Source organism: Pongo pygmaeus, chromosome 6 (genome assembly GCF_028885625.2).
Source record: "Pongo pygmaeus isolate AG05252 chromosome 6, NHGRI_mPonPyg2-v2.0_pri, whole genome shotgun sequence".
NCBI classification, from domain to species: domain Eukaryota; kingdom Metazoa; phylum Chordata; class Mammalia; order Primates; family Hominidae; genus Pongo; species Pongo pygmaeus.
This window is the reverse complement of record NC_072379.2, coordinates 38,992,807-39,569,522: the sequence shown is the minus strand read 5'-3', so window position 1 is coordinate 39,569,522 and position 576,716 is coordinate 38,992,807. Positions and strand designations below refer to the sequence as shown.

Here is a 576,716-nt window from a genome sequence, read left to right as displayed (position 1 = left end):
TCTCGAGCCCAGGAAGTTGTGGCTGCAGTGAGCCATGATCATGCCACAGCACTCAGCTTCGACAACAGAGAAAGACCCTGTCTCAAAATACAAACAAACAAACTCTGGAAGACAACCTAGGTAATACCATTCAGGACACAGGCACAATCAAAGAGTTCATGATGAAGATCCCAAAAGCAATTGCAACAAAAGCAAAAATTGACAAGTGGGATCTAATTAAACTAAAAAGCTTCTGCACAGCAAAATAAACAAAGTAAACAGACAACCTACAAAATGGGAGAAAATTTTTGGAAACTATGCATCCAACAAAGATCTAATATTCAGCATCTATAAGGAACTTAACAAATTTACAACCAAAAATGAACAACTTCATTTTTAAACAGTGGGCGAAGGACATGAACAGACACTTTTCAAAAGAAGACATACATGTGGCAAACAATCATAAGAAGAAAAACTCAATATCACTGATCATTAGGGAAATGCACATCAAAACCACAATGAGACAACATCTCATACCAGTCAGAATGGCTATTATTTAAAAAGTCAAAAAATAACAGATGCTGGCAAGGTTATGGAGAAAAAGAAACACTTATACTCTGTTCATGGGAGTGTAAATTAGTTCAACCATTGTGGAAGACAGTGTAGTGATTCCACAAAGACCTAAAGAGAGAAATACCGTTTGACCCAGCAATCCCATTACTGGATATATACCCAAAGGAATATAAATCATTCCATTATTAAGATACATGCACGGATATGTTCATTGCAGCACTATTCACAATAGCAAAGGCATGGAATCAACCTAAATCCCATCAGTGATAGGCTGGATAAAGAAAATGTAGTATATACACCATGGAATATTATGCAGCCATAAAAAAGAATGAGATAATGTCCTTTGCAGGAACATGGGTGGAGCCGGAGGCCGTTATCTTTAGCAAACTAACACAGAAACAGAAAAACATATACCACATGTTCTCACTTTTAAGTGGGAGCTAAATGATGAGAACACGTGGACACATAGAGGGGAACAACACACACTGGGGCCTTTTGGAGGTTGGGGGTGGAAGCAGCGAAAAGACCAGGAAAAATAACTAATGGGTATTAGGCTTAATACCAGGGTGTTGAAATAAACTGTACAACAAACTCCCATGACACACGTTTACCCATGTAACAAACCTGCACTTGCACTCCTGAACTTAAAATAAATGTTTGAAAAAGAGGAGCCCTTGGGTTCAGGAAGCAAAAATATGTACAAGATAAAATAAAGGAGAAGAATTGTTCTGTTTTCATAGGAGTGCTAATTTCCGGGAGAAGGCACAACACAGAATTGTTCCTAAAACATAGCCCTGTGAAATGCAGCAAACAACTGCCAACCGCAGTGGGGTCTGAATTCCCCAGATCTCCCTCAAAAGAAGTTTTTTGAGCAAAAATAAATATTGAAGCAAATGTGGTAATGCTTGCATTGAAGGACTTCTCCAAGAACACTATTTTTGCACCTTGATTTCTTTGTTCTAGCCATGACATTTCTGATGTGGGTATTTATGTATGTTCTCAATGTAAGGGCTAAACATTTCAAAGACTGCTAAATCAATTCCAGAAAGTCCACGCAGTTGCCTTGAAAATGAGATCAAGTTTTTGATACTATTTCAAGCTGTTTTATAGGAAATTTATTGTTCATCACAGTTCAACATGCCACATTTCCATTTATATTTTAAGCTAAAGTAGCTTTTTTCCTCAAAACTCCATAAGCAAATCACCAAATTTTAAAATGTGTTTTGTGTCAAATATGCTGACAACCACAATACAATTTGATGCAGTGATTAAAGGGTACGAAATAAAAATAACATCTCAAGATTATTTGTAGAAAATGTTTAAGTACATAACAGGTTCCTTTGATAGGTGGCCAATAACTAAACTTCAAAATTTTAGTGTCATAAAAGCCTTTCTTTAAATTTAGTAATGAATGATTTATACTTAGCTTACTGACTAAATTAACAAAACGCTCTAAAACTGGAATACTCACATCTGACAAGGGTATGGTGGAAGTGGCACTTCATACATTGCAGAGTGGATGGCAGGGTAAATTGGCACCAACTACCCTGAAAGCAACTGGGCAATAACTCTGAAGGATGACACAATTTAACCATCTTCTGGGGCTCTATTCTAAGACAAGCAAAATGTGGAAAATATATATGCACAAAGATGTTTACTCACAACATTATTGTTAATGTAGAAGAATCTGTAGTAAAAGCAACTTAAGAACCTAATATAAAATTACTTAGAATGATGATTATAAGACTATATACCTCAGGAAAACACTTATTTATTCAAGAACAGCTTTGACTTTATGTGTAGCCAAGACAAAATAAAAATCCTTGTTTTACTTTGCAAGGAAACGATCTCCCTGTCATTCTGCCAATTCAGCGTGTCTCTAGAGGGTAGTGCACTTCTGAGCGCCCTCTGCAGGGCGCCGCTTCATGCTACGGTGGAAACTGGCTCTGCTTTGAGGAAGCTCAGCAGGTGTTGGAGATGGGAATGGGGCAGGGCCTGCAGTGGTGGAAGCAGGAGATGTGCCCTGAGCACCTGGGACCTCCTGATTTAAGGACAGGGAGGAGGCAGATCTGATGCAGGTCCAGGTCTATGACAAAAGAGAGGGTATGAGGAGCACGCTGGCCCGACCTCAGAGGCTGCGTCTAAGCTCTCAGGTGCATTCAGGGTGTTGGGGTGGGCCCCAGGCCAGGGAAGGATGTGCCCTAGAGCCAGTGCTGGGCTCCCAAGCACATAGGAGGACAAGCAGCGCTTAGCAAGGACTTTCCCAGCACCAGGAACCAGGTCTGTCGGCAGCAGGCCCTTGAAGGCCTCTAGCTCCATCCGTGTTCCTGTAAAGGACATGATCTCATTCTTTTTTATGGCTGCATAGTATTCCATGGTGTATATGTACCACATTTTCTTTATCCAGTCTATCACTGATGGGCATTTAGGTTGATTCCATGTCTTTGCTATTGTGAATAATGCTGCAATGAACATGTCCTTGAGGAGAGGAGGAAGCACAAACAGGTGTTCTGACTCTCCTGGCTCACACAGATGCAGGCCAGGTGAGGCGGAGCCCATGGAAACAGGTAGTGAGCTGGCACAGGGTGGAGTCAGGGCATACCACAGGAGGGCTGCCGGGGCTGCGTGCCATGGGCTCATGTCTTATTGATCACAGTGAATATGACTGTGGTGGTGACATCCACAGCAGGGCGCCAGCCTCCCTGGGCTTGTCCCTTACACAAAGCCTGGGCTGGGAACCCTCCAGGCCAGGTCCTTGCCTGAAGTGCCAGTGGCCAGCAGCAGGGACAAGCCCACCTGTATTCTGAAGAGTCTTGAATATGCAAGCTGTGACAACCTTCGTTATGTTCACAACTTGATTCCCATCACAGTGTCGGTAAGGTTCTATCCTAGGATACTTCCTGAGCAAAGAAAAAGAAAAAATTTACATGCATAATAGTGAATGATTGAAAAAGCATAAATGTTCCACATAAGAGGAAAGGTTCAACCCATTGTAGTACATATAACAATGTGCCGCTGTTACATGGCGGGCAAAATATATTCTAGCAAATATTTTATAATAATGTGAAAAATGAATAATACCACATATTTGTAGAAAATTAGAATATAGATTATATATGTGATAAAACATATAGAAATGTGTTTTACATAATTTTAACTAACTATATAGTTCACATTTGTAGATATATGTAGAATAAAACTATATAGATATATAAATAACTATTCCAAAACATTCATAGCAGAGATACTAGAAGAAGGTTCACCAAAAAGGTCCTTATTTATGAGTTATTTACGAGTTACTACTGGAGTAATTTTTAAGCTACATATTTTTAAAAAAGAGGAAGAAAGTGATAAATAACCGGCTTGCAATTCCTCTTTTCCCTGGTAGAAATTAAGCAAGCAGCATTAAACACAAGCAAATTTTAAAAACCCCACCTGGCTCCACTCCAGCACTTGGTTTCCATCCCATCTCCTGCAGCTCCGTGGCCTGGCCAGACCCACCTCAGCGGCCACTGGCTCCTCTTTTGCTCATGGTCTCTGTGCCCAGGCTCAGCTCTGTGCCCCATGCCTGACACCCTTTGAGTGTGGACCCTGCAGTCCCCAGCCTCTAGGCAGGTCACTCAGCTACCACCAATAACTCAGAGCCTCCTTAGGACCTAATGAGTGTGTCTCTTATGAATAAAATTACCTATTTCTGGCTGGGCACCGTGGCTCATACCTGTAATCCCAAGACTTTGGGAAGCTGAGGCGGGTGGATCACCTGAGGTCAGGTGTTCGAGACCAGCTTGGCCAACATGGTGAAATCCCATCTCCACTAAAAATACAAAAATTATCCGGGTGTGGTGGCACATGCCTGTAGACCCATCTACTTGGGAGGCTGAGGCAGGACAATTGCTTGAACCCGGGAGGCAGAGGTTGCAGTGAGCCGAGATTGCTCCATAGCACTCCAGCGTGGACAACAGAGCGAGACTCCATCTCAAAAAAAAAAAAATTACCTATTTCTGCTACATATAAATAAAGGTGTGTTTTTTTGTTTTTTTGTTTTTGTTTTTTGGTTTTTGGTTTTTTTTTGAGATGGAGTCTCGCTCTGTCTGTCACCCAGGCTGGAGTGCAATGACCCGATCTCTGCTCACTGCAAGCTCCACCTCCCGGGTTCACACCATTCTCCTGCCTCAGCCTCCCGAGTAGCTGGGACTACAGGCGCCCGCCACCACGCCCGGCTAATTTTTTGTATTTTTAGTAGAGATGGGGTTTCACTGTGTTAGCCAGGATGGTCTTGATCTCCTGACCTCATGATCTGCCCTCCTTGCCCTCCCAAAGTGCTGGGATTACAGGTGCGAGCCACCGCACCCAGCCAAATATAGGTATTTAATTCAAATTTTGGTGAGATACATTCTTGTCAAATATTTAATAGGTGTTAACCCTATTAAATATTCGGAAGCAATTATAAAAATAATATTGTGCACCTACCATTTTAAAATTCAGCACACATTTTACATCTATTAAAATGCACAGGTATTGATAACAGCAATAGCTACTGACGTGAACTGAGTACCTCACCTGTGCCCATACTGAGGGTTAGGGCAGAGATTCCCTCATCCTCATGCTCTCCATGAACTGCGCGCTGCCCACGACTGAGGCTCAGGGCTGCGGGCTTGCGTGCATTCACTCACACAGCCTCCAAACAACTCCAGCAACCTCTGATGCCAGCATCGCTGAGACGCCGGAGTGCTGGTCTTTACCTGGGTCATACCTCTGATGAGGGAGGACCAGGACTAAACACAAACAGGTTGCCTCCCGAGCTTCACCAAAGGGCCACACCACTCCACAGAGCCCTCAGAGGAAGGAGTTTCTGTTCTCCTGCCTGCAGGGGTGTGTGGTGGGTGGAGCGAGTATCCATCTTCCTCATCTTGGTCACGCCCCTACAGGAAGAGCAGCAGCCAATGAGATTGATGAGCCCATGACACCCACAGGCCATGGCTGCTGCCTCTGTGGACAGCCTCGGTCAGAGGCCGCTCCTTAACTGGGGTGCCCTGGGGATCAGGGTGTGCTTTCTCCCTCTTGTCTCCGCACGTGGAAGGGGAGAGGGCAGCAGAAGGAAGCCCACCCTCTCCTACGTCTGCCCACAGCCGAGACCCCACATCCAGGGAAAGGGGCTGTAGGACTTTACTCTGCCTCTTGCTCACACCTCTGGTTGGAGGAGGGAGGGAGCCTAGATCCCTGGGAGCCCACCGGCAGCAGTCAGGAGCTCTGCCTCCCTCCCCCAGCACTCTGCCGTGTGAACACTGCCAGCTCCACTGCCAGGGAGAAGCAATGGAGACCCAGAGTGAAAAATCATGCTGAGCACATGGCAGATCAACCTGGGTCCTCATGACTCCAATGCCTTTGATATATACATTTACCCTCTGGAATAACAGAATTATAAAACCTAACACAATTTGCTATAAGGAATTCTTCCCCTTTCCCCGATAGACAAGACTATGGATAATAAGTCACTTTTAAAACCAATAAAAATTTTGTATCTTTAAAATATATTCTAAAAATTGAATTAAAACCAAAACAAATCTTTAAGAAAAATCAGTATTTTCTTTCCTGGAATCTCCTGGCTACTCCCACATATCACCTCCAATTGCACACACAGACTCAGATTCTTTTGTTTTTTTTGTTTTTGTTTTTGTTTTTGTTTTTGTTTTTGATCTGGGGGTCTCACTTTATGGCCCAGGCTGGAGTGCAGTGGCATGATCATGGCTCACCGCAGTCTCCGTTTCCCAGGCTCAGGTGATTCTCCCACCTCAGCCTTCTGAGTAGCTGGGACTACAGGCACACACCACCATGCCCTGCTAATTTTTTTTTTTTTTTTCTTCAGACACAGCGTCTCACTATGTTGCCCAGACTGGTCTCAAACTCCTGGTCTCAAGTGATCCACCCACCTTGGCCTCCCAAAGTGCTAGGATTACAGGCATGAGCCACTGCTCATGGCCTCAGATTCATTTATGTGAAGTTCAGCTCAGAGACCTAAGGTACAGCATACAGTCTTGGAGCCTCACAGAACACATCCTCTTTCAATATCAAATTAAGGCTGTGGAGTTCACGTTCACCTGAACAGTTTATTTCACAGTGATAAATTTCTATCTGTGTTATAAAACCTTGCAATTATTAAATCACCTAATCTAATTTTGTTGAAGTAAAATAAATCCACATCATTTTTAGCCTGTGCCAACCTTTCAGTTGTTTTAAAATCCTTCACTTAAACGTTCATTTCCACTTTTCTCTAAAAGAAAACAATTGCAAATGTCTCTTTTATGAAGAATTCAGCTCAATATTTCAAATAAAAATATAAAATTTCCCCATTTAATTATTTTAGAAATTGCATTGTGATAAAAAAGCTAATGATTTGGGCAGAGACTTTAAAATTATAAGTAATGTTTATGCATGAATAGTGATGCATGATTTAAAAAATTATAAATCTAACAAGAAATATTTAACTTTGAATATGCCTCTGTTTTCTTTTCTTATTCATATTCTTTTATCAAACACATGCATTGAACACCTCCTATATCGAGAACAAATAAAAATGATCAAGACTTATTTCTAGACTCCAGAACATTCACTAGCTAGTTCTTCCCTTCCTAGAGAATGTAGGAGCCTCATTCTACCAGGAGAAAGAGAGGGACACTTGCATTGAAATAGACATTTGCTGAGTCTTATAAACCCAATGAGGAAGCATCCCTGGCAATTGTGTACAAAGATGTGTGAGCATTGCTAGTCTGGGAACATAATGAGTGTGTCATTTCTGCATAGTGGAAGGCATGAAACACAGGGTTCAGAGTGGCTGAAGTTGGAGCAGAGGCGGAAAGGTGGTGGCTCTCTAAGGCCATTAATCTCCTACGGAGGATGTGGCCAGACCATCAGCTCCCTCCCTCCAGCTCTCCTGCAAGGACCCTGGACGTTTTAGCACCCTGTGGCTGACGAGCAGTGCTCACAGAGCTGGTATTGTGACTGCTGCCAGGTTTGTCTGCTCTTTGGCTCCCTAATTCATTTCCTGCTCAAGCCACCTGATACACAACATCTCTTTGCTGAGGCTACTCTTTCAGGTTTGTTGAATTCTAGGGAGTCTAAGAAGGGTTCTCATTCCAGAAATGCCCTATGAACTCGTGATTCTCTAGTAGACATCAGTTTGTTATAACTCTACGGCCTGGTCTCCCATCATGCTTCATGGTTCACTAACCATGAAACCTGTGTTTCATGCCTTCCATGAACCAGACACAGGCTCTTTTGGGCAGCCCCATGGCTCCACCACTCCGATGGTAGACGTTAGCAAGTTGCCCTGTGTTGTGTGAACATTGCATGACTGAGTCATCCAAGGAATGGCCAGAGGAATATGAAAGTTCCCAGGGAAATTTCAGACCACATGAAGTCCCTTGCCGCTTTTTGTCCCCTAAATACAGACCTATCTTTTTAGCCTATTAATTTTATTTAAATATTTTGAAGAAAGGCATATTTTTCTTCTTTATTGAAATATGACATGTAACAGAAAACAATAGCCTTTCTAGACTATCAGCAGCACCCCAAAAGGCCTCTCCACAGCCCCTCCCTGTCATTAGCTCCATGTTCCCAAAGAGAACCACCCTCCTGAATTCTAGCACCACACATTGCCTTACTGCTTTTTGAGCTTTCTGCAAAATGAATCAATATGTTTTCTTTGATGTCTGGCTTCCTTCCTCAGCATCATATGAGGTTCAACCATGTGGTTCAACCTTACAAGCAGACCAGAAGTTACTTATTAATCCTCCATATGAAGATGGCTTCTTTCCAATTTTTGACTGTAAACATTCCATCCATGTCTTTTGTTGAACATATGCACACATCTCTGCACTTATATACCTAGCAGTGGAACTGGTGGCGCATAGGGTATACAAATACCCTGTTTAAGTAGATGTTTCCAAGCAATTCTCCAGTGTGTTCCTGCTAATTTACATTCCCACCAGCCATACATGAGAGTTCCAGTTGCTCCACATCTCCATCAATGCTTAGTTTTGTTTTGTTTTTTTTCATCTTTTTTATTTTGGTATTCTGGTTTTGTGAATGCATTCCACATTTTACTTTAATTATGAATTTTTTGATAAATCATAAAGGATTCATATCATGTGTTTATTGAATATTTGAATTTCTTCTTATATAAAATGTGTACTTGTCTATTCTCTAGTTTTCTATTTATGTATCTTCCTTATTAATTTGCAGATATACTTTATATATTTTGAATATAAACCATTTATTTTACCTCTTCACTTACTTATAGATGTCTTTTGGTACACAAACATTCTTAATTCTAATGTACTCAATTTTTATACTTTTATCATTTATACTTAGCAAAATGTATTTATCAAGAAATTTTTCCTTGCCCAAAGAACATGAAGATACTTTGTTATATTGCCTTCTAGAAGCCTTTATTTTTAACCATTCATATAGACCTGCAGTCCACCTGGAATTTATTTTCATGTAATGTAAGAAGAGAGTTTCTTTATTTTCCATGTGGATATAAAATTGAATCTAGTTTTTTGTTTTTTGTTTTTTAAAAGAAAAACATGTTTTTCTCCACCGTTCTTTAGGCTCACTTCTGTTATAAACAAAAAAAAGCATCTGCAAAACAAAACACACACACACATTCTTATGTGTGTGCATTTTGTCTTTTCTGCTATACTTTCAGGAATGCAACACTGCTGAAACTACTGCAACTGTATGTTGTAAATCTGCATGTTTATGGAGCAAGTCCTCCTGATGTGCTGGCTCTTTTTAATATTCTCTTGACAGCTCTAGGCCTTGTATATTTCTATTCAAATTATAAAATCATTTTGTCAGTTTATACCCCAAAAAGACCTACTGAGATATTGAATCTGCATATCAACGTGTGGATAACTTCAAAATATTCCAATATTTCAATCTTTTAAAAATCCAATTCACAAATATAGACCATCCCTATTTTGTTTAGTATGCATTAGTTAATAGCAATCACATTTTATAGTTTTCTGTGTAGAGACATTTATATCACCGATTAGATTTTTTTCCTGGGAAAGTGGTATGTTTACGGTGTTATGTAGGTTATCTACATTTTAATTTGTCTTTTTGTAGTTGATTTTCTTATATTGACTTCTATCCAGTGATGTGAAGCAAATATTCCTAAATTCACTTATTAATTCTCATAATTTACCTGAAGATTCCTCTAGATTTTCTATGTCCATAATTGTGTTATCTCAGAATAAGAATTGCTTTGTTTCTTCCTTTTCAATCCATGCACCTATCGTTTCTTTTACTTGCCTTACTACAGTTGTTAGGGGCCCCAGTAAAATGTTGAGAAGTTCAGTGCTAGAAGGCAGTCTTGTCTCCCTCCCAGTACCCAAGGGAAAGTTTTGAACATTTCACCAGTAACTATGATGGTTGCTGTAAAATTTTTGTAAGCTTCTTTTATCAAATAAAGTTTCATTTTTTTCTCTAGTTTCTAAGATTTTTATCATAAACAATTATTGAATTTTATGAAAATTGTTTCTCCATTGATAAAAATGATAATACATAATTCCTCCTTTATTACGTTAATATGGTGAATCACTGATTTTCTAATATAGAATTGTCTTTTATTGTAATGAATCAAATGGGTATGGCATATTAACTATATCCGTAGTTATCAATGTTTTCTTTATGAAAATCTCCTCAAATTACCTAATTTGAATCTACAATCCATTTCCAAGTATTCAACAAGACTGCAGCTTTTTTAATCTTTTTACTTGCAATCTGAGAAGAAAGCAGCATATAGTTAGGTTTCATCTAAGCATAGATAGGCATTTTAAAGATTTAGAGTCTTTATAATTAGTGTGTTTACTGATATGGTTGATTTTACATCTGCCATCTTACTATTTGCTTTATATTACTATTTCCACCCGCTCTGTCTTACTTTCAGTTTCTCTTCTTGCCTTATTTTGAATTGATGAAGTGGTTTTTATCCCATTTTCACCTCTACTATTTTTGTAATTAGATATTCTTTTCTATCTTTTTAGTGGTTACCCTAGAGATTGTAGCAGGTATTCTTGACTTGGTAAAAGTCTCATAGTAATTTGTACCTCACCACTTGCCAGATAGTGCAAGAGACCTTCGCACAATTTAAGGAGATTTATCATCTCCTGACATCCTTTTTTTCCATAGGTTTTTTGGGGAACAGACGGTGTTTGATTACATGAGTAAGTTTTTTAGTGGTGATCTGTGAGATTTTGGTGCTCCCATCACCCAAGCAGTATACACTGTACCCAATTTGTAGCCTTTTATCCCTCACCACATCCCCCAGTCACCCCTTCCCTCAAGTCCCCAAAGTCCACTATATCATTTCTATGCCTTTTCATCCTCATATCTTAGCTCCCATTTATGTGTGACCATGGAATACTATTCAGCCATAAAAATGAACACATTCACAGCAACCTCTCCTGACTTCTATGTCATTGTTGAAGAGAAATTTACTTCCTGTCTATAACTTTTTAACTTTAAAAATAATTTCAAACATACATACTAAAAAGTTGCATACTAGTACAGAGAAATATTGTATTCCTTTTACTTTAAACATTTTTGCCACATTAGTTTTGTCATTCGTTTCATTGTCTTTGTAGATATTTTTTCATGAGCAATTTAAAAGTACTTGCATTCATTATGCCCCTCAACTCAATACCTCAGTATATATTTTTAATGAGGATGTTTTCTTACACAGCTAAAATAAAGTTTACAAATTCAGGAAATTTATCACAGATATGCAATTTTAAATAATCTACATCAATTATCCTTTATAGCATATTTTCCCCCACCACAGGATTCAGTCTGCAATGCCATACCCCATTTATCTTTTGTCTTTGGCCTTCTTTAATCTAGAATAGTTTCTTGTCATAAGATTGACAATTTGAACAATACAGATAAGATATATCATATCTTCTCAGGGTATCCTGATCCAAAGATGCATGATATCCATCTGCCCTTGGCCAATTTTGAGCAATTTATAGTGAGAACTCTGACTCCCAAAAATATTAACACTTGTAATCGTTTGCTCTAATCTACGTTAAAATAGTTTCAGAATTGCTATAAACACGTCATGCAAAACATAAACCTACTACTGAGAGTGCAAGATTTGATTAAAGGTTTTATTCTGAAGAATACAGTCTTGTAATCAAACTACCATCTTCAAGTTATTTGCAATTGATGTTTCCCCTTTACTGAGATTATGAAGTAGAGTTGCATTCATTTATTTCTATTTGCATTCATTTTTATTTTTTCTTAAAATTGTCAATTTAATGTACTTTTGGAATATATAGAATATTAACATATTTCCCAAACTTAAAACTCTATGACATACCTAGAAAATTAAGTCTACTCTGGCCCTGCAACACCATTGATCCCACATCTTTTAATGATCAATTTTCTTGTTTTCCGGTTTATCCTTCCAGTGTTTTGTTAAAATTGGAAGATATCATATATTTTATAATTTCCATCTCTTTCTTTACAAAGGTAGCATACTATATATACTCTTTGACACTTTGCCTATTTTAATTAACAGTATCTCTCAGAAAACACTATGAAGTCATTCATAGAGATTATTCTTATTCTCTTATCCAGCCACGTATTTTTCTTTTTGTGTAAGTGCCATTTTTTAGCTACTCTTCTATATTTGGACATTTAGGTAATTTCCAGTATTTTGCAATACAAGCCATGCTTTTAATAATCTGTGCATACGTACTTTTGTATTGTTAAAGGTATGTTTTTAGGGTGTATTTCTAGAAATCGGATTGCTGGATCAAAGGATAAATACGTATTTTTTCTTTTTTAGATATTGCCAAATCCCCCTCCATAAGCATTGTTCACTTAGCTTTTCCACCAGTAAAGTATAAGAGTACCCACTTCACTAGAGACTTGCTAACAATTTATTGTCAAGCTTTTGAAATCTTGCCTATCTGTGCAGTTGTGCATTGGTATTGTTATAATGTACATTTCTCTTAATATGCATGAAGTTTGAGCATCTTTTCATGTTTTAAAAAATCTAATTTTACATCAACTGTATGTATATATATTTATATATATATACACACACACATACAAGACTATATATATATAACTGTATATAAATAAATAAATATATATATATATATACACACACACACATACAAGACTATCCAGGCCCGATGTTTTTATGCAAAATATTCCTTGATAATTTTCTCCAGTTTACTGTGGAGATAGGCCTGTTTAAACATTCCATTATTGTTGGAATTGATTTTGGTAAACTCTGTTTTCCAAAAAATGATCAATTTCACCAAAATTTCCAATTGTACTTGCATAGATGCAAGCAAAGTAGTCTCTTGTGATGTGATATATATATATATATATATATCTTGCCCATTTTATAGGACTTTCAGATTTTTTTCACAATTTTAAAATGTCCTTTATACATCAGGGATATTAGTTTCCTTATCTGTGATATATATTATAAAGATTGATTCAAGAGTATTCTTGATATCATTTGCCATGAACACATTTTTCTTTGTAAGAAGTCAAATTAATTAAACCCTCACTGTTTTGTTGCCTGTGGGTTAAGTTATTGCTAGAAAGTCTTTCCTTATACTGAGGTTTTGAAGTTTTTCACACATTATTTTCTTTTATTGTATCTTTTCACTCATATTATTATCTCTGAACCTTTTGGAGTTTATCTCATATGTATAGAATGAAGAATGGATATAATTTTATCTGTTTCCTAATGACTGTCCTACTGGCCCAGCACCATTAATTAAGTGGTTCAATTTTGTCCAGTAATTTGACATGCCACCATTTTCACATTCTGAATGTCCATGTGTAATTGGACCAGTGTCTACAGTTTTCAGTCTTACCCACCAGTCTGCCACTCTGCGTGCACCAGTGTCACGACATTTTCATTCTGTGGCTTTGTAGTAATGTTTGATGAAGTAATAATCCCTTATAATTCTTCTCTTTCAGTACTTGCCTAGTTATTCAAGTGTATTTATTTTTCAATACAGATGTTAGTATCAACTTGCCTAAGTCCAGGGACAAAAGCTTATGGGTATTTTTGTTGGGATTACATTAAATTTATGAAGAAACAGGGACTGTCATTTTTATGATATTTCCACATCACAAAAAAATACAAGGATGTCTGTTTTTCAAATCTGTTTTCTATTTTTCAAGAGCGTTTCCCATTTTTCTTCATAGGGATTTTGAGCATTTCTGGTTTCTACAAGTTTGGTTGCGTTCCCCTGAAAGACTATCCAGGCCTGATGTTTTTAGGCAAAATATTCCTTGATAATTTTCTCTGGCTTACTGTGGAGATGGGCCTGTTTAAACATTCCATTACTGTTGGAATTGATTTTGGTAAACTCTGTTTTCCAAAAAATGATCAATTTCACCAAAATTTCCAATCGTACTTGCATAGATGCAAGCAAAGTAGTCTCTTGTGATTCTTACATTTATTCTAGGCATTCTTTCTCTCCCACTCTCCCTCTGGCACTTCCCCTCTCCTATTTATCTTTCCTGTCTCTCTCTCCCTTCATTGTGTGAGTCCCATTACAAGTATGTTAGAACTTTTTCACATAACCAGTATGTCTCCCATGTTCTTTACTCTACTTTTTAATCCTTTTTTGCTTGAACTGTATCTAACTTATTGCTAAGCTCATCCTTTGAGTTAGTTTTTCTTCTGGATTTGTTAAATAACAGAATGTCCCCTTGGGACTTTCTTCAAATATTCTGTACTCAGTTTTGTTTTTTATTTTGTTGAGCATATTAGCATAATCATTTTTAGTCAAAATATTATGATAACATTCCATAAGTTCCCTGTATGACTTTTGCTCTTTTCTGTGATGTCTTTTTTTCTTTTAGATCTCATAGTTTTCTGCCTGCATATACCTGGTTTTTTATGATTGAGTGACTATCATTGTATATGAAAGACTGTACAATAATCTCCTTTCTCAGATATTATTTGCCTCCACTTCTGGCAGGCGGCCAGCACGCTAGCAACCTGCATACACCTTTATTTCAATCACGGATTGAGATGATTCAAAGATGAGTTTCAGTCCCGGGGATAACTGGCCCATTCTGAGTTTGCCCTCACCCCTAAGGCCCAGACTTTCAGAGCTCACTCCAAGCTTGGGGTTGGAGGAGTGCCCAGCCATGGTCAGGCTCTTCACCACCTCCACCCTCCAGCCCTTCTAGAATTGACAGAAACTGAAGAGGAAAAACATCCCTAACTCCAGCTCACCTTCCTTGTCTACTTCTTCCCTGGGTGCTGGTTTCTATTCTCCACTGATTTATTAGTCCTCCCCTTTCATAAAGTGTTTTTTTGTTTGTTTGGTTGGTTTGGTTGGTTTGTTTTGTTTTGTTTTGTTGTTTTTTGTTTTTTGTTTTTTTGAGATGGAGTCTTGCCCTGTCACCCAGGCTGGAGTGCAATGGCATGATCTCGGCTCACTGCAACCTCCACCTCCCGGGTTCAAATGATTCTCCTGCTTCAGCCTCTGAGTAGCTGGGATTACAGGTGCCTGCCAACACGCCCAGCTAATTTTTGTACTTATAGTAGAGACGGGGTTTCACCATGTTGGCCAGGCTGGTCTCAAACTCATGATCTCATGATCCGCCTGCCTTGGCTTCCCAAAGTTCTGGGATTACAGGCATGAGCCACCAAGCCCGGCCAAGTGTTTCTTGTATTTTGCCCAGGAGGACCCATCTGAATTACTTAGTTTCCCAATATTGCAAATAGAAATAAATTTACATTTTGAATGAAACTTGCATATGCTTTGCAGTAACATGGGATTTTAAAAATTCAAAACACTGAGCTTCAGAGCAACATAATGCTTGAGGCCCAGACCTTAAGGGTAAAAACCCAAAATGGCACATTGTGTCTGCTCACCTCTCAGTGGGGATACTACTGTAGAAAAGTGTCAGAACCACTGATGTCTCCAGAGGCTGAGGATCACCAGCTGACTCTAGGACTTTTGTCTGAAGTGAGAAGTAGGAGCTTCTGTTGCAGAGACGGCAAAGGCATCATCTTGATCCGTCTATGAGGAATGATCTAGGGCTGGCAAGACCAGGGCACCTGTCTAGGAGTCTAGAGGAGACAACTGGCTGGCCCCTGGACATAGGGTTTCTGGGAAATAATTCTGGAAGCTCAGGTGAACACCGTCTCCAAAAGAGTTCAGTTTAGGAAATGTTGAGTCTGCACACATAGGAAGTGCATGGTTGAGAGATCAACTCCTATGACAACAAAACTGTGAGAATGAGTTTGGAGAAGGAAACAAGGCTTCCCTGCCTTGGAACTCCCTGTAAGCTCCCTTCAGGTAAAGCTATGGACCTGACACATTCTAACTTGTGTTACTTTATTTAGGCCAATTGCAAATGTGAGCTGTAGCCCTGGAGAAAGGACACAGACATGAAGAATCAGGGCATGGCAGGTGTGGGCTGGCTCACCCCACACACCTGCCACGGGGCTGCATCACCCTGTTCAGCTCCCCAGCATCATCCTGTCCTGATTCAACACACTTTTCCACTTCTCAGCTCATTAACTAACCATACTATGAGCTCAAGAGAATGGAGCTCATCGCAATGCCAAGCAGTGGCACAGTTTTATAGGGTGCGCATGAAAAACACCTCATCAGATCTCAGTATCTTCTGCTGCAAACTGGGGATACCTAGAACCCTCCCTCACTTGTCTCACAGAGCTGGTGGGGACTAGGGTGATGGAGCAGAGAAGTGATTGATACTTGGGTCAGGACTAAAGAAGTTACCTAATATTACCGATGACATGAAACCATTCGTGATTGAGCTACTGCTCATAAATATTATAAGTAACCTCTTGGTCCACCTAATTTTGTAACAATAAATGCCTTATTACAGCCATTCTTTTCTGGAAATTATCTATTTGAGGTTCAGAAAATATGTATTCAATTTAAAGGAGCCAAATTTTATTATATTCCCAAGTCTGCTCTCTAAGTTTCTATTAAATGATTTTTAAGAATGATAAAGAGAGAACAATTGTCATATGATTGGCTCATACACAACTTTGGCCTTGGAAAATCCCTAAAAGTCCCTAAAATAAGCAAACTGCAGTTTTTAACCCAAAATCCAAAGGAACAAAACAATTGTAGTGTTTATACACATTGTGACCCCACTAGCCAATTAAACTCCTGATCGCCAGCAAATCTATTTATTTTTCTTTTTGTATTTGAGTAGAATGTAAACTGTGAAATGGCTTTGCTTTTTCATCTGCATGAAAAAAATGATATGTCCCTTGAAGCACATGGCATGTGGTGGTTCACCCTCAATCCATCCTGGCCACCTACGTCAATCCAAATCACCCACCCCACGTTAAGTGAGGGATTGGGATCACCTCCCCAGCTCCTGCCCACATTCTAGGGGAATTCAGTATCAGTGCAGGTGACACAGCCAAGATCCCCAGGACATGTCCCTGGATTGTCCCACCTACAATGATCTTCATTCCCCTCCATTAAGACTTTAGAAACTCCCATGCCTCAGGGCAGAAATTACAATTTGAAGTATCCACAGCCCAAACAGACTGATTAGTCCCTCCCATTGGGTGAGGAGCACACTGCAGTTTGAACATAGCCCAGGAGGCAGAAATTGTGCTCTCTGGGGAGGGGAGAGTTGTGAGCAAGAACCCTTCTGCCAACTGTTGCCCCATGTGAAGGAGCCCACCAGGACTGATCTTCTGGCTTACTAAAAAAGAGATATCCAGACTTTTTTGTACACAAAATCTGTTTATTCAAGGTTGGTTCCATTAAAAGGCAAAACAACCTAGACAGTAGCAAAAGTGTGCTGTGGTCCCAACTAAATAAATAGGCCCTGATTCTCAACTTCCAATCTCTGCTTTCAGCCTCTTCTCATGTCAGGGCTGCCCCATTCATGAAATTCAGAACTCTGCCATCCTTCTTGGGTGGCCACTGCCTGTCCTTCTTGCCCAGTTGCTCTGTTCATTCTTGAGCCTCAACCAGACAGAGGCTTTGGCTCTGCCTCCTTCCCAGTCTCTCTGCCACCTGTCTCCACCTGGGCCACCCAGGCCTTACACCTGGAGGCATCACTTCAGTATCTCCTGTCTCCCAGATCTGTCCTAACCTGTGTACCTGTCCACTGACAACTGCCTTCCAGGAATCTTACCCTGCTGTGCTCCTTGGATGGAGCTCTCTCAAGGACAGATATGTATGCCTCAGTGTCTGCCAGGCCCAGGCTCAGGACTTGTAGAAGGAATGTACTGTGTTCTGGACGTCTGTGTCCCCCCAGAATTCATATATTAACATCCTTACTCCCCAGGTGATGGCATTAGAAGGTGGGGCCTCTGGGGGTGATTAAGTCGTGAGGATGGAGCCTCATGAATGGGTCAACATCCTTAAAAAAGAGACCCCAGAGAGCTTCCTCACCCCTTCCACCATGTGACAACACAGCGAGAAGGCACTGTCTATGAACCAGGAGTCCTTGCCAGATGCTAAATCTGCTAGTGTCTTGATCTTGAACTTCCCAGTCTTCAGAACTGTAAGAAATACACATTTCTGTTGTTTATAAACCACCCCATTTATAGTAATTTGTTTTAGCAGCCCAAATGGACTAAAAGCATGAAGGAAGATATTTTCCAATTATTCTAAAAAATAAGATTTAAGATCAGACCAACCACCCACTAACCTGTTAACCAATGACAAGTTACTTAATCTCTAAACCTCAGTTTTCTCATCTATAAATGGGAGCAATATGAGATAGCCCAGAGTTGCTATGAAGAGCAAATTATCTATGGCAGGCCCTAGGCACAGCACATAAAGCATAGAAGCATCCAGCCACTTTTTACTATTATTACTATTGTTGTTATGTTAAATTTAATCAGTGAGGGACATCTTCCTTTCCCACCCTGTGATTTCACATTGGCAACCTTCGGTCTGCTACAATCTCTTCTCTCAGTAATGGGCTGTGGATGTGCAATACCAGCAGGAAGCAGCTTCCCTAGGGCTCTACTACAAGGTGGGCACCAGGGGCACAGCTGGGTTGTAGCACTCTTCCTCCCTCAGGTTTTCAGGCTAGTGGGGACCAGCTATCTCACACACAGCCTGTCAGAAAGATACACAAAGTGGCCTGCTGGCCCATTCTCTTGCTGGTCCTGCAAACAAGAGGCTGGGGAACCACTGAAAGAAGATTGGGATTGATTCTCTTGGCCCACATCCTAAAATGAGAAGTCATCACTATGTGGACATCAAAGCACACAGGGGCCAGTTGCTTCTCAACTACATGATTCTCTATGTCCCTCCATGTTTGAAAGAGGTGCAGGAGTGAATCCAAGGATGGATGTCCAGGGTCTTTATGAGAGAGGGGAGGGGGTGTGAATGCAAAGATGGGTAAGGCCTGAACCCACCTTGGGCTCTGGGAGCACAGAGTCCCAGGAGCAGGCAGGATGGAAAGAAAGCATCGCGCCTCTAGAGCCAGACTGCCTGGGTTTGTTTTATTTTTCCCAGTCCAACTGAGATGCAATTGACAGAAGGAAACAGTATATATTGAAGGCATATATGTGATGATTTGATATACATACACACTGTGAATTGATCACTACAGTCAAGCTACTTAACATATCCATAACCTCACACAGTTGCCTTTTGTGTGTGTGGGGGGGTGGTTGGTGGGAACACTTAAGATCTACTCTCTTAGCAAATTTCAAGCATACAATACATTATTATTAACCATAGTCACCATGCTGTACATTAGATCCCCAGCACTTATTCATCTTATAACTGCAACTTAATACCGTTTGACCAACATCTCCCCAGCCCCAGCCACAACCCCAGCCCCTGGCAACTACCATTCTATTCTCTGTGTCTGTGAGTTCCATTTACTTCCATTTCAATATAAGTGAGATCATTGACTGCTTGGGTTTAAATTCTGGCTCTGACCCTTCCATATATGTGACCCTTGGCAAGTGCATACCTAGCTGTCAATTACTCCTCTGTCAAGTGGTGATAATGTGGATAGCACTGCCTGAAAATATTGTTGCAAGAATTAGGTAAAATGATACGAACAACATGCTTAGCACTGCGCCTGGTACATAGCAAGTTCTGGATCAATGTTCTCTATTTTTATTAGTAAAGATATACATGAATGCAGAATTAGAGCACAAATGATAATGACCACGGGGCTGCACCAAACATTGTATTAATAGAATAAAAGGGGAACATCACACTATGGGGACTGTTGTGGGGTGGGGGGAGGGGGGAGGGATAGCATTGGGAGATATACCTAGTGCTGGATGACGAGTTGGTGGGTGCGGCGCACCAGCATGGCACATGTATACATATGTAACTTACCTGCACATTGCGCACATGTACCATAAAACCTAAAGTATAATAATAATAATAATAATAATAAAAGAAAGAAAAAAAAAAAAAAGAATAAAAACGGAGCAAGTGCAATGAGGATGAGATGATTCAGTTGGAGATGCAGATGGTGGTGCATAAGAATGAGAATTTGCCAAGTGGCAAATAACAGAGAATGTTCCAGGGGGAGCAGGGAGCACGCACAAAGTACAGAAATATGAACGGTTGTTCTTCTCCACCTCACTCTGTGAGTTTTAACAAAGGAGACAATCCCCTGACAGCTCGGCAGATGGAAAGCAGCAACTATCAGCCAAGATTAGCCAGGAGTTGGTTACAAGGCCTCTATAAGACTTTAAGAGAGGGATCCAAGCCTTGGCATTTGTGCAGTTGAGCTGTTTAAAAAATAGCTACTTTCATAATACGGCATGTGGTGAGGTCACTTCCATTTTTCACTAGCTGAGTTAATGTTCTTTGCTGGATGTTAGGCCTGGTTTTCCCCCAAGCCCTGCAGAAAGGAAGGCTGAGTACACACTCAACCGACACTCAAGGGGCCACTGTCTGGCTATGAAAGCAGTCTGAGGCATAGCAGTCTCTCCTAGAATCATTGTGTGTTGGCTCTGTCCTGGTGTGCCCCCGACTGATCAGGGTACCTTCAGCTTCCTTGAAAACACCAGGACACAGACCAAAGCTTTAAGAAAACATATGACTTTTTAATTATCTTGCTTTTATTCTTACCTGCATTTAAACTCCAGGTGCCCTGATCTTATTTTTGTCTTTTTTCTTTCCCCATTATTATGATTCCATAACCCATACTTATTAAACCAACTTATCCATCTCACATCAGACTAGATGTTTTTCCTTTCCCAGAAGTTTTGCAGTGAGTTACTGGAAAGCGCACCTTTGTCAGGTGACATGGAAGGTATGGGTGGGTGTAACCACAGACTCACACACGAGTGCCTGCCGTGGGGGACATCAGGCCCAGATGCTCTTCTCCCTGGGAGTCCTGAGCCCACAGGAGTTGAGAAATTCTTCTCTCCAGGGGTGAGACTGCAACATATCAAGGTTCAGTCCATTCCCAGGCAAGGGATGAGGAGCAGCAAATTTAGGGGTCTTTGGCAATGTCCTCTGTATTCCTAATTCCGAGGATAGAGCCATTTCAGCCAACCAGTCAGGCCAGATGGGCAGAAGTTCCCAGCGGCTGCATCGTAACTGCTGAACCCAAAGCTGCTCCCTTGTGACGAGCCTGCTCCCCTGTTCAGGCCACCTGCAGGTGTCTCTGACCTCTGTTGGGACTCAGGCAGGGTGGGGCAGCCCTAAGCAAAAGGTTTGAATTCAGAGTCCACTAATTCTTGGCTGTGATCCCTAGAGAAAGTTCATCACTGTGCTGTCAGTTTCTTCACTTGAAAGCGGAAATTTTCTGCATCACAGGATTTCTGTAAAATGCATGTGAAAATACACACCGAGTAGGTAGCACATTTTTATGATTTACAAATTTTACCCAACTACCATATTCAATTAAACTGTGATTCCAGTGGGTGTCTTAGTCAGCTCAGGTTGCTATAACAAAACACCACAGACTGGGTAACTTCAATGACAGAAATTTATTCCTTACAGTTTGGGAGGCTGGAAGTTCAAGATCAAGGTATTGGATAACTCGGTTCCCAGTGAGGGCTCCCTGCCCAGTTTACAGAAGGCCGCCTTTTCACTGAACCCTCACACCGTGGAGAGAGAGACCATGTCTCTTGTGTCTCTTTTTATAAGGGCACTAATCTCATTCATGAGGACTCCACCTTCAGGAAATAATTACTTCCTAAAAGCCTCACCTCCTGATATCATCATATTGGTGGGTACGGCTTCAAAATGTGAATTTTGGAAGGACACAAACATTTGGTCCATAGCAGTGGCCAGAAAGTAGAAGGGGGTGGGAAAGAACGAGCCTCAGAAAGAATACCGACTCCTGTGAATCTATTCTTGACATTACTTCCTTCTCTCTCAGCAGTATTATTCAACCCTATGACTTCTAAATTGTTTGCCAGCCCAGATTTCCCTCCCAGTGATGAGAATCACATGCAAAGGGACTCTCAAGCCTCTGGTGAGTGAAACCAGAAACACAGACCATCCTTGGCACTGTTTCCATATGGCCAGCATGGCTATGACCGGAGCCCCCATCCCCAAGCAGTGAAACAAGCCAGGGCAGACAAAGGACACAGCAAGGCATGGGCAGGTCTCATTTCATATGAGCACCTTAGGGTCAAGGTTAGGGCTTGCTTCCCATGCACACTGCACTTGGAATCTGGGATATATTTGGTGCTCAGTAAACTTGGATTTTCTATGTGAACGATTTAAATGAGTCCCTGCTGCAAAAGCACAGTGTTTCCACGCTTGCTGTTCTTTTGAACAACCACTGTTCACTTTCACATCTCCCTCTGCTGTCATTGCCTTAGGAGGCCTGCACTGGTCCCTGACATAGAGATACCCTCACTGTTAGGGTCCTGGAGCACTGGAACCCTCCTCTCATAGGACCCATCACACTCTAGTGAAATGGCGTAGGACCTCTGGTTCCATTGGGACAGGAACTCCATGGCAGGATTCCCTTGCAGGATGATGGATCACTGTGGGCTAATGGAATATTATACAAGGGAAGAAGCCACTGAATCTGTTTGAGCTGATCAGGGGATGTTTGTGGAGACACCTTTGAGCGGCTTATCAAATCAGAACGAGTTTTCCAAACAGACCAGAAAGATAGGAAAGTCCTGTGGAAGAAAACACACGTGTAAAGAGCCAGCAGTTTGCTATGGCCCCTGCATTTGGAGACCAGTGGAAGTTTAATGTGGCTGGAGTAGCAGGCAAATGTGCCAAAGCAGATTTGCACAGGAGGCGGTACAGGACTAGTCACGTTCATCATGCCTAACGTGATTCTGACCCAGGGCCAATCCCAGCAGACACGTGGCAATGACCAGAGACATTCTTGGTCATCACAACTGGGGAAGTGCTACTGGCATCCAGGGGGAGTTTCTCAGGGATGCTGTTAACAGCCTACAATGCATAGGGCAGCCTCCCACAGCAAAGTTATCCTGCCCCAAACGTCCGTGGTGCTGAGGTTGAGAAACCCTCCACTCCTGCAAGGCAGGATTGACACAGGACTCCGTTCCCATTCAGAAGCAAGGATGCTGAGGACTTGGCCACACCAGTGGCTGGTTGAAGGTCACCCATGGTAAGGGATGAAGCCAGAGGCCCAAACACCAACACCAATTCAAAGGTGGTCTTTGAATCACTTGGGGCCACTCATGATGCCCTGTAACAGCTTGAGCAAACTCATTCTTCATTTGGTTGGTAGAAAAAGATTCTGAACTGTAGCAAGATAGAGAATCGTTCTCACACTTGATTAAAATACAATTGCTAGCTGAAATCTGCAGTAGAGTTTTTGAACTCTTATATGGACATGGGAAGAGAAAGAAAGGCCAACAGAATAGTAAAAAGACTCTGGGATGCATGAAAACAAATTGTAAACATATTTAGTTTTTATTTAATTTGATAAGCAATCCTCTAATTCTTGGAACTTCAGAAAGTCACTCCTGGGAGCAATCGTGTTTGCAGAATAGGTAGTAACTCTCCTTTAGTTGTTATTTCTTCTGATAACAAATCACATTTTTGAGTCACAAACCAATATGTGTCTCTAACTCATTAGTGTGTGTTATTTTGTCTCTAAAAGACCCAGAGATCTTCCCTGTGTACCCAGTTGGAGTGTCTGCTTATTGATGAGAACATTGATAATGACTTGGAGGAGTTCATTTTACCTTTGAAGGACTGGACAATAGAAGCAATTTAAATGTGAGTTGTTCTCACTCCATTTAGTTAATACTTGTTTCATAGGACTAAGATTACAAAGCTGACATTTACTTTATATCAAATAACCACAGAAACCTGTGCACTAATAGCTGCCTTCATGCTGCTACAGTTGAATGATGGTGAAGAATGCCAGCAAAAAAATCTCTCTTGGAGATTATGTGGGGATGTAATGAATGCAAGACTAAGCCCCTGAAAAATAGAATAATTAAGTTGTGTCTTTTTATTGTGCTTTCATTCTGATTGCGGCCTGGATCAATGTCAAAAAATTATGAATGAGCATAATGCCTGGCACATGAAAGGTGTTTAATAAATACCTATGAATAAATAAATAACATAAAGCCATGAGGTATTGAAAGCCTTGGATTTGGATGTCCTGAATTTTTACACTAGCTAGCACTGGGACTGGCTGACTAAGTCAATTTAGGGGACCTACTTCACTGTTCTGAGTCTCACTTGTGCAGTTGTGTACCAAGAACTTTAGACTCAGTTAAACCACCATCAAGTATATTGAAAGCCTCCTACGTGTATGAGCCTAATGGTATCCACTTTAAATATATCTAATGGTATCCACTTATTTAAATATAAATATAAGTATCCAAATATTTAAATGGTATCCACTTTAAATATATATAAATACATCCACTTTAAATATATATATTATCTTCACCTTTTCTAATTGTTTGCTACAAAAATAAAAATGTCTTCCTTCTTCTAATACAGTTATGATTCTCAATGAAAGTAGAAATCAAGATGCAGCTACTAGCTGTGCCCAATGGAAAAATGTATTCAAACATAAAATTCAGCCATAAGGGTTTGGCTTGCAGAAACCTCACCTGCGGATACAAAAATACAAAACTAGAAACAGAAGCTTTTTAGCTGAGAAGTGAATGAACTGAAAGAATCAAGGAATTGCTCCCACCCTTGTACTCAGACACACACATACACACACACACACATACCCCTTCAGGGGAAGTATAGTTGTCTCCACTCTCTTCCCACTGCTTTATGCCCTAGCCACTTTGCCATGGTAGTCTTTCTAAAATTGTTTTTAAAAACTGTAAAATTACTCCCTAACCACCCCCTAGCATGAGGCTCCTCTTTGCCTCTGCATTTTGGGGAGGGAGTTTTTTTCCTCTTCTTGCCGCCTATCAAAACTCCATCAGAAACTTTTTCTCCCTCTATGACTCCCTCTCTCATACTCCCATACACACAGTTTCTGCTGTTCTTTATGAGAAAGCTGTCGTTGCTTTGTAGGAGAGATTCAAGGAGGTCTCAGTGGGAAGGCCGCCACTATTCAGCTTTGTATTCCTTGAACCCAGCAAGAAGCTGGGCTCATGGCAAGTGTTCATGAAATGCATACATTAAGTGGAGTGTGTGGCAAGTCCACACTGGTATTTCCCATGCCTGGTAATAGTTGTGGGGTGATTGAAAGGTCTTGGGATTGCCTGTGTGCCCAGTGAGAGTCCGACCCATTTCACAGAGCAAAGAAAATATCCATTATCTGTCCCCCCAACTTCCTCTCTGCAAGATTTTGGAGGGAGGACAGAGGTATAAAGAATATAGATGTTTTAAAACCATGACTTTGAACAGGACAGAGAGAAGAGAGTCTTTTTAAGTCAGAAGCTTGTTAAATTATAGCCGCTGGTTCTCAGTACTGAGCTTTGGATTTCATTCATTCATTCAGCAAGATTTATTAAGCACAGTCTGGGACAGGGTTTATATTAGTTGTGAGGGCGAAGGGATGACTAAAATATGGTTCGCCAAAAACATATCTACCAGAAGGTGAAAAATGAGAATGAGGCAAATGTGCTGAGATTGAGCACGATCAGAGCTTGAGAGGGAATAGTCAGCACTGTAAGCGGAGCAACACAACGGACACATGAGCAACAAAGATCTATCTTACTTGTGTTATTTTTAAACTGTACGAATAGATTATTCTAACATTATCAGGTTTACACAGCATTATTATCTAATATTAAGCAAATTAATTGGCTAAAGAAAAAAAGAAATCTTGGCCTCATTGAAAGGAAAAGCTCCTTTGTCCCCCTGGCAAGGCGTGCGACAGCGGGTGTGGCTAGCTTTTTCAGTGCCCCCGCTGCTCTAACCTCTAGAGGGGAGCATGCAGACTGGCAGGCTGTGGAGCTCCCACCCCAGGGCAGTGTCTAGGGGTGGATGTTTACAGCTCCTGAAGCCCCAGTGGGCGTGTGTTATAGGGTGCTCTTTTAGTTTTGCCGTGGGTAGGCGGCTGGTGTTAGCTCAGACACTCTGGCTTATCACAAGGACACAGAGCTTTCTGTATCCCAGGGTTCTTGCCTTGGTGTACCAGAAGAATTAGATCACACATGGGCTTGGGGTATGAATGCAAGGTTTTATTCAGTGAAAGTAGCCCTCAGCCCATGGGGGAGCCAGAAGGGAGATGGAGTGGGAAGGAGGTTTTCCCCTCAAGTCGGGCCACTCAGTGGCCGGGCTCTCCTCTGACCACCCTGGCCAAACTTAGTGTCGTTCTGCCAGTCGATGGCCTGCCAGTCTGCTGGGGCTGTCGATGTGCTCTTAGGCCAGTACGTTCCTCTCGACATCCAGCCGCTTGTGTCTTCTTCCGCTGGTGTGTTCCTGTCAGTGTCCAGCTGCTTGTGTCTGTGCGCACTAAGGTCTCGGGGTTTTTACAGGCACAGGATGGGGCATGGCGGGCCAGGGTGGTCTTGGGAAATGCAACATTTGGACGCTAAGGCAGGAGTGCCTGTCCTTACCTATGCCCCTGGGCCCAGGCCCAGGGCTGGAGCCCTCACCAGGGACCCACCCTTCTCCTCCCAGCACTTCCCTGCCCTCCTCCCGTATCATCACGACACCATCAGATGGTGTTGAACCACACTCAGCACGTCCAGTAGCAGCCAGCTCCAGCCACCACTTGCAACCAAGAAGTCTGACACCTCCTCAGCTTCTCCTTTGACAACACTGGATCATACGTGGTCATCTGGTGTGCTGGTTTCATATGCTGAAGGGCCTAGAGCAGGAAAGAACAGAAGCCCCAGACAGAATTTCTAATAACTATGCTGCCAAACCCAAACCACACCAGAGAAAGGATTTGTTTTTCACATGGAGCTCTAAAGCATTTTTCTCAATGCTTATGACTACCCTTTCATCTAAAAGCCTCATTTGGCCACATCAGATGGTGATTCCCGAGTAGTTGAGACTATTGACCCTGGATTGTACTGGGCCATCTCCCCGGAAGGTCTTCTGTCCTGGGAGCTTCCTGACTCACCTTCTCAAAACAAGCTCCCATGACTATACCCTCATCTATTTTGGTGCACTGTCTTATGGTGACTATATTCAATGGAGAAACTGCCTGAGGAGTTGGAGGATGTCTCAAGATATCCTTGACACATATCAGTAAGGGAGATGGGTTATTACTGCAGGTGGAAAAAGACAGACAGTTCCCTCTCCACCTCCCCAGCAGGTGACATGGCCATTTTCTCTATGGAGAAACTAAAAGTAATCAAAAAATTTCTTGCCCTTCCTTGTCCTCATCATTTTATTATTCCTTATGAATATATCTTCTATATAAATTTTAGAATCATCTTATCAATTTAAATAAAAAACACTGAGAATACTGATACACGAATCTGGGAGAGATCAATATATTGGTAAATATCCTGCATATTTTTGCTAGACGTTTTCCTGGCATTTGATATGATACTAGACTATTATCAATGATGACTTATCTTCACCTTTTCTAATTGTTTGCTACAAATATAAAAATGCAAATAATTGGCTCTCTCTCCTTCTTTCTCTCCTCTTTGCCTCCTTCGCATCTTCAACCCTCACTAGAAAGGGGCCAACTAGTCTCCACCTCTTCTATAACCCATTGACATTTCTCTCTCCCGAATCATTCTTCAGAAACAGCTGTCTGTCTCTACAAGCCCTAATGATATCTCCATCATCAAGTTCAGTGACCTCATGTCAGCTCATGTCCATGCCTTCCTCACTTTCTCTGACTTACCTGATACTGTTGACTGGTCTCTTCTTTTGTCTTCTGGTAATCCATTCTCAATTTTGCCCTTTATATCTCTGATTGCCTTTCACCAGTCTTTACTCTCTTTCTTAAACATAGTTCAACCCAGGAGCTCATCCTCTCTCCTGTTCTGGTGCTCAAGTCTTGAGTGTTAATTGTTCTAAATGATTTGGATGAGACTGCAATGGTTTTAACTGGTATTTGTGCCATAACAATGTTTTTACATTCAACCAAGCATATATTATAGAGTGTAAAAGCTGAATTTCAAAATAAGGTCTTCAAGGAGATTTTGCACTTGGAGTGAACATCTGCACTTCATGTCACCAATTCACACTCCAGTTCTATTTAGATATATTTTGGTGGGAAGTTTTCAGAAGCATCCTAGACAATCAAATTTTCATTTTTCAAGTTGTAATAGGAAATCCAGACTCAACACTCCCCCTCCCCAATTCCATTCCTTCTATATTCATGCTACTTTTAATCAAACTGAACTTGGGCATATCCAACATGAGCCTGACTGGAGTCATGAATATTGAGAAAGAACCGTAACAGTCTAAACTGGGTGGCCTGAAACATGTCATTCATGTGTATGAATACATAGATTTGATTCCCTTTTAGCCAATTTTTGAAACGAAATGAAATGTCAAAGAGCAAGGTCTTGCTATGGACTCCCATGGGGGTGAAATAAGCATGAGAGAATCAAGCTAGGATAGAATTGGAGAGACACATTCAGTTAATTTTTAAATGGTTTCATTTGCCTATTATACTTGTAAATAACATTTAAACTCAGAATGCTTATGAGGAAAACTTGCCTTCTAATTAATAACTCACATTGGGATAATATTCATGCTTGGAATTTAAAACTTTCTCTCTTGGACTATTACCAAACATAAGAAATTTTATTCCAAGAGATAATTTTTGCATAATGATCTATTTCCAAAGAAATACAATAATACTCATTACATCTCTTCCAGATGCAATATCCCAGCACCAGCACCATCATTTCAGAGTGATACTGTCACATACCCATTCAAACAAAATAAAATTTCCATCTGGGCAGATAATGTGGTTAAAATAAGAACTTTACTGATGAGTGCTTGCTTTATGTCTGCAAACTCTTTCCAGAAATCTACAAAGGGGAATGTTACATTTTAGTGCTTATAAATAGAGAGAGCCATCTTCTTTGATTTGTTGCTTGTTTGCAATGTTGTTATGTTTACTTGCTAGAAATGACAGGACTTACTGGACATCCTGGATAGTGTCCATGCCAGCAATTTCACATCCATTAGTCAGGGCTAAAGAAAGTATGAGATACGTGAGAATGTCTTAATTGAACTCCAACACAATCATTCTATTTCTGTTGTCATTTTAACTTTTTCTTCACTCAAAAATATATGAGTGTTATCATTTTATTACAACCAGATTTTTTTTCCATTTTATCTGTGATGAGGTCACTAAGGTTGGCTAGCTCTAACCTCATTTTCAACTATGAATTCAATAATATTTTAGAAATTCTAAATTTTTTAATTATTGAACTATAACTAAGCCTTCAAAATATTTTCAACTTTTTAAATTTTAATCAATTTTCAGAAAATCAAAAGTCAAAAAAATGTTCCAGTGTGAGTTCCCAAAGCTGGAATTCCATCCAGACTGGCATAAACTAAAGTAACTAATGAACTTGAATTAGAACAGAACTGAAAAATGCACTGGTTCAACTCCACGACACAGCTCCTGTATTTTGTTTCGGGCTCTCTGTTATAAAATAAAATAAAATGCTGAATTTGACTTCAGAGTCTATTTTTATTTAGCATTTCGCAGACTTACACACACACACTCTATTGGGCTAGAAATAAAATCCTGCTTTGGTTTGATTTCATGTTGACAAATCCTCACCCATTTATACCCTAGTCTTTCCCCTATCAATCTGAAAGAGATATTTTCTCTGTCTCTGTCTCTGTCTCTCTCTCTGTCTCTTTCCCCACCTACTTCCATCAGAATAACCATCACTCCAACCCCCATGTTAATCAATTTTTGTCATTTTTATATTATTTTAATTTTATTTATATATTTCATATTATTTATGTAGTATACATTCCTAATTTATCATAGTTTTTAAATATTATCAAAAGAGAATTTATATTTAATATTTTAGCTTTTTTAACTTTCTATGATTCATCCATATTGTATATAGTTTAGTTTATTTATCTTTCTCCTTTTTAAGATTCATTTGTGTGACTATACTAGTTTATTCATTCATTCTTCCAGAAGAACATTTGAGTTATGCCCAACATTTCCCTATGAATTTTCTTATACACTGTATTGTGTACAAGACTTTCTCTTGGGTAGATATGGAATTCCTATGTGGATGTTCAGCCTTAGAAAGTGACATTAACCTGTTTTCTAGAAAGTCTCTGTGATGTACAAACCTAACAGCAGTGAGTAATAGGTCTTCCCCATCCTTGATAAGGAGACACTTTCCAGCTTTACCAGTCAAATGAATGTGAAATAGGGTCACATTGTGAGTTTGAGTTGCATTTTCTTCATCAACAATTATGTTGATTTTTTTCAGACATCTATTAGAAATTGATACTTTCTCTTCTGTGTGTTGAATACTAATGGCTCTTTTGTGTGTGATTTGTACTTTCTCTAGTGATGCTCAGAATTTTTAAAATTTATTTTCAATACTGACTTTTCATTAGTTATGTGTTTGTTGAGAATATCTTCTCCCAGCTTTTAGAGTGTCTTTTCATGTTTTTTAATTTTAAAAAATCTTATTCTGAGACAGGGTCTCACTATGTTGCCCAGGCTGGCCTTGAACTCCTGGGCTCAAGCGTTCCTCCCGCCTCAGTCCCCATTGTAGCTGGGATTACAGGCAGGTAATGCCACACCCAGCAGTCTTCATGTTTTGGGAGTGGTTCATGAAAGTTTTCATTTTCAGTACAGTCAATTATTAAGTATTATATAGCCTATATTTAAGTATTTTGTTTAAAATGACTTTAGCTACGTAAGGACTAAAATATCCATATTTTCTTGTGAAACTTTTACAGCTTTACTTCTTCTCTTAACTTTTGATTTTGAAATGACTATAAATTCACAGGAAATTGCAAACTTTATAGATAAGTTGTCTCACCCAGTACGTCTCATCCAATTTCTCCCAATGTTTACTTCTTCCAAAGCTCTAGTACAATATCAAAACCAGGAAATCGGAATTAGTATAGCATAAATATGCTGTTCTGTGTCATTTTATGATGTGTAAGTTCACATAACCCCACAGCATTCAAGGTGCAGGCTGGCTCACCACCAGCAAGATCTCTGTGCCACCTCTTTATGGCCATACCCGTCACGTCTCACCCATCTCTTTCACCACCTAAGCATCCCTAATTTCTGGCAAATGCTAATTTATTCTTCATGTTTCTCATCCTGTCACTTTAAAAATGTTATATAAATGCAGTCATACAGTGTATGACATTTTAAGATCAACCTTTTTTACTCTCAGCATAGTGCACTTTAGTTCCATCCTAATTGTATGTATCAATAATTTGTTGCTTTTTATTTCAAAATAGTATGCTATGCTACTAATGTACACAGTTTCTTTAACTATTCATCTATCGTAGGATGTATTGGTTGTTTTCAGGTTTGAGCTATCACAAATACAGCCGCAATGAACATTCATGGACAGGTTTTTGTATGGACATAAGATTTCATTTCTCTAGGATAAATGCACCAGAATGTGAATTCTAGGTTGAATGGTAAGGGCATATACATGTTAGTCTTTTTCGGTTTTTTTTTTTTTTTTTTTTGAGACTGAATCTTGCTCTGTCACCAGGCTGGAGTGCAGTGGCGCAATCTTGGCTCACTGCAACCTCCAATTCCCTGGTTCAAGTGATTCTCCTGCCTCAGCCTCCCAAGTAATTGGGATTACAGGCACGCGCCAGTACACCCAGCTAATTTTTATATTTTTAGTAGAGATGGGGTTTCACCATGTTGGCCAGGATGGTCTTGATCTCCTGAAATCGTGATCCACCCACCTCAGCCTCCCAAAGTGCTGGGATTACAGGCGTGAGCCACCGCGCCTGGCCTATACATGTTTTAAAGAAACTGTCAAATGATTTTCCAGAATGGCTGTAGGATTTTAAACTTGCACCAACAATATACTATAGGACCCAGTTTCTAACACATCCTCACCAGTGCTTGGTAACTAGTCTGCTGGTATCAACATTTTAGCACTTGTAGTGAAGTTTGGAACACTTACCGTTATGATCCTTTACCCTGCCCCAATCATAATTAACTGAAATATTTCCTCTACATGCATTGAGGACCACATCAAACTCTGGTGAGATGTTTGCTTTAGCTGTCATAAACAATTCTGAAAACTCAAAGGGAGAGAAAGTCCATTATACTGACCCTCTTGCTCTTTCTTATATGCTTTCATCCGCTCTAATGTCCCAAGAGTCCTTTTATTAAATCATTTTCTTTCTGTTTAGAGAACTTCATTTAGCCATTGCTTTAGGGCAGGTCTGTTGGCAATAAAGTCTCTTAGATTTCCTCATCAGAGTATGTCTTGGTTTCCTCTTTATACCTAAAGTGTATTTTCACTGGGTATAAATTGACAATTCTCTTCCTTCAGCAACTGAAAAATACTGTGTCGCTTTTTTCCTGACTTCCTTGATTTATGATTTTAAAAAATCTGCTTGCATTTGAGTTGTGTTTCATCTGTAGGTAATGTGTCATTTCTCGCTGATTTTCAAAATTTTTTCTTTGTCTTTAATTTTCAGAAATTTAGTTATGTTGGGTCTTGGAGAGGATTTCCTTAGGGTTATCCTGTTTGAGGTTTACTCGGATTATTGAATCTGTAAGTATATGTCCCTTTGCCAAATTTCAGAAATGTTTCACTGTTACTTTTTCAGTACTTTTTCTAACTATCCTCTTTGTTCTCTCTTTCCAGGGCTCTGATGATACAAATGCCATGTCTTTTGTTAGAGTGAGTCACCAGTCCCTGAGGCTCGGCTCAATGTCTTTTCAGTGTCTTTTCTCTCTGTTGTTCAGATTGAATAATTTATTTATTATTCAATCCACTTTCTTATCCACTGAACTGCTTTTTTAAGTAATTGTATGCCCATTTTGGTTTATCTTTATATCTCTATTTCTTTAATACTTTTTTGTTTGGGGAGAGCCTTTTTAAATTTGTTTCAAGACTGTTCATGATAGCACATTGAAGAATATTTATCACAGCTACTTCAAAATCTTGGTCAGATCACTGTAACATCCTTGTCACCTCATTTTTGTCATATTCATTGTATTTTATTCTCCAGGTTGAGATCTTCCTGGTTTTTTAAATGACCAGTGATTTTTTTGTTGAAACCTAAACATTTTCTTGTTATGGCGTGAGAGTCTGGATCTTACTGAAACCTTTTTTTGGCAGGCTTTCTCCAACACAGCTGCAGCAGAAGTAGAGGGAATTGCTACCTCATTACTGCCAGGTGGAGCTCCATTGACACCTGAAACAAGCAGGGAGCTCCTTCTTATTGCTGGACAGGGTTGGAAGTTCCTGCTCCCCATATAGTCTTCATTGAAATACAGTAGGAATGGTCTAGTTACCACTGGGCAAAAGTTTAAGTCCTGAACCTCTATTCAGCCTCATCAGATACCACCCTGTGAGTAGAGAAGGGTCCCTCAATCCCGATGGGTTGATGGGGAAGCCCAGGCCCCATGTAGCCTCCACCAACACCAAGGAGGAGTGTGACTACTGGCCGGGAGGGTGAAATACTGGCTCCTTATATAGCCTTTTCAGATACCATCCTTTCACATGTTGAAAGGCCCCAGCACAGCCTCTTGAGGTAGAAAGTCTAGGATCCTCCCAGCCTTTGTCGGTGGAGGAGGGGACAGTGCCATAGTTTTTCCTGTGATGTTCGGCTGCAGTCAAGCAGTTATTGCCTTTCCTGATCCTTTGACTAAAGGGATCAGCATTTTCTTAAGGCTTTTTGTCTGTGATGGTTGGCATTCTGGGTTCCTGGCTTCTTCAACACCCAGTCTGGGTCATACGTTGGGCAAAAAGAGAACCCAGGGAACTCACCAGCAGGCTGTTCTTTGGGGCTCGTGGTCCCCAGCCAGTCTGTCTCTTCTCTCCATCTTTCAGAGTCTTCTTATGTTTGTTTTATATATAATGTCTAGAATTGTTAAGTCCTGATAGAATAATGGTGTCTACTCCATTTTCCGAGAAGTACAGTCTATAACTTTAGATTCAACAATTGAATCCTTATTTTACTAGAGTTAACTTTTGTATTAATATATAAAGTGAGGTAGAGCTCCAATTTTAATTTTTTTATGAATAACATATTTTCCAAGTTTATTTATTGAGCTCTTACTCTTTTCTCCACTAATATTTGCAATATCTATCGTATTTTGGGACTCTTTTTCCGTCATTGGTTTGTCTATACCTACACCTTTACCAAACCATCTAAATTGCTACAAAATACATGATAAGTTCTGGTTTCTGGAAGTTCAAGTCCTCATGTAGTGTTTTCCTGCACAACTGGCCACTGTAATCTTGGTCCTTTATTCTTCTGTACAAAATTTAGAATCTTATCAATTTGATAGAAGAATACTAACTCTGATAGCTTTCTAATCTATACATAAATTTAGAAATAGTTTAAATATATCATTAGCTATCTTACACATATTGTTAGTTTTTTCCTGAATATTTGATATTTTATGAACCTATTGTAAATGATGACTTCTCTTCATTGTTTTTAATTGTTCACTACAAATATAAAAATCTGTCTTTTATAGTTGTTTTATACACAGCGAATTTGCTCAATACAACTATTATGTTTGATAATGTTTTGTAATTAGATAATTTAGAGGTTTCTATATAAATGTATATCATATGCAAATAACATTCCTTGTTCCTCCTTTCCAATCTCTAAAGCATTTTACTTATATGGTTGCACTGACTAGAAGTTCCAACACAATGTTGAATAAAATTTGTGATATTAGGCATCCTTAACTCATTCTCAAATTCAAAGGAAAACTTTCTAAAATTTCCCCATTTAGAAATATGTGTGCTTTTTTTTTAACATCCTCTACCTGGTTAAGAAAGTTTCCTTATCTTTCTAAATTACTAAGATTTAATTTTGATGAAAATCCTGTATTTGATTATAAATTCATGGAGAGTCATATAAAAAAACTTCTTTCCATATATTGAAATTATCATATTGTTTATCTTCTTAAATCTATAAATGGAATGAATTACATTTATGGATGAATTTTGCAATGAATATTAGACAAAATACAATTTGATCATAGTATTACCTTTTTACAAAAATTGGTGGAAATATCCATATAGATTTATATAAGTATATGCACACACAAAATTATAAAATTTAAGAGAAAAATGATTCTGTGTGACCATTTCTCATAATATTTTTGTCTGGCTTTGATATTAGGATTCATTGGCCTCAAAGGATTAGGTAAGTTTTCCATCTTTTCCAGTTGTCTATAAAAATCTGTATAAAATTGATCTCTACCTTGAAAGCTTCGCAGGCCATATGGTCTGATTTATGGAAAGGCTATTGCTTCATATTCTTAGTTATATAAATATTCAAGTCTTTGATACTTCTCAAATAAATTTTGCTAAGTTATATTATTTTAGAACTTCTTCCATTGCCTCTAAGTTTTTGACACTGGTGGCATATATTTATTGTTAAAATTTTTCTTATATGACCTTTGAAATCACTTAAGGTTCTATAGTTCTGTGCTCCTGTTCCTTCCTCTTTCCTTTTCTTTTCTTGGTCTATCTTGTCATAGGTGTTCTGTTTTACAAGTCTTTTCAAATAATCAACTTGTAGCTTTCTTCTTTATTATAATCTTGGTTTCTATTTTAATGATTTCATTGTTTTATTATTATCTTCTTCCTTCAAATTTTTAGTTTTTTTGTTCTTTTCTTAAGTTCATCAATTGCTTATTTATTTTTACAATTTCTATTTTTATATATAAATATTTATGAATATAAATCACCTCAAAATGCCACTTTTGCTTTCCCTAAAATATTTGATATGTAGTAACTATATTATTCAGTTATAGATATTTTTAAATTTCTGATATGATTTATTGTTTAATCCAAGGGGTTTTAGAAGGATGCATGGTTTTTATTTAAATGTTTAAATATAACTGCATTTTTCACTAATACTTAGAGTTAAATTCTTATTTAATTATGATTTGATGAGAGAATGCAGGAAGTATAATCCTTTTTATATTTAAACTGAGACTTCTCTGTAATTATATCTGATGAACTTTCTAAATTACCTATATACCCTAAAGAAAAATTAGACATTTTATAATTTTTGAATTTTTTACTTTAACTATAAAGCTATACTAGTTCTTACGTTTTTATACATGCCATTAAATTTTTTCAAATTAATGAACTTATCATCTATGAATAAGGAGTGCTTTCCTTTCTTCCTTTCCAGCATAAATACCTTTTATTTCTTTTTCTTGCCTATTGCACTGGCTAGATCTTTCAATACCATGTTGAAGTGGTAAGAGATATTTATCTTGTTGTTGATCTTTTGATTATTGACCTATAGTCTATAATGTTAGTGGTAGGTTGTTTATAAATGCCCTTTATCAGGTTGAGAAAGATTCCCTTTATACTTATATTGATGAGAACTATTGTAAAGAACAGATGCTGCGTTTCATAAAAGGCCTTTATAGTGACTGTTAAGATAATTATGATTTCGTTTTTTAGTATGCTAGTATGCTAAATTATATTGATTTCCCAATGTCAATCCAACCTTCCAGTCCCTAGATAAATCCCACTTAGTTTACACACTATATATCATTGTATTCAATTTCCTAACATTTTTATTAAATTTTTTGCATCTATATTCATGAGAGATATTGATTTGCAGGTTTTTTTCCTGCAGTGTCTTTGTTGGTTATCAGATTAATGATGGACACATAAAATGAGTTGTGACATCATCCTTTCTTTTTAATATTCTGGAAGAGTTTACATAAAATTGTTATTTTTTCTTCCTTGAAATTTTGTTACAGTTCACCAGTAAAGCCATATGGACGTGGAGTTGTATTTGTGAGAAGGTTTTTAATCATAAATTTAATGTATTTAATAGACACGGCTTTTTAGAGTATCTGTTTCTTCTTCAGTAAACTCAATAGTTTGTGTCTTTCAAGGGATTTGTTCATTTCATCAAAGCTGTTGAGTATATCTGCATAAAGTTATTGATAGTATTCCTTTGTTATACTTGTAATAGCTTTAGACTTCGTGTGATGCTGCCACTCTCATTCCTCATATTTTTATTTTATGTCTTCTTTATTACTTTCTTCATCAGGCTGGCTGCATATTTATAAATGTATTGATCTTCTCATAGAACAATATTTTTTGCATTGATTGTCTCTATTGTTTTCCTGTTTTCTATTTTATTGATATCTATCCTTATTCTTACTTTTTATTTTCTTCTATTTATTTTAATGCCATTTGTTCTTCTTTTTCCAGTTTTCTAAAATGAAAATTAAGAGCAATGATTTGAGATACATTCTTTTTGCTTATAAACGTGCTTAGTGTCACAAATTTTCTATTAAGTACTGCTTTAGCAGCATTCTCCAAATTTTGATATATTGATTTTTCATTTTTATTTAATTGAAAATACACTCTGCTTTCCTTTTCAATTTCAGCTTTCACCTGTAAATTATTTAGCGATGTGTTTTTAATTCTAAATACTTAAAGGTTTTCTGGAGATCTTTTCTTTATAGATTTGCAAATTTATTCTATTTTAGTCAGAAAAATATACTTTAAGTGATGAATTATTTCAAAGTTATGAAGACTTATGTCACATCCCAGAATATGGCCTATCTTTGAAAACATGTTATGTGTTTTGGAAAAATGTGTATTACATTGTTTTATGGTAAAATGTTCTATAAATGTCAAGTAGGTCAAGTTGATTGATGGTTAATTGTTAAATTCTCTCTATCCTCACTTATTTTCTGTCTATTTGCTTCATCAGGTATTGAAAGGGTATATTGAAATATTCAAGTATGATTGTGGATATGTCTATTTCATCTTTAATAAGTTTTGCCTTTTGAAGCATTTTTTGTCAATTTAAACGTGCTGTATTCTCTTGACAAATCCACTCTTTCATCATTAAAAATGTCCTTCTTTGTTCCTGGCAATGTTCTTTGCTCTGAAATCTATTTAGCCATTTCAGTTTTCTCTTAATTAGTGTTACTTTAACTTGTTTGTATCTTTATATTTCAAGCATGTTTTCTCTATGCAACATAAGGATAAGTTTTGCTTTTCACATATAACACAAAAATCTCCATGTTTTAATTGAGGCTTGCACAATTTACATTCGGTGTAGTATTACCAATGGTTAGGCTTAAGTCTACTGTCTCACTGTCGTCATTTATTATCCCCTTTCTTGTTTTGTGATCTTTGGAGTTAATTGAATGCTTTTATGATTTTATTTTATCTTCTTTACTGGATTATTGGCTAAAGATCTTTGTTTTATATTTTAGTGGTTTCTTTAAGGTTTGTGGTATACATCTTTAACTTACTACAGTCTACCATCATATATTATACCACTTTGTGTATAGTATATAACCTTCCAGCAATATACTATTCTCCACTCCGAACCTGTGTGTTTTTAATGTCAAACATTTTATTTTAAAATGTTAGGAATCCCTCACTAAATTGCTACTATTTCTGTTTAGGCAATTATATTTTTAATTATTTCTTTTTAATTGACAAATAATAATTATGTATATTTATGGAGTACAGTGTGATATTTTGATCTATGTATACACTGTAGAAAGATTCAATCACGCCAATTGACATACTCATCACCTCATCAACATCATTTTTTGGGGTGAGAGTGTTAAAAATTAATTCTTTTAGCTACTTTGAAATGCAAAATATATTATTATTAATTGGGGTCACCATGTAACACAATAGATCACTAAAACTTATTCTTCCAGTCTAACTGAGCTTGTACTCTTTGATTAACATCTTCCCTTTCCTCATCCCTCCTCTGTTTTGTTTCTATCAGATAAACTTTTTTAGATTCTACATGTAAGTGAGATCATATTTGTCTTTTTGTGCCTGTCTTATTTGACTTAGCATAATGTTCTTCACTTTCATCAGTGTTGCTGCGAATGACAGAAATCTCTTCCTTTTTTAATACTATAGAGCATTCCATTCATTAACAAACACTTAGGTTGCTTTTATATCTTGGCTATTGTGAGTAATGCTGAAATGAACATGGGCATGCAGATATCTCTTGGACACACGAATTTCAATTCCTTTGGTTATATCTTTATACACTGAACAAACTTTAACTGAAAAAAATTAAGATACCTATCTCACTTACAATAGCATCAAAGAATAAATAAACTATTTAGGAGTAAACTTAAGAAGATGCTTTTACTGTACAAAAAAATTATAAAACATTTATGAAAGAATTGAAGAAGACACAAATACATGAAAACATATTCCATGTTCATGGGTTGAAAACATTAATATTGTTAAAATATACATACTGTCCACAGCAAGCTACATATTCAACACAATTCCTATCAAAATTTCAATGTTATTTTTACAGAAATAAAAAATATTCTAAAACTGATATGGAACTCAAATAGCCAAAGCAATCTTGAGCAAAAACAATAAAACTGGAGGCATCACACTCCCTGATTTCAAAATATAAATCTATTGTAATCAAAACAGCATAGTACTGCATAAAAACAGACACATCAACCAATAGAGTAGAATAGAAAGACCAGAAGTACCTACAATCAATTGATTTTTTACAAGGGTACGAAGAGCACACAATGGAGAAAGAACAGTGTTTTAACAAATTATGTTGGGAAAACTGAGTATTCACATGTAGAAGAACAAAACTGGACTCATCTCACACCATCTACAAAAATCAACTCAAAATGGATAAAAGACTTAAACATAACACCGGAAACTCTAAAACTACTAGAAGAAAACAGAGGGGGAAATCTCCACAACAATGGTATTGGCAATAATTTCTTGGAAAGGATTGCAAAAGCACAGAAAACAAAGGCCAAAATAGAGAAATCAGATTGCATAAAACTAAAAAGCTTTTTCACAGCAAAAGAAACAACAGATTGAAGAGACAACCCATGGACTGGGAGAAAATATTTGTAAATCATACATCTAACAAGGGACTAATATCCAAATTATATGAGAAACTCAAACAACTTGATAGCAAGAAAATAAAACACCTTTTTAAAAAACAAAGGATCTAAACAGACTCTTCTCAAAAGAAAAGATGCAAATGGCCAAAAGATTTATGAAAGAAGCTCAACATCTCTAATCACCAGGGAAATGCAAATTAAAACCACTGTGAAAAATCACCCCATAGAATGGCTTATATAAAAAAGATGAAAGATAACAAGCAGTGGTGAGGATGTAGAGAAAAGGGAAACTTGCACAGTATTCGTGGAAATATAAATTAGTACAGCCATTTTGGAAAATAGTATGGAGGTACCTCAAAAAAACAGAATTCTATAAATAGAATCACTATATAATTCAGCAACTTTACTTCTGGAAAACTGTCAATCATATTTCAAAGAGACTTAAGTAATAAGTGGAAAATTCCATGTATTTATTCATGTAATTCCAATTTCAATAGTTTTTTATTAATTTCATAGATCCGTATTTCCATCTGGTAGAATATTCCTCCTGCCTGAAGGATTTTCTTTAACATTTCTTATGTGTCTGCTGGTAATAGATACTTTCTGCTTTTGTATGTCTGAAAAAGTCTTTAGTTAGCTTCATTTTTGACATATTTTCACCAAGTACAGGATTCTCGCTTGGCATGTTAGACTTTTGTTGTTGTTGTACTCTAAAAATGTTACCATGCTGTCTTCTTACTTACATGGTTTCCGATAAGAAATCTGCTGTCATCCTTATCACTGCTGGTCTGAACATAATGCACCTTTTTTCCAAGCTGTTTTTCCTAGCTTTTACTAGCAGCTAGTGAAAAAGGTGCATCGTGTGTATTATTTTTCCTTTATCACTGGTTTTGAGCAAATTGGTTATGATATACCTTAGTTTTGTTTTCTTCATTTTTTTTATACTTAAAGTTATTTAGCTTCTTAAATGTGTGGATTTATAGTTTCCATCAAACTTGGAAAATTTTTGACTATTCAATATTTTTAAGCTCCTCCCCTCTGTCCTCTCCTTCAGGCACTTCAATCACACATATATTTGGCTACTTGCAATTGTCCCACAGTTCTCTGAGGCTCTGTTTATTTCCTCGCTACAGGTCATATTTTCTTGCTTATTTGCATGCCTTGTAATTTTTATCGAATTTCATATACTGTGAATTTTGCTTTGTTGGGAACTGGATATTTCTGTATTCCTATACATATTCTTGAGCTTTGATCAGTTAAATCATGTGGAAACAGTTTGAAACTCTGGGGTTTAATATTCATTAGTTGTGACCAGAATAGTGCTCAATTTAGGGCTAAATATTTCCCTTATTGAGGCAAAGCCTTCTTGTGTACTCTACCTAATTCTTAATGAATCTCATGCCTTTCCAGGCTGTCTGATGGAATAGACATTCTTTGCAGCCAAGTGTGAGTATTGGGTACTTTTGCTTTTCATCCTTCCAGATGCTTTTCTCCTTGGCCTTGGGTAGTTTTCTGCAATCAGGGATTTATGTGAACACATCGTATACCATCTGCAAGTTGCCAGAGTTCTTTCTGTGTGCCCTTTCTTCTCTCAAGCGCCAAGTTGAGCAAATTCTAGCCACTTTGTTATGACTCTCAGCTTCATCTCTTCAACTCAGAACTCCACCAGGCTGTCTGGGTTCCCTCTTCCTGCCCCTGATTCTGGAAACCCTCTCAAGGCAGTAAGCTAGAGAAATTATAGGGCTCACCTTGTTCTATTCCTGTCTCTCAGAGATGATGGTCCTTTACTGCCGATATTCAGTGTCTTAATTAAAACATATTGTTTTATATGTTTTGCTAATTTGTTTTGTTTCAGGCAAGAGGCAAACATACACTCCATTACTTTGCCCTGCCCCAAAACAAAATTCAATACATCCTCACTACATTTTTTGATCTTGGATTTTTAATAAGATTTAAAAAATATATTTAACGCATTTTGTTTGTTTTCCTTTGCAAGAAAGCTATTTCCCAAAAATGTGATTGATTTTATCCACTATGTCAAATAATTGCTTTAAGTTCTATGTATAAAAGGTTACAGAATCTCACTGGATTCAAACAAATCCCATGGCAGAATATATTTTATTAGATATATATTCTACTTGATACTATTTCAAATATATACATAAAATATATATTACTAAATATAAGATAAAGATATATGTATGAAACAAAATGACATGGAAAACATAAAATATAACAAAGACACAGAAAAAGAAAATCAAGGAGATAATAAGCAGTGATCATGATGAGACAGGCAGAAATTTAAGGAAAGATTGCTTAATAGCGTGAAGAAAAATATCTTGTTTTGATAAAAATATGACACAGATATACCAGTCATGAACCAGGTGCTTGGAATGAGAAGAACCAAAAAATCTTGTTGAGCATCAAGAAAGCTCTAAAATTAAGAATCTGACAAAGAGGAATGAGGCTGTCATTTGTAGTCATAATGAGTCCAAATCAATCATGATGCATTGCCTGGGGGCTGCGCATGTTCCTGTCTCTCACAGAATCAAGGTTCTTTAGCAAAGAGTAGTGAGAAAATTAGAAAGGCAACCAACAGTGCCACAGGAGCAAAGCCCTCAGCGTCCAAACTGCATGGTGGATAGTGATAAGGGAGATTCCTCCCACCCTCTGAAACACTGTCTGGTGAGTGTTGTCACAAAAATACTCTTTTTGCCTCAAATGCACTACACATTTTTTAAGTTCAAGTGTTCTTGTTATAGGTTTTTCTCATGTTGCTCCACCCTGCACTCCACAGCACTCAGAGTCGTCGAATGTCATACGGCTGGTCTGGCAGATAGTCCTGCACTCATAATCATCTTCTCTCCAAAGATCAGCACTACTTTCTGCAGGGCTGTGCTTGTTTCAAAGCTTCTTTTTCCTTCCAGAAGCTTCTAAGCCCCTCACACAGTTACTTCTAATCTACTAAGTGGATGTCAGCCTTAATGGAGTTTAAAGGACATCAATCTTACATTTAGCAAACTGGGTTTGAACTTTGCTTGCATCATCTCCCAGCTGGTGAACTCGCACAAACAACCTGTCAGACCATTAGTTTCCTCACATAAAACTAAGATAATAAGATCTATCCTTTAGACATGCCTGATACATAGGGGGAAAAATGGATAAGTGTTGGCCATGACTGTTAGAAGAATATCCACCTGACTCCAGTGCCTGGGTTCTATCCACAACGTGCATTGTGCATCTTAGCTTTTATGATTTGTTTCAGAACATATTCAAATTAGATGTTCTTTTAAGTATATGTATTTTACCACACAATGAGAGTGGAGAAGGCAAATAAAATTTGGAATAGCATGAACAGAAAAATTTGTCAATAAGTATTTCAAAAAATTGAATCGTAATGTCTTTATGAAAATTTCAGTCAAAATAGCCAGTGGTAAGAATTAGAGTTGAAAGCACCTACCTATTACACACAGGAGTAGAATGCTCACTTAAGGAGACAATGCAAAGCCAAATGAAATAAATAAATGTGCAAGTTTTCACAGTCCCTAGGGTTTTAAAAAATGCTTCTTTTTTTCCAAATTAAATCTTGTTTATGTCCTTGGGAATGAGTCAAACACACAATGCTGAGACAACTAAAAAGAATTCAGTGTTTTTTTTCCCACTGGTATGTGTTGAGTCATTACCTGTGGTAAATAACTCTTTTGCATGAATTATCCATTAAAGATAGAGGAAAATTAAGTACTGACAAGGTTTCAATTACCAATCATTAAATCAAGAAAAATTTTTCTATTATTCCATTTCTTCTTAATTAACTCTATCATATCTGACTTAATGGTTCCCAACTTTGTGCCTCCAAGATAACAAATAAGGGGTTACTCTGTGCTCCTATGAAGTTAAATGTTATTCTGTATATCCTAATATTTTGTTCCTACTGATTTCTGAGATGTGAGATTTAGAATTCATAAATGTCTGGCGTTAGAATTATTACTCCCATATTACCGATAATAAACTGAAGGTCTCCAATCTCAGCAGCATCATGGGACACACAGCTAATACTTACAGGGCTGGCGTTTGTATCCAGGTGCGCTTAATTACTCCACCTCACTATTCACAAGGTAGTGGTTCCCTTTATTATGAACAAAACATGAGTCTATTTTTTCTTACACTAGATGCTATGGGTTAAATTGTGCTCCTCACCAAAAAATGCATACATTAAATTTATAACCACCGGTACCTCAGAATAGGATCTTATTTGGATATAGGGTCTTCGAAGAGGTAATCAAGTTAAATGAGACCATTAGGCTTTGCCTTAATCCAATATGACTAGTATGTTTATTAAAATAAGAGACTTAGACACATATGCATAGAGAGAAAATGTGAAAAGAACTAGAAGATGGCCATCAACAAACCAAGAACAGAGGCTTTACAAGGCACCAACCCTGCCAGCACCTTGATCTTGCAGCTTTCAGCCTCCAAAACTGAAAGAGAATAAATTTCTGTTGCGGCAGTCACCCAGGCCATGGTACTTTGTTAAGTACCTAGCAAGCTAATATATTTCCATCATATTTACTACAAGCTTATACACTTCCATTGTATTTACTACAGCATCTTGATATGCATGTATTGAAGTCATTGATTTAAAAAAACACTGCATGCCACAGGGATCAGGAGAGCCCCAAATCTCACCTCTAGAGACTCGGTCACTAGACTGATGTGGGTGTACAAAGAGATGTCCTCTGAGAATGGCTCATTTCTCATCCTTGCTCTGCCATCTCAGCTGGCTCCTTTCTGGGTTTGTGTGTGCCTGGTATATCACCCACCACAATCTACCCTCTATGAGGGAATATAATATGTATGTGCCATTCTCCCTTGCTACAGGGTGGTTACTTGAAGGTAAAAGACCCAAGATTCATTTGTCTCTAAATCTCAGGCAGATATTAGTCCTGAGTGCATCAGTTACTAGAGACACACTGCATTGAATTAAGTTAATACTCATGGTATGTTAAAGCTGAAATAATACTTAAAGATCTTCTAGTTTTTGGAGAGCAAAACTGGGTCCAAGTGGGCTGAAATGGTATATTTCTTTAGCAATTGGCCAAAAGAAATCTGACCCTCAGAATATCTGCTTCCATTTTCCTCTTACTCTCTATATGCATCTCTCTCAAATTTAGCATACTATTTTGCATTTAGGTTTAGTTGACTTGTTCTTACAAATTTGTTGGTTTTTACATTTGTTTACAGAGGATAAACTTCTCCCTTTTCCCCTTTGTCTGTTTCTATGAGTTATTTTTAAACCTGGATTGCAGTAAGGGAAATTCCTTAGAAAATAACTCTTAGGAAAACTGGCTCTGATTATTTTCTATTTAGAATTCTATTGACAACAGCAATCCCCATGGCTGTGCTCAAAGATGCATTGTATAACAAAAGATATTCCATTTCACATGGTCACATTAAGGAACATTGGTTTTGTCATTCTCTATCATTTTCCCTCCGTTTTCATGTTACTCAGTGGTGTTCCTTGCTTTCCCCCACAGGAACAGCTAACAAATATCATGAGATAGTTTTACTTAAGAAAGTAGTTTGCAATTCCAGGAATTGTCAAATGTCTGAATCAGCATATTAAATACACTCAGACTGCATTCCCTCAGTACCAGTATTTCTTTGGTCCCCAGTTGACTGCCTTAGGTCAAGAAGGGTTGAATTGGATTGGAAGAAGTAGGAAAAGGAGGAAAAAGGAAATGGCATTTTTGGTACAGGGAAGAACATGAGCAATGGGATGGGGTGACAAAGTTGCACACAAGTGAAGGAGCAACACAGGAGGGGTGGGGAGTGGGATGGGGCACCAGCAGGAAGAGCTCTGAAGGAGGGCCCAGCTAGAGTTTATGCTATATATTACAGGTAACAGGGAACCAGAAAAGTGTGTGAGAAGAGTGACATGATTGGGACTTGTGCGGCAAATATATTGGAGCAATTGCACTTCTCATTTGAGGAGGGAGTACAGCGTAGGCAGAAAGATGAAACCAAAGGCTTTAATAGTAATCCAGATGAAAACAGATAATGGTTAGAAATAGGGCTTGGTAATGAGCAAAGAAGCAAATAAAACCAAGACCATATCAGAAGTAAAATGAACCAGAGTTAGTGAAAAGATGGGGTTGTAAGAGAGACGGCTGTGGGATGTTTTCAGCAGGAGGGATGCCTTAGGGTGGGGGTGCCATTGGCTGAGATAGTGACTGTGAGCAAAGCAATACATTTCTAGGGAGGGTGACAGATCTATTCTGAGCTGTGGTGGAATGTCCTGGTAGAAATGTCATGCAGGCAAATGAAAGTTTTCACCTGGTGTCACAAGAAAGCTTGGGTGACAGGTGTATACTTGTCACTTATGAGATGAAGATGGAAGTTGAAGTGAAGAGAGAGGCTGAGCTAACCTGGAGAGATATACAATATGGAAAGGGAAGAAGCTAGAGTCAGAAATCTAAGGACAGTACCATTTAAAGGGTATGTTGAAAGGAAGGACGGGGAAAAGGGAAGAGGAGAAGAACTGAAAAACAAAACAGAGTTTTATACACCAAAGTAAAGAGAGTTTCATGAAGAAAAGTATGATCATAATTGTAAGTCGATATGGGAAAGTTGAATATGAGAAAGAATGAAAAGAAGTGGAATAATCAGAAAGTCATTAGTTACCTTTGAGGAAGCATTTTCAGTCCCGTGGTTATGTGATAGGGTAGAAAGATCGGCCTCAGTTTCGTTGAGAATTCAGGAGGAAATCAGCAGAGGCAGCACATGCAGGGAGTTCTTTCAGAAGTTTCGTATAAATAGAGATAAAAGCAAATTGCAACAAAATGTGTTAAATGTAGGGAGACCAAAGCAAATATAGATACACCATATAAAGGAGTGAATGGTAGCACCACATGATATACCTGAGTCAAACTTGGGAGAACTTTCTTTCTCTTGTTCTGTATGTGTTCTTTCAAAAAATCTTCAAAGATTATTACACTATTAAAGTTTTGCTACAATCTTCAGGAGTTCTTCAGCTAATCAATAGCATTCTCCTTTGCAAGTCACGTGTCAGAAAATTTATGCTTTGTTAACACAAGTAATATTCTTCACTGGGGGATAACTTAATCCAGCTTCTCTCACTTGCCCCTTTGCCATCCTCAGAAATATCTGGTCATGAATCACTTTTTGCTCACGCAGTACTCCTAATAGGTTCAAGAGATTTTTCTACATAAAGTGGCTCTATGTATTGAGAGACTGTGGCCAAATCTACCTTTTCCTTACCCATGACCAACTCTAAATAGGAGCACCTAGTGTCTGTTGCAGGGCCCTGGGGTGGGGGTGGTGGTGGCAGCAAGTGAGGACAAAGCTGCCAAGAGCTAGCAGTAACCAGTCAACGGGTCCTACCATCTGAGTTCCTATGACAAGTTCCCCACTTATATGATGAGGTGTTTTAGAGCTGTGGTCAAACGTTTTATATAAACAAGAGCTGAGACCACAAACTATTAAGTGCAACATGTCAGTTAATAATTATTTAGTGTCCAGTGCCAAGAAAGTACTTCTCACACAGAGTGTCCTTGAAAAGGGAACCATGATATTTACAAGGCCAAGAGGACTTTCGTGAAGCAAGGCTATGTGTGAAGCAAGTATACATGTGCAAACTGGGCTAGGCCAAGTTTGGCTCCATTGGGAATAAAAGCTTTCTTTTTCTCTAATTCTACTACCTGCAACAACTATTTTATTTGGTTGCTTTATTAGCAAGTAAGTGGAGCTGCAGAAAAGATTAATACAAATAAGTAAATTTTATTTAGCAAGTAAGTGGAGCTCCAGAAAAGATAAATGACATTTGTATGACTTTTCTTGATTGCAGTTATTAAGAACAATTCTTTCCTTATCTTTAGTGGTATTTGTATTTTTATGTTACTTTTTTTTAATTTTAAAACTACAGAAAATATTATCTGTAGTGTAATAAATACATTAAGATTACTTAAAATCCTATCATGGGAGAAAAGCACTTTTAACATTATGTTCCAGTATTGATACATAGGGAAAAGATATAAAAATATAAACCAAAGAGATTTCCATAGAAATTATTTAGTGGCTACACAGCATTTCATTGTTTGGATGTGTCATATTTTATTTTTAAAATCCTCAGTTGATGGATATTTATGCTGAATTCAACTTATTACTATTTTTAACAATACTGAGAAAAATCTTACACATATATATTCATATATGGCACAAAATTTCGTCGACATACCATTGATAAAAGAGATTGTTCAAATGGATTAGCAATATTTCAAATCAGATAATAAATGGTGTTTGTAAAGCACTTACTGATAAGATACAATTCCTAAAGTGTATTTTCAAACTCAAAGTAGAGATATATTTAACTACCCTCCATCTATGAAACAAAACAGAAAACGGAGTGGAAAATCATGATAAGATTAAACGTATTTCTTATTTATTGCCTGACCTAATTTGGTCAGTCACCTCTAGTTACCTTTAACAGTTTGAAGTCTGTGAGATAGGCCTTTGAATTATGCTTCTTTCTTTAATGGAATCATTTTTTTCCCTTTTTAAATAGTAAGCCTTGCGTGATGATAGAGCAAAGGTTTTTCTAGAGGAAGACATTTGCTCACCAATGTCACTGATCCTGGTTCTATTTTCTAGCATGAGGGGCAGTCATTAAAAAGAATTCACCACAAAGAGTCTATTTTTCTTATTAATCCACTTCCACGCGGTGGGGAAATAAAGATAAACTAAGGATGAATCTATAAATTATTTACATTTTTCTTCTTTATTAGGACAGAATCCATGACCAAATCATCTTGGAATCCTGCAGAGTTCCTGATGCTTAACACTAACTCCATTTGGACCTTAATCACTTCATTTCATCATTGCAATAACCATGTAATATCGGAAAAGGCAGATGTCATTTTTCCCATTTTGCCAATGAAAATGAAAGACTGACAGGGCAGAAATGCAATGAGGCTAGCCAGGCTAAGAAGGGGGGGCACATTTTTTTATAAGAAAGGAACAGAGAATTCTCTCTGGCTGGGAAAGAAGAGTGTATAAATAAGAGCCAGGAAACTGTTGCTTATCAGATCCGTGAAGCCCAGAGGGTTCAATTCAGGCCAGTGCTACTATTTCAGGTCAGATTACAAGGAAGAGTGTTAAGAGGGAAAAGATGTTGAGGTCTTTGCCCTAGCTATTTGTGTAATGTCCACACGAAGATGTGATTAAGCACTATACGTGTGGCACCAGCTGTTACTCTACAATCAAAACTTCAATCAGAGTTATCATGAAGCATCTGTCTTGATGGTATGACTTTTAAGTCTAGGTGTAATGAGGCTGGAATGATCTATGGCAGGGGTTCCCAACCCCCAGGCCACAGCATTGGTCCATGGCCTGTTAGGAACTGGTCCACAGAACAGGAGGTGAGCAGAGGTGAGTGAGCATTACCGCCAGAGCTCCGCCTCCTGTCAGATCAGCACCGGCATCAGATTCTCATAGGAGCGCAAACCCTATTGTGGACTACACATGCAAGGGATCTAGGCTGAGCCCTCCTTATGAGAATCTAACTAATGCCTGATGATCTGAGGTGGAACAGTTTCATCCCAAAACCAGCCCCCATCCCTGGTGTCAGGAAGGTTAAGGACCGCTGCTCTATAGTGTCAGCTGTCATACACCTGGTGTGGTGGGCAATGTGGTGGCGTTAGGGGAACAGAAACCAAATCTGAGAAGTTCATGTTTATTTCAGTTAATGTTTATTTCAAATTACACATCTTATACGTAACTTCGTCTTCTTTCTTTTTCTCTGCCTTTTTTATTTTTGTCTCTCTCATCTTTCTCACTCTTATTCAGAGAGAACTTAAAGGGGCAATAACTTCAAACACATGGACTGTGACCAGTTGACAAATATGGATGCTATGGGAGCTGCACTCAAGTTTATCTTATTTCCTCCATGTCTTCCCATCCATTCTGTCACTAAAATAGACTTCCATGGACACACGGGGCTCACATGAGCACCCACACAGCCTTCCCTGAGAGCGCCATAGGACCCTTCTCCTGGGCCTCTCTTCCACTGCTGTCTGCAGTCCAGGGGCTGGCACCACCAGTCAAGAGGCTGATAACTTACCTAAAACCACACAAGTAATGGCTAATTATTGTGCAACAGAGATGTGTAACAAACAACTAAATTACCCTAGCAGCATACAACAACAAGCACTTCATTTTACTAGCCACCTGTGGGCCAACTGGGCAGTTACGGCCTCATTTGAGCAGTTCTACTGGTCTGAGCTGGGATCACGGGGTTCATTTAGGTGTTGTGAGATTTTTTAAATAATAAAATGGAATTCCAAATACAATTGCATTTATGGAAAATATTGTATTTACTCCAAACAAATTGATGCACACATGTTTTGGCGATAAGGAAAGACTTTACATTTGTTGTTTGTGACAAAATTGAGAATATTATTTATTTTTAGAGGTGCATAAACCCATCACTCTTCTGCAATTATTTCCATGTTTGTCTATTCTCTTGTACACAAGAAAATTTTTGTAAAAAACAAAGGGTTATTATAATATATATCTCATTTTATATTCTGCTTTTTCATGTTTTCAAATCTCCCTACTATCAGTTGTGAGTTGACTAGAGATTGGTTGTGTGGCTTTACTGATCTGGGCTGGGCTCTCACACATGTCTGGGCCCAGCAAAGACAGCTGGTAAAAGCAGAGAAGCAAGGGATACCACAAACAAGTGCACAGCCTCTTAATGCCTAGTGCTCAAGGGTTGCACAGCATCACTTCCTCACATTCTATTTTCAGACTTTGAAAACGGAGAAATTCGTTCAATCTCTTGATTGAAGGGACTCCACAGTCACATTGCAAACAATTTGGATGCAGGAAAGGCTGGAGAAAAGAACCCATATTTGCAATCAATCCCCCACTCCATGAAACATACCTGGTCTAGGTTGCTGGAGGAAGAGCCAGTTGTCTACAATGGGGCCATATTAAATAAGCCAATACCCAGCCAGCCACCAGGCATACATGAGAGATCCACAAGAGCAGAAGAACCTCCCTGACAAGCCCAGCCCAGATTGTCACAGTAGGCTTGTGAGGAATGTGTCAATCACTAATACACACAGCAAGTGATTTGATTCAGGGCAAAATTCTACGTCTTTTGCCTACCAATTAAATGTTCCTACCCTGAGCTATGTTATCCTTTGTAATATTTGTTGAATGAGTTAAGAAATGAAAGAACACATGAATCAACATGAATAATCTAAGGTTAAGGTTCTAAAATAGTCTAGATTTAGTTGTCTAGTGTGCCATCATTTTTATTAAGATGTAAGCTCTATATGGTCAGGGATTTTATTATTTTCTGCCTTCAGCTCCTAGAACAGTGAAAGCCACACAGTAAATGTTTGTGTTCATACTATAGGTTTCCAGCTGTCATGAATGAACTTCTTTCAAAACACATTTGCTTTAATTATTTTATTCAAAATAGATTGACATTAAATTGCTCTCTCATATAGATCATAGTGGAAGAGCACAGTGAAGTGTGTAGGGAACATACCCCAAGGCCCTCCTGAATTCCCAGACTTGCCAGCACCAGGCTTCTCACAGGATCACCCCAAAAGGGAACATGAGGTGTGGAGATCAGGCCAGGCAGAACTGACAAAGTGGGTGACTGATTCCTAAAAACCCCCTTCAGAGAGAAAACCATGAATTTAGGGGCTTAACCACAACTGCTAACAGTGATTATGAAACATACAGCAGCTACTACCTGTATATAATAAATGACAAACTTATTTATTACAACTTTTATTTACTAAGAAATTTTCCTTGAACCCATATATTAAAAAGAAAAAAATTCAGAAAGATATTTCAGATATTCAGTATTATGCCTCTATACTTAGTATTTATTTAAAGCTTATAAACATTTGGTCAAAACATTTGACAAAATCTGAGTAAGGATTTCTAAATTTGTAAGGAGAAAATTCTTTCCGTTCCTGTTGTAGATTTCACTGACCATTAGTCTTTTAACTGCCGTATTTCCTCCTGTTTACGATGACACTCTGTTATGGCATATGGACCATTTTAAAAATTAGCATCACATTACCCTTACTAACCCTGAGAGAGTAGAAACTCTTCATCAGTCTTACTTATCGGTCGTGTAGGGAAAAAAAGAGATCCATTTTTAGATGCCAAGAGTTTTACTAGATTCTGGTTTTAAGTATAGCAATAAAAATTGTTTTTGACCCACACCACAAAAATGTCCAAATTTCTTTCATTGCCAAACACACACGCACACGCATGCATGTATGTGTTCACACATACCCTTGAGTGTGCATGAGTTAAAACATGGAGTTAAAATGTGTGAAATTATAGGAACTCAAGTATTTAAAATTATGCGAACTACTAAAAGGAATAGTGTCATTCCTGTGTAAGAGACTCACGTGGTTGATCTAGAGTTTAAAATGAACAGGAGTTTACAGAAATATAAACACATATTTAATATTAAATAATAATAAACAATAAGTAATAATAATAATAAATAATATACAATAGTATTATAATTAAATTCCATATCTCAAAAAATTCCATAATAAGAAATTCCATATCTGAGAAAAAGAAATGGAATATTTATAGAAGAATTATATACTTTTACAATTTTAGCATCTAAAGGGTGCTCAACCCCTGCCCACTCTACTCTGCCACTTTATTAATGAACTTTGAGGACAGTCAAGTATATACCTCACCCAAAGCTACCCAGCCCAGAGATAAGAGGCCTGGTTTTCAAACCCAGGAGTCAAGTGTTTTCTACTTTCTCCCAGTGTATTTCTTTATAGAAAATTTTAAGTCTTAAAACTAGGAGCTTGATTATAGGTTGTCTAGTTAAACTTCTTCATTTTTTAACTGGAAAGAGAATTAAAATATCCAAAATGAAGATCGCATGGCTGGGCATTGACAGATCTTGAATCCAGGAACCCCAATGTTAAACCATTATTTTTCCCACTTTACTAAACTCTCTCTTTTTTAATTTTATTAGATTCTGGGTATAATTTTGCCTCATATGCTACGATGTGTTTCCATTTTTGAAAAGCTTCATAATGTTCTGAGAATAAAAAGAAGGGAACACATCTTTAAGCTTAGTAGCAAAGTTATGAAAACATAAATTTGTTAATGATAGTATGATATTGACTTCAGCATCCCCAGATCTCATTCTTTATATGCGAACATCTATGAGCAAATGCACTTAGTATTTGGACACAGGAACCACATAACAGCTATTAACAGCAAGTGAAAAATATTTCAAACACTACGTACCCCAACTCACATTTGAGTAGCAGTTAAGTTCTTGGAACTCTGCCATTTTGATCTGTTACGTAACAGCTCATTGTAAACAGGATGAAATAGGGCAGTTAAAAGACTAATGGTCAGTGAAATCTACAACAGGAATGGAAAGAATTTTCCCCTTAAAAATTTGGAAATCCTTATTCAGATTTTGTCAAATTATTAATTAAAAATAGAACTCACAAAGTCAAAGTATAAAAATAACAGCCAACCAATTTGCTCTCCTCTGGAGAACATATATCACAGGATGCTTTACTCAGCCCCATACTGTCTAAACATAATTTTACAGTCTCTCCTGCTTGAAAACCCACATATGCTCTTTGCAGATATGTTAAAACCACACATACAGGTAAACACGCGCCACATGGGAGGTAGCTCTGTTCCTGCGCATGGGTCCCACATACAGGGTAACCCATCTGCATCACCATGACAACAGCCAGGAATGCAGCTCACAGGCCACTACTGCAGGCCTTGGAGCCAGGCAGACCTGGGGCTAAAGCCAGCTGCACCAGCTACCTGTGCTGTTTGGTTATTTAACCTCTCTCAGGCTGTGAAAATAAATTAATTAACCCATGTGAAGCATTCAGCCAATGGCTGGCACACAGGAAAGTAGTAGCGCATGTTATTTTTGTAATCATTATATGAAGAGCCAGCTCGAGCCACCTGAGCCTCTGCAGGTACACAGAAATGGAATCCACTATTATTTTAACCATTTTCCTGAGAGTTGCTAGTCCACATTACTTACAATTCAGAGCAAGTGATTTTCCCTTGGTCTAAACTTTCCCCTTCATTTTTATGGCTGCTTCACCATTTCTCAGAATTTCTGTTGCCCTCCACTTACAACAACTTTTCACACACACTCACCCCATCTCAGGAATAAAAATAGTGACCCATTAAAAAAATTCAAAAACATCATTTCAATCTAAGTCACATTCTTCATGCGTGGCTTATTTGAACCTTCTGTGTCCTTCGTTCTCATAATTGTATGTCACACTGGGCATTTTAATGTTCTAATTATCCACAGGTCGAAACAGCAGCCACTATTTTAGAGTTGTAGCAATCCACTTGAAAAATCTGGAGGAAAAATGTTTTTCATATTAACCAAAGCACATATCCTTCCTGATATTTCCTTATTACCCCCTTTTGACATTCAAGTGAAGGTGCTTGCCAAGAAAAGATTTTGATGGTAGAACACTGAACATAAAAGAGCCAGTTCTTGGTTTCTAAATCTCAAAAGTCAACAAGTATGTGATAACTTTCCCCATCCTTCAGAATAGAAAAAAAAAATCCCCCAGATCACGGGAGGAACAGAGAATTGCGGAAGGACAGGAAGCTTGATTATTCAGCAGCATCTCTGACTTGAGGTCTGAGCTCCAGGTCCACTCCAAGGCAGGTCTAGTGTGAGAAGAGAACATTCTAGACAGGCCTGGGGAACCTGAGGGCATAGTAGGCCTTCACATGTCCCTCTTGTTGAAGCCCCAGGAAGCAGCGCAGCCTCAAGCCCGGCAAGGGAGCAGCAGGCTAGAACGGTCTGGGACAACCTCCATCCAACAATTCCCTATAGCCCAGATTGCTGCAAAAATGTCAGTTTCCCGTCTCCCCCAAATAGCATGAAACTATAAAGATTAGTCAGATGCAGAGATAATTAAAACTGAGGATGAGATCACTGAAGAACATAGTTGTGAAAATGCATGCCAACAACTAAATAACAGGCAGAATTAAGGATGGTTCAGTGGCTACCAGCCCAGAGAAGCACTGCAAAAATCACAAGCTTTTAGACCTCAGGCACCCTCTGAGAAATAAAGGAGAGAGTGAGGTCATCTAGAGTTGTCAAGCATTAGGTTTCAGAAATTAAGGAACTCAACATAGAAATTGTGATCAGGTACCAAAAAATAAAGTTACATTTCTTGCACACCTAAATTTATAAATATGTCAATTCATATATACAACATAAACAGACACTTTTTAAAAAATATCAGGATATCAGAGAAGCAGTTCTCTCAACTCACAATTATTTTGCTATTTGAGTTCATGAGCATGAGCTTTAGAAAAATCAAAGGGCAGAGCACAGCATTAGGACCGGAGGTGCTGGGCAGATTTTGGCTCCCAATCCCCCATACAGACACTTGCCTGGTGCTTCTTCATTTGTCCATTCGACATCACCATGCAGAGCTGGTCTTCTCTTTTTTATCTTCAGTTTCTAGGGTTTTACCAAATTTAAAATGCCAGGGGCACATCTTAACACCACACCAGAAGGGCTCTAGCAACATAACGGTGAGATTCATCCTGTTGACCTCACTTCTGATTTACCTTCTAACAACAACAAAAATGACAAAGCATGATAAAGGCAAGAAAAAACACTTCTTACGAGACAAAGCAAACATTAGAACTAGACTTAAGTAATACAGAGTGTAATCGTCAGAGTTCTCTAGAGGAACAAAACTGATAGAATAGATGTGTATATGAAGGGGAGTTTATTAAGGAGTATTGACTCACATGATCACAAGGTGAAGTCCCGCAATAGGCCATCCGCAAGCTGAGGAGCAAGGAAGACGGTCCAAGTCCCAAAACCTCAAAAGCAAGGAAACCGACAGTGCAGCCTTCAGTCTGTGGGTGAAGGCCCAGGAGCCCCTGGCAAACCACAGTGTAAGTCCAAGAGTCCAAAAGCCGAAGAACTTGGAGTCAGATGTTCAGGGGCAGGAAGAATCCAGCACAGGAAAGGGATGAAGGCTGGAAGACTCAGCAAGTTCACTCCTTCCACCTTCTTCTGCCTGCTTTAGCCACGCTGGTGTCTGATTAGACTGGGTCTACCTCTCCCAGTCCACTGACTCAAATGTTAATCTGCTTTGGCAACACCCTCATAGACACACCCAGGAACAATACTTTGCATCCTTCAATCCAATGAAGTTGATACTTTATATTAGTCATCACACAGATTTAAAAACTATCAGACAGCATATTTAAAATAACTATAATTAATATGTTAAGAACTGTCATAGAAAAAGGAGGCAATATGTAACAGATAACTAATGGAAGCAGAGATGAAAACTTGAAGAAAGAACTAGAAAGAAATGCTTCTAGCCACCAAAAGAGGACTAGTGTATGATTTCATTTATATGAGGTATCTAAAGTACTCAGATTCATAAAAGCACAAAGTAGAATGGTGGCCACCAGGGACTGGAGGAAAGGATGAAAGGCATGTTGTTGTTTAGTGGGTACAGCATTTCAGTTTGGAATGATGAAAAGGTTCTGGATATCTGTTACACAACAATGTAAATATCATTAACAACACTTAATTGTACACTTAAAAATGGTCTAGATGGAAATTTTACATTATGTGGTAGTTTTTTTTCTAATCACAAGTTTTTAAAATGTTGAGGCTGCAGAAAATCAAGACCTGTCTTGATATCCTACAGGGTGGGGTGGAAATTGGCATCCCATGCTGGAATGAACTTAATAGTGTCTAGTCTAATTGAAATTTGTATGGGCATAACTCAACAAATCTACTTCTATGTATATGCCCTAGAAAAACGCCTTTGTTTGCACAAGAGACTCAAAGCTGTTCATTAAATCACTATTTTTATTGCAGAAATTTTTTAAAAGAAAAATATTTCTTGTGTTGGTAATGGATATGTAAAATGTTATAAGTTAATATGGCAGAATACTATATATAGCAATTAAAAATATGATTAAAGTATTTAGCAGCTAGTCATTGAGCAGTTACTATATGTCAGATAGTGTCTGTCAATAAACCTTTTCTTATTTAATTAAAAGAAAAGAATCAGTGATTTTAAAGACAGCCAAATAGAAACTTCCTAAGCTGAAATGCAAAGAGAAAAAAAGTAAAAAAAAAACAAAAACAGAATATTCAAGAATTGTAGGACAATTTCTACAGATATAAGATATGCATAATTGAAATACCAGAAGGAAAGATAAAAGAAAATGGATCAGAAGAAAATTTAAAGTAACAATAGCTGAGAATTTCCCAAAATTAATGACAGGGACCAAACCACTGATCTAGCAAACTCAGAGAACAATGAGCAAGCTAAATATCATCCCATATTCAAACTTTAGAAAATCAAAGACAAAGAGGAAAATCTTGAAATAAACTTCGGGGTGGCACAGAACACTCTACTTATAGAGGAATACAAGTAAGAATTTCAGAAGACTTTTTAGAAGCTATGAAAGAAAAAAGACAAAGTGAAACATTTAAAACGTTGAAAAGGGCTAGGCACAGTGGCTCACGCCTGTAATCCCAGCACTTTGACAGGCCGAGGCATGAAGATCACCTGAGGTCAGGAGTTCAAGACCAGCCTGGCCAATGTGGTGAAATCCTGTCTCTACTAAAAATACAAAAATCAGCCAGTCATGGTGGTGCACTCCTGTGGTACCAGTTACTTACGAGGCTGAGGCAGGAGAATCACTTAAACCCGGGAGGTAGAGGTTGCAGTGAGCTGAGATCACACCATTGCACTCTAGCCTGGGTGACAAGAGTGAAACTCCATCTCAAAATAAAATAAAATAAAAAGTTGAAAAGAAAAAAAAAATACCAACCTATAGGATTTTAGGTTGGCGAAATTATCCTTCAAAAAGGACGGATAAATTAAGACTTTCTCAGACAAACCAGAACTGAGATAATTCACGGCCAGCAGACCTGCCCTGCAAGAAGTGTTCAAAGAGGTTCTTTAGGCAGTGAGATAATGGTACAGGCCAGAAACTAGAATCTGCCTAAGAAAGAAAGTTCATCATAGAAGGAATAAATGAGGGTAAAACAAAATACTTCATTTTTCTCATTCTTAATTGATCTAAAAAATAACTGTTTGTTACCGCATGTTCTCATTCATAAGTGGGAGTTGAACAATGAGAATACATGGACACAGGGAGGGGAACATCACACACCGGGGCCTGTTTGGGGGTGGGGGACAAGGGGAGGCAGAGCATTAGAACGAATACCTAACGCATGCGGGGCTAAAAACCTAGATGACAGGTTGATAGGTGCAGCAAACCACCATGGCACACATATACCTATGTAACAAACCTGCACATTCTGCACATGTATCCCAGAACTCAAAGTAAAATAAAATAAATAAATAAATAATAACTGTTTGTTTAAAGTAATCAAACAACAATGTACTGGATTCTTATAGTATACGGAAAAAATGAAATGCATGACAACAATGTTATAAGGAACAGGAGGGAGGAATTGGAAGAATTCTGTTACAAGACACCTGTGCCTGAATCAGTATGGTGTTATTTGGAGGGGGACTTAGGTTAGTTAAAAATGTGTATTATACACTTTTGGGCAACAACAACAAAAAATTTCAGTGTAATTGATATGCTGGTAGAGGAGATAAAATAAAGTCATAGAAAATGTGCAATTAAAACCAGAGAAGGCAGAAAAAGAGGAGAGGTTTTAAAAACCACAATAAATAGAAAACAGTAACAAACATGGCAGATATTAATCCAACTATACTGTATCAATAATCACTTGACTGAGAATGATTTTAATACATCAATTAAAAGACTGAGATTGTCAGAGTGGATTGAAAACAAACATAACTCTGTATTGCTTACAAAAAAAAACCCACACATTAAATATAATCAGAAATGTGAAAAGCAAAAGGCAAGAGGAAAAATAAATGATGCTTACTTTAAGCAAAATGAATTAGAAGTGGCTATATTAGTTTCAGACAAATCAAACTTCAGACAAGGAAATTTTTCATGGGTAAAGAACGGTGTAACATGATGATAGAGGTCAGTTCTCCAAGAAGACATAAAAATCCTAAACATCTATCCACTGAAAAACAAGGCATCAAAATCCATAAGTTATAAATGATGGAAATGAAAGGAGAAATGGACAACTCTACCTATACAGTTGTGGACTTTAACACCCCTCATTCAGTAATTAGTAGGTCAGGCAGGCAGAATGTCGGTAAAGACACAATTTACTGGCAAAGAACTATCCATCAACTTGATCTAACTGACATTCTAGACTACTCCATCCAACAACAGAAAACACATTCTTTTTAAGTTGTTATGGAATATTTACCATGATTAACCACACAATGGATCATAAAACACAATTTAGATAATTGAAAAGAACAGAAATCATACAAAGGATATTTCCAGGTGACAACGAATTAAGCTAGAAAGATAGCTGCAAAACACTCAGATATTTGGATATAAAACAGCATACTTTTAAATAACACAAGGGTCAAAAGAACTCAAGAGAAATTAAAAATATTTTGAACTAGTTGCAGATGAAAATATAATTTATCAAAATGTTTGGGAAACAGCAAAGTAATGCTTAGAGGGAAATTTATGGCACTAAATGTGTATGTTAGAAAATAAGAAAACAGGGAGGTGGTTCCAAGATGGCTCCAGGAGGAACAGCTCCAGTCTACAGCTCCCAGAGTGAGCGACGCAGAAGACGGGTGATTTCTGCATTTCCAGCTGAGGTGCTGGGTTCATCTCACTGGGGCTCGTCAGACAATGAGGGCAGGACAGTGGGTGCAGCCCACCAAGTATGAGCCAAAGCAGGGCGAGGCATCGCCTCACCCAGGAAGCCCAAAGGGTCAGGGAATTCCCTTTCCTAGCCAAGGGAAGGGGTGACAGACGGCACCTAGAAAATCGGGTCACTACCACCCTAATACTGCACTTTTCCAACAGTCTTAGCAAATGGCACACCAGGAGATTATATCCCGCACCTGGCTCGGAGGGTCCCACGCTCACAGAGCCTCGCTCATCACTAGCACGGCAGTCTGAAATCAAACTGCAAGGCGGCAGCGAGGCTGGGGGAGGGGGGCCCACCATTGCTGAGGCTTGAGTAAGTAAACAAAGCGGCCAGGAAACTCGAACTGAGTGGAGCCCACCGCAGCTCAAGGAGGCCTGCCTGCATCTGTAGACTCCACCTCTGGGGGCAGGGCATAGACCAACAAAAGGCAGCAGAAACCTCTGCAGACTTAAATGTCCCCGTCTGACAGCTTTGAAGAGAGTAGTGGTTCTCCCTGCATGGAGTTGGAGATCTGAGAACAGACAGATTGCTTCCTCAAGTGGGTCCCTGACCCCCAAGTAGCCTAACTGGGAGGCACCCCTCAGTAGGGGCAGACTGACACCTCACACAGCAGGGTTCCCCTCTGAGACGAAGCTTCCAGAGGAACGATCAGGCAGTAACATTTGCTGTTCAGCAATATTCACTGTTCTGCAGCCTCTGCTGCTGATACCCAGGCAAACAGGGTTTGGAGTGGACCTCCAGCAAACTCCAACAGACCTGCAGCTGAGGGTCCTGACGGTTAGAAGGAAAACTAACGAACAGAAAGGACATCCACACCAAAACCCCATCTGTACGTCACCATCATCAAAGACCAAAGGTAGATAAAACCACAAAGATAGGGAAAAAACAGAGCAGAAAAGCTGAAAATTCTAAAAATCAGAGCACCTCTCCCACTCCAAAAGAATACATCTCCTTGACAGCAACAGAACAAAGCTGGATGGAGAATGACTTTGATGAGTTGAGAGAAGCAGGCCTCAGATGATCAAACTTCTCCGAGCTAAAGGAAGTTCAAATCCAACGCAAAGAAGCTTAACACCTTGAAAAAAGATTAGACGAATGGCTAACTAGAATAACCAGTGTAGAGAAGTCCTTAAATGACCTGATGGAGCTGAAAACTATGGCATGAGAACTATGTGATGAATGCACAAGCTTCTGTAGCTGATTCGATCAACTGGAAGAAAGGGTATCAGTGACGGAAGATCAAATGAATGAAATGAAGCGAGAAGAGAAGTTTAGAGAAAAAAGAGTAAAAAGAAATGAACAAAGCCTCCAAGAAATATGGGACTATGTGAAAAGACCAAATCTACATCTGATTGGTATACCTGAAAGTGATGGGGAGAATGGAACCAAGTTGGAAAACACTCTTCAGGATATTACACAGGAGAACTTCCCCAATCCAGCAAGGCAGGCCAACATTCAAATTCAGGAAATACAGAGAATGCCACAAAGATACTCCTCGAGAAGAGCAACTCCAAGACACATAATTGTCAGATTCACCAAAGTTGAAATGAAGGAAAAAATGTTAAGGGCAGCCAGAGAGAAAGGTCAGGTTACCCACAAAGGGAAACCCATCAGACTAACAGCGGATCTCTTGGCAGAAACTCTACAAGCCAGAAGAGAGTGGGGTCCAGTATTCAACATTCTTAAAGAAAAGAATTTTCAACCCAGAATTTCATATCCAGCCAAACTAAGCTTCATAAGTGAAGGAGAAATAAAATACTTTACAGACAAGCAAATGCTGAGAGATTTTGTCACCACCAGGCCGGCCCTACAAGAGTTCCTGAAGGAAGCACTAAACATGGAAAGGAACAACTGGTAACAGCCACTGCAAAAACATGCTAAATTGTAAAGACCATTGATGCTAGGAAGAAACTGCATCAACTAACGAGCAAAATAACCAGCTAACATCATAATGACAGGATCAAATTCACACATAACAATATTAACCTTAAATGTAAATGGGCTAAATGCTACAATTAAAAGACACAGACTGGCAAATTGGATAAACAGTCTAGACCCCTCAGTGTGCTGTATTCAGGAAACCCATCTCACATGCAGAGACACACGTAGGCTCAAAATAAAGCGATGGAGGAAAATCTACCAAGCAAATGGAAAAAAAAAGGCAGGGGTTGCAATCCTAGTCTCTGATAAAACAGACTTTAAACCAACAAAGATCAAAAGAGACAAAGAAGGCCATTACATAATGGTAAAGGGATCAATTCAACAAGAAGAGCTAACTATCCTAAATATACATGCACCCAATACAGGAGCACCCAGATACAAAAAGCAAGTCCTTAGAGATCCACAAAGAGACTTAGACTCCCATACAATAATAATGGGAGACTTTAACATCCCACTGTCAACATTAGACAGATCAACGAGACAGAAAGTTAACAAGGATATCCAGGAATTGAATTCAGCTCTGCACCAAATGGACCTAATAGACATCTACAGAACTCTCCACCCCAAATCAACAGAATATGCATTCTTCTCAGCACCACATCGCACTTATTCCAAAATTGACCACATAGTTGGAAGTAAAGCACTCCTCAGCAAGTGTAAAAGAACATAAGTTATAACAAACTGTCTCTCAGACCAAAGTGCAATGAAACTAGAACATGGGATTAAGAAACTCACTCAAAACCACTCAACTATGTGGAAACAGAACAACCTGCTGCTGAATGACTACTGGGTACATAATGAAATGAAGGCAGAAATACAGATGTTCTTTGAAACCAATGAGAACAAAGAAGCAACATACCAGAATCTCTGGGACGCATTTAAAGCAGTGTGTAGAGGGAAATTTATAGCACTAAATGCCCATAAGAGAAAGCAAAAAACATCTAAAATTGACACCCTAACATCACAATTAAAAGAACTAGAGAAGCAAGAGCAAACACATTCAAAAGTAGCAGAAGGCAAGAAATAACTAAGATTAGAGAAGAACTGAAGGAGATAGAGACACAAAAAACCCTTCAAAAACTCAATGAATCCAGGAGCTGGTTTTTTGAAAAGATCAACAAAGTTGATAGACCACTAGCAAAACTAATAAAGACGAAAAGAGAGAAGAATCAAATAGACACAATAAAAAATGATAAAGGGGATATTACCACCAATCCCACAGAAATACATACTACCATCAGAGAATACTATAAACACCTCTACGCAAATAAACTAGAAAATCTAGAAGAAATGGATAAATTCCTGGACACATACACCCTCCCAAGACTAAACCAGGAAGAAATTGAATCCCTGAATAGACCAATAACAGGCTCTGAAATTGAGGCAATAATCAATAGCCTACCAACCAAAAAAAAGTCCAAGACCAGACTGATTCACAGACGAATTCTACCAGAGGTACAAGGAGGAACGGGTACCATTCCTTCTGAAATTATTCCAATCAATAGAAAAAGAGGGAATCCTCCCTAACTCATTTTATGAGGCCAGCACCATCCTGATACCAAAGCCTGGCAGAGACACAACAAAAAAAGAGAATTTTAGACCAATATCCCTGATGAACATTGATGCAAAAATCCTCAATAAAATACTGGCAAACCGAATCCAGCAGCACATCAAAAAGCTTATCCACCATGATCAAGTGGGCTTTATCCCTGGGATGCAAGGCTGGTTCAACATACGAAAATCAATAAACGTAATCCAGCATATAAACAGAATCAAAGACAAAAACCACATGATTATCTCAATAGAAGCAGAAAAGGCCTTTGACAAAATTCAACAGCCCTTCATGCTAAAAACTCTCAATAAATTAGGTATTGATGGGACATATCTCAAAATAATAATAGCTATTTATGACAAACCCACAGCCAATATCATACGGAATGGGCAAAAACTGGAAGTATTTCCTTTGAAAACTGGCACAAGACAGGGATGCCCTCTCTCACCACTCCTATTCAACATGGTGTTGGAAGTTCTGGCCAGGGCAATCAGGCAGGAGAAAGAAATAAAGGGTATTCAGTTAGGAAAAGAGGAAGTCAAATTGTCCCTGTTTGCAGATGACATGATTGTATATTTAGAAAACCCCATCGTCTCAGCCCAAAATCTCCTTAAGCTGATAAGCAACTTCAGCAAAGTCTCAGGATATAAAATCAATGTGCAAAAATCACAAGCATTCTTATACACCAATAACAGACAAACAGAGAGCCAAATCATGAGTGAACTCCCATTCACAATTGCTTCAAAGAGAATAAAATACCTAGGAATCCAACTTACAAGGGATGTGAAGGACCTCTTCAAGGCAAACTACAAACCACTGCTCAACGAAATAAAAGAGGATACAAACAAATGGAAGAACATTCCATGCTCATGGATAGGAAGAATCAATATCATGAAAATGGCCATACTGCCCAGGGTAATTTATAGATTCAATGCCATCTCCATCAAGCTACCAATGACTTTCTTCACAGAATTGGAAAAAACTACCTTAAAGTTCATATGGAACCAAAAAAGAGCCTGCATTGCCAAGACAATCCTAAGCCAAAAGAACAAAGCTGGAGGCATTAAGCTACCTGACTTCAAACTATACTACAAGGCTGCAGTAACCAAAACAGCATGGTACTGGTACCAAAACAGAGATATAGATCAATGGAACAGAACAGAGCCATCAGAAATAATACCACACATCTACAACCATCTGATCTTTGACAAACCTGACAAAACCAAGAAATGGGGAAAGAATTCTCTATCTAATAAATGGTGCTAGGGGAACTGGCTAGCCATATGTAGAAAGCTGAAACTGGATCCCTTCCTTACACCTTATACAAAAATCAATTCAAGATGGATTAAAGACTTAAATGTTAGACCTAAAACCATAAAAACCCTAGAAGAAAACCTAGGCAATACCATTCAGGACATAGGCATGGGCAAGGACTTCATGTCTAAAACACCAAAAGCAATGGCAACAAAAGCCAAAATTGACAAATGGGATCTAATTAAACTCAAGAGCTTCTGCACAGCAAAAGAAACTACCATCAGAGTGAACAGGCAACCTACAAAATGGGAGAAAATTTTTGCAATCTACTCATCTGACAAAGGGCTAATACCCAGAATCTACAAAGAACTCACACAAATTAACAAGAATAAAACAAACAACCCCATCAAAAAGTGGGCAAAGGATATGAACAGACACTTCTCAAAAGAAGACATTTATGCAGCCAACAGACACATGCAAAAATGCTCATCATCACTGGCCATCAGAGAAATGCAAATCAAAACCACAATGAGATACAATCTCACACCACTTAGAATGTCGATCATTAAAATGTCAGGAAACAACAGGTGCTGGAGAGGATGTGGAGAAATAGGAACACTTTTACACTGTTGGTGGGACTGTAAACTAGTTCAACCATTGTGGAAGACAGTGTGGCGATTCCTCAAGGATCTAGAACTAGAAATACCATTTGACCCAGCCATCCCATTATTAGGTGTATACCCAAAGGATTATAAATCATGCTGCTATAAAGGCACATGCACGCGTATGTTTATATCAGCACTATTCACAATAGCAAAGACTTGGAACCAACCCAAATGTCCATCAATGATAGACTGGATTAAGAAAATGTGGCACATATACATCATGGAATACCATGCAGCCATAAAAAAAGATGAGTTCATGTCCTTTGTAGGGACATGGATGAAGCTGGAAACCATCATTCTCAGCAAACTATCGCAAGAACAAAAACCAAACACCACATGTTCTCACTCACAGGTGGGAATTGACAGTGAGAACATTTGGACACAGGAAGGGGAACATCACACTCTGGGGCCTGTTGTGGGGTTGGGGGAGGGGGAAGGAAAAGCATTAGGAGATATACCTAATGTAAATGATGAGTTAATGGGTGCAGCACACCCGCATGGCACATGTATACATATGTAACAAACCTGCACATTGTGCACATGTACCCTAGACCTTAAAGTATAATAAAAAAATAAATAAATAAAAAAGAAAAGAAAAAAAAAAGAAAATAAGAAAACCCAGCCAGGTGCGGTGGCTCACGCCTGCAATCCCAGCACTGTGGGAGGCCAAGGCAGGCAGATCACCTGAGATCGTGAGTTCGAGACCAGCCTGACCAACATGGAGAAACCCTGTCTCTACTAAAAATACAAATTTGCCAGGCATGGTGGCACATGCCTCTAATCCCAGCTACTTGGGAAGCTGAGGCAGGAGAATCGCTTGAACCCCGGAGGCGGAGGTTGCTGTGAGCCGAGATAGCGCCATTGCACTCCAGCCTGGGCAACAAGAGTGAGACTCCATCTCAAAAAAAAAAAAGAAAAAAGAAAATAAGAAAACCCTATAGTAAGTAACTTTCACATTGAGAAACTAAAGAAAGAACAATGTAAATCTAAAGTAAGTAGAAGAAAACAATAACATTTAGAGTAGATGTAATTCAAATTAAAAACAGAAAAACAATTGAGAAAATAAATGAAACCCAAAGCTGGTTCTTTGAAAAGATCATTAAAATTTATAAAATCCCAGCCAGCCTAACCAAAAGAGAGGAAGAGGGAGAACACAAATTATCAATATCAGAAATCCATGAGAGGTCATCATTATTGATCTCACGAGTATTAAAAGAATAATAAAGGAATATTATAAATAACCCCATTTGTTACTTGATAACATAGATGAAATGGGCCAATTCCTTGAAAGATACCAACTACCAAAATTTGACAATATTCATTTAAATAGGCTGATATCCATTTAAGAAATTGACTTAATAATTAATAACCTTCCAAAAGAAAGCAAAGCAAAGCAGTTCCAGATAATTTCAGGAGTAAATATTACCAAACATTTAGAGAAAATAATCCTACCAATTCTCTACAATCACACCTAGAAAGTGGAAGTAGAAAAATTACTTCCTGACTTATTACCTGATGCTAGCATTACCCTAATGCCAAAACCAGGTTAAGACATCTTAAGGAAGGGAATCTATAGACCCATATGTTTCATGTACATAGATGCAAATGTATTTTAAACTATTACCTTCAAAATATTAGTGAATTGAATCCAATAATGTACAAAAACAATTACATCCCACAACCAAGTGCGATTTTTTTTTTAGGTGTGGAATGGTATTTAATATTTGAAAATCAGTCAGCGTGATCCACCACATTATCAGGTCATAGATAAAAAATGATATGATCCTATCAATTGATACAGAAAAAGCACTGGACAAAATCAACTCCCAGTCATGATAAAAACTCTCATCAAAGAATAGAAGGGAACTTTCTCAACTTGATTTAAAAATATTTTTTAAAAAAACACCCTAAAGCTAATATTATACGTAACAGTGAGAAACTAGACAATTTCCCCCTGGAATCAGGAGCAAGGCAAGGATGTCCACTGTTCCCACTTCTATTCAACATCTTACTTACTAAGTCCTAGTTAACACAAATTAGAATGGAAAAGGAAATAAAAGTTCATAAATAAATAAAAAGTTATCAAAAACAAAAACGTCTAAGAACTGTCACAGCCTATGGAAACATGATAACTAAATGTAATGTGGTATTCTGGATAATATCCTGGAATAGAACAACTATGGAAATCTGAATAAAGTATGGGCTCTAGTTAATAATGCAACAATATTGGTTTATTAGTTGTAAGAGATGGGCCATACTAAGGTGTTCATAACAAGGAAGACCAAGTGTGGGATACATGTGAGCTCTCTGTACTATCTTCACATCTTTTCTGTAAAACTGTTCTAAAACACAAAGTTTATTTTCAAAATGCTAGAAGCAAAGGTCAGAAAGTTTTGAATACAAGGTGTCCATTCCCCACTGGCTCACACAACATTTCCCTGATGGGGAAGCCAAGGTTCAGCACTGGGAAGGAAGACCTAGAATACAGGTCTCCTAAATCCCAATCTAGTTCTTTTCCCAGATGCTCGCCTATCCCTTTTGACTTTGTTTTACTCTTCTCCTATTCACACTCCTGTTTCTTACTACTTTGTTTGTATTTACATGTATTTGTCAGAAGACTTCTCCAACTCACTCAGAAGCAGTTGTTTGCACCATGTCCAGACCAGGTCTCAAAATGTCTTTGCCCACTAACAGCAGCCAGGCCCCCTGAGAGGAATAACCAAGTCTGGGTCTGAATGCATTTTCCCTCTAGGTAGCAGGAGCACTATCACAGCTACTGGGGCTATGGCAGAAGAAGTCAACTGGCCAAGGATGGGACAATTTGAGAATCTGATAAGTAATAACTGCAAAAATAGAGCAAATATACAAAAACCCATGCATTCATAATCTAACACACATACTTGCACACTCCACTGTTACCCCACAGAGCTGGAGAAAGTAAAGAAACACAAGCTCATGATCTCGAAAACTGGTTGAAAAATAACAGTAATCACACTTTAATCTTGCTTTCTTAAGAACTGTACCTCAATTGAAAAATTCAAATCAAGATGTACAAAAAGAAGAATATAATTATAAATATAACTGCCTTGCAATTCCTACTGATGTAGATAGGACAATAGTTGCTAGCGGCTGTTAAATCTTTTAGGCAAACAGCTGATGGGGAATTTTATAATAAGCAGATCAGATTGACCTCATCTGTACCACTGATCCAACTTAACATTAGCAAACAATTCCATTCCTCCCCATGTGGTACAAAAGGGAGAGCATAATGACACCTATTCCCAAGAATTCTTACCAACTGAGCATGCTAACCTGACCAGGCCTCTTGGTAAAACTGACAGGTTACAGGAAACAGACAGGAGACAGGAGCATATCAAACTTCACCACGGAAATAAAATTAGCAAGATTCTGTATTCAGGAAAGACTGTAGGACAAATAATCTGGTTTTTTCAATGAATAGGTAACAAGGGGGAGGAAAAAGGAAGGACAAAATTAGAAAGATGTAAGAAATATACCCATCAGCTGCAAGGGATAGGCCTGACAAGCCAACAAGAACATTGATGAGATATCGAGAAATATTTCAACACTGAATGAACATTTATTAACTTAGGTAATTGTCAGTTAGCCTAGGCGTAATAAAGCATTTCTTATTGCACTTTAAGAAGAGCCTGTGTTGGTTAGAGATACTATTGAGAATGGATAAAATGATCTGCAGGCTGGGGTTTGCTTCACAATAATTCTGTGAGTGCGTGGGGGTGGGGTAGACACTAGGCAAGATTGGTCATGTGGATTATCGCTTCATTAGGTGAGAGCTACAAGAGGGGCTTGGCACACTCTTTCTTCTACTTTTATGTATGTTTGTAATTTTCCATCATAAAACATTCAAATCCTATCAGTTGCCCCCTCCTCTGTGCCCCACGTCTGCCATAGCACATTGTTCCTCCCTCAACTGTAATGATTGCTTACTGCTTACCAAATCTAGTTTTCAGGGAGTGCCTATGGGCATGATTTTCTGTGCCTGCCCAGGTCTAAGCACAATGACCAGCACACCATAGGCATTTATGCAGCAAATGAACATACGGTTACTATACACCAGATTCCCGCCTAACCACCTCTCAATTTCAGACCACGTAAATTAGAATTAGATCTTATTTTTCCATATCTGCAGTATCTTAAAATTGTGTAGCTAATTCCATCCACATCCTGAAGGAGGTGAGGGCATTTTAAATGAATCTTGAATATACAGATAAAACACAATTGTAAAAAGAATAGCTATATCCATTTGAAACTAAACAAATAGTAAATATAATCTGGTTTCACAATCCAATTTCTTGCACAGTATAAAATAAAGCAATATATTTATTACGGATTTAGGGCTGTCACAAGAGAGTCATAGGGCAGACAATATATGCTTACAGGGAGACTGCAGTTCCAGGGTAAGCTACAGCTGGAGGAAAGAGCCTTTGGATGTCTAACTGTGGAAAAAAACAAGGACATTAGAATTTCTAGCCATCACAGGGAAAAGAACAGTAAGAAGAGGAAAGGATATTGACAGAGAGAATTTGTTACAGTCTCTTTCTCCATAAAAATTTCATCCATGGTTGTGGATGAGAGCCTGCCTGATGAAGTAGGAAAATGGTCCATGAGAACTTCACCATCAGGAAGTGGCACCTGAGGCCAGGGTTTTGTTGTTGTTGTTTGCTTGTCTGTTAACTTCCTTCCTGTGGATTCAAAGAATGGGACCCATATACCAGTGCCTCTACCCATGAAGGGAACCAAATCTGGTTAATTTGTTGGAATTCTACAACACTTTCAAAGCTTGAGAAGTACCTGTACTGACTATTTAAACACACTTTTAAAACGTTTTACTTAACAATTAGTATAAGCACATGATAAAATGCAAAAACGTAGATGGATATACAGTCAACAACCAATCTCCTTCCCCTAGAGATGACCTACTATGAGCAGTCACTTGTGTATTCTTCCAGAAATATTTAATGCATACATGTGTTTAATGCATGAATACATATATATGTATTCATATATATATATCCCTATTTTTACACATGTTTTTACATTATCCACCGTTCTGTGCCTTGTGTTATTTTTAACTTATTTGGAGACCATTCCATATCAGCACATACATATCTTTCTATTCCTTTCAATGGTTCATAGTCTTTGGATGGTCTTTAAATTATTACACTTTATGCTAGCTATGCAGTTCTAGGCTTTCTCCAGTGTTTTGTGGCATGGTGGTGCAATGTGGTTATCATTCTTGTAATGATGTCTTTGCAAATACATATATGTGTATAGCTGTAGGAAAATTTTCTAAAAGTGAAACTGTTTTTGTAAAAACTATAGGCATGTTTAACCTGGATCAACATTGTCTAATTGCTACCCAATGATTCTGTAATAATTTATTATCAACACAGGCTTCAGATTGTTACCTGTGAGCAAAGTGAATGTTGAGGTGGTCAAAAAACAGCAGCACACCCTACAGGCTGACTCAATGCATGACATATGTGTTGAAGAGTACCTTCTATTAATTAAACTACTTAAATTGATTTTGCTGTGAGAGTGCTTATCTAATGTTTCAGCTATTCTCATGAATGCTAGCAAAGAGATTACTATGTTATTCAGAGATCAACATCTCATAAAATATTCAAAAATAAAATGAAGATTAAGACAGAAATAAGACAAATAGGCCAGGCGCGGTGGCTCATGCCTGTAATCCCAGCACTTTGGGAGGCCGAGGCGGGTGGATCACGAGGTCAGGAGATCGAGACCATCCTGGCTAACACAATGAAACCCTATCTCTACTAAAAATACAAAAAATTAGCCGGGCGTGGTGGCAGGCGCCTATAGTCCCAGCTACTTGGGAGGCTGAGGCAGGAGAATGGCGTGAACCCGGGAGGCGGAGCTTGCAGCAGTGAGCCAAGATCGTGCCACTGCACTCCAGCCTGGGCAACAGAGCGAGACTCCCTCTCAAAAAAAAAAAAAAAGAAAAGAAAAGAAAAATAAATAAGACAAATAATCTCATTTTAAAATGGGCAAAAAATCTAGGCTGGGCACACTGGCTCACACCTGTAATCCCGGCACTTTGGGAGGCCAAAACAGGTGAGTCACTTGGTGTCAGGAGTTTGAGACCAGCCTAGGCAATGTGGCAAAACCCCATCTCTACAAAACATAAAAAATTAGCCGAGCATGGTGTAGTCCTAGCTACTCAGGAAGCTGAGGTGAAAGGATCACTTGGAGCCCAGGAGGTGGAGGTTGCAGGGAGCCAAGATGGCACCACTGCACTCCAGCCTGGGTGACAGATTGAGACCTCATCTCAAAAAAATAAGATAAAAAGTAAAATCAAAAATACAAAAATAAAAATGGGCAAAAAATCAGAATCGAATTTCTCCAAAGAAAATATGCATATAAAACCAATAAGCATATAAAACGGTGTTCAACATTATTAGCTATCAGGGAAATAAAAATAAAAACCAAATGAGCTACCACTTCATATCTTTTAGGATGGCTGTAATCAAAATGACCAGCAAGTGTTGACAAGTAAGTGGAGAAAGTAGAAACCTTATACACTACTGGTGAGAATATCAAATGGTGCAGCCACTTTAGAAAACAGTCTGGCTGTTCCTCAAAAGGCTGGACATAGAGTTGTCATGTGACTCAGTAATTCCACTCCTAGGTATAGATCCAAGAGAAATGAAACATATGTGCACGCAAAACTTGTACATAAATGTTGATAGCATCAGATAATAGCCAAAAAGCAGAAATAACCAAATGTCCATCAAAGATGAAGACACAAAATGTGATATATTCATACAATAGAATATTACTTGACAATGAAAAGGAAGGAAATTCTGACACAGGGTACAATGTGGATAAACCTTGAAAACACTATGCCAAGTAAAAGAAGTCATCACAAAGAACTCTGTATGATTCCATTTACATGAAATGTGCAGAACAGGCAAATCTATAAAGACAGAAAGTACACTGGTGGTTGCTAAGGGCTAGGGGGTGAGTGAGTCGAGGAGAATGAGTGAAAAGCAGAGGAACTGCTAAGAGGTACAGGATTTCTTTATAGGATGACAAAAATGTGGTAAAATTGATTATGGTAATGGCCGCACAACCCAGGAAATATGCTAAAAAACACTGAGGGCACCAATACATTGACATATAAAAGAAGATTAGCATGTGGCAAGTAGATTTCCTTCTATTTTGTGAGGATAATTTGGCAAAATGTTTTCCCTAACTTTAATCCTTATGACAAATAAGAAATGGAAAGCTATTTTATAGAGGAAACTATGTAAGTATCCATCCTATAAGTATCCATCCTATGCCAAGTAATCAGGGCATAATCTGAAATGCAAGTGTTTTTCTCTTTGACTATCAGAGACTATAAATGCCTGCTGTGCAAAAGTTGAACATAGTGTCTGTGCCAAAAGTGTCTACTCCAAGTCTTTGGAGTAGTCTGGGCATGTCAACTGTGGCATTGTGAGAATGACGCAAACAGCAGTCGACATTTCTCTCTCAGCTGTATCACTTTGCAGCTCCAGTGAGCATGGTACAGGTGTGGAGTTGTAACTGGATGTGAGAGAGCAACAATGGTGCTGTTTCAATAAATAATTAACTGATTTTTAGCCATTGACGCAGGACCCCCAAGTAAAGCACAGCAACTGTCAGTGGCCTCTTGTGTCTATATGAATAGCCTCCACTCCAGGGGGTAGGTAATAATTAACTAATTTTTAGCCATTGACACAGAACCCCCAAGTCAAGTACAGCAACTGTCAGTGGCCTCTGTGTCTATATGAATGGCCTCCACTCCAGGGGGTAGGTCTAGTCTGGGGCCTGTGTCCAGCTTCTGAGACTGAAGACCTCATGCCAGAGATTGGGCTAACAAGGACATTCTTCCCCTTATGATTAGGTGGGTCTCCATTAGAATCCAGGGGACTGAGAAAATGTGCTTTGCTCTTGCCTTGCTTAAAACTTCTAGTCTGTCACAGCTAAAAATCCAAAGGATTTTGCTTCACTCCAGAAGTGATAACAGTGTTCAGCGCCAATGCTGGACAGGTAAGCTATCTGCCTGCACGAGGAATCCTCCTGCCCATCTGCCTCCTCTGTTGGCACATGAAGGGCATGGGCTTATCCTAGACACAAACCCCTGGCAGGTGTGATGGTCAGACCTGGTTTTGGTATCTCTCCTCTGAAGGTGTCCTTGTTCATCTCTTCCCTCTTAAGTGCGATGACCTAAAAGGTATAAAATAATTTTTATTGACTTTTTGGGATCACACTTAAAGCATAAATGCAAATATGCATGGAAACTTAGCTGTAATTATGCCTACATAGCTAAGGTATTTATAATAGAAATAAGTAGGAATACTTAAATGCCCATGAAAAAGGACAGTTTAAAACTGTGAGATAATAAAAATGGATTCATAAAACCATTTAAAGTTATCTTCTAAAGGAATACTTGATAACCTGGGAAACTTTAGCATCCCCTGATGGTGTACAAACCGCATCAACCTCTTCCACGTCCCAGGCATTTAACTATGATGCTAGTGTTTTTCTACTGCTTTTTTCGATGTTCATTACAGCTCCCTCTTGGCAGACTCCAAAATCTCACTCAAGTTTTGGAGCCTTCCTAAATGTTCCTAGAAGATTTAGGCCACACTGTCTCTGTGCACCCAAATCTCCTTTACAGGAAGCATCCTCCCAGCACTGACAACCTTGAGCCATGTTTATGTTCATGCATCTGTATTCCTCACACACTGTGGACTTCTCAAGGATGGAGGCAATCAACTGGAAGCATCTTTGCACCCTATAGGTGATCAGTGTTGGAGACAGAGAGGAAAAGAGACAGAAGACAGAGGATAGAGATGGAAGGCAGCAGCAAGGGAGTGTCCCTAAGGATCAGAAGAAATAAAATGGAACGGTTTTCACAGCCTTTAAGTATTTGAGTGAAACTGAGCTGTAACAAACACATATTATAAAAATATATGACATAATTGCCTCCTTCCTGAACCATATCCTACACACAATGAAATTCATGCCCCCACTAAGACAGAGGATAGGTTAGCTATGAAATCTGGAAACGGAGGCAGCTCCAACATCCCAGCCAGACAGCAGGTCATCTTCCCCACCCTACAGGAAAGCCTTCCCAGGGTAGGCCTTCCCTGAAGCCGGCTTCCCATTCTACACAGAGATGGCCAGTCAGAAATAATACAGTATATTAATTTGCTAGGGCTTCCATAACAAAGGACCACAATTTATTGTCTCACAGTTCTGGAAGCTACAAGTCTGAAATCGAGGCAGGGCCACAGTCCCTCTTAAGATGCTAGCAAAGGATTCATTCCTGGCCTCTCTCCTTGGTCTGCATATGGTTGTATTCTGCCTGTCTCTTCACATCTTCTTCCTCCTTTTAGAAGGATGCAGTCTTATTGGAATAGGGCACATCCAAATAACCTCATCTTAACTTGATCAACTGCAAAGATCCTGTTTACAAATAAAGTCCCATTCCCAGGTACTGTGGGTTAGGTCCTTTTGCAGGGGACACAATTCAACCCATAACATACAGTGAATGCCTGGAAGAAATAACTTTTAAAAAGTCATATGGGCCAAAGAATTGAAAGTAGGCATCATAAAATTAAACATCTAAAAAGGAAACGAAAAGTTTAACCTAAACTGTGCAATTGTCAGAATCACAAGCCCCTGATACATTCTGCAATGTATCCGAAAATCCAGAAACCAATACTTTTGACTCTGTCTCTGAAAGTCCCTTCCTCTTCAACACCTTTCACTCATCCTGCTGGCAGGTGATATGTTCCACTGGTTTGTGCTGCAGAAAGTCTAAGAAGGAAGCTGCATGATGTGTTGGTATGGGAGCATCTCTGTACCAGGCTTAGTCACACCATTTTAATCCATTCTCAACTTTGCAAAATAAGAGCCATTCTATTCATTTTACCTGGGGTCTGCCAGAGGAAGCAACTTTTCCAGAGCAGCATCCCAGGGAGCCCAGGTAAGAAGCCAAGCTCTGTGTGCCAACTGTGCAAACTTCCAGGTCCTGTAGGGAAGGATCATGGACAGTCAGGTCTAGTCAGCTGGAACTTTGTGAGGACACAGCCTCAGCCTTTGTCTCAATCTGACTCTCTTGTTGTATCAGTTGGGGTTCTCCAGAGAAGCAGAACCAAGGGAATGCATATATACAGAAAAGTTTCATGAGGGACTAGCTCATGCAGTTATGGAGTGATATGGTTTGGCTGTGTCCTCACCCAAATCTCATCTTGAATTCCCATGTGCTGTACGAGGGACCTGGTGGGAGGTAATTGAATCGGGAGGTAGGTCTTTCCCATGCTGTTCTTGTGATAGTGAGTAAGTCTAACAAGATCTGATGGTTTTAAAAAGGGGAGTTTCCCTGTACAAGCTCTCTTGTCTTGTCTGCTGCCATGTGAGATGTGCCTTTCACCTTCCACCATGTTTGTGAGGCATCCCCAGCCATGCAGAACTTTAAGTTCATTAAACCTCTTTCTTTGTAAGTTGCCAGTCTCAGGTACGTCTTTATCAGCAGCATGAAAACAGATTAATACAGTAAATTGGTACCAGTAGAGTGGGGCACTACAGAAAAGATACTGGGAAATGTGGAAGCAACTTTGGAACTGGGTAACAGGCAGAGGTTGGAACCATGTGGAGGGCTCAGAAGAAAACAGGAAAATGTGGGAAAGTTTGGAACTCCCTAGAGACTTGTTGAATGGCTTTGACCAAAATGCTGATAATGATACAGAAAATGAAAACCAGGATGAGGTGGTCTAAGATGGAGATGAGGACTTGTTGGGAGCTGAAGTCAAGGTGACTCTTGTTATGTTTTAGCAAAGAGACTGGTGGCATTTTGCCCCCACCCTAGAGATTTATGAAACTTTGAACTTGAGATAGATGACTTAGGGTATCTGGTGGAAGAAATTTCTAAGCAGCAAAACACTCAAGTCATGTCTTGAGTGAATGTTAAAGGTATTCACTTTAAAAAGGGAAACAGAGCATAAACATTTGGAAAATTTGCAGCTTGACAATGCAATAAAAAAGAAAATCCCATTTTCTGAGGAGAAATTCAAGCTGGCTGCAGAAATTTGCATAAGTAACAAGGAGCTGAATGTTAATCACCAAGACAATGGGGAAAATGTCTCCAGGTCATGTCACCTTTGCAGCAGCCCCTCCCATCACAGGCCTGGAGGTTTAGGAGGAAAAAATTATTTCATAGGCTGGGCCCAGGGTTCCCTGGCTGTGTGCAGTCTAGGGATTTGGTGCCCTGCATCCCAGCCACTTCAGCTGTGACTAAAAGGCGCCAAGGTACAGATTGGGCTGTTCCTTCAGAGGGTGGAAGCCCCAGGTCTTGGCAGCTTCCATGTGGTGTTGAGCCTGTGGGTGCATAGAAGTCAAGAATTGAGGTTTGGGAACCTCCACCTAGATTTCAGAGGATGTATGGAAACATCTGGATGCCTAGGCAGAACTTTGCTGCAAGGGTGGGGCTCTCATGGAGAACTTCTGCTAGGACAGTGTAAAAGGGAAATGTGGGGTCACAGCCCCCACACAGAGTCCCTACTGGGGCACTGCCTAATGGAGCTGTGAGAAGAGGGCCACAATTCTCCAGACCCCAGAATGGTATATTCACTGAGAGCTTGCAACGTGCACCTAGAAAAGCCACAGACACTCAACACCAGCCCATGAAAGCAGCTGGAAGGGAGGCTGTACCCTGCAAAGCCACAGGGACAGAGCTGCCCAAGGCCGTGAGAGCCCATCTCTTGCATCAGCATGACCTGAATATGAGACATGGAGACAAAGGAGCTCATTTTGGAGCTTTAAGATTCAACTGCTCCACTGGATTTCAGACTTGCATTGGGCCTGTAGCCCCTTTGTTTTGGCCAATTTCTCCTATTTGGAATAGCTATATTTACCCAGTGTCTGTACCCGCATTGTATCTAGGAAGTAACTAACTTGCTTTTGATTTTACTGGCTCATAGGAGGAAGGGATTTGCCTCATCTCAGGTGAGACTTTGGATTACGGACTTTTGAGTTAATGCTGAAATGAGTTAAGACTTTGGGGGACTGTTGGGAAGGCATGATTGGTTTTGAAATGTGAGGACATGAGATTTGGGAGGGGCCAGGAGCAGAATGATATGGTTTGGTTGTATCCCTACCCAAATCTCATCTTCAATTCCCATGTGTTGTCGGAGGGACCCGGTGGGAAGTAATTGAATCATGGGGGCAGGTCTTTCCTGTGCTGTTCTTGTGATAGTGAATAAGTCTCGCAAGATCTGATGGTTTTAAAAAGGGGAGTTTCCCTGCACAAGCGCTCTTCTCTTGTCTGCTGCCATGTGAAACATGCCTTTCCCTTCCATCATGATTGTGAGGCCTCTCCAGCCATGTGGAACTGTAAGTCCATTAAATCTCTTTCTTTCATAAATTGCCCAGTCTCAGGTATGTCTTTATCAGCAGCACGAAAACTGACTAATATATGAAGGCTGAGAAGTCCCATATCTGCCGTCTGCAAGCTGGAGACCCAGAAAACCCAATGGAATCACTCAGTCTGAGTACCAAGGCCTGAGAACCAGGTGAGCTGATGATGCAAATCCCAGTTCAAGCACAGGAGCAGATGAGATGTCCCAGCTCAGCAATGAGGCAGAAAAAATGGAGGGAGAATTCCTCTTTCTTCCACCTTTTGTTCTCCTCAGGCCCTCAATGGATTAGATGATACCCAGCAATATTGAGGAGGGCAATTTACTCTCCTGAATCCACCAATCTCATTCAGAAACACCCTCACAGACACACTCAGAAACAAAGGGTAACCTGGACACACCATGGGAATGGAATTGACACATACAGTTTACCATTAGACTTGTCTGGGGCTCACTCCAAGCTGCAGAATGAGAGGACCCTAATGAATTCAGGGAGTGGGAAAGTCAGAGCTCACATGACCCTGATAAAGTGAAAAAAAAAAGGACTCTCTTCTCATTTCCGTGTTCTAATTAAACCTTTCTCTGCAGGGATTTGTTTTGGAGGAGAAAAGCCTATGTGTTTTGTCAGTTTAGACTTACAGACTAGTGACAGAGAAGAAACATGAGAAAGGACTCTGACTGGAAGGACAGCCCCATGGTCTTCCCTCTGCAGGACAGCCTGGTGTGGTGAAAGCAAAGGTTGAACCAAAGCACAGGTCCTGAGTCCTGCCATTCCCTGCTGGGGGCTGGCTGTCTCCAGCATCAGGCCTCTCTGCTCTGAGATTACAATTTATAGTTATTCCTGCAGTAAGGAAGACTAATCTTGGTAGGAAAGTCATTTAAACAGCACATAACAAAGCACGAGCATGTGAGAGACAGGGAAGACAAAGGATGTGAAGCATGACGATGGTGGCTGGAAGGGCAGGAAGCCCCAAGGCTCACCTAAGGGAAAGAAGGTAATGGGCAGGGCCAGTGCAGTAACTCAGTGGCTGCATTCTTGGGGGAGAAGCAAAAGGCAAGGAAGAAAATATCTGCATGTCTTGAAGATGGCCTAGAGATGCTTGGGCTTGTTGGTTGAAGACCACCCCGAAACGTGTTTCCCACGTGCTGTATAAGAAACACACAAAAAAGAGAATGGATGAGTGAGTGAGGAGTAAATGCTGGCAAGTTAGTGCATTGCTTGAATTTAGACCATTTTAATAAACGGAGTAGAATTGGCACGAATGGCTAGGGCCATGAGGTGTCTTACTGTCTGCAAAGGATATTTGCTATTTCTTGAGTGTATGTTGGGGGTGGAGGCCTGCAGAGCTCCTGCATCTCTTTCTGGGGTTTGAGGAATCCCTATTACACACACACACACACACCAGGAGCCCATCTCTCAGTGAGAAGCTGGACAAGCCCCTTGCAGCTTGGGATGTAAGCAGAAGGCTACATTTCCTTCTGCTGGGCATGTGCCACAGCCGCCCTGCAAGCCACTGTCTGAAGGGTGTCCCTCACTCTGCATAGACCGCAGAGCATGTCAACTCCAACTGTGGGGGAAACAGATGATGTAACTGAGCCTTCTATGCCTCAAAATCCTATTCCCCTGTTGATATTAGTTATAAACTCTGCCAGGACAAGGAATCCACTTGACTGGCTACCCCTGCATCCAGATAGAAAAAGTGAAAGATAGAATATGCATGTGTGAGTGCAGAAGGAGAAAGAAGGGGAGGAGGGTGAGGAGAGGAGGGGGCCAGGCCCTGCTACCTGCAGATGAGCCCAGTTCCTCTCAGCTTCCCCCTCTGCATGAGCCAGCAGAATGCCTCCACACCCCCACCCCAGTCCCAGATTTTCCATAGCAGCTGAAGGAAGATTCATCAGCATGTCAGCACCAGATGTTTTCTGTTTTTTCTGTGGAAAGTAACCCGACCCCTTTCCCACCTGACGATCCCAATCACAGCTGTCACAGTAACCAAGGGCACAGCGCCTTTTTTTGTTGTTTGTTTTTCTAAGAAAATACCAAGATGAAAATCAGGAAGAACAAGGGAAAGCCATCTCCTAGCTGTCGTGGATCTCTTAGAGCATAGGTGTGCCCTGTAACCTGGCAATGCACTCCGAAAACAAAGCATGCGACCTTAAGGGTTATCACCTGCATTTTGCAGAAACCTAAGAGAAATCCACATCAGTTGCTTGAGAGAAAGTGTTTCCTCTTCATTACACAAGCTCTTCATAGAAAATAATATATAATATTTCTTTATTTGGGTTTTCTTGGACAAATCCTCTATAGGGCAGCAGTTTCCCATGGCAGCTAGGCCAAGAGATTCCTGATCACAGACTGCCATCTGCTGGATGAAGGGGATGGCCAGAGGCTTCTGTGCTTCGTTTTGTTTTGTTCTGAATTCTAAGGAACAAATTGCAGAGCAGGTGGGGTCTGATTAATGCAGAAGGGAGTGGTCTTGGTCTTGGCACTGATTGACAAGGAAATTGGCTTTTCTGATGCAACCATAATGGATCAGCCATGGTTACGGCTTTCCCCTGTGTTAGCCCTCAGTAGGGTTATGTCTACCTGATTTGGCAGAAAGTTAAGGCTCAGCGAGGCTAAACAACAAATACAGAGTTGCCCAGGTAATAAGCAGTAGAACTGGGACTGGGACCTTGGATCCCAAAGATGCTTGATCTATTAGATCCCAAAGACGCTTGATCATCCCAGAATGAGTCAGAGGCAGTTAGCGGATGAGATTCTTAGGCAAGGAAGGAAATGAGATGCTAGAAGGGTTGCGGGGAAGAAAAAGAGAGAAGGAAAGGGAGGGAGGTTGGTGGTGGGACCTAAGCTCCGAACACTCTCTGTCCTCACCAGGATGGCTCAGGATTAACCCAGAGCTCTCACATAGATGGACAGACTCACAATGGCCAGGAAGGAAAAAAAGGATGAAGACCACAAGTAGGTATAACCATGCACTTGCAGAGAAGAGGGGGCATACTGGGCTGTGAGATTGTATAACCAGTGCATCAAGGGACACGGGATCAGTGGCACTATTTCCTGAGTCTGCAATATAAAGGTTAGCTGGCTGCCCAGGGAGAAACACAGCAAGTCAAAGAGAGGTCAGAGGTATCTCCCTGAGGTCTTTATACAGAGATCATGATGTAACGTAGTCAAGGACAGCCTCACCGATGTCCTCATGGCGAGTAAAGTCATGCATTTTACAGGGCTCTGTCTTAGAATGCCCCTGTAATGTACATTACATTTTAGGAGCATTCAGGAAAAGTACTGCAAGAAAAGAAAGCCATGTGGTCCCCAGAGCACTCTGATGATGTGGCTTAAGGCTGGGACCAAATGAACAGTATTGAACACTAGCAAATGCCTAGGTGCTTGTCTCCGTGAGTTTTCTTTGTGATGCATTTTGACAAGCATGGGACAGCTCTGAGTTTGACATTTTATCTTCTGAGAAGAAGCTGGAGAGGAGCCAGTCCAGGCATCCCGTTCTGCAGTGGCTTTTAGGGGAGCTGAGGATGGCACTCTTCCTGTGTCCAGGCCCCCCAACCAACCTCCTCTACGGATGGGCAGAAGAATCTCAGTGAACTGCATTAAAATTGGCCTTTACCCCATGAAAGATTGGCAGTGGTGCAGGAAAAAGAACAAGGGCCAAGCCTCAGTCTCCCCATCATAAAATTAGAAGGGTTACCTAGATTCATGATTTCAAACTTCCCTCAATCCAGCTCCCTGCTCAGCCCTGTCCCAGCCCGGCCCCAGAGCCCTTCCCTGAGTGCTGCAGCTGCAGCGGGACCGAGAATTCCCATCCTGAATGCTACAGCTGCTTCCCAAGTGTGGTATGCAGCTGAACATATGAATTTTCTCACCAACTTGCTCACATGTCCAACCTGACAGTGCACCTGTGCCTCAGCTCCTCCTGTCTGCAGTCCGCCTAGGGCCCTCCCCGCTACACTAAAGAGAGGCATTACCTGTCCTAGGAATAGCACACTGTTCCCTGCTCTCCCCCCACCATGCCCCAGCAGCTTCCCAAGCTTGGCATTCCTACCAATTCATGTAAGCCAATCCCAAAGGACTCTATTTATAGTTTTCAAATATTGGCACATGAGCTGCTTCCAGCCTGCCAGGTACTTTCTGAGAAAGAACACAGTACAGCTCTCTCTTGCTCGCTCTGCCTCTCTCCCTCCTACCTCTCTCCTTCTGTGTGTGTGTCTCTCTCTCCCCAAATGCTGCTTTTAAGCCTATCAGCTCCTTCACCAGGGACTGTGAACACAAAGACCAATGCAAAAAAAATCTTCAACTGAAGCCATTCCAAATTGGAAGCAAGCCACCATCCATGGAGAGTTTGGGATGGTTTGGAAAAAAGTATTTTGCTATTGCCAAAGTTCTAATTCAGCATCCTTTGAAATCTTACATTCAACAAGTAGTCCTTATATAACACAAATTTGGTGAGAACATTCCAATGCTCATTATTCAGGTGTCAGGAAATGATCCAAATAATAAAAAACTTAAATGAGTCCTTATTTTTTTTCCACTGGGGCACATATGGCATTCACGTGTAAGAAACACTCGGAAATGTGTGTCCAGTGTTACCCACGACTCACTGGAACCCCGGCCCAAGGGTGGGGACCACAGACGCTAAGTGCTGGTACAGGAAGAGGCAAGGGGTAGGCCTCCTCCTCTGGGCAATGGTTTATTTCTGTGACAACAGGGTCTCCATAGCACAGCATGGTGCCCAGCATGATGATGGGCACCGTGCCTGCACCCTGGGGTCCCCAGAGCTCTTTGGGGTCCCACTGATGGGATGCAAGTAGAGACACTGGACAAGAGCTGGAGTGAGCTGAGGCTGCTAACGTTGCCCCATGGCAGGCATCAAAAGTTTCTTCCTGCCCAGGCTGGGTTGGAGCAAGGAAGCCCCTAAGCCTCCCCAGCATCTACCGTATTGTTAGATCTGGGAGTGGGAGCCCTCAGAGAGTATAACTTTGAACCCTATCACAGAACGCTGATATAAGACACAAACAGAGAGCATTCCCCTCTCTTTGCCTTGGCCCACACCTGGGATTGGTGGAGCCTCACATCTCTATGACCTTTAACCTTCACCGTCACTGCAGCTGCTTGACTTCTCTTGTTGCCAGAACACACACAGCTTATACCCAGGGAGCATTTGCAGGTATTTCTGCCTCTGTCTGGAATGCTCTGTCTCCTCTCCTTTTCACTCTGCCACCTGGCTCTCCCTGTTGGAAGGACCACTATCTGAAATTGCCTTATGTCTTCATATGTTTCGTGTGTGCAGCTGTCTCCCCTGGTAGAATGTAAGCTTCAGGGGACAAGGCACTCTTTTATTTATCACCATACCTCCTGCATTTAGCATGTTAATTAGTCATAGTATTTGTTCAGTTAGACATGGCTAATGGATACTAGCTACTCTTTATTGAGTACCTATAATGTTGTCAGCTCACATGCCTTCTGGGAAGTTCCCAGAACAATTCCATGAGACACGAACCTCACACCCAGCTTCAGTCAAGCTGGAATACTATCATTAATATATGCAAATTCAGTAAAGGTAGCTTTATACGAAAGTAAGGTACCATTCCCTGGGCCTTCTAATGGGCCATCTGACAGACAAGGGGAGCAGTGGGAGTAGACAGAAATGGGTGAGTCCCAGGGTCAGATGTGGAGGGTGAAGCAGGTTCACATGTCTGTGCTCCTAGCAATGTACCCCTGAATCTGGGGTGATGCCTCAGCCTCACCCACAGTGACCTACATACCTGTCATGCATCATTTACTGGACTGGGTTGTTAGGAGAACGTTTTGCACATTTACAGGGTTTAACCTTCATCCTGGAGAAAAATCACAGCCCTCAAGCTTCAAAGATTCTCATAGAAAATTTCTGGAAAATAGAGATCGCTAGAATTACAAGTCAGAATTGATGTGATTCTTCCGAGACTGAACTTGGAAACAATACAAATGAGAAAAAAGCAGAAAGAGTGTGCACCAGACCCACGTCTGCCCCACCCCCGGCCACTGCAGCCTTCTACTCCTCCCCACCCCATCCTACAGCATTCAGTTCTGACCACCGCTGTCACTCAGCGTCTCTCCAGTTATCCCCAAGGGGCTTGTCAGTACCAGAGAAATGTAAACTAGAACCACAATCCAGTGCCCCTTTGAACCATCAAACTGGCAAAATATAAAAAATCTGAAGAAACCAAGCGTTGGTGAGGATGTGGAGCAGTGGAAACCCCCCTGCACTTCCAACTGGAAGGTAACATGGCCCAACCACCTGGAAAATCAATTTGACAAAATTTAACAGAACAGAGCATATACAGACTCTACAACACAGTCATTCCACCCAAAAGAGACAAGTGCCCATGTGCTTGGGAGACAGCCAACTGTGCAGAACGGCTCTCTGCCCACTGGAAACCAAGGAGAGAAGGCAACAGCCAGCACTCCCTCGGGAGTACAATTAATAAACAGGTTGTGGTATGTTCTTCGCACATGAAATATCATAGAGCAATACCAGTAAATGAACTCACCACATCTGCAGGCTTAAGAAAATCATAAGACCAAACCAGAAAAATTAATAAACTACAGTTACATCAACAAGTTACAATGTTTCAAACACATACTATTGCCTGAATAAAAAGTCAGTTTCAGAACGGTGGACACATTGTAATTCCATGTACATAAATTTCACAGTAGGCTACACTAAGGAACTAAGCAATGCATTGTTTTGAAGATTGGATATCTGAGATTAGGCTATAAAGCAAAGGAATGTGATTAACATGAAATCCCAAGCAGGGGTCCTCTGGGGTGGGAAAGGAGGAGGCATCTAGAATAGCTGGGAAAAGGTGTGCAGAGATATTTAAGGGTATTGTGTGGGGAATTCTATAGGAATTATTTGTGTTAATTATTATTATTAATATTCTTTAAAATTTACAATATATTTATATAGTCTTTACTGTTTAGAAGACATTTCACAATTTAGGGAATTAAAAATACAAAAGTAATGAGTCCTTCATGTTATGACATTCCTGACATAAGCATAGCACACTATAAATAGATCTGTAAGACTCAATGAGTAATTTTCCCCTTCTAAAAGAAGGAAATTAAGAATAAAGACTAAAGGACAGGGATGGAATTATACCTGCATACAGATCTCTAATCCCAATCTTGCTCTGTTACACAGAGATTCTTTTACCTTTTAGCCCCATTTGCCATTTTTACTTAATACTTGTGTTGCTCTATTCAAATTCATATTCTTGGCACTCAGAATGTTTTCTGGCATGAAAGTTGGAGAAACTTGGGTAACCTTTCAGAGAGTCTCCTGAGCTCGACATATCAAACTTAACTGCCAGGATATTTTAAAATTATCTGCTGTGATTCGTGGAAGTCAGCTCCTATGGTCTGCCACTGAGCATTTTGTTGACAATGATTTGCTCCTCTGGGCCAGGCTCTGGGAGGACACTTGTTTCAGGAAAGGAAGGAAGCCCAAGACACAAAGCCTACAGATTAAAAGCCAGTGGCCTGGGCCTGGCTAAGAGGAGCTCTGGGGTCTGGGGGATCCAAGAGGCAAGGCCACAGGCTCCTGGGGGAGGGGAACGGCTCCCGGAGTGGACTTCACTGAAAGTGGGCTTTGGAAGGTCCTGGGCTCTTACTGGTGGAAGGACATTCCAGTCTAAGAGAATCCCATCAAGACACACTTATCTCAACTTTTAAACAATGCACATTTTATTCCTCTTCTGTTGCATTATAAGGCACACATAAAATTCCTCTATTTTATGGACAGAACTGCCCATCTCAGGGCCTGCAGGATGACATTCAGAAGCCAGTGCTCTGCTGGAACCCACTGTTCCTTGCTCTCTGTCACCATCAGCTCCTCACTCCGAGTCTGATTCTCCTCTTGACTCTGGGTTTCAGGAGGCCACGGATCGACTTCTGCCATCAGCCCCTTCCCTTCTCAGGGCCTTGCCTGACAGCTGCCTTGTCAGCCTGTGTGCACTGGGCATCTACTGTATGGTTCATTTCTGGAAGGTGCCCCTGAAGCACAGACATCACTTGTAGAACGACTAAGCTCTCTGAGAGCTTGTCATGGACACAGAACTCTCAAAGAATTCTGAGGGGGAGATGAGTAAGGTATTTCGTCAGAGGCAATGTCTGGACATGGAGGTGACAATGTGCAGAATCCCATTTACCTTCCTCCTTTTCTGCAATGTCCTCAGCCTGCTGCATCCCACAGGAGTCATCCACAGAGATGTGCTACTCAGATCCATGAAGAGAAGGACGTGTGGCCCAGCTAGCCGCAGGACCGTGGCCGCCTGACAGCCTCCTCTGCTGATCTTCTCAACTTCCCCTCTGTATTCAAGCACACTCTTCCTGAGCAGCCACTGGCCCAGGACTGAGATAGTCAGGGGCCCATGGCCTGACCCTCCCCACCCTCAGAGGCAGCTGAGATGGGCTAGCAGACGGGCTGGCAGTGAGGTCCGAAGAGCTGCCTGGCGGCTCTTTTTGCCCAGTTTCACTTCCTCCTCTCCTCCGGGCACTGAGGTTCCACCCCAGTATGCCTTCTGTACACCTAGCTTTGTGTCCGTGTCTACTTTCAGGAGGACACCACTCACGATACTTCATCTCCACTTAACCCCTAAACCCGTCAAATATTGCTTCAAAATAGGATCCCATTGATTCATTATTCCAGAGATGTAAATGTGTGCATACCACATTCTTGATGTATTTTAACACACGAAACAGCTTCAAGCCAAAAGAATAAAAATCCAACTGTGAACCTTCAAGCATCACAATATCTATGTGCATTTCCTGCCTTATTGCTGTCAAGCCCCTGACCTTCCATTGCTCCAGCCCCAGGGAATCTCTTCCTGTCTCCAAAAACCATCTCGAGAAATGTCTGAACTTTTAGCCAGGCTCTCTCTTCTCTTCCACAGCTTTCCTATCCAGCAAACCTCACGACCTCTTGTAAAAATCACCTCCAAATCACCGAAAGTGTGAGTTGCCTCTTCTCTATAAACCTTAGGATTTCTTCCACATCTACCATAGGCTGTCTCTCTCTTTCTCTGTTCTTCTTGGCCAATTACATCTCTACTTGTTCCATTAGAGCCAGAGCCCATCTTAAGGACTGACATTATACCCCATTCACCTTTGCATCCCCAGTATCTAGCACATAGAGGGTGCTAACAGTGAGGTTTTGTTGAGTGAATGAATGAATAAATGAACAAGTGAATAAACAAATGATACAGCCGGGCACAGTGGCTTACACCTGTAATCCCAGCACTTTGGGAGGCTGAGGCTGGTGGACCATCTGAGGTCGGAGGTTCGAGTCCAGCCTGACCAACATGGAGAAACCCCACCTCTACTAAAAATACAAAATTAGCCAGGCGTTGTGGCGCATGCCTGTAATCCCAGCTATGTGGGAGGCTGAGGCAGGAGAATCACTTGAACCTGGGAGGAGGCAGAGATTGTGGTGAGCTGAGTTCACACCATTGCACTCCAGCCCAGGCAACAAGAGCAAAACTCTGTCTCAAAAACAAAACAAAACAAAACAAAAAGGCTGGGCGCAGTGGATCTCGCCTGTAATCCCAGCACTTTGGGAGGCCAAGGCAGGCAGATCACGAGGTCAGGAGATCGAGACCATCCTGGCTAACATGGTGAAACCCTGTCTCTATTAAAAAATAGAAAAAATTAGCCAGGCGTAGTGGTGGGCACCTGTAGTCCCAGCTACTCAGAAGGCTGAGGCAGGAGAATGGCGTGAACCCGGGAGGTGGAGCTTGCAGCGAGCCGAGATAGTGCCACTGCACTCCAGCCTGGGCGACAGAGCGAGACTCCGTCTCAAAAAACAAAAAGTGATTCAGCATGGTAACTCTCCCAACATCCCTTAAGCTATAAAAACCATTAGCTACTCTTCCCACATACTATGTCCACCCTGGGTTTGAAAAACAAACCAGATAATGTGGGAGAAGAACTCCTAGATGAGAAATCAGAAGACACAATTTATGGTTCAACCACCTATACAAAGTGTTTGACTTTGAGTGAACGAGTTTCCCTCTCTGGCCTTAGCGCCCCCGTTTTCTTATCAAATTATGTGTCTACCACATGCCAAGGGCCCTTCCTGCAATGTCCCCTGTGACTCTGCAAAGTCTTTCTGCCATTTCGGTTGCGTTTGCTTTCTTTTTCAATGTGCATCCCACATCCGTGCCCCAGCAGGCAGCGTGTCAGCAGGTACAGCATTCCAGGTGGGTGGGTTTAGCTCTTGGGAAAGCATCTGCCACTTGTTTATTATTTGCTTCTCTACTGACTCCAGAAAAGAAATAATAAAAAGCTCATACAGGAATTGGCAGAACTAGCAGAAAATTTAAGCCAAAACATCTGTGAGTGTATTGTAAAGTCCAATACTTTAAAATCCCTAAACGCTTCTTTTCCAGAAGCAAGAAGAGTTGCCTAGTCTAAGACTGGGGTATAATCTATAAGAGCCACATGGTCCAATAAAAATCTCTATAGCTTAGAGTTAGAGATAGGGATGGAGCTAGAAGAAAAGGCAGCAACAGAGATACAGATAATAGAAGCAGAAGGAGAGAGAAAGACAGATAAGAGTTGGGCAAGAAGCACAGGAGGTCGGCAAGGCAAAGGGATCATGTTATAAAATGAAAATCTGAACAAATTCTTCTGTTCACTCAATCAAATTTCACTCCTTATTTGAAGCAGAAATGCACATCAAAAAGGTGAGATCCTCCACAGAGACAGAGGTTGCCACTCGGGGGAACTGTACAGCTCTCCACTCTCCCTCCCCCTCCTCCCAGGAACTGGCCAGAAGAGACCAGATGGTCCCACCAGATGTGGTTTTGTGCCGGTGCACTCAACATCATGAATTCCACCCTAGCCCAGTGATTGGGTTTGAATGGTTGACTAGGATCTAAGCTCATTTTTAAACCCCAGGACTTCTGTTCTCCCCTCCCTCCCTGTGTGTATTCCAGTGCCTCCGCCCCATCTCTGAATCCCTTAGGGGGACTTGCCTTGAGATGTGCACACCCCATGATCTGGGCCACTGGCCCCTGGGCTGCTGGCTGGCAGAATTGTGCAGCCATCACTCACAGGGAGGACTCACCACTTTCTATTGGGCACTGTTCCAAGTTTTGCTCTCAGCAGTAGGGTTGTTTCCTAAATTTTAACATTGTGGGTCTAAATTATATCTTCTGTGTTACATCCTGCACCCAGAAGCAGCATAAGGGTCTTTCACAACATGTATCTTAATCTTCAGTTCAGAGAGTATCATATGCACCATAGACGTGAGGAAGCAGAAATTTATTTATTTATTTATTTAATTAATTAATTAATTTATTTATTATTTTTCAGACAGAGTTTCACTCTTATTGCCCAGGCTAGAGTGCAGTATGTTCTCAGCTCATTGCTACCTCTTCCTCCTGGCCTCAAGCAATTCTCCTGCCTCAGTCTCCCAAGTAACTGAGATTATAGGTACCTGCCACCACGCCCGGCTAATTTTCTGTATTTTTTAGTACAGACAGGGTTTCACCATGTTGGCCAGGCTGGTCTTGAACTCCTGACCTCAGGCGATCCACCCTCCTTGGTCCCCCCAAGTGCTGGGATTACAGGTGTGACCCATCGCACCCAGCCTAGGAAGCAGAAATATAGTACTACTAAATTAAACTTGGTCTTTAAATAATCATTACTTTAATACTACTGCTATTAGATTTGGCAAACAGGTTTCATATCAACCTCACACAAAATCTTTTCTGGAATTTGGTGCATTGTGTACTGCTCGAGTCTGGGCTCGACAGCCAACAGATAAATCCTAGCCTCATGTGCTGTGAAACCTTGACCAAAAAAAACCTCACTAGGGTTGTTAATGGTGTTTATGTTATCATATGACTATCATCTTACCATTATTTTACAAAGTTAAACTAGACTGTGACATCTTTGCATAGAATTCATCAGCAGGCTTCCAGAAGATTCTCCTACTTATAGATTTGTGTTTCCTCAATTTTTGCAGGGGTCCTTGAAGCAAATTTAGTGACTAACCAAGTTTGAAACAGACACTCACCCATTACCCCCAACCCCCCTCCAGCCTCTGGGCTTGGCTTCTCAGTGTGGTAGGCACTGGCAGCTGCCTCAGGGGGTTTTGGCTTGGAGCACAACCTCAACCCAGGGGACCACATATGTGACTGGGCCCTGGGTCACTCACACTTTCCCCAGAATAACTGGAAATGTAGCATTACATTAGCCACAAAAGCCATGGGCTGAAGAGATTAGTTATTACCCTAACAGGTGCAAGCCACCAGCCCCAGTACAGCAGAGCCTCCCCAAATGTCTTCCCACCTACAAGTGGGGCGGGGGGAGTGGAAAGAAAAAGAAAACACCCAGGGTTTTTGTGGACAGAGACAACTGGCCCACCCCCTAGCATGACACTCCAAGTGCTCTCTCAGCTCTGCTGGGCAGGTGTGCTCAAATGTTCCTTTATCATACACTGGGTCCCACTAATCCCATTATGGAGCCCCCCTTTCCCCACCCCCATGCTGCTCTCAGGGCTGCCAGGTTCCAGGTGGGGTTGGCTTTCTATTGTCAGACACTTAAGACCCTCTCTTTTCCTCCCTGCCTCCTCTACTTATCTCATGTGACCCTGATCACACTGTTCCTCTATGCAGCCAACTCCCCTACCACTCCCGAAGCCATCTGCCATCCGCATCAGCAGCTTTGTCTGTTGCCAGAGTGGAGACCTGGCTGTGTGAGCTGTCACTGTTAGGTGGCACAGCAAATGTGAGCTGCATGCTGGTCGAGGGGACATTTCACAGGGGGAAGCAACCCATTAAAAGCCTCCTGGGGATTGGATGGAGATAGTGTCTCTGCCCCAAAGCAGTGGCCAGCTATGACCCAGTGGCCTCTATTCTGCAGCTTATCATAGCCAACAGAGGGGTGGACAGAGAGCCCAGTGCCCCAAGGTCTGTAACAGGCACCATGGCACTGAGCAAAGCCCTTGCCCTTGTCCTTTTCCGCATAAAGAGAGGCTGGCCTAGAAGGTCAGTGTGGAGATCAGTTCTCTATCTTGGGCTGACTCAGATAGTTGGATGTTTGCTCCCTTGAGTGCTCTACTGCTAAGAATTCTGAGGCCAGGTGAGTGCATTGAATCCCACAGGTGCTCAGCCCTCGGAGGCACTGCCTGGACTCCGTCCTCAAGCCAGGGAGGTTGGTGCAGCAGAAGGTCAGAGACAAGAAGTTACTTGGTCCTTTTCTCCTCAACCAGCATGCTGCCCTCTCTCACGTGGGAAAACTGCAGAGAATTTGATTTCTTACTCCAAAAAGCAACATAGTAGAGTAGAAAAAAAATTATTTAACCAAACCTTCAGGGTCGGTGGATTGGGTTTAAGTTTATACTCTAAGACTTTGCAGCCATGTATTTTTGGAAAAGGCTATGACCTAATTTCCGCATCAGTGAAAGAGGGGTGACGTGATGGTGACTCCTGTTTTAGAGTTGGTGACAGGACTAAATGACACAACATATGTCAAATCCATAACAAGTGGCCAGGGACCTGAATCAACTATTTTAAGTTACTGATATGATTAAAAGCTCACACCGTGAGTGCATGCAATGCCGCTGAATTTGTTTTTGTTAAAATATCCGACTGTTTGTAATGTGATTTCAACTCCATATATTTTTTAAATATAAAAGAGCCCCAAATCTAGACAATGCTGTTATTTTTTCTTCTTCCACACATGGAGCACTGGGTGCACAGGGAATGTTAGCCAGCAGGGCCGGTGGGGAGGAAGAGATATCAAAGGAGAGAGAGTACAGGGTCTAGGAGAACAAACAGGCCAGAGGTCAACCCCACCTCCAGGAGCCTCCAGCCAGCCTCACATAAACCCACTGATGTACAGCACTTAGGTTGGACTGAACTCTAAGCACCTGCTGTGTGCCTCACCCCCACAGTCATCAATATCAGGACTTTACAACTACCAGGTGAGGCAGCATGCCAGGCAACCAGGAAGAAGTCACCATGATGGTGTCCCATGGCCGGCACCTCCAATGGCCATTCCGGAGATGTCCTCAGCCAGTAGATCCTCTGACAGCTCGGAGTGGCCCATTAGCCACGAGGCTCCTTCCACATGGTGGCCAAACCAGGCATGCTTCCTCCCCAGACGGGTGGTGGGAGAACAGAGGAACTGAAATGCAGGCAGTCCCCTTTGCCACCATGTCCCTCTGCCTGGTGAAGGTGGGGCAGGGCTGCAAGTCTGAGAAGCTGGCTGAGCCTCTGGTCACCTGCTGGGGCATTGCTGGGCCTTCTGCAAGTGTTGTGTGATTATTCCTGAGCTGTTCTGTGGGAAATGAAGGGAAGGGCCATGTTTCCATGTCCAGCTGAGAGCCTTAAAGTAGTTGCAAACATGCAGATATCTGTAATGGCTCCCAGTGGGCTCCTGAGAGAGGCTGAAGACGGGAGCCCAGGGTCCACAGATCCAGGCCCACTCTCTCCCATGGAGAGTCTCCCATCCTGCCTCACTGTACCTTGGGAGGAAGAGCACAGAGGCACTTCCTTCTGATGGCTGTCAGGATAGAGGTCGTTAGAAGGATCTCCTGCTGGTGGTCCTCTTACCTACCCCTTGCTGACCAGTCCTGGATCTCCAATCTTGATCTCTTCATTTATTTTCTATTTACTACAATATCTGACCCCTCAGACCCCAGACCTGGTACACAATGCTGTCCCAATAGTAGCCGTAATGAGGCTGCTTCCAGCAGTGTGAAGAAACTCCTGGTTTGACCCACCCAGGACAGGTGAGTAGGCTCCAGTCTCCCTAACCCTAGGTCCAGGCTCTTCATAATGGGACCTAGGAAAGGGCCCCAGTGGGGAAGGCCGTGCTTATCAAAGAGCCTAGGCCAGTTACAGGAACCTCTAAGGCATATCGCTAGAGGACCGGACACCAAGCCCTGTGCCTGGATCGTGTGAGGCTGCCCCAGGCAAGCATAGAGGGGAGGGAAGGGTACATAGAAGATAAGTAGTAGGGATCCTGAGGATAGATCAGAAGGAAAAGAAGCAGGATGACTTGTGATCACAGATATTGACTGCTGCTGCTCACCTTGCTTCCCCCCAGCACTTCTCCTGGGTTTAAACTCTGGGAGGAGGAGCTCGTATGCTGGGGTCTGACACTGTGTTGGATGTCTCAGCCCCACTCCCCACTCCAGACCACGCCCTGCATGCCACCTGTCAACGAAGAATGCACAGAAGCCATGTGACAGGCAGAGAGTACCAGCACTCCACAGCCTTTCCCAGGTTAACAGGTAAGGCAGACAACCTAAAATTTGCAGAGAAAATAGGACAGATGCAACATTTCTGATACACAGTCAGTTTTTCAATTATAACTCTAAAGCTGTGCTTTGAGTGGGTAAGAAAACACCAGGACTTAATTATAATGGCCTTAAAGCAGGAAATGGACATTCTAGTACCAAAGAACCTAAGATACAGCAGATACATGTGGAAAAGAAGCCTCTGGTCTGCGATACTGCTCTCTCCAGCCCAGTGGTCACAGGCCGTTTTCAGGTCCTCAGTGATGGCTTGATCCTGGGACCTGTGACCACATTCTTGCCTTCGGTGTAGTTTGAATTAAGACTTCCCAATACATCTCATTATAAATAAAGACAGTTTTTTTTTCTTAGAATTGTACTTTAGAGAATGCTACTTGAGCCAGATTCCATCTTTCTGGGTCTGTTCCATGTTACAAGAGCACTTATTACTCTGTATTGCAATCACTTGTTATCAAGAGTCTTTTCCTCACTTATAAAGGTAAGCACCACTCTATAATTCATCACTGAGTTCCTAGTGGTCAAAAAGTGCTCAACTTTAAACAAGCCAGATGGGCACTACCTAGCATGCACCCCACCACACCCTTCCCTGCCCTGCTCCTTGGCACCTAAAGAGACACCATCCATCCCTCACAGAACTCCCAACCACTGAGTCTGTTTGGGACTTAAGTCCTTCTCTGCACAGGGATCCAGGCAATAACTCCCATGAGATTAGACAAATGTGTCACCCCCATGTCAGGCTCCCATCCTCACCCAAATGGTTCTGTTGAAAAAAATACATTAAACAAAGTCTATCCTAATGGAGCTAAACTTGTTTTTGAGTTACCAAGATGAAGAGATAGAAGCTATTTTAACTGGAATGGAAGTTTTCTTAATGGAAAAGTGAATGGCCACAAACACGGGTGTGATAAGGTAGTAACTGGAGCCATAAGAAAGGATAGGAGTTAAAACACAAAAAATACCAAAATAGGGGGAAATGGTTAGAAAATGAAAGACCAAAGGAGATTCAGAAGGTGTTATGGGTTTAATCATGTCTCCTCAAAAGATATTGAAGTCCTAACCCCCCATTACCTCAGGATGGGGCCTTATTTGGAAATAGAGATTTTGCAGATGATCAAGTTAAAGTGAGGTCATTAGGGTGAGGCCCTAACCGGATAGGCCTGGTGTCCTTATAAAAAGGGAACATTTACACACAGAGCCACACACAGAGGAAGATAATGTGAAGCATGGCGGTAAGGTGGTTCTCTGCAAGCCAAGAAGCACCCAGGGCTACCAGAAGCTGGAAGAGCAAGGATGGACCCTTCCCCTGCAGATTTCAAAGGGAACTTGGCCCTGTCGAGAACTTCATCTCAGACTTCAGTCTCCAGAACTGTGAGACAATAAATTTCTGTTGCCCCAAACCAATTGGTTTGGCAGCACTTTGTTCCTGCAGTCTTGGGAAACGAATACAGATGGTGGAGCACAAGCCAGAGGCTGCAGACTCAGAGGGCAGCAGCTGAGAGGTACTTGGCCAAGACCCTCATTCTCAGCACTGGGGTGACAGAGGAGGGACGGACGGTCACTATAGGGCCATGCAGGGGCTGAACGGGCAGTCACAGCTTAGGCAGCGTCAGCCAACAGCTGCTATTTGGGAAGGAGCCTAACAATGTGTATTTCTATATGATATATGATTTTTGTTAAAATGTGGTAATACATTCAAAAATTGTAAATCACAGAACAACATGGTTCAAGCCAAAAAGGAACTTATCTGTGGGTTTGGAGCAGTTTATGGGTTGGACTTTATCTTATGGGTGAAAATACTTTCCATTTGGTTAGACCACTGCATTCAGGTTTCTTTTATATGCAGCCAAACCTAATCCTAACTGATGCTATCTGTTGGTCTCAATGTGGCTTAAAAAGAGAATTAGACACCATTATCCTATTGGCTGGCTCTGATGTGAGAAAAAGCTCATGGTTTTGAATCAGAAAGACGTGGCCTTCGTCATCTGACACATGGAAAAAATTACATTTCCATGAAGGTGGACAAAATAAGAAAGAAATCTAAAACTCATTGGCACAGTATGTAGGGTGTGTATGAGGGTTTCTCAGGACATATCTGTATCTCTCAGGATATATCAGTATCCTTCCCCACACGTGCATTTCTTAAATCAAAATGATACTTTTCTTTCCATGTATTTAAAACATTATAGCTAGGGTGGTAAAGTGCTGTGCGGACCAGAGGTGAACTCATGGACTTTATAAAGTCACAAAATTGACTCTCAAGGCACGTTACATTCAGAGTGACTGAGCAGCCCAGAAGACTTTGCAGGTTCCGGCTAAACCAGAGGGGCTATATCCCATTACTATAAGCGTTACTGTCCACAAAAGCTAACATTCAATTTGTAGTTTCTTTTTACTCATGTGTGTAGAAAAGTGGGAGCTGTGTTGGCAGGTAGTGTCTCAACTGTTGGATGAACAGACGCAGCATGTTCCTGTAATCTTCATTTTGACCACTAGGGAAGCCTGGAAGCTTCCTGGGAAGGATGGGTGCAAGCAGATGCTCCATTGTGTCTGAAGGATTTCAGGCACTGGGCTAAGCAGCCACAACGGCAGTGGCCATGCCTTCCAAAGGCCTCAGACCGGTTCTGGGTTGGCACAGGCCCAAGGATTCCCAGACCCCAGGCCCCATGCTGTCAGTGATGTCCAGGGGTCCTGACAGAAGAGCCCACTGAATGTCAACTGTAGGAATTCGCATTCTCCTTGCAATAGGAAGGGTTTGCACTGAACTGAAAGCAGAGATTTAGATCTAACCAAAACCCTGCCATGGACAGCAACAAAACCAGAAACAAGCTATTTAAAATGGCACCGGAGGTTCCCCTCAACTTAGCACTGAAGGAAACCTCCTCAAGCAAAACTCTGGTGGTGGACAGGAATGAGATCTCAGAAAAAGGGTTGTATGTTGTACACTCACTGGGGAACAACTCAACTTAGCCACTGCTATCTAAATTGGCCATCCCTCTTGCAAACAAGTGAGATGTATGGACACTTGGAAATGTGCTGTTATAGATGCCCAGACGCTACCAAATTTATTTTTCATTTTTCCAGTCATAAGCCTTCTACAATAAGCATGCCCCCATGTTCTAGGTTGAACTTTTCCTGATATCTGAGAGGTTTATGACTATTCCATGGTTGAACACCTGCCACCTGTCAAGCCTTGGGTTAGAGATTTTACATGTGTTACTTCTCATATTCACAACAGCTTTGAGAGAGGGTGTTTAATATTATTGTTTTAGAGATGAGAAATAAGAGGCTCAAAGGTTAAATAACATCCTTGATCAGGGGTGTCTTGGAAATTGAACTGGAGGTAGGACACGAAGAAGGAGCATCTTTGATCATAGAGAACCAAGAACACCACACCTCGGTTTCTGATTACCATAGAGATGGGAAAGAAAGAAAAAATGCTTTCACTCATTCATCGATTTATCCACTCATTCATTCATTTATTATACAAATAGTTGTCGTTTCCAGGGATGGAAAGACAAGTGAGACATGGTACCTGCCCCTGAAGAGCTCAGAGTCAAGAGGGGTGAGGAATCACAGGTAAGCACCACTCCATAATTCAGCTCCAGGATGGAGACCACTTTAGACAGAACTTTATATAATTAATTCCATAGACACGATTCAATTATCATCAATCATCTGTTTATTGTGTTTCTTCATTTGTTAATCTTTTTAAGTCCTGATTTTAAAAAAAAACTGGTATTGTTAATAAGAAGAAACTCAAAAAACGGGTCCCAGTTTGTTTATACTTATTGATCTACACTGTCCGTGGGCACACCAACCATAGAGAAACTCCAGAATAGGTGAATTCCTGTTAATATTTCAATATGCCTCATAGGAATTTTATCACAGGAATGGACCTCAGGAAATGTAGTCCCATTTTTGCCAAGGTCAAGGTGCCAGAGAATACTTGATTTCAAATCTCAGTCTTAGTAAGGTACTCATGCTTCAAGACACAGTTGAAATGTACCCTTCCATGGCAGTCTGCCATGCTTACCAACTTGTGTTCAAAGCACTCAATCCCCCATGCCCGGAATCTGTGATCACTGGGTGTGCTGGGCACCTTAAAATAAGCTTTCACGATCTTCAGTAATTTCACTAGCAGATGACAGCCAAAAGCCTATGAGAGTTCAATGAAGCCCCTGAAATAAGTCTAATTCAAAATCAAAAGCTTTCCTGGAAGTTCTGTAAGCTGCATCACTTCAGTTTCTACCCAGGCACAAACAGACAAACAGGAGGGAGAGGCAGCCTGCAAAGCTTTCTTTGTTTATTAGACCACATGTCACTCATGTTAGACTTTGAACAACTATTTATAATAGATCTTAAAACACACCTGTATTACAGGGCCAGTTACACCATACTGTAATTTGTTTTGCATGTCTAAGCCCCCTTTCAAAGAATCAGTGAAACTGTAACGGGAAGAAACTATGTCTGAGGCACATGTTCCTCCCCAAGCTTCAATCACAGAACTTGGCATAAAATAGACCTTCCCAGCATAAATGATCTACTGCAATGGATGGCTAAAAATAGAGCTGGGGAGGGAATACAAGCATAATTTTTAGGCAATTAATTTTCAAAGTCACTGGAGTAGAGGAAGTCATTTACAATGTGTCACTCCACGTGAAAGCCCCTCGCATCCCCTTCTCACTGTTCTCATTCTTTGTCCCTGCTCTCATTCATGTCTTCTCTTCCCTCCTGTCTTGGGGAGTTCAGGATCCTCATGTTCTAGGCTAGTCCCACTCACCTCTGCAGTTGATATTATTTCCTCCTACATCCCTCGGACAGTTATTTGACAAATCGCTTGGTGAGACCATCTACAAAAATTGAGTGAGCTGGGTGGTATAATGGACTAAATTGTGTTCCCCTAAAATTCCTATGGTGAAGCCCTAACCCCTAATATGACTATATTTGGAGATAGGGTCTTTATGGAGGTAAATAAGGTTAAATGAGGTCCTAAGAGTGGGTCCCTAACCTGCTAGGACTGGTGGCCTTATAAGAATAGGAAGAGAGAAAAAGATTAGGGTACTCTCCCCACCACCCCTGTATGCACAGAGAAGAGGCCATGTCAGGACACAGCAAGAAGGCAGCCGTCTGCAAGCCAGGAAGTGAGCCCTCACCAGAAACCAACCATGGCACCTTTATCTTGTCATCTGAACTCCAGAACTGTGAAAAGATAAATTTCTGTTGCTTAAGCCACCCAGCCTATGATACTTTGTTATGGCAGCCCGAGCCAACTAGGGCAGATGGGGAGTGTGGGAAGTAAGTAAAGTGTTTGGAATACCTCCAGTGGGGGTCAAGAAAGAAATTCTATATACACTGGAGAGAAGGATTTCTTTGCAGTTCTTGAGAGCCCTGTTGGCTAGGATCACACACATCCTTCTGATTTCTCCCAAATCCGTGACCACTTCCTTCTAGTGTCCTTAGCTAGCAACTTTCCTTCTGCTGTAAAATGTTAGGCTTCCCCTGTGGCCTTCCTGTCTCCCTTTACATAGGCTACACATGCTCCCTTAGTTGCCTTGTCACCTCCCTAGTGTCAGCCACCACCACGTGTTAATGACCAACCTCCTGTGTCTTCCGTACAGCCTTCATTCCCCAACTCCCAAATAGCATTTCCAACTCCTTACTAAGAGTCCCCCAGGTATTGAAAATTCAACATATCTAAAACAAAACGCATCATCTCTATCCCCTTAGACTGATCATCCACTCAGCCCTCAGTACTTCCATGCTGCTGCTTGACCAGGCAAAAAAGCACTAGATCAATCCCTGGGCATCTCCGCCTTTGTTTATCATGTTTCTTTAACATCTTTGGTCCAGCCCAATTTACTCTTCTGATGACCGGATGATTGTGATACAGTCATCCTTTCTAGTCATATTCTTGGCTTCAATTCATCCCCCACATGACAGCTGCAATGCTCTTCTGATTACACTGCCCCACTGCTTAGTGCAGTTTAAGATCCCAGATTAAAGTCCAAACTGCCTGCCAGGCCCTTCAGATCTTTCCCTGATTCATCTGCAGCCTCATGCCTCACCATTTCCCAGTGCTCACCTCCCAGTGTGTAGCATAAACTCACTTTGCTCATGGCTTCTCACATTCTATGCTTCTGCCTAACTGGCCCCCACCTTGACCCACTTTCTATCTTTCTATTGAACCAACCCATGTTGTCTTTCAAGAATCTCCTCCTAGGAAGTTTCATCTAATTCCCTAGTTGCTTAAGTGATTTTAGCTGTCTAAGACCAGCTCACTATCAGTAGGATAGAGATACTGTTCCACCCTATAGAGAGAGTAGTGTGCTGGTATGGTGTGGCTTATGTAGATAAACCCACAACTAAGTGTTCCTCCTAATGCCTGGTACCCACGTGCTCAATAAACGCTCATTGCTGATGTTTTTATTTTCATTTTTATTGTTACAATCATCTACCTTGTTCAACTTGGGCTGCAATGACAGAATACCATAGACTAAGCATCTAAAATAACAGACATTTATTTTCTCACAGTTCTGGAGGCTGAAAGTCTTGATCAGAATGTCTGCAGCATGGTTGGGTTCTGGTGAAGGTCTTCTTCCTGACTTGCAAATGGTCATCTTCTCTCTGTGTCCTCACATGGCAGGGGGAAGGCGGAGAGGGAGAGAAAGAGAAAGAGAGATGAAGACAAAAAGTGAGTGAACTCTGGTCTCTCTTGCCTCTTCTTATAAAGACACTTAATCCCATCATGGGCCCACCCATCACCTCATCTAAATTCAATCTCCCCCAAAGACTCCACTTCCTAATTTCACCCCATTGGGTGTTAGAGCTTCAACATATGATTTCGAGGGGGAACATTTAGTCCATAACATCGTCATTATGTGCTGCCATTTAGTTTGTCATAGTGACTGTCTTAGTCTACCTGTGCTGCTGTAACAAAATACCTGAAACTGGGTAATTTATAAAGAACAGAAATGTATTTCTCACAGTTCTAGAGAAAGGGAAATCCAAAATCAACATGCCAGCAGATTCAGGCTTCTGGCAAGGGTCGAGTCTCTACTTCCAAGAGGGCGCATTGAATGCTGCATCCTCCAGAGTGGAGGGACGCTGTGTCCTCACATGGCAGAGACCTCAGAAGGGCAAAAAGGGATGAACGACTTCCATCAAGTTTTTTCATAAGAGCATCTAATCCTATCATGAGAACAGAGCCTTCATGACCCAGTCACCTCCCAAAGACCTCATTTCCCAATATGGTTGCAGTGGGGATTAAGTTTCAGCATAAATTTTGGAGGGACATGAACATTCAAACAATAGCATTTTGCTCCTGGCCCCCAAAGTTCACTTCCTTCTCACATAAAAAGAAAATGCAATCACTCCATTTCAATAGCCCCAGTAGCCCCCAAGTCTTAATTTATCTCAGCATTAATTTTAAATTTTAAATCCAAAGTGTCATGTAAACATCATGTGGGTGAGACTCAAGGAACTATTCATCTTAAGGCTAATTTCCTCCCAGCTGTGAACCTGTAAAATCAAATTAGATATGTATTTCCAAAATACAATAGTGGGACAGGCATCCATATTGTTACATAGATAAAAAGTGTTTACCACAAGTATACCCGCAATTTACTTATTCATTCTCCTTGTGATAGACATTTGGGCTGTTTCCAGATTGGGGCTATTATAAGTAATGCATCTATAAACATTTTCATACAAAACTTTTACAAGAAATACTTATATTAGAACATTTTCATTCCAAAAGAGAGAAATAAGAAGAAAGAAATAACAAGTCCAAAACACAACAGAGCAAACATTAAATCTTAAGGCTAGAGAATAATTTTCTTTGAGTCCATGTATCACCTTCCAGACATACTGGGGCAGAGATTTGCCCTCAAGATTCCTGGCGGCCCCCACCCTCACGGCTCTGCTAGAGATTTTTGTTTTTGCTCACACCACAGTTCTCTCAGGTGGGAGTCCAGGTGCCTACAGCCCTCCCAGGCTGGCGCTGCACACTGGTGTTTCTATAGCCATGAGGTCTCTGGGGGTGGTCCTGTCCCCACAACTTCACTAAGCATTCCCATAGTGTGGGTTCTCTGTAGCAGCCCCACCGCTGTGGCAGATCTGCCTTGGCCTCAAGGCATTCTTGAAAATCTAGGTGGAGGTAGCTATGCTTCCACAGCTCTTGCATTCTGCTTGCCTGAAAAATTAGCACCACATAAACAACATTAAATCTCACTCCCTGTGTCTTCTGTAGCAGTGGCCCCAGCTGCATGTAGGTCCCCTCTAAGCCACAGCAGGCGTAGCCAAGGAGCATTACACCAGAATGTGGAGAACAGAGACTTGGGACAGCCTTGGGCCACAAACCCTGAGGTCCTGTGGGTATACTGGTTTCTCCCCAGAAACTGTTCTGCCCTCAAGGCCCTAGAACTCTGGGCCTGCAATGAGTATGGGAACCCCAAATATATCCAAAATGACTTTGGGGTCATGGTCCATTGTCTTGATGAATAGCACCTGGTCCCTTCTATCCATGTTAATTTCCTTATCAAATGTTCATTTGGCCATACCCTTGGTTTTCTCTTCTAAGCCTACGTATTTATTCTTTAAATAGACAAGCTTAGAATTTTCAAAATCTTTAGGTTCTGTTTTGCTTTTAATTACAAATTCCATCTTTAAATCATTTCTCTCTTCTTTCGTTTTACTATAAGCAGTTAAGAGAAGCCATACAGTATCCTGAACACTTTACTGGAAGAAATTTCTTCCACCAAATATCCTAGTATATCACTCTTAAGTTCTGCATTCCACAAAGTCCCAGGACAAGGACAGAAATCAGTCAAGTTCTTTGTAACAAGAATGGCCTTTCCTCCAGTTTCTCATACCTGTCTCTCACTTTCACCTGAGACCTCAGCAGAATAGTCTTCAATGTCCATGTTTCTATCAGCATTCTGGCCAAGCACTTAAGTAATCTCTAAGAAGAATGAGGTTTTCCTACAGCTCTCCTTTTCTTCCGAGCCTTCACCACAATAACTGTGAATGCACCACTCTTGGCAATCTGGGCTTTTTCCTGCATTCCCTTCAAAACTGTTCCAGTGCCAGCCATCATCCAGTCCCAAAGCCATCATCAATCCCAAAGCCACAGTTTTGAGTTTTTGTTGTAGCAACACCCCAATTCCCTCGTACCAACTTTTGTTTTAGTCAGTTAGTGCTGCTATAACAGAATACCTGAGAGTGGGGAATTTATAAAGAACAAAAATTTATTTCTCACAGTTCTAGAAGCTGGAGAGTCCAAGATCAAGGTGCCAGCGGGTTTCTTATCTGCTGAAGATCCAGTCACTGCTTCCAACAATTTTGGAGAGGACAAAAACATTTAAACCATAACAATGACCTATCAAATAATACTATGTAGCTAGCTAGCTACTTATCTACCTGAGGAGACTCTCTCCAGATGGTGAGGCAAGGTCAAAGGGAAGGCTAGAGTGTTAATTACTAGGCAGTGGTGACTTGATGCAAACAAGATTGGACTGAAGCTTTGAGTTCCTATGGCATACTCACAATCACAATCTCCCCCTATTCACAGAACATCTTTTAAAATTCATCTGTTTGGATCATTCCCCTCTCTCTTCTCAACCGTTTGGTTGGTTTGTTAGAAGCTGCACACACATCCTTTGCTAAGGAAGATGGCATACTTTCTTTGATGCACTGGACTATGAAGAGCAGGACTAGTTATTTCCACACTTTTGGGAGGCATGATTTTTCTCTTTGCTGTCTTGAGTTTGCCTTTTTCTCAAAGTCATAGCGTTAATATCTAGAGTCCTAATGTTGCACGGGGCAGAGTGGATGCTCAGAAGGGCTGGTTTCAGCCATGGAGGCTGCAGACTTCACTGTTGCCTGACCTCGGGGGTGCCTACAGCTCCAGTGGTCCACAGAATTAAAACCAGATGACTGTACAAGGATTTGGGGCCAAAGCCTATTGAGTAATGCCAGAGAATATGCATGCCTGAGCTTGTCCCCATGGCGAGCATCAGCTTTGGAAAGCTGAGTGGCAGTAGGTGGGAATTAAAAACACAAAGCCATCTAGAGCTTATGTTATGCCATGACATAAAAATTTGGATGTCTTTGGCTTCGAGTGTTGTAAATCAGCAAGATCATCAGCTTGTCATCTGGCAGGGCTCGGGATGAGATTCCAGTGGTGGCTGCCACATACCTGGAGCTGGCTGTGACACAGACAGCACACTCACAGGCCAGCAGCCTGCTGCTGCCACATCGCCCAGCCCTGTCCATGTGCTTCAGCAAGGGCTCTCGGAGTCCTCCAAGCTCTGCTGCTCAGTGCCTTTGAGTTTTTCCATTTCCCTGCTTTTCACTCAGCCTATTTGGCTTCTGTTCCCATGGAACTGCTCTCTCTTTTCATCATATTCAATGAGCTCTTTTTGTTTTGGTGAGGGGACATATATTTCACATTTCATTCAGCCAAATAAAAAGTGACTGAGGGTGTGCTGCACCCATCAACTCGTCATTTAACATTAGGTATAGCACCTACATGGCACAAGTATACATACGTAACTAACCTGCACGTTGTGCACATGTACCCTAAAACTTAAAGTATAATAAAAAAAAAATAAATAGAAAATAAAAAAACACTGACAATGACCTGGATGTGCAGGGGTGAGGAGAGTTCAGGTTCTAAATGGTGGTTTAACAATTACATAGTATATTAGCATCTGAGAATAGGCATACAAGAAAAAAAAAATCACTGGGAACAAAGATCAGAGAAAAATGTTTAAACTAAAACATACCTTCTTCAATATAAGAAGTACCCCTTTTAGTTTGTTTTGGCTCACTTGAACTTAGCAGGACATTTTGTCGAAAATTCTACAAAAATAGAATATTGAATTAAAACATATTTCCATATTTAAAATTCATAATATGTACATGAACTTTTAAAAAACTTTTAATTGCTGTATATATAATTAGCTATAATTGTTCATATAACTTGTATATTACATTTTTTAGAGCTGAATTCAAGAATTGTTATAATAAGGATTTCTATGGTAATGGAAAAAAAAGTGACTGAGGGAAAGCAAAACTGAAATATTACACTTACCTTGAAAACATTATTGAATTATTTTCCCTGTGTAGTAAAATGATTTGTCTTGTGACTGACACTTTCTTAACTGTGCAGCAAGCAGCTCATCTGTGTGAGACCCCTGGCAAGCCCATAGCATTCGGGCCAGTGTCTGGGGACTGATGAGGACACAGGATTGCCTACCTGGAAGTGCACCTTTTCGTGCCCAGGCTGGCTCCAGGTCTGAATAGGTTACATCACGTAACAGAAGGGATGTCAATATATGGAGAAATGGAAAACAAGAGTTCTGAGATCATTACTTCCTGGGTCCCTGTGAAAATGCAGAATAAACACTTTATGGAGCACAGTGTAAAGAGAGGGACATTTCTATCCTACTCGGTGTTTCCATACACTAATTTATCAAGTCCTCATTTTGTCTGGCATTTGCTACAGGAATGAGATAATTTGTCTAGTTTCTTTCATTTAGTATTATTTTTAATATGGAACAAATATAACTTTATACATAATGATGAAAAGGAAAAAAATCATTATTCTTTTACTCTCATTTTTCTCTTCCTATTCTCTCTCCCTCCCTTCCTCCTTCCCCTTCCCTCTCACTTTCTCCCTCTCTACTTCTTTCCCTCATTTTACTTTTAATGGAGATTTAGCACAATGTACATAAAGCAAACTAATTTTAGTACAACTCAGTAAATTTCTACATATGTATATGATTGTGTATATATCCACAAGATGAAAATTTAGAATGGCACCCTAAAAAATTTCCACATACCTCTTCCTAGTCAATAACCAATCCCTTCCTTTCTAAGGGTAAGCGTTATTGTGAAATGTATCATCATCAATTAGTTTTGTCTTTTGTGAATTTCATATCAATAGAATCACACAATCTGAACATTTTTCTGTTATTTTCTTTTTGCTACATGAAGACTATAAGAGTCATCCATGTTGTTACATAGATAAAAAGTGTTTACCACAAGTATACCACAATTTATGTATTCCTTCTCCTAGTGATAGACATTTGGACTGTTTCCAGATTGGGGCTATTACAAATAATGCATCTATAACCATTTTCATACAAAACTTTTATAAGAAATACTAATTTTTCTTGGTTATATACATAGACATGAAATTTCCAATCTTGTCTATGACAAAAAATTGAAAATGATACCAGCGGAAGCCATTTCACCTCTCTGGAGATACTGCAGAGATTAATGTCACTATAAAATACTTCAAAGAAACAAGGGCAGGGATACCTATCACACTGCCATTTAACTCACCAGTTAGACCTGTGCAGAAGGCTTATGGAATGACTATTGATTGTTATAAACTTAATCAGGTAGTGCTCCAATTGCAGCTACCCAGATGTATTGTAGCTCTCTGCTGTAATATGGTCTGCAGAGATCTTGATCATCTTTGCTTTCCGCAAAACAACACACAGCTCAACCTCCAAGAAGAAATGCAAGTCACTGCCCTATATCCTCTACCACAAAAAGAGGCACTTGCTTAGGAGGCCATTTTGGATTTGGAGTGGCCAGACAAGTCGTGTTTGAATATGATTCTTTGATTTTTCTACACACTTGTCCAAAAGACTGTTAGCTTTGAACAGGACTCAAAATGAGAAGGATGTGTCACATGCTCAGCCTGCAGTACAAACTGTTCTTGTAAGCCTTGTGACTGAGCAGATCCAAAGATAATTTATGTATTTGTGGCTAAAAGGAACCAAAAGAATTATCAACCAGCTTCAGTTCAGCGCCATTTACAGTGGATTCCATATAACAATAGCAGAACATCTTTCCCAAATGTACATGGAACATTTACCAATATAGGCTACAGCCTGGGCCACAAAACAGGTCTCAGCACTTTTAAAAGGATTGAAATTATATAAAATATATTCTTTGCCATGGAATTGAACTAGAAATGAATAAAAGAAAGAAATCTAGCATATTGGAAAATATTTGGTAATTCAGCAACAAACTTCTAAATAAGCAAGAAGCAATACAGTAAATGTAAAGACATTTGCAACTCAAAGATATTGGAAAGAAAAATATCAAAACGTGGGATGTAGAACTAAAGAAGTGCTTAGAGAGAAATTTGTAACATTAAATTACTGTATTCAAAAAGAAAAATGGTTTCAAATTAAGTAACTCAATAAAGAAGAGCAAATTCAATCCAAAACAAGCAGAAGGAAGGAAATAATAAAGAAAATGTCAGTAGCTAATGAAATGAAAAGTGGACATGCAATAGTGATAATCAGTAAAACCAAAATTTGTTCTTTGAAAAAAATTCATAAAATTGATAAACCTCTTGCAAGACTTATTAGGAAAAAATAAAAACAGAAGACTCAAATTACCAGTATAAGGAATTAAAAAGTGAACATCACTACAGATTCTACAGACATCAGAAAGATGATAAGGGAATATTATGAACGACTTTAGAACAATATATTTGACAAGTTAGATGAAATGGAAAATACCTTGAAAGACACAAACTACCAATGATCAACCTAGAAAAATAGATAAACTTAATAGTTCTACATCTTTAAAAGATATTAAAATATTAGTTTAAAGCCTTCCTACATAGAAAACTCCAGATCTACATCGCTTCATTTGGTGAATTCTGCCAAATATTGAAGGAAGAAATAATACCAAATTAACCCAAATTCTTCCAGACAAGAGAAGAGTTGGAAACATTTTACTATTCATTTTTGAGGCCAGAATTATCCTGATAACAACACAGAGTATCTAATATCCTAATACCAGACCAAAGGCATTAGAAGATTTTTAAAAATGGGATCAAAATCCTTATAAGCCAAACCCAGGAATATATAAAAAGGATGAAACATCAAAACCAAATTGGGGTTGTCCCAGGAATATTATCTTGGTTTAAAATTTGAAAATCAATCACTGTAAACTGTACCTACAGACTTAAAAAAAGAACTATCATTATTTCAGTAAATGCAGTGAAAGCATTTGACAAAATTTAACACCCACACATGATAGAAACTCCAAGTAAGCTAAAAATAAAAGGAAATTTCCTTAAATTTAGAAAATAGATGTACAAAAAAACTAGAGTTAACACCATACTAATAGACAACTGACTACTTCCCCTTAAGATAGAGAAGAAGCCACAGATTTCTACTTTTACCTTGTATTCAACATTGCACAGAAGAACCTAGCCAGAACAACAAGGGGGAAAGTTACTAAGATCAGTCAAATAATACAAGGTCAATATACAAAAAATCATTGTATTTCTATATGCTAACAAAAACACTGGAAATGAAATTTATAAAACAATATCATTTACAATAACATCAGAGAAATATTTACTCTTTAAAGATAAATGGAATAAAATATGTGCAGGATCAGTACACTGAAAGCTATAAAATATTGATGAAATTAAAGAAGTCCTGAATAAAGCAAGAGGCTGGACGTGGTGGCTCATGCCTGTAATCCCAGCACTTTGGGAGGCTGAGGCAGAAGGACCACTTAAGCCCAAGAGTTCAAGACCAACCTGTGCAAAATCTGTCTCTACAAAAAATACAAAAAATTAGCCAGGTGTGGTGGCACACACCTGTAGTACCTGCTACTGGGAGGCTGAGGTGGTAGGATCACCTGAGCCCAGGGAGCTCAAGGCTGCAGTGAGCCATGATCGTGCCACTGTACTCCAGCCTGGAAGACAAAGTGAGACCCTGTCTCAAGAAAATAAAATAAAATAAATCAAGAGATTGGAAGACTATGTGTTGTTAATGTGAATTCTTCCAAATTGATCTATAATGTAATCCCAAGAAATGTCACAGTGTTTTAGAAATTACCAAGCTAATTCTACAACATATATGGATATACAAAAAACCTGACATAGACAAAACAAATGTATTAAAAGAAGGACAAAGTTGGAAGACTCACACTCTCTGATTTTAAGACAGTATAAAAGTAGAAGAATCAAAAAAGTGTGACACCAATCTAAAGCTGGGTATAAAGATCAATGGAGCTATGGCCACAAGGAAACACCTCAGCTTCCGCTGAGTTACAGGCTGGTGGTGGAGCAGTGTTCACCTGAAAGAAATTGTGGTGCTGCTAATAAGGACAAAACATATACGCTTGCTGGACAGGCAAACAGCCACGTTCAGGCCACATGGGATAGCAGGAAATGACGACTTTTTTTTTTTTTTTTTTTTTTTTAAGACAGAGTCTCGCTCTGTCGCCCAGGCTGGAGTGCAGTGGTATAATCTCGGCTCATGGCAAGCTCCACCTCCCCAGTTCACACCATTATTCTGCCTCAGCATCCCAAGCAGCTGGGACTACAGGCGCCCGCCACCACGTCTGGCTAATTTTTTGTATTTTCAGTAGAGACAGGGTTTCACCGTGTTAGCCAGAATGATCTCGATGTCCTGACCTCGTGATCCGCCGGCCTCAGCCTCCCAAAGTGCTGGGATTACAGGCGTGAGCCACCACCGCACCCAGCCTCTGAAATGACGACTTTTTTATGAAAAAAGATATTGTGGGAAGGAAGCAGCAAATGGTGGCTACAAGACAAAGCATAAGGCAGAGAGGGTGTGTTAGGCAGGGTTCTCCAGAGGAAGACAGCCAACAGGATGTGTGTGTGTGCATGTGTGTGACAGAAAAAGGGAGTATGTGGGCGTGTGTGTGTGTGTGCACAGAGAGAGAGGAACTGGCTTCCACAATATGGATCTGGCAAGTCAAGTTTATAGAGCAGGCCAGCAGGCTGGAAATTCACCAAGAGTTGATGTTGCAGTCTTGAGTCTAAATTCTGCAGAGCAACAGGCTGGAAACTCAGGTAAGATTTTTATGTTGCAGTCTGGAGACAACATTCCTCTTCCTGGGGTACCACAGCCTTTTCTCTTACGACCTTCGACTGATTGGATGAGGCCCACCACATTATGGAGGGTCATCAGCTTTACTCAAAGTCTACTGATTCAAATGTTAATCTCCTCTAAAAAATACCTTCACAGCAACATCTAGACAGGTGTTAAAACAACTGGAGAGCATAGCCTAGACAAGGTGGCACATAAAATCAACCATCACAGATGACAGATGGAGTTGGAAATCCTGATGATGGTAAATTTTATTGTTCTTTCTGAGCTTGGGAACACTAACGGGGAGTGGAAGAGCAATGGCACAAGTTGAGTTTGTAATCGACTATAACACAATGTGGCACCTTAATTAGCCTTTAATCATGAATAAGGAATGCCTTCAGGATAAGAAAAACGTTGGATGAAATGCTCCATCCCATGTTGTCCACCTTGAGGGAGAAGAGAGAAGCAGCTTCATGTCAGCCACTGGCTGCATGTGGGACCACCCACACAGTCCTCAGGAGAAGATGGTAGCATAATCAGATAACCATGAGGCTTCCAGCCTCTCCAACACTCCAGGCATGCATGAGGCATGTTCTAAATTATTTGGTTGGATTTTTATGTCTACCATGCAAAATAGGTGGCATTATCCTCACATTACAATTAAGGAAACTAGAATGAAGAGAGTTTAAGATCACAGGGCTAGTAAATGACTGAGTAAGGCTATTAATAAGTCCCAGGTAAGACTAAAATCCATGTGGAATGCAGCAGCCCTCTCTGGCTCCCCTGCAAGAGCTTTTCCATGGCTCCAGGTAGGATGTACTCTTAAGAGTAAAGCTGCCGACTGCAGGGTGATAGCTGCTCCCGGCTGGCAAACCTCCCATCTCATTACATGAGGAAGTGATCTGAGAGGGAGAATCAGTCTCCTTACTGATGTTAGCATTAGACTGATGTCTAACCATGTTCTGGAAGGCTGGAAGAAACGAAAAGGCCCTTCTTCTCTCTCAACCATTTCCACCCAGTGCATGCAGAGACACATCACCCAGATGGGGAGCCTGTTGTTGGAAAGGAAGAACAGTCATTGCCCCTGCTCAGTGCTGTACAGTCAGCCTGGAGGACAGAGCCAGAGGAGAGAGCTCTGACTTCTTAACTCAATACATTGTTCCAGGAACAAGCCGGCAGTCCAGAATTTCAGTGGCACTAAGAGGAATACTTAATTCATCATCCCAGTTGCTGACATCATGGGTTAGGGGCCTGTCACTCCGAGAGGTCTGCACCTGCTCTGACCCAGCAGGGTTCCTTCACCCTCAGCATTTGAGGTCCCTTCTTCATACCTCTGGACTAGGTTCACACCAGACAGGCTCTCACTAGCTGGAGAGAAACCTGAACTAGGACTTCTCAGGGCTGAAAAATCAGTAAGCCCTATTTAATATCATGGTCAAATATATTAATCGTAACAACCATTTAATAAATGTATGTGCCAGGTACCAGATTGGCACACTTAACCTTTGCAATAATACACTGAGGTTGCTATTGTTTTCCTTATTTTGTGGATTAACATACTGAAATTCATAGGAACTAACTTGCTCACGGTTGTTCAACTAAACCTTGTAATTAACTCAGCCTTAACTCCCAGATCTGACTTGCAATCTTTGAAGGTAGAAAGGAGGTCTAAAACTAATGATAACAACCATGACTATCATTTTTCTACAGCTTACCAAAAATTAAAAATTTAAGAAAAGAAAACCTTTAAACCTAATCCTCATTAAATGCCTCATGGGTAAGGTACAGGCTACACTTATTGACATCCCTATTTTTTTGCAATGAACACTGTAGATTGAAAAAGAGAAATCGATTACTAACCAACTATCATGGAGTAGGCTCAGTCCCAGGATGGAATTGTAACTCAACAGCTTGGAGAGCACTGAGAGTTGAGGAACCGATCCTGAGAGTGGTGGAGATCTTCAAAGAAGAACAGATATTTATACTTGGCCTTGAAGGTGAAGTATTTTTTCTGTAAACAAAGTAGAGAATGTAGCATTTACAGACACCATTCTAAGAACCAGGCATGGAGTAAAAGCATGGAGGGAAGAAAAAAAACAGAGATGGTATCCAAAGAATGACAAGTAGAATGCATATGTAGAGAGGAGGTGCATGGCAGAGCCGATTAGGGAAAGTTAGCATTGGGAGTGACAAAAGATAAGTAGGTTGGGAACAAAGTGCAAAGTTCCCCGAATGTCTTGCTAAGGAGTCTATTTAATAAAGAAGAGGCAGTACATAAGGAGTACAAACAGAATGACTTTCAATTAAGTAGTTAATGGTGGTGATGACACACACCCCTGACATTTCATCAAACTGCATTAGTCAGGGTACACTAGTTTGTGCTTGATAACAAAGAAGCCCCAATATCCCTTTGGCTTTGTACAACAGAAATTCACTTATCCACTTCCAATTAAAGTAGAGGAGTGTCCTGATGGCACAGCGATGCCACTGTTCAAGCAGTGCCTGGAAGACCCAGGCAACTTCCAAAGTATACATTTATCGTTCCAACTCTGTAAAATAAAGAGGCTTATTCTGAGCCAAATAGGAGTGACTATGGCCTGAGGCACAGTCTCAAGAGGTTTTGAGAGCATGCCCAATGTGGCTGGGTTACAGCTTGGTTTTACATGTTTTAGGGAGACATAAGACATCAATTAATATATGTAAGATATACATTGGTTCTGTCTGGAAAAGCAGGAAAGTTCAAAGCGGAGGCTTACAGGTCACAGGTGGATTCAAAGATTTTTCTGACTGGCAATTGGTTGAAAGAGTTAAGTTATTATCTAAAGATCTGGAACCAATAGAATGGAGCTCCTAAGTTAAGATAAAGCCTGTGGAGACCAAGATTCTTATTATGCAGATGAAGCCTCATAGGTGGCTGCCCTCAGAGGAAATAGATGGCAAATGTTTTTTATTCAGACCCTTAAAGATACTAGACTCTCAGCTAATTTCTTCAGGATTATAAAATGTAAATTTCCCCCACAAGAGACAGCTTTGCAGGGCCACTTTAAAATATGTTAAAGAAACATATTTTGGGGTAAAATATTTGATTTCTTTCAGGTCCTGCTATCTGTCCTGTTGGTATCTTCTTGCTACAAAGAGTCTCCTTTGTCAGTCTTAAGATCTCTGTTTCAGTGTTAACATTGGTTAGTTGTGCCTGAATTCCAAAAAGAGGAGAGTATAATGAGGCATGCCTGACCACCCTTCCCGTCATGGCCTGAACTAGTTTTTCAGGTTTCTTCAAAATCTCCTTGCCTGGGAGAAGGGGTCCATTCTGTTGGCTGGGGGACTTAGAATTCACTTTTGGTTTCAATCCCAACATGCGGCCCCATGGCTGCCACAGCAGATAAGAGTCAGAAGTCACACTTGAGAACTCTGCTCACAGCCTGGTGGCTGGAGGCAGTCACATGACAGTGTCTGCCTGCATGAGGTCTGGGGAGGAGACTCTTCCATGTGTCAGCAAGGAGTGGAGAAGAGAACAAGTGAGTTTGAGGGAGCTCTACCGCAAACATGGGTGATTTACATTTTTATTTGGCTCAGTCACTGCTGACATGAGCATGCTGAGTGTCAAACATTTCTCTAACACTTCTTTTCTTGTCATTTTAATTTGTGATTTTGGTTTCAGGACAAATACTGCTTTTCACATACTTGGCAACTTAATTATTTGGATTACAGAGTGGCCTTCACTTAGTATACACTTGCAAGAAAAGGAATATTTTTAAATAGTCATTCTATTGATTTAGTAGCAGCACTGTAACATAAAAGAATAAAGTTCTGAAAAAGATCTTGCCACGTGGTTAGGGATTGCAGATTCCAGCCTCCTAAATTCCAGTTGACATGGCACAGAGAACTTCAACACAGAGAATCCAATTTTTGCATCTCCAGCATCCACCTTTAACTCTGCCTGACACACTCCTGACCACATTCTCACCTGTCCACAAGGGTGACCTGTAATCTCCCCTGTGCTTCCTTCCTCCTCCAGGTGTCTTCATAGTTCTCTGGTGCCCAGCCCTTCTGGTGCCAGAGGGTGTTTAGCTTGCTGCTGTAGAGTCCAGTCCAGTGTCTACGGCTGCCTCTCCAGGCATCTGACTTGGGTTTACCTTCCCTATTCTCCCACATTTTGTAAGGACTTGACAGTCACCCAAGATTCTACTCCCAACCTGGTCCCCTGATCTTCAAAATGATAAGTGCATTTAGAAGCCACTTCTACCCACATCCATTGACAAGCATGAGGTCAGTGTGGGAGTTTATACTGACAATCACTACTACTGAGAAACTGGGGTAGGAGAACTTAAAGTCCAAGTTCAGTATCCAGGGCCAGGAGATGTCCACTCAGGGATGCCTCATCTCTGTTATTTGAAAAGAATCCAGTTCTGAGCTCCTCTTTTTCAAGGTTAGCAAGAGCACCCGTCACTCATGAGGTCTCTCTTATGATTTCCAGGAGTGGCACTAGAACCCCAGGGCTTACATGATTCTACATGAGTGTGGGGCTCTTTCTTGTGACCACAGCATCTCTAGAGGCCAAGTGTCCTTGTTCAAGTGTCCTCCTCCATCCTAGGTCAAACACTGCTGCCCCAGGTAGACTGTGGGAAGACCCACTGATCTCTTTCCAAATTGGATGCATTCCTTCTACTCCCAGAGTCCCTCTGCTTGTGATAGACACTACAGGCATTCTCTGGGATCTATCCAGGAGTGTGAGGTCATCTTCCAGAACATGTGGCACCCAGCACCCCATTTCCTATCCCATCCGCGGGAACCCAACACCTGTGAATTGTCTGGCTACACCACATCTTACTTGAAAACCACCAAAGTTTCCCCTAAGTCAATTTTTCTTGATTCCACAAAGGGTCCTATAGCCCTGAAAAATGGAGAGCTCCCTCCCCACTGGGATTACTCCTGAGGGCAAGAAATGCAATAGTAATCTCTTATGTCACCAAGAATGGCCAATATGCTTCTTCTCAAAGAACACAAATTAATATACACCTTGAGTTGGCATGCCCTGCTACTTGAACTTTCTGTGATTTCATCTCATTACGCTGTGCTGGGAAAAGAACCCACAACTACAAGACACAGCACTTTCCACTGAGTGCCTTTTAGGCATCCAGCACCTGTATCAGGCATAGTCTTGATAATCCTGACAAATTCCCTCGAAGCCAGGAATGTTTGCTTCCCCATTTTATAGATAAGAAAAGGGCAGCTCAGACAAGGAGGATTCGTAAGCTCATAGGTCCTGAATCAGGATGTATACTCAGGCCTCCATACTGGTCAGGAATTGCTGGCCAACACAGGGTCTCACTGCCTGGGACCACAGACTCACCACCCAGCTGCACCCACCAGGAGTGATGGGGCCTTGATACCTCCTAAAGCTCTATGGCCACATTTCCAGATATGAAGACAGAGAGAGAGAGAGAGAGAGATTGATTTACTTTAAGGAATTGGCTCACACAGTTTTGGCAGCTGGCAAGTCTGAAATCCTTAGGGCAGGCCAGCAGGCTAAAAATTCAGGTAAAAGCCTTGAGTCTGAAATCTGCAGAGGAGACCCAGCAGGCAGGAGTTTTATCTTGTAATCTTGAAGCAGAATTGCTTCTTCTTCGGAAAACCTCCGTTTTTGTTCTCAAGGTCTTCATCTGATTGGATGAGGCCCACCCACATTACAAAGGGTCATCTTCTTTACTCAAAGTCTACTGATTGAAATTGAATCACCTCTAAAGAAAATCTGCATAGCAATATCTAGACTAGTATTTGAGCAAACAACTGGGCACCATGGCCTGGCCAAGTTGGTTCAAAATTAACCATCATAGTCCCTATGCTAAGAGGACAGAGAAAAATGAGGTTGCAAGTGTTTTTCTACTTAAGGTGGCTCCCTCTGACAGTTGCAAGCATGACTGGGAAGCCATCTAGTCTTCAGGTACCAGGTGGAGCTTGGAGTCCAGGCTGGCTCAGACTCTGCGCTGGCTCCGACCGGCTGTCCTGGCTCGAGGATCCAGCTGAGGACACCCTCTAGTTGCGGGCTTTCAACTTGGGAACTTTTTCTTTCAATTCGTTTGCTTTTGTTTCCAGATATTTGAGGATGTATTTATTCTGCTTTAAATACACTCAAACCATTGCAACCATGCTTTCATATATTCTGGGGTTCTGACTTATGCTGTCTTTAATCACTTTCCCTCTTTCCATCCATCTTGCTAATCTCCAAGTTTACTGCTTTCATTTTTTCCATTTTTTAACTATCTATTCATGACAAGCAGTGTCTTCATAGTTATAAGCCTTTGTTTATAACCCTTATATTCATTTAGCTCTTTCTCAGCTCCATGGGTATTTTTCTCTGTCCTCTGTCCTAGAATTCCATTTCTTTTATGATTTGTTTCTAGGCCAATTTTCTGTCTCACTAGCTTGAGTCATCTTTCCCTACTTTTGTGGAGACGTTTATTTAGTGCATTTGTTTTTAAATTTTGTATTTTAACTGTTCCTCCTTTTCATCATTTATTTTAGTCTATTTTTTTCTACTCAACTCTGATAGCACTTTTGCTTTAATGATTACTTCCTTTATTATTTCTGTTCATGATTATTTCTCTTATTTTATCAAAATTTATTTTTATTATTTATTTTTGTATGTCTGTTTGTCTCTTTCATGTGAAAGCTAAGGCTTGAATGTGGCTGTAGCCCAGGCAGGACAAGAATTTTGGCACATGTGCTAACATAAACTGCATTCTTATTATCTTCTGTATTTTTTCATTTAAATTCAGTGTCTATTTTATACATGGTACTCTCCTTAAATCACAGAGATGTATCCTCATGGAACAAGGCAAAGAGTGGTTATGAAGCCCCTGCCTGGAGAAGAAATTGTGCAAAAATGGACTGGCTGAGGTGGTGCTTCTCACGGGAGTCCCCTAGGGAGGCTGCTAGTCAGTGTTATTCCTGCTCCCGCCCAGCCTCCTGCCCTGGATCTTGAAATGTCCCCATATGGCTCATGATCACAGAAGGTCTGAAGCCCCCAGTTATAAGTGTCTCTTGCCTCCCACTGGCTTCCCATCCCCCCACTTTGTGTATCCCCACAAGAGACCCCCACCCCACTGGGCACTGAGACTCCCAGAGCTCCTCAAGGTGGGCTTCTTTCCCATGACATTCCAGTTCTTTGCCAAGTGGAGGGGGCTGGTGCTAGGCCACTGAAACCATGTTGTTACGACCAAGATATCATGGGTCTGATCTCTGTGCTCCCTGGAAGGGACAGAGTACCCAAACACCCATCCACCCTTGCTTGCAGTCTGGGTTGCAGTCTGACCAGGAGCAGGGCAGATGGCTGCAGTCTCAGGCCAGGAGCCTGAGAGAGATTCTTAGTCCCCAGTTACTCTCCAGGAGCAGCACCGTGGTACCAAGCCCAGAAAGGGCAAGGTGGGAGAGTGAAGATGTGCAGTCAAGAAAGCCCCAGAACTCCCTGAGACCGTGGACAGCCAAGGCCTGAGGAGTTTCTAGAACCTCAGCAGCTGCAGAGGCGTCTGGGCTGATTCCACAGCCTGTCCCTGGAGCTTCCAAGCCAATGCTGGAACTAGGTCTAGACTGGGAGCCTTGTAAGAAACTGAACGATGTAAAACGTGCCAAGAGTGTACTACTTGATTAAAGGACAGAGGAGGTAAGAAAATATCCAGGAAGCAGATTCTGTTACCCAGCTTCTCATCTCAATAAAAAACATGAGATGAGGATTAATCTTTTATAACCTGGTTACCATTCCCCAGGCCCAAAGTTGATCGCTCTCAAGGATAATGAATGAATTTATATCACTGTCTTAGTCAGCCAGGGCTGCCATACAAAGCACCACAGACTGGGGGCTTAAACCACAGACATTTATTCTCTCCCTGTTCTGGAGGCCGGAAGTCCAAGATCAAGGGGTGGCCGGGGCGTTTTCTGCCGAGACCTCGCTCCTGGCTTTGTAGATGCCATCTCCCTGTGTCCTCATGTGGTCTTCCCTCACGTGTGTCTGTGTCCTCATCTCTTTTTACAAGGGCACAGCCCTATGGGGTTAGGGCCTGCCATGTGACCTCATTTTTACCTAATCACACAGTGTGACTGTGTGTTTGTAGATGGGGTCCTGGGGGGTTGGGACTCCAACATATGAATTTGGCTTGGCAGGGAGACATAATTCAGCCCCTCACAAGTGCAAAATATAAAGTCATAGAATTTATTCTCTGCCAACTCAATCTGATCCCAATTCCTCAAGCTCATTGAACACATCTGCTGAGCGTCACCATACTCAGTCTGTTCTGCGGGGTGAAACCCAGTCCTGTCTCCTCCTCCCGTGAGTGCTTCCTGGTTCTTTGCCTCCTCCTGTGTCTCTGCCTTAGCCAGTTCCAAACTGCCGCCTTCCCCGTGGTACTGGCCTCATCCCTGCTTCTTATCTCCTTCAGAATTATCTTTTAGAAGTGTTTGTTTTCTGTTTTCATGTTTCCTTTAGTCTTCTATTATGAAACTCCAAGCTAAGAAAATATGATTCCAAACCATGAACTCTAGCCAGAAGGCACCCATTGAATGGTCACCAGACGATAAAGTAACAATTACATCAAAGATAGTCTGTCAAGTAAAGCTTCTTAATTTGAGTTTCTCACCAGTTGAACAAGAAGAGAAATAAAACAAAAATTACAAATTCCTTTTTCCCAAGTGAGCATATTAATTTTGCCCCTGGAAAAGTCCTCGGGGGAGACTTTGAACACATGTTGACTGAAATTCACAGCAGTCTTGAAGACCAACACCAGGCAACAGAAATTGTAGCCAGAAGTGTCCCATTCAGCCCATTATCCTAAGACATTTTTGCATACAGTATTTGGACATTTGTTTCCTCCAGCCTTTTCCTAAGAAACCAAGAATAGTGTTGCCATTTTAAAAATTCAGTATCAGAGGTCCTTTACAGAAGTTTTTCACTTCTGGACAGAGAGGTCAATGTCTTCCACTCTTGTCCCTCTGTGACCTCATCCCACTATGGCCCTGAAGAAGCCCCTGTGATTTCCCAAAACTTCCATGCTTGTCCTAACCCATGAGGAAGTGTAGGCATAGGGTACCCCAATGGGCCCAATGGTCAGTGAGAGAGGGGAGGGCTTGGCCCTAGCAAGAGGATTGAGAGTGCACCTTCCCACAGGTTTTAGAGCTAGGCAGCACTGCCTGGTTGACTCCTTCAGATTTGATTAGTGTCATCAAAAATAGCAAGAGCAGCAACGAGGGTGCCTCCCACTTAGAGAATGTAGCAGGATGAGCTGCAGACAACACCCCACAGACACCGAGGTAGTGAAGGAAGTGGCTTTAATCAGCTGGACACATTGGCAGACTAACGTCTCAAAATTCGAGCTTGTTGAGTGCACAATTTCTGTCCCTTTTAAGGGCTCACAATGCTAAAGGTTTCGCATAAGAGGGTCGTGATTGATTGAGCAACCTAGCGGGGTATGTGACAGGGGCTACATGCACCAGTAATCAGAGTGAAACAGAACAGAATGGAAAGTTTCACAATGTCCTTCAATACAATGTCTGGAATCTATGGATAACATCAGTTGCTAGGTCACGGGTTGAATTTTAACTATCAGGCTAAGTTCAGGCAGGCCCAGGCCTGGTTTGGGGTCTGGTTTTGGGTCTGGTGCCTGGTGCCGCACTACCTGCCTTTGGTTTCACTTCCTTGTTTCTTCTTAAAACAGGTACTGAGTATAAAACAATATAGAACAATATGGGGGGGGGTCTCCTTCTCTCTTCTCTCAAGAATCCTACTTAGGGGTCACTCATGATGCAAACCCTTTTGGCTAGTCATTTCATCCTGACAATAAGCCTGCAAGGCATTTAGATGTCTGTGGCAAAGAGAAGTGTTACCTGCTAAGATCAAACAGTATAAGTAAGCATGAATAGGGAGGAGGCAGAGGAGCATCTGGGATTGGAGCAGAGGTACACCTGTTGAGGAGCCCACTGGGGGAGGCCCCAGGTCTGAATAAGGTGGCTTTCCAGCTCTGGTGACAGGCACCCAGCAGGAGCACCCATCACTTCCCTCCTTCCTGTTGGCCTAGGTAGCTAACTTCTCTGGGCCTCAGTTTCCTCAACCATGATCTGTACATCATGACCCAAGCTTCATGGGTGGAGGGAGAGGGGTAAGGGGCATGGGCAGTGTCCCGCTCAGGATCTTGCACACTGCAGTTGCTCCAAAATCCCCTTGTCCCACCCCTAATTTCAAAAGAGAGACTGTTGTGTGTCTCCAAGCTCTGGGCTTGCTTCACCCAGGGCTCACTCTCCAAAGAGGTGAGCCTCTTTCCTCCTTCCAGTTCCACTCCTTCCTCCTTGGGTGATGCCAGTGTCCCAGCAGACTTAACGCCATGCCTGCCCTGATTAGGGAATGCAAGCTGCCAGGGGGAGGGCAAAGGGAACTTAACCCCCACTGTTTGCCGAGCCTTCCTTCACTCCCACAGCTTACCTGGAGGGAGCAGCCAGGCTTGGTCCCAGCCCTTCATCCCCTTTTGTGACAGTGTGAAGCTACGATGCACTGCTCCTCTGAGCCCCTCAACCCCATCCCTGCCTCTCCACCCTAACATCCATGAGGCAACTGGGCCACAGGCAGCTGGAACCCATTATAGTTATTTGGAGCAAGAAGGAAGCTTGCCCCAAACCACTGATTTCTAGGAACCTCAATCTTGATTCCAGGAATGCTGTTTGTGGTAGAAGCATGACAGTGCCATATCGCTGAAGGCTGAATGTCCTTGCACAGGCTCCCAGCTCAGAGTGCAGCCCCCAGGCCTCTGCATGCTGCCCCTAATTTGACTCAGCCCCTTCTCACATTCAGTAGCTTATTTTTAGGGTAAGCGTCAAAGCTAGATGTCTCTGGAGATACTCCTTCTCTAATTTTGGCTCTCCCTCCAGCGTAAGCCTGGAGCTGGGGACAAGAGCTGAGCTGAAAACCTCTGGCCTCACCCTTCTTCTACAAACTACCTTAAGAAAAATGGATTGTCCAGGGATAGGAAAGTGAGACTGCATCTGCCAGTGCTGTGGTCATTTGCACAGGACTGGAAGAAAGGAGTGGCTGTCACACAGGTCTCATACACAGGAGTTTCTTAGAATCACAGGGCAAGTTCCATTGTTTCAGCTTTCCTTGTGAAAAGGATTTAAAAGTAAACAAGAGGCCAGGCATGGTGGTTCACACCTGCAATCCCAGCACTTTGGGAGGTCAAGGCGGGCGGATCACCTGAGGTCAGGAGTTCGAGACTAGCCTGGCCGACAATGGTGAAACCCCATCTCTACTAAAAATACAAACATTAGCCGAGCGTGGTTGTGCACGCCTGTACTATCAGCTACTCGGGAGGTGGAGGCAGGAGAATCACTTGAACCCAGAAGGAGGAGGTTGCAGTGAGCTGAGATTACGCCATTGCACTCCAGCCTGGGCGACAAGAGTGAAACTCCATTTCAAAAAAAAAAAAAAATACAGTAAACAAAAGAGAAGCCTCAGATCCTTCCTTCATTCTAGCAGATTTTGAAAGAACAGGGTAATGGGCACAGAGAAGACATATATATATAAATTAACATATACTGTAATATTATTGCATGTATTATGATATATTCTATATGATGAAGGATTTGTTAAAAAAAAATGGGGCCTAGGACAACTTATGTTAAGAAAATGACTTGTAAGTTGTAACAGAAAAACAAATAGATTCATATATTATTTTCCAAGATAAATTTCCAATAGGTTCAATAATTCAATCTAGCATTTGCTATAGAAGTGACCATTTTCTGGTGGGTGAAGGGCATGCTAAACATAAAATAATAAAATTAAACAAAATTGGAACAAAATGATAGATTGGATGTCATGAGAATTTTAAACATCTTTTAATTGCAAATAAAATACCAAAAATTTTTCAAAAAACCATTCGCTACTCAGGTCACAAAAAAGCCTAATTATGTAGAGAAATCTCAAACAAAATTTATTACACCTTAATATCTAAAAGAAACACACCCACACATGTGCACACACACAGATTAAACATAAACAGACAGTCATCAGAGGAGAAATTAGAAAAGGTAATAAAAATATGCAGAAATCTGTAACATGACTATCCCCTCCTCATGGGACATTATTCTCTCCTTTCTCCATTTAACCTACTTTCAACTGCAATAACTTTATGAAAGTTATCTTCTGTGTGAGATACCTCACTTTTCCATCTGGGCCTCCACAGCTTCATACAAACTATTAGTACTTTGTTATATTCATTTTTTAGTAAAGATTTATTGAGAATGTACTCACTGATGCTTTTTTAGGCACAGAGATTCAACAGAAAATCAGAGATATGTCATTACCAGCTTCATGGGGCATGCTTTTTATTACAATGAATGCATGTGTGTCTGTCTAGCCTGTGAATCCTTTGAGGACCTGAATCACATCTCATTCATCTTTGTCTTCATATCCCTAATGCCTAATATGCTACCTGAGACAGAACTAATAGTCAGTTTCTGATGAATCCATTCACAGCTAGATCACTGCCCTATAAGTATGTTTCTAAGCAGAAATATAAAGCGAGATTTACACAGATTTTGTTGCAACTTATTAACAGTAGAATAATGGTATCAAACTAAATTTACATGGTAGTTAGTTTCTAAAGACAGTTTACCAATGAACCATGCCTCACTGTATTTACAGCCTTGGACAATCATCTCCCAAGTGAATTTTGACCAGTCCTGTGTAACCAATAGAGTGAGGATGAAGTGGTCATTGTGACGTCCAAGATTAAGTCACAAGGAAAACTGGAGTATCCACCTCAGTTCATGTCTTAGAATGTGGATTCTCATAGAATCCAGCTGCCATATGCAACATCTGACTATCCTGAAAATGCCATGAAGTGAGGAAGCCCAAGCAGTCACATGAAATGCTGAATGGAGAGGGAGTGATGCCTAGCTGGCCCTCAGCTATTCAAGCCATTCCCACTGAGGCGTCAGACATGAGAGTGAACATCCAGCCCAGTTCAACCTTCTGATGATGCCACCATCTGAGCAACTGCATGAGAGATCTCAGGTAAGAACCCACCCAGCTGAATGCAGTCACCCACAAAATTAACAGATATATATTTTTCATTTGAAGCTACATTTTATTATGCACATTTTATTAAGTAATAAATAATCAGAAAATATTCATCCACCAGATAGCATAGCCTGCAGCCTCTTAAATAATAGTTATAGTAAGTTTTTAAATGTCTAGAAGATCCTTATGGTATCTATTAAGCGAAGTAAGCAGAACATGAATTGCATATTCAATGTAATCTCAACTATGTAAAGAAAAAAAAAGAATACAAAAAACTGGAAGGAAATTTAGCATCGTGTTAAAAGTAATTGTCTCAGGGTAGTGATATGATGATTTTTGTTCTACTTCCTTTTACATTTTAGCATGAATTTCATTAACAAGCATAGAATTTAAAAAGCAAAGAACAGCTTTGTACCCAATACAGAATCAATGACCCAAAGAAATAGCCCTGGCTTTACGTGTTTCTGTCCTGAATGACAAAGAAACACATGCTGTCTTTCGAAAAGTAGTCATGGAAGAGATGGTTACAGCCTTCCCTTTACACATTTTATGGGCAGCACATTGTGCTGATACAGATGTTCAATTTTTTAAGGACATGTTCAATTTATTCTTTTTCATTTGAAAATTAGTCAAATCTGATGTCTAGATTAATCAGAAAGGAATTTGGCTCAAGTTTAACTTCTGAGTCTTTCCTTGAAACATTTCCATCTTCCTTTCCTAGGAACTTTTTTTATTTAACTGAGATATAATTATTCACATACCATGAAATTCATGCTTTAAAGTTTGTGATCTAGTGAATTTAGGATATTCACAAAGTTGTAGAACCAGCACCACTATCTAACTCCAGAACATTTAGATCACTCTGACAAGAAACTCCTGCCCACCAACAGTCAGTCCCATTATCTCCCTCCTGGCCCTGGAAACCACTACTCTAACTTCTTTATATATAGGCTTGCCTATTCTGATGGTTTCATATAAATGGAATTATTATACAGACGCAACTTTTGTGCCTGGTTTCTTTCACTTAGCATAGTGTTTTCAAGGTTCATCCATGTGGGAGCATGTATAAGTACTTCATTCCATTTAATGGCTGAATCATACCCCATCTTGTGCCACTTTTTAAATACACTTATCAACAGATAAGACATTCAAGTTGTTTTTCCATTTTGGCTGTGAACATTCACATATTGTGAACATAATGCAGCTGTGAACATTCATGTATAAGATTTTGTGTGGTCATTTGTTTTCAGTTGTCTTATGTACATACCTAGAGTGGAATTGCCGGGTGATTTGGTAGCTGTATACTTCACTTTTTAAGGAATTGCCAGAATGTTCTCAAAGTTGCAGCATTTCATATTTCTACCAGCAATGAATGAGGGCTCTAATTTTCCACATCCTCATCAATACTAGTTACTGTTTGTCTTTTGTATTCTAGCCATCCCAAGGAGTGTGAGGGGATATCTCATTGTGGTTTAGATTTGCATTTCCTTAATGACGAATGATGTTGAGCAGCTTTTCATGTCCCTATTGGCCATGAATTTTTTCTTTAGAAAAATGTGTATTCAAATCCTTAGCCCATTTAAAAATCTGGTTATTTGTCTTTTTATTATTGAGTTGTAAGAATTTTTTATATATTCTGTATACTTGACCCTTATCAGATGTATGATTTGCAAATATTTTCTCTCATTTTTGTTGCAGGAAGTCAGGGGCCCCGAATGGAGGGACCGGCTGAAGCCATGGCAGAAGAACATAAATTCTGAAGATTTCATGGACATTTATTAGTTCCCCAAATTAATGCTTTTACAATTTCTTACACCTATCTTTACTGTAATCTCTGAACATAAATTGTGAAGATTTCGTGGACACTTATCACTTCCCCAATCAATACCCTTGTGATTTCCTATGCCTGTCTTTAATCTCTTAATTCCATCATCTTCATAAGTTGAGGATGAATGTCGCCTCAGGACCCCATGATTATTGCGTTAACTGCAAAAATTGTTTAAACAATATGAAATCTGGGCACCTTGAAAAAAGAACAGGATAACAGCAATGTTCAGGGAACAAGGGAGATAACCTTAAAGTCTGGCTGCCTGTGGGCCAGGTGGAACAGAGTCATATTTCTCTTCTTTCAAAAGCAAATAGGAGAAATATCACTGAATTCTTTTTCTCAGCAAGGAACATCCCTGAGAAAGAGAATGCACCCCTAAGGGGAGGACTCTGAAATGGCCATTTTGGGGACATCTGTCTTTTATGGTTGTAGATAAGGGATAAAATAAGTCCCGGTCTCCCGTAGCACTCCCAGGCTTATTAGGACGAGGAAATTCCCGCCTAATACATTTTGGTCAGACCAGTTGTCTGCTCTCAAACCCTGTCTCCTGATAAGATGTTATCAAAGACAATGCATGCCCAAAACTTCATTAGCAATTTTAATTTCGCCAGTCCTGTGGTCTCGCCCTGCCTCCATTTGCCTTGTGATATTTTATTAGCTTGTGAAGCATGTGATCTCTGTGACCCACACCCTATTCATACACTCCCTCCCCTTTTGAAAACCACTAATAAAAACTTGCTGGTTTTGCGACTTGGGGGACATCACGGAACCTGCCGACATGAGATGTCTCCCCTGGACACCCAGCTTTAAAATTTCTCTCTTTTGAACTCTTTCCCTTTATTTCTCAGACCAGCTGACACTTAGGGAACATAGAAAAGAACCTACATAAATATCGGGAGTGAATTTCCCCCGATATATTTTGTGAGTTTTCTTTTTACCTTCTTGACAGTATCTTTTGAAGCACAAAGTTTTTAAATTTTGATTAAGTCCAATATATCTACTTTTTTATTGTTGCTTGTACCTTTGGGGTCATATCTAAGAAAGCATTGCCTAATCTGAGGTCACTAAGATTCACACATTTATGTTTTCTCCTAAAAGTTTTGTAGTTTTATCTCCTATATTTAGGTCTTCAGTTAATTTTTGTATGAAGTAGAAGCCCAATGTAATTATCTTGTATGTTATATCCAGTTATTGTAGCACCATCTGTTGAAAAGACAGTTTTTGTCTCTGTCCAATTACACTGTCGTCTTTGTTGAAAAATCAATTGCATGGATTCATTTCTGGAATCTCAAGTTTATTCCATTGATCTATATGTCTATCCTCATGCCAATACCAAACAGTCTTGATTACTTTGTAGTATGTTTTTAAACTGGGAGGTGTGAGATTTCTAACTTTGTTCTTTCTTTTTAAAATTGTTTTTGCTGGGATCACACCTGTAATCCCAGGACTTTGGAAGGCTGAAGCGGGTGGATCACCTTAAGTCAGGAGTTTGAGACCAGCCTAGCCAACATGGTGAAACCCCATCTCTACTAAAAATACAAAAATTAGCCAGGCATGGTGGTGCACACCTGTAGTTCCAGCTACTCAGGAGGCTGAGGCAGGAGAATCGCTTGAACCCAGGAGGCAGCGGTTGTAGTCAGCCAAGATCGCACCACTGTACTCTAGCCTGGGCAACACAATGATACTCCTTCTCAAAATAAAACAAACAACAACAAAAAAATGTTTTGGCAACTCTGGGTTCCTTGCATTTCCACGTGAAGCTTAGGATCAGCTTGCCAATTTCTAGAGAAAATGAGGCACCTATGATTTTGATAGGTATTGTGTTAAATCTGCAAATCAATTTGTGGAGTTTTGCCATCTTAACAATATTAAGCCTTCCAGTCCACAAACACAAGGTGTCCTTCCATCATTTAGGTCTTCTTCAATGTCTTTCAATGATGTTTTGCAGTGTTCAGGGCACAAATCTTGCACTTTTTTGTTAAGATTTACTCATAAGTGTATGATTCCTTTTTATGTTACTGTACATTAAATTGTTTTCTTAATTCCAATTTTAGATTGTTCACGCATAATGCATAGAAGTATAATTGACTTTTGTGTGTTGGTTTAGTATCCTACATCTTTGCTGAACTCACTTATTGGCTCTAATAGCCTTTGTGTGTGTGTGTGTGTGTGTGTGTGTGTGTGTTAACATTTTCTCCATAAAAGATCATGTCATCTGAAAATAGAATTTTGCTTCTTTCTTCCCAATCTGGGTGTCTTTTGTTACTTTATTTCTTATGAGCAGAGTTTCATCTTGGTGCTTTCGTCATTCCTGAATGATGCAAGAAGAACAACATGCAACTTATAGGGCTTTGGGTAAAAGCTGTATTTCCCTCCATGGAAGCTGGGACAAGTCACAACCTCAGATGCTCACCCATCCCTGATGAAGATGTATAAATCTTGAGTCACTGCAGCTCCAGTCTTCTCCAGCTGAGCCCACTGGTAGACTTCGTCTTCTAAGCTGATCCCTGGCCCTGCAGCTTGACTTTCCTCTCTCATTTAAGACTTAAAATTCATCCTCTGTCTTATAACTTAGCAGATGATTATCTCAGCCCCTGGTGGGCGTAGCTGTGGAGGGGCAGCCTTGTTCCTGTATCTGCTGGGTGGTTTTTTGCTGCATTCAGACTTTCCAGGGCCAAAGACACCACAGGCCATAGCAGAACTTGGACTCTAACCCAGTCATTCTCATGTCAAGAACCAAGCCCCCTCACTATGCCACTTCCTCTCCCACTAGGACATGTCCTCAGGACAGGAAGTCCAGCCTTCCTGGAGCCACCTGAGAACTAGATAGAGTAAATCTCATGAGGAAAGGGGAAATTAAAAGGGAAATTCCAAAGTTTAGAAAATATTTCAAGGAGGGTAGTATAGAGAAAAGGAGGAAGGATCCAAACATTGTTGAATATTTCTCTAGGGCAAGGTGATTTGATTTTTCATAACTTTTCTCATTTAATTAATAGCAGGGAGGCACAATTATATCCCTTTTATAGGCAAAGAAACTGAGATCGCTAAGTTATTTTTGTTTGTTTGTTTTTGTTTTTTAAGAGATGGGGTCTTGCTCTGTCATCCAAGCTGGAGAGCAGTGGCACAATCATAGTTCACTGCAGCCTGGAACTCCTGGGCTCAAACCATCCTCCCGCTTCAGTCTCCCAAGTAGCTGGCACTACAGGTGCATGCCATTATGTCTGGCTTGAGATTGATAGTTTTTAAATAATGCTCAAAATTACAGATCTGGATTTAAAACTAAATCGTAATCCTATATTCACTTGACTCCAGGACCCTGGCTTCCCCCCACTGCAGCCCAAGAAGTAACCTGCCTGAAGTAAGTAATAGCAACAAATGCATTTAAAAATGTTACTTAGCAAATGGCATAAAACAATAAAACAGAGCTGAGTAAGGTGTTTGTGTTTAGTATATCCAGGCGTCCCCTATTAAGGCTCATCCCTAACCTCTAGCCAAGAAATCAAATTGTGATATTCACTTAACTGAGAATTAGGCCACTCCTTTCAGGAACCTGCCAATACACCTAATAAACACAAACGGGCTCTGCTGAGTAGAACAACGTGAACTCAAGAGTGAACAGCTGTGAAGGCAAGCCTTGGCTCTGCCTCTGATCAGCCATGCACATCTGGGCAAGTCACTTCCCCTAGATTCCATTTCCCCATCTGCAAAGTGGGCACTGCAAGACCTACGTCACTGGTTTGCTGGGAGAATAGCATAAGTTTCCCAGACCTCCATCCTGGGGATATTAAACAGGGCTATACCAGCAGCATTACCTGTATGTCCCTAACTCTTCCTGGAGAAACCACAGAATAGCCAGCACCTCCTCCAGGCACACCCACACCACAGTACACACAGAAACACAGTAGGATGTTTCAGCATTCTTCCTTACAAATTCGCCAGCCACCAAGCACCACCTCCATTCTCTGCTTCTCTTGTGCTAGGACTTTAGGATGAAATTCACTGTAGGTCCCCCACACCCTGTAATAGAATCCATAAATGAGCCCTCCTGATATGTCCAGAGCTGCTGCTGGGCTGCCTCCTGCCACTGCTGCCCTGTCCTGCGGGGCCTTCCCACCTCCTAGGGCATCTCCATGGGACACAGGGATCCACTGAAGCTGATGCTTGTGCCAAGATGGTGCTGCAGGACCCCACCCCATGCCCTGATCCCTGCAGAAGGGAGAGGAAACGCCCTCCTTCTCCACACCAGGTTACACATGGGTGCACGGTCCCCTGTGTCTTGCAAAGTGTTTGTGAACACAGCATTCTCAGTTTCTCCTCATGACCCTCCCATTCCCAGGATCCTGCCAGATGTCCTCAGGACCTGAACTGGGGGATCGATTCTAGAGAGGACACTATACTGTGATCAGAATTGCCCTGGCTCCACACCAGTCCAGTCCTCCAGTTTCCTCTTTCCTCACAGGGGAGGGTCCTCCACTGTTGTTGCTCCTACGGGGAGATGGAGGGAGCTGGAAAAGAGATGAACAGATGAACTCTGCCCTCATCATCCTGAGACGCCCTTCCCTGCTGCCCCACTGCAACTCTGAGTCCCATATCAACAAGGGCAGAAAGTTGGCAAGGCCCCGGAGCCCCTGGCCTTCGCTAGTCAGGGGATGTCTCCTGGAGAATACACAGCCGCTGCTCAACTGTCATGGCAATAAATAACCCAACCACAACTGTCCCCTGGCCTGCCTCCTGGTGAGAAACACTCATTCCTGGCAGGGACACAGGCTCTGAGAGAGGCTCTGTCTCCCAGGAGACTGCTGAGGAGGGTGTTTCCAGGGTCCTGTGGGCTAAGTGACTCATCACCCACACAGCCCCAGAGGCCAGCTGTTTGCAGCTGGAACTGGGTCTCCTGAGATCCAGAGCAATGGAGGGCAGCCCCTTCGGCCCTGTGTCAGGTCACAAAGGAGTCCTGGAGTTGGGTGGTGGTGATGGCTGCACAACAGTCGGAATGTCCTTAATACCACTGAACCACACACTTAAAACAGGTTACCATGGTAAACATTATGTATATGTTATCACAATTATTTAAAATATTTGAATTCAGAGAGAAAAATACATAATATATGACATATTATATATATAATGTATACACACCAATATTCATAAATAATCTCTGACTAGTAATTTACAAGGGATCTTTTTACTTTTCTGTATTTTCTGAGTTTTTCTTTTAGTTTGTTTGTAGTACCTTTGTAATAAGAGCAATAACAAGAATTGTTCATTAGAATTAACAGTTATAACAATAAGCCTTTTCAAAGAAGCACTTTCAAAAATCCTTCCTGTGTATTTGTCCTGTCAATCACTTGTTCAGTGGCTGGAACACGGACATGTCTGAGGGGCTCACTGCCCTCTCTCACCAACCATGGCTACCAGAGTGACCAATAAAGGGGCCTGGGCAATGGTTCCCTCAGACCATCCTTCCCTGCTCTGAACCCTTCACCGCCCTGCCCAGCTCCAAGATGTCTCCACCTGAAGCCTCGCCTCCCTCCTCCTCCAGCCTCACCTCCCTCCTCCTGCAACCTCCCTTCCCTCCACCTACAACCCCGCCTCCCTCCAACCTTGCTTCCCTCCACCTCCAACCCCATCTCCCTCCAAACCTGCCTCCCTCCTCCTCCAGTCCTGCCTTCCTCCTCCTCCGATCAGCCTCCCTCCTCCTGAACTCCTTAACTCATGATGGGTCATAAGCCTAAATGGAAAACGTAAAGTGTAAAACCTTTAGAATCAAACACAAAAAAATATTGTGTGAACTTAGATTAGGCCAAGAGTTATCAGATATGACTCCAAAAGCAAGACCCACAAAAGAAAAATTAATAAATTGGATTTTATCAAAATTTTACCTTTCATGATTCAAAAGACACTGTTAAGAACATAAAAGTGATAAGCCAGAGAATGAAAGAAAATACTTGCAAGTCATATATCTGACGAAGGACTTATATCTAGAATATAAAAAGAATATTCAAAGCTCTACAATAAGAAAACAGCCCAAATTTCTTAAAAAAAAAAAAAGGGGCAAAGGATTTAAACAGATATTTCACCAAAGACAAGACATCAAATGGCAAATAAGCACATAAAAAGATTGTAAACATTAAGAAAATCAAAACTAAAACCACAATGATATATAACTGCACATCTGTTAGCATGGGGAAAAAAAGGCTGACAACACTGCATGCTAGAGAGAATATAGCAAAACAGGAGCTTGGCTGGGTACAGTGGCTCGCACCTGTAATCCCAGCGCTTTAGGAGGTCGAGGAGGGCAGATCACCTGAGGTCAGGAGTTAGAGACCAGCCTGACCAACATGGTGAAACTCCGTCCCTACTAAAAATACAAAAATTAGCCGGGCATGGTGGTGGGAGCCTGTAATCCCAGCTACTCGGGAGGCTGAGGCAAGAGAATCACTTGAACCCAGGAGGCAGAGTTTGAAGTGAGCTGAGATTGCACCACTGCACTCCATCCAGCCTGGGCAACAGAATGAGACTCCATTGCAAAAAAAAAAAAAAAGAAAGAAAGAAAAACAGGATCTCTAATTCACAGCTGAAGGGAAAGCAAAATGGTGCAGCCACTTTGGCAAACAGTTTCACACTTTATTACATTTTCCATGCCCTTAGATGAAACCACACAGGTCAGTGAATGGCCAGATCAGGTGAGGTTTGAGGGGAGAGCTTCGCAATCTTCACCATGTGACTTCCATCCCTAGGTTTGCATATTCCTACTTCCCAGCCAATAGGAAGAAGGGAAAACAGAAAGTGAAGTGAAAACAGCTTCCTTATAAAAACAAAAAGGTAAAAAGAAAAAGTCAAAAATGTCAATATTTGAAGATGATATGATCATGTACATAGAAAACACAAGAGGATCAATAAACTATTGAAAATAGCAAGAGGACTTAGCAAGGTTTATGGAAATAGGAGCAATATACAAAATTAATAGCATTTCTCCACACTTTAATTTTTTTTTAACTGAGAAAGTAGAATAAAAAATAAACTACACATTTAAAATGCCAACCACAGCCAGGTGTGGTGGCTCACACCTGTAATCCCAGCACTTTGGGAGGCCAAGGCAGTAGGGTCACTTGAGCCCAGGAGTTTGAGACCACCCTGGGCAACACAGTGAGACCCCGATCTCTATTTTTTTAAAAACAGGAAAAAGAAAAAAAATTAAAAATTAAAAGACTAAAATACCAACCAAAACTATAGAAATACCAACCAAAACTATAGAGAACCTCAGAATCCACCTAAAAATACACAAGGTAGTTACTGATGTATTCGACTACATCAAAGTTGAAAACATCTTTTCAAAAACAAAATTAAAAATCAAATGGTCTCCTGGGAGATGGGTATTTTTAAAGCCTATAGCAAACAGTATCTAGGTTCTGGATGTATACAGTATCTAAAATGCACAGATAATTCCTACAAATCAAAAAAGAGAGAGAAGAAATATATTAGAAAAGTGAACAAAAGATAAAAATTGACAATTGAGAGAAGAAGCAACCTGAATAACTAACAAGTATATGAAGAGGACCCTGATTCATTAGTAATAACAAAAGCACACATTTAAATAACGACAACATACTACTTTGCGTAAAGTATGGAGAAGTGAGTAGACAGGTCCCTGTGCTCTGCCGGTGTGAGTGTGGAGTGGCATGCCGCTCTGCACCACAGTGGGGCTATACTTGGTGAGTTTACAGATGCATCTGCCCCACAACCAGCCATCCCACTCCTGATTATAGTCACACAGAAGCCCTCACACACACCCATGACAGCATGCATTGCAGCCCTCAGCGGTGACAAGGAACTGAAGGCCACTTAGGCTGCCAGTACAGCCAAGGAGGAGGGAGAAGGCAGGAGCCATCAGTATGTCCAGAGATTGCTATGTGGCCCTGGAAACACCAAGTCTGGGGATGACGGGGCGGGGGATAAATCAGGGGAGGGTGATGAGTGGAGCTCATGCTCCCACACTCCCTTCAGATCACACTGATTTGGGAGCACCATGGAATGAGAACAATGTCAAATGATGTGTGAGGAAAGAGATTCACATAAGGAGAATATTTGCAGTCTTATGGCCACAGCAGTTTAAAAGCTAGAGACAGTTAACCTGGAGAACAGATTTTAAAGGACAGACATTACCATAAAAAAAGATAAAGTCACTTGATTACTTCTGTCTCTACATACAGTAACAGTGAGGTGTGGAGATGTACATTTTAGCTCAGTAACAGAATGTATTGTCTAGAATCAGCAACATCAAATGGACAAAAGAAAACCCAGCAGCTCTCAGCAGGTTGCCAGAAATAGGCCATGCCATGAGGCCTGGGCAGATTTCTGAGACATGAAGACATTGCAGTCATGTCCATGGCAGCAGCAACAGCAGCATCTCTTGCATTGGTGAATGTCTGCTTGGACTCAAAATGGTGCTAGTTGCTTTACACATAATAATCTCACTCTACAAGCTGCTACACCTGCAAAACCCATTTTGCAGATGAGTAAACTGAGAGTTAGAAAATGCACTTGCAGAACTGAGATTTGAAGTCACTCCTCTGACTGCAGTCTACCATCTTCCTGTTTGGAAGACCTATCTAGGTAGGCTTAGCTTCAGCATCTCAAAAGCATAGAGAAAACAGCCCTCCAGGATCTCAAGCAAGAAACATGGGTTAAGGGGCATAGTTCCAAGAGTACCAGCCAGGATCTGTATGACCCTGGCTGGATGGTGACAGACTTGAACATCAGCAGAGACAGGAGTGGCATAATCCTCACGCCTCCTCACTCCTGGAACTGGCATGGCAGGCATAAGCTGAATGGAGGGCCAGGGAGTGGTCAGTTCTCTGGAAATCACAGACCTATCCTCCCTCAGCCTTGGCTAGAAGGAAGCAGGGAGGCACATGGGGCCTGCAGACCTACTGTTCACCCAGGTGGACAACGTGATGAGCTCCAAATCACCCCAGGACTTGGAGAAGGGCCTGGACCACCCCCAAATGCCAGAGAACACACAGAAAACTAATAGGAAGGGCTGGGGAGGAGCCAAAGGGTGAGGATGGGCTTCATCCTCCTAAAGCAGTGCTTCTGGAGTAATTGATTCCAGGGCAATTCCTTATTTCATAATAATGAATGGATGAACAGGACAAAGGAAGGGTGGTGTTTAGGAGCAAGGAGAGGAGGCCATGGAGCCACCTGTATTAGGAACTGACACCATCCCTCACCTCAGGCAAAGAGGTAAATGAATGCTCAGAACAGACACCTAAAGGGCCCATGAATAAATGGCTGCAAGAAACTATTGAAACGTAGTTGCTTAGTATGATTTTTAGATTATACACAATAATAAGCATTAGGGTTTGAATTGTGTCCTTCCCATGGATATTGTAGTCCTAACCTTAGTACCTGTAGATGTGACCTTATTTGGAAATGGGGTCTTTGCAGATGATCAAGTTCAAATGAGGACCTCAGGGTGATCCTTAGCCCACCCTAAGGGGCCCTAATCCAACATGACCGAGTCCTTATAAAAAGGAGAAATTTGGAAACAGAGATAGAGACAAGAAAAATGCCTTGTGAAGGTCAGAGTTATGCCACCACAAGCCAAGGAATGCCAAAGATTGCCAGCAAACCACAGAAGCTAGGGCAGAGGCCCAGAACTGATTCTCCCTCACAGTCTCAGAAGGAATCAACAACGCTGCCGTCTTGATTTCAGACTTCTATCAGCCAGAATCCTGAGAGAATACATTTCTGTTGCTTTGTTAAGGCAGTCCCAGCAAACTAACACAAGTATGTGTTGAAATTCTGAAATGCAACATATGGTATAATCTAAATTTAGAGCTTAATTAATAAGTGTGGTGCCCACACCAGTGTCTCATGTTCATATACTCTCTTCCCTTCATGGGACACTAGTGACATCTCCTAGTGCATGTCATCCCACTGAAAATGGTTTGAAAAACATCCATGGCTCTTCCCATAGTAAACGCGGAAATGTGTCCATACAATACCCAGAGAAGGCCTCCTTGTATTCTAGTGTACAGACTTGAGGTTTGAAACCAGAAAAACCTGGTTTGAATTTTGCCTTTGCCACATACTGTTTAGATAACTTTGGGCTGGGTCATATCCTAGGCCTGTCTGCTCATCTGTAAAATGGGGCTAATAACAACCACTCAACAGAACTCTTCCAAGAAACAATTAAATGATCTAAAGTATGTACAGACTCTACACAGTAATGGAGGCATTTAGAAAACAGCTGCCACTGTTATGTGGCCTTCAGATTCTCTTGCTTTTTCTCAAATGTTTCTAGTTAGAACAGGGTTCAGCAAACCTTTTTTGTAAAGGATGAGAGCTTTGTGGACCATACAGTCTCTATGGAAACTATTTAATTCTGCCACTGAGGTGCAAAAGCAGCCACAGACAAGATGTAAGTGAATGGGCATAACTGTGCCCCAGAAAACTTTATTTAACAAAATAGTGAATTGGATTGGGCCTGTTGCTGATCCCTGAGTTAGAAGACGTACTAAACATGTTTGGCTATGAAGACTTTAAATTCAACTAGAAATATAGATTATGCATGTTTTACTGAGACTTAGCAAGACCTACGTTGATACTCTTGCATGCTCATTTTCAAGTACTTTCAATGTGGAACAGGAAGCTGAGTAGATTTAAAACACCAATTGCAGAAATCAAAGAAATATTCAAAATACAACAAAGAATGCATCTTGATTTGAAAAGTAAAATAGGCTTACATGAGAAGTGAACAATTTAAAACATTCAAGTTTCCATTAACACAAATAATATTAGACCAGAAAATTCCCACCTTTCCATCTATCTACCCTTGTAAGTAAGCTTCAAATGGCTTCTGATCAGGTGAAGTTGTGTTCAGCAAACTGAACCAGCCTTGCAAGTGAAAAGTATATAAAGGAATCACAGCATGAACTCGTTTTGTGCCAAAGTAAGCCACAATTTAGACGGTGTTTGCTTTTTAACAGTCAATTTTTCTTTCCAGTTTTCTTTCTGTATTGGGTGCATTGATGTTTAGAATTCTTTGTTACTTGGAGTTTCTGACAATCGAAGTGTTGACTATTTTCAGTAGTTTAAACATTTCATATATTTCTAATAAAGTAAAAAAGACTAATAAGGAAACATATTAGGAGGAAAGATTGTTGGGAATATTTTTGGACATTTGTACCCTGACAAATATAATGAGAATTATGTGATGGAATTGGAGGGTAAAAAGGAGAAGAAATGATGGATGTAGCTGCTATAGTCAACTGAAATGCAATCTTTTTTCCTCTAAGAACCACAGTGTGCAAAGGCAATGGGCTTTGAACTGTGCTACTTCTTAGTGCGTGGCTTGGTCCTCAGTTTCCTCCCCAACAGGTTGAAGAGAAGAAGACGATCTATCTCAAAAATACTCCAACTGCGTTCATCTAATTGCCTCTTATCTAAGTAATAGTGAAAGCTGTTCAAGTTTCTATTGGCCTCTCGACTCTCCTGGCCCATTCTCACAGCCCTCCTCACTAGACTGTAAGTCCATGTGTTCGTTAGCTTGGGCTACTATAACAAAATAACACAGACTGAGCAGCTTGAGCAACAGAAATTTATTTTTCATACAGTTCTGGAGGCTGCAAGTCCAAGATTTGGGGGCCAGTGCAGTCAGGTTCTAATGAGAGCTCTCTTTCTAAATGGCTGCCCTCATCCTGTGTCCTCACACTGCATTTCCTCTGTGCTAATGAGGAGGAAGAGAGATGGAAAGCTCTCTGGCATCTCTTTTTATAATGATATGAATCCTATCAGATCAGGGCCCCACCCTTAGGACCTCATTTAACCTGGATTACTTCCTTGGAAACCCCATATCCAAATACAGTTGATCTTGAGCAAAACGGGTTTGAACAGTGTGAGTCCACTTACACATGGGTTTTCTTTCATCTCTTCTGCCCCTAAGACAGCAAGGCCAACCCCTCCTCTTCCTCTTCTTCCTCCTCCTCAGCCTACTCAATATGAAGATGACAGGGATGATGACTTTATAATGATCCAGTTCCATTTAATGAGTACTAAATATATTTTCTCTTCCTTATGCTTTTCATACAAGATTTTCTTTCCTCTAGCTAACTTTACTGTAAGAATAGAGTATGTAATGCATTTAACCATACAAAAAGTGTCTTACTCAACCATGTTATCAGTAAGGCTTCTGGTCAACAGTAAGCTTTTAGTAGTCATGTTTTTGGGAGAGTTAAAAGTTACATGCAAATTTTCAACTGTGCAGTGGTTAGTATGCCTAACTCCCATGCTGTTTGAAGGTCAACTGTGCAGCCATGCTGGGGGTTAGGGCTTCAAGATATGAATTAGGGGTGTGCAGGGAGGGACACAAACATTCAGTTCCTAAGAGTCTATGAGGGTATAAATAGTGTCAAGTCTTCTTTTGCTCACCCTTTTGTCCCTAGTGCCTAGTAGAAAATACAGCACTAGATAATTAGTAAGCGCATTGACTAAATAAATGAAATAGGCAATAATTTTTTAGATGACCTGTAGATTACATAATTTTGACATTTGTCTGATCTGTTAAAACTGACACGGGAAAAAACCTAAGAAATATCTTCTATGTTCAAAACTACTCTGAATTTAAAGCACAGTCTCACTGGCAGACTTACAACTTCCTGTAATACCTCTATGTCCTGTTATGAGCTAAGACATTGTACAGTCTTCAGTGGGAGAAGGGATTTTTCTCTTATAAAAGGCTTAGTCAAATACATCCTTTTGAGCTATGCTTAAGATACACATAGTTTGCTCCAACTGTGCCAGTATATATTATTCTACAAATAAAGTTTCCCAAATTCTTTTCATGAGGCAGAGAAATCTCACACTTACCTATATTATTATAATTACTACTGCAATGACTACTGATTACTAGAAGGCTGGGGGGTGGGCAGGCAGAATGCTCCAATGGCAGTAACCTTGAGGTAAAAAATATCTAAAAATTTGAACCACATTCATGAACAACAAACTGGGTAACTTTGTGTAAGACACTTCACCTCTCCACTTAGCTCCAATATTTTATAAATGTGTTATTTTGTTTATAATATTTATATTGATGCATGAAATCATTGCATTTATTCTTCTGAGAAAGCTCCAAATAGTGACACGATGACATTGCAGAGAGCAAGGCCATCAAGATAATGAGAAATTACTAAAAATCATGCCCTAAGATGGATGATGATTGAATTGCAGTAATGAAACTCTATCTCCTAACTCTGCTCAATCTATCCAATGAAATCAGAGGTCAGCTGTACCAGAGGAAACACTGAGAAGTCAAGACAAGATCAGTATGGTCATCTGACCTTTGTTCTCTGCTTGAGGGATAAGCTCATCTGGGAGCCCAAAGAACAAAGCAAGAGGTATCAAGGGAGTTGAAGAAGTTTATTTTTCCACAAACCAAGTAATTACTGTACCCTGAAGTGTTGAAATTTCATAATAGGCTATATTTGCAGTATTTCCCTCCAGAATAACAAGAGCCAGAACTCCAGAAAGAGAGAAGAAATCTGAACTGATTCCTAGGCTATTTCAATATAGTCAAAGTTTGAATTATCTTCAGTAAATGACAACAATTCTAGGTACAATATTCTTTTGTGGTCAATCTGATACTGATGCAATTTCTATCATAACATGTAGACAGAAATTTTCCTGGAAGGCTTTCGATCATATCTCCAGATGGATTTATATCCAGGAGGCAATGACCTAAAAACAAGAACTGCATGTACTCATTACAGCAGTGGATCTGCTCACTAGAAACAAACGAGGCTGTCAAATGCCTTGAATAAAATGACATTACATGCATTTTTTTAGCCCATACAACGTACCAAGCAACTGCTAGCTGCATCCACCATGTTATCTAATTCAATACTGATGATAGCCCAATGAGGTAAAGTCATTATTTTCATTTGATATAGGAAAAAGCACAGGATCAGAGGACATTCCATTGGCTTAGATGTCACTTCCAATGTTTACCCCACTGCACATGTGTGCCTTTGGCCTCCAAGAGACTTTGATGAGATCAACTCAATCACATTATTTGGGCCTTCTATGGAAGTTCTGCTGTCTACATTCCTAACAGTATTTAAGGCGTTGAAAGATGACTCTGTAAAGTAAATAATAGAAGGTGGATTTTAGAGGGAAGTCAAAACTTGAAGAATGATGAATACAGTGATGGTTTTCCTCCTAAATATTTTCCCTTTTGCGCCTCCCACACTGAACTCGATGATAGATTCAGCAGGAAACTACAGTAATGTGTGCGGTTCATTAAAATTTCAAAAGAAGATCATTTTTCTTGCTAGAGGACCAAGTCAAAAAGTTCCTAAATTCATGCAATCTGGGGAGTAAGGGGGAGAGTCCTTATTTCGCTCTCTTTCCCTCTCTTTCCCTTTCTTTCTGCTGTGCCCCAAGACCAGCAAATTGTGTATCTGCACTCTCAGTGGCAGCAACATCAAAATCATGTAAAGCTCTGATAGAAAAGCTCATTTCTCTGAATAGAGAAACAGAGAAAAGAGGACCACTGGTATGTAAAGAGTTGTGGGGTATCTCCATTTTTTCTCCTTTAATCTCTCCATTCAAGTGTGAGCCTAGTTGGGCAGAACTGAAAACAAAGTAGAAACTAAAATTAAAAGAAACCCATCTTTCTGGAGTTCCTTCAGAGGAATGGGACAAGGGGCCCCCTGGGAACCAGAGAGTGTAAGGGAAACACCTAAGAAGACAGAGCTGGAAAACAGGAATCCTAATTCTGTGTATGAACCAACACAAACACCAGGTTCATTCTCACATGTGTAAAACATACCCAAAGAAGCAGAGCAAAGGCTTTGGGAGCTGAACTGTGGTATAAACCACCACCCAAGTTCCAGACCAACCACTGAGTGATGCATGAGACTGACAGTTCCAAACAACACAGAAGAGACTGAAATATGAACTGCCATTGGAACCACCACTTACAGAAGCTGAGACAGAAGTGGCTGTCTGGACCTTACTAAGTTGATTTCCTGCTCAAACCAGAAACCTCTACATTCTGCAGAGGAATATAACAGGACAAAAGTCCAATAGCAATTCAACTTGTTAAGGGTACAATCCAAAATCACTTGATGTGCCAAATCTATGAAAATCTGGCCAACTCCCAAAGGAAAGAAAAATCACTAGATCTAACTCCTAGATGACCCAGATATTGGAATTATCAATCACTATATTCACACCATGAGATTAAAGGTAAACACTCTTGAGACAACCAAATAAATACAAACTTGCAGCGGAGAATGTAAACTATATAAAAAGAACCAAGTGAAAATTTTAGAAATGAAAAACACAGTATCTAAAATAAAATCTTCACTGAATGGATTCAATCGCAGAATGAAGATAGCAGAGAAAAGAGCCAATAAAAGAATCTAGAGCAATAAAAAGTAATCCATGTTAAGAACATAGAGAAATAAGATTAAAAAAATAAACATGTCTTTGAGTGCCCACAAGAAAATATCAAGACTTATAGCATTCATCTCATTAGAGTCACTGAAGGAGAGAACAGAGATTAGGGCAGAAAAGTTTGCGAAAGAAATAAAGACTGAAACCTTCACAAACTTGATGAAAGACATAAATGTACAGATTCAATATGTTCAGAAAGCTCCAAGGAGGATAAACTCCAAGAAAACCATGCCTAGCCTAGACATACAATCAAACTGACAGAAATCAAAGATAAAGAGCATTTCCTGAAAGTAATCAGAGGAAAAAATAGGCACATTACATGTAGGGTGACAACAATTTAGATGACTACAGATTTCTCATCGGAAACCACAGGGGCTGGAAGGCAATGGAAAAACATCTGAAAAGTACTGAAAGGAAAAGAAATGCTAACTCAGAATTCCTCATCCAGTAAAAATATCCTTCAGGAATGAAAGGGAAATAGACATTCTCTGATACGGAAGAGCTAAGAGAATTTGTTACCAGAGATCTGTTCAAAAGAAATGCTAAAGAAAGCTCTTCATACTAAATGCAGATGATACTGGAGGGAAACATAATTTCAGGATTTAAGGAAAAAAACACGAATCAAAATATCCGTGTAAATATAATAGACTATAACTTCTTAGACTCTTTAAAATGTATATAATCATTGACAGAAGGAATTATAACATTTTATGTGACAACTATAACATTAAGTGGGGAGGATAAAGGGACCTATATGGTTGTGAGACTTCTGAATTTTACCTCAAATGGTATTAATTCTAAGTAGACAGTGAGACATTAGGTATGTGTTATATCTTTGAAGTAATCACTTTTTAAAAAAAGGAAAAAGAGATAGCCCAAAAGCCAATAGATAAATCTAAATAGCATACCAAAAATATTCAAATAGCCTAAAAGAAGTCATGAAAGGAGAAATCAAGGAAAAGCAACAAAAACAAAAAACAGAGGAAACACGCAGAAAAATAAAATAATAAATCTAAATCTCCACGATTTCTTAACTGTAATTATAGAAACATACCAATTACAGGACAGAGATTATAAGATTCAATTCTATGCTGTCTGCAAGAAACTCTTTTTACAAAAGGTAACTGTGAGGTGATAGATACATTAATTAGTTTGATTTCACAATGTATATGTAAATCAAAACGTTTTACATCTTAAATTATACAATTTTTCTTTATCAATTATATCTCAATAAAGCTGGTGGAACTCATTTTAAATGTAATGCTATAAATGACACTACTTATAAGAAAACTGGAATCCATACCCCCAGATTAATCATGAGAAAAACATTACATAAATTCAAATTGGTGGACATTCTACAAAATACTTGACCAGTATACCTCAAACTGTCAATATCTGAAAAACGAAAAAAGACTGAAAAGCTGTCTCAGACCAGAGTTCCTCCAGGCATCACACCCTCCTTACAGGTAGAGATGGGGCAGACGGGCAAAAGGCCACTGGGGGAGGTAGACAAGGTAGCCTCAGAAGAAAGTGCTCCTGGGTCCCCTTTGTGGGCTTTTTCTTGCATCTTATGGACAAGAACTGAGTCCCATGTCATCCTAGTAGCAAGGAGAGCTAAAGAGCCTCTAACCTCTGAAGCAAAAGGCTAGGCAGGAGGGGCTGCGAACAGCAGGGCATGTCGGGGTAAGTTGGGGGGTTAATACTTTTTTGTATTTGTATTTGTGCTTTTGTCATCGTGAGAATTATTCTATTCATGTTAATTGGAGGCGGGTGGGAGTTCTGGTCTCTAGCCACCCACCCCCAGCTACAGGTATATACAGACTGACCAAGAACCCCATTATGGTTGTTCAAATACGAATGTGTTTGTGCAGTTTTTCATTTGAGGAAGATGTGTTTTAGCTTCTTAATGGTGCTATGATTCCATCAAGTAGGCTGAATTACAGCTCCTCATTTCCCACGAGAAGATAATATTCTCAACTAGAACATGCACAGAGAAAGCAAGGAGAACAACTTTAGAAAATATGTGCCACCCTGCATGCCTGTAACCTTATTGAGACATTCCCCATCACAACAGACGGCCTCCGCTGTAGTCCCCCGTCAGCCATCTCCAAGGGTCAGGCAGAGGTCAGCAGAGTGTGGCAGATGTCAACACACAGGAGTCAACCCTGGACCTGAGCAGGGAATGGGCAGCACCCAAGCCAAAGCTCCCCCTTTCCCCATGTCACCAGGAGGCCTGGAACTCTCCCATTGCCGCCACCATGCATAGTGCCTGCTTCCCTCCCTGGAAAAATGAGGCTGTCCAGGGTAGAACTGGCTGCAAGGAGGAGCACATGCTTTGCAGCCCAGAAACACAGATTCTAAAGTGAGCTCCAGACCCAACCACCCTGGGATTTGGGGAGAATTCCTCAGCTTGCTTATCAGCAAGACCAGGATGCAGAATCTGCCTGGGCAGTGGCAGCATCATGAGATGCCGGGAATAATAGACAGCAGCAAATACTCCTCTCTCTGTAAAATACTAGGTTAATGTTGTAATTTGGCATAAGTATACAGGGAAAATTGTGTGATTGTATTTTTATGCTTATTCATCCTTCACTTTTTTAAAAAAAATGACACTTCTACAGATTATTGTGTCCTCTTATCCATCATCTCCAGATGTTTTTGTTTGGTTTCTAACGGTTATTCTGAAATTGTTACTACGATTGACCTCTTTTTGTTGATTTTCAGAGGATCCTTATTTAAAAAAATAAAAATAAAAATAGTAAAAAAACAGAAAATCTAGGAAAATTGCATGTATCCAAAACTAAGATGCTCTGTTATTTCCAAATTTTTATTTGTAAATGTGTTTTTCCCTCCCTAAGCTTTTCTCAAGGGGCTACATTTTTCCAGATCTTTCCAGCATTTGGAATAAAGTTGAGTTGCACACTTAACATTCTTCTTTAATTATGGAGTTGAAATAAACATTAGTATATGCCAGACCCAATTGTTGATGGGGACAAAAGTGCATTAGCCAATGGAGAAAGGAGTGAGTCTTTCTGTGATCACTCACCACATGAAATAAAAATGATGGATAGTCCACATTATCATCCTTTGAAAAAAAGGATAAGGGAGACAGTTTCCACTTTGGCAATTTCTTTGTTTACAGAAAAGGAAAGGTGGGAGAGGCCTGTGTTCCCAAAAGCATACTCAGTGTTTTGCAACTTCTTTGAAAAGCTGCTAGGGAACCAAGGCCTTTGCTCTCAACTGAGGGTTTCCAAGGATCATGGTCCTGGTGCTGCAAAAAGGGTCAGAGCTGAGGTGATTGTTCTGTTTTGTTTTGTTTTTTTGCCAAGCTTGAGGCTAGCTCTGGGCTTATTGTGGGCTTGCACTCAGGCAATGCCTGGCAGCAGTACATGCACGGCCCAGAGAAAACTCAGATGCGTCCATGCAGCCATCAGACTGATTATTTCCATTCATCTCTGGTTACTACACTCTGGGGCATCCCCATGCTCCACGGGTAGCATTCCAGGCCCTCCCAATTCTCCATTTTCACCTCATCTCAACCACTCCCCTGCAGCCCAGGCTCCTTCATTTGACTTTAGCACCCATGGTTCCCCTGCTGAAATGGTTGCCCCTTCCTTTCCACTGGGAAGACAATGATCTTCCATAGGTCACCTTCCCCTAGGCTCAGGGAAGCCCTGCACTCCCGACAACACAGCAGCCATCACATTGCTTGATAACTGTTAGGGACAGAACTGTGTGTTCCCGAAAATTCACAGGCGGAAGCCCTAACCCCCAGTGTGACTGTATCTGCAGATAGAATGTTTAAAGAGGTAATTATGGTTAAATGAGATCATAAGGGTAGGGCCCAATCCAATAGGACTAGTGGCCTTATAAGAAGAGAGAAAGACACCACGAATGTGTGCACAGGAAAAAGACTACATGAGGACACAGGGAGAAGGTGGCATCTACAATCCAAGGATAGAGGCCTCAGGAGGAGCCAACTCTGCTGATGGACTTCCAGCCTCAAGGATGTGAGAAATGTCTGTTGTTTGAGCTTCCCAGTCTACGGTACTTTATCAAGCAGCCCCAGCCGACTAATATAGTAACTGCCTGCCCCTCTCCTCCACAGTGGCCTCCCCTTACAACCTGAAGAGACCATTTCAAGTCGCTTTTCTAGCATGGGATCCTCAGTAAGTGCATCACCAATAGTAGCTGTGTTGACAAAGTTGCAGCTGCAGCAGCTGTACTTGTTATCTTTCTTGTTATTGCCTTCAAGCAGAAAAATAAAATCTTCCTTATCTCTGTTAAGAAGTGTGCTTCCTGAGACTCCCTTCCCACGCTCCAGGCAATTGCCTGGAAGTCTCCACTCAATGTATCATGAGAAAGAAAGCAGCTTCAGAGGCACAGATGGGTCACAAGGAGCAAGGTTGTTATGAAGGCTAAAAAGCTATAATGATGTGTGCATCAGCCCTCCGATGCCTGCCATGGGCCAGGGATCACACAGCGCAGTGGACGAAGATGAACAGGTGAACTGGCCTCTCTCAGAGCAATGGACTGGAGAGACAGGAAACCCCTGTTTTGTTTTGTTTCATTTTGTTTTGTTTTCTGAGACAGAGTTTCGTTCTTGTTGTCCAGGCTGGAGTGCAATGGTGCAATCTCAGCTCACTACAACCTCTGCCTCCCAGGTTCAAGCGATTCTCCTGCCTCAGCCTTCCAAGTAGCTGGAATTACAGGCATGCACCACCAACCCTGGCTAATTTTTAGTAGAGATGGGGTTTCACCGCATTGGTCAGGCTGGTCTCAAATTCCTGACCTCAAGTGATCCACCTGCCTTGGCCTCCAATGTGCAGGAATTACAGGCATGAGTCACTGTGCCTGGCCAGGAAATTCCTGTTCATCTGTCTTCCTTTCCAGAAATTCTGGACATGCCCACAAACAGAGCTCTAAGATTCATCTTGGTACTCACAAACTTTCGTTAAACTGACCATATTTTTGCATTTGATTTTTAAAAATTTTTCCTTTCCCCTTTCTTCCTCCACAATTAAATATTTTTTGTTTATTATTTATTTATTTATCATTTTATTTATTTATTTTTTTTTTTGAGACTGAGTCTCACTCTATCACCCAGCCTGGAGTGCAGTGGCACGATTTCAGCTCGCTGCAATCTCCATCTCCCAGGTTCAAGAGATTCTCCTGCCTCAGCCTCTCAAATAGCTGGAATTGCAGGCGCCCACCACCACGCCTGGCTAATTTTTGTATTTTTATTAGAGACAAGGTTTCACCATGTTGGCCAGGATGGTCTCGAACTCCTGACCACAAATGATCCGCCCACCTCAGCCTCCCAAAGTGCTCGGATTACAGGTGTGAGCCACCTCGCCCAGCCCACAATTAAATATTTTAAATCAAGTGTCTTCATACCTCTGTTCTCCTCTGAAGATATTCATAATGGAATATTCTGGAGAAGCAGAGACATGGAAGAAACATCAATTTCCCCATGAGTTTTCAAAAGCAGAGAAATTAGATGTCCAACAAAAAATTCTGTATATCCTACCAGACATTTCTATCTCTCCCCTAATTTTAGTGTTCAGAACTAACTCAAGAAAATGTATCTTATTATGATCAAACGAAAAAAGTAAGCATTTCAAAGGTGTTATTACTTTATTTAATTTCCAAGGCCACATCAACCTTTTGAAGCTTCACCCAGACCTAACACTTCACTGACACACTGGGTGAACATTAGGTGGCACACAAAAAGTCATCATATGCAGTCCTTTTGACCTTTTTAAAAATTTCAGGCTGAGCGCAGTGGCTCATGCCTGTAATCCCAGCACTTTGGGAGGCCCAGGCGGGCGGATCACAAGGTCAGGAGTTTGACACCAGCCTGGCTAACATAGTGAAACCCAGTCTCTACTAAAAATACCAAAAATTAGCTGGGCATGGTGGCACACGACTGTAATCCCAGCTACTTGGGAGGCTGAGGCAGGAGAATCTCTTGAAGATGGTAGGCAGAGGTTGCAGTGAGCTGAGATCACGCCACTGCACTCCAGCCCGGGCGACAGTGCAAGACCCCATCTCAAAAAAAAAAAATTTTTTTTTAAATAAATATGCATAAAGTGGTTATCAGAGACAGGAGCTCCTTGAGTGAGGCACAGTGATAGTTCCTAATATAGATGGCTCCATGGCCTCCTCTCCTTGCTCCTAAACACCACTCCTCCTTTGTCTTATTGGGGCCACATGACTTAACCCTGCCCATTCCTCTCATCTAGAGACGGGCTTCATGACAAGGCCGTTTCCCCATACTCCACCTGCCCCACTGTGGCTAAAAATAAACCCTTGGAGCCAGCTGGCTCTATCGCTCATCCTTTCTTTCCCCCTCCCTCCCTTCCACTACCCTCCTCTCTCTTTCTCCTTCTCTCTCAAGGCATTTTATGTCCAATCACTAAACTGAAATACAGGCCGGGCATGGTGGCTCACACCTGTAATCCCAGCACTTTGGAAAGCTGAGGTGGGTGGATCACCTGAGGTCAGGAGTTCAAGACCAGCCTGGCCAACATGGAGAAACCCCATATCTACTAAAAATGCAAAAGCTAATCGGGCGTGGTGGTGGACACCTGTAATCCCAGCTACTCAGGAGGCTGAGTCAGAAGGATCACTTGAATCTGGGAGGTGGAGGTTGCAGTGAGACAAGATTGTACCGCTGCACTCCAGCCTGGGTGACAGAGTGAGACCCTATCTCCAAAAAAATAAATAAATAAAAATTAAAAATAAAATAAAATGAAATAAAAATAAAGTGAAATACATGTAAGGAAATTGGATATCGCCTCAAATCTCCAAGTTTTTCATGATAATTTTTTCCTGGTTTTCTTTCTGAGCACTGCATGAAGTAGGCTACATACTTGCTTCCAAACAGAAAATGTCCTCAAAAGATGCACACTAATCTGATAATAATGGTAACCACCGGGAAAACAAATGGAAATGGGTAGTGGTCAAGTGGCATTTGAGATCTAAGTGGATTGCATGGATGTTTTATGATAAGAATATATTCAACATAAAATTGGAAGAAAATTGTTGGCTATGAGCTTCCTAGTATCCAGTGCAACTATATATAGAATGAGGTATAAAATCCCTCAAGAGTGACCTGCCTGGTCTCAAAAGGGTTGTGTGACTTCAGGGACTATGAAGCCTAGTTGTGGGTTTCCATCTTGGCACCCAGGATGCTCTCCCTTCTTCCATGTTCCTCTTGGAGACCACCCCCTACTCTCAATTCTGGTTTGCAGTGGTGGTGATGGGCCTGGTTGATCCAATCATTCCTCTGACAAGGTAAGAAGCAGCAAGACACAAAGAGACCTTGGGCTCCTGGGGAAGCCATTCTCATTCTGGAGAAGCTGAGAGGATGCCGGGCCTGCAGGGCTGTAGCTGGCATTGTTGCAGTAAAGATCTGTGGAGGCAGGCCTGTGCAAATAGTGTTGAACCAGTGATGGGAATGAGCTCCTGGTCAAACCACACAAAAAGGAGGATGACCTTTGAGGTGGGTGCACCACTATTTTCTCTTCTTTTCTTTCCTTTTGCATTCTTTCCTCTTTTTTAAAGCCAGTTTAGTTTGGCTTTTCTGCCTATAGCGCCTGAAAGAGCACAGGGAAGCTTATCTTACTGCAACTGTAACTCACACCTCCAGAAGTGCAACCCAGTGTGAGCAGATCCCGACCCTTCACCCATGACCTCTTGGACAGCGTGTACAGAGGATGCTTCCTAGCCCTGGACAAAGCTCTCACCCTGTGACCTGCCATGACCAATTCAGGCAGGTGCTACCAGAGGCATTTGCTGGGATGTCCCACTGCTTTCTTTCCTTTCTGCTGTAAGCACAGGATGTTCCAGATTAGAGAGAGCCCCTTGCCACCAGCTTCAGAATGCAGCAGTGCAGAGCAAGACACAAGGAACAGAGCTGCCCTCATGAGCCACTGACAGTCCCTACTAGCTAAGAAACATGCCTCTGGTGAGCAGTGGCATTGGCTGGCTTCTGTTGCATCAACTAATGACAGCTGATGAAAACACAACCCAACCAGACACCAGAAGAACAGGCCCTTGCCCCTCCCAGGATGGGTCCACTTGACTATCTCCTTGAAGCCACTTAGAAAGTAAGGTGGCCTAAGCTTTTCTCAGATGCCTCCTCTGTCTCGGCAGAACAACTTTCAAAATTGACTTCACTGGCTGCATTAGCAAGCAACACTTTGCAGAAACTGATCATGAAAAGTAAACAGTGAGACATTTTCCCTCACTATTTCCAACTCATTGTTTTTATCACATGACAGAAAATTCTGGCATCTTAAAATGTATACTTAAGAGAATACCACACACTGGTGGCTTTCGAGAACTAGCTCTTTTCTGAAGACAAGAAGAGTCCAAGAAATGAGAAATGACTGTCACCAAAGCTTTAGAAAAAGAAAAAGTAAAAGAGTCTGTTTATGGTTCCTGGGCTAATGACTTTGGAGAGCTGTCAATGTCAACAGAGCCAAGCACCACATGGGACAGAATTTGGTTCATTAGCAAATTATGGCTTGTGAGTACAAAAAAAGAAATAATTTGCCCTGAAATGGAATTCCATACCCCAAGGAGCTCTGGGAAGATTGATGGGTGCTCTGCTCAAAGGGCTCTTCCAACCTCATGGGGCCTCCTGTGGAGTGTCCCGCGTCACCCATGGCCCTGGTGTGGCCACACTCATCTCCGCACAAAGCAGAATGTGTGGGGGCACCCTTCACAGGGTAACTGGCCCAACCTTCATCTTCTACAGACGAGGAAAGAGGGCATGAGGCTGTCTAAACTCACAATCGAGTCACAGCCAAACCAGAGGTGAAATCCCAGCATCACAACACGGCCATTCATTGTTCTCCCATAAGCGCGTCGGTAAACATGGTTTCCTCCAGGACTTCTTGTTGGAGCTATAGGAGGTTGAGTCTTACATGCAGCCAGCTGAGAGGGTGTGCCATGGTGGGGAATAGCTGAAAGATATGGAAATGCCCCTTCCTCATAACTGCCTGAAGCCCCCAGGACACTCCAAATAATGATTAAAATTTCTTCCATGTAAATTCAGCTTCTAGACTACCCTCTTGGTGCCTTCTTACACAAAATCCCGGAGCTGTCCTGGGGATGCTTGTGGTCTAGAGAGCTTCCTGGAAGGCAATGGGTTAAGGCGCTCCCAGTTTTCCTATCAAGGAGAGGAGGGATGGTGGTGTGAGAGATGGGGTGCTCAACAAGCATCTGTTGCCAGCAGAGCCCACCCTGCAGAGTAATAATTCCAAAGTACAGGGAAGAGGAGGAAGGGACCAGGCCTTGGACCTGCTCTGGTAGGAGCCATGCTCTCTCCCTGCCCCTCTCTCCAGGTCTCAGCTGCAAGGGACACTGACTCAGGCCCTTTTCTCCCTACACATACCCCTGCTCTGTATAACCCAGGGTTCCCGGAACTTGTCTAACTCAATGGTTTGGGATCCCAGTTCTCCAAAGCTCCACGATTATTCCCAGAGTCCCCCAGCATGCCCTGAATATTTTCACCAGCAAGCCAGGCCACATGGACCTGGCAGTCCGCTTCTTGCCACAAGCCCATGGCCACTTATGCTGGGTCTGCCGCTCCTGCCTCGCCTCACAGCAACCTCTGTTAGGTGTCTCCAGGTATCCCGGGAACTGTCCTTCCAAGTGACTGAGACCCCTGTCACCATTGCTCTGAGCCCAAGAAATGCTCCTGGATGGATGGTCAGTCTCAGAGATGGCTGATGCCTTCTTCCCTGTGTGTGACACTTGCTCATCTGGGCCGGTGCTCCCTGCCACAGAGATTTGAGTGCAATTGTTGTTATTCATGGTCCTGCCTGCACCCCAGGAAACACTCACACATTTATGCATGAGCCAGGAGATAAACCCAAGAGACAAAAAAAAAAAAAAAAATTGCCGGGTGCGGTGGAAGGCACCTGTAATCCCAGCTACTCGGGAGGCTGAGGCAGGAGAATCACTTGAAGTCAGAGGGCACAGGTTGCAGTGAGCCAAGATCGCTCCACTGCACTCCAGCCTGGGTGACAAAGTGAGATTCCATCTCAAAAAAACAAAACAAAAAAAACTTACACAGCATGTTACTGTACTATTCACTGTAGGAAATTATAACCAATGGCAAGTACTTATGTATCTAAACATATCTAAACACTGAAAAGATACAGTAAAAATACAGTATTATAATCTTATGAGACCACCACATGCATTGTTCAGAGAAACACTGTTATGCAGTGCATGACTGTATATAATCGTATATCCAGAAATGAATTGGCGAAGGAGCTCGGGGAATGCATTCTCTGCAGTGCCCTGTGGTCCCGAGCCAGCTAGGAGAAGGTACAAATGGATCGGATCCAAGAGCAATGAGCAGTCAAAATAGGAAGCAGCTGTGTCATGCAAAAGTGGCTCAAAGATCCTGTTAAATTCTTTGCTTTTCGCCATTTCACTTGGAAGGTCGCTGTGGAGCCCAAATCTGTATGGAAGACTTAGGGGTTCAGGGAAAGACTGTAAGTCTAATTTAGGCCACATGGCTCTGAAGTTAGAACTGCTTACAAGCCATGGAAGAGGCCCCTGACTTAGGATGAAACAGCTGACCTGCTGCGGGAGGGTATGCAGCGGGTGCTCTGATCCCTGAACATCCAGGGCCACGCCAGTGCAGTCCTCTTCCTGAGTGACCCCTTCGATCTTGTCACTCCTCGGCTGCCTGCCTCCCACGGCTCCCCTTCCCTGCTGACTTCAGGCTTCCAGGTTCCAAGGAAGACTGTGCACATTCCCAAATCCCCTCCTTCAAAATGAACCCCACTGTAAATTCATAAAAATGTGGGAGTAAAAATCTTTTTGATATTAAAAGTACTACCTTAGTTCAGAAACAAGAAAGGGCAAACTCTATGAGATAAACAAGAGAAAACTCCAACAGCTGCTGTAGCCAGTGCCTCCCAGCCCTTGGGGAATGGGACAAGCCAGGATTTATGACGCACGGATGAATGCCCCAGCATAGGTATTGATGCACCCATCCTACAGACATCCTCCCCGAGACTGAACTCGTAGCCTGCTGGTACCTGGTGCAGGGCCCAAATTCTCACCTTTGCTATGGTGCATGAATACCAGAAACACTAGGTAAAAACTGATTTGGAGCCAACAAGCATCACACCACCGGAATTGAGGGGCCCATGAAACTGCCCCACAGGGAGACCACCAAGGCCAGGTGCACCTGGTAGGGAAGCCCACAAGGAGATGGACTTGCACAGAAGTATGAGACAGCACATTAGGAAGGCTAAGGTCCTGGCACCTGGGCGAAACCATACCTGTAGAAGTAGGTGACAGAACAATGTGAAGGGAGCATGAAATAAGTGTATCCAATGCTGGATTTATTTAAAAAAAAAATTTGTTCACCATCCCAGAAGCCATTATCACTTTTACATGGATGTTCCTTTCCTTTCTTCTTTATTACTGAAGAAGATCAGGCCAGGGACTGACATAGGCTTACATAATAACGCTAGCACTTTGTGGGCAGTGTCTTGTTTATCACAACAATCTTAGACTTAACACAACTAAGGCTCAGAGAAATTAAGCAACCTGTCCAAAGTAACACAGCTAGAGATGGAGGTGATGAAGCGAGGCAGGGCTGGACCAGATCCAAGGTCGCCACCAAGTCCTGTAATCACTGAGAACTCCCAACTCCTGTCTTGCTGTTTTTATTCTACCACATGTATTGTGAAGCACGTCCACAATGCATTGGTTTCCAACTTGTCTGAGTCCAATGATACAGAACACCCATCCATGCACAAGTTACATCAAATGGATTTATCACTTACAGCTAAGCAGTAAGGACAACGGGAGCCTAGGATTCATTGCAACTCATTCCTCAGAACTCGGGAAAGGTGCCTGGGGCAGATGGAGTCTCTTTTGCTTGTGCCCTACTTGTGCTACAGCTGCCGGACTCTGGAAAGCAGCCTACACAGGGTTTTACACTCCAGGGGCTACATGGTGTGCCGGGCTAAAGCACTGAAGGACATCTTGTTTCTAGGAAGGGACTGGACAGAGCCCAGGCTATTCCAGCCAGTCCCCGGCATCTCAGAATGTTGCACTCTAAGCACAAGCTACAGTTGCTCTTGAAATCCACAAGCAAACAGGTGGGAAGTACTGGGTCAGTCCCAAAGAACTGTCCTGCATTTTTGTCCCTTTTTTCTTTCTTCTCCAAGCCAAATGACTACTCTTGGCCTCTTGAAATGTGCCAAGTGTCTGTGCTGACACTGCAGTTATATCATCTCATTTAATCCTTCAAGTAACACCAATTGACCATGCGTTCAAGATACAGAATCCAGTTCCAAGCAAGGTCATAGAGTGAGAAAATAGAAGATCAAATCTTATCACATCTGAAATCCATGGTGTTTTCACTGAACTGCACTACCTCTCAAAAGACTATTAAAAGCCCACCCATTTATGGTTTTGTTTTATCATAGTAAAATACACACAACACAAAACTAAGTTTTCACCATTTTTAAGTGTTTTAATTCAGTGGCATTTAGTACATTCAGAATGTTGCTCAATCATCATCTCTCTCTCTAGTTTCAGAACTATTTCACTCAGATGCATCAAACAGTCATTCCCTATTTCCCCTCCCTCCAGCCTTTGGAAGCCACTAGTCTCCTTTCTATCTCTGTGGATTTATGTATTTTGCATGTTTTATATAAGTGAAATTATACAATATGTAATCTTTGGTGTCTGGCTTCATTTACTAACATAATATTTTTGAGGATCATCCACATTGTACCATGTATCAGTACTTTATTCCTTTTTATGGCTAAATAATGTTCCACTATATGGATATAACACATTTTCTGTTCATTCATCAGCTGATGAAACTTTGGGTTGTTTCCACCTTTTGGTGATTATGAATAGTGCTACTATGGACATTTATGTACACATTTTTATTTGAACATTTGTTTTCAATTATTTGGGGGTATGTATTTGTAAGTGAAATTTATGATCATTTAGTCATTCTGTTTAACTTCTTGAGGAGCCACCAAAATGTTTTCCATAGGGGCTGCACCATTTTACACTCCCACCAGTGGTGTACAAGAGTTCTAATTTCTTCACATCCTTGCCAACACGTGTTATTCTCTATTTTTCCTTTTTTTAGGAATAGCTATCCTAATGGGTTTGAAGCAGTTTCTAATTGTGATTTTGATTTACATTTCTCTAATGACTAAATGGCACTGAACCACTTTTCACGTAGTTATTGTCCATTTGTATACATTTTTTGCAGAAAAGTCTGTTCAAGTTCATTGCCTATTTTGTTGTTGAGCTGTAGTAATTCTTTATTTTATTATTTTGGATACTAGTCCCTTATCGGATACGTGATGTGCAAATATTGTCTTCCATTTTGTGGTTGCCTTCTTTCTTAATAATGTCTCTTGATGAACAAGAGCTTTTAATTTAAATGAATTCTAATTTGTCTGTTTTTTATTTTGTTGCTTGTGCTTTCATGTCATTTCTAAGCATATATTTGTCAATTGATTTTTGACAAAAATGCCAAGACAATCCAATAGGGAAATAATAGTATTTTCAACTAATATTGAATTTCCACATTTAAAAAATAATTTAACCCTTTTTTCTTATCACACACAAAAATTAACTAAAAATGGGTCATAGACCCAAATGTAAAATGAACTATAAAACTTCTTCGGCCAGGCGTGGTGGCTCACGCCTGTAATCCTAGCACTTTGGGAGGCTGAGGCAGATGGATCATGAGGTCAGGAGTTCAAGACCAGCATGACCAACATGGTGAAACCCCACCTCTACTAAAAAATACAAAAATTAGCCGAGCATGGTGTAATCCCAGCTACTCAAGAGGCTAAGGCAGGAGAATTGCTTGAACCCGGGAGGTGGAGGTTGCAGTGAGCCAAGATCGCACCACTGCACTCCAGCCTGGGCAACAGAGGGAAACACTGTCTCAAAAAAAAAACAAACAAACAAACAAAAAAACTTAAAATCCTGTGATCTTGGGTTTGGCAAAGATTTCATAGACATGGCACCAAAAGCACAATCCCTAGAGAAAAAAATGAATAAGTTGGACTTTATCAAAGTTAACAAAAATTTGTTCTGCAAAATATATCATTATTTCTTATTGGATGAAAGGACAAGCTGCAGAATTGAAGAAAATATTTGCAAATCTTAGGTCTGATAAAGCAGTTGTGTCCAGAATATATGAATAACTCTTACAGTTTAATAATAATAAGATAAGCAACACACCGAAAAATTGGCATAAAAGTTAAAAAAAAAGGAAAAACTGGCAAAAGTTTTAAATAGACACCAAAGATATATAAATAAATAATGACAAACATGCTATAATAAATAATGAGATAAAAGATGCCATTAGCAGTTAAGGAAATGCAAATTAAAAACATAACAAGATATTACCAGAAACCTATTGGAATAGCCAACACCAACACCCACTGTCAAGGATATGGAGAAACCAGAACCCATATACATCACTTGTAGGAAAAAAACGCCACAGCCACTTTGGCAAAAAGTTGGGCAGCTTCTTAAAAATATCCACTCAGCATATCCTGAACAATTTCACTTCTAGGTATATATCCCAGAAAAATGAAAACATATATCCACACAAAGACTTATATGTGAATGTTTCACAAAAGCATTATTCATAATATCCAAAAAGTGAAAACAATCTAAATGTTCACCAACTTATGAATGCATAAACAATATATGGTATATTCATCCAATGGAACGCGCTTAGAAATAAGAATGAAGGCAATGCTGATACAGAAAACCACACAGATGAACTTCAAAAACATTATACGAAGTGAAAGAAGCCAGACACAAAAGACCACATATAGTATGATTCTATTTATACGAAATTTCTAGGAATTTCTGTCTATAGAAATAGAAAGCAGGTCAGTAGTTGCCTGGAGTCAAAAATGATAGCTGGGATTGATTGCAAATGGGCAGGAGGAAATTTTGGGAGTGGTGATAATGTTCTAAAACTGAATTGTGATGGTTTACTAAAAGTCATTGAATGTACATTTCAAATTGGATGAATTTTATGGTATGTATACCTCAATAAAGATGCTTGAAGACATACATAGTTTTAAGAAATATCATTTTAATTGCTATATAATATTCCATCAAATGGATATGCCATATTTTATTAAGCAACTACTGAATAACTATTGAATAATGAGATTATTTCCAAACTTTCATTCTTTTAAATGCTTCAACCAATATGTTTGTTTGATTTTGTGCAAATCTGGTTTTTAATGGTCTCTTTAGGTTGATTCCCAGAAATGGAACATAGGAGAAGGGGATGCCCATTGACAGGGCTCTTGTTACCTAGCTGCCCTCTGTTTTCTTTAACATTATATAAGGTTAAACAGCTCAGCAATGAATGGAAACATACATGTTAAAAATTGAGGGCCAGGCACGGTGGCTCACTCCTGTAATCTCAACACTTTGGGAGGCTGAGGCAGGTGGATTGCATGAGGTCAGGAGTTCAAGACCAGCCTGGCCGACATGATGAAACCCCATGTCTACAAAAAATACAAAAATTATCCAGGTGTGGTGGCGCATGCCTGTAATCCCAGCTACTCAGGAGGCTGAGGCAGGAGAATCACTTGAGCCTGGGAAGTGGAAGTTGCAGAGAGCTGAGATGGCATGATAGGGTTTGGCTGTGTCTCCACCCAAATCTCATCTTGAATTGTAACTCCCACAATTCCATGTGTCATGGGAGGAACCCAGTGGGTCCCTGTGAATCACAGGGGCAGGTCTTTCTCGCGCTGGTCTCATGATAGTGAATAAGTCTCACATGAGATCTGACGGTTTTATAAAGAGGAGTTGCCCTACACAAGTTCTCTCTCTTTTCCTGCCGCCATCCATGTAAGACCTGACTTGCTCTTCCTTGCCCTCTGCCACAATTGTAAGGCCTCCCCAGCCATGTGGAACTATAAGTCCACTAAACCTCTTCTTCTTCCCATTCTGGGGTATGCCTTTATCAGCAGCATGAAAACGGACTAATACAAGGTGCCACTGCACTCCAACCTGGGAGACAGAGCAAGACTCTGTCTCAAAATGAATAAATAAATAAATAAATAAAATAAAAATTGAGGGGTTTGGAAAGGCACTTCTCAACAAACAAACCTTACTTGGGCACATTTGGATTATAAACAATAAACCCCTTCTAAAAACTATAAAAAATAAAAGGGGCAGAATCAATAATTTATCCTGATTTTTCTGCAAAAACTGTATTTCAGGAACACAAAATCAGATAATTACAACAAGTAAATGCCTGAAGTAAATAAATAGAGTAATTCTAGCTAGTACACAAAAAGGAAAAAAATAGAATGTTGCCATGGTGTGACTCCCTTAAGTTACAATACTAAGAGGTCTTTACTCGTCATAACAGGAATAGTCTGGTGTTCTGGGGAAGGTATTAATACCAGAAATAGGGGAGCAGGGGAAACACTATTTTGCTGGGTAGGATCTTGCAGAGGAGGCTCAGGAGCTGAACTGGATAATTCAAACAAGTCATCTGGCTTCGCAAAAGTCCTCATGGGGAAGTGTCAGATCACGCAGGTGTCCACAGTGGACTGGGACCTCGGCAGCACTGAGTTCCCCTTACTGACTGCACCATCCATGAGCTGAGCCTGCCTTCTGGGGAAGGAGGGGCATCTCCAGGAAGGGCAACCGTGCCAGGTCAGAAGGCCTCCTGTGTCTCCGGGGCAGTGGGGTCTTCGTTCAGGAGAGAGTGAGTCATCACTGAAGAACAGAGAGAAGGCTGCACAGTCCAGCAGTACTGGGCCCAAGCTCTCAGCCCCTTTCTGGCCCTGCCACGCTAAGATAGGATCATCTCCCTCATGCATGCAGCTGATGTGTGCGTGAGCACACGCGTGCCAGGCAACTGGCCAGCACCGGCTGTCTCTGCAACGCGGAATTTACAAATGCCCTTCCCGTGAGGAAGGAAGAGAACCCGATTGATTCTCCGCTACCAAGCCAGCCCTCTACCACTTTACAGTGCACTAACTACTTATAATGATTCCCCTTCTCGGGAATCGCTTTTCTAGCTCTTCTTCTACAGTCCGGGAGCTGAGCCCCCAGAAGCCAGCAGTCGCACTAGTAGGGCAGAGCCTGCTTGACCCCTTCCTTGGGAGGGGGGCCCACCGCCGGGGCGCGTTTCCTCTTCGCGCTGCCCTGTCCTGGCCCGCCACTGGAGCCGGTAGCCCGCGGGGCAGCGGGGGCGGAGGCGACCCTGTGGCTGGCCTGTGGGCCCCCCTGCGAGATCTCGACGGTTCCTATCTATTCTATTCTACCTCCCCGTCTCCCTGAGCCCCGCCCCTGGGTCCCTTGCCGGAGCCGCTCACCCCCTCCCCCGCAGGCGTTGTGCTGGGCCCGGGGCAACTTCCCCAGAACGTCCGGCCACCCTGCGCAGAAGCACGCCTGGCAGAGCGGCTGAGCCAGGCTCAGGTCGCGGAGTAGGGGCGCTCCAGACTCGCGGAACACCGCGTCCTCGGCTCAGCTTCGGAAGCTCCCCCGCCCCGCCCGGCAAGCCCGGGAATGGCGCGCGCGCCCCCTGCCGGCCACGCCCGGACCAGCGGCACCCACAGAGGGCGCGCGGGCAGGGCGCGAGGCGGCAGGCCCCTCTCTTCCTCCCGACCCTCGCAGGCTGAGAACATCAAAAGGCAGGCTTCCTTATGGGTGCTTTCGTTGAAATTCAGCATTGTGGCCAGTCTTGAAAGTACAAAAAAAAAAAAAAAGAGGGTAAATGTGCTGCACCACTTTAACACAACTTCAGTGACCCTGCTGTCTTCTCTCAGATCTTCCTTCTGCTGCTGCTGCATTTCCTCATAACGCCAACAATAATGAGAGCGTGGCCCGGGAACCCGCAAACTTTTTTTCTGGAAAAGGCCAGATAGTAAATGTTTCTGGCTTTGTGGGCAAGATGGAAAATCGCCCATAGACAATATGCTGAGCCGACTGAGCCTGTGCCAGTCCCTGGGAGCCGACGCGAACTGGAAACAGCCAGGCCAGTTGTGCAAACTGCCCACTTGTTCATTGAATCGAAGCAGGTGTGACTTCAAGGCTACCACCCTCTGGTCCTTGTCAGGTGCAGGCTCTGTTAGCTGTTCCTGCCACATCCCTGCCTGGGCCACAGGGCCGTCCCTGGATCCCCAGGTGTCTCTCCAACCATAACCCTGCCTGGGTCCTGCTGTGTCATTCAAGAGCCAGGAGGCCCCTGAAGATCAGTGGCCCCTGCTGCCCTGGGCCCACAACCTGTCACTAGCCTGTTGGGGTTTAAGGGTGAAAAGAAAGACCTCAGACACACATATGTGCACACGCATGCATGCACACACAAGAACATGAACCAACATGCGGACCCACTAACCCGGAACCACTGGGTTTCTGTGGCAGTGAGAGTAGGAGAAAGGCCTAGGATGCAGCTTGTAGTGAATTCTTATAATTCCAAGTTACCATTCCCAACAGAGGTTTAACTTTTTCCTACCAGAGGCAGGGCTTAGTCACCCTAAACACAGTTTCCAGCTCTCCACCTCCTTCCAGTTCCTCAATGTGATCAATCCAGACATCTGCCTTATACAACCACCTCCTGATGACCACTGCCCTATGAGACAGCTGGATACAACCTACTTGACTCACCCCACTGACCCCCACATGGACCTCACAGGTGTGCTGCAATGACCACCTCTCAGTCATGGCGTGATTACATGGAACCGGTGCCTGCTAGCTCTAAACCCATCAATTAGAACTCCCCATGGGAAACCTGCCTGGGGTAGACCCCTGGACCCCACTTAAGGCCTCAGCTCACAGGTCCTCCTCTCTCTCTTGATCCCCACCCAGTGGTTGTGTGTGTGTGTGCCCCAGGCAGCTCCCTCCATTCCGCTAGCCATGTGAAGTATTCTGCCTTCTTCTCTCTGGGATCTGTGAGCAATATGCTGCTTCTGTGACTCTATGTGCTTTGTCGAGTTGCCTCCTCTGTCTCCCCAGACGGACGCACCAGAACCTAGCTCCTCTCCTGGTCAGGGCTCGCCTAAAGAGTGGCTATCTTATTGGGAATAGCTGGAAACAGGTCAGATGGGAGCCACAAGGAGTCTGCCAGTATGAACAAGATTCCTGTGAGAGCAACACCAGGCCATGGGTCTGACCCTCAGTCATGAGGCCACCTGCCAGGATAAAGAAGAATCTTGTGAAAGGCGTGCTGTACACATCCACCACCAAATCCCCGAGGCCCATTAGGTGGGGCAGAGTTTACAGGAACTCTTCAGGAAGAGACCACAAGACCAAATCAGAGAGAATCACAACAGCCTCAGCCACATGGTTCCCTCCACGAGCAGAGGCACCCACAGCACCGAGGAGAGGGGAGGGGAGCTGAAGAAAGGGGAGGGGAAGGGAGGAGAGGATGTCTTCAAGCCACCGTTTTCAGCCCCACAGGCCCTGTGATATGAGAAGCACAGAGGGTTTCTCGAAGTACAGCGAACAAAACAGGAATAATCCTCTAGTTCTCCTTCCACACCCTCACCCTAGGGCATTTTTATTTATGCAGAGTACACACTCCCTGTCTTGTACCTCACTTTCCTCACTTTCCTAGGTGAGGGTGCCCCCTACCATGCTGGCTTGGTGGGTGTTTTCCTGGGTCATCCCCAGCAGGCACCTGAGCCTGGGCTATGCAACCTGCTGCCTCCTCCTTGTAGGAGCCACCTCTCCCAGCCGTAGGTCTCTTCCTCTCAAAGCACTCAGCATCAGCCTCATGCAAGAAATATCCTTGGGAAACAGTGGCCTGACAAGAAGGATGAGGGTGAAGGAAAGGCTAAGAATTGGGCAGCCAGGAAATGGCTGGAATTGGCTAAGAATTGGAAAAATTGGAAAAGGCTAAGAATTGGGATGGAGATGGTGAGGGAGGAGGGAAATGAACAGTGGACCCACTTCGCTGATAAAGGAGCTTAGGTCAGAACAGCCTCCAGACACAGAGAGGAATGGCCTCCAGGTATGAGGGCAGCAGAGGGACTGGAAATGGGAAAGAGTACAGGGTGTGGAGGAAGAAGGGGCAGCCACTTCACTGTGCAGGAGACTCTGGACAAAGGAACATTTTCCTCCGAGCACCCAAGGTGCCTTGGTATGACACCATCTGGTTGTAAATTGATTTAAGGATAGGAACAGAAATTTGATCAAAAGTCAGAAACATTTTCATACCTTTGACCAAATCGTCCTCCTTACTCACTGGAATTTACATCAAAGAAGTGACATGAGTGGAGAAGGCTTTTCTGGGAAGGATGGGAGGGGCCAGGATAGGGAGGTGCTGGCAGGAAGGGGAGGATTCAGGAGGGAAAGAAAAGGAGAGGGGAGGGCAGGCTACAGCCCCGGGGAACCTTGCACAGGCCCTGCAGCCTCACCCACTTGGGGTTGAGTTGGACTCTGCTGACTGTAGCCTCTCTGAGCCTCCAGTTCTCTCTGAAGCTCTACCTCATACCCCAGTGGCTAGTTTTGAGGACTTCACAAGATAACACCTGGCACAAAGTTAATGCTCAATAAAGGTTAATACTAATATTACTCAGATAACTTATTAGGTATCTGTTCAGAAACCAACCCTCACATTTTATAGTTATTTTTAAAATTTACATACGATGCAATTCCTTTCTGTCTCTCTCTCTCGTCTACAATTCTATGAGTTTTGACAAATGCACAGGATCATGTAACAAGCAACACAATCAAGACAGAAAAGTTCCACCCACCTCAAAAGTCTTTCTCACCACCCTTTGAAATCCAGCTCTCTCCCATCTCTAACCCAGGACATCTCCATCCCTAAGGCTTTCCCTTTTCCAGAAGGTCATATAAATGGAATTGTATAGTTTGTAGCCTTTTGAGTTGGACTTCTTTCATTCAGCATAATTATTTTGAGATTCTTGCATTCTGTTCAGAGTATCAATAATTTGGGGTTTCTTCGCTGAATAATATTCCATTGGATGGATGTACCCCAGTTGGTTGGTACATCCATCAGCTGAAGGACATTAGGTTTTCATTCTTGTCAATTATAAATAAAGTTGCTCTAAGTATTCATGTAATAAGTTTTTGTGTGACCCATAACCTTTCATTTCCACTGGGTAAACACCTAAGAGTTAGATTGCTGCAACATACATGGTAAATGTAAGTTTTACTTTCCAGGGAAATTTTCAAACTGTTTTCTTTTTTTTTTTTTTTTTTTTTTTTTTTGAGACGGAGTCTTGCTCTGTAGCCAAGGCTGGAGTGCAGTGGTGCGATCTTACTTAGCTCATTGCAACCTCTGCCTTCCGAGTTCAAGCGATTCTTCTGCCTCAGCCTCCCGAGTAGCTGGGACTACAGGCAGGTGCCACCAGGCCCAGCTAATTTTGTATTTTCAGTAGAGACGGGATTTCACCATGTTGGCCAGGCTGGTCTCAAACTCCTGACCTCGTGATCCAACTGCCTCAGCCTCCCAAAGTGCTGGGATTACAGGCGTGAGCCACCGCACCTGGCCCCTTCAAACTGTTTTCTAAGCAGTTGCCCCATTCTGTATCTCCACCAGCAAGCGTAAGAGTTCCAGTTTCTCTGCCTCTACCAGAACTTGATAATGTCCATTTTTGGTTTTGTTTAGCTTTGCCTTGTTTTTGAACTAAGGGAGGTGGAATGAGAGCTCACTGTGCTTTTAACCGGCATATCCCTAGTGTCTCATGCTGTTACATTCATGTGCTGCGTTACCATCTGTGTATCTTCTTCCAGAAAGTATCTGTTCAAATCTTTTCCCTTTTTTAATTCAACCCTCACTTTTACTTGTAACTGTGTGAACTTGCCACATGTCTTTCCCTGCTTTGCTTTGGGTAAACTAGAGGGAAATAAACCCACTGAAGACACTAAGCATGTATGAGACACACAGTCATGTTTGGCCTATATGCCAGAAGGACTAGTAACTTTGCCATCTTACCCAGGGTGGCAAGTAGACATCCTTCAGCTTCACCCACACCTCAGGCAGCTGTCAGTATTTCATTCCAGGAGTCTTCTTCTTTGCTTTCAACTGGGCCATAATAGAGGGACCAAGCTCTCCCAACATCCCCCGCCCACTCCAAATCTTGGGAGAGGGGTTGGAGACAGACTTTGGTTTCCCTAAGAAGACCCCAGGTTCCTGTTGCCCTGGAAGCTCTTCCTCATGACCAGCCTCGCCCACAGTGAATCTCAGGCTGTATGGGCTTAGGAGAGTCGCTCCAAGATTTAGGAAACCCCCACCTCAGGGCTCTGACTTCCCAGGCATGTCTCTCACTATTGGAGCTACATAGAGGATACTCAGTAGAGAAAATCAATGGTTTTGGTGTAAAATAGTTATACCCTAGAAGTTAGCATTATAAAGCTTAGAGAAAAGTCACTCCTATAAATACACTTGTGAGGAAGCTCCTCCAAGACATTCCCACAGCACTGGGCAGCCAGGAATGACTCTGGCCAGACTGGAGTCCCCACCTAAGATGCTACTTCTGGTAGCCAGGATGCAAAAGGGGGTTACTTAGAGAAAACTGTGGATGAACATCACTGTGAATTGCCAAAGAAAGGAGAGAAATTGAAACTTCTGTGTAAGACTGCAAAGAGGAGAGAGGAAGCAAGGAGGTGTTTGCTTCTTACTCCCTTGGGAAGCTTGTCTAGTTCCGAGGTAGATGTTTCCTATTTTGAGTTCCTATCATACTTTTCTCTCCCCTTCCTTCCTTCCTTCTTCCTTTTTCTTTTTTCTTTCTCTCTCTCTCTCTTTTCTTTCTTATTTCTTTCTCTTTCGCCCCCTCTCTCCCTCTCACCTTCTCTTTCTCTCTCTTTTTCTCTCTCCCTCCCTCTCTCTTTCTTTCTCTGTCTCTCTCTTTCTTAGAGATGGAGTTTCACTCTGTTACCCAGGCTGGACTCCTGAATAGCTGAGAGAACAGGCATGCACCACTGTGCTGAGCTTATAATACTTTTCAATAGCTCTTCAGAAGCCAAAAAAAAAAAAAAATGAGAGAGAGGGAGAGAGAGAGAATAACACATGGCAATGGCACATACACAGACACAAACATGTAAATATAGTTTTTACATAAACTAACACCCACCAGAGTGGCTTCCCCCAACTCATACTCCTTCCCTGGCTTTAGGTTGTCAAAGATGATCATATCTGATGACTGATAACAAAAAAATGTTGATAAAGATGGTAGTGATAATGGTGATGATAGTGATGGTGATGTTGAGGATGGTGGTGATAATGATGGTGATGACGGTGATGATGATGATGGTGGTGGTAATGATGATGATGACAGCGATGATGATGATGGTAATGAAGAGATGATAAAGTGATGATTTTTTCAATAATGGTGATGATGATGATGATGATGATGGTGATGATGTGATGACCATGATGATGATGATGGTAATGGTGATGATGACAGTGATGAGGATATGGTAATGGTGATAATGATGATGGTGGAGATGGTGATAATGGTGATAATGGTGATGATGATGATGATGGTAATGGGGATAATGATGATGGTGATGTTGATTGTGATGATGGTGATGATGATGGTGATGATGAAGATATAGCACAATCTATGGAAAGTTCACTATGTCCTTGGCTTTGTACTAGTTCTTCTTACACATAATTTCATTCCATGTACACAGCAACCCTTTGCAAAAATGAAGTCCCAGGAGCATGATCACACAGCGTGGACTGACCAGCCTGACTCTTGCCCACATGCAAAGAAGGAGGATCATCAGTGCACAGCTCTAAAACACATTGTCATGAAGAGCTCTGTCAATCAGAGAGGTTATTTCTTTTAAAACTGACATTTAAACACTGTCCTTATGCCATATGCAAAAATCAACTGAAGATGGATTAAATACTTAAATGTAAAACCTAAAACTGTAAAAACTCTGGAAGATAATCTAGGAAATTCCATTCTGGACATATAGACCCTGGCCAAGAGGGCCAAACAATTGTAACAAAAACAAAAATTTACAAATGGGACCTGCATAGTAGCTCCTGCATAGTAACAACAGAGCTCCTGCATAGTAAAAGAAACTATCAACAGAGCAAACAGACAATCCACAGAATGGGAGAAAATATTTGCTAACTATGCATCTGACAAAGGTCTAATATCCAGAATCTATAAAGACCTTAAACAAGTTAACAAGCAAAAAACAAACAACCCCATTAAAAAGTGGGAAAAGGAGATGAACAAACACATTTCAAAAAAGATATACATGTGGCCAACAAGCATATGAAAAAAATGCTCAACATCAGTAATCATTAGAGAAATGCAAATCAAAATGACAATGAGATACCATCTCACATCAGTCAGAATGGCTATTATTAAAAAGTCAAGGATGGGTGCAGCAGCTCATGCCTGTAATCCCAGCACTTTGGGAGGCCGAGGCAGGTGGATCATGAGGTCAGGAGATTGAGACCATCCTGGCTAACACAGTGAAACCCCGTCTCTAGTAAAAAATACAAAAAATTAGCCAGGCGTGGTGGTGGGTGCCTGTAGTCCCAGCTACTCGGGAGGCTGAGGCAAGAGAATGGCATGAACCCGGGAGGTGGAGCTTGCAGTGAGCCAAGATCGTGCCACTGCACTCCAGCCTGGGTGACAGAGTAAGACTCTGTCTCAAAAAAAAGTCAAAAAATAACAGATGCTGGCCAGGTTGGGGAGAAAAGGGAACACTTACACACTGCTGGTAGGAATGTAAATTAGTTCAGCCATTGTGGAAACCAGTGTGGCAATTTCTCAAAAAACTTAAAACAGAAGTACCATTCGACCCAGCAATCCATTATTGGGTATATACCCAAAGGAATATAAATTGTTCTATCATGAAGACACATGCACATGTATGTTCATCACAGCACTATTCACACAACAGCAAAGTCATGGAATCAACCTAAATGCCTGTCAATGGTAGACTGAATAAAGAAAATGTGACGCATACATACCATGGAATACTATGCAGCCGTACAAAAGAATGAGATCAGGTCCTTTGCAGCAACATGGATGGAGCTGAAGGTCATTATCCTAAACAAACTAATGTAAGAATAGAAAACCAAATACCACATGTTCTTACTTATAAGTTTGAGCTACATGTTGAATACACATGGACACAAACAGTAGAACAACAGACGCTGGGGCCTACTGAAGGGTGGAGGGTAGGAGGAGGGAGAGGATCAAAAAACCACATATCGGGGCAGGGCAGGGTGACTCATGCCTGTAATCCCAGCACTTTGGGAGGCAGAGGCAGGTGTATCACCCGAGGTCAGGGGTTCGAGACCAGCCTGACCAACATGATGAAACTCCATCTCTACTGAATACAAAAATTAGCCCAGCATGGTGGCGCACGCCTGTAATCCCAGCTAATAGGGAGGCTGAGGCAGAAGAATCCCTTGAACCTGGGAGGCGGAGGTTGCAGTGAACCAAGATCACACCACTGCAATCCAGCCTGGGCGATAGAGCAAAACAAAACAAAACAAAAAAAACTACCTATTGGGTACTATGCTTATTACTGGGTGGTGAAATAATCTGTACACCAAACCCCAAACCCCCATGACACACAATTTACCTGTATAACAAACCTGCACATGTACTGTTGAACCTGAAATAAAAGTTAAAAAAAATAATAATTCTGTAAGTGGGTTTTAGAGTAATAAACCCATTTACAGTAAATAAGAAAAAGAGGTACCTGCATGTACATCCTTTGATTTTTTCTTTCTTTCTTTTTTTTTTAAAGACACTGCCAAAGTACCTGTCTTTCTTTGCTTGGCTTTTTCTTTGTTCTTAAATTCACGTGGAAAGAGCAATTGTGACTTCACAGCTATTATTTGGTTGGCTTCACTCCACAGCCCAGAGAGCTGACTTTCTTTGAATTTCTGTCCTATAGAGGGAGAAAATCATCCCACTCCAACACCCTCACACAGAGTGCCAGGACCTGGCCCCCCATGTGCTGTGCACCTGCTAGCAAAGACAGGTTTTCCCGCCCATCACCTGCCTGCCCAGGCCAGGGTGTGTGAGTGAATGTGAAGCACGCAAGACTCATGGGAACATTGCAAAGGCAGCCTTACCTTTGTCTCTCTTGCACCTTTTTGCCTCTTCTGGGGGAACATTTGCTGGGGGAAACCTCAGGCAGGCCAAATGACTTCCCTGGAAATTTTAAATACTGCAGTGTTCCCCAGTGACTCTTAATTGTGGAAAACAATCCATTTCAGGTTTGAAGACGTGCAGGTGCCTGTAAGAATTCTAGGGTCCAGGCCAGAAGCGGCGGCTCATGCCTGTAAACCCCAACACTTTGGGAAGCCGAGGCGGTGGGTTCACAAGGTCAGGAGTTCAAGACCAGTCTGGTCAACATAGTGAAACCCTGTCTCTACTAAAAATACGAAAAAAAAAAAAAGAAACAAAAAAAAAATTAGCCAGATAATGGTGGTGTGTGCCTGTAATCCCAGTTACTCAGAAGGCCGAGGCAGGAGAATCACGTGAACCAGGAGGCAGAGGTTGCAGTGAGCCGAGATGGCCCCACTGCACTCTAGCCCGGGCGACAGTGCGAGACTCCGTCTAAAAAAATAATAATAATAATAAATAAGAATTCTAGGGTCCAACATGACTCAGGGCCATGCACCTCCCCTCTTAAGCTAGCTGCAATCTTGGGTCTTTAAAAGAAACCTTGTAAAGGGAAAGGAAGAAGAGTAGAAAGGTGCTCAGAGCTATAAGCTCACCTGGCCCATGGCAAAGAGGAACTTTCTCTGGGTGCTTCCATTAGGTCTTCAGAGCCTGTACCCCATTACTTTGCATCTCCTTGGATCAAGGAGAAGGTTTTCTCTTTTGGAAATCACTGTCCATCTCCTTAGCCCCTAAACATCCTGGCTACCTATAGCTTCTCCTTGCTGAGACTTGTTTATCCTGTATTAGCCGAGTGGCCATACAGAATAGGATCCAAGATTTAAGACATCCCCTTCTGGCTCTCCCTGTTTGAGGTACACGGCTATAAATCTTCTCCTCCAAACCACAACCATAGCACAGGGCCACATGGAGTTGATACTATTTCTTTACACATTTGTCTTCCCCATAAGACTTTTGAGTGTGGGAAACAAATCATGTTTGTTTTTGTAACTCTCTCAGCATTTTGCATGATGCCTGGCACTTAGTAAAGTCTAGGTGGCTGGTTGAGAAAGTGATTAACAAATGAGTAAATGTGCATGGCAACAAAAGTTTAAATCACAGACCAGCCCCGTAAGAAACTCAATCATTGTGGGATAAACCAGCCATTGGGCCCACAGAGCCACGGGAATTCTTCCTTGCCCATGTCTTGGTGTCTCCACTAGGCTCTCCAGCTCTCTATCAAGGCTGCAGTGCAGGCCTGAGCCCCACCTAATCATTTGGCAAGCTCCAAGTCTCTGCCACATTCTCACCAGTCCCCTCTTCTATGATCAAGGTCTATTGCTCCCCAGTTCCCAGACGATGACTGAATGATGACCAAAAATACTCTGGTCTTCTCCCTGACTGGCTTGGAGCAGCAATGCCCATCTACGAGTCCACTGTGCATTCCTATCTGCTGGGTTACATTTCTTATCTAAGGTAAAGTTGGAAAGCTAAACCCAGATCTTTTGGAGAACCGGCCACTTCACTCAGAGGCCCCCATTATGCCTGGGAGGTTTGTCTGTCCCCAAATTCTCCTCCTGTCTCTCAGTTCTCCTACCCCTACCACTCAGTTCTTTTTTTGCATACTTTGCTGCTAAGGCTGCCAAGTGATACCATGTCACAGATGAAGGGATTGAGGTGGTACCATCATATAGGCTCACCCACTACAGGGTGCTTATAGTTCTTGAAATTAGCACCAGCCAGAAGAGTGATGGATGAAGTTTATTTTCTTTTTGCTTTTATTATTATTGTTGTTATTATTTTGAGATAGAGTCTTGCTTTGCTCCCCAGGCTTAAGTCCAGTGGTGCGACCTTGGCTCACTGCAACCTCCATCTCCTGGGTTCAAGCGATTCTCCTGCCTCAGCATCCCGAGTAGCTGGGATTACAGGCACTTGCCACCACTCCGGCTGATTTTTTTTTTTTTTTTTTTGTACTTTTAATAGAGATGAGGTTTCACCATGTTGGCCAAGCTGGTCTCGAACTGCAGACCTCAGGTGATACCCCCACCTCGGCCTCCCAAAGTGCTGGGATTACAATCGTGAGCTACCGCGCCCAGCCAATAAAGTTTATTTTCACATTGATTCCCAAGTCTAGGTCTCGAAAATGGCATGTCTCAAGACCATAGCCACTTTGGCACTGTAAGGCCATTGTTCCCCCAGCAATCTGTGTGCAGAGATCTAAGGATGACGGCCCATACACTGAGGCCTCTTGAGTTTGTCTTTAGTATCCTTTTAGATTCTTTTATAATAGCTTTATTGAGACATAATGCACATACCGTACAATTCACATATTTGAAGTGTATGATTCAATGGTTTTTAGTATATCCACCACCACTACAATCGATTTTAGAAGATTTTCATCACCTCATAAAGAAAATTTATTTTGTTTTATCTCCTGGTATTTCTTTATAGTTATAGACAGATGGTAAGGATGGCTGAAATGTGGGTGGGGAGCAGAAAGGGGGGTGAGGAAGTTGCACAGTAGAAAAGGGAGAAGGGTCTGCACTGTCCTGCCTGAAGGAACTTACCATATGACGATGTGAGCTGTTGTGTGTGCTGAGACAGGGAGACCCCCAGACCAATGCATCAGTCACGTGAAGATGGGGGCAGCCTCAGCCCCAGCAGTATGAGGAGTTCACCTTGACCCTTTGAAAAGCTTACCAACCCCTGTCCTGTGTGATCACTATTACAGAGGATAAACTAGTCATATGGGAAATGGGTCTCAATGTTTCACAGTTTGAGATGCTGAACATCCACAAATCCTGTCAAATGACTTCATGGGGATTACAGAAAATCCTATTCAATTATTTTTAAAGGTAACTCTATCTAGGTATTATTAAGTGAAGATTCCTTGCCAGGCAACATTTGAATCTCACTTAATGTGTATTAACTCATCTGATTCTCACCACAATCTTGGCATGTAAGCCTGATTGCTTTTCCCACTTAACAAATGGGAGAAGCTAAATAACTTGTCATTGTACTACAGTGTATACAAGGCAGAGCCAAGATTTGAAGCCAGGCAACATGGCTCCAGCATTCACATTTCTAACCACTAAATTTTCCATTTCACTAGCTTTCCATTTTGAACCTAGCCACTAATATATGCAGCCCTGATCTTTGCAAATAACGTTTTAAAATACGGCCTTCTGTAGTAAGCGATGCGGCCCACCAGGGGGCAGGACCGCCCCACAATGCACTCAGTCACTCCATTTACTACAGTCCCTGGCCCATTCAGGTTGTAAATTGAGCTCAAACCTTCCTGTGAAAATGGAGGGCAAAGGGCAGAAAGAGGGAACCACTCAGGAGAAATGGCTCACTGGGGACGTGTGTGCACAGAAGGCCTCTCCGTGCCATAGCAGAGGACACAGGCTCCGGAATCCCGTGGGCCAAGTTTTCGCAACATTCTGTGCTAGTTGGGTGGATGCCTCTATACAAAGAAATCAAAGCAAAGAGAAAAGCAGGGGGTAAAGGGGACCACAGAAGAAAAAAATCTTCATATTTTTCTCTGCCTGTCTCCCGACCATAGCCAAATCACTAAACTTTTCTGACCCTGACCTTCATGATCTGTAAAATGGGGATGGGCCAGCTGCTATGTGAGCCCTGGTGAAGAAATGTCCCATCAGCAGGGCCCCTCCTGTCAGGGAGAACCTCAGCCGCCTTCAACAGTTCATTTCCAGGCAGCTAAGGTCACCTCGCTCTTCTTGAGCCCTTCAGTGTGGAGCTGCCATTGCAGCTCTAACAAGTTAATCATAAGCCACCCACCATGGCGCCAGGGTGAGGTTGTTTATAGACTTATCAACTCATGACACACAGGGTGGTTCATGTGACTTAAGCTTTGAGCCCCATATCTTGGCCCAGATGGCAGGAAGGATGCTTTGACCCATGACCACTCTGGTTTGTTCCTGGGTTGGACATTCCTTGGCTTTCTTCAGTAGAGGGAAGCTTGAATACATAAACCATAGCTAACATGGGAAGTGCAGACATTGCGCTCTGCAAACAGTGGGCACTCAACCAATGTCTGCTGTGCTGTCCTAATCAGCTGAATGTGGCGCAGGAATCCAGGAGAGTTGATACGTGCTGGGAAACCATGCAGAATCTCCCCAAGGAGGAGGCAGTTCCCCATATTCATTGTACTCCGACCCAAGCACGTGGCAGGGCTTGCCATGTTCTTTGCAAAAGAGACAGTTTGATTGACATTTTCCTCACCTCCATCTTTCCTGCTCTAAACCACAAGCCAGTCAGACAGAAAGACAGCTCCATTACTTCAGTGCTGAGCCAGTCTCTGCAAGGAGACAGCCTTAGGTTGACCAGGCAGTGGGCTGGCAGGTGAGTGAGGAGTGACAGGTGTCAAGTGTGAACCCACCTAGGTGCTCCTGAAGCCTGAACCTGGCCTTCTTACACATCCGTCTGGAGGACTTTCTCAGTGAAAACTGAATGCCTGCAACTTCATCAGCCTTTAGGGGAAAAAAATGAAGCCACGTTAACTTATAAAATAATAATGAACTTGGAAGTTAGACATACAGGAAAGTACACAAATAATAAGGAAAAAGCTCCATTAATTTTCACAGTGAACACACCCAAATGAAAAAAAAAAAAACAGAATAGCATCAGTGCCTCAAAAGCCCCTTTAATATTCCCTCCCAAACAGCATTGTCTGTTTCCTCCCCAAGAACTGCCATCCTGCCCTCTACTGCCACAGGTTAGTTTTGTCTGATTGTGATATCCATATAAATGAAATTTGATAATAAGTACTCTATGATACGTCTGGCTTTTTTGGCCTGTGGTTATGTCTAAGTTTCATCCGTGTTGCTGAGTGTAGCCACTGATAGCACCTAGACCACCAGGTCTCAACTCAGTCCTTTTAAAGTGGGCCCCAGGTATCTCAGGGCCTCCTCAAGAGGTGCCTTACATGTACTTAAGAATAGGTCTGCCTGAGGCACCATGCAACACCAAAAGATCACAGTGCTTCTAGTACTCTGGGCTGAGTCAACTGGGCTGCAGAAGGCAGGGAAAGACGCTGAAACTCACTGCTCCAACCCAACCCAAGCCACATCTGTTACTGATTTGAGACCTTTCCTCGTTTCTAGTGTAAGCATTTAGTGCTATAAATTTCCCTCTCAGCACTACATTAGCTGCATCCCATGGATTGTGATATGTTTTATTTTCTACAGAATTCATTCCGTTCTGTTTTAAAACAATTATTTTTGAGAATTCTTTGGACGATGGGTTATTTAGAAGAGTGTTGTTTAATTTCTAAGTAATGAGAAATTGTTAATGTTGTTATTATTATTAAATTTAACTTTTATTCCATTATGATCAGAGAACATGCTCTGGATGATATCCATTTTTTAAAATTTGTTGAGATTTTTTTCATGGCTGAGAACATGATCTATCTTGGTGAGTATTCCATGAGTGCTTAAAAAATGCATAATTCTGCTATTCTGTGGAGCATTCTACATACCAATTAGATTCTGTTGGTTGCTTGTGTTGTTCAGTTCTTCTGCATTCTTTCTGACTTGCTGTCTAGTCATTTGTCTTAGTCTGTTTGGGCTGCTATAACAAGAATATTATAGAATTATAAAATGCAAACATTTTTTCTCACAGTTGTGGAGGGTGAGAAACCCAAAATCAAGGTGCCAGCAGATTTAGTGTCTGGTGAGGGCCCATTCCCCATAGATGGCTCCTTCTAGCTGTGTCTTCACATAGTGGAAGAGGCAAACAAGTTCCCTTGGGCCTCTTTTATAAGGCCACTAATCCCAGTCATAAACTCTCCGCCCTCATGACCCAATTACCTCCCAAAGGCCCTATCTTTCAATGCCATCACATTGAATATTAGGTTTCAACACATAAATTTTAAAGAGACACAAACATTCAAACCATGGCATTCCAACTCTGGCTCTCCCAAATTAATATCCTTCTCACATGCAAAATACATTCATTTCATTTCGATTTCTCCAAAAGTTTTAACTTGTTCCAGCATCAACTACAAAGTCTAAAGTCTAGAGTCTCATCTATAAATATTACCTAAATCAGATAAGGGTGAGACTCCAAGATGTACTTTATCCTGAGGCACATTGCTGTCCACCTGTGAACTGTGAAACGAACAAGTTATGTGCTTCCAAAATGCAATGATGGAACAGGCATAGGATAGACCTTCCCATTCCGAAGGGGAGAGATAGGAAAGAAAGGAATAACAGGTCCTAAGTAAGTTCAAGACCCAACAGGGCAAACAGCACTTAATCTTAAGGCTTGAAAATAATCTTGTTTGACTTGATGTCCACTTCTGGACACACTGGGCCAGGCGTTGGACTGCCAAGACCTCAAGCAGTCTTGCCCACATGGCTTTGCTGCACACAGCTTACATGACAGCTCTTATGGGTTGCAGCCACATGCCTGAGGCTCTCCCAGGCTGGAGTTGCAGCCGGTGGCTGCACCTGTCTGGCATCACTAGAGCCCCTGCTCCTATGGCTCCAATAGGCATTGCCCTAGCCAAGGCTCTCTGCAGTGGCTCTACCTCTGTGGCAGTTATCTGCCTGGGCCCCTAGATTCTCTGGTCATCTTTTGAAATCTAGGTGGAGGCAGCTGCGCATCCATAGCTCATGTACTCTGTGCACCTGTGGAAATGGTGTCATGCTGATGCCACCAAGGTTAGCTACCTATATGCCATCTGGGGGGTAGCCTGGTTTCTACTGACCCATACTAATCTCCTTATCAAATGGTCATTTGGTCACACCCTTGATGTTCACTACTGAACATGCTATCTCATTTTGTATTAATGCCATACTGCCAGACTAAGAATGTTCCAAATCTTTAAGTTCTGCTTCTCTTTTCATTATAAATTTTGCCTTTAAATCATTTTCTCTTCTCACAGTTTACTATAAGTAGTCAAGAGAAGCCACGCTACTCCTTCAACATCTTGCTTAGATATTTCCTCAGCTAAATATCCCAGCTTCATCACTCACATCACTCACAAGTTCTACCTTCCTCAAAACATTAGGGCATGGACACAATTCAGCCAAGTTCTTTGCCACTTGTTTCCTTCAGTTTCCAATAAGCGTTCCTCATTTCCATCTGAAACCTCATCAGAATGGCCCTTACTGTCCATATTTCTACTAACATCATGCTCATGACCACTTAGGTATTATCTAAGAAGAGTGAGCCTTTCTCTATGGCTCTCCTTTCCTTCTGTGCCCCCAGCTGAATCCTGTTTACCATTAACAGCAATGTAGGCCTTTTCTAGCATGTACCTCAAAACCCCTCCAGCCTCTACACATTATCCAATTTCAAAGTCACTTCCACATTTTTAGATATTTATTATACAATATCCCTACTCCTTGGTACAAATTTCTGTCTTAGTGCATTTGGGCTGCTGTAACAAAAATATCATAAACTGGGTGGCTTATAAAAACAAACTTCAGTTCTGGAGGTTGGGGAGTCCAAGATTAAGATGCTAGCATATTTGGTGTCTGGTGAGGGTCCATTCCTCACACTTGGCACCTTCTAGCTGTGTCCTCACACTGTGGAGGAGGCAAACAAGCTCCCTTGGGCCTCTATAATAAGGGCACTAATCCCATTCATGATGCTCCACCCCTATGACTTAGTCACCTACCAAAGGCCTCACCTTTTAGTACCTTCACGTTAGGATTAGGTTTCAACATACAGATTCCATGGAAGAACACAAATACTAAAACCATGGCATAGTTGTACCAGTTAGTGAGTGGAGGATGTTAAATTCTCCAACTATAATTGTGGATTTGTCTATTTCTGCTTTCGACTCTTATCAGCTTTTACTTTACGTACAGTTAAGTCCTCACTTAATGCTGTCCATAAGTTCTTGGAACTGTGGCTTAACACAAAATGGCATATAAGGCAAGACTTCTTTTCTCATCAACACTAAAATGGAACTATGAAGAAAGAAACATCATTTCCAGAATCTGCTGTAGGCCATTTCACTGAAAGTCAATTTCCAAGAGCCTATTAATTATTTTAAGTGAGGATTTTCTGTATTAAGGCTCTGTTGTTTCATGAGTACACATTTGAGACCCTTATGCATTTCTGGTGGATTGATCCTTTTATCATCGTATAATGTCACTCATTGGCTCTAGTAATTTTATTTGCTCTACAGCTGACTTTCTTAACTGTAGAGCAAATAAACTGACTTTATTACATTAATACAATGATTCCTCCTTTTAAAAATGTTTATGTACTATGTTTTTATATCCTCTTATTTTCAATCTACCTATATCACTGAATTTGAAGTTTCTTGTTAGCAGCATGTAATTGGGTCATTTTCTCCCCACTTTGCCAATCTCTGTCTTTTGATTGATATAGTTGCTCCACCATTTACATTTAAGGTAATCAGTACATTAAGGCTAAAGTCTACCATGTTCTTGTTTTGTTTTGCTTCATCTTTGTTTTTCTGTTTCTATCTTCTTGTCTTCCTGTGGGCTAGGACCCATCTTTTAAGATTCCATCTTGATTTTTTAATTGCTATTGCATGTATCTTTGTGCATAGTTTTTGTAGTGGTTGCTCTGGTTATTACAAAAATATTCATAACTTACCACTGTCTATTTTTTATCAACCTTTTACTACTTGTGTTGAAGTCTCACCTCCATATATGTTCTTTCATACTTCTCACTTTTTCCTATCATTGTCTTGAGTACCAGACAGTGGTGTAATCTCTTTTCCAATCATCAGATGTGAATGATGACCTGTGATGAGAAGGAGGGTTTGTTGTATGACTCATGCTCTGCTCTTTTCATTCTTCTTTCTTCCCTCTCGATGCTCCAAGGTGCTTTCTTTTACCATTTCCTTTGTGTTTGAACAACTTCTTTTGTCAGTCTTTAAATGTAGGCTTGCAAGCAACTAATTCTTTTAGTTTCCTTCATCTGACAATATCTTTATTTCTTCATTTCTAAACGAGAGTTTCACTGAATATAGAATGCATGGTTGATTTTTATTTTCTTTCTGTCCTTGGAAAATGTTGCATAGCTCCCTTCTGGCCTTTATGGTTTCATAGGAAAAACCCACTGTCATTCCAGTTGGTGTGCTCCTATTCCTATTCAGAATCCATCATTTCTCTGTGGCTGCCTACAGGTTGTCTTTAGTTTTCAGAAGTTTAATTACAATATTTCTTGGCATGGATTTTGGTTATGGTTGTTGATCCTGTTTGAAGTTCACTTGGCTTCTTGATCTATACATGTCTTTTTGCCATAAGTGGGGAATTTTTATCTATTAATCTTCAAATATTCTTTAGCCTCTCTCTTCTCCTTTGGGCACACCAGTGATACAAATGTTGGATCTTTTGTTACTGTCCTACAGGTTCTTGTGGGTGTTTTTTTTGTTTGTTTTGTTTTGTTTTTAGTTTATTTTCTCTGTGTTGTTCAGATTGAGTGAATTACATTGTCATCACAGTCACTGATTCTATCCTGCCATTTCCACTAGTCTACTATTGAACCCATCTAGTAAGATTCCTTCACTTCTGTTATTTTATCTTTTAGCCCTATAATTTCCATTTGGTTCTTCTTCATCACTTCTATTTCTTTACTGTGGCTTTCTATTTTTTCATTTCTTCGACAGATTTGCCTCTTGAAGCATTTTTATGATGGCTGTTTTAAAATCCTTGCCAGATAACTCCAGCAGTTGGTTCATCTTGACGATGGCATTCATTGTCTCATTCATGCTGCACGTTGCTTGGTACTCGGTATGAAAGGAATTTTCTATTGTATCCCATTTTACCTATTAGGAAATTCTGGGTCTTATTTAAATGTTTAATTTTAGCAGGTAATTGCCCTGATTCTGTTTAGGGAGCAGGGCCTAGCCTGATTTGTGGCCTGTGGTCCCACTGACAGTTTAATCGTCAGAGCCTTTCAGCGTTATTTTAGTCTGCTTGGTTTATCAGGTGCCTCTGGGGTCCCTGCTGATGTTACCTGAGGGGCAGAAGGGGTGTCTCTCAGTGGGAGAGGGAAGCTGCCAGCACACAGCTATGAAGCCTTCCTGGCCTGGTGTGTCTTCTGGTGGGTCCCCTGCCTGTGGGATATGGAGTGTGTTTCCCAGGTGGGGCTGAGGGGGATCCTGCTCTGTTTTCTCCAGCCCCCCAACCCTAGACTCTTTGAGATGGGACAGAGAGGCTCCCTCGGCCAGATCAATCATTGCAGTGGAGTCCCTTTTATGCTGCTTCCTCTTCCTGGTCATCTGGATTGGTGACAGGCTCTTGGTGACCCCACCTCTACTTGTTCTGTTGCCTCAGGCCAGGCTTTACACTGTGAACTGATTTTTCAGGAATTTAAGGGCCACTTGTGGTTTTTCCACTTATCTTGTTTGCCAGTTCAACAGCCCTTCTGTCCAAATGTGTCCAGATCTCACCAATCCCTGCATCACAAAATGTCCCTTCCCAGTCCAGGCCCCAAGTCTACCTGGAAAACTCCAATTCATCCTCTGAGACCAGCCCAAATGCCCCTGGTCTGTGAAGTGTGATCCCCAAAGCCATCAGGCAGGCAACCTACCTCCCTGGAGACAGGATGAGACACAGAAGCACAACTCAGCTACGGACCTACTGTCCCCCAGTGGGCAGATCCAAAGTGTTCACTACACAATAGATCAATGACCCCCCAAGTGGACGGACCAAGGTACCACCACATTAATAGGACGACCCCAGTAGGTAAGGCCCAGGTAGTCGTTAGGTAACAGATTGCTGAGAGATGAATGGGAGACCCATAACATCCTCCTGCAGCAAGTGACAGGGGCCTGTCCAGCTGAGGTCTCATGGCCACTGGGTCTCTCCAACAGTCCCCAGGGCTGGCTCTGGTGGGAGACCTAGGCACATGTGCACACCGTACGGAGCCCAGTAATTGTGACAAGTATGGCGTTCTTGGGAAGCGCACTCCCTAAGCCACAGTGAAATCAATGCCCTGTCCACTTTTCCACCTTGTGACATTGGTCAAAGGTCTGGGCAATGACTGGCTTCAAAGACTCACTGGGAGCTTCCTGTTGGACAAGATTTAATCTGCCACCACGTGCCCTCTCTTCTGCTCCAAAGCAGTAACATCGGGACCATTTCAAGCTCGCTCTCCCAACAAAGCCGGGGTGAAATATCTCTGTGTCTCCTCAGAGTGGAAAGCTACAGTCTCTGGGGGCTGACCACGCAGGCAGAAAACTGTGCACAGCGTGGCAGCTAACTGCAATCTTTATCTGTCCATAACCAAATGAGCCCAAAGCATTGCTTCTTTTCTGGTTTGGATCTGAGGCAATGAGGTTAGATGGGGTCCTGTGTCCCGTCACCTGACTCAGGACGGAGGGGACAGGCCCAAGAGGGCAGAGTCAGTAGAAAAGGGCAAACTCCCTTAAGGTGGGGAGGGAGGAACCTTGGCTGGGGGAACAGAAGAGGCGGGTGACACTGGCTGTCTCCAGCATCTGTTGATGTGTAAGTGAATCCACCAGAGTCTCAATATTCACTTTTAGTGCCCACTTCAATAGACACTGGGAGGTCCTTCAGGAGCTGGCCCACTTCAGGGGTGTGTGTCTGCAGCCAGTGTGTGTGTAGGGGTATTCATAGCAACATCGAAAACATGTCAGGACCCATTATCAACACTGCCATGTGGTTAATCTTCAAAGATCTTTGAATATAACATTTCAAAGGTCTCTGGGCAGAAATCTTAATATATTCCTGACGGCAAAACATTTGTGATTTTATAACTGAATCCACTGATTTGTAAACACACAGACACATTCATGAACGAGCACACACGCAGATGCACAGACACATGTGGACAAAGATACATCTGTGCAAGCATATGCACACGTGTGCAGAGACACATACACAAAAGTGCACACATGCACACGCATACACACATGTGCAAACACACACAAACATACTTCAGGGTACACAAATACCGTCTCACGGAGGCTTACCAAGTTCATAATTTTATTATACTCTGAATAGAGATGATATTTAAAGAGCAGAGAAAATGACTATACAAAGGATTTATAGAACATTCATTTACATACTGGATATATTCTTTACAGTATCAGAAAAGTAAAAATATGCACTAACAAGTAAGGCAGAGAAGACGTTACAAGGTATTTGATGCTGAGAATAAATGCACAGTGACTTTTAACATGGCTATAGCTTAACACTGGAGGAATACAACAATACGTTCTTTTACTGAGTAGTTAGTAGGACCCTGGCTATAACATGCGGTGGGGGCACAGTTCGTGAACTCTCCGCATTTACTCCCCAGGGCAGTATGCGCCTGTCCAGCGGGGAGCCCTGGAGACAAAATGCCTGGAAACGTTCCTTTTCCTGTGGCCCTAGAGCCGGTGTCCACGGTGGGGGCTCTCTCACGGTTTCTGAGCCCACAGTACAATCTGTGATGACACACAGCTTGTACTGTTTAATGCACATGTAACACAAAAGGAAGAAAGAAACTTCCTATACCAGCTCTTCAGAAATCGTGGAAACTTGCTTCCTTTGGTTCCTCAGAGGGAGCTATCTGCTTGGAGCAAATTCCCTGATGCCCTTGACCACGTTTACCTTGTGTAAAAATCACACCTGGACAATGAGTTCAAAAAGCACGTTTGCACGGCTTCCTGAATGCCGTCGAGGCATGGCTTCATGAGGGCCATCACGAGCACTCCGAAGTCTCTGTGATTCCCTGGCAGGCTGCGTTTCTCAATACTGAGATCCTAGTTTGCTCTGACTCCTAAATGAGCTCTCTCATCCTTCATCAGAAGGGTAAGGGACCTGGCCTGCACTCTTTGGGATAAACATGGATAGAGACCGTCTCAGGATGAGGACCTCTTGGGTAAAGTACAAACCTCTGTTCCCTGTGGCCACATTGCTGCAGTGGATGAAAAACCGAGATGCTAGAGGCCTCTGCCAAAGACATCAGGGTCAACACATGAGGATCTGCTGAAAATGCCAGCACCTCCTGACAGTCACGCCACCGCATGTTAGAGAAGGAGGTCTACAATGACCAAGGCAAACATTTGGCACAGAAATGAGGCACTTGGTTTGGTGCATCAATAGGAGCTAAAAAGTGGAATGGTCCACCTGCTTTCACACACGCATACACGCACACATGCACGCACGCACACACAACACCCACTGTGATTTGGCTGCTTCCAACTCTGCCTGTTGCTAAGTTTTCCTCGGCCCCTCACTTTAAAGCAGAGTTCACAAAGCACATTCCCAAACCCCAGCTCCCTGACAGGAGCTTGCGACACCAGTGTGGCCTAAGACTGGGGGATTCGACTTTTGAAAGCAGAGGAGGGAATTTCGGGCTGGATCGCAATCAGGACAGTCAGCGTGCCTGCAGAGCACCTAGGCTGTGAGAGGATGGGGCCAAGGCCTTATTCTGATGTGGCCCAGCCCCATCTTTCACTCTGGGGATGTTCCAGGGTCACAAATTCCCCCAAACCTTTGACCACGGACAGATTCAAGCAAGAAAACCAGGGCATTGGAATGTTGAAATAAGCCTGAAATACACTTGATTCAGTGGCTTAGATGATGGCAAACAGTGGCACTCAAAAACAGCTTGTCAGTACCGGGGTTTCTTCTCTTTTTCCTCATTCTCCCTTCTGCTCACACATGCCACAACCACACACGGTCCCCAGCAGGAACCCCAGGGTGGCAAGGAGCAGCACGAAGAGGGCTGATAAATGCAGGGGAACTTCAGGTCGTGCAGCTTCAGGCCTGAAGATGATCGAAAAGCCCGTGTGGGGGATGCTGAGTTTAAATCCAGGCGTTTTCCATCCCTCCTGGACTCTCTCCATCAGAAAGGAAGTCATCCACAATCGGGGAAAAACATTCCAATGAGTAAAACGTCAGGGTAGGCTGCTTGAGGCAAAGTCACCTTTGGGCGGCACCGCACATGGGAGACCCACAGTCCACTGCACACTCTTTCAGTGGCCAGGGGCCTGCGGTGCATCCTACATAAGGACAAGCCTCACAAAATCACAGCTTGGCAGGCTGCAGCATTTGACACTGGTACAGTATAGCAATGGCAAATTATCATAAATAATTTGGCATAAGTAAAATATAAATTACACAGAAATGATATTTTTGTTCCTTCTTCTCATTTCTCCTCTCAGGGTCCTCACAGGCTCTCCCCAGCCCAGCTCGCCCAGCTCGCCCAGCTCACCACGGGTGAGCAGGAGGCACAGAGCACTCACCATGGTGGGGTGGGGTGGGGTCTCTAATGTGGCCAATTCTTCCCACCACCCCCATCCTCACAGCCCATCACAAAGGCCCCTCGTTGTAAGCCCTGCTGTGTTCCAGAAGGGCCTGACTTGCACAAACCTTCGTCAAACATACGCCCCCTTCTCAGTTTCATTAGCATCTCCATCTTGGGAAGACCAAGGTGAGGGAAACCCCCGGCCTCGGGTGCAGCTGGACAGAAGCGCCCATGCGGACGGGTGAAGCATGGCAGTCACTCGGCACCTCTGCCTCAAGGGTTGAGGATTCCTTATCCCTCGGAATGCTGGTGTGCCAGGGACGTGGGGACCACCTCGTGTTCTGTGCTGTTTCCTTGCATGTCCCTTTCCCATGGGGACCCTACAGGGTGGGGTGCACCCATGCCCAGCTTCTTCTACCCAAAAAGCATGTGGCTACAGAGATGTGTCAGATAAGTCACTTTCAGGAAAGGCCAATTCACGGTGATGTTGTTTGTTCTTGTTTTTGCAGAGCTGGAAGATCCTCTTTCCCCTCATGGGCCTAGAATGTCAGGGTTACTAGTTTGGTAAAAAGTGGGGGCCCCACCCTCACCCAACGGCTGTCTCCAAGGCTTCGAGAGGCATCGGTGGGTCCAGGGAGGGACGGGGGCTCTCAGACCTTCTTTGGGGAGCCAATCATGACCTTTGATACGAAGTTGACAATGGCACTGGCAGGCTGCTCAGGGTCATGCTCTGCAAACAGGTGGCACACATTATCCGTGGCACTGCCCTGCTTCCGGGCCACGAATCCAAAGACTCTGCCAAAGGAAAGTCCAGTCAGAGTGGTCAGTGTCCCACAAAGTACCAAGCTTCTACTTCCTCCTGCTGCCAGTGGCACTGTCAGGAGGAATTTTAAGTGGCACCTATCAAAAATCAACCATGTGCCCAGCACCCTGCTGGCCACCTGTTCATGCACTTTACCTCCAGCCTTCACAGACCTACAGATGGGATGTCTGACTCTAGCTCTGCAGTGAGGACCCTGAGGCTGAGAGATGAGTGCTCTGCCCACAGCCCCAGGTTAGGACCTGAATCAAAGCTGAGGCTCAACTTCCTCTACAGATGCTTCCCCACGCCAGGGCCAGAATCTCCTGGGCACCTGTCCCTGCAGATTCCTGAGTCCCAGTCCTGACATACTGGACCACAGTCTGCAAGGCGAGCAGCAAGGGACTCAGGGGCTCCTGAGATGATGCCAGAACGCGAGTCCTGTCTGGACTTCGACACTCCCACCCACTGGGACCGAAGGGGAAATACACCAGGCGCTCCTCTCGAGCCTTGGAAGCCTGCATTACAAACTACATAGAGTTCAGGGAGTGTTTAAAAAGAACAGCCCATCGAATTATTTTTCTTAGAAGAATTAGAGCCATTATCTTAATAGGCTTTTATGAGCCCTGCACTTCACACAATAATGACCATATCCCTATCCAAGTCCTGGGCAAAGGACTTTCTTCTCTTTCTTAGAAAAATGAAGGTTTTCTTTGTTTAAATTTAGCAGTTTCCACATCATGAAGGGACCAGTCAATGACACTCAAGTAACCCCAATACAGTCACAAATTCCAAGCACATGAAAGCCCGTATTTCCGCTACCAGCCAGAGTAGGAGTGTGCCCAGAACACAGTCCCCACCGGGGAAGCCCAGCTCATCAGTACCAGGGTCTCTTCTCCTTCTCTCCACTTCTGCTAACACATGCACTGAGTAACTTCCTGGACAGACGAGCCATTTGAAAACAGGATTCCAGGGAAGGATGCCTGTGATCAGGCACTGTGGCCATTAAATCCGGGTTATGCCGAGGAAACCAGGCTGGGGGGATGCAGCCCATTGTGCCTCCAAGTGGGAGGTTAGGAAGAGGTCCCTCAGCTGGCCCTGACGGGAACACTGGGCCAGGAATGAGCCCAGGCCAAGCAAGGCCACGGTACCCAGAGAGCCACGGAAAGGTATGCTTATAAAGAGGGAACTCTAAGCCAGGCACGGTGGCTCACACCTTTAATCCCGGCACTTTGGGAGGATGAGGCAGGTGGATCACCTGAGGTCAGGAGTTCGAGACCAGCCTGACCAACATGGTGAAACCCCGTCTCTACTAAATACAAAAAATTAGCTGGGCCTGGTGGCAGATGCCTGTAATCCCAGCTATTTGGGAGGCTGAGGCAGGAGAATCGCTTGAACCCGGAAGGCAGAGGTTGCAGTGAGCCAAGATCACACCACTGCACTCCAGCCTGGGCAAAAAGAGGAAAACTCTGTCTCAAAAAAAAAAAAAAAAGAAAAGAAAAAAGAAAAAAGAGGGACCTCTAACAGCTGCCTGGACTGGCTGTGGAGCAACGGTGTGATGAAGGCCCTCCTCCCTTGCATTCAGTAAATTTGGAACACCCGCTTCATCCACACACCTGCACACAGGCAGCAATTCCTTCTAGCTGTGCAGACCTCAGCACTGCTGAGCCCATGCATTCCCAAATGGCCAAAAAGGCTGTGCCATCCATCTCCCTGTATCTATGCCACAGTGTTATATGACACATATAAATATTGCACATCCAGCCAACAGCCGGCAGAAAAGTTAACAGCATCCAGATCCTTGTCCATAATGAGAACACTTTTACTTTTTTCTTTTTTAAAAGAAATTGGCATGGTGTAGTCATTTTCTTATAAGGCACCCCCTATGGAAATCTGGAAGAGAATTCAACTTTGGAGTATAACTGTAGACAAAGAGAGGATGTAAAGAAATCTCAGCAACTTACTTTGAGGAAGGGCCATCTTTGATCCACCTTGCAAATTAAAGAGAAAAAGAGAGGTTAATTTTTTAAATTAAAGGCTAGAATTAAGTATACTCCTTGCTCAATAAAAATGCAAATTTCTTACTTCCTGTCTTGTGGGTCCAAGGCACAGAAAATCACACTGTTCACGGGGTAATGCCTCCGGAAGAAGAGCCTGTTGGGACATGGGGGAGAGAGGATGGCTCCTGTTACTAGGGCTTTTGGGTGACGGGGGATGCACTGGGCGGGCTCTCCCATACATGAAGATTCTTCCAGCAGAAAACATTTTATACTTTTACTCATCACTTGGAGAGAAGAAAGTGTGTGCTCATTCAAAGTCAACAGACGTCATGAAGCTGGGCAGAACAGTTGTTACCAGTAGACGGAAGCACCACACAGGCTGAAACCGTCAGCCGTGTGGAAGGCGGGAATCGGGTCAAGAAGCCCTAACAAGCCGGGCGCAGTGGCTCACGCCTGTAATCCCAGCACTTTGGGAGGCTGAGGCAGGTGGATCACCTGAGGTCAGGAGTTCAAGACCAGCCTGGCCAACATGTGAAACCCTGTCTCTACTAAAAATACAAAAATTAGTTGGGCATGGTGACATGTGCCTGTAATTCCAGCTACTTGGGAGGCGGAAACAGGAGAACTGCTTGAACCTGGGAGGCAGAGGTTGCAGTGGGCTGAGATTGCTCCACTGCACTCCAGCTTGGGCGACAGAATGAGATTCCATCTCAAAAAAAAAAAAAGAAAAAAAAGCCCTAACAAACTGGAAAAGCTGGTGGGGTGTGGACACAAGGAAGCACCTCTGGCCCTGCCAGACACTGCTGGCTGCAGGATCGTGGGGAAACCACTAACAGCCTCCAGGCTCCAAGCCTGGGTTTCCTCACCTGTGAAAAGTGGATCATGTTACCAGCCCACCCCTTCCACAGGACAGATGCCCAAGTCAGATGCAGTCACAGGTCTGAGAGCACTGAGTGAACAATAAAGTGCTGTGCAAGGAATATTCCTTAGGGAAGGACTCCACATGGTCACGGATATGACCCCCATAGAGACCTCCTTCCAGGCTCACCTGACAGCCCTTAGTCACTGACATGACCACTTGGGGCATCCTCCTCTGGCTCACCTGCCCAGCCCTTCCTTCCAAGAGTGCTATCCACCCAGTCCACATGGTCCCCAGAGGATGCCCAAGTCAACACGCTGCTGTGTCCAGGCTGGGCCAGTCTAGCTGGCTTTGGGGTCACCCCTCTCCTTCTGGGAATGACTCTGCACTGGCACAGGGTAAAGCTCATCTGGAGATGAAGAGAGAGGCCAGGAGATAGGCAAGGGCAGAGGCAGAGCCTGGGTGTGCTTCAATTCAAGGTGACCCTGCAGCCACCTGCAACCCCTCTCAAACAGGTGCCTTTTAAAAAGGCTGATTGTTGGTGAGAAGATCCCCCTTTTGTCTAGAATTAGCCAGTCTGAACTCAAACTCTATCTCTTACAGTATAAAAGATCTGAAGTGATGTGGACATGATCCATCTCCAGGGAATATAAAGAATACAGGGAAACTAAAGAGACACAGAAAAAAGACACCTCTGACAAGGGCACATAGAACAGATCCTGTGAAGAAATAACATATCTTCCAAGGGCAGCGGGGAGGAGGGAACAGTCAACATTGTGAGGATCCTTAAGGAGCCCAACCCTGACCCTGAGTCTACCATGTCACCAAGCTATGCCTCCAGACCCTGAGTCCACCATGCAGGCTAGCCATGCCCCTGACCCTGACCCTCAGTCCACTAGGCAGTTTAGTCATACTCCTGACTGTAAGCCTGAGTCCACTAAGCAGCCTGGCCATGCCCTGAGCCTGACCCTGAGCCCACCAGGTAGCTGATCCACATCCCAGACCCTAAGTCCACCATGTAGCTCCGCTATGCCCCTGACACTGACTCTGAGTCCACCGTGCAGCTGAGCCACACCCAATGGGAACCCTGAGTGAGCCATGTAGCCGAGCCATGACCCTGACCCTGAGTGAGCCATGTAGCCGAGCCATGACCCTGACCCTGAGTCCACCATGTAACTGAGCTATGTCTGACACTGACCCTGAGTCCACCATGCAGCTGAGCCATACCCAACGGGGACCCTGGGTGAGCCATGCAGCTGAGCCATGCCCCGACCCTGAGTCTACCATAAAGCCAAGGCACAACCCCGACTCTGACCCCGAGTCCACCAAACAGCAAAGTTATGCCCCCTGAACCTGACCATGAGTCCACCATACAGCTGAGCCATGTCCCTGACCCTGAGTCCACCGTGAAACTGAGCCTTGCCTGTGACCCTGACCCTGAGAACACGGTGGGGCTGAGCCACACCCCTGACCCTGTCCCTGCGTGTGCCACACAGGGCACTTGCTGAGTGCCCTTTCATTTGAGACACTAAACCTTGAAATAGGTATTTTGGTGCAGGATTGAAATACGAGAGCATCAAGCACTGGGACCTTGCCCAGGATCACCCACTGGTCAGTGTCAGGGGAACTGAACGGGTCCTGACCAGCAAAACCCACGTTCTGCTTTGTGCTCATTTTTTTCAGCAGGTGAAGGGTGATGAGCAAAACCTGCCTAAACTCACTTATTCCTGAAGCTACGGAGGGGAAGATCCTGACTTCAACCTCCCAGGTGGTTTGGGCAGATGAAGAAAATGTCTTGTTTCTAGGGACATGGGCACCACAGAGACGCATGGGGGCCCTGCTCGGGGAGCATCCTGGGAAAGCAGCCAGGCTGGTCTGAGTGTCCCCTGCCGGCCTGTCTGCTGTGATGGCTCCTGCCATCATGCTGCTGCCACGGTTGATGCCAACGAGCCTCCTCAATCACACAATACAAAATAATTGCATCTGGAATGCTCTGTTCCTAGGCCACAGGCTGCACTCAGGGATGGCATTCTGGAGGGAGGGAGAGAGGAACAGCCCTGTGGCTGCTCTTCCATGCTTGTGCTGGGCATTCAGTAAAGATCCACATCGAGAACATCTGCTCCAGCATAACTGGCTCAGTAACAGCTCAGGCGTAAGTCATTTGAAATTGGCCAACGGAAATAGTACATATCAAGGTCATACTCTCACCTGAAAGGAAATGACCCTCTGTTAAAAGAATAGGTTCCAAGATCAACGGACTCTGATCACAGTATCAGAGTGTTTTTAAAGAACTGAGTTAAAAGATTTTTTGCATTTGCAATTATGTGTGTATGTGTGTAATTTTAAAACTCCAAATGTCTTTTTTTATTTTATTTTACTGATTTCTAAGAAAAATAGCCTTCCGAACAAATGCTAAGAGTTCCTATGTGGTTTTCAGGACGTATTTAATGAGAGAAAAATGCCTAGACAGGCCCTGGGTGACTCATGACCTCAAGGATGGCTAATGATTTACCTGGATGACTACTCACACTAGGGAAGAGCAAGAGGAGGGTGACAGCCCCCATCCCTGCTGGACGGCTCCTGCCTCCCTCTAGGCACTCACTTCCTCTGATTGTCCGTCAGGGTGATGCCCTGGGCTGACACCTTGAAGTGCACAACTGTGGACATAGGTGGTGGCTCCTGGACCAGGGTGATGCTCAGGGCCTTCTGGATCGCCTGGTGGCCAGTGAGGGACTCCATCTCCACAGAGTTCAAGTACCACACGTTGCAGGCTGGAAGACACCAAGGGAGACACATGTTAGCTGCAAACGTTGGCACAGGTGTGTCCTGTTAACACACAGGCAGTTGCTGATGTGCAGACTGTGGGTTTATGAACGACTTGCGCATGTGGCCTGTGGTGGGTGCATGCAGGGAAGATGGCCTTTGCCCCTAATTCTGAAAACATGAACAGTGAGTGCTCCAAGGATGCACTTGCTCTCATGTCAAGGCAGAGAATAAGCAAGTTACTAGAGCAAAGCAGATCCGCCTGGTGTGGCTTTGCCTTCCCACCAGCCAGGGGGAGCTTTCTATTCGCCCTGCAGCAGTATTAAAACCCTTGTGTCCCAGGTGGAGTCCAAGGCACCTTCTCTGGTCTCAGGGTGGGTCTGGACAACAGTCACATTAACACGAAACCCAACTACTGTTATAGGTAAGGAGCCCAGAAGCCCCTGAGAAACAACCGTGAGGGAAGCATGTGTCCTCGAATCCTGGTTGCCAAGAGAAGGAATGGCTTGCAGTGAGCTCAGAGAACAGGCTGGAAAAAGCCAAAAGTGGCCCGGCCTCACCTGTGTCCTGGCTCCCCATGCTGCCAAGGGAGAGCTGTGGGTCTTGTCCCTGACCATCTCCTCTTGAGAGAAGAAAAACAACTGGGCTCCATAACAACCCTTCTCTCCCTTCTAGCCTGTGACCCTGCAGTGCAAGCACAAGTGCACGTGTGACTTTGGGGCGTGGGTGAAATTGAGGTGTTCCCAGACATCCAGGCTTAGCCTGAAGCTCATTCACTGAAGGAAACCAGGGCCTCTCCTGCCCAAAGGCTGAGTAGGCTTCCTCCTGAGGAACAGAACTGCCCTCACTCACTTGCCCCCTGTATACTGTATACAAGTCCCTCTATGTGAGCATGTGGATGTCTTAATTCCATGGTTAAAGGCCTCTAAAGTTTCACTTAACAGAAAAAGAGTGCTTCCCCATAGTCTACAGCAACACATCTCAGCACTAGGATGCACAGTACGCGCTAGGTAGTGTTGTCTCCCTCGGCCATGTCCTCCTGGGGTAGGCAGCCCTGGGAAGCAGCTCCATTTTCTCTTTGCCTTTAAGTCTGACTTTTCAGAACCAGCAAGGGCCATGCCTATTGGCAGGTGTGTTGGCAGGTGCACAGACAGATGTGTTGGCAGGTGGTTTGGCAGGTATGTTGGTAGATGTTCTGGCAGATGTGTTGGCAGGTGCACTGGAAGGTGCGCTGGCAGGTGGCTTGACAAGTGTGCCACAGGGTGCGTTGACACACAAGCCCACAGATGGGCTAGGACGTCCCTGGGTGTCACAGTGCAGGGCGACTTGTGAGTTGCTGGACCATCCTTTCTCTCCATAGCAAAGGCCATGGTGTTTATAGCTGAAGGCACTCTGAGGAATTGAGACCACTATTTTTGATGATCACTTGGTGATATGGTCTGGCTGTGTCCCCACCCAAATCTCATCTTGAATTGTAGCTCCCATAATCCCCACGTGTGGTGGGAGCGACCTGGTGGGAGGTAATTGAATCATGGGGTTGGGTTTTTCCCATGCTGTTCTTGTGATAGTGAGTAAGTCTCACGAGATCTGATGATTTTATAAGGGGCAGTTCCCCTGCAAATACTCTCTTGCCTGCCACCATGTAAGATGTGCCTTTGCTCTTCCTTTGCCTTCTACCACGATCATGAGGCCTCCCCAGCCATGTGAAACTGTGAGTCCATTAAACCTCTGTTTCTTTATAAATTACCCAGTCTCAGATACGTCTGTATTAACATCATGAGAGCAGACTAGTATACTTGGCGATATTTATCAGGTGGATCTGAAATGCCTAGAAGTAACCTAGAGGTCCCGCTTCTGAGGAGATTGAGAAAGGAAGTATTCTGTAACCACATGGGATAGCTAACCTTCAGGGAAAGACATTTGTGCCACATATTCATTATAGTGGGAAAAACCAGAAACACATTAGAAATGAAAAAGGGGTAAAATTAGCCCCCTCAGTGCAATACCAAGCAACCAGCAAGCGGTAACCAGGAAAATCACATGGCAGCATGGAAAGACGTCATCAGCAATCAGCGGGGAAAGCAGAATAAAAACCACGTTTGCTATGATTAGAACGGGAAAATGAAAAGCATGTGTGCATCAGACAGGAGCTGTGAGGGAGCCTGGAGAATTCAAAACAGACTTCACGAGAGGGACAGTCCGCCTTTGATTTTATTAGCATTACTGTCATGCTGATCATGCAATTACAAAAGAGAGAAAAAAGGGGAAATTTTGACCTAACTACTAGGAAAATTCCACAAAATTGGCACAATCTCAATCAGTTCACACAGAACCACAGCTGCCACAACCCAGACCCATGCTCTCTTGAAGGAGTCACAGATAGCTTTCTGATGAGGAGCAGTCTTGCTGGCTAGAGTTTGGTAGCAATCTGCTGTTTGGGGAATCTCTCTCCCCAAATGCAGGAGCTATGTCATCATTCCTCAAAGCAGAGAAGAAAATGCTGCCACTAGGGAGGCTGTTCTACGGAGTACCCATCAACCAACTGACACCAAGTGCCACAAAGCCTCTCTCCAACAGAGAACAGGCATGCCTGCACCTGCCTATGATTGTCCAACTGCACCTGACCCAAGACCGTCCAATGCCACTTGACAAGTGCTCTTGGTCAGAGGTGAAGATTCAGTGCCCAGTGAGAGTTACCAGGAAGGCACCCACCAGACCCATGGCATGGAGCTCTGTCAATTGCTAGGCTACTCTGGGAAAGGGACTTGATAACACAGAACAAAAGTCTGAGGCCCACATGTGGGAATTTGTCCTAAGGCAACAATCCAGAATTCAGAAAAAATAAATAATGCAGAAAGATGGTCCTCTAAGCATTGTCTGTGGTATTAAAAATTAGAAACATGGTAAATGAACATCCATAAGGAGATGAATTATGTGATGGACTATTGTGTAGCCATGAAAAAAATGAGACCTGCATTATGTTTGTAAAAACCATGGGTAAACTTATTATGCTAAGAGAAGAGAAAAGAATCGTACAGGCAGCATGACCTCAAGCACAAGGAAAAAGGCAGCATAGGACTGGATCTGGTTGACATCAGGAGTGGTCTTTGGGCAGGAGAACACTTTACCTGCTGTCCACCCTTCCTCCCAATATTCAGGGGCTGCATAGGGGCAACAGATCTATGAGTAATTCATTTTTCCTTTTCTTTTATTTTCCATTTATAAAACTTAAAGAACATATATGACTCTATAAAAAAAAAAAAGTATACCCACCATGCTAAAAAATGCAACTGCAACATTTCTGGGAAATCTATTAGAAGGCTACTGAAAAGAAGTAAGTCTTTCTTTTCAGGATTATATTATATTCCTCTGCTTCAACAAGAAACAATTAAGAACCGAGGCTTAAAACACAAATAGAAATTGTTTTAGAGATTGGAACAAAGGCATGATAGCCTTAATATTTAAAAAAGGGATTAAATTGGAGAGCATTACAAGTTTATTCCCATCTTTGTGAGTTGTCTGACTGCTAATATTTCTGAGTTTCAGCTTCCTGAATCTTTACAATGGGGAAATTGGACATGATCATCTCAAAGAACATTGCACATCCAGGAGTCTAGGACTCTAAGTGAATTAGGACAGCAGATGAAGTTCAGTTTAGGAAAGAAAACTCACTAAATTGCTGGAGGCCATCAGAGATTGCAATAGTTCCACGTCTTGCTACAATGGTTGTTCTGCACTGATTCTAAACACCTGCAGCCAATCCTCCAGGTGAAGACGACACTAGCTGAGGGGTGGTCACTGTGACAGCCTCACTCCTCTGGTGACAGATCTGCTGTCCTGGTTCCGTGGCTTGGAATCGCGGTTAATGTAATGGACAGCAGACATTCGCAGCTCTCAATGTGTTTTAGAAGTGAGATTTTTAAAGGAAAGAAGTTCAAGGCAGTCATAATTTAAGCTTCATATATAAATGCCCAACTCAGATGATCAGATACAAACTCAAAGTTCTGAATGAAGTCTTGACTCTAAGAAGACCCACCCTTAAAAAAACATTTGGAGTTATTGATACATTTCATATGTAATTTTAAAAGATGGAAGTGCACCTAAAAATGATGTCAGGATAGAAGAGAAAGTTTTAATATCTAAAAACAAGTGCTATTAGAATGCACTGTTATGATCAACTAAATTCATTCAATTCATTTATTAATTTCACACTTACTGGGTGAATGCAGGATAACTAAGAAGCTTAAGGAGAAAAGTTAAATTGCGTGTGCCCTGGTGCTACCATATAGGGCTGAATGGGCAGGGCTGTGTCCCTGAAACGATATGGGCACGGCTGGACATGGGAGCTGAAAGCCAGACCTAGATCTGCCATTCAGGAGCCAGAGCTGCCACCTCGGGTCCTCTGTCTGTGACAGGGGATGACAGGACACTACAACACATGACCTGCGGGTGAAGGGGAGGAGCCAATAAGCTGGGCAGGACAAGTGCTCTGTGCCTGTTGCTATCACCGTTCTTCTGCGCTTTCTTGAACACTGCCAATGCATAAGTTGTGATTTTAAAACCACTAATTAAAGGTTTTCAAAATTTCAAATACATTTTTAAAAGGTGCAACTGAAACAAATAAATTCATCAGAGTGGAGCTGGTTTTGCAGCCCTGTCTCCTCAGTTGAGAGTGAGTGAGGTGCTCATCAGAGAGGTCTACAGTAAATTCCTGCATCCTTCTGGGCACTTCACTGGGACCCACAGACTGGGTCCACTGTTACTTTAAGAGAAGAAAGCTAAGAACCATGATGGGCTCCAGGGACTCCCTAAAACAGATTTAGGGGCTGCAGCCCAGGACCAGCCCAGGCCCCTCACAAGGGAAAGGGTGAGGCCGGCTTCCCAGGAAAGGCCATTCTTCTTGGGCCAGAAAAATGCTCCCAAGGCATTTTCAATGTCCTATTCATTTAATCTTTTCAACTGCTATGTGTGGAAATATTATTATCCCCACTGACCAGATACAAACCTCAGGTCTGCATGGCTAAGTGATTTGCCAAAGATCAAAATCCTGTGTGGCAGAACATGGCCAGATCCATGACCACAGCTACACTTTTCATTTTGGAGCTTCGAGTTTTAGCACACTTGCAATTTGGGGCAAGTTATTTTCACCTTTGTTTTAGCCATAGATACGTTATCCTATAAGGAGAGTCTAAAATGACTTAAACACTATAAAATTCCATTCAAAACAGAGTAATTTTACTTCAGCTTGGTAACAGACACAGTGATGTATAATTTTACAGAGAAAAGCTACATAGAAATTGTAAAGGAAATAAGAAAATGCCTATACATTTCATACACCTTCATTGTGGTGTTACACCCGTAAACTACTCTGCAGATATGAGGTACAGAATGGAGGTATTTCTAGTCCAATCTTCTACCAGACTCAGAAATTCCCTCCCCAACATTTCTGACAATAAACATCTACCTTGCATGAAAAACTTAAAACAGTTTTGAAAGTCAAGGTTTGAAAGTCAGCAGGCCCCACTGTCCTCTCTAGCTGTGTCCCTCCCTCACGGCCACAGAATCACAAAAGCCCTATGGTGTGTGGTTTGTTTACAACCTTCTTAAAATGGGGCCACTGCGACTGCATCTAATGCTGCAAAAGTAACCTGGCCTGGAACTAATAAGCGATTACAGAAAGATTGCTGGATACAAGGTTAATGTGCAAATGGTCAATTGCTTTCCTACAGACCAGCAATAAACAAGTAAAATTTGAAATTAAATACACAATACCATTTACAGTAGCACCTCCCAAAAACTACTTACATATAAATCTAACAAACTATAGACAAGATCTATATGAGGAATACTATTAAACTTTGATGAAAGATACAAAAAACTAAATAAATGGAGAGATAGTCCATATTCATGGACAGCAGGACTCAACTTCTGCCAAGATGTCAGTTCTTCCTAACTTCATCTATAGATTCAATGCAATCTCAATAAAAATCCGAGCAAGTTATTTTGTGGATATTGACAAAGTGATTCTACAGTTAATACAGAAAGGCAAAAGACCAAAAATAGCTAACACAATATTGAAAGAGAAGAGCAAAGTTGGAGGACTGACATTATTTGACTTTCAGGATTACTATAAAGCTAAAGCAATCAAGAAAATGTGATATTGGTGAAAGAACAAATAGGTCAATTAAAGAATTCGAAAGTAGACCCACATGAATACAGTTAACTGATCTTAGACAAAAGAGCAAAGGCAATACAACTGCAAAAAGACAGATTTTTCAACTGGTGGTACAGAAGCAACTGGATATCTGCAGGCAAAAAAATAACAAATGAATCAAGACACAGACCTTACCTCCTTCACAAAAATTAACTTAAAACGGATCATAGACTTAAAGGTAAAATTTGAAACTATAAAATCTAGCTGGCCTTGGGTTTGATGGTGACTTTTAAGATACAATACCAAAGTCACAATCCATAAAACAAGAAATCAATAAGCTGGATTTTATTAAAATTAAAAATTTCTGCTCTGTAGAAGAATGAAAAGGCAAGCCATGAAATGGAAGAAAATATTTTCAAAAGGCCTATCAGGTAAAGGACTAGTGTCTAAAATACACAAAGAACTCCTAAAATTTAACAATAAGAAAACAAAAACCCAATTAAACAAACAAGCCAAAGGCCTCTATGGACACCTCACCAAAGAAGATATACAGATGGTAAATAAGCATATGAAAAGGTGCTACACATCGTAAGTCATCAGAAACAATGAGATACCACTACGCTACTGTTAGAAAGGCCACAATCCAGAACACTGGCAACACCAAATTCTGGCGAGGATGTGGAGCAACAAGAACTCGCATTCATTGCTAGTGGGAATGCAAAATGGGACAGCCACATTGGAAGACAGTTTGCCTGTACCTTATAAAACTAAACACACTCTTACCATACAAACCAAGAATGCACTCCTTGGTATCTACACACAGGAGTTGAAAACTTATATCTACTCAAAAACCTGCACATGGGTGTTTAGAGCAGCGTTATTCATTACTGCCAAAACCTGAAAGCACCCACGATGTCCTTTAGTAGGTGAATGGGTTACTAAACTGGTACACCCAGACATGGAAATATTTGCTGCCAAAAAAAAATGAGCTATCAAGCCATAAAAACACATGGAGGAAACTTAAATGCATATTACTAAGTGAAAGGAGCCAACCTTAAAAGGCTATGAACTGTATGGTTTCAACTATATGACAATACTGGAAAAGTTGAAAATATGGAGACAATAAAAAGATGAGTGGTTGCTTGGGGTTGGTGGAGGAGGGAGAACGAACAGAAAGGGCACAGAGGATTTTTAGGGCAGTAAAACTATTCACTATGATACTGTAACGGTGATTACCTGTCATTATGCATTTGTCCAAACCCATAGAATGCATGACATCAAGGTGAACCTAAACATCAAGTCCCTAAACTAGGGACTCAGGTGACGAGGCTGTGTTAATGCAGGTTCATCAGCCATAACATGTGCACCACTTTGCTGGGGGATGTTGACAGCACGGAGGCTATGCATGTATATGGTGTATCTCTGTACCTTCTTCTCCATTTTGCTGTGAATCTGTCACTGCTCTAAAAAAGAAACTCTATGAATACATTTTTTAAGTGACCTGCTCTGTCTGGTGAGCTGGGTCTTGGGTGTTGTATGTCTCACTGGGGTTGCTGGCAGTGTGGGTCAAATCGTTGATTCATGTCAAGTGACTTGTTGAGTCATGTCTCTGGAACATTTTTACATTTACAGTTGCCTAGACAGATCACCCACATCCTGTCTTACTATATTTTCCCCCAAACTAAATCCAGGGCTTGACATTTATTTCACTGAATTTAGCCTTGCTCGAGTTAGACCGGCCCATGAAGCCCTTGTTGATGTCCCAACAACTGCACCCCACCTAGCTCTGTGCAAGCTTCTATAAAAGGAAACCTCCTTCACGGCTCACAGAAAAGAAAGGAAACCTGAATACTGAAAGTGCAAAAGGAAGTTGTGTCAGTGAGTCCTTTTTCTCCCCAGTCGCCAGATGTAGAAATGGAGCTGCATTTACTGACCTGCCCCCTGCTTCAACAGCTCAGCTGCTGAATTGGCTGCCGTTTGGGGAGAACTTTCTGCTATTTCCTCCAATGGATCTGTAGGAAGGGGCAAGAAAATACAGAAATGAGTCCTGCTCCTGAACAAGAATCCTCATGACAAAGTTAGACAATTTGATGACAGAATTCCCAGATGGTGACATGCAATGGTTTTGCAGAGTCAACAGTTTCTCTTTGGGACAATAATCCGGCCCATAGAAACCATGATCACATTCTGAACAAAAGTAGAGATGACAAGGCCTAACAAAATATTTTTCTAATCACCGAATTAGTCATATGAACAATGACACTTTGAAAAGGAAATCACATTTACCTATATATTAAGTTAGACCATTTTTATGTGAAGTTGTGACTGCTTAGGAAAGTGGGACATACGGTCACATTGCCCTGACATGCTGTGGGTGTTATTTAATTTCGTTATGGATATTGTTTAACAAACATAAAAGTAAAAAGAACAGTGCATCCATCATTTAAGTTCAACAACATCAACATTTTGCCCATTTTGTAGAAACGTAAAAATTAAATGTCAATGACCCTGAAGCCTTCTTTGTCTGAGGGTTTTACATTTTTAAACTACAGAATCTTTGCTCTATAGAAATCTTTCATCAAAATCCATGATGTAAAGCTACCTGGGAGCTGTCAGTGAAGCAGAATCTCCTCTTCTCTCCTTGATTTGGATGAACTCATTGGCCTTTTCTTGGGTTCAACCAAGAGAATACGAAAAAACTTCCAGTCTTATTATTTTTCTCAGTGAATCTTTATGGATCTCTAAAACCGGTGGCCTTGACTGCAGACAACCTACACAGAGCCTGACTAGCATTGAGGACCTCTTACCTCTCTCTGGGATAAGCAGCTTGCACGGCAAGGCCAAGGGCGTGATGGAATGCTGGCACACCAAGGCCGTCAGGCTCCCTGCAAAGTGGACAGACAGCAAACAAGAGTCAACAACTGCTGTAGGTGTTGTGTGCTTAGCCAGTTTATCAGCTGGAATGAAACGGATGCAAAGGCTGAACCCTTATGTTTTTAGCAACTGGTATGTTAGAGTAGTGTGCAGCTTTGTGTAAAACTTCAAAGAAGTATAAAGTTCCACAAGACAGTTGAGAGGTAAGTAAATGGAACTGTTGATCATTCTTATCATAGACACATCATTACCAAATTATAAAGACTAAAGCATACAGTTTGTTGGATCTTGAATCAGGAGGGTTGACATCAAGCCAACTCCAACTTTAACCATATATATTACCCCTGCACAATGCTTCTTAACAAAGCTCTAATAACAATGATGCCTAAGGCTATACTGTGCTTCGTGTGGATTGCTCAAGTCATCTTTCCAACAAGCTCGTGAGGTAGGGAAGGCTCCCAATTTGCAGAGAAGGGAGGGTGCTCTGTTGGGAGCTCTGTGCTGTTCCTTGTGCTGTGGGATAGGGTCACGCTGGAGCTCCAACCTTCTCAGGACTTATCTGCCTGCCAACTAGGACAGAATCTTATTGACGTCTGTAATTCCTACTTCTGATATGGTGCTTTTCATTTGTTTGGTTTTGACAAAGCTTTTAAGAACAACTTCAAATCTAGTTTATCTTAAAGATAATAATTCAGATCAGCGGGATTTCAGAACTGGGGACTGAAATATGAGTAAACCACCACAAGAGTGATGGTCCCAAATCTCAGGCCGGTGAGCAGAGGGAATCCAGGCCTCAGGAGTTCAGAACATTGACAGCAACCTCTCAAGCAACTCACCAAAATACGGTTCATTCGAGCACCCTTTCAACCGCACTCCCTTCGGGGTACACTCGATCAAAAAGTGCCGGACGAGTTCATTGGCCAAATCTCCAGCTGTGGCAAGAAATTTAAAGAAAGAAGAATTTTTTGAAAATGGGAGCATGGGAGAATTCAATAGAACATAAAAGCCAGGAGCTACAGTTGAAAAGGCTCTTCTCTGAATACGAGTCCAGCCACTGCAAAAGAGGCTGCCAAGAACCATCTTCGTCCTAGGAATGGTAGCGGGCTGCAAGATAGCTGGATGAGCACAGGCTAGGCCAGATACAGGGCAGGAACCCTTGCAATGACAGTGTGGGGGCTGGAGAGGTCCCTTGGGGGAGGCCCTCAAACATTCTGCAAGAATCCCCAATGAAGGGAATGAGCTTGCAGCTAAGAAAGAGGATCATGAATCTCCAGCTGAATCCCCTCCCAAAGATGAGAGGTGAGAAAGGCTCAGACACAAAATGATACCTATAATGAATCGCTGAAAAGAGCTGGAAGGAGGTCAGTCTTCTGGGTGGGATTTAACCAGGAGCCTGGATCTGTAAAACCTTCCAGAAAGCAAACACTCAGCTGCACGGGAGCAGCACTCTACCACATTGCTATTAATAGTAAACAGTACATCTGCTTTAGGCCAGCCCATGAGTCCAAAGAGAAAACACATCATAAAAAGCCACTGAATGGCAAAACTGTCTGAGAGTGGAAAAGTACAAACACCATAACCAAAAGAACAAGAAGTCACTGCCCTATGCTAATGAGTCCAACAGACCTTCACAGTGTGCTGTATTTCTGTGATCCAGTGCTTCCTTCATCACCCTCCAGTGGGGCATGTCCACCTAAACTTCTATTTCTGGTGTTGGAAATCTCCTGGCAGCAAGACCCACTGGAGTTGGGCTTGGTCCCCAGTGCCTTGCCCACAGTAGGCTTCCAAAAGATGTTTATAAGCATGACAAATATCACTGTGTCAGCATTTCACAAGGGCAGTAAAGCTTGCAGAAAAGGAAATATCAGATTCCATAAAAGGTTGTGTTGAATTAAAGCGGGATAAGAACATATTGCCATTCAGTTGTGGGAGGAAAATGATGCCTGGCTTCCAAACTGAAGGGAACACCAAGCGTGGGTCTGGATTTCACTTGTGAGAAATGGTTCAGTGGGAAGTCCTTCTGGCCAGGGCTCTCTGGAGAACAGCATCCAGAATGTCCCTAGCTGTCCCATCTCCTGTTTACTGGAGGTGGTACGGTGAATGGCTGTGGCTCTTTACGACCTGGTAAACTCTGCTCAAATCTGTCCTTGGATTGTGAAATCCGAATGTCAAATCCAGGGGCAGGATGAAGACACAGCAGCCAGATAAGATTTCACCCAGAGGGCACCAACAATGCTGGGTTTCCTCAAGTCTGCTATTCTAATATCCCCTATTTTGTTCCTTTCATCTTAAGTTTGAGTCCAAAGTCTGTCAGAGAGGCAGGATGCACGCACAGAGGTAAAAACAGTCATATACTGTCATCTAGATTCCAAAAAGATAATGCATGCGGAAATGTTATTTGTCCTTGCTTTAAAACTTTACACGGAAACCAAGGAGCCAACCAAAACCATCCATCATTCCTGCTCTCCCAATCATCTCTCATCTCTGCAGACTCGCCAGATGCTCTCGGTCCTGCGACCCTCTTTCCTGCCATCATCATTATTCAGTTTCAGTCCTCAACAATCAGGTCTAATTCAGCTCTCCAGCTACAAAAGCCCTTATCTCCACTCAGAAATAGCATCTTGTTGGGCTTCTTATGCTGGAATTCTGGATGCTAGAATATCCTACTTTTCAAGAATTATCTGTTCTTTCTCCCCTACACAACGCCTTTTCTCTACTTCGCTTCAGGACAGTCAGTATCCACAGGCTTCGGGGCTGAGCTTTGACTGAGCCCCGGGTCTTTCCCAGCCTCACTCCCCACCCCTTCCACTCTCACACCATTACCTGTGACAAAATGAACCCATCTATGTTTCCTGGAAACGCTACAGCCCTGCCTGAGGCTGGACCTCCTGGTAGCCAAATTATACATTCCACAGGGTGTAACTCCAAGGCGATTTTCTCCAGGAAGCATGAAGCAGAGGTTTCATCCAAGGATTTGGAAAAATCCTCTCAGGTATTAGGCACAGAGCATGAGTGAACCAGGTGGGGGTCTCACTTTTCTGTAAACACAGGGAGTTTAAAATCCGAGCTGCTTCTGATTTCCCCACTCCTAGTGAGTCAAGTTGTCCTTACTGGGAACCAACGACCTGCAATGTCCCCTCAGCCCACAATTTCCATTTGGGGAGACAGAGTGAAAGAATAGCTTCCCTTTCCTTAGTCTAGTCTGCGGCATGGTAGCACACAAAGATGAGTATAATGGGGCAAAAAGGGCAGGGGGAGAAAAAAAAAAAGAATAAACTGAAAATCAAGTGTCCACCAACAATAGAATGGATCAATTGGCTGTAGGATTTTCATAAGATGGAAAGTCAGAACTTCCAAAGAGAACAACAGCTACAAGCAATCTTAGAAATATGATCAGTGGATGCTGGTGAGGTTGTAGAGAAAAATGAATGCTTTTGCACTGTGGGTGAGAGTGTAAAATAGTTCAACCATTGTGGAAGACAGTGTGGTGATTCCTCAAAGACCTAGAGGCAGTAGTAATACTATAGGACCCAGCAATCCCATTACTGGGTATTATACCCAAAGGAATAGAAATCCTTCTATTACAGGTTGGTGCAAAAGTCATTATGGTTTTTGCCATGACTTTTAATGCAAAAAGGATTCAGGCAGGCATAGTCCTTTACCTGCATTAGAGATCATCTCATGAGTCTAGGCTTATTCTAGTATCACTTTTAATCCATCTAAAAATACCCTACTGGGTATAGATACAAGAATAGTGCTCATAGTATGCTAGTTTTCATATAAAAGTGTGTATTTGCCTGCATTTGGACAGGTAACCAGTGAAAAGACACACACGAATCTACTCCAGATGGTTGCCCAAGGGAGGTGACAGGGTGGTGAGGTGGGTGGAGCCGAAATGGAAGCAAAACGGGCTTAGTGGATGCCTTATCCTATGGTTCTAATTTTTGAACAATGAAACGGATTACCTATTCAAAACAAAAGAAAATAAAATTAACAAATTAATGTTCTTTCTTAAATAAGGTGAAAACTTTGTAAAATATACCTGAAAAAATAAATATTAAGAATAAAATTTGTGAATATTGTTAAAGTCATCTTTTATTTTATTAGCCTAAAAATAAACCAACAGAGTTTCTCTGTGGATGAGCTGAACAGATCAATAGGGAGTGGTAACCTTACCTTTCTTGTTCAGCTGCAGGACTGAAGGTGGGGGCGTAGCCACCTTCATGGCCAGGCCATAGGCCCCTCGGAAGGAATGGCTGTCTCGAACGATGAATGAGCCTGGCTCCTTGTCCTTCAACATGGCGATGGCTGGAGAAAGGGAGGAGAAAGACAAGAACGTCTGCCGGGTGGACAAAGGTCTATGCCCACTCACAACCTTGGGTAGGTCCTCTTCCCCTTACTCTTTTTGCAAACTGGATCAGTGGGGACCTGGCCGGGATCCCCCTGCTTGGCTGGAAGAACTACGTGTCCATGCAGTTGAGGGACCTTCAGGGAGGTCTCTGTGGTGTCCTGTATGTTTCATGGGTGGGCCTGCCTGTTGAGGAGGCAGAAAGGACAGGAACATCCCTCTCTTTAGCTAGACTGAGGTGCCGGGCACTGCCCTGTGGGCTGCCCATGGAAAAACACAGGATTTCTGTTAATCCCACAACACCTGTGATGTCCAAATGATGGTCCCCACCTGACAGCCCAGGAAACCGAGGCTCACGCTGAGTAAGAAACAAGACCAGATCCAAATATACACAAAGGGGAGAAACAGGCAGTGGGAGGGAGGCTGTCACAGCACACCCTGCCGCTGCTTGGACGTTGCCCCCTGTGGCATTTTTCTTAAAGATTTTAGAACATGAGAACATAAACTCTTTCAACAGCATAAAAGGAAAGAAATTGTTTTTTGGTTGGTTTTTTTTTTTTTTTTTTTTTTTGAGATGGAATCTCGCTCTGTTGCCCAGGCTAGACTGCAGTGGCATGGTCTCGGCTCACTGCAACCTCCACCTCCTGGGTTCAAGCGATTCTCCTGCCTCAGCCTCCCAAGTAGCTGGGACTACAGGTGCGTGCCACCACATCTGGCTAATTTTTTGTATTTTTAGTAGAGATGGGGTTTCACCATGTTAGCCAGAATGGTCTTGACCTCCTGACCTCGTGATCCACCCGCCTCAGCCTCCCAAAGTGCTGGGATTACAGGTGTGAGCCACTGCGCCCGGCCAGGAAAGAAGTTTCTAATTACACTTTCTGAGGATAGAAAGGGCATACTCAAAATGTTACTGAAAATTTAATACAAATTCCAAGATTCCCCAAGGAAGTAACAAAAACCTGGCCTGCAGGTGGCCCCCTATCCCGTGGCTCCATGGCTGATGTGGCCAAATGAGCCCAGCCTGGATAGGGCTGCGGACACGTTCTCCATGTGCCCCCCAACCCAGGGCCTCGCACAGTGGGTCACCCAGCTTCCCTGGTGAGGCTGGTAGGCATTCAGCTAATCATAATCATTGCTTCAAAAAATCTCTCCCCTTCATGGCCAAAATCTGGCGTTTCCAAGAAGAGGGAGTTGGTTAGGGTAATAGTAACCTCAACTTGATACTGCCCAGACAAGCCAGAGTGTTCCCTGATAACTAGACTACATCTCGGAATTTCTTTTCTAGACATTTACTCTTTATTTTAAAAAGGGGGGAAAACTGGGGATTTAGAGTATAAAGTTATACATAATTACAGCCATGGAAATGCTGCCTTTCTGGAATGCCAAAGGCTCTGTCTGGAAGCGATCAGGGCACAGAACATGAACCAATAAGTGGTGGGATACCCCCGGCATGCCTCAGTAAATACCTCCATGGCGCAAGCCCACAGAGGCCCCTTATGTGCCCCCAGGCCTGCCTGGACCCACAGCCAGGGCATCTGTCTGGCCACAAGATGAAACGAATGGTTTCTTTTACACATTTTTCAATGCCCTGCACCGTGGCCCTGTGTACAGGATGAGGGCACCGGGAGGAGCTCAACAAGCCCCTGGGGATGAAGCAGGAGCTTCTAAACTGCAGTGGGAAGGATAGGCAGGAAAACACAGGCAGGCTCACCGTGCATGCCCGAGACTGCTGGTAGCTCCAGCCAGGCCTGCAGCCGCCCACGCAAGGGACCCAGGGCTGGGAGGGGGGGCCCCTCCTGGGGCAGGGCACAGGCCCTGGGAATAAACCCTGAATTCCGGTGCATGTTTTCTCACAGCATAGTCTATAAACTTAGGGGCTGAACATGCATGACATTTTTTCAGTTTTTAATTTTTATTTTTTTGAGACAGGCTCTCTCGCTCTGTTGCCCAGACTGAAGTACAGTGACACAATCATAGCTCACCACAGCCTCAACCTCCTGGGCCCAAGCGATCCTCCCACCTCAGCTTCCTGAGTAGCTGGGACTACAAGTGTACACCACCACACCCAGCTAATTTTTTAAAATTTTTGGTAGACACTGGGTCTCACTATGTTGCCCAGGCTGGCCTTAAACTTCTGGGCTCAAGTGATCCTCCCACCTCAGCTGCCCTAAGTGCTGGGATTATAGGAGTGAGTCACTGCGCCGGGACTACTTTTTTGTTTTTTCTAAGTAGGACAAAAGATCACTTACATTTTGTTTCAACTGTGATATACCTCAGAGCTTTTCTTTTTGTAAGTCATGGTTCTACTTCCCTGTGGTAAATAAAGTGTAGAAGCCTCACGGGACAGAGACTTTGGGCACATGTGGATGGCAGTGGAGGGAACACGGGCTTTGCTCCGACCAGTTCTCCCCAGGCCAGGAGGGAAGCCCCAGCTGCCAGGCTGCAGGGGTGCAACGGGGCTGTGCTCTCCTGCACAGGCAATGGGAGTAAGAGGAGAATTTTAGACCCGCTGTTTTTCCATACAGAAGTAAGCTGAGGAGCCTGGTGTGCTGAAGTTGGAAAAACTAGCGTCCACACACTGCACACAGCAGCTGCGTGCTCCACCCTGGCACTGGCATCGCATTCCTCACCTGGAGACGGGGATGGGGAGAGGGGAGGCAAGTGAGTCTCCTCTCACCTTCTCACACTGTCTCGCCCTGCATCTGGAGAAGCATCTGGAGAAGCAACACCCCAGAAGTACAACTGGGACAGTAGTACTTAATTTTGATTTTACTTTAAGGTCCTCTTTTCCTCTTGAGGTATTTTTATGTTAGCTTTAGGAAACCTCAAGGAATTAAGTATGTGACAAATTGCACTCCCAAAGAGGCTATCTGGGTGTTTTTTTTCCTCCTGCATCACCCTGAAATGTCATTGTAGCTTTTCTAGAAAAAGGCACATCTGACAGTTAAAATCCAAATAAATGACACCCAAGGGCAGCCTTCCACTATTTGGAGACTCTGCCACAGGCAGTAGAAGGATCGTCTGCACAGGTCTCTTCTATATAAAATATGTAGAAAATGAAGGTTATCCTTTTAGAGCTCAGCTGGAAAAACCAACACTCGATGCACATGTTGGCCATCCTGAGATGGGGTCCTCCCAGCAAACCTTCTACAATGTGTGCTGAAGACCAAGCACATGCCAACTACACGTACTGCACATCCACATCCACTTATCCTGCATCTACCAGGCGCCAGCAAGGGCAGGTACCTTCCACATGGCACCGCTCTCAGCAACCCCCGACGGCAGGCTCGAACCTTGCTACCCTGCCGAGGAAGCCAGTAGTGCACTCCAACCCCAATCTGTCTGTTTCAGATCCCCCCTGCTACAATGACATTGCACAATGAGAGAAGGTGGCATCCAGCCCCACACATCGCCCTGCTCTAGAAGACGGCGCCAATAGAGTGGAAGGGTCTGTGCAGAATCTCTTAGGTGCTGGATAGGCACCTCTCAGTCTGGCCAGCTGGAGGAGGTGCCGAGGCACTGGGGGCCACAGTCATCGGGATTCTTGAGACACAAGCAGGGCCTGGGTGGTGACAACAGGCACACAGCATCCGGCCGCAGAGGGGCCCTCGGCCATGGTGAGCAGTGTTTCACAAAGGCCAATTCAGGCAAATGAAGGTCTTTCCAGGCCACGGGTTTTTTTTCTCTCTCTTCCACTTAAAATGACAATCGCTTCTTTGAGATCATAAGAGATGCACATTCTTACCATTTCTATCATCTACATAACTGAATAGCAGAATTTCAGTGGAGAGCTGGACAGAGCTATTTTTCTGCCACTCAACTATTCATTTCTATGCATTCCTGAGGCATCTTCATAAGGAGAGAGCTTGATTTTCTTCTGAAGTTGAGATAAAGAGGCACAGAGGAGCCAAGTGGGTCTCTTGCTGACTGCAAGCAGCTTGTCATTCCTCACCGCTTTAAACTAACCCATTCCCTCTTTCACTCCAGCCTCCACCAGGTGGCCACCGGGATTCACTTTGGCTCCTAGGAATCCTGACTCCGTCTTCCAGGCACTGGAGGCATGGCCCTGCCCTGCCTTGCCAGTCACACACCATCTCTTCCGAGGTATATCCCAGAAGCAACAAACTATATGCACTGCCAAAATGAGGTATCCAGAGGAAGGTACACTCAGCTGAGACACAGCATCCAGGGAGGAAGGCCATCCCACAACCGAGGGAAGCACCTTATGAATTCTGCTCATTGCCCAGGGGCTGTCTCCAAGCAGGGCTGCCCAGAAGAGCTTGCTAGCCGTCCTCTCCCACATCTCTTCTATTCATGCTCTGGTAAAAAGTGATGCTCAAAATATTCAAATATTCATTGCTCAAAAATTAGTATTAATGATTTCAAATTTTAAAAAAAAGCCTGACATTGTACCAAGCAGAGAGATGCTCTGCCTGGTTTGTGTGTGAGGCATGTGGTTAAGTCCACAACCGGGTCTCATTATTAAGTGCTTATGTAGGTGTTCACGAACACACAGTGTCCCTGACTTCTCAGAGCAGGGCGTCTCTCCTGCTTCCTCACCCTGTCCTCTCTGGTTTCATGGAGATGCAGGAGAGTGTGTCTCCTCCTCACAGTCAGCAGTTGTGGGCTGGTATCACTGGCAAGCCACTGGCTGGTGCAAGCAGCCAGAAATTACACCCTATACACTGGAATGCTCATGGCTGGGGCCCATTCCTCACCAACTCCCTCATTAGTAGTGAGTTTTCCCCTATAAAAACTTAAAGGTTGTAGCATGTCCCCAGGAGGCATGGAATAACGTGTGGGCCCTGCTCAAACTCAATCCATACGAAGGCCACGGCTGCCCGATGTTCCCACCGCAGGGCCCATCTTCACGCAAGGCAGTGAAGCGGGCACTAGGGCAGATGCCCAAGGAGGCCCTCATCCTCCCCACATACCTTGTTCTCTTGAAATATCCGCCTTGTACCAGAACTTGGAAGTGTCTTGAACAAATTTCACGATCACAAGTTTATCACCTGGACTATCTGTAAAGCAAAATTTAAAAACGGTGACCATGATGGGCACTTTTCTTCTTGCAACCTCTCATCTGCTGTGATCCCAGAAGTCCAAATCCCATGCCAAGGGCAAGCAAGCCAGGGATGTTCTAAGGAAAGGGAATCCTGCCTTTGAAATGACTTGAGTTAGAGGAGGCAGTGACTGTTTTATAACACAAAACAAAACAACAGGATGCTTGGATTGGGTCTTTGCAATACATTTTAAGAATACATAGGAAGGTAGCGAGGAAAGAGAGGGTAAGGTTGGTGTTGTTTAACCCATAGACCACACTGTTTCTTATGCACTTGAAATATTTCATAATGACGTTTCGGATGAATTAATTTAATTTGACAAGGAATTTGTTATTTACAAAAAGCCATGTTCCCAAGTGAAACGGAAAGTAGAACCACTGCAAATATCTGCACTTTCTACAACTGGAAGGAATCCAAGGTGGCCAAACACAGAAGCCAAGAAGAGTCAATGAAAAGCCTGGGCCAGTGCTTGATTTTGGACAAGGAAAATGGAAAAGTACCCCAACGGCTCTGGATTTTCTCTCCAGGTGCCCGGCCCAGCACTAGAGATGTGCCAGCTCAGCTGCAGGTCTGAACCCTTCCCTTCCCGAGTGAATGGAGAGAGGGGCCCTTCCACCCTCTGGAAACACACCTACCTGGCAGAGGTGAGGCCGCTTCTGAAGCCTTGGAAAAGTCAGGAAGGACATTTGGGAAGGGGATACTGATGGTGCTCCCGCTGTGCGGGCTGGAGAAGCCACTGGAGGAGGCGCAGACTGAGCCCAAAGAACGATCCCCCTCCGAGGCCCGCTTCTTCTCAGGGAGGGGCGGCTGCCCAGGCAGGGTCACGCCCTGGCCCTGCAGACCTAGGCTGTGGTGGCTGCTGTGTGCAGGTGCCACCGTGAGAAAGTTGTGGGACAGGAAGCCATTGTCGGCAGCCCCTGTCGCTGTCAGCGGGATGCTGGGGGTCGGTGACGCTCCACGAGAATTGGCCAGCAAGGCCCCCAGGTCCTCCTCGGGCGGAAGGCCACTTCCCACTGGGGTGGTGCCGAAGCCCAGGAAGGCCTGGCTGCTGGGAGGCGCCAGGGAGTCCGGTGGCTCTGCTAGGGACAGCTCATGGCTGTGGAAAGGAGCCTGGAGCTCTGACGGCGGGAAGCAGGACAGCACTGGGGAGTCCTTCCTGGTACCGGAGAACTCAGCGCTGAGGGGACTTCCGGTGGGCCGGCCGCTCCCCAGCAGGGAGACCGTGGGCTTGGGGCTGCTCTCCACCCACTGGCGTTCTGCAGAAGAGGAGCTGTTCAAAAGACAAGCCGACCAAGACAGCATGTAAGGTACAAAGAGACACCTGAAGACCAGCAAGCGTCACCCACACGGGAAGACAGGGATGGGCAAGTGGGTGCTGAGGCCCTCCAGGCAGCACAGGAGGTATTTTCCAAAACATGTACACTAAGGCCCTCTCTGAGCTCACGCTGCCTGCCTTTCAAGCCCCCACTTCATGCCTGGATGCTGCAGCCCGCATGAGGGCACCCAGGGGAGCCGCCCCATGAAGGCCTCCACATGCGCAGATGCTGCTTCCTCGGCCCCTGCGCCTTCCCTCCGGCATCTTCACCGGGTCAAGGCCCTTTCTTCCTTTAAGACGCAGCTCAGCTGTGCACCCACTGGGAAGCCTTTTCCCAGCCCTTGGCCAGCACCTGTGGCCACATACACGTGTGCCCTCGGGAATAGAAATGCCCTCCCGTCTTGTCCCACAGCACTAGGCAGGGATGCCACCCACATTCATCCCCGGCAGCGGGGCCGTTGGTTCACTGTGGGTGCCCTCCTCCTCGCAGCATGATCCCTCTGCCCCATCTCCTTTATCTGCCAGACACACCACCAGTCCTCAATCCACGCTTGCTAGATGAACCAGCTGATTAACGGATACCACAGAGACTACTGGAAATTACCAACCACTTATGAGTACGGAAAGACAGCTAAAACCACACCACGTGACGCACGTATTTCACTGGCAATGGAACACTCATGGTTACAGAGTCTATGTGTAATGTCCTTAGATGAGGGCTCCTCTTTTATTTTAAGGAGAACAGAGGTAGAATTTAAAAAGTTAAATAGGGAGCTACGTGTTCATACAACAAAGCATAAAGAAACTTATTCCTACTCTGAGCAAGAGGAATGGTCTCTCATATGAATTTCCTCAGGGGTAGTATCTTTGTGAAGCAGAAATAGGCCATTTTTCCCTGTTAATACCCACCCCCTCCCACCCTCAGATCTTTCTGTAAACCAGAAGCCCTCTAAGACTGATTTTGCCTCTATTTCCTGTATGTCCCTATATTTTCTCATATGTCACCACATACACCTGTCCCCGGCGGTAGCAGTGTCGTGCACACAGCCCTGGTCCCCTGCCCCGCCCCATCTTCAGGCCAATCCCTGCCTGGTCTAGCTTCAACTTCTCTGAAGAGCGAGCCCCCGCTGGTCCCACACGCCTCTCAGCATTCTGGGTCTTTAAGGGGAACTTGTGCCAAGTTTAAAGATCCATCTTCTTACCTCTCTCTCCTCTGCCCGGGGCCATTGCTGGAAATGGTGCAGGAAGAAGCAAAAGCTTGCTGAAAGGAGGGCGTCGAGGACGCGTCAGCCCGGAGCATCGTGGATTTGGGTCCGATGGGGCTCTCTGACATCCCCACAGCGTGAGTGAGCGTCTCAGGGCAGCCTCGTGGTTCTGTAGCGGGAACACAGAAAGCACAGAGACCTCGGTTGTAGGACTGGAGAAGTCATAATCTCTGCTGCTTTTGCATGTTCCACAAGAAACAGTGTTGACTTTGAGGCTTTCTGTCATCCATGGCCATACTGAATATGACATCACTACCCGTAATAGGCTGGAGGAGGCGGCCAGCCCTACACCCACAAGCATGGGTTTATTCTCACCCATCACTGTTCCCAAAAATAAAGCAACCTAATTCAGTCCCCGCCAGTGTCCAGCCCATTACCACGAGCTGGTCAGCTCTGGCATCCCTGCGGTCATGTGAGGAGATGCACATTGGGCCCCCTGGGCTGGTCCTCCCAACCCCATCCCCCACAAAGGCTGATGTCCTGTAACGTACTCTCCACCCCATGATCTAGGCTGCACCTCACTTTAGAATCGGCATGGCCTTTCCTCTGCAAACCAGCAGGCGACTTCTCCCCATAAAGGCCATAAGTGCAGGCCCTGCGGCAGCCGGGCGGCCTAGGTGTCCTCCACCTTCCTTTGGTCCCTGCCCTCCCCAGCTGGTAACTGGGACATCAACATTGAGCACTATGAGGGTGCAAACCCATGCTGGTGCTTTCCAGGTCAACCCCGCTGCTTCAAAGGCCACACCGTGGGGTGCAGAAGTCGCCCTCGCAGGTGGGCCAGAACGCAAACCTGCTTGTGTCCCATGCCTGAGCCCAGGCACATTCCTCTGACGGAATTTCTGTTTCGCTTCTTGCCCAGCAGCTGCATTATTTCTGGATATTTAAAACATCTTACTTTTTTTTTTTCTTTTTTTAAACCAGGCTTCAAGAAATGGACAAATCTACCATGGTCAATAAAATAATATTATTAGAAATACTGATCATTTTGTTTTCTGTTTCAAAACTAGTGAGGATTGATAAGAGAATATTAATGTAGGAAAAAAGCCCATATTATTCATTTCCTGGAGAGGGTATTGAAATTTAGAGATTTCCAAATGATGCTGTTTTCCCTACAACTCACAGGACTATCACCTCACATGCTTGAAATACGTGTTATTTTAATTATACTGAAAAAAAGGCTACCTTCTTTACCCTTCAAATGAAAACCAATAATAAAACTGAATACCAGAATCACACTTTATAAAAATGACATTTACTAAGAATACTCTGAAAGGAATTATCAGCAACTTATGTGATTTCTGAAGATGAAATATCTAGGGGGTTTTCATTAATCCAGGTGCCAATGAGCACTGGTCTGTGGATTATTCAGACCAGTGAGGAATTATATCCAAAAAAGCAAGGGAAAGCCCTGACCAGTCAACTAAATTACCTCCACATACAGGATGTAATATCCTGGTTTTTAAAAAAAATTCATCTCTACAGAATTTGCACTATCAACTCACAAATGGAATGCACTTCACTCCAATGAGGTAAACAAGCTCCATCTCTACCAAGACAGAATGAACATTCTAAAAATTATATGGTATCCCCACATATGTGAAGTGAAGCACTTTTTCGATCACACATGTCATTTCAATATGAATTAAAAATTACTATTTTTATTTAGCACCAATTATTTTCCTAAGGAAACCTTATAGATTTTTGTTTTTTTTTTTTTTGGAGACGGAGTCTGGCTCTGTCGCCCAGACTGGAGTACAGTGGCGCGACCTCGGCTCACTGCAAACTCCGCCTCCCCCGTTCACGCCATTCTCCTGCCTCAGCCTCCCGAGTAGCTGGGACTACAGGTGCCTGCCACCACACCCGGCAAATTTCTTTTTGTATTTTTAGTAGAGACAGGGTTTCACCATGTTAGCAAGGATGGCTACGATCTCCTGACCTCGTGATCCGCCCGCCTCGGCCTCCCAAAGTGCTGGGATTACAGGCGTGAGCCACCGTACGCGGCCTAGATTTTTAAAATATATTAATCAGCACACAAAATGTCTGGAGTTATGCCTAAATTAACAACTATCCTAAGTTATCTAATAGATGTTGGTAGACAAAAAGTGAACTTTAAATGTTTAATTTTTCATGAAACTTTAAAAACCACACCTTTATATATTGAGGTATAACTAATATAAAAAAACTGGATATGCTTAAATAATTCGGTCAGTTTGTCATATGTAAACGTCCATGAAACCATCATCATGATCGAGATAATTAACAGTTACATCATCATTCCAAGAGTTTCCTCCAGCCCCTTCTCTTGCTCATCTGGTTTATGTCACTTCACTTTAGTGTGCATTTCCTAAAATTCTACGTGAATAAAATCATTCATATAAACTTTTTTCCTCTGACTACTTTCACTTAAGAAATTATTTTGAGATTCCACCACATTGTAGAATGTATACATAGCTCATTGCTTTTCAAAGGTGAGTACTTTTCCGTTGAATGGACATATCACATTTTCTCTGTCCATTTACCTGTTGATGGACACTTGGGTTGCTGTCATTATGGGGCTGCTACATATAAAGCTGCAATGAATATTCTTAGACACTTTTTTTTTGTACTGACATATATTTTCACCTCTTTTGGGTGAATACCTAGGAATGGAATGGCTGGACCATATGGTAAGTGTCTATGTAACTTTTTAAGAAAATGCAAAGCTGCTTCCCAGAATACTTGCAGCATTTCACATCCCCACCATCAATCCTGCCCCTACTTAGTATGGTTGGCATTTTGAATTTTAGCCATTCTAGTGCTGGTATAGTGGTATAACACTGTGTTTTTAATTTGCAACTTTATTAATTACTAATGATGTTGAACATATTTTGTATGCTTATTTATAGGCATTTTTATGTGTTCTCTGGTAAAATGTTTGTTCAACTCCTTTTCCTTTTTTTCACTAGGTTGTTTGCTTTCTTAATACTCAGTTGTAAGAGTTCTTTATATATTTTAGATGCAAGTCCCTTGTCATATATATGATTTGCAAATATTTCCTCTGAGTCTGTTGTCTGTGCATATATTCACTTAAGAATCTTTTGAAGAACAAAATCTTGTAATTTAAGTCCAGTTTATCAATTTGTTCTTTTAGGAATAGTGTGTTTGGTGTTGTATCTAAAATACTATCTGCCTAATCCAGTCACAAAACATGTTTTTCTGTTTTCTTCCAAAAGCGTTATAGTTTTGGAAGAAACTATAAACATAAGCGCTGATCCATTTTCAGTTAATTTTTACACATGGTGTGAGGCATATATATCAATAAAGTTTAGTTTTTTAAATATGGATATCCAATGGTACCACTACCATTTGTTGAGACTATCTGTTCTTCATAGATTGCTTTTGTAATTTTATCCAAAATCAGCAAAATATTAAATCCATCTAGGTTATTTTTCATTTCAGACATTGGAGTTTCTCTCTCCAGTGAAGTTTGGTTTGGGTCTTTTTATATGTTCCACGACTCTACTTAACTTTTTGAACACATTAAACATAGTTAAAATAAATGCCTTAATGTCCTTGTCTTAATGTTCATAATCTTAACATTAGTTTTGTGTCCTCATTAGTTTTGTTTTGGTTTCTCTCTTAACTATATTGCTATTTTCAGGCTTCTTTGATTGCCTGGTAATTTTTTATTGAATGCCAGACACTGTGATTTTATGTTTTTGAGTGCTGGGTATTTTTGTATTCTTATAAATGTTCTTGAACTTTATTCTGGGATGCAGTTAAGTTGCTTAGAAACAATTTTACCTTTTTGGGTCTTGCTCTTCACATTTGTTAGGAAGGCCTGGAGTCATGCTCCATCTAGTGTGAGTTATCCCCCACTACTGGGCAAAACCCTTCCGTATATTACTCAATGCCCAGTGAATCTTGATACTTTCCTCTCTTGCTTGTGAGAACAGGCACTCTTCCCAGCTTTGAGTTAGCACTGGGTTAGCCTCTCTTTCCAATCTTTTCATTTGGTTCTTTCCCTGGCCTTCAATGTCCCTAATGTCCTCCTACCCAATGCTCAGCTGAATACGTATGGCAGATCCTCTGCAGATCTCCAACAGCTCTCTCTCTGTTCAGCCTTCTCTCCATCCTGCAAGTCACTGTGGTCCCCTGGAGTTTCAACTCCAAATGCCCAACTCAGAGTCTCCCAGATTCTGCGTGAGTTTCCTCTCCCTGACTTACACCTGGAAACTTTCTCTAGGTAGTAAACTGGGACAACTATACCATCACTATGTTTGTTTCTTACTTTTCAGGGATCGTTGTCTTTCACTGCCTGATGCCCATTGGCTTGTAAGCCATTATTTCATATAGTTCGTCCATTTTTTGTTTGTTCAGTCAGGATAATAAATCAAGTCTCTGTTACTCCATCCTGACCTGAAGCATACATCTCTAATCTTTCATATTTAAAGATGAACAATTCACTGAAATTAAAGTTAACATCAATTATTCAATAATTATAAATTATTGAAAACTCTGTAAGTTAATATCCCCAACACTTAGAGTATTTGAAATGAAAAAGAGCAAAAAAACATATGCTATGAGAGTATGTTTAAAACATAACTGTGGAATAATAAAAATAGCTCAAGATTTGGAGCCGGAGGTTTGTGTTTGAATTTAAAGTAATTTGTTTTACCTTTCTCAGTTTACCACCTCACCTATAAATAGGATTAATACTGCTACCCACCACAGAGGGTTCATTAGTAGGCTAAAAGGGAGGATGAATAATTTACACAAACGTTTGATGTTATGGCTAAATAGAAAGAGGTTAAACATATGTTTATCCAGTGAGGTAGAAGAAGCCAGAATGTTAGACTGTTCACTGCAGGTCCTCAAGAAAGGTGGAAAAGCATGCTTATCAACAATCTTGGAGACATTACAATCTGTAAACCCTTATCTATCAAAGATTGCCACATCAGCTGCATCAGCTCAAAGCCAGCACTAGAAAGAGAGAGCATGTTAATTTTCAGTTACAGTGCAGGAGTTAAACTTCCACTAAGGACAATTATGAAAGCTACACAAAACACTAACAACAATAGTTTGAACCCATTCAGATCTCCCAAGGCAGCCAGGGCTTACTGGGCCAAAACCTCCAGGGAAGGGAGCAGGAGATTCATGGCCATTTTTCCTTCTCAGACATGGACCCGTTTGGAAGCATGTGGTATAGGGGCCATACACAAACTAGCAGTGGTAATCACACTGTTCTGGGGAGACAAAAGTTTGGATTCAGAGCTACCAAGGCACCAGTTCTGGAAATGCCAAGTCTCAGAGAAATGAGGACTGCCGAGACAGAGTCAACACTCTGAGCACATTTCCCCTCAAGGCATTTCTGAGTCCCAAGTGGTAGAGGTACAGGGCCCACGCCCAGTAACCAAGACAAAGCCAGCTGCTATGAAGCTAAAAAAGATCAGCAGGGATTGTGGCAGTCTCTTAGTGGATGCTAAGTAACCAAGAACAGCAGTTCAAGATGTACCTAGGGAGAGGGGCCTTTGCAAACACCACAAGCTTTCAAGGTGAGATCCTTGAAGGGCTACAAACTAGAAACAAGAGGACCATGACAGGATCTGACTAGGCAGCCTGGAAGAAAAATTATATCCTCTCTAAAGAACATGCCTCCCCCACCCAGAGCCTGACTTTGTCTATACTCTAAAAATACAGTATCAAACATTTAATTGTAAAAAATTGATCATCAATGCCAGGAAACATGACAAATGAAAATCAAGACTGCCACCACCCCACACACAGAAAAAACACCCACAGCTAGTTCAAAAATTGATGTTAAAAGCCACAGATATTAAAATAACTGAACAGAATGTTTAAGAAAGCAGAAGCAAAGAGAATTTCATCAAAGAACTGAAGTCCATTAATAATAATCAAATGATGTTCCCTGCCCTGTGTCCAAGTGTTCTGATTGTTCAATTCCCACCTATGAGTGAGAACATGCAGTGTTTGGTTTTCTGTCCTTGCGATAGTTTGCTCAAAATGATGGTTTCCAGCTTCATCCATGTCCCTACAAAGGACATGAACTCATTCTTTTTTATGGCTGCATAGTATTCCATGGTGTATATGTGCCACATTTTCTTAATCCAGTCTATCATTGATGGAAATTTGGGTTGGTTCCAAGTCTTTGCTGTTGTGAATAGTGCTGCAATAAGCATATGTGTGCACGTGTCTTTATAGTAGCATGATTTATAGTCCTTTGGGTATATACCCAGTAATGGGATCACTGGGTCAATAGTATTTCTAGTTCTAGATCCTTGAGGAATCGCCACACTGTCTTCCACAATGGTTGAACTAGTTTACAGTCCCACCAACAGTATAAAAGTGTTCCTATTTCTCCACATCCTCTCCAGCACCTGTTGTTTCCTGACTTTTTAAAAATCGCCATTCTGGGGGCAGGGGGAGGGATAGCATTAAGAGAAATACCTAATGTAAATGACGAGTTAATGGGTGCAGCACATCAACATGGCACATGTATACATATGTAACAAACCTGCACATTGTGCACATGTACCCTAGAACTTAAAGAGTGTGTGTGTGTGTGTGTGTGTGTGTGTGTGTGTATAGCGAGAGAGAGAGAGAGAGAGAGAGAATAATCAAATGGAAACTCTAGAACTCAAAACAAAATAAATGAAATTAAGTATTCAGTTCATGATTTTATCAGCAGACTAAACACAGCAAAAGAAATTGTGAGTGAACTGGGAGAAAAATAGGAAGAAAATATGCAGTCTGAAGCACAAAGAGGAACAAGACTGAGAAATACACAAAAGACAATAAGACACGAGAAATGATTCTTAAAAATTCTAACATACACATAATTGGAGTTCAAGAAGTGGTGGAGAAATTGAACGAGGCAGAGGCAATATTGGAAAATATACATCCTGATAATTTCCCAAAAGACTCAAGAAATCAAGCCACAAGTTAAAAAACAAAACAAACAAACAAAAAACCTAAGGAAGATAAATAAAAAGAAAATTACACACAAGCACTTAATAGTAAAACTTCTGAAAAATCAAATACAAAGTCTGAAACACAGTGCCTTGTCCATTTTGGGGGAAAGGATGGGACACCAATTTCTGCACTAATGTTTTCAACATTTAATCACATTTCCATTATAGAAAAGCCCAGTACTAATGTTCTGTTTGTATGAACATACTGTAAGACCCTTGGGAATGGTGTGTCTACTGCACCCAACTGTAAATACCATGACCATCTCAAGGCCAGGCCTGGCAAATGCTCAGTTTGTGTCATGAATACATGTGCACGTCTCCTGCTATGACTGACCTGTAAATCCCCAGAGCAGATGCAGTTGTGTGACTGACTGCCCCTCCTCCCAGTACGGCCCACAGGAAATGTTCTAAAGTAAGTGTTTGGTGAATTTATTATTTCTTTCTATTAAAGCTGGGATAGAAAAACAAAGATGCATGGAGTTTAAAATCATCCGTCTGCACCCTCACTTCTATTCCCAGTACTAAGATGACTTATCTCCATTTATGTTTGTCTGTATTTCTTTTCCATTAAAAATGTCTTTGCTGGGGCTGGGTGTGGTGGGTCATGCCTGTAATCCCAGCACTTTCGGAGGTGAGGCAGGCGGATCACCTGAGGTCAGAAGTTCAAGACCATCCTGGCCAACATGGTGAAACCCTGTCTTTTCTAAAAATACAAAAATGAGCTGGGTGTGGTGGTGCATGCCTGTAATCCCAGCTACTCGGGAGGCTAAGGAAGGAGAATCACTTGAACCTGGGAGGCAGAGGTTGCAGTGAGCTGAGATCATGCCACTGCACTCCAGCCTGGGCGAGAGAGCAAAACTCCGTCTCAAAAAATAAAAATTAAAAAAAAAAATGTCTTTGCTGGGCACCAGTTTTCCACTAACATGGCCTAGACCAGCGGGAGAACGGAAGAGAGAAACAAAAGCGAAACAGGGAGTGCTTGCATGTCCTGCTTGTGTCAGCCAGATGAGACCATGTGCAAATTACTACTGCATGGAGGAGCATATGAGGTGCAGCTTTTGAGCTGCAGGAGGACCCACAGGGAGACTTGCTTCATCTGGAGGGAGCTTCATCTGAAGGCTTCCTGGAGCAAGTGGCATTTGATGGATGCCATCCTGGAAGGATGGGTGGCATGCATTCTGACAAAACCACCTCATGGGTTCTTTGCTTATTGGGCAGGGGCCACTCCTGCCATTCACTGCTGTGTCCCCAGCACTGGGTTGGCACCTGTAGGAGCTCCAGGTCATTCACGTTATGAACTAATGAATGAACTAGCAAAGGCTTAGAGGTTAGAGGAAGAAGTTCAGAGCATGACGTGGAAATACTGCTCAGGTGTCTTGTTCAGAGGAGTAGGTGGACGGTTGGTTGATCAGTTCCTAGGGTCTCATGCCAAGAAGCAGCACAGAACTTTGGAATAAAAAAAAGTTTACTAATCAAGTTTAATATGTCCACCTTATGGTTGGTTGGTTGAGCTTTCAAAGAGTCATATAAGAGAGGAGCACATACCCAGCACAGCATGCAGTACCTGTTTCTATGACTGACATTGCTCTTAGTGGTTCCCACAAAGCCACGGGGGCAATCCCTGGTGCTTCACGTCCCTGTTTACAGAGTCCCCATGCCTCAGGGCTCTAGAAGACCCCACGCCATGACTCAGAAGTCCTCAATGCACTCCCATGGCGCCTGGGAATTTCACCAAATGAGAAGAGGCTGAAGGAAAATAAAATCCACTTTGTTCCTGTTATCACAGTGCTTGTCCCAGAAAACAGCAAGCCCAGCACTTCCCATGAAAGTGGCTTTGTTTATCATTCAATTAGCACCAACTCTGGGGCACTCTGGCTGTGTAGTTCCCTCTGTCAGACCAGTTCCTGACCGGGTGACAGGACTTAACCCTTTATTTGGAGAAGGGGCTGCTCAAAGCATCAGATTCCATGTTTATCCCAAGGACTTCAGCACAGGGAGACTTGGGCTTCCTGGACCATTTCTCCTGAAGGTCCTTGGTCTTTGCCTGTGCTCAGAGATGCAAGTCGGCTAACAGAGTGCCACACAGCTCAATGCCACAGCAATTAATCCACTTATTAGATGGGCCTTGGCATTCCCAGATAAGTTGGGTGAGTGTCACATCTTCAGGTCAGTGGAGTCACTTCCAGTGACTGGGACTGCAGACAGCAAGGAGGATGCTGACAGCAGCTACACTTTACCCAGAACCTACACCCTGCAGGCGCTGTGCTCGGCACCTACCATCTCCACGTCCCTTAGGTCTGCAAAGCTCCTTGAGATATGCCCATGCTTAACGGAAGAGAAGAGTGAGGCAGCGGGAGCCTGGGTCCCTTTCTAAGTGCTCCTCTGCACTGTCCCTGCTGGGCAACTAGCAAGCACAGAACAGGAGCCGGCAGGGTTGGGGGAAGTGCACCGAAAATCTTATAGTCAAATGCACCAGTCAAGTGAGGATGATCTACCTACTGCAAACCCTTTTGCATGAGTTCACTTCATTTCTAGAAATGTGCTCACCATAAAAACAGGCAGAATTGTTGTTATTGCTTAATTTGTACATTTGATGTTCACGGTTAAACTACCATGAACATTTTTAGCAATGTTAAAAATGAGGACAGGACGTGGTCTGAGCTCCTTGTTGTGGGGAGATCAGGTGCCTGTATCCTCAGCTCTGCACCTAGAAGAGCCCAGGAGATGGCCGGGGGTGGGGATGACGGGGGTGAGGAGCAGATGGGATTTGCACCGTCTTGGACAGGGGCATCTGTGGAGGCATTAATCCCGCTGCTCCCTCCAGAGTGGGAATGTGGTGGGGAGGTCTTCCATAGCCCTGCGCCTGTGGCAGCCTGTCTCTCTGCTTCAGAGGTGGAGACATAAGGACACCACAGTGAGCATAATGGTCCCTCAAAGCAACTACATGGAGGGTTTTCCGGTGCAGGCCAACTTCTACTAAGGCAAAAGCTGCCTTCCTGAGGCCATACACCCCTCCCCTATGAAGATGTGTTTCCACAACGTGGGGGGCTCCAGAGGCCACACAGGGATGCTGTTTAGACCGTGTGCACGCCAGCAAAGCCCTGCCAGCCAGAGCCGATCTTGGGCCCTGAACAGACGCTCCTTTTAGTTCCAGCATCCTGCTGGCTCAGCCTCCTTCTGCCCGTCATTCCCACAATATTCTCACATTTTCCCTTTGCTGCTCAGACCCAGAGCAGGAGGCATAATACCGTTAGTGTGTGGAAACAACACTCATCTCACTTTCTGGTATTCTGCCTAAGCAGCTGGTGTCCCTGGTGCCCTGCGGGGGTGAGGTGGCTGGGAAGGCCACTGCTGCGGGGCAGCCCCTCGGGACCGGGCTAGAACTTGGGAGGCGCGTGCCCGTCCTTCTGGGACTTCAGGAATGTCTATGCTCCTCTCCTCTCGGCTTCCACTTCCTTCATTTCCTTTACCCAGAACAAGGGTGACAGAGGGTCATGGGCCCTTTTCCAAACGATCTATTTTTATGCTCTCATCCAGGCTTCTGTGGGAAGCTGGATACCACTCATTCTCCAATGGCCACTATTTACATGACATATAAGTTAACAGGAAGAGGAGAAACCCACGGGGCTCAGGCAGGGCCACTGGCTCGCTCTTCCAAAGCCTTAGAGCCTGGCCAAAACCTGCAACCTAAATGTGTAAGGAGCTGTCAGACATATTAAACATTCATGAGGGATCCAAACATCAAAGTTCATCCTTAGGGTGTGACTCTTATCATAGATGCAAGAACCATAACTTACTTAGCAAAAAATCAGGATATGTGACATTAAAAACAAAATCAGCATTTTCCTGTGTTCCCAATTTCCCATGTTCCTGATAAGGCATAAAAATTATTCACTCATACATCAATTAGTAACTACAAATCGCCTTTGAATGTTTTATATCACCTTTAATGAAAAATAAAATAAATTTAGCTGAGGTCAATATTATAGTCTCCTATCCAAGTGAAGAAACTTGAGTTTTGTTAACTACCTAAAAATGCAGTCTCAATCTTTGGCCCATAAATACACAGTCATATTCACAATAAACTTTCAGAAGTAAGTGAGAATATCTATCTATCTATCTATCTATCTATCTCTCTCTCTCTCTCTCCATTCTTTCCTCCCTCCTAGTCACATCCCAGGATTATTATGCAGTTAAATAGGAAGTATCTTTTTCCATTATTTGAGACAGTTCTAACAAAATGGAACATCAAATCTCGCGTATCCTTCTTCTATTACATTTCTAGGCGGGGAATTGGGGCTGCTGCAGAGGGACAGCTCAGATCTCCAAGTTATAGCCTAAGCTCTTCTGCCATAAACCATGTGGTGTTGGGCACATTGTCAACCCCTGGGGCCTTCAGGATCTTCATTTACAGACTCACTTCAATTGGGATCAGATTAGATTATTTCTAGGGTTTATTTAGCTAGGAATTTTTAAATTCTAATTTAGAAAAGCAAGACTTTGTATTGGAGTTTCCTCAGTAGTGATTAGTTCTGTTTTTTTTTTTGTTTTGGTTTTTGTTTTTTAAAAGTCCCTATCTTCACTTTGGGAGGCCGAGGCAGGCGGATCACTTGAGATGAGGAGTTTGAGACCAGCCTGGCCAACACTGTGAAACACCGTCTGTATTCAAAATACAAAAGTTAGCCAGAAATCACTTAACCCGGGAGGTGGAGGTTGCAGTGAGCTGAGATCGTGCCACTGCACTCCAGCCTGGGCAACAGAGCGAGACTCCATCTCAAAAAAAAAAAAGGTCATTATCCTATAATTCTTTTGTTATTTGTCTGTGAACAATCAGGCCATTTAACCAACCTTCTTGAAAGCAAAGAGAAGATGGCAGGTAGCCAGATATAATGAGAATTAATTAGTGACAACCCCAACACACTGGAAAAGCATTTTCATGGTTTCTGATGAGAATCAAAGTCCTGATGAGAAACAAACAAACAAACAAAAATGATGAAAAAAAACCCACAAATGGATAAATAAATACTTTCTTGGTGTTGAACCTTTTCTTTTTAAAATCCTGATGTTAACATAATACAAATAATATGAAATTTGTTCTACAGCTTAAGGTCAACTGATTTCAGCAAATATGAGAAATGCTCTCAAAAGGATAAATTGTTTCTGTCTTTTTAAAGGAAGCAAGGTTCTTATTCCCCCAGTGAAGGCAGAATTGCTCCAGCCAGGGCTGAAATCGGAATCCTGTCCACCAAAAGCTGAGTGACCCTTTTATGACATTCTCATCGCAATTGGAATTATCCCCTTCAAAAGAGAACATGCCACAGTCTTCCTTTTAAGCAATAACACAAAAGGAAGTAGAAAATGTAGATGCAATAGTTCATTACAGTTGGAGCCCTATTTTCTCTTATTCTTTGAAGATGTCCCATTTATATTCAAGGTTTTGATCAGACTGGAAAGAAAACACATTTACCAATTTAGTTGGTGTTGTGTAGAGAATTCTAATGTTGAAACAGTGAAAACAGCGTTTTTCTTCATAGTGAGTGTTTCCAAAGCAGTTTTTACACTTGGGATGCACTAAGTGAGGCCAGTTCCTCCAGGGACTCACACAGTCCCTTAGCAACCTACAAGGGATGAGAGTTGTAAAAAATGTGCTTTGGTTTGAGTTCTCAAGAAAACAAATGTCTTCCTTCCTTCTAGACTTTAAAGAAGGATGACACTGAGGTGGAGCTACTAAGGCTGCCTAGAGACCACATCAAGCCTGCAGACAGAGCCAACACACAGCTGAGAAAATCAGGGTCTAGGGAGTCACTGGAAAGAAATGTGTGAGAGAGACAGAGAGAGAGACCCACCTGCTGAGTGGCCAAGGAGTCCTCATGAAGCCAAATCTGAGGCCACAGCCACCCACAGCTGCTCAGTGAGTTTCGTTATTTTTCTCAAATTGTGGTAAGACATACATAACAAAATTTACCATCTTAGCCATTTTTAAGTGTACAGTGCTGTAGCATCAAGTACATTCACTTTTTCGTACACCAACTATCTCCAGAACTTTATAATCTTACAAAACTAAAACTCTGTCCCCATTGAAATAATTTCCTATCCTCCACCCTAGTCCCCACCATCCCACTTTCTGTATGTATGAATTCAACGACTCTAGGGACCTCATGTAAGTGGAATCATACAGGATTTGTCTTCTTGTGACTGACTTACTTCACTGAACACAATGTCCCTGAAGTTCTTCCATGTTGTAGCGCGTGTCAGAACACCCTTCCTTTTTAAGGCTGAGTAATATTCCACTGTATGCATAGATCACATTTTGTTTATCCATTCAGCTGTCCCTGGACACTTGATAGCTTTCACCCTCTGACTTTGCGAACAGTTACATTTTCTCCTCTCTTGTTCCTTTAGCCAGTTTGAGTTGGGACTGGTTACTTGCAACAGGAAACGGACTCAGTGACACAATGTCCTTGCCTCAAAGCTGCTTCCAGTCCAGTGGGAGTGGAGACAGACAGGAATGCACCAGCACAGGGCAGTCAGGCCAGGGTGAGGGTATGCAAAGCAGCACCAGAAAAGAAAAGAGCCATCTGACCCTCCTCAGGGAAGCCTTCCTTATGCTGAGCCAAAACAAAAGCAAAAATCCACAAACAGAGGAAGTATTGCCCTTCACAAGCAGAGAGAGAACCTGCATAAGTGGCTTTGAGAGCCCTGGGCTGATTATCATGATGGAGAGTGGAGGTTACCATAATGCATACACCACGCCCACACAGGAGTGGACAGCGGTCAGAGAAAGGTTCAGGCTGCTCAAGATGATACCAGCAAGGGTCTATGCCGATGAAGAGGCTGTAACTAAGACGCTTGGTTCCAAGTCTTTAGTCCGCAGAATAATTCCAGTCTCATAACTGGACTGGTCCACAGGACAGGAAGTTTTGATGTTTTCTGTTTTCAGGCAGAATTCCTAGAGAATCTGGCTTTCCTTTAGAAATGGCACATGGGACACAGATGACACGTGCTGAGCTTTGCCAGAGCCCTTCTAAGGAAAGGTCACTTTAGCTTTGCCACAGCCCTTCTAAGGAAAGGTCACTTTAGCCTGGTGGCTTGACAGATGAAGCCTCGAGGAGTCCTGGTCCAGGATCATCATTTTGTCCTATAATCACTGTCTGAGTCCATGTTCACCACTATATAGGAACAACCGAGGCTGGGCAATTTATTTTAAAAAGAGGTTTATTTGGCTCACGGTTCTGAAGGCTGTAGAAAAAGTATCTGCACCTGGTGAGGGCCTCAAGAAGCTTCCACTGATGTGCACTCTGCACACCCTCACCCTGGCCTAACCACGCCATGCCGGTGCATTCCTGTCTACCTCCACTCCCACTGGACTTGTGAAAGGAAGCTGGCATCACATGGTGAGAGGAAGGCGAGAGACAGAGAGAGTGATAGAGAGAGAGACAGAGAGAGAGAGAGAGGAGGGGAGGTGCCAGGCTCTTTTTGACAATCAGTTCTCATGTGAACTAACAGTCAGAACTCACTTGTTACCATGAGGACAGCACCAAGCCCTTCATGAAGTATCTGCCCCCATGGAGGGGACAAATATCCAAACTATATCAATGACTGCACCATGGAAGTCTAAATCACATAAGGCCCAGGGGGAAAAACCTCCCCTGTAATCTCAGAAGTCTCTTACCATGACTTGAAAACCTTATTCAATGTGGCAGATTTCAATGGACCTGAATAGAACCAAAGACACCCTTAAAGGACCTGCCTCTCTAAGAACCCCTGTGGCACTCGGGGCATCTGCATCCCTTATGCCCCCCAGCCCATGTGCCAGGGACCACAGGCAGCTAATGGGGGTTTCTCATGTAGTTTCAGAAACTGGAAGACTGCTGCTTTTGAGAGAATATCACTGGTCAGACTCTAACCAGGTCCCTAACTAGGCAGTGCTGTCTTCGCCCAGTATTTCTAAAGCGTCCTGTGAGCAATGAGGAATGCAACATTGGGAATCCTGTGTTAGGTAAGAATTCAAAACCTCAGCTTCAGTAAAACCCTTCACTCAGTTAACAAAAAGATGTATTCTCATTGCAGTAAATATAACAGAGACTCAGAATGCATTTTATCTTTGTTCAGAAAACATAAGTTATCTTCACAAACAATCACTATTTTACTAATAGTGACTGTCTGCGCGGTGCTCAGTGGGCTTACTTGACCCTCAGAACAACTCCTAAAGGTGTGCACTCTCGTCCATCTACACCTGTGAGGAGGCCGAGGCTTCAGCACTTCCCCTCACCTGCACCTGGAGGGAAACACACGCATCACCCAGCTGGAGCAGGACTCAAACACGATTCTTGGGTTTCCCACCTCTAGCTCATTAGCACGAACCTCATTCCTTTTCACTCTGTCCACAGCTCTGTGAGTTAAGAGGAATCCTGGTGTTCCACGAACTAGGAGTATTAGTCAGCTTGGGCTGCTATAAAAAATACCACACAGTGGCTGAACCAACAGAAATGTATCCCCTCCCAGTCTAGCAGCTGGAAGTCCAAGATCAAGGCATCGGCAGGGCTGGTTTCTCCCGAGGCTTCTCTCCGCAGTGCACAGATAGCCATCTTCTCCCTGTGTCCTCACATGGTCTTCCCTCTGTGTGTCTGTGTCCTGATCGCCCCCTTCTACAGGGACACAAGTATGTTGGATGAGGGCTCACCCTAAGGGACCCACTTTCACCAGTCACCACTGTAAAGGCCCTTTCTCCAAACACAGTCACATCCTGGGGTTCGGGTTAAGGCATCACTCAACATAGGAATGTGCAGGGAGTGGAGGGAGTCACAATTCAGCCTAACACGAGGTGTGTGGTTTGGGGAGATGCAGCCTTTCTATAAATGGCAGGAGAGTGACATAGGCCCTACTTCAGAGTTCTCAGGGAATCTGCCAAGTTAAGGCATGAAAGGTGCTCACGGCAGGGCCTGGCCCCTGGCAAGCACTCGAAAGATCCATCACGACGAGGAAGAAATGAAAACTGACATGAGGCATGTGGCTTTTGAGGAGACCACACAGACTTTCTAATGTGTCCCTTCCGACTCTTGGAGCATGGGAATTCTGACCAGGCTGAGGCAGGACTCCAGGAGGAGCCAATTGTGCCAGAAAATCTGCATCTCATGGGGCCCTGAGCCAGCCAGAGGAGGGAGATGATGTGGCTTCACCCGCCTTCCTTCTTGGTCCCGATTCTCCTCTCTTTGTGTTTTTATTTCACTAAGGTTTCCGATTCGTACCATGCCTAATGGGTAGGCTACTCACTTTGCTGATGCAAGGGTCTCATTCTCAACCCACTGGTTTTCGGTGGTGCCATTCCCCTTCAGGCCGGCTCTGTGTTCTTCATGGGCAGTGTCTCCACGTTCATGCACCATGCCACTGGCTTCTGGACCCCGAAGGTGCTATGGAGCCCAGCTCCATTCCACCGAGTCCAAAACTCACGAACACAGAGGCCACCAGCACTGTTGAAATGCCAGCAGGGTGTGTCGGCATTTGGAGGGCCTTCCAGCAAAGCTTTGAACATGCTAAAATTGCTCCAATATAACAAGTGATGTTCCAATTAATAAGATAATTTACAGCAATCCACAGTCTCTGCCACAGGTGGTTCTCTCTCCAAGAGGGTTGTCCTGGGACAGAACTGGACAATGCTTGAAGCTCTCATCTGTCCCTCTGCCTACAATTACTCCTGTCTCATAGGAAATAAATTTAAGAAATGGCCATTTTGCTCTGAGGGGAAGGAGGGAACAAACACTTGGGAGTTCAGAAAGACCTTCACTCAAATAGACCAAATTGTCCTGATTTTACTCTACATTGTTTTCTTCCCCCAAAGACCAGCCACTTAGAATGCACAACACAATATAAAAGACCTCCTTGTCTACAGCACTCAAGCCTCTCTCTAACCAGCAGTTCGGGGAGGGGGACCCACTGCTGAAGCTTCCCTTCTGCCCATCATCCACCAAGGTTTTCCTGATGATGAACATTCACTGAGGACTTCCTGACCCTCCCAGCTGTCCTGGAAGGAGGAGTCTCATTGGCATTCTACAAAAAGGTTAAAGGCTAAAGAACTGTAAAAGCACCAAGCATCCCTCAGAACTGGTCCCTCAGCCCCAGGACCAGGGTCTGGGTACATTACATAGCCTTGACCTATAGAAGGAAGCTGACACAACAGCAAAACCACAAACCAATGGGAAAGCACATGAGAATGAAATAGAACGGGCAAAAAAAAAAAAAAAAAAAGTGAAGGCCAAGTGCGGTGGCTCACGCCTGTAATCCCAGCACTTTGGGAGACTGAAGCAGGCGGATCACGAGGTCAGGAATTCAAGACCAGCCTGACCAACATAGTGAAACCCCGTCTCTACTAAAAGTACAAAAATTAGCTGGGCGTGGTGGTTCACACCTGTAATCCCAGCTACTCAGGAGGATGAAGCAGGAGAATCGCTTGAACCCGGGAGGCAGAGGTTGCAGTGAGCCAAGATCGCGCCACTGCACTCCAGCCTGGGTGACAGAGACTCCATCAAACAAGCAAACAAACACACACACACACACAAAATCAAAAAAACAACCCAGTGAAATGAAAATTAACAAACATACCCTAGGAATGGAATGTTATGATTAGAAAAAGAAAAAAGAAAATGGTTTGTGAAAGCCTGTATATGACAAACATAAAACTGAGGGGAGTGCCTAAATATTCTAAGTTGCTGATAATACTTACCATGAGTCGAGTGCAGTGCTCAAGCTGGAAGGACTGGAGAGCCCACAGAATCACAGAAGCCCTACCCGGGGCATGAAGCCCTCTAAAGCCCTCAAGAGCAGCCTGCCTCCGCTCCCTGATTCCCTCATACGGAGGCCCTCGGTGGCCATGGACCCTGCTCTACCTAGCACATGGCCAGTAGCACACTCTGCTGGAACCGTGTCAGAGGTGAGGCTGTGTCTCATTCACTGTCACATCACCAGGGCTTCCTACATAGGAGGCCAGCAGGGAGGGGTCCCCTGCTGAGGATTCATTGCGTGGTAGGCACCCCGTCTCCAGCCCACCTGCAGCTCTGCACACCCTGGGCCGACCATGCAGCCAGTCTAGGGCTGGAGGTACCGCTCCTCGAGGCCTCATGTGCCCAGTCCCCAGTTGCTTTTTCTCACGGAGCCACATTTCTGAAATCTATGCATACGTTTTCACCCACAGTGCATCCTGTTTTACCTGGCACTGTTTTCCCTGTCTTAGTGTCATATAAAATGACAGCTTTCTGAGAATCCACCTATCTTCAAATCTTCAAAAGAAACCCAAACCAAAGAGGCCAGAAAGAAGTGGCACATGCTTCTGGTACTGAAAGAAAAGAACTGTCAACTGTGAATTCTATAACCTGCAGAAATACCCTTCAGGAACGAAGGAAAAATAAAGAAATCCAGAGATGAAGGAAAATGAAGAGATTTTGTTGTTTGCAAATGTCCCAGTAGGGAATGGCCAAAGGAAATTTTCTAAACGGAATGAAAATCATAAGATTTGGAACTTCCAAAAGGAAAGAAGAATGTTCAAATGAGTCAAAGTAAGGGTAAATATTACAGTCCATTCTTCTTATGAGTTTCTTAAGTCACTTTTGATAGTCGGAGCAACAAGCAGACATCATCACATGTGGTACTCACCATAAACGGATAAGATACTTACAACAATTGTACTTTAAAAATAGGGAGGGTGAAGAAACTTAAATTGAAGTAAGATTTCTATGCTACACTCCAAGTGATAAAATAATACAAGTAGCCATAAATAATGACAAGTTATGTATATACCAAGAGCAAGGACTAAAAAAACTACAGGAAGAGATATACTCAAAAATACTATCAATAAATAAAGACAGAGTTTCCCCTAAATGATAAATAAATCCACAGTAAGGCAGGAAAAGAGAAACAGAAGAGCAGAAGACAGGAAGGAAAAAATCCGGAAAAACGTATGCACCCAGATTTTCTACTAAGAATTTATTTGACATTGACATCCTTGGTCCATCTGGAACTGATGTTGGCATGTGTTATAAAAGGGATCCATTAACCTTTTCTACCTGGCAAACCTCAGCTCTATTTATGAGGCAGCTCCTCTTTCCCCTACTGACCTGGCTGCCTCTTTTGTCTGGCACCAAAGTTCCAAGCATGTGCTGGTCTGTTCTGCACTTTCATCTATTTGTTGGTCAATTTATCTGTCCTTGTACCAGCTCATGTTTACGAATTTTCTATCTTTGTGGTAAGTCCTCATTTCTAGTAGTTGTATACTGGCTACTGAGAATTTTTACTTTATTATATAAATTTTGAATGAGCTTATCAAGTTCCACAAAATAATCTGCTGGCATTTTGACTGGAACTAAATTAAGCACACAGATGAAATTGGGAGGGTCCAACATGTTTGTGACATTGTCTTCCTATCCACAAACATGGCTTTCTCTCCATTTATTTTTATCTTTTTAAATGTCTCTTAACAGGGCTAGGCACGGTGGCTCACGCCTGTAATCCCAGCACTTTGGGAGGCCGAGGCAGGCAGACCGCTTGAGGTCAGGAGTTTGAGACCAGCCTGGCCAACATGGTGAAACCCCATCTCTACTAAAAATACAAAAATTAGCCGTGTGTGGTGGTGCACATCTGTAGTCCCAGCTACTCAGGAGGCTGAGGCCAGAGAATCACTTGAACCTGGGAGGCGAAGTGAGCCAAGATCATGCTACTGCACTCCGGCTTGGGCGACAAAGTGAGACTCCATCTAAATAAATAAATAAATATTTTTAAAAAGTCTCTTAACAAACTTTGAAAATTTTTGAAAAACTTTGAAAAATTTCCCTGTTAAGAAAAAAATAGTGTCTTTTTAAATAGTCTGTGCATAGCTGTATAATTCCTGTAACCCTTCAATTGTCACCATGATATCCTTGACTTGATTTCCTCCAGTCAAGTGCAGCATGAACTACAAAGGTAACTGGGACTTTTCTCGTGATGATAAGTCTAGCAGGCAGCAGAAGTGATGGGACCACTGGGAAAACCATCAAGGGAAACCAGACTTGGAGGAGTCAGCTTGGAAGCACGATGGACCGTGTGGTTTTGTGTATCAATTACTCCCATCAACAGATGCACAAAGAGGGGCTCCCAAGACCCACATCTTCCAGAAGCAAGCCTTGTCTTTGGTCCCATTTCCTTCTTACCTCCTCAGAGCAGTAAATGAGTTCCATAGCATTCTAGAAGCTTTTCTATCTGTACTTGGTCACTCAAGAAAGCTAGGCATCCCACTGGTGACTCTGGTCCTCCTGAGAGCTGAGCCCTCATTCCTCTCTCTTCCACTCCATATTTGTAAAATCCTGTTTAACTTTACCTGGGTGACCCAGTACCCACCTGCCTTCTCCACCCAGCTATCCATTCTACCTGAGGCTAATTAAGAATCAAATGTCCACAGAGAACACTGCTCAAGGAAGGCCACAGGCCACCCTGCTATCTCGTGGTGGAACTAGAAGTTGACATTCCAGTGATTTCTTAGTCCTGTGTTCTTAGGTTATCTCCTGGCAAAATCACAGTGAGCAATGGGACGGAGCAAGAAGGCAGAGTGTGCTGTGTGACGGGGACCTCCTGGTCCCTTGACTCTTACTGTAAACTCATTCTGTTTACAGTCCCTCCTGATAGGAGGGAGAGGCCACCTGTCTCAGGTGAGCCTAACGTAAAGAAAATGGGCACGGTATTCTCATCAGATCACAGGACTTCGAGCCACCCCAGACCTGTGTCTGACAGCAGTAAGACCACCTTCCATGCATCACACCCACCAGCCTTCCTGTCCTGATCCTACATCAACTGGGCAGCTTGATTGCCTTGGATGTTATTTTTTTTAAAGACAGGGAAGTGGAAACAGAAGGGTAGAGGAGAGAAGGTCAAAGTGGGCAGCAGTTAGAACTATGTCGATGCATAGTCCTGGCTGCAAACTGCTTTTTTAGAACCGTATGGATCATCAGATCCCAGCTCCAACCACGGGAGCCCTGTCACTGAGGTTCCCCCTTAGAGCGCAGGAAGCCCCAGCAGAAGACAGCACCAGGCTCCCCACGGGCCACCAGGGCTACAGGCTGGCCAAGGGAGAAAATCATCCCTCTCTCAAAATAGGTGGGCCAAAATTCTTTCCACAAGACATCCCTGCCTCCCACCAGCAGGGTCTGAGTCAGAACGCAGAATGTAATACAATTACTCCGTCCCTACAGGAGGACAAGGAACCTTTTGCACAGGTTTGCCCTGGGGATTAGGAAGGCACAGGTACTCTGGGAGCAACTTAGAGCCCTGTCACTGAGGATCCCCCTTAGAGCGCGGGAAGCCCCAGCAGAAGACAGCACCAGGCTCTCCACAGGTCACCATGGCTACAGGCTGGCCAAGGGAGAAAATCACCCCTCTCTCGAAATAGGTGGGCCAAAATTCTTTTAATCTCACCTCCAAAGTCAGAAAACTATGTCCATCCTAACCAGACAATATCTAATACACTGACATGCATATGGAATTCATGAAAAATTACTAATGTATATAAAATACATTAAAAGGACAGGAAACTTTTGAAAAGTTAGCATCCTCCATCAGCTGGAGAGCAATCCATCAATCCTGGAAGGGATACTGGGCAGGATTTTCAGCCTGGGAAGGAGAAGCTGGACCTTGAGCCACTTGGGCTTATCTCAGAGCGGCTGCAGTGCTCGTTTCACAATAAAGAGCTCTGGGTTTTCCCCTCTCTCCCTCTTAATCTTCCCCATCCTTCCAGCTGGAATACACACACACACGCTGTGTCGGCTGCAGGGCCAGCAGAATCGCAGGCCAGCCACGCGGAGGAGGGAGCAGATGCCCAGGAGGCCCACCCTGGGCCCAGGCGCCAGCCCTGCCTGTGCCACCCCCAGTGCCTGGCTGACTCTCCCAGGGTCCCACAGAGCCCCAGCCCCAGTTCAGACATTTGGGAGGGAAGGGACAGTGAAGAAACAACTCCCCTAGGTCCAGAAGCTCTGTTAACATAATCTGAGCAGGTTCTTTCAGTGAATGCATGGGTTTTTGTTTTTGTTTTTGCTTTTTTCAATGACATGAACTCGTTTAGAAATACTCTCTTTGCTTGCTTCAACCGCAGAAGAGACAACAGTAAATCTCATTTTAGAACCCAGCGCCTGATCCTAACGCTTGCTTTCGGCATTTAGTAGAAACAACTGTGCTGGGTGCTCAGAAGTGCAGCCTTCTGGGCCTCTGAAGATCCCACTGCCCGCTGCCCGGGATCCCTCAAGGGCCCTGGAACTGGGGTGGGGGCGGTGACAGCCCTGGAATGGGGCAGGCTCGTTTTATCAGTTTCAGTAAAGGAATGTGCTGTGCTAGGAAGCAGTCCTGTTCCAGAAAAGCTGCACATCTGTAAACCAGGCTTTTGTTAGCCCTGAGTGAATCTCAGCAAAGACAAAGCATGACTTTCTTCTGGAAGGACTAGCCCTCCAGGCTCAAGGGCTGGGGCGTTTTGTCCTAAAGCCTTGGCGACTTGAGAACTGTCATCAAGTGACAAGGGGACTCTTGGAACAATCAGCCCTCCTCCCAAGTCCTACCCAGGATTCCTGGCCCAGTGACCTCTGCATCCCACCTCATACCCCTCCCCACCCACCTCCCCTGGAGCCCAGGAGATCAAGTTTCAGCAAGGGCAACTGGATCCGGGCCAGAGGCGCCAGGAGCACAGAAGACACCAGGGGCGCAAGGACTGAGCAGGAAGAAGCGACGAGTCCCAATGTACAGCTTACCTGGCACCCAGGACCCTGGTCAGTCCATGGAAGGGCCTGGGAGGATGTGGGCCAGACAAAGGGAACTCCTTGGGCTGTGTCCCCAGCAGCCCTATGTGGTGAGCAGAGTCCTGAGTCCCTGTCCCAGCGGTGGCGTCCCCCACCCACCCAGGCAGGGCTCTGTGTTCCGGCCTGTCCCGAGGGAGTCGTGCAGGGGGCGGGGCGGCCACCTCCAAAGAGGCCCATTCAGAGGGCGGCCGGGAGAGCTCAGGCCCGGGAAAGAATCCCGGGATTGTTAAGCTGCTGCTGGCTGTCGCGGGCGGCCTGCCCAGTCAGTGCCTCCAGACGGCCCTGGCCCCGCCTTGCTCACTGCTGCGGTTTGCTTCCTTTTCATTTCTTTTCGCTTTTTCCTCCCCCAACTTTAATCTCTTGCAACCTCCCTGCTGAAACCCAACCAGGCTTATTTTCAGCCTCAGGCCAGCCATCACCCAAGGCACAAGCGGCAGGACCCACCCACCATGCCCCCAAACCTGCCCCTCCAAAATCAAACCCCCATTCCCCTGGGACCCCACACTCACAGCAGAGAGAAGCTTCCAGCAACCAGCCAGAGAGGAAGTGGAAGCCTGAAGAGTCTCCAACAACAAGGATGTCCCTAGTCAGTCCTCTGCCCCCCACCCCGGCAGGAGCCTACACCCATGTCCCTTTCCTCTGGATGGGGCCATCTGCCTCTCATCTGGCCTGGCCACCAGCCTGGAGGCCTTGCACTCCTCAAGGCAGCCCGGGGGACCTTCCAATGCAAATTCCACCCTGTCACTGCACCGCTTAAACCCTGCAGGTTTTCTTCCGGGCCTCAATGGGCTATAACACCCTGCCCAAACCCTGTCCTAGAGCCTGATTCTGGATCCCTCAGCCTGTTCTGCCTGGCTGGCACCTACTGTAGGCTGTTGGCAGCCTCTACGCACTGTGTCCCCTTTCTTCCATGTTCTTTGCTCATATGCTTCTCTCATCTAAAAGGCCAAACTCCTAAGCCAACTGCTGAAAAACTCCTATACATTCTACAAAGCCCTTTTCTAGTGACCCCACATTTTTTTCAGCATTTGGAACACTATCTCCCTCAGTCAAGTCAAAGTGCTCTGTTCCCGTGACCTGAAATCTGACTATAACCCAGTCCACATGCAGAACATAGGGGCCTGTCATGTGTCTGGCCCTTAGAGACACGGTACATTACTCAGGGTTTTCACAAGGGGAAGCACAGAACAGACACTCACCCCTGGCTTCTCGTCTCATGTGTCTGGCATAATCCCCCTCCCTCTTCAAATGCTAGCGTGTCACCCCTTCCCCTAGAAAGCTCTCCCTGGAAGAGAAGGTCCCCGTTCCTCCTGGGCTGCCTCCTTTCTTATAGCCCCTGTGCACGCCTGTGCTTCCAGCACAGCTTGCTGCCCAGCCTGAGCCGAGTCATTGGCTGGCCCAGCCCCTGCGCGACCCTGGCACACTCATCAACCTGGTGAAGAGTGGGCAGGTCGATGCCCTACCCCAAGAGGGACACAGCTTGCCTGGGACCCATGGGGCCACCTCTCCGCACACGGGCCAGGAAGATCCCTGGGACCCTCCTCCCAAAGGTCTGAGTAGGCATTTCCTCCCTGGTTGTTTATGTGTTGTAGAGCAGCAGCTCCTGCAAACGATGCTGTCGGAAATGCCTGACCACGGACAGAGCAGGCTCAGCGGAAGCGGATGGACTGGCCTTTCCCGTGCCTGTCACTCCCCGAGCAGAGAGGAAGGCGGCACGGGGCGGCACCAGCATGGGGCAGCCAGGCCCAGGAAGGGTGACTGTGACCAGGATGGCACTCCCAAGGGTGGGTCCCGTTCCCACCGTGGAACTATGGGCTCAGTGACTCGGAGCAAACCCACAGGGATGGGCAGCAGGGAGGAGGAGGCAGGGCATGCTGTTTCTGTGCCTGTGTCACAGCCATGACTGGGACAATCCTGAGTGTGAATCTACAGATTTAAGCATCTTCTGGAGATCTGTTTATCTTTCCTCTCTTGCTTCTTTCTCCTCAGCTGCAGTGCCAGGAACTAAAGTGATTTCAAAGGTGGGCTCCAAGTGGCAGCAAGTCCGCTGAGGAAAAAACATTTAAAAATCCTTCCCGGGCGAGGAGCGCCTCTGCCCGGGCGGCCCCGTCGGGGAAGTGAGGAGCGCCTCTGCCCGGCCGCCCCGTCTGGGAGGAGAGGAGCGCCTCTGCCTGGGCGGCCCGCTCTGGGAAGCGAGGAGCGCCTCTGCCCGGCCGCCCTGTCTGGGAGGTGAGGAGCGCCTCTGCCCGGCCACCCTGTCTGGGAGGTGTACCCAACAGCTCCGAAGAGACAGCGACCATCGGGAGCGGGCCATGAGGACGATGGCGGTTTTGTTGAAGAGAAGGGGGGGAAGTGTGGGGAAAGGAAGGAGAGATCAGATTGTTGCTGTGTCTGTGTAGAAAGGGGTGGGCATAGGAGACTTCATTTTGTTCTGACTAGGAGAAATTCTTCTGCCTTGGGATGCTGTTGATCTATGGCCTTTCCCCCAGCCCCGTGCTCTCTGAAACATATGCTGTGTCAACTCAGGGTTAAATGGATTAAGGGCGGTGCAAGATTGCTTTGTTAAACAGATGCTTGAAGGCAGCATGCTCTTTAAGAGTCATCACCACTCCCTAATCTCAAGCACCCAGGGGCACAAACACTGCAGAAGGCCGCAGGGTCCTCTGCCTAGGAAAACCAGAGACCTTTGTTCATGTGTTTATCTGCTGACCTTCTCTCCACTATTATCCTATGATCCTGCCATATCCCCCTCTCCGAGAAACACCCAAGAATCATCAATAAATACTTCATAAATTAAAAAAAAAAAAAAAAAAATCCTTCCCGGACACTCTGCTCCCCCTACCCAAAGACCCAGAGATCCCCGGGGAGGACAGGACCCGGATTGTCCACACGTTGACTCTGCTACAGCCGAGACCACCCACTGCACCTTAGCAAAATCAAGCAGGGGTGCGTATCAGACACCTGGAAGAGGACAGCCCACCCCACCAGCCGGCAATGCCAGGTCTCCTCTCAGAAACACAGGTGCTGGTCTCACGTGGCTCCCACTCTTCGGGCTCAGGCCCTTTGCAGGCATGATGCACTCAGCTCCCTGGAGCTGAGAGACTGTCTCTCTCCTTCCACTTATCCATCAGAAAACAAAACAAACTTTTATCCAGATCCTTCTCTGTATTAGATGCCAGGAGTGTGATGAAGACTCTGTTCTGGAAATGTCCTAAGGCTGAGGGAGGGAGGGTGACACCAAATCCCAACCCAGGTCCCACTGGGAAGTCACATCCTTCAAATGCAGGTGAGAGCGAGGCAGCAGAAACAAAAGGATGGAGGGAAGGTGAAGCAGAGAGGGAGAAGAGGAACAGAGGGAGAGAAGGGGCAACAGGAGTTTCCCTTTCGGAGGAAGACACAAGCAGACTTGGTTGCCAGAGGGAGGTGAGAAAAGGGGCCGTAAACCTAGGAGAAGGGAGGAGCTGGGGTGCCAAGAGAGGACACACGGGAAGGGATGAGCAAGTTTAAAGGTCTCGCAGCCTCCATAGGGGGCATGCCCTTCCTGAGACACGACCTGATCAGCTGGATGGAATTCTCCATTAACATCCTCCCACCAGCCCGCACTGCCTGTCCACCAGCCTCATGGGTCCTACAGGGGCTGCATCCCATCACCTCCCACATCTCTGTCCCACCAGACTCAGGCGAACCATATGTGTGCACACAATAAGAAGAACCCTGGACCAGCCCTAATCCCAGCGATCGGGTGATCTGCAGGTACCTTTGAGAACTGGGCACATGACCTAGCAAAGGAACTTCAGATGCTTTATGTGAAAGCTGCTTCGAAGACGGTGCCACTCCTGCAAACTGTGGGTCTCTCTACTACATGCAAGGCAGTTCTGGAAGGCCTGGGAAGGATAGTCAGGGTGACCCACAGGTTCTGTTTTCAGCAACAGGCTCTACCCCAATAAAACAAAACTAAGAGGGATATTAGAATGCCTCCGAGGGACCAGGCACTGCAGACTGAGATCCTCAGCTTTATTCGAATGTACTTGTTTGTTCCTGAGAATTACGTGCTGGCCAGCACCCTAGGGCGGGCTCTACTCTGGGGTTCTTGAGACTCAAGTAGAGTGCTCACTTGGGCGTTGCAGAGAAGGAATTAAAAACAAACACAAAACACAAACCCTCCACAACCTCAGCAACACTGTGACTTCATAGTAACCCAATCTCATGCTCCTCTGGAAAAATCAAATTCCAACAAGCTGCTCACACTGTTCCTCTGCCAGGTGACACATGGAGACCTGACCTCTGACGCCCGTCGCACACTTGGTTGGCCCTGAAGCATCAGAAAAGTTTACTTTCATTCCAAACGATGGAATTCTCACTTGCCTGGCTTTCAGGATTTTTTGTAAACTTGTTCGTTTGCTCTTTCTCTACATGTGTACATATGTAAGTGCATGGCCTGTAAGAAGTGCTCAGAAAGTGGCAAATGCCTCAATCTAGGCAGAGCTATAAATACCTGCACACATGACACACATATGTACCACATAACGTGTCTACATATGTGTGTCACTAAAATGTGATAGAATTTAAACAGACGACAAGGTGGTTCCTGGCCTAAGTGGGATGGCCTGACCAATGCCTCTCTGTCGAGGAGGTACACTAATCTGGGGGGCACCTTGGTAATGCCCTCAAAGGCTCTGATGGGGCAGGCCCGGGCCAGTAACAAATGTCGAGAGGCAGACTGCATATTCCGTCTTCAGCCCTCTCAGTGACTCAAGACATCTGACCCTTCTGCAAGTCTCACAATCGCAGACCCTCCCAAGTGTGTCAAAAAGAATGGGTGCATTTTGGCCAGGAATCACAGCCTGAGGGGACAGTGGTAACAGGTACTTCAGAGAAAACGCCCAGGCATTTTACCTCTTGATGCTCAATGCTCTCGAGACACCACCGTGAGGCAGGTTGCTGTCTAGAGGGGATGGAACTGCGGGGAGGTGGATTACAAGGTGAGGGCCTTCGGAGGAAAGTAAAAATGCAAGGGGTACCAGGTAAACGCTTCCAGCAGGGAAACATCCTTGCACATTTTATATGCTGGGGCTTCATAAGCATTTTCTTCCAAGCCATTCCCAGTTCTAAGAGGCATCCTGCTGGGCTGAACTGCCTTTTCCTGTTCCGAGCAGCGAGGAGGAGACAAGCCCAGGCTCAGGCCCGAGCTGTGGATTCCGGATTCCACACCAGCCACAGGCTGCTTCAGAAGGGACCCCAGCCCGAGAGCTGCCCCAGGGCCAGGACCGCCTCCCTTCCTCAATCCCGGGATGGAGCACAATTCTCATAGACAATGGGGCTCAGAAAATGCTTGAATAAAGAAGTGCATTTTGAATTTAAAAAATGAAATTTTAAGACAAATTTTTGTTACACTACTGTATTCACAGGCTGAAATTTTCATTTTTAAGAGACTTCCCCCGACACCATGCATGGCACACACATTCTTATTTTACTTAGATTTAAAAGATGCTTTCAGAGGTTATGCAAACTGTTCAAGATCACAGAGGTACAGAGGGGCAGGACCACAGCCACATCTGTCACCAAGCCCCAGGGCCAGCATCAAATCCTGTTGGCAGCACTTCAGAATAACTTCTACATGCTGAGGGTCAAGAACAGTCCACCAGGAGAGGAGGGGGTAATGGAATGAGCTGATAAATAAATTTAGAAAAGCAGATTCCTCTAAACCCAAAGTGAGCAAACAAGAAAACATTCAGCATGGTAGAGAAGTCTGCAGACTGACATGGGGACACTTCCAAGCTGGCCTGCTCTGTGGATGAGGTGTCAGCACAGAAAGCCAACACCTTTTTTTTTTTTAGCTTCATCACCCTCAAATGAATTCATGTTCTCATCTCAAAAGACCCCTAAAGGCACATTCACAGGCCAGCACTTTAGGCTGACCTCCACGAACCCAGCACTAATGTTTACTTTTAAATATAATTTAGAAGCAGTCAACTTTTCTTTTTCATGTTGTTCGTCTGGGGCAGGGGTCGGAGGAGGCTGCGATGTTTGCTAATCCACGCCAGTTATTTGGGGTCACCATGCATCAGTGTGCATTCTTTGGCACAAATTGGAATGCAAAGTACATCACAGGCATGTATCCAGGCATGTCTATTCCTATGCACACTTACATATGCCTACGTACCTGAATATAAACCCATGGAGAAATCCATATAGGAATGCATGTGCTTTTGAGGCTCTAGAAAATCCAAAGTAAACAAGGGCCTCTATAAATGTCACACATATTCACATTCAGTACATGCCTTTGTCCCTATTATAAACATTCTCATTAAGAGCTCAAAAAATTCAACAGAAAAGGGAGTCGAGTACAGGAAAGAAAGAAGAAGATTGGTAGAAGCATTGTATCATTTGTCAAGTTTTGAAGGATGACAGCTTTTTCAATAAAAATAAAGCATTGCGTCAAAATAATCTCTCTGTCTCTGTCTTCCTCTTGCCCTCTTCTCACGCTGTGTCTCTCTATCAATCCCTGGGCCTCTGAAACTATTTCAATAAGAAAGTGCATTTTGAATTAAAAAACTAAATTTTAAGACAAATTTTTGTTACACTAGCATATTCATAGGCTGAAATCTTCATTTTTAAGAGACTGCCTCCAATACCATGCATGGCACACACATTCTTATTTTGCTTAGATTTAAATGATGCTTCCAGAGGTTATGCAAACTGTTCAAGATCACAGAGCTACAGAGGGGAAGGCTCAGTGCCACTGGTACTGCCCTTTTTTTCCTCCCTGTGGCAAACATCATGACCCTTTGAAACCTACCAAATCCAGGAAGTCCGCACAGCACCAACCAAACCTCCGTGGCCCCTCTTGTGAGCCAATGGGGACCACTTCACATGCTCCCACTCCTGATCAGTCTCATGCACTGGCACTTGGATGGAGGCAATCCTCCCAGCCCTTCACAAAACCTGCAATCGACAGCAGAGAAGAGGCTGCATGCTTGGAAGCCAGGCCCCTAAAATGCCTACACCCTACTCTCCAGAAGAACTGAACACAAAATAGAAGTTGCAAAATATATAAAGGCATCCTCTTGAAGTAAACTAACATTAACTGCTAATCTTTTTCATTGAAGCCGCAAGTCCCGAAACCCCGTCTGAATACCACTTGTAAAGCTGTTATAGGATGAGGATGCTCTGGAACTACCTAGGGGCGATGGTCTCATGACTCCGTGAATCTACTGAATGCCGGTGCAATGTTCACCTTTAAATGGCTGCTTTTATGTTACGTGTTTATATTTAAAAAATTATGAAATAGTTTGGAAGCTGAGATGTATCAGAACCACGACCCTTTTTTTTTTTTTTTTTTTTGACAGAGTCTCACTCTGTTGTCAGGCTGGAGTACAGTGGTGTGATCTCGGCTCACTGCAACCTCCACCTCCTGGGTTCAAACGATTCTCCTGCCTCAGCCTCCCGAGTAGTTGGAATTACAAGCATGCGCCACCATGCCCAGCTAATTTTTGTATTTTTAGTAGAGACAGGGTTTCACCATGTTGGCCAGGGTGGTCTCTATCTCTTGACCTCATGATCCGCCTGCCTTGGCCTCCCAAAGTGCTGGGATTACAGGCATGAGCCACTGCGCCTGGCGAGAACCACGACTTTTTAAAGGAAACCTTTTCTCATGTCTTTTTTATTCATTTGTTTTGAAAATATCATCAAGGTTAAGGATCAGCTAAGAAACAGAATAATTTACATCTTACATTTCATAATTTTATCCATTTTTGCTTATAGGGGAGACTTGAGATTAAACGACTCCTATTGTTACATTTTCACAAATATGTTTGTTTTCAAGAAAAGCATGTCCATTTGAGGCTCCCATGTGGAATTTCTGAGAAGCCTAAGGATACCATCCTCCAACACGTGGTTCCTGGGGCATAATGTGGCCATGTGGGCAATACATTCAACAGACGGACCATGGCAAGGGCTGCCACTGACGCTCCCGCTTGAGGGCCCCAAGTGGGTGAAGCCTGGTTGGGCCTGTCCTCATGAAGCTGGAGGCATTACATCAGTGCCTACAGCTGCCCTGCCGTCTCCTGCCCCTGTCCCCAGTCCTTCATGCTATCACAACCTCTTTTAAATGACAACACATTCCTAGGAGAATTAAACAGTATTTAAATTCATATTTAAATATGCATAATGTGAGCAGATATTGAAATACCCATCATTTTCCTGGAGTAGGTGCTGGCATTTAAAACATGAGCACACTGGGCACAAGCACATCTCTGGGAAAAGCAGGGTTCCCGGGGTTCAGCCACCCAGGGCCAAGTGCCCAGGGGCCTTCTCTGTCCCAACTCATACTCTGAACCCAGACTTACAGTTGTCACTGGTCTCCCCAGCTCAGGGAACTGCCCTTCATATGGATGCTCTGTTCTCCTAACAGCATCAGTGTCCACTATTTGCTGAGTGTTAATCAGGTCTGGGCCAGGTGCCAGAGCTACATGTTCTGGTCCAATCTTCTCAAGAACCATGTGCAGTAGGAATGACTACTGTTGTATAGGACATGAAACTAGGGCTCAGAGAGGTCCCTAGAACTGCCTGAGCTCACCCAGATAGGAAGTCTCAGAGCCACAATACGTGTGCATCCAGCATTTGACCAGAGAGAGAAGAAATGTCAGGAGAGGACCCACCAGACACCACTCTGCCGTGTCCTTTTAGGCCTCCTTGTCTGCTGAGAGGTGCTTCGCACAGCAGTTTCCAACAGCTGAGTGTTGTTATCAGAGCTTACTTGAGCCTGGCAATGGGACTAGAATCCAAATGCTGAATGCAGAAAATCTTTCAAAATATTTGAATGTCAAAATGCAGAAAGATCTCTTTGGTCACTTCAGGCTCTATTCTTCATGACTAGTTAGCTAACACCAAGCAGAGTGAAAAAAAAAACAAAAAACAAAAGGCAGTGAATTTCTACTGTTTGGTGTGTCAGGGAAGCTTGGGGCCGATGGAGGGGTTGATTCATAACGTTTGCTAAATCCTGTGGTATAAACAATCCCGCCCTGGCAGATCCCAAGCTGCCAATGTGCTGTCAGCTGGCTCACAAAATTCCTCACACTTCAGCAATCAGCTCTCGGTACCAGCAGGTTCTGGCAAGCCCCAGCTTTGGGCATCTATCCCCCTTGGCTCCTGTTAGTCACATTATTTGGAAAAGACTCCTTTAATTCACCCATCTATTAATAAATCTAGAGATGTTTTGGTTTGCTTTTTGTGTATTCTGTTTATTGTTTATTGAAGAATCGCTTGTTCGTGGGAAGGGTGGGTGAAGGATGCCTGTGGCAGAGGCTGGCCCCAGCCAGCTCCCAGGCCACTTGGCACGGAAGCCTTATGGCTAAACTAAGTGCCCATAATACCCTGTTTTCCATGATGTGATAATTACGCATTGCATGCCTGTATCAAAACATCTCATGTACTCCATACACACCTATACTATGTACCCATAAAAATAAAAACTAAAAAATTATAAACTAAGTGCCCAAAGGACCTGGAGAGAAACACAGAGAAGCGTGCGGGCTGCATTTGGTCACCCTATCGGGTTAGCCTGGATACAGACGGGTCTATCTTGTGACAGACTCTACTTGACCAAACCTTAGCCAGGCTCCTCCAAGCCCTCTTCTCCACAGGCCTCAACGTTGCCCTTCCACGTCCAACCATGGCAAGCTCAGTTCCAGCAAGAATCCTGCTTTTCATCCCCCACACTTGATATCTAATCACCCTTGATATGTCATCAAGCTCCTCATCCCTCGCCTTTTGTATCTAAGTCCCTAGCCTGCCTGTAGCAGAAACCGTGTTAGGCCAGTTTAGCAAGAACCTCCCTACCCGTGATGTCCCTTCTTAGTGACTTTCCATCCACCAGATCCTTTTGCTCTATTCCTTGGCCATAAATCTCCAGCTGTCTTTGCTGCATTTGGGGCTGAGCCCAGCACTTTCTCCTGTTGCAATAGTCCTGAATAAAATCTGTCCTTACAGCCTTTAACTAACTGGGCTATTTCTCTTGGACACCTGTCCTGGTGGTTGTCTGGAAAAGAACTTAACACATGGGGGCTTATGCTGACTAAGGAGGTATCAAGTTATGTTTTAGTAATGTGATGTACAGAGGAATTTTGTGGAGATAGTGTTATACTAACTGCATACTAACTAACAAGAAGCCAGAACCTAATTTAAACAATAATGACAAAAGCAATACAATTAGAAAGAGCAGTCAGGCTCCAATTCCACTTTGTTAAGGTCAGCTGATTGCACCACCTGAATCCTACACAAATGTTCTGATTTCCTCCTATGTCTTCTGAAACCATTTGGTCTGTTCCAGCCCACTGTCCATCCCACTGTGTTCTTCATGCAGCAGCCACAGTGGTGTGTGAAAATGCAAATCTGAGCAGTCACCTCCCCATCTTGAGGTTCAGTAATGACCTCACATTGCATGTGGATGCCACACCACCACCTTCTGGGAACTACAGACAACGGCTCCTGGCCTGGCTCCCCCTTCCCAACCTCTTACTCCACCACTCTTCTGCCAATCTCCTGTGGTCTTTTTGGCTACTCCATTCCCCTTCTACTCTTGCCCCTCCCAACCCTTGGCAGACATGAATCTGTTCTCTGTATCTACAATTTTGCCATGTAAAAAGTGTGACATATATGGAATCATACACTATATAGACTTCAGGTTTTGACTTTTCTCACTCAACCTAATGTTCTAGAGACCCATCCGGGTTGTTGTGTGTATGAATAATTCACTTATTTTTATTGCTGAGAAGTGTTCCATGGTATTGAGGTACTACGATTTGTTTAACCACTGGCCTGTTGAAGGACATCTACATTGTTTCCAGTTTGGGGCTATTAAAATAAAGTTTCTGTACAGGTTTTATGTGAACAAAAGTCTATTTCTCTGGGATAAATGCCCAGGAATGCAATCACTGAGTCATATGGCAGATGTAGGTTTTTTGTTTTTAAGAAACTGCCAAAATTGTTTTCCACAGCAGCTGTACCATTTTAACAATCCCTCCAGCGGCCGGGCACGGTGGCTCATGCCTGTAATCCTGGTACTTTGGGAGGCCGAGGCGGGCGGATCACAAGGTCAGGAGATCGAGACCATCCTGGCTAACACAGTGAAACCCTGTCTCTACTAAAACTACAAAGAATTAGCTGGGTGTGTTGGCAGGCACCTGTAGTCCCAGCTGCTCGGGAGGCTGAGGCAGGACAATGGCGTGAACCCGCGAGGCGGAACCTGCAGTGAGCTGAGATCGCGCCACTGCACTCCAGCCTGGGCGACAGAGCAAGACTCTGTCTCAAAAAAAAAAAAAAAAAAAAAAAAATCCTTCCAGCAATGTATAAGGGGTCTAGTTTTTCCACATGCTCACCAGTATTGGATGTTGTCACTATTTTTTATTTTAGCCATTCTGATAGGTGTGATTTAAATTTATATTTTGCTAATGGCTAATGATGTTGAGCATCTTTTCATGTGCTCATAAGCCACCTCTATGTCCTCTTCAGTGACATGTCTCTTCCTTTCTTTGGACCATTTTCTAATTTTTTTTTCCTACTGAATAAAAATCAATTTATTTAATTTAGTCAGTGGCTATTTTTTTTTAATTTCAACTTTTATTTTAAATTCAGGGGATACTGAATTTGCTTAGGACAATGGCCTACAGCTGCATCCATGTTGTTGCAAAGGACACGATTTGGTTCTTTTTTATGGCTGTGGAGTATTTCGATGGTATATATGTCCCACATTTTCTTCATCCAATCCACTGTTGATGGACACCTATGTTGAGTCCATGTCTTTGCTATTGTTAATTGTGCTGTGATAAACATACAAGTACACGCATCTTTTTGGTAGAATGATTTTTTTCTTTTGGGTGTATACCCAGTAATGGGACTGCTAGGTCAAATGGCAGTTCTGTTCTCAGTTCTTTGAGAAATCTTTAAACTACTTTCCACAGTGGCTTAACTAATTCACATTCCCTCCAACAGTGTATACATGTTCTTTTTCTCTGCAGCCTTGCCAGCATCTGTTGTTTTTTGACTTTTTAATAATAGTTTGGCTCATTTTCCAAGTGAATTGTTTGTTCTTTACTGCTGAGAGATTATATACATTCTAGATGATATTCCTTTTTTTGGACATGTGGTTTGCAAACCTTTTCTCCTACTCTGCAGTTTGTCTTTTTTATCCTCTTCACAGGTTCTTTCTACAGCAAAAATGTTTAATTTTTATAAAGTCTAATTTATCAACTTTTCCTTTCATGGTTCATGCTTTTGTTCTAACCTCGTAACTCTTTGCCTAGTGATCCCAAAGATTTTCTCCCATTTAAAAAAAAATTATGTTTTTATATTTTACGTTTAAGTCCATCATCCATTTTAAGTTAATTTTTGTATAAAGTGTGAGCCTTTGGTAGCTGTTCATTGTTTTGCTTGTGGGTGCCCAGGTGCTCCTGCATCATTTGTTGAAAGGCTGACCTTCCCCGACTCACTTCTGTACCTTTGTCAAAAAACTCAGCTGGGCATATCTGTGTAGGCCTGTTTCTGGGTTCTCTAATCTGTTTCATGAACCTAAGTGTCTGTTCCTCCATCCACACCACAGTCTTGATGACTGTAGCTACATAATAAGTCTTGAAATCAGGTAACCTCATTCCTTCCACTTAATTCTTTCTCAAAGATGTTTTGGCTATTCTGGTTCCTTAGCCTTTCCACATAAATTTTAGAATTATGTTGTCTATATCTACAAAAAATCTTGCTGAGATTTTGATACGAATTGTGGTAAAACTGTCAATCTGGAAAGAAGTGACAGCTGTACTATGTTGAGTTTTCCATCCATGAAAACAGTATGTCTCCCCACTTACTGAGATATCCTGTGGTTTCCTTCATCAGCATTGTGCAGTTTTCAGCACAGAAGTCTTGTGCATGGTTTGTTAGGTTTACATCTAACCATTTAATTTTTTTGAGCCATTATAAGTGGCATATATATGTATATATATATAGACACACACACACGTATACATGTGCGCTCATATGCCACCTCTATGTCCTCTTCATAAATATATGTATATATATATGTGTGTATGTGTATATATATACACATATGTATATATGTGTGTGTGCATATATATATATATATTTTTGAGATGGAGTCTAGCTCGTCGCCAGGCTGGAATGCAGTGGTGCAATTACGGCTTACTGCAACTTCCACCTCCTGGGTTCAAGTGATTCTCCTGCCTCAGCCTCCCGAATAGCTGGGATTACAGGCACGCACCGCCACGCCCCAGCTAATTTTTGTATTTTGAGTACAGACAGAGTTTCACCATGTTGGCCAGGATGGTCTCCATCTCTTGACCTCGTGATCTGCCCACCCCTGCCTCCCAAAGTGCTGGGATTACAGGTGTGAGCTACTCCACCAGGCCGTGATTTATATTTTTAATTTCAGCTTCTACAGGTGCATTTATAGCGTACTGAAATAGAACTAGTTTTTGTGTGTTGAACTAGAATACTGCAAACTGGCTGAATTTGTTCTAGCAGTTTCACTTTTTGTTGTTGTTTTGTTGTTCCCTGGGATCTTCTTTTTTTTTTTTTTTTTTTGAGACAGAGTCTCGCACTGTCGCCCAGGCTGGAGTGCAGTGGTGCAATCTCAGCTCACTGCAAGCTCCGCCTCTTCCCTGGGATTTTTCTATTTGGACAATCTTGTCAGCAGCAGACTCAAGATTCCCTGGGGCTTTCTACGTAGATGATCATGTCACCAGCAAAAAGGGACAGTTTTCTTTCCTCTCATCTGTTGTCTTAATTTCCTTTTCTTGTATTATGTCTCTGTAGAACTTCCAGAACTATGTTGAAAAAGAGTGCTGTCAGCTGTGGGGCTTTTTAGATGCTTTTTGTAAGGTTGAAGGAGTTCCTGTCTTCTATTTTGCTAGAAGTTTTGAGTCATGAATGATGTGAATTTTGCCAAACTCTTTTTATTCTTTTTTTGGATTGATTGATATAGTCGTGAGCTTTTTCTTTAGCCTGTTAGTATAGTGTATTACATGAATGAATTTTCAGATACTAAACCAGCCTTGCATCTCAGAATACATCTCATTTGGCTACGGTGTGTCATTCTTTTTATATATTGCTGTGTTCTATTTGTTCATGTTTTGTTAAGGAGTTTTGTATCCGAATCTGTGAGGGATATTGGTCTGTAGTTTTCTTTTTCTGTTCTTTTTGCCTGGTTTTGGTATCAGGGTAACACTAGCTTCACAAAATGAATTAGGACATGTTCTCCCCTCTGCTGTTTTCTGGAAGGTATTGTGTAGAATTAGCGTTAATTCTTCTTTACATGTTTGGTAGAATTATCCAGTGAAACCTGAAGATTTCTTTTTTGGGAGATTATAAACTACTACTTCAATTTCCTTATAGTTACAGGGAATTCAAGTAGTCTATTTCATATTGGGTGAGTTGTGACAGTTCATGATCATTAAGGAACTGGTCTATTCAACCTAAGTTTTAAAAACTATGCGTGTAGAGTAGTTTGTGTATTCCTTCATTATTCTTCTGGTGTCCGCAGGGTCTTTAGTGATGGTGCCTGTTTCCTTCCTAACAATAGTAATCTATGTCCTCCATTTTTTTGTTAGTCTTGCTAGAGGTTTGTCAATTGTATTGATCTTTTCAAAGAACCACCTCTTTCATTTATTTTCTCTATTACTTCTGTGTATCTTTTTAAATTTCTGCTTAGATTTTTAATATCTCCTTCCTTCTGCTTGCCTTGGGTTTAGTTTGTTCTCCTTTTTCTAGGTTATGGAGGTAAGAGCATAAACTATTCATTTCAGAATTTTCTTCTTTCCCAAAATTTCCTCAGTGCTGCTGTATTAAAGCAGTGGATAAAGCCATGTCTCACAATTTTTGATATTTTATCCTCATTTTCATTCAGTTCAGTATGTTTTTGGATTTCCCTCAAGACCTCCTCTTTGACCCATAGATTATTTATAAGCGTGCTGTTTAGTTTCCAAGTGTTGAAGTTGTTCCTGTTGCCCTTCTGTTACTGATTTCTAGTGAGTCCATTGTGGTTGGAGAACATGTTCTGCATGGTTCAGTTACTTTTAGTCCTCCGAAGATTGTTTCCTGGCCCATAGATACTATAAATAAGGCCTGCCAGGTCCCTTGGCCCTGAGGTCCATGGCTAGCTGGCCTATTTCTCCTCATCTTTCAGAGCTTTCTTATATTTGTCTTATACTTACTGTCCAAGGTTTTAAGTTGTACTTAGCAGGAGAAATAGAGAAAAGTATGTCTAATTCACCCTCCGAGAAGTGAAGCCCCTCCCTAATGGTATTTTAAAGCAAATACTGTCATTTATATGCACATCAGTATCTAGGCCTAAATGATACACAGTTAAGCATTACTGCAGATGCCTAAAGCCTACTACTTCAAAACTGCACAGTGGCTGTGAATGGCAGGTACTATAGTCTGCATTTTTAGATAAGGAGGTAGAGGTTCATTGGGGTTACCTAAATGTATGAATTACATGGTTATTCCATGACTCTGAGACTTTCCATGTGCTTTTTAGTTGTGACGTTAGGTCACTTCTAGGTTAGACAAGACGAAGTGAAACATCAGCCCTATAAAATCTGCCCATGGCTGTGGAGTCAGCTGATGGAGCTGAAACTCTGACTTTGCCACTTACTAGCTACTCAACTTCTTCGTGTCAATTTCCTTGCCTGTAAAATGGGGGTAACAGTAAAAGTGACCCATAGAATGTGACTGTGAAATGGAAGGAAATCATAAAGATCAGAGGACATCTGTATGGGCGAGCTACCTCTGTTATTACTGTGCCCTTGGAGGAGTCTCACAACTCCACTTGACTTTGCAGAGTGGGTGGGGCCTCCTGGCAAGGGCACTGGCTCACCACTCTGTCTGATGAAAGCGTCCACTAAGTCAGCACTGTGTTCTCTCTGTGCTCCTTGTGGGCTAATGTGAAGTTGACCCTCCCTGGGGACTGCTGAAATAAAAATCTAGAAGGCTCACATTAACATTGTTATCATGTCACCTTTTTATATTTAAAGGCAAAGCCCCGACTTCTTCCATGTGAATATGTACATGCAGATGGTACTCAGGACAAGTTGGAGCCACTGGAATCTAACACATGCTGGTATGCAGAGCCATCCTCATCCACATAAAGTGCAGCGCTCATCCACGCACAGGACACGGAGCTCATCTCCAGGCTGGGACAATCGGGCCAGCATAAGACAGCCAGGCCACTGGGTACCCCGCGCTGAGCACCCAGGCTTCCTGCAGCCTCCTAGACCCTTCTGGAGTTTAGACGGGGCGCAACATTCTCTTATGCTCAATACAGTGATCTTAGAGGCCTCCCTCAGGAGCTGTTAACGAGTTTGCAGGCTGTTTCTAGTATTTTATTTCCTCAGGCTTATTACCCACTTTCCACTGTTTGTCATCTAACTATTTCAAACAAACCCGGTTTTGGTGTTGCAGGAGAAGACAGGATTCCAGGCCAGAGGGCTAGATGCCAGCCCAAACCCACTGAACACTTCCAAGCTAGGAGCCAAGTACAGTCACCTCCGTGAGGAGGAGGGGCTACGTGGGATGGAAGGGACATCCCTCTTTCTGCATCTATTGAAATGATAAAAAATATAGAACAGATGCATGGCTACCTATGTGTGAGTCCATCACGCTAATGCATATTGGAACATATACACTTCTCATGTAATGCTCACATAATGTAGACATTAAAATGCAGCTTATTTTAAATTTCAGTAGCAGTTACTGAGAAATACGGGCAGTTTAACTGCTATATGCTGCGTATGAAGAGAGCAATTTATGGTCCTGAAACCATAAAGGGAATTTTAGGAGAAGGATGTCTTTCTATTACATAGTCCACAGGCTTGGTTTACTATGGCGAAAGAGGGAGAATGGAGCTAGCTGTCATGATCACAACACTCCTGGGTAAGGGGCAGGTGAAAATACAAGTTAATGAAAGTCTCTCACTCTCAGGTAACGTGCCTAATAACCATTAACAGCATCCTTCACCAGGGCAGAAAAGAGCAGCGTAATGAACGAAACTCCCAGAGAAGAGTGATTTTGAAATGTGCACGAGCTTTAGGTTCACATTCTCTCTCCACCTGCCCAAGCTAAGCCTTGTCCTGGACTCTCAGGCAAGTCCTCAAGTCCACCCAGAAGAAGTGCACAGTAACTCGCCCTAAACACCGCCCGCTAACATTCTCTCACCTAAGCCAGCTATGCAGACAGATGGACGCAATCAGGCTATGGACAGAGCCCCTGAGTTCCTGCAGAGATCCAGGGACAGTGATTAGGCACCCACTAATAACAGACAGGAGGGGCCACAAGGCACGCGTGACAAAGCAGCTGGGGCGGCAGAGCTAGGGGCGCCAGTGAGGCACAATCCCCACAGAGAATGTAAAGTGTGGGGTGGGCATTCTAGTTTCTTCAAAAGCACCAATGCTAAGCTGCCCGACAGGCACCACTGACGGTCCCATCAACGGCATATGAAGGGGCTGAACAGGAGGGTTCCCCACAGGATGCCAGGCAGCGATGCAAGGCCAGGTTGCCACCACACAGTGGATTTCACGGCCACATCCCTACATCTTCCCCAGCAAGATCCGTCCTCATCCAAGGCTTCTGAGATATGACACAAATGGAAACATTTCTGCGTAAGAGTTCTTCTCTGTAAAAATGGCGACCCTGCGATGCAGCGCCTGAGCTGCCGCGTGCCTGTGACTCACAGGTGGATTTCTTACCACGTCCTCCTTTGTGCTGACTGGCTGGGCTGCTCAGCGGGGGCTCAGGTGGACTGAATGGAGGATGGCGCGGGGCTGTTTTCACTGGAAAAGAAAGCAGAGCAAGGGGCTGTTGTCACCCTCCTTGGGCATGGAGCAGCATGCAGCTAGTGTTACTTCGTTCTTACCATAAGGTGTCTCTGGAGACACAGGAAATGCTGGAGTTGAACACACGGACTCCTTGCTACTTAAAATTCTGCCATCGATAATATCGAGGTCCGGGGGATAGCCAGGGGTCATCGTCTGAAATTGGCACAGGGAGTAGAATGTGAGAACAGGGAGTCAAGTGAAGGCCCCTCCAAACAGCTGTGGCTGTGGCTTCCCCAGGCTGGCCCACTGAGCAAACCCCTCCTCTGACAGTAGGACAAGGAGGCTGAGGTCTGGATCCACCACACAAAACCAGCCCGCCTCTCCTAGTCACGGAAAACTGGAAAACACTTTCACGTTCAACAGTAAAGGAAATGGAAGGTATCTTATGGCCCATCCTTCTAATACAATATACAGCTAATAAGTGAAGTAGACAGAGTTTGTAATAGTACAGGTGAATGAGTATCTCAATATTAAGCGAAAAAGCTGGATAAAACAGTCCTTACCCGTGGTATTAATATATTCACAGATGCATAAAAACACGTAGTATTTTAAATACATAGCATAGAAAAAAGGCCGGGCGGAAATATTCTAAATATTAACAGTGGTTTCGCTTGTGAGTCAAGACTATGAATAGCTTTTTTTTCTTGTGAATTCTGTAGCTTCCAACTCTGCCAACTTGAAAAGAAATCCTACCCATGTCTAAAATATTAATCGTTTTGGATACACTGACCTGCTTTACATCCATTCTGACTAGAAGCCTTACCTAGGCCTCTTGAAAGAGCAAGAAGCTCTCGTCTGTGGCCCTCACCTGTGGGTCACCTCCTAGGAAGGTCTCAGAGGGAGGACTGAGGACCCTGTGTGATTGTGATGACCCTGAAGGAAGGCTGTGTGTGCCACTGGCTGCTGCTGTCGGGCTATGGAGAATGGCTAAGGCCAGGCCTATAAGAGCCCTACCTTGAACCCACACAACCCACCCACATGCTGTGCTCCTTGTGCCCATTCTACAGATTAGAACATAGAGGCTCGGGTGCCCTGAGTGAGGTGGCCTCACCAGCATAGCTATCTCTGGAGTGCATTACCCAGGCCAGCTGACTGCACACTGTGCTCTCCCAGCCACACCGCTTGCCAGGTACAGGGGAGCCATGACCACATTTGTGGAACCAGGACAGAAGGCGGGTGCGGAGGGTAATGTGAGCTGTATTCAGGGACAAGGCCTGGTCATTCCCATTCACTCGGGGCTCCAGGACAAGGAAGGGAGTGGAATGGGCCCAGAAACTGGGACCTGGCTGTGGCACATACCTCTTTGATGTCCGCTGGTGAGGGGAATGGCGGCATGTTCGGGGCATAGTCCACACCAGCCTTTCCCCATGCACATTTGGAGAAGGGCAGCTGCCCCCCAGCGTCGTTGTCGTACTGCCCCAGGCTCAGCTTCCTGAGTCTCCCGCCCAGGGGCTGTTCAGCAGAGGAGCCTGTTAAAAGGGAGACAAGCGGGCTGCAGGGCGCTTCCTCAAGGCGGAGTGAAGCGCCCCTTCCTTAAATCTTGCCTGCTGCTTCTCAAAGGTGCTGTATGCTGCATCCTGGTCACCACTGCTCTGGGAAGATGCTGTGGTTGCTGAAGGCAGCTGATGGGAAACCCAGGGCATTCTCAGACTCTCAGGGATGAACAAGACCACAGCCTTGGAAATGTGCAGCTTCCCCAGGCCAGCATGCTCCTTCCAGAACAGGCCACTTGGAGATAGGACCAAGCACCCGGACTCACTCGCAGTGCTGGGAAAGGACAGTGCCTGGATGGAATGCTGGGTGGGACTGACGATGACCCAGCTGGGAAGGAGGCCCCGGCATGCCACCCCTGGTGTCCTGTCAGGACCAGAGTGCCCTGAGAACCACACACCTGCAGTGACCTCGGGCAGAGCGTGGCCCGACTATGATAATTTGAATCTTAGCAATGAGAAATTCTGGACAGGGAAAAAACCTATTATTTCAAGCATCAACAATAAACATTCACCTTCCCACTCTTTCCTTGCCAGAAACACCACAGGTGGTTATTCCTGACACAGATCCCCGGGGTCCCCACTCTTGACCAAATTCTGTTCTCTTTGTGTTGGGAAAATGGGGGTCAGGCTGGGATCTAATTTTCTAAAACCTCTTCCCAGGGATTCTTATCATTTGGCAGTCAGGAAAAACCTGCTGCCGGCTATTAAAAGAAGAATGTTTCTATTGATGACATAGTCTGAATATTCAAACCCAACAACACTGTCCCCTACAGTTCAGATTTAAACTATAAATACATACTCCCTGTAAGTGTAGAGTGCAGAGTAGCACTTCACTGAAAAATGGAGTTTGATTCATAAACATGAGTGGCCCACATAAGGCTCCTCTTAGAATGACTTTGTTCCAAATTGGTTGATGGCCGCCCTCCAAAGTGAAATACATCATGATAGTGACATACAGTCGTGCTGAGCCCATGATATGCCACTGACACCTCCTACATCCAGAGACTTCAGAAGCTCACAGGAATGCAAAGGTTGGCATGAAAAAGAGAAGGTCCCACAGAGAGCGACAAGACGTCGACCCACCATGCCTGCCTGAGAGGAGCAGCAGGACTGCTGTAAGGGTTCTTGTTTCTGTCTGCAGCATGGGGGGCTCCACTGCCCGGCCCTACCAGCTACTAGGTGCCACTCAGGTGGGGCTTAAGGAGGCTCCTGGGCTGAGCCAGGCTGGACACCACCCTCCCTGTCCCATGGGACGTCTGCTCAGCACCACACAACAGCGACCAAGCAAGGGAGATCCAAACCCAGGTCCTTCCAAGCAACCTTCCACCTCTTCCTTCCATCCTCTCTTCGGTTCCCATCAGCTCCCTCCACAGATCCAGGGAAAGAAGGAGGAAGAAGTGTGCATTAGGACCTGGGATTTGGGGTCTCACGTGTATCCCTCACCAGCTGCAGGACATCCTCAGCCTCCATTTCTTTATGGGTAAAATGAACATAATGTTTGCTCTCTTTTCCCTCCCACAAGGGGGAGGATTAAATGAAATGAAATGGCATATCTGAGAGTCCTACTCACACAGCAGCCCCTCACTACAGCACCCTCATCCCCATGGTGCAGTGGTCCTCGTCCTTGCATTCACCACCCTCCAGAGGACGCAAGTGCTGCAGGCCAGGGAGGGGACCACCCTCACTCCAGTGCTCTTCAACACACACACGCATTTGCAGCCATTCCAAGAATGAGTTTAAAGAGGGCTAGCGGAGGTGTGAGGTCACAAAGTTGGGCTGGCCCCACGCACCACCTGGTACTCAGCTGAGACGTGGAGTTTGTTCCTGAAGCAGTCAACGTAGCAGGCGATAGCCCTGGGTGTTAGTGACAGAAAGGAAGAGTCATGGCCACAGGCAAGTGACTGAGAGCCTGATCCCCTCCCTGGAAAAAGGAGCCATGCCTCTGGCCTCAAGGGAAATCATTCCACCAGGGAGGACCTATCTGTGGAGAGCACCGGGAGCTCCACTGCCCTGTACTGACATTACAGTCCACTCACAGCCTAGAACTTCAGAGGTCACTTCCAGAGAGGTAATTTTCAAAGGGGAGGGAATAGTACTTCTGTTCAACATGCAAGATAATATGTGGTGTTTTATCAAAGATGACAGGCAATATCATTCCAACATGTAGTGTTGCATGAAGCACACAGAAAAAATGGCTATGTAAATCACCCTGATTTGAGCATTGTACATTGTATACATTTATCAAAATATCACACTGTGCCCCATAAATATGTACAATTATTATGTCTCACCTAAAAATAGTAATAATAATAAAGAAAACTGTGGACAGTGTCGTCAAGTGTTCTCTTTGATCTAGAGAAGGCGGCTGGGAAGTGCATGTTAACGCACTCTGACCTCAGGCCTGAGGTTGGAAACTCACTGGCTTCAGAAACTGAGGTCCCATTAGGGTTAGCTGACAACAGCCAGCACAGCCTTGCAGCTGCACTCGAAGGCACATCCAGGTCATAACAGGGTCCGAAAAGGAATTTCCAGGACTAAAACATAAGTCTCAATGCAGGACGCTTAGACTTCTTCTAACCTTTCAACTTGGAGGTTTCCTTCAACATGTCTCCTTCAGAGCAGCTAAGGAATACAATCTGTGCATGAGCTGACATGGAGCCAACAGTGGGCTCCGTCCTGGGCCTCCCACACCAGACGAGGCTCTGAAACACAGGCATTCTGTGAGCTGGCCCCAGAAATGTCCCTGTTGAACACATGGATTTGAAACTGTTCCTCAATTCTCTCTCTCCCCAAAGAATTACAATGAAAAACAGAATGTTCTTCATTCAAAAAAAGTCTCAAAAAAAAAATCAATCTTCATTTTAAAAAAGTCTCAAAAAAATATATTCTTACTATCCCACCTCCGGTGCTTGTGCTAAAATCTGTGTGGCACCATGTCTGGTTAAGCAGAACTACATGCTTCTCCCTCTGGATGGATCAATACTTCTCAGTATCCTGCCACTGGGACCACCAGGAGTAAGATGGTTTCCACAACTGAGGGAACTCGGCGACGGAGAGCGGCTGTGAGTCTGAGGCCACAAAGAGGCTCTGCAAGCGCAGGAAGAATGGGGGAGTCAAGGCACCTGCAAAAGCAGGGCCACCGGGCCCTGGATTCCAGGATGTGGCCTATACAGAAAGTGTGGCATCAGCCCTGCAGGGTCCTGCTTTCCATTCCCAAAAGGGAAAAGACACAGGCACACAAGGTCAGCAAGGCTCAGGCCTCTGTGGGGTGTGGAGATCCCTTCCTCTCGGACTGCAAACCTTGGAAATGAGAAGTTTGAAATGCCAGGAAAAAACAGGACAAAAAGAGACAGGGTTTAAGATATTGCAACACTACTACATGCTAGGATGCACCCACATCTGCCCAGGAGGTAGTCACAAAAGAAAGAAAAACAGGAGACCAACATTTATCCAGCAACAGTGACAGTCTAAGCCTGGGCAGGTGCTCTCATAGAGAAAAGCCCATTATCACTCCATGAAGGCAGCCTGCTATGTCTTTTTTGCAGACAAGGAGAACGGAGGCTCAGGTCTGAGTACTCATCCTACACCACACAGCAAGTCAGCAGAGAGCAATGATTTGTCACCACATGTATCTGACTTTAAAATCCACACCTACCAACTCTATTCCTCTGTGGTCACTCTTCCTTACCCACTGGTGCCTTTCCTTCCCTTCCATCCCTTCCCACCTCAAAAAGCCTACACAGGGCAGACAGGGGCCCCACGAGCCCCGGGAGGCACTGCCCACTTCCACTGCCTGTGGTGACAGAGGGGCCCCTGGGACCAAGATGGCTACCCTCATCCTGCTGAGGAAGGGGCACTCTTCCTCCTGGACATGTCCTGATGGGGCAGCCAGCAAAGGCTTCACAAATTCTTCTGTCTCTCGTGTGAATTTCAGATTTAACAATGGTTTATTCTTCCCAGTCTTAGAAAATCTGCCAAGTGTCTAAGTAAATACATGGGGTCCAGCAGGGAACCTGGTGGGGGTGCATTTCCAAAGGGTCTGAGTGCACAGCAGTCTAGAGAAAAGGAAGGAGGGACAGTTTTCAAGTTCTTCCCATCTGAGCGTCCTTGGCTACAGGGAAGGTCAAAGAACAGAGAGGGCAGCTTGCTCAAGGCGTTGCTACCGGACTGGCGGGAGCTGCCATCGAACCCATGTCCTGTCACCAGCAGTAGATGCTCACTCAGAGGCCAGCCTGGGGCCACTTGGCAGGGGTGGACTCTGCCTCTCTGCTCACAGGGGACGGGTCTGCAAAGCCATCTCCAGAATGAAATGAGAACGACACAAAGCTGGCTTAGCGGATCCTACAGATAATGCAGCAAAAGCTAGGGCTTGGCACACAGTTGCAGGCAGTAAGTGTTATAATGGGCCACACTCAAAATGGACTGTTTACGTTGTCATTAAAAGTCAAGTTTTATGGAACTTGAAGTCGACAAACACGCTACAACATTAAGTGACAAAAGACAGTGGGCAAAGATGCATGTGTAGTGTGGTTTCATTTTTATTTTAAAAACTAAGAAAATGTCCTCAAATGCTCATAAGAGCTTCTCTCTGGGTTGTGTAATTCTAAGCACTATTCATATTTTTTCATAAATCTTTCTATCTTTCAGTGTTTTCGCTAGTAATATGTATTACTTTTTAAAATTAGGGAAACAACACAGAGATTACCTTCGAGAGGAACAAAGCTTCTTTTATTTTGTAGTACTCTGTGCTGCTGTACTGGATTTCCCCAAATCCCGTTCTAATTTTGCATTAGTATTAATTCCTGTATTCTCAAAAACTCACGTGTTTGATCATTACACTTTTCCTTCTCTCTGATAAATCTCCCGTGTCTGATAGCCATATGAAAATTAATGTGGGAGGTAGTTTTCTGGACCAATATGCTCAGAGGAGATGTGGAAGTGACATTCTCATTTATAGCGAGCAGGGCTTATGCTTCCCAGAGGTTACAATGCAAGGCGCCCTGCAGCAGGGGTCTCTCTCTCCCTTCTTTAATTATTTGACAAAGGGGATCTCTGTGCTTCTTTAATTGTTCAACAGAGACCCAAGGCAGGCCCACTAGCTGTCTTCTTCAGGCAAGACAACTTGAACGTGAGACTCCACGCTGGGTCCAAGGTAGATGCCCAGGAAGCCCAGTAGTGGGACAGAATCCAGTCAAGGCCCCGGTGCCACGTCCAGGCCCAGGACGTTCCACCAGGCGCTGCCTCCCTTTAACCCGTGCACAACGTCTAGGGCAGAGATGGTGATGGAAGCCAGGCCACGGCACCTATGTCTGCTGTGTACAAGAAAGAACCAAGGAAGGCCCTAGGGCACGGGTGCGACAGTGAGCAGGAACTAAGCTCAGAGTGGGATTCCAAAATAGGCCCCTGTCCGTGAAAAATGGACCACACTAGGAGTGCGCCCTGGAGGCTGGGGCTGCCCCTCCCACACACCCCACATCTCTCTCACAGGCACACACCCACACACTCACATGCACACAGTCAAACTCCCATGTGCTCCCAGTCTCCGGCACTTTTTCACACCCACACACTTGTAGACACATGTATGAACACTCACTCTCACATGGTCTCTTACACACACTTTCTCATAACACTCATGCAGACTCAGCCACTCATGCATTTGCACACACACTCTTACACCCACGTCACTCACACACCTGCACACTTCACACTCTTACAGTCTCTCACACACTCTTACACTCACACACCCTCGCACTAACACTCTCACCCACACTCACACAACAGTCACAAGCAGACACACACACTCATGCTCTCACACTTTCTCATATACTTACACTATACTCACTGGCACTCACGTACAGTCTTCACAGTGTTTCTCATGTTACACACATTGTCACACTCACACTCAGTCTCAGTCGTGTACACTCACAGACAGCCTCACACAGTCTCACACTCATTCTCACACTCCCACTCACGCACAGTCTCACACCCTCACTCACACCCACCCTGTGCTCCAACACGGCCCCACAGCTGCATGTGCTGCTCAGAGACGGGTGGTCCGTGATGGTGGAGGGTCAGGTTCTGCATTCTGAATACTGGCCCCACCTCATCACCCTGTATCTGCAAACCTCACACCTGTGTCAAACAAGCCCTTCTCCCCACCTGGGAGCTGCCTGTCAGGAAGCCAGGGCGCTGGCTGTTCCTGGAGGTCCGTCCTTTCCATCCTGGCCCCTTCTCCAGGACGAGGCCACCCATCAGCATCTCCACTGTAGAGGGGTTGCTTCCTGGCTCCCTTCCAGGGGTAGGTGCAGCCAAAGGCACCCTCTTCTCACTGAGAGCTGCCCCTCCACTCAAGTTCCCCAGATCCTCATCCCATCCACTGCTCTGACTAGCCCAGCCCCTGGGTCCACAGGTGACTCCATGGCAGTGGTGACTTGGGCTGGGTCTCGAGTGTGCACACAGAGCCCATGGCCCATGTGCTACATCAAAGTTACACCAGGGACTTCCAGAACCACTCTTTTCAGGTGGCTGCAGGTAGGGCAGAGGTGGGAAAAGCAAAGCACTTTTGCTTCACACTCTGATGTCTGGGTGACCTATGAGAGGCCACAGCTTGGGGACATTTCCTCAGGCGGTTCATTTGCTAGCTCTGGTACGCTGCCTACCAGGATCAATGCTCACCTCTCCAGAGAAGGTCTGCATAAACAGCAAGCTCCGTACCTCTGCACTGCCAGCTCAGAGAGCTCTTGGATTGCTTTCTGAGGACAGAGGCGGTAGCAGCCAGCTGTCCCAGGTGGGGACAAGGATCAGGTCTTATTCAGCTCCAAAGTCTGTCCAAGCTGAGACACCCTGAGGGTTCAGTACTTCTTTGCTAAGTCAGTGAGCTCTGAAGGGGTGAAGAGGTGAGGGGTGAACAGGTGAGCCCTGGCCCTGAGAGGTAAGGAGGTGAGGGGTGAACAGGTGAGCCCAGGCTACAGGTTAGGAGCCCCGGCGCTGAGGCACTGACTTCTGAATTAAACCCAAAGGAGGCCCTAGCACTTGGTAAAACACTCTCTCTCTACCCCAAATCTCTCTTCCAAAGTGACTGATTTATAGTTTTCTTTAGTATGATGTTCTATCATTGCAGAAGATTAGAAAAACACATAGAAACATATGTACTCCCTGGAACCTGTGAAGAGCCACATATCTCAATGGAGACACACATGACTTTTACATTTCTTTTTCCTCACTGAGGCTTAATTCCTGAGCACTCCCCGAGGGAATCATTTAATTGTTTGAGTCCACAATTACTTCTTACACACTTCACATCAACGTGAAATGCCCAGCACCTGAGGCAGTCTCTTCCTGTCCCCTGGCCTCCCTTCTACCACAGCCCAGCACCCCTCCTCCTCCACTCCTCCACTCCTCCACCCTCCTCAGCTGCCCTGGTCTTGCTTGGGACCACAAGGGGCCTCGCCCTACAACCATCCTATCCTTGAGCTTCTGGTAAAACTGCAGGGGCCAGCAGTGTAGCCTCAGGTCTCACTCCGCAACCTGCAGCCCTCCCACTCACACCTGCAGAAAGGGGAGGTACGGCCTTCACCAAGAATATTACATTATACGCATCAAAAGAAACAAACAAACACAGAGGACAAAACACACACACACACACACACACACACACACACATTCCAAGGTACAACAAAGAACTGGCTGTAATGCAATGAGATTAGGCAGTTTGAACAATGAAATCGTGAATTGAATAATGATATTGTTAAGGCCTATTCTCTGAACACTACTACAAAACTGTCCATGCCTACATATTTTTCTGTTCAGTTAAGAAGTCAAATCCAGGAAAAGAGAAGAAAAAGGAGACCTCACGGGAGCAGGAGAGAGCTGCCACCACGCAGATGGCTGTCACCTCTGGGAGGGGCTGATAAGGGGACAAGAGGGACATTGCCAGCACTGGAGAGCACCTGCAGGGCTCTGGGCGATCCGCCCTCCTATCCCCAGCTCCCCCAAGGTACCCCTTCTCAGAAAAACCAAGGAGAAAGGGAACAAAACCCAAGCTCCCACACAGGGATGTTCACGGGCAAAGGGCAGCTCCCAAAGCCCTGGGCGGGGTGGGGGGGCACCTGCATCTGCCTGCACCCATGGCACCCACATTCTGATCTCTCACACCTGTGCTCACCCTGCTCCCAGCCTGAGGCCCAGGTGCTGGGGAAGAGCTGCCCTTACTTCCCTGCCAGTTCTCAGCCAGAAAAAAAAAAAAAAAAAAAAAATCCTGCATCCTCTTCTTACAAAGGCCATGAATACTGAGTGCAGACATCTCAGGCCCCTTGAAACCCCCAGTGAATACAGACCCCGGTGATCTGCAGATGATGTGCAGCTTCACCCACTCCATGCAGCTGGGGTCTCTGTGGAGGGAGGGACAGGCAGTGGCTTTTTCTTTACACAGCCTTGTACCCCTCTTGTCGCAGTGACACACTCATTGTCCACCAAAACATGACAGGGTAACATGGTCTCCAAAGGTCACATGACTGGACGCTGCCCATCTCCTTGGCCAGTCCCCACACCAGGCATTTAGCTGTCTTCACCCAAGCCTCCTTCCCTCCAGACACTGAGTGCTACCCACTCAGAGCCTCGGGAACCACGTGACCTTGAGTATAAAATGGGACACATGCCCCAAAGTCCCCTACACTGCCACTCCCAAAGACCAGCATGTTTTCTCATTTAGCAGTCTCACTGTTATTCATGGGTGGAGCCGGCGTCAAGGACAGATAAGGAAACGTGCTGAGGGCTGCCCAGCCAGCAGGTTGCACAGGGTCACCTGAGACTCCGCCACGCCCAGCAGGATCTGGGATTCACCACAGGGTGCAAAAGGACACCGAGCCTGGGAGGCAGGAGGACGCTCAGTCATTCCAGCCCCACAGGAGGAGCTGGGGATGGTGGGGCCTCAGCCCCAGGTGCATCCTACGACATGCCTTATCCAAAGCCACCATGACAGGGTGGGTGACGGTCCTGACAGAGAATCCTCACGTGCTCTGAGGAAAGAGCAGGAAAGCCAGTCCTTGACTGGGGGCACCCAGGGGCCTCGTGAGAAGGGGATGCATCACTGTCAGAGCCCTGGAGAATCAGGGATTCAGGCCAAGACACTGGGTGCTGCACTAAACACATGTGGGACTGAACTCAGCCCAGGCTGGGGGTCAGCACTGTTGCCATCAAATCTCTGCTGAGCAGTCTGAAGTGCAGGAGGGGGCTTCTCAGATCACTTAGCCAGAAAATGTTTTTTAAATTTTGTTTAAAACACCCACAAAGCTCTTGGGCAACTTTCCACCTTGTCCAAATATACTGAACTCCCAATTATGTAAACTAATTGAGAGTGTGAAATAACACATCCTGATTGGTAAGTCAGTACCTTATGTTGACCCTGAACTGTGATTCTGTGATTCAGACTGTTCTTGGAGACTGATCTTTGCCAGCGCACGGCCTGGCAGATCCCGGGCCCTAAGCCTCTGCCGGGAAGTGGGAGGAGGGAGGGGAAGGAAGATGGGTCAAGTGTCCAGGAGCAGACACCCACCATGCTGCCCACTCACCACACACTTCATGTCACCGCATTCTCTCCACTGTGGGGTCACATAGCCCACTCTGCCCTGGTGAAATAAAGCCAGCACCCAGGTAGAAGGCAGCCCATGGGGTCACCTGCCTCTGCCTCTGCCTCTAATAACCGATACGTGACTGTTGGCTGTCCTCTAAATTCCACAGCAGGGTCACAAATCCTAGAACCACCCTGTGGCACGTTCCAGCCTCAATGAGCCAAGGGCCAGCTCTCCTGGAGGCTGGGACACGCACCTAAGTTGAGAACTGCAAATATACAACAGTGGTTCTCAAAGGCCGTTGTCCACCTTTTATCACTAAAATCCTGAAGCTCAGGCCTCACCTGTGAAGTCAGAACTTCCAGCGGTGAGACCTAGGTGTCAGTATTTTTAAAAACTCCCTAGTGTTTCCAACACACAACCAAGCTCAAGAATCACGGCAGGTCTCAACCCTGAATTCGCACTGCGTTATTTGGGGAGCATTTTTAAAGCAAGTCTGACATCCAGGCCCCACCAGGGCCAACTCAATCTGCTACCCTCCGGAGGTAGAAGCAGGTACCCACATTTTTAGCATCTGCATTTTTAAAGCTCCCCAGGTGACTCCAACATGGAAGCCAAAGTGTCCAACCCCTGTTCTAAAAGAGATGGAATCCGCTCCCTGAGCAAATCTTCAGGATGCAATACTGACTAAGAGTATAGACCTTAGGTGCTCTTATACAAAAGTAACTAGGTAAAGTGGTGGATATGTCCATTTGTTTGACTGTAGTGATCCTCTCCCTATGTATAGGTATAACAAACAAAATATCATGTTAAACACCTTAAGTATATACGATGATGAATAAGTTAATTAAAACATAGAAAAAACAGGGGCCGGGCACAGTGGCTCACGCCTGTAATCCCACCACTTTGAGAGGCTGAGGAGGGTGGATCATTTGAGCCCATGAGTTCCAGAGCAGCCTGGGCAACATGATGAAACCCGGTCTCTACAGAAAAATACAAAAAAAAAAAAAAAAAATGATCCAGGCATGGTGGCACATGCCTGTCGTCCTAACTACTCTGGAGGCTGAGGCGAGAGGATCAATTGAGCCCAGGAGGTCAAGGATGCAGTGAGCTGTGATCACATCAACTGCACTGCAGCCTGGGTGGGTGACAGAGTGAGATCCTATCTCAAATGATAAATTAATTAATTAATTTAAAAAATAAAAAGAACAGATGAAAACTCAAGACATGCTAGAACATTACCTATTTTAAAACATGCCTTCTTTCATTTTCTATCTAGGCACTAGAAGGTAAAGTCCCCGTAAGCTACTGATTTATCTTGATGTGATCCTCTAGGAATGAAGCGCGACATCACACAGGTGTGCCTGATAGACTCTGGAAGCTCCCTTGCATTCCTAGGAGTGAAAACAAATAACAGGCAAAGACTGCTTCACGGTGAGCTTGAGGCCTCCAGACTTCAGCTCATTCACACACACACACGAATCTTTTCAAGACAGTGTGTAAAAGGAGGCAGGTGGCATGACAAGGATGCCCCAACACTCCTCCCAGCTGAAATGCTCCCAGAAATGGTTTTAGGAGTCTTCTCCCAAAATTGAAACAGGACTGATTGACCAGCCCCTTCCACGTGGAGGGCATAGCCTTAAACTGCCGCACAACTTGCAGTTTTTTACAACGTAATGTGTCAGGAAATCATTAGCCAGGGTTCTGACGGACATATCAAGACCAACCCAGGGAAGAGCCTTCCCATCCCAGGCCCACCCTCCCTCAGTCGCGCTGTCTCCGTGTCTAACCCTGATTCTAAGAGAACGGGTAGGCGCCGGCAAAACTGCAACAGAAGGCGGAAGGGGGGAGTCCCCTTTTTTAGATTGCAAAATTGAAAATTCTTTCCACTGGGAAACACTAAAGTCCATGGCTAGGTGGTGGCATTTCTTCTAAAAAGGCATATTTAAAAGGGAAATGATACATCCACACAACAAAGCTCTCCAACATGAGAAATGCCAGCAATATCCCGTGTTTTGTAAGTCAACTGTAACCTTACGCGCAGATGTGAAAAGCTGCAAACCACAGAAGGGGGACCCCTGCCTGCCTCACACACTGCCCCGCCCCAAATACCCCATCAATGGGGCTTCTGTACAGGCTTCAATGCCTGCCTGTTCATATGCATTGGTTTTCTTTTTGGATCACCCCCCATCACGTGACCTTACTGGCCTCTTCCACTAACATTTCATCTTTTTTTTTTTTTTTTTTTTGACGGAGTCTCACTCTGTCGCCTAGGCTGGAGTGAAATGGTACGATCTCAGCTCACTGAAACCTCTGCCTCCCGAGTTACAGTGATTCTCCTGCCTCAGCCTCCCGAGTAGCTGGGACTACAGGCACGTGCCACCATGCCCGGCTAATTTTTGTATTTTTTAGTAGAGATGAGGTTTCACCATATTGGCCAGGCTAGTCTTGAACTCCTGACCTCGTGATCCACCCACCTTGGCCTCCCAAAGTGTTGGGATTACAGGCATGAGCCACCGCGCCCGGCCAATATTTCCTCTTTTAATCACTGAGGCGTTTATTATCCCATGCCTCAGTACGGATACAAGGGCTGTCCACCTTCAGGGCTACATGGGCTGCACTGAACATAAGTGTGGCCACAGGTCCACCAGGCTGATGAACTGTGGGGAGCGACGCAGCGGGTGACTTTTGGCAGAAGCCGTGGGAGCCAGCAGTGCTCTCAGGAGTGTGAGCAGCCTTGGGTGCACAGAGAGGGCTCGTCCCTCATCCCAGGTCCTGGCATGAGGCCCATGTCAAGCCACAATGCAGTGGACATGTGGCATGATTGGAAAAAGACCATGTTGCTTTATGTCCCTGAGACTGTGGATTTGTTGTAACTGCTCCACCCTGACAGAGGGAGAGAATTCTACCACCACCTACCTAGGATTCCATAAATTAGCAGTTCCCCTGAGCCAGCACTCAGGCCGTTAGGGTCACACAGACCAGCCCACTTCCAGTGCAGCTTAGGCAGAGCTTCTGGGGACAAATGAAATACGCCAGAGACCTGGTGATACCAAATGACTTTCAAGCATCAGTGGGGAAATTCCCCAACAAGTTACAGAGCTGCCACAGGACCTAGCAACCCCTCTCCTGGGTAACGCCCCAAACAACTGAAAGCAGGTGTTCAGACAAACAAGGGCACACCCATGATCACAGCATCACCATTCACCAAGGACAAAGGTGGGAACAACCCAAATCTCCATCGAGAGAGGAATGAATAAACAAACTGTGCTCTATCCCAGCTGTGGAATGTTACTCTGCCAGGAACAGTACTGAAGTTCCCACATGGGCTATAACACATCTGGCTCGAAAACATCACACACCACGTCACAGGAGCCAGCCACAAAAGGCACATATTTTGTGATGTCATTTATGTAAAATGTCCATAGTAGGCACATCCCCAGGGACAGGAGGGGATGAGTGAGTGCCAGGGGCTTGGTGGGGAGGTGTGGACGGGAAGTGACTTCAGGGGGTATAAGGTTTCCCTTTGGGATGATGACAAATTTCTGAAACTACATAGTAAAGATGGTTGCACAGCAATGCAAATGTCCTACTACCACTGAACAGTACACTTAAAAATGATTAAAATGCTAAATTTTATGTTATATGTATTTCACCACAATAAAAAATTAATCAGTATTTTTTAAACCTGAGGGATGATTTGTTTTCTAGCGTGGGCCAGACCAAAGATTTTCACCTCAAAATGCATATGACTTTATTGCGAATTACTTTCTTTTTATTTTTCCTTTGACATGAGTGTTAGGGTGTCAAATTTAGTTTTTAGTATGTGCTTAAGGAGGTTATATTCGCTATGACTTTCATCTCAGAAGAGTAAAGACGGCGTTAGAAGGTATCTGTTATAGAAACGATACTTCATTTTGAGCCTGAACCAGTGAAGGTCCCTTGATGTGGCTATCACGGACAGTGTAGACTGAGCAGAAGGTGGCCTGGAATCCACACCTCAAAGTCCCAGAAGGCCCAGATAGCACCTTCTCCTCTGTGGCCCTAGCCTCTCAGCAGTGTCTTCAGAGCCCACGTCAAGGTGGCAGGGTTGGAAACCAAGGACCCCTGCTTTGCAGAGTGAGAGTATCTGGGGCAAATAGAAAGCCTCATCAACTCTAAAATTTCAAAGTTGGTTTTATGCAATAAAAGAAAGTAATTGCAATGGCAGTTTCCCCAAGCAGACTTGAGTTTCTCATTCTAAAATGTTTTCCGAATTGGACACCCATAGAGCTCCCTGTAGTGCAGTGGGCTGACTCGGTTATTAAATGTGCACTCACATACACATGGCCTGTTCATACCCACGGCCCTAAAGCATCAGGGTCTGAAGGTGGAGAGGAGCTGTGTCTAGTCCTGACCCCTGGGCAGGAGTCTCTTTTTAGAGTTCTCAAGACACATAAATATCCCATCTCTCTCAGCCACCTCCAGAGACTGAAGCTCACAGATGGAGAAAAAGCCTTGTTTTGCCTGTGGTAGCAAACAAAGAGCAAGAGTCCCTCACAGACACATGTCCAGCACCTGGGACCCTGGCTCCTTGGCTCCAGGATCTCCTTTATCCTGGTTCTCTGATGCGAGTACCAGGAAGTCTCTCTTATAAGACCTGGGTCCTAGGACCTCACCCAGCTGCCTGGAGGCGGTGGTGGCCAAGGGACGCCTCTCAGAGAAAAGGTGACCCTGGGCTGACTGTGACCATCCAGAGACAGCCCCCGAAAGGCAGAGGTGCTGCCATGAGCCCTGGTCTCTTGCTGATGCCTGAGTCCTTGGAGGGCTCCAGGAGTGTCTATGCCTGGTGCTGCGGTCACTCCTCCATCCTCCACCTCAGATGTGCACGCTGGTGTCTTCCCCCATGCTCCGAGGGCCCGGCACTGGCGGGATGACGCCTGTAACTGGGGACTGCTCAGTTATAACACACAGTATGGAAATAACGACACCTGGACCTTTAGAAAGTACCATGGATCCCCTGTGTCCCTAGCACGGCTCTGAAACCCCCATACCCAGATCACTAATAGCCAAATCCAAGGCCCCTTCATTCTTCCAATGTCCAGCTGCTATGGGCGCAGGCACTGGGGCCCACTTGCTTACTTCCCTCCCTCCCTCCTGAGATTTTTCCTCTGCAGAATTGGAGGCCAGAGCCACCCCATGGCACCCCCATCCTGCCTAAATGCTATCCTCCATTGTCTCTGGGCCCCTAATGGAGCTCCCAGGCTCAGTGCACCTTCTCAGTGCCTTCTCCTCTGGTAAGACAGTAACCATGCCAAAAAAAAAAAAAAAAAAAAAAAAGCAAGCAAGGGCCCAGCCCAAGACCCTGAGGCTCGCCTCTGCCCTCAGGGAAGAGCCACGCTCCTTGGCCCCCATCCTGGCCCTCCATGGTGGGGCCTATCTGCATCTCCAGCCTCACTCCCCAGCACTGAACTTCCCTGGCACACTATGCTTTCTCCCGGTCCGCCTCTCCTCCAGACCATCTGCCTGGTAAGGATCCCTCTGCCTCACAAGGCCTGGCTGAGAGGCTCTGGCTGAGCACCCCCGGCACGTTCCCCAACTCTGGAGTTGAAATGAGGTGGGACTGTCTGCCTGTCTCCACTTTGTGAGGCTGTGAGCCTTCTGCCATGGAATCAGAGTTTGCAGATGAGCTGCTTTCTGAATCCTAAAGCGCTCTTCCAGCTTTCACATTTGGTTCCTTTGGTTGGGGTTTAGCACCAATTTAAATCAACAGGCTCTCCATGGTCAATTATTAAAAGCTGACAGTTTCCATTGCTCTGAACTTTCTTTAGGATGCACAGGTTATCAGCCATGGGTTAGCACTAACAGAGCAGATGCCGAGTCTGGGAGGGACATTAAATGCCTGGTGGGAATGCCACAGCACTGTCTGCAAGCAGAACAGGGCCTGCCAGGTTCCTGTCATCACAGGGTGGAGGCTGGTGTAACATGAATAAAATATTTTGACAACATGAAGCAAAGAGCCCTCAAGGTATGAAAAAAAAACCACAGAACTGGCTTTTTGCCACCCACGGAATCATAAATTTCACAGGTTGAGTCATTTCTTTTGTTACTGGGATATCATCAGTTGAAATATTCCCCCACTTAAAAGGGTATGATGCAAAAAACCCACCATGTGCAGGCTGAAACCAGGCTGAGACCCAGAGTGGGGCGGGGACAGTGAGCCTGGAAGCAGCACCCAGGGGCTCTTCCACAAAACACCAGTAGCAGCAGAAGTCAGACCAGAGTGAGGGAGCAGGGCGTCATGGCTGGCAGGCACTTGTGGGGAGTAAAATGTCCCCAAACCAACTCCCCAAATCTCATCCATTCTACAAGAAGGATACAAAACTGTGCTCACTGGCACAGAGAGCACCCAGGTCTCAGCCACCAGAGCTTTGTGATACCCCACCTCTGAAGGGTCTCTCTCTGATCTTGTGGGTGCGCAGGGCTACTCTACACTGTCCAGCGATAAATCTCCCCTCAATGCCCATTCAGCAGAGCAATTCAGGTCTCAAAAGGATCATTTGCAGTTCCGCCTGTCCCAAACCCCTGTATTTGCAAACATATGTCGAACTCTTCCTGCATGCCAGGAAAAAAAAATAATGAGCACTTCCCTCAAGAGGTTTACTGGCTGGTGTAAGAGTGTGAGTTTAGTGGAATTAGGACATAGCCATGGGGTGCAGAGTCAGAGAGATGAGAGCTCTGTTACGTGTCCCGGTGAAAATGAAGGTACCTAAAACAGTGTAGGCACTCAGAGTAACAGTTCTTACTATTACCAACATCATAAACATCACCATCACTAACACCACCATAAACATCATCACTATCATCACAGTCATCACCGTCATCATCACTATCACCAAAGCATCATCACCACCATCAGCATCATCACCATCATCACAGTCATAACCATCATAACTGTCATCATCACCATCACCATTACCACCATCAACATCATCACAGTCATCATCATCATCACCATCACCATCATCACCATCACCACCATCAACATCACCATTACCACCATTAACATCATCACCACCATCAACATCACCACCATCATCAGAGTCATTTACCATCACCATCACCAACATCATCACAGTCATCACCATCATCAGGGTCATCATCATCACCATTACCACTATCAAGATCATCACCAACATCAACATCATCACCATCATCACAGTCATCACCATCATCACTATCATCATCACTATCACCATCACCACCATCAACAACATCACAGTTATCACCATCATCAGGGTCATCACCATCATCACCATCATCACCACGACCATCACCACCATCAACATCATCACAACCCTCAACATCATCACCATCATCACAGTCATCACCATCATCATTGTCATCATCACCATCACCAAACAATCATCACCATCAATATCATCACCATCATCACCATCATCTCTGTCATCATCACCATCACCATCATCACCATCACCACCATCAGCATCATGACCATCAACATCATCCCCATTACCAGTGTCATCATCACCATCATGACCATCAACATTATCACAGTCATTATTACCAACATCAGGGTCATCACCATCATCACTGTCAACATCAGCACCACCATCACCATCATCACCGTCATCCCTGTCATCACCATCATCACTGTCATCATCACCATCACCATCATCACTATCACCACCATCAACATCATCACCACCATCACCGTCATCATCCACCATCAATATCACAGTCATCACCATCACCATCATCGTCATCATCATCATCATCACTGTCATCATCACCATCATTATCATCACCACCATCATAAGGGTCATCACCATCAGCACCAACATCATCACCACCATCAACATCACCATCATTACAGTCACCACCATCACCATATCCATCACCACCATCAATATCATCACAGTCATTACCATCATCACCGTCACCATCATCATCACCATGATCATCACCACCGTCAGCAGCAGCACCACTATTATTATTATTGTGCTGGTATGAAAGACTTTCTCAGGAAATACTTAGCCTTCACATATAATTTTCATCTCATAAATGATGGAGGATGCACAGAAGTCCCCTGGAGGAGCACTGGGCAATGCTATTCCCAACTCTCTATCACAAGTGGTGGTCTTTCTCATAATGAGGACATAATCTGCAAATAGTGAAAGATTCTGGTAACTTCAGGATGCTGAGGTCTCTGTGACAAACCTTCATCTACAGTCAGAATTAAGAAAGTTGTGTAGCAGTTTGTGTCCAGGGATGAGATGGAAGGCAGGCCAGCAAGAAGGGGCTCATGTAGACATAGCGCTCTCAGAGCTTCCAGTCTATGGTTTCCCCTTGTGAGCGAGACTCAAGGTAGTCGCCAATCAGTCAGGCAATGCCGCACCATCTATGGGGTTAAGCCTCATGCACACAGATGTGAAAATGATGCCCCTTGCAGGGTTAGGTGATGGTACCATTCTGGGCATGTCATGAGCCTTTTGGACATGCGAGAATCCTTCCTATTCACACATGGATATAAGCTGAAAGAGGAGGGCTCCAGCTTAGCAGCCCTGGTCTCCTTTGGCTGGCTGAGGAGATGGATATGGGTTGGGGGATCTAGGACACCTTCAAAGTGCAGGCACTCCAGCAGCATCCCCAACCTTCTGACAATGTCCCAGGAACTAGCTGCTTTGCTACCACACTTGTACATGTGTCTCTGCTAGGAGCTAGTGATTTTTGTTTTCTGCCGCTTGCCAAAGTACCCATTTCCTATTGAGAAATGTCAATACTGAAATTTAAATTTTAAAATCAAAAGAGTTCCAGTGTTTTCTATACCTGCCAGGGAGGGAAGAAACTATTCCTTCCTTGCTTAGCTGCAGTGCCTGAGAGCTACAGAAGTAAGCAATAATTTTTTTTTTTTTTTTTTTTTTGAGCCAGAGTGCTTGCTCTGTCATCCAGGCTGGAGTGCAGTGGCGCGGTCTCAGTTCACTGCAATCTCTGCCTCCTGGGTTCAAGTGATTCTCCTGCCTCAGCCTCCCAAGAAGCTGGAATTACAGGCATGCACCACCACACCTGGCTAATTTTTGTAACTTTAGTAGAGACAGAGTTTTGCCATGTTGGCCAGGCTGGTCTTGAACTCCTGACCTCAGGTGATCTGCCTGCCTTGGCCCAGTAAGCATTTTTTAATGGGATTTTTATCAGGTCAGAAAGTCCTGGACTGAGATCCAAAAGCCTGCCATGCAGGCTGTTCAGAGACCACCTCTACACTGTGCAGGCTTTTGACACTAAATGAAGTGCAAGTCTCAAGGCTTGCTCCATCTCCCAGCTTGGTGCTTACCTAGCACAAGAGGCACGTCCTGGAAGAGGAAGCGGAGCTCCCAGGAAGGGCATGGCTCACTCTGCCCTGTTTCCAATGCTGCAGCTAACCCTTCAGTGTCCATTCATCACTGCTCATGGACAGTTGCTCATGTGTGGCAGGGTTCCTACAAGGTCACTTCCCAATTGTAAAAAGCTCTGGGGAGACTGGTATCCAGTTTTGCTTATACCTAATCTTCTGACATCTTTTTAGTTCTTAAGCTGTGAAAAAAATGGACAAATGGCCCCAGATGCCTATCAAATATGAATAGATTAATAAATACTTTAAATTTGTATTGTCAATACCCAAATATGCACTGAATTTTACTGGTCTATTGTTGAGATATGAAACTCCTTAGACTTCAAAATGATAATTAAATAACTTTTATAATAAAACGAATTGAAGAGGATCTAAAGTCAAAATCAAAATGGGTTATTGGGCTGGGCGCGGTGGCTCACGCCTGTAATCCCAGCACTTTGGGAGGCCGAGGTGGGCAGATCATGAGGTCGGGAGTTCAAGACCACCTTGGCCAATATGGTGAAACCCCATCTCTACTAAAAATACAAAAATTAACCAGGCATGGAGCTGCACGCCTATAGTCCCAGCTACTTGGGAGGCTGAGGCAAGAGAATCATTTGAACCCAGGAGGTGGAGGTTGCAGTGAGCTAAGATTGTGTCACTGCACTCCAGCCTGGGTGACAGAGCAAGACTCCATCTCAAAAAAAAAAAAAAAAAAGTGTTCCTAAAGTAACGAGTTTGGCTGGGAGCAGTGGCTCACGCCTGTAATCCCAGCACTTTGGGAAGCCGAGCGGGGCGGATCACAAGGTCAGGAGATCGAGACCTTCCTGGCTAACACGGTGAAACCCCATCTCTACTAAAAATACAAAAAATTATCCGGGCGTGGTGGCGGGTGCCTGTAGTCCCAGCTACTGGGTTGAGGAAGGAGAATGGCTGGCGTGAACCCGGGAGGCGGAGCTTGCAGTAAGCTGAGATCACGCCATTGCACTTCAACTTGGGCGACAGAGCAAGACTCTGTCTCAAAAAAATAAATAAATATTAAAAAATAAAGTAATGAGTTTACCAAGTAGAGGGTGGACAATATGATGTGGCTTTCTAAAATTCCAGGCCTTACAACTGTTTCTTTGCAGCAAGAACAGGGAATCACTAAGGATTGAATTCAATCAATTGGAAGACATATTAACCTCAAGAGACTACTATATGTTAACCTAAGCCATGGAGTCCTCTTCTCCACATACACTCAGATGCCTCCAGCCTCCTCCAAACCTACACGAGATTGTTATCCAGGAGAAAAGACTTCTGATTTTAATGTTTCCAAGTAACTTCTTTCAAGAAGGTTTGGTGAAGTAAGTCAGGTGTGATACTACAGATAGTTTTTTTCCCATTAGAGCCTTTTTTGTAAACTCAGAATTTCCCAAATATATTTGTTTAATGCATCGACCTGGACCTATTGTTCAGGAACTGCTACCCTGCTGTGGTGTTGTGGTTGCTATATGGCTGTATTGTAAAGTCCAATAATCTACTCATGGGGGACTCTCCAGGCTCCTTCAAACTCCCAGCTCATGACATGCAAAGATGGAGTTACTCAGGCAAGCTGGAATGACAACTGTTTGCTCAGTCACACCCCTAGTACCTGAAAGGTGGATGTCGACGAGCGTTTCTTCACACCTTCCCTGGGCCAGGCACTGGGATAGGGTTTCCTTCTCACAGATGGAGTGAAGAGAAATTCACAGAGACGCTGCCCTTTACCCACTTGCGTCACTCAGGCAACCCATGGCACACTCAGACCTGAAGCCAGGACCAACATCTGCAGAGTGTGTGCTCCTTCCCCCAGGCCACCCCAGACCTGAGTTGGGGTGACTCCAAAGAGTCACCTGTGTGACTCCAAAGAGTATGGAGACACTGAGTCCACACCTCAGGGCATTGATTTTTGCTCTAATATGCAGGTCCCATGTGAACCTGGGCAGGCCATGTAACCTATTGACACCTCCGTCAACACGACTGTAAGGCAAAGACTGGTGCTTAGGATGATGACATGGGCCAGCACACCTAAACCAAGAACCACGCCAGCATAAATGGTAGCATCTCTCATCAGTGTTACCAGCACATGGTGGGAATCACATGCATGGCGTCACACAGCCATGTTCTCCCTCGTCCTTTACCTCTCTGGTCTTCATTTTTAGAAGCAAGTCCCTCTAAGAAGCCAGTGGCCCCCAGATGGCAACACACCCGAACGTGCCAATGTGGGAGGCCCTGGCACCACACGGATGCCACACTCTCTGGCCCAGGGTTATCCTTTGGGTCCTGGTCCCTGCATGGCACTGCCAGAGCTCCCAGAACACAGCTCTGTCTCTCCACCTTCTGTAGCCTCCCAGTGGCCCCCAGGCATAGCCGCTAGAGCCTGGCCGTCCTCTCCTGGCGTGCACCTCTGTGCAGGAGCTTCCAGACCACACGACCTCACCCACACAGTCCCCTACCTGAGACAACCCTGCTCCGTCCCAATGTCCCTCTCTGCCTGCTGAGTGTTTCCCTAGCCGACCCAACCACTTCCAGCTCTCTGGTCCCCTCGGCCTTCATGCCTTCCCAACAGAAAGAACACTGTATAGTAACCTGGTCCCAACATGCAACTTGCCCCATTACATCGATGCAGCTTGAAGATAGTGCTGCTGTAACCCAGGCAGACATCACTGCCTGTCCACCACTCCCAACCCTGGTTCTTCCCAGGCCTCGAGGCTGTGCAGAGAGGCCCTGTGCTGGTTTCCAAACCACCAGCCTTAGGGGAAAAGGACACGTGCAGTCCTGGCCTCCCTGCAGTTAGCATGACCTCGGCCTGGTTTTGGGGCATCCCCAGGAGGACCCCGCACAGGGTCCCATGGCTCTGGGTCCCACCACAGTTCTCAGTCCCCTCACCCCTGAGCCTGCTCCCCCAAGCCCCTCCCATCACTGAGCTGCTCTCCATGGTAGAACCCCTTGTGGACCCCAGGCCTCCGCCCAGCCGCTGCCTTCCATAACCAGTCTCCCCACACCACCATGGCCAACTCTGACCGTGTATTTGTAATCAGAACATTTTATACCACGAATGCTTCATCAATTCCTTGTGCCAAAGCTGTCTGAGGGCTCAGTAGTCCTCTTCATCCCCAACCTTCAGCCCCACTGAAGTACCTGGCATTCTTCCACAAAGCCCTGACCTATACCACAGGGACAGAAGTAAGTATGCTTCCTTTGTAAATCCACCAACATTCACGAAGGAAGAATGGTTTCACTGTTAAGCCTATTCTGTAATGAAGGCATGACCGGCCCTTTCCAGCAGAGTGCATGCTGTCCCTGCCCCTGCACTGACATTAACAGCAGGTCTTCTGCCTGGTTCTTCCCACCCTCCAATCTCCTACCAAGGGACCACACCAGCATAACAGCATTTGGATCCTAGGCCAAAAATCACAAGAGTTGAAACTGCAAGGGAAATGTCCCTCCCTTATGAGTTTCGCCAAAAGCTAACCTACTAGGCTGATTTCTCATAACACATTAGCCTCCCGTGGAGCACCTCCCATGGAGACCCAGCTCACCTTGCCGCCCGGTGGCCCTGCTGGGGCCCTCTCCTGTGTCAGGCAGCCTGCTGCTTCCCCGGAGCCCGCCTCCCACGCTGTCTGGAGACACAGAGCCATTGGCCTGGCTACCAAGGGCGTTCATGTGGGTAGGGATGGGCTCGAAGGTGGGGTCCAGCTCCAGGATCAGCCTGTTGAGCTGCTCGATGGACTGGTCGATGTCCAGGGTGGGTGAGCCTGGGGAGGGGCCTGTGCTCAGCTCTGAGCCGGCTCCATTCACAACCTGGTCTCCTGGAAACCTGGGTTTGAACGCTTTGCTGGGAGAGGGCTGCTGTGTGTCAGGGGGATGTGGCCCACTGCCTACACCCCTCTGAACAGCCACCCTACTGCTGGTCCCTCGGGTGGGGGTGAGTGGGACTCTGGGCTGGGCCTGGACGAGGCCAGGATTGTCTGCAGGGCAGCGGCTCACCAGCCGGGCCTCGCCATCAGGGGCGAAGCTATACTGGTGAGCTACAACCATCTGCTGCTGGCGCACCCAGGTCTGTGTGGAGTAGCTGCTCTGCCCATAGGCCTGCATCTGGGCGGACACTGAGGGCTTTCTCAGCAGGGGCTGCTTGGGCTCTCGACTCCCGAAAGTCCGCTCCCGCTCATAGGGGCCGTCCATGCCAAGGCCCAGGTCCGGAACGAGGGTGCCCTGCGGATCTTCACCAACGTTGCTGCCAAAACCATCAGACAGGAGTGAGTTCTGGCTGCTCTTGTGGCAGGTGAAGGGACCCAGGTGGGCCGACTGTGGCCCTTCCGAGGAGGACAGGGTCCCAAGGCTGTCCACACTGTGCAGGTCGTGGTGGGGCATCTCGTCATCCAGAATGTCTGTCTCCCGATCCTTCAGAGCAGCGTCTCCATTCACGTGAACCTGGGCTGGCACCACGTGGCGGGTCCCACTGTACTTGCTTCGAGCATCAGTCATTTCCTTGAGGGAGCTTCCAGGATCTTCCAGGCCAAAGCCACTGAGCAGCTGGTCCAACTCAGCCTTCTCCTGGGCGCTCAGGCCCCTCCTGGTTCCTGGAGCCAGGCGCTCTTCCGTCTTATCAGTCCTGGCAGAGGCTGTAGAGTGGCCGGAGTCACTGCTGACAGACAAGGTGTGGTCACTGTGGTCTGGGCTGTTGGTGGCCGGGATTGCCTGGGGGCCACCTGGGATGCCAGGATCTGAGGAGCTTTTCTTCCTCACCTTCGCGTAAAGGCTGCCATCGACAGGGCCCTGCATGTGTAGCACTGCGGGCGAGAAAACCAGAGAGAGGCTTTCAGTCAGGGATGAAAGCGAGCCTCACACCCTCGGAATGAGTGTGTGCATTTGTCTAAACAAATAAATGGATTCAAAATATGACTTATAATAAACAGATACAAAGATTCCTCTAACATCACAAAGTTCTATATATACTCTGGAGGATGCCAACGAAAAGGCATTCAAATAAACATCTTCAAGTGCTAGAATCATTTCTACCTTTCCATGCAGAACAAATTGTCATTTTGAACTCTGGGATTCTTCACCTTTTGAATCATCTTGCCTTTAGGACTCATGGTTAATTTCATCATGATTGTGAACACTGAGCCCAGCTTGGCTAATAAATCCCCAAGAATGGACTGTTCATCTTAGACAAAGAAGAGCTTCCGTTCATAGACCTGTCTAACATTTGTTGAGCATCAGCTAGGTGCCGGGTAGCAAATTCCTATTAAATTGAATGTCTTGGTGAAACCCGTCTCTACTAAAAATACAAAAATTAGCCGGGTGTGGTGGCACATGCCTGTAGTACCAGCTACTCGGGAGGCTGAGTCAGGAGAATCACTTGAACCTGGGAGGCAGAGGTTGCAGTGAGCTGAGATCGTGCCACTGCACTCACTCCAGCCTGGGCAAGAGAGCAAGAACCCGTCTCAAAAAAAAAAAAGAAAAGGAAAAAACTGAATGTCTGCTCAAATGTCAATATGAAATTCAATGAAAAGAGAAAGTGCAGGAATTGATTTGGGTCTTCCTGTTTGGCACAGCAACTTTGGGCCACGTAGGTGCCGGGTAAATGTCTCAGGATCACAGACACTTGAGGCTGACTTGCATGCGCTGATTTCCTTACATGGAATGTCAGGAAAATAAAACTTTGAACTAAAGTGTGGGCAGGAAGGGCTGAAGCATCAGCTGCTACTATTAATCATGGCCATGGCTCTGGCATTCGGGGACTCCCGAGCCTCAATCTGCTGACTGGCCAGTTGCCGCGACCACACATAGCGGGTCCTTGCCAAGAGCCTCCTAAAATAAGCTGGAGTTTGTAGTCAGCACATGCCTCACCCCATGGACCTCCCCCACTTTCTTCTACTTCCTCAACTGTGAAATTGCAAGCATTCCACAGCCAGGGAGCTGCTGGTGGTGGGAAGCCCACGCTGTGTGGGCACCTGGAATTTGAGAGACGTGAGCCACTACCTAACAGCAGTCACTAAGCCTGGCCCAGGAGCCCTCTGGAGGGACCTGCCCTGAGCATGTGCCTCACAGCCCCGGGCTCCAGGCTGATGCACCACCACGGTCAGCAGCTGCTGGCTTTTTTGAAAACACTGGGACAACGTGTTGGGACAGAGTCCCGAGAGGTCCTGGGGTGTGGTGCTGAAAACACGCCCACGCCAGGCTTTCTTCTTGTTTCAACGGTGCCCAAGGGAAAGCACACAGAGAAGTGGGGAATGGGCAGGGTGGACACAGGGGTATGGGCCCGTCTGCGGTGGCCCTGACTCCCATCCTAAAGTCAAGCCTAGGGGAGGAAGGGTCTGGGAGTAGAAATGCTACACAAAATGCTGAAAATAAACCAAGTCTTCAAGGCAGGGAAAGTGATGACAGGACATATGCCATGGGATTAATTCAAGGTAACAGTCTCAGTGACAGCTGCTGTTTTCTGAGTACCTTTTATGGACAGGGCAGGAGCATCGTGCATTTTCTCTAATTTTCACAGTATGACCTATGTTGTTATTCCTTGTTTATCTATAAGGAACTGAGGATCAAAGAGAATAAATAACTTGCCCAAGGTCAGGCAGCTGCTAGGAGGTGAAGGTGGGCCTAGAACCCAGGTGCACTGGCCCTGAAACCTGCGTGCTCCTGCTGGCCCACTGCCCACCTGCCCAGAGAGCACCAGGAGGGCACACACCTGGAGGCTCTGTCAGTGGCCCTGCCCACAAAGAGGTAGCATTGAACTCACATTGCTCTGACCAGGGATCAGTGAGTGACCAGGCTTCAGACTAGGCAGAGACTAAAACACCCATTTAGCCCAGCTCTGTGCAAATTAAACAAAGGGGGACACCTGGAAATACTGGACTAAATTATAAGGCATGTGCAAATATCACCTCTACAATTTCAAAAATGGAAAATGCAATCCATTTGTTAATGCCATCACTAGGTGACTGTGAAGTAGAGTGGTCCCTTGAAGAAGCTCTGGCATCAGATGAACACTGGTTCAAATCCCAGCTCCATCCTGAGTCCACCCTTAGGGTTCTACCAACTGGTGCATTCACCTTGACCTTCAGCTTCCCCACTATAAAATGAGGGTGTGGGTAGATGGTTCTATGTAAAGGTTGACCTGAGAATTAAATGGCATAGCACACGGGTGAGTGTCTTTATAGGCCCTGAGTAAACATCAATTTAATTTGGTTTCTGTTTAGATTTCCTGTTACCAGGAAAATTTAACAAATGAAAGAACCTGGTAAATCCTTCCTGTTGTTTTCAGAGTGTGAGAAGGAGGTGCTGATAAACGGCTTCTGCTCCATGAGAATGACAAGAGACTACGCCTCCTCCCCACGATGGAAGGTGCTGTATGGCCGTCAGCCCAGTCCCTCCCACGCCTGGCGGGCAGCCAGGACACACACTGCAGGGCCACTCAGCCCAGGGCATGAGCTTACCCATTACGGTCACAGATTTCACGCTACTAAGTCTATATGACTTCCCGCACTCTTCTCCCTAAATCTGAGTTAAAATAAATTGGCACAATGACTTAAAAAAAAAAGCCCAAGAATGAGTTGTAAAACAATTCTTCTAATCTAAATTAAAATGATGTCAAAAAGTGCTTATTAATCAGTCTGAGGTGGAATCCTTCAGCTAGCTCCCTGCCCCATCTGCTAAGAACAGTACGTGATTAGAAGGCCCTGTACCATATGGTAAGGCACACGAGACTCCCTCTCCTGGGGGAGGGTATGAATAATCCTATTTTATTAGTAGTAGAAATCTTAAAATAATAATAGATGCATTAAAAACAACAACTTTTCCATTACCATTGACTAAACACTCCATCTACGTCAGGCCCATTCTGAGCACTCCGAGCGGGGTCTCATCGAATCCTGACAGCCCAGGTGGAGTTCAACCACCTTCCTATTAATACATGAGAGCACAGCCATGGGACAGAGAGGGTCCAATCCAGCCCTGTCCAGTGCCAAAGACCAGGCTGGACTCTTGCTAAACTTCCTGCTACATACATAGGTAGTTTTCTACATCAGAAAATGCCCAATAAATGTTAAAGGTACAGGAAAAGAATATGAAACATATCAAGTGAATTCCAAGATAGGACTGGTCAAGCTTCTGAATCACTCTGTAGGAGCACAGATCTTTCTAAAGGTGCAGAGCTCTGGGTAGGCCATCCCAGGAGCTCCACAGACAATCCCCTGCACCTACACCTCCGTGGTCTTCAGTAGGGGCAGGAGAGTCAGCCTTAGGGGGAGGGAAGGAGAAGGGGCCTCTGGAACACACAGTTCCTATCCTGTTTTCTCGTAAAGGGCTATCACTTTGCAAAAGGAAGAACTTGAACTTCAGTTGGACAAAGGCAATGGCTATTTCCCTTTATCCTTGAAGATGAGATCCCCATTCCACCATTTACTCTGTGTGTATTCCTGGTCATGACATTCAGGCTGTTCAGTTTCCTGGTTTTACGTTTATAAAATGGAATGCTTCCTATCTTTCAAGGGAATGAAAGATACAAAGATGCTTTCCATTTTTCTCTTAAAGTTATGAGAACTAGAGAATATGGACATAAAGTACCCAGCTCATAGGCTCCAAGTAAGAGTACTCATAATTACTATTACAGGCTCTTCCCATAGTGGACGGGGCCTTGCATCCGCTCCCTGGGCTCATCTCTTTACCACCTGCCCTGTTCCTAGCAGTCCACTGCAAGTATGCATCTGCCCTGGGGCCTTGGCTTCTGTCTTTCTCTGCATCTCAGCTCCCTTGCCTCCTCAACAGGTGCTGCCCTACCACCCTTTCCTCACTGGGTTTTTATCCACAGCACCTACTTGCATTCAGAAGAACTGCACCTTTACCCACTGGAACTCAGGCTCACTGAGGGCAGGGAGTTTGCTTTATTTTGCTCTCCCTTGCATTTCTAGCATTAGTGAACAGCCTCTGACACCCGGTGAATATTGAGTGAGAGGCCAAAAGTTTGCGCTTTTTCACACATGACAAAATCTGGGGAGCTATTTTGGAAAGCTCAGCTGCCTTAGCAGGCAAAACAAACAAGCAAACAAAGAACCACCACCAACCAAAACCAAACACACACACAGCCCACAAGGATCTGAAGGTAGAAGAGCCGTGCAGCCCTTGGCCACCTGCAACCCAGGTGTCCCCGCTCTCTGGGCCTCTTCCCAGGCAGCACAGCCAGGTGCAGCCATCCGTGACAGGCGGAAACAGGGCAGCCATCACTACTGACCTGGCTGGTCTCCAACTGATAATGAACACAACTGGAAAAATAACTGAAGTCACCCAATCTAAGGGTTCTAAATTCCAAAGAAAACAAAAGTCATGACCCTAAATGTTAGCCCATTTGCCCATGAAGCAGGAAGCATGGGCCAGAGATCCACGGGACATTTGAACATTATCTGGCCACAGTGTGCTTGCAACCAGGGGCACAAAGATTAATGAGACAGAGCCCTGGCAAATAGCAGGTGCAAGCAAATGGCACCATGCTTTCTGCCATTTCCAGTCTCCTTTATCCTCCTGCCACCTGTGAGGCTGGCGTTTTGTTGCTCAAACCCACACAGCTCCAAGTGGCAGAGCTGGGTAAACATCTGTCTTCTGACCTCTGTATCGTCTATCTTCTCACCTATGAAACTGCTGCCTCTACACTGGACACATAGGAAAGACCCTCATCTAAACACTTTCTGCCACTGTTATGCTTTCTAAGACTCAATGCAAAAGCTGCACGATAAGAGCAATAAAAAGAGAATCCTGACTAGAAATGAAACCTAACAGGGGTGTGGAAGCAGGGTCACTGCATGGCTGACTGCCAGTCTCGCCAATGAGAAACCAAACAGGAGCCCGCACCCTGTTGTTTGCAGCCCCCAAAGGCGCTGATCCATCATTAAAGGATACCCTCCTTAACTGATGGCAGAATGCTACTGATAATATGGTTCTGGTTTGGAAAAGTGATGTAGAAAGTAATTTTCTGCAACCAGACCAGAGAAATGACATAGCCAACTAAACTCCCATTTGTGGTTCCTGGACACGGGTTGTGGGTGGGGTTCCTGGTGCCCTGATGAGCTCCTAGGGGCAGGGAGGGTGAGGAGCCCCCACCAGGTGAGGGAAGCTGCAGGACTTCAAGTCTCCATTCTGTCTCTGGCACCTGATGTGCTATTAGGGCTGACACTGCTGTGAGGAGGTGGTGGGGTTAAGGACAGAGTTATAAAAGGTGGGGTCCTGCCACTCGTCTGCTCCTTCCAACTTTTTATATCATTAAATAACATATTTTAACATTTTGCTTCCATCTCAAAGGGAGCATGGGGAAGTCCGAATCAACCCTCATTCTGCAAATTCAGAACCTGATCTTAGAGTGGGAGGAAGTAACTTGCAGGGATCCCATAGCTCTTCAGCTGCGGATGCAGGAGGAGAACCTTTCCACATCTCAGTCCAGGGTAAATCATCCCATTCGGTGTCCCCTTTCCCTTGCGTTGCCACCAGACCCAGCTAACCAGCACCAAGGACCTCACCTCCCAAGGGAGCCTGTCCACTGTCTGGCAACGATTTCCTGGTGGCCGGATCTTAGTTAAAAATCCAACAAATATAAATACAGCCCTGAATGTCTTCCGCTGCATGACATACCAGTGAGGTTTATCGCCTGGAAAAGGACTAGAAGGAAGAAAATACAGAGCATACATTCTCGTCTCCTTGGAGGACCTGCAGCAACAGACTTCCTCACCCACCTTCCCTGCAGGGGATCCTTCTCTTTCCAACCCAACCCTGCTACTGAAACGTGGCTTTCCCATGAGGAGGCAAGAGGGTTAAGAGACACTCAGAAAGTATTTCAAAAGTCACCCAAAAAATGGAGAAGACCAAAAAAAAAATATGAAAACATCCCTTCTATCCCGGTTGAAAACAGATTAGGCAATGCCCAACTGTGCTCCCCGGCATGCTAACAATCAGCTAGCCAAAGGGACAGCTGATCTCACACTTCAGCACCCTCCATCGTCAATCACTCAGCAACCAAAAATATTCATCACTGATGTGTAATCCACTGAACTATCCACTGGCCCTGCTTCCAACAGAAGTTGGTTTGAAGGAAAGGAAGGACAAATCTGATTTATGAAGTGACATGGAACCTTTCCTTTTACTAGGTACTGATGCTAAGAATCCCATGTTCTATTTTTGTGACAGGTGTGCTTAAAAAGTAACTTTTTCATTTCAAAAGAACAGTATCCTCCCTGCAATTTTTTAGTTTCAAAGGAGAAACTAGAAAATTCTTCTCCATGAAAGTTGGTAAGAATTGACTAAGCACTTGCTATGATTGCTAGTCATAAACGGGGACTTAAAAGCAATATTCAGCCCAGTCCTGATGATGTGCTGAAGAATGGACCAGCCCCCTTGGGGAACAGAGAGAGAAACAAGAGATGGAAAGGGTGGTGGACACATTTCACGGCATCCGAATAGACAGATCAACAGAGGCAAGGGAAAGACGGAGCGGTGTGTGAGAAGAAAGGCATCCACTGACGCTGAAGCAGCCACCCTCAGGTAAGCCAGGTGAGGCTGCAGGAATTGGCATCTTCATCATCTGACGAACAGAGAGAATTCTGGAAACACCCCTCTCTTACAACTCAGCTGACCTCCTAAAGACAAGGCCACTGTGCAAGCTCCTCCCATGCGCCCAGCACACTGTTAGGCCTCAGGGATCCCACTCAATTCCCAAAGCAATCCTGTGAAGCAGGAAACAGGAAGTCCATTTTACAGATGAGATATCAGAGGCTGAGAGAGCCTGCACTAACATTAACAATTTTTTTACAAGCCTACTGAATAGAACATCTGAAATTTAAACCAACCTCCCTCCAACTCCAAAAAAATGATAAAATTCTAATCCTAGTCAATCACTTTTTATATTTCACAGATCAACTATCTAGATCAAGACACACACACACACACACACACGCACACACACAAACTCATATACACCTCACTCACTCCTCAGAGACTATTAAGTGCTTTGTGCTTTCCTCCCTAACTCCTAAAATTATTCATTATCGGGAACAGACCCTTGTGCTGTCACAGCCGCTGCAGTGATGGTCACAGTTTTATGTTCCGTTTCTTGAAGCAAGTGCATTTCTATCCTCACAGTTAGTGGATCAGGTGCTGTTCCTAGCATGGACTCGTCAGTTCCCCCACACACCCATGGTACCAGCAGCCCCATCGGGGTCAGGAGCCATGGATATGCCAGAGATCCTGCCCGTGCCTGGACCACCACAGGGTACAGGCAGCTTCTCCAGACACAGTCAGGAACCATCCTGTCCCTAGGTCACCCTCAAATGACTCACTTGGGGCCGCCCAGCTGAATCAATTCACCATATCCAAACAGTCCCAATAAGCGGAGGCTTATTGGAATGATGTCTGCACCTGCAAGTGCCCATGGTGAGGCTCTGACAACCACAGCCCAGGGAAAATGCTGAAGACAGAGAGGCTTCAGTTTCAAAAGCAAGTGCTCATTTGCAGGCAGCCTCCTGGAGGGGTTTAAGGACTATGCCAAGTGAACACCGCCAGACTCAAAGGGCTCGACTGTACAACTCCACATAGGTGACATTCTGGGGTGGAGACACTGTGTCTGGACACAAATGGGTGTGGTCGGGGCCAGGAGAAGAGTGGGGCTGCAAAGGGTGTGAGGGACGGTTTGGGCGATAGAAACATTTGCGTCTTGATAGCGGTGGGAGTGTCATGGCATAATGTTTGTCAAACTCAGGCTACTGTATACTAAACAGAGAAAATTTTACTGCATGTAAATTGCATCTCAATTAAAACAACCGTTGAGAGATCAAGACAGAAATGAGACTCACAGCAGACTAGACCCCAACCTGAGGTGGCTCCTCTTGATCTCCTCCCTTCCTTCCCTCTTCCTCTTTTTCCCCCTCCTCCTTTTCCTCCTCCTTCCCCTCCTCCCTTTCCTCTTCTTCTCCCTCCTCCCCTCCCTCCTTCTCCCTCTCCCCCATGCCCTCCTCCCCCTCTTCAAAGGCCTTCCCTCCTCTTCCTAAATTCCACGAGACAATGGAAACCCTCTCTCCTTGGGATAACGATCGTAGTCCCTTTGCGCCTCATTGTCACATAAGGTGTCTTTTGACATTTCCATTGGAGTGATTCATGTGCACACCTTCCCTCCCCTTCTAGAGGTTCTGGCATAATCCAGGTTTGAGTCTTGGCTTGATCATAGCTGTGTGACTTCAGATGAATCACTCCGCCTTTCTGTGCCTCACTTTCCTTGTCTGTAGAGAAGCAACCTAGAGAAGGGGGTGTTTGCTGACATCAGCTCCCAGGACCACTGGGATTCAACACGAAAGGCATGGCACACAGCAGGCATTAGGCAAACCCTCCTTTCTGTGCTTTCCCCCTCCCTGGTCAAGTGAAGAATTCCCAGAACTCACATGTGATTCATGTGTGGACCCTCTGGGTGCAGAACTGAGGGACAGAGGAGTGCTCCATGAACATCTAATCAGTGAGTACACAGAACGCAGGTCCACTGACCTCCCATCTCGAGAATTACACTGAGGAATTGTTCTCTAATATAAAGCTATAGAAAAAGATGGGTTTTAAAAAAAAGTATTCAAAAGTTCTATAAGTCATTTTTTGATATGACTGAAATTTTCCCAGGCACCAACTTTGCTAACCACCCACCCAGTGCGACTTTATGGCCAAGCTGCCCAGCTCAGGATCTTACCAGCTGTAAAACGGTTTTCCCATCCCATACTTTGTTTGTTTCCTCGGTGACTGACAGCAATGATGGCAAAAGCAGCAGTAATAAGCTAACTGGGCAACCACTGTCTTCCAAGCACTTTGTACCTATAGCTTCATTTGAGGCTCAAACCAAACCCAGAAGGGGTTTGGATTCTCCTGTTTAACCCACGAGGTTAGGGGGCTGCAAGGGACCGGAGCATGTCCAAGTTTCATGGGGGGAGGGGTAAGGGTTTTCTGGCAGATTGTGTCATGCACACCCAGGGTTCCCATCACTGCATCACATGACCTCCCCTCAGCAGTGAGAGAACATTTCTCCTGGATTTGCTAGGTCAACTGACACATGAGCCATGGCACCAGCACTGGACTTGTGAGTTTTCCAGCAGACCATTCAGTTGATGGGTCTGGTGCTGCACAATGTGGAACAGCCAGCGGGGGTTTCAGTGCTGGTGAGGACAGGTGCTAAGGGACTGCCTGGATTTCAGGCTCCGGAGCATGGAAGAGTCCATCACCAAGCCAGGAGGGCTGAAAACTAAGATGTGGCCCAGAGCACGAGGCAGGGTTGAATGGGGTTAACAATGAGGCAAGGAGCATTCTCGCATTTGCGGCCAGGAGGGGAGGTACGGGTAGCCCTGGCAGTGTCCCAAGGGTACCTGCTCCCTGGAGCCCTGGTAGGGGCTGCAGACACCGAAAGACCTTCCCAGTCAGGAAGCGATATCTGAGCCAAGAGGTTCCTTCTCAAGGGGCGTTGTGTTATCTTACCCACAGCATATGCAAAAATCACTCTCGTTTTTTCCATGTAGACATTTATAATTAGAGCATGTATAACCTCTCACTCAAACAAGGTCTGCTTTAATTTCATTACAATAGAATTCTGACTCTTTGCTAATTAATGATTTTTGGAGTTTGTATTAAATCATTTTCTATTCCAGAGAAAAATCAAGAGCTAAGAAATGAGGACTACACTTGGGTCTTTGAGAACACTACTTTTAATCTACTAAATCAGAGACTCTATGACTTTGATATATTTCAAGACACAATGAAATGTGCCCTTTTCCTCTAACTCTCTTTCTTTTTCTTTTTTTTTTTTTTTTTTTTTTTTTTTTTTTTTTTTTTTTTTTACAAAAAATAAAAGACAGTAATAAACTCTACTCTGTAGGGACAACTCTTTCTCTCCTTAGGCAGAATAACTCTATTCTAAGGCATTGTTCCCTCGGTGCATCAGTCTCACCTTGAGAGTCAACTCCTTCCCAAACCCCCAAACCCAAATCACCCTCTGAGCTGCCAGGAGGGGAGGTGCCCAGCAGGAGAGAGGCTGCAGCGGCAGCACCAAGACACCTTGCTGAGACTGCCGGAGGGTACTGGAAAATCCCTCCCTCTGAAGTAAAGCTGAGCTCCTTGCTCACGCTTTCTAAAATTGAGGCAGACTGTAAATTCTTAGAGAAATACAGAGCAGAAAAAAAATTAAAAGCAAGAACCAGAGCAGAACCTTCCATACAGAAACGCCTGCCCAGCCACAAAGTGCCTCTCTGGGAAGGGAAGGCATCCCGCTGCAGAACAGGAGCGACTCAGGAGCTGGGCCAGATTCCAAGCGCTCCCGTGGTCTCCTGGGTGAGGCTCTGGAATGTGGCGATAAAGGAGCGCTGTGCTCCGAGTGGGACTGTGGCAGGCATGTCCCAGACGCCGCCAAGGTGCCCCCACAGCCACACTGACAGCAGGGCAGGCCAGGGCGGCTCCCCGGGCAGACCTCTCACACTAGCACGCCGGTGCAGGCTCAGCATTCAGCAGGCGCCTATCTCAGGCCTCTGACTGGGCAGCTCAGTTCCCTTTTGGGCACTCCTAACTGAAAACACGGGGACCCAAGCCCAGAGGAAAAGAGGAGGTCCTGTTGGCCTTATCCGAGGCCACCCAAGCCGGATGGCCACAGAGGCGGCCAGAGAGCTTGCAAACAACATGTCAGACCATCACTGAACTCTTCCCCAAAAAGAAGTCGGTAAGTTAAGACTCCTCCAGCTTGCAAACCAATAAAGGCATTCCTGGACAAGTCCTGAGCGACATTCCTTCTTGCCGGGTTAAAGCATCCATTCTGCTGATTACTCCACTCCATAACGCCCTCTCCTCCTGGCTAGTACCAGCTCTTTCCCTCTGGAAGTCTTGGCGAGTTGGTAAATCTCAGCAGGCACACAGCTCAGTTTCAGGTCTTTGTAGCATTACAGAAGCCATACACATGCACACATGCACACACACACTCACCACACAGGCACAGACACATGCACACATACGCACGCACACACACACGCACACACAAAACCTCTCTGCTTACCTTCCTTCAAAACAGCCCAGCGGCTCTCTCAGTCTACACCTCTGAGCCCAGTTTTCCTTGACACAGGCTTTCACAGCAGGACAGTGGCATGCCAGGGGAGGGCGGGGGCATGCCACCTCCCTCCCAGGCACCTGGCCTCCCACTAGCGTAGAAGGTAAAAGATCTCCTTGGCTATGTAGGGACTTTGATTCCACCAAAAAGGCCAGGGCAATGTAAACACGAGGGTGGGGTTTGGTGCACTCCGGTTGAGTGAAATTTGAACTCCGGAGGCTGAGGAGGTGGAGAAAGGAGCTCCTCCTGGGATTCCCTCACCAGGTTTCTGCGTTCATTCCTGAGCGTTCTGAACTGACGTCCAGGAGCCAGCACCAACCCACGCAGCTTACAAAGCACAGTTTCAGCCTCCTTTTGCTTTCTTCAAAGTAACCAGGCGGAAAATCTTTGCCACACATGCTCCATCTCCCGGGAGCTGTCTCTCTGTCTTTTGTGCGGGATGTGGCTAAGAGTACAGAGTGAATGTTCACTGCACACAGCATATTTTGTGTGGTTAGCCCAGACCTCCACGTTCTGTGTTCAGTGTAGCAGATCCTTTTCATCTCAGCCTCATTACATTCAGTGTAGGTGGGCTTCAGCCAGTGGCTTACTCTTTGCTTTGGCTCAACATGGGCCACAACACCAACCACACACTTTTACTCTTTAAATAAACAGAATATGACACAGCAAACAAGCAAAAGCCCATTCTGATGCCTTCAGGTTCCCACAGCACAATGGAAACCCTTTTAAAAATCACCAATCAGCCATCCAGGGGAGACAGGACATACCTGGGCTGTAAGCGCACGCAGAGGGTAACAAGTCTTTTAAATCACCTGAGACGGCCACATTGGCATATGTCGCTTACAGGAGGTTAAGGTAAAACTCAGCGCACCCTTGGGAGAAACAATCTCTTTTATGATGAGACATAATGCACTTATTGTGCAAAAAGTTCTATTAAATTTGGTATTCTTTAAAGGGTATTGGCTAACCCACCTTCCTATCAAGAGAACCGAAATTATTGTTACCATTCTGCGAATGACGTGATCGCTGCAATAAAGGCAGTGACTAATTTATCACAAAATAGTTTGCTTTAAAGAATACACATCAAAAGAAAAGAGATTAGAAGTAGTGAATACAACGCAATGAATGTCCGAGTCTCTCCTGAGCACCGGGGTCTTGCCAAACTGTAGCTAACTATACGTCTAGATATGGCTAGGGGGTTCCAGCCTCCTACAGGATACAAATCTTAAAATCAGACCATTGCATCACAAAATTGTGCAAGAAAAGCAACGGCCAAGGTACCTTTATCCATTTCTAATGGAAAAAGGCGGCAGGATTAGTTGTATGTTCAAAAGGAGTGTCTCCTTTCATGTTGTTCTGGGTTGGGCTTGATTTGGGTGGGGCTGGGGTTTTTGTTGTTTTGTTTTTCGGTGGCTGAGGGCAAATTTTCTTCATGTGGATGACAGCTTTGTAAACGGGCTGCCATAAGCCTTTGTGAATATATGGCAACAGGCACCCACTGGTCTTCAGATCTTGTTTATGTAGCTGGCGGCCACTGAGCAGGCAGGTTCAGAACGCTCTCATTTTCTACACGTTCCCTGCTAATGGGTCTTGATTACATGCAGCCTGTTCAGGCTGTTAGTATTAACTTTTCTTGAAACAACGCGGTCTTTTGAAGCTTTGCTGATGTTTGGCCAGAAGGCAGTTCTGTGGCTCAGAGTGTTTTGAAAGGCCCCAAGCCTTTTCACCCTGAAGGGTTGTAATTTTGTGCAGGAGGCTGGCCAGTCAACCCTTAGTATATGCGGGGGATTGGTTCCAAGACACCAGCACCCCCCAGTCCCCCACCACCCCCCGTGAGTATACCAAATCTGTACATACTCAAATCCTGCAGTCGACCTCGAGGAACCTGAGTATAGGAAAAGTAGGCTCTCCATATACACAGAATTCTCATCCTAAATACACCGTATTTTCCATCTGTGTGTTGGCTGAAAAAAATCTGCATATAAGTGGACTCGCACAGTTCAATTATCGTTCAAGGGACCACTGTGTAGCTAATGAAGAAAAGACTTGTTGAGTTTCCCGAATATCTCTGAAAATAGCAAGTGGGACAGAAGGTTGGCAGTATGTTTAGTGCCACTCCTATTTGGGACTCCCTAAAGGCAGAAGAAAATTCCAGAATGGGAAACCAATTAGAAGGATGAGAAAACACATGGAAATTTCAAAAAGTAGTGGGAAAGATTAGAGGTATAAGAATATCCTAGGGCCAAAACACACACAAGAATGTTCACAGGCAGCGTTATTCATACTAGACAAAAAGTGTTAAGAGCCCAAATGCACACCAGCTGACAAATGAATAGGCAGAGCATGGTGTGTCCACACAGTGGCACACCACAGCCATGAAAGGATGGAGCATAACAAGGATGAAGCTGGAACACAGGCTGAGTGAAAGAAGCGTATCACAGAAGGCCACTCATTGCACGACTCCATTGAGTGAGACGTCTGGAATGGGAAACAGAGAGAAGGAAAGTAGCTTCGCGGTTGCCAGGGGCTGAGGAAAGGAGGAACTGGGAGTGACTGCTAATGAGTACAGGGCTTCTTTTGGGGTGATGAAGATGTTCTGGAATTAGATAATGGCGACAGTTCCACAACCTTGTGAACGTACTAAAAATCAATGCATCATATACTTTAAAATGATTAGAATGGTAAATTTATGTGCTATGAATCTCATCTCAATAAATAAAAAGTAAGAACATTCTCAGGCTAGAAACCACATGGTAACAAGAGCATATTTAGAAAGCAACGGCAACCAGCCTGAGGCTCGCACATGCACTCAGGTTTTATACAAAGCGTCTGGGGACAGAGGCAGGCTCTGAACCCAGGTAGACAGGGGATTTCTGCAACAGAGCCTGGAGCACACAACATTCAAGGAGACAGAAGACACTCTTCTGTGCGCTGGTCACTGGAATGAAACCGATGCTGTGATCACACGCTGCACCCTCTAGTGCAGGGTTCCAGGCCGAAAGAAAGCTGCCCACCTAGACAGATCAGGGTGTGGCTTCTGAGGAGGCCATTACCTGGACTGCAGGTCAGAAAGTGACACGCAGGGCCTCCCGTGAAGTTCCTCCTCATGAGGAGAGACACATGAAAGTGACATCTAAATTCACATAGCTTCTGGTAGAAAGTTCTGATTTGAAAACATGACACCACCAACTTTCAACAAATGCAGGTCCCTCCAGCCCTTGACCACCCATTCTCCCCTCACTGTCTCTACCGTTTGCTCCTCTCCCAACTTTCTTTCCAAGGACTCGTCCTCCCGAGCTGACATCCCTACCTGTCCACCACACTGAGCCTGTGTGATCCCTGCTCCAATGTCAGGCCCCTCCCCACCCACCTAGGCAGACAGGCCTGTCCCAGGGGATCTCTGGAGGGGCAGCTGTGTGCCCAGAGGCCGGGAAGGGGCAGCCTGTGCCTCCTGCACTCCACTTCAAAACACTTTCACCCAAAACTCATTTCTCTCAGGAAACTGGTACCCCTGGCTACAGCGTTCTCCAGCCCTGTGGGCTGCCATTGCCCCTCACTTCCCAGACCATCCCCCAAACGTCCATGCCTCCCTTGGTCCAGGTTCAAACACTCTCATCACAGGCATTTCTGTGGCTTCTCCTGGGAAACCATCAACATTTTATTGGGGCCCTGGCCTTGACTCTTTGGACTTTAGATAACTTTCTTTGGTTTGACTTTAGAATTTCTCATGACATACCCTCAACTTCCACCAAACTTTGAAAGCCTTGAGCTCTTCAGGAGTGGTGGCCAGGCGTCTCCTTTCTCTAGCAGCTGCTACAGCTCCCTGGCTCCTGCTCTTCTCTGCATGTATCCAGCCCTTCCCTCAGCACAGTGGAGTCAGAGCCAATGTATGTTTAACTCCAGCACCAAATTTAAGACATCAAGGGCAACACAGATCCATGGTGCTTCCTCTCCTAGCCCATCTAGACCCACAAGGCCTGCTGTCTCCCTCGCCTGTGGCCCATGTCCATGCCCCTGCTGATGTGCATGCCTCTGAAATCACAGAGGCCGTACCAGTGTGGCGTCCACACATCACTGAGCACACCACACTGCTCACCCAACAACCACCTGTTGCCAGGGGAAGCTCCTCCAAGCTGTCCCAGCTCTCAATACCTCCACTCCCCAGACTGTTGTCCATTCCCAGCAGACAACCTCGCCTGCCTTGCACAGGTCAAGTGACGCCACAGCCAGTGAACTCATTCCCAGTCTTCTCTCTACCCTTCTCTGCATCCTGGCTTCTGCACCAGGCACCCTGCCTTGGACACACTCATGGTGCTCTCAGCCTCCTGCCTCTATCAATCCAGTCCCTGACTGAACCGAGCTCAGCACATCAGCAGAAGGAGATTCACAGCCGGCGACCAAGCCCCCACTCCTGGCTTCACCAACTAGCCCTCTGACCCCTCAGTGTGGTAAAGATTTGACATGTTAATGCAAGCTGCATGCTCGGAAGGTTGTGCAGCTCGTAAGCTGGGTCAGCAAGGGTGAGCTCTGACAACAACAACCATTAGCCATTCCAGCCCTGTCCTGGCTTCTGCACGGAGCTGTGCCATCCAATTCAGCTCTGTATCTGCAGTATCCAGCACTGCCGATGCTCAGAGAGGCAGGGAGGAGATGGAGACTGCATCCTGGATCCTACAGAGCCTCCCTGACAAACACACATGGCCTCTGGTTTTCTTTCATGAGCTTCCCAGAAGGTGACACTCCGCCTTCTCTTCCCAGGTGACCTATTGGAATCCTCCGACTTATGATTAACAAGAGAGCAGTATCTTACATGTACAGGAATAAAGAATGAACTCCCAATACTACGAGAAAGATGGTTTCCTTGCAGCCTCTGCCCACCCTCGGGAAAGCACCCATAGTGCCCATCACTCAGTGGCTTCCCCACCGCTTTTCCTTCTGCCTCATCCTAGTCAGGGGCCCAGCAGCATCCCAGACTCACTGCTACGAGTTCAGGGGCAATGCACGGCTACTGCTGCCACCAAAGGACAGCTGTTGAGACCTTGGCAGAATTCGCTCAATCAATCAACACCAAATCTTGCTATTGCTCTAACCATTTGGCCTAATTTCAGTGAGAATATATCCCATGTCACAAATTAGCTCACATCCACACTGACAAAAACAAATATTATTATGAAAATTCAAATACTATGAATTTTCATAGTATAATTTTCCATAGACTGTCACCATCATGAATCGTAAATTAATTCAACTTTCCATGGTGAAGTCTGAAAGAACACAGTGTCAAAGGGTATATTTTCCTTGTTAAGAAATCATCACTATGCACTTATAAAGAAACACTAAACACATCTCTGGCTCTTGCTATGTGGAAGAAAACTTCCTGGGGACAGTTGTACCCTCCGCCTAGGCCCTATCAACAGGAGGGGGTCCCCCCACATCCACAACAGGCAGGTGCAGGCAGAGCACGCACAGGACATTTGCTGGGGACGCCCTCCTCCTGTCCACAGAAACCTGTTTTCCCAGCTCCTGGGGTCAATGGCTTTCCCTGCACTTTGCGTCAGTCTCTCGGGCCCTAGGGATTTAAATCTGGGCTCCCAGTTCCAGCCAGAGCAACTGTCACTTGGTGTCCACCCTTGACAGGCCTTGACCTTGGCTCCCTCTCTGTGACATGCTCTAATCACACTCCTGGCTCACACAGCAAAGTGGTTACCCTGTCTCTTACCCTGATCCATGGACCTCCATGCCAGGTCTCCCCGACAGACAGCCAGGCTCTAGGTATATGGCTGTGCTGAGGCAACAAGCCGAGGCGGTCTCAGCTTTGCTCGGCCTGGCATGCGTCCCCATCCAGCACAGTGTCTGCAGGGGGAAAGGAGTGCTGTGGAAACCAGCTTTCATCCCCAAAGTAGGTCAGAATTGCTCCTATCAGCAAGATAAACTGAGCAAGTCTGAAGATCCATTAAAGCTCGCTTTTCTTACATAACAGCACAAGCTGCCATTATATCAACCCTGTTTTTCAAGAAATAGCTGGATGTTTTACATAAAATATCCTCTGCAATCTGTGCTACGTTAAAAAATTTAAGTAAGGAACACACCCACTAGTCTCTGACACCTATGCCTTCTACCTCACATGCCCTGCCCTCCATGGCATCTTAGATAATAGTAACGGAATACAACTGCATCCCCTCTGTCCTTGGACTTACAGAGAGATTAAGTGACAATTTATATGCAATTGAATGTGTGTTTAACATCAAGTAGCTTGTCTGTCAACATTTAAACACAACTTTAACTATCTAAAGTCCCAGAATCAACTGTACAGGGCCAGAGTGCCCAACTTTCAATAGCAGAACTTGATCTTCAAACAAATCTTTATGCAGAAACCCAATACAAAAACAGAAAAAGATCAAGGTGGGGCTGGGGCTGCGGAGGGTTCTGACAGGAGTGGATGGAGAGAGGCTGGGGCTGCTCCTTAATAACCAACTTGGAATCCTGGAGCCACAGGTATAGAGTTTGAAAGCTGTTGACCCCAAGAATGCTGTTACTCCTAAGGTCAATGCCAGCACCAAGAACATCACCGTAAAAGGCAGGAGAATCATTTGCTTAAAGGGAGCGTGAATGTGGATGGTGGTCTCCCAGCCCAGATGGCCGAATGGGGTCAGAGACACAGGCCGTGAGGGTGCACCTCCATGTAAGGGTCCCTGTCCCCACAAGGACAAAGGACCCAAGTCAAAGAGATTGTCCCAGCTGCCCCTTTTGTATGAACACCTCCCTTTTCCCCTAAGTCATCCGCAACATTTCCCTCCCCTAGGAAGCACTGGCAGCTCCGTCTTGCAGCACTTTCCAAAGAAACGAGTAGATGAGACAGTCTTGCACGCATAATCTAAAAGGCCTCCCCAGACATTCCTTTAAGCCTGAAAGAGAAGAGCCAGAGCACGCACAAGTTCTACTCTTCCAGCCAAGGGCTGAGGAAGATGGTGAGGATGACCCTGTGGGCCGGGCACACAGAAGCGTGTGCATGTGAGGAAGAGACTCTGCTTTTCTTCAGTCCCAGCCTCATTCTCTCTCACATTTTGGTTCTGTTTATCAAATACTTAAAGTCAGCAGGTGCTCTCTTTCCCCGACTTGGCACAAGTGCAATTGCAGGCTCTTACAGAGAGGCAAAATGAAGTTGCAGCCCTGACTCTTCCAGGCAATGGAGAGAAAGGTTCTACCCAAGAAGACACAGATGGAAACTCAGCAGGTTTGATCGAGTGCCATTCTGGCCCCCTACTCCTACCAGGAGATGGGCAGAAGAGCACATCTGGGAAGAGGGGCTTGACTGAGATGTGACTTGGAAAGGGGTGGCAGCAAGGGCCTTGTAAGAAGAATAAGGACCAAACCCTCATTACACCAAGGTCTACACACACACACACACACACACACACACACACACACACACACACACACTGCTGCTCATGCTGGGTGTGGGAAGCTTCGTGGCTCAGGGTCCCAGGGAGACTGTGGGGATGGAGCCCTCTTCCAGGTTCACGTCTCAGGGAATCCACCAACAGAAGAACAGTCAAGGTTGTAGTCCCCATAGGTGGGAATTAGAGTCCCAAGATCTGCAGCTTTGGGGAAGGAATGCAGGACAGGGGCATGAATCATTGCATGCATGTTGGTTAAGTGGGCAGGGTCACCAAAGAGCAGTGGAGATACTGACCACAAATAGCAGAGGAAAGTGAAAAGAGATTAAGAAGCACAGCTCCTCTGGACTCTAAGAAGACATAGTAGGCCAGACGCGGTAGCTCACACCTGTAATCCCAGCACTTTGGGAGGGCCAGGTGGGCAGGTCACCTGAGGTGAGGAGATCAAGACTAGCCTGGCCAACATAGTGAAAACCCCATCTCTACTGAGAATACAAAAATTAGCTGGGCATGGTGGCAGGCACCTGTAGTCCCAGCTACTTGGGAGGCTGAGGCAGAGACGACTGCTTGAACCCAGGAGGTGGAGGTTGCAGTGAGCCAAGATTGGGCCGCTGCACTCCAGCCTGGGTGACAGAGTGAGATTCCCTCTCAAAGAAAGAAAAAAAAAGAAAAAGAAGAAGAAGGGGAGAGAGAGAGGGAGGAGAAGAGAAGAAGAAGGAGAAGCAGAAGCAGAAGCAGAAGAAGCAGAGGTAGAAGAAGCAGAAGAAGCAGAAGCAGAGGAAGCAGAAGCAGAAGCAGCAGAAGCAGAAGCAGCAGCAGCAGCAGAAGCAGCAGCAGAAGCAGCAACAGCAGCAGCAGCAGCAGCAGCAGAAGCAGCAGCAGCAGCAGAGGAAGAAGAGGAAGAAGAAGAGGAGGAAGAGGAGGAGGAGGAAAGAAGGAAGAAGAAAGAAAGAAGGAGAAGGAGGAGGAGAAGAAGGAGGAGGAGGAGGAGGAGAAGGAGAAGGAGGAGAAGAAGGAGAAGGAGAAGGAGGAGAAGAAGAAGAAGGAGAAGACACAGTAACTGCAGAAATACAAACAAGCCATCCACCTTGTAGACCCCTGTCTGCATGCACAGGACACCCCATCCAGTGGGATATTGGGGGTACCCTTCCTCCCAGGAAGCAGAGGAGGCCCAAGGTTTGTGTGCCGACTGGGGGTTGGGGGGCCCCTGAGGACCCAGGACAAATCCAGCCAACTCTCAGCACCTCTTTCACTGTCCCAGGGGGTGATGCTACTTAACTATTAAGGCCACTCTTGTGGACCGATTTCTGCAAACTTGTACAGGACAACATAGAACTTGAGCCAATTCCTCTGATTACTATCGGATTCGAAAAGTAACGAACACTTAATGAGATGGCGGCTCAGGGACTGGAACAACTCTTTTGACTGCCCCCAATGCCACCCTCACTCTTCTGATGGAGTGTATCAATTTTTTGAAAGTAACACCCACAGGACTTGATCCTGGTTTTAACAGAGGGTAGGCCTCTCACACTTGAGACAGGAGGAAGCCGGCGCCCCCAGGCCACTCTCTCAGGTGACATTCAGGAAGATTTGCTGTTTGGTCTGCGATCACGCCTGCAAGGGGGTCCCCTTTGGTGTTTGTGGGTTGGAGGCTTGCAGCCTCAATTCACAATCAAGAGATGCAGAGGGAGGAAATCTCAGGCTCAGAACAGGACTACACACCCATCTGGCCCGTTTCTGTCTCATACAACTTTAGTTGCCTGATGACAGCTGCTTTTCACTAGAGCTATCTAAGCAAGCAATGCCTAGAAAAGCCTGGTTTGGGGGCAAGACCTAAAGAAATATTCTTCTGCCTGGTGCAGAGTCAATTGTCACAGGGTGGCTGAACACCATGCAAAGTGCCCTGGAGCAGCTCTGGATGCTGGGGGGCAGCACCCCATCTTGCCAACAAGGACCAGGCTGCAGACACAAGGCACTGTGTATACCCAAGCACTCAGCAAAGAGCAGAGCCAGGACTGAAGGATCTGTCAGGTGCCATCGGTCCCCTCCTCCACTAAAGTTGTCAAAGTTTACTTCAATTTCCAAATCTTAAAACCCAACAACGTCTGGGGAGGAAAGTTTTCAAATCCATTTTCAAAGTGGCAACACTTGAATGGTCTCAGCTTGATCCAGCACTTCCTGGCCAGCTCTGCACACTGCAGCCAGCGCTTCCTGACCCAACATGTCCTCATCGTAGCCCATTCCTGGAGCTCGGAACAGTATTCTGAGAACACGGTATGGCCACTTCAGGACTGTGTCTTATTGCGAAGGCTGCAGACAAATGTGAATCTCCTCTGTCTGCCTGCTTTAGCAGCCCCATGGAAGCCCCAAAGCCTGGACTCTGGGAATGTTCATCAAGGTATCCACTTAAAGTGGCAGAGCCCAGGCCTGGCAATGCCACGGCCCTCGTCCTGCACACTCTTGGATTGGTAAGAGTTTGAGCTGCACTCAAAAAGTCCTAGGTCAAGGCAAGAAACCAAGGACAAGAGTGACAGAGCAGGCCTTCATCTCCAACCCTCAGCCATTCTTGAAGCTTCCCTGCTGCTCAACCCTTCCTCTAAATCTGTCATAGAGTCTCACTCATCTACCTCCTAAATATCTAAAGGCCCCTACTCTCCATCACCAGAGCCACACCCAAGTCCAGGCCTCTGTCAGTTCTTAGCTGGGGAGTCCAGAAGCCCATTCTCTACTCTCCTTCCTCTCCACACTCTGCCTCCCCCAGGGAGTCCTCCAGCCCTTTGTTATCTTTCTGTATCCTCCAGTCATGTGGCTCCTGGGATCCTCACTGTCACCCGGCAAAGGAGCCAGGCTCAGGAAAGGAAGCTGACGTTCCCCGATCTCACGATCCATCACACACAGCACCTCTTACTTCCTCCTGCACACACCAGCCAGGCGGAACACACTTCCACCCCGTGAATATGTGCTGCACACCTATGCCCCATGCCCAGGGCTAGGCATTCCCTGTCTGCATTCCCTACCTGCAAGGGCCGTCCTCTTCGTGAATCTCCTTGGATTGTACAGGCAAAGTGGATGTTTCTCTTCAATTCTTTCCTAATTCCTGGTATACCCCAATTATGGTACACGGTGCACCCTGTGGCAACAAGTGATGTATACCTGTGTCTTCCCAATTAGAGGGTCTGCTGTGTTTCTTCCTGCGCCCACCCCAGCATCAGAGCCATGGCAATTCCCAAGAAAATACGAGATGCGTGAATATGACAAATGGTGTGTATGATAACAAAAATCTCAGAGTTGGAGGGAGGTATCTTTAGAGTCATCCAATTACAACAGGCCACTTTACAGACTGGGAAAGTCAAAGAGAATGTGGCTTATGAGAGCAAGTAGAAAGCATCCCGATGGGGAGTGTGGCCACTGACACAGATGCTCCAGAGACGTCCAGCGAGGAGAATGAGATGTTCTCCATGGGGCTCAGCAACATGGGGTCCAGGGCTTTGCAGAGCCTCCCTGAAGAGTACTGTGGGGAGAATCCTGTCTGGAGGGGCTGAGGCCCAATGGTGGGGAGAAAAAGGAAGTGAGGCCATCGTTCATCACTCTCAGCCATGGAGAGGAGGGAGTACACGCTGCGTTCTTGGTGGTGACATTACAAATCCAGGGACACATATGTTGCTGTGGGCATTCCCTTAGACCATCACAGCAAGTCTGAAACTGAAAAAGCAGGTACATCCTACTAGGGTAAGAAATCCCCCCACCCACAGCCCTCTTGTGTGACAAGGAGGTGGGGCACCCAGTGAGACTCAGCCCAGTCTCACTGAGTCTCAAAGTCTCAAAGAGGAAAGTCAAGGGTATGAGCCCTGTCCTGCACGGTCTCCAGCACAAGACACACTCTGAGTCACAGCTGCCATCGCCGACAGTGTACAACGCCAGAAGGCTACCAGGGTCCCTGGCCTAGCTTTTGATTTCTCTTTGGATCTGCTCTCTTTATCTCTAAAATGGGCTCACAAGCTCTCTCGAGGATTAAAATACCATAGTGAGGCTTCCGGCAGGCTGCCACACTGTGTGCCGCGAGACATTCTTCCTTCTCCTCGGGGAGAGCAACCATCCCAGGGAACACTGACACGACTGCCGTCCCCCGCAGCCACCACCTGCCAGGACCACAGACCCATGGGGAGACCAGGGCCATGTGCTCCTCTCTGTGCTGAAGACGGGGAGTTTGTAATCACTTGCCCACACTGGAACGGATTCAAGGCCGGCTCTTTTCTGAGTATAGAAGCAGAATGTTGCGCTCACACATCAAAGCAGGCACTCCCCTAACACAGGCCCAGATTGAAGGCAGCTGCAGAGGGCTCCATTCCAGGACAGCAACCACTGCTAGAGATAAATGCGGCTTAAGTCAACATTTTGGGGGTTTTTTAACCAGGCAGGGGTGGGGATAGAAAAGGCAGGGGCAGGGGTGGAAAAGAGAGTGCCGCAATACATCCTTTTCCCAGCTAAAAGAGAATGTTTCAGAGGCTGCCAAACCTTCCTTAACTCCTCAAAGCATTGGACAGCTCTGAAGGCTAAAGCCCTGGTGGGAATGCGGCTGGGACTCCGCCTTTCACCCGCCAGGCGGCGTCCAGTCCAGGGACCCGAGCCAGGCACTGCTGACCACAGGCAAGAGCGAAGGCTGCCTGGAGTAACAGCTGACCAATGCAGCATACCGGCCTCCACGCCAAAGAGGGGCTGAGGAGGGCTGCAGAGTGGAAGAGAGGAGGGAAATTCAGCAAGGATGAGTTTTCTATCCACAGGTGACTACTCTTTCTGGGGAACACCTTCTCAAAAGGACCCAAGCCTGGGGATTCTGCAGAGCTTTGATGGCAGAGGTGGTGATGGCAGCCTCGTGTCTCACAGGGAGAACTTGGAAACCCTGCAGGAGTGCAGCAATAAGATCAAACGCACTTTGGAAGCCCCTCTAAGGGAATCCAGTGTGCTCAGTGAGAAGGACATGGGAAGAAAAGTTTAAAGATGTGCACAGATGCTCAAGGAGGTGGGTTAAGTGAAAAACTCAGGCTATAAAACAATGCACAGGCTGATCCTATTATGACAAATCACATGATATTTAGAAATCATGCCGAAAATACACCAGTGACGAGTGCTTCATCTCTAGACGGTAAGATGGGGGTAATTATTCCTTCTTTTTGATAATTTACATCTTCAAAAATTATTGATACAATCTTAAATGTATGTAAAAGAAAGAAAGAAAAGCATAAAACTCACTCCATTGAATCAGGTACCCCAGACACGCCAGACAGCACGTGGGGATGGAGGGGATTCAGGAGGAGGGGATGCAGATTTGAGGAAAGGCTCCGTGCTTGTCTGTAACTCAGGAGCTGGAATTCTCAAGAAGGCTCAGGCAGTGGTTCAAGGGAAGGTTGCTGAGATCCAGTTTTGGGAGACGACTCAGATTCCTTGTGGTGGGTTCTGGGCTAAGCATCCGGATACCAGTCCTGAGCTCGCTCTGAGTCCTCCCCTGTCCCTCCACCTCCCTGGGGGTACTCATGGGCTTCAGATATCATCGAGGCTGCAAGGGATGAACCAGGCGCTGGGAGGAGGCTGCACTCTCACCCACTATATCCCTGAGGAGTCTGGCCATGACTCTGCCCATAAAGGGGGTCTCTGCTGCTTTATGAAGCCTGGAAGCAGTGAAGACAAAGCTGTGAATCTGGCTGCAAAGTGTACCTGGCTGCCTTGGCGCCCTATCCGACTCCTCACCCTCCTGTCTGGGAACCACTCTCTCCAGGGTGTCCTTCCCACTCTGCCCTGTCCTTCTCAGTTTCTTTCCAGAACTCTTATGCACCCACTCCCGACTGGCTCCATCCTTTGCATGGCAATGCCAGACCTTCTCTACTCGCCCCTGGACCCAACTCTTGGTGACACAGAGTCCCAAGTGGATGCCCAGACCATCACCTGCATGGCTCCACCACCTCCAACCACACAGTCCACAGCAGTCACCCACCTGCTCACACCACTGGCTCAGAAGATGCTGCATGAAAAATACACCAATGAGAATTGTGATTTGTAACGTCAGGGCCTTAGATATTTAAAGTTCAAATTGCTTCTCTAATCATTCATTCAAGAAACACGCATTGAGTATCTGCTGTGGACTGAATATCTGTGTCCCCTAAGATTCATACATCAAAACCTAATCCCCAGTGTGATGGTATTAGGAGGCAGGACCTTTGGCAGTGCTCAGAGCATAAGGGTGGAGCCCCTATAAGTGGGATTGATGCCCTCAGAAAGGAGGCCCCAAGGAGCTTCCTCTCCTCACCACCACGTGGAGACACAAGAAGGCAGGAGTTGGCAACCAGATGACAGCTCTCACCAGAATCCGCCAGGCTGGCTGCCTGATCTTGGACTTCCCAGCCTCTCAAAGTAGGAGAAATACACGTTTGTTGTTTAAGACACCCAGGTTATGGTCATCTGTTAAGGCAGCATGAATGGGCTGAGAGGGCCTCTAAGTAAAGAAGTATCTCCCTCTGCATCTTCAGGAGACACTGAGGTGGCTGAGTCTTTAAGACTGAATTCTGTCTATTTCACCCAGTGATAACGGCAAGTCCTCTACAACGTATGGATCTATACACACACGCTCACACACGTAATTCCACAGATTCTCTGTAAAGTTTCATGTAACCCCTAAAGGATGGTGAACACTCAACTGATTTTCTGTCTATATGTTTTCTACATAAAATCAACGTAGGTCCTTCACCACCTGTGAGTGACGTGCTGCAGGCGCCCAGCTTTCAGTTCCCTGGTTGTGACATGGGAAGGATAAAGTCTGCCCCGCAGGCAGGTCACAGGCTCATCTGGGAGCCAGCTTGGGGACAACAGTGGGGCACCCACAGCGGGACTAAGCACAGAGCCGCCCTCCAGAGCATGCTCCTCACAGGAGCTGGGGCTCCTCCACACTGTCCACCAGACTTCACTGCTCCCCTCTTATGGCATTGGCACAGAGAACACCCCACCTGTGTTTTAGAAACCCTGCCTCCCTCATGGCCAATAATCCTCCAGGCTCGCCCCTCCCTTGGCAAGCAAGGAACCTCCCAGCATCACGAGAATGACCTTTCCACAACTCGCTTCCCTGTTCTCCAGGAGACTCGGCACAGCCACTGATTCGTCACCTCAGGACAGAGCACTGCTCACTGGCTCCCATGCAGCAAGGGACCTCTGTGGTAAAATCCACTCGCCTCGGCCTGGAATTTAAGATGCTAAGTCAACTGTCCTCAGAGTCCCCATCCAGCTCTCCAAATTAGCCCCTTTCCCCATCTTGCCTTGCGCTGATTATTTACACACTTCACCAGCCACCGCTTCACCCTTCTCTCCTCCAGTGGAAAACATCACCGTGTGATAGACAGAGTATAGCTATGCAGACGCAAACAGACGTTACTGGAAAAAGAGCTCTGTGATCAAAAAGTCTGATAACTGTTGTTTGATAAATCTTATGAAATTATTCTCACAGCTTTAATATTCCAGTGTGCACTGTGATCTTTTGAGAGACAATGTATCATTTTCCAAGAGTTTTCAGCTACATTTCTTTTAACGTGCTGGTTATCTGGAAGGACTGGTGTGCTGAATAATTCACACCAGCAAAGAATACTCTGTTTACTTTACAGGCCAGAGCAAGGCTCTCCCCATCCACAACAACTTGCCCACTAGCCCCAAATTTCATCTGTGTTTTAATGTCCTTACCATCAGCATTCCGTCTGTGGGTCTCCACCTCTGGTCCAGGTGTATTTGCGTTGCAACAATTCCTTGAGTTGAAATTCCATCCCATAAGGCCTATGAAGGAGCAAGCTTTTTCCCAGGGCAACAGAGAGGAGCCGTGTGCTGCCCTGGGACACACAATTGGTGTCCTTTCTCACTAACCACAGACACCACCTTCCTGGAGTCATGGGAAGCTCAGCGAGCCACAAAGATGGGGCGCTACTGCAGTTCTTTCCACAACACTTGCTTTTAGCTATTTTACATCTGGATGTAACTAATCTGACAAAAAGTGTTTTAATTTCTTTCCCAAAGCAAGTCTGATTCTCAGTCGGTGGTTGAAAAAGACAAGAGATCAGCATGACACGCCAGGAAAAGCCTCAATTCCCCTCCTTTGAAATTAGCCTCTAGTTGTGTCTTGTGGAGATTCCAGCACACAGCTGCCCCTTCCTTCCTTTCCTCCTTCACGCTCCTAGCTATGACCCAATGTGCATATTCCACAGGTGAACAGAGGACATGTTTGGGTGAGATGGTTTCATGAAAACAGAGATTTAAATGATACAGCCATAAATCAGGAACACTAGACTAACAAGCAAACAGAAATTAAAACAAGATGTCTGTTGCATGTGGGGCCGTACAATAGTAGCTAGGCTGGCTGTGGCCAGCGCTTGGCATCCCCATATGCAAAGAGGAAGGGAGGGAAGAAGGGGGAATGGTCCCTGGCATTATACATACACACAAGTTCAGGCCAAGGAGCTCCTGGATATAACTTCACTGACAGCTCATCCACCCGTTACAGCTTCACAAAAAGCCCTGACCCAAACTCACCATGCCTTATTCTCATGAAGACCCTCAAAACTCACAACAGTGTCACACAAAGGTGTGATTCCGGACCTCTGAGAAAACAGGGATTTTTTTCTTCTTAGCAGACTGCAAAATACTTCAGATCTTTGAGTGGGCTGTCTTCCCTGCGCCCTTCACCTCCATAACTGCACACAAGATGACCACACGCACCTTCTCCATCTGCACTGAGGTTCTCGTACGAGTCCCAGCGTATCAGTGGGTCTGTTGTGTTGTAGTCCACAATCACACCGTGGTCGTTGTACAAGTGTTCGGACCCTGCACAGGGCACAGGCAGCAACATTAGTCCCAGTGAAACCCATCACCTCCATCCACCTGACTCCACCATAAGGACAGGTGAGCAGCCTGACTTGAGCAGGAGAGAGAAGCCACTCCATCCTCCACCCTCCTGCCAGGAGCCACGACACTAATCAGAGACTGTGGAGGATTTTCCACAAATAGAACCATAGTTAAAACCACGAGGGGAAAGGGATAAGTAAGCACTGATTTTTCGTCCACTGTGTTCCAGGCTTGGACACTTCTGCAAAACAGGAGTCTTCAGACCACCTCACTGATGAGGACACAGAGGCCCGATAAGCTGTCTCTGAGCCTCAGAGCCCACAGATTTGAATCCAGGCTCCAGGCTCTCAGATCCACACTCCTCCCTTCAAGTCTTTTTAGGAACACCAAGGGGATTTTTAACACACAAGCCATGTATTTAAAGGTTTTTGCCTAAATCTATGACAATGAACATAGAAAAAGCATGATTATTTACATAGCTATTAAAAAGGGAAACAAAACTCCCATGCATGTGGATCTTGATGATGGATCTGGACAATTCACCTTGATGATAAAGGGACTGGTTTCTTTTGAAATATACTTTTTAGGGAAAAAATTTGTTTTGCACATAATACTTGCAGCCTACTATACTTCTAATTCTCTTTTTAAAATGCTGGTTACTTAATGAAGAAATCATGATGGAAACTTAAAAATTCCTTGAAATGAATGATAATAGTGACACAAGTTATCAAAACCTCTGGGATACAGCAAAGCCAGTGCTAAGAGAAAAGTTTATAGCACTAAATGCCTACATCAAAAAGTCTGAAAGATCACATATTGACAACCTAACGTCAAACCTCAAGGAACTAGAGAAGTAAGAATAAACTAAACACAAAGCTAGTAGAAGAAAATAAAAAACAAAAATCAGTGCAGAACTAAATGAAATTGAAACAAAATACAAAAGATCAATGAAACAAAAAGCTGGTATTTTGAAAAGATAAACAAAATTGATAGACCATTAGCTAGATTAACCAAGAAGAGAGAAGATTCAAATAAATTCAATTAGAAATGAAACTTGAAACATTACAACCAGCACGAAAGATCATTCAAGACTACTATGAACACCTTTATGTATCTGAACTAGAAAACTGAGAGAAAATTGGTCAATTCCTGGACACAGACAACCCTCCTCGATTAAATCAGGAAGAAACAGAAACCCTGAACAGACTAGTAACAAGCAGTGAAAATGAATCAATAATTTTTTTTAATGCCAATAAAAAAGAGCCCAGGGCCAGATGGGTTCACAGCTGAATTCTACCATCCATTCAAAGAAGAATTGGTGCCAACCCTACTGAACAATTCCAAAGACCGAGAAAGAGGAATTGTCCCTAACTAACTCATTCTATGAAGCCAGTATCAGCCTGATACCAAAACTGGGAAAGAATATAACACACACACACACACAAAAAAGAAATCACAGACATATATCCCTGATGAACATAGACGCAAAAATCTTCAACAAAATACTAGCTAACTGAATCTAACAGCACATTAAAAAGATAATACACCATGATCAAGTGGATTTCATCCCAGGAAAGCAGGGATGATTTAACATATAGAAGTCAATAAATGTGATACAGCATACAAACAGAATTAAAAACAAAAACCATATGTCATTTCAGTAGATGCGAAAAAGGCATTCGATAAAATCTAGCATCCCTTTATGATAAAAACACTCAAAAAACTAGGCATAGAAGGGACTTACCTCAAAATAATAAAAGCCATGTATGACAAACCCACAGCCAATGTCATGCTGAATGGGGAAAGGTTGAAAGCATTCCAACCCTGAGAAGTGGAACAAGACAAGGATGCCTACTTTCACCACTTCTATTCAACATAGTACTGGAATAGTACTGCCAGAGCAATCAGCTAAGAGAAAGAAATAAAGGGCACCTAAATTGGAAAAGAGGAATTAAAACTGTTGCTATTTGCCAATGATATGATCACATACCTAGAAAACACTAAAGACTCCTCCAAAAGACTTCTAGATTTGATAAACGAATTCAGTAAAGTATCAGGTTTCAAAATCAATGTACACATATCAGTAGCACTGCTATACACCAACAATGACCAAACTGACAATCAAATTAAGAACTCAATTCTTTTTAAGACAGCTAAAAAAAAAAAAAAAACTGGAAATATACTTAATCAAAAGGTGAAAGATCCATACAAGGAGAACTACAAAACACTGCTGAAAGAAATCAGAAATGACACAAACAAGTGGAAACACATCCCATGCTCATGGATTGGAAGGATCAATATACTGAAAATGACCATACTGTCCAAAGCAATCTACAGATTCAATGCAATTCCTATCAAAATACTAACATCATTTTTCACAAAACTAGAAAAAAAAATCTTAAAATTCATATGGAACCAAAAAGGGGCCCAAATGGCCAAAGCAATCCTAAAAACAAAACAAAACAAAAATCTGGAGGCATCATATTATTGGACTTCAAACTATACTGAAAGGCTATAGTTACCAAAACATCACGGTGTAAAAGTAGACACACAGATCAATGGAACAGAATAGAGAATCCAGAAATACAACTGACTACAACTGATTGATCTTCAACAAAGCATACAAAAACATAAACTGGAGAAATAATACCCTATTTAACAAACGGTGTTGGGAAAACTGGCTAGCCACATGTAGAAGAATAAGACTGGATCCCCATTTCTCACCTTATATTATAAAAATCAACTCAAGATGGATCCAAGATTTAAATCTAAGACCTGAAACCATAAAAAGTCTAGAAGACAACCTAGGAAAAACTCTTCTGGACATTTGCTTAGGCAAATAATCCATGACTAAGACCCCAAAAGCAAATGCAACAGAACAAAAATAAGTAAATGGGGCCTAATTAAACTAAAAATCTTCTGTACCACAAAAGAAATAATCATCAGAGTAAACAGAACCCACGGAGTGAGAGAGAATATTTGCAAACTATGCATCTGACAAAGAGCTAATATCCAAAATCTGCAAGGAACTCGAACAAATCCTCAAAAAAAATAAATAATCTCATCAAAAAGTGGGCAAATGATATGAACAGACATTTTTCAAAAGATATACAAATAACCAACAAAACACACGAAAAAATGCTAAACATCACTAACCACCAGGGAAATGCAAATTAAAACCACAATGCAATACCACCTTACTCCTACAAGAATGGCCAGTCATGCCCAAGGCTCTCCTGGCTGAGTGGCTGTGAGCAAGTCACGCCACTTCTGGGGCTTACTGACACAAGTGGGCCTTCTTGTTCCACCATCCAATATCCTGCATTTAAATAAAATTAATCACAGAAATCTCCAAATATGCACAAAGGCAGGAGACTAGTACTACAGCCCCAGTGTAGCCGTCATGCACCTTTCACCAGTGTCAACAAGGACCTCCCAGTATTCCACCAAGCTACCCACCTTGAATCTTCTCAGGCGTGGCAGAGAAGACTAATTCAACCTTCCCATAGTCAGGAAAACGGTCATCTGAAAAAAACAATGTATTTTAACACATTTGTGGAGATGATTAACCGGAAAAGTATGGATTGACTTTGTCCTTTATTCCAACCAGTACAGCACCACTCGCAAATCTGCAATAAAGACGCCCCATGATACAGAAAGTATAGGCAGTTTCATTGGTTATCCATAATTTTTTTCCCCCAGAGATCAATGATCACTTTCTCCTGATTTGGGAACAATTTTGTCAGTAGGCTGAATTTTGGAAAGAGGGTAGAGAGAATAGTGAAAGAATCAACCAAGGAGATTCAACCGCAGCTGCCCACAAGCACAGGGCCGCCAACTCCGCGCCTCACCTTTGCTGGCATTGTCCAGATCCTCCTTCCCAAACACCAGCCCGTAGCCCTGCACAGCCCCAGTGTGAAACTGCAGGCGGAAAATGACATCACGGGTGGCCGAGCGGTATTTCTTGTGGTAGCATTTCACCTGGGTTAGAGAGACAAAACAAAACAAAACAAAGCAGCTGCAGCGGGGACACACGCTCCCGGCAAGGAACACACTCTGCGGAGGCCGGCACAGCAGGGCCTCCCCTCTGGACTCTGGCTGGGAGTTCACGCTTTGGAGTGGAACTTCAGCCCTGGGGGACAGGCGCCTGCAGACAGCTGGGGTGCAGGCAGAGGCACCACACTGCTGCTGCTGGGTGCGGGGCTCCACTGGAGGCTTCAATGTGTTCCCTGTGCTGCTCCTGTGGAACCACAGCTCTGAACACCACTATCGCTAGTCCTCAGAGAGGCCACACCTAAACCCTTTCAGACCACGTGAATGTGCCCTGTTTTGGAACACATCTAAAAAATGGAATTCCATGGTCTCTTTTTTCTAGACTTTAACAACTGATTGTGATAGCTTTTCTTTGATCTCAACACTCCATGCTGCAACTTAAAGCTTTTTGTTTTCCAAAAAGAAGCAGCTGGTCATTACTGTGTGTACTATCCTAAATGATTATGTGCATGCTGTAATTTAGAAACAGAGACACAAAGAAGGAGGAAGGGAGAGAGGGAGACAGAGAGGGTGTTGGCATTTAGCTTCCCATGCCTGACTGTCCAGAGGTCCTGTCAGGGGTCGTGTGAGACAAGTGTTCAGAATCACCCTGATGTGATTTGAACTCAAGCTAGGGTTCATGAGGTCCCCAGGGTGCAGCTCAAGTACCCTAAATGATTGTGCCAATGAGCCAAAGGGTAGAGCCCCTCCTTGCAGATGCCTGGCATGTGGGGAACGGTGGGCAGAGCAGGCGCCTGAGTGTCCCGACCTGCCTTTATAACTGGGGCCCCCCTGCTTCTTGTGACCGTGCGCAGCACTGGCATCATTTGGAGGGTTTTCAGGCCACAGCTGGGGGAGCTGCAGGGACAGGGACACCCCTCACTCAGAGATCAGGGGCAGGACCACCAGGTAGTGGCACTTTCCCAAATCCCCAGAAGGTCGAAGGCCCTGGACAGGCTAGATTCTGCTCTCAGACCAAACCGTGCACAGGCGGGCACCTCCCCCACCCCGAGGCTGTGGGGCAGTGACTAGCAGAGACAGCCACGTTCCCGTAAAAGAGACTTTTCTTGGAGAGAGATGGCTTTAAAATATCACATGCCTCACAACAGTAAATGAGAAGCCACCGCAGCAGGTATGATCCAGACCAGCATGCAGGAGAACGCGGCAGGGAGGGCTCTGTCTTCCCTAACCAGATGAACGTCCACCAGAGGAACAAAAGACCCAGAAGCCCAGCCCAGGAGGCAGGGAGCTGTGACTCCAGGCAGACCCAGAAGATGTTTACCCTTGTGCTATCTACAAGGAAAGGGATGGGTAAACAAACCAAAAAATATAATTAAGACTGTGGAAGGATGTTCCCTGTTGACAAACACGACTGGGTCTCCCTTGTACGGCCTGGCGCTGGCCAGGGGTGCCGTAAACATGGGGCTCAAACTCAGGCCTGGCCTCCAAGGGCCCAGGAACCAGGGTGTTTGCAAGTAGAGAGAACTGGCATTGTGAAGAAATGTTGCCTCAATTTGCTTTCCAACAGCCAATGGCACGTTGGCCACAAATCTACCACCTCTGTCTGAGACTGTCTGACTTCTCAGCAAGACTCAATCAAAGGCTGCCCTTGCAGGGATCCTTTCAGGATGTTCTGAGAGTATCTGGGCCCTTCCTTTGAGCTCCCCATGCTCCGCACTCAGTACACTGACCACCCCTCAAAGGCTTCAACCTGGGGCATATTGTAGAGATCCCCAGAGGGAGGTCCTTCTGGCCAAGGGTAAATCCACACATGTGTCCCCACTGCTAGAGATGATAGCACCCACCTCTCCCTGTCTGCCTTCTTCCCACTGGTGCCTTGCAAACGAGGAGTGAAAAGTGGTTAGGGAAGGGAAAAGGAAAAGAGAGGCCCCAATTCAAGCCAGTCTTGCTCTCAAATTTTATAAATATTTAAGGGAACCAGAGATTTAAAAAAATAAAAACAACAACACGATGTCAACTGATAGCTCACGCAGCCTGTGCTGCCATGGGCGCCAACATCTGCCCACAGGAGTCAGGAAATTCCTCAGGAGGCAGCTGTGGGCTCGGTCCTGGCAGGCAGGGAGTGTCCTGGGTGAAAACAGAGGGAGCTGTGGGCTCCAGTACGGGCCGCATAATGGGCCCAGTGGAATATCCCCAACGGCAACTCACTGTGCCCCTCCCGTCAGTACCGCCCCGCCCAGGGCAGGGCCTCCTTCCAGGCCAGGTCCTGCCCTCCCTCTTCAGGAATCCAGGATGCTCCCCCAGGTCCCCCCACTGCTCCTCATAGCAGCTACACACAAACACACTGCACCTCCCGCAGCAATCCCAGCTCCCTCCACATACCAGAAGGGAGGAGAAGGCAGGCCACGGTGCCCAGGAGATACAGAGCGGCGGGAGATGGGAATCGGCCTGTCCCAAACAGGTTCCTCTCCAGGCCCCATATGATTCTCCTGTAAGATTCCTATTTTTCACAGCACAAACTTTCAAATACTCCTAAGGCTCCACAGTGAAAGAAACAGCGGTCTATCCCACTGGCAGAGAACAACTGCTGCCTGAAATCACGTGGCCCTCCCTTCAGGGGTTTCTCTGTGTATTTTAATGCTAACTTTATTTGCTGGCTTGAGATCCTAACGGCCTCATCATACACACTCCCTGTTTCATATTAAACCTCTTTCCTCTTGATTAAGGGAGGTAAACACCACCCTCTCCAGTCCCCCTGAACAAATCATGAACTGACTCCGGCTTCTTCTGAAATACATGGAAAATCACAGGATTTTCCCTAACTCGGGGCTCCCAGCAACCACCATCAACACAGCAGGTCAGATCTTGAGACAAAATCCACTCACCAACCAGGAGCCCTCCATAGTATGCAATAATTATGCGTTATCTACATCAACAATTCTTTTTAGGACCAATGGCAAGAGCTCAGAATTATGCTTGTAATACTTAACAGAAAGAACAATCAACATGGTACTTGGTACGAGGGCCGCCAAATGCCTCCCTTTAAGCTATAATAGTAATGCAAACATTTCTTAAAGATTAGAGTGATTCAAGTCTATAATTTTCTCTTCATCCCCCCGGCTTTAACTTTATTTACCTGGGTCTCCCCAGAGTGTTTCTAGAATATGTTGATCCTTTGCCTTCAGATTTTAGAATATCTGCATTTAAAATAACAACTCAAAGATGTGCAGTCACAATTTTGTAGCACAGAAAAATGAAATAAGAAATAGCAAGCACTGCAACAAAGGCTGCGCATGGCCTGTAACCATGCTATCATACAGCCAACCACAAAAGTATGTGGGTGTGATGCCGACATCACAAATCACTGGGAGCACTCAGATCTTCAGAAAGTTGTAGCCTCTTTAGACTTTAAATTCTCTGACTGCAAAATGAGTATTATGATATTGACCTGGCTATGTTGTTATAAAGATTAAATTAGCACTACATATTAATATAATTCATAAATCCAGTAATGATATGCTACATTTATATGAATATATTATTTAAAGGGCATAAGCTTCTAGAGAGAGGGCACTTGGTACTCAAAAACATATAGGGTGAATGATGATCTCAGTGGGAAGGCCTGTAAGCACTCTTGCTTTCTTTTAGTCTGATGAGGCAATTCAGAAACCATCGCAAAAATTTATTTTCTAATAGTGGTGTAAAAATATGCCTGTGCCGGGCCGGGCACGGTGGCTCACGCCTGTAATCCCAGCACTTTGGGAGGCCGAGGCGGGCAGATCACAAGGTCAGGAGATCGACACCATCCTGGCTAACATGGTGAAACCCCGTCTTTACTAAAAAAATGCAAAAAGTTAGCCGGGCACGGTGGCCGGCGCCTGTAGTCCCAGCTACTCAGGAGGCTGAGGCAGAAGAATGGCATGAACCTGGGAGGTGGAGCTTGCAGTGAGCCAAGATTGCACCACTGTACTCCAGCCTGGGCGACAGAGCGAGACTCCGTCTCAAAAAATAAAAATAAAAATAAAAATACGCCTGTGCCCTTGACTGGACTGGACAAGTTGCTGGTGACCAGGAACAGAGCCCTGCCTTGACCTCGGTACACCAAGTCGAAGGCAGACACGTGGAATTCTCAAAGAAGTTATCCATCAATCCAGTGTTTAAAGACGCTGATGACTTGCTTAACTTTAGGCCACATAAGTGTATTTTTATTTCAAACTCTCCATTAACAAGAGAAAAAGCACCTTGTACCAAGAGGGTCAAGGCTTAAGGTATCAGCCCCAGGAATGCCAGTCCCCAATTCAGAAGTCAGCCCTCAGGTTCCTATCCTCCCCCAATGCCAGCCGTTGCTGGGCAGCTCCTATTCAGATCTGCTTCCCCTAAATTTACTAAGCAAAAGAGCAGAACCCTCAAAGCATCCCTAACAGAAAAGAGTAGCAATCTCACTCAACACTCCACTGGTGGCCCAGGCAACTGTCTACGTAGGTCTCAAGGAATCTGTGAACTCAGAGAATGAGTTACAGCCACATATTTGGAGGGTAGAAAGTTAGATAGCTAAGCCCCATAGGTCAAAGACTTAGGCAGGGCCAACACTAAACCATGATTTCTTCGCTTGGAGCCGAAAATGATTTCAGATGTTCGCAATATTGTAATTCATGACCTAAAGCAATTGAAAGGTGGGTAAAAACTGGCTGCAAGTGAAAACACAACCAAGTCCACTATGCTGAGATGACAGCATGGATTAAGACGCAGCCCAGTCTAAAAGCGAGAGGAAAAGACAATCACAAAATAATGCTGTGATGTGTCCAACAGAGATCTGTAGAAACCTCTCCTGGGGCAGAGTCTCAGGAGAACACTTTCATTTTCCCTGGCCTTATGTAAGTGCCCTCGGTAAGAAACAACCAGCAACAGCACTGTTGGTTTGTGAAAACTTCTTGAGCAGGCAACACCTTTGTTTACAAGTCGGGTCACTGGAGCGAGGTTCTAGAGCCAGCAACCATGAACACAAAATTCAAGTGGCCGTGGATTTGCCCAAGCAGGGGCAGCAAGACGAAGCATGTGTTTACAAACTCTGGAGCTGAGAGCCGAGATCAGGGAGGGAGCAAGCTGGATCAGACCCCTGGAGCCCTGCCAGACTCCTGATGGGCCCGCATGAATTCCTGAACAGGGTTACATAACGCCTCGGCTGCCCTCTCCATGGCACTGCCCAACAATGCCATATTTACTAAACCTCTTGAGGTTCTGCCCTTTTGAAAGGAGCAGGCTTAAGAATCTGACCTTTGGCGAAAAGCACGTTGCAAAGATGGGACGGGTCAGGTGTGCAACTCGGAGGGGCCGAGCAGGGATGCGCTGGCTGTGTCGAGGCGAAGGCAGACGGCGAGTCACGGTCAGCTTTGCTGTTGCCTGCAGCAGCTCCACCTGCTAGTAACTGAGTCCAGGGAGTGGCAAGTGGGGCTCTGTTTTCCCAAGTCACTTTCTGCAGTTAGACTTGACTCTGGCCCTTCCTTCTCTGTGAACTTCATGACTGTGATCTTTGCCAGTAAGTCCCAGTGCAGAGGCCCTCATGAGGAAAGCCAGGCAGATGTCCCCGCAGGCAAGGCAGACACCAGAACCACGGAGGGGAAAACTCAAAGAGGACAAGAGGCCTTTCGAAGGAGGAGGATGAAAGATGGCTAGCCCGCCTGGGAAGCCACTTGCCGCCTTCAAAAGTACACAGACAGCCTCAGAAAACACCCAGACTGAGAGCACCAAGACATCTGCAGTCTTCAGGGTGTAAATCTACGCACATGCTTTCTGCTCCTTAGGATCCTCTCCAAGCCATGACTGTTGCCAAAAGAAATAAAACCACCTGCGTATCTGAACTTTACACAGAAAAGGCCCTGTAACTTCTTCCCCCACTGCAGCCTTCTCAACTTAAGGTTTGCTCGGTGAACCTGCAGCAGGGCACGTCAAGCAGTCACAGGGAAAAACTGAAGGAAGGGCAAAGTGAAGGCGGCGTGGGCATCCTGTGCTGAGCATGGCAGAGTGGGTCACTGGAAGGTGGGAAGAGGCTGGAGAGGATGAATCCGGCGCTACTCCTGCACTGCACACCCTCAGAACACCCAGAAGAAGCGTGAACAGGAGGAGGGGATGGCTCCTGCTCCTCTCTAGGGATGCTTTGCCAATAATGAGAAACGTGCAACCACATTTTTTTCTTCCTGTGTTGTTCCCTTAGATCGTTTTCAGAGGGAGTCAACAGCACTGAGATTTCTGGGCTTTGGCAAAAGATGCACTCCCGACTCTGATGGGAGCGCTGGCAGTGACACCCTGGGCTTCTACTCTCCAGGTCGACCACAGATGTGAGCTCTGCTGTGAAGCCACGCCTCCTCTGACACGCTGGAAATCGTCTCTCCCACCTAACCTTCAGTTCTTGCCACCGCACACCTTCTGCCACGCTCAGTTCCACCTGCCCTAGCTATCTGCATGCTCATCTCCCTGGAGGACCCAGACTCCCGGGAGCAGGAGCCCTGCACTGCCCACTCGCATGTCCACCACATCCTCTCATGCAGGCCGCACGCTGAACGTGCTCAGGATAAAGGCTGGTGACAAACCACAGCCACATGGACCGGGCCGTCAATGGCACCTGACTGCACTAGTAATCTTACTAAACTTTCTAAGAGAGGTTTATTTAATAAACAGAGTTGTTACAGGCTGAATGGTGTCCCTCCAAAATCCATAGGTTGAAGGTCTCAGCACTTCAGCATAGGGCTGTGTTTGGAGATGGGGTCTTCACAAAGGTAAATTAAAATGAGGTCGTTAGGCTGGGCCTGAATGAATGATAACTGGTGTCCTTGTAAGAAGAAGAGATGAGGACATAGACACACAGAGGGAAGCCCAGGTGAGGACACAGGGAGAAGACAGCCACCTCCAGGTCAAGGAGAGAGGCCTCAGGAGAAACCACCCTGCCCACACCTGGATCTCAGGCTCCCAGCCTCCAGGACTGTGGGAGAATCACCTCTGCTGTTTAAGCTGAGACCAAACGGTGAAGCCTGAGTTGAGAGATCAGGGCCAGGGTGGGTGGACAGTGCTGGATCAGCAGGGCTTGGGGACAGAATGGCGGGATCAGCTGGGGCAGCATGAGGCAGCTGGCGGGTTCTAGTGGCCTGAGGGACACACAGTCTGAATGCCAAGCAGGTTAGAGCCAGCAACAGGTAGAGGACCAGGAGGAGATGGCAGGCTGGAGAACGCCAGCCCAGGGTGGCCCAGAGGCCATTGGGAAGACTCCCAAGGGCTGCAGATGGGACGCTGAGGAAAGGAGACCAATGCCTCCTTCACCCACTCACGGCCCCTCTCCACCCCTCCCCACCCTGTTCCTGGGCCTGCCTCAGTTATCAAGTGCCAAACCCACACCTCCACCACACACCTTCCAAGTCCCACACATGCCACCCACTCAAAGCCTCATTCCAACTGCTACAACAGAGATGCATGTAATGTCTACTCAGACCACATGCTTGGGCTGCGGTGCCCACTACAGGGTGGGACAGGATAGGACGCAGCGCCATGGGGAGAGGGCCTGTGGGGTGGGTGGGGTGCTGGGGGTTCTTCCAGAGGGAAGAGGCAGTGGCTGCCCCAAAGACTAAGCCACAGTCTGGTCTGATAGAGGAAAGTGACCTGGTGATGCTGCAGGGTCACATCGATGCCGTTTCATCCTCCGCCAGGCGCTGTCCTGGGAGACTTATGCGACTGAGTACATTTAATCCCCACAAACCCTAAGTATGGTCTTCACTGGGCAGAGGTCTAACATTTCCCAAAACAAAATATGCAAATATGTAAGCCCTACACAATCTGGTTTGAACCTTCCAAGACAACGACTTTCCTTGCAAGACAGACATCCTAACAACAGCATCAGCCTCTGTGGGTGCCTCAAGCCTGGGATGCCGCATCTCTGTTTGTATAATAACACCCCTTCCAACCCGAAGCCAACTCACAGGACACTTCCATCTGAGTCCTCCTGTGACCTCTCCCACCCCGTCTCATCAAGGTCTCTGTGGGCTACACAGTAGCAGCAGGTTCCCTCCTGCCAGAAAGCCCATGTCCCCAACAGGATCCTCTAGGGGAAAAACTTCACTCATGGGCCTAGAGCCAAGCACAGGGACTCAAAAAGCACAAAACATTCAAAAAAAAAGACTACTGGATGAATGACAGTAGGAAGAAGGGGCCACAGAAAATAATGAGGAGGAAGGAGGGAGAGAGCAGGGAGGAGGAAAAGGAAGAAGGGCAAGAGGAGGAGGGAGAAATTTGTAAAGGTGGGGTGGGAGAGAAGAAAGGAGAGAAAGGAGGAGGAGGAGGCAGGTGGAGGAGGAGGTAGCTGGAAGAGAGGAGAGGAGCCAGGCACTTCCCAGGAGACTGCCCCACCCGCCTGGTCTCAGGAAGACCCTGCAGCTACCAGCCCATAAACAGCCCAGGGGAGAGGGCTGTCCCATGCTCTTGGTGGGGGGTAGGGGGGAAGCCACATCTTAGCCTGAGGGTCACCCTCCATGACTGAGTTGTTCAGCTGCCTCCCATGAGTCATCTTAAAGGGACTGGGTCATGGGGCCATAACTACTCATCACTGAAGATCTGCTTCAGGGAGCACCCGCCCTTGCGATGCTGCCTCCCAGGGCAGGTAGAACACTACGCAAACAAGATGAGGGCGGGGGCAAATCCTACCAGCATCGCCCCCAGCCTCTCTTGACCTACTATTTTTTTTTTTTTCTGAGATGGAGTCTTGCTCTGTCGCCCAGGCTGCAGTGCAGTGGCGCAATTTTGGCTCACTGCAAGCTCCACCTCCTGGGTTCATGCCAGCCTCCTGAGTAGCTGGGACTACAGGCGCGCGCCACCATGCCCGGCTAATTTTTTGTACTTTTAGTAGAGATGGGGTTTCACCGTGTCAGCCAGGATGGTCTCAATCTCCTGACCTCGTGATCCACCCACCTCAGCCTCCCAAAGTGCTGGGATTACAGGTGTGAGCCACTGCGCCCAGCCTGGCCTCCTCTTTAAAGCTGGAACACTGGACCCAGTTCCAGAGTGGGTGGAGGAGTAAAGTGCTGAACATAGCCAGTGCTCAATAAAGACTCAGGCCCTTTGTCCAACGATCCCAGGAAGTGTCCTGGGAGAAGGAGCCTCCAGGGTGAAGTCTCCTAGGAAACAAGCCCAGGGCTGCCTTCTGGACCACAGGATGTGAGAGAACACCAGAGCGGATGTCTCTCTCCCCTCCTGGTCCTCCCTCTCAATTCCAACCACAGGGATGCTGCACCATCGCTGCAGCACAGCACCGCTGAGGACAGACTTCCAGCCCAGGTCCTCCTCCTTAGGACAGCAGAACAGAGAGCTAAGGAAAAGGGTCTATATAAACGTATGACGCACCCCAAACCTCAGCTTTCTTGCCTATGAAATGGGAGGCAAGATGTTTATAAAGTGCTTACTCAATGCCTTGAAAAGGGCTGGGCCCGGCTGTTGTTCCAGACCTGCCTTCCAGGCCTGAAGAACCCCTCAATTAGGTGGTGAGCATGTGAAACAGGACAGAACTGGAGGCCCCAGAGGGACCTCGCAGGCATGGATGGGTTTAGACGGTCTCCACCTTCAATCCTCTCCACCTTCGATCCTCGCTGATTTGATTTTTGGAAGAATTCAGGACCAGCAAGGTAGGGAGTTCACCACCCACTAAGCTAAGATTTTAAAATCTAGGGGTTACGGGGAAATTAATGAATATCCTCAAAAACGTTGTACAGGGCATTTATAATACAATGAAAAGCTAATTCTCAATTCACCCTACTGCCTTATAGAAGTGGGTCTTCCAAGGCCATGAAATCTTTACATTCTATGATTCTATGCATGCTGAAGGTCATATATATGCCTTAAAAGCTTACCTTATTTCAGATAAAAAACTTTCCTAAAATTATTTTAAATGTATGAATTGTCTGTATTCCAGAAAGATAAAAGGCAAAAATGTAATGGCTAATCTCCTCCAAGAACTAACACACCCAAGAGTCAAAATTATCTGGAGAAATCATTGTTTTGACCATTAATCAAGCTGTAATTGCACCAGCTGTATTTCACACTTCGGCTATTAATGATACATAAATATTCTATTTCTGCACCCACACTCTGGGAGGCCTGTGATCATGTGAAGAATGCAAATTATAGTCAGAATACAGGGGTTCTCCGAAGTGAGTGGCCAAGTTAGGACATTAATTTCCAGGTTATATGTCTCAAGGGGCTCTAGAATGAAAGAGAATCAAGAACGAAGATTTGTTTCGTCCCTTTAATTAAAATAGTTTTATTCAGAAAGTTAACTAAATGCCTTAAGGCAGTGGTCACCAATCTTTTTGGCACCAGGGACTGGTTTCACAGCAGACAATTTTTCCATGGACTGGTGGAGGATGGTTTCAGGATCAAACTGTTCCGCTCACTTCTTGGCGCCTGCTCAAATTATTACAGGGCTATTCCTAACCATGCACTACTCACCAGACGCTTCAACCGCCTTCTCATCAATCGCCCACATCACTCGAGATGTAAACTACGGCTGAATTATCCGCTATCTCCATGCTAACAGCGCCTCAATATTTTTACCCACCTCAGATCATCATTCTCCTAAGGAGTGTGCAACCTAGATCGCTCGCACACACAGTTCACAATAGGGTTCGCACTCCTATGAGAATCTCATGGCACCGCTGATCTGACGGGAGGCTCAGGTGGTCCTGCTCGCTCGCTAGGCCCAGTTCCTAACAGGCCATGGACCGATAAGGTCCACGGCCCGGGGGTGGGGGACCCCAGTGTTAAGGTAAAAGCTACTTTTCATTCTTCCTACAGGGTACTTTTTTTGGGGGGTGGGGGTTACTGTTTTAACACAGAATCATGATTTCAAGTCATCACCACTGGGAGAGTGGGGACACAGACACATCTGCGGCCATGGCAGGCACTCACCATGACATCTCCCTTCAGAAGCTGGGCCGGCTCGATGATGATGCAGATCCTGCTGGGGTTTTCTGGGCCAACGTTGCTTTGGGATGAAGAAGAAGGCAGATCATTATGCAACTTCATAATTTCGTGGGAAGAATACATGTAGAGAAAAGCAACCCTACAACCAAAAACTCAGAAATCACAGAGAATGCCCAATCAGCCCAGAATCTAATTCCTGAGAATCTAAATGAATCTAAAAAGGTAAAGAAAGCTCCCAGGCCATGGAGGGTCCTCATAGCATCATCACGGTCAGTGACTGACTTGAAGTGACTAAGGTCCAACTCCAGAGGTCCAAGCTTGGAGACAACCATACAGCCTTAGAGGAAGGGGCCCAGGGTGGGCACAGCCACAGTTTCAGTTACAAACTACGGGTGCAATTCCAGAGTGACATCAGTGCACACAGGGCCCACAGCAAACCCAGAAATGTGACAACAGCTCTTTGTGAGTAGCGAGATTTGTTACCTTTACTGACTTTTCATAAAATTCCTGTCCACATCCAAAAAGACAAAGAAAGCTCAGAAATATGTACAAATTTGGGGGATGTGTGGCTACCTTTTGTTTAAAATGCAAAGGAGGCCGGACATGGCTCACGCCTGTAATCCCAGCACTTTGGGAAGCCAAGGCAGGCGGATCACTTGAAGTCAGGAATTTGAGACCAGCCTGGCTAACATAGTGAAACCCCATCTCTACAAAAATACAAAATTTAGCTGGGCATGATGGCAGGTGCCTGTAATCCCAGCTACTCGGGAGGCTGAGGCAGGAGAATCGCTTGAACCTGGGAAGTGGAGGTTGCAGTGAGCGGAGATCGTGCCAGAGCGAGATGCTGTCTCAAAAAAAATAAATAAATAAAAATAAAAAACAAAATGGAAAGGAGCGAGAAAGAAAAACCACAGTAGTGAGAGCCTATCGTAGGACTCTCTCCAATATGCTCACAGTTAACCTTCCCTATTCTTGGGTTCCACATTTATGGACTCAACTGACTGGGGATAGAAAATATTGTGGGAAATAAATAAAAAACAAAAATGCAACCGTAAAAAATAATATAAGTTAAAAAACAATACATTGTAACAACTATTTTCACAGCCTTTACATTGAATTAGGTATTGTTATGTAATCTAGAGATGATTTAGAGTATACAGGAGAATGCTCATAGGTTATATGAAAATACAATGCCAGTTTTTTGTTGTTGTTGTTTTCTTTTTTTTGAGACCAAATCTCGCTCTGTCGCCAGGCTGGAGTGCCATGGCACGATCTCAGCTCACTGCAACCTCTGCGTCTCAGGTTCAAGCAATTGTCCTGTCTCAGCCTCCCAAGTAGCTGGGACTACAGGCACATGCCACCACGCCCAGCTAATTTTTGTATTTTTAGTAGAGATGGGATTTCACCATGTTGGCCAGGATAGTCTCAATCTCTTGACCTGGTGATCCACCCACCTTGGCCTCCCAAAGTGCTGGGATTATAGGCGTGAGCCACCAAGCCTGGCCTTTTTTTTTTTTTTTTTTTGATTCTTGCTCTGTCCCCTAGCCTGGAGTGCAATGGTGTGATCTTGGCTCACTGCAACCTCTGCCTCCCAGGTTCAAGTGATTCTCCTGCCTCCACCTCGAGTAGCTGGGTTTACAGGTGCATGACCCCACAACTGGCTAATTTTTGTATTTTTAGTAGAAACGGGGTTTCACCATGATGGCCAGGGGTTCGGTGGCTCACACCTGTAATCCTGGCACTTTGGGAGGCCAAGACAGGTGGATCACTTGAGGTCCGGAGTTCAAGACAATGCTGTTTTATAAAACACACTTGAACATCCTCGGATTTGGGTAATCAAAGCGGTTCCTGGAATCAATCCCCCTTGAAAACCGAGGGGCCACCATACTCCAAAAAGCAAATGGCCCTCTCTCCCCTCAAAATTCCAGCCCCCATGTCCTTTAATGGAGCCAACTGGTGTGACAGCCCAAAGACACTTGTGCAGGGCAGGAGGGAGGGCCGAGGCGTGATGCTGGAGCACGGGCCATGAGAGGGTTTTCCCCACTGGACTCTTCTTTGGCTTCTTGGCATTCTTTGACCTGAACCCTCCCACCCTCTTCCTACTGGACAGGCAGCTGAGGCTCAGCTGCAATTCCCTGAGCCCTCCAGATCCCACAGCAGCAGCAGCAGCAGCAGCAGCACTCACTAGATCCCGGAGGTGTACACAGGCTGCATGGCTTGGTAGAGCTTCAGAAAGGGCCGGCACACTGAAAGAAAGGCACAACTGTCTGTAGAGGCATGACCAGTACAGAACGAACAGGAATTTGGCAATCAGAAAGACAGAAAGGGACGAGGAGACCAGGAGACTGCACCTGCGGCCTTTGAGGTTTGGGAAGGCAGTGCATGGAGCCACAGGGTTGCTGCAGGAAAAGGCCGGACCCGGTCCTAGAAGCCTGCAGAGCAACACAGTTTGACCTTTATCCAAAGGGTGCCAAAGGCTCCTGAATTGAAGCCAGGCTGCTTCAAAACCAACTAGCAGCTTGGCAAGGTCACTCTGGCCATGATGACCCGGGGGACCTGAAGGCACAGATGTACTTCAGAGACAATAGAAACCTCTGAGCAAGCACCTGCATGGGACTGGCGAGGAGGGGCAAGGGTCCTGAATCCCAGCCATGTGCTGTGTGTGCCTGCACGAGATTGGGAAGGAGAGGACAGGGCCCTGACCCTCAGCCATGTGCCATGTGCTCCTGCATGGGACAAGGGAGGAGGGATAGGGCCCTGCTGACCCTCAGCCGTATGCTCTGTGCACCGTTGGGGAACTGGGGATGTAGGGACAGGGCCCTGATCCCCAGTCGTGTGCTGTGATCATCTAAGTGGGACAGGGAGGAGGGCTCAGGGCCCTCACCCTCAGCTACATGCTGTGTGCTTTCCTGTGGGGTCATTTTAAAGGAGAAGGAGGAGACGGGCTCGTGAGATGCGTCAGGGGAGACTGGGTCACATTCATGCCTCTCTTACTGGGCTTCTTCCATAGCTTGTGACCTCAAGGCCAACTGCACAGCTGACCCACCAGGGCTGCAGCCCAGAAAATGCTTGTCTGCCCGAGTCACTGTGCATATACACAGGGGTATTTCTGATACCCCTTGCTGGCTGCCAGTCCCTCCCCTGATTAAATAACTTGGCCCAACCACATAAACATGGGGCTCTGACCACTGAAGGGGGACACAGTCAATCGCCAGGGAGGCAGAGGAGCAGACCCTGGGCCCTCTCGGAAGGAAAGCAGAGGCTTATCTAAACTGAGGGGCCCAGGACCAGCTCCAAGTCTGGGCCAGCCAATCGCAGGTGCCACATCGTGAAGGACACTCACCTCCACCTGTGTCGAAGTTGGGGGTGCCGTGGAGGATGACAAAATGCAGGAACAGGGGAGAGGCATTCATTTTCACCGATCCGGACAGGAGCCCACTGAGGAACTGAACGTACCTGCAAAACGGACAGCTGGGTTAGACTTCCCAGAAGTATCTTCAGCCCCTGCTGAGAAGGGAACTCAAGGAGAAACACATCCTGGCTAGGTCTGGGGCTCTGGGAGAGAACCGGTACACTGCTCACAGCCTGGGGTTGGTTCTCAGCGTGGTGCTGCGCTCACAGGTCTGAGGGCTTCCCACCAGAGCACCAGGCACCAGGCACCAGAGACACCAAGGCATAACCGGCCTCTCGGCTTGAGCATCCCACACCTGAAAGGCCTCTGTCACTGTCCACTGAACCTATCGCCAGGCAAAGCCAGGCCACAGGCCACAGGCCATCACAATCCCCATTGGCGAGCAGCAGGAAGCAGAGGCCTGGCACACCGGTGGGTGTGTGCTCTGTCACTAGCATTGTACCTATGGCAGGGTCACGTGACCCAGGCCCAGAACCACTCACTGCACCTGCTGCTTTCTGCTCATACTCGAGAGCCCTAAGAAAAGGCTGGAGTCCATACTCCCCTCGTATCTCACAGCCTTCCACGCCACATCTGATAAGAGGCTCTCCTTCCTGCTGTCCCTCTCTCTTCAGGGCCCAGCTCCAAAGGCGAAGGCCATGTGGGCCGTCAGCCTTTCTGAATTCTAGGCATCAGCCTCATGCTTCCAACACCGACCGCACACAAATTCCATGAGCATTTGGTGGTCAAGAGGGAAGCTCCTACACTAGGAGCATCTGACTGCTGGGGTCCTCATGAGGCATGACATGGCAGCAGTGACCACAAGACAAGCCAGAGGCTTGCCAAGCTCTCTGACGCTTCCCTGGCCCGTCCTGCCTGTTGGTGCTCTGCCTGGCGTGGCTCCTGCCCTGAGGTCCCTCACCATGGCCATGCACCCACACAACCTCCACTGTAGCCTCAACACCTCGCATGGAATCTGTGTTTCCATATCTGTCTCCACCAAAGTACTGTACTCTTTGCAAGAAAAACCCAAACAATCAAAAACCCCGCAATATTTAACAATCTGTGCATCTCTGTATTGCCACAGCAGACTGAGGCAGGAAGTGGCAGGTGACTGTGTTGCCAGCACCTACAACCATACTACCCCAAGCCAGAAACGGCCATCACGGACCTTGTGTTAAGAAAAAAAAATCTCTCACTTACACTGGCAATTCACACCCAGTCCCTTATTCAAGCAGTTAAATTTGTATACAAACAAACTAAACAAGAGATTTCTGTTAAACATTATCAAAAAAAGGAAAACCCTACCTATAGTCCACCCACCAGGAAAATGTTAGAAAAGCGAGTTTGCTTTTAGTTCAGTTACAATTCATAGTGAGAAACAGGGCATGTCAGTATTTTCATCTTCCTGGCGCAAACTTCTCTTCTGCTCTCTCAGAACAGGGCAAAACCTCACAAGAGTCTCAGAGGACAGAGACGCTCAGCCTGGAGACGTGGGGACCCTGTGAGGCCAATGACCAGACTTCAGTGGACCTCCAGGCAGCTCCCACACGCCTCCCCTGCAGGGTACTTTCTACCCTGGCAACAAGACTTCTCACCCTCAGTTGTATGTAGGCAGAGGAATGCATGAATTGTGTATTTTTAATCATGCAAATTTTACGCATTGTGGATTTCATGGGTCCTTTGGCTCCCTGGTTTTGAGTAAAAGTGAGGAACCACAAATGCCCGGATTGAGAGGCCTGAGTCACCTCCTCTGGGGCAGTTCCGCCCTTCCTCCAGCACGGGGCAGCTCTAGTCACTGGGAAATCAGCTTCCTCAGCTTGTCCGGTTTGTCAGTGGCACACTGAGTCCTACACCGTCTGGCCATGTGCTCGGGCGGTTCTGTAGTGACCACGTGGCTGAGATGGCCCTGTTCCCTGGGGGTGTTCTCAGTGCCCCATGTGCACCCGGACCAGGCATCTAGATGAAGTCGGTGTTTGTTTTATGACTTCATGCAAACATGGAAGGCTCTGGAGCGCTGGGCCTGAGGGGCTCCTGTTCATGGCAGCATAAGGGGTCCAAGTAGCTGAGCCCAGAGTTAGCGCCAAGGTCCTATGAGGGGCAAACAGCCATCCTCCGGGAAACCACGGCCTCTCCCTGACCCAGGTCTTGTACCATACTGTGGTCACAGAGCTTCATTTCTGCTGATGTGGCCTCGCCGGAATTGTTGCCCCTGACACCAGACGAAGCACAAGAAGTATTTCCTTCAGATGAGGAGGGCCAAGCTGACAGCAGAAGAACTTTGTTTTGCCACAGGCTCCCAAAGAAGGCCAAAGTCCAGGGCCACAAGCCCAGTGGTGGTCAGAGGGGAAGGGAAGGAGGCTGTCACTGCCTGGGACCCAGGACTCCAGAGTCCTCTCCCGAAAACCAGTTCTCAACAGTCATCACCTCCCAGGTCAGTCTACAAAGGGCTGCTCAGGTGATAGCTGAACCAATCAAAAAGTAACCCCTTAGAATATAATTCTCATCTGTCCTTTATAGAAAACAACTTTTTATGTATCATATTTTCAGGTAAATTAAAGACATAAAATGCTAAGGTAAATGTAATTTTTTTTCTTCCTTCACATGCTTTCTTAATAATAAGGTAAGATTAACAACAACAACAACAAAAACCCAACATATTGTTCAAAATCCCAAATAAAAGCATGCCTTTAAAAAACATTTTTTAAAAAATAGCAATGCCTTATAAAAACAACGAAGTTCACTGCAAATATAAGCTGTAGTGAATGCTATGAGATTGCAGAAAGATAGCCAAGCACAGGTAATAGCACTGAGTTTGTGAGTGACTTCCTAGAGAACAACCATCAGTATCAAAGAAAAGAACATTCAGGTATGGATGAAAATAAGGGAGGCCAGGCGCGGTGGCTCACGCCTATAATCCCAGCACTCTGGGAGGCTGAGGTGGGCGGATCACCCGAGGTCAGGAGTTTGAGACCAGCCTAGCCAACGTGCTGAAATCCTGTCTCTACAAAAAAAAATTAATTAATTAATTAATTAATTTTAAAAATTAGCTGGGCATGGTGGCATGCGCCTGTAATCCCAGCTACACAGGAAGCTGAGGCATGAGAATCGCTTGAACTCAGGAGGTAGAGGTTGCAGTGAGCCTAGACTGCACCACTGCACTCCAGCCTGAGTGACAGAGCAAGACCCTGTCTCAAAGTAAAAAAAGAAAAGAAGGGGAAACGAACATGACAGGACAGAATTGCACAATTAGTTCATCCAGCTGACTATGGAAAGGATCAATTTTAACTTTGTGTACACGGTATTTATCTGTGGCATTAAAGGTAGATATAAATGAATCAATTGTAGGGTATCAGATGCCCTCTGAAGACCATCCCAACAGCCTTATCCAAAATAAAATGTTCCTACTTAGTCAACACAGTTTTCAGAGCTGGAAAGAGTAGAAACCAGATATTTTATAAAACCAGCTCCATTATTTTCCCATTGCTATCTTTTCTTTCTTTTTAGGAAATAACTCCCTGGAGATGATGTTTTCCATGCTTCTTCTCAAACCAGTGAGTACATTTTAAAAACTAAAGGATTGTTTTTAACTTGTAAGCAAACGAACATAAAAGCAGTTTGAAATTTTCAGTTGTCCCTTGCATTATTCACAGCCACTTCTAACAGCAAAAACTTCCATTTGGAATCTCCATAAATCTCCCTAAACATTTGAGTTGCACTAGACGTAAGCTTCAATCTGTCTGAAAAGGTGGGTGCATAAAAATCAGCATTCAAATGTTACTTTTCCAAGCAACAGGAACCATTGTCACAGGACATCTTTCCCAACAGCTTACTCATTCTACATTCCTAGCACTCACAGAGTCAGCCATGGCTGCAGGGGCAGCACCAACTGGCCAGGAAAGGTGAGCTGGGCCACCTGTTGGTGTCAGCCAAGACTGGGCTGTTTCTTAACATTCTGCTGAGCATTCCCTTCCCTCTCATATAACGGGGAGAATAATGAGACCTACACATTGGAATTGCTGCAAAGATGAGTCAGTTGCATGGACATAAGGGTCAGAGTAGACCACAACACATCTGCCACAGCCTCTGCTCTCCTGAGGTATGCTGCCAGAGTGTAGGTGGCTTTGCCCACAGAGTTGGTGACTGAAAGAGGATGTCCGGGCCCAGGCAAAGTGCGTGGCTCCCTGAGGAATGGTCACCCTTTTTCCGCAGGCTGTGGGCAGCAAGGAGGACGTGCAGGGAGAGGCCACAGGGGCATGAAGTAAAATAGCCTTTGCAAAAATTTTAACAGTGAGAGAATATGACAGTGAAAGAGATCTAATGTAACCAACCCCCATCTTGCCTTTAACCTCCTAGCTGCCCTTGGCTATTCCTGGGCTTGGACCAAACTAACTTTAGGAGAAAGTGAAGTTTATAGTTTAAGTGATAATAGCCCAAAACTAAACCACCTTTGTAAAACTAATGCAAGACTACCACATTGGGAGGATGAACGCAGCTTGAATTCTGCCCAGGTATAGACTTAAAAGATAACTCTGGGGATCACAAGATTTGCAGCTTCCTCAATTACTGCTAGAGAGAACATCACCATTGTAGAACCTAAGATTGGCCTTTTGAGATGTCTATTCAGGCTTTTGCATTTCTGACAACTGACAGCTCTACCTGACCTGCCAACTGTTCTCTGGCCCCACCCAGAAGCGGACTCAGAGGCAAGAGGGCCATTTTCCCCTATGATTGCACCCTCAACCACTCAGCAGCACCCATTCCCTAGCCACCCCCTTCTCCCCAAAATACCTTTGAAAAACCCTTGTCTCCAAATTTTCCAGGGGGCTGATTTGGGTAGTAATAAAACTCTGGTCTCCTGTTCAGCCAGCTCTGCATGAATTAAACTCTTTCTCTACTGCAATTCCCGTCTTGGTAAATCGGCTCTATCTGGGCACTGAATAACGAACCCATTTGCCGGTTACAGAGACTACCTGAGGAGCCTCATCCTTTAGAGAATGTGGAAAACTACTCCCTTTGTATCTTTAAAGTATTCTTTCAGGCACCTGAGGTACTGTGTCAAAAATGACAGAAATATCAAAAATCAAATAATGCCATTTTTACATGTAGTTAGACAGGCATGAGCAGGGCAGCAGTGGGCTCTTTCCGCACCCACTAGGAGAATGTCGGGTAATGGTTCGGCAATTATCACATTGCCTCTCTGAAAGTGATGCACTGGCAGCCGGTGCCAGGAGGAGGCCATTTCCTGACGGTCCACGTCTATTGCACTGTTAATTGAATGCAGGCTCCAGGGAGACACAACTTCTCGGGCACATGCATTAACAGAAAAAATGGCAGAGTATGACCTTCTCAGGGTACACCACCAGAAAAGGGAAGAAACCCTCAGATAGGCATGCGTACTTCCTAAACATACTGCATGTGCTCACTTCCCAAGCAAAAGGAGGGCACTATGCATGCGGGCAGCCCCCTCTAAGGGAAGAATCATGGGAAAAGGGCACAAGACATGGGAAGTGGGCCAGCCTATGAAGTCTAGGACCAAGGGTAAACACCACACTTGACCTTCATGTGCCCACTTGGGTCTCTTCTAAGCGTACTTTCCTTTCTTTCTTGTTCTAAAGCCTTTTAAAATAAACTTCCACTCCAGCTCTGAAACTTGTCTCTGTCTGTTTTTCTGCCTTATGCCCCTCAGTCAAATTCTTTCTTCTGAGCAGGCAAGAATTGAGGTTGCTGCAGACCCTTATGGATTCACTGCTGGTAACTCGGATACCTTCCACCAGTAACACTATATAGGATAATTTCTAGGACATCCTGATTTCTGCATGCCAAGACATTTGTTTGGTCTGTCTTCCCTTTACCTCAAAGGGACACCCAAATGTGCATAGACAACATGACTGATGGTCTTAGGTCTCACTCCCATGTGGGGCCTCCCAAGGTCACCTTGGTAGGCAACACTCCGGAGAGATCAGCTCCCCAAAGAAACAACTGGCTACCTGTGATTTTCCCCATTAACTCAGTGATGGGGCCAAGAAACGTGTGCTGCTGTCTCAACTCTCTCAGAAAGAAAGGAAAGGCGGAAAAGAAAAGAGATGTCAGAAACGTTAATAATTTTAATATTTTTCCATGATGCTGATAATAAACCAAAACTATACCCGGATTTTTGGGGGGTAGGAGGAGACAGGGTCTAGTTCTGTCATCCAGGCTGGCATGCAGTGGGGCAATTACAGCTCACTGTAACCTCCAACTCCTGGGCTCAAGGGATCCTCCCACCTCAGCTTCCAGAGTAGCTGGGACTACAGGTGTGTGCCATCACATCCAGCTAATTTTTTTTTTTTTTTTTTTTTTCTGATAGAGATGGGGTCTTCCTGTGTTGCTAAGGCAGGTCTCAAACTCCTAGACTCAAGGGATTGTCCTGTCTCAGCCTCCCAAAGAATCGGGATTACAGGCTAGAGTCACTGTGCCACACCCAGTATTTATTTTTAACTACTTCTCAAAGAGGAAGGCTTCCAAGTTTAGGGAAGAAAGTTCAGGGGTGCCTCAGTAACACAATGGTGGTCATGAGCACCAACAGGAGGCCACACCAGGGTGTCAACAAGCTGCTTCTCATGATTTGCTGAAGACAAGGAAGGTATAAAAACAGAAAACTTACATGGGCACATGTAAGTTTTATGGGTCAGCTCCATGGGCCAACCGCTCCATGGCGTTTTAGTGTAACAAACAAGGTAACAAAGATTGACCACCCATCAGAGTTGTTGTTGAGACTTCTGAGCGTCCCAGTCACAAATTCCTTGCTAATTAATTATTCTCAAGAGTGATTATTACAAGTTTGACTTTAAAATGATTTCTTGAGCTCAATCCTAAAACAGCCTGCAGCACACCCATCCCACTCCCCAGGCCATTCAGGACAACAGAGAAACCTCCCATCACAGAGCCTATTCCCATACAAGCCGTCCTCACACGTTCTTCTGGTCTCAAACTTTCCTCCAGATTTATCTTATGCATTCATTCATTTACATGCTCGATTACCATTTGGTGAGCATCTTTTCATGCAGGCTCTGGTCAAGATAAAAAGAAAAGAGCAAGGAATAAGGGGCATTTCCCTAATCCCAGGAGCAGAGGGATTAACCGTGGAATGTAAAATTGAATCCAGCAAACATTAAACAATGCAAATGCTCTGGCTTCAAATGTGCAACGACGGGAAGGATGCATGAAAACCCTGGGCATGGGAACGTGAGAAGAGCAGGGCACGGTGGCTCACACCTGCAATCCCAGCATTTTGGGAAGCCACAGCAGAAGGATTATTCAAGCGCAGGGGTTCAAGACCAGCCTGGGCAACACAGTGAGACACTGTCTCCACAAAAATTTTAAAATTAGCTGAGCATGATGATGTGTGCCTATAGTCTCAGCTACTCAAGAGGCTGAGGTGGGAGGATTGCTTGAGCCAGGAGGTTGAGGCTGCTGTGAGCCAAGATTGCACCACTGCACTACAGCCTGGGTGACAGAGCAAGACTCTGTTTCAAAAAAAGAAAATGAGGAGATATTTTCCCCCTTTACCCATATTCTTTTAATGTTATAAACAAGTTGCTGGTGCCGTAAGAAATAAGAACAAAAAAAAGGAAAGACGACAGCTGGACTTCCTGTGTGCCAAGCATTCTGCATGAGTTACTCTCTATTTACACCTCATTTTCCATGCAGGAGGTCATATGAATGTCACGATTTTGGAAACTGTTCAACAAAGAAATAACATTTAATGGTTCAAAAAAAAAACCCCAAGTGACTGTTTAACTAAAATATTTTATAAAATGCTAGGTTTTCTGGAAAAAAAAAAATGCTAGGTTTTCTGCACGCAACTTGCATTGCATGTGGGCCCTGTTGCTGACCACGGTCCCACACCCTAGCCCATGTTCCTCCAACACACCTGGTTTCAAGAGAAACAGAGCCATGCCATTGGAAATAGCAAGACAAAAGGAAAAGGTGCCTCTGGTGATGCTTGAAATCCCTTTCTGCCCTTCTACCCCCATGTCTGCTGGCATAGCCCTCAGTTGCACTGGAGAAAACAGATACAAGGCATCAAAACTTGCATACACAAGGTCGGGTGTGCAATTACCTGTCTCCAAAACGGAACACCATTTGGCAATCACCTTGGCAATTCTCCTACAAATTCCCTGCTGTGGGCTTTGAAATATGCCATGGAGCTACCTGGTTGGCTCTAGGCATCACCATCTGTGGAGGAAGTGCACCTGGATGGGGAGCCAGCTGTGGGTCCTTCTCACTGCCTCTCAGCCAGCCCTGCTCAAGTTCTTGACCTCAGCCTGCTGGGGCCAGTAGCAAAAGGAGAAAGTTCTGCACCCCACCATGGCTATTCCCCATCACTTACTGAGCACATTCCAGGGGCCATGCCCAGAAGTAGAGAAGGGAGAGATGGGCAGCATGACAGAAAAATACTCCGTGGCCTCAGGGAACTGATGAGCTACAAGAATTGGCCAAGTGCAACTGCTAATGTGTTTGTGTAAGTAAAGTTTTATTGGAATATAGCCACACTCCCTGATTTCCATATTGCCCAGGGCTGCTTTCATGTTAGAGCAGTTGTGATAAAGATCCTGTAGCCTGCAAAGCCTAAAATATCCACTCTCTAATCTGTTGCAGAGAGAGTTCACTGACCCCTGGTCTAGCCAATAGAACCAAGTTCCAACATAATAATGGAAATCAAAACACACTCACTGCAAGAGAGGAAAATGCCAACTGGAGCAAGTCCTCCCTCCACCTGTCAGTGCAAGCCAGCAGCATAGGGGGCTCTCTCTCACCACAAACACACAGGATGGCTAGGTCCTTAACCTCTGGGAGGGACAAGCCTCCCCACCACCTTCACAGTCTTTGGCATGACCCAAGAATACCATTTAGGTATTGGGACAGAAGAGATGCCTCTTCTGTTTTCACATTTTTATATGTAAAATTTCATTCACCTCTTCACTCTGGCTTTGGGGATGTATACATACCGTTTTTGGGAAGGCTGCATTAAAGCTGAAACTTTGTCATCATAAAACTTCTTCATTGCAAACCTGTCAAGGGCCTGGTCGGCGCTGGAGGGGAGAGAGAGAGAGTTAACTCAATGGAGCTCACACAACGTGGGTGCGTGATGGGGGATGTGTCTCATGGCTGTTCAAAGCGACCAGCTCCCACAAGGGGCTTCACCCTTTGCTGCACCTGTGCACACCCAATCCACCTGTCTCCTGTTAGACTTCATTTCCCCTGCAGGAATATACTGTGCTCAAGGTGGGAGCCATAGTACAGGGTCAGAATTCTCATCTGAAATAACAGCTCCTTATCTAAAGATATGATTCTTAAGAGTGCTGAATACCCAGCTTGCAGAAGAACCAACTGAGGCATCTCAGCAGGCAGGCGGTAGGGCTGGTGTCCAAAACTGTCCCTTGGCCACCCTACGTCCTAAATAAAGACCATTTTAAGTGGGCTCTGTGCAAGACAAGCAGGCAGACTCAAGTCTCAGGACCACAAGAATGCAGGGAGCAACCCAGGGCAGGAGAGTCAACGGACCCCCCCATGAAGTCCCAAGAGGCACCCTCAGGACACAAGTGGGCCAGCCTGTGCCCCGCCAATATGTCACTCCCAGGACTGGGCTTGAGAACACTGCAGGGCACTGGGGTTGGAAATGTATCTGAGGCCTCGGGGCTGCAGCATTGTTTTTGAAGTGATTGAAAGTAACCCTGCTTTTCAACAATATATTTGACCTTCAATGCCAGGTCCACAGTGCTCACAGTTAGTGTCTGACAGAAACTTCCAGAAATCTCACAGCAGGGCATTCGTGGGATTTCTTGACATGACTTCAGCACAAATCCTGGAATATGAGTGCAGTGTCTTAACAATTCCAACTCATTTGGGCCAAATGCTTCCTTAAAACCCTGATAGGCTGGGTGTGGTGGCTCATGCCTGTAATCCCAGCACTTTGGGAGGCCAAGGCAGGCGGATCACCTGAGGTCAGGAGTTCAAGACCAGCCTGGTCAACAGGGTGAAATCCCAGCTCTACCGAAAATAAAAATTACCGGGGCATGATGGTGGGTGCCTATAATCCCAGCTACTTGGGAGGCTGAGGTGGGAGAATCACTTGAACCTGGGAGGCGGAGGTTGTAGTGAGCAGAGATCGCACCATTGCGCTCCAGCCTGGGTGACAGAGTGAGATTCCATCTCAAAACAACAACAACAACACCACCTGATAAAGTGGGCCCCTTACTTAGAAAAACGTGTCTGTGCACCTCTAGAAAAATGATGTGCATAGGCACTGTGGACTTCATAAAAATACCGGTAGAGAGGCAGGAGGAAAAAGAAACATACTCAAAAGTAAGCTGAGTGTGATTTGACTTTCACAGAATGCTATAAAATGGACAACTTGCTATGTGCATTTACTAGGCAAGGGGCTGTGCTGGTGGCGCAGTTACAAACAGAAGGGCCCATTTTAGCACCGAGTCCATCACATACTGAGCAGGAGAATGCAGCTCCATAGCCTCCCAGTGACTTTTAAGCATTCCTTTTTCTGAAATTTACTTGTTTTATTAAATGCTGAGAATACATTTTGACCAATGTTTATTTTCCATAGTAATATTAGTAGTAGTAATAATATTAGTACTGGTTTTGTCTTTATAACTCTTATTTTTATGGTGTTGATACAAGAATGTTCTGCTTCTCTGGTGACTTGAAGTTTCTGTTTTCTTCTGTTTGCAGTTGGTGATAAAGATCTCAAACGTGTGCTTGTGCTATCTGGGATTACTCTACTTTTGAAATATAATCTAAGAGGGAACATTGTAGAAATGATCAAAGATGTATGTATAAGAATGTGTTCATCATGGCAAGCTTTGCAGTAGAAAACAACTGGAAGCAACCTAAATTACAAAAAAAAAAAAAAAAAAAAAACCACTTGGGAGGCCAAGGTGGGCAAATCTCAAGGTCAGGAGTTCAAGACCAGCCTGGCCAACATGGTGAAACTACGTCTCTACTGAAAATACAAAAAATTAGCTGGGCATAGTGGCGGGCGCCAGTAATCCCAGCTACTTGAGAGGCTGAGGCAGGAGAATCACTTGAACCTGGGAGGTGGAGGTTACAGCGAGCCAAGATCACGCCACTGCACTCCAGCCCTGGTGACAGAGTGAGACTCCGTCTTAAACACACACACACACACACACACATACAAAACTGACAAAACTGGAAGCAACTTGGATAGGCAAAATCAACAAATGCTTAAATACATAACATATCCATTGAATAAAGTGCTATGCTGCCACTGAAATGATGTCGGGAAATGATGCGTATAAAATGATATTAACGTAGAAAAGCAAGTCACAAAGAGCATGTGGTATCAGCCCATTTAATTGAAAGGCACTTAATACTATTACTCCTACTAATCACAACAGCGTTAATGGTAGCCAATACCTGAGTACTGATGCTGTTCTAAGTGCTTTTTGTGTAACATATGTTGAACTGTCACAACATTCTGGGAAGTAGGACTACCATCATTTTCCAGGTAAGGATGCTGAGGCTTAGAGAGATTCATGTAAATTGCCTGACACATGCAGATGAAATACATATTGGCTACTAAGAGAAAACAGAGTTTGTAGCAAGAGGTCAAAGGTGTGTTTTTAGCCCTAAGACATCTACCCTTCCCAAAAAATCCAGGACTATCCACAGTGCATGGAACTTCGGTTCAGGCAGTACTACTTTGCTGGGGATAGAAATGCTCAGTTGTAGCTGGGCGTGATGGCTCACACCTGTAATCCCAGCACTTTGGCAGCCCGAGGCGAATGATCACCTGAGGTCAGGAGTTCAAGACCAGCCTGGCCAAGATGGTGAAACCCTGTCTCTACTAAAAATACAAAAAATTAGCTGGGCATGGTGGCACACACCTATAATCCCAGCTACTCAGGAGGCTGAGGCAGGAGAATCACTTGAACCCGGGAAGCAGAGGTTGCAGTGAGCCAAGATTGCACCACTGCACTCCAGCCTGGGCAACGGAGCAAGAGTCTGTCAAAAAAAAAAAAAAAAAAAACAGAAGTGCTCAGGTGGTCTCTGTTCAGAACCAGCCAGGCTATGTTTAGTCACCAGCCAAATGTCTTTGGCATCACTGAGGGACGGATGTGCCCAGGAATCTCGATTTTCCTGGCACACACACACACCGATGATTATTCTCACCAAGAGGGTATCTGATTTTCACTTGGGGGTTGGTTTCCTCCCTGGCAGACACCAACTCCCCAGTTGGTTTCCAGAGAAAACATTCAGAAAGTCAAATTTCACTCCTTGGTGCTAGAAAGGAAAAGGTTTATCGGCTGATATGAATAGGCTTCTATTTCCTCAGAATGGAAAGCTCAGGCTTTACAAAGAGACCATTGAGAAGACAGGGCAGATGCAAATGCAGACCCCATAAATAATGATATTTTCTGCACTGCATTTCAGCGAGAGTGAGGATCTGCACTCTGGGAAGGGTCCGGGTGTACACCACAGCTGCCCAAGGCCAGGAGGATGGGCATAGGGCTGAGGTCCTTGTGGCCCTGCCGTGTTTGTGTCATGTCTGGCTAAGGGGACCCAAGTGGCACCTCCAAAGTCTCCATGATTACAGTTCCATCTTACGGAAACCAGCCCAGACCTGGCTCTCCACTCCTAGGCTGTGGGATCATGAGCAAGCTGCCTGGCTCCTCTGAGCCTCACCTCCCTCATCCATGCAATGGGAATGATACTAACTGCCTCATGGGTAAGTTAGGAGAATTCAGGGAGAAAAGGAAAATATTCAGTATACTTCCCAGAGGCCCAGTGCCTGCAAAAGAGGTGGCTGTCATCATCATTATATACAAGGTATGAGCTGATTTAGTGAGACCACTCTGTTCTTTTCATAATGGTGACTTTTATCTCTGTTATTTTTTATTAGAGAATTCTCTATTAAAGAACAAGGGACAGTGGGGCCACTTATTTTTTTAATGCCTCCATAGAAGTGCTTAGAATCAATCATACATAGTCACCCAACCTGGAAAATGCCACTTTCACAAGTGTAAACGCTTAACTGGAAACTGGGTTTCCAGGCACTGACCACCCCAGCACTGGGGGATGGGAAACACAGGTCAGCCAAGCCCTTGGTATCCAGAACAGCTCCCGCGCAGACAGCCGTCAGCCCCATGCAGGCTCAGCTTTTAGCACCTGAAGACAGCGAGCTGATATCTTCATCCTACCTGGCTGAGACGTTGGTGAAATGCATGTAGGATGATATGACCACTCCTATGCGTCCTTTCCCGCCCTGCAGGAGACAAAAGATCAGCTGATTTTCTCTGAAATCCCACAGCAGAGATGTAATTAGAACAGGAAAAGACTCACTAGTGGACAAAATAATAGAGAGCCTGCTTTGGAGGTAAGGCCAGCATTACCCACAGCCTTCCTGTCTGGGAAAGTCAGTACCCAGTGCAACTGGAGTCTCTGCAACAGGGAACCGAACCTGCACGCTGGGTGCAAACAGTAAGAGCGGGTGCTAACTGGAGCAGCCGTAGAAGCCCAGGAGGGCAGACCAACACAGCAGCTGCCTGTCATTTTACCCAATTAGGCTGGAAGAAACTGTGCCAGGAGCTGCAGCAATTAGCATGACTTAATTATCCAGGTCAGACAGAAGTGAACGCCTGCCTGCTAACAGGCTGACAACGATCAGGGCTGCAAACACAGCTCAGCATGATGGGACACAGATTCCAGCTCACTGGCAGCACTGCCAGCACCTGAGCTCCACGTACACCCCTGTAGCCCGCCCTCGTTACACATAGAGGAACCATTGTCCCAGGCAGAAGTTCTGGAAAAGGACTCACTCAAACCATAACCACAGACACCAACAGCCCAGCCCACAGACCAGCAACACCAGCAGGAGAAGCAGAAAGTATTGGACAGGCCACCCTCACCCAGGGCCACAGAGTGCCACCTTCTAGAACATACTCTTACAACCTACAACAGCAGACTGCAAACCACAGCCCAGGAGCTACTTCTGCCCATTACCTACTTTCCCACAACTTGTGAGCTAAGAGTAGTTTTACATTTTCTAACTATTAAGAAAAAATTTTGAAAAGAGAAGATTCCATGCCATGTGAAAATGTGTTGAAGTTCAGATTTCAGTTGTCCATACACAAAGTTTGACTAGAACATGGCCATTCCCATCTGTTCACCTACATCCAGGGCTGCTTTCACTCTCACTGCAGGAGTAGGTTTGAGTATTTGCAGCAAGACCACGGGGACCGAAAAGCGTAAAATACAATCTGGCTTTTTTTTTTTTTTTTTTTTTTTTTTTGGAGACGAAGTCTCACGCTCTGTCACCCAGGATGGAGTGCAGTGGCACAATCTCGGCTCACTGTAAGCTCCGCCTCCCAGGTTCACGCCATTCTCCTGCCTCAGCCTCCCAGGTAGCTGAGACTACAGGCGCCCGCCACCACGCCCGGCTAATTTTTTGTGTTTTTAGTAGAGATGGGGTTTCACCATGTTAGCCAGGATGGTCTCGATCTCCTGACCTCATGATCCACCCGCCTCAGCCTCCCAAAGTGCTGGGATTACAGGCGTGAGCCACCGCGCCCGGCCTAATCTGGCTGTTTTTAAAAATATTTGCCAACCCCTGATCTGGAATCATATAAAGCCAAAAAGGCAGGGCCTCTAATATGTAGCTCCCTAACTTCTTGAGAAGAAACTACTGATCAAATTTACTTATCACAATTCTGATAAGCCCAGTCACACATGAATGTCACCCAAGAGCATCCTTCTCTCTGTCAGTGAAAGTCAAGAGCATGCCTCATAGGTACTCAATGCGGGCACTTGATACACTCTTTGCAGCTGAATCCTGGCACGTGCAATTATTAACAGTATGGCTACTAGTATGCCTCTTGCATAAAACTGTATTTGACAGCAATTCACCTACAAAGAAACAACACTTCAGCCAAAGCAGGCACACATGGTGGTAACATTCACCCCATTACCAATCGCTTTTGTGGCACTATTTATGGATATATAAAGCAAGTATTTTTTTCTGGTTTTTTTTTTTTTTTTTTTTTTTTTGAGACAGAGTTTCGCTTTTGTTGCCCAGGCTGGAGTGCAATGGAACGATCTCGGCTCACGGCAACCTCCGCCTCCCAAGTTCAAGCGATTATCCTGCCTCAGCCTCCCAAGTAGCTGGAATTACAGGCATGCATCACCATGCCCGGCTAATTTTTTGTATTTTTAATAGAGACGGGGTTGCTCCATGTTGATCAGGCTGATCTCAAACTCCCGATGTCAGGTGATCCCCCCGCCTCGGCCTCCCAAAATGCTGGGATTACAGGCATGAGCCACTGCGCCCGGCCTATAAAGCAAATATTAAAAGATCTGAAGAGACAGATAGAAATACCACAACCGTAGGGGACTTCAGTACCACATTTTCAACAATGGACAGATCACCTAAACCAATAAGAAAACAGGGTACTCAACCTGCACTTTAGACCAAACAGACCTTACAGACATATACAGAACACTGCATCAGAATATGCATTCTTCTGAAGTGCACACAGAAGGTTCTCCAGGATAGATGGCACGTTAGGCCACAAAACAAACCTTAACGAATTTAAGGAGACTGAAATCATATCCAGTATCTCTTCTTTTTTTTTTTTAATGGAGTCTCCCTCTGTCGTCCAGGCTAGAGTGCAGTGGCATGATCTCAGCTCACTACAACCTCCACCGCCTGGGTTCAAGCGATTCTCGTGCCTCAGCCTCCCGAGCAGCTGGGAATACAGGTGCATGCCACCACGCCCAGCTAATTTTTTTGTATTTTTAGTAGAGACGGGGTTTTGCCATGTTGGCCAGGCTGGTCTCGAACTCCTGACCTCAGGTGATCTGCCTGCCTTGGCCTCCCAAAGTGCTGGGATTACAGGCATGAGCCACCGCGCCTGGCCTCAAGTATCATTTCTGACCATAGTGGTATGAAACTAGAAACCAATAACAGGAGGAATCTTGGAAAATTCACAAGTTTATGGAAATTAAACAACATACTCCTAAATAACTACTGGGTCAAAGAAAAAAAGTCAGAAGAGAGATTTAGAAATATCTTGGGAGAAACAAAAATTGAAACACAACACACCAAAACTTATGGGATGCAGCAAAAGCAGTTGTAAGAGGAAAGTTTATGGCAATAAACGCCTATGTTAAAAGAAAAAACTCTCAAATAAAAAAACCTAATGTTAGGCCGGGCGCAGTGGCTCACACCTGTAATCCCAGCACTTTGGGAGGCCGAGGTGGGTGGATCACGAGGTCAGGAGATCGAGACCATCCTGGCCAACATGGTGAAACCCCGTCTCTATTAAAAATACAAAAATTAGCTGGTTGTGGTGGCACGTGCCTGTAATCCCAGCTACTAGGGAGGCTGAGGCAGGAGAATCACTTGAACCAGGGAGTTGGAGGTTGCAGTGAGCCGAGATCACGCCACTGCACTCCAGCCTGGTGACAGAGTGAGACTGTCTCAAAAAACAAAACAAAACAAAAAACCTAATGTTGCACCTGAAGGAACAAAGAACAAACTAAACCCCAAATTAGCAAAGGAAGGAAAAAACAAAGGTTGGAGCAGAAACAAATAAAGGAGAGACTAGAAAAACAATAGAAAAGATCAACAAAACTAAGGGTTGGGTTTTCTGAAGACTAACAAAATTGACAAATCTTTACCTAGACTAACATAAAAAGAGAAAACTCAAAATCAGAAATGAAAGAGCAGTCACCATAACTGATGCCATTTAAGACACAAAGAAACACAAAAACTATGAACAATTACATAGCAATAAATTGGATAACCTGGAACAAACTCATAAATTCCTAGACACATACAACCTACTAAGACTGAATCATGAAGAAACAGAAAATCTGAACAAAACAATAACAAGTAAGGAGATTGAATCAGTAATATAAACTCTCCCACAAAGAAAAGCCCAGGACCTGATCACTTAACTGATGAATTCCATCATCGAAAAAAAGAGAAAACTTTGCTATGGTTTAAATATTAGCCCCTTCCAAAACTCATGTTGAAATTTAATCTCCAATGTGGCAGTATTGAGTGGTGAGGACTTTAACAGATGACTGGGTCATGGGGAACCTTGCCTTCATGAATGGGTTAATACATCTGAGGATTAATTAACTAATGGGTTAACGAGTTATCACAGGAGCGGAACTGGTGGCTTTCTAAGAAGAGGAAGAGAGACCTGAGCTAGCACCCTCAGCCCCCTCGCCATGTGATGCCCCATGCAGCCTCAGGACCTCTGCAGAGTCCCCAAGAGCAAGAAGGCTCTCACCAGACGCAGCCCCTTGAGCTTGGACATCTCAGCTCCTATAAATATTAATATAAGAAATAAATTCCTTTTCTTTACAAATTACCCAGTTTCACATATTCTGTTGTAAGTAACAGAAAACAGACTAATGCAAACTCTGCCAGAAAGCTGAAGAAATGCAAACACTTTCAAACTCGTTTTACAAGGCCAGCAGTACCCTGATATGAGGTCTTTCTTAACGCAATAGTAAGTATTTAAGGTTTTGCAGGCTGCAAGGTCTTGTTTCAACCATTCAAACCTACCCCTGCATTGTGGGTGGAAGCAGCCATGGATGTACGTGAACAGATGGAGGTGGCCATGTTCCACTCAAACTACGTATGGAACTGAAGTAGGACGTCTTCATATAATGTTCATGTAAATAAAGCTCTTAGCTCACAGGATGTAGAAAACACAAGAGGGCACGATAGGCTCATGGACTGTTAGGTTTTAGTGCAAGCTGCATTCTTTTGGACTTGGAACTGTTCTTAACAAAAATCACAGAATCACTAATTGCACAATTTTCCGTGGGTATTCTTCACCATGGACTCAGAAACAAAAGGTACGGTGTGGATGAAATCTCCCAAAAGAACTACAGGCCATTTCTGGTCAGTCAATAACCAGGGTGTGGAGGGGTGAGGAGGAGACTGCACACACCCACACAAACACAAGCCTCTGCATCACACAGCAGAATGGGAAGCATAGCAGGACCGACCCTCACTCTGTTCCCGCCCAGGCTGAGACAGGTCCAGCTATGCTAGAAATTCCTGGCACGTGTGGAAGGAAACGCACATTCTGCAAAGCAGGCGGATTTCGCCAAAGGTCAGCGATTTCACCCCCGCAGTGATGATGACGAACTTCTGTTAACATCGACATCAGCAATTTCAAATTAAAAGAGGGCTTATCGCTCAGGGCACAATTTCCAAGCGTTTCAAAAATGGTTTACATGGCACCAGAAGAGGGCAAGCGATTAGCAAATCACTTCTGAGAAGTTTCAACATGTTCCCATGAATTCCACTAACAAGAGCTGTCCAGAAAGCCTAAAGTTGCTTAGCAAAATGATGAATTTTAGAAAGCTCTAAGTGGTCCCCACTAGGACCCACATGTTTTAAATAATCTCATCATTTCTTTCAATTTCATTTAAAAAATTGAAGTGAACAACAACTAAAATGGAATAAATGGCCAAGGATGGCACTTTTCAAGTCCAGCAACTCCAAGAGTCTTCTGACAATGCAGCTGGCAGCAGGTCTGGGTGCGCCCTAGAACCTGCACTTTCCACAGGTGCTGCTGCTGGGCCCAGGCTCACAGGTCAGGAATGCTGCTTAGAACAGCTTGCTACGTGATCCTGGGCAATGATGATCCATCAGTATCAGGCTCACTGTGTCAAAATCACCACACCAAGCCTGAAAAGCATAGGTTGTTTTAATTAACAAGAATTACATTGATTTAAAAGTCTGTCTGACTATCTCTCTCTCTCTCTCTCTTTCTCTCTCTCTTAGTTTGCACCAAAACACAATTTGGGTGGAGGATCCATAATTTAACATAATACTTGAAAAGATCAGGTCATCATAGACAATTTGGTGGTCCTAATGGGTGTGCCTGTCCATTTGGGGGGAAAATATGATCAAGTTAGATGTGAGGAAAGAGACAATACCAGAGAGAAGCAAATAACATCTGTGTGTCCCTGATGGAAGTTTTCTGCACATCGAATGGTCATCAAATGCCTCACAGCTGTAAACACCATCCACAAGCCGGCCTACCTAGTGCCTTTGCAGGAAAGATATACTGAGAGTCTAATATAACTCAAAGGGCAGCTTCTTTCAAACTAAATTCCATAATACAATGGATTTCTGTGCAGTTTTTTAGTGTGAAAGAGTCCAGAAGAAAAAAAAAAAAAAAACACTTCTATCTTGAACCGTCAACACTTCCTAGATACTTTGATGGTCCTAAGAATGCTTTGTCAAACACACAAAACAGGGAGCTGCCCATTAATGAACAGCGACCCCAGCCCACTGGCTACATCCTTTCCCAAAGGATTCCTCCCTGACTCAAGGTGTGACTGGGATAAGAGCTTTTCTCTAATAGTAAGTTTCTGGCAGGAGGGTTAAGCTTCACACCCTTACCCCTCAGTGAGTTTGCTTTCAGTCCAACCCCTTTCAACACCAATCACATTTGAGGAGCAGTGCAAAGCAGCTGAGAAAACTGGGAATTAAGAGGAAAGATCCCAGGAGGTAGGAGGAGGAAGCATGGAAGGAACCCGATGCAGCCAGGAGGAGGAGTGCCCACCAGCTATGCACCTGGGCTGCCGGCATCCACCAAGCCTGCTGGGGCTGACACACAGACAGTCCCGGCCACTCTGTGAAGATGCACAGGCCACATCTGCACTGCAATGGCTCCACATGGAAAGGACGACATGTTTACTGCAATGGCATCATGCCATCATCTAGTCCATCAACTGATTACCATAACTCAAGACGGCATGGAAAGTATGACACAGTCCATCTGAAAAGGGCGTAGCTGTTTTGAAAAGGAGGGCTTTCCATGAAAAATAAAATTTAATAAAAACGAAACGATTTGCTCTCATAACTGTGGTCAATTTGGGGTCAATAGTTTCAAATGTCCAGCTACACATTCAGGGACCACAATCCTGTAAATTCTAAGGCCAAACTTGGGGAGGTGTGATAACTCTTTGTTTCCTTCTGTAAGAGCAAGTAGGAAAACCTAAAGACAAACCCATAAGGAGCGCATCACACCAGCTCAAAGCGGAAATGTGCTCAGATGCAGCATTGGTCTCCATCTCAACTCCAAAGGCTGAAGCCTAGCCAGACCCCCCAGTGTGAGAGGGGGCGCGCTCACCCTGCAGTGAATGACGACCACATGCTGGGGGTTGCTGTTCAGCCAGGACTCCTGCGCCTTGCATATGGTACACATCTTATCCAGGGGCGGTGCGTGGAGCTCCGGCCAGCCCACATCCATGATCTGCAACAAGAGAGGGGAGCTTCCTCAGTTTCCATCTCCTGAAACCTTCTGAGGCCATCTCACAATGACTTCTTTCATCATCAATACATTTCATTTGGGAGTAAAGAACATGCTGGGTGACCCTTTCCTAAAACTCAGTGAGCACGAGGACCAATTTCCTTCACTGGGAAGAAAAAATAAAGCATTACACTGCCCATGTGATGCCTCTTCCTCTAGGGGCTCATCTGCTCTTCTGCAGCTGGGGTGACAATTCTAGAAAGGTCTTTGAGTTGCTGACGGTGCAGGTTGTGTGAAGAGGGCCGCAGTCCAGTGAGATCTCAAACAGCAGTCCTAGGCCCAAGCTGCTGCCAAAATCTCCCCACTCGGGTTAAAATCTCAGTTTGGAGAGTGCAGCCAGACATCTCCCACACACTGTGCAGACAACACCTCAGAGACAATCTCCTGGAAAGGCAGGACTTAAGGAGGAAGCACCTTCAAAACCCTGATTAAGTTTGGTGCTTGGACAAAGAAAATCACCACCATGTGCTAAAGACACAGTGACTCGGTACAGAACTGCAGCTCTGAGCGTCCTGAGGCACACACAAGTCCACAGTGGCCCACAGTGGCCACACGGGGGTGTTGCTTTTCCTTTGATTTCCTTTTGTCAGTAGGGCGAGGACAAGGGGCTCTATCTTACGAAGAAAGTCGTAGAAATAGTGTAAGATTGTTGGAAATTTCAGAAAACTGCCAGGAAGTAGGAAAAGTCACTACCGCTGCCACCACTCAAAGATAACCACCGCAATGTTTTCATGAATCCCTTAGTCTCTTTTCTATATACATTTAGCATCATAGAGATACTATTATACATCAATTCTATACTCTACTATTGATAACTAGTATTAAAATAGGCAACTTATCATGTTTCCGCTTTGTTACTCTAATGGCTGCAAAATATTTCAACATATAGAATATACATACATATATTACCACAACTTATGTTGACTGAGTCTTAAAATTATCCCAAACTTTGCTATTGAAAATGATCATGAAGGGTGAGGGGCAAGGGGAATGAGAGCATTAGGACAAATACCTAATGCGTGAGGAGCTTAAAACCTAGATGACAGGTTGATAGGTGCAGCAAATCACCATGACACATGTATATCTATATAACAAACCTGCACGTTCTGCACCTGTATCCCAGAACTTAAAGTAAAATTTGAAAAAATTTTAAAATTTTTTTTTAAAAATGAAAATTATCATGAAAGGAGTGGATTACTATGACCATAAAGAGATACTAGGAGAAGAGAGCCCCATGCTGATGGAAATGTTTTGTCTCTTGTTTGTAGTGGCTTAACAAATCTATACACATGATGCAGTTTAGGTTTGTTCTATACATATATTTGTTATAGATTTGTTCCATGCATATATATATGCAGTATATATGAAAGATCCCAGGAGGCGGGAGGAGGAAGCATCACGTGTATAGATTTGTTCTATACATATATATGTAGTATTTATCATCTATACACACGATGCCGAGAAACACACATGTACGCAAAACCAGGGAAATGTGAGTGAGGTCCATGGACTATACCAATGCCAACTTCCTGACCTAGATATTTTACTATTAGTGTTGTAAGATTCTCCCACTGGAAAGACTGGGTGAGAAGTACAGGAGATCTCTGTATTATTTTCACAACTTCCTATGAATCTCTAACTATTTCAAACTGAAAAAAAAAAGTAATTAAAACAATTGATATGAACAATTCCTAATACTCCTTATCAAGTCACATTCCACCAAGACTAGTGGCAAATTATTTTTGCACAAAATAAGCATTGTTTACATTTTACAAAAATGCAGACTATAAAGGGACGAACTCCATACCTTTGGGTTAAGCTTCGTAAGGTCATATCTCTTTTCTGAAAGATTCAATACCTATAAAAGAGAGAAAAAAATGCCTTGCGTAAAATAGATTTTAATATTTTAAAAAATTAATACCTTAATTTTTATTTAATTTTAATTAATACTAATTTTTTAAAAAAATATCTAAAATCTTCACACTCACAAATCAGGGGGAAAAAAAGCTTTTAGACAAATCCTTGACATCAGAGATGAAAGGAGAAAACACACTGCATTTTTACATGATGTTTCCCTTCCAGGTACTGAGGATCAGAAAAGATTGAAAAATATAGACGTGTGTGGTCACAGAATAAAAAACAAATAAAATAAATAAGATAAGGATGGCATACAGAACCCTTACACGTAAAGTCTATATTCTACTTCGTTAACTAGTATTAAACCAGGCAATTTACCGTGTTACTATTTTTTTTTTAATTCTCATGGCTACAAAATATCCCAACATACAGGATATATATATATACACATATATACACACACACATATAAAATATATAATATAAAATATATATACATATATATACAAAATAAATTCCATGGTCTTGCTCCTGACAACACAAACTGACCCAATAGAGAGGTGGCACATGGTGGGGAACGCAGTCCCTCCTCTATGGCCTGGTGGTCCCAGGCCTGGAAACGGCTGAGTTCATGCCCAGCCAAGAGCCATGGCCTAAGTTCACTGAAAAAATCACAGCCATTTGTGGAACCTTGCTAAATACTCAAGTAGTTCAAAATGAAAAAAATAATAACAATAATGTTCCAGCAGCAAGGAGCCTTAAAAATTAACTAAACGTCCCTCTCACTTCAGAGTCAGAGATGTGAGGAAAGTGGAGGGTGGGGGCTTGTCCTGGTCACCCAGCAAGCCCTGTTTATGACAAGGGGGGGCGCTGCTTTGAGACCTACAGTTCATTTCTAACCCTGCACAAGAAAAAGATCCCTGCCATAGCCATTTTGCAGGGAGAGCTCTGGCCCTGACAAGGCCCCACAGACAGGTGCTGGCCAGGGCTCCAGGCCCTCTGCATGGTCTCTTTGGGGAAGGTGGACTGGGGAAGAGGGGAAGGATGGCCAGAGAGGAGACTCAGGATGTGCTGACCAGCCTGGGAGTGGCTTCCAAAGGAAGGAGCCGTGGTCCTGCAGAGCACACTGCCTCAGTGATGAAGGAGGAAGCCCTGGGGAGGAGAGGGCCCCTGGTGAGAGGCACCACCATCAGATGGGGCTTGGCCACCACTTCCTGTCCACTGCCAGGTCACAGACAAGATGGGCTTCAAGACGAGAAAGAGGCAGGAGCCTGAGTGAATCAAGGATTGGAGAGGGGTCAGGACACAGGAAGCACCTGGGCCAGGGCTGCTCTGGCATCAGACGGAGGCCACATCCTACTCTGCCACTTGGGTCCACCTCTCCCAGCCACTGGTGCCCCAGTCATTGGAGCAGACCAACAAGGAAGACAATGACCACCTTGTAGGCTTGCGGGGCAGATTAGCTTTACCACAGATAAGGAGGCCTCCTTACTAGAGATAAGAAGGCAGGTACAGAGAGGGTGCCAGGGAGCTGTCATTAAATCCCATTAGTGACTGTTGACAACAGAAGGAAGTCAGCCTCCACCTGGGCTACCAACCACGGGAACAGAAAACAAGGGGCCAATCAGAGAGTGAGAGATGGTGAGAGGCTGTTCTGTATTATTCCTCAAATGTGGCTCCACCATCAACTCGACACATGTGTTTTGAATATCAAGCTGTCTCCTTGTCTCCAGGGCAGCCCCTGGTTTCTTGGGTGCCCACCTAATTTGTCTTCCTAATTTCTGGCTCAGGAGGAGAGTCACAAGTTTGTCTTTTGATACCAGGGATGCAGCATGGGAGCGCAGGGGTGGCTGGCCGGGGACATGTCCCAAGGCACTGGGGAGCCAGCCTCACTGATGAGTGCGGGACGAGGCAACAGCCATCCCTGCGGTCAGCAGTCGTGTGTCCCTGAAAGCTACCTACAGAGACACATAAGGCTCCTTCCCAGGCGTGGCAGCAGAGAGACAGAGGACGAGGGTGACACGGACAGCTGTATGAGCCCAGGCCCTTGAGCTTCTCCCTCATGTGTAAACCAGTGTTCTGTGAGTGCCCGTCCCTACACAGTGCCTGTTGCAGAGCCTGCCCAAAGGCTCCCGGAGCTGCCCACCGCTCACCAGGTAGTTGTCCCCATGCTTGGACTTGAGCATGCGCGTGACCTCCTGCAGGTTGTGCAGGTAGGATTCCTCGGAGCAGCCGGCGGGGAAGGACACGGCGATGATGCGCTCCGTGATGTAAGTGAGGTCCAGCCCATGGCCCTCCTCCATGGTGGGACTCAGGATGACGGGCCTGCGAGAGAGCAGTGGGCAGATCAGAAACAGGGTAAGGAGACAACAGACATCCCCTAGGAAAAAGGTGAAGACGACGGACACTCATCCCCTGGGTGTTCACACCAGCACCTGGGCGGCCAGCTACGGGAATTTACAGTGTGGGCAGCCTCTGCGCTGTGTTCCCATAACGGCGGGCAGTGTGGGGAAAGGCACAAGATTGAATTTTCCTAGCAGGGCATGACAGGGTACCGCAAGCTGCAGCCAGGGAACGCACAAAGAGAAAGCAACTCAGAGCAGTGACACATGGGCTCAGATGCAAAAGCATGAAGGCGGGAAGGACTTTTTGTGGTTTCACTGGGAGCAGGAACAGGGTTCCAGGTGGGACTCCTGGAGTGGGAGCCTCAACCCCGCTCCGAGGTATCAAGGTCGGCACGAGGGGGCACCGGGAGGGGGCCGGGAGAAAGCGGAGATGGTGTGAGCAGAAGCCAAACATCAGCAAGCAGCTCCTCGTGTCCGTATGTGGCATCCTGGGGCAGGTATGGCCAAGGATGAGGCTGGTGAGGTGGCCAGCTATGGTCGTGGAGGACCCTGCAGGCCCAAGAAGGAGGCAGGACCTCACGTGGAGAGGGGACCAGCTGGGGCATAATCAAAGCGGCCTTTCATCTACCGAGCAGCAACTCAGCACACTCCTATCAGAAGGCTAAGAGCTCCATGGGGCCCCGCTGGGACCCCACCCAGCTAACCACAGGCCAGGTGGATGCCTGTGGTTAGCTGGGGCTGGCCACCCAGCCAGGGGCCCAGGTGGCCAGGGCAGGTCCCCAAGTGTGAGATGAAGACTGTGGAGGAGGGAAGAGGGAAGAGGGTAGAAATGGTCATGTCATGGCCAGCAGGCTGAGGACGTGGGCAGGAATGGCAGTGTGGGAGCCAGGCACCCAATGTGACTGGAGACAAGGGCCTCCCACAGACCACAGATTCTCCACCAGCCCTGTGGGCCCCAGGGAGGCCTGAGCCCCTCCCAGGAGGGCTCCTAACATTAGGGCTGAGGGTGGTATCCAGGAGGAGGTGGAAAAGGTTCCAGGGAGAGGGGATGGGGTCAAACCCAATCGGTGCCCCCATGAGGTAAAGCCAGAGGCATGGGTCCACAGGACGTGTCCTTAAGTCCCTCCAAAGTGCTGCCACCAGCTTTGGGGTTTTCATTTTTACTACTCCTATGTGTTCCTCTCTTTCTCTTAATTTTAGAAAAATTCAAAACCATATAAAATGGTTTTGCAAACCTCCATGTACCCACATCACCTAACTTCAAAATTACCAACACACAGCTAATCTTTGTCCATCAATACCCCCAGCAATCTCCTCCACCACTTTGATTGCTTTAAAGCAATCCCAGATACTATGTAATTTCATTTATAAATCTTGCAGTATTGATTTCTAAAAGATAAGGGCACTTTTTGATTAAAATGTCTACAATGCCATTATCACACCTCGAAAAGAAATAATAACATCAAACATCCAATACCATACATTTATTTTTATTTTTATTTATTTTTATTTTTTCGAGACAGAGTCTCACTCTGTCGCCAGGCTGGAATGCAGTGGCGCAATCTCAGCTTACTGCAATCTCTGCCTCCCGGGTTAAAGAGATTCTCCTGCCTCAGCCTCCCGAATAGGTGGGATTACAGGCATGCGCTACCACACCCAGCTAATTTTGTATTTTTAATAGAGATGGGTTTTCACTATGTTGGCCAGGATGGTCTCGATCTCCTGACCTTATGGTCTCCCCACCTCAGCCTCCCAAAGTGCTGGGATTACAAGCATGAGCTACTGCACCCGGCCCATACATTTATTTTTTAAGGTTGATTTGTTCAAATCAGCATCCAAACAATTCCCAAGGATTTTGTTTTCTCTACCTTATTTATCAGACATGGATTTAATTCCAAGTCAAATTGAACACTGTTAGAACAGAAATGAAGCGCTTCCTACGGTCATGAGGATCCACAGTGAGTGCCTCTCCAGAATAGGCTGGCTCAGGGCCCCCATCATCTGCTCTAAAGGGGCTCTTGCCAGCACACCCTGGAGTCTCCCCCGAAAGTGACACTTGCACAATCAGGTCTCAGCAGTGCAATTATTTATTCAAAGACAATCACAGGTGTTTCCACCAGCTGGGCTTCTGACCCTGACACAGCATTTAGAAACGGATAGAACACCTGGCCTGTATCACCTTTGATTGGCAATGTTTACAACCAAAACAGAAATTATGATTTCTACAGAATAAAATGATGCCATGCCCAAGTTTCCTCTGTGGAGAGCTGACCTACAGCCAGAGACACAGGAATGCATGACCCACACAGACACTCACCACAGAGGTTTATCACGGCAGACAGAACTGGACAGCGTGGAACTCCCTGGAGCCTGCAAATAACAAAACAAGGGTCATTCTGAAGTTTCCTTTCCTGCCAGTCTACATGACACAGACACCACTGAGAGGGAACAATGACAGCTGTCCCATAGTTTAATCATAAACTGCAAGTCAATCATAACTGCTAGCCCACCTTATCACCTCAGAAGGGTCTACACCATGTTGGGTGCTTCAGCTCACCAGAGGACGCAATGCCACTAACCAGCATCAGGACGGGCTTCCACAGGAGCCAGTGAGGCCACCCTCCAGTCAGGGCAAGGTAGGCATCGCTTGGCCTGCAAACAGTGCCCTGCCCTCCAACACGGGAGGTGCCAGATGACACCAGCGCTATGACTATCATGGCTGCTATTATTTACTTGAAAGAACCAATTAATGAGTGACTTTCAGGAATTGTCAATCATACCTACTCTTTTTTAAAGAGCCTATTCAACAGAGAGAAAAGACTCGGGTTATAATTACTTTACAGTTATATAACCCTTCCTTGTGTGTAAGGGTTGTTATATACTACGGTGACAGAGATCTACTATTTCAGGAAAAATGCCCAGCAACTGTATGAGTAAGAAGGCTCTCCAATATTTCAGAAGTGAGGAAATTGGGGCTCAAAGAGGAAAGCGATCTTGTCAGATGGCAGAGGTGAATGGGGAAACCCAGGCACCCCCTACAGGGTTCCCTCGAAGTCTCTTTCTGGCCCAAGCCAGGTAATGCTGCACACATGAGCCCAGACACCCCCAAGTTGGGGGGACACAGAGCCTCCAGCACTCCTCCTGCTCCCCGATCAAAGCAGGCCCACAGACACCACCATCAGAGGTAACAACACCCCCGATCACACCTGGGATCCCACTCAGGCAGGTGCAGCTCACCTGGACTCCTTTGGCAAGAAATGAACAGAAAACAAATTCTATGTATATTTCGGAGACCAACAATACAGATGTTTTCCTGAAATCATATCAATGCAAAGCCTAGCGCCAATTCCAAAACTGCAGAGATCATCATCTCAGCCTCCCAAGACAGGGGCAGGATCTAGGGGTGTGCTCTTGAGTTCTACACCAAGGTGCTGGCGAGCTCAGCCCTGGGTCCACCTCCTCATTGCTTTTCCTGGGCAAGCCCCTTGGCCACTCCACTTCTTTGTCTCCTGCCTTTTGAAGTGAGAATAGTAACAGACAGGGCCAGTCTCAAGGAGCTGTCCAGGGATTCACCGAGGTAATTCTGTCAATGGCTTGGAACCCAGCCTGGCACCGCATGGCCACTGCCCGTGCTGGGCAGACCTGGTCAAGTGAAGTCCCGTGGTCTCCAGACCCCGCCCACCCCGACTTCTGAGCTGCACCCCCTGCTCATCCCCTGTGCCCACAAAGCTGCAGGAGGCTCTAAACATGTTCCTCTGATCTTCTCAAAGCCCTAACCCAAAGCCTTTCACAGCTCAGAGTAGACAGCTACAAAACAGGAGACTACTCTTTTGCCTAGTAGAGCAGAAAAATAAAAATCTTGAAAACATTTTTTAAAGTTTTGGTGAAATATAAACAGATGCAAGATTTCAGAGGACAACTTGTCAGTGTGTATAAAAAGTATTTAGAATACGGCCGGGCACAGTGGCTCACACCTGTAATCCCAGCACTTTGAGAGGCCGAGGTGGGCAGATCACTTGAAGCCAGGAGTTCAAGACCATCCTGGCCAACATGGTGAAACCACGTCTCTACTCAAAATACAAAAATTAGCCTGTGTGGTGGCGCACACCTGTAATCCCAGCTACTCAGGAGGCTGAGGCACAAGAATCACTTGAACCTGGGAGGAGGAGGTTGCAGTGAGCCGAGATCGTGCCACCGCACTCTAGCCTGGGCAACAGAGCAAGACTCTGTCCCAAACAAATAAACAAAAAAAAAGTATTTAGAATACGATCCCAGAAGCAAACTGAATGCACTAAAATGAAGTCTCCGAAAAGGTAAGGAAATGATACATCAAAAGTCCGTTTAGGTTAATTCATACAACCTGTACATGTAAGACTCAAATTCAAGCAGCTCAGATGCAATCCTAATAGAACCAATCCCATCATGGGGAAATTCAGCTTAACCAGGGTCCCATTTACTTCAAAAAAGTATTCAATAAGCCAACATCTCAGGGGAGAACAGCAAGGAGTTTGACCGACCATGGTCCTGGGTCTTACATGAACCCACCAGGATCTGACTATATGTGTCCCACATCTTGACCAGACCACACATCCAAAATACAGTGACTCCCATTGCAATGTCATGCTGGAGTACACTGGCCCAGTTCCTACAAGTGGGCTGTCGCTTCAGACCCTATGTCACGCTTATCATTTGACCGTGCAAGACTGGCATGCAACTTAACATATAAACAGCATTATATAACTCATTGGGCAAAGCTATTTAACTCTCACGTGGCACATCATTCCAAGATGACAACCACACAAATACGTGACTGCTCACTGCCGGCACCAACGTGATGGGGTAGGAGTGTCACTGTCCCTCAGGCAGGGCCCTGACGGCAGGAGGGAAGGAGGGAAGGGTCCCAGAAGGCATGAGGACTCTGCTGTCCCTGACGGAACCCAGGGCCCATTTCCTCAGCTGCAGAGTGAGAAGGGCAGGTCAGACAGACCCACGGGATCTTCTCAATCCAATAATCTCTGAATCCAATTCAGCATTATATGCCTTGATACAGTAACTCCAGTGTTCAAACCCGGAAACCATACAAATTGCAACCACTGCCAAAAAAAGAAACAAAAAAAACCTTTTAACTCAATAGTTACATAATTTCTAAGGTCAAAGCCAATGGAGGAAACTGTAATCTGTGCTATCACCACAGGGAGGCCCCAGCACCTGAGCTGGTGAAAAGTCAGAAAAAGTGTTGAATTGCACAAACTTGCTTACATGAAGTGTTCAGAAATGCAGGGTTCCTGTAAAGTGTCCCAGCATTGCCCAGAGACACTCCTTCCTTAACCTCTGTATTGGGAAGAGAGGCAGGAAGGAGAAACTCAGCCCGTCCCCCAACATACCCAATTTTCTATGTAAGTCTACATCCACTTAAAATCGAGGCGAGACCCAGCACATCTCAGGGCCACCCTCCAAGAACACAGAGAGTTCAACACCCACTCGAATCCCCAGCCCCAGACCCGCATCTGTCCACCTCATGCCTCCAGATGTGCAAACCCAGGCCTGGCCACCTCCAAGGCATGTGGTGCTCAGCAGCTTCCATAGCACAACTCTGAAGAGCATTGCACGGAGCCCAGCAGAAACCCCAGTAAGCAGACATCACCATCCCTATGTTACATGTTACAGGTTGGTAACATAGGGATGGTGATGAGGAAACGAGGATTTGGTGGGCGGGCGTGTTGGAATCCCACAGTTAAGCTGCAGTAGCACCTTCTGGCGCCAAAACTCTGTTCTCCTTCCGTCTCCTGGCTTTCGGGTGGTCCACACCCTCTCCTGCACAGGCTGCCCCTGAATCACATGAACATCAGTGAGGATAAAAGACTCTTGCTTGGGGGAGCTGTTCTAGCCCTGTGCCAAAAAGGGGAGAGAAACTATGGCCCTTCCATCACTTCCAAGTCAGCATCTGAGATCTGATGTGCACTAAAATCCCCCTGAATCATTCAGGGGTTAAATCTGGAACCAAGTAGAGGACATGCCTATGACAGGTCCCCCTGACACACTGGGGTAGAACCCCCTCAGCTGCTTTGACTTGGACTAAAATGAGAACCAAGCCCCATACTGAACTGAAACTACTGCCAAGAGTTTCCAAAATACTGTGCTTGTCAAGAGGAGACTCAGGGATACGACGTCCCTTTGAGTCTTTATTTGAAAGTAAACAATACACCTACACTTGGGTTGCACAAATCTAAACCCTGTGTGTGCACAATAATGCATTTCATGACTGTAGGATGACTGAGAAACTAACTTGCTATAGGTTTATTAAACCTGGCTCCTGAGAAACCCGAAATCCTAACCTCACACGAGGTTTAAAAAACTCTCTCTACTTGTAGGCACCAGTCCTGCAAATCTGTGTTGCAAACTCACTCTCTCTAGGTGTTTTTTTTGTTTGTTTTTATTTTTATTTTTTTTTTTTTGAGACAGAGTCTTACTGTCGCCCAGGCTGGAGCGCAGTGGCACGATCTCAGCTCACTGCAAGCTCCACCTCCCAGGTTCCTGCCATTCTCCTGCCTCAGCCTCCCAAGTAGCTGGGACTACAGGTGCCTGCTACCACGCCCAGCTAATTTTTTTGTATTTTTAGTAGAGACAGGGTTCCACTCTCTAGGTGTTTTGATAAGAGAGCTGCCCGCTCATGTCCTCAGAAGCCTTCCCGAGCTGTGGTTTCCTTCTGGACCCTAGCGCCGATGGTGATCAAATCCAAGCCCTTCGTGATCAGAGTTCCCATGAGATAGAAACACAAGTTGCTTCTTTTGTTCTCTTGTTTTCCAGGGTGAAAAAACCCAGACAGCCAAGCCTCCCACCCAGCCTCTGCCCAGCCCATGCCTCCCTCACCTGTGTCCCTGTTGGCATGCTCTTACCACAGCCTTCAACACCCAAATAAGAGAAAGGGAAAAGGGAGGCCCCGGTAGAATCTGTGGTTAAGGTTAAACCTGCAAAAGGTAAGCCTGCAAAGACCGCCCTGTTCCAGGCTGCTTTTTTTTTTTGTCTTTTTTTTTTTTTTTTTTTTTTTGAGTCAAGCTCTCACTGTCGCCCAGGCTGGAGTGCAGTGGCGTGATCACGGCTGACTGCAGCCTCTCAGTGACTTCTAGGGCTCAGGTGATCCTCCCACCTCATCCTCCCAAGTAGCTGGGACTACATGCATGTATCACCAAATACGGCTAATTTTTGTATTTTTTTTGTAGAGATGGGGGTCTGGCCATGTTGTCCAGGCTGCTCTGACGCTCAAGCAATCCACTGGCCTCAGTCTTCCAGAGTGCTGGGATCACAGGCGTGAGCTTCCGTGCCCGGCCAGACTGTTCTTTAGAAGCATTTTGCTTCTACAGGTCCCGGAGCTCATCCTGGCCATGTGACAAACTGGCCCCATGGGCTCAATGAGGTCACTAAACTTCCTTTCTCTTCTGGTAAAATGACAGCTGTGAATCAAACACTTGGAGGTCATCCCAGCCCTGGACTCCCTGAGTCAGTGAGTGAAAAGTGAGGAGAGGCATTCCTCAGATAAAGAATTAGATGCACTGCCTGGAGGGTCATTCTGGTTCCATATATGTTTGTTTGTTTGTTTTGAGATGGAGTCTCGCTCTGTTGCCCAGGACAGAGCACTTCCTAGTGTGTCACACGCAGTGGGTGAGAGCAGACTAAGCGGCAGGAAGGCAAAAACACCTCTTTTGGGAGAAAGAGCCTAGCCTTATGGCAAAGCACACAGGCTCCACATCAGGCAGTCCGGGTCCAAGTTAAGCGTCCACCGCTTGGCACCTGCAGCCTTAGGAAAGGTCCTCCACTCGCCTCGGCCTCATCTCCCTCTTCTTTCCAGGACTGTGTGCTCATGTCCCGACCTCACCTTGGAGTTAGCAATCCACGCATGGCACACTAGGGCAAACCTGCTTTTCACAGTGGCCCTATGACACATGGTCCTGCAGTGACCCTACAGTTCTCAGTCCCGCTGTGCCCTCCTGCAGGGCGCCATCCTGCAGTGCGCTATCCTAGCACACCCTAGGCCTCACCCTAAAGACCCCACCCTAAAGCCTCATCTCATCCCACAGCGCCCCACCCCACCACGCGCCATTTGCCAAGACCAGCGGACAACTCTAGAACATGTGGTGATGCTCGCTCTAGTATCTCTATGAGAACCATGCTTTCCACTGTGAACTGCGGCTTCTTGCTCAGGAGGACAGGCCTGATCAGAAGGAAGACCTGAGCTTCAAAGAGTCTTTCTGCACATCTGGGAGCAGACCAAGGGAAGAGCCAAGCAAATCCACCTAACGAAGGCAGAGAAGACAGCAGGAGGCCGGGGGCCCTGGCAGAAGGAGGGGAGGCCGTGGACTGCTGGGACTGAAAGGGCCACTGGAGATTCCCCAAGGCCACTGCCAAAGCACATTTCCAGAGCAGCCATCCCTGGAGCTGCTCCCTTGGCTGTCACATCAACACCATGGCCACCACCCGGGCAGGAGTAAGCACACTCACCAGAAAGCCAGCAGCCTCCTCTGCACTCACCCATGTGGGGCATGCAGAGGGGGAGCACAGGGAGGAGGGAAGAGTGAAAGACACAGGCCCCATTCCCTCTGCAACAAAGCTTCCTTGAAGTCCACGACGTCCCAGGGAGACATGGGATCCTCCCCAGGCGGGGTGGGATTCCAGTTGGTTTGATGTTTGTCTCCACAGGTGAGGATCTGGGAGCCCCCACCTGACAAGAAGGTTAATTTCGAGACAAGCTTGTAATCAATGAGAGCCCAACTCTGGTGGGGATTTGATTTTTTTTTTTTTTTTTGAGACAGAGTCTCACTCTGCCACCCAGGCTGGAATGGAGTGGCACAATCTCGGCTCACTGCAACCTCCGCCTCCTGGGTTCAAGCGATTGTCCTGCTTCAGCCTCCCTAGTAGCTAGGATTATAAGCACCCACCATCACACCTGGCTAATTTTTGTATTTTTAGTAGAGACAGGGTTTCACCATGTTGGCCAGGCTGCTCTCGAACTCCTGACCTCAGGCAATCCACCCACCTCGGCTTCCAATGCTGGGATTACAGGCGTGAGCCACCGTGCCCAGCCAGAATTTGGTTCTTTTTTAACCTATGTCCTTCGACTGCTTGTTTGAACAAATCAAAAGTTTCCAAAACCTCACAGTATAGTAATGAAATCTGGCATCAGACAGACCTGGGTGTGAGTCCCACACCACCTGCCAGCTACAGAATCTTGGGCCAGGGCACTCATGAGCCTCAGTGACCCCATCTGTGGAGTGGGATAATGATGTCTCCCTTGTGAGGCTGTTCATAGAATAAAGACAAAAAAGTCCAATGCCTGCCTGAGACTAACAAGCCAGCCTTGCTCACTGCAGATTGTCCCTGAGCCTTGCACTGTATGTTGCCGATGCATCCAGTTAAACTGTACAGAATCTCCATTGCCCAGGGAAGTCAGTGCTCGACGTTCAGCACTGTGCGCCTGGCATGGGTGCGTATCCTGCAGGTGGAAGGCAGTCTTAAGAGTAGAGCTCAGCTGCAGCAAACCAAGCCTGTGTCGTGCAATTAATGCTAGTGCGGCATTTCAAATGGAGTATCCTTCACTGACGTCCCATTGCCATGGGGTGAAAGGCAGGTGCTCAGCCTGGTCCTCAGAGCCCTGGGTGAGCCAGCCCCTGCCTCCTCGTGTGCCTCCCTCACTCCCTGTCCCTACCTTACCCGCTCTGCTTCCTCCTGCCCCAGGTTCTTTGCACATACCACACACAGTTTAGAATGCTCCTCATTCATGTATCCCAGTTTTACCTGGTTAACTCCTGTGATTTCTCAAGCACTTGGCTTAGATGGCAACTTCCAGCAAAGCATAATCTGATCTCCCTACCCAACCTGAGTCAGGATGCCATTAATATATTCTTTCTACTTTGGTCTCCTTTTTGTTTTGTTTTTTTGTTTTGTTTTTTGTTGTTGTTGTTTGTTTGTTTCTTTGAGACAGGGTCTCACTCTGTTGCCCAGGCTGGAGTGCAGTGGGGTGATCTTGGCTCACTGCAACCTCCATCTGCCGGGTTCAAGTGATTCTCCTGCCTCAGCCTCCAGTAGTTGGGATTACAGGCGCCCGCCACCACACCCGGCTAATTTTCGTATTTTTAGTAGAGATGAGGTTTCACCATGTTGGCCAGGCTGGTCTTGAACTCCTGACCTCAGGTGATCTGCCCGCCTCGGCCTCCCAAAGTGTTGGGATTACAGGCATGAACCACCACGCCCAGCCCTGGTCTACTTTATTGTGCCGACCACAACTACAAGAAAACAACTAACTGTGAATTCTTGTCTGAGCTCTACAGCCCCCTCCCATGCGGATCTAGCAGAGGCACTGGCAGTCTAGCTCCCAGAGGTATCTCTAGCCTCTCGGGCAGCACTCTGCACGCAATAGCCACCCAGCACAGCAGTCTGTAGAATGAAGAAAGGAAGAAACGAACCACTAATCCCAAAGTGGCTGTGGAGTCATCTGGCCATCTGAAGAGGCATGAGGATGCTGTTGTTAGATTTCAATAACAGACAGCTAGTTAGCTTTAGTTTTGGGTTAACAAAAATAAATGTACTCACTGACTTTAACAGGCTTATCTAAAAGAAGAGTAGGGTGAAAAGCAGTGACATCTGCTCCTTCCCAAGGTTATAACATGGAATAACTGGGGCCTATTTAGGAAGACAGTGCCCACAGAATAGCAATGTGGTTAAGTATCAGCTTGACAGCTGGGTAAAAGCTAATATTGTGACTTGGATACACATGACTATAAACTATGGATTTTTCTCACCCACTGAGCTGAACTCAGTATCCTGTGCCTACTCAAGTACTGAAAATGGTAATACATATTTTTTAAGTGCTTTCTCATGTAATTCCCCCAAGACTACCCTTTAAGAAGCAGTCCCCTTAGCATCTCTGCCTCCCTAAGACCCAAGACCCTGGAGCAGAGGTGACCATCCCTCTTCCCGGGGGGGCTCTGACCACTGGCAGAAAGCAGGTCTCCACTATCTGCCAGGCCTCTAGCTACAGCCCAGGCTGGCCAAAGAAGCAGTGACTAGCACTGGTCTTCGCTCCTGCTTACCCAGGGGCCAATATGGGTGCAGGGCAGTGCCAGGATCCTTGAGCCAGGGTAGGTTAAACATGGCACCCCGTTCCCTGCCTCTCCTTGCCCTCACTGGCTTTTGGTGAGGAGGAAAGAAAAGAAGCCCTTGGCAGGGCATGGTGGCTCACACCTGTAATCCCAGCACTTTGGGAGGCCAAGGCAGGGGATCACAAGGTCAGGAGTTCAAGACCAGCCTGGCCAACGTGGTGAAACCCAGTCTCTACTAAAAATACAAAAATTAGCCAGGTGTGGTGGTAGGCGCCTGTAAACCCAGCTACTTGGGAGACTGAGGCAGGAGGATTGTTTGAACCCGGGAGGCGGAGGTTGCAATGAGCTGAGATCGTGCCATTGCACTCCAGCCTGAGACGCTGTCTGAAAAAAAAGAAAAAGAAGCCCTTTTATGGATGTCATGTTAGGAATCCCAGCAAGGCCTAAGCCTGCAGTGAGAATATGAGCTCCCCGGGTTGTCCCCAGGGCCTGTGCACTGCTCCTCGCAGCCTCACCTGCCCTGAAAACTAGCAGTGTAAACAGCTCTGTAAAAAGAAACAAAAGGCCAGGCACAGTGGCTCACGTCTGTAATCCCAGCACTTTGGGAGGTGGAGGCAAGTGGATCACTTGAGGCCAGGAGTTCAAGACCAACCTGGCCAACATGGCGAAATCCTGTCTCTACTAAAAATACAAAAAATTAGCCGGGCGTGGTGGTATGTGGCTGTAGTCCCAGTTACTCCGGAGGCTAAGGCAGGAAAATCGCTCAAACCCAGGAGGTGGAGATTGCAGTGAGCCGAGATGGTGCCACTGCACTCCAGCCTGGGCAACAGAGCGAGACTCCATCTCCAACAAATAAATAAATCAAAAGAAACAAAAGCCACGGACAAATCCGCAAGGAAGCAGGACTATGAAGGGCCCGGTGACGAGAGACACAGATCACAGCTGCCAGGCTATGTGTGAGGTGGGGACAATTAAACAGGTTGGGCTGAGACACCTCTGCACATTCTGTTTTTGTTTCACCAAGGAAATGGAGAATAAATAAATGTAAAATCTTTTTCAAAGGCAACAACCTGAACAACATTCAGTTGGCAAATTTCAAGGCATTTATTTGTTCATCCTTCATTGATTCCTCCACCACCCAGCATATACGATTTGGGGGTTCAGCGCACACTCTTTGGAATACTAATGCCTGGGTAGGCAGCCAGCTCTACTGCTCGAGTAAGCCGTCTGATCTTGGGAATTTACTTGCCCTCTGTGTGACTCAGTTTCCTCACCTGGAAAAGGGAGACAGAAACAGCATTCTTGGAAGGATTAAATAAGGAAACATAAACATAGGGCTTAGAACAGTGCCTGGCCAGTAATAAGTGCCAAAGAAATATTAGCTACTTATTCCATCATCTTATTTCTGTGTCAGGCCTGTGTGAGGCCCTGGAAATGCACTTTATCTACAAGTTATTGGGATCCCCCTTAGATCACAAAACTAACTGTGACCACAATGCCCATTTAACAGTAGGAGAAACAAGGCTCAGAGAGGTTAAGTGATTTTCCCAAAGCCACAGGGTTAATAAGACATTTTTTCCCTTCCAGAACAAGAATACCAGGAACCAATTAATTATCAGGATTGCCCAACTTGATTTTCTGCTTAATGCTTTTAAACATAAGCAGCAATCATTAAGAACTGCCGGAGAAAGTACACCCCATGGAGGGTGGGAAACTAAAATAAAGTAATCTTGTCATTTTACCTTCACATTCAACTATGAGAAACAACAGACTAAGATTGTATCTCTATTTATTTGTAACCAAATAGTCACAGGATCCTGCCTCCCTGGCCAGGAGCTCAGGCTGGTTTGGAACCATATGGAAAGAGGCAGCTCAGGAAGACTGGCAGCAGGGAGAGGTAAGCAACGCTCGGGGAGGACACAGAGATGTCAGCATTTCCAAAGAAGTCGGAAGCTCCCCTTTGCTCTTCTCACAGATAGGTTTCCCAAGAAGGGGCAGATGGGGCGGACGGTTCTTAGGACACAAGATCCCACCGAACATCTGCAGCATTGAAGTGAAAGGGGAAAAATGACTTGGAAATGCCCCTTCACTGCAAAGCAGCCAGTACCGGAGACCACAGAGGAGGGTGGCCAGGGACAGACAAAGTGCCCAGTGCCAGCCCAGCCAAGAGGCGGCACGTGGGGAGTTGGGAACTTACTGTGCTGGGCCTGGGCAGGGACCACCGGCCAGGGCTGCTTTTCCCTTCCAGAAACAGCTCCTCCTACATTTCGCTCCTTCCCCTGCTTTAGTCAAGCACACCCCTCTTCATGTTAATGTCTCGGCAGCTCTGGGCATAAAGGAGGCAGCTGGAATAGCCCACCAGGTGGGAGAGCCTGGTGAGTGTGGGAGTCCCCAGGACCACAGCCAGGAGCAGCTGGCAGGTGTGCCCGGCCCCACGGTGAGCACGCAGGCACGGAGCTCACAGGACAATGTCCGCCCGGGGCTGAGGGCCAGCCTGCCAAGGGCCTGAGGGACAGGAACAAGAACAGCACTCTCCGGGAGAGCCCTCTGACCAGGAAGCTGAGTGGCTGTGCCTTCCTGGGGACTAGCCACTAGGGAGAACCGCCTCTCAAAAGTTCCCCCAGGAAAAACAAAACCTACTTCGAGTTGCTGGGAGGGCGGGTTACTCACCTCTGTATCCCAGGTAACAGATGCCTGATGCCCACTGGCCTTCCTCCCTCCCTCTTTCCTTCCTCTCCCCCAACCCCATTCTCTCCTTTACCACTTCCTTCCTTAGTTCATTTTTGCTCCACTTCATTCCAAATAGAATTTGAGATGACTCATCGAATGAATTGAACATAATTAAATAAAGTTTTTAAAATAAAAACCAAACCAATAAACAAGCACAAAAACAGGGTTAAAGACAGAGTGGCCGGGCCAGAGAGAAAGAAAGGTATGCAGCGAAACCTCAGTTATGGGAATGAGGCACCAGACAGGTTCTGAGTTACAAAACGGGAGATGGAGGCTGGATACACGGCAGATCTTGGTGACATAGAGTCCCGGACCTGCCCGAGGAGGGCTTATTACCTCACTTAGCACTCAGAGCTAAGAGGAAGGGTGGCCAGCCCAGGCCACGTCGTGTCCTCAGCTGTTAGACTCACCCAGGCAGCTGTTTAAACTGATCTCATGACTACATGGTCAGTCACGTCCCTTTAACTGACAGGGAGATTTGTGTGTGCTTTTTTGTAACATCTTACATGCACTTACATTCTTTTATTTTTATCAGTTATTTCATAACGAAAACATTTCTTCACATAGAAAAGTGGACCGAGAGGGGAGGTGGGGAGGGCCTCATTGGGCCCCCAGCATAACCCTATCAGTGGGCAGGGTGTTCTGGGGGCGCCCGTTCCACTGGAAACCACGTGGTGTCTCCTTCCAGGCTGAACACAAATGGGGGGCCCCAGTTTATAACTAGCCAGGGGTGCACTGCTCAGACCAGGCTCAGCTCCACAGGGCAGCCTGCGCTTCCTGCCACCTGCCCACCATTTGGCAGGGGCAGACAGAGCAGTGACGGCAGGGGGTCAAAATAGGACCACCTGTCCCTTTACTGGCCACAGTCATCAGACCCGGAGACACTAAACAGGACTTTAACTCCTCCGAGCATTGGTTTCCACCTCCGTGAAACGAGTTGACAACACCACCGGCCTCCCAGGATCTCTGTGGGGACTAAGAAGATGCCTCAAGGCACCAAGCCCAAGCCAGCAGCACTCATCATCAGCCCTGGGGGAGAGAGGAGGGTTGCATGTGTTGTTTCCAGTCCAACTCCCGCATTTTACAATGGAGGAAAGGTCATGGGGAGGGGCTGCTCTGGGGGGCAACAGCTGGGCAGGGTGTGGCGCCCTGAGGACAGGCCAGTTTATTCCTTACTTCATGGTGACAGAAAACAGGCCGAGCCCTAGAGAGCCAGCTCTCCCAAAGTACCCCCAATGGGAGTGTCCTCAACCGCAGGCAGCGGCCAGCCAGGCAGAGCCAGGCAGGGGGCTCCCATCCATAGGCGAGAAAGTCAGCAAGGGCGGCCTGGGAGGGAAGTGCCTTCTCTAGAAGGTGACAACATTGTTAATGAGCCCATGTTAATGTCAGTCATCTCGGGAGTCTGAAAGTGCCCTGCAGCAGGTGGGAGGGGTTATGTATGCTGAGTCCACTCTGGAGTGTGCCCTGCAGAGCTGTGTTCTGTCCTGTTAGATGTCCCACCCAAACTCACACAGATCCCCCTGCAGAGAGCCTGGAAACCAGCCCCTCAGGGCACAGCACAGGCATCCCATGGACAGCCCCACCAAACCCCCAGCATACAGACACCTGGTCCTGTCCACATGGGACCTCGGCGGTGCTGAGGGGGGCAAGACCCACAGATGCTGGCCACCATGGGCCACAGAGATAGGTCCCTGGCCCTGCAGCCAACTGGTTCTATACAATAGCTCAATGTTTGCAAGGCTGAGGGAAGGGCCTAATTCACCCACCCCAGCCTGGCCAACCCTGATGGGCAAAGGGGCTGCCCAGAGAATGCTGAGAGGATCACCCCAACTCAGGCCAGGACCATACCTGCCTCCACACCCAGAAGGGCACAGTAGGGCTTTTGCTTTAGAATGAAGAGCTAATGAATTGCACTGACACTGACAGAGCAGCCTTAACCTGGAGTTTATCCTGCAATAATCAGATTCACATGGATAACCCGGGAAAGAACAAGCAGAGAGGGCTCTGAGCAGCCCTGCTTCCCTTTCATATCCACGAATGCAAACAAGTATTTGCAGGAGGGCTAGCCCATTTCAGGCACTGCAGGGAGAATGCAGGTGTGACAGAAGGGAAAGACCAGGATGGACTGAAAACTGAATGGATGAGAATCCTGTCCTGGAGGTGCTGGATAAGTACACATTTAAGACCCCATAAAGGAGAGAGAAGGCAGTGCCAGAGGTGGCAGTGATGGGCACCTGGGAGAAGAAGAGCTCGTCTCCAGCTCTAGAAACCACGGCCACTTTGCAGATCCATCAGGGCAGCTCTTGGGATAGGCCAGGATGGCTAGAAAGCAACTGATACAAAGTGGGCGCCTGTGGCAGAGGTGGGGCAGGAGGAGCAAATTCCTTCAGAGGACAGAGTCTGGGCAGAGAAATGGAGACACACTGCATGTGGTGGGTGGGGGCAGCCAGGAGTGACACACGCCATGCTCACAGGATGCATGAGAAAGAGGCTCAAGTCCGGGCTCAAGGAGCCCAAATGCCAGGTGATGAATCCATGACAATGAAAGGTGTCAGAAGTTTCTGCATAGGGGAGTGACACAATCCCAATTGTTTTTAACAAGGTTTAGTGGTAGCAGCAGCAAGATTAATATAAGGGGAACACTGGGCAGTGACGAGATAGGTGGAAATGTCAGGCCCAAGAGCAGACAGCTGCTGACCTGGACCTCATCTGTTAGTGGCATCAGGAGTGGCTCCAGCAGGCTCCAGGAGCCCAGGGTGCACTTCCCAGACATCAGGTCGGAGGTTGAAATCAGCAATGGGGGGAGTATTTATACCAAAGAAATCAGCAAACACTGCCGACCGAGCTTTTACCTGGAAAGCCTCTACTAAACATTCACCAGCAACCCCCTGATATTCGTCCTCTAGAAGCCTCAGATTCCCTACCTGGGGAATGGGGGTGGAAATGGCACATAATGCAGAGTTCTAGGAAGATCAAGTAAGGTGAGCATGCAAAGTGCTTAATACTGTGCCTGGAACACCACACATGCTCAACACATGCCAGCTTTTACTAGTATATTACATTATTACTATTGGGGCAATCAATGGAGGCCAGGAGGGCATCCATTCAGGATGTGAGGAGAAGGAAGACAAGGCCAACAGAACCAGGTCCCCTGAAGCTGAGGAGGTAAATGATGCTGAGACAGCAACAGGGAACGCGCAAGGACCAGCAAGTACAGGTGCAGGCCCGGCAAGCACACACACAACACAGCCCATGAGACATTCGCTGCCCCACACCTGCTGCTCACCTCAGCCAACCCCCTCCACATCTGGAGCTCCAAGAGTGAGAACCAACTGGGCAACAACAGGTCCCCATTCCTTAAGGATGCTTTCAGCTCTTCTTCCTCGAGTGTTTCTCAGCCCTTTTGAAGGTTATGAGTATTAGTGAATGACATTAACAAGACTGTCTTCCAAGGACTCCCATTGTGTAGGACAATTCAGTATCATAGTAACTTCCTCCCTACTTTACCCCTTTCTTTTAAGAAAATGATAACCTCTCTTTATAAATGTCTTTTAAAATATTCAATGTGGGCTCAATTCTTCCCATATCATTCTCCCTGGAGGTGTGCTGGTAAAGGGGAGGGGAGGGGAGGGGAGGGGAGGGGAGGGGAGGGGAGGGGAGGGGAGGGGAGAGGCAACCACCTCGATGTATCCTCTGTCCATTCCTGTGGCGTAAACACTCCTGCCATGATTCATTCTAAGCTAGCTGGGTAATTCCACTGAAGACGGAGTGGGGATGTGTGAGTGATCTTACTCAATTCCTCACTAAAACGTTCTCTTTTTACAGGTGTGGAAATGATGTCCTTGATATCTAATTGACCTGTCCAAGGTCATCTGGTTAGTCAGCAGAAGCCACATATGGCCAGGATCAGTGCTCTAGGCCAGGGCCTACAGCTCCTCCCCACTTCCACACACATGTCGTGGATAGGCAACCTATCTCAGAGACAGGCCCTTCTCACTCCAAATGGCTTCAACAGCCTCCAAGAGGCCACTCCTCCTAATCACTCTCCCTTTCATCTTCCCACTTTCTCCACTAAATTAACTTCGTTACCACTTCTGAAACCCAAGCTATCAAAAACCCATCACCACCATGGTTTCCTGCCACTCAAGCACCTAGAATGCTCCCTATTTCTATAGAGCTCCAAATCAGTCCCCTCCAACCACTACAAACTATGATGCCCTCCATCCATCCACCACCACTCATCCTTTCTGCAGAGGCAGAGCGTATTACAGTTGAAGGACCATGGGAAAGGACTTGGAGGCAGGGAGCCCGACTCAAATCCTAGCTCTGCCCTACAGACAGGGTACTCTGGGTAGTCAGTGAGCCCTGTCGCCTCAGTGTCCTCATCTGTAAAAAGGGGGACAATGACAGGGACCCAGCACTATCCTGAGGTGCACCCTGCACTTGCTCCTAGCAGCTCACAAGCAGAAGCTTGAGCCTATCAGGAGACTCTGGGAAGAGGACATAGTCTGAGGCACCAAAAAAGGAAGTATATCTGCTCAGGTCAATTCTAAAACCTATTGAGACAATATGTCTCATGCCAAAATAATGTCAATATGCCACATACATGACGTTTACACTACACAGAAACATGGGTCATCTTACTCAATTTCTTACAGGTGAGGAAATAATGTCCCTGGTATCTAACTGACCCATCCAAGGTCATCTGGTTAGTCAGCTGAGGCCACATCTGCCCAGGATCAGTGCTCTAGGCCAGGGCCCACGGCTCCTCCCAACTCCCACACACACGCCATGGGACAGTCACCTGGGGCTCTGCCAAAGGGCAGCTTCACTAGCTGAGCACAGGGCATCCATTTCCCTTTTAAACACGGGGACAGATGTGTCCTCTAACCTCTGAGGCTTCCATCTGGAAGTGCCTCATGAGTCAGTGGCTCACGTTTAGAACGGCTGTGCCTCCTGGATGTCCCAGCCTTTTTTCCCCCTCATTTCTATCTCAGAGAGATTAGATGTCCTGTACAAATTGGATCTGAAAATGATAATATAATAAAATGTAATATAAAACAAGATGAAATAAAATCAGGCTGCGCTGGGATGAGCTGTGAAAAACGGGGCTGCTCCAGCCGCCTCCTGTGAGCAGAAGCCAACCACAGACAAAGCCTTCTGCGTGAGGAACAAGCAGTCCCCCCATCCCTTCCCGCAGATGCAGGCTTGCAGCTCGGGAGTCAGACCCCAGGCATGCAGGCCCCAGGCCATCTGAGGAGCCTGCGTAGACCCCTGTGGCTGAAGAGCAGGGCCTCACTGCCCTTGAGAGGCTAGCTCTGAGAACCAGCTTTTTAAATAACAAGTACCACCTACTTTAATTCTTATGATAAAAGTTACTTTGTTACAGAAAATTCAGAAAGTAGACATATACAAAAAGAAGCAGACAGAATCAGCCTCTCCCTCCCTCCCATACCCCAAGATAACCAACTTTAGCCAAATAGGATGGACCCCTAAATAAGTAAGGGCGACTTTCTTCCGCCCATACTTATTTAAAAGCCAAATGGTGCTTTATGTCCATATCACTATACTTTCTTCTGCATTGCAATTTTTAACAGCGGCATAGTACTCAATTGTCCAGATGAACATAATCCCCCTTTAACAGCATGTTTTTTGGTCTCCAATTTCCCACTCTTATGAATGATGCTATGAGAAACATTCTATAGTTTAAAATGTTAACATCCTTAGTGGCTGCCTTGGGATAAACACCCAGAGATGCCATGTGCCTTGGGGTCCACATCACTAGGACTTCCTCTAGAAAGTGCTGTGACTTCCAGGACCACATGCATCATCCCAGAGAAGAGGAAACATACAAAACATGAAACCCATTCCATCTTTTTCTATTTAAGCATATTTTATCCCCTTTCCAAAAAAGAAGCTATCTTGTCAAAGGTAAAGGGACTTGAAGTGTCTGGATAGTTATGAAACCAGTGTCCCAGAGAACAGAGCAGAGGAGAAAATGGCACCTCCAACCCTCTCTGCAAGTACCTTCATCCCCTCCCAGGTCAGTCTCAGGCCCCAAGTGGACTATGCCACTGGAGTGTCCTAGAATGTAAATTCCCCCACAAGAGAACCACGGCAGGCCTCCACATCCCCACACAGGGCCCAGTGCCTGGTGCATCAGAGGTTCCCCAGGACATAAATATTTATAAACTGATTGATTAATGAAGGAGGGGCAGGGCAGTGGAAGAGAGGACTCATCTGTTCCATAATCAAGACCATAACTTCAAGTTTATGATTTATTACCCACCATATCTGGCAAAGGTAGCACCGTCCTCCTCCCCATTGGAGACTGACAAAATGCCTGGTATCATCTGTTAATGAATGAAATGCATTCCCACAAACATCCATATGTTGAAGTCCTAGTGCCCAGGACCTCAGAGGGTGACAGTTTGGAAACAGGATCTTTAAAGAAATGATTAAGTTAAAATGACACCATTAGGGTGGCCCTAATCCAGTATGAGTGGTGTCTTTCTAAAAAGAAGAGATTATCCTGGCTAACACAGTGAAACCCCGTCTCTACTAAAAATACAAAAAATTAGCCGCGCATGGTGGTGGGCGCCTGTAGTCCCAGCTACTCGGGAGGCTGAGGCAGGAGAATGGCGTGAACCTGGGAGGCGGAGCTTGCAGTGAGCCAAGATCGCACCACTGCACTCCAGCCCGGGCGACAGAACGAGACCCCATCTCAAAAAAAAAAAAAAAAAAGAAGAGGAGATTAGGACACAGACACACATAGAGGGGCAGCCATGTGAGGACACAGGGAGAAAATAGCCGCCTACAAGCCAATGAGAAAGCTCTCAGGAGAATCCAACCCTGCAGACACCCTCATTTCAGACTTCCAGCCTCCAGGACTGAGGGTGATAACCGCCCATTGCTGCAGCCACCCGACACGGTGGTGCTTTGTCTTGGCAGCCTAAGCTGACTAAGACGCCATCTGAAAGCTCTGAGATGCCTGGTGGGTGTTTGGGAAATGCTGCTGCCAGGAGCAACCTTCAGCTCCCAGGATGGGCAGGTGGCCTGGAGATGCTCACCTGCCGCCCTGCGCTCCCCTCACTTCACCCTCTCTCGGCAGGAAGCCAGGCTGACTGTGAACAGCAGCAATAAAGCAAGGAGTGGCATAAGGTGTGGGGCCGGAATGGCCCCTAGCCACACGTGGAAACGTTGCCTCCTCCTCCTGAATGTGTTAAATAAAAGGGAGAGGCAGTGGGGAAAACAATCCAGTAAGTCAAACTGGTTTATGTAACTAGGAAGATTGGACAATTTGATGGACATGCCAAAATATTGAAGGAGGAGGAACAGCAGGAGCATCAAGACACAAGATATCCAACTACTTTCGGCTCTTCCTCCACCTAGTAACTTCCAATAAAGCTGAAGGAGGATGTGCTCTAAACCAGAGAGGTTTTATGTGCATCATATAACTTAATATTACAGATCTATAGATCCCGCCATGAGAAAATAAGTTTATTGAGCAATTAACTTCAAAATTTATTTTCCAGCTGTTAGAATGTGTCCAGCCTCACTGAAAATGCTGGAGTTGAAAAAAAAACGGGAAAGAGAATATTCCCGCCTTTGGGAAGCTTACGGTGAGATGAGGGGACACAGGCAGGTGTAAACATAAGACAGTGAGCCCTGCATTAAGTGCTGTATGTCAAGAAATGAGTACATTGGAAGCTGAACCAGGCTGAGCAAAGCCACATTCACATGTGAGTCTTTTCTGCTTACTGGTTAGAATGAAACTGCATCTTGCCCTCCAAGAACCACATAAATGAGGTCACTCCAAAACCACCTCTACAGGCTTCCCACCAACCATGGATCTGCTGTCTCCCTGTTCGTTCTGTGAGACAATATGGAATGCATGGCCTGAGCCAGCTGGCTGGGCTCCACAATGGAGCACTAGAGAATTGGCTGTCCCCGCTCCCACTGAGGGGCTCAGTCAGCCAAGACTCTAGCAGTGCAGAAGTAGGAACTAGATGAAGACCGAAGGGGCCCAGGGCCTTCCTCATCACCCCTGTCCAGGAACATCATTATTACTACTGAGGAGCCGGGCACTGCATGCCCACTGCATGCCTGGAGCCAGCAGGCTGGGCTCTGCAGTCCCGCACTGTGTTTCTTCTGTCAACTCAAAAGCTGACCAAATGACCACTGCGTCTGCTCCCAACCCTGCAAATGCCAGTTGTACCAGTTATTGTAATTGCAGAGTTTAATAAAATACTGCAGAAATCAATGAAATGTGAGCAAAAAAGGATTTGTTACTGCTGCAAACACTGAGGTTTTTGAGAGCCTGGCGTGAGGCAGTCAGTAAAACTCATCAAGTTTCTGTAAGGCAGCTGGGGCAGAGTCCAGAGGATTTCTATGCTCCGATTATTCCTAAGTATCTTTAAGCTTTCTTACACTCTGAGGAACCCCAAATGGGAAATTTCAATGGCTCATTGTAGATGTACACTATGTAAAAACAGGACAGGGAACCCCAGACCCTGGAGAGAACTCAAAGACAGGGTGGGATGGTACGTCAAAGACAGGTGGCTACTTTTACCGGTTTTCAGACACAATGGAATGCTAAAGTGAAAAGTTCAGGATTCCGCAAGTTAACTGATATTTCAGTTCAATAATCACTTATAAATTCTGATCCCTTTAAATGAGAGGTTCTGCCTGGATGTGAAGCCAAATGCATAGTAAGTGACATGCAAGCAGCAATCACCCTCCTCTTTGCCCCCGTATTAATACCAGTAAAGATCATTGTCACAGCAAGTTATTCCACATCCACTCTATTCCTGACATAATGCAACATGATTTGCTTGTATTCTCTCTCCATCCTTGTAGCAGCCTGCTGAGCAAGGAACCCTTATCATCCCCACTTTCAAACAGGCATAAGCCACTGCGCCTGGCCGAGGTTATGTGTTGATCAGTTGGTGAAAACACTGTGACTAGAGCTCGCAGGACCCTACCCTTTATTTCTCCTAGAGACAGAAGCTCAGTGTTGGCTAAATCAGTGTTTGCAGCAACTTTATCAAACATGACTACCACCAATAATGAGAATCTACTGTAATTGATTAGGTATTGACTAGGGGTCCATAGTAAGACAGCCCCATTGTCAGGTTGTCACTTCATCTAGTTCAAACCCAGGACCAGGCTTGGCCACCTGAGGCCATTTGCAGTGAGGAGAGTGCTAGGACACAGGCCAGGTCTGTCTTAGCTTTCACTCCACCACGAGGGACCACCGACTTTCCTACCTCCCTAGAACTCCACAGCCAAGACTAGTTAGCCCTCTGCCCTGATTCCTCCCCACTGTGCCTCTCTTCTCCCTGCCTCTCCAGTTTGTAAGCGAATTGCCTATCATAGGTTCACAGAAGGCGGCCAGAAAGTGGGCTGGGATCTGTTATCTCAGATAGTAAGCTCAGGGAAAGAACCATTAAGTGAAAACCTGACAATGGGGCTGTCCTACTATGGACCCTAATCAAGGCCTAATCAATTACAGTTGATTTTCGTTATTGCAGGTAGTCGTGTTCTATGAAGTCGTTGCAAACACTGATTTGACCAACACTGAGCTTCTGTCTCTAGGAGAAATACAGGGTTAGGGTCCTTCGAGCTCTAGTCACAGCATTTTCACCAACCGATTCAACGCATAACCTTGGCCGGGTGCAGTGGCTCACACCTGTAATCTCAGCACTTTGAGAGGCCTAGGCGGGTGGATCACCTGAGGTCAGGAGTTCGAGACCAGCCTGGCCAACGTGGTGAAACCCCGTCTCTACTAAAAATGGAAAAATTGTCGGGAGTGGTCGTGCATGCCTGTAATCCCAGTTACTTGGGAAGCTGGGGCATGAGAATCGCTTGAACCTGGGAGGCAGAGATCATGCCACAGCACTCTGGCCTGAGTGACAAAGAGAGACCCTAATTTAATAAATACTGTGGATTCATTAACATGAAACTCTCAGCCATTGGTGCTGTAACTCACACCTGAAGGAAGGACTGTCTAACACATGCGCTTTCTCCACCAGGCACAGGACAGTCTTCTTGTGCTTAGGGACAATGGACATCACATCAGCAATGCACTTGCATTTTAAACAGCATAATCAACAACAGAAGCACAAAAATGGGGGAAATGTGGCATTAAATAGACTGTGGAAAGGATGCCTGTCTGCAGTATGAGTTGAAACAAGGAAGAGTTTTGCTTTTTCAGTGTCAGACGGGAACATGCAGGTGGACAACCCAAATTTTGAGTCTTTTTGCTCATGTCTTCAAATGATCACAAAATTGTCCTTGGTATTGATTTTGGGGTTACAAGTAAATTGTATCCAGGAGGCTAATTTGCAAATATGGAATCCATAAGTAAAGAAAATCAACTATAATTTAATCTTTAAATTTGTGATTTAAAATTGCTAGAAACTTGCCAGTTTCTAATTCTAATGCCCCCACTTAATACACCTGTTACTCTAACATTATTAAAAGGGCCATAATCACAGCCTAGTCCACCCATAATTTTTATCTACCTGACTCTACTTCTTTATTCCTAGGATGCCTCATGCTGCTACAGAAATCAAAGCCTTCGAGGAATCCTTCCTCCTGACAAGGAAGCTCCAGGGTGGCAAGTTCATGCTGTGGATGCCTTCTTCTAAAGACGTGCACTTCTCTTCCAGATTTATGTTCTCTACCTGAGGACCTCTATTGATTTGGCAATGCCTTGCCTTGAGAAGCTTAAAGCATTTTCTAGGCAAACACATTGAGGAATTTGGCATCAGAATATTTTCTGGAGCACGTATGACAGAAGCCAATAGTCATCTGCCCGGGATGGAAAGGAGAAAGGCATCAGAGAATGCAAGTTTCTCAGATGGAAGGAAATCATAAACGTCAGGTCACCCAAACCCCAGAGGCTGCCGAGTTCTCAGCAACCCTATGCCCCGAGCACCCTCAACACCTCCAGGATTGCTCAAGGTGGTCCCGGGTGGCAGCCCCACCCCAGCAAGTCATCTCCTAGAACAGGTTGAACAAACTTCAGCTTGCATCAGAACCAGCAGGAGGGCATATTAGGAGAGAGATTTAGGGACCCTATCCCAGAATTTCTGATTCAACAGGTCTGAGTGGGCACAAAGAGTTTGTATTTCTAAATTCCCAGGTTTATGCTGATGCTGCTGGTCTTAGATGACACTCTGTGATCCACTGACCTAAAATATTTGTACATCAGTGTGGTTTATACTAACGACCTTGTCACCACGTACAATGCAGGCTGCATTACTGCATCCTCTGCCATCATTTACACTCAGTCTCCCAATCACCCTAAGAAGGAACACGGCAACAAAACTTCCAGCCACTTCTTAAATGGCACCAATGATGGGGCGCTCAGGACCTCATACAAGTCCAAGTCCATGTTTAACTCCCCTAATTTTCCAAAGTGCTTCGCTCTCTTGAATCACAATCTGTGCTCACTGGATGCCTGCGCCTTGGCCCTATTTCCTTCCATGCACAAAACCTATCAAGGCTGATCTCCCTGGTGAGTGAGTTGTACGATTTTCCCAGGGGAAAAAAAGTAAAAATGTACCTGGCTAGTGTGAAACAACCCTTTATTCAGAATGATTTCTTTAAAGGCTTTATGAAGCAAGTGTTACTATTTTACAAAGCAGCCTATGAACTCTGCGCCATGTGTCTACAAACCCAGTGGGTTTTCAGTGAAACATTTCATCAAATAAGACACATTGTAGCACTGCTGAGGGGATATCACCCAGATGTCAACAGCTCAATGCCACACACGAGACTTGTGGGAAAGTCTTAAGCCATTAGGTCATGGAAGTTAACTGCAAGACGGGGAAAGGATGCTGGCTTGGGAAACATTGGTGTGTCATGTGATAAAAATAGTGACCAGCCAGCCTGAGCTCTGTGCCTGAACACATCATCTGCGCCCTGCACAATGCTCCTGTGAAGTAGACATATGGATCAGGAGCCCCAGGTCCCACCACTTTGTTTCCAGTCACCAACTTGTCCCCAAATGAACTGCATCCATACACCGACACCCCCCACCCACCTGTGCCACTTAAAGCTAACCCTAGATATCACATCACTTCATCCATAAATATTTCAGTACATATCTTTAAAAGTCAAGCCGGGCACAATGGCTCACATCTGTAATCCCAGCACTTTGGGAGGCTGAGGTGGGAGGATCACCTGAGGTCAGGAGTTCGAGACAAGCCTGGCCAACATGGAGAAACCCCATCTCTACTAAAAATACAAAATTAGCTGGGCGTGGTGGTGCATGCCTGTAATCCCAGCTACTCAGGAGGCTGAGGCAGGAGAATCGCTTGAACCCAAGAGGCGGAGGTTGCTGTGAGCCGAGATCACACCATTGCACTCCAGCCTGGGCAACAAGAGCGAAACTCCACCTAAAAATAAATAAATAAATAAACAAATAATAATTTTTAAAAAATGAAAGTCAAGAACATTTTAAAACATAGAACAAACTGCCAGAATTGTGAAGAATAATTCCTTAAAATATCTAATTCATGTTCAAATTTCTCTGCCGTAAGTGTTTTGGGGTTGTCTGGATTTATTTTTATAGTCTAAGTTATAGTCTGAATAAAGTCTTACGATGTTTATTTAATATGTCACTTCAGTTCCTTTCTTTTTTTTTTTTTTTTTTGATACAGAGTCTCTGTCGCCCAGGCTGGAGTGCAGTGGTACAATCTCAGCTCACTGCAGTCTCTGTCTCCTGGGTTCAAGTCATTCTCCTGCCTCAGCCTCCCAAGTAGCTGGGATCACAGACTCGCACCACCAAGACCAGCTAATTTTTGTATTTTTAGTAGAGACGGGGTTTCACCATGTTGGCCAGGCTGGTCTCCTGACCTCAAATGATCCGCCTGCCTCGGCCTCCCAAAGTGCTGGGATTACAGGCGTGAGCCACAGCACCCGACCCAGTTCCTTTTTCTTTCTCCTCTTTTTGCAATGTATTTGAAAAAGACTGGGGTTGTTTCTACACAGTAGAATTCCCTCTGCCCTGGATTTCGCTGAGCCCTGCAGTGTGGCTTCACAGATGTCCTGGCCCCTGGACTTCCTGTCAGTTGCAGATGGATCTGAGGCTGGGTCTGATTCTGGTTTGATTCTGGTGAGGACTTGGCTAGGGTGAGGACTCAGCTGTGTACTTCCTGCAAGGAGGCTTACAACCCTATGACCCGTGGTCTAACTCCCCTTTTGTGATAGTGCAGGTTACAGAGGACCAGAGCCTAGAGCCAGACAGTCATTTATTAGGAGTTTGGAAAGGGCACTATGTTAACCCTATCACATTTTCAAGGTTTATTAGCTAGAATTCCTCTTTCAATACAACTTTCCCTCTTCCTTTATTTGGAAACTCCAAAGAACAGTTCCCAAAGGTTAAATGCTCTATTGCTTCTCTTTATTTACCAAATCAGAATGAGTTGGTTCCCTAGCATCCCCCAAAGGTAACTAGTGAGTGCTGTGGTGATGACGGTGGTAATGGTGGCGATGATGGTGGTGGTGATGGTGTAAGTAGTACTTTTGAAAGTCTGTTGCATACGTTAGAAAATTACATGTGTCCAAAGTACAAAGCTAACAGCTATTACAACCTGGATGCAAGCACAGCCTGCCCCTGTGAAGTCCCTCATCTTCCATGACCCCAGGTTCTCTTCAAATTCCATAATTTCTGGAAAGACAGGCCACGGGGCTACCCCAGGGCCTGAGGGCCAGAGGGCCAGAGAGGACGGGATGGGGAGTGCTAGTGGTCATCATGCTGGGAAACGAAGTGTTAGTTAAGTAGAGAAAAACTTCCCACTAAAGCAGAAAATACTCATCCAATTAAACATGTTTCTCCTTATTCTTTCTTTACAATTGAGCCTCCAAATATGACAAGGTTTCCAGCAAGGACTTTTTTTTAATTTTTTAACAAAAATTGTTTCCTGATACTCTCGGGAAAGTGCACAAAAGAAACTTGTTATAAATGCACCAGGAGAATGAGACAATTATCACAGCAGCTATGAGGACCAGGAGCCCATGAAGTTTCAGATTTTCAAGCCAACAGTTGCCCTGATGCTGGCAGACTGACACCCAGACTTCAGTCCCCAGCAACACACAGTATGAATGAAGTTTCTGCCCAAAAAGCTCAAGATGCCTTCAGTGACCTGAGGAAACCGCCATGGCACCTGCTTCTCTAAAACAGGACTATTGAGCCACAGGAGACCACAGATTCATAGCCAAGCAACTCCCATATTTGAAGATAAGAAAACACGTTAGAAAACAAGGCCATATATAACGGGAGGGGCCTGAGCCTAGACCCTGGCTCCTGGACCAAGTCAGCTCCCTCCCACAGCACGCTGGCTGTCCCGCAAGTGGATGTAGGTTGGAGATGTTGTTGTGTGTGGTTTTCTACATGAGTATCCCTTTTGCAAGTAAAATACATTCAGGTAATATAAATAATGCACCAATCAAATGCCTCCTCTGACCTGGAATCTGTAACGCCTCCTCGTCACATGCCAACTTCTCTCCAACTGCAGACATTTAAAAAAAAAAAAAATCAGCACTTTGAGAGGCTGAGGCAGGCAGATCACTTGAGATCAGGAGTTCAAGACCAGCCTGGCCAACACAGTGAAACTCCATCTCTACTAAAAATACAAAAATTAGGCCGGGCATGGTGGCTCACACTTGTAATCCCAGCACTTTAGGAGGCAGGCAGAATTACCTGAGGTCAGGAGTTCGAGACCAGCCTGGCCAACATGATGAAACCCCGTCTCTACTAAAAATACAAAAATCATCCAGGTGTGGTGGCACACGCATATAATCCCAGCTACTCGGGAGGCTGAGGCACGAGAATCACTTGAACCCGGGAGGCGGAGGTTGCAGTGAACCAAGATTACATCACTGCACTCCAGCCTGAGCGACAGAGCAAGAATCTGTCTCAAAAAATAAAAAAATAAATAAAATCAGTATTTAATGTTCCCCTTCAGTAGTTACTGCTATTTCCCAAACCAATCACACATGGCCACTGCGTTTAAGGGCCTCTCCATATTTAAAATGCTGAAAGAAATCAGAGAAAACACAAGCAAATGGAAAAACATCCCATGCTTATGAATTAGAAGAATCAATATCATTAAAATGGCCATACTACCCAAAGCAATTTACAGATTCAGTGCTATTCCTATCAAACTACTGACATCATTCTTTACAGAATTAGAAAAAAAACTATTGTAAAATTCATATGGAACCAAAAAAGAGCCAAAATAGCCAAAGCAATCCTAAGCAAAAAGAACAAAGCCAAAGGCATCACATTATTCAACTTCAAACTATACTACAAGGCTAATGTAACCAAAACAGTACGGTACTGGTACAGAAGCAGACACATATTTCAACTGAACAGAACAGAAAACACAGAAATAAAGCTGCACACTTACAACCATCTAATCTTTGACAAGGTCAACAAAAACAAGCAATGGGGAAAGGACACCTTATTCAATAAATAGTGCTGGGATAACTGGCTAGCCATATGCAGAAGAATGAAACTAGACCCTTACCTTTCACCGTATATAAAAATTAACCCAAGATAGATTACAGATTTAAATGTAAGACCTCAAACTATAAAAATCCTGAAGAAAACCTAAGAAATACCCTTATCGACATCAGCCTTGGCAAAGAATTTATGGCCAAGTAGCCAAAAATAATTGCAACAAAAACAAAAATTGACAAGTGGGAGCTAATTAAACTAAAGAACTTCCGCATAACAAAAGAAACTATCAACAGAGTAAACAGACATTCTACAGAATGGGAGAAAATATTCACAAACTATGCATCCAACAAAGCTTGAATATCTCACACCAGTCAGAATGGCTATTATTAAAAAGTCAAAAACCATCAGACATCGGCTAGGCTGCAGAGAAAAGGAATGCTTGTACACTGCTAGTGGAAAAGTAAATGAGTTCAGCCACTGTGGAAAGCAGTGTGGAGATTTCTCAGAGAACTTAAAACAGAACTACCATTCAACCCAGCAACTCACTTATGGGTACATACCCAAAGAAATATAGATCATTATACCAAAAAGACACATGCACTCATATGTTCATCACCATGCTTTTCACAATAGCAAAGACACAGAATTATCCTAAGTGCCATTAAGGGTGGAATGGATAAAGAAAATGTGGTATAGGCTGGGCGCGGTGGCTCACAGCTGTAATCCCAGCACTTTGAAAGGCCAGGGCGGGTGGATCACCTGAGGTCAGGAGTTCGAGACCAGCCTGACCAACATGGCTGTCCCTGATAAAAATATAAAAATTAGCCAGGCGTAATGGCAGGTGCGTGTAATCCAAGTTACTAAGGAGGCTAAGGCAGGAGAATCGCTTGAACCCAGGAGGCAGAGGTTTCAGTGAGCCAAGATTGTGCCACTGCACTCCAGCCTGGGCAACAGAGTGAAACTCTGTCTCAAAAAAAAAAAAAAAAAAAAAAAATTGTGGTACATAAACACCATGGAATACTACAAACCCATAAACAAGAACGAAATCATGTCCTTTGCAGCAACATAGATGGACGCAGATGCCGTAATCCTAGACAAATTAACACAGGAACAGAAAACAAAACACCACATGTTCTCACATGGGAACATGGGAGGTCAACACTGAGCACACGTGAACATAAACATGGGAACAGTAAACAGTGGGAACTGCCCAAGTGAGGAGAGTGGGAGAGGGACGTGGGTTGAAAAACCACCTATTGGGTACTATGCTCTTTACCTGGGTCCAACACACCTGGGTAACAATCATACACATGTACACTCTATATCTAAAATAAAAGCTGAAGTTTTTAAACAACTTTAAAAATCTTAAATAAGTAAAATATGTGACTGCTCCAGAATCTGTGCCATAAAAGAAAAGAAATCCCACTCAACCTGATTTTTCTTGTCTGCTGCAGACGTCCAGTAATCAGACTTGGCGGCATTCATTCATTCAAAACATTGCTTACAGGTGAGTCCAGGGACCACACGACAATATTTCAGCCGAAGGTGACTTTGGTGCGTCCAGCCCTGATCCGGCCCACCTGTCACTTTAGGAGGAAAGTCCCCAGCGCAGAGAAATGCAGCAACCCTGAACCACAGACGCAGGTAATGGCCAGGGCTGGTGGGAATCCAGTGTCTGTGAGCCACACACCTGCAGCCCAGGCCTCCTAGTCGGAGTGGGTTTTTAATCATTAGCCAAGGCTTTGTGCTCCCGGGTGGATGTAAGCTGACACCGGGGTTAATATGTTCCCTGCTGTTGACCGTTCACAATTCCCTCCACCTGCAGAGGTGGGACAATAGCTTCAGGAACAGTATCCAACCCACCACTTTCAAATTCCAGCTACAAAGGGAGAGCGCCTGCTTGTGTGAGGCTCACATTGACGTGTGTTTTTTTTGTTGTTTTGTTTTGTTTTTTAATATGTTGAAGGTTTTTCCTCTTTCTCAGCAGGTCAGTGAACTGAGACCTGCGGGCTCCTGGCTGTGGATGAGGAGTCTGCCTGAAGGGAAGGCCAAGGCTGCTGGGAAGCCTCCTCACTGGGGCGCAGTTCCCAGAAACCCTTTGGAAATAGCCAAAGGCCTGGATGTTATTTTAGGCGTGGGAGGAGACGGTGAAATCAAAGGAAAAGTGTGGATCAAAGTTTAGCCTGTGGGGAGAAGGGGTGAGGGTGGGGGTGGCCACAACCCACAGGCCTCAGTCCCAGAAGTCTGTGCCCACAGGGTCATGATAGCCTCACTAGGCAATTGTGCAGACGCTGTGGAGAGCAGCTGGAATCAGAGGCCGGGGCCAAGGGGCAGGGACCATCCTGGTAACCATCTCACCATCTCCTCTCTGGGAACTGGGCTGAGCTCTGAAGGGCAGCTGTCCTGGGTCCCACTCACCCATGGAGTCATTCAGGATGGAATGGAAGGGGGTGTTCCTTTCCAACCTTGGCTCCCCAGTGACTTAGGGCCTGACTCCTGCAGGCAGCTCCAGGGCACCCGCGGGCCCTGCCAGCCTTTCCTGGAAGAGTCCTGGGGTGACGGAAACCTCACAATCCTGCCCAATTCGAATGACAGTTCATCACCAGAAGCTCCTCTTTTAAACAAGTTCCACTAACATCTTCTGCTGTTTATCTGCCCATTCTCAAAGTCTGTTCCATCTGAGCAGGATGCGGCAGTTTGGAGAAGGGGCCTCGGCCAGCCTTGCCCAGGAGCCACCTCCCCCTCGGGTGGCCACTGGGTACCAGCTCCTCGCGACCCATGTCTTCACCCAGACGAGGCTGGAGAAGTGTGGGCCAAAAAGGATTTCCAGAAATGCCTGAGGAACAACTAACCAATATGAAAAAGTGAAGGGATGCACCCCATTGTATTAATTTCCTAAGGCTGCTGTAAAGCACTACAAAGTGGGTGGCTTCAAACAAGGCATGTGTTCTCTCGCAGATCCAGGGGCTGGAGGTCTGAAACCAAGGTAGCGCAGCTGCACTCCTTCTGAGAGCCCCAGGGAGGATCTGTCCCTGCCTCTTCCACCTTCTCAGGCTGCTACAATTGGTGAGGTTCCTTGGCTTGCAGACACGTGGCTCCAGCCTCTGCCTCTGTCATCACCTGGCTTTCTCCCTATGTCTGCATCCTCTCCTCTTCTTACAAGAACCCAGTCATGGAAATCAGGCCCAGTCTAATCCAGCATGACCTCATCTCTGTCATCATTCCAAATAACGTCACATTCAGGGGTTTCAGGTGGACATGAATTCCGGGGGAACACAACTCAACCCCCTGTACCTCCCCTACAGATGGTTCTCTGGGATCCATGAGAAGGAGGGAGTCCCCACTGCATGTTCCAGGTCGAATGTTCTTCTCACAGCAAGTCGTTTCCTTACCTGCAAGGCTAGGTGTCAGTGTCACTGGGAAAGGAGTCCATTGGCTTGCCCTTCCTCACTGGTACTCAACTGTGTGTGCCCATCAAGAGAAAGACACGTGCACAGGGAAATAGGGAGAAACCTTCAAAGGGGTGAAATGCACAGAAATCTGAGAGCAGTCCAGGACTGTGGCCCTAAACTTCCTCCCTGGCAGCTCCCTACACACAGGCCTTATGGTTGATTCGCCTAAGCCACTCTCTAGGGGCTAAAGGCGTCTAGACCAGCAGGCGCAGGTAAGCCATGGGAACAGGAAGTCCCAGCCCACATCTCAGCACATCTTCAGCCTGTCCTACTCCCTCCCACAGAGTAAAATCCCGCACATTCCTGCTGGTCTGTACTTGCTCCAAAGCAACAGAGAACCAGCCTGCACTACATCCACACCCTCCCAAGGGCTGAGGCCACGGGGAGTGATGAGGCAGGATCCTGAGCCGTTGTTGTTCAGGATGCAGCAGCTGGGAGATAAGGGTGGGGCTCATCCCCAACAACGAAGCACCCTCCAGAGGGGCGCTGGGTGAGAAACAGATGGACTTACAGTGCGGGCCCCACCCCCTCCTCACCTTCTGCTGAGCGACCTCACGCACATCCAGCCCTCCCAATCTGAGTGTGATCACCCACGCAGCCCTCCTCCTGCCCGGCTGCTCAGCATCTACACCCATCGTCCTCCACCGTGCCCTGCCAATGTCCGAATGCTGTGTGCACAGGCTAACTAAACACCACTCTGTGATGACTGAGTGTCAAGGTAAGATCTGGGGAATGCAGTATCAGTCTGTACTTTTATTTTTGGGTCTCACCTGACTTTTGCCAAAGCCACACATGTTGAGTTTGGCTCTTCTGACCAAATGGAACACCTGGATGCTGATCTAACAGGATCCTTGAAACTCTTCTCTCTGCTTCCTGGAGATCAGAGAGATTAAGGAGCAAGGATATTTGCGTATCTCCATTGACCTAATAGAACTCAATTTCACTGTGACTCTGGTCAAATACGTTTGCATGAAGACTCCTGGTGAGACACACGGAATCTGAAAGGGGCAGCGGTGGATCCAGAAACCATGAGCATGCACACATACACGTGTAGGTGATCTTCTGCCGAGACTCTGCTGTGGTGTATAGACCCATGTCTGCGTTTCTGAAGTTTACTGAGTGGTGGAAACAATCTATAAGCAGGAAATAACCACTGACCAATCAAATACCTGGACTTATGGGCCGTCAGGACAAGAAATGCATACCCAGAGACTTGTGCGAAGCTTTCTGTGACAACATGCATGCAGAAACCACTGCAGGCTGGGGCCGGCAGAACAGACCCACATAGGTCACCTGGATCCACTGTCCCAGATCACTGGATGCTCAGCTCACTAAGCCCCCCACCCCCCCGCACCCAGTAGTTTACAGGTGGAAAGCGTGGGTGTTTTGTTGGAAATTTGCTTAATTTTTCAGTAAAATAAAATGGAGACCATTAAAGTGATTTCATTTATCTGAAGCTCCTCATCATCCATTTGGTCAGCATTCTTTCTCAAAAAATCCAATAGCTTCATGAGACTCCATCACAGTCACTGGGGCAGAGGCAGGGATGGCAGCACGTGACCCGCACAGACTTCCTGACAGTCACATCTGTCCTGTCCTTGTGTTGGTTGGTCTTGTTGCTCTGGTCACTTCCTCTGTCTGGCTTTCTGAGTTCAAGTAAAACATACTGAGCAAGTCTCAACACATACACACACAACACACATAAAAAAACTTCACACACAACACCTCACACAACACACAAAACAGCGCACACAAAACACTTCACACACAACACACAAAAAACACCTCACAAACAATACACATTACATAAACACTTCACACACAACACACACACAAAACACCACACACAACACATAAACACACACAGCACACACACCTCACACAACACACACAACACACACAAAACACCTCACAACACACACAAAACACTTCACACACAACATACACAAAACACGCAACACATACACAAAACACAACACAAACACACATCTCACACAACACACACTACACATACAACACACACTGCGACACACACAAAACACCTCACACAATACACACAACACAGACATGTACACACACAAAACACACCTCAGCACAACACACAACACACACAGCACAACACACACACCTCACAACACACACGAGACACACCTCACACACAAAACACCTCACACACAACACACACAAAAAACACCTCACACACACAAAACACCTCACACATAATACACACAACACACACAGCACAGACATGTACACACACAACACACCTCAGCACAACACACAACACACACGACAGACACACACACAAAACACCTCACAAGCAACACTTCACACACAACACACACACTGCAACACACAAAAAAACACCTCACACACACAGGTAACACCTCACACACAATACAACACATGCAACACACACAACACACACAACACGCAACACGCACAAAACACTACACACACTCAAAGCACCTCACACGCAACACACAACACACACACCTCACACAACAGACAACTCACACACAAAAACACACCTCACATACAACACACACACTGCATCACACAACACACAAACACAACATACACACACAAAACACCTCACACACACCACAGACCACAGACACATGCATCCTGCACACACAGCTGTACAAAGGTGGAGTGTGAGCTCCAGCCTCAGGCTGAAATGTGAGCCCTGCAGTCACCTTGGAGGGAACCAGCCCACTGGCCTCGGGTGAGGTGAACCAAGAGAAGCTCCACCCTGATGACTCAGCCACTATTCTTACCCAACCCCTCTTCCAGGGCCACAGACCACGATGGCCAAGGCCAAGCAAGAACAATCACAGCATGAGTGCAGGCAGCTGGCGCCCGGAGCTGGATCAGGCACTGCCCTGAACCCTCTCACACCGGAGGCCGCCACCAGAAGGCGGAGACACCGGCCTCTTTCAAGGACAGTGGCCCCTCTGTAAACAGGCGGCACTTCCCCGGGGCAGGCCAGGCCCTCCCTGGACTCAGGCCGGCTGTGGGCTGCCCAGGAGGCCGGGCGGGGAAGTGGGTCCCATACATGGCCTCGGGGTGTCCTAGTGAAGGCTGCCCTGCACCTGAGGGCACCAAGATTTGCTGGTATGAATCAATCGCTTGCAGAATGTATGAAGGTAAACACAGGGTGGAAAAAAACAAGGACACTCTGCCCTTGAACTTTAATCAAAAGCTGTGGGGCCACCATTCGGACCAGTGTTAGGCCGCAGCATCGTGAAAAGATCCTGCAAACCTGCAACTACCAAGGACAGACTCGCATGCGCCCTTGTTCTGACCGTGGTGCCTCCAAGTCTGCAAATGTGAGATCACAGGAATCATCTACTGTAAGTGTCTGTCATCAGTGCCCTCACCCTCAGGAAGCAGGGGACACGCTCTGGAACTCATCAGACTGGTTCTCTCCATCAGGAGAACCAGATCAACAATGAATGGCACACAGCAAAGGCTGTGGGCACCAGAAGAACCGCACTGCCAACTCACCTTCACAGGACAACCAACCAGGCTCTTCCGCACACATCACGTGTCTTCCCTGTGTCACACTAGCACTGAGGATCTAAGCATGTTATTTCATTCGATCCTGGCAGTGACCCCAAGAAGAGCTGGTGGCGTCCTCATTTTACAGAAGAGGAAAGTGGAGCCCAGAAAAGTGAAAGAACTCCATTCAAGGCCACACAGCTCACCAGTGTCACAGCCTGGATGGGACTCAACCCAACTCTAGTCCATGCTCACACCTACTACTACATTCTGTGCCTGTGTGCGCATGTGAGCACATGCGTGTACACATACATGTAGACCTACAGAGCAGCTGGACCACAGGCTGTGACTCCCCTGTAAGGAGCCCAGCCACCTCTCCCAGCCTTAGGGACAGTAGTTACCTGAACAATGGTGAAGCATTCTCTCTATGACCCAGCAGACCATAGCCCATAGAATGGTAATGTAAGCAGAAAGACACCAATTGTCCCTTAATAGTTCTAAAAGCCAGAGGTCTCAATGAGGCTATGCTGCAACAGCTTGCCTCTGACATCCCTCCAAAATCATCATTCTGCTCGACTCATGGAGAGGTGGCGCATGCCCCGATGCCTTAGTCTACACCCTCCATAATTTCCCACATCGTACATTTTCTCTGCTGATTCTTGTTTCTTCCCACCTTCCAGAAAGGCAGATGCCAATCATTGTGGTTTCCTTTTCACACTGGTTCCCAGGAAGCTCCAACCCTGTGTCCATGTAACATATGCTAAGTTGACATTCACAAAGGGAGGTTTGCCTCCCAGCTCCTTTCTCAACAACACTATGTGCCGATTTTGAGTCCATGAATTAATCTAACCTCACATCCCACTTTTGTAAGCTACTGCAGTAAACAGAAGATTCTGCTACCAGGAATAGGAAAACGAACATCACAGGTTCAATGCACCACAATCACGGAAAAGGTTCCTTCTCCATTGTGTCTTAAATGCCCCAGGGAGGCACAAAGGCACCCTATGCCTGCAGACAAAGCACCCTCACACAGTATAATGTCATTAAGATGACACACCCTTACAGTCCTGTCCTGGGATGTCGGTAAGTACGGCTGGCAAGGCTCGTCACCGCCTTCTTTCTGCCCCACCAGGGAATTAGGCCCAAGGGTTTCAAAACAATCATGCCCTCAGCCAGCACAACTCCAGGAATTTTGACAGATCCGCCAGCTCATCTCGATAAAACATGCTGGGATGAAGCTATTCTAGAACCTCTCCAAAGGGGTCATGCCCCTCAGGTTAGCTGCAGAGCAAAGGCGTGGGTTGGGGGTGGGTACAAGTGCCAGGTGAACTCCAGGTGTGGGAAGGGCCACTGACATAGGACAGAGCAAAAGGGCAGCCAGGTCTGAGGGCAGGTCACAGAGGGGTCTGCAGGGGCACTGACACCCCAGAGAATAGAAGCCCCTTAATGTCTGGGTAATGTGGGAGTTTCTTCAGTTTTCTGAGCTCCAGCAGGTGAGGGAGGGCAGAGCATCTGAGACAGAATAGGTACTCAATGAATGGTAACAAAGAGAAAAACAAAAACAGCTATCAGGTGACCTGGCCAGGTCCCACAGGGCACAGTGACATCCCAGGTGACATTATCTGAAAGCAATTCCATGCCCATCCAAAATGCCAGGGATCACAGAGCCAGAAGACTCAGCCCAGACAAGATCAGGAAAGAAAAAAAAGATTCTGTGCTTTCTGCCCTGAGAAGCCACACCGTGCAGGCGGAAACCCTCCCGCCCAAGCTCCACTAAATGGGAGGGTCTGCTTCTACAAGACCACCCAGCAGGGAGGCAGAAGAGTGCTCAGACCGGGCTGTGCTGCCACATCCATCCTTCCATTTACTCCTCCACGCCAGGAGGAAGACAGCACTGCCCTGTTTAGGGGAGAAAGCTCCATGCAAAATAAAGATGTGAGGGAACTGGGTGCCTTGGCATCAAAGGCCCTCTCATGACCCCACACCACCACAAGGGGAGAGCAGCCCAGAAAGGCAGGCATTTGCCAAGGCCACCCCTGACTGCACGCCCACGGGCTGATCCCTGCCCCAGTTCCAGCCCACAGCCAGGATTCCCACACTTGAGCTAATCAACCTTGCCAGAGGGTTTGTTAAAGCACCAAACGCAGGGCCCCAGCAATTCAGTAGGTCTGGGCTGGGGCCTGAGAATGTGCATTTCTATAGGTCCCCAGGCAATGCTGAGGCTGTAGGTCCAGGGACCACATCTGGAGGCGAGCTGGTCAAGGCAATTTGAAAAGGCCACAGAGAGCTTAGTACAGAGTGGACTCATGCATGTTCATCTCAGGGAAATACACACACACACACACACACACATTCACATACACATAAACTCACATACATGATAAACACACACACCCATACGTTCACACACAGGTAACAATTACATTATCCACCTACATATACCCTCAGATATATAACAACTACATTCAAAACCTACACACATAAAATTACATACAAGATACATATATTCACACGTGTAACATTTATATACATAATATATGCATACAAACATTCATATAAACAATTACATGACACATATATATACACTCATATATAAAGACTACATACCTAATATACATATATATTCACATACATAACACTCGTATGTATGGCACATGTATGTATTCATGTGTTGACACATATATAACATGTACATATTCATTTGTGTGCGTATAACAATTACATGTATAACATGCATGTATGTGTTCATATACCAATGAAATTACATGCATAACATGCATGTCTATCCATATACATGTAACAACTACATGCATAACATACATGTATGTATTTGTACACACATAACAATTACACACATAATACACACACACACAGCAGCAGCAGCAGCAGCAAGGGGAGTGGACAGGAGCCAGGCTGGGCTAGAAGAGCGAGATCTCTTAGCAACCACACCTGTGAAAAGGTTAACAGGGAGGCCGTGTCCTGACGCAGGAGACTGAAGACTCCTCTCTGGGACCCTGGGCTCCAGAGGGAACAATGACAACATCTAAGCAGCCAGGATGGGCCCTTGGGGCTCTGGCCTGTCTGACAGCCCTGCAACCCGCGTCTTTAGAGCCAGCACACAGCTTTAGCCCTCAGGTGCCTCTGATGTCCAGGGCTCACCAACAAATCTGATGGCAAGGGACTGTCTGCGAGGTGGGAGAGCCTCAGGTGCCACCAGGAAAACAGGCTTCAGCCAGGGCCTCGGGACAGGCACACAGCTCTGGGGCCACCTGGGCCTCAGCCCCTGGCTCCCGGGGCCTATGACAAGCCTGAGGAAATCAGTCACAAACCGCAGCCTGTCAAAACCAACTACAAACACATGCCCCCAAGTCCCCCTACGCCCCCTACTCCTCCACCCCCTCGTCGGCGGTGAGTGCCACAGAAGGAACGGAGTGAGAGTGGACCACAGGCCTGGGGACACGGCTGAGGCCAGCAAGGACGGCCGGGCAGGCGCCCGCCCCGGATGGCCTCAGCTCTTGATGCTGCAACATGTTTCTCACAGTTTGTCAATATTTTAGGTTTCTGGGTGAGATTTTTTTTTAAAGTTCCTATGACCTCAAATGCATACTTTGCTCTTCCATAAGCAAAGAGACCACACCACATGACAGCATTAAAAGGAGCATAATAAGGGCACCCCGCCTGTGGCCAGGCTTCTGTGACAGGCCTGACCCCGTAGTCCCTCTTCTCTCATCCGCAGCTAGGTTAGAGAGCACCTCTATGGCCATCGCATAAAGGAGAAAACCGAGGCTCAGCTGGGCAGGGGGCGAGGGCATGGCCCGGCCACTCAAGTGATGAGGTTAGAGAGCCACCCCCACGCCCACTGGGTAAAGGAGGAAACCAAGGCTCAGATGGGCAGGGGGCAAGGGCAAGGCCCAGCCACTGGAGCCAGGATCTGATCTTGACTTCATCAAAGCAGAGAAGCTGCCACACGGGCGCCGCTGGCCAAGCCTAGGGAAGGATGTCCTACTGCACCACAAGATAGAGCCAGTTAGCCAGTTCCATGTCTGGAGGCCACCAGGCTCACAACCCAGAAAGACTGCCAAATCTCCGGCAGAACACCCCAGATTCTGTGTATGGTGAAGCTAGGGGGAGCCAAGGGCAGAAAGCCCTGCCCTACTTGAGAAGTACAGGGAACAACACACCTGACAGATGCCCAGCAGGAACCACAGGGTGCACCTGTTTCCTTACCCCACCGAGGAGGCCCAGACCTGCACACACTTCCCCAGCAGCAAGAGGCAGCTTCCCATTTGCTTCCCAGGGAGTCGCTTCTGACTTGCAGTGAGAGAAGAGGGTCCTGTGTCCTACTGTCTAGGCACAGTGAGCCTTTCAGTTATCCTGCAAGCTGCTAATAAGCCCTCAGAAACAAAGCTTCACCCACTCAGCTCCAAAGGGTGGAGGCAAAGAAAACACCAGGAGGTACCACGACCTTCCAAGGAGCTGCATTTGAAAAGCAGACAGCAATTTAAATTTGCCTAATCACAAGCCAAAGAGAAGGTGCTATTGTGTTTACCTTCAATCTGATTTGAACACACACACACACCCAGTATTTGTCAGAGCCGGATGTCAGTCTACAAACCACTGCACTACATTGTCCACAGCCACCTGGCGTCACTGTCCAGGTTTTTATCACTAAGACAACAGACTTGTGCTGTCTTCACTTTATAGCCAAGGAAACTCGGCTCAGGGAGATTCGCCCCGAAGGTAACTATTACTGATAGAAAGGCAGCTCCCGCAAAGGCGCAGCGGATCCTCTTCTCTAAAAAACCATGCGAATGGCCAGTGCAGCATGGTCAAAGGTCCTCACAGAGAGCCTTGTGAATGCAAGCTACAGGTCAAAGGGGGGCATGGATCTTAGAGGAAGCTAAAAGATCCCCAAAGAGGGCGCAGCTTCAAGAAAGGACTTAGTCCCACAGGATGGAACAATGGAGCCAAAGAAATGCAAAGGGCTTACCTGTTCCAGTCGGACTTGCACACCGCAGGGAATCACCACCTTTCAAAGAGAGAAGAAACAGATAAGCAAATGGATTCTCCAGGAAAAAATTAGCATAATAATCAAGCCAGGCTCCCAAAGGCATGAAACTGTCTCTAACCTCACTCTGGCCACAAAGCTGTAGCAGATCAAGACTGACAAGATTTAGGGTTAAGAGAGTCCAGAGTTTCGTTCACTTTTGGAAAGTCCCTGTCCTTTTTGCTAATGTCATGGAAACCATGGGGCCTCCCCTTCCAGAAAAATGCAAATCACTCATAGATACAAAATTTAGCCCCCACTTTCACAAAGAACTGGTAGACCTCAAGGATGGAAACCTCTGAGTCGGTCTGTGCTTGGGGAGCTTGGGAGCAGGGCCCAGAGGAGGTGGAAGGCTCTGCCTGGTGGTCTTCAAGCCCCCACTCCTCCCATCCTCACCCAGGGGCATGCATTCTCTACACAAGGCGCCACCTTTTCTAGAACTATTTCTACAAGTAGAACTGAAGAGTCTGAATGTGGCAATGTCAACGTGGTTATTCCATTCCGCACAAGAGACGGCGAGAGGAGACTTTGACTCCACCATAGTCTCTGAAGACCGAGAGCTCCCTGGGAAAGACAAAGAAAGTAACGAAGGCGAGGCGGTTCAAACACAGTCAGGAGAGGCAGTAACAGGCACAGGGAGCCACCAGTCCTGCAGGGCAAAGACCCCACCTTGGGCAGGATCTCCACCACTTACTAGCCACAAGACCTTGGCCTTTAATCTCTCTGGGCCTCAGTTTCCACATCTGAAAACTGCAGGTAACAACAGTGCCTTCCAGGCAGGGTCATAGTGAGAATTAAGAGATGGCGCGTGAGGAGCTCAGAAGAGTGGCACAGGTCAAGGGCTAAGGGAGCCAGACAGGCATTGCGCTGCTCTGGGGGGCCGCTCAGGAGCCAGGCGCCAGCAAACAGGATTCAGTTCCTGGCGAGTGACCTCACTCCTTAGCTTCCTCCTGGCACTGCCCCCTCCAGATCCCTGGCACCTGCCTTCTCAAAGAGTTGTCTGAAAATGTGCAAAGGAAGGAGAATCGTAGAGAATCTCAGAGATCTGACTAATTGTACTTGTGGTTGGGGTGGGCGGTGGCATAACCTTGGCCCTTACCAGGACAACTATTTATAGCCTCTTGCTTATCTTATGCAGTCCAGTCCTCAGGGAGTATGTGACACATGGCCGTTCCTGTGTCTGGGACACATCATTACTCCACCATGGCTGGGGCAGGGATCCTCTCTCAGGGCCCCTTTAAAGTTTGATGAATGGATGAGAGAATAAGTAAACAAATAAATGTAAAGCAAAACAAAACAAAAACGGCTTTGGAAACAGAAGGAGTCACAGACAAAACCTTACAGGATGGTGGAAACAGCCGGACAAGGAGACCCCATGGTTAACAGAGCGGTGTGACTTATCTCCGCCCGAGCATGGTATCTACTCAATGCACACATGCATCTTGTTGCCTCACTCCACATGTGACATGCAGGCAAGAAATGTGCGAAGAATCAGGGCCCCTGCCTTTCAAACTCACTACCAGCATTCCTGCAATGGCATGTCAAGCATGACGAAAAAAAAAAATGAGCTATGAAGTCAGGAAAACACAAAGAGGAAACTTAAATGCATATTACTAAGTGAAAGAAGCCACTCTGAAAAGGTCACATACTGTATGATTTCAACTCTGTGACATTCTGGAAAAGGCAAAACTATGGGACAGTGAAAAGGTCAGTGAAAGCCAGGGATTAGGAGGGAGAGAGGAACAGGCAGAGCACAGAGACTCTTTAGGGCCATGAAGCTATTCTGCTTGATACTATAAGGATGGACGCACGTCATTCTGCATTTGTCTAAACCCACAGAATGTACAACACCAGGAGAGAATCCTAATGTAAACCAAGGGCTCTGGTTACTAAGACTGTATCAATATTGGCTAATCAAGCGTAACAAATGTACCGCAGGAATGGAAAATGTTTATATATGAAGAGGAAGAAGAGTGTGTCCAATTTTTTTTTTTTTTTTTTTTTTTGAGACGGAGTCTCACTCTGTCACCCAGGCTAGAGTGTAGTGGCACCATCTTGGCTCACTGCAATCTCCGCCTCCCGGGTTCATGCCATTCTCCCGCCTCAGCCTCTCGAGTAGCTGGGACTACAGGCGCCCGCGACCATGTCCGGCTAATTTTTTGTATTTTTAGTAGAGATGGGGTTTCACTGTGTGAGCCAGGATGGTCTCGATCTCCTGACCTCATGATCCACCCGCCTCGGCCTCCCAAAGTACTGGGATTACAGGTGTGAGCCACCACGCTGGGCCTGAGTGTGTCCAATTTTTGTATAAATCTAAAACTCTCTTAAAAATAGAGTCTATAATACATTCTTTAAATTCACTGTCTGGAAGCACACATTTGTTGAGACAATGAAAAGAAAAGCCCTGTGCAATGTCAGAAACCTGAGTTTTAAAGACGGCAGCCACTTAAGGATTTGGTCCAGAAGCCAGGTCTGTGTGTTCCCACATCCCTCTGTGGCCAGATGGGGTGCAATAACTGCCCACCACCTGGCTTGGCCCCAGGGTGTCCTACAGAAAAGGAGAGGTGAGCTCTGTAAGCCGGGACTGCCCGAATCCCATCTCGCCCCAGACCATCCACGGCTTATATGGCTAACGGGCTCGCCCGATAAGTTGGCACGCCCAATCTTGTCGAACTCCATGCATCACTTGTCCCGCACATTTTCACTGACAGCCTTCTCCTGCCAGGACTTCACTTGGAAATGAAGCAGACTGGTCCCCAACCCCACAGAGCTTACGGCTCACGTAATAGAAACTGCATAAAATGAATCGTTTTTAAGAAAGTAAGCTGGGGAACAGTGGGGAGTGAGCAGCTCCCAGGTTCTGCAGAGCAAATGGCAGGCAGCCTGGCCCTGAGCCTCCACATTCACATCCTACTGAACTTGCTCCTCTCTTCCAAGAGAACCGGTCACAGGCCCTACTGTCTGAAAATGCAGACAAAAATGTCTCAGGAAAGACCTTTTGTGGGAGTGGATTTGCAAATAAAAATGCACATGGAGCACCAACCAGAGAAAAAGGGACATTCTAGAGGCAAAGAGTCACTTGTTGATAAAGAGAAAACTCACCATTTCTATAAGTACAAACATCTCATTTAGTAAAAACCATGACCAAGTGAACACAGAGGGCACTTGTTCCTTCAATGTGGCTAAAACCAGATTCCAGGACAGGAAGTCCCTGAAAAGAGACTGTATTTCTGTCACACTTTTCCTCCCTTATACTAAGGCAGGTAAGCTGACCACAGACAGAACCACAGCACGAGGCGGCCAGGCTGGGGATGCTCACACCGGCCTGCTCAGCACCAAGGAACCTATGGGGACTGTGCGACGGTGCGATCAGCTGCATTTGCTGGACAGTCAGGTGTCACTTGCAGTTCTTCGGCCTTAGCAGAAGCAGAAGCACAGTGCTTGCGTGCACAGAGCTGCATCCCTGCCGGAGCGCACACAGCTCTCCACTGATCTACAGGCTGCCCTGACTCCCGTGTATCAGGAGGGTATCTCCTGTGGATGGAGCCAGGTAAGGGAGTGAGGCACACCTGCTTGCTCTCCTCACCTCAAACTCCAGCTCTGATCACACATTCCCCGGCACTGTGGGGTTCTTTCACTGTTTTCACTGGACAGAGGGAAGCACCGTGGGTTGGGGCCAACTCCAGGTGGGCTTGGCCTTCCTCGGCACGAAGAAGCTGACACTTCTTTAGCACTTATGTTCTTCACATGCCAGTCTGACTTACTCACAGAGAGAGCAGCCACCCAACGCTGCAGGGCTGGGAGGGTCCTGGTGCACTGCATCCCCTGAGACCGTCCTGCAGACGCCAACCAGAAGCCTCTGAGCTGCGCCTGGCCCCATCAGTGCACAGCCAGCATGGCTGGGATGTGTGCGGTGGCATGGCCAGGAGTCTAGATGGGCACCCACTGGCCTTGCGCTTTGCCTGCTCTGTAACATGATGCTAAGTGAGCTGCAGGGGCGTGAGAGGATGAGACAAAAACCAGGCAGCGTTCCCTGTATCAAGGCACACTCCTGGGGAGGCCCACGGCTCATCCAATGTGTGGACTCGAATCAGCTGGATAAACACGGAACAGTGCCCTGTCTGCAGGTCTTTCTCTGTAGCCCTCACAATAAGGCCAGCAAGCCCCCACTCTGTGTATGAGAAGCTGCGTCTCAGAGAGGGCCAGGCAGCCACGGGAACTCTCACAGAGACGACGCCAGCTGGTGCCCCAGCTCCAGGCTCCTCTCCTGATAGGAGCTGCACCCTCTCTCATAATGAGCAGCTCCCTCAGGGGTTAGGGTGACAAGAGGTGACACCAGTGAGACAAGGAAGGGGGCAGAGCAGCTCCCGTTAGCAGCTACAGAAGGCTGGAGAGAAGGCAGTGGGGTCATGGGCTGTGGGCCAAAAGCCATGGGCTGTGGCATCCCCGGGATCCGTCCCTCCCATGGTGGAGGCGAGGGCCCCTCTGAGAAGCCTGTTTGGGAGCCTCTTTATTGCCTTCTTTCAGCTATCCTGGGATCCTAATCTACTGTTCCCAAGGAAACCACAAACAAACACTGCTGTGCCTGCCCCACACCTGGCTACGTGGGTGCCTGGGTACGCTGGCATCAATAACCTTGTCTCCAAGCCAGCAGGTCCACAGGACAGAGGGGCAGAGGGACAAGGGCTTGCCACCAAGTCATGACTGTGTCCTTGGGAATGTGAGTGTGTGGGTGAGCATATGTGTAAATGTGGATGAGTGTGAGTGTGGGTGTGTGGGTGTGGGTGAGTGTGGGTGTGTGAGTGTGGGTGTGTGTGTGTGGGTGTGTGAGTGTGGGTGAGTGTGGGTGTGTGAGTGTGGGTGTGTGGGTGAGTGTGGGTGACTGTGTGTGTGAGAGTGACTACATGTGGTGGTGTCTGTGTTTGACTAGGTATATTTTGCTGTGGATATCTGCAAATGTATTATTTTGTGTGAATGTGTTTAAGTTTGAGAGTGTTGTGAGTTTGCATATGAGTGGGTGAGTCGGTTATGTGCATGCGAGTGTAAAAGTGGGGGTGTGAGCGTGTGTGCTTGTGAGAAAAGGGGGAGTGTGAGTGTGTGTGCTTGTGAGAATGTATGAATGTGCATGTTTGAAACTGAGTTTTGTTAAGTGTGTCTGTGTGTGTTTCTATGTATACCCTGCCTCATGTGAGTGTATTAATGTGAGAGCGTGTCTGTGTGTGTCTCCGTGTGTGAGTGTATACCTGTATGTGTCCCTGTGTGTTTGTGTGTGTGCACACACAACAAAGCTTAGCCCTGCAGTTCCATCCCCCAAGGTGAATGAAAGCACTTCAGCTAACAAGCACATTCTGCCTTAGAAAGTGCTTTCACCCAAGGTGTACCGGCCCGGCCACCATTACCCCCAGTGCTGACAGACACAGGGCTTGGGTGCAGATCTTCCTCAGTAAGGAGTGAGATCAACTCTTCAAACCTGAACCAATCCCTCTCTGCTTACTTCTGGGAGATCCAAGTCCTGGGAGAAATAAAGGACAACTCAGTTCTCCTCGTGCTTGACAGACATTGTTTTCCTTTTGATGAACATAATAAAACTCCAAACTCAGCTTTTATTATTGTTTCTTATTAAATTTCACTTTGTAAACAGCCATATGGAAAGTGACATTTTTCCATCAGTTTCTCTAAAATCCTGTGGGTATAACTGATGCACTACATATTCTATAAACATGCATATTCTGTATAAAGAGAATAAACGTAAATTTCAATTCTATCTTTTCCAAATCATCAAAAATTCCAGTCATGGTGGGTCACATGAATCACCTTCCTAGAACCTCATAGAAACGAAGTAAGGACTGAAGAGAGGCCGGGCGCAGTGGCTCAAGCCTGTAATCCCAGCACTTTGTGAAGCCCAGATGGGCAGATCACCTGAGGTCAGGAGCTCGAGACCGGCCTAGTCAAAAAGGCAAAACCCTGTCTCTACTAAAAATACAAAACTTAGCAGGGCATGGTGGCGCGTGCCTGTAATCCCAGCTACTCAGGAGGCTGAGGCAGGAGAATTGCTTGAACCTGGGAGGTTGCAGTGAGCTGGGATCGTGCCACTGCACAGCAGCCTGGGCGACAGAGCAAGACTCCGTCTCAAAAGAAAAAACAAAAAAAAGAACTGAAGCGAGCACCCTCAAGTATCAAGCATGCTTTTACACATCCGGCGGCTACAGGGAAAGCCTGGAGGCTTGGCTCCTCTAATCGTTTCTTCCTGCTTGTTCTCCAGATCATTCCGCCCACAGGTGAAGTCTCTACTCTACTCTGGTATCAAGCAGGCCTGGACAAACCTTGTTGATGTCAGGATTCTGGAGGGGAGAATCAGCCCAACAGTACCAACCCACAGCAATGAAACGCGTTCCACAAATGCACACACACCACACACCACCGAATGCCAATCCTTGGGCCAGCATTCAGGTGCAAAACAAGTGGAAACTGAGTAGAGACAAACGGGCCAGCCACTGACCTTGCCAAACCTTGCAGACAAGGGAGAAAGCAATTCACTGAGTTAAGCCAAGTACAGAGACATCACCTTATGCACAAGTTCTATCATACATAAAATTACTTTAATCATAATAGTTTTAACGCTAAGATAAGTTGCAAAGACTCAGAAATGAAGTTTACTTTTATTTTATCTTTACAAAAACAATTCTTTTTAAAGAAACTTCGCGATGACGCCAAGATGGCAGTACTTTCTTTCCTAAGTCATGAAAACAGTCAGAGGTAACCTACCTCTGAGGCCCTGAACTAGCCAGGGAAAAACAGATATGGACGCCAAATATTTGCTGACCACCAGGACCTTACGATACAATTGGGGGTTGGGACTCTTCTCTAATCTCTACACGGAGTAGCAGCCTGGTTGCAAGGAGGGTGGAGCTTTTACAAAGGGCCACTTCTATTATACCACAGCTTTGACTTCTTACATTGTATGTTACTGATCAATAAAATAGCAAGATCTTTAATTCACCCATTAGTTAAGATTGAAAAAGGATACACTGTTCATGTGTTTGTATTACCATTATTATTATTTATTATAAGGGCAGGGTAAGGAGAATAATCACAGAAGGAAAGTCCCCTCATTCCCAGTGCTGACACTGACCAAAGTATTTATCTGCTTAAATAACCAACAGTCTTAGTTCGAGTGAGGGGCGGCTACCGTAACAACATACCGCAGCTGACACCACAGCCGTTTATCCTCCCATAGTCCTGGAGGCTAGGAGGCTGAGATGAAGATGTGGGCAGGGTGGTTCCTCCTGAGGCCTCTCTCCCAGGCCTGCAGATGGCCACCTTCTCCCCGTGTCCTCACGTGGCCGTTCCTTGTGTGTGTCTGTGTCCCAGTCTTTCTAAGGACACCAGTCATACTGGATTAGGCCCACCCTAATGACCCTATTTTAACCTAATTACCTCTTTAAAGACCTTATCTCCAAATCCTGCCACATTCTGGGGTCCTGGGGATTTGGACTTCAACATTTGAATTTGGGGGAACAAAATGCAACCCCCCAGCACTAACAATCAAAGGTCTGATAGGACGGGTGGAGATGTCAGGTCGACACAGAACGTTCTGGGCACACCAACAGGAGCTGGGTCCCCCAAGTGAGGCTCCTGACATGCCGAAGGTGGCCTTACTCATCATTCAAGGCTGCTCTTCCAATGGTGCCTGGGGACAGGGGGCTACGTAGAGGGTTGAAGAGAGGCCCAGGGTCAGACTTTCAACACAAGCCTGCAAACAACAGCAGATCTATACAAACAATGGCAGTACAAAATGAGGACATTCGAGACTTTATTAACTTTCTTTGCTGCCTTCAAGAGCTCGCCCTAACTTTGCTTCTGTGTCTCCTTTGTCAGGCTTGACCCTGGAATCCCTAATTAGGTTCACATTCCTCAGGAAGCTCTGTTATCCCACTAAGCGTTAAAGCCCAATTTAGTCTGCTCTAATCCCCATGAGAAAACACCCGCCCGGCAGACGCAATTAAACCTTCTCAGCCTGTGGGCTGAGAACGGGACAGGAGCGGAAGAGAAACAGAAGGAAAATTCCCAGCATCAGGTCATTATATTTTTCCTTACAGTTAACAAGCAGCTAGTGAAGATCATGTCTGTGGCATAGTAAAATGAAAAAAGAAAGGCTCAGGCTTTCCCAGTCCTTGATCTTGGCTTGGTCTCGGCTCTCCTCACCTCTGGGGGCCTCAGTTTCCCCTTTCAATCCAACTCTATGGAATCTAATAATTTTTATACAAAAGAGTTGTGCCCCTATCCCAGATGGGCTTAGCTGAACCTATTGGAACCTTCTTTTTCATTCTTTACTTAGGCTGTGTAGCTGTTTGACATTGGCTACCTTTACCCAGTTGAGGCCCATGGCCCACAACGCAGGGCCAGCAGGCCTTCCCTGGCCTCAGGCAAACAAGTTACCACTGGTAGGGAATATAATAGATTTAAAGCAAAAGCATAGTATCTTGTATCCATTATGTCACCATTATTTGTCTCAGATCAGAAATCAAATGTGAACCTCTTGTTGGAACAATGTCCAGAGGATTCTCGAAGCGGCTGAAAAGCACTTTCAGGATCCCTTGCATGCTGTATACACGAGTCCCAGCAAAGGGCACAGGACACGATCGCTCGGGGGCCCAAACGCCTTCCTGCAGTGAGTCTGTCTTACAAGACCAGGGCTGAGCAGGGAGGCCAAGCATCTCATGGTGCAGCTGAGGTCCGCAGAGGCAGAATCAGGGTCCACAGACCCCTGAAGGCCAACACTTACCACAGTCCTACGCCTTATCTTTTTAAAAAGAGAAAGAGGACATCTGGTGATTGATAAAATGCTAATGGCTTGCAAAAAAAACAAGAAGAAAAACTCATAAATCATAAATCCAACCTAATTGCAGAAAGATTAAAAGGCAGTATTGAGTTGTTTAACGGTCTTTTTACTAGAGCATTATAATGCCAAGGACCAAGATTTAACTGCATCAACATTACTGGATCCATTTCCACAAGGAAAATCCAGGTCCCAACTCATGCACTCCTCACCAGCTACATCTGATCAGCCTATAATTCTCACTGGCCACCTGTAATTAATAATAAAGTAATAAAGTACTGACACTGACATTTGTGAGTAATTTACATTTTAATTCATCAGAAGAGATTGATGATTACCTCTACAATAACATCCCTGCATGCTATTGCCTGAGTAAGTTTAGTAGGTTGTGTTTTCAAAGACGGTGGCATCACACAGGGTCTTCTGTAAAGGAACTCTGCCATTCCCCCATCAAGAGGTAGAGTCTGTCCCTGTTCCTCTTGAGTCTGGGCTCATCCTGGGTTTGCCCTGTGGCCTGCTGTGAGTGGTGGAATATGGCAGAACTCCGAAGCCTGGCCTTCGACAGCTGCAGTTGCCACCTTCGCCCAGAGCATCCCATTCTTGGGCCCAGCCCCCATAATGAAGGGAAGCCTGAAGAGCCGCACGGAGACACCTACAAGGGGGCACCGAGGTGCCCAGTGCCAATCGTTGGAAATGGGCATGAGGGCGTTTGTGACCTTCTGGCCACCCCTGTCCCCCTGTCAGCACCACATGAAGCAAGCACTGCCCAGCCAGCTCACGAATCCATCACAGCTTGTTGGTTTCAGCCACTGAGTGTACAGGGGATTTGTTAGGCAACAACAGGGAACAGAAATAGTGTGCCCAGCAATGCGCACATCCCCAGCATGCCCAGATGAGTGTGTCAGGCACCAGAATGCCATCCTTCAGTGCTGTGTGTCGGGAAGTGGAGGAAAGGGGCTCAAAATCAGCACTTGAAAAAGCCAACAGCAGCAATGAGGCCATGAGCTGTCACAGATGAGATTTCAGCCACCGATGGTGGGAGCAAGAGGCTGACAGAGTGCGGCTGTGGCTTCACCACGAGGCGGGCAGACATGACCCAGGACACCAGCCAGTGGGCGGAGAGGCAGAGGGGCAGCCTCTCGTCCATCTACACTGCGATTCACCAAAAAACGCATCAGGCTGAACATGCACGGTATGTGGTGTTCTTGAATGTAAGCTTCGGTTTTAAACAAACATGTATTTTAAACCATATATATACTGTTTCAAGCCCCAGAGTGACTGGACAGAGCCGAAAAAGCTCTGTCTTTGCATCCAGAGACTGAAATTAGGGCACGACCTCCGCTTCTCCCAGCTGGCTCTGATGAATTTACGGAGACTGTCCTCTGTGAACTCAATTTTCCTCCTCATCTGTGAAATAGGGATAATACGACGTCGTGGGGTGGATGTGAACCTCAAGCTCATAGCAAAGTCTTGACAGTGGGACTATATCAAATATACACTGTCAGATTGGAGTGAGGGTGAAAGGGACCCCACGGCCTTTCAAAGACAGCAGCATAGTAACTGAAGGCCATCTCAGACCACACATAGTGACCGAAGGCCATCTCGGCCATACAGACTTTGCCTCTCTCCTGACACACAAACTCCATATTGTTCAGACTAGGCATTTCCTGGACAATTTTCTGATGATGAAGCTGCAGCAATGATACTGATTCATGATAATACTTAACCAGGGGCAAAACAGACATGTCCCTCGCCCCGCCCTGTTCACCTGAAGGAAGGCAGGAAGGAACCAGCGCCCAAGACCACAGGCCTGACTGGGACGGTGAAACCCGAGAGTCATGTCCTACAGAGATGGCCCCGGGTTCATGTTGATGTGTGCATGGCCCCATCAATCACAGCCAGTTCTGAGAGCGATCCTACAGGCTCCTGGAAGGACGGGTCTGGATGCCATGCCTGACACCATGAACATTCTAAAACACTCAACTGGTAGTCTAAGCAAATGAAGGAACGCTTTTTGATTTTGCTTTGATTTATTCATGTTTAACATACAAGTTAAAATACCTGACTCTGAAGAAGCTGTATGGGCCTACTGAATGGGGACCTTAATTATTGGCGCCAGAAATGGCTCCCTTTCCAACTGTGTGCCAGTGACTCCTAATCCCACTCACGAATGACAGGGAGTCATCATCTCATGTCCACCCTACGCTGGCTTTCTGTCGTAGCTCTGGCCACCCCATAGTGGGGGCAGCCCCTCACCACAGCTCTCTGTTTGGCCAGCAGCAGGAAGGCTGGGTTTGGGGCCCATGTGCCTGGTGCGCAGGCCTTCATGGAGGACACAGCCGCACGTCGGCAGGCCGCCCCGCCTGCCGCATGGTAGATTCCAGGGCCTGGCACTGTCAGCTCCCCACACCTGATCTCTTCTTCTCCTCTGTCCTCACCTGCAGACAACATAGTCCAGGCTCAACTCCCTTGCCTAACCCCACCTCCCATCTGTGAGCCTCAGCCCAGGCTGCTCCCTCTGCCTGGAAAACCACCTGCCCACCTCCTCCTGGGCAGGTGCCCGTGCCTCAAGGCCCAGTGGCAAGGCCCCTTCTTCAGGAGACACACAGGTAAGATGTGCTTTTATTTCTGCTTCAAGAGACGAGCACAGAAATGTTATGACCCTCTCCTCCTGTGATTTTGTAATACCCTCTTCTTATTTCAAAGGAAAAGCTCCAAGGAGGCAGTAACACTAAAACAAAGCACAGTTTTCAGAGGCTTTTAAAATGAGGGGTGGGCCCCACATCCACCAGGGAGCAGGCAAGCAGCTGTTTGTATTTTCAACCACGCCAGCCTCATGCTGAGAAAGGCGGGGTTCCGGTCACGGAGCTCTGGAGCAGGAGGAGCTCCCACTGCCTATGAGAGCCGAGGCCCGTTCATCAGAACGGCACTGAGCTCACAGGGAGCAGAGCCTCGGGCGATGATATCAGCTAATGCCACCCCCAGCTCCTACTTCTTGGGGGTCTGCAGCATCTGAGGTTTCCATATGAAATCAATAGCAGGCTCTTCACATCAAGCCCTGGCTTCCACTGACCTGTTGCTAATGACAAGGCAGAGGAAGTGGTCACCCCTAGGGAGGCGATCGCAGGATCTCGAATAAAACCGCCCTCCAGAGTGAAGCGCAGAGCTCTGACAGTCAATGTTCAGTGGTCATCCGTAAAGAAAAGGAATAGCACAAATAAATGAGCCGGTCACTTCTCCAAACTTTGGGTCAGTTGTCTCAACCTCTTATTCATTCATTCATTGCAGAATGGCATATCAAATATCACACTTCAGGGCACTCGGAGATGAGAAAGAATTAGTAGTTGTCTTCGAAATTCAGTTTAAAATGAAAGAAAAGGTACAAACATACAACAGTTATTCAGGGAAGAAAATGGTAAATTCCACAAAGGTAGGCACCAGAGAAATTTTCCCTGAAATACATTTTGGCAAGAGTGTTTAAGAATCACATGATGAATAGTTTGGGTTTTACCAACTGTCCTTTGATCTAAAGAAGGCTGACAAGAGGCCGGGCGCGGTGGCTCACACCTGTAATCCCAGCACTTTGGGAGGCCAAGGCGGGTGGATCACGAGGTCAGGAGATCGAGACCATCCTGGCTAACACGCTGAAACCCTGTCTCTACTAAAAATACAAAAAAAAAAAAAAAATAGCCAGGCGTGGTGGCGGGCGCCTGTAGTCCCAGCTAATTGGGAGCCTGAGGCAGGAGAATGGCGTGAACCCAGGAGGCAGAGCTTGCAGTGAGCCAAGATCGCGCCACTGCACTCCAGCCTGGGCAACAGAGCGAGACTCCATCTCAAAACAAAACAAAAAAAAAAAAAGAAAGCTGACAAGAAAAGAAAACGTGAGAAACCCTAAGAGTTCACAACTTATCGAATCTTTTAAAATTAAGCACTGGGCTGCAAATGGCCAACTGGCCAACTCTAATGTCCACATAAACATACTCCATGAAACCCAAACTAGTTCCTGCTGGTCTGAAGCTAAACTGCCACCCCTGAAATCTTGATAATGGCATTCCATTTAACTCTAATGTCCACATAAACATATTCCATGAAAACTAAACTGGTTCCTGCAGGTCTAAAGCTAAACTTCCACACCTGTTCACAAAATCCTGCCAATGGCATTCCTCTCTGCCCAGTGTCTCAAATTCAAAACCTAAGGATTACTCACGAGCCAGGCCTCTGACCCACCGGGTGGGTACGCCAATCCTAACAGGTCTACCTTTAAAACGCCCACAAGTCTGCTTCCTACTGACCCCACCCATTGTTCAAGGTTGGGCCACCCCAGCTCTTGCTGGGCAGCACTAAGCTTTCTAACCAACCTCCTAAGGTTCAATCAACTCCCCTCCAAATGCTTTTTAGAAGTAAAGAAACCTCTGAAAAAACGAAAGGTTTTAGATAAAGATTCTGAAAGCAGAATTTCTCACATCACAGTATTGCAACCATTCAGCCATTCTATCCACTCCACCTCCCCTGAAAGACGCAGTTGTGAGTTTATTATTCTAAAGATCTTCTGAACAGGGGGCAGTTTCCAGTGATAAAGGAGGGTTAACAGCTCAGATCCTTGCACACCGCTTTATTAAGAACAGAAGGGAAGCCTGCGGGCTTCGGAAAGTTCCAGGGTAATTTGGAGTTGAGGGTGCACGGACACACACACAGTGCGCAGAAAGGCAGGAGTTGAAATGCCTAGAAACACACAAAACTGAACTCCGCCAGCTGCTCCCGGGAGGCGGAGAGAGGGCGCCCCGCGAGCTATTTCTGTGCTTCACAGAAAATGGGAGCAGGCACTTCCTGAATCCCTGCCTAAAATTAACTGCTTTACAAAAGGGGGGAAGGGGAAACCCATGGTGAAACAAGTTTTATTTTACAATTCAAAATCTGGAGGTGGGGATTTGAATGCTTCGTTATGGGTTTTGGCCCCGCTGATAAAAATGTGGCTGAAAAAGAGAAGAAATGGGGGCTTTACTAGGAAACCTATCCTTCAGAAGTAGCCCCACAAAAATAAAGCCAGAGGTTTGTTTAGAAACGTTCTCCTCCCCATGGAACATGAAGCCATGTCTCAAAGAGAGGCGTGAAGGCACATGCACAGCAACACTGGTGCGGTCGCCAGAGAGCACAGGCTTCAGTGCCGCACATCAACTAAGTGCCTGTCCTGTGGTTTAGGGGGCTGAGACTCACGGACACACATGCTGACAACATGAGAGGGCAGTGTCTGGGGCAGGGGCTGCACAAGACAGAGTGGGGTGTCTGGAAGTATGGTGGGCACAGGGCCACAGCCCCCACCCTGAGGACGAGGCCTGCAGAGGTCTCTCCTAGCCTGACAGGAATGGTTATGTCCCAACAGGGGAGGGCTTCCAGCACCTCTCCCAGCCTGAACTCAGGCTCTGGAAAACCTGAGTCTGAACGGGCCATAGAGAGGCCTCAGGAACAAGATCCCACTGGGAACCTACACTCAGAGCCAGAACCTACACTCAGAGCAAGAATGCAGTCTCCCAGCCAGAGCCAGGGCCCAGGACTGCCAGAAAGTCCCGGAGATAAGCTTCTGCAGAGATGACATTGCTAGATGCCAGGGTGGGTGGCATCCATGTGGAAGAATGACCGTAGTAGAAATTTTAAAAAGATGCACTGCATATGGTGTCTAAACATTAAAAGAGAACAGGCTGTTCTGCAGCTCCCCAACTGCAGCACACCTTCCTCCTCCATCTCAGCAGAGGGAAGGGTAAGCACAGACCACTCAGGAGAGCAGTGGACGAAACCACACACATCATGACAAGTGGATTTCTAACCTGGACAGAGCCAGAGTCAGGGTCAGAGAGGAAGAGCTGTGATTCAAAAGGAGCACACGGTGCCGCAGGGCTGGGGAGAGGCCCCGATGCCGCCCAGCCCAGAAGCCCAGAGGTGAAGAGGCCCTGGATCGAGGAGCGGAGAGGACCCCAGTGAGCCTGGAGGCGGGGTGACAGGATAATGGGAGGAAGCATACATTATAGACTCTGAGCAGTTCACAAACTGAATGGTGGTCTGAAAAAAGGGGTAGTAAGAAAAGCACGTCAGAAAAAGGACATCACTGAACAGGATGTGAGCTCACACAGGGGAATACAGAGTTTGGGGTCTTCTAGAAAGGGGCCAAGGGCTCCTGCAGATGGCAGCCAGAGTCATCAGCAGAAAGAGCGCCTGGGGCCACATGTGTGGAAGGAGGGACGTTTCGCCTGTGACCAGAGCTGATGGGCAGGAGGTGCTGGAGCCGAACAGGGCATTTTCAGGAGTGTTTCAAGCTGATTAATGTCAGGCTGGTAGCTTGGAAGCAGGCGGGGGGAGGGGAGGTATTTCCACCAGGGGAATCAGCAGAGGCTGCCAATCAGCCCGCTGCACCCCCAGCAGGGTATAAACCCTCATCTGCACACCACCGGCCAGAACCTGTTTCAAGAGAAGCGGGAGTAAAAGCGATGGTGGCCAACGCAAACAGAGGCTGAGTGGGAGAGTCCACGCACACGCAGTACAGAACGCCAGACACAGGTGAGAGAGGCGGAGGGCTGGGGATGCATCTGTACCTGCTCGTCAGGGGCTTGTGGGAAATCACATTAGAAACCCAAGACCAAGCAGGCAGGGACACCTGCAGCACCCAGCTCTGCCCTAGGCCCAGACACCGTGGCTGCAGCGATGTGGGCCAGGACTACGGAAGTCCTCCGTGGGGTGAGCCAAGGCAGGGTGAGCCTGTGCAAATGCAGGAGGCTGGGGGGAGTAGAAAGAAGGGCAGCCAGTTAGGGGAAAGTTCACAGAGCTGGCCAGAACCAAGGCAGCATTGAGCAAGAGGCACTTGGATTCCAGTGTCAGAAAATATTAAGCCCACGGCTCTGCCATTAGCCATATGGAACCACTTTCAGGTGGGCCCAGGCTAAGTCTGAGGCACTAATTAAGCCTACTAAATGGAATTTGTTTGCTTAAAAAAGCAGATCCCATTCTCAGAAGAAAATTTAGGAAATATATATACTTTCTTGTCCTTTAACAGTTAATAAATAAAATGCATAGTGATTTATGCTAGCGGTAGGCAACATTTCATGAAATAAATCTACTAGCATCAGTACCACAACTGCAGAAAGAGTAGTTTCCAGCAACTGACACTGTAGACATCTACAGTGATTCCTAATACAATGATGCAGATTAAGGTATTAAAAAGGGAAAAGAGCACTCCTGCAGAAGCCACCAGGCCCTGTGCTTGGGGAGCCGTTGAATTCAATTCTCAGCAGTCCTCTTAGTAGGGGTTAATTCCTGTTTTATGGAGGAAGAAACTGAAGCCCAAGGTCACATGGGTAAGACAAAGCAGAGTCAGGATCCAGACCCAGGTCTGTTATTCATTCTTCTCCTTCATGAGTCCTCAAAGTTTCAGAAGCTGCTTCTGAGAGCTACACATGCAAATTTCCATTTTGTACTTCTGCTCTCCCAAAGAGGCCAGGCAAGAGAAAATAAGTAATCACCTAGTACAGAGTTTCACGTATGGAGCACACACACACACACACGGAGCAGGAAATGTTCACCGCGTGCTCTTTTCTTTTGTTTTTGTTTACACTGGAGCGACGTGTGCCCATGGATGCCTGGCGTTGCTGCTCTGTCCCCTGCCCCTCGAGCTATATGGGGCTCCCTCCAGGACCGGGTTCCCCACCGTGGTCTGTCTGACCCAGTCAGGGCAGTCACTCAAACATTCATTATTGTCACCATGAAAGTGGCATCTGTTTTGAATTCAGGGGCCTCATCTTCTCTGGGTGTCCCACTCTGTCATCAGAGCCTGGCTGCATGAGGTCAGCTGGCCCCTTCTCTCCTCCATGACACCCCTGGTAAACAGACACCCAACAACATCCCGCAGGGTGGAGGTGGGGAGTGAACCTTAACCAACAGCACGCTTGCCCAAATTATTTCTCAAGTAATGGAGGGTCTGCAGGGAGCGCTTCTTTCTCAGGTTAGAACTGGTCAAAAGACACAGAGGTGGGGTTCAGAAGAAGATTTCCAGGGCACCTCAAAAGCCCTAGTTTAATCAATAAAACACACTTGCAGCCACGGGGTGCCCTTGCCAACAGCCTCCTACACTCTCATGTAACCACAGTGCCATGGAAAGTTACCCTCATTTCACAGATGCCGAGAGTCAAGACAGACAGGCCTGGCCTGAGCCACGTGCAGGACGCAGGGACCCACATTCTCCCTCCGGCTGCACCTTCTAGCCTCCTGCCCAGGAGACAGACACAGATGCTGGCTGCAGGGCTGCTAATTAGGTTACTGGCCGTGTAGTTAAAATGATGTGGCAAATAGGTGCAGATTCATTCCAGGTATGTGTTGTTTCATCTGTTACAACACAATATGGAATGAAAACTGATGATTCAAAGAAAACACAGGATACATTTTAAAATTATATTATTTATTTAAAACAAATATCTTGTTTCAAAAGATTATAATTCTCTTTTGGCCTCTTTTTGAGGCAGGGCTAGGACTTCCTACACAAATATAGCTTACACTTATGCCACACTAAAAAACAAACCTGCCATCACAGGGCGAGAACTACACTCATAACCAGACAGTCAACATGGTCCCGTCAGCCCGGCCAAAGGTCACCACCAGTTTCAAAGACCTGTTTCCTCTGGTGTAAAATGGTGAACCCAGTGACTTCCCAGCCTGTGGAATGCCAGCAGGGTCACCATAAAGCCCCGCAGATGCCGAGACAGTGCAAGGAGCAGAGCCCCACAGGGCAAGGCCCCGAGCTGCTGGCAGCTGGTGTCGCCCGGCTGACGCACTTCCTTAGTTGACAGTGGCTTGGTCCTGCTGGCCACCTTCGAGTCCAAGAAAGGCCTAGAAGTCCACAATCAATGCCTCTGATTGAGGCTTAGATTATTAGGGATTTAGAAACCTTAATTCTTTTGTACAAAGTATAACTGTGCTGACATGAAAAGCCAAACGTGGCTTGCTGACTTTGAGAGTGAGCCTAGAGCCCACACCGTGGCTTTGGCTGGCGGGATTCACACAGTGGGGCCACTCCCCAGACTCTGGGAGTCAGGAATAATAGTTCCCAGTAGAAAAAGAGACAAAGGTATAAACATGCCTCTAGTAAGGTGTTAATGTGTAAAGTGACTATCTAATTAAAATGAGTCAACAAAGACTGGTGAGGACAGCCTACCAGAAAAGGGATCTTACAGGAAAAGGAATAAAAGTGTCCTCAAAAAGAGCAGAATTTAAGGATGCTTCATGGTTCTTCAGACAGTAGTGACAACTAGCAAAAAAGAAAGATATGGAAGCCACCGATCAGTACCCACCTTCAGTAGGTGAATAGAGGGTAAACTGTGGCACATCCAGACGACAGAGTGTTATTCAGCTGAAAAGAAATGAGCTATCAAGCCAAGAAATGACAGGGAAGAAATTTAAATGCATATTATCAAGTGAAGGAAGCCCATCTGAAAAGGCTACACATGTATGATTCCAACCCTATGGCATTCTGGAAAAGGCAACACTATGAAGACAGTGAAAAGGTCAGCAGCTGCCGGGGTGCAGGAGAGAGAAGCGTAGCACAGAGGATTTCTAGGGCAGCGAAACTACTCCATACGGTACTGTCATGGTGGATGTGACTTATGATGCACCTGTCCAAACCCATGGAATGTACAACACCCAGAGTGAGCCCTAACTTAGACTGTGGACTCATCAATACTGGTTCATCAATTCTAACAAACGTGCTGTTCTGGTGCGGCGATGCTGACGGCAGGAGAGTGTGTGTCTCTGTGCGTGAATATGCATGCGTGTGAACATGTAAGCACGTGTGTGTGAGCCCTCGGTTCTTTCCCCTCAATTTTTCGGCAAATCTGAAACTGCTCTAAAAATCACATCTTCTAATTTTAAAAACCATTTTAAAAGCTGTCAAACATTAAAACACACACACACACAAACACTTGGCAAACATATGTGGAGACCTGCAATCATCTGGCAGAATCGGACTCTCACTTCGCCCTGTGGGGCTGCAGACAGAAGCTCCCTGTGGACAGCATGCTGCATCTGGGTCCAGCTCTGTGCACTGCCGAGAGCTACACTCAGGAAATGTCTGCTGAGCTGGCTGGCTTAAAAATTAACTGCCTCCACCCTTAGAGCAAGAAGTGGGGAGGGAGGACAAGGGACGCCCGTGTAAACATTTACTGAGACGGCAGAGAGAGGCAGAGCCCGTGCTGGCCGCGTGAGTTGGGGCAGGACCATCGCAGGCTTTAGCAAGAGGTGCAACTGCTTGGTCCCAGCCCTGTCACCTGTAAGAGGGAGCAGAACAAGCCTCCTCAGAGAGAAGTGTGAGGAGTAAATGACAGAGCATATCTAAAGCACTCAGCAGGGTCCTGCAGATCCCTCAGCAACGCTGACTGAATGGCATTCCTTCTGCACAGGCTGGACATGGAGAGATGTATCTCATGACATCCCTAAAAATCCTATGCTCAAATGAAGAAGCTGAGTTCAGAGGGAGTAACCATCTTCCTGAAGCTATTGTAAAGAGTAGAAATAGGCGCAGGAAAGAGATGAACTCACAAACAACAAAAGAGCTTTTACACGCAGGGCCAGGGATTTTCCTTTTGGTTATGAAAAACGTATTGGTCCTGGCTGGGCTCAATGGCTCACACTAGAATCCCAGCACTCTGGGAGGCCAAGGTGGGTGGATCACTTGAGGTTAGGAGTTTGAGACCAGCCTGGCTAATATGGTGAAACCCCGTCTCTACTAAAAATAAAAACTGAAAAAAATAGCCAGGCGTGGTGGCACACGCCTATAACCCCAGCTACTTGGGAGGCTGAGGCAGAAGAATCCCTTGAACCCAAGAGGTGGACGTTGCTGTGAAAGATCGCACCACTGCATTTCAGCCTGGGTGATGGAGGGAAGAAACAAAGACAGAAAGAGAGAAAGGGAGAAAGAAAGAAGAGGAGAAAGGGAGGAAGAGAGGAAGGGAGGAAGGGAGGAAGGAAAGAAAGGGAGGAAGAAAGAAGAGGAGAAAGGGAGGAAGAGAGGAAGGGAGGAAGCGAGGAAGGAAAGAAAGGGAGGAAGAGAGGGAAGGAAGGAAGGAAGGAAAGGAGAAAGGAAGAGAGAAAGAATTTATTAAGCCTTGTTACTAACAAATTCAGATCATTCGTTCCTAGTGAAGACCATATGAAAAAAGGCCACTACTTACACCTTTTGGGGAGGTCAAAGCTGACACTCCAACCTTAAAAGCTGTGGCAATGAGCTTCAACCAGATTCCGTCCTCCACCAAGAGCCCAGGGAGCACCAACCCTGCTGAAGGTGGGGACGAGAGTCTGCAGCCTCCGTGCCCTGTGTCCTGGCAGGAAAGACAGGCCCCTGCCCTAAGCAGAGCAGAGCTGGCTGGTGGGATGCTGGAGAGTGGAGGCTCTGGGGCCATAGACAGGGTAAGGTCTGGACATGGAAGGTGAGACAGGCTCAGAGAATGCAGTAACCGAGAGCTCAGGGTCAGCAAAACAGCAGCTCCCACAGCCTCCCTCCTTGTGCACGGGTGAGAAGGTCCAAAACAGAAACACACAGCTGCGACAGCCGAGGCCCCTGCAGGGTTGCAAAGAGCTATGGGAATTGGGGAGAGATACTGCCCCTGCTCACTGTCTCGTGGGAGGACTGGGAGTCTCGGACAAGATGCCACGGATGTATGAGCAGAGCCTTCACGGGGAAGAAGAGCCCTGGGCCATGCGGGAGTCAGAGAATTCTCAGGCATCATTTCATGAGAGAGAAATAGAAATGCAGCCCAGGAGGAGTGAGCCCCAAGCCAAGCGGGAGAGACGCTCATCTTGTGTTTTAGAGAAGTTGGCCCTGGAGCTGGAGTTCACAAGAGGCATAGTAGGTTCTGTAGGCATACGAGCAAGGTGGGCTAAAGTCACCCACACAAACCTCAGCTCCATTTCTGATACATGAAGATGGCAAAGCACCAAAAAGAACACATGGAACAGCAAAAATCAGAGCTTTGAAATGCAACACCCATGAATTCTGGGCCTCAGAAGCTAGGTGACAATAGGTAAGTTGTTTTACCTCCCTGGGGTCTTGAGGTTTTTCATCAGACAATGGGGAGAGGGGGCTGGACAGGTCAATCCCTGGGACTCAGCAGGCCCGTATCCTACTGCACGGCAGCTGCGGCTCTTAGCATGCAGAGAAAAGGAGTGATCTGAAGATGAAAGTTAACTGCCAGACAGAAGTTAATGGTTGAAACTTATCAGTTAGGCCACCTGAGCGTCTGTTGACGCCCAGGATGAATGTCTAGGGACAGTTTCTGAAGAAGCCATAAACTCTAGGTCCCGTGTTTTCCATGGCAGAGGACCAAGTCTTTGCCCTGGGCCTGTCTGGTGGAAGTGACAAAGCTCCTGTATCAGCCGCAGCCAGGACATGGGGATCCCTGATAGGAGAGCCCAGCAAAGGCCCCTAGGGCAGCAGGCAATGAGGGCAGCAGGAGGTTCCGCTGACTTCCCCAGGACCTCCTGTAGCCTCAGCTTAAAAAGAGCAGCAAGCCTATCACAAAGTTCTCTCCCTCAAGCAGCCAGCTGGAGAGCGGGGAAAGGCTCCTGGCTTGGCAACTGCCCAGACGGAGCACAGGGACAGCGGAAGAAGACGCTGAGGCCACCTGCAGGAGCCAAGAGGCTGGACAGAGCCTGGGACCTCTCTCCTCTTGCTGCATTCTCCTTCTACAGACTCAGCAAGGAGGCAACACCAGCACTCCTGTATTTTATATCGAAGAAGGGTGCAAACCGAGGCATGTGCAGAGAGAGAAACAGCAAGCTGGACCTTCGCAGCCAGGCTGCAAAGGCTGAGGATGAGCCAGGGGGTCTGAGAGCATTGGAGCCCAGGTGGCAGGAGGTTCTGTGTTTTTCCTGGATTAAAGGGGGAGCTGCGCATCGGGACCCTCTGCAGGGCGTCTCCCCAACATTACTCCTGCACATGTTCCCCTCACTAACTCCTGCATGTGGTCCCTACATGGGGTCTTAAGTTTACAAAAAAATTATCTGCAGGTCTATTTCTCCTCTGATGATTCAAGATGATACTCAATACCCTACACAAAGTGCAACTCTAAGGAGCAAATGTGTCTGCAAGTGGGCAGAGGCGGAAGAGGCATCTCACCATGATGCCAGGCTGCAGGTTTCAAGGATAGGATTCCCGTGCCTCCATCTGCTTGCCTAAGCTCCACAGAACCTCCCTTTCATTTCCTTTAGTGGGGCACCACCTGCCACCCTTTCCTCCCTCTTCTCCCCTCCCCAACATCTGCTTTCCTACAACTGCTTCATTTCTCGTACTTCTTTTTTCACTCTTGCCGGTAAGTCAAGTGACAGCCAGGAAAAAAGCAAGTCATGATGCCCACACAGCTCATGTGGCTCACATGAATAAGCACTGCATTCCAGGAAGCAAAATAGTTGAAATCCCAAACTTTCAAGTGATTGTACATACATTATTTGACTTCCCTGAAACTTAAGTAAGTATTATCATAACCAACAGCTAAGAGAAAGTTACTTTTCTGTTTATTATAGAAAACTATTACTCACTTTTTTTATGCAGGAAGAAAGTGAGGCTCAGGGCCTATCTAAGTCCACGTGGGCTGCTATAACAAAATACTGGGAGGCTTATAAACAACAGAAATATACTTCCCAAGGTTCTAGGGTTCGGAAGTACAAGATCAAGGCACCAGCAGATTCAGTGTCTGATGTGGGCCCTTTTCAGGGTTCATAGAGGACGCCTTCTTGCCATGTATGCACATAGCAGAAGAGGTAAGGGATCTCTCTGGGGTCCCTTTTATAAAGGCACTAATCCCATTCATAGACACTCCACCCTCACGACCTAATCATCTCCCCAAAGGCCTCCATTTCCAGCTACCATCACCTTGGGGATCAGGTTTCAACACAGGAATCTGGGGGAGACACAAACATCAAGACCATAGCAAGGGGAACTAGAAAGGCTTTGGGAGACAAAAAGCCCCACTGGGATCCAAGTCCAGGTCTCTGCCTCCACCTACCCACTGAGCTGCATGGCCTGGCCTGAGAGGACATACTGTCCAATGGCTCAAGAAGAGAGTGACAGCAGTCTTTTGGGGCTTCTCAAAATGTCCCAACGATGGCTCTGCCTCCCTGCCTGAGCCCCCAGCTGCTGTCTCGGTCCCCATTTCTGCAGGATGGTTTCTCCACATCGTCAGTGCCACAGAAGGGGCTCTGAGGGCCTGGACAGGAGGAGCCTGTGACAATGTCACTGACAGCAGCAGACCAACAGCTGTGGCCTTTAGCACCACCACACACCAGCCACATGCTCCAGGGCATGTGTGGAGCCTGTAGACACAGGCACAAGTGCTCCCACACAGAGGGGAACACCATCGAGGGGGTTTAACACAGCACACGCTACCACCCAGTCTCGGGTCTGATGCCAGACAAAGCCTATGAGCTGAACCAAGGCTTCATACTTGCCTGAGCAATCTGAGTGCAGCGTCTAAGGAGCCCACTGGGCGATATATGTAAACACAGTAATCAAGGACTCAAAAGCCGAGTGCAATAATGTGGGAGAAGCCACAGCCGTATTCAGTTCCTGGAAGACCGAGCCGCTCCCTTAGCCGCGTACCCTGCAGAAGCAGCTGGGGAGTTATGGCCCTCATATCCCCAACAACGACGGCATTATATTTTTGGAATGAGAAGGTGCTTTGTTATTGCCAGTGGCTTTCTCCCCTGCAGTTCAAAGCTATTATAAAAAAAAAATGAACACGGATATAGTTCCCCACACTGTGATCTGATAGGAATAGGAGCTTATCCATCCCTCAGCAAACTGCCGATGGTTGCCGTTAGAAATTCCATATTCAGTGATAGTTAAGGATTTTGGAATACACTTTGAACCAAAGAATTCAATCCCTTAAGCAGCCGGCGACAGGCTTCATTTAAGAAATGGAAGGAACAACAGCAGACTCATCTCTGCGGCTGCAGCTCAGAGGTGGCTGGGCCCACAACAGTGTCAGGACAAGCAGCCCACCCCCTCCTCCTACTCCTCAGCTGACCCGAGATGCAAGCAATGCGGACAAAGGCACCACACAACAGGGTTAAGGGACAACACATCCCAGTCCTCCTAGAGGAGGGGGAAGCTCTCCAAGTCTGAAATGCTCCCCCAAAGGTACAATCTTCCCACTCACCACTGCATTCAGAAGCACTGCTCCCACACCACTGAAGGTGCCCAGCACCCCAGGAAAGGAGCCTATCTGTGGACAAAAAACTTCAAATAAACCATGGTCAGAAATCAGCTACGCCTAGGAGTGTGTGAACAAGAAACGCCTACTCCTCTGGAAAAGGGGAAGCCCTCTCCAGAGCAGGGTGGAAAGCAAAAGGAGAAGCACTCCACACAGCCCCCAGGAGGCCCGAGAAGTGCACCCTACGTGACATCTGGAGGAGGCAGCCAGCAAGGAGGTGTTGCCAGGTCACAGGGGCTGCTGGTCTGGGGTTCAGGAAGGGGGCAGCAAGGCCCTGTGCCATCCTCTCTGCTCCTGCACGTGCTCAGCATTCTCCATAATGAAAACTTTAAAAAGTCTCTTGGGAGAAAAGAAATAGAGCTATACTAGTCTAGTTCTTCCAACTTTGTGTGTGTGTGTGTATTTGTGTGCACACATATCCATGTGTGCGTGTGAGCACAAATGTGTTTGTGTGCGTGTGTATTTATGTGCATGCACATGTGCGTATTTATGCATGTGTGTGTTTGTGTATGCCTGAGATCGGGAGTGTCGGGGAAACCAACCCCCCTAGTCCTCACATGGAAAGCAGACCCACACGCAGTGAGTTCATGGTAACATGAAGTCAGCTTCCAGCACAGCCTTCCACTCGGAGCCCAAGGCAGGGCTGGAAATGATCAAAACAGCTGATGCATGAGGTCTGTAAGAGTAGCAAAATCCCAAGACTCTAAAACTCCTCTTCCCTGGACCTACAGCCATGGGGACAACCTGTCAGGACACCTACGGAGCCCCCATAGGCAGGGCCAAACAGTAGATAGGGCAAAACACTGCTGACACCCCGACTGCAAACCCAAATCATACCTGGGGATTCCGTAAGTACAGCCACCATCCCCAGGAGATCTGAAGGTGCGAGCACCAAGACAAGGTAGAAAACCATGTGCTTCTTCCTTGGGGTGTCTGTCACTTCCCACACGGCACTTCCAGGCCACCTCACTTCCCCACTCACCAAAACCCTAAGTCCAACAGGACATAGCCAGGCCTCCTTTGGTCATACAGGCCTTCGGGCAATTTAACCTCTCCAGAGACTCACAAACCTCAGTGAACATCACCAAACCTTACTCCAGGGTTCCCAGGTTTCCATGGCAGCTGAAAACCCCAATCCATCTATGCACAACTATCTCCAAAATGAGGCAGAAAAGTCCCCAGGCCAGGGGAATGCCCTGGACATCCCTGCTCCTGCCCTCTCTCCGCTGAGAGGCAGTATGACAAGGCAGTGAGAAACCAGGGACAGTGTGCCACTGAGAAGGAGCTGTTGATGTGGCCAGGGGACAACGATTGAATTCTTATCTGAAATCACATTCTTAAGAATTATTTTCCATAATTAAAACCGTAGATTTCAAAGCTCTTTGGTTCATCCTTGAGATGAAAGGTATACACCGTATCCCAGCCCTGGCTTTCCTAAAGAGTTTTCTTTCCGTGGCTGCAGTCCAAAGAAGCCCCCCCACACATATCATTCAATGAAGGCCAAGTCAGCTATAAAAAGTCCCACGGGAAAGCAACGGAATGCTTACCTTGGCTTCACATTTCTTGTGGCAGGAATACTTGCAGGCTGGAAAAAAAAAGAGAGAAAGAATGTGTGTCGAGCAGTCTCTCTAGCAAGAATTCTTACATCTTCAAACCCTCTCAATCCTTCAAAGTCTCTGGCTTGAAGATCCCATAGGTGGCCTCTCTCTGGCACGAGGGAGATTTTTACATGTGACACACGGCAGTGTGGACAGAAGGCAGTGAGGACGTGGTGTGCAAGAGCAGAGTTACAACTGTTATCTGTTAGCAACAGCTCAGGTGGCTCAGGTAGGAATGTCTTGGGAGCAGGGTCACGAGCAGATTGGTTTTTCAAGGGGTATGTACGTCCAGCCAAACTGGATCCCTAAAGAAGAATAGTGAATTTCAGCAGCAGAAAGCATTCATGTGTGCCCAGAAATTATAGCTGATCCCTGAAAAAAGAAGAGAAACTGGAAAATGCCCCTTAAGAATCAGAATTTAAAGTGTCCATGAAAGACTGGATTGGAGCCTTTAAATTTGTGAGAAAGTCGTGCATCTGGATTTCGGAAGTGCTTCCACTTCCCGCCTGAGAACTGACTGTCAGAATAAATTCATGTCTAAATTCCTATAGGAGAATCCTTCCAGAGGGGCCATTGTGTGAACGGAGCAAGTCCTGTGTCCCTTCGAGTCCTGTGTCCCTTCGAGTCCTGTGTCCCTTCGGAGGCCCTAACAATGCAATGCAGAGGTGGAACCAATGCGGATTTCACAGGCCCTTCTGCCCAGAGGCTGCAGCTGTGATGATGAGGCATAAACCTCCCCACGAGCACCACGAGCATGCTGCAGGCAGGCCTTGCAGGACAGGGAAAGAGAAATGAAGCAACAACACCTAATAATCCCAACACAGCCTCCTGTGCCAGCTCCAAGGGAGCGTCGGGTACATGCCCTCCCTTCCCCCACGTTTGCCAGCCCACAGGGACAGCTGTGGGAGGAGGGAAAGAGACTTGGTTGGGGAACAGTGACCAAAGCCTCCTATCCAGGCTCTGCCCCTCTAGCTGGGTCTCTGTTTCCTCCCACGGAGCTATCATGGGTCAAATGGAATCCTTCAAGGAACCCTGTTTTGAAACTAGAAAGCAATGTCCACATGCAGAAGTGTGTGGGACCTGAAGACCAAGACATCGGAAGTCAGGGAGAGGGGCCCCATATCCCAGCTCTGCGTGTCGACACCCTGTGAATTTAATCAATGTCTCACTCCCCCTCCTGCACTCTGTTTTCAATGACGTATCAAAGTCAAAAAGGTTTGTGTAGGGTTGAATGAGGATGAAACAGATAAGGTCACTTGCCCATGCCTGGCAATTATTAGAACTCCAGTAGTTACAGCTAGGTTGTTATCTTTGTATGATCTATGTTTTTGAATTGCTGAATTGTCGTTCTATACCTTGAGGTTTGTAAGACTATTCACAAAGACATGTATTTATCCTACACCTTCTAATGGGCAAAACACACAAAGGTGATCAGTGATTTTCAAATCAAGAGAGACTTGCCATTGGGAAACAAGGGGCTTCCACACAAGATTAAAAGTCCAGACAGAAACCATCCCTGGCAGAGGCCAGCACAAAGGACTGAGATAAGGAAAAGGGCGGCGGGCAGGCCTCTGGCCTCTGGCTGAGTGAGAGTCAGGCAAAGAATTCTGCCCACACACGTTTAGCAGCATGTCACAAGACCACGACATCATGCAGCGGTTAGCCTTCCAGATGGCCTGGGTGACCTCATCTCTTGGCCCCCATGCCGGTGTATAGCCCCCTCCCACAGTGAATCAGCTGGCCTGTGTGACAGTGCAACCTGGCAGAGGGGACGGTGTGTGACTTTTGTGGCTAAAAGGCATCATGGCTTCTGTCCTGGTCTCCAGGATCACTCATTCTGAGGACAGCCAGACGCCATGTTGTGAGGACACTCAAGCAGCCCTATGGAGAGGCCCCCATGGAGAGGAGCTGAGGCTTCCCACCAACAGCTGGCCCCAGCTTCCTAGCCACAGAAGTGCGCCACCTCGGAAGCTGGTCTCCAACCCCAACCAAGCCTTCAGATGGTGCAGCCTCTCCAGAGACCCTGAGCCAGAACTGCTCAGTCACCTATGTCCCAAATTTCTGATCATTGACACAGTGGGAGATAACAGATGCTTACTGTTATGCTAAGGTACTAACTTTGGGAATCATTTGTCATGCAACATTCCAACTCAACACAAAAAAATGGCCCTGGTCAGTGCAAGGGTGGCATTGGTATGATACATCCATGGTGGGTGGCCTACTCGGCCACCAGACAGCCATCGGCAACGTAGGGCAAAATCATTAAATTCAATTATCATAGTGAAATCATATAAACTGCCGATGAGCCAAGACTACAATCCTGAGAGGCAGGGCCATTGTTTCTGGTATGTAGACAAGTGACCCTCAAAGTTTTACATATGTTTGGACTAGGACTTCACACTCAATTGCCAGCAGTATGGGTAATCCTCAGAGTAGCAAGTCCACCGTCAATCTATCTGTGGCCCAGCTCTGGTCAGCACCACACCAGGCAGTATACAAGATACTTTCCCGTATGTTACTGCACTTGCTCCTCGTAAGCACCTCTCGGGGAGAAACTGTAAGGGTGACTCAGCCAAGAGGGCAGCCGTGGTCCATGAAGGTAGGACTCCAGCCCGTCTGCGCATCAAATTCAGTGTTTTCATCCACCCATACTCTCCCTGCCTTTCTGACATATTACAAAATATGAATCGAACAGTGCCCAGGCCCAGCTTCCTATCCTGCCACCCACAGGAGACAGCCCCCTGCCTGCCCTACCCCTGCCTGCCCTAACCCTGCCCATACCAACCTCAGCTCCTCATTCACACCATCCTGCACCCACCTCCTGGGCCCAGCTCAGCTGCCTCCATTCCTGAATTCACACCCTTCTGTGCCACTGACCCATCATGGCAGGTCATCACGGCTTGTCATATCATGATGATCTCCCTGTGTCCATCTCTCCCGATGGGCTGCAAGCTCATCAAGCGACAGCGTCTCTGTGGTGCATGACCAGGGTCTCACAATAGCAGCACTAACAGGAGTGACAGGCAGCTGATACACTCAGCACCTAAAAGCTTGAACTGCATGGGTATTACCAAATTTCCACCACACCCTGGAAAGAAGCTACCTATCTTCGCCTGTTTTACTAATGTGAGACTGGGGTTTGTGGATGAGATGGAGGATTCATGTGCTGGACAACTGTGTCCCAATCCTGACCTGTTCCAGGTCTGCCTTCAGAAGCCCATAGCCAGCAGGCCCACACGCTGTGGAGACCTCATTACCTGATCACCACTTAGGGATTTGGGGCTGTGAAGGTGTTGGCCACAAGGGAGGCTCCAAAACAGCAGAAGAACTTCACACCAAAATCCATCTCTAAAGCCCACAGGCCCAGAAGAGGCCACAGGTCACTTTGACCCTCAGCCACGCAGACCTGCCTCTTTTTTGGAATAGCACTTGTGTGAGCTGGCAGCTAAACTAGCCACCTTCTCAGGGAATGTCATTTTTATTTGAAAGAACTCCTAGCAGACAAAATGCGGTTATTCAGACTCGAGTGCTTGTCATTTTCTCAAAAATGAAGTGAGTCTGTCATCATAAACCAATGTCAAAATTTGAGATTTCAAGTGAAAATTAGAATTTTAGAAGACTAGTACCCAGGCCAGATGCGGTGGCTCACACGTGTAATCTCAACACTTTGGGAGGCTGAGGCGGGCAGATCACTTGAGGTCAGGAGTTTGAGACTAACCTGGCCAACATAGTGAAACACCATCTCTACTAAAAATACAAAAAATTAGCTGGGCATGATGATGCATGTCTGTAATCCCAGCTACTTGGGAGGCTGAGGCACATGAATCTCCTGAACCCAGGAGGCAGAGGTTGCAATGAGCTAAGATCATGCCCTGGGTGACAGAGTAAGACTCTGTCTTAAAAAAAAAAAAAGACTTGTACCCATCACCAGGGCCTAACAACTCCTAGGACATTTCTGTTAAAATCAACAATAATATTAACAAATGTGGGGATTTTCCTGAGACTGTATAACAAATATGTCAACATTTAGAAGTTCTGCAAAACTGTCAGTGAACCAATAATTTCCAAATGTCCAGTGCGTGGTGTTCCACACCGGGTAAAAGATGCACTTGGTGTGCAAGACAGGCCAGTGGATTTTAATAAAACAGAGTAGGAAAAACTCTACTGATACAATTTCAGATTCCGCAGTGAAATTGAACTTCAAGCAACTGTCACTTGAGTTCTGGTGTAGAATCAAAATGGATTATCTACAATGGCCTGAAAAGCCTATTAAAATGCTTCCTTTTCCAAGTAGATATGTTTATGGTGCTAGATTGTCTTCAACGCTTCAAACCAAACATTGCAGAAGACTGCATGCAGGGGGAACCAGCCTCTTGATTAAGGCTGCGTAACAGAATCACAAAAAAAATGCCCCTCCTCTCATTTTGTTGTTTTGAAACATACAGTTATTTTTTATTAAGCATATGTTCATTTTAACATATAATTGGTTCATTACCATTGCTTTTAACTGACTTAAATATTTTAAATACTCATCAGTTTCCCATTTCTAATAGGGTAAATCGTGATGAATACAAACCACACTGACAGGAGCCCTTTAGGGTCTTCTAGGACCCTAGCAGTGGGTGCCCGAGACCCTCAGCGCGAGGGCAACCCCGTTCATTCTCCTTGCCTGAGGCTCTCAGAATGGGGTAAGGACCCAATTTTGACCAACAGAAAGGTAAGTGAATTCTCCCAGGGGCTTCTGGCGCAGACCTTCCCACTCCTGTGAACGAAGCAAGAGAAGGAAAATGCCTCAGCCTCTGGAACCTCCCCCTCTGAGCACAGAGCTGGACCCACAGGAAGAACCTGGAGAACTCAGGCTGCAGAACCGGGGCCCAGGCACACTGCCCGGAGCCCGCCGGCCGCCGCACCTCCCCCTGCAGAAGACACATGCCCTGCTGGCTGGGAGAGGCTCCATCCATGCAGCCCCGTTATTGGCTGCTACGGTGCCTTCCACTAAGCTCCATGTACTTTAGACGCCTTGTTCCACCTGTTCCCATGGGGACCAGGGAGAAAGGCACATTCTCACTCCGTTGTACGAATAGCAAACTGCAGCACAGAGCGGAAGCTGCCTGCCCTGGGCGACAGAGCAGGTTAAGCAGTGACACCAGCTGCCAGCCCAGCTCTACGTGGGCAGAGCCCACCTCCCAGAGCTGGACTGGAACACCCAGTGAGCTGGTGTGCAAAGGCTCTTCTGTGCCTGGTGCAAAAACTGGGGCTCCACATGCGTGAGCCCACTAAAGCAAATATCTACCATAAGCTACACACCATGACCAGGAGCAGGTGTCCAGGGACCTCAGGAGTCTGAACTCACATGCTCACTCCAGCCCCTCTCCAAAGATCCGTGCCAGTCATGTCCCCTCTGGCACCCATTTCCCCTTCTGTAATTAGGAGTAGAACAGGGTGATAGCCAAGATTCCTCTCTGCCATGAAAAGAAAAGTTTACCTAAGCAATAAAAAGATAAAATAACATATATATACAAACAAAATATTAGGTAGCTGTTGAAAAATTATGATCTTAAACTATTTCACATGTGAGAGTTCTTATAAAAGGCAAGGCTAACAGATATACAGCGCTCTGTGTTGTATGAAATAAACTTTGTGACAGACAGACATATGCAGTGGCCTCATCCATAGGAGAGAAAATGACACTGGAGAGACACATCACAACTCAGAAAGAAAGGAGGAGCCAGATAATAAAACTGGGAACACTGGTTACTCCATGAAAAACAACATAATAATAATAACAGAAATACTGTGAATTTTAGATGCATCAATCATGGAACTGATTCGGAATTGGAAAAGCTGAAATGAATATTAGAATAAATATCAGAGAACATCTTTGTGACCTTGGAGAAGGGCAGGCATTCTAAAACAAGGAACAAGAGTATGAACTAAATGAAAAGATGAGTAGATCTGAACAAACCAAACATTACAACTTTTGTGTGACAAACAGGCCACAAACAAACTTAGACAAGCAACTGACTGGAATGTTTGCAATGTACAAAGTGGAAAGATAAGAAACTGACCTTTTCGGAGGACAAATGTCATCAGAAATTGGCAAAAGTTCTGCCTAATATCACAGATAAGATTTAGTATTCATAATATAGTGAAGTCTTAGAAATTTAAAAAAATGATTTTTAAATTTATTAATTTTCAAAATGTTATTTATTTTTTTTTTTCTTTTTAAAGATGAGGTCTCACTCTGTCACCCAGGCTGGAGTGCAGTGGCATGATCACAGCTCACTGCAGCCTCAAATTTCCAGGCGCAAGCAATCCTCCAGCCTCAGCCTCTGGAGTAGCTGGGACCACTGGCGCGTGCCACTGTGCAGGCCAATTTTTAAATTTTTTGTAGAAATGGGGTCTTGTTTTGTTGCCTAGGCTGGTCTCGAACTCCCGGTTTCAGTCGATTCTCCTGCCTCGGCGTCCCAAAATGCTGGGATTACAAGCATAAGCCACCTCACCACGCCCTAAAATAATCTAATTTGTAAATAAGCAATGAGCAAAGGATTTGAAAGGCTACTTTGCTAAGTAAACAGAAATGCTGCAGGCAGCTTTTCTGTATCTTTTTAGATGTTCAACCTCATGTAATCACCAGATGAATGAAAAACATAATGAAAAGGAGACATCACTTTTCATCCATCAACTTGCAAAACTGAAAAGCTGAAAAATCTCAAGTGAGAGTCAATGACATTCCATGCAAGTAGGCTCCACCAAAAGCGTTTTCCTGTAAGGAGCCTGTCCCTTCTCCAGCCCAGCTTACCCTCCAGCGTCTGAGCTGGTGTGTGGCAGGCCCCTTCTCAGGGCTTTGCCTGAACACTCAGCTCCACAGCTGACAGTTTGCAAACCACACATCAGTTCCCTTGTCAGACGAGGTTTCCAGACTCATGTTTAAGAATCCTGGCTCCCGCTGCAGCAGTTACAGCACAGAGCTGTCTGGCTTGCAAACGCCCAACATTTTTATATGTTGTCTTGGAACTGCTATTCTTCACAACGTCTCCACGAGCCTTGGGAATCCAGGCCACTGTCTTACAGGGTTGTCAGAATCTTTTATACAACACTCGACACATATTGACCAAGTTATAAACAAGCCTGTGAGTCACCCTCTGCTTCTCCTAGCATCAACTGTCAAGTTTGCCAGCCTCTCTGTGTCCCAGTAACAGGCTCCACAAGGCAGGAGGGGAGTGACTGACCCACAGCGGGGGACCGCCAGACAAGGCCTGCCCAATGCCCACATTCACTGCTCGACCCCATGACCCCATTGTTGCCTTGTTAGTTTTAAATAACTACCATGTTCTCCTGGAGTCCTAATACTGCACCTGGCCCAAAGCAAAAAACACACACCTACCGACCTGCCCGTCTATCTCCAAACTTTTATCTGTAATCACTTAGTGTATTGCTGACTCTGTCAGACTCAAAGACAGGACACAAAACTCTCATCTTTCTCTCCTAGCAGGTGCTTAATAATGTTGGGTTAACCGTGTGGAATAACCCATTACCAACTCTTTCTTACAAAACTCCCTTCATTCCATTTTCCCTCTGGTCTCCTTTCTCAGCTTTCTCCTTGCTTCTTTTCTCCTTTCTCCTTGCTTCCTTTCTCAACTCTCATCTCCTTTAGGCCTTCCCTACAGCTGTCTCTCTTGTTGCAGTGCTTCTTTATTCTGTGCCATCCTGTCTCGTTCCATGATAGTCTCGCTGATTCCACTATTAGATCCCAGAAAACTATCTCTCAAATGGGGAGCATTTATGCGTGGTCTGACCCTGGATCCTCCCTGGATCTACCTTCTTCCAGGGACCAAGTCCCACAAAACTTGTAACTTTTGGGGCCGAATCTACTTAATTCCAGAATGCCAAGACTCACCCATAACAGCGCCTTCCTCTGTCCTCTGTGAAATACAACCAGTTTGGGATATCAGTGGCAACTGGACCATGTTAGGCCACCCAAGGGAACTCAGTGACATGTAGTGAGAACGGGTTGCCTCAGAGTCCTAACTGATGGTATGAGCACACCAGCAAGGTTTTGAGCAGTGTAAGAAAAACCACAACAGGACACTTAACCCCATTGCTCAATGTCATTTCTATCTTTTCTTTCCCTTACTTAAAGTTCCAAGAGTAGAGATAACAGGGCCCTTACATGTTAACATAACAGTTTTTAAAACATGAAATGTTTTCTTTCAACTTAACCACACATGAAATTTGCATTTAACTAGGAGGTTAAAATGTGAAAGTCAGGGACCTGAAAGTCCAAGGATGAGCCAGAAAAGGAATGGTAGAAATACTGGCCTGCATCACAGAATATGCCCCTAACCCTTCTCCATCTATCATCACCATCAGTATCATTACGATCAGCATCATCATCACAATCGTTACCATTGCCATTGTTACTGTCACCATCAACTACACTATCACTATCACCATCACCAGTCACAGCACTATCATTACTGTCATCACCATCATCATCACCATCATTGTCACCATTCATCAACATCGTCACCATCACCATCATCATGTCAACATAATCACCAGTGCCGCTGTCACCATCAGCCACACCATCACCATCATCATCTCCATCAATTACACCATCACCACTCACCATCACCATCATGATCATCTTCACCATCACCATCTTCACCAACATCATACTATCATCATCACCATCCTCATCAACACCATCATCACTAATATACCACCATCATCAATTACGCCACCATCCACCATCACCATCATCGTTACCATCATCACCATCAATTACAATATCATTATCAGCATACCATTGTCACCCTCATCACCATCACTAACAACATCATCATCATCATCGTCATTACTGACACCATTGAACACTTTCTGGAGCTCCTCAGTGTTTGTGTTTCATGTGTATTTACCCTGCTATTCCCCACAATGACTCTAAGCAGAAAGAGGCAGAGCAGGAATGCTGGCAGGCTGTCTCCACCATCCACCTCAGCTCCACCATGCTCTACTGCTTCCCCAGAAATAAGCCAAAGAAAGAACACCTCTACCAAAACGTCACATCACTGTGATGCATGATTACTTACATAATCTATGTAAAGGGAATACCTTGTTGTCTCCAGGTAGCATGTACACAAAGGGATCAAAATGCAAAAGTGTATGACATATGTGAATTATTAGTAGAGAACACTATGAAATTGTCTATTTGTGGAGTGGTCTCTATATAGTCTATTAAGAAAGAGAAAATCCTAGAGATTAACTACTCTAATGTACAAATTGTAAAGATCACGGCACTGAGGAACAGAAATAGGGTGCAACTGTCCAGGGCCACAGCTTCCTGTGGAGCAGCCCATCCCTGACTCTGCCAGGCTCCCATCTACACTTGCAGTGACTGCCAGGACCCCATCTCAACTCAGTGAGCAGAGTCCTCACATCCAGTGACTGCCAGGACCCCATCTCAACTCAGTGAGCAGCATCCTCTCATCCTGCCTCTGCCTTGTCTACACCTGCAGTGACTATCAGGACCCCATGTCAACTCAATGAGCTGCAGCATCCCCACATCCTGCCTCTACCCCATCTACACCCACAGTGACTGTGCCCGGCTCCCGGCTCCAACTCAATAAGCAGCGTCCCTACCCTGCTAATGCCCCATCTACACATGCGGCAGCACCTAAGGAGATGCGCCAGGTCCATCCTCCTCCTCCTACACTGACAAGAGCAATGGCTAAAATGATTTCCTGTGAAGATACACAAACACACACAAATAAAAATCTAGCTCATGTGGGTCAGGTGCAGTGGCTCACGGCTATAATCCCAGCACTTTAGGAGGCCGAGGTGGGTGGATCATCTGAGGTCAGGAGTTCAAGACCAGCCTGGCCAACACGGTGAAACCCCACCTCTACTAAAACTACAAAAATTAGCCGGGTGTGGTGGTGGGCGCCTGTAATCCCAGCTACTCGGGAAGCTGAGGCAGGAGAATCACTTGAACCTGGGAGGCGGAGGTTGCAGTGAGCCGAGACCACAGCATTGCACTCCAGCCTGGGCAACAAGAGCAAAACTCCATCTCAAAAACAAACAAACAAACAAAAATCTAGCTCATGTGTTGTATCCCAGTTCAGCCTAGTGTACTTACACAGGCTCTTTTTCCTTCACAGTGTCATGGGGCGTGCCAATTCTATGGTCCTACTGGGGCCTGGCCAATGTTGACTGAAGACAAGAACGCCCAACCTTGCAATAGAAACCCTGCTGTGCTGTTTTCCTGGATGGTCTCCACAAGCCCCGTTTCAAATCACACTCATCTTACCAGGGCTACCAGCCACAGCATCCTGCAGCCCCACGCTTGACAAAAGAAACCTAGAGGAAAGGTGTCATTACCAATCTTTACCCGCAAAAGCCACCCACAGGGCAAGCCTCAGATAAGTCTCATCGGGAAAGGGAAGGGGAAGAGCTCACCCGCAGGGACCTTCACCACCTCCAACAAACCAGATGTTTGTAAAGATGCAAAGTTAACCACAAGTTAATACTCACCAAACTAAATACTTCTGCCTTTTATTCCCTCATTAGTTCCACCGGTATTCATTAATACCCACAGCTGAAACATTTTGTAAGCCTATAAATATGTCCTGGACACCTACAACAGGGCAGAAACTGATCTGGGCCTGGATACAATTGGGAACACAGAAAACATTCATGAATGTACACTGCAGTGCAAGAGGAAAGGAAAATCAACACGAACCGTAGATTCAATCAGGATGACCTGAGGTACAGGAAAGTAACTCCAGGAAGGTGCAGAGGGAGCCTAAAGGCGGAGGGAGGGTTCCACACTCATTTCTGTATCAGGGGTCAAGAAAAGTCTGAAGAGACAAGAAGAAAAATAGCAGCAAATGGGTGAGAAGGTGACAGGGAGCTGGGTCACACAGCCTCAGGGAGGCCAGCACCCAAAAGGCGCTATAAAATTAATTGTTGAGGGCATCAACCAATCAATAATCAATCAAGAATCAGTCAACAATCAATAATCAATCAATCAAGAATCAGTCAACCAAGATAGTCACTCTCACAAACTCCAGTATTTGCACAGGCCTTTGTGGCAGGTCGACTGGGGTTGCGGAGACCCCAAGGCTCTTGGCTGCACCCAGACTGCCTCCCACAGCACCATTTCCTCAGCCAGGTGCCTCCTAAAAGGGAAGTTAAACCCTCCAGACCACCCTCTGTTGAACACGAACTCAGGAATGGGGATAAGGCTCAAGATGCTCCCATTCGAGCCAGAGCAGCCCTCTCTGTGCGCCCGTGTGGCACAGGTAGGATTCGATGTCACTGCATGGTCCCTCCGCTGATGTCAGAGAGCGGCCATCTCCATGCTCTTATCTATTTGCTGTTCTCACTCTCTTCACAGATCCTCACCTCCCCACGCCAGATCTGCCCAAGAACACTGAACCACACTTCAAGACAACAGCCCCTAAAAACTCTTGAAGTTTTCATCCCCAGATATTCAGTTTTACTCTTTCTCTCTCATTCTTTCCACGTAATGATTTTCTTTTCTCGAAAAATTATCGTTGGGGCCAGGCACAGCGGCCGACGCCTGAATTCCCAGCACTTTGGGAGGCGAAGTTGGCAGGCTTATTTGAGGTTATGAGTTGGAAAACAGCCTGGGCAACAGTAAGACCCCCATCTCTATAAGAAAGAATATAAATAAATAAGTAAATAAATAAATAAATAAATAAATAAATCATTATCTCCCTCAAGGGATTCTTATCGTATGGGCATGATTCACGTGCTCAGACATGAATCTGATCCTCACACAACCCCTTGATGAGTTTCAGTTATTGTCCTCATGTGGCAGACCAAGAAACTGAAGCACAGAGAGGCAGTGGAGCTGAGGTCTGAACTCACATCAGCCTGGCTCTGGAGATCACAGGTTTAACCTTTGAGCCTCTCAGAAATCAATCAAGGTGGACTTAATCTTCACAAATAGGACACTGAATCAGCTGCGGCACTGACTAATGTTGATGAAGCACTCAGGAGCTGACAGAGTCCTTTTACGTCCCTTGACTCACATGTTCCTCCGAACAGCCTGTGAGTAGGGCCAGCCAGGCCTTACTGCCCACTTCACAGTCCAGAGAATCAAGCCCAGAGTCAGTGAGACCCGCTGGGGCCCCACCTGCTGCTTCGTCTCGGGGCGCCAGCTCCCATCCCTAACATTACTTACATAATCTATGTATAGGACGTACCTTGTTGTCTCTTTACCTTGTTGTCAACCTGCCCCCCATTTAAGATATCCCCCCCAACACACGGCACAGGTGCAAAGGAGAATGTCTCTGCATCTCCATCAGATATTCAAAGGGATCATAATATAGAATATTGCAAAATGAAAGGAAAGAAAGAAGATGGTACCAATCCCTCAAAAACATCTTAAGTCTAACTCAGGAAACCCTCTTAGTAATTGTCTACTTCAAATACACGTTTGGAAGGAAACAAGTCCCCCACCTCACTCTGTGTGTGAGCAGACCCCAGCAGTGGGGCCACTCATCACCATGTAAACCAAGAGCACCCTCCCAAGAACCCCAGTCCCCCACACACATGGGTGTGACTGTCCAGGACTTCTTTGTCCCTCGCTAGCCCAGCAGCCTGGTGGCAGATGTCCACCTGTGTGTGGGTGGCCAGCACCTGACACAGTAGGCACCTCCTAGACCCATGCTAGCCACAGTGAGCTGGTTGGAGGGGTGAGAGTGATAGGGGAGCCTGCCTATCCATGCTCACCCTAGGTTAGGGGCCATCTGGCTGAGTCACGCAGAGGCCAGGCTTCGACCCCATCCTCTGGAAAAGAGCTCCTCACATTTCTTTTTTTTTTTTTTTTTTTTTTGAGACGGAGTCTCTCTCTGTTGCCCAGGCTGGAGTGCAGTGGCGCAATCTCGGCTCACTGCAAGCTCTGCCTCCCGGGTTCATGCCATTCTCCTGCCTCAGCCTCCCGAGTAGCTGGGACTACAGGCGCCCACCACCACGTCCGCTAATTTTTTGTATTTTTTTTAGTAGAGACGGGGTTTCACCATGTTATCCAGGATGGTCTCAATCTCCCGACCTAGTGATCTGCCCACCTCAGCCTCCCAAAGTGCTGGGATTACAGGCGTGAGCCACTGCGCCCGGCCGCTCCTCACATTTCTTAACACTTCAGGCCTGCCAGTGTCCCAGGGTTGCCGATACCCACGTGCACTCCGTGAAGCACAGCACTGCCTCTTCCCTGGCTTCGAGGATGTGGAATCAGAAGTTGCCACTTGGCCTTGTCCCCCTGACACACCTAGGCAGACCTTGCGCACCCAGAGAGCAGCATTATATCCATCTGAATAAACCGACAGAAAACAACCCCACAACTTAACATAAAATTCCAGATCACAGTTACTGCAAAACAAATACTTGGATTTATGAGCTTGGCTACATTACTCAGTGAGTTTTAAGAATCAAAATCCACCAGCACAATCAACTAACACAACCCAGACGTCCCTGGCATGCAGAAACCCCAAATCCTGACAACCCAGACCGTTGAGAAACATCTGGGAGGGGTCCAGGCCTTCTTCCCAGCCACAGAGTTAGAAAACAGGAAGGATTTCAGTCAAAACCCACGAGTAAAGTCCGTGTGGAGGCGGCTGAGAAAGGCTTTGTATTGCAACAGAGGAGCAGAATTTAGAGGCAGGGAAGTGCTGCTTCCCATCGGATAACCACCACCGACCAGAAATTACTCAGATGAAATTTGACCTGGGCGCCTCCTTCCCCTTTGGGAGCTTCTGGAAGATTCTGTCGTGTTGCCACCTCTCTGGATGGGGCAAGTCTGATGGGAGGGCTGAGCTCAGTTCCCCGGTGGGAGTCAACCCCAGGGTGGGGCTGGGCTTGGCCTCAGGATGGGAGACTCACCACCTCCAATTGTTCTGGAAAGAACTTTGGAAATAACATCTGGAGCCATTTCACATGGATCTGCCAGAGAAGAGCAGATCAATGAGCCAGGTGTTTATCTGCACAAATTCATCTGGATTGTCATGCAACTTACATTCCCTGTGCACCTACTGGGCTCTAGGCCCTTTGCTGAGACTCAGGATACCCAAGTAACAGCAGTGCATCGCATCATAGTGGGGGCAGTCGGCCCAGGGAAGCAGATACATTCACAAACAAATGATCAGAATACAGCAGTTCCTCCATCGTCCTGACGATGCCCACACTTCCTGCCCACCCACCTCCCCAGAATTGCCTGTCCCTCCTCTGTGCTCCCAGGGCGGCTGCAAATACCTCTGATAAAGCACTCCTCACACGGGATCCTGTTCGTGCTCACTGCTCCAGCCCACTAGACCCCGAGCCCTTCGAAGCCTTGGTCACCGTGGGCATTGCAATGCACCAGACGCCGCACCTGCTCCGTAAAAGTGTGCTGGTGAGGGTTCACCCTGCAAGACAAGACAGCACTCCACTTTGGGACGGAGGTGTCTGCCCTGTGCACAGGCACCTGGTGAACAACACAGAGCCAGCCCTTCATGCCTCCTGGGCTCCAGCTGAGGGCAGAGAATCACTGCCCCAGTGAACATCCGGATGGCTGGCTAGTCACTGGCCATGGATAGTTCTGGAGGGAAAAGGGCAGATGCTAGGGGACACAGTGGCAGGGCAGGGAGGCACCTTCCTGAGGACCTGGTGCTGAGCTGAAACCTAAAGGATGAGGGTCAGCAGGCAGAGCAGCACAGTCCAGCAAAAGGTCAAAAATGAGCCCTGTGCAGCCGGCCTCTCAAAGCACCTGGGGGAGTCAGGAGAGACCAAACAAGGCAGGCACAGCCTCAAAGGGCCACCATGAGGATGCAGGCACAGGTTCTTCCCGCTGGATGGTTTACAGTTTTCCAGAGCCGTTCTCTGAGTACAAACAGGAGAGGAGTGGAGAGGCAAACAGGAGAGTGAATCTCAAGGGCATCCCAGCCTGGGCAGACAAAGGGCCAGATCCAGGGAAGCTGGGTTAGGAAGGAGGAATGGGAGGTCTGCAGGGCGATGGAGACCAGGGCCCAGCCTCCAGGAAGAAGGCCAGCAAGGGTGGAGCAGCAGGCAGGGCTGGGGGCCAGAGCCTGGCCGGGGCTCTCCCATTCAGTGGATCTGGGTCCCAGGTATCAGCAGGGATGGGATGCCTGCCCCCCAAAAGTGGGGACATCATATCCCCCTGCCTCCTCAGAGGCAAGCAGGATCATAGATTTATTGCTTGCGTTAAGTTAGAAAACTAAAGCCTCTGTGCAGCAGCAGCTTTTGCAGGCCAAGGGCTCTCAACAGGTGACATTCCCTGGTGTGTCTCCCTAAGGCATTTCAGATCTGCCCACCTCTAAGCCCCAAGCCTCTGCACTGGAAGGCAGTCCCACCCACACCCCCAGGCCAGCCTCATGGCCTCCGCGTAACTTCCCATCCCCCAGTACTCCTGCTCTGATGATGGGGGCTTATCTCAGCCGCCTCAGCCTACACCATGACACCTCCTGTCCACAGGGCGCCTTGGCCTCAACAGACCATCAGGCTTGGGAGCACCCCCGGCACCTCAGGCTTGGGAGCATCCCCGAACACCTCCTGGTCTCTAGCACACACATTAACTTAACATAACTGAAAAAGCTAATGAAAACAATCATGTCTAAAAGACTTCTGAAACATGGAATCCTGTATGTTTTTTAAAAAGAGTTTCTAGGCCGGGCGCAGTGGCTCACGCCTGTAATCCCAGCACTTTGAGAGGCCGAAGCAGGCGGATCACAAGGTCAGGAGATTGAGACCACCCTGGCTAACAGAGTGAAACCCCGTCTCTACTAAAAGCACAAAAAAATTAGCCGGGTGTGGTGGCAGGAGCCTGTAGTCCCAGCTACTCGGGAGGCTGAGGCAGGAGAATGGCGTGAACCCGGGAGGTGGAGCTTGCAGTGAGCTGAGATCCCGCCACTGCACTCCAGCCTGGGTGACAGAGTGAGACTCCATCTCAAAAAAAAAAAAAAAAAAAAGAGTTTCTATTGTTTATTAACATAATTCCTAGAGCTATGTGCATAAAAACATAATGTCTCCTCCAGTTTGGGCTACTATTTAAAAATTACCCTAAACTAGGTGGCTTATAAACAGTTGCTTATTTCTCACAGCTCTGGAGGCTGCAAGTCCAAGATCAAGGCACCACAGATGCGGTGTCTGGGGAGGACCCACTTCCTGGTTCATAGATGGCGCCTCCTTACTGCATCCTCACCTAGCCAAAGGGGTGAGGGAGCTTTCTAGGGTCCCCTTCATAAGGGCCCTAATCCCACCCGTGAGGCTCCACTCACAAAACATAATCACCTCCCCAAGGCCCCACCTCATAATGCCACCATCCCATGGAGGGTTAGAATGTCAGCATAGGAATTTTGGGGAGACACAAACATTCTGACCATAACACAGGGCACACGTGAGGCAGTTCCAAAAAACTATCCCACAGAAAGAAGACAGACACTTCTCTAACGGAAGTCCTCAAGATCTCAGTGCACACATGCCCAAGGGCACAACACTCACCACGTGCTTAAGTCAACAGCGCCAGAAACCAGAGGTGGGCCCGTCCCTTGAGTCAGAATGCCTCTGCCTCCAACAGTGCCCATGGCTGCTGTTTCCTCCCAATGCCTCCACCAAGCGCCTTGAGTGGGGGTTCCTCCTTGGGGATGGAGCCTGCAAGTTCTTCCTGAAGGGCAGTGGCCCTCCTTTCTCCAGAAGGCAAAGGTTTTCCTTCATCTGGGCCAGTTCCTGGTTCCTTCTCCTGATAATGGGCCTCCTGCCACGAACTCAACAGGACATGCAGCTTCCCGAGCCTACCACATCCTCAGCTTCTGCCAGTTCTCTCTGCAAAAAGCAGCTGTGTGCTTGCCACCACCCACCACAAAGAAAGGACCCAGGGACCATGGGGACAGACCCTACTGAAGCCCACCAGCCCAGAGGGCTCAAGGCAGAAGAGCTTCACCATATGGGACCGCTAAGAGGAGAGCAAGGAGTGAGGGAGGAATTCAGACACACACACACACACACAAGAACACACATGCATGCACTGCAGGCACCCAGGCTGGAAAGGTGTGCACAACTCACCACACCACCCCCAGGATTCACAGCCACCAAGCTCACGGCAACTCTTTGGGGAGAGGCTGAACCAGCGCCCTCTGAAAGGCAGCACATCCAGGGTGCAGTGCAGCACTGCCTGCCAGCACGAAGCAGCCGTCCCCTGGGAAGGCGGTGGTCCTGCCCTGCACCTCACTGGCCTGGCAGACCAGGCCTTTTCACGTACACCCCTCCCTGAGTCCCAGCTCTGCACCACTGGATCTGCATTTTCATGCCCATTTTAGGGTTGAGAAAATGGGCTTCATAAAAGCCTACTGTCCAAAACTGCCCAGAGTGTGAGTGGCACAGCCAGAACTTGACCCCACATCCTGATCTCTTTCTACTGCCTCTAGACAAGATATCCTATCCTAGCTGAGGGGCCCAGAGCCACAGACAGGGACACAGCGGGAGCAGGTGCCTGTGTGCCCATAATGCCTGCATCCTGGCTGCCCCTGGAAAGGAACCAGCCTAAAAAGGCAATGGGAGCAGCAATGTGTCCCTGCGGTGGAAAGTAAGCTGTGGGGGAGGAGGAGGTAAAGAAGAAAGGGATAAACCAGGAATGAGAAGAGGGGTGAAGTCACCTAACATCATGCCTGTCCATGAGTGATTTTCTTCAAGGGATAAAAAAATGTATATGGCTTTTTTTTCCCTTGTTACCTCCACTGACCAAGAATCTATTTCACCAGTGAGAAAAACCAGTGCTATACTGGGTTCCCTGGAGTAGAGGAGCATTAGCCAAACAGGACAGAAGATAATGCTGCACTAGGACAGAGCTGGCAGCCCCATTGCTTGTCCATGTTGGGTACGTGTGGGGTCCTCCAGGCCAAAGTGGGCCTTGAATCCTCGGAGGTGATGCTCTAGGTGTCTCGCTGCCTCACACCGAAGCAGAACTCCAGAGAGTTCCAAGAGGAGGTGGGAAAGCATCAATACCAACAGAAACCAGTAGATGGGCCATGGGGCCACCACACTGGGCCTTGTTCTCATGAGTGCCTGGATGTTGCCAGAAGCGTGTGAAATTTAAACCATTATCTGGAGATAGCATGCCTTACTGCATCTTCCTTAACAACCAGATGACACACAGCAAGATAAGCCTGTTGAACATCTTGTCCAGATAGGGCACTATTTATTCCCTCTCTTCTCTTTCAAGAACAAAAGCTGCCCCTGTGCGCATGCACATTTTCTGTTTCTATCTCCCTCAAGATAAGATAATGGACGTCGTAGAGCAGCTGAACTCTACAAAGTGGTCTGAACAGAAGGGATGCTCTCACATGTTCCCTCACAATGTGGAATATCTGTGTGCTCAAGCAAATGCATTCACTCAGACGCATGCACGCATGCACACACATGCAATCACAGGTGTGTGCACTGCTTGTCCTCATATGCATGAACTCAATCATGCACGCATGCACCGCACACATAGCCATGCATATGTGCACCCACACACTCAGGCACATACACACCACTCTGGCAGGCCTCCTCACCCCTCCCTAATATTTCACACACCACATATTTAAAATGCCACAAAACAGAGTTCATTTGGAACCAGAGGATCAATCTGGGGTCCTTCCCTGGCCCTTTTGAGTGTGTGCAACTGCAGGACAGAGGAAGAGACACAAGTCCCAACCCAGGGAAGGCACTAAGACGATGATCCTCCAGATAAAGAAAGAAGACAGGCTCCCCGTCGTCCAAGACGTGCTTGCGTGTTTCACAGCTGGAGGCCGTGCTTTCTTCAAGCTCTTCTCTTTCATTGGTTACATTTACTTTGAAAATAGTCAATGCTACTTAAATGGCAGGAACAGAATACTGAAGTACTAAAAAGGATGTCTGAGATAACTCTTCAGTAAACTCAGTTCTCATTTATACAAAGAAGGAAAAATTACTCCTCAAGCAGTATAACCAACCTAGTGCAGCCCAAGCCACTGTGGTAAGTTGTGCAAAAGGCCTCTGTGTCTAAGGAGCTCCCCCACTGGATTACAGCTCAAGGATGTGTGGTGCAGAGGCTAACCAAACACACATGCGGCATCAGCCATGTGGAGCTACCCACAGTGGGTTCCCTTCAGAGCAATCCTAACACCAATAACAAAACTAAGTGCCACAACGCTGGCTGTGAACTTTAAGCCTGACTTCTGCCCTTGGAACAGCCCTTACCCTCAGTCCTAGACCCAGAGTGAGGAGACTTTGCCCATGTCAGGGGCAGGGCCGGGACCCAGCTCTGTCTGACCTCCGCCTTTGCTCCCAAATCAGACCTGTCCCCACATAGCACCTGACAGGCAGAAGTCAGTTCATGGGGAACCTTTGGCTGTGCAGCTTTGCCTGAGATGTCATTACAGGGTGAGGAAGCCGAGAACAAGCCCAGGGTGTCCCTGCTGGTGCCATGCTGCTCATGACAGCTCTCCCAGTATCGCCCAGTGGCTCCGCTGGCACAGGACCAGGGCTCTAGGATCAACACCAGGCCCTGACAGCTCTGATTCCCAGGCTCTCTGGGCTGCTGGTTTCATGGTTCCAATTCAACCACGACTTTCCTTTTCCTTCTTTTCACACTTGGGAGTCAAGGTTAGAGACCAAAATTTTAAAATATGAGCATTTCTGGCCGGGCGCCGTGGCTCATGCCTGTAATCCCAGCACTTTGGGAAGCCAAGGCAGGCGGATCACAAGTTCAGGAGATGGAGACCATCCTGGTTAACATGGTGAAACCCCATCTTTATTAAAAATACAAAAAAAAAAAAAATTAGCCTGGCATGGTGGCAGGCACCTGTAGTCCCAGCTGCTGGGGAGGCTGAGGCAGGAGAATGGCATGAACCTGGGAGGCAGGGCTTGCAGTGAGCCGAGATCGCGCCACTGCACTGCAGCCTGGGTGACAGAGCAAGATTCCATCTCAAAAATAAATAAATAAATAAATAAATAAATAAATAAATAAATAAATAAAATATGAGCATTTCTATGAGAATGACATTCAAAGATGGGGAGACTCCTTGGGCTCCTATTTTTGCCATGTTCCTGGAAAGGCACAAAGCCCCTACTGGACCCTGTAGGGTATGTGGGACACAGAGGGGCTGCTATATTTGCCCACAGACATTTTAGAGCAAGCTTGATGGAGGACGCCTGTCCAAGAGCATCAGTGCAATTTCTCATCACTTTACACCTGCAGGCCCCAAACACAAAAGGCCACCACATTTGGCTGACATGGCCCTCCTGAACTGGACAAGCTATGCAGGAGAATGGCCAGTGACAGGCCACAGCATTCACAGATGACCAAGATATCACCCAGTGCAGTGCCGTTTGCAAATATGGGCTTATAACAATGGCTCACACCTGTAATCCCAGCACTTTGGGAGGCTAAGGCAGGAGAATCACTCGGGGCCAAGAGTTCCAGACCAGCCTGGACAACAGAATGAGACTCTGTCTCTAAAAAAGTAAGAAAATTAGCTGGGCCTGTGGCCCATGCCTATAGTCCAGCTACTGGAGAGGCTGAGGTGGGAGGATGGCTTGGGCCCAGGAGGTCAAGGCTGCAGTGAGCCCTGATCATCCCACTGCACTCCTACCTGGATGACAGGGCGAGACCCTGTCTCAAAAAAAAAAAAGTTTTGAATCACAGGATGTCCTCCTATCAGTTGGCTCAGAGTACACTATAGCCCATGTTCTCTGCCTTGGATGCAGATCTAGATGAATTACACAAATGGCTACCTGGTCTCTGGCTTCTACTTAGCGACCAGGGTGGCCGGTACCCACCACTCATCCAACACATTCTTTAGCACTGACTTCTCCAAGGGGCCGAATCAGAGGAGGGGCACCCCAGTCTTCTCACCCACACTCAGGCCTTTGAACTGTAAAAGAATCCCAAGAGCCCCTTAGAGGCCCCTGGTCACATCCTCAACCCATTAAGGTTTGACTGCATGCATCTTTCCATCACAGGCACCCTACTCTAAAGTGGCCATCAGGGACCACCTGCTGGGGGTCTGCAGGGAAGGAGGCACTGAGGGGGAGGTCCTAACACCACAGAAGCCCACAGGCTGAGACTCTGCACATTTTCTAGAGGAAATCCCCAACCCCGCAGATGAAATGATGCCAAAGAGCAGCCCCCGCACTCTCCAAGGGCCTGGTCCTCCTAGTGACTCCCTCTGTGTGGTTACCCCACTGGTCCGCCCAGCAGTCCCTGCCCCCCGACCATTCCCACATTCATTACAGTCACACGTCTCTTACAAAAGAATTGGCAAGTTCCATTCATTACTTGACGTCTAAATATCTAGTACCCAAGCTGGTGGCTTAGTTTAGTGACAGGATCTGAAAGGGGCCATACCAAAATGAACCTGAATTCTAAAGATAGAAACATTTCATTCGCAAACTTGAGTAAGAGATCTGAAAGTCAAACTAAATAACCTGAGTTACTGACACTTCAGAGCAGACCCGAGAATAAATGATTAATTTACAAATTGCTGCCTCCTCTCCCATCGGGGAACTCTGCTCTTTCTGTAAAAATGTCCTCATGAGCACTTATCTGTGTAAATACGGTTGGCCCCTGCTAAGTAAGGGGGTGGGGGATTGGGGGACATATAAACTAAGAAGGGGAATTCCATGATTTAACTTTCGGAAACTCCCGAAAAAAAGTTTTCGTTTTGTTTTTTGTTTGTTTTGCTTTGGATTAATCAGCGAGAGAATCATAAACACAGACTTACCTCGGCATAAAATACCTTGACCGTCAATAATTTGTTTGCAAACTCCACACACTTTGGATTTTTTAAAGGCCTTGTTCTTAAAAGTGTGCAGACTCGAGGTTAATTCTTCTGGCTGAAAAAGTAAAGGAAGAAATTGTCAACGTTTCATCTCATAGTTTGTTTCTTTTTCCTTTTCGGGAGATAATAAATCTAGTGGAATTTGTAAAGAGCAAAAACAGGAATATTACCAAGCAAACAGAGAACAAGAAACCATCTTGGTGATGCTAAAATTCCCAAGACGACCCACGGATACCCTGTTAGCATTCCCAATTCCACAGTCCTAGACGGACGTTCACTTTCACCCAACTCATCAATCACCACATGGGGTGCCTAGAAACATTACATCAACCAACATCATTATGTGAAAATGCACTCCCTTCCAGACTTGAGCCGTAGAGCCACCTACTTCTGTGACAAAGTAATCCACATACACTTCTAGACTCTCAACCCTTTTTCTTCTGGAAAAAGTAATTAGCTAAACAGCACAATTATGTTATGAGGAAGTCAACTGGCTTTCCTGGTTCAAAGGTGTTCCAGAATCACCACTAAGCTCTTGAGCCTCTCTGAGCTCTCCTGCAGAAGAAGAGACAGTCCAGCCTGTGACATACATGTGGTTCTTCCTCAAACACAATTACAAGCATTAGCACTTGGAAAAACTAACCACTCAGCTACCTATTCATGTTTGTAGAGCCAAGGCTCCCAGCTATATGACAACCTTGTAAGAATTCAATTTGCTTTTAGAGTCAAGCACTAATCATATCTATTTGCTGATATGTGACTGTGTATTCCATCAGTACTTAATATCTATATGGATTCACTGAGGCCATTACTCACCCACTGGAATAATTAAATTTATTTGAAAAGATGAAATGGTATTTAGAATGTGGAATAAATGGTACAACTTCTTTAGAAAATGGTTTGACAATTTCTTATAAACTTAAACATACACCTGTCCTATGACTCAGCAATTCCATTCTTATTTACACTAAAGAGAAATAAAAACCTATATCCACAAGAGAAAGAATGGTCATAACAGCTTTATATAACCCAAATGTCCATCATAATAACTATTCTATATGCTGGAAGGTTAAGTAGAGACCTGAAAAACATAAAAAGATCCAAATCAAACATTCATTGAGGAAAATGTAAGAATATGAGATGCAAGATACACTGGATGAGATTACGGGCAGGTTAGATCCTGCCAGAAGCACAGGTGAATGAACTTGAAGACATCACAGTACAAACCTCCCAACACAAAGCACACAGAGATGAGACAACCTAAATAAATAAATAAACAAGCATCAGTAAGCTGCGGGAGAACTTTAAACAACATAACATATGTGTAATGGAGACTGACGGAGAAGGGCAGGGAAGGGGGGATATTTGAAAAAATAATGGCTGAAACTTTTTCAAACCAGGAGGAAAACTATAAACCCACAGATCCAAGAAACTCAAGAAATTTCTTGGCCAGGCACGGTGGCTCAAACCTGTAATCCGAGCACTTTGGGAGGCAGAGATGGGTGGATCACCTGAGGTCAGGAGTTCCAGACCAGCCTGGACAACACGGTGAAACCCCGTGTCAACTAAAAATACAAAAAATTAGCTGGGCATGGTGGTGGTGCCTGTAATCCCAGCTACTCGGGGAGGCTAAGGCAGGAAATCGCTTGAAGCCAGGAGGTGGAGGTTGCAGTGAGCCGAGATCGCGCCATTGCACTCCAGCCTGGGCAACAGGAGTGAAACTCCATCAAAAAAAAAAATATATATATATAGATAGATAGATAGATAGATTTCTAGCACAAGAAATGTGACAGGAACTACCCCAAGGCATACAATAATCAAATTGCTTAAACCCAGTAACAAACAGAAAGACCTTAAAAACAACCACAGGGCCAAAAGACACATTACATGCAGGGAACCAACCATTAGGATAACAGGTTTCTCATTGTTTTAAAAAATATAAGTGAGAAGACAGCAGTATAATAGAAAATACTGAAAGATGGACACAAAGAAGGGAACAGACACCAGGGCCTACTTGAGGGTGGAGGGTGGAAGGAGGGTGAAGATTGAAAAACTACCTATCGAGTACTATGCTTATTACCTGGGGGAGGAAATAATCTGTACACCAAACCCCCATGACACAAAATTTACCTATATAATAAACCCGCACATGTACCCTGAACCTAAAAGTTAAAAAAATAAACAAAATAAAATGAAACAAAAAACTGAAAGAAAATGTGTCAATCTAGAATCCTGTACCCAATAAAAATAGCTCTTAAAAATAAAAGTGAACCAAAAACTTCTTAAAATATGCAAAAAAAGATATACAATTAAAGCCCAAAAAAAATCATCACCAGCTGACACATATGACATATTAAAGACAGTGCTTGGGCAAAAAGGACATGGCAGATGGAATTACGGCTTTACACCAACAAATGAAGAGCACTAGAAATGCTAATTACACAGGTAAATTTATGAGTTTTCCTTATTATTTAAAGCTCACCAAAAGATAATTAACTGTTTAAACAATAGTGTAATGTGACATATGACATATGTAAAAGTAAATTTCCTGATAAAATAGCACAAAGTTCAGGAAAGAAGAAAAGGAAATATACTGTTGATGACAGTGGTTGTTACATCACGCTGGCTGCAGCAGGGAGGTGCGGCTGGGGCTGCACTCTCCATGGAGCCGGTGGGAGCTCCGCCTCTTCTGAGTTGGGGTGGGAACTCCCTGGGTGCCACTGCAGCTGCCCAAACTGCAGCTGTAGATCCAAGCCTCCCTGTGTTCTTGAGTGGGGCCAGGAGCAGGCAGGATCTGTCCCCCAGGGTGCAGCTGCAACCACCATCCACGGCTGCAGACCTGGGCCTCCTACTCCACCAAGCAGGCGGGAGCTGGGGAAAAGGAGGAGCTCCCTGAGTGCAGGCAGCTGCAGCCACCCTCCCAGGCACAGGACCCAGGCATCTCTGCGGCCTGCACCCTCGGGGGCATGGAAGCCCCCCCCACCCCACCATCCCTGCTGGCTCAGGAGTGTCCGTTCTGGCTGCCTGGCCTGTCTCCTCTCCCGGCCCCCCTCCTCTGATCTCAGAGCGGGATTGGGGACAAGTTCCAGGGCCTTGAATGGCAGCAGTAGGCAAAGTCCTGGACAGAACGGGGTGGGTCCTCAGTAAGGCCCCACCTTCAGGCCAGGGAGGGCCTGTAGGCTGGGGACGGGCTGCCAGTCCCACAGACTGGAGTGGAGACTCATGGTGCCTCTTCCAGCCCGCCCATGGCCGCCCATGGACCAATCAGCAGGCACTTCCTCCCCTCCAAGGGCTTTTCCATGTTCAGCCAGAGCAAGAGAGAGGACAGAGAGAATGGGGAGCCCACAAGAGACCAGCTGCACAGAGGACCTACCCTCTCTGCCGAGAGCTTCAGAGACCTGCAGAGATGTTGGGACTTCCAGCTGCAGAGCGGAACCACCCTCTCCAGGGCCTCCTCTCTGCTGAGAGCAGCAGAGTTCGGGATGACCTGCCTACAGAGAGGACACTGTGGGTCTCCTCTGAGCTGTTTAACACTTAATAAAGCTTATCTTCATCTTCTTCACCCTTCCCCTGTCTGAGTATCTCATTCTTCCTGGACACAGGACAAGAACTCAGGCAAAGGTGCCACTGGCCGCAGAGGTTTCCAGTCAGATATTGGACACCCCAAAGATTCCATAAGACTATTATAAGGCTCTCATAGTATTCATGAAGTGGATATAATATCACTTGAAGGTAGCCTGTGATGTTACAGAGGTATAGTATAAACCCTAGAGCAACCACTAAAATCATGAATTATAGGTAATAAACAAACAAGAGAGATAAAATGAAATAATAAAAATTATTCATTTAATCTGGCAAAAGGAAATAAAAGAAAAGCAGAACAAATAATAGGTAGGAGAAATAGAAAACAAGTAGCAGGATGACAGAGTCAAACCTTACCATATTAATAATCATATTTATGTAAATAGTCTAAATATCTCAATTATAAGTCAACAAAGGTCATCAGATTATATAAGTATATATTTTTTTGAGACGGAGTCTCACCCTGCCACCCACACTGGAGTGCAGTGGCGCAATCTTGGCTCACTGCAACCTCTGCCTCCCGAGTTCAAGCAATTCTCTGCCTCAGCCTCCCAAGTAGCTGGGATTACAGGCACCCGCCAGCACGCCTCGCCAATTTTTGTATTTTTCGTAGAGACAGGGTTTCACCATATTGGTCAGGCTGGTCTCAAACTCCTGACCTCGTGATCCATCCGCTTTGGCCTCCCAAAGCGCTGGGATTACAGGTGTGAGCCACCACACCTGGTCTTTTTTTTTTTTTTTAAAGACAAAGGCTAAAAAAAGGTACCTTGATGATGTTAATCAAAGGGAAGTTGGAGTGGCTATATCAGACAAAGTAGGCTACAGATCAAAGAACATTAACAAGGATATAGAAAGTCCTCTCATAACAATAAAAGGACTGATTCATCAAGAACACAAAACAATCCTAAACATTTAATCACTGATATGGTTTGACTGTGTCCCCACCCAAATCTCATCTTGAATTCCCACCTGTTGTGAGAGGGATCCAGTGGGAGGTAACGGAATCATGGGGGCAGGTCTTTCCTGTGCTGTTCTCGTGATAATGAATAATTATCATGAGATCTGATGGTTTTATAAGAGGGAGTTCCTCTGCACAAGCTCTCTCTCTTTGCCTGCTGCCATGTGAGATGTGCCTTTCACCTTCCAAAATGATTGTGAGGCCTCCCCAGCACTTGGAACTGTGAGTCCATTAAGCCCTTTTCCCTGTATAAATTGCCCAGTTTCAGGGATGTCTTCATCAGCAGCATGAAAATATACTAATACCATCACCTAATAAAAAACTTCATGGCCAGGCACGGTGGCTCATGCCTGTAATCCCTGCACTTTAGGAGGCCAAGGCGGGCGGATCACTTGAGCTCAGGAGTTCAAGACCAGCCTGGCCAACATGGTGAAACTCCATCTGTACTAAAAATACAAAAATTAGCTGGGTGTGGTGGCGGGCACCTGTAATCCTAGCTACTCGGGAGGCTGAGGCAGGAGAATCACTTGAACCCAGGAGTCGGAGGCTGCAGTAGGCTGAGATCGTGGCACTGCACTCCAGCCTGAGTTGACAGAGTGAGACTCCATCTCAAAAAAAAGAAAAAATAAATAAACTAAGGGAAAGGGTCCTGAACCAAGCAGAAGCCTTCACGTAAGTTCTGATACCTACACTACAAGCTCTGTGGCCCAGGACAAGTCACAACCTCTCTTAAATAGAAAAGATATCCTCCCCCTCTTGTCTCTTAACAGCTATTGTAAATGACCAAACGCTATACCATCTATCAGTTCATAAGAATCACTGGGGCAGCTTTTAAAACAGCTGACCCAGGCTCCACCCCAGACCAATTAAATCAGATTACCTGGAGGTTGAATCAGAACACTGGAATGTTGTCAAACCCCCCACCCCAACTCCATCCCGTGATTCCAATTTGCGGCCAAGACAGAACCACCACTGTATATAACAGACTATACTATAAGTATCTATATACATTTAAGGCACTGTTATTATGTAGTTGATCCTATGTCGGTTATCTGGTCTTTTCAAAGAGATTGCATCCTTTCTGATAACAGAGATTGTGTGTTCAATGCTCTGCAAAAGAAGGATAATGATGCTGCTAATTATGCAGTTGGTAACACTAGCCAAGTGCTTCTGTGTCATTACCGTAATCACCACTAGTCTACAAACCGTGATGGTGAGATGCAAAACCGAGATGCAGCACCACACAGCCAATGGATGAGGCATATGGGACTCAGGCCCCATATGCCTCAAGCCCCAGTCTCACGCTCAGACAAGAGTAGCATTCAAACACCTAACAAACACATCTCTCTATTGCAATGCAGCAGCTGGTACTTACTTTTCACTCGTATTGCACTTATTTGTTTATATGCCTTCTCTCCTGTGCTAGATTGCAATTTCCTAGATGCAGGACACCAGGCTCTTTCCTCTTTGTCCTCTTAGGGCCCTGCCCAGCGCCTGGCAGACAGTGGACCATGGACCCTCAATTAATATGTGTTGACCAAATGAATTAGCCAGTCTGTGGGCCAAGGAAAGATACTGTGACCTTTTATTCCTTACAAATACCTTTATTCCAACCAGGGAGAAAGAGGCACTGTTTTCCTGCAGCTTTCTTGCCCACTGGTCCACAGCTAGAAAACTTAAAGAGGGAAACAGCATAAGCACTGTTGCGAGGGCTCAGCCATTTGAATTGCTGGATCCCTGAGGAGTTCATTTAAGATAGTGTAATAACATCTGCTCACGCTTCATCTGTACATAACATCTCTATTGTGAAATGAGACCAGATGGGATTAGACTGCCCTTGTTTTCACCTGATACTGTGCTTTCATTTCTCCCAAAGGGGGAGAGGAGGCAGCAATGCTGAAGCATTTAGCAGGCTCAGTTCAGGAATCTAAATTGCACTTAATTGTTAGGAACAAAATGTTGGAAGGGTAGAGAGCAGGCTGCTGGTTCCACAAGGACTCCCTGAGGGGGACACAGTAATTAGTGCTGGTCTTGATTGTGAGGTCTCTTTTGAGAAAGAAAAATCTCTGCAAAATTGAACAGGGAGGTGCTCCACATGAATGCTTCACTCTGCCGAAATGCAAAACCGCAGGGACCTCTCGGATAGGTTCTCCCGGCTAAAGGTCGCCCTGGCAAAATGGTTACACACGCAAAAGTGCAAAGCTGCATCAGCACAATCCCAGCTATGTTTTCCTTTCAGGAAATATTCAGCTCCACCATAGTAAGAGGATTTAGGTGGGCATTCAGGCACCTGGGAAACCTTCAGAGGCATTCTGGAGAGGCAGACACTGATCAAAAACACATTCCCAGCCCAACTTTACTCTGATGTTAAACAGCCAGGAACACTTCCAGGCCTCGGGGATATTTCCCAGCCCACAGGGGGCCGGTATCTGGGGCAAGAGGGACACCCTCCACATCCAGCACATATTGTTCCCACACTTCCAGGCAGCAGCGTTTGACCACTAAACTTTAAAAGAGAACGCAGTACACCTCAAGTAACCAGCTGAAATTTTGACAGTTTTTCACTCCGCAGAACCTTATAAAAGTTTCAGAAAAACAAATGCAATGACTTGGGGAAAGGGAGGCTGAACCTAGCGGGGAGCCAACCAGCACCGCTCTGTTTAATTCAAACACCGTGAAGGGCCGTCTTGTGGACCACAGAGCACCGCTGGAACCCATGCGGTCCCCAGGGAACCTGTAAGGATTCCTACATCCCAGCGCATCCCCCACGTCATTGCAGAGCTCAAATGCCCTTTACCTTTGCAAGAAACACGCTAGGGATAGCAGGTCTGCGCAATGGCCAGTATCCCAATTCCATTGCAGGGAAAGGAACCCAAGAAGCCTTTTCAAGAGGCAGTTGGGTTAGAAAGAGCTAAGCCCGAACCCTCTTCCACGCTTACCAGAAGACGTCCCCACTAGGCAAAGCTCCACTGGCCCTCTCGCTCCTTGTCCTGCGTGCGCACACACAAGGGTACACACGCACCCACCAGGACTCAGTCACGGACCAGCGCACACATGCCCGCACACACAGACGCGCGCTCACAAGCATACACGCGTGGACGTGCAGACGGGGTGCACAAACACACACCGACATACGCGCACTGACAAGGGCACACGCATACACATGAGCACAAGCGGGTACACACCGGCACAGCGTCCACGGGCACCAGTGCACACCCGGCGCAGCCCACGTGCATGCAGCCCTGAAGGCGCCCGTGCCTCGCGCCCCTGGCCCTGCACACCAGCTCCGGGCCGCACTCACCTGGCGCCGGCGCTGGCGCGACCGGGTTCCGCGCGCGAACCCTCCCGGTGGCCTGGGGGTCAGGGCGCGCAGCCGCATGGCCGCCCCTGCCGCCCGCGGGGAGCCGGGCCCGGCCAGGCAAGGACGGCCGCTGACCCCTCCCCAGCGGCTATCGCGGGGGGGAGGATGCCTCTCGAGTCCCCTACGGACACAAGTCCCAGGAAATGGCCAACACGGGAGGGGCCAAGGGCTCTCCGTGGCCGCCGGCCCAGGTCCCAGCCGCGCGCCGCCGCCTCCACAGCCACTCCTGCCCGTCAGAAGTCAGACGCCGGGAACAAAAGCCAGGCGCGAGCGCACGGTCCCGCACGGCGTCCCTCCATCTGACACGAATTAGCCCTCCCTCCCCCGCCCGCCCCAACCGCAGCTCCGAGCCAGCGCGGAGGCACAGGCTGAGCCGCCAAACACTGGGAAAGTGGGTGAAGAAACGCCTTCCAGGCGGGGGGAGCAGGGTCTTGCAGCCGCCATCTGACTGGAATTACCGACGCGCCGCGCTTGGCGCAGGGTTCAGCTTTACTAGGATTTCAAACCTCTCCGAGAACGCTGGCGAGGTGCTTAAAAGAATCAAAACCGGGCAAGCTCTTTGGCTTTCGGAATTTCTAAATCTTGACTATTTTCCAGTCAACTCTGCATCTGTAATGAACAGTAATCTACACTACCCTGATAATCTAACTGCAAACAGGGCATTTGGAGTGGAAAGCAGGGAAACACCGAGGCAGAAAGGCTTTTTTTCTAATTTGCCTCTTCAACTAAGAAAAACTAGGAGCCTGGCCTTGCAGAGAGGGACACGCCTAACCAGGTGAGGATTTCAAGCAAAGGTCAAAGCACAGGACCGCCCGGGGCCTTGCACACCTGGGGGCTGGGCTGCACCTCCCTGCCCCCCTCCCTATCTCCCAGCCTATCCCTCCCTCACCCCCCCGACCCCCACCCCCCGCCATCCTGCTCCTGGCAAATCAGGACAATTCACAGCACATCTGAAGTGCCTTCTTCCTTTATGGGTCTGCGATTTTAGAAGGAAATTAGAAACCCGAAGTTCAGGAGGTGAAGATGACAGGGTAATGGGAAAAGATGGACAAGCCAGGATCCTGAAGGAAGGGTCACTTAGAAACGCCAGGAGGAGAGGCGGGCAAGATCCACAGGCAGATCCCGCCTTTCAATGCCTGTCGGACTTCACCAGCCTTCCCGGGGCGGTGGATCTTGGCTGTCTACAAGAAGCTTTGTGGCAAGTCTAAAACTAAAAGAACATGTTCAAGATGAAGCCACTGCCTGTGGTCTACGGGGGGCAGCGGAAGAGACCCCTGCCTCAGAGCAGGATAGGGGGCCTTCTAGTCTCAGGCCAGCTAACCCTGTACTCCTACCACTGGCCTTCACTCCAGGCCCAGCCTAGGGGCAGTGTCCCAGAGCTCAGCCTTTGTGGCTCCAACACTCTAACTTCAGATCTACAGCTCCACTCGCAACTCCACATGCCTTGGATGTGGGGAGCAGTCTGGGTGGGCTAAGTCGTGGCCTTTATGGCTGACATATGTGCAAATTCCAGCCATCAATTCAACTGGCCGACGTTAACCTCTCAAGTTCTGGCACTAAATATCCATCTTTCTGTTTCTGCAGTAGAAGAGCAAAGCTGCTCTTCAACTTTCAACTACAAAGCAAAAAACCTCCTCCTAGAACACACCATTCTGGGTTCCAATTCCTCACTAAATCATCACCTGGCAGACAAGCAGGCATTCTTATTTCCCCCTGTCCTTCAAATGACACCATTATTCACCTTTTTCTATATTCATTCCTTCATTCATTTTTCTGTATTCATTCATCATTTTTTTCCTATAGCATATCCAAACTCTAGTCTTTTCAAACATCCTTCCCTGAGAACACATCTGTATCGTATTCATTCCAGATTCCTTCACATCTGACACAATACCAGGTACATAGCAGTGCCTACAAGCAGCTAAGAACAGGATGTGCTGCTGTCATGGTTTACCCAGGGCAAACACGCCCAGAGGTCAGCTGGATCTACCACCGCCCTTACCACGGTGCCCACAGGAACTGGCCAAAGAAATCTGAATTCAGCAATGAACAGATAGCCCCCAGCAGGATAAAAATCCTCCAACCTGAGTACCAGGATTCACACTCTCTGGGGTCCACCCAGGAACAATGGCCAGGAGCACAGGCCAGCCCACTGCCTATGCAAGCCAGAGTGGAAGGCAAATGGTTGAAGGTGGCTTTTTATTACAGGGATACCCTGAATCTGCTCTTACTTATTTAAAAGTGTAGCCATTCAGAAAACTCCCACACTTCATTACTAGTAACAAATAACATGCATGTGATAAACCTCCCCGGTGAGGACAACAAACTGATTTTTCACTGGCAAGAAACAGTGCTCAATCCTAAGGCGAATCCGCATTCATCAGCAGGCCGCCTCTCCAGCCCCTCTCCCTGCCCCCCTACTCTGACCTCCTCCTGCCAGGCTTGCAATCTAGGCTCTTACACTCCAGGGTCCTTCTGCTCTGCGCCCTTGGGCTCACTTGGGGTTTCTCTCAAGGCAGTTTCCCATTCTCCTTTCTGGCTGAAAACCGCTGTCCTAGGCTCAGTTGAAGATCTGCCTCCCATCTGACTTCCCAGACTGGTTAATCATCCTCCATGGCTGAGCCACCCAAGGATGGTTGGGGCCCTGACCCTCTAGTGTGGTCATAAGTCTTGTGCCTCCAATAGGAAGTCCTAACCTTGTCTGGGATTTTCCACACACAGCACCAAGCAGGAGCAATAAACACTGGTGCAGGAATGAAAACATTCTGCTTTGCTGTATTTCCACCGCATCAACACTGGTGTTCACTGCCTGTCTCAGACCACACCCTTCTGAGTCCTCCCAGAAGTAAGCTGTAGCTGAGGGTCTGGGGATGCGAAGAGACTCAGAAGCCAGGGCACAGACTCCTCCAGGCACAGACCCTCACCTCAAAACTTGGGTGGCAGACTGGCCTCACTCCATCTTAAGGCCACAGTGAGCTCTGTGCTGCTGCCCAGCTTCCAATTTTCTTCGTGCTTTGCCACAATCCTTTGTGCTTTTTACTCGCCGGGTTGTCTCATCCTAGCTTCTGACTGCACTTGGTTCCCAGGAACAAAACAAGGTTCTTCCCAGGAACAAAATGAGGTTCTTCCCAGGGAGGATGAATTCCAGATGGCTAAGGCAGACATCAGCAAACCAGCCATCAGGAAGAGAGGCTACATCTCAACCTGGGTTGGAAACCCCGCTGGAACTAGGGACATGAGCCCCTCCATGAGTCAGACTTTAACACCAAGTACAAGGTTCCCTCATGCCCCTGTTTTGTCACTGGAAACTGGAGGCTGCTTCTATGCATCCATTCCCTCACACGATCATGCATTCACCCACAGATATGTGAGCAACGTGTGTGCTCGATGTCAGAGGAAATACAGCAGCTGGCTCACTCCGCCCCTCCCAGAGGGACGATCTACACACAGCGTTAGGAGGGGGCACGGAGTCCACAGATCATGGGAAGAACTCCATGAATGGGCTGTGACTTGAAGCAGAAGCAGACACTTTCCAGACAGGAAAAGAGGTGAAGAGAGGCAAGGGTGGTAAAGCGCCATATTTTTGGTGAACTGGCCAAAGGTTGGGTGGCTAATGCACAGCTATGTTGGGACATTGCAGGTAGACAGGGCTCAAGAAGCAAGGACAGGGTGGTGAGCAGGATTGCACAAAGCAGTGACAAGGAAGGAGGCCCCAGTACCGAGCTGGGCTGGACTCCAACGTCACAGGGAGCTCTAACTGGCAAAAAGGAAAAAGCATCACAGGTGTATATTCTTCCTGGAGGACCCCTGGCAGTCCTGGGAGGACACTCGGGAGAAAGCAGGAGTGGACATGGAAACTCTAGGTAAGAGAACCTCAGCCTTGGGCAACAGCCCTAGAAACACAGATAAATGTACAGGGGAGAGGACAGCCATAGCAGTGGAGAGGTGACGGGAGATTGGTCATGCACAGGAAGATTGAGCATAAGGATCTGTGAGAAGAAAAATGGGAGCCACCTTCCTTTCCATTGGGGAGGAGCTTGCTAGTCTAGAAAGGGGAACATTATAGTAAGCCCTGTGTTGGGAGACAGGAATCAGATATTTGTGTGACTCAGAGTTTCCAATCTAGAGACATAGATACATCTAGAAATCAAAGTAGATGTGAATGTGTGTATATGCACCAGTGCACATGCACACACACACAAAGATACTCCCAGATCTGTCCTTGGAGGGTGGGGAGGCTCCAATAGCAACAGTCACCCCGAATGAGCCTGAAATCTCTTCTTTTTGGCCAGAAAGTAAGACAGCGCTCACAGAACAATGGGTTTTTTAACAAAAAGACACAGGGGCCAGCCTGAAGAGGCTCCCACCAGGCAAACTGTAAACGACTTGGACATCAAAATAGTGATAATACTGGATTACGACCCACTGAATACAATATGAATCCAAGACTCTTTGAGTCCCTACTGATAGAAGCAAATGACCAAGGCCGGGCGCAGTGACTCACGCCTGTAATCCCAGCACTTTGTGAGGCTGAGGCGGGCGGATCACGAGGTCAGGAGACGGAGACCATCCTGGCTAACACAGTGAAACCCCCTCTCTACTAAAAATAGAAAAAACTTAGCTGGGCGTGGTGGCGGGCGCCTGTAGTCCCAGCTACTCAGGAGGCTGAGGCAGGAGAATGGCGTGAACCCAGGAGGCGGAGCTTGCAGTGAGCCGAAATTGCGCCACTGCACTCCAGTCTGGGTGACAGAGCAAGACTCCATCTCAAAAAAAAAAAAAAAAAAAAAGCAAATGACCACAGAGACAGTCTCCGAGAGGCAATGGGAGGCCTGGGAGCAGGTTATTAGGAAGGGTACAGGTCTCAGCTTCCATGCGTCGTGGGATGGGAGACTCGGGAGTTATGTGCAGTGGACAGACAGAATCTAATGGGCTGTCACTGGTTGATCTTTAGAGAGAATACATAGTCTCTAAATATTTTCCTTTATTTACTATAAAAGGGAAAAGAGTAAGTCAACAACAGAGAAGGCTTCAGTCTCCACCTAATCAAGGGGTCAAGGTGACCATGACCTTGGATGGGACAAGCCATGATTGGCACCATCTGTGATTCAGAGAGGAGAACATGCATTACCACTGGGTGTTTCTGCAGACAGGCATCATCTAAACCAAATCCTCACCACACCTTGGCCAGACAACCCAAGTGAGGGGTGGAGAGTCCAAATCCTTAGTCCCTCTGATGTGTGCTCACAGAGCCACTGCCCTGGCAGGATCCAGCCCTGATTCCCGATTCCTAGCCTCAGTGCTCTGCAGTTGGGGCCACCAGATACTCTGGGCAGAGGACTCCCAGCTCTCCTCTACCCACTACATGCCCGTCGACATGAAATCTGACACGGCCAGTCCCACTGCTCCATGGCTTGAGGGTGTTCGAGTGTGAGGGAGTTCCTATGTGCCACCTAAAGCACATTTAAAAGCACTTTACAGCCGAGCACGGTGGCTCACACCTGTAATCCCAACACTTTGGGAGGCTGAAGAGGGCAGATCACGAGGTCAGGAGTTCCAGACGAGTCTGGTCAACATAGTGAAACCCCGCCTTTACTAAAGATACAAAAAATTAGCCAGGTGTGGTGGTGGGCACCTGTAATCCCACCTACTTGGGAGGCTGAGGCAGGAGAATCACGTGAACCCAGGAGGCAGAGATTGCAGCGAGCCGAGATCACGCCATTGCACTCCAACCACAGGGAACAGTGTAAGACTGTCAAAAAAAAAAAAAGCACTTTGCCTCTGATATTGAAAAAGACTGCCTTCAGTTTAAGGAATTTCTGACATCAGCAAGTTGTTGCCAGCTCTCATCTGCAGAAATTGAGCCTGGCCCTCTCTCCTTGTCCAAAGGCGGGAACACTGGTCCCTGGGCAGCAGGAAGCCCAGACACTGTCTCTAGGGGCAGGTCTTGTACCTGGGCCCTGTCCAAACACAGACTTTGGGAAAATCCTCCCTCTTGTCTCTTTCCCTGTGCAGCCAGCTTGTGCTCCATCCGAAATCCAGAAGGGACAGTTGTAACAGTGTGCCTCCCAGGGCACTCACCCTCTGGGACATTCAGGAAGTGTTCAGGCACACTTGCATCTCACCTATCCAGCAAACATCTTCCCACCTGTTCCCCAGGACCATGCTGGAGGGGGAAGACCAGAAGAGGACTTTCGGGTACATGAGGTCCCAGGGGTTCAGGATATGTGCATGGGGCACCTGAAAGACTGGAGAGCTGGGGAGCTGGCTTCCAGTCCCTGCGGTGAGGGGGCTTTCGCCCAGGCTCTTACTGACCCAGCAACATCCTAGGGGACGAGGAGTCCAACTCCCAGAGTGGTATTAATGATCAAAGATGCCGTTTGTGAAGTGCCTGACCCTCAAGATGGTCCAAAGCCGGAGTTATCCACTCGGGTGGAAGCAGCACTTGAAAGCAGTACTGCTTTGTCCTTTACACAACACTGTTTCTCATGAAAATCACACAGACACTCAGTAGATACGTGATGAATGAGAGTCCACTGGCCACAGAGGAGAGTGTATGTATTCCACCAGTTTAACCAAAACGTCTCCATTGGCTACAAAGTTCCCGGGCACGCAGCCTGTCCCCACCCATGGGAGTCTCCTGGGGTGTGCAGGCTCAGGCTGTCAATGAAATGTCATTCTGCGAGTGCCACACTTCGGGGCTTCTTCTGACAAACAGATGGTGACTTCTGACATCCTTTGCATGGTGTTTTTCCCGGGGAAACTAGCATTTGTTCTCCGTTTCCCTCTGCTCTGACTCGTCACAGAGTTCCTTCCCCCGACTTTCAGAAGTAAATAAAAAATGCTTTCCTTACAAAATTCACCTCCAGTGGGTGCTTCCTCCCTCTTCTCTGCTCAAAACAGAGCTGTTTCATTACAGACTGTGCAGAGGAGAGCAAAAAAAAGTGTTAAATTAAAGTGGCTCCCCAGCCCCCTCCAGCTAAGTCCCTGGTAGAATCTTGCCCCCTTCCCTCCCTTCAGAGGAGCAGGAAGAGTCAGGGGCTGGTGCCAAGAGGAGCATCTTCCTTCCTTCACCTACCCATGGGTCGGGGGTGGGGGTGCCCGGCCCGAGAGATAAACAAGGGCCCATCTGTCTCCACCCCTCACAAGCACAGAGCACACCTTTCTCATGGTAAAACGGACCCCCACAGCTAATGGGCTGTCTGTGTGCCTCCAAAATCCATATACTGAAATCCTCACCCACGAGGTGATGATATTAGGAGGTAAGGCCTTTGGGAGGTGCTTAGGTCATGAGGGGAGACTCTGCATGAATGGGGTTAATGCCTTTAAAAAAGGGACCCTACAAGACCCTTCACCCATTCTGCCATGGGAGGACACAGATAGAAGGTGCCTTGGATGAACCAGGAGCCAGCCCTCACCAGACAATCTGCCAGAGCCTTGATTTTGGACTTCCAGCCTCCAACTGTGATAGCTTCCAGAACTGCCTGAGGTCGCAGAGCTAAATAACCACAAGCCCAAGTCCCCAGGTCCAGCTTACAGACCTACTGCTACCAGTGGGTGTCCCAGGACCCAGGCACGGATCAGTAGAGCATCCCCACACTTCCGACAAGCCAGTTTCCTCCTGTCAAATGAGCTGCCCCACCTATTCTAACCGAAAATGAGAACACAGGAAACTGTCTAGTTAAGAGGTGCCCTGTGCTGAGGACATCATGATTTACTTTTCCACTCCTTGCCAAGCATTTCTTCACCATCAAGTTGACTCCAAGCAGAAGAACCCTGCTGAGTTAGTTTGTACAAAAAGCCTGGAGATCCACGATGTTAGGACTTACTCTGCCACTTTGAGCACCTCGAACACTAAAAACAGAGAGAGGTATGTTCACTTCCTCCAGGAGGGTGGAGAAAAAGGACACAGTTGTTGGTGTTGTGCCTGGCCTTTTAAACTCTTCCGTGATAATACATTGAGATGTGTAAGAGGGCATTTTCTTTTTTTTTTTTTTTTTTTTTGAGATGGAGTCTCGCTCTGTTTCCTGAGTGCAGTGTGGCGCAATCTCGGCTCACTGCAACCTCCACCTCCCAGGTTCAAGAGATTCTCCTGCCTCAGCCTCCCGAGTAGCTGGGACTACAGGCATGTACCACCATGCCCAGCTAATTTTTGTATTTTTAGTAGAGACTGGGTTTCACCATATTGGCCAGACTTGTCTCTTCTAGAACACTGAGGAAGAGCTAGATGGTAGTGCATGCCACTGGTCACAAAAGGGGAGGGCTTTCTACACTCCCCTCCCATAGAAATCTCTGTTACTCTGTTTGATGTGGACAAGGCGCCCAAGGCTCTAGCAAGTTTAACAACCTGCTCAGCTTCAAAACCTGCGCCAGATCCTTAAACAGGGTGCTGACGGCAAGAGGACCCATCCTGGTCTCCCCTCCCTTGGGGGGCTCCCATGGGGAGGCTGGGGCAGTGGGAGGCGGGTCACCCACAGATAGCCATCTCAGTTACCAGTGTCCTTTCGGAAACCTCTCTAATCGACCCCTGTCCTTTCACACCTCCCCGGTTTCTTCCTGACTGAAAATGCCCCAACATTCCCTGACTTAGATCAGAAAATGACCACTGGACCACATCTGGAACTGTGGGTAATGAAGCCCTAGGGGATCCCACCTGGGGGCAGCCTGAGCAGTTCTCAGCCAACACTGCTCCTCAAATCCCCTGCAGGAGCTGGTTAAAAACATACCGACATCACACAAACTCCACCCCTACCACTTACACCACTGTCAGGGGACACCACAGACTTGGGGGAACCCTAGGCAGTGATATTTCTTCACAGTCTTCCCAGGGGCTCTGACTTGTAGTTGGGTTAAGAAGCACAGAGCCATGAGATTTGGGGATAGAGGCAGGTGCCCTGCTCTCCTGTAGCCTGGAGCCTCCCCCAGGAGGCCTGGACCGAGGTGGGCCAGAGAGCTGCGGCGGACCCTGACCCCACTCCTCTACTCACTGCCTGCGGGTTTATTATTAATTATTCTGGGCCACAGTTTCTTCATCTGCTAAAGTGGATGATCAAATTGCAACCGACCTCAAAAGCTTCTAATGAGGGGCTGAGGCTCAGACCTTAAGCATCTTACCTGAGCCACTTGTCTCACATGGCGTCCACGTCGGGCACCCCCTGGCCTCGCATACAGTCACCGCACAGCAGCACTGCTGTTCCGGAGCTGGACTGAGCTCCCAGGACCTGCCGTCACTGCAGGAGAGCTCCTTCCTTACAGTCTTCCTGCGTCCCATCCCTGTGCACATCCAGTGCATAAGAGCCTGAGGAAAACCCCCCACCAGGTGGCCCAGGACAGTGAGGTGTTGAGGCTGGGAGCCTGTGGCAATTTCTACACATCTGTTTTCAGCTTCCTAAAAGGTTCGATGTATTGCTCTTATAATTTTTTTTAAATATCACTAAAGTATACTTACAGCATAGTACTCACAATCCTCTTATCCTCCTTATTTAAAAAAAAATGTTTTTAAATGTTATTCAAGCAAAGAAAAAGGCAGTTCAAGTCCCACCTCACCACTGAAGCTTCTCATCCTTTTTCTGCAGTGACAGCCATCACTGTCCACCCAGGCTAGCAGGGAACAGACATGGCCTTGCGGCATACCCCACTCATACTATAAACTACGCGTGTGCCAAGACCATGGTCTCTCAGTGTGTGCGCTCAGCACCCGCCTGGTAAGACACGGCTGTACTCAAAAGGCGCTGCGGATGGAATGACTAAACCAACAAAGTCAGACGCCACGTTTTAAGTTCACCCCCTTGACTACCACACCCCTCAGTCACGCCCTGGGCTGGGCCTTTGGAACACCCTGAGCTGTGGCCTCCTATCTGCTGCCCTTTGAGTTTCTGATTAGATGGTTTACAATTATACTGGCAGGGTTCATCTGTCCTTTCATTCATTCCTGAGTTTATAGCCTAGAAAGCAGCAGAGAGAAGATAAAGCCAAGGAGGCGGTGGACCCTCCAGGGTGAGGAGGGAGGGAGGCAGTGTGTGTCTGGCTCCAGTGTAGACTGGGCCTTGCCCAAAACAGGTAAGCAGAGGCTCAGGAGCAAAGGGTGGAGTGGGGCGGAGGGCAAAGCAAAGAATTGTGTTGACTTCAACTGGACTAAGAATTTAAGAGAGATAAGGGGCCTGCGTCGGGGAGTGGAGGGCAAGCATGGGTGGGACCTGAAGGAGTAACCAGCACTCAGTGGAGCCCTGGGGACATTAGGTTTGCAGGCATGCTTCTGCTGAAATTGCTGAAATTGCAGGGGGCAGCGGCACACACTGGACACGAAGACACTTGTATCAATGGAGTTCCAGGAGCTGCTCCTCCCAGCCCTCTAGGTGTCCACTGTTAGTCACCAGCACAAGGTACTGGGGACAATCCTACAGTTCCATCAGCTGGCCAGGTCCACATTGTGCATCTTCCCTGCATGAGGTCGGGAAGATGAAGGTCAGAGGGACAGCAAGCCAAGGTCACCGTCTTCCAGGAGCCCTCAGCATGGCCTTGAGTCTACGCCGCCATCCACCCCTCCACAGTCCTTACTCATCAGTGCATAGCTGCTCTGTGTAGCAAGACACACAAGCTAAAGCCTCCCAACGAACCTCAGCCCAGAAGAAAGTGGAGACCACTGCAGTTCACCAGCTCATGTGCATTGCTGCCAGGTGCCAAACCCAGATGCACATGCACAGTGGGCTCCAGCATTGTCCCCAGCCACCCTGGCTCTCATTCTCCAACTCCTGATGGAGTCTCACTCTGTCACCCTGGCTGGAGTGCAGTGGCGCGATCTCAGTTCACTGCAACCTCTGCCTCCCAGGTTCAGGCGTTTCTCCTGTGTCAGTCTCCCAAGTAGCTGGGACTACTGGCATGCACCACCACACCCGGCTAATTTTGTATTTTTAGTAGAGTTGAGGTTTCACCATGTTGGTCAGGCTAGCCTCGAACTCCTGACCTAAGTTGATCCACCCGCCTTGGCCTCCCAAAGTGCTGGGATTGTAGGGGTGAGTCACCACCCACCCCGCCCCCCCAGCTCCTAACCTTCACGTTTTTCTTGCCTGTGCCAACTTTCCCAGTGGCATACAGCCTGCTGTAACACATCCCATCTTTGAAAACACAACCCTCCTTGGATGCCCACCCAGCCTTCCCATATCTGGCCTGTTTCTCTGCTGTTCCCCTTACAGGATGCCTTCCTCAAAGGCTGACTATAGTCACTGCCCGTTACCCAAAGGTTCATGGGCTCCAGAATCCATGTTCAACCCATCTCACTGCAACTTTCCATAAGTCACCACCTAGCCATAGCCTGTCAGACCCAGTAAGGGACACTTGTCCCTCACTTTATTCCAGTCCCAGCCGCATTTGAACACACCATCTCCTGACGCATTTTCTTCCCTGGTTGCTGTGACCCCATGCCCTACCTCACTGGTCCTGCCTTTGTCTCATTTGGAGGGTCTTATCCCCTTGGGTACTTCTAAGTTTCAGGGTGCCTGGGCTCTGACCTGAAGGTCCTCTGTGTGCATGCACCCCTAGGCCGGCTGTCACCCTTCCCACCACCTGTCTGCCGGCTGACCGTCCTGACTGCTCCAAGCTTCTTCTCCCCTGACCTGCTGAGTCCTGAGCACCACCTGCTCCCACCTTCACTGGGCCATCCCTGAAGCACTGCTCACTTCACCCCTCCAAATAAGAACTCCCAGTTTGCTCCCCAACATGTCCTCCCTGCTGCTCTGTCTGCACAAACAGCACCCACTTCCCTACACAGTCAAGTCTCAACCTTCGGGCTCCTTCTTTCTCTTACAGCACACAGCCAATCTGTCAGCAAGCCCTGCAAAATAAAGCCCCAAAAAGGCCCAGTTCCCCGGTCTCCACTCTCACCATCCTGGTCCATCCACCACTGAATTGATCATCTCTCCGCATCCACAGGCCAACCAAATGGAGCTTCTTAAGACAGGAATCAGAACATGACAATGTAGCACAAAACCCTCTCCCAGCTTTTAGAATCTATACCCTTAAAAAATAAATAAATAAAAGTTCTTTTGGCCAGGCGCAGTGGTTCACACCTGTAATCCCAGCACTTTGGGAGGCCAAGGTGAGCAGGTCATGAGGTCAGGAGATTGAGACCATCCTGGCCAACATGGTGAAACCCCGTCTCTATTAAAAATACCAAAAAAACTTAGCCAGGTGTGGTGGTGGGTGCCTGTAATCCCAGCTACTCAGGAGGCTGAGGCAGGAGAATCACTCAAACCCAGGAGGCGGAGGTTGCAGTGAGCTGAGATCATGCCATTGCACTCCAGCCTGGCGACAGAGGGAAACTCCGTCTCAAAAAAAAAAGTTCTTTTCATGAGCCCACAGACCAACATGATCTAGCCCCTGCCTATCTCTGGCCTGCTCTCCAACTTCCTCAGCCAGGTGCTGCCTCAGGACATTAGCACTTGCTGTTCCTTGCACACGGGACTCACTTCCCCCAGATCCCTGCTCAGTTTATGCCTCTCCTGCATGAGGCCCTAGGGAAAAGTCCATCCACCTTGGTCTTATAGTCATCGGGTATGAAAAACTCACCTCTAAGGGGGCATAAACTCTAGTCCATCTGTCCACCCAGTTCACAGAGATCCCCCTGCCTAGAACACAGCTAAGGATTTGCTGAATGAATGAGTGATACTCCTGATGGGTCCTGGCACACAGACTGCCTACTGGCCCATTCCAGGTTTTTCATGCTCTGACCAGAACACTGCCGTATCAACTCTACCCACGTCCCTGACCTCCCACCCCCATCCCCACAACCTAGTTACTTTGTCTGGCTCTTGACAGGGGTGCCAGACCCATGCCTTGGTCTCCTCTTCCCTCTTCCATCCCTCCCACCCATCCCCACTCAGCTGAGCATTGGTCCCCAAATGCAACACTGAGGTCTCCCTTGCAAGGCCTTCTCAGGGAAGATCAGGCAAGGTCTTCTGGCCCCAGGCCTCAGGGCCCCACAAAAGTTCTTACATCACAGAGAAACCCTGCACCCTCACCCTGCCCTTCATCTATCCAAGGCCCAGACGTGAGAAGGGGCCCATGCCTGTTTGCTGAATTAATGAAGGAAGGAAAAAGGGAAATAGGAATAGAAACACAGCCCCATGGTTCCATGGCCAGCAATGTCCACAGTAAGCCTTGATGTATGGAGAGGGCTTGGTGAACTGCACAGCCCTTTGCAAAAGATAAACTTGTAGAACAAATGGGTGAGCAACCAGACCATAGGATCTGTCCTGGAAGGCGGTAACCTTGACTTGCTGCCCCTCTGACCTTCACCTTCCCAACTATGCTGTCCCTAGTTGTCCCACAGCAAGACAGCTAGGACCAGGAGACAGAAGCACAAAGACACATTTGCAGCAGGGTCTCAATGGGCAAGGCACATGCAAACAAAATCTGTATGATCTCATTTAAAACACTTATCACAATGGTCAATTCTCCTTCAAGGAATGTGTTCTAAGGCAATGACCATGCCTGGAAAGATCTACGTGGAAGGGCAGGCTACAGAATTATGCACAACAAAAAAAGCTGGAAGCAGTTTTAATAGCCAGCAACTGGGCTCTGGTCATTTTATGGTACTAACATAGAATGGGATTCGAATACTATGAAGTCACTAAAAATAATAATCACATCCATATTCACTTATATGGAAAACACCCATGGGATATTAACAAAGTTACAAAACAAAACAAACCTAAGTTTTGGTCATTCCTAAACAGTCTTACCCCACTCCTGAGGAGTCACGCCACCCCAAAGAGACAGAATTTTGCTGTGGAGTGACTGAGCACATCTCCCAAGTCTGCACCCAGCCAAGGAACATGAGCTCACTCAGAAAAGAGGTGAGGAGGGGCTCAGCCTCTTGGGAGCCTGGGTGAATACCATTCACCAGACCTGCAAGAAGCGCCAGGAAGATCTTCCTAAAACACCCAGTTCCTTCAGGAAGCATCTCCTCGGAGTGCCCCTGCTTCTTTCTCAAATGGGCAAGCTGGGCTCCCTGCCGCACAGAGGGCAGACAAGCTATAGCACCTGAGCTCCCGGGCAGAAGGCCGGCCTGGTGTCCACTTCCTGCCGCTGGACTCGGGAACCGAGCAAGAGCAGGTGGCTAGACCCTGGGCACGTCCTGAAGGTGGAGGCCCAGTGGGGCCCAGCCATGGACTGGATGGTTCTGTCTCGCTCCAGGTGTTTCCTTAAGCAACTGGGGAGATCATGGAGGAGGTGGGTGAGGGCACAAAACGTCATGTGGCTGGAGCCCTGGGTGTGGCCACCTCAGGCCAAAGGGAAGGAACTAGAGTTCCAGCACAGCCACCAAGAGCAGGGGAGCCTTTGGCTGGGCCAGGGTTCAAAACTACAGGCAAGGAGACCCCCAGTGGAATAATTCATGCCTTGAGGAGCACTTTGAAAAGTCATTGGACAGTCTACAATGAGAACTACGAAAACATTCGCACTGCAGACCTCGCTCTTTCCACACCTGTGAATCTAAACTCAATAAGTGTCCACAGACAGGAGAGAAACAACATCCCACACAGGCAAAGTTAAGTCAACAGACCAAGGTTCACACTGTGCACATGTGTGTTAGATGAGTGGAGAGTAAGAAGTGTGCAAATTCGTGGAATGGAAGTATGGCTGTTATCACCCTAAATTCTTGCACTTGCAGAGACTGAAATAACAGGGAATGACGTCTGCTAAGGCACAGCTGGAGCGGGGCAGGGGTGGGGTGGGGAGGGAGGCTGCAAAACTGTGTGTCCACGGGGAGCGATCCTTGGCCTCTCTGCAAATGCACTTCTTGTGTTAGAGTGCTTTTACAAGGAAAATGGAAACATTTAAACAGACATTGAAAAGAAGCGACATTCTTACCCACCATATTTATCTGCATAAACCTCCCCACGCCCATCACATTCTTCTGGCACACCTAATTCATTTCTTTTTTTCATTATTTTTCTCCTGAGGCTATTTTGGCTGCAAGACAGATTCTAACAGAATAACAGGGATTTGACAAATAAAAGGAATGCTTAGGGATGCGTTAACAGTAATCTTGCCAAGCCAGGAAGCCGTCTAGAGTTTGGCACATGAGTGAAGGCGAGAAACAATTTGCCTGGAGAAAGAAGAAGAAAAATAACAACAAAAAATCACTCTCTGCCTCCGTTGCAGAAATCAACAAGACACACACAGGCAGACATACCTCGTTTTATTGTGCTTTGCTTTATTGAACTTTGCAGATACTGAGTTTTTTTTAACAAACTGAAGGTTTGTGGCAACCCCACATCAGTGCCATTTTCCCAAAAGCATGAGCTCACTTCTGGTCTCTGTCACATTTTGGAAGCTCTCACCGTATTTCAAACTTTTTCATTATTATTATATCTTTCATGGTTATTTGTGATCTGTGCTCTTTGATGTTACTATTGTAATTGTTTTTGGGTGCCATGAACCAAATCCATATAAGACAGCGAACTTAATGGATAAATGTGTGTTCTGATGCTCTGGACTGCTCGTTCCCCTCCTCGGACCTCCCTATTCCCTGAGACACAACAACACTGAAATCAGGCCAATTCATAACCAGTAAGTGTTGAAGTGAAAGGAAGAGTCACATCTCTTAAAAGCTAGAAATGAGTCAGCTTAGTGGGGAAGGCATGTGCTCAGACAGGCTAAAAGCCAGGCCTCTCGTGCCAAACAGTTAGCCAAGGTGCAAATGCAAATGAAAAGTTCTTGAAGGAAATTAAAAGTGCTACTCCAGTAAACACACGAATGATAAGAAAGCAAAACAGCCTTTTTGCTGTTACAAAGAAAGTTTGAATGGTCTGGATTAGAAGATCAAACCAGCCACCACATTCCCTTAAGCCAAAGCCTAATCCAGAGCAAGGCCCTAAACTCTCTTCAATTCTGTGCAGACTCACCAAGGTGAGGAAGCGGCAGGAGAAAAGTTTGAAGCTAGCAGAGGTTGGCTCAAGAGGTTTAGGTAAAAAAGCCATCTCCATAACATAGCAAAGTAAGGTGAAGCAGCAAGTACTAATGTAGAAGTTGCCGCAACTTATTCAGAAGATCTAGCTAAGACCATTGAAGGTGGCTACGCTAAACAACAGATTTCAATGCAGACAAAATCAGCCTTCTATAAGGAGAAGACGCCACCTAGGACTTTCATAGCCAGAGAGGAGAAGTCAATGCCGAGCTTCAAAGCTTCGAAGCACAGGCTGTCTTGTGAGGGGCTAAGGCAACTAATGACTGGAAATTGAAGCAAAGGCTCATTTACCATTCCGAAAATTCCAGAGCCCTTAAGAATTATGCAAAATCTGTCCTCCCTGTGCTCTATAAATAGAACAGTAAAGCCTGGATGACAGAACTTCTGCATACAGCATGGTTTATTGACTATTTTAAGCTCACTGTTGAGACCTACTACTCAGAAAAAAAGAGATTCCTTTCAAAATATTACTACCTGTTGACAATGCAGGTGGTCATGCAGCAACTCTGACACAGATGTACAAAGAAATGAATGTTGTTTTCATGCCTACTAACACAACATCCATTCTACGGCCCATGGATCAAGGAGTAATTTTGACTTTCAACTCTTACTTTTTTTTTTTTGAGACGAAGTCTGGCTCTTTTTGCCCAGGCTGGAGTGCAATGGGGCAATCTCGGCTAACTGCAGCCTCCAGCTCACTGCAACCTCCACCTCGAGGTTCAAGCGATTCTCCTGCCTCAGCCTCCCGAGTAGCTGGGATTACAGGAGGCTGCCACCAAGCCTGTCTAATTTTTGTATTTTTAGTAGAGACGGGGTTTCACCATGTTGGCCAGGCTGGTCTCGAACGCCTGACCTCAGGCGATCCGCCCACCTCGGCCTCCCAAAATGCTGGAATTACAAGCGTGAGCCACTGTGCCTGGCCCTCAAGTCTTACTTTTTAAGAAATATATTTTGGGCCAGGCACAGTGGCTCACACCTGTAATCCCAGCACTTTGGGAGGCCAAGATGGGTAGATCACCTGAGGTCAGGAGTTCAAGACCTACCTGCCCAACATGGTGAAACCCCGTCTCTACTAAAAATACAAAAATTAGCCAGGCATAGTGGCGGGTGCCTGTAATCCCAGCTACTCGGGAGGCCGAGACAGCAGAATTACTTGAATCCAGGAGGCGGAGGTTGCAGTGAGCTGAGATTGCGCCACTGCACTCCAGTCTGGGTGACAGAGGAAGACTCCATCACAAAAAAAAAAAAAAAAAAAAAAAAATCTGGAAAAGATTCAACAGTCCAGATGCCTTTAAGAACATTTGTGATTCATAAGAGGAAGTCAAATTGTCAACATTAACAGGAGTTTGGAAGAAGTTGATTTCAACCCTTATGAATGATCTTGAGGGTTTAAGACTTCAGTGAAGAAATGAGCTGCAGATGTGCTGGGAACAGCAAGAGCACTAGAACTAGAAGTGGAGCCTGCAGATGTGACTGAATTGCTGCAATCGCATGATCAGTCTTTAATGGATGAGAAGTTTCTTCTTATGCGTAAGCAAAGAAAGTGGTTTCTTAAGATGGAATTGGGCCAGGCACGGTGGTTCACGCCTATAATCCCAGCACTTTGGGAGGCCAAGGCAGGTGGATCACAAGGTCAAGAGATGGAGACCATCCTGGCCAACATGGTGAAACCCCGTCCTACTAAAAATACAAAAATTAGCTGGGCGTGGTAGTGTGCGCCTGTAATCCCAGCTACTCAGGAGGCGGAGGCAGGAGGATCGCTTAAACCCGGGAGGCAGAGGTTGCAGTGAGCCGAGATTGCGCCACTGCACTCCAGCCTGGCAACAGAGCGAGATTCCGCCTCAAAAAAAAAAAAAGAATGGAATCTACCCTCGATAAAGAAGATGCTGTACGTATTATTTAAATAACAACAAAGTATTTAGAAAATTACACAAATGTGGCCGGGCGTGTGGCTCAAGCCTGTAATCCCAGCACTTTGGGAGGCTGAGGCGGGTGAATCACCTGAGGTCAGGAGTTCCAGACCAGCCTGACCAACCAGTGAAACCCCGTCTCTACTAAAAATACCAAAACTAGCCAGGTGTGGTGGCAGGCGCCTGTAATCCCAGCTACTCGAGAGGCTGAGGCAGGAGAATCGCTTCAACCCGGGAGGCGGAGGTTGCGGTGAGCCAAAATCATGCCAACACACTCCAGCCTGAGGGACAAGAGCAAGACTTTGTCTCAAAAAAAAAAAAAAAGGAAGTTACACAAATGTAATTGTGTAAATGTAATAAAGCAGCAACAGGGTTTGAAAGGACTAATTCCAATTTTGAAAAAAGTCCTACTGTGGATAAAATGCTATTAAACACCATCACATGCTACAGAGAAGTCTTTCATGAAGGAGTCAACTGACGTGGCAAACTTTATCATCGTCTTATTTTAAGGAATTGCCACAGCCACCCCAACCTTCAGTAGCTACTGATCCATCCAAAGCCATAAACCTGTAGGCAAGACTTTCCATCAGCAAAAAGATTTTAACTTGCTGAAGGCTCAGATGATTGTTAGCATTCTTTAGCAATAAGGCATTTTTAAATTAAGACATGTACATTGTTTTTCTAGACATACTGCCATTTTCACACTTAATATAACTACAGCTTAGTATAAACAACTTTTGTATGCACTGGGAAACTAAAAGATGTGTGCAACTTACTTTATTTCAATATTCATTTTATTGCAGTGGTCCAGTTGGCACCAAACTGCAATATCTCCAAAGTAAGCCTGCACACACATAATACACACATGCACATTATATGCACATAGACACATACATGTAGGTATGCATGCATGCATGCACAGTATACATGTGTGTGTTCATGTGGACACACATACACTTGTGTACATATACATTTAGGAACGTGCACTTACATACACACATACGCATATAAACACACACAAAGGCGGAGGCAACCAGTTGGAGTTCAGTGTGTGAATCCCATGTTCAGATGCTCCTTGAACCCATATGCCCTCTTTTGTAGAATAACCCTGTTGACAATTGGGCAGTAAGAGGTTCTAGTAAAAATGATACCAACTGCAGAAGATCCTGGAGACACTTTAAAATCAAAACGTGATTTTTAAAAAATTACCTTTAATAAAACAAAAGTCGGCTACTCTAACGAGGTTCCCAGATAGATTTTAGAGTCCCCATCCTGAGACACACTAAGGGCCAAGACCCCCTGAGCAGCGGTCTCTCCAGGCCGTCTGGGGACAACTGTGCACCCCCATGAATGTGGGTGTTCTGCCTGTCCTGGGGCCCTAGGACCCTCCGGCCTGAGTCTGGGCATCTGAAGCTCTGAGGTAGGGAACTGAGGACGACAGAGGGCCCCACATCCCTTAGGCCCAATCCACAGGCGAGCATGATTATTATTTTGTTGGTTGTTTGACTTTTCTTTCTCTAAGCCCATAATTGTGACTTCCTCCCAACAAGTTCCTCCGGTCAGTGGGTACATCTGAGTCACACTCTGGGGGCAGGGGAGAGTGAAGCTTCCCAAGCTGAGGGAAGCAAAGCAGAGGCATGACAGCTGAGATCTTCAGGGGCTGCAAAGTGCGCGCCCCAGGCCAGACCCTGCCCACTCTCGCTGGCTGGCCTGGGGGGAATGCAACCTCCCATAAACCCAAATGGCAAAACTCCACAAGTCTTTGGTACAGTGAGCACGGCATGCAAGAAAGGAATGGCACCTGGCAATTCTCAGTGCAAGGGTGCTGAGCAGAAGTGCAGGTTGCAGCCAAGAGGCCCTACTCCCAGCCCTCTGTCCTCCAGTCCCTGCCACCAAGCCATGCCCCCCACAGACGATAACCAGAAGCAGCGGGGGTGGGGAGCAACAGAACCTGACCTGTGCAGGGTGTGCAGGGTGCCTAGTCCCCATCTTCCACCAGTTGGTGATGCACCCGAATCCCGATCTCTGCCTGGAGCACATGAGGAGGCTCAGATCCACCTTGGACAAGTCCTGCAAATGTCCAGGGTCAGAACAATCCTTAAGGCCAACAGTGTGTCTGGGAAAGTTCATAAGCGTCCTGCGTAATGGAGAGGCTGACTTTTCTTCTTTCCTCAGGGTGCAGTCACGGGTGATATGCACAGCCTGTGAGAGGCTTTGAAAACCAGCAGCCGCCAAGGCTGCTTCCACCAGGACCATCAAACCTGCCTGCAGCGAGCTCACAAATGGACCTTTCTGTCCCAACACTACTATTTAACCCAACCCTCACCCATCTAGGAGGTGCTATCTTTTAATCTTTCAAATACAGGAAAGGAAGAGTCACAATGTGGAACGAAAAAAATGGCCCTGTCCGTTTCTGCAATGCCTTTCCTTGCAACACACACAGAAATCTATCTTAAGTAACAACCAGGTAAAGCACCCATATGGGTAAATAACTGAAGGTTTTATGGGAATATGACGTGGGAACCTGCAGAATACTCTCTGGGATTTTTCATCCTAGTTGTTTTAAGTGCCGACTGACTTCTCTGCCTACTAATAGTTGGAGGCGCTGGGGACATTTGGAAATGTGAGGACATTTTAACCATCACCACCAGTCGGGTGGCTGCTAGCATGTAGTGGGAGGAGGCAGGAAGGCCACGCCATTCCTACAGCAAACTGTCCAACGAGGAATTATTCCACCCCACATGCCATGAACCACGCCTTACTGGATTACATCCACAGTTCAAGAACGTGTGTCATGGAATTCTCCAGAGGAAGTCTCCAAACTGGAAGGACAGCCTCTTTTCCAGAGGGCTGGGTAGAAGGCAGACGGTGAGCAGGCCTTGGGACATCTCTGCTGTCTGCCCATCGTCCCTCTGGCGAATGACAAATGACGAGAACTTCTGCACCACTCCCACCCCCACCAAGGAGGCCTGAGCACAGGAGGCAGGCCCAGGCTGGCCCTCCACTGTCCACCCCCATGTGGGTGCTGACGCCTGTATACAGGACACTGCTTCCTGCAGGCAAGAATGAGGGAGCCCACTTCTAGCGTCAGAGCCTCTTGTAGGTTCCCAACTTAAAAGGAAACAGGGAATCTGCCGTCCTGATAAGAGCAAGCTACAGCAAGCCGGTGCCGAGGAGGATCAAAGAGGCTGCGCCACCTCTTAGGAATGCTTCCTCGGCCTGCATTGTTTTCTTCTTTTATTCTTACCCCAGGGCAAAAAGCAAAGCTCCCAGTCTGTGCCTCATTTCAGGCTAACTTGACACTTGGCAGAGGGTCCCACACCCTCCTCCATGCAAGAGTGGGTGCCTCCACCAACCCCAACCCTTTTGTGTCCATCAGCCCGACTTCAAAGAGGCCGACCCCAGCACCTCCCCACCCTGCAGTGGAGCACACCTGCAGGGACCAAGAAAGGCCCAGGTTTTCATTCTAAGGGCTTGGGGTTCAGGCCCACCTCTCCCATCACCTACTTGCAAATTTCCACTGACTCCTGTTTCCTCGATGGAAAAACTGGGACAAAATAACCACAGCCTCCCTGGGCAGGTTTCCCACGCATGAGGAGAGGACAGGGTCCACTGCCTCCTCCCTCAGCAGAGGGTCCCAGCTCTGCCTCCCCAGAGCCCACTCTCCCACACAGCCACCCTATGGGACATTCCTCTGTGTACACCTGCAGGAAAACCCCGCTCAGGGTCCAAGTCCAAGCCCTCCTTGGTTATGTCCAAGGCCGTGAGCAGGAGAGAGCTTTGCATGACCCCCTTGAGCCCTTCCACTCACCTGGGAATGGCAAAACCAGCCGCAAATCTCCCAGAGCCGAAATCTCCCCAGAGGGAGCCCGAGGGAAAGCACTGGAAGGCAGAAGCAAATCTCGCAATGCCCATGTATATAGACCTCCCATGTCACTCTTCCAATCCCCTGTTTAATGCATATTTAAATATACAGACAGGCAGGGTGTGGTGGCTCACACCTGTAATCCCATCACTTTGGGAGGCCAAGGTGGGCGGATCACGAGATCAGGAATTTGAGACTAGTCTGGCCAATATGGTGAAACTCTATCTCTACCAAAAATACAGAAATTAGCCAGGCATGGTGATGCACGCCTGTAGTCTCAGCTACTCGGGAGGCTGAGGCAGGAGAATTGCTTGAACCCGAGAGGTGGAGGTTGCAGTGAGCCAAGATCACACCACTGCACTCACACCTGGGCAACAAAGCAAAACTGCATCTCACAAAAAATAAATAAATAAATAAACAGACATCAAGACACATGTTCAGATTTTTAATAATGGGAGCAGGAGAATTCTCCAAGGGACAGCAGAGGCGGCTTCACAACATTGCATCTTAGGAATGTGATCTTGGCAAGTTCCAAGAACTTTCTGGTGCGGGGCGGTGCCTCAGCCTCGTCACATCATCTTTACGCACCCCAGGACTGTGCAGAGAATGGAGAACAAGAGGCAGGGATGGGGGCTGAAAGGGGCTAAAACAAGAGCCACAGGAGCCAATCTTATGAGAGGCCAGCCCTCCTGCTCTACATCTCTGAGGCTTCCATCAAAGTTCACAGCATCCTGTGGCCCCAGTCTCCCTGGGGCCCTTGTCCATCTCTGCACTCACCTCCTTCCACTACCCCTCATTCCAGGCCCAAGCTCCACCATGCATCTTCATCAGGGCAATGGGGCAGCCTGGGGACCAGGACAAGCGGAGAGAGCTGCTGTAGCATAGGACAAGGGCTCTTTTACGCAAACCCTGGCCTTCACATTCAGGGGGTCGAGCAGCCCTGATGATCTGATGAAGCTACAAACCCTGAGAACAATCCACACACACTACACCTAGCTTGAAGGGATTCGCGATGCTGCTGAGGGCCACTGGGGCCCCAAGGCAGGAAGCTGGGTCTACACCACCTGCTCCACCCCCGCAGGACTGCAAGAGCCAGCCGGGGGTCTCCCTTTGCTGCCCACCCCAAACTGGGCTTTTATGCATCATTGCCATGGTCACAATGTCTGTGACCCGCTCCCCACCCCCAATTCCTATGTTGAAGACCTAAACCCCAAGGTGATGGTATGAGGAGCTGGGGCCTCAGGAAGGTGGTTAGGTCATGATGCTGGGAGCCTCAGGATGGGCTTAGGGCCTCATAATAATGACCCCAGGGAGCTCCCTCACCCCTCTACCATGTGAGGGCACATAGAAGGCACCATCTATGAACCAGGAAACAGGCCCTCATCAGACACCGAGGGCCTTGATCTTCGACTTCCAGCCTCCAGAACTGTGAGAAATAAATTCCTGTCGTCTATCAATTGCCCAATCTAAGGTATCCAGTTCTAGCAGCACAAATCAATTAAGATATCACTCTGTCCAAAACCTGGTGTTTTCATGTCTTCCATAAATCTGCCCAACCAAAGCCCTAAACCTAACTTCTCACCCGGTGGCCTTCTCTCCAGACTCCCTTGTCCACCTCTCTGCTGCTGTCAGGGGCAACCAGTCCTTGGCCGACTCTGCCTGTGGTCCCGCTGGCTGCTCCTGCGACCCTCAAACTGGGATCCCAGCACAGACATCAGCCTACACATGACCCCCTTCGAGGGGCAACAGCAGCCTCACCTCTCAGCACCCCTAACTTGCTCTTCTCAAATCCACCCAGAACAGTGTCCTTTCTGAGGTCCTGGCTGGGGGACTTGGGAATGTCCTGGAGCCTGGAGCCTCCAAGTCCTCAATGAGGAACCCATGCACCACCAGATCCATCTAGAAACAGGCTGTAATCCCCAAGCAACCCTGTGTGACCTTGTCTGACCCCCACATCAGGCAGGCCACGGGTGTCCCCATACACAACTGCCAGACCCCTGGCCTCTGATGTCAGGTCACAGTGACTCACCCCAGGGATTTTCAGGTGTGACTTCATGAAAGTATCACCATAACACCAGAAGTACACTGAGGCACAGCGTGGTCACCTCCTTGTCTAGGGTAATAGGGTTAGGACGTGATGCGACGCTGGTTGGGCAAACTTAAGAGGGTAAGCTAGGACAGATGCTCATGCCTCTGTAGCCCCACACACCTAGGTTTATTCTTCTGTAGCTCAAGTGCAATATTCTAGTGCTTTGTCCTTGTGTCTCAGAGTTGGACACATGGAGCACAGGATGCTCAAATCCCTGGCACCTTATTCTTAGGGGCCTGAATCTTATCTCGCTGCCTTTGGCCACCACCGAGAGTGTTAGAGACTGTTGTGTTCCACTTCTCCACTGTGGTGGGTGCAGGGTATGCTAAGGACTATGCAGGGACCCTATGGGACCACCCACCTCAGGATTCAGCCTCAGAAACTTCTCTACTTTCCAGAATAACTTGTTTCTGTTCATTGTCTGTTTTTCTTAACTTTTTTTTTAATCGCTTAGATACCAAAAAACAATTCAAAACCATTGTTTCCCTCATCACAATGGCTGCTAGGAAGCTCATAGCCAAATCATGCAGTCACCTCAGAAATGTGAGGCTGTGTGATTCCTTAGGTGGGCTGCAGGTATCAGCAAGGGGCCAATTTTCAAAATAAAATTTGCTGAATAAGTAAATGGAAGAGTCAAGCAACATTTTAGAATGAAAAACATGGCCACAATATTTCTCTCCCAAGACTCATCAAAAGGTGGAATCTATTTCCTAACCCTGGCATCCGAGCTGGTCTTCCTTTGGCCAGTGAAATAGAACCTGAGGTTTTGCCTGCAGCTTCTGCCTTTGCCCTTGGGTGACCTGAGATAAACCTGCTCAGAAGCAGGACTACGCAGACAGAAAGGCCAGGCCGTGAAGACCTGCTGAGCACAGCTCCCACGCAGCTAGCCCACTAGACCTCAAGAAAGAATTTGTTTTCCTTTAAACCACTAAGTTATGGGGTGGTCTGCTTCACAGTAGATAGCTGGTTCAGCCACTTAGTCTACTGGTAACCTGAATAGGTCAATCTTTACTAACGGCCCAGGGTGGCAAGGAATTAAAGCACAGCTGCAATACAGTTTGATAGGTAAACATTTCTCCATTGCAGTAATGATGGCAAAAATTCCCTGTGCACCCTGACCATCCAGGGGAGGAGTGGCCTCCCCTCCCTGGACTGACCCAGTGTATATCTCTGACCCGGAGATCATTCTGGAAATGGAAAAGCCAGCTCATTTTTCCTCAACAGAGTTCTGCAAAAAAATATCTTTATCATTGATAGTTATCTTAAGTAGACTCAAAGAGATGGAATTAGGTTTATTTGGTCAAAGGTGGATAAACACTTGAAAGGTCACACCCTTCAGTCTCGTCTGCTGCTTTTTTTTCCCCCCCCGCAATATGGAGTTTCACTCTTTTTGCCCAGTCTGGAGTGCAATGGCGCTATCTCGGCTCACTGCAACCTCCGCCTCCCGGGTTCAAGCGATTCTCCTGTCGCAGCCTCCCAAGTAGCTGGGATTACAGGTGCCCACCACCACACTCGGCGAATTTTTGTATTTTAGTAGAGATGGGGTTTCATCATATGGGTCAGGCTGGTCTCAAACTCCTGACCTCAGGTGATCTGCCGCCTTGGTCTCCCAAAGTGCTGGGATTACAGGCGTGAGCCACCGTGCCAGGCCTAGTCTGCTGCCTTCTACTGGAGTGCAACATTTCACAAAACTCTGCAACCAAGTTTATGGGACATCCTTGGAGATGCTGGTATGGCAGTGGAATTCTTTTTGGTGGAATTCTTAACTACATACAAAACAAGTAAAGTCAGTCTCTTGGCTGTGCATGGGAAAAAGACTTTTCTCTCTGAAGATGACATGGGTAAGAACAGCATGGATAAATCAAGGCACACGGAAGATGGGTTTCAGGACAACTCCATGAGTGCCTGGGGATAATTCAACAACAACAACGGTTGGGAGCCAAGACATGGCCCCACCTCCAGCTCCGGGCCCAGCCTTCTCTGGCCATACCCTTCTTTAGCTATGCCCGTTCTTGTTCATGTCCCTAACAGCGAAGCTAGGCAAAACTCCCTGGGCATCCCCGGGCCAGGCCCTCTGCCTCACCCAGAGCGAGTGAGGCAGATGAGTGGTCACAGCCAAGAGCTGCATGGGGACCCGCCAGAAACACAGAACCCCTCCTGCCTGGAGCTCCCCTTCAAGGACTCTCAAACCTAGGCCAAGGACAAAGATCTAAAGTCCACAGCCCTACCATCTGGACGGTGAGATAAATAATAAGAACAGCTCCTAAGCTGAGGGGAGCTCACACTTTCACGAACGTCTCCTGGGTGCTCACTCTGAAAGGTGCCCTTGAAGAAGGCCTTTTCACCAGCTTCGGTAGAAAAGCTTCAGGACCCAGTGATGACCTCCTGGGTCCTGGGCCAGTCAACCATGGGGCAGGACTCACTAGCAAGATTGAGTGCCCAACCTCTGATGCCAAGATGCTCATTCCCTCCGGAGGACACCAACCCTATCCTGGGGAAATCCAATCTCACCCCCAGGGTGTCATCAAAATCGACTTACAGAAGCCCTGCCCCGCTTCTCCAGAAAGTGGCTCACCTTTGTGTCCCACAAGCCTAGTGATGGACAGTGTATTATCTCATGACAGCCCTGGGTTGAGGCCACTGAGCAAGGAGGACACCGTTGGTGGCTTTTCCCACACCCACTTGCCAACCAGCATAAATCATCCCACTCCCCCAGACCACAGTCACAGTCACAGTCCCGATTCCTTGCAGTGGTCATTAATTTTATGCATCCTCTTGGCTAGGCCATGGTATCCAATTGTTTAGTCAAACATCAGTCTAGATGTTGCATGAAGGTATTTTTTACATACGATTAACATTTAAGGCCAGGCGCGGTGGCTCACACCTGTAATCCCAGCACTTTGGGAGGCCAAGATGGGCAGATCACGAGGTCAGGAGATCGAGACCATCCTGGCTATCACGGTGAAACCCCGTCTCTACTAAAAATACAAAAAAATTAGCTGGCGTGGTGGCAGGCTCCTGTAGTCCCAGCCGCTCAGGAGGCTGAGGCAGGAGAATGGCGTGAGCCCGGGAGGTGGAGCTTGCAGTGAGCCGAGATCACGCCACTGCACTCCAGCCTAGGTGACAGAACAAGACTCTGTCTCAAAAAAAAAAAAAAAAAAAATTTAAATCAGTGGACTTTGAATAAAGCAAATGACTCTCCATAATGTCAGTGGGGCTAATCCAATCAGTTGAAGCCCTTAAGAGAAAAGACTGAGATTCTGAATTCTGCTCCAAGCTGCCTTCAGACTCAAGACTGCAACCTTGCTGGGTGTGGTGACTCACGCCTGTAATCCCAGCACTTTGGGAGGCGGAGGCGGGCAGATCAGGAGGTCAGGAGTTCAAGGCCAGCCTGACCAACATGGTGAAATCCCATCTCTACTAAAAATACAAAAATTAGCTGGGCCTCGTGGCACACACCTGTAATCCCAGCTACTCAGGAGGCTGAGGCAGGAGAATTGCTTGAACCCAGGATGCAGAGGTTGCAGTGAGCTGAGATTGTGCCATCGCACTCCAGCCTGTGCAACAGAACAAGACTCCGTCTCAAAAAAAAACAAAAAAGACTGCAACCTCAAGAACGGCTAAATTTTATTCATATATATATACACATATATATGAACATGCCCTGTTGGTTCTGCTTCCCTGGACAACCTGACTGATTAATACCACTAAGCTCTTGGCTGCCTCCCCCACCCTATCCTCATTCACCTGTCAGTTTCCACAGCACCTTCTTTTCCTCTGCAGACATGTCCCCTTCTCACAGCTTGGTCCAGATGCACACATGGCTACCTACTTGCTCCTGAGTTCATAGGAACTCCTCGTTGTAAGAAAAGCAGACTGTCTTGCACACAAAAGCAGCTCAGTCTGCATCTCTTTGGTGAAGAATCAAAATCCTCAACCAGTAGAGCAGGCTATAAAGACACTGGCCTCCAGAAACGTTGATTTTTTTTTATTTCTTTTTTTTTTTTTTTGAGACAGAGTCTCACTCTGTCACCCAGGCTGGAGTGCAGTGGTGCGATCTCAGCTCACTGCAAGCTCTGCCTCCCAGGTTCACGCCATTCTCCTGCCTCAGCCTCCTGAGTAGCTGGGACTACAGGCGCCCACCACCATGCCCAGCTAATTTTTTGTATTTTTAGTAGAGACGGGGTTTCACTGTGTTAGCCAGGATGGTCTCCATCTCCTGACCTCGTGATCCACCTGCCTCAGCCTCCCAAAGTGCTGGGATTACAGGCATGAGCCACCGCGCCCAGCCTTTTTTTTGGAGACAGAGGCTCGCTCTTTCACCCAGGCTGGAGTGCAGTGGTGCAATTTCAGCTAACTGCAACCTCCACCTCCCAGGTTCAAGCGATTCTCCTGCCTCAGCTTCCCGAGTAGCTGGGACTACAGGTGCACACCATATGCCCAGCTGATTTTTTGTATTTTTAGTAGAGATGGGGTTTCACTATGCTGGCCAGGCTGGTCTCGAACTCCTGACCTCGGGCGATCAGCCCGCCTCAGCCTCCCAAATTACTGGGATTACAGGCACGAGTCACTACGCCTGGACAATTTTTTATTTCTTAAGGTAATACGCCAGTAGGTGGGGGACAAAGTTAAATATAAACAAATGCTGAAAATACGCACAAATTTACACTAGTTAACACCAACCTCACTTTCCAATTTCACACTCTGCTGGATTTCTTAATCTTACGCAAAAATTCACATTGGGGGTTCAGGGAGCTAAAAGGAGTTCTCCTAAGTATGAGAACTGTAAATGCAGCTTATTCCTCACACAGGCTCTGAGAGGCTTTGGAAGAGTAACCAGCCATAGTCTGATAGCGTGATATGCGTGGATTACTGCAAAGCCACATGGAACTTTAAAGACATCTCAATTAACAGCTTCACTGGGGTTTCAGATTAGTACTACATATTGGAAAAAAGATTAATCCAGATGAGTGGTTCTAAACCCTGTCAAGCCCCAACCCAAAGTGTCTGATGCAGGAGGTCTGTCTGGAGTGGAACCCAGAACTGGCATTCCTAAGAGTTTCCAGGGGATGCTAATGCTGGTATCAGGACCTCACTGTGAGAACTGCTGACTTAAGACAGCACTCGTCCAAAAACATGGACTCCTCATCAGAGCCACCCAAGCAGCTGCCTCACTGGTAGGTGAGCCTGGGCAGGCATCTATCATTTGGCAGCGACGGCACCCAAATTCACGTTTCCACTGCAGTTACATAGCGTGCTGCCCAAAGGCACTCACGGTGCTCGTACAGAGTCAGGGTTTGAGAAAAGGCACACATCTTTGTTTTGTCAGATTTGCAAACCACCTATGGAATCAACACAATAAATACAATTATCTCCCGCTCTCCTCTCCCTTTTACTCTGAAGAGCTTGCTCCCCAAGCAAAAGGGATTGCTCAGTAACAGTCTGATTATGTGCAAGACAGTAAGTGTTTCTAAAGTGCTTAAAAACAGTTCAGAACTACCACTGCATAACTCCTAAGGGAATAACTGATTCAGGCAAAGGCCATCCTTGGATGTTAAAATGGCTGAAAGTTGTTAGGAGGCAGTATCAAAGGTAAGAAGGGAATTGGGGTCTCAACCGAGTGATCTGACTTAGCGGGCCAACAGCAGGACAAAAAGACATTCCATCTCATGGCCCGGCGTGGTAACTCATGCCTGTAATCCCAGCACTTAGGGACACCCAGGCAGGTATATCACTTGAGGTCAGGAGTTCGAGACCAGCCTGGCCAACATGGTGAAACCCCGTCTCTACTAAAAATACAAAAAATCAGCTGGGCGTGGTGGTGTGTGCCTGTAGCCCCAGCTACTCAGGAAGCTGAGGCAGGAGAATCACTTGAAACAGGGAGAGAGGTTGCAGTGAGCCGAGATGGCACCACTGCACTCCAGCCTGGGTTACAGAGCGGGACTCCATCTCAAAAAAAAAAAAAAAAGACATTCCATCTCTTAATGTGAGGCAAGTAGAGGCACCTCACACATATGTAATCATTTTTTAAAAATTGCTTATCCTGAATCTAATGAGGAGAGAGGAACTGTACAAATTCATACTATGCAACAATCTACAAGGAAACTGGCCTGAGCCCTTTAAAAAGGCAAAGTCCAGGAAGAAACAACATCGTCCCTGTTTTCAGATGTCATGATTATCTACATGGGAAATCCCCAGGAATACACAAAACAAAACTTTGCAAGGTCACAGGATACAAGGTAAACATACAAAAGTCAATTGCATTTCTATGTACTAGTAATGAATACACAGACACAAAATTAAAAATACAAGGCCATTCACAATCACTTTAAGAAGTGAGACTGGACACAGTGGCTCACACCTGTAATCCCAGCATTTTGGAAGGCCAAGGCAGGTGGGTCACGAGGTCAGGAAATCGAGACCATCCTGGCTAACACGGTGAAATCCCATCTCTACTAAAAATACAAAAAATTAGTCAGGCATGGCAGGGGGTGCCTGTAGTCTCAGCTACTTGGGAAGCTGAGGCAGAAGAATTGAGTGAACCTGGGAGACGGAGCTTGCAGTGTGCAGAGATCATGCCACTGCACTCCAGCCTGGGCAACAGAGCGAGACTCGGTCTCAAAAAAAAAAAAAAAGAAGTGAGACACTTGGGTGTAAATCTGAAGACACATACGGGACCTGTATGCCAAAACTACACAGATGTCAATGAAAGAAATGAAAGATAATTTAAATAACTGAAAAGATACATCATGTTCATGAACTGGAAGTCCTGCAACAGGTGAGTGCTTAAGAAAACTGTGGTGCATCCCTTGCAGGTAACATCGCTCAGTAGTAAGGAACAAGCTGGGCCTAACATGACTTATTCTGCCAGTCGCCCCCTAAAACAAGAGGCTCAGGCATCCGGCTGATTCTCCAGCCCAATGTGACATGCTGATTTCTAAGCTGCCTCCACCTTGCTGTCTGTACCCACAGGCACCCCGGCAAAACTCCACTCTGGGGGCTCCCCCAAGACCCTCTGAGAGGCTGCCCTGCCATCAAGCCCTTGAAAAGTTGGCACAGGGAGCCCCATCTCTCTCAAAGGAAAGGCCAGTGATTCAAAACACTTGGACTCCAGAGGGCCCCGGGGCCTGCAGGAGAGGGTAGGGAGAGGCGAGCCAGGCCACAGCAGCAGGCACATAGCCCTGAGCAGGCCACGGGATCGTCTTCCTTCACCTTCGAGCCGCGGCTGGCAGAACTGGGGGCTCGGGAGCAGGCAGAATGGAGACAAGCAGACTCTGGGTCTGAGGGGCGTGATCAGAAGCCCCTTGCCCTGCCATGTCCAAGCTGAGATGGTGGGCAAGCTACCTCGCCCGCATTCACCTTCTGAGTCTCAGTTTCTACAGAGTTAGTGAGGATTAAATGTATCTGAGACACAGCAGGCACTCACTGAACATTAGCTGCATGAAAGGAATGAGTGAGTGAATGAATAAATGAATAAAGGAAGGAACAAGTGAATCTCCCTGCACAGGGCCTCACACACAGTCAATAATTCATGCCAGCTACTTCCCTGCCTGCAGCCTCCACTCTGCGGTGTGCACCTTCTATGCATGGCAACAAGCCTGAGGTCTATGAGCGGCTGCTGTGCCATATCGCATCTGTGCAGCTGCAAACACAACAGTGCGTTATGGAAACCCCGGCAGATGTGGGGGAGTCGTGAGTGGCATCCACGTGATACCCTGCCATGTGTTTTACCCAGGGCCAAGGCCAAATGCCAACTGTTTGACACAATGGCCCTGAAGTGGGCCGCAGCCTCTTTGAGGAAGGACAGATGGATCTGCTGATAGAGCGATAACTTGTAGCGGGACACACTATCTCCTCCTCACTGTGGCTGTGAACAAAGCCCACAGTATTCACAGCATGGCTGCCATCACCACACCCACTCCTCCTCCAGGCAGGGATCTGAGCAGTTGCTCATCTGAGAACTGATGTGCTTCAGGCACGAAGCCTATGTATTATATGAACCCAAACATCTCTCCAAAATTTGGCTAGTGTCTTACGTGCACTCAGTCCCCGAAGCAGTATTTGTGAACACGATCTGGGGGTCTCAGCACAAAGCAAAAAGCGGGAGAGGAGACATCTTCCCAGGACAAGTCTGCTGGATGCCCGACATCTTTATAAGAACAAAAGCTGCATTTAAATTACACAAGGGTCCAGGCGCAGTGGCTCATGTCTGTAATCCAAGCACTTTGGGAGGCCGAGGAGGGTGGATCACCTGGGGTCAGGAGTTCCAGACCAGCCTGGCCAACATGATGAAATCCCGTCTCTACTAAAAATTAAAAAAATTAGCCAGGTGTGGTGATGGGCGCCTGTAATCCCAGCTACTCGAGAGGCTGAGGCAGGAGAATTGCTTGAACCAGGGAGGTGGAGGTTCCAGTGAGCCAAGATGGTGCCACTGCACTCCAGCCTGGGCAACAGAGTGAGATTCCATCACAAACATACATACATACATATTACACAGGGACGGGGTGTGGTGGCTCACGTCTGTAATCCTAAAACTTTGGGAGGCCAAGGTGGGTGGATCACCTGAGGTCATGAGTTCGAGACCAGCTTGGCCAACATGGGGAAACCTCGTCTCTACTAAAAATACAAAAATTAGCTGGGCGTGGTGATGGTCATCTGTAATCCCAGCTACTTGGGAGGCTGAGGCAGGAGAATCACTTGAACACGGTAGGTGGAGGCTGCAGTGAGCCAAGATCGTGCCACTGCACTCCAGCCTGGGTGACAGAGCAAGACTGTGTCTCAATAAAAAGAATAGGCCGGGCGCGGTGGCTCACACCTGTAATCCCAGCACTTTGGTAGGCCAAGGCAGGCGGATCACCTGAGGTCAAGAGTTCCAGACCAGCCTGGCCAACATGGTGAAACCCCCCCTCTACTAAAAATACAAAAATTAGCCGGGCGTGGTGGCAGGTGCCTATAATCCCAACTACTTGGGAGGCTGAGGCAGGAGAATCACTTGAACCTGGGAGTCGGAGGTTGCAGTGAGCCAAGATCACTCCATTGCACTCCAGCCTGGGTGACAAGAGCGAGACTCCATCTCAACAAAAAGAAAAAAATAAATAAATAAATATTACACAAGGGATTACACAGTGCTCGTGGCTCTGCATCAAGACTGGAATCCATTTTGCGAGGAAGAAAAAGGAAATGATTCTTGCTATTTGGCAGTACAGATTTGAAGGAAGCAAACCCCACAACAAACTCTGTCCAGAAAGAATATTCTTTTCTGCTGAAGTCACAGCTCCGTAGGTGCAACTCTTCTCAGGAAACCTGCATGAACTCCTGGGGACATTTGTCATCAACTTTCAATAACACAACAACTTGCAATGTGGCTATTTTCCAAGGAAATATCAGTAGGCTAGATTCTCAAGTCTGCAAGATGAGTTATAAATGGTTCTCTTCTGCAAGTTAAAGGAATAATTTACAAAGCAAAACTCCAAGAACGAAAGTTGTGGCCCTAATAAAAACATGAACAAAACCCTGGGAAAATGTGCCAGCATTTCCCTCTCTCCTCGTAAGCAATCACTTCTAGAATGTTTTCATCTAGATGTGCAACTGTCCCCTCCCAGAGTGAAGCGTGCCCAGCGGGCACCGGATTGGGAGGCCAGCCCCTGGCTGTCCAGAGGATGGAATGGAGGCTCTGAGTGATGTTACACCTTGGCAAGTACACGTAGCTAACTCTAAGCTCCTTCTAAAGCTCTTATCATTTTTTTTCTTTCTGTTTTTTTTTTTTAAGCAGCAGCAGCCTTCTTGTCCTTGGAGGAATTCAGATTTAATGAGGACAGAGAGATACAACAAAAATTACACAACCCAATCCCACAGAATGTGAGCAGATGAAGGCCACAGCTAACTGGGCCTCAGAACAGGGGGCCGGGCCTCTGGTGGTCAGAGTCCCACCCGGACCAATCTGGAGGGGACATGGCCTGGGAAGGGCTCAGGAGGCCCACAGCTCCACTCCCTTCTCAGTCAGTCTGTCTTGGAGGGCCCAACATGGAGGAACTTGGGCCAATCTGAAAAACACTTCTTTTGGGGTTAGAGCTCTCAAAAGGGTGACCAACCACAGATGAAAGAAAAGGAATTGAAGGCTAACCTGGTTTCCACTGGAGAGAACCACGGGTACACTGTCGACAGCTATTCCTAACAGCTCAGTGAGGTCCGTACTATCAACACAGTTTTCAGCACCACTTCAGAGAAGTTTGGGGACCATTCCAGGGCCACAAAGAGAAGAAGTGGCAGGGACGAGAAGGGGTGCCACCTGGGTTCCTGCAAAGCCTGCTCCCTTTCCGCTTCACCCCCAGGGTAAACAGGCAGGACAACGCAGCCACAGGCTGCACCCACGCTGGGGCCTTCCTCTTGTTTGCTCAAAGCCATCTGGCAGTATGGGAAACAGAAAAGCTGGTGTCCCCAGAGCTCACAGAGCTGACAAGAGGCGGAACCGTGCAGAAAAACGGTGTGTACAAATGAAAGGAGAGGCAGTACCTCCAGGGGGTCAAGGGGACTCCGGACAATAGCAATCACAGTCGGCCAAAAGTCTCTGTCAGCTCCCGCTCATTCGCCCAGCTCATCTTGGCATTGAAAACGGAAGCCAGGTCTGTCTGGAAATCAGCTGGAACATTTTTGGCTACAAAGCTGAACTCAGCACCAACAGCCCCCAGCTGGCCGCTCACCAAGAGTCCTGGTCACAGACTCACAGGCCAAGGTCGGCATTAAGCGGCCCAGTGCGTGTCTAGCCCTGTCAGCATGCCGCTGGCCACACAGCTGTGCTTGCCCCGTGCGTGGTGTCCCAGGGAACTATGCTTCGGAAGAACTAACCCAGTCTGTGAAGAGCTATCCTGGCAGGAGCCACAGCACCTCCCACCCCTCTTGCTGGGGCCCACAGTTCCTGGCAGCCAGCCATCAGGGAGAGGAATGCAACTCCGCAGGGCATGACCACGCAGAGGGGCCACCTCACTGCTAGGTGTGAGTCTGCACAGACCTCCCCATGGGCTCCGCACAGACAACCAGACACCCGACAAGCTGTAGCTGATGTGGAGTGGGCATGTTCTAAAAGAAGCAGCACTGACAAACATCTTTTACTCACAAATAGCCCGGCAGCCGAGGGACCATTTGGAGTAAGGCCATCCCTCCAGGGCGTTCTGAGAAGTCACTACACTCATAAATGGGAGGGTGACACCCAGAGACTGGCAATGCCTAGGTCGGGATCCAGGTTTGGGAGAACCATTGGCATGGTAGTCACACACACACTATGCTTCTCACGCCCACTGCTGCAAACACCTTCGTGGGAAGAGGAAAATGAATGATCGTGTGTTCTGTTATCCTGTGAGAAGAGTGAGCCTTTAAAAAGTGAATGAACACCATTCCAGTTGTCGCATTATCTCTACTAATAACAAGCAAAATGCCTTAAAAGCACAGTATGCTCTCCATGACCTATGTTTTGGATTATTCCTATTTAATGGAGGTGGGGGTGGGGAGTTAAAGAGCAACACATGACCGGGCGCAGTGGCTCATGCCTATAATCCCAGCACTTTGGGAGGCCGAGGCAGGCAGATCGCCTGAGGTCAGGAGTTCGAGACTAGCCTGGTCCACATGGTGAAACACTGTCTCTACTAAAAATACAAAAATTAGCGGGGTGTGGTGGCACACGTCTGTAGTCCCAGCTATGGAGGCTGAGGCAGAACAATCATTTGAACCCGGGAGGGGGAGGTTGCAGTGAGCCGAGATCGTGCCACTGCACTCCAGCCTGGGTGACAGAACGAGACTCCGTCTCAAAAAAAAAAAAAGAGCAACACATAGCAGCTCTGTGTGCTGCGGGTTACCCATCTCACTCAAATTTTTCATCAGAATAATCTGGTTACACCTGAATCCTTGCCAGTGAAAAATAAGCAAGGCCTCACAGGGATGTGTGAGGAGTTGCCACCAGGGCTACCCCAGAAATCAAGAGGCATGTGTGGCCCAGGCTTGGGAAAACATTTCTCAAACCGTGTGGTCCCAATGCAGGCTGGATCTCCAGAGGTGGGGCCCACTCACCAGTCCTTCCCTTGGAAAGAGACCACGGCCCCAAGGACTGGAGCCCAACCAAGTGACTTAACTATTCATTATGCTAATATGCCCTTTGTTGAGGGCCCAGGAGCCAACGCCCTGATACAAACCAGCAGGGCAATGCCTTCACCCACCTCACCAGCAAGCCTATTCTTCCCTTATGGGCTGTGCTCTTGGAAATTTCTGTGCAGACTGTCTCCACCTCCCACCCTGGGGACACCCTATCACCCTCCACGCTGCCTCCCACTAGCCCGCTAGGTCGGTGGGGCATTGGTCTCAAATCTACAAGCACCATGGAAAGTTGTCCAGGGCTTTGCCACAGTTCTCCTAAAGGGTGGAACACCCTACCTTGTGTCTTTGTATTCTTCTTTGCCTTCTGCAAATCCCCTTTGCTACTCCAGAACACAGCAGGTGGCCCTGCCCAGGGCCTCTGCCCACGCTGCCCCTCCATTGCGACGGGTCCTTCCTCAAAGTCGCCCAGGATTTAGTCCCTCACCTCCCCCAGCCCAGCATCCTCTTGGAAAGAAACACCAGTTGACCCCAGATAGAGCAACCCACCACCCCGTCTCTGGGCCTGCAGGCCTGCCCGGCCAGGGACCCCGAGTAATCCAGAGGAGAAACATTAGGATGAGTCGGCCTCCTCCTTCACCCCTCAAATCCCACCAATTCTGCAAATGCCCACGTTGGAAAAGATGCTAGTAATTCTGGTCCAATGTGTTCCAAGGAGGGGGAAACGACAGCCTGCTGTTGACATTCCTGACTTGGAATTGTGAACACATTCTTAGAGGGTAAAAATTAACCACCATCAGTTGGGGAAGGCATTATGGGGAGGGCATTATGGCTGCACTTCAAGGACTGATCACAAAAACCGCCTCACTCCAACTGCCCAGGGCCTGCATCAACGTTTAACAGAGCCAAACCAGAGCGAGCCCCGTTCTGGACTGTTCCCTCAGAAAAGCAGCCGAGGAAACCCTGAGTAATTGCACTCATAGATCATAGGCTCTGGCATGCGGTTCCCAGACTGAACCATTTATCCAAATTAAAACCATTCTCCAGAAACAAAATCAGACACTTTTAATTGAAAATAAAACCAAGCAACCCCGAAGGCTCTGTTTTTTTTTTTTTTAAATGAAAGACATTCTTCCTGCTTTCTCATCCCATTAATCACAGAGTTTACACAATCTGTCAAAATAGCTCGGTAAGAAGTCTCCCTCTTCCTTTTCCTGCAGGCCTGGTTTTTACCCTGGGGGTGATAACCTAGCCATGTTTAAGGACAGCGGGTGGACACCGTGAGAATCCAGCCAGCACCCTATGTCTCAACTGCAATTTGACCATATATACTAAGGAGCTCCAAAAAGCTTGTGTTCACCAAAAAAAATGGAAAGCAAGGACTTATACACCCATGTCCATAGCAGCATTATCCACAACAGCCGAAGGGTAGAAGTAACTGAAGTGTATCAACAGATGAATGGATAAACAAAATGTGCTATTCATACAGACACACACACACACACACACACACACACATACACACACACGGTATTATTCAGCCTTAAAAAGAGAGAAATTGTGACACATGCTACAACATGGATGAAACCTTGAGGACAGTATGCTAAGTGAAATAAACAAATCACAAAAAATACAAATACTGTGTGATTCCACTTGTATGAGGCACCCAATGTAGTCCGTTTCATAAGGACAGAAAGTAGAATGGTGGTTGCCAGGGACTGGGGGGAGGGAAACGCGGGGAGTTAGTGCTTAAGGGACACCGAGTTTCAGTTCTGCAAAATGGAAAGAGTTCTGGAGCTGGAGGGTGGTGATGGCTGCACAACAGTGTGAAGGTATTTAATGTCGCATAACTGCGCAGTTAAACATGATTAAAACGGCAAAGTTCATGTTATGCATGTTTTACCAAAGTTTAAAAAAAAAAGATGTTTGTATACTTTGACGCCAAAGAGTCTGCTAGAAATCCTTTCAAGAGCACGACTAGCTACGATCTGCCCAAAGACCTATGTGCAAGCATAACACAGGATGTAAATGATCAATGAACAAATAATGAAGTCCAAATATCATGGTACATCCACATACTGGAGTACTATACTGTCATCAGCAGTCATATTTATGCAGAGCTATTTCTGGATTGGGAAATGCTTATACTGCCACATTGATTTTAAAATGCAGGATACAAAATAATACATATGATATGATCTCAGCTTGGTAAATTAAAAAAGCACAGAAAACATATGGCACACAAGAAGGCTAAAATAGGAACCACTGTGGAGGTGATATTAGAAGGAATTTTTTCCTTTTTCCTTAGTATTTCCTCTATCTTTTCCAAGTCTACAATGAGCACATATTACAAGAAAACTATTTTGTAGAAAAATAGTCAAAAAACAAATTAAGAAGCAAAGATACGGCCGGGCGCAGTGGCTCACACCTGTAATCCCAACACTTTGGGAGGCCGAGGAGGGCGGATCACGAGGTCAGGAGATCGAGACCATTCTGGCTAACATGGTGAAACCCCGTCTCTACTAAAAATACAAAAAATTAGCCGGGCACCCAGGCATAGTGGCGGGCGCCTGTAGTCCCAGCTACTTGGGAGGCTGAGGCAGGAGAATGGCGTGAACCCGGGAGGCGGATCTTGCAGTGAGCTGAGATTGTACCACTGCACTCCAGCCTGGTCGACAGAGTGAGACTCCGCCTAAAAAAAAAAAAAAAAAAGCAGCAAAAATATGCTCATTACTTGAGAGTCTTCTGCTACTCTCCGAGTAATACAGATAAAAAATGTGCCTCCCTCCTGCGTGCAGGACGAGAGAAATGCATTCTTCACCCACATAGAGCCCTCCTGTGTCCCTTAGCACATACCCAAGACATGGACACAGGCCCCCTTTCCTCCAGCCCTGTCCACCCGGCTCTGCAGGTCTTTCCAGAGGAGACAAACTGGAAACACCTGTCCTTGATCTTTGGAGAAAAACTCATCTCTATCACGCTGGCCTCCCCTGCGTCAACCACTTAGCACACAGCTCCCTCCCAGGTGATCAGATTAGCACCTCCAAGAATGAGGAAGTGGTTCTCCAGAAGGACTACAAGGTGATTTTCAGGCCCCTGGGGCAATGGAAATTCGGCAGGACCAAAGTACACTGGGCCTGGAGCCCAAAAGGAGGAAACAAAACCCCACGTGGCTCCCACCCAAGCCACCCCTGAGCTCCGGAACCTGTGGAGGAGCGAACCTGTGGAGGAACGACAACCCCAGGCTGCAGGTGACAAATGACAAACACAGTCACAATAACCCCAGGACCTCCCAGGACAAAGGGCAGTTCTGCCCCAGGTTTGTGGGATGCCAGAGCCTGGCCTATGTCACTGCCTCCTGTGCGTACCTTTGATCTACCTCCCAAATGGCCAGTGATGAAAGGGGTAGGCGCCCAGGGACACCTCTAAGAAAGGTGATGGATTACAAGGTGGAGAAGAATGCCAGGACCAGGCCCCTTTGTTTGCAGAGCCAGCCCGGTGCTCCAGGGAGGAATGTGCACGGGCCAGGACACAGATTCCCCTGCTAATGGCCCAGTGTGCCCCAGGGCCCACTCTCCTGCCCGCCTGCCCGCCTGCCCTGCACAGCCAGATGTGGGCCTGTGCCTTTTATTGTGTGGCTCCAAGTGAGTGAAATGCTACACACTGCAGCTGTGTTCCAGGGTGATGGGGAGAGCGCAGATTCCTGAATCCTCCAGCGAGAAATAATCCCAGGGCCTGGAGCAGAGCCCGGGCTCTCCTGTAAAAAGAAAAGCAACTGCAGACGGCACTGAACGGCCTTGGCCAGACACTTCCCGAGGACTTTCTTTCTTTCAGTATCGCCACGAGTGTATTCCAGTGTATTCAAAGCATCAACGAATTGGTCTCTACTTCTCAGGAGCAGTTTCATAAACTCTACACACAAGAGGTGCCACATCACACTGTGGCTGCCAAGACACAATGAAAGGAGGTGACACACTTTAGTCCACCTGGAGGTGTCCCCGGTGTCCCCAGGGGCATGGCCTGGCTAGGAGTGGCACTTGTAATCATTAGCAGGGCACCCGTGTTCATCCTTCCTGGGTGCCGACAGGTTGCCGCTCGCTTGGGCAGCTGGAAGACAGATTCCTAAAGATTCTTCTGATATCTTAGAAACAAAGCCAGGCCTGCAAAGGGCGTATTAAGTGCTATTATCTTTCCCCAAAAGAGAAGAGGAAGAGGAAGGGCAGACAATCTAACATGAACCATAATTAGAGCTGAGTGAGGAAGGAAGAGTAAAGAAAGGCCCAGCCTTGGGGTCCGAGGAAGCAGCTGGGGCTGGTGCACTGGCTGAGGTAGACGGCAGGCACGCCGCAGCTCCTGAGCCTTGGCCTGGCCACTCCAGGGGCTGAGCTGTGGGTGGGGACTGCACAAACCCCTCATCTTGGCAAGAACTCCAAGCATTGCTGACCGACCGGGATTCGGATCCAAGGCTCAGTATCCTCACAACACACACAAGTTACTTGAGCTCGCTAAGTCTCAACGCTCTCTTCCAGAAAAGGGAGAACATCAGGATGGCATACGTGCACGGTTCAGCAACTATCAGACTAGGGACAGAAAGTGCCCAAGCCAGCTTGGGTACTTGAGTAGTAAAAGGAAGGGGGTCTTGTTAGCAGCATTATTAGGCTGAGAGCTGGCGGGCTGTTTGCAGAGGGCTCCCAGGGCTTCCTACCCAGCGCTGGGGTGGAGACAGGGACAGAGAGGTCTCTCCCCTGAGGGGTGGCTCTGAGGAGCACTTCCCTAGCTCTGGGAGCACCTCCCTCTGCCAGAAGGAATTTTCTAGATCACAGACATAGAATCCTTCAGCATAATCTTTCATTCGTTTTGCCCAGGAGACAAAAGAGTAGTAGACTACTGTCTTTCAAAAAAAAAAAAAAAAAAAATTGGCCGGGCGCAGTGGCTCATGCCTGTAATCTCACACTTTGGGAGGCCGAGGCAGTTGGATCACCTGAGGTCGGGAGTTGGAGACCAGCCTGACCAACAAGGCGAAACCCCGTCTCTACTAAAAATACAAAAATTAGCTGGGCATGGTGGTATGCGCCTGTAATCTCAGCTACTTGAGAGGCTGAGGCAGAATTGCTTGAACCTAGGAGGTAGAGATTGCAGTGAGCTGAGATGGCCCGAATGTACTCCAGCCTGGACTCCAGCAAGACTCCATCTCAAAAAAAAAAAAAAGAAAAAAAAGAAGCATGTAAGAATCCTCTCCTTCCCTGACACAGTGAGGCATTCTGAGGGACCCTAAATTGTGTGCAGTGCTTCATCCCCAAGTTGATGGCCCCCATCCTCAGTCACCCTCATTTTCACTGGCCTCCTCCCTCCTGTTTGGCAGAGGCAATTCCCAGCGAGGGTAGGAGGCAACTGGTGAGGGATACCAGGTAGAGCTGCGCCAGGTGCGTGGGGCAGGGGGTTGGGGGGGCGGTGGTTAGAGGTGTATCTAGAGGGCCACGGTGCTCCTAGAGTACACTGAGCAGGACAGGAGATGCCGCCATGCAGACAATGGAGACACCCGAGGGACCCCGAGCTCAGCTCTACGTCCCACATTGCAGTGATGGATGTGCACCAAACACATTCCTGAGTCACAGAGTACAAACAAAAAGCTCACGAAACTTGGAGAGTCTAGTTTTCTGCTTTTACGAGAAACGGATAGACATCAAGGAAACCACTGTTCCTGCCCGAGCTGCACTCGAAAAGCCCCACAGCAGGACACGGGCCTGCATCAGGATTCAACACTCTAAGATTCAAAACACCCTCAATCTAGGAGAATTTAGCCCTGCTCAGCAGCATTTTGGTGGCAGCGATTTTTCTTGTCTCAGCATTTTAGAAGCAGTGAGGCAGCGTGGAAACGACACAACTGTGAGCCACGATCCCTGTGAAGATGAAGCCACGCAACACGCCCTTCATTGTGGGGGCAGAAAGAAAGAACTGTGTTCCGCGTTGTGATGATTTTTAATACTCTTGCTGTGAGGAAGAGAGTAACTAAGTTAACCAACCACCTACTTAATTAACCAACTAACCAGCATCCCTCATTCTAGATCAACAAGGATAGCAGCAGAGGATTCCAAGTAGACAGGACTGGCTCTAGGTCATTCCAGGCACGGCTTGCAGGCGTTAGCTGATTCCCCAATGATTTCTGGGGTCCTACAGGAAGGATCCAGGGGTCCCAGGGTCAACTCATCTCCTGGAGAGCTTCAGACACCCAGACCCACCCTTCCCATGATAGCTCCTGCTGCATGGAGCAAACCCACCAGACCCACCCGCAAGACAGGAGGCCCCTCCCTGGGAAATCTATGGGGGCCGCTGTGAGGAAGCCTCGAAGCCTCAATTCTAAGCATGCTGCTGAGGCACTCAGCAAATGTCTCTGGCTTCCTAGTAAGTGGCAGGGATCTAAACAATGCTTTCTGCCCTCAGGAAGGTGGAAAGTTCCTCCCCCTCTCAAGTTCATACACAGGGACACACGGAGGGAACAAGAGGCTTCCCCTGAACAGGGGTGGTTTACAACAGGCTGATCTTAGGAAAGGAATGGGGCACATAGAATCAGAGGACTGGGCTCATTCAGATCCCTAACTGTTCCCAGACTTCAGGAATTTACTTGGTATTTGACTCATCTGTAAAATGGGTCCTTGTGTAGAGTCCTAAGCAGATATAAGCTGTGACTGCCAAATGGTAGGTCAGCCCTTCCACTCACTGTTCTTGCCATACTGCCTCCTCCTCAGGTCTCTGCTATCCCCTTCAGCAACACCTCCTGCAGTGGAGGAACATACTTTGACACCCCCTCTCCTGCCCTTTATTTCCAGAGTCACATTTGCAAACAGCTCGCTTTCAAAACATTAGGTGCCAAAGAGATACTTTGTTAAAAAAAAAAAAAAAAAAAAACAATCAATTTGCATTCAGGAATAAGTAGTGCCCTGGGGTTACTAGTTTTTCTATCTTGGTAGTTTTTTAAAGAAATAATTCAGCTGAGCTGCTGATAGGTAGGGCAGCCTCAGCTGAGGAATCGCTGTCTGGACACGCATTAGAATTCAGTCGACAGTCAGTCGCGCAGCAGCAGCCAGGAGCAGGGCTCTGGGACCCCACAGTCCTGTCCCAGAATCCCAGGCTGCACTACCACCATGTTTCATTTCATCTCCGCCAAGTTACTTAGCCTTCTTTTGCCTCAGTTTGCTCGTCTGTAAAATGGGGTAATCATAATCCCAACTCCCTCCAAGGATTGTAATTTGGGTGAAATGAAATGAATGCATGCAAAGCATTTAGCACAGGCAAACACTCAATCGGCATGCCTGTTACTTTGTCTTCGGGGTCACCATTACTATTCCTAAGGTCAGGAGTCTGGCTTGCTGCCAGTTCCTCCTGTCAACTCCCTGTGTACACACCCCCACTCCCTGTGCTGCTACACCCCCACCAGGACCCAGTGCACCTCCATCTCTGGGTAATGGCCTTGCCCCTCCACCCTCCAGCTGAAGCGACTCCCCACCCCCTCCCTGGCCCTCAAGGCCTCAGCACAGAAAAGCCTTTCTTAATACTTGTTGATTGATTTGCAAATATAACCTCACAGGCCCCAAAGAGAGAAGAACCAGAATCACCAGAACAAGTAAACCTCATTCAAAAGGGAAAGCATGAAAGCACTTTAAAAAATTAATATGCACAGACCAAAGCCTCAAGAAAATCTAAAATGTCAAAGGGTTGGTTAGTTCAGAAGGGATATGCAATATTAATACAATGAGTTCTGCATTCATACTTTTCAGTATATTTTCAGAGTCCTCCATGATCATGCATTCAAATAGTGAAAAAAATGGGAGGAAAGCCATCCCGGAAGATCAAAGTGTGTGAATGCGCCCCAAGGAAGCCTGGGGGCTTCCCAGGGGGTTGTGACCACCCTCAATAGTGCTCTCTGCTGGCCCCACACCCTGATGGCGCTTTGAGTTTTTCAACCACGCTGGAGTTCGGGTCACCTGCTGACACTGTCTGGAGAATGCCTGAGGAACGCCTGAGTCTCTTCCCGCCACAGACACTCAAATCACTCCATGCAAAGGACCCGGGACTCACATGTCAGGCCGCTGCACAGCACCGACACGGAGACCTCTGGGACGTCCGGGGACCCTCCCTCCTCCTGCTTGTCAGCGACAGCTCCCGCGTGCCAAGAGGCACATGCCACACAGCTGGCCCCCAGCCTGGGACAGCACCCCCCACCCCAGAATATCCCCCCACCCCGAGGTCCCGTCCTTCAGGGAAAAAAAGGAAGCGCGTAAAGACCCCCTGCCTCCCACCCACCAAAGGGAAAGGGAAAGAGACGCACTGGAGAGCTTGCCTAGAAAAAGTAGAAGGGTCTTGAGCCTGCCCATTGAAGCCCCTAGCTGCGCTCTCCACCTCGAGTCTCGAGACGGAGTCCTAGAGAGCAAAGTCCGCTCAGTCCCGACAGCGACTGCGACATAGCTGCTCCGGTCTCTGCCGGCAGTCCAGGGCGCCCGGGCGCCACAGGTCCCACTCGAGTGGTCCTGCGCCCCAGCCCTGCCCCCAAACCCAGCCAGTCAGCGCCCCCGTCCCCGGACTCCGGCGGAGCTGGCCCGCGCCCCAGCCCCTGTCCTGGGACTCCTGCCGAGCCCCGGCCCCCCACGCGCCCCAAACCCCGTACCCGCGCGCACCAAACCCCTTGCCCGTGCGCCCCCAACCGGGTCCCCGCGCTCCCTAACCTGGGTTCTCCCGTGACCCCATCCCCGCGCCCTGAGCTCCCGTACCCCGCGCTCCCCGAACTCTGTCCCCGCGCTCCCCGAACTCCGTCCCCGAGCTCCCCGAATTCCGTCTCCGCGCCCCAGGTCCAGATCTCCGTGCTCCCCAAGCCTCGTTCCTGCGCCCGGAGCGCGAAAGCCCGCTCCGGGCCCGAAACAAAGAGGACGGCGGCGCGTGGCCGCGTTTCCTCCTTCCCCGGCCCCAGTACCTGGGGTAGCCTGCGGCGCGGTCCGGCAGGGCGATGGCCGCAGCGAGGCTGGGCTCCGAGTAGCGCGCGGGCGGGCCCGTCCTCCTGGCTGGCGGCCGGCGCCCGCGGCAGGGCCCCCTCGAGGCGGCGCGGGCAATCGCCACGGCCGGCCCCCGCGCCCGCGCTCCGAGCCTGGCGGGTCACCTGGCCTCATCGCCCTAACAATGCAGCGCGCCTCCAGGCGCCCTTCACCCGGGCCCCCCGCCCTGCCGAGGTGCGCCCTGGGACCTCCCTTCGCTGGCCGCAGAGAGGACCTGGAATTATCAGACCCATTGAGCAGCCCAGGCTCCAAGTGGTCTGGAGGCTTGCAGGTTCCGCCGGGCCGGTGTTAAGAGTACCTGGGGAGGCGGGTTCGGATCCCGGTTCCTGCATAACCAGTTCATTCTTTCATTCAGCGCCTGTAATTTAAGGTGCTCTCCGGGAGCAAGACCTACCCTCCCTCCTGTAGCTCACAGCCTAGTGGGGGTCGCGCATACATAAAGGAGCACAGCCGCTCCGGAAAGCCTAGGGTGCCGTAGAAGCCCCTGAAAGACCCAGCTAATGAAGGGAGGAGGTCAGGGAAGTCTTTAGAAGTCACATGACTTCTTAAAATGCGCCGGGACAAATGAGCAGAATTTAGGCAAGCCGGGGGAAACCAGAAAAACGATCCCGAGCAGAGAGATTCTCAGAAGAGGAAAGGCCTATAGGTTGTCCATTCTGACTGTCCATCCCTGAAATTCAGATGGCCCTGAACTCAGTCGCTTAGCCTCAGTTTCCCCATTTATGAGATCGGGGGAATGGAAAAATTTTGCAGAAATCAGAAGTGCTCTTCCTCCAGGGAGGTCACAAGAGGAGGAGGTCCTGTGGTCCTTTCCAGGAAAACATCCTCCCCGCCAGCCTCCCACAGAAGAGAGACCTAGATTTCATCTGCCACGTGGAGCAAGGGTCTCAGAATCCCACCCGGAGCAGGGTCCAGGGCAAGTCTTGGAGGACAGTCACCAAGAACTGCTTTGGATTCGGGAACAGAGCTGCCTAACCCATCCACAGCCCTGGGGTCCTGCCCTGTTCCTCTGGCCCCTTCAGGGCAGCAGGGGAAGCAGGGAAAACAGCGTATCAGAGATGGCAGAGAAACTGAGCAAGAATAATTATCCTGGAAAAGACTTTCAGAAGTAACCAACAGAAACTTCGAGTCTCCAGATCCAAAGAGCTGAGAATGCGGGGCCTGAGCCACGCTCTGACTCCACTCCCACCACACGAAGAGAAACAAGAGCTGCTTTTCTGGAAGACTTGAACAACCCCTGCTATGCTCTGGAAGGTAGTGTCATTTCTCATCCCCAGACTGGTCTGGGTATTTATTCCCAGGCAAGGGCTTCATGAGCACCAAGCCCCAGCCCTCAGAGATGAGGCAGGCATTTTTCCTGCCCTCTAGGAGACACTAGGCCAAGAGTCAATGAGATGAGTCAGGGGGTGCCAGGGAAGATGCCATAGGGGAAGGTGGGGAGGAGGTCACAGCCAGCTGAGTTAGGAATGGGGGTGAGGCTGGTACTGTTACGATCCCCTTTGTCCTGATAAGGAAACAGGATCTGACATTCTAGGCAACTTGTTCAAGGTCGCCCACCTGGTCAGGCGAAGAAAGTGGGAGGGATCAGGACTATCTGGCCTTGAGGCTACACTTCTTTCCAGCTGCCTGCCCACACCATCCACTCTGTGCAACTGGACTAAATCATCACTTTGTTCAACCCTCTCTTCCATTAGACTGTGGTGACCTTCACACCCGGAGCCAATTACATGCTATTCTGTGCATCACAGAAACCGTCAGAATGCCAAAAACCATGTTGGCTGAATGAGGACATGAATTTGAGCTTCTTGCGGTGTTAGGGCACCCATTTACAGGAGGTGACCCTGTTGTTTTCCTGAGAGCTCACAGTCAGGAAAACTCAGTGCAGTGCTGGGGTTCTCTGGCCCTTTTTCAGGCAGCCTCTCCTAAAATCTCTCCAAACTGCTACCTACACCGAAGCCAGATGGCCCCACCAGCCACAATGCCCTTGTTGGGGCAGCAGTGGAATGGGATGCCCCAACCACACCTTTGTTTCTAGAAAAACTGATTTGGGTGCTCATTCATGCAATGTCTGTGGTTATATTCCCTGGCAGTGTCCCAAGAAAGGAGAAGAAAAACCGGGCTCCAGTATCCCCATGCACTCTGCGTTGGCTGGGGCGGCCGCTCCCCGGGTTCCTCACACCTCGTCTAGAGGCACATGAAGGGAAGCCTCTCTGGATCCCCAGTCGGGACCTGGGCCCCTTCCAGAGCTTTGCTTCCCCAGCCCAGGGCCTCCCCACTTCCCAGGCTGCAACTTGGAGTTTCCAAGAAATTAAACAAAAACAGGGCATGAATGAGTATCTGAAAAAGGGAATGTGCATTTTTTCCATCCTTAGCCATCCAAAAAAAATCTCAACTTTGAAAACAAAAGTCTCCAACATTTAGCTGAAAAAAAAAAAAAGCAGCAATATGCCAAGAGTGGCCTCTCCCTCCTAGTATGCCAAGCAGAGGGCAGGGGAGTCTGGGCAAGAAACTCCCGCCAATCTCCTTCCTCCCTGAGCCCTTCTTTGCAGACTCATTCTTGCTCCTCCCCTGTAGGAGTTTTAGAAGATGTGTTGGAAGCTTGTCATTGCAATGAAGATTGTCTTTGCCACCGCAAAAATCTGATAATTTGTATCCCTAGATCAAGGGAGGTATATGAGCAAGGACTTGGATATTTTTCCTTATTTCTTACTTTCTGTCACTGAAAATATTTCCCAAAGACCAACTGAAAGAGACAGCAGGAAACATTACACAGGATGGAGTTACAAAGCTCTACAGTGCATTCAGGGAACTGCGGAGTTGGAACATGAACAAATGCCTGTGTTTTGCCTTAAGATACTGAGTCTCGGCCGGGCGCAGTGGCTCACACCTATAATCCCAGCACTTTGGGAGGACGAGGAGGGCAGATCACCAGGTCAAGAGATAGAGACCATCCTGGCCAATATGGTGAAACCCCGTCTCTACTAAAAATACAAAAATTAGCTGGGAGTGGTGGCACGCACCTGTAGTTCCAGCTACTCAGGAGGCTGAGACAGGAGAATCGCTTGAACCCAGGAGGCAGAGGTTGCAGTGAGCAGAGATCACACCACTGCACTCCAGTCTGGGTGACAGAGCAAGACTCTGTCTCAAAAAAAAAAAAGATACTAAGTCTCTTGAGACTCTTACTAGAACACCTGGCCCTTTCCTTTCCTCTCTTCCTTTTTCTCTTCCCAAACACACGAATCCTCACCTACAACTCAACAAAGTGGGCTTTACACTTGCCAGGCCTGGCTAGAGGCAACTGAGCTTTTCCGTGTCTCAGAACCTTTTCAGAATTTACATAACCTTGGTATTTGTGATGGTTCATGTCAGATGACAACTTGACTGGGCTGAGGGTTGCCCAGATAGCTGGTAAAATGTGATTTCTGGGTGTGTGGGTGGCGTGTTTCTGGAAGAGCTTAGCGTTTGAATGGGTAGACTGAATAAAGCAAATCCATCCTCACCAGTGTGGGTGGGCACCATCCAGTCCTTCAAGGGCCCAAGTAGAACAAAAAGGCAGAAAAAGGGTAAATTCTTCATCTTCCTTCTTGAGCTGGAACATTCATTTTCTCTTGCCCTCAAATATCAGTGCTCCTGGTTTTCAGGCCTTTGGACTCAGACTGGCAATTACACCACCAACTTTCCTGGGTCTCCAGTTTGCAGACATAGTTGTGTGAGCCATAATTGTGTGAGCCATAATTGTGTGAGCCAATTCTTATAATAAATTTTTTCTAGGCCAGGCACGGTGGCTCACGCCTATAATCCCAGCAATTTGGGAGGCCAAGGCGGGCAGATCATGAGGTCAGGAGATCGAGACCTTCCTGGCTAACACGGTAAAACACTGTCTCTACTAAAAAATACAAAAAAAAAAAAAAAATTAACCAGGCATGGTGGCAGGCGCCTGTAGTCCCAGCTACTCAGGAGGCTGAGGCAAGAGAATGGCGTGAACCCGGGAGGTGGAGCTTGCAGTGAGCCGAGAATGTGCCACTGCACTCCAGCCTGGGCGACAGAGCGAGACTCTGTCTCAAAAATAAATTAATTAATTAATAAAATAAATTTTTTCCATAGATCTGCATATGCCCTATTGGTTCTGTTTCTCTGGAGAACCCTAATACAGCACCTTGTTTCCAAAAACTGCACCTGCACACCAACTTCTACAAACATGGGCCCTGGGAGCCCACTTCATGGATGCCCACTGCATGGATGCAGATTCAGTTTCTTTTTCTTCTTCTTCTTTTTTTTTTTTTTTTTTGTAGACAGAGTTTTGCTCTTGTTGCGCAGGCTGGAGTGCAATGGAGCAATCTCGGCTCACCGCAATCTCCGCCTCCCAGGTTCAAGCAATTCTCCTGCCTCAGCCTCCTGAGTAGCTAGGATTACAGGCATGCGCCACCATGCCAGGCTCATTTTTGTATTTTCAGTAGAGACGGTGTTTCTCCATGTTGGTCAGACTGGTCTTGAATTCCCAACCTCAGGTGATCTGCCCACCTCGGCCTCCCAAAGTGCTGGGATTACAGGCGTGAGCCACCGTGCCCAACCCAGGCTCTTCTTCTTAACATACCTATAGGGACTTCTTGCCCTGTGCCAGCTCCATGGCCCTCTGCTTCTAGGATCACTGCAGTAAAAAATCAGAGCCTGAATGAAGTAAACATTGGTTACTCTGGTTGGATCTGAGATTCCAGATTTTTCCGACTGCAAGAACCTTCAGTCAGTGGCCCCTTCACTACCCCTAACACCTGCTTGACTGACTCCAATGATGGAGATCACCCAGCTTGGTAGAAATCAGCCTATTCTTTGCCCAGTAGGAGGGCCCTTCTTGGAGAGCAGTGATACTCTGATGACATCATGACAGATATCTCCCAGTGGCTATAAGGGAACAGGAGAGGGATCCTGGGGAGGGCTCTCTGCAGGGGCTGCCTGAGAACCAGGAGTCTGCCAGGCAGACCTTCCTGGAGCTTTGTGGGTTGAGGAGAGGCAGGCTGCAGGTGCAAAGCGGGAAGCCCTGTAAGAGCTTGGTGTCGGTGCGAGGGGGCAGTGCTTGAGCCTGTGCCAGGCAATGCGAGGAGATGGCCAGAGGGGACAAAGACAGGCGGTGAGAGAGAGCCCACAGGAGGCTACCGAGAGCCTAGGCTGGAGAAACATGCAGGAGGGGGCCAGATGGTGGAATGGCTAAACTCAGATCCTTTAAATTTATGAGACTTTATGAGAACTGGGCGAGATTGCCCTCCTGAAGCTCTTAGCACAGTGCCTGAGGCACAAGGAGAACTTGGCAAACCACGGCTGTTTGGGAGGTGCCGTCGGCCTGGGCGGGCCTTGGAGATTGGCTGGAGAGGGGAATGAGTGCAACCAGCCTTGAAAAGCGCCCTAGCCTGAGAGTGACTGCTGGCTCCACAGGGTCCGGTGCCTTAGGGGTACTCACAGAAATATAGACCAAAGCGGCTAGATCATTGGCTTGGGGCTCCGTGGTTTTGCTTTGTGGGCCGGGCGTGGTGCCTCATGCCTGTAGTCCCAGCACTTTGGGAGGCTGAGGCAGGAGGATCACTTGAGGTCAGGAGTTCGAGACCAGTCTGGCCAACATGGTGAAACCCTGTCTCTACTAAAAACACAAAAATTAACTGGGCATGGTGGTGAACGCCTGTAATCCCAGCTACTCAGGAGGCTGAGGCATGAGAATTGCTTGAACCCAGGGGGCAGAAGTTGTATTGAGCTGAAATCTCACCACGGCACTCCAGCCTGGGCAAACAGAGTGAGATTCCACCTCAAATAAAATAATAATAATAAATAAATAAAAACAATTATGAATTAGAGAAGGGAATGTCTATTCAAATGTTTTATGTCCACTTGGCAGTGGTCCACTGGAAACCCTAAAGCCCTTTGCAGCTACCTGACTGACAGCTAGGAGCCCCACATAAGGGAAAAGCCGGTTCTGCTGGCTCCCTCTGTTGCGTTGCCTGGAAGGGCCTCTTTCCACTTATTCTAGAAAATTTCCAACTTGGCCAGGCATGGTGGCTTATGACTGTAATCCCAGCACTTTGGGAGGCCAAGGCAGGTGGATCACCTGAGGTCAGGAATTCAAGATCAGCCTGGCCTACATGGTGAGACCCCATCTCTACTAAAAATACAAAAAATTATCTGGGCATGGTGGCAGGCGCCTGTAATCCCAGCTACTCGGGAGGCTGAGACAGGAAAATCGCTTAAACCCAGGAGGCGGAGGTTGCAGTGAGCCGAGATCGTGCCATTGCACTCCAGCCTGGGCAACATGAGTGAAACTCCATCCAAAAAAGAAAAGAAAACCTCCAGCTCATCCACCAGGTTTCTGCTAGGAGCCTGCCTGGCTGCCCCCCATCACCTCAATGGAGTGTAATCTTCTGGTCTAGACTGGCTCTGACTCAGAGCCGCACAAATTTTGGGAATGGTTTTCATCTCCACAACACCCCTTCCTACCTTTCATGCTGTATGTCCTTTGCACAACATAGCAGTTTCTAAAAATTAGACTACAGTTGTCTAGTTTTCTGAAAAACGATATCATTTTCTACAAGGAAATGAACCCTAGGAGGGGAAAGTCCAGCGACTGCCCACTCGCCCCCGTGCATAAGTCTCCACAGTGCCTGGCCCCATATGTTCAGGTCCTCTTCTGATACCACTGCAGGTACCACAGTCATTAACTAAACTTCCCTCAGTGCTACCGTTGTGTCAGTTTTCCTCATACGCACCAGGAACTAAAAAACACTCCTTGAATCAAACATTATCACTTAGATACACCCAGATTTTATTCCCAAAGTGCCATCAAAAGAAACTAGCGGCTGGGTGCGGTGGCTCACTCCTGTAATCCCAGCACTTTGGGAGGCTGAAGCAGGTGGGTCTCCTGAGGTCAGGAGTTCGAGACCAGCCTGGCCAATATGGTGAAACCCTGTCTCTACTAAAAATACACAAATTAGCTGGGAGTGGTGGCACGCACCTGTAGTTCCAGCTACTCAGGAGGCAGGAGAATTGCTTGAACCTGGGAGGCAGAGGTTGCAGTGAGCCGAGATTGTGCCACTGCACTCCAGCCGAGGCGACAGAGTAAGACTCTGTCTCAAAAAAAAAAAAAAAAAAAAAAAAGGAAAAAAAAAGAAACTACCAAGACCCAGGCCGGGCACAGTGGCTCACACCTGTAATCCCAGCACTTTGGGAGGCCGAGGCAGGTGGATCATCTGAGGTCAGGTGTTTGAGACCAGCCTGACCAATATGGTGAAGCCCTGTCTCTACTAAAAATACAAAAATTAGCTAGGCATGGTGGCTCATGCCTGTAATCCCAGCTACTTGGGAGGCTGAGGGAGAAGAATTGCTTCAACCTGGAAGGCGGAGGTTGCAGTGACCAGAGATCAGGACACTGCACTCCAGCCTGGGTGACAGAGTGAGACTCCATCTCAAAAAAAAAAAATAGCGAGAGTCTGCTTCTGGTTTCCTGGGTAGGATTCCAGGACGTTCTCTGCTGTGTCTAGACTTGGAGAAGAAAGCTCTGTGGCGATGTTCTTAGGTCAGCATCCTGCTCACTCCCATACTTGGGCCTGGGACGTTGCTGGCACAGCCTGTGGGGGAGCAATGAGCAGCTAAGAATCTGACAGTAGGAAGACAGCCAGAGTGGAAGTGGCATGAGACACCTGTGTGAGCAGGCACTCCCTCTCCCTCCCTCCCTCCTTCCTCCCCTCTCTCTCTCCTCTTCTCTACCCTTCTTTCTCTCCCCCACCTTGCCTTTTCTTCCTCTCTCCCTCTCCTTCTCTTTTTCTCCTTTTCTTTCCTCTTCTCTCTCTCTCATAGTCTCTCTCTCTTCTTTCTTTCCTCCATCTTCCCTTCTTCTCCCCATCTTCCCTTCTTCTCCCCCCTTCCCTCTCTCATCTCTCTCTCTTCCTCTCTCTTCAGATTACAGTGGCATAATTTTCTCTCTCCCCTTTCTCTTTCTTCCTGTCTCTCCTTTCTCCCTCTCTCCCCCTGCCCCTCACTGTCTCTTCCCCTTTCTCAATCCCTCTCTCCCTATCCCTTTCCCGCCTTCCCTCTTCTTCTTTCTCTTAGGACACATATCCAAAGAACAACAGGACTCAGATGAAAACTGGATGACAATTAGAAGAACTATTTCTCAGGGCTGGGCACAGTGGCTCACACCTGTAATCCTAGCACTTTGGGAGGCCGAAGCAGGTGGATCATGAGGTCAGGAGATCAAGACCAGCCTGACCAACATGGTGAAACCCTGTCTCTACTAAAAACACAAAAATTAGCCGGGCATGGTGGCGCATGCCTGTAACCCCAGCTACTCAGGAGGCTGAGGCAGGAGAATCACTTGAACCTGGGAGGCAGAGGTTGCATTGAGCGGAGATCACGCCACTGCACTCCAGCCTGGGCAACAGAGCGAGACTCCATCTAAAAAAAAACAGAATTATTTCTCGGGGCCTGGTGTGGTGGCTCACACCAGTAATCCTAGCACTTTGGGAGGCCTAGGCGGGCGGATCACCTGAGGTCAGGAATTTGAGATCAGCCTGGCCAACATGGCGAAACCCCGTCTCTATTAAAAATACAAAAAAATTAGCCAGGCATGGTGGTGTGCACCTGTTGTCCCAGCTACTTAGGAGGCTGAGGCAGGAGAATCGCTTGAACCCGGGAGGCAGAGGTTGCAGTGAGCCAAGGTCACGCCACTGCACTCCAGCATGTGGGATGAAGTAAGACTGTCTCAAAAAAAAAAAAAAAAAAAGAATTACTTCTCAGAGGACACAGTAAGCCATCATGTTTGAGGTCTTAAAGGATGTCACCCTTGCCTGGTCTCTCTCACCACCTAGCCCTTGGTGGAGACATTCACATTTGAGCCCCAGCTTGTCACTGGCAGTGAGATGGAGACCCCCTTCCCCTCTGAGCCAATGGCCTCAATCACAATATTAAGAAAATAATCCCAGCCGGTCACGGTGGCTCACACCTGTAATCCCAGCACTTTGGGAGGCGGAGCCAGGTAGATCACCTGAGGTCGGAAGTTCGAGACCAGCCTGATCAACATGGAGAAACCCTGTCTCTACTAAAAATTCAAAATTAGCAGGGCGTGGTGGCACATGCTTGTAATCCCAGCTACTCAAGCGTCTGAGGCTGGAGAATCGCTTGAACCTGAGAGGCAGAGGTTGCAGTGAGCTGAAATCACGCCATTTCACTGCAGCCTGGGCAGCAAGAGCAAAACTCTGTCTCAAAAAACAAAAAAGAAAAAGAGAAAAGAAAATAATGCTGGCCAGAGGTAGTGGCTCACACCTGTAATCCCAGCACTTTGGGAGGCCGAGCCAGGCGGATCACCTGAGGTCAGGAGTTTGAGACCAGCCTGACCAACATGGAGAAAGCTCGTCTCTACTAAAAATACAAAATTAGCCTGGTGTGGTGACGCATGCCTGTAATCCCAGCTACTCGGAAGCCAGAGGCAGGAGAATCGCTTGAACCCGGGAGGCGGAGGTTGTGGTGAGCTGAAATTGCCCCATTGCAATCCAGCCTGGGCAACAAGAGCAAAACTCCGTCTCAAAACAAAACAAAACAAAACAAAAAACAAGAAAATAATCCCCATCTCCCTCACTGTAAAGGGTTGCAATGAACAAGAAGATAATTTGGACAAAGCAATCTATGAAACAAAGAGAAACAAGTTATGATGACATTGATATTTGACTTGGGTATTGCACATGAACAATAATTAGTATGTGAGTAGGCAAAATAGCTAGGCATGGTGGTGCTCACCTGTGGTCCCAGCTACTCAGGAGGCTGAGGCGGGAGGACAGCTTCAGACCAGGCGTTCGAGCCTGCAGCAAGCCATGACCACGCCATTACACTCCAGCCTGGGCAGCACAGTGAAACCCTATCTCTAAAGTAAATAAATAAAAATAACATAAAATGCCAGAGCGCGTGTTTACTGTGTGGCTTTGGCAAGTTCATTAATTTCTCTGTGCCTGTTTCTTCTTCTGTGAAAAATGGAGATGATACCAGAACCAATCCTAGCAGGCTGCTGTGAACACTAAGTACATGTTCTATGATCCATTTAGAACTGTGTCCAGCACTTCGTGCAAATGTAGCCACTATGACTATCTCACCGTCAGTGCTACCCCAGGGGCAGCTTATCCCCTAAACATAATGACCACTGAATTAGGGGCTGTCAAGAGAAGACAGCAGCAAAACAAGCTACCGAAGTTGGCTTCATCTCCTCCCTAGCTCCTCCCGAAGCCAAAAAATCTGCCCGAGGTGTTTATTCCAAACCTGGCTGATCATGAAAATCACATTGGAGGAGGGGGTGGTTAAACATTCAGATTCCTGAGCCCAGATCCTCTAAATTCCAGGGCTGGGTCCAGGAATGTGCTTAAAAAAAAAAAAAAAAAAAAAAAAGCCTCCACGTTTTGTAGTTACTGCATGAGAAAGGAAAATGTACGTATTTAAGAGGAGTGCCTTGCTATCTTGGAGCATTATTAACCTGAGCCTCTTTTGTAGTTAAAGACTGTCTTTCATTGGGAAACAAAAATCTGCGTATTTTTAAACTAGTTCAAGAATTTAGCTGGGCATATTCCCAAGGGTTTGAAGGAAAGCATTCTGATCTGCGGAATTCCTCAGCTGAACTGCGTGCTCTGAGATCACAGCTCTGGCTGCCCTAACCAGCATGACTCACCCACATGGACCTCAGGAGGGGTTTGGGAGCAAACCTGTGGCAATCAAATAGATTCTTACAATTGGAGAGGCGACCAGAAGCATTGAACTCAAGACAATATGGTTTTCAGAGAAGGTATTTTGAAGTATCTCCACTGAAAATCCACTTTCCATGCAAAGGGCAGAAGACTTTCTCCAACGGGTGGCGCAGATTATAAAGCCGCAAGGAAGGAGCGCTGCCCTTGCCGGACCACACTCACAAGTGCGTTATCCACATTACTCCCTCGTACCTGCCTCAATAGCTCTCAGGGCCTGCTGGCCAGAATGACCAAAGTCATCTTGCTCAGAGGCTGCCAAATAGCACCGGGAGAAAACCCAGGCTCCCCCCAGGGCTGACTCAGATTATTTGGTGAATTTACATCTTTTTTTTTTTTTTTTGAGACAGAGTCTCACTCTCTGACCCAGGCTGGAGTGCAGTGGAGTGATCTCGGCTCACTGCAACCTCTGCTTCCCGGGTTCAAGCAGTTCTCCTGTCTCGGCTTCCTGAATAGCTGAGACTAAGGCACGCACCACCATGCCTGGCTAATTTTTGTATTTTTAATAGAGACAGGGTTTCGCCATGTTGGACAGGCTGGTCTCAAACTCCTGACCTCTGGTGATCCACCCACCTCAGCCTCCCAAAGTGCTGGGATTACAGGCATGAGCCACCGCACCCGGCCGTGAATTTACATCTTTACATGATAATAAAACAGAGCATCATACCACACTCCAACGTGGCTACTGCCAACTTTTACACTCTGCAGATCCCAAATGAAAGTCCTGGCCGGGCGTAGTGGCTCACGCCTGTAATCCCAGAACTTTGGGAGGCCAAGGCGGGCGGATCATGAGGTCAGGAGATCGAGACCACGGTGAAACTCCGTCTCTACTAAAAAATACAAAAAAATTAGCCGGGCGCCTGTAGTCCCAGCTACTCGGGAGGCTGAGGCAGGAGAATGGCGTGAACCCGGGAGGCGGAGCTTGCAGTGAGCCGAGATCGCACCACTGCACTCCAGCCTGGGCGACAGAGCGAGACTCTGTCTCAAAAACAAACAAACAAACAAAAAGTCCCCTGTCCTCTCTCTGCCTGCCTCTGAACTCCCTTGAAGTGTGTCATTGATTAGGAAGCTGGAGCTCTGCCCTGGTCTTTTTGATGCCGGGCCAGCCCACAGAGGCTGCTGCATTGCTGCTGTTGGGGTGGTTGCTTTTTTCAGCAGCATTACTTTTTATTTCTAAATAAGTAAATAAACACTCAATCTTGCTACTATTTTCCTTCCACTCTGGAAATCTTCAGAGTCCAGCATGATGAGGCAGAGCAGTTACTGGTCCCACCTTCCTCTCCTCAGTGAAAAACCCCAGCCAAGTGGAGCAGTAAATAATTTCTCAGCATCAGGCACCTACCCAACGCCCATTACAACGGACAAAAGATGAAGCCTTACCTTGCCCTCCCTTGGCTCCGGAGAGCAAGCTGGGCGATAGCAAAGGAATCTGAACACAGCAGGTCATGGCCACGCGCCTCTGTGGCGCCTGAGCTTTCTGTGAACCATTCAGCTGCTGCTATGGGACTCTTAAAAGTCAAATTTTTTGGCTGGGCGCGGTGGCTCACGCCTGTAATCCCAGCACGTTGGGAGGCTAAGGGCGGTGGATCACAAGGTTGGTCAAGAGATCGAGACCATCCTGGCTAACACAATGAAACCCCGTCTCTATTAAAAATACAAAAAATTAGCCAGGCGTGGTGGTGGGCGCCTGTAGTCCCAGCTACTTGGGAGGCTGAGGCAGGAGAATGGCATGAACCCGGGAGGCAGAGCTTGCAGTGAGCTGAGATCGCACCACTGCACTCCAGCCTGGGCAACAGAGTGAGACTCCGTCACAAAAACAAACAAAAAACAAAAGTCAAATTTTTTGATAAGAGATCAAACCACTTGGGGATGCTGAGACAGGAGGATTGCTTGAGGCCGGGAGTTCAAGACCATCCTGGGCAACATAGTGAAACCTCATCTTTACAAAAATGAATAGATAAATAACTAGCAGCATGGTGACACACACCTGTGGTCCTAGCTACTTGGGAGGCTGAGGCAGGAGGATGGCTTGAGCTCAGGAGTTCAAGGCTGCAGTGAGCCATGATTGCACCACTGCACTCCTGTGTGACAGAGCAAAACCCTGTGGCTACAAAATAATGAAATGAAATGAAATTCAAGCCATTAGATAGTCCCAGCAATTACTATAAAACCTTCTTCCTAGCCTTGCAGGCTTCAGGATTCGTTTTAGGCGAGAATCCTCATTCTGCAAAGGAAAGCCACAGAAAGTGATAATAATGAATCACAAACTTACAGGTTGCCTGAGTCAAGGCTTTCTTCATTTTATCTACCAGGAACAAAACGAGGGGTACATTAGCCACAGCAGCTGCCTGCAGCTCTTTGCCTCCCCAGGCCACCAGAGTGTGTGTCTGACCCAGCACCCTCACCCTTCTTCATGGGCTTGGTGTAAGAAGAAACGCTTTGAATTGAACATACAAGTTTATATACAGGAAGGAGATTTGTCTTTCTAATATTGGGGTTCCTATATGTTTTAGTTTTGTTAATTTTTTTTTTTTTTTTTTTTTTGAGACACAGTTTGACTCTTAGTTGCCCAGGCTGGAGTGCAGGGGCATGATCTCGGCTTACTGCAAATTCCACCTCCTGGGATCAAGCGATTCTCCTGTCTCAGCCTCCCAAGTAGCTGGGATTACAGGCATCCGCCACCTTGCCGGGCTAATTTTTTATTTTTAGTAGAGACAAGGTTTCACCATGTTGGCCAGGCTGGTCTCAAACTCCTTACCTCAGGTGATCCACCCACCTCGGCCTCCCAAAGTGCTGGGATTACAGGTGTGAGCCACCATGCCTGGCCAGTTTGGTTGATTAAAAGGTTCTTTTTTTTTATTTTGAGACAGACTCTTGCTCTGTCACCCAGGCTAGAGTGCAGTGGCGCAATCTTGGCTCACTGCAATCTCAGCTCACTGCAATCTCCACCTCCAAGTTCAAGTGATTCTCCTGCCTTAGCCTCCTGAGTAGGCTGGACTACAGGTGCCCGCTGCCATGCCCAGCTAATTTTTTGTGTTTTTAGGAGGGATGAAGTTTTGCCATTTTTGCCCAGGCTGGTCTTGAACCCCAGGGCTCAAGCGATCCACCTGTCTTGGCCTCCCAAAGTGCTGGAATTATAGACATGAGCCACTGCGTATGGCCTAAAAGTTTCTACTTATTTAAAAGCCTCATCCAGGTGCAGTGGCTCATGCCTGTGATCTTAAGGTGGGAGGAATTGATTGAGGCTAGGAGTTTGCGAATAGCCCTGGCAACATAGCAAGACCCTGTCTCTACAAAAAAATTAAAAAAAAAAAAATGAGTTTGGCGTGATGGCACACACCTATAGTCCTGGCTACTGGGGTGGCTGAGGCAGGAGGATCATTTGAGCTCAGGAGTTTGAGGTTGCAGTGAGCCTTGATTGTGTCACTGTGATACAGGAGTGCTGGGAAGGGAAGAGTGTGGTCCCTTTAAATGATATGGAAGCGGGGAAGAGAAGTGCTGGGAAGAATCTGAACACAGCAGGTCATGGCCTCTGCTAAGCCTCAGCTTTCTGTGGACCATTTGGCTACTGCTATGGGACTCTTAAAAGTCAACTTTTTTTTTAATAAGAGATCCAGCCACTTGAGGATGCTGAGGCTGAAGGGTTGCTTGAGGCCAAGAGTTCAAGACCAGCCTGGGCAACATAGTAAGACCTCATCTTTACAAAAAATAAAATTAATTAATTAATTAAAAACTATCAGAGCATGGTGGCAAGCATCTGTGGTATTAGCTGCTTGAGAGGGCATGGTCCCTGGCTAGGGCTCCACCCCCACAGACCTAGGTGAAGACAGGCACTTCTGCCTTCATGCCCAAATGTTGCATTTTCCAAGACCACCGTGGCCCACTATGCTCCCATCTTGAGTCTATAAAAACCCAAGACTGGCCGGGCACGGTGGCTCATGCCTGTAATCCCAGCACTTTGGGAAGCCGAGGCGGGCAGCTCATGAGGTTAGGAGATCGAGACCATCTTGGCTAACATGGTAAAACCCCGTCTCTACTAAAAATACAAAAATTAGCCTGGCGTGGTGGCAAGCACCTGTAGTCCCAGCTACTTGGGAGACTGAGGCAGGAGAATGGCATGAACCTGGGAGGCAGAGCTTGCAGTGAGCCAAGATCACGCCACTGCACTCCAGCCTGGGTGACAGGGCAAGACTCCATCTCAAAAAACAAAACAAAATAAAAATAAAACCCAAGACCCTAGCAAGCCAGAGACACACAAGCAGCTGGGCATTGTGAGGAATACATCGGTGGAAGAAGACATAAGTGGCAGGTTGTCAAGAGCACGTCGAAGGAAGAGCACACTGACAGGCACCAGCAGGCCAGCACACCAGTAGGCCAACAACTGGCAGAACAACATGGAGTTTGGCTGAGGCAGCTGGAAGAGAGCCTGGGCTGCTGAGCGGCCCGACTCCAGGGGAAAACAATCTCCCCCTGGCTGCCTCGTCTGCTGAGAGCTACTTGCAGTCAATAAAACCTTGCACCCATTCTCCAAGCCCACATGTGATCTGATTCTCCCAGTACACCAAGGCAAGAAACCTTGGGGTACAGAAAGCCCTCTGCCCTTGTGACAAGGTAGAGGGTCTAATTGAGCTGACTAACACAAGCCACCTATAGATGGCAGACTAAAAGAGCACCCTGTAACACACGCCCACTGGGGCTTCAGGGGCCATAAACATTCATCCCTAGACATTGGCATGGGGTCAGAGCCCCACAGCCTGCCCATCTGTATGCTCCCCTAGAGGTTTGAGCAGCTGGGCACTGAAGAAGTGAGTCACACCCCCATCACACTCCCTGCAAGGGGAGCAAGGGAACCTTTTCCATTTCAACTGGGGGCTCGCCCAGGATCCTGGAAAGTGAGTGTAAACAAATGTGAAACTGTCGGGTCTGCCTCTCTTCCAAAACCTTGCCATCTTTCTCTTTCCTGCAAGTAAGAGGTTGATTCCCTTCAGAAACTCTGCCCTAACTGGCCAGTCAAAACCCCCAGACTTTGTATTTTTTTTTTCTCTCATGCAGCTCAAAATAGCTCTTATCTCTTCCTTTATAATGTTAAGAGTTTTGCTACATGCTGCAGCAATGTTACTAAGTAAAATGACCATTAGGCTCAGACGCCAAAGGTGAAAATCAGACCAATTGTTCCTGGAGGTGCCATGTATACCTCCACCTCGACAGGCACAGGCACGCAGCGCTAAGGGCACCTCTCCTTATCCTTTTCCTTTCCAGCTCAGGCACCTAGGTGTGCCCACAGCAGGCCATGAGTGGGTGTGGGAGAAAGCTGTGACAGTAGCTGTGAACCCACAGTAGCTGCAATCCCACAGGGCCAACAGATGGGCGCTTTCTTTCTTTCCCTGGCCAAAGAATCAGACATGGTCTGAACTGGGGGAAAAATGTAAGGATTAGAAAGGCCCAGTTGCACTAAGCAAGGGGTTCCTCCCCCAGAATCTTCCCCTTTTCCCGCTTAAATTGTATTTCTCTTTTTTCTTTTTCTAAGTGAGAGTCCCCCCACAACCCCCACTCTTTCTGATAGGGAAGTTAACAGAGGAACAACCCCTGCTGGCTGAGAACTGCAAATTTGGCAGGGCACATTTGAGACACTCTAAACACATACAAATAGCCTCTAAAATATCTTTTCAGTCCCAAACTGGATTCCAAGCTTCAGGCAGAGGCCCTAGAAAGAAATCCAGGTCCGAGTGATCCAAAACGAGGCAACAGGCACAATGTAAATGGGCAGGACCAATTCCTGCTGACTAAACCCCCACACGCCATGGAAGAAGGCCATGCTTCATGGCATAAACAAGCCCAGGGAACTCAGTTTACTGACAGCAGGGAGAAAGGGAGGCATAGGTGAGGGCGGTTAATTCCTATTCTCCAGGTTTTCCCTGCTTCATGGTTACATACCACATCGGTACCTATGGCTGGCACCTGCCAAGTTTGCCGGGGCTCAGGGATAAGGGGTGGAGAGTGAAGGGAGGATGCTCGCTTTCTCTATTCATCATACCCTGAGTTTTCACTGAGAGAAGGAAGGGAATGAGGGACGCCTCTATTCCCTGTCTTTCAGAATGGGCAACCAGTTCTCTTCACCACCCCCAGCTTATACTCCTCTGGAGCGTATCCTGAACCACTGGAACTGCTTCGACCCTCAGAGTCTGGAAGAAGAGTGCCTCATATCCCTCTGCACAAAGGTTTGGCCAAATTACGATTCACAGGAAAGACTGGCTTGGCCTCAGGGAGGAACCATTCATTTCAATACAATCTGGCAATTGGAACTCTTCTGTAGATGTGAGGGCAGGTAGTCTGAGGCTCCATATGTGCAGGCTTTCTGTACCTTGCAAGGACCTTTGCCGACAGTGTAGGATTGATCTAGCCTTCCTGTTTGCCATCTCAAGGAAGGCTGCAAGGGGCAAGCCCAAGGAAGTAAAGACATGAGTGCCAGAGGCACCCCCATCAGAGGAGCCAGCTCCCTCAAACCCTGCTCCTCCAAGTTCACCCCTACCTCCTTCTACAGCTTCAGCCTCTCACTTGCCCGCTCCTAAAAATCCTCCCCCTAAACAAGCCCCAGTCTCACTTTTGCCCCTCCAACAAATGCCCAGTGAATTTGGGCCCAGTAAGGTCCAAGTCCCCTTCTCCCTATGGGACTTAAAGTAAATTAAGGGAGATCTTTGCAAGTTTTCAGATGACCCTGATAGATAAATAGAGGCTTTCCAGAATTTCACCCAAATATTTGAACTCTCCTGGAGAGATGTTATGTTACTTTTGAATCAGACCCTGATGGACACTGAGAAACAGGTCACTCTTCAAGCAACAGAGATTTGGGGATGAGCTTTGTATCACATATAGCATCAGGGAAGGGGGTGAACATTATCCAACCTGAAGAGAAGCAGTTCCAGTGAATGATCCTAAATGGGATCCCAGTGACAAGGTGGAAGATGGGAAGAGGAAACACTTTCAGGTGTGCATAATGGAGGGTTTACGTAGGACTCTCAATTATACTAAGTTGTCCATGATCGACCAGGGATTTGATGAAAATCCCACCGCCTTCCTGGAAAGGCTAAGAGAGGCCTTGGTAAAGCACACCTCTCTATCTCCTGATTCAGTCAAGGGACAGCTAATCCTAAAGGATAAATTTATTACTCAGGCTGCCCCTGACATTAGTAGGAAGTTGCAAAAATGGGCCTGGGACCAGATAGTATATTAGAGGACCTCCTGAAAGTGGCTACCTCAGTCTTTTATAATAGAGAAAGGGAGGCCTAGGAAAGAGAGACGAGATACAGGTATTCCCAGGGTGCACCTGTAAATTGCTAAGGATATGACAAGAACAGCTATCTCTCTTCTAAAGTTTATCCGCTCCCATACAAGGTTTAATTTCTTTCACCAGGGAGAAACAGCTTGGGGTACAATGTTGTTGTTAGTATATTTTACTTCTTGTCTCTGTAATCTCTGGCACTCAATTCTTTCCTTGTATAATACACATGTTTAACCCATGCATTCTTAACCTTATAAAACTTGTTTTTTTCTCTCATGCCTAGAAACCCTCAAACTCCAAACCGTCAGGCAACCGGAGCCTCAAACGATGGCTCCCCTTTGCTAGGAACCCTTAGATAGACTTCTGGGAGGAATTTGACTGCCGTTTTCCCCAAAACAACATCCTTGTCAACAGGAAACAGCTAAAACCGGTCATCGTCCATATTCTAGTGGCAGTCAGATGTACCTCTTCAGAGGGGGGAAATGATAAGGGAGTGCTGGGAAGGAAGAGCGTGGTCCCTTTAAATGATACAGAAGAGGGGAAGGAAAGTGCTGGGTAGAAGAAGGCGGGTTCCTGGCTAGGGCTTCACCCCCATGGACCTAGGTGAGGGCAGGCACTTCTGCCTTCACATCCAAATGTTGCAATTTCCAAGACCACCCTGGCCCGCCACAACCTGGCCCCATCCTGGGCCTATAAAAACCCGAGACCCTAACAAGGCGGAGACACACAAGTGACTGAACGTTGTGAGGAACACATAGGTGGAAGAAGACACAAGCAGCTGATCGTCAAGAGCACGCAGGCAGAGGAGCACATTGACAGGCACCGGCATGCCCGCAGGCCATCAACCGGTATAATGACATGGAGTTTGGCTGGGGCAGTCTGAGGAGAGCCTGGGCTGCCGAGTGGCCCATCTCCAGGGGAAAACAATCTCCCTCTGGCTCCCCTGTCTGCTGAGAGCTACTTCCACTCAATAAAACCTTGCACTCATTCTCCAAGTCCATGTGTGATCTGATTTTTCTAGTACACCAAGGCAAGAAACCCAGGGATACAGAAAGCCCTCTGTCCTTGAGACAAGGTAGAGGGTCTAATTGAGCTGACTAACACAAGCTGCCTATGGATGGCAAACTAAAAGACCACCCTGTAACACACACCCACTGGGGCTTCAGAAGCTGTAAACATTAACCCCTAGACACTGCCATGGGGTCGGAGCCCCACAGCCTGCCTGTCTGTATGCTCCCCTAGAGGTTTCAGCAGGAGGGCACCAAATAAGTGAGCCACATCCCCATCACATGCCCTGCGAAGAGGACAAAGGAACCTTTGCTGTTTCAACTGCATTACAGCAACATAATGAGATACTGTCTCTTTAAAAAAGTCTGAAAACCACTAATCTACGGTTCTATTGGCGTGATTCACAGCTGAGAAAACTGGGGCTGCAGGACAGGGTGCTGAGCCAAGACGGGCACTGAGTTCTTTCTCCGGGTCAGAGCAAGCTCCTTCCTCCTCCACCAGTGTCTTTTCTCCTGCCTTGTTTTCTGACCATTCACCCCGGGCTCAGCTTGGAGCAGGGCCTGTGTATTTACTGCTGAGGCCACATTAACTCTTAGCAATGATTAAACATTGACATCTCAAAACCACACTTCCGAATGTCCCCTTCCGAGGGATGCAATGATAACTCCTGCAGACCTTCAGCAAAGGGCTATTACTTTTGTGCCCCCTTGGTCGCAGCGTAAAAGTGTTGACTGAAATTAAAAGGGGGAAGTGGTTGTAATTCACCAGGGCCTTTCCTCTTAAATGGGTCTTGACTTTAACTTCTACCCTCAAGGTGAAGGGCAGAAGGTTTCTCTGCAATTTCACATTAGTTTAACAAATGGTTTAATGAGCACTAAAATCAGTGCTACCCTATGTTGCCCAACCCCAGGAAGAGTGATTGACGTAGAATAGAATGTGGATGCTGCCTGTCCCTGGGATGGTGGGGTTCACAGCTTTGCCTAAGAAATCTGTTAAGTGTGTACATTAACACAATGCACAGGGGGAAGGTGATTCACACCAATTGCATGGGGGAAGGTGATTCACACCAATTGCATGGGGAAGGTGATTCACACCAATGCATCGGGGAAGACATCAACCAGGGCAGGAGACGGCCACATAAGGAAAGAAGCATATTGTGATATGGAAGGTAAGGAAAACAGAGGTGCAGGGTGGCCTGGAGAAGGTAATGACTGACACTGAGAGGGGTTTAGGGATGTCCCCATGGAGATGGTGACATCTGAGTTGCATTTTGAGACCTCTGCCGAAATCAGTCGTGTCACACTGTGTGATTCAGAACCACCTGTGTGATTCAGAAGCAGCTGGTGGAAAACACCGTGAAGCTTCCCACCATGGAGAGACCCTCTGACGACAAACTCAAGCCTAACTGATGGCAGATTCTGCCCAGCACACATTTGACAAAGCAAAATTCACCTTGTTAGAAGTTGACAGCCCCCACCTGCTCCTGTGTGGAGGTCCTGCATTCTTACACCCTGCCCAGAAGAGGTGTCAGAGCAGGGCATGGACTCTGTAAGCTGCAAAAGAGGCTGCCTGGGAGGAGTCAGGCTGGAGGTCAGTTTCTACTTTGAATTCTCTATGGGACACTGATAAAACTGCAGCCAGGATTCAATTCCAAGAAGGTTATCAGAGAGACAATCTGAGGTTTAGGTGCAAAGATGTTCATGGCAGCATTGTTTATAATTATGAGAAATATAACAATCGGAAAACATTTCCTGAGGACCCTATGGTCAGGAAGCAGTTTCTGTGTTTTAAAGGAATAGCCTGCTGTGGTTTTGAGTAGTTGTGTCCCCTCTAAAACTCATGTTGAAACGTAATCCCCAATGCAACAGTGTTAAGAGGTGTGGCCTAATTAGGAGGCGATTGAGTCATGAAGGCTCTGACAACCTGATGGGATTAGATGCCCTTAGGAAAAGCTCTGGTGGAGGGAGTAAGTTCCCTGTTTGGCCCCTTTGGTTCCTCCCACCTTGTAAGGACACCATGTTCCTCCCCTTGGTCGTATGCAGCAATAAGACACCATTTTGGAAAAGCAGACCAGGCTCTCACCAGGCACTGAACCTGCTGGCACCTTAATCTTGGACTTTTCAGCCTCTAGAACTGTGATAAAATACATTTCTGCTCTTTATAAATTATTCAGTCTCTGGTTTCTTGTCATAGCAGCACAAACACTCAAAGACATAGCCTATTGAGACAGGAACTATAATTGTTCCCATTTCCCAGGCAGCAAAACAGGAACTCTCTAAAGAGAGAGCAGGTTTGAACTCAACCTGCATGGGATTGGCAAGGTGTAAATGATGGCTTCAGGCTGGGCGCAGTGGCTCACGTCTGTAATCACAACACTTTGGGAGGCCTAGGTGGGCGGATCACCTGAGGTTAGGAATTCGAGACTAGCCTGGCCAACGTGGTGAAACCCCATCACTACTAAAAAAAAAAAAAAAAAAAACAAAACAAAAACCAAAGATTAGCCGGGCATGGTAGTGCATGCCTGCAGTCCCAGCTACTCAGGAGGCTGAGGCGGGAGAATCACTTGAACCCTGGAGGGGGAGGTTGCAGTGAGCAGAGATCATGCCACTGCACTCCAGCTTGGGCAACAGAGCGATACTCTGTCTCAGGAAAAAATAAATAAATAAAATAAAATGATGGCTTCAAAAAATTTTCTTGGCAGAAGATTTTGCTCAAATAACCTAAGTTATGCAGAAAAGACATGCTTACATAGATAAAAACATGCTTAGAAGGAAACTTGGGTGGTGGGCGTGGTGGCTCACACCTGTAATCCTAGCATTTTGGGAGGCCGAGGCAGGCAGATCACAAGGTCAGGAGATCGAGACCATCCTGGCCAACATGGTGAAACCCCACCTCTACTAAAAATACAAAAATTAGCCAGGCGTGGTGGTGTGCGCCTGTGGTCCCAGCTACTCGGGAGGCTGAGGCAGGAGAATCACTTGAACCTGGGAGGCAGAGGTTGCAGTGAGCCAGTGAGAGGTGAAGCCAGCTGGATTTCCTGGGTTGAGTGGGGACTTGGAGAACTTTTCTGTCTAGCCAAAGTATTGTAAATGCACCAATCAGCCCTCTGTGTCTAGCTAAAGGATTGTAAATGCACCAATCGGCACTCTGTAAAAATGCACCAATCAGCGCTCTGTGTCTAGCTAAAGGATTGTAAATGCACCAATCGGCACTCTGTAAAAATGCACCAATCAGCGCTCTGTGTCTAGCTAAAGGATTGTAAATGCACCAATCAGCGCTCTGTAAAATGGACCAACCAGTGCTCTGTAAAATGGACCAATCAGTGCTCTGTAAAATGGACCAATCAGCAGGACGTGGGTGGGGCCAAATAAGGGAATAAAAGCTAGCCACCAGAGCCAGCAGCAGCAAGCTGCTCAGGTCCCCTTCCAAGCTGTAGAAGCTTTGTTCTTTTGCTCTTCACAATAAATCTTGCTGCCGCTCACTCTTTGGGTCCACACTACCTTTATGAGCTGTAACACTCACCATGAGAGTCTGTGGCTTCATTCCTGAAGTCAGTAAGACCACAAACCCACCAAGAGGAACAAACAACTCCGGACACGCCAACTTTAAGAGTTGTAACACTCACTGCGAAGGTCCACAGCTTCACTTCTGAAGTCAGCGAGACCACGAACCCACCAGCAGGAAGAAACTGTGGACACATCTGAACATCTGAAGGAACAAACTTCGGACACACCATCTTTAAGAGCTGTAACACTCACTGCAAGGGTCTACAGCTTCATTCTTGAAGTCATAGAGCCCAAGAACCCACCAGAAGGAATAAATTCTGGACACACGGGGATCCTGCCATTACACTCCAGCCTGGAGACAGAGGGAGACTCTGTCTCAAAAAAAAAAAAGGAACCTTGGAAGAAGTAAACATGTTAATGGTGACAACCAGGATTGTCTCTTGGGGGTAGGATTACTAGCAATTGTTAAGGCACCTTAGACTTTTCCTTCACTTTCTAGTTTCCCACTATGGGGTTACATTACTTTCATGATGTGAAAAACCCATGCTACTTGCCAATGACTTAAATTAGATATTCAGCTGGGCACAGTGGCTCATACCTCTAATCCCAACACTTTGAGAGGCTGTGGTGGGCAGATAGCTTGAGCCCAGAAGTTCAAGACCAACCTGGGCAATGTAGTGAGACCCCCGTCTCTATAAAAAATGTAGAAACATCCTCCACAAAATATGTAGAGACATCCTCATGCTGGTAGCCCAAGCTACTCAGGAAGCTGAGACAGGAGGATCACTTGAGCCTGGGAGGCAGAGGTTACTGTGAGCCAAGATCGCACCACTGCTCTCCAGCCTGAGTGATAGAACAAGACGCTGTCTCAAATAAATGAGTGAATGATATGTTCTTGCAGTATTGGACCTGTTGGCATCTAAATATCTCACCTCGAAGATTACAGAAGTGCTGTTCGGGATGTTGCTATCCCTGTGAAACCTTCTCCAACTCCCACCCTCCCTCCTTGACTTAATTGTGGATACTGTTTCCAAGTAAAGCAAATTTCATTTCTCCAAATTAAAGTGACATGAAGCAGGTTTTTCACCCTGGTCAGCCCTTGCCACATAGTTGAGATGCCAGAATTCTTTCAAATAGCATGGAAAGTCCCAAAGACCAAACTAGAGTTCAACCTCTAAGTAAATAACTTCTGTTGCCAACATTCCTTTCTGGGGTGAGCCTTCCAATTTTTTTCATGCGAGTCAGTCTGTAAACTCTGCACAGCCAGCCTGGTGAGGCCCTACAGTAAACAGCGCACCTCCACTCCATATATGTGATTAAGGAGCTGGGGTCCAGACCTCAAAGTGTCCTCAACATGCGTTCAAGAAGAGCCATTTGTTACCTATGATAGACTGATGAAGCTGATGGTGATTTACTTAGAAAGTAATGAAACAGGACAGGCGCGGTGGCTCATGCCTGTAATCCCAGCACTTTGGGAGGCCAAGGCAGGTGGATCTCCTGAGTTCAGGAGTTCAAGGCCAACCTGACCAACATGGTGAAACCCTGTCTTTACTAAAAATACAAAAATTAGCCAGGCATGGTGGCGGGCGCCTGTAATCCCAGCTGCTCCGGAGGGTGAGACATGAGAATAGCTTGAACCTGGGAGGTGGAGGTTGATTGTGCCATTGCACTCCAGCCTGGGCAACACAGCGAGACTCTGTCTCAAAAAATAAAATAAAATAAAATAAAAACAAAAGTAATGAAACAGGCCAGGCACAGTGGCTAAGGCCTATAAACCCAGCACTTTGGGAGACCGACCATCCTGGCCAACATGACTTTTTTTCGAGACAAGGAAAGAAAGAGAGAGAGGGAGGGAGGGAGGGAGGGAGAAAGAAAGAAATGAAAGAAAGGAAAGAGAAAGAAAGAGAAAGTAATGAAACAGCAGAGGCAAAGCGATGTCTCCAGCAATGGGGTTCTCATTCCATTTCCTATTGATGCCTGTACTCTGGTAAAAAAGAGTAAACTCACTCACAACCCTGGGCCCTCCATCCTGTGTGCTGCAATGGAGTGAAAGTTTGGGAATTCCGACTAAGAAATTAAACATTGAGCAGAGTCTGCTTTCTCCAGTATTGGGTATAAAGTCAAATGGCATTAGGGCTGAGGGCCTGGTATGGCATCTTTGCCTGGGTGGACTTGCTGGTGCAGTGAGTTCAGAGTACAGAAGGCACTGAAGAGCCGGTGCAATCTGGGGTCTGGGGGCAGTAGGACAGGGCTTGTCAAAAGTACGAAAATTAAGAGGGCTCTGTGGCAGGGGTGGGGTAAGGGAAGACACTGAAGGCTGGAGCAGAAGCATTGGCAGCAGCGCTGTGACTGGGCCAGTCAGCTTTATTCTCTGCTGGCTGTTGGTCCTCTGGCTGAATATGGACAAGCCTGGGCCACTGGCGCTGACTGGTCACAGTTGCGATGGTCAGACAGTCAATACCTGCGGGTAAAGCCTGTCTCTGATTAAGATGGAGATTGCTAGGCTAGGATTCCTCCCCAGGCTCCTCTTGTCTGTCATCTGCTTATGAACTTTCTAAATTTGGCCCGGCACAGTGGCTCACGCCTGTAATCCCAGCACTTTGGGAGGCCAAGGCGGGTGGATCATGAAGTCAGGAGTTCGAGACCAGCCTGGCCAACATGGCGAAACCTTGTCACTGCTAAAAATACAAAAAGTAGCCAGCTGTGGTGGCAGGCGCCCGTAATCCTGGCCACTCCAGAGGCTGAGGCAGGAGAACTGTTTGAGCCTGGGAGGTGGAGGTTGCAGTGAGCCGAGATTGCGCCACTGCACTCCAGCCTTGGTGACAGACCAAACTCCATCTCAAAAACAAACAAACAAAAAAAACTTTCTAAATTTATAAATGGTGTTTTAAAAAGAGAAAGAAACCTGGAACATTGCTATGGGCTGAGTTGTGCCTCCTAAAATCCCGAGGTTGATGTCCCAACCACAGTGCCTTAGCGTGTGACTGAATGTGAGATAGGATCTTTAAAGAGGTAATTAAGGCCAGGCTTGGTGGCTCACGCCTGTAATCCCAGCATTTTGGGAGGCTGAGGCAGGCAGATCATGAGGTCAGGAGATCGAGACCAGCCTGACCAACATGGTGAAATCCCGTCTCTACTAAAATACAAAAAATTAGCTGGGTGTGGGGGGTGCGCCTGCAGTCCCAGCTACTCTGGAGGCTGAGGCAGGGGAATTGCTTGAACCCAGGAAGTGGAGGTTGCAGTGAGCCGAGATTGCTCCACTGCACTCCAGCCTGGCAACACAGTGAGACTCTGTCTCCAAAAAAATAAATAAATAAAAATAAGGAGGTAATTAAAGTTGAATGAGGTCATTAGGGTGGGCCCTAATGTAATCTGACTGGTGTCTTTAAAACAAGAGGACATTAGGACACAGATACACACAGAGGGACAACACCTGGGGAAGGTGGCATCTACAAGCCCAGGAGACAGGCCCCAGAAGAAACCAACTCGGCCCATACCTGGATCTCAGATTTTCAGCTTCCAAAACTGAGAATAAACTTATACTGTTCAAGCTTTCCTGTCTGCAGCATTTCCATTTTTTTTTTTTTTTTTTTTTTTTTTTTTTGAGACAGTCTCACTGTGTCGCCCAGGCTGGAGTGCAGTAGCGCAGTCTTGGCTTACTGCAACCTCCACCTCCCGGGTTCAAGCAATTCTCCTGTCTCATCCTCCTGAGTGGCTGGGACTATAGGTGCTCACCACCACACCTGGCTAATTTGTGTATTTTTATTAGAGATAGGGTTTCATCATGCTGGTCAGGCTGGTCTCAAACTCCCGACCTCAGGTGATCCACCCACCTCGCCTCTCAAAGTGCTGGGATTACAGGCTTGAGCTGCCACATCCTGCCTGTAGTATTTTCTTACTGCAACTTAGCAAGTTACAAATATGAAGCAAAAATACAGACGTGAAGCATGAAGTATACATTTGCTTTAATTATCTATGTATGTTCTATGCCACATCTGCCATGTACTACTTTAAAGCCATGTACAGGCCTGTACAGGGACACTCAGCACAGTGTCACGTATGTAGATCTAAGCACCTGAGTCATTTTCAAGGACACTTGCTTTTGGGGTCCCAGAGCCTAGGACAGTCATTTGAATCTGCTGTACACACGTTCTCAAAAACACCCACCCCAAGTGGTGTGTTTACTGATCATGCCATCTCAGAGTGAATGTCACCGCCAACCTAACCAGAGACACACAACGAGTGCCCTCCAGGAAGGTCCCTAACCTTTCCAGCATCCTTAGATGATCTGTCCTTGTTCAATCAAACAAGTGAGCAGAGGAATGTGGCCCTCAGAACAATTGCATCCAGGGAGCGAAGACTGAATCTGGTCTCAGGCAGGGCAAGGTCAGCTCCTGACTGACTCCCTCCACTGCAGATCTGGAAGTGTGGGTGCTGTACTCAGACAGGAATGTCATCAAGCCGAAGAGCACCTTCTACTGGAGATCAGGTAAGGTTTTTGCTCCAGACATTTTTCATCTGTAGAATGTTAAGATCTAGACATTAAACATTCATATAATCATAAGAGTTTTCCAGGCCCCCTATATATGCAAATGGTAAATAACTTAATTATAGTCAGAAAATCGATAGGTGAAAGTAAAAAGGTCCATTTATAATGTTACTGAGATTTGTAACATTCAGAAATTGAAAATCTGCGTTTAGATTTTTTTCCAACAAATTTTATCTATGAAGTAAAATAGGTTCCTCAGCTCCCTTCTCTTGAAGGCAGAGTAAATGAATATTTATAAGTCACTTGTCACATCCATGCAGGGCACTTCACAACCCTTGTTTTATTAGGGACAAAGCACTCTGTAGTGAGAAATAATCGGTGTTGTGGTGCTGGCCATCCTTATGTGCCCATTACCTTTTTCTTTTTCTTTTTTTTTTTTTGAGACAGAGTCTCACTCTGTAACACCCAGGCTGGAGTGCGGTGGCGCGATCTCGGCTCTTGTCAGTCCACTGGTTAAAGCGATTCTCCTGCCTCAGCCTCCCGAGTAGCTGAGATTGCAGGTGCCTGCCACCACGCCTGGCTAACTTTTGTGTTTTTTGTTTTTTAGTAGAGACAGGGTTTCACCATGTTGGCCAGGCTGGTCTCGAACTCCTGATCTCAAATGACCCACCTCTGCCTCTCAAAGTGCTGGGATTCCAGGCGTGAGCCACCGCGCCAGGACCCCCTTATGTGCCCATTATCTACGAGGCTCAGTATAGGATTTATCTCACCAAAATCTGACCCTAACCCTACATGGTTCCCAGAGAAGTGATTACTAATTATTATTAACATATGGAACAATTATAATAGTTATTATTATTTTGAACACTGTCTTGCTCTGTCACCCAGACTGGAGTGCAGTGGTGCAATCTTGGCTCACTGCAACCTCCATCTCCCAGGTTCAAGTGATTCTCTTGCCTCATCCTCCTCAGTAGCTGGTATTACAGGCACGTACCACCATGCCTGGCTAATTTTTGTATTTTTAGTAGAGATGGGGTCTCACCATGTTGGCCAGGCTGGTCTCAAACTCCTGGCCTCAAATGATCCACCCACCTCAGCCTCCCAAAGTGTTAGGATTATAGGTGTGAGCTACGGTGCTCAGCCACATTGAACAATTATAGCATGGCAGGTGCTTATGTGAATCAGCTGCTCCAGTCTTCATAACCAACCCGTGGAGAAGGAAGGGCGTCTCACTGTGACCCCACGTTGTCAATGGAGAAACAGAAACCCTGAGACCAAGAACCTCACCGGGCGTGGTGGCAGGCGTCTGTAGTCCCAACTACTCAGGAGGCTGAGGCAGGGGAATCTCTTGAACCCAGGAGGCGTAGGTTGCAGCTAGCTGAGATTGAGCCAGTGCACTCCAGCCTCGCACAGAGTGAGACTCTGTCTCAAAAAAAAAAGGCCCTGGAGTGGACAGTGGCAGAACTGGGGTATAATGCTGGAGATTGACCCTGAACGACAAGCTACCACATCCCCCACCTACCTTCCCTCCACACATTTCCTAACTTGCCCCACGTCAAAGAGTTATCAGTAACTATACCACAGTTGTTTTGATGATTGCAAAGAGCAAGAATGGGAATAAATCCCTTCTTGATGTCTCAGCCCTCATGTGGATTTGGTGGAGGCCAAGAGCTGGCTTCATCAGCTTCTGTTTATGAGCAGAGCTTCCACGGCCTGTCTGTGCAGAGAGAGCTTGAATACATCCCAGGAAAGACCACAAGTGAGGTGCTCATTCAGCAGAAGGGTTTTACAGAATGACTTGGAATATGTGAAGGCCCATGGAGCTGGGGTGGAGGGAGCCAGGCATCAGTTGCCCTGTCTGAACCTTCAAGAAGGCTGAGGGCTCTGCCTTCCTTGTTCATCTGACTGTGCAAGTTTTGGGGACAGGGAAAAAGCATTACTATTTCCACAACTGATCCAGTTCTTACAAAGCCTCGAGCTTGGAAAGAGAGAAAGAGAGGGAGAAAACCTTCAGCCCTATCACTGATTTCAGAGCGCAGAGCAGGCTGCCAGGGGCTCTCCAGGCAAAGGCAGCGGCAGTGGCCTCCCTACCGCCCTGCTGGGAGCAGGGTCATCCCTCACCATCCCTCCTCTTCTCATTTCTACCCCCAGGAGCTCAGTTAGTTGCTGCTGGCTCGTTTCTATTTACACAACTGGAAAAGTAATGTGTGGTCTCTCCCAAACAGTTGGGCGATCTGTGTAATTATGCAACAGTAGAAAACAGCAGCTCTGTTTGGAAAGCAGGGTTATGATCTCCTAGCTGGGGATTGTTTATGGAGATGAATCTCATGGCAGGCTCAATTTTCTTAAGCAGCTCCTCTCCCTGCCAGGTCAGTTCCTTCCCTGGTCACAGCCTGCACTGTCTTCTGGAGTCTTGGCTGTCCTGGACATAAGCCATTTCTAGTGAGTGGTATGTACCACCTTCCATTCTGCAGTTCTAAGGAGGAATCTGTAAGCATTCACAGCTCATCATCTCTATGGGTGCCCCCAATACCGTGCCCCTCTGCCCCGGGAACACACAGCTATTGCCACCTGCCTCACACCAGCCCTCTTCCAGTTCCAAAACATTCAAAGTGATTGCTCGGCAAGAGAAAGGTTGCCAGTCCTGCACTAGGCGCTGTGTTTCTCCAGCTCTATAATATACTGGTGGTTTACAATGGCACCATCAGGAACAATTCCCGGCAGAGGGTAATCGGCCAAAAGGACAAGTCAAATCAACACAGGCAAACAGCTGAGCCCAGGTGGCACAGTCGGTCTGCAGAGGAGGCTGAGCATTTATATGGAGGCCTGAAGGTTTGTCCTTGAAAAGGCAGATTGTCTAGATATCAGGTTAGCATCTGGTGGGTGTGTTGAAGAATTACAAGCTGGTAGTTAAAGGGCAATTGCTTTTCCTTGAGACAAAAATGGCCTAAGTGGTTAGATGGAAAGCAAGGGAGAGATTAGAATGTTGAGCTCATAAAGACACAGATTTGGGGCCTGGAGAGGGGCCCCACTCCTGTGAGCCAGGGCACTGGCCCGGGGGATGCCAAACCAGCAAGTCAGCCGCCGACAGCACTGTCTGCTCCTCAGCCCATCCTCAGGGTTCCATAGAAGCCTCTCTGTCACCATGTCTCAGAGATTTTTTTTTTTTTTTTTTTTTTTTTGAGATGGAGTCTCACTCTGTTGCCCAGGCTGGAGTGCAGTGGCACGATCTCGGCTCACTGCAACCTCCACCTCCTGGGTTCAAGCAATTCTCCAGCCTCAGCCTCCTGAGTAGCGGGGATTACAGGCCTGCGCCACCATGCCTGGCTAATTTTTGTATTTTTAGTAAAGATAGGGTTTCACCATGTTGGCCAGGCTGGTCTCAAACTCCTGACCTCGTGATCCGCCCGCCTCGGCCTCCCAAAGTGCTAGGATTACAGGTGTGAGCCACCGTGTTCGGCCACAGAGATTGTTTTTTGTTTGTTTTTTAATTTTTTTACTTTTTTTGAGATGGAGTCTTGCTCTGTCGCCCAGGTTGGAGTGTAGTGGCACAATCTCGGCACACTACAACCTCCGCTTCCCGGGTTCAAGCAATTCTCCTGCCTCAGCCTCCCGAGTAGCTAAGAGTACAGGCATGCACCACCAGGCCCAGGTAATTTTTGTATTTTAATAGAGATGGGGTTTCGCCATGTTGGCCAGGCTGGTCTCGAGCTCCTGACCTCAAGTGATCCACCCGCCTCTGCCTCCCAAAGTGCTGGGATTACAGGCGTAAGCCACCGCACCTGGCAAGGATTGTTTTTAATAATAATGGAGCCCAGGCGAGGTGGCTCACACCTGTAACCCCAGCACTTTGGGAGAAAAAGGCGGGTGGATCACCAGGTCAGGAGATCAAGACCATCCTGGCCAACATGGCGAAACCCCATCTCTACTAAAAATACAAAAATTACCCAGGCGTGGTGGTGGGCACCTGTAAGTCCCAGCTACTCGGAAGGCTGAGGCAGGAGAATCACTTGAACCCGGGAGGCAGATGGTGCAGTGAGCCGAGATTGTGCCACTGCACTCCAGCCTGGCAAAGAGCGAGACTCCATCTCAAAATAATAATAATAATAATAATAATAATAATAATAATAATAATAATGAAGAAGAAGAAGAAGAGGAAGAAGAAGAAGAAGAAGAAGCAGGAGAAGAAAAAGAATGGGAAATGGGGCAAATGCAGAAATTACAGCAACTGCTCATATTCCTAGCACACAGAGATTAAAGAACAGGGAATATCTAGGTTTACTTCCTGCGACATTGGGTTTAACGTATATTTGATGTTTGAATCTTTCTCCTTTTTTTTTTGATACGGAGTCTCTCTCTGTCGCCCAGGCTGGAGTGTAGTGGCACCATCTTGGCTCACTGCAAGCTCCGCCTCCTGGGTTCACGTCATTCTCCTGCCTCAGCCTCCCGAGTAGCTGGGACTACAGGCGACCGCCACCACGTCTGGCTAATTTTTTTGTATTTTTAGAAGAGACAGGGTTTCACTGTGTTAGCCAGGATGGTCTCGATCTCCTGACCTCGTGATCTGCCCGCCTCAGCCTCCAAAAGTGCTGGGATTACAGGCGTGAGGCACTGCACCTGGCCGCATTGCAGATTTTTTATTTCTAATTATTGTGGATAATACTGTGGTGAATATCTTGCTATCAAATGCATTTCTCACACACTCCCATTTTTTGGATTGTATTTTAATATACTTTTTTTCTCACATGGGAGAGTACTAAGACAAACATTATGAAAAATCTGGAAAAACACTTTAAAGAGGTGGAGTTTTGTTTTTTTTTTTCCTTAGGACAGCAGAGGTCAGACCTTTCCTCTTCCCCACACCAACACCAGCTCCATGTGCATTTATTGTTGGGTTTTAACACCCGTGTCCTCCCTCCCTCTCCCCAGTGTTCTTCCACAGCTTTGCCCACTGGCAAAGATGGATATCTTGTTGTATAAAATGGAAAAAAGTAGAAATTGTGAAGATTAGACCTTCCTTCCTTCCTTCCTTTCTTCCTTCCTTCCTTTCCTTCCTCCCTTTCTCCCTCTCCCTCCTTCCCTCTTTCTTTCTTGTTTGCAAAGATTAGGATTCTCTCTGGGTTTTCTAGAAAGCAAGTGTCACCGAGCAATGGGCTCACACTAGTTACACATAGAAGCCAATATTATAGCACCAGCTTTTGTGAAAAGAAAAAGCTTTATTGCAAGGTTGACTGGCAAGGAGACAGGAGGCAGCGCTGAAATCTATCTCCCCAGACTGGGATCTGGGGGCAGGTTTTATAGGGAGAGAGCAACTATGAGGGAGACAGGAAACTGCAACAGGTGTGACTGGACTGGGTCATGCAAAGAGGTGGTGCTAGGTTCTTGGCTTTTAAGTTTGTACTGCAACAAAACAGGGCATCCTCGCTTCTTAACTTGGATCCCGTTCTTCGATGGACTGCATGTGGTTCTGCACGTGATTGTCTTTTTCATTCTGGTTGGCTCTGGCATCACCAATCAGGCATGCTTGGTTTATCTGGGCATGCTCAAGTTATATGACTTGCAACCCTTGTGTCCACTGCAAATGAAAAACAGCCCATCTTTTTGTTTCATTTTGTTACTGACAAAATGGAACCAGATTGAACTGGTTCTGCAGTGAAGGACACATGCCCCACTCAGTCCCTGGCAGTGCTAGGCAAGGAGATAGAGGCAGCAGAGGGAGTGAGTACTGGCACTTTAACCTTCCACAGAAGAACAGAATTTTTTTTTTTTTTTTTTTTTTTTTTTTTGAGATGGAGTCTCGCTGTGTCTGTCGCCAGGCTGGAGTGCAGTGGCAAAATCTCGGCTCACTGCATCCTCTGCCTCCTGGGTTCAAACGATTCTCCTGCCTCAGCCTCCCGAGTAGCTGGGATTACAGGTGCACACTATCACTCCCAGCTAATTTTTGTATTTTTAGTAGAGATGGGGTTTCACCATGTTGGCAGGATGGTCTTGATCTCTTGACCTCATGATCCACCTGCCTTGGCCTCCCAAAGTGCTGGGATTATAGGTGTGAGCCACCGCACCTGGCCAGGACAGAATTTTAACTGGTAGCTTTTCCGAAGATCTGGCTCAGTAAAGACTAGCAGGAGTAACTGCTACTAGTAGTGACTAGTTGGGGAAAATCTTGGTGGATATCTGCTTGTGTGCAACCCCTAACACAAAAATGTACCCGAGCCTGGTGTTAGCTGTTGCAGATGTTTGGGACAGTGGGAAAACAGAGCAATTTGGAGCCATCTGTAAAATGTCCATCTTCAGGAGTACACGCGGTTGCACCAAAGAGCTGGGCCCTGAGCTTGTGGAACTGAAGTGCCTAGGAAAGAGCCCTGGCCTTTTCAGCAGACAAAGCAGAGGACAGAGGATACGCTGAGTAATCGAATGGTTGGCCCCAAGCAGCAGCCGTACTCTCCAGGCAGGTGGGCTGGCCGTTGTGGGCAGGACAGAGCCCTCACACCTGGATGGCTCGTGCAGCAGGATGCCTGTCGTTCCTGGCACAGGCAGGTGAAGAACCTCTCCTTCCACAATGCCATGCTGTATGCCACCGCTCAGCATAAAACTGGCTTTCTTCTGTGCTGCCAAACCCCTGCCAGTCCTCCTCTGGCCAAGATCTCTGCCTTTGAGAAGCTCCGGGTCCTCGGTGGAGCTGAAGGCCCTCTTTGTGCTGCCCCAGACTTGGCCCGTGGCTCTATGACTGCACTCAAGGACCCTAGATGTCCATGCTGACCCCACCAGCCCAACCTCACCCCTAGGCCATGGGCAACCAGAAGGCAGGCTGGCCCATTATCTCTATTCCCATCTTGCCAACACTGGTCTGATTATCAAACGAGGGAACACAGGAGAAAGGACACTTCGGCTGGCCAGTGCAGTGCCCACGCAGTAGAAAGGCACACTTCCTGATAGCACTAGCCTGGCCAGAGAGAAATCGAGTCTCCCCACTTCCCATTCAGGAACTCATGAATTCACCCTCTTACCTTAAATGACTTATAGGTGACTGAAATCAATTTAATGTTTAAAATAGCTTCAATAGGCCAGGCGCAGTGGCTCACGCCTGTAATCCCAGCACTTTGGGAGGCCGAGGTGGGCGGATCACGAGGTCAGGAGATCAAGACCATCCTGGCTAACATGGTGAAACCTCGTCTCTACTAAAAATACAAAAAATTGGCTGGGCGTGATGGCGGGCGCCTGTAGTCCCAGCTACTCAGGAGGCTGAGGCAGGAGAATGGCATGTACCTGGGAGGCAGAGCTTGCAGTGAGCTGAGATCATGCCACTGCACTCCAGCCTGGGCAACAGAGCAAGACTCTGTCTAAAAATATATATATATATAAAATAAAATAAAATAAACATAGCTTCACTTAATATCTGAATGTGTTATGCTGTCTTAAATGGTAAGCCTAGTAACAACAGGCAGTCAAGACACTGGTGACGACAAACTCTGTGGGAGCCCAGCTCCTGCCACTCTCTGCTTAGGGAAGAGTTCGTGCTCACTCTCTGTTTCCTTGTCTGTGAGCTCAGGATTGTTCTAGTTAACTATTGTTGAACAACAAAACCAACGCAAAACTTCATGGCTGTAAACAATAATCGTTTATTACTTTTTATTTATTGTTTTTTTTTAAATAGGGTCTCCCTTTGTCACCCAGGCTGGAGTGCAGTGGTGTGATCTCGCCTCCTGCAATCTCAAACTCCTGGGCTCAAGTGATCTTTTCACCTCAGCCTTCCTAGTAGCTGGGACTAAAGCACATGGTATCATGCCTGACTAATTTTGAAAAAATTGTTTGTGGAGATGGGGTCTCATGTTGCCCAGGATGGTCTAGAACTCCTGGGCTCAAGTGATCTACCAGCCTCAGCCTCCCAAAGTGCTGGGATTACAGGCATGGGCCACTGTGCCCGGCTCACTTATTACTATTATGTCTCCTAGTCTTAGGGGCTAATGGGCTCAGGTCAGCAGCACTCACTCAGGTCGCTGGTCCCCATGGGTGTGCTCAGACAGGTTGGAGCTGGGTTGTGCTGAAGGCTCTTCCCTCCCTGTCTGGTACCTGTGTTGCAGGACTCAAACAGCTGGGGATCTTTAGGCCTCTCTCTCTCCCTTCTCTCCATGTGGCCCCTCCAGCATGGTGGCTTCAGGGTGACTGGGCTTGAGGGTAGCATGACAGGCCCAGATCTACAGGCACAACCCTGAGAGGGACTAAGCTGAGTGGAAGCCATATTCTAGGCCTTGGAAGGAGCGCACCTGAGCCAGATAGTAGCAGCCTCCAGGAACTGATCATTAAATGTTCAAAAATATTGTTGGGGGTTGTTAAACACAGGCACCATGAAGATTTAACAAAAACTTATAGTTAAACAAATTGTATTAAAGTCAAAGGCAATATATTTTTTGTCACTTCCAAACAATTTTTTACTATATATTACTGTTATTTATGCTTTTGGGGTTATTTACATCAATCTTATCTATAGGGTGGAAATACCATTAATGGTGTGTTAATGCACATGTCTTTCCAACTTCATGTTCAGTGACATCATCTTAGTAGCCTGAAACTCACCATGTGCATATTTACACCCCAGCAAGTGGCAGTTGTACAAATCAAAGTCTTAATATTTTTTTCCAGTTGTAAAATTTTGTTTAAAAAAATCTTGGCCCGGAGCAGTGGCTCACGCCTGGAATTCCAGCATCTTGGGAAGCCGAGGAGGGTGGATCACGAGGTCAGGAGATCGAGACCATCCTGGCTAACATGGTGAAACCCCATCTCTACTAAAAATGCAGAAAATTAGCCGGGCGTGGTGGCAGACGCCTGTAGTCCCAGCTACTTGGGAGGCTGAGGCAGGAGAATCGCTAGAACCCTTGAGGCAGAGGTTGCAGTGAGCCGAGATCGCACCACTGCACTCCAGCCTGGACGGCAGAATGAGACTCCATCTCAAAAAAAAAAAAAAGAAAAAAAGAATATTTAGCCAAATTAACTTTAAAAGAGTTTAACTGAGCAAAGAATGATTCGCAAATCAGGCAGCCTCCAGAGTCAGAGTAGACTCAGAGACTCCAGTGTAGCTACATGGTAGAAGATTTATGTAAAGATAAAGGAAAGTGAGGTACAGAAAACAGAAGTGAGGTACAGAAACAGCTGGATTGGTGACAGCTCGGCATTTGCCTTATTTGAACACGGTTTGCATAGTTGGCAACCTTTTTTTTAGAAATGGAGTCTCACTCTGTCACCCAGCCTAGAGTGCAATGGAGCAATCTTGGCTCACTGCAACCTCTGCCTCTCAGCTTCAAGCAATTCTCCTGCCTCGGCCTCCCCAGTAGCTAGGATTACAGGAGCCCACCACCCACCTAGCTAATTTTTTGTATTTTCAGTAGAGATGGGTTTTTGCCATGTTGGTCAGGCTGGTCTTGAACTCCGGACCTCAAGTGATGCATCTGCTTCGGCCTCCCAAAGTGCTGGGATTACAGGTGTGAGCCACTGTGCTCGGCCAGTTGGCAACCTTCAACTGGCCAAAACTCAGTGACAGCACAAGAGTAGGCTACAGTGTGTATATAACTCCATTTAGGCTCTAGTTCACATAATGTACAGAGAAACCTTTAGGCCAAACTTAAAATATGTAGGTAGCAGCTTTAGGCTAAACTTGATGGAACAATATCTACTGGTGCCTTTTGGCCATTTCCTACTAGTCAGAGTGGTCATGACTGCTTTCTAGATGCAAGGGAGGTCCTCTGTGGGAGGCCAGCACTGTGTGAGAGCACGTGAATGGGATACATACATCACGGCAGCCCTCTTTGGGAGTCACAGCCTGCTACAGGGATAGTGGAAGAATTGATGGAACTTATGGAAAGTGTTTCACCTAGTACAGAGGATATGAATTCTTCAATGAATGGCAGCTAGTATTATTACATATCTGCTGGGCCTAATATTTGTCCCCTCCCCAGTTCCTATGCTGAAACCTAATTGTAAAGTCATAATAAAAGGAAGTGGGGCCTTTGGAAGGCATAAGGTTAGAAGGGCTCTGTTCAGCCAGGCGCAGTGGCTCACGCCTGTAACCCCAGCACTTTGGGAGGCTGAGGTGGGAGGATCACGAGGTCAGGAGATCGAGACCATCCTGGCTAACACGGTGAAACCCCGTCACTACTAAAAATACAAAAAAATTAGCTGGGCACGGTGGCGGGCGCCTGTAGTCCCAGCTACTCATCGGGAGGCTGAGGCAGGAGAATGGCGTGAACCCAGGAGGCGGAGCTTGCAGTGAGCCGAGTCCGCACCACTGCACACCAGCCTGGGTGACAGAGCGAGACTCCGTTTCAAAAAAAAAAAAAAAAAAAAAAAAGAGGGGCTTTGTTCCTGTGCTCTGGTGAATGAGATTAGTGCCCTTAAATAAGAGGCTCCAGAAAGCCACCTGCCCATTCCGTCATGCAAGGTCACAACAAGAAGTCTCCATCTTTGAAGCAAAGAATGGGCCCTCATCAGATGCAGAATCTGCTGGTGTCTTGATCTTGGACTTTCCAGCCTCCAGAATTATAAGAAATAACATTTCTGTTGTTCATAAATTACCCAGTCTAAGGTATTTTGTTACAGCAGCCTGAACAAACTAAAAAATGCCTATGTATCTTTATTTGTATGGCAGGAAAACTCTGGGATGGGGAGGTTCCATGAGCCTGCTGGCACCACAAAATGGTACTTGCTATTGAGATCGAAGTGGGGAAGGGAAGGGCGTGGTCCCTTTAAACGATACGGAAGGGAAGTGCTGGGTAGAGGAGGGCATGGTTCCTGGCTAGGGCTCTACTCCCAGGCCTGTGCCCATGGACCTAGGTGAGGACAGGCATTTTTTGTTTTCCTGCCCAAATGTTGCATTTCCTAAGACCACCCCGGCCTGCCGTGCCCCCATCCTGTGCCTGTAAAAATCCAGAGACCTTAGCAGGCAGACACACAAGCAGCTGGACGTCAAGAGGAACACATCAGCAGAGGAACACATAGGCGGCTGGACTTCCAGAGGAACTCACTGACAGGCACTGCCATACTGGCAGGCCACCAATCGGCAGAACAACATGGAGTTTGGCTGGGGTGGTCAGAGGAGAGCCCAGCCTGCCGTGTGGCCCGGCTCCAGGGGAAAACCAATCCACCTTCTGGCTCCCCCATCTGCTGAAAGCTATTTTCACTCAAGAAAACCTTGCATTCATTCTCCAAGCCCACGTGACACGATTCTTTCAGTATACCAAGGCAAGAACCCAGGATACAGACAGCTCTTTGTCGTTGCAATAAGGCAAGGGTCTAATTGAGCTAACACAAGTCGCCTATGGATGGCTAAACTACAAGAGCACTCTGTGACATACGCCCACTGAGGCTTCAGCTGTAAACATTCACCCCTAAGCTCTGCTGTGGGATTGGAGCCCCACAGCCTGCCCATCTGTATGCTCCCATAGAGGTCTGAGCAGTGGGGCACTGAAGAAGCAAGCCACTCCTCCATCACGTGCCCTGTGAGGGGGACAAGGGAACTGTTTCCATTTCACAATCATCTGAATGTTTGTGCCTTCCCAGCCCCCAAATTCATGTTGAAACCCTAACTCCTAAAGTAGTGATATTAAGAGGTGGGGCCTCTGGGAGGTGATTAGGTCTTGAGGATGGAGCCTCATGAATGGGATTAGTGCCCTTAGAAAAGAGACCCCAAAGAGCTCCCTTGGCCCTTCCACCACTGAGGATGGAGCAAGAAAGTACCATCTATGAACCAGAAAGCAGGCCCTCACCAGATACCAAATCTGCTGGTACCTTGATCTTGGACTTCCAGCCTCCAGAACTGTGAGCAATACTGTGAGCTGCAGATGTCTCCAGGATTATCTTGTGGGTATTCCATCCATCCGTGTGAAGGCATCATCTCAGCCAGATCGGCAGGTGGATAATGCTTTTCCTGAGCACGTGTCTATCTTTATAAACAAAAGCAAATAATAAAGCCTAAAGTAAACATCTTTTAAAGACTTAAATATGCCTGCTTTTGGATAATTGACCAACTTTTCTGGTCTCCCATGGCCAAGTTGGGGGATAAGGATGCTAAGAACCCTCCTCATGGACCCCATCTACTTCCAGGCCCTCCTCTCTCCATGCTCCCACCCTTGGCTTCAGCCCTGACAACACTGCACAGTCCTGTCTCTCCCCCATATCTTTACCTGTTGGCATGGCCTTCCTCAGCTTGGGATGTGTTTCCTCCCACTCCACTGTGTTGAGCTAACTTCTAGTCTCCCATTAACATTTTTTTTTTTTGAGACAGAGTCTCGCTCTGTTGCCGCCCAGGCTGGAGTGCAGTGGCACGATCTCTTGTTCACTGCAACCTCTGCCTCCTGGGTTCAAGCAATTCTTCTGCCTCAGCTTCTCAAGTAGCTGGGACTACAGGCATACACCACCACACCCAGCCAGTTTTTGTATTTTTAGTAGAGACAGTTTCACCATGTTGACCAGGCTGGTCTGGAACTCCTGACCTCAAAAGATCCACCCACCTTGGCCTCCCAAAGTGCTGGGATTACAGATGTGAGCCACCGCGCCCGGCCCCTCCTGTTGACATTTGACTGCAGCTTCCCTTCTCCTGCCCCAGGCTGATGTCCATATCCACCTACCGGGCTCCCACTGACTTGCACTGAGCCACCGATTCACCCGCATGGTGGTCTACAGACGCGCTTGCACGCAGGAGGACATCAGGCACCTTGCTTGCTGCATGGGGAGAATCACACAGGAGCCCAGGAGGGCAGCAGCTCCAGGGCCTGGTGTCCTTCCTGTGGTTCTTGTTGAACATCTTGGGCTGGCCTCTCATGGTGATGGAGAAGCCTGTAGCAGCTCTGGCCTTCCCACCTTCACAACAATGGCCAGGGGCCATAGAAGATGTGTCCTGTCCCTGATCACACAGTCAAGGTGAGGAAAATATCCCCAGAGGCCACTACAGCAGACTTACCTCTGTCTATTTGTTCAATCTAGCACACGAGGGGCTGAGTGAGCCCCACACCCGAGCCACAGAACCACAAGTTCCTGAACAAAACTGGGTTATCTTAGCAAGGAAGGAAGTGATGGCTGTGGGACAGGCCACCGGTGGCCGCTCCACAGAGCCTTGGGGACAGTGGAGCCAGCCAGGGTGTGGGGCCAGATAGTGATGGTAGGAGAGCTTGTCTCAGGCCTCGGTGGAGCCCAGCCAGTTACCCAACAAGGCCCAGGGCTGGCAAGAAGCAGGACTTGAAAGAGGGTCATACAGCGTGGGGCCAGAGCTCCTTAAATCCCCCTAGGGAAGGACAGATTGATTTCCTACTGGCGCAGCACATTGGGGGATCAAGAAGATTCAAGGAAAGGTTCCCTGTCGCCCTCGCAGGGTGTGTGATGGGGGTGTGGCTCAATGCTTCAGTGTCCCACTCCTCAAACCTCTAGGGGAGTGTACATATGGGCAGGTTGCGGGGCTCTGACCCCACAGCAGCCTCTAGGGATGAATGTTTACAGCTCCTGAAGCCCCAGTGGGCATGTGTTACAGGAAGCCCTTTTAGTTCAGCCGTCCATAGGCGGCTTGTGTTAATCAGCTCAATTAGACTCCCTTCCTTATCACAAGGACAGAGGGCTTTCTGTATCCTGGGGTTTCTTGCCTTGGTGTACTGGAAGAATTGGATCACGGGTGGGCTTGGAGAATGAGTGCAAGGTTCTATTGAGTAAAAGTAGCCCTCAGCAGATGGGGGAGCCAGAAGAGAGATGGTTTTTGCCTGCAGTCAGGCCATTTGGCCGCCCCAGCTCTCCTCCAACTGCTCCAGCCAAACTCCGCCTCATTCCGCCAGTCGATGGCCAGCATGTTGGCATCTGTTGGTGTGCTCTTCCACTGGCATGCTCCCTCAACGTTCTCTCGATGTCCGGCCGCCTGTGTCTTCTTCTGCTGATCTGCTCCTCTCCACGTCCAGCGGCTTGTGCGTCTGCCTGCTAGGGTCTTGGGGTTTTTTATAGGCACAGGATGGGGGCGTGGTGGGCCAGGGTGGTCTCAGGAAATGCAACATGTGCGTGCAAAGGCAGGAGTGGTTGTCCTCACCTAGGTCTGTGGGGGTGGAGCCCTAACCAGGGATCATGCCCTCCTATACCCAGCACTTACCTTTCCCCTTCTGTATCATTTAAAGGGACCACACTCTTCCCTTCCCAGCACTTCCGTATCAATTGGGGCAGAGGGCTCCATAGGCAAGGCTTTGCCTCAAACAGTGCTGATGTCTGAAGAGTTCATCTTGAGTTGAACTGGAGAGATGCTGTCTTCTTTTATTTGTTCTGTTGTCCCTCTCTAACTTCCTTCCTTCCTCTCTCCATGTTTCTCCTTTCGTCTCTCCCCATCCCACTTCCTCTCTTCCACTTCTTCTCTCTCTCCCTCCCTTCCTCTCTCCATTCCCTCCCACCTCCCTCCCTCTCTCCCTTCTTCTGTCTCTCCAGCTTTCTCTCTTTCCATTTTTCTCTTTCTCCCTCCTTCCCCTACCTCTACCACCCCTTCTTTCCCTCCCTTCCCCCCCAACCTTCCTCTCTCTCTTCTTCTCTCCCTCTCTCTCTATCTCCTACTTTATCTTCCAGTCCAAACACTGTGCAAGCTGCCAAACATTAACATGGAAGGAATGGTATGCTAACTCTTTTCAGCGTTGGGAATTCATTAGACTCAGACCCTCTTAGATCTTTCTCTCAAACTTTGAGTTTTTAAAAACATCTTTTTTTTCCCCCAACAGATGAGGTCAGGAAGTGGCTAAGAAGAGATCCATGCGGATTAACATTCAGTGCTCAATTTCTGAAGGAAACAGGGAGTGAAGGGCCATGGGAGAAAACAGGGCTGCCACAAACATGCTCTTGGCTGTTTGAAAAGATCCAGCGCAGCTTGAACTTCAAAAATAACTCCATTCACTATGGTTCCAGTTGGGCTTGGGGAATTTCCCACAATCAAAAGCAGCTGCTTCATCTCATTTAGCCATTAGGCTGAGCTCCACAGGCTCGCTGCAGGATCTTAGAGCCTGCAAGGCCCTGCTTCAGAGCGGCCGCGTTTTCCAGCATGGAGTAGATCAGCGAGTGTTTACATTTGTGTTTGGAATGCTCATGAGTCCTTTGGGGCAAAGACTGATTCATTAATCAGAGCTTTCTATGAACGTATCGCTGCCCAAGCCTCTGTGAATGTGAGTACGGCCTTGTCCCCTGAGTGACGCTGAAAGAGAGTGAAGCACACGTGCTCCATAGGACTGGCATGGCCACCCCTCTCATTCACTTTTCCATTCAGCGCTGAGACTAAGTTTAACTCATTTTCCTTTTGTTGTGAAAAGAGAATGCACACAAAAATTCAAATGTTACCGAATGGGTATCAGGTAAGAGAATTTCCCCTCTCTCGTACTCATATTCCCAGTCCATCCTCTCTGAGGTTACACCCTCTGATTGTGCCAGGCATCATTCTAGAATGTCTGAGCATATGCAAATGAGTGTGCATGATGTACATGATGTATGTGTGTGTGTGTATATATATATATTTTAGAGACAGAGTCTTGCTCTGTCGCCCAAGCTGGAGTGCAGTGGCATGATCTCGGCTCACTGCAAGCTCCGCCTCCCAGGTTCACCCGCCATTCTCCTGCCTCAGCCTCCCGAGTAGCTGGGACTACAGGCGCCCGCCACCACGCCCGGCTAATTTTTGTATTTTTAGTAGAGACAGGGTTTCACTGTGTTAGCCAGGATGGTCTCGATCTCCTGACCTCATGATCCTCCCGCCTCAGCCTCCCAAAGTGCTGGGATTACAGGCATGAGCCACCGCACCTGGCCATGATGTATATATTTAATATATGTGTGTGCATGTATGTAAATGTGAGTGTGTACATATGTACATCCATACATACAGATATGCATTCAGAAATATACATACTTATTATATATATATGGTACAGCTTTGAGCAAGCTGAGCCCTGAGGCTCTTCTGAGGGGGAGGCCTTGGCACTGTTTCTGACACTCTATGTTCCTCAGCATTTAGACTAATTGGAGCCTCCTCCGATATCTGGAGAAGACATAATGCTCCTCTGAAGCACAGGAGGAAAAGAGTGACCCCAAAGTCAGGTCTGTGACATGGGCTGGCCCCTGGCTGATGGTCTCATGCCTCCCCCACTGAGTGCCTCCAGACTTTGGAGGCATGGTGATTTGACCCTAGAGTGAGACTCTGTGAGGCCGAATGGTCAATGGAGTTGGGGAAGCCTAAAGCTAGGACTATCCCAATAGCTTAGTCCTTGGCCACTGTCAGTTGGTTCCTTCTAGGGATGCAGACACAATTGTCCAAAATTCTCTAGGAAATGAACTTCTCTCTACCTTTTGAATTTGCAGTTGCTGCACCCAGAAGCCAGTCAGGTGCATGAGGTGGTGCAGAGTGAGAAAGTGGGGCTGGGGCTGGAGGGGAGGAAAGGCAGCATACCTCCCAGCACTCACCAATTTCCAGGCACTGAGCTAGAGTTCCCAAATAAGGAAGTGATGCTTTTCTCTGGAACCCACATTGTGGTGATAAAATGAAACTCCCTATAAATGCTTCAGGGGGCTTTTTCTTGCACTCATTTTCAATAAGTTGCTGTTTTTTCCCAATTTAAAAATAAACATGCTTATGATAGACCATTTGGGATACCCAAAGAGAAGGAAGAAAGAAAAGAGTTCTCCCTTGTCTCACCACCCAGAGCCAAGTATGTAGATTTGGGGAAATTTTATTTGTTCACGTTTTAGATCATGGCCCTTACTTTTTTTTTTTTTTTTTTTTTTTTTGAGATAGAGTTTTGCTCATGCTGCCCAGGCTGGAGTGCAGTGGCGCAATCTCGACTCACTGCAACCTCTTCCTCCTGGGTTCAAGTGATTCTCCTGCCTCAGCCTCCTGAGTAGCTGGGACTACAGGTGCGCACCACCACGCCCAGCTAATTTTTGTATATATTTTTTTTTTTAGTGGAGATGTGATTTCACCAGGATGGGTCTCAATCTCTTGACCTCATGATCTGCCCGCCTTGGCCTCCCAAAGTGTTGGGATTATAGGCATGAGCCACCACACCCGGTCCCTGGCCCTTATGTATTTTTAAGGTCCACTTGAATATGCACTTACAGGAATTCATGCAAGATGATACAAGTCTCACTGTTCACCTTCACTGGTATTTGCAATCATCATCTTAAAGTTCAAACAGGAAAGTTTGTGCTAAGTCTTACTAGCTTGAGGGGTTTCATTGACAATTATACATAGATCTTCACAGACTACATTTGAAAGGGGTCCACAAATTGCAAATACTAAATTGTGGCATTTAATTTCCCATGACCCCTGCAGCCTGGCAGCCTTTGTCTCCAGGCTGAGCTGGATACCCCGGTCAGGAGAAAGAGGCTTGGTGCAGAAAGAGGGCTTCCTGACTCCTTTCAGCTGGAGGTAGTGGTCCTTTCTCCTTTTCCAAATCTCTCAGGGTTTCTGCTGTGCTCAGAGAAGGATCTGACCCAAAGGAAGGAGGGGAGGCCACCCCTTCTGGGCCTCGGGGGAGAAGAATGAGAGAGGACCAGGGGTGGGAGTGGGAGGCATGGGCTGAAAGACACTTGCCCCCTCCCATCTCGGTTCACCGAGGCCCTGCTGACCAAGGGCGCTGCACGAGGCAACAGGATCAGGCCAGGAGGATGCAGAGACACATAGCACTGGGACTCCTGCTGCGCACAGAGAATCAACTGCCAGGCATATTGCCCAGAGATGCAGTGAGAGCAGAGAGAGAAAGGATTTCCACACACACCCAGGTATTTGAAGAAGTGACGTTTGCCCTCTTCCATCCTTCTTGGAAGAGCTGGATCTAGAACATAGGTGGGGAGGAGGGGTTTCAGAAGCGCAGCCTGCCCCTGTGCCCCCAAGTCCAAGGTCCCTAGGCAAGCATGGAGCCGCAGTCCTTGCCCTTTACCCTGACCCCTCACCATTCTTCAAGCCACCAGTCATCTGCATGGAGACAAAGGAAAGATTTCACTGAGTTTGAGATCAACATTTGAATAGCTGAAAGTGGCTAGAAAGCTAATGGAATACGCCTAAACATTGCCAGAGGTGCAAAAGGGAGGGTGGAAAAGCAAGACAGGAAGCAGTGATTGAAAAGAAGCCTTCAGAATACAATTCCTCTTTGCACTCCACTGAGTCATGACAGCACAGTGTTAAGACTGAGGGCCCCATGGGTTTGAATCCTTGCTCTATTCTGCCCCAGGCAAGGGACATGGGCAAGTTACCCACTCTCTTCAGCAAACACCCAGGGCCCCACATTCAATATGGCCATATTAATATCCACATTTTACGAGTGCTGTAATAATTAAATGCAATAATGCAGGGCACGAGGCCCACATACAATACTGCATTTCACTGAAACTAGGCTGTGCTATTGGAAAAATGCCTCCTAATTTTAGAGGTATTCAAATGTGAAAAAATAGTGTGTCTTTGTGTCTTTGAAATCCATGAAATATAGCAAGAGCTTGGTAAGTTTAAGGCATGAGGTCATTATTTCACTCCACACAGTCTCTTTTTCTAAAAAACTAGTTGTGGTGGACTTAAATGTAGGTCCATGACTTTTTTTTTTTTTTTCGGACGGAGTCTCGCTGTGTCACCCAGGCTGGAGTACAGTGGCTCGATCTCGGCTCACTGCAAGCTCCGCCTTCCGAGTTCACGCCATTCTCCTGCCTCAGCCTCCTGAGTGGCTGGGACTACAGGCGCCTGCCACCACACCTGGCTAATTTTTTTGTATTTTTAGTAGGGACGAGGTTTCACCTTGTTAAACAGGATGGTCTCGATCTCCTGACCTCGTGATCCTCCCACCTCGGCCTCCCAAAGTGCTGGGATTACAGGCGTGAGCCACCGTGCCCGGCCAGGCCCATGACTTCTTTGATATTCCCTTATTAAAGGTTGGAAGCTGATTCCCCTTGCCTGAGTCCGGGCTGTGTTTGGCGACACTTGTAAAGAATGGAGTCTGGCTGAGGCAGAGGTGTTTGACTTTGAGGACTAGGTCCAAAGAAGGTATTGTGGTTTCCATCTTGACTGTTCTTTCTCCTGGATAGCTGACTCTTAGGGAAGCCACACGCCACACCATGAGCAGCTCTGCGGAGAGACCCATGCAGCAAGGAACTGAGGCTTCCAGTCAAGAGCTGCGTGACTGAATGAACTTGTTACCAAAACACCAGAGGTTTGGTCCAGGTCCTTCTGCTCACCGCATGGAAAGCTCATCACTGAAATGACAAGTATTTCCAAGGAAGGATTTAATCAGGTGCTGCAGCAGAGGACATGGGAGCTCAGTCTCAAATCCATCTTGCTGACCTACTAAAACCAGGGATTTGTATGGCAGGAAAGAAATGAAACAATGTGTAAGAAAACAGGAACTAGGGAGGGGCACGGAAGCAATCATGATGAATGAGGGGGCAGCATCTCATTGTCTGAATGTGGTGATCTGGTGAGTTTCAGTTCTTTGGTACTTTTCTTGAGAGGCCTCAAGTTAGTTTCCTGAGGAAGGAACTCAAGTAAAACAAATGTAAATTTCAAGCCAGAAGGGTCAATTTCTATGTTTATCCCAAAAACTGTCTATGGGACTATTGGGTCAGTTTCAAACTTGGAAGCAATTCTCCAGCCTCAGTTGAGGCTTTAGAGACGTCAGTGCCAGCCCACAGCTTGACTGCAACCCCTGGAGAGAATCTGAGCTGGAACCACCCGGCTAAGCCTGGTCTGAGTTTCTGCCCCACTGAAACCAAATAATACATTTGGTTGCTTTCAGCTCCTAAGTGACAGGGACGCTTAACCGTCATGAGGCAATCTATAACTGATATCCTAGTCTACATGAAAAAATCCCATAAATACAGTCACGCGCTGCATAATGACTCTTCAGTCAATTATGGACTGCATCAATAATGGTGGTCCCATAATATAATGGAGCTGAAAAATTCCTATCACCCAGTGAAGAGTAGTTACTGTAACATTGTAGCACACTGCATTACTCAGGTGTTTGTGGGGATGCTGATGTGAACAAATCTGCATGGCCAGTTGCATAAAAGTATAGCACACACGATTATGTACAGCACATAATAGGTGATAGTGATGATAAATGACTATGTTACTGGTTTATGTATTTATTATATTATTTTTTTTTTGTTTTTTTTTTTGACACAAGGTTTGGCTCTGTCGCCCTGGCTGGAGTGCAGTGGTGTGATCTCAGCTCACTGCAACCTCTGCCTCCCAGGCTTAAGCCATCCTCCCACCTCAGCCTCCTGAGTAGCTGGAATTACAGGCACGTGCCATGGCTAACTTTTGTATTTTTTGTGGCGATGGGGTTTTGCCATGTTGCACAAGCTGGTCTTGAACTCATGAGCTTAAGTGATCCACCTGCCTCAGCCTCCCAAAGTGCCGGGATTATAGATGTGAGCCACTGCGGCCGGCCTATATATGTGTATGTATATATGTATATACATATATATGTGTGTGTATATATGTATATATATATATACACACACACATATACGTGTATATATATGTATATATGTGTATATATATACATATATGTGTGTATATATATGTATACGTGTGTGTGTGTGTGTGTGTATATATATATATATTTTTTTTTTTTTTGAGATGGAGTTTTGCTCTTGTTGCCCAGGATGGAGTGCAATGGCATGATCTCGGCTCACTGCAACCTCCCCTTCCCGGGTTCAAGTGATTCTCCTGCCTCAACCTCTCTAGTAGCTGAGATCACAGGCATGTGCCACCACACCCGACTAATTTTTTATTTTTAGTGGAGATGGGGTTTATCCATGTTGGTCAGGCTGGTCTCGAACTCCCCACCTCAGGAGATCCACCCCCTCGGCCTCCCAAAGTGCTGGGATTACAGGAGTGAGCCACCAGGCCCCGCCCTATTATACTTTTTATTGTTATTTTAGAGTTTACTTTTGCTTATAAAAAAGAAGTTAACTGTAAAACAGCCCCAGGCAGGCCCTTCAGGAAGCATCCAGAAGAAGGCATTGTTATCACAGGTGAGAGCTCCATGCATGTTATTGGCCCTAAAGACCTCTTGATGGGATGAGATGTGGAGGTGGAAGACAGTGATATTGATGATTCTCACCTTGTGTATGCCTAGGCTAGTGTGTCTGTGTGTTAATTTTTAACAAAAAATGTGAAAAATTAAAAATAAGATTTTAAAAATAGAAAAAAGCTTATTTAATAAGGATATTAAAAAGAGAAAATATTTTTGTACAGCTATAAATAGTGTTTGCATTTTAAGCCAGATGTTATTTTAAAAAGTCAAAAAGCTAAAAAATGTAGAAGTTTATAAAGTAAAAAAGTTAGAGGAAGCTAAGTTTAATTTATAATTGAAGAAAGAAAATTTAAAAATAAATTTAGGCCAGGTACATTGGCTCACGCCTGTAATCCCAGCACTTTGGGAGGCTGAAGCGTGTGGATCGTCAGAGGTCAGGAGTTCAAGACCAGCCTGGCCAATATGGCAAAAACCCATCCCTACTAAAAATACAAAAAGTAACCCGGTGTGGTGGCACACACCTGTAATCCCAGCTACTTGGGAGACTGAGGTGGAATTGCTTGAGCCAGGGAGGTGGAGGTTGCAGTGAGCCAAGATTGCGCCACTGCACTCCAGCCTGGGTAACAGAGCGAGACTCCATCTCAAAATAAATAAGTAAATAAAATTAAATGTATTGTAGACTAAATGCAGTGTTTATAGAATCTACAGAGGTGTACAGTAATGTCTTAGACCTTCACATTCACTCACCACTCACTCACTGCCTCACCCAGAGCAGCCTTCAGTCCTACAAGCTTCATTCCTGACAATGCCCTATCCAGGTGGACCATTTTTTTTTTTTATCTTTTGTATACTGTATCTTTACTGTACTTTTTCTATGCTTAGATAGGTTCAGATACACAAATACTTACACTGTGTTACAATTGCCTATAGTACACAGTACCAGAACACGCTGGACAGGCTTGTAGCCTAGGAGCAATCTGCTGTCCGGTGTAGCCTAGGTGAGTAGGAGGCTCCACCACCTAGGTTTGTGTAAGTGCACTCCATGACTGCACAATGACAAAATCTCAGAACGTATCCCCGCCATGAAGTGGTACATCACTGCACACACAGGCCACATATGCACCTGGGCTGGACTTTTAGTAAGCACCTGCCCCCTTGTGCTAGTGCCTGAGGAGACTCAGCATGCTGAAATGTCCCGCAGTGAAGGGGAAACGTGGAGTGAGGGACAAAGGCATGTGCAACGGACAGGAATCAGCTTGGAGCCTGGTTCAGCCACCAGGCACTGGCTCGGGGCAGCTGAGCAGACCCTTAACTAGCTTGCCTTCCTGCAGGCATCTTTTGCACACCTGCTGTGTGCCGCATGCTGGTTGAAGATGCAATTTCTGACCTTTAGGGATTGCAAGCTTGACCTCGGTGGGGACACAGATGATAGATAAATAATACAGTGTGATAACCATCTGGTAAGGGATGGAACCTGATGAGGAAGAAGTGACTGGAATCCTCCTGGGCTGGGAGGTGGGGGAGCTTTTATGTCTGCAGTCTCTTTGGGTAGGGAAGAAAATGAAGCAGGGGAGGACTTCCTGTAAGGGGAGTCAGTCCGGGGTGTCAGGGGGCGGGTGGGAGAGGAACCTGGGGAGGCTGCAGGGCTGCACACTGTGCGTGGGGCAGTGGAGGCTCAGAATTTGGCACCCTGGGTGATGTCCAGCCATCAGAGTGTTTGAGGTGGGGGCAGTGCTTCAATCAGATGAATATTTTAGGAAGAACAGGCTGAAGGCAGCCATGCGGGGCTTGGGGAGGATGGGGGCCCGGGAGGGAACATGAGGTTGGGGCTGAGAGGCCCTCTGACGGGAGCTGGGAAGGGAAGGAAACAGGGAAGGGAAGGAAACAGAGAAGGAAGTGATGGTGAAATGAGGTTCTATAGGAACTTTGGGTTCCTATAGAAATCCCCACTCTTGTGCCTGTAGTCCCAGCTACTTGGGAGGCTGAGGCAGGAGGATGGCATGAACCCGGGAGGAAGAGCTTGCAGTGAGCCGAGATCGTGCCACTGCACTCCAGCCTGGGCAACAGAGTGAGACTCCGTCTCAAAAACAAAAAAAGAAAAAAAAGAAAAAAAAAAATCACCACTCTTGTCTACGTCAAAACACTCTCCTAAACATACATGTTTCCCCACATCCTCTGACCTTCCCCATCAAACTGTAAAAGGCATCAACACAATCTTAGTAGATAGAGAAGGAGAGAAGTAAGCAGGCATCTTCTGAAGTCTTCTTATGTGCTAGACACTGTGGTGGCGGATTCCAGCCTTCCTTTAATTCAACTTTACAACAAACCTGTGCAGTGTGGCCTGTATGCCCACTCCACGGATGAGGACACAAGGTTAGGTTAAGACAGGCGCAAGGGCAGAGTGGGAGAGGGGACATTTAAGCCAGTTCTGCCACGCTCGAACACTGGGGACTCCAGGCTCAGCAGTCACTGCATGAGGAGGAGGGGACAGTGGACGTGCGCGGCAGGAGCCCCCGGCCTCTGAGCAACAGCAGAGTATCCTGCGCTGACAATATCTGAATGTCACATATTCTTTTTTTTTTTTTTGAGATGGAGTCTTGCTCTGTCGCCCAGGCTGGAGTGCAGTGGCGCTATCGCGGCTCACTGCAAGCTCCGCCTCCCAGGTTCACGCCATTCTCCTGCTTCAGCCTCCCGATGTCACATACTCTTACATGACAAAGCTCACAGTGAGGGGGGCAGGAGGGACTTCCACTGCTGGGGTCTGCTTTCCCTGCTTAGCGCCCTCACCTCCTCTTGAGCTTCCAACCTTCCGTCCCAGGCTTGGTCTCTCCAAGATGGTAAAACAGAGCTTTCTGTTTGTTTGTTTGTTTGTTTGTTTTTGAGACAGAGTCTCACTTTGTCACCCAGGCTGGAGTGCGGTGGCACGATCTTGGCTCACTGCAACCTCCATGTCCCAGATTCAAGCGATTTTCCTGCCTCAGCCTCCCAAGTAGCTGGGATTATAAATGTGCACCACCATGCCCAGCTAATTTTGTATTTTCAGTAGAGACAGGGTTTCACCATGTTGGCCAAGCTGGTCTCAAACTCCTGACGTCAAGTGATCCACCCGCCTTGGCCTACCAAAGTGCTGGGATTACAGGCATGAGCCAACACGCCCGGCCTGTCTGCTTCTTTTTAACAGACATGTTTGCCTCCTCTTTTTTAAAAAAAGCAACACCATCCCCAACCCCAAATAAATCTCAAGAAAGAAAAAGACCTTGATCAATGACTCTTTCTCCTTTAATTTTAATGGAATGCATAAGGTTTAAAGTCAGAGAGAGGAGGGCTGGAAGCTTGGTCCATCTGGTATTTGCAGTGTAAACTTGGACAAGGAATTTCATCTTTGGTTTCCTCTTCTGTGAAATCGAGATAATCCTACCTTCTTCACAAGGTAACAACAGAGATTAAACAAGATGATGAATGTAAAATGCTTGGTCCCAGCCCTGGCTCATCGTACACAGCTGCTCCATATAAAGTACTGAAGTTACTATCATTACTATTAACTCTGACTCTCTCTGGTCCTACCAGTGCTCCTTAAGGAGGCTCCTTTAGCATGACAGGGACTGTGTCCAAGGCCGAAGTTCTGCCTGTCCAAGGCTGGGCTAAGCCACCAGTCTGGTCAGTTCAGTGGGTGGTTACAGGGTGAGGGGCTTTGCTGGGATGAGTAGTCAGTTTACCTAAGTGTGCAATCAGTTCATCTTGTCAGGTCAGACATGCCAGCTACTGCTGAAAGTATGTGTATTTAAAGATTGTCTGAGTCTGCTCCGGCTGCCATAACAAAATACCACAGATGGCTTCAACAACTGAAATTTAGTTCTCACAGTTCTGGAGGCCAGAAGTCCAGGACCAGGGTGCCAGCATGGTTGGGTCCTGGTGAGGACTCTCTTCCTGGCTTACAGACGTCCGCCTTCTTACTGTGTCCTCACATGGCTTTTCTTCTGCTCTGGTTGGGAGAGGGGGAGAAAGAGAGAGGGCAGATCTCTTTCCTCTTTTTCTCCTTGTAATCCTCTCATGGGTGGTCCCACGCTCTTGACCTCATCTAACCCCAATCACCCCCAAAGGCTCCATCTCCAGACACCATCTCATTCAGGGTTAGGGCTTCAGCGTGTGAGTTGCGAGGGGACTACAAACATTCAACATTGGGTATCCTATTTCCCAAGAACGAATAGTCTTCAGGGGGATGAGTGTTGAGATAGAATGACTTTTGCTTGGATGCTCTCTGCCCCTCTTAGGGGGCTGCATGGATTCTCCATGGGCGCTATTGCCCATGCATCTTCTCTGCGCAGCTTCCTGTGCCTGACTGTTTAGACCGCGCCGCACTCCCGCGTGTTGGTGCTGTTATGACCCCCCTTCTGCCAGGAGGAGAGCAGCTCAGGGAGAACTGGCGTGCCCAGACGACACAGCTGGGACGGGGCGGGGCTTAATGGAGCCCAGAGCTCTGCGTGCAAGTCCAGGCTCATCCCTACCTGCTCCTCCACTCCCAGAGAGCCCCAGCCTCGCGTGGTGCGCTGGACGAACCTGTGCTGCTGCAGCTGGTGGCGGGTGTACTTCTGGGCGTGAACTTCACGCTCACTGGGAGCAGCCCATGCACCAGCCCCTCCGGTGCGCTCAGGTCTCAGGTGCCTCCGGGAAAGAGAAGGCAGCTGTCTCTGCGCTGTCCCTGAGCCTGATGCCTGTCTGGAATCCTACTGATGAACTGTGAGGACCAGGCTGGCAGCAGCCAGCTCATTAGGTCTTGTCGTCTGAGAAACGCCTGGCAGAGGGCGGGGCAGCCGGCCAGGAGCAGCGCTGGGAGGAGGGTGTTTTTGTTTTTGACACAGAAGAGCTGGAGAACACTGCCATTCATGAGCTGACCTGGAAATGCTGGCGGCCCCTTGACAAGGGAGCTGACAAGGGCAGCCCCCTCTGTGGAAGGTGGTCAAGGGGTGGTGCTGGGTTGTCTGAGAAGACATGGGCTGGGCCTAGGCGAGACTGAGCAGAGCGTGGGAGCCCAGGGAAAGGTTCAGGGCCAGGACAGGGAAGGAGGGAGGGGAAGAGGGAGGGAAGACAGGAGAGAGAGGAGAGGGAAGCAGCGGGGAAAGGAGAGATGGGGGAGAAGAGAGGGGAGGAGGAAAGGAGAAGAGGAGGGAGGAAGGAAAGGAGAAGAGGAGTGAAGGAGGGAGAAAGGACAGGAGGAGAGGAGGAAGTGAGGGAAGGAGAGAAGGGAGTGGGGAGAAGGGGAGAAGGGAGGAAAGGGAAGACGGAGGGGAAAAGAGGAAGGGAGGAAGCAGGGGCACCCCAGAAAGGGCCAGACATTCTCCAAAGTTACAGCATCCTCACAGCATGCCCCCCGAGAAGGCAGCATTCATGCCATTTTGTTTAAGTGAAGAAACAAGAATGAGTGTCAGAAATGGGACCTGGGCCAAGTTGGTCACAGCCAAACAGAGAGCAACTGGGTGGCCCATGGGTGCATCCAGCCTGTACCCGTGGTTTGGCCTGTGGTGTTTTTGCATTTGTTTTCAGTTGAGTTCGTTGCCAGCCTTTAAACATCAGGAGACTTTACACAAAACCAGGGACTGTTGGCTTCTTTTTCCACACAGGCCCTTCTGGACACACAGAGTCCACGTTCCCCAAAGTGAAAGCTGCCTGGCCTCTGGGGGTGCACTGGGTCCAGCACCCACAGGTGAAAGTGAAGTCAGCCAGTGCCCCGTCCTGGAAGCCGCTGGATTAACTGCGCAGAGTGGTCAAGGTCTCGGGGACTTTCCCCATTGCTGGGGGGTGGGGGGAGGGGATCCCCTTCCAAACACTTCCAGGCCAGGCACTTGGCTCTAAGGCAGGAACACTTTTCTGTGTCTTGGCTCCCAGGCTGGGGACAGACAGGGAGCCCGTGAGTTTGTTGGCTGGAGTCGCCCTTGACTGTCATCCTCGGGCTGCATCTGAAGGGAAATGGGGCTTTTAATAAAGTCAGTCATCCAAGAAAAACAACGCCAGATAATTTTAAAGCTAAAAAGCAGCCCTCTGCTCCCATCCCTGCCTGATTCTCTCTAGGGCAGGACGTTTGCTTTATTTTTTCATGGCGATGTCAAGCAGAAACATTTTCCAGGTCCTGGCAGCCCAGTGGCATGGAAGGCGTCTTCCTTCCCGCCCTGGCATTAGCTATGGCTGTCACTTACAGCAAAATGAGACACTCTGCATCTGTCTGACTGCCTCCAGGCGCTGGCTGCATTTGTGCAGGATTTGGGGCCTGGGCAGGCTCAGCCGACTCAGAAGAGCCTGTTTAAAAATGAACTCTTTTATGTTCAAAATTTCAAAAATAGAAGGAGCCAAGTTTAGAGATGGAGATGCCATTTAAATGTCTATGGTTACGATTGCTGTGGGTGGTGGCCTCCCAGCCTCCCTGGGCCGTGCCTGCTCCCCATGGGCCACAATACCACCTCCCCTCCTCCAGCCGCTGCATTTTCTTCTATTCCCAACTGTGCGCCAAAGAACTTTTACAGTTATTCACAAAGGAAACCTCATAGTAACAAACACATTTCAGAAACCTAAACCTGGTGCAGGAAAGCAAACGGCCAACATTTATTTAATTTTATATCTTAACATGCATGATATACTATATTCAATCATTTCCCCTCTATCTTCTAAATGATGAGAACCTCTCAACACATAGAAAATGTATAAGGCCGGGCGTGGTGGCTCATGTCTGTAATCCCAGTACTTTGGGGGGCGAAGGCGGGTGGATCACGAGGTCAGGAGTTCGAAACCAGCCTGACCAATATCGTGAAATCCCGTCCCTACTAAAAATACAAAAATTAGCTAGGTATGGTGGCACGTGCCTGTAGTCCCAGCTGCGTGGGAGGCTGAAGCAGGAGAATTGCTTCAACTCAGGAGGCGGAGGTTGGAGTGAGTGGAGATTGTGCCACTGCACTCCAGCCTGGACGACAGAGCAAGACTCCGTCTCAAAAAACAAAACAAAACAAACAAACAAAAAAAAGAAAATATTTAATAATAGCACAACATGCACCATTATATGTCCTACCTAGATTCTGTAATCAGTAACATTTTACCGTTCTTTTTTTGCCATTTTCTTTTTTCTTTTTTTTCTCCTGAACTGCTTGAAACTAAACTACTGAGTTATGATGCTACAGACCTGAGTATTTCAACACACCTCTCCTGAAAATAAAGACTTTTTTTTTTTTTTTTTTGAGACAGGGTCTTTCTCTGTTGCTCTCTGTTGCTTGGTTCATCGCAGCCTCTACCTCTGGGGCTCAAGCAATCCTCTCACCTCAGTCTCCTGAGTAGCTGGGACTACACGTGTGCACCACCACGCCTAGCTAATTTTTGTTTATTTTTTGTAAAGACAAGGTCTTACTATGTTCCCCAGGCTAGTCTTGAACTCCTGGGCTCAAGGCATCCTCTTGCCTCAGCCTCCCAAGTTGCTGGGATTCCAGGCGTGAGCCACTGCACCAGGACAAGACATTCTTTCACACAGCCAAAATAACATCATCCTACGCAAATGATCAACCATACTTCCCTAGTATTATCTACTATCCTGCCATATGCAGATGTCCCCAGTGGCCCCCAAAATGTCCACTAGGGCTGGTTTTTGGCCCTGAAGCAGCATCTAACAAAGCCTGCATTGGTTGTTTTGCCTTTTCAGTCTTCAAATGTGACACCCTTCCCCTTGTTCCTTTCTATTGTCCTATTTTTCAGTGACACCAGGTATTGTTGGCATTTGCTTACCCCAGGAAGAGGTCTGAGGCACAGTCCTCTGTGCTCCCAAGCACCCAAGGTGTCCCTGATCTCTGCTTTCGAGCCCTCTGCCCACCGCAGGCCCCAGCAGCTCCATCTATGGCCCCTCACCCACCCCTGCCACCTCACTCTGCTGTGTCCACAACGCCCCCAGAATGATTTCCCTTTAACAGCAGTCTGAGAGTTTGGCCTTGAAACCTGGAAAAGGCTGCAGGGTAAGGCCTGACCTCCTCAGGCTGGGATCCAAGCTGTCACCACTCTCCCGCCATGCCTCTCTGTCTTGTCTCATCCCCTAAATGCCCCCTTCGTTTCCAGGTAACTCAGCCACACAGAACTTCCCTGACACAAGCTCTTTCATGCCTCTGTATGTTGACACACACAGCTCCCTTTTCTGGGACACTGTTCCTGTCCCTTTCTTCTCACCAGAGCTGGATCTGCGCTTTGTAACCCAGTTATCAATCGGGCTTCTTTCCCCCATACAATGCGGCCTATCTCCCTATTATAGGACATTGCATTACACCGAGTTTGTTCTTTACAAGTGCATCTCCCTGCGGATGGAGCTCCATGAACAGTTGTTCAGATGTTCTTATAGGCAGTGCTGCAGTCAACATTCTTCGACAGTCTCCCTGGACTGGCTCCCAGGACTCCAGTGTTGGAGTCTGACTACACAAAGGAGTGGAGGAACTGGAAACCTGCCAACCCCCTTCATGTTCCAACGTGATGCCGCGGTACCTGGCTCTGGGATCTCCTGTGCATCTCACCGCTGTCTGAGGGTGCCCATTTCTCCATGAGGAGTCAGCATTTAGTACTGCCCACTTTTAAAATTTGCCAAGCTCGTGGATGTAAAGGGTATCACACTGTGATTACCATGCACATTTTCCTGAATTAAAGGGTGGCTGAGCATCTTCTCATATTTTCTTGGCAATTCAGACTTCCCATTTTAAAAATCCCATTCTTTTCTGTCTCTGGCAGTTTCTCTTCTTCCAAAGGAGGCCAAAGTGGGGTTCACATTAGAATCCTGGTTCCTCACCAGGGATGCAATATGGCAGCAGCTCAAGAAACTGTGGCTCAGTTGAGTGTACAATAGAGGAGGGCAGGGAGTGTGTGATAATAGAAATTCAAGGGGCATATAATGAGCGTGTTTGTGGAGGTCAGGTAGAGAGTGAAGGCAGAGGTCGGTGAGTGTGTGATGGTGGATGTCAGGGAGTGTGTGATGGTGGAGGTCTGAGAGTGAGTGACGGTGGAGGTCAGGGAGTGTGTGACGGCGGAGGTCAGGGAGTGTGTGACGGCGAAGGTCTGAGAGTGTGTGACGGCGGAGGTCTGAGAGTGTGTGACGGCGGAGGTCAGGGAGTGTGAGACGGCGGAGGTCAGGGAGTGTGAGACGGCGGAGGTCAGGGAGTGTGTGACGGCGGAGGTCAGGGAGTGTGTGACGGCGGAGGTCTGGGAGTGTGTGACGGCGGAGGTCTGGGAGTCTGTGACGGCGGAGGTCGGGGAGGGGGTGACGGCGGAGGTCGGGGAGGGGGTGACGGCGGAGGTCGGGGAGGGGGTGACGGCGGAGGTCGGGGAGGGGGTGACGGCGGAGGTCGGGGAGGGGGTGACGGCGGAGGTCGGGGAGTGGGTGACGGCGGAGGTCTCGGAGTGGGTGACGGCGGAGGTCGGGGAGTGTGTGACGGCGGAGGTCGGGGAGTGTGTGACGGCGGAGGTCGGGGAGTGAGTGATGGTGGAGGTTGGGGAGTGAGTGAGGGAGGTTAGGAAGTGAATGAGGGAGGTGATGGCAGAGGTTAGACTGCGTGATGGTAGAGGTCAGGGAGTGTGTGATGGTGGAGGTCAGGGAGTGTGTGATGGTGGAGGTCTGGGAGTGAGTGATGGTGGAGGTCAGGGAGTGTGTGTTGGTGGAGGAAAGGGAGTGTGTGATGGTGGAGGTCTGAGAGTGAGTGATGGTAGAGGTCAGGGAGTGTGTGATGGTGGAGGTCAGGGAGTGTTTGTTGGTGGAGGTCAGGGAGTTTGTGATGGTGGAGGTCAGGGAGTGTGTGATGGTGGAGGTCAGGGAGTGAGTGATGGTGGAGGTCTGAGAGTGAGTGATGGTGGAGGTCAGGGAGTGTGTGATGGTGGAGGTCAGGGAGTGAGTGAGGGATGTTAGGAAGTGAATGAGGGAGGTGATGGCAGAGGTTAGACTGCGTGACGGTGGAGGTCAGGGAGTGCATGACGGTGGAGGTCAGGGAGTGCGTGAGGGTGGAGGTCAGGGAGTGTGTGACGGTGGAGGTCTGAGAGTGAGTGACGGTGGAGGTCAGGGAGTGTGTGGCGGTGGAGGTCAGGGAGTGTGTGACGGTGGAGGTCAGGGAGTGTGTGACGGTGGAGGTCAGGGAGTGTGTGACGGTGGAGGTCAGGGAGTGTGTGATGCTGGAGGTCTGAGAGTGTGTGACGGTGGAGGTCAGGGAGTGTGTGACGGTGGAGGTCTGAGAGGGTGTGACGGTGGAGGTCAGGGAGTGTGTGACGGTGGAGGTCTGAGAGTGTGTGACGGTGGAGGTCAGGGATTGTGTGACTGTGGAGGTCAGGGAGGGTGTGACAATGGAGGTCTGAGAATGAGTCATGGTGGAGGTCAGGGAGTGTGTGACGGTGGAGGTCAGGGAGTGTGTGACGGTGGAGGTCTGGGAGTGTGTGACGGTGGATGTCAGGGAATGAGTGACGGTGGAGTTCAGGGAGTGAGTGATGGCGGAGGTCTGAGAGTGTGTGATGGCGGAGGTCTGAGAGTGAGTGATGGCGGAGGTCTGAGAGTGTGTGATGGCGGAGGTCTGAGAGTGTGTGATGGCGGAGGTCAGGGAGTGTGTGATGGTGGAGGTCAGGGAGTGTGTGATGGCGGAGGTCGGAGTGAGTGATGGTGGAGGTCAGGGAGTGAGTGATGGCGGAGGTCTGAGAGTGTGTGATGGCGGAGGTCAGGGACTGTGTGATGGTGGAGGTCAGGGAGTGAGTGTTGGTGGAGGTCAGGGAGTGTGTGTTGGTGGAAGTCAGGGAGTGAGTGACGGTTGAGGTCTGAGAGTGAGTGTTGGTGGAGGTCAGGGAGTGTGTGTGGGTGGAGGTCAGGGAGTGTGTGACGGTGGAGGTCAGGGAGTGTGTGACGGTGGAGGTCAGGGAGTGTGTGACGGTGGAGGTCAGGGAGTGTGTGACGGTGGAGGTCAGGGAGTGTGTGACGGTGGAGGTCAGGGAGTGAGTGACGGTGGAGGTCTGGGAGTGAGTGACGGTGGAGGTCAGGGAGTGTGTGACGGTGGAGGTCTGAGAGTGAGTGATGGAGGAGGTCAGGGAGTGTGTGACGGTGGAGGTCAGGGAGTGTGTGACGGTGGAGGTCAGGGAGTGTGTGACGGTGGAGGTCAGGGAGTGTGTGACGGTGGAGGTCAGGGAGTGTGTGATGGTGGAGGTCAGGGAGTGTGTGATGGTGGAGGTCAGTGAGGGTGTGATGGTGGAGGTCAGGTAGTGTGTGATGATGGAGGTCTGAGAGTGTGTGGTGGTGGAGGTCAGGGAGTTTGTGATGGTGGAGGTCTGAGAGCGTGTGATGGTGGAGGTCTGGGAGCGTGTGATGGTGGAGGTCCGGGAGGGTGTGATGGTGGAGGTCTGAGAGTGAGTCATGGTGGAGGTCAGGGAGTGTGTGACAGTGGAGGTCAGGGAGTGTGTGACGGCGGAGGTCAGGGAGTGTGTGATGGCGGAGGTCAGGGAGTGAGTGATGGTGGAGGTCAGGGAGTGAGTGATGGTGGAGTTCAGGGAGTGAGTGATGGTGGAGGTCTGAGAGTGAGTGATGGTGGAGGTCTGAGAGTGTGTGATGGTGGAGGTCAGGGAGTGTGTGATGGTGGAGGTCAGGGAGTGTGTGATGGTGGAGGTCAGGGAGTGAGTGATGGTGGAGGTCAGGGAGTTAGTGATGGTGAAGGTCAGGGAGTGAGTGATGGTGGAGGTCTGAGAGTGTGTGATGGTGGAGGTCAGGGAGTGAGTGATGGTGGAGGTCAGGGAGTGTGTGATGGTTGAGGTCAGGGAGTGTGTGATGGTGGAGGTGAGGGAATGTGTGAAGGGTGTGAAGGCAGAGGTCAGGGAGTGTGTGATGGTGGAGGTGAGGGAATGTGTGAAGGGTGTGAAGGCAGAGGTCAGGGAGTGTGTGATGGTGGAGGTGAGGGAGTGAGTGATGGTGGAGGTCAGGGAATGTGTGATGGCGGAGGTCAGGGAGTGAGTGATGGTGGAGGTCAGGGAGTGAGTGATGGCGGAGGTCAGGGACTGTGTGATGGCAGAGGTCAGGGATTGTGTGATGGTGGAGGTCTGAGAGTGAGTGATGGTGGAGGTCAGGGAGTGTGTGATGGTGGAGGTCTGAGAGTGAGTGATGGTGGAGGTCAGGGAGTGTGTGATGGTGGAGGTCAGGGATTGTGTGATGGTGGAGGTCTGAGAGTGAGTGATGGTGGAGGTCAGGGAGTGAGTGATGATGCAGGTCAGGGAGTGTGTGATGGTGGAGGTCTGAGAGTGAGTGATGGTGGAGGTCAGGGAGTGAGTGATGATGCAGGTCAGGGAGTGTGTGATGGTGGAGGTCTGAGAGTGAGTGATGGCGGAGGTCAGGGAGTGTGTGATTGTGGAGGTCAGGGAGGGTGTGTTGGTGGAGGTCAGGGAGTGAGTGATGGTGGAGTTCAGGGAGTGTGTGATGGTGGAGGTAAGGGAGTGTGTGATGGTGGAGGTCAGGGAGTGAGTGATGGCGGAGGTCAGGGAGTGTGTGATGGTGGAGGTAAGGGAGTGTGTGATGGTGGAGGTCAGGGAGTGAGTGATGGCGGAGGTCAGGGAGTGTGTGATGGTGGAGGTCAGGGAGTGGGTGATGGTGGAGGTCTGAAAGTGGGTGATTGTGGAGGTCAGGGAGTGAGAGATGGTGGAGGTCAGGGAGTGTGTGATGGTGGAGGTCAGGGAGTGTGTGATGGTGGAGGTCAGGGAGTGTGTGATGGTGGAGGTCAGGGAATGTGTGAAGGGTGTGAAGGCCGAGGTCAGGGAGTGTGTGATGGTGAAGGTCAGGAAGTGAGTGATGGTGGAGGTCAGGGAGTGTGTGATGGTGGAGGTCAGGGAGTGAGTGATGGTGGAGGTCAGGGAGTGAGTGATGGTGGAGATCTGAGAGTGAGTGATGGTGGAGGTCAGGGAGTGTGTGATGGTGGAGGTCAGGGAGTGTGTGATGGTGGAGGTCAGGGAATGTGTGAAGGGTGTGAAGGCAGATGTCAGGGAGTGTTTGAAGGCAGAGGTCAGGGAGTGAGTGATGGTGGAGGTCAGGGAGTGAGTGATGGTGGAGGTCAGGGTGTGTGTGATGGTGGAGGTCAGGGAGTGAGTGATGGTGGAGCTCAGGGAGTGAGTGATGGAGGAGGTCAGGGAGTGTGTGATACTGGAGGTCCGGCAGTGAGTGATGGTGGAGGTCAGGGAGTGTGTGATGGTGGAGGTCTGAGAGTGAGTGATGGTGGAGGTCAGGGAGTGTGTGATGGTGGAGGTCTGAGAGTGAGTGATGGTGGAGGTCCGGGAGTGTGTGATGGTGGAGGTCCGGGAGTGTGTGATGGTGGAGGTCCGGGAGTGAGTGATGGTGGAGGTCCGGGAGTGTGTGATGGTGGAGGTCAGGGAGTGTGTGATGGTGGAGGTCAGGGAGTGTGTGACGGTGGAGGTCAGGGAGTGAGTGACGGTGGAGGTCTGGGAGTGTGTGACGGTGGAGGTCAGGGAGTGTGTGTTGGTGGAGGTCCTGGAGTGTGTGATGGTGGAGGTCAGGGAGTGTGTGATGGTGGAGGTCAGGGAGTGTGTGATGGTGGAGGTCAGGGAGTGTGTGATGGTGGAGGTCAGGGAGTGTGTGATGGTGGAGGTCAGGGAGTGAGTGATGGTGGAGGTCAGGGAGTGAGTGATGGTGGAGGTCAGGGAGTGTGTGATGGTGGAGGTCTGAGAGTGAGTGCTGGTGGAGGTCAGGGAGTGAGTGATGATGCAGGTCAGGGAGTGTGTGACGGTGGAGGTCAGGGAGTGAGTGACGGTGGAGGTCTGGGAGTGTGTGACGGTGGAGGTCAGGGAGTGTGTGTTGGTGGAGGTCCGGGAGTGTGTGACGGCGGAGGTCAGGGAGTGTGTGACGGTGGAGGTCAGGGAGTGTGTGACGGCGGAGGTCTGAGAGTGTGTGACGGCGGAGGTCTGAGAGTGTGTGACGGCGGAGGTCAGGGAGTGTGAGACGGCGGAGGTCAGGGAGTGTGAGACGGCGGAGGTCAGGGAGTGTGAGACGGCGGAGGTCAGGGAGTGTGAGACGGCGGAGGTCAGGGAGTGTGTGACGGCGGAGGTCAGGGAGTCTGTGACGGCGGAGGTCTGGGAGTCTGTGACGGCGGAGGTCTGGGAGTCTGTGACGGCGGAGGTCGGGGAGGGGGTGACGGCGGAGGTCGGGGAGGGGGTGACGGCGGAGGTCGGGGAGGGGGTGACGGCGGAGGTCGGGGAGGGGGTGACGGCGGAGGTCGGGGAGTGTGTGACGGCGGAGGTCGGGGAGTGGGTGACGGCGGAGGTCTCGGAGTGGGTGACGGCGGAGGTCGGGGAGTGTGTGACGGCGGAGGTCGGGGAGTGTGTGACGGCGGAGGTCGGGGAGTGAGTGATGGTGGAGGTTGGGGAGTGAGTGAGGGAGGTTAGGAAGTGAATGAGGGAGGTGATGGCAGAGGTTAGACTGCGTGATGGTAGAGGTCAGGGAGTGTGTGATGGTGGAGGTCAGGGAGTGTGTGATGGTGGAGGTCTGGGAGTGAGTGATGGTGGAGGTCAGGGAGTGTGTGTTGGTGGAGGAAAGGGAGTGTGTGATGGTGGAGGTCTGAGAGTGAGTGATGGTGGAGGTCAGGGAGTGTGTGATGGTGGAGGTCAGGGAGTGTTTGTTGGTGGAGGTCAGGGAGTTTGTGATGGTGGAGGTCAGGGAGTGTGTGATGGTGGAGGTCAGGGAGTGAGTGATGGTGGAGGTCTGAGAGTGAGTGATGGTGGAGGTCAGGGAGTGTGTGATGGTGGAGGTCAGGGAGTGAGTGAGGGATGTTAGGAAGTGAATGAGGGAGGTGATGGCAGAGGTTAGACTGCGTGACGGTGGAGGTCAGGGAGTGCATGACGGTGGAGGTCAGGGAGTGCGTGAGGGTGGAGGTCAGGGAGTGTGTGACGGTGGAGGTCTGAGAGTGAGTGACGGTGGAGGTCAGGGAGTGTGTGGCGGTGGAGGTCAGGGAGTGTGTGACGGTGGAGGTCAGGGAGTGTGTGACGGTGGAGGTCAGGGAGTGTGTGACGCTGGAGGTCTGAGAGTGTGTGACGGTGGAGGTCAGGGAGTGTGTGACGGTGGAGGTCTGAGAGGGTGTGACGGTGGAGGTCAGGGAGTGTGTGACGGTGGAGGTCTGAGAGTGTGTGACGGTGGAGGTCAGGGATTGTGTGACTGTGGAGGTCAGGGAGGGTGTGACAATGGAGGTCTGAGAATGAGTCATGGTGGAGGTCAGGGAGTGTGTGACGGTGGAGGTCAGGGAGTGTGTGACGGTGGAGGTCTGGGAGTGTGTGACGGTGGAGGTCTGAGAGTGTGTGACGGTGGATGTCAGGGAATGAGTGATGGTGGAGTTCAGGGAGTGAGTGATGGCGGAGGTCTGAGAGTGTGTGATGGCGGAGGTCAGGGAGTGTGTGATGGTGGAGGTCAGGGAGTGTGTGATGGCGGAGGTCGGAGTGAGTGATGGTGGAGGTCAGGGAGTGAGTGATGGCGGAGGTCTGAGAGTGTGTGATGGCGGAGGTCAGGGACTGTGTGATGGTGGAGGTCAGGGAGTGTGTGTTGGTGGAGGTCAGGGAGTGTGTGTTGGTCGAAGTCAGGGAGTGAGTGACGGTCGAGGTCTGAGAGTGAGTGTCGGTGGAGGTCAGGGAGTGAGTGTTGGTGGAGGTCAGGGAGTGTGTGACGGTGGAGGTCAGGGAGTGTGTGACGGTGGAGGTCAGGGAGTGTGTGACGGTGGAGGTCAGGGAGTGTGTGACGGTGGAGGTCAGGGAGTGTGTGACGGTGGAGGTCAGGGAGTGTGTGACGGTGGAGGTCAGGGAGTCTGTGACGGTGGAGGTCAGGGAGTGTGTGACGGTGGAGGTCAGGGAGTGAGTGACGGTGGAGGTCTGGGAGTGAGTGACGGTGGAGGTCAGGGAGTGAGTGACGGTGGAGGTCAGGGAGTGTGTGACGGTGGAGGTCTGAGAGTGAGTGATGGAGGAGGTCAGGGAGTGTGTGACGGTGGAGGTCAGGGAGTGTGTGATGGTGGAGGTCAGGGAGTGTGTGATGGTGGAGGTCAGGGAGTGTGTGATGGTGGAGGTCAGTGAGGGTGTGATGGTGGAGGTCAGGTAGTGTGTGATGGTGGAGGTCAGGGAGTTTGTGGTGGTGGAGGTCTGAGAGCGTGTGATGGTGGAGGTCAGGGAGCGTGTGATGGTGGAGGTCCGGGAGGGTGTGATGGTGGAGGTCTGAGAGTGAGTCATGGTGGAGGTCAGGGAGTGTGTGACGGTGGAGGTCAGGGAGTGTGTGACGGCGGAGGTCAGGGAGTGTGTGATGGCGGAGGTCAGGGAGTGAGTGATGGTGGAGGTCAGGGAGTGAGTGATGGTGGAGTTCAGGGAGTGAGTGATGGTGGAGGTCTGAGAGTGAGTGATGGTGGAGGTCTGAGAGTGTGTGATGGTGGAGGTCAGGGAGTGTGTGATGGTGGAGGTCAGGGAGTGTGTGATGGTGGAGGTCAGGGAGTGAGTGATGGTGGAGGTCAGGGAGTTAGTGATGGTGAAGGTCAGGGAGTGAGTGATGGTGGAGGTCTGAGAGTGTGTGATGGTGGAGGTCAGGGAGTGTGTGATGGTTGAGGTCAGGGAGTGTGTGATGGTGGAGGTGAGGGAATGTGTGAAGGGTGTGAAGGCAGAGGTCAGGGAGTGTGTGATGGTGGAGGTGAGGGAGTGAGTGATGGTGGAGGTCAGGGAATGTGTGATGGTGGAGGTCAGGGAGTGAGTGATGGTGGAGGTCAGGGAGTGAGTGATGGCGGAGGTCAGGGACTGTGTGATGGCAGAGGTCAGGGATTGTGTGATGGTGAAGGTCTGAGAGTGAGTGATGGTGGAGGTCAGGGAGTGTGTGATGGTGGAGGTCTGAGAGTGAGTGATGGTGGAGGTCAGGGAGTGTGTGATGGTGGAGGTCAGGGATTGTGTAATGGTGGAGGTCTGAGAGTGAGTGATGGTGGAGGTCAGGGAGTGAGTGATGATGCAGGTCAGGGAGTGTGTGATGGTGGAGGTCTGAGAGTGAGTGATTGTGGAGGTCAGGGAGTGAGTGATGATGCAGGTCAGGGAGTGTGTGATGGTGGAGGTCTGAGAGTGAGTGATGGCGGAGGTCAGGGAGTGTGTGATTGTGGAGGTCAGGGAGGGTGTGTTGGTGGAGGTCAGGGAGTGAGTGATGGTGGAGTTCAGGGAATGTGTGATGGTGGAGGTAAGGGAGTGTGTGATGGTGGAGGTCAGGGAGTGAGTGATGGCGGAGGTCAGGGAGTGTGTGATGGTGGAGGTCAGGGAGTGGGTGATGGTGGAGGTCTGAAAGTGGGTGATTGTGGAGGTCAGGGAGTGAGTGATGGTGGAGGTCAGGGAGTGTGTGATGGTGGAGGTCAGGGAGTGTGTGATGGTGGAGGTCAGGGAGTGTGTGATGGTGGAGGTCAGGGAATGTGTGAAGGGTGTGAAGGCCGAGGTCAGGGAGTGTGTGATGGTGAAGGTCAGGAAGTGAGTGATGGTGGAGGTCAGGGAGTGTGTGATGGTGGAGGTCAGGGAGTGAGTGATGGTGGAGGTCAGGGAGTGTGTGATGGTGGAGGTCTGAGAGTGTGTGATGGTGGAGGTCAGGGAGTGTGTGATGGTGGAGGTCAGGGAGTGAGTGATGGTGGAGGTCAGGGAGTGAGTGATGGTGGAGGTCTGAGAGTGAGTGATGGTGGAGGTCAGGGAGTGTGTGATGGTGGAGGTCAGGGAGTGTGTGATGGTGGAGGTCAGGGAATGTGTGAAGGGTGTGAAGGCAGATGTCAGGGAGTGTTTGAAGGCAGAGGTCAGGGAGTGAGTGATGGTGGAGGTCAGGGAGTGAGTGATGGTGGAGGTCAGGGTGTGTGTGATGGTGGAGGTCAGGGAGTGAGTGATGGTGGAGCTCAGGGAGTGAGTGATGGAGGAGGTCAGGGAGTGTGTGATACTGGAGGTCCGGCAGTGAGTGATGGTGGAGGTCAGGGAGTGTGTGATGGTGGAGGTCTGAGAGTGAGTGATGGTGGAGGTCAGGGAGTGTGTGATAGTGGAGGTCTGAGAGTGAGTGATGGTGGAGGTCCGGGAGTGTGTGATGGTGGAGGTCCGGGAGTGTGTGATGGTGGAGGTCAGGGAGTGAGTGATGGTGGATGTCAGGGAGTGTGTGATGGTGGAGGTCAGGGAGTGTGTGATGGTGGAGGTCAGGGAGTGTGTGTTGGTGGAGGTCAGGGAGTGTGTGACGGTGGAGGTCAGGGAGTGAGTGACGGTGGAGGTCTGGGAGTGTGTGACGGTGGAGGTCAGGGAGTGTGTGTTGGTGGAGGTCCTGGAGTGTGTGATGGTGGAGGTCAGGGAGTGTGTGATGGTGGAGGTCAGGGAGTATGTGATGGTGGAGGTCAGGGAGTATGTGATGGTGGAGGTCAGGGAGTGTGTGATGGTGGAGGTCAGGGAGTGAGTGATGGTGGAGGTCAGGGAGTGAGTGATGGTGGAGGTCAGGGAGTGTGTGATGGTGGAGGTCTGAGAGTGAGTGCTGGTGGAGGTCAGGGAGTGAGTGATGATGCAGGTCAGGGAGTGTGTGATGGTGGAGGTCAGGGAGTGAGTGACGGTGGAGGTCTGGGAGTGTGTGACGGTGGAGGTCAGGGAGTGTGTGTTGGTGGAGGTCCGGGAGTGTGTGATGGTGGAGGTCAGGGAGTGTGTGATGGTGGAGGTCAGGGAGTGTGTGATGGTGGAGGTCAGGGAGTATGTGATGGTGGAGGTCAGGGAGTATGTGATGGTGGAGGTCAGGGAGTGTGTGATGGTGGAGGTCAGGGAGTGAGTGATGGTGGAGGTCAGGGAGTGAGTGATGGTGGAGGTCAGGGAGTGAGTGATGGTGGAGGTCAGGGAGTGTGTGATGGTGGAGGTCAGGGAGTGAGTGATCGTGGAGGTCAGGGAGGGTGTGATGGTGGAGGTCAGGGAGGGTGTGATGGTGGAGGTCTGAGAGTAAGTGATGGTTGAGGTCAGGGAGTGTGTGATGGTGGAGGTCAGGGTGTGAGTGATGGTGGAGGTCAGGGAGTGAGTGATGATGAAGGTCAGGGAGTGTGTGTTGGTGGAGGTCAGGGAGTGTGTGATGGTGGAGGTGAGGGAGTGAGTGATGGTGGAGGTCAGGGAGTGAGTGATGGTGGAGGTCAGGGAGTGTGTGATGGTGGAGGTCAGGGAGTGAGTGATGGTGGAGGTCAGGGAGTGTGTGATGGTGGAGGTCAGGGAGTGTGTGATGGTGGAGGTCTGAGAGTGAGTGCTGGTGGAGGTCAGGGAGTGAGTGATGATGCAGGTCAGGGAGTGTGTGATGGTGGAGGTCAGGGAGTGAGTGATGGTGGAGGTCAGGGAGTGAGTGATGGTGGAGGTCAGGGATTGTGTGATGGTGGAGGTCTGAGAGTGAGTGATGGTGGAGGTCTGAGAGTGAGTGATGGTGGAGGTCAGGGAGTGAGTGATGGTGGAGGTCTGAGAGTGTGTGATGGTGGAGGTCAGGGAGTGTATTATGGTGGAGGTCGGGGAGTATGTGATGGTGGAGGTCGGGGAGTGAGTGATGGTGGAGGTCGGGGAGTGTGTGTTGGTGGAGGTCAGGGAGTGTTTGATGGTGGAGGTCGGGGAGTGTGTGATGGTGGAGGTCAGGGAGTGTGTGATGGTGGAGGTCAGGGAGTGAGTGATGGTGGAGGTCAGGGAGTGTGTGATCGTGGAGGTCAGGGAGTGTGTGATGGTGGACGTCAGGGAGTGTGTGATGGTGGAGGTCTGAGAGTAAGTGATGGTTGAGGTCAGGGAGTGTGTGATGGTGGAGGTCAGGGTGTGAGTGATGGTGGAGGTCAGGGAGTGAGTGATGATGAAGGTCAGGGAGTGTGTGTTGGTGGAGGTCAGGGAGTGTGTGATGGTGGAGGTGAGGGAGTGAGTGATGGTGGAGGTCAGGGAGTGAGTGATGGTGGAGGTCAGGGAGTGTGTGATGGTGGAGGTCAGGGAGTGAGTGATGGTGGGGGTCAGGGAGTGTGTGATGGTGGAGGTCAGGGAGTGTGTGATGGTGGAGGTCTGAGAGTGAGTGATGGTGGAGGTCAGGGAGTGTGTGATGGTGGAGGTCAGGGAGTGTGTGATGGTGGAGGTCTGAGAGTGAGTGCTGGTGGAGGTCAGGGAGTGAGTGATGATGCAGGTCAGGGAGTGTGTGATGGTAGAGGTCAGGGAGTGAGTGATGGTGGAGGTCAGGGAGTGAGTGATGGTGGAGGTCAGGGATTGTGTGATGGTGGGGGTCTGAGAGTGAGTGATGGTGGAGGTCTGAGAGTGAGTGATGGTGGAGGTCAGGGAGTGAGTGATGGTGGAGGTCTGAGAGTGTGTGATGGTGGAGGTCAGGGAGTGTATTATGGTGGAGGTCGGGGAGTATGTGATGGTGGAGGTCGGGGAGTGAGTGATGGTGGAGGTCGGGGAGTGTGTGTTGGTGGAGGTCAGGGAGTGTTTGATGGTGGAGGTCGGGGAGTGTGTGATGGTGGAGGTCAGGGAGTGTGTGATGGTGGAGGTCAGGGAGTGAGTGATGGTGGAGGTCAGGGAGTGTGTGATCGTGGAGGTCAGGGAGTGTGTGATGGTGGACGTCAGGGAGTGTGTGATGGTGGAGTTCAGGCAGTGAGTGATGGTGGAGGTCTGAGAGTGAGTGATGGTGGAGGTCTGAGAGTGAATGATAATGGAAATCAGGAAGTGAATGAGGGAGGTGATGGCAGAGGTTAGACTGCGTGATGTTTGAGGTCAGGGAGTATGGAATGGTGGATGAAGTTCTACCATAAAGGTCTAGGAGTTCAAAGCTATCCAGGAAGTAGATGGTTGTGGTTTAATTTTTTAAATAGTAATTTGGACCTTTTCCGTGTACGGATCTGGGTTCACTGTTTCTGAATCAGTTCAGGTGAGTAGTAGTGTTTTTGGAGAGGGAGAGGCCCTTTCTCATCGCGGGCACTAGTGCTGCTAACCCGTGTGGCAGGATAACTCGGAATGAATTGAAAGAGGTATAGATAGATACTGAATGAAGGGTCTCCTTTTCTCTCTGCCTCTCTGTGTCCTTCTGCCGCAGCACTTCGTGCAGATGAAAGAAGCTAGAGTCATGGTGAGGCTGAAAGTTGCTTGGGTAACAAGTAATATTTCTGTTCAACTGGACCTGAAGGGCAGGTTGGGAGGTCAGCGGGAACCCACAGCCCACAACGGCAGCTGAGGTGGGGCTGTAGAGGGCCTGAACACTCAGCCAGAGGGAAACCCAGCCTTCCCAGCCGTATGCTCATGTGTGGCAGCTTGCCCCCACTGGGGCAAGTTTCTGAGTAGAGATGATTGTTCTATATAAGCTGCATAAACATTAGTTCTCTAATGAGCTGGAACCAACAACAACCCAATGAACTTCAAGTAAAGGATCTACTCCATGAAAACGGGCAGCTTACCTCTGCACAACTGGGAGAACTCAGTGTTTTTGCAAAACATTCACTTTATGAAGCACAGGACCTCAGAGTTGTTGATAAAGCAAGAGAGCTAGGCGAGAGCTGGATCAAACCCCAGAGCTGTCATTTACCGTTTTGGGACCTGGAGCCTGAGCCTCTACTTCTTCAACTGCAAAATAGGCATGAATAACATATCTAGAAGGACTGCTAGAAAAATGAAATGACAACATTTGCAAAACACGCAGTGGAGCTGGCACAGAGGAAGAGCCTAATAAACCTGCTAAATCCCCCTTTCCCCTGATGTGTGTGTGAGAGAGAGTGTGTGTGTGAGAGTGTGCATTCCCTGTTCGTTTCAAGTCCTGCTGTCCCTGGCTCATGGCCTGGTTTTGCGGTTCCTCTTCCACAGCTCAGGCTTCCAGACCAGTGGGCTCATTGGCTGGATTTGGCCCAGGATCAAGCCCCTGCCTCCAGCTGTAACCTTAGCATTGTCTGGAATGCAGGACAATACATCAGGTCCAGGTGAATAGAACTAATCCTCTTTATGTTGGCAGCATCTCGTCAGAAAAAAGTAGTGGGAGTGGGTGGGGAAAATCAGGAGACCCCACCCCCTGCTGTGTCTCAGCAGCTTTATGAAGCCATCAGAACCTTGGGCTGCTCTAAGGGAAAGAGATTTTCCTCTTGGATTCTTTTTTTTTTTTTTGGAGATGGAGTCTCGCTGTGTCGCACAGGCTGGAGTGCAGTGGGGCTATCGCAGCTCACTGCAACCTCCGCCTCCTGGGTTCAAGTGATTCTCCTGCCTTAGCCTCCCAAGTAGCTGGGACTACAGGCGCCCACCACCGCGGCTGGCTAATTTCTTTTGTATTTTTAGTAGAGATGGGGTTTCACCGTGTTGCCTAGGCTAGTCTCGAACGCCTGAGCCCAGGCAGTCTGCCCGCCTCTGCCTCCCAAAGTGTTAGGATTACAGGTGTGAGCCACCATGCCCAGCCTGTTGGATTCTTTAGGACAGAAAGTAACAGGGCCTTCCAACAAATTATGTTTGAAAACTCCCTGGCACATGAAGCCAGGCGTGCAGGCTCAGGGAACGATCATTTTGTTGATCAGCCAACTGTTTACCGAGCCTGTATTATGTGTCATGCCCCTTGTCAGCTCAAGGGGTATAGGAGTAAAATTCATGACTGTGGAGAGGCCGGACCCCCACAGTGGACATCACAACTGTCATAAAAGAGGCTACCAGGGGAGCTGCCGTGGACCCCAAACACCTCAGCCGTTTACTGTATGATTCAGTGTGAAAACAGTTCATTTGCATTCAGCTTCTTTAGAAATTCATCTACACAGACTGAGAGTTAAGTCTTAGACATATATAACACGACAGCAAACAGAATCATTTCATTTCATACCCACTGGACCTGGGTTGAACCCTCTGTCAGTCACGCCCCTTCTGGAGAAGTATCAACAGCTCCCCATGTCTGTACTCCTAAAGGAAAAGGTTGATCATGAGTCATGCTGGATATAAGTCTTTTTTTCTGAGGTGGAGTCTTGCTCTGTTGCCCAGGCTGGAGTGCAGTGGCTCGATCTCAGCTCACTGCAACCTCCGCCTCCCGGGTTCAAGCAATTCTCCTGCCTCAGCCTCCCGAGTAGCTGGAATTACAGGCGCCCACCACGACGCCCAGCTACTTTTTGTATTTTTAGTAGAGATGGGGTTTCACTGTGTTGGCCAGGCTGGTCTTGAACTCCTGCCCTTGTGATCTGCCCGCCTCGGCCTACCAAAGTGTTGGGATTACAAGCGTGACCCACCGCGACTGGTCAGTTATTGTATTTTTAGTAGAGACAAGGTTTCACCATGTTGGCCAGGCTGGTCTTGAACTCCTGGCCTCAAGTGATCCACCCGCCTGGGCTTCCCTAAGTGCTGGGATTATAGGCATGAGCCACCGTGCCCGACTGGATGTGAGTCTTATACCCACACTGTACTTGCTCCTTTCTTCCTGTGTATTTGCTCCCTCATTATTTGTATGCATGTCCATCTTCCTTCACTACAAGATGGTGAGGCCAAAGGCAGCTTTTGATGCACTCTTGTAACACCCAGAGTAAATAGCAAAGGTGCTACACATCTCACACTAAATTTCTGACTGATTAAAAAGATACGGGCAGCCAGATGCAGTGGCTCATGCCTGTAATCCCAGCACTTTGGGAGGCCGAGGCGGGTGGATCACGAGGTCAGGAGTTCAAGACCAACCTGGCCAAGATGGTGAAACCCCGTCTCTACTAAAAATAAAAAACAATTAGCCGGGCGTGGTGGCGGGTACCTGTAATCTCAGCTACTCAAGAGGCTGAGGCAGATAAGTGCTTGAACTCGGGAGGTGGAGGTTGCAGTGAGCTGAGATCGCACCATTGCACTCCAGCCTGGACAACAGAGTAAGACTCCATCTCAAAAAAAAGATATGGGCAGGGCGTAGTGGCTCACGCCTGTAATCCCAGCACTTTGGGAGGCTGAGGCGGGCGGATCACTGGAGGTCAGTAGTTTGAGACCAGCCTAGCTAACATATGAAACCCCGTCTCTACTAAAAATACAAAAATTAGCTAAGCATGGTGGCAGGTGTCTGTAATCCCAGCTACTTGGGAGGCTGAGGCAGGAGAATCGCTTGAACCCGGGAGGCAGAGCTTGCAGTGAGCCAAGATTGTGCCACTGCACTCCAGCTTGGGCAACAGAGTGAGACTCCGTCTCAAAAAAAAAAAAAAAAAAAAAAAAAAAGATATGTAGGCCAGGCACAGTGGCTCATGCCTGTAATCCTAGCACTTTGGGAGTCAGAGGCAGGTGGATCTCCTGAAGTCAGGTGTTCAAGACCAGCCTGGCCAACATGGCGAAACCCCGTCTCTACTAAAAATACAAAAATTAGTCAGGTGTGGTGGCATATGCCTGTAATCCCTGCTACTCGGGAGGCTGAGGCATGAGAATCACTTAAACCCGGGAGGCAGAGGTTGCAGTGAGCTGAGATCGCGCCACTGCACTTCAGCCTGGGGGACAGAGCGAGACTCCCATCTCAAAAAACAAAATTAAATTTAAAAATAAATAAATAAAAAGTTATATAAACCAAGTGCTAAAAAGTAAAAATACATCCCTTTGAGGTGAAAACAAAGATGAAACAAGAACGCCAGGCCTGTAAAAGAAAGCTGACCCAGTGGCAGCCCCAGGAATGGGTGATGGGAGTGAGAAGGCTCATGTGAGAAGAGTGGACATCACCAGCCCTGAACAGACTAGAGGAGCAATAACCACCTCACATGAAGCCTGGAGACTTAAGGTGTCCCGTCCTCACAGACAACAAAGAGATGGAGAAGAAACTGGCGGTCTTTCTGTGGATTTTAGTCAGAAAACAATTACCCATGAGAAGCTACCACTTTGTTCTAAACTGCATCAGGTACAAGGTCTGAATTTATATTACTGCATAGTATAGAAACCTCTAACCTGAAACATGAACACAAAAACTCACGCAGAACAATTAAGTCTCCTGGGGCTCTGGACAGAAGTTAACCCCAAACTGCTATGTAGAGACAATTTTACCACTCTAGGTGTACAGAACTCTTGAGGAATACTAACCCACTGAAGATGAGCTCAAAGTAAAATGTATTTAAACCACTGTATTAGTCAGAGTTCTCTAGAGAGACAGAACAAATAGGATCTGTAATAGATAGATGGATAATAGAAAGAGGATAAAAAGATGATAGATATAGATAGATAGATGATAGATAGATAGATAGATAGATAAACAGATAGATGGATGGATAATAGATGGATGAGAGGGGATTTATTAGGGGAATTGGCTCACACAGTTATGGAAGCTGAGAAGTCCCATGACAGGCCGTCTGTAAGCTGGAGACCCTGGAATGCTGGTGGTGTGTCTCAGTCCAAGTCTGAAAGCCTCAAAACTAGGAAAGCCAATGATGTAACTCTCAGTCTGAGGCCAAAGGGCTGAGAACTGGGGTTAGAAGGGGTTGGGGGGACACTGGTACCAATTGCCGAGCCCAAAGGCCAGAGAACCTGGAGTTCTGATGTCCAAGTGCAGGAGAAGAAAGGTGTCCCAGCTCCAGGAGAGAAAGAACAAATTTATTTTTTTCCCTGTCTTTTTGTTCTGTCTAGGCTCCCAGACAATTGGATGGTGCACACCACCATGCCTGGCTAATTTTTTTGTATTTTTAGTAGAGATGGTGTTTCATCATGTTGGCCAGGCTAGTCTCGAACTCCTGACCTCAAGTGATCCACCCACGTCGGCCTCCCAAAGTGCATGGGATTACAGGCATGAGCCACTGCACCTGGCCCCTTTATTGTCTCCTACAACAGTTTTTGACTTAGAGTCTATGTTGTCTAATATCAGTATAGCTACCCTTGTTCTGTTTTGGTTACTACTTTTATGGAATATTTTTTTCTATCCTCCTACACTGAACTTAAGCACTTCCTTAGATCTAAAGTTAGTCTCTTGTAGACAACATGTAGTTTTTTGTTTTGTTTTTAAAAACATCCGCTCTGCCAATCTATGTCTTTTGGCTAGAGAGTTTAATCTATTTACATTAAAGTATTTGTTGAGAGGGAAGGCCTTAGTACTGCTATTTTGTAATATGTATTCTGTACATCTTGTAGATTTCTTGTCCCTCATTTTCTCCATTACTGCCTTCCTTCATGTTTGGTTTTTCTTTTGTAGTGATGTATTTTAATAATTTTCTAATTTTCTTTTGTATCTATTTCTCTCTATATTTTTTATGGTAATCCCATGGGGATCAAATATAATGTGCTAAAGTTATAACAATTGATTTTAAATTGATGTCAATTTAACTTGAATTATATACAAAACCTTTACTCCTTACAGCTTTGCGCTCCCCCATTTTATCTTACTGATTACACATATTACATCTTTATGTATTGTGTATCCGTTAACAGATTTTAAGTTATTTTTATGCTTTTGTTTCTTAAATCCTATAAAAGAATAAAAAGTAGAGTTATGAACTAAAAGTACAATCATATAAGTTTTCATAATTGTTCATATATTTACCTTTCCCAAAGAACTTTACCTTTTCTGTGGTTTTGAGTTCCTGTCATTTCATTTCAACTTGAAGGACTTCCTCTCACATTTTTTGTAGGACAGGTTTAGTGATAATAAACTCCCTCAGCTTTTGTTTATGTGAAAATTTCTTAATTTCTGTGTCATTTTTGAAAGCGAGTTTGTTTGGATATACAACTTTCAGTTCACAGTTTTGTTTTGGTTTTGTATTTTTCTTTTAGCATTTTAAATGTATCTTACACTGTCTTCTGGCTTATAAGGTTTTTGCTGAGAAATCCCTTGGCAATCTTTTTTATTTTTTAATTTTAAGACGGAGTCTCGCTCTGTCGCCCAGGCTAGAGTGCAGTGGCGCTATCTCGGCTCACTGCAAGCTCCACCTCCCGGGTTCACGCCATTCTCCTGCCTCAGCCTCCCGAGTAGCTGGGACTACAGGCACCCACCACCATGCCTGGCTAATTTTTTGTATTTTTAGTAGAGACAGGGTTTCACCCCGATCACTCCTGACCTCGTGATCCGCCCACCTCAGCCTCCCAAAGTTCTGGGATTACAAGAGTGAGCCACCGCGCCTGGCCATCCCTTGGCAATCTTTTTAAGGATCCCTGGTATATGATGAGTCACTTTTCTCTTGCTTTCAAGATTCTCTTGTATTTGCCTTACAGTTTAATTACAATGTGTCTCAGTGTGAGTTTCTTTGGGTGTATCCTACTTCAAGATCTCTGAATTTTTTTGTTTTTGTTTTTGTATTTGTATATCTACATACTTTTTCAAATGTAAGACATTTTTGGCCAATATTTCTTCAAATAATTTATCTTACTCTTTCTTGTTGTCTTTCTTTCTGGGACTCCAATAGCATGTGTATTGATTTGCTTGATGTGTCATAGGTTCTTTAGGCTCTGTTTACTTTTCTTCATTCTTTTTTCTTTTTTCTCCTCAGACTTAATAATTTCAAATGACCTGTTTTCAAATTTATGGATTCTTTCTTCTGCCTGTTAGAGTCTGCAGTTGAACACCTCTAGTAAATTTCTTTATTTAGGTGTTATATTTTTCAGCTCCAGAATTTTTATTTGGTTTCTTTTTATAATTTCTATCTCTTTGCTGATATTCTCATTTTGTTCCTACATTGTTTGCCTGATTTATTTAGCTAATTTTTCTGTTTTCTATTAGCTCTTTCAGCATATTTAAGACAATTGTTTTAAGTCTTTTTACCTAGAAAATATAATGTTAGGCCAGGCGTGGTGACTCACGCCTATAATCCCACTTTGGGAGGCTGAGGTGGGTGGATTGAGGTGGGTCAGAAGTTCGAGGCCAGTCTGGCCAACATGGTGAAATCCCATCTCTACTAAAAATACAAAAAAATTAGCTGGGTGTGGTGGCGTGTGCCTATAATCCCAGCTACTTGTGGGGCTGAGGCAGGGAAATTGCTTGAATCAGGGAGGTGGAGGTTGCAGTGAGCAGAGATCACACTACTGCACTCTAGCCTGGGTGACAGTGCAAGATTCCATTAGAAAGAAAGAGGAAAGAAAGAAAGAGAGAAAGAAAGAAACAAAGGAGGGAAAGGAGGGAAAGAAAGGAAAGAAAGAAGAAAATATAGACCAGGCGCGGTGGTTCACTCCTGTAATCCCAGCACTTTGGGAGGCTGAGGTGGGTGGATCACAAGGTCAGGAGATGGAGACAATCCTGGCTAACACAGTGAAACCCTGTATCTACTAAAAATACAAAAAAATTAGCCAGGCGTGGTGGTGGGCGCCTGTAGTCCCAGCTACTCAGGAGGCTGAGGCAGGAGAACGGTGTGAACCCAGGAGGCAGAACTTGCAGTGAAGTGAGATGGTGCCACTGCACTCCAGCCTGGGTGACAGATCAAGACTGTCTCAAAACAAACAAACAAACAAAAAAAAACGAAAAGAAAATATAATGCTAGTGTTTCTTCAGGGATGATTTTTTGGACACTTTATTTTTTTCCATTGAACAGATGTTTTCCTGTTTCTTTTTAGGTCTTTTGATTTTTTAAATTGGGCATTCTTAAAAAGTGCCATTTCTCCCAGAATTTGCAGACTTAGAAAACCTTCACTAACCAACAAAGCAAGTTCTAAACTTTGGAACCCTCTCAGGGTGAAGGCATAAGGTCCTCTCAGGCCTTTTATGGGCATGTATCTACCCTGGGCCTGTGTGTGCTTTTCTCCCCCAATTCCCCCCATTTACTGGTTGCTTTTGAATGTCTTAATTTCCCAAAGAGTCTCACCCCAGCTTCTTTCCAGGGCCTTAGATATCCTATTGTTTTCCTCTATCTGTAAGTCCCCCATTCCCATGCATCTACCAGTGTGTAGTCCCATTCCAGCTTTCATGAGCGGTGCCTGCTGCTTCCTGTGGCTCTTCCCAGCCTAGTATCTAAGTGATTCCACTTTTCTCTGTCTGAGCTCTGAGTTAGGTGAAACAAAGACCAGTCCTTCAGGCAACATCCAGATATGTTAGATCATTGCAAATAACATTTTCTCTGCTTCCTCCAGGTTGAAAGATAAAACTGGGAGCTGGTCTGTGGTTCTCTTCACCAATGCCATGCAGGGGAGGGTATAGAGTAAGGGGGAGCATGTAAAAATGCCACAAAACTTTCTACTCTTTTGAATGTGGCTTTTTCTTGACTGGACATTTGCTTGGTTGCTGAAGACCTTTGGATGTTTCCCAGAGCTCCTATAAAGTCATTTTATTTAATTAATTAATTTATTTATTTATTTTTGAGACGGAGTTTCATTCTTGTTGCCCAGGCTGGAGTAGAATGGCACGATCTTGGCTCACCGCAACCTCTGCCTCCTGGGTTCAAGCGATTTTCCTGCCTGAGCCTCCCGAGTAGCTGGGATTACAGGCATGTGCCACCATGCCGGGCTAATTTTGTATTTTTAGTAGAGACAGGGTTTCTCCATGTTGGTCAGGCTGGTCTTGAACTCCCGACCTCAGGAAATCTGCCCTCCTTGGCCTCCCAAAGTGCTGGGATTACAGGCTTGAGCCACTGCACCCGGCCTATAAAGTCATTTTAGTCAGTCTCTAGATGTTCTTTTCATGTTTGAACGTGAGAACAGGGCCTGGAGTTACCTAGTCTGCCATCTTGCTGACCTCACTCTCTGCTTATGCCTGTTCGAAGTTTTGTTTATATTGTTGTAACCTGAAAGAGTCTTGATGAATACTCTCATTATTTAGGTGATAAAACTCAAAGAGGTTATAGTGTTTAATGTACACAGCTTAAAAAGTGGATAACTCAGGGACTCAAGCCCAAGACGTCTAAGTCTTCCTCTGTGTGTCCTCTAAAGCGTGTTTCCAAACTTGGCATTCACACAAATGACCTGGAGATCTCATTAAAATGCAGATTCTGGCCGGGCGCGGTGGCTCATGCATGTAATCCTAGCACTTTGGGAGGCTGAAGCAGGTGGATCACCTGAGGTCAGGAGTTCAAGACCAGCCTGCCTAACATGGTGAAACCCTGTTTCTACTAAAAAAAAATACAAAAATTAGCCAGGCGTAGTGGCACCTGTAATCCCAGCTACTCAGGAGGCTGAGGCAGGAGAATCACTGGAAACCAGGAGGTGGAGGTTGTAGTGAGCCGAGATCCCGCCATTCCTTCCACTCCAGCCTGGGCGACAGAGTGAGACTCTGTCTCAAAAATAATAATAAAAAAAATGAAATGCAGATTCTGATTCATAAGGTCTAGGGTGGGACCAGAGGTGCTGAATTTCTCACAAGAACCAAAGCGAAGCTGAGGCTGGTGGTCTGTAGCCCACAACTTGAGTGCTGGAGAAAATGACAGCCTTAAGACAGGGAAGCAACCAGCTCAAAATGATCTCCTGTCAGTGTCTTCTGGATGTGTAGTTGCATACTAGTTTTCCTGTCTTATAGGACTGAGATGTAGAAAAAACTTGATCTAGCATGGAAGATAAAAAGACTCACAGTGGCACAGGATTTCTGGGCTTTCTCTCCCTAGTAATGAAGGTGGCCTTAGTTCAAACGTAAATCCTAGACTTTCCCAAGTCATTCCAAAACCTCAGGCAAAGCTTTGGAATCCCAGAGCACCCCCTCATTAGGAGGGATTTAAGTGGCCTGTACTTTGAAAAGCAAACACTGGAGCCTCTACTCCATACCTGCCTTGCTCAGCAACCTGAAGGCAGCTGAGCTAAAGTGACTATTGAAGAAGGGTCTCTCCCATGCAATAAGCTCACCAGAGAAGGACAAGGCCTCCCAAAGGAATATATATCTGTAGGTCAATCAGAAAGACAAGGCCTCCGAAAGGCATATATATCCATCTGTAGGTCAATCAGTCAAGCGAGACTGAAGAAGTACCATGGGGTGAAAGCCACTATAGTCAGTACTGGGAGCTCTCTGCTCCCCTCTGGGGCCATCACTGTACTTCTCTGTGAGCCCAGGATAGTGCATCTGGGCTGTGTTTGTTACAAGAGTGTGAGAAAACGAGGATGCAGCAAGGGCCAGGTGAGACTGGGGCAGGGCTGCCAGCTGCCTGCTGAGTCCAGTGCTGCTTTTCTTCAGTGTAGCTGCAGGCCTGCTGATGCAGCAGCGTGGCCCTTGTATGCTCACAGAGCAGGAAGTCACCAAACACAGAGCAATGGGTCCCTGGGCTGCAGGGTCTGCCAATGTGGTTTCAATTCACTCAAATGTTAAAACAGTCTTCCTGTTGATCAGCTAAGTTTGTGGACTGTGCAAAAGGAGTTGGTAACGAGGGCAAGGGATACCAGGAAAGCAGTTGTCATTTCTGCCTTTCTTTCCTGGTTTAGGACCAGGGAACAACAGCAAACAGAAGGCCATGGCCCCATATGACAGAACGAGCCCTGCTGCTTCCTACTGAGGGGCCCCGAGAGGATTCTCCACCCTCCTAGCTCTGCTTTTTCTCATCAGACACTGTGCTCATCAGCGGTGCTCTGCCTAAGTAGACACTTCGTTATCTAGAGGACTTTGGAAATAGGGTGTTAAGACATTTTTGTTAAAGACAAACACCATGTGGAGTGTAAGATTCCAGGTCATGTGAGTGTCCATGCCTAACTTGAGTTAACATTAGCTTATGAGAGGGTCTCAGGGCCAGACTCATCTATTGACTTAATAACAGTTGAAGCGAAGGGCCATTGATTCAATTATTAATTACTTCACCCTTGACTTAGCATGTGCTATGTTGTCAGCTCTGTGCAAGACACTCAGAGCCCAGAAAACCCAAGTGAAACAAACAAAATAAAAACCCCATCCCTGCTCTGGAAGAGCTCCTAGCCCGGACTATAAACCTGTCTTCATTTCCAGAGACAGCCTTCCTTTCAGGGCCTATGTTTGATTGATTTTTTTTATTCCTGCCTTCTGTATTTCATGATCAAAAAACCCTGAAGAATTGTCCTTTTTCTCATGATCAAGAGAGAAGCTGCTCCCTGGCAAGTGGTATCATTCCTTCCCCCGACCCCAGGGAACATGTTCTAGGGAGTGAAGGAGAGGGGACGGGAGGAGAAGGGATGTACTGTTCAGGTTAATGTCCATTGACCAGCCTATTTGAGTCTCTAAAATGTTGTTCATTCCACTAAAGTTTCATAAATAGAGAGTCCCAGTAGGCTCTGTGCACATCCTCTAGACAATACCGCACGAAGAAAGAGTAGCTGGTGTACTTCTGGATTATGAAACAGCAAAACACAAAACAAAACAAAAAAAACAAACAAACACTGAAAACAGAAATGACTACAAATCAGTACTTTCCCAGGCAGATCCGTGGAGACCAGAGTTATGGGAAAGCCTCCCAGACATGCTGGGAGGGACTCTCAGTCCCTTCCCTCCCTTTACCCAAGACGGATGTGTGGGTTTAATGTTTCAGTAAGATTTCATCAAACCAAACCACAGGAGATAGATGGGTTTCCATTCCAAGGTTTCTCCTTTATTTTTGTTGAGAAAGTTATACGGAAGTTTAAAAAATATATGTGTCCATATCTGAAGATTGTCACCCAATTCAGAAATACATTTAGGGTGGCTTGAGATGATGAGACATTTGGGTTTGGAAAGAAATTGATAAATTATCCACTTCTATTACCACCCCAGGAAAATAGAAACAGAAAATTATCCAGGAAGGACAGAGAAAACTTTTTGAAATGCTGACTTGAGGGTCCAGCATAAAATATTCTATGTAGTGATTGTTGTTAATCTCTCGGGGTTTTTGCTCCTCTGAAAAGTCAAAAGAAAGGCCTCCCATACACTCCCTTACCAACAGCCTTCAGTGGTTCCCAAGGGTCTCTCCTGCTGAAAGCCCATAATAGCCCTTGAGAATTGTTGAGGAGTATGTTAAAAAAAGATTCTGGGGCCAGGCACAGTGGCTCAAGCCTGTAATTCCAGCACTTTAGGAGGCTGAGATGGGAGGATCATGTGAGCCCAGGAGTTTGAGACCAGCCTGGGCAACATCTCTAAAAAAAATACAAAAATTAGCCTAGAATGGTGGCACATCTGTAGTCCTAGCTACAGGAAGGCGGGAGGCTGAGGTGAGAGGATCCCTTGAACCTGGGAGGTCCAGGCTGGAGTGAGCCATGATCACACTGCAATGGAGTGGAGTGGAACACCACTCAGTCCAGCCTGGGCCACAGAACAAGACCCTGTCTCAAACAAACAAACCAAAAACCCCCAAAACAGATCTGGGCATTGAACCTGGACCCTCTGGATTGCAGTTGCTGAGAGTGGAGCACAGTATTGTGCATTTTTAAGTGGTTCTCCTAAGGTGACTGTCTCAGTCTAAAAACCTTTAGAACTTTGGCTGTGAGTGGTCTCTAGGTGAGTTTGTCTCCTGTTGGGTTTGGTGAGGTAGCTGGGCTGCAGCCAGACTGTGCTCTCGAGTCACCAAAGCACCACGACACCTTGGAGAACCCCTAATTCCTGGCCTGGGTGGGGCCTGGAACATCTTATCATTAAAGAAGGACGCTCTCTGAGGCTCACGGCGGCAATGCCAAATGATTGAAAACCCAACTCAAACAGGCTTCCAATGGCCACAGAGGGAATACTTTGAGCAGCAACAAAGAAAAAAAGACGGCTCTGGACTGGGGCACATCAATCATTTTAAAATTAATGAGTTCATCATGACGACAGAGAATGAAACTCGTTGACCACCTGGAAGGATGCTGGGGAACCAACCAATGCATAATGACTGTGAATCATGCATGGATCCTGCCTTCTTCTCTGTGACTAAAAGCTGGCCCTTTGTTTCTCCAAGGAAGGTACTGAATCCCACTTGTCTGTGCAGTCCTGACAGCAGCCTCTCTCAGCCTTGCAAGTGCTTAGTGAGTGTTAAATCAGGAGGATGAGGCATTTCTCCACCAGCAAAGACATCCCTCGTGTCTGTAATTACCTCAGCCCATTGAGGGAATTGTCTGCTCCAAATTCTCACTACAGTGGCCCAGCTAGTTTGCCTCCTTACAAACTATTGGGATCGCTGGGGTAACTTTACCCTTACCCTGAGGCTAGAGTCCCTCATTTTTTATCGAGATGACTGCATGTTACCAGTTTTCTAACGTTGTGAGCAGTCCCCACAAGCTGCAATCTTCAGGCTTGCAACTACCCGATCAGTTGAGTTGGCTCTCTCTGGTCTTGCCAAATTGGTCTAGTCTCAAGAGGCCTCCAGTTACACATTGCTCCTTGAAGAAGGGGGCTGCGTCTGAGCCTAGAGTGACCTCGGAATTGTGGCTGGGAACCAGGTTCACCTTCCAAGTGCCAATCTCACTCTGCAGAGGAGTGGGCCGTAGTGTGAGGGGGTAGTAGCCCCTCAGCTTCCTGTTGGTGGAGGCCTCAGGGGAGCAGAGAGGACATCTCCTTTTGGATCCTGGCACCTGAGACACCGGCTCTCCCAAGAGGCAATATGCATTTCCAAGCCGAGCTGTACACAGGGTTGAGACCCACATTGGCCACTGGCCAGCTGGTGACCTTGGGTAAGTAGTGGCAGCCCTGAATCTCTGTATTCTCAACTTTAAAAGATGAGAAAGGTGCTTTTCTTGGGAGTGCTGTGTCAATTAGGAAGAGGATGGTGTACAGCAGGCATTTAATTGGCACTGCGTTCCTCCTGTGCAGGGTACTCTGGACCTTTCCTCCTCCCTCTGGGCTCCTTAGAAGTGAGGATCAGCCCCTCTGGGCTTATTATCTCAGGCTGCCCCTTCACCCACCCTGTTTGTTGTCTGCTCCTGGGCAGAGACCTTCATTAAGGGCAACAGCGTCAAGGGGTGGCCCAGGCCCTGGAGCCAACCCTGGAAGCATCACTTCTTGCCTGTTGCCCCTATTTTGAGGCTCAGTGGGAATGCCCATGGCCAGCTCCACAGCAAGACAGATGGCTCTGTCACTGGCCTTGAGTAATGGGAGGCTCCTCTCACCCTACTGGGCCAAAATCAAAGGTTTCTACCATCTTTGTGAGGCAGTTTCACATGTATCAATCTCATTTGGACCCTCTCATAAACTCAAGCAGGGCAGGGGCAGGGTAATTAGCCCTCTTTAACAGGATCAGAAACTGAGATTCAGAAAGCCACTCATCCAGTGTCTTGCAGCTCCCAGGGGCTGGGCCACACATCACGCCGCCTTGGTGCCCCTGCTCCTCCCATTGGCCAATTTTACTGGAACCCCTGGGTACACGAGGCCTTAGGACACCTCTGCTACTCTTACCAGCCCTGCTAAAATATCCCTAAGGACAGCAAGCTCCAGGATGTGATGTCTAAATGTTTGCAGCTTTTCTCGGGGGAACTCCAGTTGTTATCTAATCATTTCAACACAAAACCTCAAAATAAACCCACATGAATTATGGACTAAATGCCCAACTCACAAGAATTTTGTAAAATAAACGATGAATCATCTGAAATATTTCATGTACGTGTTGGACAAATCTGAATTATGTACCCAGGTCTATCCTCAGAGCCTTGGTAAGTAGAGATTCTCTAGGGAAAAAGTTTGAGAGCAAACTTGGGCTTGGGAGAAGCAACAGGGTTGAGGCTGAGCGTGGGATTGATGCTGGAGTGTCACTCACTTTTCTGGCCTCGAGGAAGCTGTTTAGAATCCTGAGGCTCAATTTTCTCATTTATAAAATGAGGTAATGGCTGGGCGCAGTGGCTTATGCCTGTAACCCCAGCACTTTGGGAAGCCAAGGTGGGCAGATCAACTGAGGTCAAGAGTTCAAGACCAGCCTGGCCAACATGGCAAAAGCCCATTTCTGCAAAAATACAAAAATTAGCCGAGCATGGTGGTGCACTTCTGTAATCCCAGATACCCAGAAGGCTGAGGAGGGAGAATCACTTGAACCCGGGAGACAGTGGTTGCAGTGAGCCGAGATCATACCACTGCACTCCGGCCTGGGTGATAGAGTGAGACTCCATCTCAAAATAAATAAATAAATACATACATAATAAATAAAATGAGGTAACAAGACTTTTCTCAAAGGGTACTTTTGAAGTTTCTAAATTTTTTTTTTTTTTTTTGAGATGGAGTCTCGCTCTGTCGCCCAGGTTGGAGTGCAGTGGCATGATCTTGGCTCACTGCAAGCTCCGCCTCCCGGGTTCATGCCATTCTCCCAAGTAGCTGGGACTACAGACGCCCGCCACCACGCCCGGCTAATTTTTTGTATTTTAGTAGAGACGGGGTTTCACCGTGTTAGCCAGGATGGCCTCGATCTCCTGACCTCGTGATCCACCCGCCTTGGCCTCCCAAAGTGTTGGGATCACAGGTGTGAGCCCCCGCGCCTGGCCCTAACTTTTTTTTCTAAATACAATACTGATTCTTCTTTTTCCTTCTCTCCTTCCCTCCCTCCATCTCTCCCTCCCTCCCTCCCTTCCTTCTTTTTTGATGGAGTCTCACTCTGTCACACAGGCCAGAGTGCAGTGGTGGGATCTCAGCTCACTGCAACCTGCGCCTCCCAAGCTCAAGTGATTCTCCTGCCTCAGCCTCCCGAGTACCTGGGACCACAGGCATGCACCACCATGCCCGGGTAATTTTTGTACTTTTTTTTTTTTTTTTGATGAGACAGAGTCTTGCTGTGTTGCCCAGGCTGGTGCGTAGTGGCGCAATCTCGGCTCACTGCAACCTTCGCCTCCCAGGTTCAAGCAATTCTCTGCCTCAGCCTCCCAAGTAGCTGGGATTACAGGCGCCTGCCACCATGCCCAGCTAATTTTTTTCTATTTTTAGTAGAGACAGTGTTTCACCATTTGGCCAGCCTTGTCTTGAACTCCTGACCTTGTGATCCACCCACCTTGGACTTCCAAAGTGCTGGAATTACAGGCGTGAGCCACAGAGCCTGGTCTAATTTTTGCATTTTTGGTATAGACAGAGTTTCACCATTTTGGCCAGGCTGAGATCAAACTCCTGACCTCAAGTGATTCGCCTGCTTGGTCTCCCAAAGTGTTAGGATTACAGGTGTGAGCCACCTTGTCTGGACTGATTCTTTTTTCTTTTTCTAAAAAAGACAACTGCATACTTTTCTTTCTTGTCCTTTGCCTTGTTACCAAGCTTGGAGATGATGAAATTGAGACTTAAAATAAGACATTACGATCACCTTTTCTTGTATGTGGTTTGCAGTTGAGTCCTAAGAGGCAGAAGGGGGCCACTCTGGAAATTCCAAGTCCTAGGGAGTGGTTTGTGTTTACAGTTTCACACAAAAATGAACCAGTTCCATGAAGACTCAGAAGGGAGACTCAGAAGGGTGGAGGAAAGAGGAGTGGATGATGAGAAATTGTTTAATAAGTATAATGTACATTATTAGGATGTTGGATACACTAAAATACCTCTACGCAATTGATATAGTTCAGCTCTGTGTCCCCACCCAAATCTCATCTGGAACTGTAATCCCCACGTGTTGTGTCAAGGGAGGGACCTGGTGGAGGGTGATTGGATCATGGAGGCAGCTTTTCCCATGCTGTTCTAGTGAGAGTGAGGGAGTTCTCACAAGAACTGATATGTTTATAAGTGTTGGGCAGTCACTCCTTTGCTTGCACTCTCTCCCCTGCTACCTTCTGAAGAAGGTGACTGCTTCCCCTTCTGCCATGATTGTAAGTTTCATGAGATCTCCCCAACCATGCGGAACTGTGAGTCAATTAAGCCTTTCTTTTTTTTAATTACCCAATCTTGTGTGGTATCTTTATAGCAGTGTGAAAACAGACTAATACAATAATATATCTATGTAACAAAGTTACACTTGTACTCCATAAGTTTGTACAAATAAAATGATAAAACTGAACCAGTTCTAAATCAGGTTAAATTGAACAAGAATATCGGCATAGTCCATGGAAAACTACTCATACTTCTCTCTGATTCCATAATTTATTTTTTATTTCCAACTTCACGCCTCTCAGTCACGCCGGCCATCTCTATCATGTGCCTTGGACCCTCTGGCCTTGGGGCCCGAATGATGGCTTCAGCCCCTCTGGCCAGCATGTCTTTCTGCTGCCTCTACTGGACACATGTACTGCCTAAACCTGGAGACTTTCTTATCTGGTCCAAACCCCCAGTTCCTCTAACACACTCCTTCCACAAATAGAGCCTCAGGCCCCTCCAGGCCCATGGCTACAGAGCCTTTCCTCTCCTAGAGTTTCTCTCCTTTTAGACTCACAAACTCTCTGCTTACCTGCAAGGTGACGGCCTCACTTGAGGAGGAGGAGCTGAGGCTCACTAGGTGGGAGCTGGCCCAGGTCACTTTAGCTCAGAGGTCGGGGTCTTTGTAAGATGCAGAATGAAAATGAAGTGTTACGACCTCAACCTCCCTCTCCCATCACCCACTGGGCAAATGCCAATGTCACATCCTTTAAACTGACTTCCTGCCTCCTAGGTCTCTGCCCTGCCTGGTTTAGATGGAAGTGATTAACCTTCTCCTGGGACCTCGGGGAGGGAAGTCTGGATGAGCCCTCTTGCCCTTCAGTTCTGCTGTCCTTCTCTACCCAGGTGGGTATTTGACAAGTTTGTGGATTTCAAGCAAAATGTATCTAAAACACATTGTCTTACAGTATGAACTAGAGGAAACAGTGTTTGAATGTTATCTGTTTGTTTTGGAACCAAATCATTGTGTTGGATGATTTATTAAGAAGTGAATCATCCGGGCTGGTGGCTCACGCCTGTAATCCCAGCACTTTGGTAGGCCTAGGTGGGCTGACCACTTGAAGTTAGAGGTTCGAGACCAGCCTGGCCAACACGGTGAAACCCTTTCTCTACTAAAAATACCAAAAACTTAGCTGGGTGTCCTGGCGCACACCTGTAATCCCAGCTACTCAGGAGGCTGAGACACAAGAATTGCTTGAACCTGGGAGGTGGAGGTTGCAGTGAGCCGAGATCACACCACTGTACTCCAGCCTGGGCAACAGAGCGAGACTCCTTTGTCTTGAAAAAAAAAAAAAATTAAAATGTCCCAATTTGGGGAGAGGAACAGGGTCACTGCTATGAGAAAGCTAGAGATGGCCTAGGGTCCTTTCTAAATTTCCTCTGATATTCCTCTTTCGAATGATTTCTCCTTTCTTCCCACTCCAGCCACAGACTGCTAGGAAGTACAGTATTTTTTCTTTTGGAAGAAAAAGTAAATGGGAAGGCACAGGATTTTTATTAATGCTGTTACTGATTTTAAAATAAGCTAAAAATGTGCCATCAATCCAGTTGGCTGCTCCCTGCCGCCCACAGAGCCTGTAATCACTGCCTTACAACTCACAAGAGCAATGGCAACACAGGCAAACCACATCTGCATGTCCACATTCTGAGCAGCAGGTCCCTGAAATAGAGGCAGGGTACGGGAAATTATAGGACTTGAGTGAAACTGTAGGATTGCTGGGATTCCCACAGGCGCCCAGCCCTGGCTCGGAGAATATTTGAGTGTGGGAACTACCCCAGCATCTCCGCACTTACAGGAGAACCAGGGGATTCGCCTGTCATGAGAGCAGAGCTCCTGTCCCCTGGCATCCTACGCCCCAGGCAGGGCACCTGAGGGATCCTGGGAAAACCCAAAGCTATGTGGCTAAAACTCCTGCTTTGGGGCTCGGGGTTCAGGAGGTACGCTAGACTCCTCTCCCCATTCGAATCTTGCATTTGGCAGACGAGTCACCCGGGCAGTGGGATGAGGACGACACCAACAGAGTCAATAGAAGGAAGACGGCTCTGGCCGGGCCCCAGGGAGGGAGGCAGCAGTCAGGACAGTGGTCATTTGTGGGGCCTGGGAGGTGTGGATGCTGGGAGGGATGTGGGGGTGGTCCTGGATGACTGTTGTTCTTTCTGGACCTGGGAAGTGGTTACATGGGCGTGTCCACTTCATGATAATTTGATTTTTTGTCTTTTTTTAAATGTTTGTTATCCATCAAAATTTGAAAAAGCTCCCAGGGCTTTAGTAACTCCCTGTGGGGCAGAGAGAGTCCCTAGAATGTCAAGGCTGGATTTTCTGCCAGGCTGGAAGGAGGAGGGCTCAGGGTTGTATTTGATTTGTTTAGGAGAGGGAAAGAAACTGGGCATGTCTTACACAAGGGAAAATAGTTGTTTTCCCAACATCTGGGGTCTCAAAGGCGCTCGAGAAGTGATTACTTTGGGGGTTTCTGCTTCTCCTGGCAGGCTGAGCTGTTCTGGCTGGGAGGCCTCACTTGTCTCCCTGTCCACACTGCTGGCCCGTGGGGTCTCGCGATGGCTGATGCTGATGTATGAGAAAGCTCCGCCCCAAGAGACTCCATCCTCCCAGTAAGCACTCCATGGAGGAAAGAGAGAGGTGGTAATCAATAAACTTGAGTCATTGTTGATATTAGTTGTATTGAACATTTACCATGTGGCAAGCAGGGGTGCCGGGGAAAAAACGACTAAAACCTGGGAGGAAGTTTTTTTTTTTTTTCTTTTGAGACAGAGTCTCCCTCTGTTGCCCAGGCTGGAGTGCAGTGGCCCGATCTCGGCTCACTGCAACCTCTGCCTCCCGGGTTCACCCCATTCTCCTGCCTCAGCCTCCCGAGTAGCTGGGACTACAGGTGCCCACCACCACGCCCGGCTAATTTTTTGTATTTTTAGTAGAGACGGGGTTTTCATCGTGTTAGCCAGGATGGTCTCCATCTCCTGACCTCATGATCCGCCTGCCTCAGCCTCCCAAAGTGCTGGGATTACAGGCATGAGCCACCGTGTCCAGCCGAAAGAAGGTATTTTTATTGGCCACAATTAACAGATGAGAAAGGCAAAGATCCAGGTGTGTTTGGAGCTCAGCCCAAGTTAGGGGGCTACACAGGCTCAAGAACTGCCCTTCACTTGTTTAGATTTGGTCAAGACCAGAACAAAGAGAAACATGGAGGTTTCTTTCCAGGAACAGGCCTTCAGGGACTGCATAGCTTCTCAGCACTTGACTTGCGTGCTGGGATAAGTGCTCTTAGAGCTCACTCACCCCTTCTGTCATGTGAAGACACAGGGAGATGGCATCATCAATGAACTAGAAAGTGGGCCCTCCCCAGACAGCGAATGTCCTGACACCTTGATCTTGGACTTTCAGCCACTAGAACTGCAATAAATAAATTTCCGTTGTGTGCGAGCCATCCAGTCCATGGTACTTTGTTATAGCAGCCTGAAGGTACTAGCAAGCCTTAAGAAAAGTATCAGAAAATGGCCAGGCGTGGTGGCTCACGCCTGTAATCCCAGTGCTTTGGGAGGCGAAGGCAGGCGGATCACGAGGTCAGGAGATCAAGACCATCCTGGCTAACACGGTGAAATCCCGTCTCTACTAAAAATATAAAAAATTAGCTGGGCATGGCGGTGGGTGCCTGTAGTCCCAGCTACTCAGGAAGCTGAGGCAGGAGAATGGCGTGAACCCAGGAGGCGGAGGTTGCAGTGAGTGGAGATCGCGCCACTGCACTCTAGCCTGGGCAACAGAGCAAGACTCTGTCCCACAAAAAAAAAAAAAAGAAAGAAAATGGTCAACCTGTCTCAAGAGCCTCAAGATAGTCTCACTAAGGTGTTGTTGATACCCTTGGACATCTCTTTCTGTACACACATGCACTTGAGCACATGCGTCTTTTCACAGTAGCCCACTGTGCATGCTGCTTGCCACACAGCTGACAGTGTCAGTCTTGGTAGGTGGTGTTGGGGGTATGTCAAGGGCTCCCCATGACCTCCAAGATGTAGCCACTTCTGGCCCTCACCCACTGCCCTTCCAGACGCGTCTCCCAGCTAGCCCTGCATCCCCTGCTCTGAGCACCTCATCTTGCAGACACGGACACCTTTCCCTTGTTCTCCTTTGTTCCTTTGGTGCTGCCCCTCTGCTGCCTGGCTGCCTTTTCCCATCTGTGAATAGCATAATTAGATTTTCCTGTAATGAAGTGAGTGGGACGTTGGAGGCCTCCATTCCCATTTTGTCCCTGTCCTGACTTCCTCACATCCCCTCCAGGACTGTCCCTCTATGTGACCTTTGGCCTTCAAGCTTCTTGCCACTGCATCTTCGCTCAACCTGTGCCTTCTCTCTGGAATGCCTCTCCCACTTTCTCTGTGCATCAAGGCCTTATTTACTCCCGAACTCAGCCTGCAAGATTCTACATAGAATTAAACTTCCCTCCTCTGGAGGCCTGTGTACTTGCTGATTGAATTAGTCAAGTGTCTTTGGTACAAGTGATCAAGGGCATGAACTGGGTGCGGGACGGCCTGGGTCTACATCTTACTCTGCCGCTCTGTAGCTGTCAAAATTGGAACATCTCTGTGCCTCACTCTTCTTATCCTTAAAATGGGGTTAATGGCTGGGTGCGTGGCTCATGCCTGTAATCCCAGCACTTTGGGAGGCCGTGGCAGGCAGATCACGAGGTGAGGAGATCGACACCATCCTGGCCAACATGGTGAAACCCCGTGTCTGCTAAAAATACAAAAATTGGCTGGGCGTGGTGGTGTGTGCCTGTAATCCCAGCTACTCGGGAGGCTGAGGCAGGAGAATTGCTTGAACCTGGGAGGCGGAGATTGCAGTGAGCCAAGATCGCGCATTGCACCCCAGCCTGGGTGACAGAGTGAGATTCTGTCTTAAAAAAAAATATGGGGTTAATATCTGAGTTCCTTGTAGGGATGTGTGATCATTCACTGAATGGAAATTTGGGAAGTATTTAACACTTGACACAGGGTAAGCACTAGATGAGTATGGCAGTTGCTGCATTTATCTCCTTGTGTTCTAGTTGGTTTTTACCCTTTTGTATGTACCCCAATCCCAGACCCCCACACTGTCAGCTACCCGAGAGCAGAAGCCATATTCATGTTTACATTCCCAGTGCCTTATCTATGGGTTGGTACGAGGGATGTTCCCCCAAATGTGGCTGGCGAATGGGCGGCTTTGTTCCAAGCCATTGATGCACCCTCCATGGCTGAATGGAAATTAGAATCCCCACCTGAGTTACCTCAGATATTCCCATTTGTAGATTACAGGAAAGGTTCCCGTGCTCTTAGGAAAAGGAAGCTCATGGTCACCAGGAACTATACCTAATACTTTCATGGATGCTATTCCGTTTAACCTTCTCCTAAATGCCTGCTCTTATTGTGCAGGTAAGGAAACAACTTCAGAGAAGTTAAGCAACTTGCCCAGGCCACACAGCTATTCAGCAAAGAGGTAATATTTGAGTTCAGGGCTGGGTGCCCCCATGCCAGCACACCTTCTTACTTGTTACTCATTTGTAAATTCCATGGTGGATTGAGGATATATCCTGGAGAGGGTATTGAGTGGTTCGGGATTTACTAAAACCCCTCTTGCTTCACACATAGCTGATGCTGAGTCTTTCAGAGGAGTGCCTGAAGCATTTAAAAAATGCAGAGAAGTGTTCAGAGCCTGCTGGGGAAGCAGAGAGCTGCTATTTCTGTTCAAGGCAATCGGTGAGGCTGGACCTGCCCAGAATTCATGTGGAATTACCCTAGAGAAGGCTGGTGTCTTGGAAGACACTGGATCTCACTGGCTCAGCTGGGCACGGTGCAAGGTGCTATACATAAATGGTTTCACTGACCCCTGGAAGGATGCTCAGGCCGGGATACTCATTGTGAGTTGCAAAAAAGGAAAGGGGACCCCTGAGAGAGAAGGTAGGAACAAGGGATCATGGTCAGAGGTGTGGAGCTGCATTGAAATCTCTTGAGTGGGATGCCCATGCTTCCCCACCAGATCCCAGAAGCTCAACGTAGCGTCCTGATGTCCTGACTGGCTCTGCAGAAGCCCAGGTGTCACTCTGG

At 46.5% G+C, this 576,716-nt stretch overlaps 2 protein-coding genes and 2 long non-coding RNA genes across 20 annotated transcripts; 1 reads left to right on the top strand and 3 right to left on the bottom strand.

Moving 5' to 3' along the window:
* Positions 1–26,134: 26,134 nt before the first annotated feature.
* LOC129040889 (uncharacterized) lies at positions 26,135–47,315 on the bottom strand. The gene is made up of 3 exons (XR_008503739.2): positions 46,881–47,315; positions 46,645–46,755; positions 26,135–26,781 (listed from the first exon to the last, which is right to left on the bottom strand). It is a non-coding gene; the product is annotated as an uncharacterized LOC129040889 (long non-coding RNA).
* Positions 47,316–75,294: 27,979 nt separating this feature from the next.
* On the bottom strand, positions 75,295–103,864 carry LOC134739818 (uncharacterized). The gene is made up of 3 exons (XR_010126851.1): positions 103,799–103,864; positions 102,271–102,338; positions 75,295–75,311 (listed from the first exon to the last, which is right to left on the bottom strand). It is a non-coding gene; the product is annotated as an uncharacterized LOC134739818 (long non-coding RNA).
* Positions 103,865–177,320: 73,456 nt separating this feature from the next.
* TNS3 (tensin 3) lies at positions 177,321–485,516 on the bottom strand. Of its 17 annotated transcripts, none has more exons than XM_063667327.1 (33): positions 484,979–485,291; positions 459,935–460,048; positions 432,147–432,258; positions 410,332–410,369; positions 384,650–384,688; positions 345,723–345,775; positions 343,214–343,385; positions 341,012–341,062; positions 339,025–339,147; positions 332,059–332,123; positions 327,832–327,915; positions 318,791–318,903; positions 317,633–317,693; positions 315,433–315,508; positions 304,350–304,479; positions 303,958–304,023; positions 300,373–300,477; positions 299,347–299,436; positions 271,671–272,921; positions 248,978–249,147; positions 247,717–247,831; positions 247,550–247,633; positions 206,966–207,137; positions 205,084–205,718; positions 204,320–204,406; positions 199,214–199,345; positions 195,874–195,969; positions 194,971–195,048; positions 194,098–194,175; positions 185,849–186,017; positions 182,473–182,541; positions 182,352–182,378; positions 177,321–180,383 (listed from the first exon to the last, which is right to left on the bottom strand). In XM_063667327.1, the coding sequence occupies exons 2-33, from the start codon at positions 460,016–460,018 to the stop codon at positions 180,239–180,241; spliced, it is 4,770 nt and encodes a 1,589-aa protein (XP_063523397.1). In that variant the 5' UTR covers positions 460,019–460,048; positions 484,979–485,291; the 3' UTR covers positions 177,321–180,238. The 17 variants fall into 17 exon arrangements, with proteins under 17 accessions (XP_063523397.1, XP_063523409.1, XP_063523399.1 ...); XM_063667339.1 differs by lacking the exon at positions 459,935–460,048 and adding an exon at positions 435,577–435,694 and having other exon boundaries at positions 484,979–485,128; XM_063667329.1 differs by lacking the exons at positions 459,935–460,048; positions 484,979–485,291 and adding an exon at positions 485,356–485,475.
* Positions 485,517–572,628: 87,112 nt separating this feature from the next.
* Positions 572,629–576,622, top strand: LOC129041512 (putative uncharacterized protein LINC02902). The gene is given in 3 exon segments (XM_054497052.1): positions 572,629–572,698; positions 576,045–576,131; positions 576,261–576,622. Coding segments are annotated over 3 exon segments (519 nt in total).
* Positions 576,623–576,716: the final 94 nt, after the last annotated feature.

Coding starts and splice junctions, on each gene's coding strand:
- TNS3 (XM_063667327.1), bottom strand. CDS start 460,018: ATGTGCTCCAGGCAGAGATCGGGATTCGGGTGCATCACCAACTGGTGG. Junction 432,259..459,934: donor ACCCTGCACACCCTGCACAG/GTCAGGTTCTGT, acceptor TTACTTTTTCAG/CCAGAAGAATTAACCTCGAG. Junction 410,370..432,146: donor TCAAGGTATTTTATGCCGAG/GTAAGTCTGTGT, acceptor TTTTTTTTCCAG/CCTGCAAGTATTCCTGCCAC.